General features: G+C 44.3%; 6 protein-coding genes and 4 long non-coding RNA genes across 27 annotated transcripts in view; 6 read left to right on the top strand and 4 right to left on the bottom strand.

Moving 5' to 3' along the window:
• Positions 1 to 9,092, top strand: part of akap1b (A-kinase anchoring protein 1b) — a 48,308-nt gene extending 39,216 nt beyond the window's left edge. Inside the window, exons 6-12 of one of the 2 annotated variants that reach the window (XR_015859379.1) lie at positions 275 to 452; positions 908 to 1,058; positions 3,123 to 3,190; positions 3,313 to 3,386; positions 3,467 to 3,532; positions 5,248 to 5,347; positions 5,460 to 9,092. Coding sequence is in view for 1 of the 2 variants with exons in the window: in XM_088380469.1 (XP_088236595.1) it covers positions 275 to 452; positions 908 to 1,058; positions 3,123 to 3,190; positions 3,313 to 3,386; positions 3,467 to 3,532; positions 5,460 to 5,522 (600 nt within the window). In the remaining variant the exon portion in view is untranslated. The remainder of the gene's footprint in view (positions 1 to 274; positions 453 to 907; positions 1,059 to 3,122; positions 3,191 to 3,312; positions 3,387 to 3,466; positions 3,533 to 5,247; positions 5,348 to 5,459) is intronic. The other variant, XM_088380469.1, reaches the window with a different exon arrangement.
• A 1,997-nt stretch (positions 9,093 to 11,089) lies between these two features.
• LOC148394815 (uncharacterized) lies at positions 11,090 to 25,796 on the bottom strand. The gene is made up of 2 exons (XR_015859380.1): positions 19,588 to 25,796; positions 11,090 to 17,855 (listed from the first exon to the last, which is right to left on the bottom strand). It is a non-coding gene; the product is annotated as an uncharacterized LOC148394815 (long non-coding RNA).
• Positions 25,491 to 85,470, top strand: wsb1 (WD repeat and SOCS box containing 1). 5 transcript variants are annotated; one of them, XM_088380475.1, is made up of 12 exons: positions 34,193 to 34,245; positions 34,317 to 34,410; positions 35,620 to 35,678; positions 40,576 to 40,645; positions 50,184 to 50,352; positions 50,811 to 51,094; positions 51,287 to 51,418; positions 54,202 to 54,302; positions 56,378 to 56,550; positions 59,264 to 59,377; positions 83,716 to 83,823; positions 83,920 to 85,470. In XM_088380475.1, the coding sequence occupies exons 3-12, from the start codon at positions 35,655 to 35,657 to the stop codon at positions 84,080 to 84,082; spliced, it is 1,338 nt and encodes a 445-aa protein (XP_088236601.1). In that variant the 5' UTR covers positions 34,193 to 34,245; positions 34,317 to 34,410; positions 35,620 to 35,654; the 3' UTR covers positions 84,083 to 85,470. The 5 variants fall into 5 exon arrangements, with proteins under 5 accessions (XP_088236600.1, XP_088236597.1, XP_088236599.1 ...); XM_088380471.1 differs by lacking the exons at positions 50,184 to 50,352; positions 50,811 to 51,094; positions 51,287 to 51,418; ... (3 more) ...; positions 83,716 to 83,823; positions 83,920 to 85,470 and adding exons at positions 25,492 to 25,675; positions 27,376 to 27,837; positions 28,032 to 28,159; ... (2 more) ...; positions 33,917 to 33,982; positions 41,882 to 42,781 and having other exon boundaries at positions 34,168 to 34,245; XM_088380473.1 differs by lacking the exons at positions 50,184 to 50,352; positions 50,811 to 51,094; positions 51,287 to 51,418; ... (3 more) ...; positions 83,716 to 83,823; positions 83,920 to 85,470 and adding exons at positions 25,885 to 25,996; positions 27,376 to 27,837; positions 28,032 to 28,159; ... (2 more) ...; positions 33,917 to 33,982; positions 41,882 to 42,781 and having other exon boundaries at positions 34,168 to 34,245.
• Positions 85,471 to 93,363: 7,893 nt separating this feature from the next.
• Positions 93,364 to 149,277, top strand: LOC148394813 (kinase suppressor of Ras 1-like). The gene is given in 19 exon segments (XM_088380677.1): positions 93,364 to 94,690; positions 94,692 to 95,058; positions 123,559 to 123,706; positions 128,583 to 128,940; positions 132,772 to 132,926; positions 133,021 to 133,087; positions 134,813 to 134,896; positions 134,963 to 135,024; positions 136,174 to 136,286; positions 136,466 to 136,631; positions 137,055 to 137,112; positions 137,181 to 137,235; positions 138,448 to 138,666; positions 139,977 to 140,173; positions 140,287 to 140,383; positions 143,773 to 143,906; positions 143,981 to 144,112; positions 144,437 to 144,572; positions 146,202 to 149,277. Coding segments are annotated over 19 exon segments (3,891 nt in total). The 5' UTR covers positions 93,364 to 93,470; the 3' UTR covers positions 146,325 to 149,277.
• Positions 149,278 to 157,159: 7,882 nt separating this feature from the next.
• On the bottom strand, positions 157,160 to 161,297 carry lgals9l3 (lectin, galactoside-binding, soluble, 9 (galectin 9)-like 3). Of its 2 annotated transcripts, XM_088380166.1 has the most exons (8): positions 161,129 to 161,297; positions 160,401 to 160,489; positions 160,080 to 160,287; positions 159,878 to 159,997; positions 159,643 to 159,804; positions 159,351 to 159,439; positions 157,990 to 158,146; positions 157,160 to 157,654 (listed from the first exon to the last, which is right to left on the bottom strand). In XM_088380166.1, exons 1-8 carry the CDS (start codon positions 161,216 to 161,218, stop codon positions 157,508 to 157,510), a joined length of 1,062 nt encoding a protein of 353 aa, XP_088236292.1. In that variant the 5' UTR covers positions 161,219 to 161,297; the 3' UTR covers positions 157,160 to 157,507. The 2 variants fall into 2 exon arrangements, with proteins under 2 accessions (XP_088236292.1, XP_088236293.1); XM_088380167.1 differs by lacking the exon at positions 160,401 to 160,489 and having other exon boundaries at positions 160,080 to 160,178; positions 161,129 to 161,265.
• Positions 161,298 to 174,762: 13,465 nt separating this feature from the next.
• On the bottom strand, positions 174,763 to 200,883 carry LOC148394811 (uncharacterized). 2 transcript variants are annotated; one of them, XR_015859321.1, is made up of 5 exons: positions 200,586 to 200,882; positions 175,749 to 176,035; positions 175,291 to 175,388; positions 175,122 to 175,180; positions 174,763 to 175,016 (listed from the first exon to the last, which is right to left on the bottom strand). It is a non-coding gene; the product is annotated as an uncharacterized LOC148394811 (long non-coding RNA). The 2 variants fall into 2 exon arrangements; XR_015859320.1 differs by having other exon boundaries at positions 175,291 to 176,035; positions 200,586 to 200,883.
• Positions 176,671 to 343,467, top strand: myo18ab (myosin XVIIIA b). Of its 11 annotated transcripts, none has more exons than XM_088380152.1 (47): positions 204,650 to 205,178; positions 206,785 to 206,847; positions 207,153 to 207,184; positions 207,419 to 208,555; positions 213,435 to 213,497; positions 215,327 to 215,392; positions 215,996 to 216,083; positions 219,293 to 219,399; positions 220,396 to 220,572; positions 223,364 to 223,574; positions 224,733 to 224,875; positions 224,976 to 225,076; positions 242,788 to 242,851; positions 244,405 to 244,549; positions 246,184 to 246,351; positions 250,373 to 250,463; positions 254,331 to 254,523; positions 254,757 to 254,843; positions 257,771 to 257,912; positions 258,885 to 259,044; positions 259,237 to 259,423; positions 260,714 to 260,921; positions 261,409 to 261,518; positions 261,775 to 261,840; positions 263,951 to 264,079; positions 265,128 to 265,271; positions 265,466 to 265,555; positions 271,012 to 271,131; positions 271,289 to 271,400; positions 282,188 to 282,315; positions 283,942 to 284,096; positions 284,259 to 284,382; positions 290,624 to 290,731; positions 291,666 to 291,758; positions 293,780 to 293,890; positions 303,198 to 303,302; positions 303,940 to 304,086; positions 304,170 to 304,283; positions 306,147 to 306,263; positions 311,017 to 311,100; positions 312,798 to 312,935; positions 318,365 to 318,550; positions 318,667 to 318,806; positions 319,646 to 319,690; positions 327,116 to 327,238; positions 330,081 to 331,532; positions 333,374 to 333,522. In XM_088380152.1, exons 2-46 carry the CDS (start codon positions 206,808 to 206,810, stop codon positions 331,522 to 331,524), a joined length of 7,743 nt encoding a protein of 2,580 aa, XP_088236278.1. In that variant the 5' UTR covers positions 204,650 to 205,178; positions 206,785 to 206,807; the 3' UTR covers positions 331,525 to 331,532; positions 333,374 to 333,522. The 11 variants fall into 11 exon arrangements, with proteins under 11 accessions (XP_088236281.1, XP_088236282.1, XP_088236283.1 ...); XM_088380160.1 differs by lacking the exons at positions 330,081 to 331,532; positions 333,374 to 333,522 and adding exons at positions 340,478 to 340,599; positions 340,757 to 343,467 and having other exon boundaries at positions 204,661 to 205,178; XM_088380154.1 differs by lacking the exon at positions 319,646 to 319,690 and having other exon boundaries at positions 204,653 to 205,178.
• Positions 277,215 to 280,834, bottom strand: LOC148394810 (uncharacterized). Its single transcript, XM_088380165.1, has one exon. It carries the CDS (start codon positions 280,581 to 280,583, stop codon positions 278,190 to 278,192), a length of 2,394 nt encoding a protein of 797 aa, XP_088236291.1. The 5' UTR covers positions 280,584 to 280,834; the 3' UTR covers positions 277,215 to 278,189.
• A 23,263-nt stretch (positions 343,468 to 366,730) lies between the features above and the next one.
• LOC148394808 (uncharacterized) lies at positions 366,731 to 367,643 on the top strand. Its single transcript, XR_015859297.1, has 3 exons — positions 366,731 to 366,827; positions 366,906 to 367,157; positions 367,234 to 367,643. It is a non-coding gene; the product is annotated as an uncharacterized LOC148394808 (long non-coding RNA).
• Positions 367,644 to 382,925: 15,282 nt separating this feature from the next.
• Positions 382,926 to 384,682, top strand: LOC148394807 (uncharacterized). Its single transcript, XR_015859549.1, has 3 exons — positions 382,926 to 383,290; positions 383,403 to 383,476; positions 383,943 to 384,682. It is a non-coding gene; the product is annotated as an uncharacterized LOC148394807 (long non-coding RNA).
• Positions 384,683 to 576,716: the final 192,034 nt, after the last annotated feature.

Here is a 576,716-nt window from a genome sequence, read left to right as displayed (position 1 = left end):
TGCCCACCCCCCTGTTGGACATACACACACGCGCGCACATACACACACACACACACAACACACACACACACATTATCTGGACGGACGGATGGACACACACACAGCAGCCCAAAAGTGTGTGTGCGTGTGTGCGTGTGTCCATCTGTCCGTCCAGATAATCATTTTTGTAATCGCTGTGAAAAACCATGGTTGACTGCAAACATTGAAGCCAGTAAAGTTTTGTTCAAGCGCTCCAATTTTTACTTTGCTTTTATTTTTGTCATTTGTCCTCTAGCTGCTCCTCCCCAGTGGTGTGACAGTTGAAGTGATTGTGGTGAATATTGTATCAGCCGGGCACGTCTTTGTCCAGCAGCACACCCATCCTACTTACCATGCCCTAAGAAGCCTTGACCAGCAGATGTTCTTGTGCTACTCCCAGCCAGGCACACCCACCCTTCCCTCTCCAGCTGAAGGTAAATATACCAGTAAAGAAAAATATTGTCTAGACCCACCCTTTGCAAAGTATTGTCCACAGTCTCTGATTGGTGTCACAGTGTTGGGCTTGGTTCATACAGCAGGCAAATGTGACCCAAATTGGATTACCGTATTTTTCGGACTGTAAATCGCTACGGAGTACAAGTCGTACCAGCCATAAAATGCATAATAAAGAAGAAAAACACACATATAAGCCACACCGGAGTACAAGTCACATTTTGGGGGGAACTTTATTTGGCAAAATCCAACACCAAGAACAGACATGAATGGGCAACAACAGGGTAAACAATAAGGTATGCTAACGTTACATAAACACAAACGAGGAACTGAGAATGTTCCTGACGTAACATGTTAACAGGTATTCAAATAACTCCCTCACTGTTTCATGCTATTACATATATTAACACATGGTCTCTCTGTCTTCATCATCTAGTTGGTGTGATATGTGCAGCTCCAGCAGTGGAAGGAGCCTGGTGGAGAGCTCAGGTCATCACCTTCTATAAAGAATCAAATGAGGTGGAAATAAGATACGTTGATTATGGTGGCTATGACAGAGTGAAGATTGACTCATTACGGCAAATAAGGTATGGCTATATGTAAGAAGTACTGTTTAAGGGCCCTTGTCAACACAGCATTGCATTTTTAGATTAAGCTTCTTCGATGAATAAAGAAAACTTAAAGCAAAGCAGTGCAGTCCTTTCACAGAAGCTAGCGATGGCTAGCCTTGCGTTGTGAAAGAGGTACAGTTTTTTCATTAGTGTATTGGCCCAGGGTTTCTTTACCAGGTTTTGCTTTATATTTACCACATAAAGGACAATAATTATATGTACAGCCATCTTGCTGATATTCAATAAATTAATCCGTTTACCATTGAGGACAATAAATGATGAATGAGCAGTTTAAATAGTCAGACTTGTATAGTACTAGAATGTGCAGATTTGGATAGCGCTGTTAACACCATACCTTGCCCAAAACATTTTAAAAACTCAGACATTCATCCATCCATCCATCCATCTTCTTCCGCTTATCCGGGGGAGGGGCGCGGGGGCAGCAGCTTTAGGAGGGACTCCCAGACTTCCCTCTCCCCAGCCATTTCATCCAGCTCATCCCGGTGGATCCCAAGGCGTTCCCAGGCCAGCTGAGAGACATAGTCTCTCCAGCGCGTCCTGGGTCGTCCCCGGGGTCTCCTACCGGTGGGACATGCCCGGAACACCTCCCCAGGGAGGCGTCCAGGAGGCATCCTGATAAGATGCCCGAGCCACCTCATCTGGCTCCTCTCAATGTGGAGGAGTAGCGACTCTACTCCGAGTCTCTCCTGGATGACCGCGCTTCTCACCCTATCTCTAAGGGAGAGCCCGGACATCCTGCGGAGAAAACTCATTTCGGCCGCTTGTATCCGAGATCTCGTTCTTTCGGTCACGACCCATAGCTCGTGACCATAGGTGAGGGTAGGAGCGTAAATCGACCGGTAAATTGAGAGCTTTGCCTTTTGGCTCAGCTCTCTCTTCACCACAACGGACCGGTACAGGGTCCGCATTACTGCCGACGCTGCACCGATCCGCCTGTCGATCTCGCGCTCCATCCTCCCCTCACTCGTGAACAAGACTCCAAGTATCTTGGAGTCTTGTTCACTCAGACATTCAATTCATTTAAAACATATTAATATATTGAAAACGTCTTCCTATGCTACCGTAAAGAAGACAAAGAAAATGAAGAACACAAACAAGGACGCAAAGAAGATAAAACTAGTGTCAGCCATCAGCCATCCAGCTATGATACAAGCCACATGTCGAAATATAATCAGGGCTTTAACAAAGAAACCATCAAGTAAAATCGGTGGCCGCCAGCCCACATCGTAAGTTTTAAGTTAAAAATAGCTTATCGTATTTTCCGCACCATAAGGCGCACTTAAAAGCCTTTAATTTTTGCAAAACAATGAAAACACGCCTCTAACTAAGGTGCCCCTTTTGTGTGGACCAAATTCCAAAATCTGTAAAGTTCTTTTGTGTGGCTTCCGTAATATGTATACAGGTGTAATATGAAGACCCGATGAACCAATCAGAGGACTAGACGAAACATGTAGAGGAGTATGTACCTCCTCCGCCATTGGTAAATAAATACTATCGTTTGTGCAAACCTGTAAAGTTGTTTTGTGTGGCTTTCGCCACACAGACGTAGGTGCCTAATCAGAATCAGCTTTATTGGCCAAGTTTGTGCATGACAAACGAGGAATTTGACTCTGGTTGATCTCAGTCTCTGTACAACATATAAATGACTAACAACATTTAAGTGGCAAGAACAGGATATTATTGCGACAATCTAATTTATTCGACACAAGACTTATTTTGGTACATTATATGGCTCTTAAAAAACTTTAAATATAGGCTTAAAATCAGAATTTATAGAAGTTTATTTTATGCCCTTTATTCATGTTATTTAATGATAAATGGTGTGCACATAGCGCTTTATTTATACCATATGGTGCCCAAAGATCTTGAAGAAGATTACCAGTATATATTCTATCTTCATCTCATCCGCATTGTATAAAGGGACTGCTGGATTATAGCAAGATCTTTGCTTGTTGCCGTAATGCTTACAAACATGTTTAGTGTGACAGCGTTCAACACATTGATGCCTTTGTCTTTTAGGTCTGATTTTGTAACATTACCGTTTCAAGGGGCTGAAGTATTGCTTGACAACGTCGCTCCCCTCCCAGGTACACTGTTTTGACACAAGTTTATGCATAACACATGGTTCTCTGGTATAGTTTATTCCTTATTTCAAATGGATTGCATTTATTTGCTTTCCTAATGTGTACTTACTGTATGATTCTATCAGGTGAGGATCGTTTTTCATCCGGGGCCACATCAGCGCTAGAAGAGATGACAAGAGGAGTTGCATTGCTTGCCCAAGTAGGCCTTTGTCAGTAATCTCCCCCAGACTGATAGTTGACTGTCACTAATTGGCAATATCTTTGTCTTGTATTTTAAAGGTCTCAAATTATGATAACAGTACCGGCCTCCCATTGGTTCATCTGTGGAACATGGTGGGAGAAGACGTAAGACACCACAATTATTAAATTACGAGTTGTTCGATTATAATCATACAAAAATGTTTGGCATTTAAGTGTATTGTAAAAACATATTTTCGTTTTTGTTATTAATGAATGCTTAAACAAAGCCAAACAAACAAAACATGAAACAATATCAGATGAGACGAAGTGATGTCATACTTTTACAGTTTTTGAAACTGTGACTTTCTTAGGTTCTCGGTAATGCAAAAAGCTCGTCTACCAGGCTTCAGGTTCAACTACTGTGGGGCAAAAAAGTATTTAGTCAGCCACCAATTGTGCAAGTTCTCCCACTTACAAGATGAGAGATGCCTATAATTTTCATCATAGGTACACTTCAACATTGAGAGACAAAATGGGAAAAAAAAAATACATTGTCTGCTTTTTTAAAAAAAATATTTGCAAATTATGGTGGAAAATAAGTATTTGGTCGATAATGACCTCGATCTGGGGCTCCACGCAAGATCCCACCCCGTGGTGTCAAAATGATCACGAGAACGGTGAACAAAAATCCCTGAACCACACAGGGGGACCTAGTGAATGACCTGCAGAGAGCTGGGACCAAAGTAACAAAGACTACCATCAGTAACACACTACGTCGCCAGGGACTCAAATCCTGGAGTGCCAGACGTGTCCCCCTACTTAAGCCAGTACATGTCCAGGCCTGTCTGACGTTTGCTGGAGCGCATTTGGATGATCTGGAAGAGAATTGGGAGAATGTCAAATGGAATGTCATAAATTCTTTAAAAATCAGACAATGTGTTTTTCTGGATTTTTTTTTTCATTTTGTCTCTCATAGTTGAAGTGTACCGATGATGAAATTTACAGCCATCTCTAATCTTGTAAGTGGTAGAACTTGCACAATTGGTGGCTGACTAAATACTTTTTTGCCCCACTGTACATGTCATTTACAGGTTATTCTTGCTAACAACAACTTTGTAACTTTCCCTTTGTTCCCCAAAGTAAAAAAAGGTGTTTGCAAATGTCATATTTTGATTAAACAATAGACAGTTTGCTCTATGAGAGACTACAGAAATCAACTTATTTACTTTTGAGAGGCGGAAATCCGATGATTTGGACAATTTTAAGATAAACAATGGCTCAAGTATTTAATTCTCAAATTAATTGTCGATTAATTTAATTCTCAAATTAATTGTCGATTAATTTGATAATCGTTGGTTAGTGTTATGGTTAAAATTTTACAACTCTTATTTCTAGTAGTTTTTTTTTTTTTTTTTTTCATCAAAAGTACCTTAAAAAGGATCCTCACAGTATACAAATTGAAATTTGGAGGCCATTTAGAGTATTTGAAGGAAGGATGTTAACCAAATGGACCCAAAAAAAAAAGGTGTTTTTAAATTGTGTTACACAGTAAATCTGGCCAACGAATGCTAGCAAAAGTGGCCGTTTCACTTTTGGGCTTCCAATGATACGTAAAAACCAAAGATATTAGTCTAGACCAGGGGTGTCAAACTCATTTTTTTCACGGGCCGCATTGTAGTCGTAGCTTATTTCGGAGGGCCATTATGACTGTCAACCCAAATAAATGTATGAGCACCTCATATTATATACAGTAAAAGCTACAAAACAAATCAGACGAGTAAAAACTGGTCAAATATTAAAAAAAAAAAGATATTAAAAGTGAAGACAATTTGCAATTCTAGTAATGACACACGAATTTGATGTACAATTTGTTTTCGCAGGCCACATAAAATGATGTGGCGGGCGGTATCTGGCCCCCGGGCCTTGAGTTTGACACCTGTGGTCTAGACCAAAAAAGCTCCAGAAAGAATGTAAGATAAGGTAAACATGAAAGTTTGTACTGACCTTCAGTTTTACAGTTTAGCATTCACTTCAGTATATGATATATGCTTTCTAAGAAGTAAGTCTAACCAAGGTAATTTCTCTCTTTCAGGTTATTTCTATAAACCGCACATTGGCTGAGAGGGGCTTGGGTGTATGGGTTGATGGATTTTGAGCCATTGTCGGTTAAGGACAATTCACTGGATGATTTTTTGTTTTTGGTTTTCTCATCCTGTTGTTGTTTGTTTCCTTTAAAAAGACATTAAAATATTTTTCTGGCATTGTCTTTGAGAGCAACACTGCTTCAAAATAAGACAAACCTTTTTGGGTCATTCACAAATGAAAGGAAGAAGAACCTTGTACATGAAAAAAGGGTCTATATTGTAATTTAAATAAAGATTCAACCAATATATGTTTTTTCCCCCCCAACTTTACCTTTTTGCACTGGGCTTTTGGACATTGTATTTTAATCATCATGCTGTGTGGGCTCATGAGACGTATGTCAGACTATGTAGGCACGTGAACTGTAATTACCAACTCTGACAGCTATAGGTCAGTAAATTTCAAAATTGTTAGCATAAAGGTTTTTTGTTTAGTCCAGTGGTTCTTAAACTTTTTGGAGTACCGAACCCCATCAGTTTCATATGCGCATTCACCGAACCCCTCTTTAGTGGGGGGGGAATGACATACCAGCAAATCAGTGTGACTTCTGCTGTTGCCTTTGCAAGACCAGTTCAGATATGCGTTATCGCGAATTTACACGACATTCAGGTGTGTTCGGCCAAACGCGGCGTCGGGGGGGGGGGGGGGGGGGGGGGATGACATACCAGCTCTGCTGAACCCCTGAAGCCGACTCACCGAACCCCTAGGGTTCGATCAAACCCAGGTTAAGAACCACTGGTTTACTCCAACTATAAGGATAATGCCATGATGTTGCTAAGTCCAAGGGTGAGTCGGTAGCAAGCAGTCAAAGTCTGAAAACGGTCACCTGGCGACCAACAACAGTGCTGCCAGCTTGGACTAAAGCACAAGCTGGTTGTCCTATCGTAACATTATTCTGCCAACTTGTTTATGACCGCAAAATGCTGTTCTCTGTAGACTTGAGCTCCAATCTCACTGCAGACTATCAAAGAAGCTTTTTTATTCTAATCACCCCCAGCCCCCTTAATTCTATGACAGCACCACCAAAACCGAGTTTTGTTTCGTTTTAAGAAAGTAGTGGTTGTGTGTCCATGTGTGTGCGTGTGCGTGCGTGCACATGGTAATTATCAGAGTGCGCCAACATTCTGATATTAGTTACATTCTGATAATAGTAGTCGTAGATAAGTTATCAAAGGTGGCAAAATTGTAGAATTAACCTTAAAGGAAAACAAACATCTTGTGCATAACATCATTAACATCACCAGAGAAATTGAGTGAAGCACAAGTTTCATATAATAGCAGATTGGAAAACACTACATGAGGATTATTATACAATTTGACTTACCGTATTTTTCAGACTAAAAGTCGCTCCGGAGTACAAGTCACATCAGGCACAAAATGCACAATAAAGTGAAAAAAACACAAGTTGCACCGGAGTATAACTCGCAATTTGGGGTAAATTTATTCGACAAAATCCAAGACCAGACATGAATGAGCAACAACAGGCTAAACGATACGATATGCTAACGTGACATTAAACAGAAACGAAGAGCTGAGAACGGGCCTGAGGCAACATTAACAGTTATCCAAATAACTAAAACATAACACCTTTATCAAACCATTTGTGTCACTCCAAATCATTAAATCCATCGATCGTTCTTTATGCAAACAACGCCGCGTGTGCGCCGCGCCGCTGACAGTTGGACTCATCGTCAGTTGCTGTTCAAATTATTCCACCGGCCCATATGACGATATATAAATTATATATCAAATAACTATTATAAACAACATAAACAACAATATTATCAAACCATCTGTCACTTCAAATCGGTAAATCCATCGATCGTCCTTTATGTAAACAATGCAGCGTGTGCGCCGCGCCGCGCCGCCAGACTCGTCGTCAGTTGCAATTCAAATTATTCCACAGGCCCGCCCGTATATTTCAGTTGCAGTTGAAATTATTCCACAGGCCCGCCCATATATTTTATCAAAAAATCTCTGTCACTCCAAGTCATTAAATACCGTGATCGAATCCTTTGTCCTTGATGTAAACAACGCCGCGTGTGCGCCGCTGACATCAGTTGCAGTTCAAATTACAGTAATCCCTTGCTACATCGCGGTTCGTTTATAGCGGGTTCACTACATAGAGGATTTTTGAATTTTGAAAATTTGTGAATAATTTCACATAAAAATCGCTCTGAGTATAAGTCGCACCCCCCACCCAAACTATGAAAAGAACCACGACTTATAGTCCAAAAAATACAGTACTTGACAATAGAATTAAAATTTGATAAGTGATCTGCTTAGTTGAAATTCAAGACCTTAACAGGTTATAGTCAATTATTGATATAATTCTGAATGTGCGACACTACTATTCATAATTGACTTTCTGTGGTCTGTATTACTGTACCTGAATGCAAGATTTATAAATCTATTGTGGTTAATTGGATTAAAACAAGGTTTCTTATTTTGACTTTTGAATGTCAAGTTCTCTCTCCCTTTTTTTTTTTTTTGTTTTCTTCAATAGAAAACTTAACCATGAAATTACACTACTTAAACGACACAACTTATATCAAGGATGGGCTGAGGTAAACAAAATTAACCTAGTGAGGAGTAATGACAAGGGAATGAAAATGACTTTGTGGACATAGTGGAATTTTCAACAGCCGGTTTTATCAAACAAAACACTATTCTAATTTACCAATAGTTGGACATTGTGGAAATGTGAACTGCTTTTTTTTTTTTATGAAACAAAACTATCTCAATATACCAATATATATAGTTTTTGCTAAATGTTGCCCTTTGAAATTCTATCTAGTCTGTGTAGTCTTTCTCTTCTGAGTGCGTGTGACTGAGCGTGACTGAGTGAGGAAGCACGTATGAGAGATTGAGTGAAAATTCAAACCGAAACTGAGATCCGTGCACATTGCAAATGAGTACCTAAAACACAGATTTCAGAGTTTTTGTTTGTTTTAACTTTTTGGTAACTGAAATGTAGTCCCATCTTTTATTTGTTGCGGCACATATTGGGAATATGAAGGTGCCTCGGTAATTAATCTGCAAAGTCAATGTGGTGAATAAGTGTACATGCAGACAGCTTTTGGTGGGTTTGAGTGTAACGGCTTTAAAAAAATAAAATAAAAAAAAAAGTCCTCCCAGGAGCCTGTCCTCTTGTATCTGTATCCTCAATTATATGGTAAATACTGTAGATGTCTTCTCCTGTGATGCAAATTAACTTCCACCACACCTGAATACTTATTTTGTTCTATGTAAATAAGATACGACTATTTTCTATAACACTGAGAAAGAGTGGTATTCGAAGGGGATGACGGGTATTTATTGCTATTTGGTCCGTTCTGGGTCATTTTGCCTCAAGCTTTCACTCACCCATATTGTTTTTTGAAGTTGTGGGACTGTTTTTTGGGTGGATGGGGGAGTTGTTGTTTTGAATTGCAAGACAAGTCTCCATTGGGATATTTGAAAGTACTGTGCCCATAAGATTTAACATGTACAGATGAAGTTTTTGCTAGGCTCATCTTCATTTTGATTGTACTGTAAAGATCTATTAGGGAAAAAAACCCCAATAAAGGCTGTTTAAAGTGTATATATTAATTTCTTTCCATGTGGTAATTATTTTCATACACAAAGTAACCTGATGCGGGAACAGTAAAAAAACGCATCGTAGTATTAAAAAGAAGAAAGCTTAACATCACCTAATATCACAAATTTGTAATCTATCGTCACCAACATTACTGTGGGCATCTCAATTTATGCTGACTTAAACCTCTGAGATTTTATGGGCATAAGTCTTTTCCTCTCAATAGATCTCACTATAGAGAAAAGCTTAACATTGCATGACATCAGAAACTTGACCAGTTGTCACAAATTAATGTGTACTTATCAGGGACGTGCGGTCATTTCACATTTACGTCATTCCACTTGTAAATTCACATCATTCAGCACATTCGAACCACATTCGGATTGATTCTCGACATTCCCAAAATTGCCAAATTCAAAAATTTCACATTTTCACGTTTAAATTTTTGACAAAATTTCACGAAATTTCGTTTTTCACCTCTAATTTCTACATTTTTCCACCGATTCAACCCATTCCAACTTTCAACTGTTCATCTTTTGCCTGCCTATTCCACAACTTCTCACCTACCAAAAATTCCAAATTTTCAAATTTGAAATTCAACCAAATTCTCAAATTTCGTTTTTCTACTCTAATTTCTACATTTTTCAACCGATTCAAGTCATTCCAACTTTCAACTGTTCATCTTTTGCCTACCTATTCCACAACTTCCCGTTTACCAAAAATTCCAAATTTGAAATTCAACCAAATTTTTCAAAATTTCGATTTTCTATTCTAATTTCTACATTGTTCAACCCATTCCAACTTTCAACTGTTCATCTTTTGCCTACCTATTCCACAACTTCCCACTTACCAAAAATTCCAAATTTGAAATTCAACCCAATTCTCCAAAATTTCGTTTTTCTACTCTAATTTCTACATTTTTTAACCGATTCAACCCATTCCAACTTTCAACTGTTCGTCTTTTGCCTACCTATTCCACAACTTCTCTCTCCTACCAAAAATTCCAAATTTTCAAATTTGAAATTCAACCAAAGTCTCCAAAATTTCGTTTTTCTACTCGAACTTCTACGTTTTTCAACCGATTCAACCCATTCCAACTTTCAACTGTTCATCTTTTGCCTACCTATTCCACATTTTCCCACTTATCAAAAATTCCAAATTTGAAATTCAACCAAATTCTCCAAAACTTCGTTTTTCTACTCTAATTTCTACATTTTTCAACCGATTAAACCATTCCAACTTTCCACTCTTCATCTTTTGCCTACCTATTCCACAACTTCCCACTTACAAAAAATTCCAATTTTGAAATACAACCAAATTCTCTAAAATGTCGTTTTTCTACTCTAATTTCTACATTTTTCAACCGATTCAACCCATTCCAACTCTCAACTGTTCATCTTTTGCCTGCCTATTCCATAACTTCTCACCTACCAAAAATTTCCAATTTTCAAATTTGAAATTCAACCAAATTTTTCAAAATTGCGTTTTTCTACTCTAATTTCTACATTTTTCAACTGATTCTACCCATTCCAACTTTTAACTGTTCATCTTTTGCCTACCTATTCCACAACTTCCAACTTAAAAAAAATTCCACATTTTCACATTTGAAATTCAACCAAATTCTCAAAAAATTTGTTTTTCTACTCTAATTTCTACATTTTTCAACCGATTCAACCCATTCCAACTTTCAACTCTTCATCTTTTTCCTACCTATTCCCCAAATTCCCACTTACCATAAATTCCACATTTTCAGATTTGAAATTCAACCAAACCCTCCAAAATTTCGAAATTCCACCAAATTCTCCAAAATTCCGTTTTTCACCTGTTTTCTACATTTCTCAAGTAATTCAACTTGTTTCAACATGTTAGGTTACGGATTCTAGTTATTGATCTGACTCCAAATTGCGATCAACACTTAACACATAAATTGCTATGTCCTAATCCACACACTGGCGCACCTAACAATTTTGCGAGTTCGTTCTGTCAAAGAGAAGACCAGTAGATCAATCAGACCAAATTTACCAATTATTTATTCCTGACAAAGCGCACTAATACAGGCCTGGGTCCCGGGTCCCTCACACTAAAACTCGTGCGTTTTTGTGACCACCAAAAGACGACACATTCTTCCGGGTTGCCCAGTTTTAAAGAAACACAATATGAATATTAAAGCATGCAAAATATTGTGAGATGATTGGTGGATGGCCATCTCCTCCCCGTCCAGGTGTCTCTGAGGTCAGGCGGTTGGGTTTTCCCCTCGATGCCCAGTCCCATAGATGTGCTGTTGTTCTCGTTTCTCACCGACCTTGAGATTATCTCGTCCGGTACTCCCTGTCTGGGCCTATACACAACACTTCCAAGAAAACAAGTTCATGCAGTTTGCCTGCACATTCCTCGGCCCCCACCAATCCACACGAGCACTTCAATACTAGATATTATGATTATAAGTTTAACACAACCTTAAAAAATATGTTTGCAAACTCCCAAAAACACATTTTCCTTTATTCCCTCTCATGACCTCATTTATGAGGTCATCACCCGTTACCCTAGCAAACAGCTACCAGCGCGCTGTCGATCCTTCCTTCCCCCCGCTGCTCATGTTGAGTCACCAGGGCATATTGGCCCATCGGTGGCAACGGGCCAACGGTTTTCTCGATCAACCGGACAGTGAGTGACCTAATACATGGAATACAACAACAATCGCATAAAATCATAACTGTAGTAAAAATAGCCACAGCAACAAGCACAGACATGATGAGGCCTTTCCAGCTTCCGAACGTTTTCATCCAATCAGACCAAATATCGGTGTGTAGGCCTGAATGATCTTTCATCTTTTTGTTCAGTGTCCTTAGTCCTTCCAACACCTGGATCAGTCGGCCTCCTCGTGCCGTGTTGTTTGGGATGAAAGTACAACATGCATCACCAAACATTCCACATACACCATGTTCCTTAGCCAATAGCATGTCCAACGCAATTCTATTTTGGAACGCCATTAACGACGTTGCAGCCAATTGTTCATGAACTGCGGCGAATGATTCAGCTGTATAATTACCCAGTCGTTGGACATTGTAATGAACGTAATTAATACTGTCTACATTTTTATTGGGGGTGATCCATAGGAAGATACTTTCGAATCCCGAGAACACTTGATTAACGAGTTTATACTTATCTGACACACCCCGGTGCACTCCTATAGTGTCAATATATGTGGGATCGTCGTCGCTCAATCACGGGGGCAAAACGTCTCTTTTGGCTCGCTTCAGGAGCCCCGCCAGTGGGGACTCCAGGTCCCAATTGAGATTCTGTATTTCAATGGGGACAACCACCACAGGCATTATCAAAGACACGAGGGCACAGATACCTGATGCATTCTTCGGCAAGAGATCCTATAATTTGTCATCACCACACCACAACCAGATGTCACTGGTCTTCCTCTGCTCCTTCCATCACTGCTGGGTGAATTCTGGCATGTCCTGTTAAAGCTTGAAAACAAGTGAATTTGGAAAAAACTTTGTATATCACAATTACAAATTGAAACCTACTCACCCATTTCTATTTTACCACTCCCCCTTTGACACATTCACCCAATGTGTCATTACGTATCAAAAGGAACCTGCAAAGCGTCCCCTCTCATCACCACTCTCATTGTAGCCAGGCCCGCGGAACCTCTAGCTCCCATCTGGGCCCCGGGACCATCACCCCAAGTCCTTGAAACTTGACTGTCCACCACACACTCGGCAACACAAACAAAAATCATCGCACTCCTGTCAGTGAGCTTATAGCCCTGCTGACAGCGGACATTTGTACACACAAAAACAAAAACAGACATCAAGTATCAAAACAAAAACAGTCATAAAATGAATCCTGGCGCCCGCGGATCATGTCCTGAAAACCACGTCATCAACAAGTTCATCATAAAAACCAAAAGGGCAAGGGTTAACATATTCTTGTAAATCCAACACAAACTTTCCACGAACGCAATCGACAACCTGCAAGAATGAAAACAAGTTATGCAAGCAACGCGCAATCCGCTCCTTGGCTGGTGGCTGGTGCTGCAAAAAAAAAAAAAATCAAGTCACACAGAAAAACAAAGCAGAGCGTGCTATTGTCGCAAACACGTTCAAGCGTCAAACAATTGGTCACTGTCCACCTAGTCCGTCACCCCGTCGGGTGAGCTCAAAATCGTCACACGTCAAATCGTCCAAAGTCTTGCTGTTCGATACTAGTTCTGTCTTGTCTGACCATATCACTGAAATGGGCCTTCTCCATCACACCGTTTTGTTGTCGATGGTGCCCCTGATTGATCATTGAGCCATGGTTCCGGTCAGAACTCATCACTTACCAGTTCCAGACCCTCCAGTCTGTACCACCCCTTCAGGTGAGAGGAATTTTATCCTCAATTGCAAACACATCACCCCAACTTCAGACCTCTCTGGCCAATCATACTGCGCACACACACTCAAAGTTAGTATGTTAGTGTGCAGGCAAACATTGACTCCTAATAGTAACTCTTCACATTTGGACATACTTGTCAACATGACCTATTGTAAAATCTCCAATTCAATTTTCCATAAACTCGCCCATCAGATTCATCGCAAATTGTCATATATGTCTATCTGGGGGGGCCGACTGTGGGACCCGCGTGTCAGGGGAGCCTCCATAACCTCAGATTGCTCCTACAAACTCGATCTCTATTACTTATCCTAATTAAATTCAATAAAGATGGGTCCGACTATTCCCTCTGGATTTTTACGTCATCATTTGGCTCTCCCCCTTTTTCCTGTTGTCTAGCTCAAATATGTTTCTCAGTCTGCTTCTCTTTATTGCCCCTCTTGGCGAGTCTCACTCCCCCCTCTCAAATTTTCAACTTTAAAATTCACGCCCAATTTTACAAAATTCTTTCTATATTTTTATCAATTTTCTGACCAATTCAACACGTTCCAAATTTAAACATAATCTTGTGGCTCTCCCCGAATTTTTATTCAGCCTCTTCGCCTTCACACGCAATTTCTACGGAAATTAATAATTCTAGTTGTTATTGTTAATCATCCGTGGCCCTCGTAAGGACAAGCCGCACCAGTAATGGATGGATGGATGGATTTTTAATCCTAACCCCAAATGCCTATCATAAATTGCCATTTAAATCAATTGTCGCAAGGGTCATGTCAATGTATTCGTTATTTAAAGCCCTACTGTATTCTTTTTTTTTAATTAAGTAGTGCCTATTTTGCTGACTATCCAGAATTCCAACTTTCTTATGGCCCCTCACCCCTTCAAGCTGAAATATGCATCCTATAAATCAGTCGCAGTTGATGTGTAATTAAATTCTGTTGCTTTGATAAAGGTCAATTAAGTTGAGCAATTCAGCCTTCTGTTGCCCGAATCCAAATTTTCACTGGTCCAATTATAAAATTTCATTATTTCAGTTAGATTAATTATGTATTCGAAATGCTAAGTTACATATAAAAATGTATGATTCAAATTATTTAATTTCTATTGATCAATGTCCACTTTGCAAAGTTTCTGATCACGCTGTCGTATAATTTGTCAGTGCATCTTCACTGACCATATCTATGTATTTTGTTTTTTATCCCCGTTTCAGTGTCAATAAGCATCCTTATTATTCCCTCTTTTATCAAAACTCCTCAGTTATGTCTGCCCCAGCACCCAAACACACTTCCATCCCTTTTGTCCCATACTCCACCAACTTTGTAATGCTTCAGCAGTCTTTAGCAATGTGTCCAGTTTGACTTCATGTGACTCGTGCAAGTCTTTAGCAGCCTCTCCTCTTAGATTCTCATGATGATGATTCAGGGCTGGACCGTCCGCCATTCTCAAATGCATCCATCTTGTCTTTGTTCTTTCAGTCTATTTTTTTTGATCTGCGACTGTGTGTATTCCACCAACTGTATGGTTCTTGTCCTGTGAAGAGCCGTGCTTGCCCCCTTTAAGCATGATAATAGTTCCTGTTGTTCTCCCAAAGGTCAAAGGTGTCTCATGACCAGGGACAGTCCTCTGTTGATTTTGAGGCAGCCAGTAGAGTACAAGGACTCAGTTCAGGACTTGTGCCATGCGCTAGGGCAGAACACACTGGGACACAAATTTCACAAAACTATCTTCGTGTTATCAGTCTTCATGTGTAGTATTTGTTCCTTACACCCCAAATCTTCCTATTAACATTTTGTATCCTATCAGTTGCGCACACTCATCATCTTACTATCAAGCCGCCCTTATCAAATGTTTTTTTTTTTTTTTTTTGAGTAATCCATCCACCCTACCCATTAACACGGCTAAAATCCTCGTTCCAGTGTTTATCATCAAATAAAGTTCCGAAATCCTTTATAATAAACTGTAATGTAATTTAACAATCTACCAACATGGTTGTATATGCGGTGAATGTTATTGTTCAATCTATATGTCATACAGCGCCTGTGTTCCAACTATGACACTCCTCCTTGGTTTACCATCTCATAAATTATTGTTGTCAGCAGCGCTAAATGATAGTGCTTGAAAGTGAATGTCTTATCGCCCAATTTAAAACACATGCCGCATTTGAGCGAGTATTTATTCATTTATTTGCCATCCTCATGTTAGCTGGCATGTGTCAGAATTAAAATGTAATTTTGCTTTTAATTTTAAGTCTTTCAAAATTGCTATATCCTTACTGCACCGAGATAAACTGTTAAATATATCTTTAAAAACAAACAAAAACAATCTATGCTCCTGTTAGCCTGCAATTGTCCAAATCAAAAATGTTATTTTCTTTTAATTGTCTTTCTTTTGAACCTCTAAATCGCTCATGTTGCTAACTTAACCTAACCTTAAAGAAAGGACCAACAGGTTACTCCCAATAGCTCCTTATTATTTACGAGTTAGCCCCCCCTTTCTTGAACATTCTCTGATCCATGCAGTCTTCCTCCTCACACGCCTGCACCCACACAGGGTGTGCACATAAACGCACACACCGAGTGCGCACACAACCGCACGTACACACACACACACACGCATCCGCACGCACGCACGCACGCACGCACGCACGCACAATCCATCTCTCATGTAGCTTCTTTGCCACTTTCTATCGGTCAATACCATTCACAATTTGCGCTTCCACATCAGCATATACATTCCTTCAATCTCACTGCTTCAAACATTCACTGAGAAACTCACACTGTCCCTGCCCCGCCCAGGCCATAGCACCCCCCGTGCGAGGAGGGGGTCGCGGCATCAATGTTGACCGGTTACAGGCTGGCCATTTCCTGCAACAATCATGATGCCGGCCCACCGCCCGCACGAGCATAGCACAGGCCCACGCACAGCCCAGACCCGCGACTACGCGCGAGTGCAGGCACGCTCATCAGTCTCAACTTCTCAAAGGGCAGGCCAACTTTGCTGTTGCGCCCTTCATCATGTTCACATTCGACATCTTTCAATGTCTTCTACACAACATTTGTTGTCTCTTATTCTCATCCTATCAAGCCACCGTTCTAGTAACTTTCTGCCACACACGTCTTATTTTCTCTATTGCACACACGCCCTATTTTCTCTACTGCCACACCTTGCTCATCTTAGTTTCTCTAACCAACTTAAACACACCATTGTACACTTCTCAATTTCCCTATTATCGCTCAAAAGCCTCCTAAACATTCTCCATTACTGATTTCTTCCATAGAACACACATCTCACTCACACACACTGATATACACACCCACTCATGAGGATCCTCTGCGCGCACACACACTCTCCCCCCAATTTGGTTCATTTTGGATATTTTAGCGGTCTGATCTCTCACAGGAGGAACTGTTACCACCGGATATTTTTTGAGGAGGCCTCACTTCCCCTCGGGGATCTCTTTATTAACCCCAGCTATTTGAATACGATCGTCACCGCACCCTTGTCCGCCACGACGAAGCACTAGGTCCCTGACCTATCCGTAGTACGCGTAAGTCCCTGACTTTACCGTACACGTTACACACGTAAGTTCCAAACTTATTCACCGTATGTATCTTAACTTCATGCACTCCTTATTTGATCTGAACGACAGTCTCCTCTTAAATTTCCTCTTTCAATTTGCAGCATTTCGACTTATAGTAACAGGTATTCTGCTTACCTTATCGGTGATGAGCTCAGGGTTTAGGAGACGTCGTACCAGCTCAACGTTGTGCGCTTATTCCAAACGGTTCGCCGACCGGGAGACAGTGTCCCTGACACTGTCCGGTGTCTTGGCTAAAGACCACGAGTTGTCAATTACCCTTCTCTTGACATCACGTCCGCGGTCACCAAGAAATTGTTAGGTTACGGATTCTAGTTATTGATCTGACTCCAAATTGCGATCAACACTTAACACATAAATTGCTATGTCCTAATCCACACACTGGCGCACCTAACAATTTTGCGAGTTCGTTCTGTCAAAGAGAAGACCAGTAGATCAATCAGACCAAATTTACCAATTATTTATTCCTGACAAAGCGCACTAATACAGGCCTGGGTCCCGGGTCCCTCACACTAAAACTCGTGCGTTTTTGTGACCACCAAAAGACGACACATTCTTCCGGGTTGCCCAGTTTTAAAGAAACACAATATGAATATTAAAGCATGCAAAATATTGTGAGATGATTGGTGGATGGCCATCTCCTCCCCGTCCAGGTGTCGCTGAGGTCAGGCGGTTGGGTTTTCCCCTTGATGCCCAGTCCCATAGATGTGCTGTTGTTCTCGTTTCTCACCGACCTTGAGATTATCTCGTCCGGTACTCCCTGTCTGGGCCTATACACAACACTTCCAAGAAAACAAGTTCATGCAGTTTGCCTGCACATTCCTCGGCCCCCACCAATCCACACGAGCACTTCAATACTAGATATTAATATGATTATAAGTTTAACACAACCTTAAAAAATATGTTTGCAAACTCCCAAAAACACATTTTCCTTTAAACATCATTCGCCAGCATTCCCCAAGAAGTTATTCATAGTCTTGCCTTCACACGCAATTTCTCCAGAAATTGCATTTTGTAGTTTAATTGTAATATTCATCAAATTGGTTTTATAATAAACTTTATAATATAGTCATTTTCCTTTTAATTTCAGTAGTTTTGTATCATTTTGAACCAAAATCGCTTAATTTTTATAGTTATGTTAAAACCGAAGACGAGTCGCTCAGAGGAGGCAACTTCCTGCCTTTCCAACCTTTTTTGTGACGTGTCGTGCAAATTTTAACTGGGGGGGGCCTTAGTGCTTACCCATTCATGAACCTCACCGCACGTCACTGGTACTTATGATGATGATGACAGAACTTTATCCCACAGCGGGGAAATTTACTTGTCACAGCAATGGATAAATAACAGACAAGGACAAAGACATGTGCCACCAGTAGCGATAGAGACGAAACATGATCAGATGCCACGCATGCTGTAGAGCCTGACAGCAGTGGGAATGAAGGACCTGCGGATTTTTTCCTTCCTACACCGTGGGTGTAATAGTCTGCTGCTAAAGGAGCTGCTCAGGGACCGCACAATGTCATGGAGAGGGGGAGAGGTGCTGTCCATGATGGATTTCAGCTTAACTAACGTCCTCCTCTCACCCACAACCTCAATAGAGTCCAGGGGACAGCCCAGGACAGAGCTCGCTCTCCTGACCATCTTATTTAGTCTCCCCCTGTCCCGGTCCGTACTGCCCCCACCCTAGCAGACCACAGTGCAGAGCAGGGGTAGGCAATTCCGGTCCTCGAGGGCCGGTGTCCTACATGTTTTCTATGTCACCCTGTTGCAACTCACCTGATTCAAATGATTGGGATTGTTATCCAGCTTCTGCAGACCTTGCCAATCATCTGACCGTTTGAATCAGGTGTGTTGCAACAGGGTGACATAGAAAACATGCAGGACACCGGCCCTCGAGGACCGGAATTGCCTACCCCTGGCGTAGAGGATGGCAGAGGCCACCACAGTAGCCCTGTAGAGTCATAGTAGCCCTCAATCTCTGAAATTATATTTGATTTTAGGGACATTAGGCGACATGATTTTCAGGAAGCGTGTCTGAAATGATTTTTTTTTTAATTAAAAAAAAAAAGCTGCAACAAGTGGCGTTGCGAGACAAAACGCTGTTTTCACTATACCGGAAGTGCATTTCCACATTTCACGAAAAGGATGGGCGTTGGAATAAGGTGGATCGTTTACTGTCAATGGCAATAAATTGGTATATAAAAAAAAAAAATGTCCGCCCATCATCCTTGTGAAATTTGTTACTTGTTTGGCATACAGGGGTGCCATTCATACGGCAGTTCAAAGTCAAAAGTCAAAGTCTGCTTTATTGTCAATTTCTTCACATGCCAAGACATACAAAGAGATCGAAATTACGTCACGCCGTATCGCGTTTATATATCGGTTTGTGCAGTTATGTACACATGTCTATACATAACGTAGGTAGCATTTGGATTTTACGTCACACTAGTTGTTACAATATGTTCTGTCCCTGACTGTACATAATGGAAGTTTAAAGCAATTGTTCTTGCTTACTTGAACGTCTTTCTTTATTGCTCTGTCAACACGCTACAGGTTACAGACCGGTCACAATTCCCTGACGGACCGTGTTCCCTTCCCGTAGTCCCCCTCGAACACAATACTCACAAATAAACAATCCTATTGTTACATCTTTCATCTTTTTTTTTCCAAGTTAAGGTCTTTCCTTTGACAAGCCTAAAAGAACACATCTATAAAAACACAAGCAATACTCACAGTTCAGAACACATTACATTACAGGAGTGTAACCCCAACATTTCCACGCATAATACACTTTTTTTCCCTTTTTTCTTTTCATTCTGTATAGTCTTTCAGGTAATGGGGTCTGATAACTTGTCGACCCGATTTGGTGCGTGACCCTTGTTCCCCTGCTGGGGTATCCGCTGATGTGGGCCCCTCCGTGGGCGTTTGTGCGGGTGCCCCTTGTGTTGGAGAACATCCTGTGTGACTGCGTTTGTGCGGGTGCCCCTTGTGTTGGAGAACATCCTGTGTGACTGCGTCTGAGGTGGCGACGATTCCGTCTCGGGACCCCGCCTGGGTCTAACTCCACCTCATACGATCTGTGGCTCACTTGCTGAACCACCTTCCCCGGTTTCCAGTACCTGTGTGTGCCACAGGGCTGTACACCCACACTGTCTCCATCCGTAAGAGTGTCCATGTCCTTTGCCGTGCGGTTGTAGTATTTTTCTTGTCTCTCTCTATTGTTTTTCAGTCCCTGGCCGTTATGTGTTACCTCAGGTTCCAGTAGCGTATTCGTTATTGGAAACAGAGTCCTGGTCCTCCTGCTCAGCAGTCTCTGTGCTGGGCTTGTGTTGAGACCCTGGCTTGGTGTTTTGCGATGATCCAGCATGGCTAAATAAGGATCCTGTCTAGCAGCTGCAGCCTTCAGCATCAGTCGCGTGGCGGTCTTTACTCCTGATTCTGTCTTCCCATTGCTCTGTGGGTAACCCGGCGACGATGTCCTATGTACTGACTGAAGCACTGGAACTCCAGGGATGCAAATTGGGGTCCGTTATCTGAAATAATAGTGTCAGGTATTCCTTGTCGGGCTAAGTGAGCCTTCAGTTTTCTGATTATGGTATTGCTCTTAGTGTCAGGTAAGTAATCTACCTTCCAAAAATTTGAATAATAATCCACTGTTAGTAGATAGTCTTTGTTGTGGAAAGAGAACAGATCTGTTCTCTGATCTGCCCAGGGTCTGCAGGCCACGTCATGTGGATGTAGTGTCTCTTTGTGTTGTTTTGTGTCCACCGACCTGCAGATGTCGCATTTGGAGATGAAGGTCTTGAGCTCCTCGTTCATCCCCAGCCAATACAGACACTCTCTCGCTCTCCTCAAACATCCCTCCAAACCCAGGTGTGAGGAGTAAATTCTGTGTGCCATGTCCACCCTGAGAACATCTGGTATCACAGCTCTGTCTCCCCGGAACACAATGCCATCCTGGAAACTCAGTTCATCTTGGAAGTCGTGGTAGTGCCGTATGTCATGTGGTAAATCCTTTTTCCTCTTCGGCCACCCCTGCAGTATTCTGTTTGCTACACTCTGTAGTTTTGTGTCCTCTTTGGTTGCAACTTTTATGGCACCCAGCCTCTCTGCTGAAATGGGTAGGTAGCTGACCATGTTCACAGTCTCTACATCGGTCTCACACTCTCCCTTGGTGTTCTCTGGTAAGTATGCTCTGCCGAGTGCGTCTGCAAGTAGCATATCCCTGCCTGGAACATATGTCACTGTAATGTCGTACTGTTGCAATCTGAGTAGCATCCGCTGCAGTCTCTTTGGTGCACTAAGTAGTGGTTTTCTGTGGATAATCTGTAAGGGTTTGTGATCATTCTGTACTGTGACTCCTCTTCCGTAAGTGTACTGATGAAACTTTTCCATTCCAAACACTATGGCCGACATTCTTTTTCTATTTGAGCATAGCCCTTTTCAGTCAGTGTGAGTGCCCTGCTACCAAATGCAATTGGTTTACCTTTCTGTGTCAGGGCGGCTCCCAGCCCGGTGTCTGACGCGTCACACTGGAATGTCAATTCCTCTTCTTTGTTGTAGTACTGGAGAACTAGTGCTCTGGAAATTTTGTCTTTCAGTCTGTGAAACGCTCTTTCTTGGGTGTCTGTCCATTCCCACATGTTCTCCTTCCGTGTGAGTTGTCTCAGAACCTCACAGTCATCAGAAAGATGACCATCCCTACTATTCTTTGTACACCTTTCACATCGGTGGGTTTTGGCATGTCTTTGATTGCCCGTACTTTCTCAGGGTCGATCCTCAGTCCCTCGGCTGTGAGGAGATGACCTATGTAGGGGACCTCTTTTTGTCTAAGTTGGAAATTGTCTGCATTCAGCTTGATGTTGCGTTCTCTGACCTGGTTAGGAAGTGTCTGATCTTCTCGTCATGGTCCTTTTCCGCCTCCTGTTGTGTTGCTCCTTCCACTGTGATTAGTACATCATCTGCTATGATGTAGACTCCAGGGAGGCCCTCCAGGGCCTGCATGAGCTTTCTCTGGAACACTTCCGGCGCTGGGCTTATTCCCATTGGCATTCTTAGCCAGCGGAAGTGGCCAAATGGGGTGGCGAATGTGGTAAGGTAACTCGACTCTTCTTCTAGTTTCACATGCCAGAAGCTTTGCTTTACGTCGCAGACTGTGAATACTTTCACCTTGGACATCTCCGGCAGTATGTCATCAATGGTTGGGAGTGGACAGTGACTTCTTTTTAGTGCTCTATTCAGTGGTTTTGGGTCTATACAGATCCGGAGCCTCCCAGTAGGTTTTTTCACCGCTACCATGCTACTGATCCAGTCAGTGCTGCGTTCCACTGGTGCAATCATCCGTCTTCTCTCTAGGTCTTTGAGTTCCTCTTGCAAAGGTGTCATCATGGCTACAGACACTCTGCGTTTCGGCAGTTTCACTGGCGCTACTCTGTCATCTATCTCTATCCTATATTCACCCTCCATGCAGCCCACACCGGTGAACACATCTTTAAACTCATCCATTATTTTGTCCATGGTCATGTGACCTCCATTTGTCACTGTGCTCGGCTCCTTCTTCACCATGCTGTTAATAGCCAGAATGTTTTCATATTGCACTTTTATGAGTTTCATGGCTTCACTGGCTTTTCTGCCTAGTAAAGGGTTTCTGCTGTTCTGATCCACTACTCGGAACTCTAATCTGTACAGTTTATTGTTTCTGGGATTTCTGACTTTTACCCTACACATACCCAGTGGAGTCAGCTTTGTCTTGTTGTACATCACTAGCACCTTCTTGGTGTGCTCTAGCTGTGTGTCTGGGTTTAAAAGATCAATGGGGATGACATTACAAGTGGCCCCACAGTCAATCTGGAAATCAACAACTTTCCCTCCGATTGTCATCCCTGCAAAGAGCTGGTGGCTCTGACTGTGGCTGTCTTTCGAGTGATTCACCTTTTCACTCTCTCCTTATTCCTCCCTTAAACAGTTATCTTCATACGAGTCACTGTCACTTGTCTCCTCTGTAACGTCATGTACTCTCCTCGTTTTCCAACTGGTCTCTAGTCTCGATTTGCACTGAGCTGCGAAATGGTTTTCCTTCCCACACATCTTACACTCTTTCCCAAAAGCCGGGCACTTTTTCTTGCTACGCTCATGTGTTTTCCCACAGAACTTGCAGTGAATCCCGTTCTCCCTCTGTGTCAGATCCATCTGCTTCACTGCGTGTACTTCCTCCACTGTCAGTCCTTGAAGCGTCTTACTATTCTCCCTTGATAGCTCCGTAGATCTGCAGATGTTCAGATATGACTCCAGCGTCAGCTTTTCCTCCCTGAGTAATCTCTCCCTCAGTGCCGAGCTGTTTGTACCCCACACTACACGATCCCTTATCAAAGAGTCTCTAATGGTTCCAAAATCGCAGGTGCTAGCCAGTACTTTCAAGTCTGTTACATAGCTATCCACATTTTCATCCAATCCTTGATTTCTCGTCGAGAATCGGTACCTCTCCACTGTCTCATTTGTCATCGGATTGCAGTATTCGTCAAACTGTTTCATCATTGAACTCAGTGTGGTCCTTGCAGAGGGGTTCGCACTCGCCAAAGTTGTCCACAGTTCTCTGCCCTTTTCGCCGATGAGGTAGCTGAACAGCTTCACTTTCGTCGTCTCGTCCGCCGTTGGCATAGTAAGGTCCATGTAAAGTTCGAACTCCTCTTTCCAACTCCTTCATGACTTTGCCAAGTTGGTGGAATCCATCGCCAACGTTCCTGGTGGCTTTAGCCCTTCCATCCCCGTCGGCTAACCAGCTAGTGCTAACATTCCGTTGCGGTACCACGGTAGGTAAATTAAAGCGCGGCACATTTCTGCGTGTACACCACTGCCACCATGTTACATTATGTTCTGTCCCCGACTGTACATAACGGAAGTTTAAAACAGTTGTTCTTGCTTACTTGAACGTCTTTCTTTATTGCTCTGTCAACACGCTACAGGTTACAGACCGGTCACAATTCCCTGACGGACCGTGTCCTTTCCCGTAGTCCCCCTCGAACACAATACTCACAAATAAACAATCCTATTGTTACACTAGTTAACATGGTGAAAGTGCGGGACCCTCGACTGTGCTTTACATGATTAAAAGTACATTAAAAGCTTGTAAAAACAGAGGAATAAAGATATTTAAAAACGAAGAAGAGAAATAGATGCAGTGTTTTCGGCAGCACTTAAGGGATTTTTAGTATGGAACGTTCTTATTTAACAGTTAATTGGAGCAAATTTTCCAGGTAAATGGAGGGTTACGTTTATTCATTCCAAGTAACCTCACGCACTGGCCGAGGTAGGATTTTTTTTTTTTTTTTTTAATTGGGAGAAGGGGGCCAAGGAAATATCACTGGGTCCGCTAAACTTTCGTCGTCTCGTCCGCCGTTGGCATAGTAAGGTCCATGTAAAGTTCGAACTCCTCTTTCCAACTCCTTCATGACTTTGCCAAGTTGGTGGAATCCATCGCCAACGTTCCTGGTGGCTTTAGCCCTTCCATCCCCGTCGGCTAACCAGCTAGTGCTAACATTCCGTTGCGGTACCACGGTAGGTAAATTAAAGCGCGGCACATTTCTGCGTGTACACCACTGCCACCATGTTACATTATGTTCTGTCCCCGACTGTACATAACGGAAGTTTAAAACAGTTGTTCTTGCTTACTTGAACGTCTTTCTTTATTGCTCTGTCAACACGCTACAGGTTACAGACCGGTCACAATTCCCTGACGGACCGTGTCCTTTCCCGTAGTCCCCCTCGAACACAATACTCACAAATAAACAATCCTATTGTTACACTAGTTAACATGGTGAAAGTGCGGGACCCTCGACTGTGCTTTACATGATTAAAAGTACATTAAAAGCTTGTAAAAACAGAGGAATAAAGATATTTAAAAACGAAGAAGAGAAATAGATGCAGTGTTTTCGGCAGCATTTAAGGGATTTTTAGTATGGAACGTTCTTATTTAACAGTTAATTGGAGCAAATTTTCCAGGTAAATGGAGGGTTACGTTTATTCATTCCAAGTAACCTCACGCACTGGCCGAGGTAGGATTTTTTTTTTTTTTTTTTTAATTGGGAGAAGGGGGCCAAGGAAATATCACTGGGTCCGCTAAACTTTTTCCATCCATATAAATACTTCAGAAATCTCTTAATAAACATCCACTCTATGTTCCCTATGGGGCATTGGGAAACGCGGGGTAAATTACAGCAGCTCTCTCGGACCGATATTGGTCAGTGATTTGGGCTTATCTCTGTTCGTTTTTCGTCAATTTACTATAAGAAAGCAACGAGAACCTTTGGAAGAAAAATACGAATCTTAGTATCATTTAGATAGTTACAAATAATTTAAAATTAAATGTTCTGCACACAGAATGCGTTTCCATTCAATGAACTTTCTCTTGCACGTAATCACAGTGTGCACCGGGTAAAATGGACACATCCGGTTGCTAGCCGAGGTAGTTTACTGCTAAGATTATGGAGGCAGTGCACTTCTGTTTCCCATGACCGGCCCACCGTCCCGCTACACAGCTGGCCTTTTTGTCAAGACTCTGCTACACCGTGGATACTTTTAATCCTGCTCGGGATCCAACCAGCCTGTGAGTAACGGTAGCCTCAACTCAACATGTCGAACATGAAAGATTTGTTTGGCTTTAGTTTAGTATTTGGTGAATTACATCAAATGTGTCCTATAGTGCCAAATATCGAATACTCAAATTAGGAAAATTAAGTAGCTGGGTCTTAGTTGCACCCCGCCGCCCCAAAATCGTATTATTTATGTCCTGCATCTATGACAACTTTAAATTGGGCCAATTCGGATTGGATGCTGCTGGGAGTGAGTCAGGCCTTTAGGATGGATTATCCGGAGGACCTTTTAAAGTGAATGCTTTAAACCACCGAATTCGGCGATACTGTGATAGGTAAACTCGAAATCAGCGAAATGTAACTTTAAAATGTCGACATGACCACTTCTGGCATTTGTATTGATATTTAAGTGTACAGTGTTTGCGGAGAGAGACGTTGCCGTTAGCCAGTTAGCAGTGTTTTGATGAGAAACAATCACAGGAGGAAAGCGTAGCTATCGTGAAGATGTCACACCAGAATCATCTTGTGTCTATCTCCTTGTTCATTGTGAATTTTTGCTCATCTTTTTAAGATGTATTTCATAAAGCTTTGTAGAAGCCCCGTTTTGTACTGATGTCGGAATATGTTGTGGACTTTGTGTGTTCGATGTTTATTTTGATTACCGTTGTCTTGTGATGTGACCAGTTTCTTTTGCAATGGACGACTATGATTGGTCAATCGCCAGAGGAAAAAAATTCTGGGCTTCCCGTGAATCGGCGATTTGTGGCAGGGACAGAAGTGGCTTTTCGTGTTTGTGCGTGCATATATATTTATGTATATGCATTCGGCCTGCTCCATCATGGGTAAAAATCATAATCACGATTATTTGGTTCAACATCGAAATCACGTTTATTTTCACGATTATGTTTTTGAAATTGAAATTGGAACAGCATTTGTTGAACAAGGAAAGTTGGACAAGTTAATTTTCTTCACAAACTACTTCAAAGTTCAGTTCTCAAATTTTAAAATTAACTTGTTCAGTTCATGAAGTATAGTTTCTCCCCCAATCACAAAAAGTTGTTACCTAAAGGCATTTTGGCATTTTCTCACTGTTTTCACCCATTCCTTTCACACTAGTATTCAGGTGCTATCACCGTACAATCTTACATACAAGAGAACATTGCTTGAATAGTCTTTTTCTTTTATGAATTCAAACAAAAACATGGACTGTGGTCCATAATATGCAAACACAATCTGTTGTAGGTGCCAGACTAAGATTGGAAATGAAACATGTACAAATGACGTATTCAATGTGCAAAACAAGACTATATTTGCTTTATCAACTTTTTGTATTTAGTGAATATATTATTTCATGTTTGCCCAATGAACCAGAAAACCTTTACAGTTTGGGATGTAAAAGTGCAAAGGTAAAGGTGCAAATCCCAAATAAATTACTAAAACAGAAACAATCTCTTTAAGAGTAATTTGTGGTTCAACGCGAAATTTCAGAATGCTCTCAGGATGATAACTTATTGTTGCCGGTTTACAAGGGGGGGGGGGCTGCTAGTTGGACGACATGAGTTTTATCGAATGGATCGTCTGTCATCGTGCTTTTGTCGCATTTTGATGACGCTCGCGCTATGCGACTGCGTGTGGCCGAAATTGCCAAAGCAGTTATAAAAGTGTCTGAATATCTCATACCAGATTGAGTTAACACATTATTTTTCTATTATAGGTCCTCAAACCTAAAAGAGGCTTTACATGTACTCCTCACACTCCAGGATTCAGTGTGCCATGCTAGAGGCAATTGAATCCAACTGTACTACTTGAGGAACGCTGACAGATCACGCACATACAGTAAGGGCCATCCTAGCACTAGGTTGGTGAGAATTTGACAATGACCAGCCTGTTCAGGCGAAGCAGTAGTAATGGAGGATCTAGAAGCACTAGTGGAGGTGATGGACAGGGCGAGCTTAACAACAGCAGACCCAACCGCCAGGTCCGCCGACTGGAGTTCAACCAGGCAATGGAGGACTTCAAGATCATGTTCCCCACAATGGATTATGAAGTAATCGAATGTGTCTTGCGTTCCAATAATGGTGCTGTGGATTCCACCATTGACCAGCTTCTACAGATGAGCTTTGATGGACAGACTACAGATGATAGCTCAGACTCTGATGACAGCATCCCACCAGAGGTCAGTGGAAAGTGTCCAAAGCTGTCAACCCTAATCCTCTTATTTCCAGTGAGGCCTATTGCCTGTATTTTACTAAAGTGTCATGTCTTGTGCAGTGGATGTGCAAAGCAAGATGACCTGGAAAAATTGAATGGAAACAAAATAGGACAGGCTTTACTTGAACCATGCATTGTGACAATTGTATTTCCCCTCAGATTCTGGAGAGAACACTTGAACCAGACAGTTCAGATGAGGAACCACCGCCAATCTACTCACCACCAACATATGACATGCACATTTTTGATAGTAAATACCCAGAAGCCCCACCAAAACCCCCACCAAGGTAAGGTTGGTTCAAAAATGTATTTGCCTTGAAAGCCTTTGCAGCTCCATCTGGTGAACAATCATTCAATCTCAATCAACGCAATCAGCCTCATGGATATTGAATATTAAATATTTGGAAGAAATAACCCAAGGTTTTTCAATCTCCGGTGACCTAAAGATGGTGCCATGTCATGGCCGTATGTATGTCTGTGTCACTGAGTTACTACTATCACCATAAATGTTGACATTATTTTTCAAGTGGGATTAAATTAAAGGTAAATATAAAGTCATCATTGCTACTCAAAACAACTTTGTACATTTGATCTCGCACCTTCCTGGACTCTCCCCCCTGCTCGCACGGAGTACATTTTGTGCTCTGGGCGATGTCAGTGTCGGATACTCGCCACATGGCAGTTCAAACTGACATAGCAAAAACATCAGTTGCATAGCCGATCTAAAACTACATTTAAAAGTGATGCTGGTTAGATTTGAAAAAAATCTAAATTGAGTTGTTCAAACAGTCATAAAAAAAAATCTGGTACAGGTTGAATACTGGGAAAAGAAAATATCAGATCTGTTTGTATAATGTAGAAAGAGTGCTATTCATCTTATGAATAAATTTGGGATTGAGGGGGGCAGATTAATGACATTTCTATTCGTTTCAGTGGAGAAAGTTAATTTTAGAGATGAGGACATGGAGCGAATAAAACTCATACATCAAGATACCACTGTATTTATGAGTAACTAATAGGAAATAATGTTTATTTTACTATAATATAACACATGTTGTTCTTGAGTGCCTCTCTGTCCTGCTACATCATCTCCCTTTTAGATTTGAAGCCCAACAACAACTTTCAGGTTCCAAGCAGGTCAAAAACTTCAGGAATTGGAACCCTCCATTGCTTGGAAATCTCCCAGATGATTTCCTTAGGATCCTGCCTCAGCAATTAGAACGTATAAAGGTAAGTAAAATAAAGTTTGGAACATTTGATAAAATATTCTCATAGGACATGTCATCTAAGTTAGCCTCATTAGTTTTTGGAAGTTCTCATCAATGCAATCGTCTTATGCTGAGTAATGAGGGCAGTCGTAACAACATGGTGGTTGTGTTGGCTGCTAAATTATATCTTGGTTGACAGTTAAACAGTTGTAAACATTTCAGTCCACTCTGAAGAATCTCCTTTTCTGTCAGTCCCGGCCGGTATATGGCTCCTGGTTCCAACGACCGGAATAATATTGTTGTCCAGCACTGTTTTTATTTCACCACATGCATTGTGTGTGTGCGTGTTATTAAAAAAATATATATATATTTGGCTGTGTTTGCTTGTTCACGTTCATGCGGGTGACGTAGTAAGTTGGTCCTCGACCCCGATTTGCTGTTGCTGTCGTGTCATAGCTAAACAGTTCTCCTCGTGCATGTGTATATGTGGTTTCTCAACAATTTGAACATTCTTTACAACTTATAGCGTGTCTTTTTCCACAGAGTACTGAGCTTTCCCAGCTTGGAACATCACCATCCTCATCTTCAGTCTCTTTGAGTAAAACGACAGGCCAGTCAAGTTCTCAGTCGAGAGTTGAAGGCACAACTCATGGTCCAGGTGTGACGGCAGTAGCCACAGAGCAAGACAAGAAACTGAAGCAGTATCTGGAAGATGAGCGCATTGCGCTTTTTCTACAGAACGAGGAGTTCATGAGAGAACTGCAGCGAAACCGGGAGTTTCTTGTTGCCTTAGAGAGAGGTAGTCTTTTTATTGACGGCATCACCACATTACTCACATTTCAGCATCTATTTTTTGTATTCTTTCAAAGTGACAATACAATAGAAATTAAATTTTCCTATAACTTAGTACACATAGCCCTAATTGTCTAAACACCTGGCAAGACGAGTGGGGTTGAGCATTGAGTCTGGAGAACAAACTGGGCCTAACTTCTGATTCATCTGAAATCGTTCACATTTCAAAATTTCAATTCCTGGTTTCGAAGCCTTTTTTGCCAACTACCTACGAAGAAGACCCGTGTGTGTGTGTGTGTGTGTGTGTGTGTGTGTGTGTGTGTGTGTGTGTGTGTGTGTGTGTGTGTGTGTGTGTGTGTGTGTGTGTGTGTGTGTGTGTGTGTGTGTGTGTGTGTGTGTGTGTGTGTGTGTGTGTGTGTGTGTGTGTGTGTGTGTGTGTGTGTGTGTGTGTGTGTGTGTGTGTGTGTGTGTGTGTGTGTGTGTGTGTGTGTGTGTGTGTGTGTGTGTGTGTGTGTGTGTGTGTGTGTGTGTGTGTGTGTGTGTGTGTGTGTGTGTGTGTGTGTGTGTGTGTGTGTGTGTGTGTGTGTGTGTGTGTGTGTGTGTGTGTGTGTGTGTGTGTGTGTGTGTGTGTGTGTGTGTGTGTGTGTGTGTGTGTGTGTGTGTGTGTGTGTGTGTGTGTGTGTGTGTGTGTGTGTGTGTGTGTGTGTGTGTGTGTGTGTGTGTGTGTGTGTGTGTGTGTGTGTGTGTGTGTGTGTGTGTGTGTGTGTGTGTGTGTGTGTGTGTGTGTGTGTGTGTGTGTGTGTGTGTGTGTGTGTGTGTGTGTGTGTGTGTGTGTGTGTGTGTGTGTGTGTGTGTGTGTGTGTGTGTGTGTGTGTGTGTGTGTGTGTGTGTGTGTGTGTGTGTGTGTGTGTGTGTGTGTGTGTGTGTGTGTGTGTGTGTGTGTGTGTGTGTGTGTGTGTGTGTGTGTGTGTGTGTGTGTGTGTGTGTGTGTGTGTGTGTGTGTGTGTGTGTGTGTGTGTGTGTGTGTGTGTGTGTGTGTGTGTGTGTGTGTGTGTGTGTGTGTGTGTGTGTGTGTGTGTGTGTGTGTGTGTGTGTGTGTGTGTGCGCGCGCGCGCGCGCGCGCGCGCGCGTGCACGCGTGCACGCGTGCGCGCGCAAGGCCATATTAAATGTTCATTTTAGTCTACGAGCCAAGCTGCTAAACGGATGGCCATGGTTCGGACATCCTTGGTTTAAACTACTATGCAGCCTTTTTTTTAGCCTGCCCCCTAAAATAATATTTTTTCCCTCTTCTTGGTCTAAAAAAGTAACCATTACAGATTGCCATAATTTTTTTTCTTGATTTCATAGTATTTCTTAAAGCTAGAAAGTTACTATTTGAAATGACTAGTTTAGTGTCATGTCTGTGATCATGCTTTTATTTCTACAAAATTAAATAACTGAATAAACATCCTCCGAGGCCGGTAATTCCATAATTGGAATTATGGAAGAGGTTTTAGTCTGGCCTAGATGCAATGAAGTCGTGTATTACTGTTTCTAAGTGCTGTTGAGAAAGAACAGGCTTGACCTTAGCCAGCTGCCCAAAATGGAAGAGGCAGGATGTAACAACAGCACTGATTCAACTTAAAATCACTGGTCAATTTCAAACACAGTTTTGGCTTACTCCAGGGGGCCCAGGACAACAGGATAGGATTTACTCAGCCCACTGGGACAGAAAGCCATATTTTTTATTTGTTTTTTTTATTTTTAAATTGAACTTCTTGCTCAACGGCAATGTCATCTGCATCACAGTGAAAGGAAATGCCATGTTTTCATTGGGCAAAATACCATGAAAACAGCAATGGCTTCTGAATAGAACCCTGTGGAGCAGCATACGACAGAGGGGTCGAGCAAAAATTAAAGCCACTTAGGCTAACACAAAAGTACTGCCAGCCAAATAGGATTTAAACCACTCTAGAGCGCTACCAGTGATGCCAACATGGTGCTGCAAACAAGCCAGCGAAATACTGTGGTACACCATATCGAATGCTGCAGTTAGAGACAACAAAACCAGACACACATCGTCAGTGTCAGTCATTTTTTTCCTGTATAACCGTACATATGCATGCACTCCCATCTCTTTCTGTCACTTTGTCTCTACCTTTTCTCTATCCTATTTTCTTATTTAATGTAGTGATTAGAACTATTATATAGAATTGTCCATCCTTCCCTTTCAGCTGGGCAGTGGAAGAAGGCAAGGACCTTGGCAATCTGATCCGTAGCGACAGAATCTCTCGAGGCACATGAAAGCACCAAAGGGGCTTGAGCTTTATTATGAAGAATAATACAAAACACGTTACAGTGTAGCTGTTAATACATCCATGCAGTTTTTCTTGCCTGCAACGGACATGACTCTCTCCTGTCTGACTAGTTTTGTGTCTAGTGGCCTGATTGGTCGGCCCCCCCCCTCCGGCAGATGGTGGTTATTGGTCTATATTGACTAAGATCTCATTGCAAAGTCGTGTAGGCTGTTGAGAGAACTCTCTAATGGGTCCCCAGACTAACAGGCTTGTTAGAAATACTTTTCACTTTTCCTCAGGAGTGCCTATAACTCTTGTTTGCTCGAAGCAAAGTGAAGTCACTCCCACATACAAACACGAAAAACAAGACAAGCGGTGTCTCGTGATATTTCACATTCAGTCTGAACGTAGTGTATTGGGTACATGTGAGACAAAGAAAACACCTGTCAGAAACGGAAACCTCTATCTTTGGCGGACATCCACAATAGTGAGTCAGTAGGTAGTGACACACTATCTACTAAGATAAAAACTTTTTTCTTTTTTTTTTTTAATTAATTAATTTTTTAAATAACTCTCATCCTCCGCCCTTCTTCCACAAAATGGGTGTCCAGAAGTGACGGGCGGATGGACCATTCTGGCCACCTCTGGTTCATACATTATGGGCTTCTACATACCTGACCTGTTTAATTGGATTTCCGCCTAGACCTTAAAAATTTGTATATCTTATCTTACATTAAATGTTCAACATTGCATAGAATTTATTGAGGATTTGAAAATAGAATTTTTTTTTTTTGCTAGAATTGTTGAATTTTCACTGAATAACTGCTATACAAGCTGTGTAAAGACTGCTCTAAACTATTCAGTTTAGTTGTCAATAAAAATGTTGATTTCTATTGTATTTTTGAAGAGAATGTATATTAAAATCGTTGCTGAATTGTGAGGCAAAAGACTAACTTACTTTGAGGTACTTTTCCAACACCTAAAAGTAAAACAAGTAAACGCGTAGTTGTCTCATCATGGATATGAACAAGTAACTGAGAGACCACAATTGAATTGAATCTAAACCTAAAAATAATTGTGGAAGACTGTTAATGTATGATACTACTAAACTGTACTGTATAGTATTGGTTCAACACAATTTTTTATCACTAAGCAAAAGTAAAAACACAATTAGTGACTAAACCTTGTATGAATGAATGATGTTAAATGAGGAAAAATGGATCCGTGTATTAAAAGTTCAAACGTAAACATTGACTTTGAGGTATTCAAAATTATTATTGTTATCTTCATGTGAGACATGGATTTCAAGGAACTGTTTTTCTTTTGCATATATACCACCTTGAGAATGCATACCGGCAAGAAGAACCAATGATAGTTGTAAAGTTAAATAAAAAAATAATAGTGTTTTAAAGATCTTATCAAAGCATTTATCAAATGTTTGATGCTTGGATGAGATCGTGAATATCCTCATGTTTTCCTTACGCTTCTGACGTGTGTAATTAACAGTACAATTGTGAATATGCTATAATATAGTAGCTTTCTACCTTCGGTATACTGTAAGCTCTTTGTAACTGTCTCCTGATGATGCCGCAATAACTCCGTATGTTGAACAAGGACACTTCAACATGATCACTCTAGGGTCAATGCTACAACCTTCGGGTCGGGAGATATTCACTTTAGCATCTGTTCCCCATCGCTCACAACTTGTGTTTTGCGCTAGGACTCATCACGTTTTGGTTCATAATATCTTTTCCTTGTTTTTTTAGATCGCTTGAAGTATGAATCAAAGAAATCAAAGTGCAGTCATTCATCTGGCTCGAAGAATTGCCCAGGTAGATATAATTCATAATGCATACAGTCAAATTATTATACTTATCAACAGAATGCTAGTGCACTATGTCCAATGTTATATTAATTGATTTGTTACTAACTGCCCTCATGTCATGTGATCATACATCAAGCTACAGAACATGTTATGAGTACTACAGTAAGTGTTGCTTTTGTCATTGTATTATAGAGTCATTCTCTGCACCCTCACCAGAGGCTGTGTCAGAAGATGCCCTGTTTAGAGACAAACTTAAACATATGGGCAAATGTAAGTCTCCTCCTCCAAATGTTATTCTTATCAAATTAACATTTGACCAAACAAACTGTCTTTTTCTCCAGCTACAAGAAAGAAGCTGTTTGAAATTGCCAAAACTTTCTCGGAAAGGACAAAGAGAAGAAAGTCAAAAAGGAGAACACTTCTGAAGCATCATTTGTATCCTGACATTTAGTATTACAGATTGGCCTATGTGCTTGTATGCATACAAACAAAATTGTTGGTACCCTTTTGGTAAAAAATAACAACTTGAAAAGGAGATATGAATTTGTTAAAAAGCAATTTGACAAGACAAAAAGCTGCTGGGAGGGACTCAACTCGAGCTTGACATTTTGGCAAGGCACATGTATACAGATGTAAAACTTGAGCATAAAAAAACTGTTTGGTTCATTCATATAGCGATAACTGGTGATTGTGTCTTTTGCATCGCCTAATGCCATATACCACAGCACTCAATTGGCTTTAAGTATGAACTTTGACTTGACCACCCCAAAAACCTATTTGTCTGTTTGTATATTTGGCCCAAAATTCACATCCCAATATCAATTACATCCCTTCACCATAATGGTAAGTATCACAACATAAAATTAGTTGTAGACATATTTTAAGTATTCATTTAATAATAAATAGTTTCTGAATAGGTTAGTTATATATACTCAATCAGATAAACTAAATTTGTAAAATAACTAGCGATATCATGGACTGAGGGTGCATTTAATGTTATGTAAACGCCAGCCAGTCGCAGGGCACCTATAGAGACGAACATACAATCACACCCACACATGTACGTCACTGAGCAAAGATCGACCCTAAGCCACCCGCACACAAATCAGACGAGTGTAGCCCTAACTACATGATCAGCAACTTTGGGCCAAACAAGTTTCATCATTTTACAACTTTTCTACAATTTTGTATTTACTTTGGTTGTCTCTTGGGGAGGGGGGAGATTTCCGTAATAGACTCAACATAAGGCAACAAAATATTAAGGATTGCAAAAGTTTTGTAAAGGCGACTTGTTTGTCCTGCCAGTAATTCATTTTTTTGCACTCAAAGTATAATTTGAATTTCCTTTGATATTTTGTCTGTACTTAATTTTATTATTGCTTTTGTCTATTTAAGATAAATTTAGAGATGGTTGTTGGATACAGGGAACCAACAATTTTATTGCGTCCAGTAAAGTGTGTGTTCCATCAAAGAAACAGTACTTTGAGTGAATTCATTCATTCCCTCTTTGATGTCCATTACAATTCAATGTCAGTCAATACTTCTCAAATTACCATGTATATTGTAGCATGTTGTACTCTAGTCACTAGATTCTAGTGCATAAGAATGAACAATCTATCTAGTTTTCTTACTAAACTTTACCAGGTTGGGTACCGCTCATTCCACAGCCAATCTCCTTGATGATGTGGAAGGAAACTCGTGTGGTAAGAGAAAGTTATATTTGGTTCCACTTCACGATTATATCCCACTTGGTGTTGATTGTTCACACACACAAAAAAATGGAATCAAACATATTGACTAATGTCAGTTTTGCAGTGCATTTACAGCATTAAAGGAATGCCATTAATCAGAGTAACAGAAAAGTCAATTAGCATGTTCCTCAATGATCATGTTAATGTCAGTATTTCCACATTTATTTTTTACTCTACTAAATGTAAATAATGCCTAGTAATATGCACATTTTTTCGACTGACAATTCACAGATTTAAACTATGCTGATAGAGATGAAAGGCTGAAAAATCATTCAAATTATTTTCCTGTGTTCTCCTTCCTTTCTTTCTTGGTCAAATCACAGGAAAGGGTTTGTTTTCTTTTGGTGCAATCAGAGCTATTGCCATTGGGATGTTATGCTGAATGCTTCAATAAATTCCTGAAATTAAAAGTATGCATCAGTGCACACTATCCACTCCTTAATTCAAGCATTTCTGAAATTAGCCTAATTTGAGGGACCAGTTTTATCATTAAGTTGGGCCCCTGCTCACTATTTTCCAAAGCAGTATGTAATGGGTAAACCATGTAACTGGGCTCAGAAAATAGAAATACATATCAAAGTATGTCAAGTGAGAGTCAACAAAGTAAGAGTGCATGTCAAGTCAAATTTATTTATATTGCTCCTAATCGCAAAAATGTCTCAAAGGGCTTCACATACAGGTGACAAATATTAATGACATCCCCTAATCTTAACCCCTAAGACAGCAAAACAATTAGAAAGATTGTCAAGGGGCTGCAGATGGGGGATCCCCCTTTGAGGATTACCAGGCTAGTTATTTTAAAGTAAACATTATGTAAGATAGATTAAAAAAAACTGAAAATAGAAAAGAAAATATGTAAAATATAAAAATTAAAAATATATAAAAAAAATAAAAAGCTTAGTTTGAGGTTCACAAACTGAAAGTTACAGTAAGTTACGGAACATACCGTATTTTCCGGACTATAAGTCGCTCCGGAGTATAAGTCGCACCAGCCATAAAATGCCCCAAAAAGTGAAAAAAAACATAAGTCGCTCCGGAGTATAAATCGCATTTTGGCGGCAATTTATTCGACAAAATCCCACACCAAAAACAGTCATGAACGAGCAACAACAGGCTAAACGATAGCAACAACAGGCTAAACGATAGGTATGCTAACGTGACAAACACAAACAAAGAGCTAAGAACGGGCCTGATGTAACATATAGAGTGATTAAGGACAACTATTACATGAATAACATGTTTATAAAACCATCAGTGTCAATCCAATTCATTAAATAGCAACAACAGGCTAAACGATAGGTATGCTAACGTGACAAACTCAAACAAAGAGCTGAGAACGGGCCTGACGTAACATATAGAGTGATTAAGGACAACTATTACATGAATAATGTGTTTATAAAACCATCGGTGTCACTCCAATTCATTAAATAGCAACAACAGGCTAATCGATAGGTATGCTAACGTGACAAACTCAAACGAAGAGCTGAGAACGGGCCTGACGTAACATATAGAGTGATTAAGGACAACTATTACATGAATAACATGTTTATAAAAGCATCGGTGTCACTCCAGTTCATTAAATAGCAACAACAAGCTAAACGATAGGTATGCTAACGTGACAAACACAAACAAAGAGCTGAGAACGGGCCTGACGTAACATATAGAGTGATTAAGGACAACTATTACATGAATAACATGTTTATAAAACCATCGGTGTCACTCCAATTCATTAAATCCATCGATCGTTCTTTGTCAACAATGGGTGCGCACGGCTGAGGGCGCTTGCACTTCAAAATATTCCACAGGCTCATATAACGATAGATAAACTATATTTCAAATACAAGCCAATAATATTATCAAACCATCCGTGCACTTTAATTTCATTAAATCCATCGATCAAATTCCTCGTCCTTTGTCAACATCGCCGCGCGTGCGCCCTGACATCAGCCTCGTCTTTATTCCACAGATCTACTATATAACTATATTGTAGCGTTAACAAAGTACAAGGATAGACGTGGGTTTGGTAAACGGCTCTTTATTCCACAAAACAAACTTCCAAGCGTGTGGCGGCGTGGACTTCCAGAGACGATAGCTCCATGGCAGAGGACCGGGCGTGCGTAATGGCCATGTCCGAGCCCCATGCACCGTTCGCGGACAGCCACTCGACCGAGCGCCGGCCCCCGACTCAGTAGAGTAGGACCGGGCGTGCGTAAAAGCCATAATAGTTTTTCAAACCTTCTATGTCACTCCAAATCCTTAATTCCTTCAAAGTCTTTGTCCTCCGTGCCACTTAGAAATGATCACCGCTAATGACGCACGTTTGTATGTAAACAACCGCCGCTCCGCGCTACTGACGTCACTTGAAATAGTAATCCATTGGCGCATCACGGTTCTCCAAACTTTCTTTCTGCTGCTCGATTACTGTTTTCAGCTGCATATTTTACAACTTGAAGTTTGTAACCTGCAAAATATGAGTTTCTTTTTGGTGCCATTTTTCTTAAGCCCACCCAGTTGATGAGTCACGGCCAACGGTGAAATTTAGAGCGCCCTCATCCAGTTTCGTCTGAAAATATAATTTTTTTGGGTTGTTTTATAAAAGTCAAAGTCTGCTTTATCGTCGATTTTTTTTTTTTTTTTTTTTAAATTTTATTTTATTATATACTAAGACACACAAAGAGATTGAAATTACGTTTCCACTATCCCTCGGTGAGATAGTACACATATGCATACAAGCAACGCAAAAAAAAAAAGAAGGCACAAACAATGAATAAATAAGAGTGTTGAATAAATGATAAATAAACAAATAATAATAAATAATAATAATAAATATAAGAGGAGCAAAAATGGAGCAAGTGTACATACAGCAGACAGTGGACTTGGATATGGTGCTTTAAAGTGTTAATTGCTTTATTTGATGTTTTCTCTATTTTTTATGTTTTGAATATGTTCAAGATAAAGATATAAAAGCATGTGAAGTGATCAACTATACTAAAAATAACATGGGAAGTGGTCAACTATACTTGTAAGTGATGTCTTAATGATCAAGTAAAAATTCGTGAAAAAAAACATATATAAGTCGCTCCTGAGTATAAGTCGCCCCCCCACCCAAACTATGAAAAAAAAACGCGACTTATAGTCCGGAAATTACGGTATGCATCTCTGTCTCTAAGATACAGTGACAATAAAAAATTTTTTATTGATTATATCTGTTATTTATTTCATTTAACATCTCTGATATAATGCATTTGTTCTATTGCTATGTGTATCTGCAGTATTTTTTAAGGAAATATCGTTGGTTTTTTTGGCTGTGGAACAAATTTAACGAATTAAAATGTATTTTTATGGGAATATTTTATCCAACATACGACTATTTCAACATACGAAGTAGGTCCCGGAACAAATTAAATTTGTATGTTGAGGTTTGACTGTACTCCACTGTGTGGCAGGCCTGAAAGATGATAGAATAATGGCGTGGCCCCCTTCTTCAGCTGATCTAAATTCTATTGAGAACTTGTGGGCGCTTCCTAAATAAGAGATTTACGCTGAGGTGAAACCATAATTAAACATTGTCAATTTGCTATCAGACAATGGTTGGAGCTCCACAAAAAGTTAATTGTCTACAGATCAAGAAGCTGATATACTCCATAAATGGAACTGTTATTCAAAATAAGCGTGGCTAAATGGCCACTGTTAATTTGTATGTTTTGAATTCTTTATTGTTAGAGATTCGCTCACTCCAACTTATTTTACAAGAACCACACGGGAGACAAGTAAGTCCTTTTAGACACCTGCAGGTGGAGAGTCCATTCGTCGCTGTGTGTACAGCGATGTTCGAATGGAGGTCTGAACCCTCCTTCCTGCAAGAGGATATTTATTAAGAGAAACAGAGTGGGGGTATGAGTAGGCTGGCTAGAAAGCCCTTGTCCCCTAGTCTAAACATGTCAGGGGATGTTTTACGACCAGGTGATAAGGAGGACAAGGTAAGGTATTTATTACGTGTTGCATTCCAACATAATCCTATGATAAAGATAACCTGGAAAACCCTAACATTTATTATTCTCATTTTCAGAAATGAAAATAAACAGGTGATTTTGTGAAAGATTTATGAAGTGAAAAGTGAAAAATTTCCATTTTTACTTGAGTTGCATATTAATTCTGCACATGTCCGGCATAGTTGCCTAATAATTTTGCACACGTAGAAATATTACCAAGAAAGCCAGAAACTCTCTTTTACTCTCTGAAATATTCAAGTTTGAGGTTTATCAACAATTTGGTTGACCGAGAGAACTGTAGTCGTTAAAAAGTAAACAAAATTAAGCTTCTAATATACAATTTGCGGAGTAAAATTCAAAAATAAAATTTGCCTAAAAATTTTGCACACAGTGTAGCTTTACAGACTCAATACTGGTTCTTGCAGGCTCGCTAATCACCTGTAACGTGTCCTGCTCTAATGTGAACTCTCACGGAAGGCTCAAACAGTAATCTATGTTTTCATAATGGGCTGAAAGAGGGCCTATTGTCTACAAACTGCAGTCCCTGCTCACTACAGAAGCTAACCAGCCACCATTTAAGCGAAAGTCATCTGCTAAACCTCTCATCATTACCCCTCGTAGGCAAGGAGCCAGAGACAATTACCTGATGCTGACTCATCTTTCTGGCGAGATCATAAATCCTAGCTATGTTTTTCTTTGTGATCTCTAATAGCCTCATCCTAGTATTATTGGAGCCAACATGTTTCACATTACATCAGGGTGGGAAGCTGGTCAATGAAAAGGGAATGTTTCTATAAGCTCTATCATACTGACAACTAATGACATTTAAGTTAGACACTGTGTTTATCTGTCCATAGAGGAAGAATGTCAATCAAGAAGAGCAGCCACTCAGGAAGAAAACGGGCAACGCAGTGAGACAGAGTCATGGTAAGCTTCTCCCCACTCATCCAACCTGTCCTGCAAATGAGCTTGTTGCATCATCGTTGTCTCTGTATAAAGCCTAAACCTAGCATGTTTCATGACTACACTTAAGCCTCTATCCCACTGAGTGGCGAACAAGTCCAAGTGTTTTCAAAGGCAATAAATGTTGCATTCTCATCAAAGTTCATCAGGGTTTCTTCATTGTCGCAAATGTTGTCAAAACGTTCGCCAGACATTTGCCAACAGTTTTTGTGATTTTTCTTGTAGCTGTAATACAAGCCATGCGGGTTCAATTCCACCTCCGGCCCTCCCTGCGTGGAGTTTGCATGTTCTCCCCGTGCCCACGTGGGTTTTCTCCGGGCACTCCGGTTTCCTCCCACATCCCCAAAACATCCCTTAGTAGGCCAATTGATCACTCCAAATTGTCCCTAGGTGTGAGTGCGAGTGCGAATGGTTGTTCGTCTCTGTGTGCCCTGCGACTGGCTGGCAACCAGTTCAGGGTGTCCCTCGCCTACTGCCCGTCCCAGCAGTCATCGGGCGTAGGCGGGGGACACCCTGCCTACTGCCCGTGCTGGAGTAGGCGTGCCCCCCGCGAAGACAAGCGGGATAGAAAAGGGATGGATGGATGGATTTAACAAAGAGACCATCAGAGCAGAGGCACTATGCATTGATGTCTATTCCGGCAGCTGGCGGCCACCTGCCTGCATGGTGTTAGTTTCAATGTAAAACTTATTTACTTTGATTTCCATGGTACCTCACCTCAATCAATTTCTTTAACTGATTATTGTTTTGGTCCAATTTTAAATCCACCCGCTTGTGTCCTATTTGCTAGTTAGTGCGAAGCTAACTGTTGGGGTCACTCAGGCGGCGCTCAACAAGTGATTTAATTCCCTTTGTGGACAGCATTACTGCATGAAATTCCTCCCGGGGTCACTCAGGCGGCGCTCAACAAGTGATTTAATTCCCTTTGTGGATAGCATTACTGCATGAAATTCCTCCCCTCTTTGCTACATTAGTAGGAAGCAGGATTTTGCCTCAACTGCCATTTTCCTCAAGTTGACAGATGACGAACACTGCTAACTGTTGCCTTATAAACAAAATCTCACAGATCTCATCCGAGTCTGCAAATTATAAATTCATAATCAATGTGCCACGCCCAATTGAACGCTAATTGACTCATTCATTCACAGTATTTGTATTGGAGTGGCATCGGGGAAGATTTAAATGATGTTCATATTTCAGATCCTCCCATGCTCCACCATATATCGTTACCATGGTGACAGTGGAACGGTCCATTGGTGTAGGTATTGAAGCTCTTCCTATAACCCACTACACACAGCCCCACCCTGATACCAGGCAAGACCTCCAACCCTTCTTTCTAAGGAAAAGGCATGGACTCACAAAACAGATTGGTACTAACTGTCATTAAAAAAAAAATCTGTATAATGATAATTTGATGCTACATATACCATGTTAATTGTAATATGAAAAGTATTAGTCTCTATCCTTATTTTTTTAACCCTGTCCTCAAAACCTCTCCTTAGGGGTTTACTAACTATAGCAAGAGATTGTTTCTACCTTTGTTACTTTTCTCTTTACAGTAGCATATTCTGTTTGTGATTAGGCATCCTCAGGATAGGCATTTCAAATCCAAGACATGGAAAATGCCCCTTTATATACACAACTGTATCATGAGTATTTACCATGTTGGATTTTCTTCTCCAACAACTGGGGGTTACAGAAATATATTTTTTTATGCATCCAAATATTGTGGTCATTAAAGCTGTAACTGCCCAAAAGTCCACAGTGAAACAAGTTCACCAATCTAACATAAGCACCAAGGACACGTATGGTGCTTCTGATTTTCCATTATTTTTAATTCATACTGCAAAAAAAGTCTGAGCAAGAATCATATAAAATACTTAAGGTTTTTTTTTCTAGGGGTGGTGTTTGTTTTTGTCTTGTGACATATGATCACCCCTGTATATTTCTGTTATCTTTTTTTTTTTGACAATGACATTGTGACCTCTGTTAATAGATAGCTGCATATGAGTGTTCTGGTTGACATTTTTAGTCTGTTTACTGAACACCACAACTCACAGGCACACTCGAAGCAACAAAATAAATGTATCTTTTATTGTTGTTGGGGTTGTTTTTTTTTAACCCAGTCTGCCAAATTAACCTAAATAATATCTTCATTCAGTGCTCCTTAAATACATACTATTTTAGTCATGAGCAAATTGACTGAGTGGATGATTATGTTGAGAGCCCTTTCAATGTAGCTTGGGAAAATGTATTGGTAAAATATTCACTAGCACGCAAACCCATGGTGACAGGACACTTCTTATGACACAGCCTAAAAAAAAAAAAAACTTGTCTGACTTGGTGTGCCCAACTAGGTAAGCACCCAGCCCAACAGTCGTGGCTCCACCTCAAGGGTGGTACAGTAATCCCTCGTTTATCGCGGATAATTGGTTCCAAGACCACCCGCGATAGTTGAAAATCCGCGATGTAGAGAAAATATATTGTTACAATATCCACACAAGACTTTTATGAACCTTTATTGTAGTTTTAAACACTTTATTGTACTTTTAAATGCTTTTTGTATTTTTCAATATAAACAGACTTATCAGAACTTATTTTGCGGTAACGCTACTGCATCTGCGTGCTTTAAACAAGTTTTTTCACGATTGTAGCACTTGTCAGGTCAAGAACAGCCACATAAAAAAACTAAGCTAAACAGTGCAGCGCCTTCTTTACTTGTATGTTACATTGCCTCAGTTCATTTTAATTTACCAACTTAAGACGTTGAAGGAATGGGGTCGAAATATAAAAAGTCCTGCCTAGCTACAAAAACAGATATGCTCAAACCTCATTGAATAAAGTACATAAGCAGACAAGTATATTCACATATTAAATCAGTAAAAGAAACGTTTTAAGCATATAATTATACCTACACACCAAATCAATAAAGAAGAATTTATCAATAAATGAGTGGTAATGAGAGGTTTTTATAACAAAAACAGATGTGCTCAAACCTCATTGAATAAAGTACATAAGCAGACAAGTATATTCACATATTAAATCAATAAAATAAACATTTTAAGCATATAATTATACCTACACACCAAATCAATAAAGAAGACATAACTAGACATTTTTGATAAGTGGTAATGAGAGAGGTTTTTATAAACTTTATGATCTGATATATATTTCTGAGCACTTTGAAATAACAAATGTTTTATGATATATTGCCTGAATAGCTTAATGACCCTTAAGGAACTGTTTAATGCATGCCTGATGATTTTCTAAATCACGGACACTGCCAAAGTCGTCTAAGAATGTTCAGTACTTGATTGTATCTTATGTTTTGACGAATGCTAGACGCCAGTTTTCGATTACTACTGAACGTTCTGGACAGAGGGAAATATTTTGCCTAACAAAGAAAATATATGGTTGAAAGCATGATTAAACTAAGAATATGATGACGTAAGCAAGTACATGGAGTATCAAAAGAACAAACAAAAACATGGTAAGTCGTGAGTACAAACTTTGCATAGTCAGGGAACATTAATAAATTGATGATGTCACAGCCAAAAACTCACAATTCCGTACAAAATGACAAAATTGAAGGAATGATGAATGGATGAGGTGCGACAGTGTATGTGCAAGAATGGAGGAGAATGTTTACAGGAAGGTCACTTGGAGATAAAACCAGCAGGTGCCAGAGGGAGACAGCCAAGCCAAAGATGATCGTCAAGGCTGAACGACGGAAAGGAAAACAGCCCCCACACATCGAATCGCCCATAATCAGCACCCAACCCCACGGAACCAGCTCTCACCGAACCAGCACCCACTCCCATGGAATCAGACTCTCCTGCGAACTTGTCCCACCCCAAAGACTCATCACCCATCAAACTCGGCCCACACTGGCATGTGCAACTGAATATAAACTGACCAAAGAACCTTGAACGTTGCCTTTCTGAATGGAGACTTTCTGCTCTTGAGCATGGTCGCACGAAGGGCCCACCCAGCGCTGTATTGTACTTTCCTGGAAACAGAGCTTTCTTAACAAGAATTGTGAATGAACTCAACCAACCTGTGTAAGTCTAATTTCTGCTTCAGTGTCTTAGCATTTTCCTAAATCTGAAGAAATCAAAGGAGCACGCAGTGAGTAAATTGGATAACAGGTGATTGGCAATGGCTTTTGCCATGAGGCGCAGATAGTGCGCTCCCTAAATTGTGGACAAAATCCAACAACGTATACATACAAGGAGCATCAAAAGGCTCTTAGTGGTGATGCTGCCACTGTTTTTTTGCAGCCTGAAGGAAGCAACCTTAATTTTGCCTCTCTTCTACGCTTTCCTACCCTCTTCTCAACGCTTAATACGCCGAGTTGCCCGAAGATTGGTCGAGCGACGACACGCCACTTGTGTCTGGAACTTCAAGGTAAATGCTTCACCGTAAACACTGAACACATGCGTACAAGAGCTTTTTCATCTTCGCTACCGACAGCTTGGGCGAGCGGGCGTGTCAAGCAGTGTGACAGTTTTTATTGATTGCTTTGACCTGTTTGAAGAAACTGGTAACCTCTCAGTCTTCATCGTCACCATCTCAGCAGAGGAGAAGATGGCTCATGCAAATATGTAACCCATTGTCATTAGATTGACACAGTTTTCCCACCCTTTTGCAAAACAGTTAGCACAGATGTCATTCAAGAAGTCCAAACTCCATTGTTTTAGCCGCGCTTCTGAAACAGAAACCATATACTCCGAGCTCGTAGAAACTCCCTGATCAGTATGCAATCATTAAAAGCACCTGTCTGACACTTCTTCACAAAATATTTCAATTTGCTATCAGTCTTCAGGCCTGTGTTGTTTTTTGCAAGCATGGATCGAAGAGGTCTAAGGCAGATGAGAGGTAGAGTGAGAGTAAGAGGTAGAGAAGTCAGAGGAAGAGTGTGTGTGCAAGGTGGAGGTATAGCTAGAAGGGCTCAGAAGAGACACACGAATATCATTTGTGGCTATCTCTTGTACTCTTATAGTATAGGCCTACTATAGATTTGTGTTCTTTATTGTAAAATACTTTTTTTTTTTACTTTCCTAATTTCTCACACAATAATGTATTTTTTCCACGTATTCTCTGTGTGAATATTTCATTTGTCAGCCACAGTAAAAAAAAAAGCCTATCTGATTCTTGATGTATTTTTTGCAAGAGGGCACATTTGACTGCATGTAAGCTATGTATAGGCTGCGATGACAAGCAATGGTGCACTGATTCACACAAGTGCTGTATTTTGTTGCCCATTGGGTAATGATTATTATTTATTGGAGGTGCTCACTTGTGTCAAAGTTGAGTTTGCTTTTGTTTCATATTTTAAGTATTTTGGCACAGTTAGAGCCTTTTGCGAACAAAATGTGTCATTTTGACCACTGTGGCATGTGTTTAGCCCTCTGTGTTAACTGTTTTGAAAATGTGGATTTGAGTTGTCGGCTGCATCAAAACAATAAAAATTGTAACCAGACACCTAATTTATTTGTGTAACTATGTTTGACGGCTTCCAGTTAGTTGTATTTTTTTCCTTGCATTATTTTTACATTTCAAATAGTTACCAATACTTTTACAGTTGAGTAAAAAGCTAGCTACTTCAACTTCTTTTAAATCATGTTTAAATCTCTATCTATACTTGAGTAGTCAATGTGAATACTTTTGATACATCTGCTCATGACCCTGTTGGATTTTGTCCACAATTTAGGGAGCGCGTTTTCTGCGTCTCACGGCAGAAGCCATTGCCAATCACCTAAAATGCTAAGACACTGAAGCACAAATTAGACTTACACAGGTTGGTTGAGTTCAATCACAATACTTGTTCAGAAAGCTCTGTCTTCAGGAAAGTACAATACAGCGCTGGGCCTTTCAAGAGCGGAAAGTCTCCATTCAGAAAAGGCAACGTTCAAGGTTCTTTGGTTAGCTTATATCAGCTGCACATACCAGTGTGGGCCGAGTTTGATGGGTGATGAGTCTTTGGGGTGGGGCAAGTTCGCCATGGAAGTGGGTCCTGGTTATGGGCGATTCGGTGTGTGTGGGGGCTGTTGTCTTCCATCCCGTCTTACGGCCTTGGCGATCATCTTTGGCCGAGTCCTTGGCTGGCTCCCTCTGGCACCTGCTGGTTTTATCTCCACGTGACCTTCCTGTAAACATTCTTCTCCAATCTTGGACATACACTGTCGTACCTCATTCTTTCTTTGTTAGGCAAAATATTTCCCTCTGTGCAGAGCGTGCAGTAGTAATCAAAAACTGTCGTCTAGCATTAGTCAAAACATAAGATACAATCAAGTAGTGAACGGTCAAGATGACTCTGGCCGTGTCCATGATTTAGAGAAAAACATCAGGCATGCATTACACAGTTCCTTAAGGGTCATTAAGCTATTTAGGCAATATATCAAAAGACATTTGTTATTTCAAAGTGCTCAGAAATATATATCAGATCATAAAGTTTATAAAAACCTTTCTCATTACCACTTATCAAAAATGTCCAGTTATGTCTTCTTTATTGATTTGGTGTGTAGGTATAATTATATGCTTAAAATGTTTCTTTTATTGATTTAATATGTGAATATACTTGTCTGCTTATGTACTTTATTCAATGAGGTTTGAGCACATCTGTTTTTGTAGCTAGGCACGACTTTTTGTATTTTGACCCCATTCCTTCAACCCCAATGATAAAATTTGCATTAATGCTGTACGCTCTTTGTAGGTCCTGATGTGTCCAGAGAAAAGTAAACATTATCATAGTACAATGGTGCCAACGTTGAAATTTTGTCTTTTTCTACATCGTCCTGTTGTCAATCCCTAGGGGGAAAATCAATCCTAGAATCTACAAAGTAATAAATAAATGTATATTCTCACACTATAACAATGAACTAAATGCATCAAAACTCCTTTTCACTGTGGCAACGGAATAATTACGATTATGAAACAGGCTAAAAGAATCTGCTATATGCTTTCCAAAAAAAATAAAGTTAACACCATAACAAAAACACCAAAAGAGGGCGTTAATAGTATTTCTATGGAAACTCTGCTGACGTAAATGAAATTCTGAAGCACCGCCTACTCTTAAAGTATCGCCCCTCCCGGCCTCCCCGGATGAAAATAGCTTGATACATTGTACTGCAGTCTACGTTTAGAAGCTAGTATAATTCGCATTGTGATTAAACGGCAACGGTTTGTTGGACGTATATTTGCCAGTTTTATTATCACATTTAGAGTAAGAGTAAGTAAAGTGTTTAAGTAATCAAGGGTTTTACGACGACTACGTTTACTACCCAGCAGTGCGGTTTTGAGGCGGAGGGATTTACTGACGCTAGCAGAAGCCGAAGGTGGAAGAAAAGCTATCTTCATCCGCAGCCGTCGAATTTCCACTTCAATCTTGGTTTTACCGTCGGAGCTTGGCTTTTCTTGGTCTCTGCCCTCAGTTAGATGGCAAGCTTCCCAGACTCTATAAACGAAAATGATATAGGTAAGTACAATTGATAACGTGTACCCTTTTTCTTCTCTGTGGGCTTGGGCGGGGATCGACGAATATCTTTTAAGACCTTCCCTGCGACTCATTTGTTGTTTAAAATCGTAACAATTTACAATGCATGACTTGATACGTTGGGATTGCTTTTAAAATTGTATGTTGATTGCAGGGTTGAATTATTGGCCTCGTGAGTTTATGAATTTTGATCTGCCTTGCAGAGTGCGCTACGTCCTAATTCGTGCCAATAATGTGTCCCACAATTTGTAATTGTTTCATTTACTTGAGTCATCAAGTCAATAGTGTGATTTCTCCTTTCCCTTGTAAGTCATCATTAAACAATTTTAAAAATATATCCAAGTACACGGTCAAACTTTGCATTGGTTCCTCTCCCTCCCCCACACTAGTGTCGAAAGTCATTAGCTCGCCTCATGCTGTACGTGCTTGTTCATCGCAGACGTTCCACTGTTGTTGAGTCAGAAAACAAGCATGTCACTCAAACTGACGCCTACTGTAACTATCAACAGCGGTGGTTAGTTTGGCAGTTGGAAACTATAATATTACTAATAACAAGCTCACCTTTTGGGATAGCACAGATAATAATACTTAAAGGCAGTGTTGGGACTCACATCAAATTCCATAAATGCTCTTACACCTTATCGTTGCTGTTTGACAATAAAGGGCGAGTGGGGCTGCTTGTCGTGTGATGTGTGTTTTCATCGAATGAGCGACTTTTGTCGCATTTTGATGACGCCAGCGCCGTACGACTGTTGGTGGCCGGGGTGGCCAAATCCTTTTCTTCCCGCCTTGTTTATAGTGTGTTTAGCGGGGTTTTATTTTAAGTCTAAGAAGAGTTAACCTGGCATTCTTGAACGTAAGTAAACTGCCGTTCAAACCATTCATTGGCCCCAAAATGAGCAAATGTGAAACATTCAGGTTCACGTTTATCCAAAATATGAACGAGTTCATTAACTTTCGTTCATTGAACGCATTCGGGTACAATGCTTGTTAAATATGGCCTGGAGCTCCACTCTCACAGACGGGAAAATAACATGTGAAGTGATCAACTATACTAGTAAGTAATGTGTTAATGATCAAGTAATAATGTGTTAATAATTTCACATATAAGTCGCTCCTGATTATAAGTCGCACCCTCGGCCAAACTATGAAAAAAAAAAAAACTGCGACTTATAGTCCGGAAAATATGGTCATCGTTTTTCCTCGATTATATGAATTTTCGGGTCGTCAGGAGCAAAAATCATAATCATGATTTAAATTCGATTAATTGAGCAGCCCTATTGAATCGTTGAATGTATTTGACAAATAATACATTTATTGTCGCATGATAAAGTTTAAATTCTCTTTTTTTCCCCTCCCCTAAGAATTTGAGGCAATGCACGACAATTGCTTTCGTGAAAAATTTGTTTGGGGCATTAAATTAAAATCGTCGTAGCTTATGAGGCAGAACCTCTGGTACTGAAAGGAAGCGAACAAATTTCTGGGTTGACTCCAACATGTTTGCTTGGATGGCCTGTGTGAAGGGGCTCAACTGTTTGATGTTCAGCCATATATGGTTTTAGTATGTTGTACACAAATTGTGTGTCTGATCACTATAAAAAAAAAAAAGGATGTTTGAGTTGCTTTGCTGACAAAGCCGTGGAGCTGTTTCAGCGTTGAATATCAAAGTTGACTAAGAGTCTGCTTGTATGATATACAGTAAATATTTGGTGGAGCACCAAAATGTCACAGAGATCGTTACAGACAACATAAATCTTGTTTTCATTGCAGAACTAGATTAGTTGTCCCTTTTCAACCCAACACACCTACAGTGCCCTTTATCCATGTCAGAATAATTTTTCCATGTTTTACACATTCAACTCGAAAGATGAACTTGATTTGACATTTTTCATATGCAATGTTTAACATGTCTACACGTTTGCTGTACAGAAAAAAACCTGTTTCATCTTGATCATATGAATTCCATAGGTTTGAGCCGAGAAAATAAATCAGAACTTTGCTTTACAGGTAAGGCAAAGTTCATTGGTGAACTCCTGGTGCCTGTTGCTCCCTTTGACCAGAAGTCTGGGCGTGAAGCTTGGACAGTAGCGTTTGCACCCAATGGTTCTTACTTTGCTTGGTCTCAGGGGCATCGCGTTGTCAGGCTTATTCCCTGGTCCAAATGTCTGACAAATTTGTAAGTACCACTTTAAACACACATTTGTTTTGTTGGTCATTTTTTAATAGAAAATATATTGAAGTTTCTTGACTTGTTGCAATTACAAAGGGGTTCATCACCCAGATACAGTGCAGTGATTGTGATTTGTTATATTTGTAAAATTGATTTTTGGAATTTATCAGTTCATATAAACGTGAATCCATTCGTAAACCACTATGACCACAAGCCCCAGTTTCTGCTGAATATAAGCAAACCTAAAGTGCAATGCTACTATCCTCACCTCGTGTATATTTGTCATTTTGAACGTTGAGGGAAATGCTGACAAAGCAGAATGCTACTTCAAGATCTGTTGGCGAAAATGACCGACACATTTGAGAGACATCAAATCAAATGAATACATCAAATGAATAATTTAACTGTAGTTAATGCCTTTTAGTATCATTGTATATTTATGTTAAATGATATTTCTTTTTCAGTTCAGCGGGCCAGGATGGAGAAGGCACGAATGCCCTAAGTCCCCGACGCTTTTCCCGTCAAAACAGTGATGGAGGCCAGTACATACAGACAACTGGTGATCCCAGAGAGCACACCATTGACTGCGGCGACATCGTCTGGGGTTTGGCTTTTGGCTCATCTGTGCCTGAGAAGCAGAGCCGCTGCGTCAACGTCGAATGGCACCGGTTTAAATTCGGGCAGGACCAATTGCTACTGGCAACTGGCCTCAACAATGGCCGGATCAAAATCTGGGATGTTTACACTGGTGAGGATACCTGAAAATAAACATGCACTGCAAAAATTCCCATTTGCCCAGCCTTTGTCAAGGCTAAAGCTGTAGCAAATAATGTTTGTCTTTATCCCTTGGCTGTTTGTAGATAAACATGTGTATCAGACGAGGAGCTGTACATGTACACATAGTAGTAGACATTTGCATTAATTCCTTGCCATTTCTCAGGTAAACTATTGCTGAATCTCATGGATCACTCTGATGTAGTTCGAGACTTGACCTTTGCTCCTGATGGAAGCCTCATGCTGGTCTCTGCTTCCAGAGATAAGACCCTCCGAGTGTGGGACCTCAAAGATGATGGTGTGTTTATACTTCATGTTTGTACTTCCTTAAAATGTTTTAACTGTCTAAAGTAAAACAAAAAAAATCATTTGTATTTGGATTACTGTGGTTCCGATTCTCTGAGTTGATTTTGGTTTCTAACAATTATGTAAGATTCTCAACCAAAAAAATTAATTTATTTGGGGCAAATTGTATGATTTCTGTTCTTTAATTTCTTTTTTTAATTTATTGTTTCTGAACTTTGAGTTACTCTGAGGGATATTTTTAATCAGTATACAGTAATCCCTTGTTTTTCGCTGGGGTTACGTTCTTAAAAGAACCCGTGATAGGCAAAATCCTTGAAGAAGAACCCTTTATTTTCTTACCATTATTATACATGTACAGGACTGTCTCAGAAAATTAGAATATTGTGATAAAGTTCTTTATTTTCGGTAATACAATTAAAAAAACAAAAATGTCATACATTCTGGAGTCATTACAAGTCAACTGAAATATTGCAAGCCTTTTATTATTTTAATATTGCTGAATATGGCATACAGCTTAAGAAAACTCAAATATCCTACCTCAAAATATTAGAATATTTCCTCAGACTAAGTAAAAAAAAAAAAGATTTATAACAGCAAAACAAAATCAAAGATTTGAAAATGTCCATTAATGCGCTCAGTACTTGGTCCTTTTGCACGGATTACTGCAACCAATGCGGCGTGGCATGAAGGCAATCAGCCTGTGGCATTGTTGAGGTGTTATGGATGCCCAGGATGCTTCATCAGCGGCCTTTAGCTCATTTGCATTGTTGGGTCTGGTGTCTTTCAGCTTCTTCTTCACAATACCCCACAAATTCTCTATGGGATTCTGGTCGGGGGAATTGGCAGGCCAATCAAGGACAGTAATGCCATGGTCAGTACACCATTTACTGGTGGTTTTGGCACTGTGGGCAGGTGCCAGATCATGCTGGAAAATGAAATCATCATCTCCATAGAGCTTTTCAGCAGACGGAAGCATGTAGTGCTCTAAAATCTCCATTTACTCTGGACTTGATGAAACACAGTGAACCAACACCAGCAGCTGACATAGCTCCCCAAACCATTGCTGACTGTGGGAACTTCACACTGGATTTCAAGCAACTTGGATTTTGCTCCTCTCCAGCCTTTCTCCAGACTCTGGCGCCTTGACTTCCAAATGAAATACAAAACTTGCTTTTGTCTGAAAAGAGGACTTTGGACCACTCTGGAACTGTCCAGTGCTTCTTTTCCATAGCCCAAGTCAGACGCTTCTTCCGTTGTCTTGAGTTCAGAAGTGGCTTTACCCTGGGAATAAGGCTATTGTAGCCCATTTCCTGGACATGTCTGTGAACAGTGGCTTTTGATACCTGGACTCCAGCTTCAGTCCACTGTCTTTGAAGCTCCCCCAAATTCTGGAAGCGACTCTTCTTCACAATGCTGTTAAGGCTGCGGTCATCTCTCTTGGTTGTGCAGCGTTTCCTGCCACATTTCCCCCTTCCAACAGACTTTTTGTGGATGTGCTTTGAAACTGCACTCTGTGAACAGCTTGCTCTTTGAGAAATTTCTTTTTGTGTCTTACCCTCCTAATGGAGGGTGTCAATGATGGTCTTCTGGACAGCAGTCAGATCAGCATGCTTCCCCATACTTGTGATTTAGTTTACTGAACCAACCTGAGTGTTTTTCAAGGCTCAGGAAACCCTTGCAGGTGTTTTGAGTTAATTAGACCATTCAAGTGATTAGTTGAATACCCTACTAGTATACTTTTTCATGATATTCTAATATTTTGAGATAGGATATTTGAGTTTTCTTAAGCTGTATGCCATAATAAGCAATATTAAAATAATAAAAGGCTTGCAATATTTCAGTTGATTTGTAATGAATCCAGAATGTATGACATTTTTGGTTTTTTAATTGCATTACAGAAAATACAGATTAAAATTTTCAGAGACAGTCCTGTATAACATTGAAACGAAAGAACAAAACATGTTTTCAGGTCCAAACATGTTTTTAACACAGAGAAGTAAATGCTCTCTTACAAATAACTACAGTAAAATAGTAATTTTAATCATCAATCCAAAGTACGTGCAATATAGTAGGACAAATTGTGACTCACGTGTATTTCACTACACTACTCTGACTGTGCTGCTGTTGCCTGACTCCAATCTAGTGTATTTTTCTAATGAAGCCATAACAATGCACTATGAAAAAAAATCTGTGAAGCAGTGAGGCCGTAAAAGGTGAACCGTGATATAGCGAGTGATTACTGTATTTGTTTATTTTTTATTTTTCACAAGAGCCTTATTTTCGAGAATCTCAAGAAAATACGATAATGCTGAAGTCACTTAAGATATGCTACTGAACACTGATGGGAGCTCTATATTCTAAGCAGTTTAGATGTGCGTGTGTGTGTGTGTGTGTGTGTGTGTGTGTGTGTGTGTGTGTGTGTGTGTGTGTGTGTGTGTGTGTGTGTGTGTGTGTGTGTGTGTGTGTGTGTGTGTGTGTGTGTGTGTGTGTGTGTGTGTGTGTGTGTGTGTGTGTGTGTGTGTGTGTGTGTGTGTGTGTGTGTGTGTGTGTGTGTGTGTGTGTGTGTGTGCGCGCGCGCGTGCGCGCATGCAGGCAGGCAGGCGCGTGTGTGTGTGTGTGTGTGTGTGTTTGTATGTATGTATGTATGTGGGCAGTGCAGTTCATTTATTTTATTGATCACAAAGGGGAAATTTGTCATAGACATTCAGCAAATCTGTTGACTTCGACTTTTGAGAGTAAATGGCTTTTTGTTAATAATGTGACTTGCTTCTTTAGGTAACATGGTGAAAGTTTTACGGGGTCACCAGAATTGGGTCTACTGCAGCGCCTTTTCCCCTGACTCGTCCATCGTATGCTCTGTCGGATCAGGAAAAGCAGTACGTAAACATGTTCCTCCCAGTTCACTTTTTATTGATTTGCTAGCTTACTGTTGTGCCATTGCTTGTGACTAGCCATGCTCAATGAACCTAGAAATGGAATGAAATACAACCCATCCCAGCACTGCTCACCTACTATGTTCACACTAAAAGCGACTTTGCTGTGTCATAAGTGAAGTGACATCTAGAGTTTTGTTGACTGTGGGGAAAATGCTTTGGGTGTACTGAATTTTGCAAAACTCACAACTAACTGTTTGTACACACATCTAGCTACATATACTGTAAGTCAGCGTTGACGAGTGAGGAAAAACTAATAGGAACACGCACCTATTTAGCTTTATTAACATTTTATGTTATTTTAAGCAAAAACAAAAGTATTTTTAACACATTTTTGTCATTCATGACTGATTGGCCTGCAGACAAAATCTGTTTTCTGTTTATAATATGCTAACCTTCCATTTTTAAAACGTCAGAATCGATAGATTGTGAGTGTCCTCCATGAACAGATCTTTTCAATTCTCAATAAAACTTACCAAACAAGTGGTAGTAGACATGTAGGTAGTAGGTTTTGACCGGCTGTGTGTGTCCCTACAGTGTGTGTGTCTTGCTCTCCCTGTCACAGGTGGTGGCAGAGCTCAGTTTGTGATTGGTTTTGAGGGGAGCGCCGCGCTGACATTTTGAGCAGCCGGTGTGAACCGCGGATGCGCATTGCCCAAAGGCCTGCCAGGGGCAACTTGGCACCTGACCCGCAAGGTCAATCTGTACGTAGGTGCTGCTCCGTGTCTGTCTACTTATGCTGTCGCAGTTCCTATTTTATTAATTTTACCCCAAAACTATCATTAAACCGGTCATCAATTATTCCCTCTTTCCCACCCCCCCCTTTACACCACTACCTTTTTCCCAAATTCCCCCACTCCTCCCTTATCCCAATATAGTAAATTCATCATCTATCTACGCATACTAGATTTTGTCATTTGGTCAGGTGTTTTTCTGGTGGACTTTAATGTCACCTTATGTAGCCTACCCTCTATTATCTGCTTCCAGGATGTTGCAGATGTTGAAGTGAAAGTATTGCAGATGAATAGAAATAGTATTGTTACTCAAAGAAACACATACTTAATCTTAAAAATATGCATTGCCTAAAAACATCAGAAAAGCTCATCCCACTTCTTCCATAAAAAACATGTCGAGTTAAAGAAATTTGAACAGCAAATGATGTAAACTGAAGGCTGAAATTGCATGTTAAAAATTTCATTAGGCATTTCCTCTAAGCCCGCCAATACTGATAGGTCATAGCGTTTAAGAATTTATAATTTTTAATTGTGTGTGTGTACGTGTGTGTGCGCGTGTGCGTGTGCGTGTGCGTGTGCGTGCGTGTGTGTGCGTGCGTGTGCGTGTGCGTGTGCGTGTGCGTGTGCGTGTGCGTGTGTGTGTGTGTGTGTGTGTGTGTGTGTGTGTGTGCCTGCCTGGGTGTCTGGGTGCTGATGTGTACTTTGCCAGAGGTGTCAACCCTTTGGCCATAAAATATTCTTTTCTCTTGCAGTATCTGTCTCTCTTCGTAGGCTTCTGCCGGAGGTGTGAGCCTATTGTAAACAGAGAGAACTAAAACTCTGAAAGGGGAAACCAGTGGAGTAACATTATGTTACCTTAAGTTACATCTTGTTTTATTTTCTCTTTTTTGTTAAAAGATTACAAGTAATTTTGTTGTAATTTTTATCTTATTTAATTCTGATTTAAACATTGTGTATAGTTAAAGGATCTGGTAATTTGATACAACTGAGAATGTTAGTCATGTAGTCAGCAAAAATGTGACTTAATGTTTAATTGGGATGTCGCATTTTGACATGTAGCCTTGATTTTTGTGTAGCATGTACACTTTGATTTGCTTTGGATTTTTTTTAATAGTTGGAAATATGTCCATTTACTCAAAACGTCACTTAATTGTCTAAGTCCTCATAATTTAATTGCTAAATCCTTTACATGCAGACAGTAATGGTAATGATAGACCTATGATAGTACAACTCAACCCTTCTCATCAATCCATGTATTTTAATAGACCTTTCTTCACTTTGCAGGTGTTCTTATGGAACATGGATAAATACACATTAATCCGGAAGTTGGAGGGCCACCACAATGACGTGGTGTCTTGTGAGTTTTCACCAGATGGGGCGCTGTTGGTCACTGCCTCCTATGACACCCGGGTCATTGTCTGGGATCACCACAAGGCCACTATCCTCCTAGAGCTGGGGTGAGACCTGCGATTTTCCCAATTGTGTGTGTGTTTGTCCAAACAGAAACTTCAAATTATTAAAAGGTCACCAGACAATAATTGAATGAATAAACATGGAGGGATGCACCGATACTAGTATTGTACTCGTACTCATGACACGAGAGCGGATACCAACAGCCAATACCACATTATTAGTTTACGGCAGCGCCTCCTGCCATGGTTTGCCATGGTGTTTTTCTGGCAAAGGGACAGTTAAGCTAGCACAAAACTAGAGCAAGTAAAGGAGTAATGTCAGCTGAGTGGAAGTAAAGTAAATGTGTCAAAAGCAAAATGGACTAATATTTGCAAGGCAAAACTTGTTCGAGGTGGGTGTATAATAAATGTGTTTAACACCAGCAACTTGATAAATACCAGCTCAGTGGCCTAGTGGTAGAGTGTCCGCCCTCAGACTGGAAGGTTGTGGGTTCAAACCCTGGCCGGGTCATACCAAAGACTATAAAAATGGGACCCATTGCCTCCCTGCTTGGCACTCAGCATTAAGGGTTGGAATTGGAGCGTTAGATCACCAAATGAATCCCGAGCGCGTTGCCGCTGCTGCTCACTGCTCCCCTCTCCCCCAGGGGATGGATCAAAATCACACGGGGATGGGTTAAATGCAACCAACTTTATAAGAGACTTTGCAGAAGCAAGATAAGATGCCTTCAGACAATCCACAAGCAATAAAAATCACTAGTTTGATTGCAGAGTATATCGCTCTTAATGATCAACCACTGTCGTATGTGGACGATGTGGGCTTTTGGCGTCTTTTGAGTGAACTCAAGCCACGGTATGAGATACCGAGCTGCCACGTTACAGACCGTGTTTTACCAAAGGTGCACGAGAATGTAAAAAGGCACATTACTGACTTGCTCCAAGGAGTTACTGCCCTTGGCTTCACTACCGATATATGGACAAGTAGTGTTAGACCTGTGTCTCTGATCAGTTTGACAGCACAGTGAATTTACGATAATTCCGCCCCACAAAGAGTCGTTCTACATGTAAGACTACTACCCAGCTCTCACATGAGTCAGGCTATAGTGACTGTATTTGACAGTATGCTGCAAGTGTGGGGGATACCTGCATTTTTCTGGCAAACAGAAAATATTGAACAAACAAGGTTATGCAGTTCTCAAACTTAAGTTATTTTTTTAATCAGTTTTTTTGCTGGTAAACCTCAACCAAAGAATGTTATTTATGTAGACGAGGTGTTCCTAATGCTTTTTTTATACTTTTTGTAGTATTCAAAAGTAATAGAAAAGTGAGCCATTTAATGTTGACTGTTAACTGTTAAAATAGTTTTCAACTGTAAGATTTGCTGCTTGTTGAATTGTAAAATAAAAACAACATTTTAGTTTGGTGGAATTATCCATCCATCCATTTTCTGTACCGCTTTATCCCCACGGGGGTCGCGGGTGTGCTGGAGCCTATCCCAGCTGTCATCGGGCAGTAAGCGAGGGACACCCTGAACCGGTTGCCAGCCAATCGCAGGCCACACAAAGACGAACAACCATCCGCACTCGCACTCGCACTCACACCTAGGGGCAATTTGGAGTACTCAATCGGCCTACCAAGCATGTTTTTGGGATGTGGGAGGAAACCAGAGTTCCCGGAGAAAACCCACGCGGACACGGGGAGAACATGCAAACTCCACACAGGGAGGGCCGGAGGTGGAATCTAATCCGCACGCTCCTAACTGTGAGGCGGATGTGCTAACCAGTGCTCCACCGAGCCGCCTGGTGGAATTATACTTTTCGTATTTTCAAGGACAATGCAACTCATACTCGTATCGGAACTCGGTATAGGCTATTACTGTAATCAAATCTACTTGTATTGTTTTTTTAAAAAAATGGTATCGGTGCATCCCTATAAACATGTACAGTGAATATATGTAAAGTCTATACACACAAGCACGCCTGTTGAAATGTCAGGTTTTTGTGACATAAAACAGTGAGACCAAAAGGAATAATTTAAAAACGTTTTCCCCCTTTTAATTTGAAATATAAGTAATACAAGTTGATTTGAAAAACAAACTGATAAATTGGGTAACAATAAAACAATACATGTTCAAAAACCTGATGCCATAAATATGCATGCTCTAGACTTTGTGCTAATACTTTTACTAATACTTTAAACATTTAGGGTTCGTGCGGTCTTGAAAATCCTGGGAAAGTTTGGAAAATTTAACATGTATTTTCCAGGTCCTCAAAAAGTTATTGAGAAATGAAAATGTATATAAAGTATTCCCTAGATAATATTTGTATGTGTCCCGTGCAATCAAAATTAAATTAACAAGGAACTGCAATGTCACGCTATATGGCATTACGACACAGCATTGATTGGCATAACGTAAACAAGCAGATGGTTCACCAAAATTCTGAACTACTCTTTAGTCTCCGCCCAACATAGATTCATAAATATTGTATTGCTATCAAAACCAAGAAAATTGTGTTTCAACTGCAAGACGTTTCAAGAAGAAGTTCAAACATTTTCCATGGGTGTACAAAATGGATGCACTAAGCTCTTCGACGTAACCAGCAAGGGAGAGAAACAGCCCTCACAAGCCATATACAGACCTTGAAGTTGAAATGAATGTTTTAGTATAAATAGAAACTACCAGAAATGGATAAAGATTAGTGAAACTAACGTGTACTACACTACACTTTGAACTCAAGTCAAGTTGATGTTTTCACAGTCACCTCTTTCCTCCGCCATCACTCATTTTTGCTGGAGGGTCAAATGACCGCTGGGTACGCTCTGTGAGCTTCTGCCCTGACGGCCGTCACATCGCCAGCATTACTGATGACAGGCAAGTAATTTTGTTCTCTTCTCATCTATATCTTATTGAAGAAAAGCCGAAGTGACTGGATGTGACTTTTGAAGTCTCTGCTTCTTTGTTTACATTATTCTCTGTGGTTAGTGGCGCATGAATGTACCATGACACTGTTTAATGTTTAATCCGCAGCTTTTCTCTCTTGGCAGCAGTTTCAGAACTGTTGTTTTCCTACGCAGGTTGAAAAAAATTAATAGAGTAGTTACAATTTTGAGCCCTCTATTGTCAATTTAAATGCAAATTGCTCATAATGATTTTGTTGAGCATTGTTGTACAAATATGATTCAGATAAATAAGTGTACTGTATTCGTGTTTTTATGTGGCACTAGACATTCATGTTAATTGGGCTCACTGTAGTTGTACTTGAAAATAATTATTGCCCAACTACTGTTCAGTCGTATTTACCTTTGTAGTACAATTTTCCTACATTTAGGCGCAGTGTTCAAATCGTACATAATAAGGCTGGACAATTATGGGAACAAAGTATAATCAGGATGATTTTGATTGTGTTCGAAATGACGATTATTTAAACGATTATTCATTCATTTAAAAAAAAAAAAATTCACCTAATAACTGTGTTTCAAATTATTATGCAAATGATCAGATGGGACCAAGTCACACATGTGCAAGTCTCAAGTAAGTCTCAGGTCTTAACCTTCAAGTCTCAAGTAAGTCCCAAGTCATTTTTTCTTGGGCAAGTCAAGTCAAGTCAAGTCCTTAAATAGGTCAAGTCCTAGTCAAGTCCTTAAATAGGTCAAGTCAAGTCAAGTCCTTAAATAGGTCAAGTCCAAGTCAAGTCCTTAAATAGGTCAAGTCAAGTCCAAGTCAAGTTAACTGTAGTATTCATTTATTAACTTGCTCCATATTAAATCATATTTACTTAATTCAGTTTCATCATCATATTCATTGCATTAAAGCTGAATATACACACCTATTTATCCATCCATCCATTTTCTGAACCGCTTAGTCCCCACGGGGGTCGCGGGCGTGCTGGAGCCTATCCCAGCCGTCATCGGGCAGTAGGCGGGGGACACCCTGAACTGGTTGCCAGCCAATCGCAGGGCACACAGAGACAGACAACCAATCGCACTCACACTCACACCTAGGAACAATTTGGAGTCTTCAATCGGCCTACCAAGCATGTTTTTGGAATGTGGGAGGAAACCGGATTCCCTGGAGAAAACCCACACGGGCCCGGGGAGAACATGCAAACTCCACACAGGGAGGGCCAGATGTGGAATCGAACCCGCACCCTCCTAACTGTGAGGCGGACGTGCTACCCAGTGCGTCACCGAGCCGCCACACCTATTTAGATAAATGAAAAGCACTTACTTGGCAGAATGGCTCTTCAAATGACGGACAAAGTTTGAAGTTGTCGTCTGGCTGTTCGAAATGTTTTTGTTGCATACGTATCTCGCACTGTGCTGTCCGTTTTTTGCCGTCATAAAAGTAATTGCGATAGCCGAAGGTGATGACTCGCGGTACCGCTCCCGCTGACATGTTTGTTCATGTCTGATATAAAGGGGCGTGATTCTCCAATAAACACGTTCGGTAGGTAGAGATGGCACGACTGATTGATTGACAGGGGAGTGATCCAATCATGACAACGCCATTCTCAGCCTGCGCTCCTACCGTGTTATCGATATTATTATTTTAAATGTATTATTAATTTTATATTCAAACTGAAAACATAAACTAAATAACACTGAAGTCATTCAAGTCATCGTGTCTGAAGTCAAGTCAAGTCCCGAGTCTTTAACTTCCAAGTCGAGTCCAAGTTTTTTCATTTTTTTGTCAAGTCAAGTCACAAGTCTCAAAACAGCGACTCGAGTCGACTCGAGTCCAAGTCACAGTGACTTGAGTCGACTCGAGTCGACTCGAGTCCAAGTCACAGTGACTTGAGTCGACTCGAGTCCAAGTCACAGTGACTTGAGTCGACTCGAGTCCAAGTCACAGTGACTCGAGTCCCCATCTCTGCAAATTATATTTTCTCAGATTTTCCTAAATGGTCAATGCAAATGACAGTATGATAAGTCATACTGATAAGTCACATTGTTCAAGTATTAGCATGTCAAATTTTATTGAACAAACCTCCCAATGAAAAGATTAGATTTAGACTAGACTCAACTTTATTAATCCCTTGGGATTACTCCTTCAGGGAAATTCTGTCACTGCATTTAACCCATCCCCATGTGATTTTAATCCATCCCCTGGGGGAGAGGGGAGCAGTGAGCAGCAGCGGTGCCGCGCTCGGGAATCATTTGGTGATCTAACCCCCCAATTCCAACCCTTAATGCTGAGTGCCAAGCAGGGAGGCAATGGGTCCCATTTTTATAGTCTTTGGTATGACCCGGCCGGGGTTTGAACCCACAACCTTCCAGTCTCAGGGCGGACACTCTACTACTAGGCCACTGAGCTGGTCAAAACAAAACAGTGTCTTGTTAAAAAATATAGAAAACTCGATACACTGAAATACACTGTTCTAAATTATTATGCACAGCAGAGTTTCAAAACATTTTATAGGTTGTAAAGAATTGAAAATAGTCATTTGTTGAATTTGCAGCATTAGGTGGTCACATTCACTGAATCAAGTTAGTTCAATCAAAACCATCCTAACAGACCAAGTTACATGTTAACATAGGAACTCTGTTTTGATATTACCATCATAATTCTTGTATCCATTGAACTTGTGAGTTTCTGGAGAGTTTCCGCTTGAATTGCTTTGCATGATGTCCGAATAGCCTCCCAGAGCTGTTGTTTTGACGTGAACTGCCTCCCACCCTCATAGATCTTTTGCTTGATGATACTCCAAAGGTTCCCTACAGGGTTGAGATCAGGGGAAGTTGTTGGCCGCACCATGAGTTTCTCTCCTTTTATGCCCATAGCCAATAACACAGAGGTATTCTTTGCAGCATAGGGTGCATTGTCATGCATATGGATGGCTGGCTGGCTGGCTGGCTGGCTGGCTGGCTGGCTGGCTGGCTGGCTGGCTGGCTGGCTGGCTGGCTGGCTGGCTGGCTGGCTGGCTGGCTGGCTGGCTGGCTGGCTGGCTGGCTGGCTGGCTGGCTGGCTGGCTGGCTGGCTGGCTGGCTGGCTGGCTGGCTGGATGGCTGGATGGCTGGATGGATGGATGGATGGATGGATGCAATCAAATTATAAGAGGCTCAAGATTTAAGGTCTTCTAAATGAATCTTGTGCAACTTGGCAGCAAGCTTGTTGGTCTCAGCACCTTGCAGCTTGGCCTGTGTGGCACTCCACTGCTGCTGCTGCTTCTTCCTGGGATACAACTTCTTCAGCTTTTTCTTGAGAGGATTGTGCACCACTCCATGCCACCACATGGTGAAGTTCTGGATGGATGGATGGATGGATGGATGGATGGATGGATGGATGGATGGATGGATGGATGGATGGATGCATGGATGCATGGATGCATGGATGCATGGATGCATGGATGCATGGATGGATGGATGCTCTCGCCAAGGTCAAACCCTCCCCTCCCCTGCCCTGCCACACAAGCCCCACAATGTCACAGTGCCTCCTCCATTTGCAGACCACTTCCTTCCAGTTATCAGAGTAGGGGCTGTTTGGGCTACACGTGAGTCCCAGGATTCAGTTAGTGTCTTCTACAGCCTCACTTTGGAGCACTTGAATTCCTCCGTGAGACTGGATAGAGGAAGTTCCAGAATGCCTTTTCCGTACACCCTATGCCACAGGTGTCAAACTCAAGGCCCGGGTGCCAGATACGGCCCGCCACATCATTTTATGTGGCCCGCGAAGACAAATTGTGCATCAAATTTGTGTGTCATTACTAGAATTGCAAATTGTCTTCACTTTTAATAATATCTTATTTTTAAAATATTTGACCAGTTTTTACTCGTCTGATTTGAAAAAGAGTTATTTGTCAGTTTGTTTCTGTATATAATGAGGTGCTCATACATTTATTTGGGTTGACAGTCATAATGGCCCTACGAAAGAAGCTATGACTACAATGCGGCCCGCGAAAAAAAATGAGTTTGACACCCCTGCCCTATGCTGTTGAAACACCTGGGAACACCCAGCCATTTCTTCACTAAAGAGCTGAGTAGTATCAGTGTCTGCATTAGGGCTGTTTGATATGGCTAAAATTTAATATTGTGATCATTTTGTCAGGTATCAGTAACGATACGATGCGAACGATATTACTATGGCTTCAGTGTAATCTAAGCTTTTTTTAAGAACAAACAAAATATTCAAGAAGTTGGTAAGTGCATTTTTATTTTTAGCTTGTGTTCAAAAAGACAGCCAAAATCAGATTTTCAGCCCATTCAAATTGAAGCTGGATGGCTCTTGTATAGTCTGAAATGTCACAATGCACATATAATTCGATTTTTGTGAGTCGGATTGAAACCACACTCCGGAGGTAGTTTCATATCTGATTTCATATCAGGATATGTTTCAGTCTGAACTGGTCCAAACACACACATCTGTTTAAACTGTTCGTGGCATCAATCATTTTGTGGAGAGATAGCGCCACACATACAAAGCTTGAGGGTATGTATCGAAACAACTCCATTCATGAAAGTACAGTCAAACCTCGGTTTTCGAACGTCCCGGTTCTCGAACAAATCGGAATTCGAACGAAAAATTCAAGATTTTTTTGCTTCGGTTGTCGAAAAAAAATTCAGAGGTCGAACCTTGCAAGATGAGCCAAGAGGACCCGAGAAAACCCGACCGCGCGACCCGGATGCCGACTGACTCCGTTCGTTGTTATTGTATTTTCGTTACTTTGAAGATTGTGTTAACCCCTAATCATGCCTCCAAAGAAAGCAAGTAGGAGCAGTAAAGCCATCCTAAAACACAAAGATGCTCTTAAAGCAATGTGACAGTGAGCACCCGGCACGCCGCAGTTGCGCGATCAGACCAAATTAAGCTCCCTGCGCACTGAGGTCCACTAAAATTTTGGAAAGTACATCAGGGGCGTGTCCGCCAGTTAGAGCAGAATAGTGCGATAACAGTAGTTGTGGCGGAGACAGACGCGGGCTGTAGTCAGCCCGCTAGCCCGGTTAGCATTAGCTCCAAGCGGCTTGCTAATCGCGATGAGCCAGGTAAGACGCATAGCCGTCCAAAGTCATCTCGGTCTACTGGCCCTCGCACTTTGGTCATAGGTGACTCCATTACCCGAAACATTACGCTTCAAAATCCAGCCACGGTAATGTGTATTCCTGGGGGCAGAGCACCCGACATAGAAGCTAATCTTAGGGAGCTGACTCGCAACAGCGTAGTTCCACCAACACTAGCTACTCGGACATAGTGATACACGTCGGCTCCAATGATGTTAGGATGAGACAATCAGAGATCACAAAGAAAAACATACCGAGGACTTGTGATCTTGCCAGAAAGATGAGTCGGCATCGAGTATTTGTCTCTGGCCCCCTGCCTGGGAGAGGCACTGATGAGAGGTTTAGTAGATTAATCTCCCTTAATCGATGGATGGCTGGGTTCTGTAAAAAGCAGGGACAGTATTTTATAGATAACTGGTCCTCCTTCTGGGGCTGCCCCGACCTGCTGAGGAAGGACGGCCTACACCCTAACCGTGAAGGCGCCTTCACTCTTTCTAGGAATATAGATTACTGTTTGAGCCACTCATGACAGGTCACTTTAGAGCAGGCCAGGGCACAGGTGATTAGACCACTTGTGAGGATGGGTTTGGAGTCTGTTAAGTTAAAGTTAACTAGCGCTAGGCTAGACATTCAGCATACACATAGCTCCTCGTGTAGATTAGAGCGCGACAGTTTGAATAGTGCTACAGTACACATAAACACACTTTCTACTGGGGTAGTAGACAAATCCAATCACTCCGTCCCGACCGGTCTTGCTGATGAAATGGTGCCTGTTTTAGATAACTTCACATGTGTAACAAATATTCACCATCAAATTCCCACGGTCGTTTCATCCCACCGCGCTAATAAACTTTTGAGAGGTGATGTTAGGCCTAGAGAACACAATTTTACTCGCATCCCGTTTAAAAATCCTTTGATAGATACGCACCCTGATCGACCGATTACACTTAAATTCGGTTTTATAAATATTAGATCGCTTCATACGAAAGCAGTTCTCGTTAATGACCTTATCACGGAACATAATCTAAGCGTTTTTGGTCTTTGCGAGACCTGGTTAAAACCTAATGAACTACTGCCACTTAACGAGGCCTCGCCTCCAAATTTTGTGAGCTCGCATGTGGCGCGTCCTCAAAAAAAGGGTGGGGGTGTCGCCCTCATCTCAAATTCTGAGCTTAGATTTAGGCCTCGCTCAATTCACGTATTTGAAACATTTGAAGTTCTCATTGTGCGATCCACTGCTTTACCGCCATGCTATCTTGCTGTTATTTACCGTCCACCTGGGGCTTACTCTGGCTTCCTGGATGAATTTTCAGAATTTGTGGCTGATCTAGTGACAAATGCAGATAATATAGTTATCTTGGGTGATTTCAACATCCACATGAATTCACCGTCAGAACCACTGACTTCAGCATTTCAGACTTTAATCGATACGTTTGGTTTTACGCAAGCCGTACAGGCAGCAACGCATAAGAATGGAAATACCTTAGATCTGGTATTATCCCGGGGACTAGCAACCTCAAATATAGCAGTACTGCCATACACTATTGTTTTGTCTGATCATTTCTTAATAAAATTTGAAATTTTAGTTCCTTGTCAAAGATGAGACCATTCAGAGTTATAGCAGCCGTAATTTTAACTCCATGACTGCAACTGCGCCGGCAACCGCCATGTTTCCCGCATACAGCGGCTCTACAAATGAATACAATGCGACATTATTAAAAGCCATCGACTCTGTGGCGCCGCTACGTCTGAAAACTCGCCGTAAATGGCCAACTCCGTGGTTCACAGATGAAACACGTACGCTTAAATAATTATGTAGAAAGCATGAGCGCAGATGGCGTTTAACCAAACTTGAGTCCATTAGGGACGAGATCAAGAATACCATTCCAATCGCTCCGCCGGTTACTAGCGCTGGGGATCATGCAATAACCCTCTCAAATTTTAAAAGCGTGTCCCTTGAAATGCTTACACAATTGGTTAGTGCGGCTAAACAAACAAACATGTTTACTCGACCCGCTTCTAGCCAAATTACTTAAAGAATTATTTCCAATTTTAGGACCGTCCGTCTTAAATATAATCAATCTGTCTGTTTCCTCTGGGATAGTGCCAACAGCCTTTAAAACCGCTATTATTAAACCGCTACTTAAGCGAGCAAATCTTGACCCGGACTGTCTCAGTAATTATAGGCCAGTTTCAAACCTCCCATTCATAGCAAAACTTCTTGAAAAAGTAGTAGCGCAGCAGCTTATTGATTACATGGTCGCTAATAATCGATATGACTCTTTTCAGTCTGGTTTTAGAGCTAATCATTCCAGAGAGACAGCACTTGTGCACAAGTGACTAATGATCTCCTCATAGCTATGGATTCAAATACGTCGTCTGTATTGTTACTACTCGATCTTAGTGCTGCCTTTGACACTGTAGACTTCGATATTTTATTAGGGCGTCTTAAAAGTTGTGTTGGTATCTCAGGGTCAGCACTAAGCTGGTTCTATTCCTATCTATCAGACAGGACGCACCGAGTGGTTCATGGCAATACGTCCTCTGAGCTCTATAATGTTACGTGTGGTGTCCCACAGGGATCGGTACTTGGACCGATTTTATTTAATATTTATATGATTCCGCTTGGGGACATAATACGTAAATATAATATTAGTTTTCAATGCTACGCGGATGACACCCAATTATATATGCCGTTATCGATGACAGATCCGCGGGATTGTTGTAATTTTGAGGCGTGCCTTGCGGAGATCAAGCAATGGATGTCTCTCAACTTCCTTCGTCTTAACCCAGATAAAACTGAGATGTTGATAATTGGTCCTACTCGTTATCAACACTTATTTAAGGAAACCACTATAACTATAGATAACCGTACTATCACTGAGTGATACTGTAACTAATGTCGGGGTAATATTTGACCAAACGCTCTCCTTTCAAAAACACATTAAGAATATAACCAGGATTGCGTTTTTTCACCTTCGTAACATTGCTCAGATTCGTCCGATCCTCTCGACTGGGGATGCGGAAACTATTATACATGCGTTCGTCACGTCGCGCCTGGACTACTGTAATGTATTATTCTCTGGTCTTCCTAAGTCCAGTATCAAAAGTCTACAGTTAGTACAAAATGCCGCTGCGAGGCTGCTCTCACGGTCAAGAAAATTTGATCACATTACCCCAATATTAGCCAACTTACATTGGCTCCCGGTCCATTTAAGATGTGACTTCAAGGTTCTTCTACTAACCTATAAATCACTGCATGGCTTAGCGCCTTCATATCTCGTCGACCTAGTCGTTCCTTATGTTCCGTCTCGTAACCTTCGTTCGCAAAACGCTAGTCTTTTAGTTACACCAAGGGCCAAGAAAATGTCTGCAGGTTCTAGAGCATTCTCTATTCGGGCTCCAGAGCTTTGGAATGCCCTACCAATGGATATTAGAACTACTACCTCAGTAGAAACATTTAAGACACGTTTAAAGACACATTTCTATGAGATGGCCTTTAACTAACTTGTAGTGGCCGATTCGGCCGGAGTTTGTTTTGTTCTCTCTGCCCACCCCCTCCCTGGCTGGGGAGGGGGTTAAGTGGCGCAAAAGCTGACAGCGGATATCTGGCTTCTCGGGGACCAATTCAAGATGAAGAAACTGCAGCTCAGCCTCCCTGACAGGACAATCGAGGGCACCTCTGACATCCATTTTTTCATTGATTTTCATATTATGTATTACTTGTGCCCTCTCTGCATCCATTACAACCTGGTGATCCTGAAAGGGGGATCCTTCCATCTGTGGTCCATTCTCAAGGTTTCTCATTTTCCCCTGGGAGGGTTAGGGTTAGTTTTTCCTTGCCCTTTTGGGAGCTTAAGATCAGGGGATGCTTTGAGAATAATTGTCAATTTTTGGCTATGTGAAAATAAACTTGGGCTATACAAATAAACTTGACTTGACTTGACTTAACCGTGCTCTACTCATTTTAATCTGTGTCACAATTTACACTCAAAAATGTGCAGCCCTTACATTGCCATGCATGAGCCGCCACCCTAAAAAGGATGATAAATAGTGTTACAATAGGGAACAAAAACATTGATTTAATACTATTTAAATTTTTGGACCGGATCTATCAAAATTGTATGAAATTATTTCATTGTTGTAAAAGCTACAACTATATTGGAAAACACAAAAAAGAAGATAATATTACTTAAAATTAGTATTTATTGAGTTTAGCTTTCATGCAATACAGGGAAAAAGTTGTCTTTTTCAAAATTTTAAACACCTAATCCTTTCTATATATTATAAATACATCCCATTTACCTATATTATGTCTTCGTTCACCGCCACTCTATCAGCATGCAATTCAACTTGATATCCTAACTCAGAAAAATTATGAACTTTTGCCCAAACATCCCAACAATAATTATGTAGAAGCCATGCCGTACAGAGAGTAACTTAAACTGGAGACTTACACGATTAGGAAAACCGTGTGCAACTGCTACACTGCTAATTAAGTCGTTTTGGCCATACATCTCTGTTTGGTCAAGTCAAAGTCAAAGTCAAAGTCAAAGTCAGCTTTATTGTCAATTTCTCCACATGCCAAAGACACACAAAGAAACCGAAATTTCGTTCCCCCCTATCCCACGGTGACAAGACATGGCTCACAACAGACAAACAGTAGACAAGTATAACAAAAGCGTGCTGAATAAATAATGAATAAATAACACAACAATAAATAAATAAATAATTAATTAAGAGGAGCGTAAAAACGCGTACAGCAGACATTCCCGAAAATAGCGCAACAGTGCCGCACGCTACGCAGAAGGGGGTAGCGAGTTCAGGGCCCTAACAGCCTGGAGAAAGAAGCTGTTGGCGAGTCTGGTGGTGCGGGAGCGCAGGCTCCTGTACCTCTTCCCAGAGGGCAGAAGGTCAAACAAGGAGTGAGCCGGGTGACTCACATCTCTGGCAATCGAGGTTGCCTTGCGGGCGAGATGGGAGGTGTAAATGTCCTTCAGGGAGGGAAGCGAAGCACCAATAATCTTACCAGCCGTATTCACTATGCGCTGCAGGGCCTTCAAGTTCTGTTCAGTGCAGTTACCACCCCAGACAGCGATGCAACTGGTGAGGACGCTCTCAATGGTGCCACGGTAGAATGTAGACAGGACTGCCTGAGGAGCACATGCACGCCTGAGCTTCCGCAGGAAATACAGGCGGCGCTGAGCTTTCTTTGCCAGTGACGAGGTGTTCGCGGACCAGGAGAGGTCCTCACTGATGTGCACCCCCAGGAACTTGGTGCAGCTCACCCTCTCCACCACAGCACCGTCGATGATCAGCGGCAGGTGTGTTGTGTGACTCTTCCGGAAGTCCACAATGATTTCCTTGGTCTTACTGACGTTCAGCAGGAGGTTGTTGTCCCTGCACCACGTGGTCAGAAGGTCAACTTCCGACCTGTACCGAGTCTCGTCGCCCTTCGTGATGAGACCCACCAGAGTCGTGTCGTCAGCAAACTTCACTATGCGGTTGTCGCTGTAGGTCGCAGTGCAGTCATGCGTCAGCAGGGTGAAGAGCAATGGACTGAGCACGCAGCCCTGGGGGGCCCCCGTGCTCAGCGTGACGCTGGCGGAGATTTTGTCGCCAACACGCACCACCTGAGGCCTCTGACAGAGGAAGTCCAGTATCCAGTTGCAGAGGGAGGTACTGAGGCCCAGCTCGTCGAGTTTGGAGATGAGTCGCTGCGGCACAATGGTGTTGAAGGCAGAGCTGAAGTCCACAAACAGCAACCTCACATATGAGTCCTTTCTCTCCAGGTGGGTGAGGGCCGAGTGGAGGGCAGAGCAGATGGCATCCTCAGAGGACCGCTTGGCACGGTACGCAAACTGGAAAGGGTCAATGGTGGGGGGGAGAACGGACTTGATGTGCTCCAAGACCAGCCGCTCAAAGCACTTCATGATGATGGGCGTCAGTGCCACAGGGCGGTAGTCATTGAAGCAGGACGGTGCAGGTTTCTTCGGCACAGGAACGATGGTGGCAGCCTTGAAACACGAGGGAACGATGGCCTGCTGCAGGGAAACGTTAAAGATGTCTGTGAAGACACCCGACAGCTCCCCAGCGCAGTCCTTCAGCGCTCGACCCGGGATGTTGTCAGGGCCCGCCGCCTTACGGGTGTCAATAGCGGCAAGCGCCCTCCTCACACCGTCGGCAGAGAGGCACAGGGGCTGCTCGTGTGGGGGGGGAGTGGTCTTCAGCGGGCAAGTGCTGTTCTGGGCGTCGAAGCGAGCAAAGAAGCGGTTCAGATCGTTCAGCAGGCGGACGTCGCCCTCACAGCTCCTCGGTGCGGGCTTGTAGTCTGTGATGGTCTGAATGCCCCGCCAAAGGCTACGTGCGTCCTTGCTGTCCTTGAAATGGGTGGAGACCTTGCACGAGAACGCCTTCTTCGCTTCTTTGATGCCTCGGGACAGGTCGGCCCTCGCTGTCCTCAAGCCAGCCTCATCCCCTGCTCTGAAAGCCTTGTCCCTGGCCCTCAACAGTCTGAGGACAGCCCCCGTCAGCCACGGCTTCCAGTTCGCGCGAGTGACGACGGATTTCGAGCAAGTCACATCATCGATGCACTTCGTGATGGTCAACGGTGTTCTCTCTCCACAGCACTGTCGCATGTCATACCTGAGCATGCATGGCCATACGATCATCATTGTCCGGTCGGCGGTGTTCTCTCTACGCAGCACTAGCATGGCAGACTAACATCCCTTAACATGTTGTGTGGCGCTTAGTTACAACTAAATTAGTCCCGTTTTGGTGACGTTTGCTGTATAAATGGTATTAGCTTAATGTGATAGCAGAGCAATATGTTGGCTCGAAAACATTAACAAAGTTAGCTAACAGCATAATAGTGACAACATTTATATGCACATTAGATTGTGCTTCACTTACCGAGTTCTCCAAGTGATTTTCACCGCGTTGTCAGTAGACCGTTTCCGTGCCGCTGTTATTTCAAAAAGCAGCGGGTAGATATCCCATGATTCCACTCGAGAGCACGAAAACTACAGATTTTCTCAAGTTGTTGTTATTGATTACAAATATGTTGAGTAAGATGAAGTGTTAATTGTGGTTGTTGAAACCGATTGGTATGATTGGCCCATACTCAAATATTCTGACTGGTATTTACTAATTATATTATAAATATCTGAGAATTATAATTAATTTGTCAAATACTAATTTATTTTGTCAAACAAGCTTAATAATGGAGGTAAATATAAGGCAAAAATAACTATCTAATTTTTCAACATTTATTTTGATATATCCAACTCAAATTATCTGCTTTGTGATTTTTCGATATTTTATGAAGTTAATATACTTTTTTAATATTGTGATATATACCGTAATTTTATTCATTATTTATGCCTTCTTGGGTTTTTTTGTGTTGCTTGCATGGATATGTGTACTATCTCACCGAGGGATAGTGGGAACGTAATTTCAATCTCTTTGTGTGTCTTGGTATATGAAAAAAAAAATCGACAATAAAGCAGACTTTGTCTTTGATAAAACAACCAGATAAACAAAACAAAAAACTACATCTGAAAAAATATATATTTTCAGACGAAACTGGATGAGGGCGCTTTAAATTTCACCGTTGGCCGTGACTCATCAACTGGGTGGGTTTAAGAAAAATGGCACCAAAAAGAAAGTCATATTTTGCAAGTTACAAACTTCAAGTTGTAAAATATGCAGCTGAAAACAGTAATCGAGCAGCAGAAAGAAAGTTTGGAGAACCGTGATGTACCAATGGATTACTATTTCAAGTGACGTCATGGGCACTGCGCGGCGCGACCCACATAAGGACTACCGGCATCATTAGTGGTGATCATTTCTAAGTGACACGGAGGACAAAGAGTTTAAAGGAATTAAGGATTTGGAGTGACATAGAAGAAAAACTTCTATGAAAAACTATTATGGCTTTTACGCACGCCCGGTCCTACTCTACTGAGTCAGGGGGCGGCGCTCGGTCGAGTGGCTGTCCGCGAACGGTGCATGGGGCGCGTACATGGCCATTACGCACGCACGGTCCTCTGCCATGGAGCTATCGTCTCTGGAAGTCCACGCCGCCATACGCTTGGAAGTTTGTTTTGTAGAATAAAGAGCCGTTTACCAAACCCACGTTGCTTATATTATAGTTATTTGAAATATAGTTTATCTACCGTTATATGAGCCTGTGGAATATTTTGAAGTGCAAGCGTCCTCAGCCGCGCGCAGCCATTGTTGACAAAGAACGATCGATGGATTTAATGAATTGGAGTGACACCGATGGTTTTATAAACATGTTATCTATGTAATGGTTGTCCTAAATCACTCTATATGTTACGTCAGGCCCGTTCTCAGCTCCTCATTTGTGTTTGTCACGTTAGCATACCTATCGTTTAGCCTGTTGCTATCGTATCGAATGATCGATGGATTTAATGAATTGGAGTGACACCGATGGTTTTATAAACATGTTATTCATGTAATAGTTGTCCTTAAACACTCTATATGTTACATCAGGCCCGTTCTCAGCTCTTTGTTTGTGTTTGTCACGTTAGCATACCTATCGTTTAGCCTGTTGTTGCTATCGTTTAGCCTGTTGTTGCTCGTTCATGACTGTTTTTGGTGTGGGATTTTGTCGAATAAATTGCCCCCCAAAATGTGACTTATACTCCGGAGCGACTTATATATGTTTTTTTTCCACTTTTTGGGGCATTTTATGGCTGGTGCGACTTATACTCCAGAGCGACTTATAGTCCGGAAAATACGATACTAAGGCCCTGAATTACTTTTTAGAGTGTGGAAAGTCAGCCGTAAAAATCTGATTTGAGGAGAAATTTGAGTTGAATCAGGTATGCCTGCAGTCAGAACTCAGCCTTATACCGATAGACATCAACATTATCAAAGCAGCAATAAAGTAAAAATAATTAAATTCACTTTGTACTGCACTTCTGCTTTAATGATAATTAAATGCATTCACCCTCACACATGACGATGGTTGTGTATGCATTCATGCTTTGCATGGCGATTTAATGTGTCGGCTTATTTTTATGAAGTATGCCAGCCTTGATCGGATATTGAGGCTATGTTGCATTGTATATGATTTACCGCGCAAGCTTTTCTGAAAGTGCAAAATAAAGATGTATTGTATTTTTTTTAAATGAACATATTGTGGCGGTCAGGGAAGACCTACGTATCAGAAGACGTGTGTGTGTGTGTGTGTGTGTGTGTGTGTGTGTGTGTGTGTGTGTGTGTGTATGTGTGTGTGTGTGTGTGTGTGTGTGTGTGTGTGTGTGTGTGTGTGTGTGTGTGTGTGTGTGTGTGTGTGTGTGTGTGTGTGTGTGTGTGTGTGTGTGTGTGTATTCATATATGTAGTGAAAGGCGAGACTCATTTATAACTCCCATTTATTTTAATGGAATCAGTGAGGCGGGGGCTGCTTGTACATGTTTACAAGCTCTGCTATTTTGTCCACGGGCAAATGTGAAATGATACACACACACATACAATATCATTGGCTGACTTTTTTTTTTTTTACCAACCACAAACTTGAAATGAGGGATGGGTTGGCTGGACTGAGCTTTACATGCAACACAAGTGTGGCAAAGTCACAAGATTATTGTCCTAATTTCGATGTTAATATCTTGATTGTTCATATCTTGATTTTGATCAAATGGTCAATCGCCCAGCACTAGTCTGTATACTAAAACAGCCCTTGCGGTTCAAGTATGATGCAGCATACCATGTGTGAGCACACAGAGGACTATTGGATTCTCAGTGTTTGTTTCTTAAAATGTGGAGTCATGACTCTTTGTATTTGGCTTTATTCCAATGAGTCACATGGCTGTCAACATGGAGGTATTTATCAAGCTTACTGCTGGCTGACCTAGAACTGAACTTTTGTTATGGAAGGAAATGTTGGAGGGAAAAAAAAGATGCATGGAATGAGCACATGAGTTTCAAGTAATCTAGAAAGTAGAATTATGGACAATTGACCAGATACCATGTTGCAGTTCAACATTTGCCACAGTCTGAATTTATGTATACAAGTGAAGTAAATTAGTAGCCACCCATCGGTTTATGACAAGTTCTGTTCCAGCAGCAGAAGTCAGACAACAGCGTAGTCTATCATTAACCTTCACTAGGGAAGTATTAAAGGTATAGTTAAAAGTAAGTATGTGTGTGGAAAAACACTTGTTGGCCATAAATATAAAACAACTAAGGTGGCTCCTGAGCATGCCTTGTGCCAAGCGACGGTGTACACTTATGCAGCTTCACAAACTAGTTAAGTTCTCAAAAGAAGTTAGGTGAGCTTAAAAACACCCAAATTACAGAAGACAATTAAATTGCATGAGGGTGGACTTATTTCCTTGATTAATAAAATGTAATAAACCAACGCTGAACTGTTCTCACTCGTAGCATGTCATATCTCAAAAGTGGCGAGTGTCGGCCATTGTTTTTGTGGCAATTCAATATATGAATTGATGTAGCGCCGTCGCTCATTGAACGCACAGAAGCGTGCACATGTAGACGAAAAATCCATTTACAGGTTTAAGACGACAAAAACCACCCGCCGTTAAGACAAGAATGCAGTGAATACAGCAGATATTTAAAAACATTATGAGGATTAATCCCTTGAGGTGTATCACATCATTTTCGAGGGGGTCCCAGGTAAAAATAGGAAACAAGGATTAGGAAAAGTGGAATAAGTAAACAGATAACAAATAAACAAATACAACAAACATACAACATTCACACACAAACATTGGAAGGAATAATCAAAACATTACAAACATTACAGCCTAAGCATACAAGATAAAGTGAACTATTACAGGCAGTTACATTGAATGCATATAATTTTATGAGGTAAAGTAGCTGTACTATACATACAGTTTTATAGCATTACAGACTCAGAAATGGGCAAAAGCTTTTATACTATATATGAATTCAAGCCAGTGCATATGTCATCTCAAATCAGGGGAAGAGAGATGGAGGTTTTGATAGAATACACAGTGGTATGTATGGAAATCACAGCTAAAAAAAAAAAATCTACAAATTCTATTGTAACCAGTGTTTAATGGGGCTAAAACAGATTAAGGAGCATTGTGACGGAGAACGTCACAATAGTCAGGTAAGAAAAATAGCAGTTGGGTAGCAAGTTTTTTCCTAACTTTTGAGGTAAAACAGCCAGGAGCGGTAAAGAGCACCGAGACCAAAGTTTGCTTTATGAAGTATATGATCAATGTGTTAGTTGAATGAAAGCTTAGAAATAAGCCATACCTTTAGATATTTAAAACTGTCAACTGTTTGCAGAATTGTACCATCATTACAGGAAATAGTACAAGAGCTTGACATAGATTTAAGTATGTGCTAGATACCAAAGATCATAGAAAAGGATGAGGATTTGTTAAAAAATAGCTCATTATGGAGTAGTCAGACTTGCAGGAGGATGAAATCTGACTGGAGTGAAACTTAAATTTGTGAGAGATTATGTTTTGATGTGTAAAGAACTGTATCATCTGCAAATACATGAACATGACAATTTTTAAAAATGGAGGGCGGTGTGTGTGTGCGTGTGTGTGTGTGTGCTATTTGTTCAAAAATAGCTCATTATGGAGTAGTCAGACTTGCAGGAGGATGAAATCTGACTGGAGTGAAACTTAAATTTGTGAGAGATTATGTTTTGATGTGTAAAGAACTGTATCATCTGCAAATACATGAACATGACAATTTTTAAAAATGGAGGGCGGTGTGTGTGTGTGTGTGTGTGTGTGTGTGCGTGCGTGCGTGCGTGTATATATATATATCCATCCATCCATCCATTTTCTGAACCGCTTAGTCCCCACGGGGGTCGCGGGCGTGCTGGAGCCTATCCCAGCCATCAACGGGCAGTAGGCGGGGGACACCCTGAACCGGTTGCCAGCCAATCGCAGGGCACACAGAGACAAACAACCATCCGCACTCGCACTCACACCTAGGGACAATTTGGAGTGCTCAATCGGCCTACCAAGCATGTTTTTGGGATGTGGGAGGAAACCGGAGTGCCCGGAGAAAACCCACACGGGCCCGGGGTGAACATGCAAACTCCACACAGGGAGGGCCGGAGGTGGAATCGAACCCGCACCCTCCTAACTGTGAGGCGGACGTGCTACCCAGTGCGCCACCGAGCCGCTATATATATATATATATATATATATACATATATATATATATATATATATATATATATATATATATATATATATATATATATATATATATATATATATATACACACATACACACCTCAGCAGCAGTGATCCTAGAAATGCTTGGCTGCAAGAAGAATGACCATATGCGACCACAACAGTGCCCACCATGGAAGAGAAGGCTGGAGGCCAAAATCAAGATAGCACGGAGAGAAGTGAGCCAAATGACAGAGGCCCAGAAAGGTGCAATGAAAAAGCAAGTTCCCAAGAAATACAGCCAGATGCCCATACCTGAAGCACTCGAAACTGCCAAACAAAGACTCCAAGCCTTGGCCAGCCGCCTAAAGAGGTACACAAGAGAGAATGAAGCCAGACGAATAAACAGGTTGTTCACAACACAACCAGCGAAAGTGTACGCTCAGTGGCAGGGGAATAATAGCAGAGCAGACCCACCAAGGCTGGAAACTGAACAGTACTGGAAGGATATATGGGAGCGGGAGGCATCACATAAGAAGGATGCACAGTGGCTGGTGGCTCTGAGAAAGGACCACAGCAAGCTCCCTGAACAGAACCCAGTAACCATCACAGTAGCAGACATCCAGAGAAGAGTCTCAGGAATGAAAAACTGGACAGCACCAGGCCCTGACATGATCCACAGCTACTGGCTCAAGAAACTTACAACTCTCCATGAGCGCCTGGCAGCACAAATGAACCAGCTGCTAAGGGATGGGACTCACCCTGAATGGCTAACCCAAGGGCGTACGATCCTGATCCAGAAGGATCCATCAAAGGGTACAGTCCCATCCAACTACCGGCCAATCACCTGCCTCTCCACAACATGGAAGCTGATGTCGGGCATAATATCAGATAAGATCAGCAGGCACATGGATCAATACATGAGCACTGCTCAGAAAGGGATTGGTAAAAATACCAGAGGAGCAAAACATCAACTCCTGGTGGATAGAACAGTCACCCAAGACTGCAGAACTAGACGTACCAACCTGAGCACTGCCTGGATTGATTACAAGAAAGCATATGACTCAATGCCACATACTTGGATCACTGAATGCTTGAGGCTGTACAACATCAATGGGACTCTGAGAACCTTCATCGCCAACTCGATGAAACAGTGGAAAACCACACTTGAAGCCAATGGCAAGCCACTTGCACACGTGACCATCAAATGTGGTATATACCAAGGAGACGCTCTGTCCCCAATGCTGTTCTGTATAGGACTGAACCCCCTCAGCCAAATAATCAACAAGACGGGCTATGGATACCAACTCAGGAATGGGGCCACCATCAGCCACCTCCTCTACATGGATGACATAAAGCTGTACGCTAAGAACGAGCGGGACATTGACTCCCTGATCCACACTACCAGGATCTACAGCTCTGACATCGGAATGTCATTCGGACTTGAGAAATGTGGCCGCATGGTGACTAAAAGAGGAAAGGTAATCCACACAGAGGGGGTCTCACTCCCAGAAGGAACAATAGCAGACATTGAGGACAGCTACAAATACCTTGGAATTCCACAGGCAAATGGCAACCTTGACGAGGAAACAAGGAAAGCAGCCACAGCCAAATACCTCCATCGAGTAAGGCAAGTCCTAAGAAGTCAGCTCAATGGCAAGAACAAGTCCCTAGCCATTAACAGCTACGCCCTACCAGTAATCAGATACCCTGCAGGAATCATACGGTGGCCAAAGGAAGATATACAGACCACAGATATCAAGACACGGAAGCTCCTAACCATGCATGGAGGGTTCCATCCCAAGTCCAGCACCCTGAGACTGTACACGAGCCGTAAAGAAGGAGGCCGAGGACTAGCGAGCGTGAGAGCCACTATCCAAGATGAAACGTCCAAGATCCATAAGTACATCAGGGATAAGGCCCCAACGGATGACGTGCTCAGTGAATGTCTCAGACAATGGGCATCAAAGGAAGATGAGGTGCTGGAGGGACCATCATGGGAGGACAAGCCCCTACATGGGATGTACCACCGAAACATAGCTGAAGTAGCTGATATCCAGAAATCCTACCAATGGCTAGAAAGAGCTGGTCTGAAGGACAGCACAGAGGCACTGATCCTGGCTGCACAAGAACAGGCCTTGAGCACCAGAGCAATAGAGGCCCAAATCTACCACACCAGACAAGACCCCAGGTGTAGATTGTGCAAAGAAGGTCCTGAGACAATCCAGCACATAACTGCAGGGTGTAAGATGCTGGCAGGTAAAGCATACATGGAGCGCCATAACCAAGTAGCTGGAATAGTGTACAGGAACATCTGTGCAGAGTATGGACTGGAAGTCCCAAGATCCAAGTGGGAAACACCTCCAAAGGTGGTAGAGAATGACCAAGCCAAGATCCTCTGGGACTTCCAGATCCAGACAGACAGAATGGTAATGGCGAACCAACCGGACATTGTGGTAGTGGACAAAGAGCAGAGGAAAGCCGTTGTGGTTGACATAGCCATCCCAAATGATGGTAACATTAGGAAAAAGGAACATGAGAAACTTGAGAAATATCAAGGGCTCAGAGAAGAGCTGGAGAAGACCTGGAGAGTTAAGACTTCAGTGGTACCTGTGGTCATTGGAGCACTAGGGGCAGTAACCCCCAAACTGGAGGAGTGGCTCAAACAGATCCCAGGAAAAACATCTGACATCTCAGTCCAGAAAAGTGCAGTACTAGGAACAGCAAAGATACTGCGTAGAACCCTCAAGCTCCCAGGCCTCTGGTAGAGGACCCGAGCTTGAAGGGAAAAAGATACCACCCACGGGGGGTGAGGAAAAAGTTTTTTTTTTTTTTTTTTTTTTACACACATACGTACATATACATATATATATGTATATATGTATAGAAGGTCCAGTCTTGAAGACTGGAGCCACAGTCCAAACGGTCAGCAGGTAACACCTTAAAAAGTTTTCTTGTCTGAACAAAATAATCTGCTGTATTTGGCACTAGAAGTTTTAGTTTTGCTTAAATTTCTCAGTTTTCTATAAGTTTCCCAGTCAGCATTGTCTCTTGTCTGATGGTATGTCGTCCATGCTTTGTCCCTTTGCCTAAAGAGCTCAATAAACTCAGGACTGATCCAGGGGAGATGTCTACCCTTATCCATCCATCCATCCATCTTCTTCCGCTTATCCGGGGTCGGGTCGCGGGGGCAGCAGCTTTAGGAGGGACTCCCAGACTTCCCTCTCCCCAGCCACTTCATCCAGCTCATCCCGGGGGATCCCAAGGCGTTCCCAGGCCAGCTGAGAGACATAGTCTCTCCAGCGCGTCCTGGGTCGTCCCCGGGGTCTCCTACCGGTGGGACATGCCCGGAACACCTCCCCAGGGAGGCGTCCAGGAGGCACCCTGATAAGATGCCCGAGCCACCTCATCTGGCTCCTCTCAACGTGGAGGAGTAGCGACTCTACTCCGAGTCTCTCCCGGATGACCGCGCTTCTCACCCTATCTCTAAGGGAGAGCCCGGGCATCCTGCGGAGAAAACTCATTTCGGCCGCTTGTATCCGAGATCTCGTTCTTTCGGTCACGACCCATAGCTCGTGACCATAGGTGAGGGTAGGAGCGTAAATCGACCGGTAAATTGAGAGCTTTGCCTTTTGGCTCAGCTCTCTCTTCACCACAACGGACCGGTACAGGGTCCGCATTACTGCCGACGCTGCACCGATCCGCCTGTCGATCTCACGCTCCATCCTCCCCTCACTCGTGAACAAGACTCCAAGATACTTGAACTCCTCCACTTGGGGCAGGATCTCATCCCCGATCCGGAGAGGGCATTCCACCCTTTTCCGATCGAGGACCATGGACTCGGATTTGGAGGTGCTGACCCTCATCCCGACCGCTTCACACTCGGCTGCGAACCGTTCCAGCGAGAGCTGGAGATCACGGCCTGAAGAAGCCAACAGCACCACGTCATCTGCAAAAAGCAGAGACGCGATGCTGAGGTCCCCAAACCGGACCCCCTCAACGCCTCGGCTGCGCCTCGAAATTCTGTCCATAAAAATTATGAACAGAATCGGTGACAAGGGCAGCCTTGGCGGAGTCCAACCCTCACTGGGAACGAATCCGACTTACTGCCGGAAATGCGGACCAGACTGTGGCATCGGTGATACAGGGACCGAACCGCCCTTATCAGTTGGCTCAGCACCCCGTACCCCCGAAGCGCCGTCCACAGAACCTCCCGAGGGACACGGTCGAACGCCTTCTCCAAGTCCACAAAACACATGTGGACTGGTTGGGCGAACTCCCATGCACCCTCGAGGATCCTGCCGAGGGTGTAGAGCTGGTCCACTGTTCCACGGCCAGGACGAAAGCCACACTGCTCCTCCTGAATCCGAGGTTCGACCTCCCGACGGACCCTCCTCTCCAGCACCCCTGAATAGACCTTACCAGGGAGGCTGAGGAGTGTGATTCCCCTGTAATTGGAACACACCCTCCGGTCCCCCTTCTTAAAGAGGGGAACCACCACCCCAGTCTGCCAATCCAGAGGCACTGTCCCCGATGTCCACGCAACGTTGTAGAGGCGTGTCAGCCATGACAGCCCCACAACATCCAGAGCCTTTAAGAACTCCGGGCGGATCTCATCCACCCCCGGGGCCTTGCCACCGAGGAGTTTTTTAACTACCTCAGTGACTTCGACCCCAGAGATTGGGGAATCCGCCTCAGAGTCTCCAGGCCCTGCTTCCTCAATGGAAGGCGTGTAGGTGGAATTGAGGAGGTCTTCGAAGTATTCTCCCCACCGACTCACGACGTCCCGAGTCGAGGTCAGCAGCACGCCATCCCCACTGTAAACAGTGTTGACGTTGCACTGCTTCCCCCTCCTGAGACGCCGGATGGTGGACCAGAATTTCCTCGAAGCCGTCCGAAAGTCATTCTCCATGGCCTCACCAAACTCCTCCCACGCCCGGGATTTTGCCTCAGCAACCGCCGAAGCCGCGTTACGCTTGGCCATCCGGTACCTGTCAGCTGCCTCCGGAGTCCCGCAGGCCAAAACGGCCCGATAGGACTCCTTCTTCAGCTTGACGGCATCCCTTACCGCCGGTGTCCACCAGCGGGTTCGGGGATTGCCGCCACGACAGGCACCAACGACCTTACGGCCACAGCTCCGGTCGGCCGCCTCAACAATGGAGGCGCGGAACATGGTCCACTCAGACTCAATGTCCCCCGCCTCCCCCGGGACGTGGGAAAAGCTCTGCCGGAGGGGGAAGTTGAAGCTCTTCCTGACAGGAGATTCTGCCAGACGTTCCCAGCAGACCCTCACAGACCGTTTGGGTCTGCCAGGTCGGACCGGCATCTTCCCCCACCATCGGAGCCAACCCACCACCAGGTGGTGATCAGTTGACAGCTCCGCCCCTCTCTTCACCCGAGTGTCCAAAACATGCGGCCGCAAATCCGATGACACGACTACAAAGTCGATCATCGAACTGCGGCCGAGGGTGTCCTGGTGCCAAGTGCACACATGGACACCCTTATGTTTGAACATGGTGTTCATTATTGAAAATCCGTGTCGAGCACAGAAGTCCAACAATAGAACACCGCTCGGGTTCAGATCAGGGGGGCCGTTCCTCCCAATCACGCCCTTCCAGGTCTCACTGTCATTGCCCACGTGAGCATTGAAGTCACCCAGTAGAACGATGGAGTCCCCAGAAGGAGCGCTCTCCAGCACTTCCTCCAGGGACCCCAAGAAGGGTGGGTACTCTGAGCTGTCGTTTGGTGCATAGACACAAACAACAGTCAGGAGCCGTCCCCCCACCCGAAGGCGGAGGGAGGCTACCCTCTCGTTCACCGGGGTGAACCCCAATGTGCAGGCGCCCAGCCGGAGGGCAATAAGTATACCCACACCTGCTCGACGCCTCTCACCGTGGGCAACTCCAGAGTGGAAGAGAGTCCAGCCCCTCTCGAGAGGGCTTGTACCGGAACCCAAACTGTGCGTGGAGGCTAGTCCGACTATATCTAGTCGGAATCTTTCTGCCTCGCACACCAGCTCGGGCTCCTTTCCAGCCAGAGAGGTGACATTCCATGTCCCAAGAGCCAGCTTCTGCAGCCGGGGATCAGACCGCCAAGGTCCCTGCCTTTGGCTGCCGCCCAGCTCACATTGCACCCGACCCCTTCGGCCCCTCCCACAGGTGGTGAGCCCATGGGAAGGGGGACCCACGTTTCCATTTCGGGCTATGCCCGGCCGGGCCCCATGGGCCAAGGCCCGGCCACCAGACGCTCGCCTTCGAGCCCCGCCTCCAGGCCTGGCTCCAGAGGGAGGCCCCGGTGACCCGCGTCCGGGCGAGGGAAAACAAAGTCTATTTATGTTTTTCATCATAAGGGGCTTGGGTGAGCCGTGCTTTGTCTGACCCCTCACCTAGGACCCGTTTGCCATGGGTGACCCTACCAGGGGCATGAAGCCCCCGACAACATGGCTCCTAGGATCATAGGGGCACGCAAACCCCTCCACCACGATAAGGTGACGACTCGCGGAGGGGATGTCTACCCTTATTCTTTTATTATTTACCCTATTTTGCGTCAATTGATCCTCAATTTCATATGAATCATGGATGAAATAACGCCATAGTGGTTTCGTGAGCAGCATGCAAAGTTGGCTGCCAGCGCTTATTCATTCTGAATGGAGAGTTCACTCTCATTTATTTGGCCCCCTGAAACAACAGCTCGTCGCTCTCACTTTGGGGTGCCTGAAGTCCTCAGGCGCCCACCCAAAGCTGCCATTCCCAAAATGGGTGACGTGATCAGTCGAGCTGGGGAAACGGCATGCCTCTTCTCTGTAGAAAAGAGCTTGTGTTACCCTTGTAATCTCTGCGCAATCGTCACTGGACCCGTTCTGACTGAAATCTGAAAATTCTGATTCACCATGCGTACAATTTTTCTAGCCAATTGACGAGGCACCATCAATATATACTATTTTAAAGCCGACCGACCAAATTGAAGCAGTTTGTTTATTTTTCAAATTGCTGCCTTTGCAATTTGGAAATTGCTTCTACAATACATTTCAATGTGCTTTGTTCCTTCTTGACATAGACTGGTCCGTTTCTGGAGTATTGAAGAAAGAGCTCCTCAGGCTATCGCCTCTCTCTCTAATGGCCTTTGCTGTGCCTTCTCTCCTGAAGGAAGTGTCCTTGCTGCTGGGTAAGATATTGACATACTATGTTTATAGAAGCAGTAGTGGCTGGCTGCTTTTTACATGCTACAAGATGTGTTCTGACAATAACCTGTGATTTGTAGAACCCGTGACGGCAGTGTGCACTTTTGGGAGTGTCCTCGTAGCACTGCCAGCTTGCAGCACTTGTGCAGGATGGCTCTCCGGCGAGTGATTACCACGAAGCAGGTGGAGTCGTTGGCCCTTCCCATACCACTCCGTGACTACCTGTCCTACAAAGTCATCTGATTCTCCGTGAGCATCTGCCAGTGTCTGCACAGCACATTGGAAAGCTGACAATAAATTGCTTTGTCTGTGTATATATTTTGAGAGAAAGTTGTGAGATTTGTGAAAGTTGAGAGAATGATAATTCCATTGGAATACCGTTGTCTCAAGTTCTAGCACATAGTCCCAAAGTAGGATGTTATTTTGTACATATTTATTTTTGTAACGACTTAATATACAATGTCGTGCTGGAGCCAGTGCGCACCAACGCCTGTAAGGTCAACATTGTTCTTCTGCTCATCTCCATCAATCCTCATCTTTTTAACTACAAAGTATTCTGCTTCTCCCTCTGACTTGGCTCAGGCTCAATTGGACAGTCTTCATCTTTTCCTCCTACTTGAAATGGCTGTTGCACTTCAGAGCTTTGCTGTTATGCATGTCTTGTTTGTAAATGGTTGAGATCAAGTTGGAACATATGGTGATTTTAAAAGCTCTTAGACACTGGCATCCAAGTCAGTGTTTTTTTTCCCCCCTAGCTTTTCTCTGCTACACTTTTCTAATGTGTAAGGTGTATCAGATTTTTTGTCTCCCACCTTTTGTCTAAATGACAATCTCATCCAACTGTGAAATGCTCAACCAAGTGTAGCACATTCACTGCGCAAACCTGACTTACTTTCCCTCTGCTAAAATAAGCTTGCATGTTTTTTTTTTCTGTCCTGCCAGGGCAACGTTACATAATTGAGACCAGTTTTAATTACCTGTAATGAAAACAAAGCACCTCTTATGCTTAACTGCGAACTTGTGTAAAACATTCATGCTCAATAAAATGAATAATGTACATACAATATCTGTAAATGTATCAATTTAAATCTTCATTTTGTTTTATCTCGATAAATGTGAAAATATAAGCAAGCAAATGCCCCTGTCTTACGTTTAAAGATCAAATAAACATTTTGTGACTGTGGCACTAAATGCAACATTTCCAAACCTAGCAAGAATTGTGAACATAATTGGATTCCTAAGGATCAATGTGATTTAGTAACATTAGATGCAAGTATGCGTCATTCCAAATATATGCACAAGCCACAGTAATGCTTTTGGATGGTCAATTTGGCACTTTCAATTTGTATTGTGTCTGCTGTGTGAGGGGGATGTGAAGAAAGGGAAGAGAGCATTCTTGAGTTTTGTGTTAATGAAAGCAAATCAGTGCAGGGCAAGTTCTTCTGAGCAATAAGTTCTTAGCAACTGAAGGTTGCATTACCCAACATTAAAGTACTTGTGTATTTAAGGAATGAAAAGACATCTAAAGTTTAATACAGTATGAATTGCCGAAGTTGTCAACTGAATGTAAGCTTCTGCCATTTTATGGTAGCAGTATTTTTTTTTTATTTCAATAAAGGCTTTTGAGTATATTTTATCAGCCTCATTTTTGTTTGAAACACTCACTACAACTCAAGTATTGAATGATACCGTACTTGGGAAGTACTAATTGGTGTCAGTACTTGTGTATTTAAGGAATGAAAAGACATCTAAAGTTTAATGCAGTATGAATTGCTGAAGTTGGGCAAGTTCTTCTGAGCAATAGGTTCTTAGCAACTGAAGGTTGCATTACCCAACATTAAAGTACTTGTGTATTTAAGGAATGAAAAGACATCTAAAGTTTAATGCAGTATGAATTGCCGAAGTTGTCAACTAAATGTAAGCTTCTGCCATTTTATGGTAGTATTTTTTTTATTTCAATAAAGGCTTTTGAGTATATTTTATCAGCCTCATTTTTGTTTGAAACACTCACTACAACTCAAGTATTGAATGATACCGTACTTGGGAAGTACTAATTGGTATCAGTCTTATTCTCAGAGACCATCATAGGTTTGGCTGGTAAGCAAGCAGCGCAGGAACCTGCCTTTCAGCTGGAAAAAGCTCCAGTTCATCCAGTATAGAAATTAGATGGATGCTTTTCCACTGGGATACAACGTTACAAGGCAACTTGTACCTCAGGACCACAGGTTGTTTCAGCCAATGATAGGACAATTTTTGCTGAGGAAGGCCCACCACAGGTTGGTCCGACTATCTTCAAGTTGAAACGAAGTCAAGGGAGCCTACACAAGTATTGACAACGAGCTTATACTCGGCATTGGGTGACACCACCAACACGTTGTGAGGGCAAATTTCTAATCATAAATACATGGACAGCCGTTCCGTAAAATAACCCCTCTGTTATTACGCAGCTGTTTAACTTTTTTTAAATTCAGATTTCACATTCCATTTTGAAATAAAAGTCTTTTGAAATAAGTATTTTTGTACTTTCTTACTGCAGCTAAATTTGATCCAAATGATTCAAACAATCCCTTTTTTGTTGCATTTCCAAAGCATTTGGCTTAGTAACTCCACTACTTAAAACCTGGACTCCCATCACTCCCTGGCAAATTGTCCATGATGCTGTCGCTACGCACACTGCTCTCCCACCAACTGACTCCTGTTGCCGACTTTGCCAGCCAGTTAACCTGTAGCTCTCTGAACGCCGCCCGTTCTAACAAACCGCTTGCCCCCGACTACGCTCTGAACACCAGCTGTCCTGACAATCCACCGGCCCCCGACCACGCTCTAAACGGTGCGCGCTACCCATTGGCGCGCTTGCTCTGCTTCTCTGCAAATGGTATGTCTATAGGAGCAGTAGAGTTATTGTATAAGTAGCAGCAGTATGGATAAGTCCTCTGCAGTGATGGCTTGTATAAACAAGCTGTGTCTGACCCTGTTCGTTCAATTTCTGTTGGACCGGTAGTGCCTGCTTGAAGTCAGCCGAAGGTTAAAAAGGTGATGTGCGAGATTGTTGTAGTCACCTCTGATTGCCTCCATTCTTCTGAAGCTGAGGGACTTGAATATGTCCTTCAGGGGTGGCAGTGGGTAGCCGATGATCCTCAGTGCAGACTTGGCTACTCTTTGGAGCATCTTAGATCAGCCTCAGCATAGTGATGTAATTTGTCAGAATACTGTTGATGAGCAGTAGAAAGTTGGGATCAACTACTAGTGGATGTTTTTCCCGAGCACCCTCAGGAAGAACATACAAGGTCCAAAGATGCTTGCCATTGATGTCAATAAGGATGCCCTGTATGTACACGTACATACACTAAGAGGTTTTTTTATTTGTCCTGATGCCAAAAGTTGCATTCAATGGTATATGGATCGACTCTTCACTGCTTCCACATGAAAACCGTTTCGACAAGTAGAGGAAATGAGTCATTGTTGTTATGGGCTCTCAAGGCCAGGAAGATAAGAGCAGTAAGCAGAGTAAAAGTCCAACAGTTGTAATAGTGTTCATTTGAGTTAACCTTCATGCTTTTATTGAAAACAAGCTGGGACTGTCCGTGTGTTCATCATGTTTCTATTGAAAACAAGCTGATTTGCCGCACGGCAATGGCTTCCGCCTTTCACTCAATGCGTGTACGCTCCAGCAGCAGGGGATTTTCACGAGCGTATCTTACTTTGCACAAAAACGGCCATACAACGTCACGAGCTCGCATGCAGGCAGGTACCATTGTAGCCGGTGGACCCAAAAGGAGAGGGTCGCAGGAGCAAAGTAGAGACACGAGGAGACTAGCGCGTGAATTGTTCATTTCAGAATGACCAAACTTTGTCTTGAACAACGAGCTTGTGCTCCAACTAAATTTTTCACACATCGCCATTGACAAGAAATCAGTCTTCCTCGTTCCGCGTCGCTGACTTGGACAATAGAACCATCTGCTGGTCGCATCGAGTATTACAGTTTACCATATACAGCGGGGGGACACAGAGGTCCGTGGACGCGAGGTAACGAGTAAACATCAGCATGAGCAGGAATAGAATATTTTTCTAAACAAGATGCCTGTATCATGAGGATACATTTTCCATCTCCACCCAACTGGTCCGGAAAAATACGCCTCTCAGAAAATACCCAACAATATGCTGTACATTAGACAGGGGTCTCAAACTCCAGTCCTCGGGGGCCGCATTCCTACACGTTTTCCAAGTTTCCCTCGTTAAACACACCTGATTCAATTATCAGGCTCCTGCAGAACGTGAGGATGAACTGATCATTTGAATCAGGTGTGTTTAACGAGGGAAACTTGGAAAATATGTTGGAATGCGGCCCCCGAGGATGGAGTTTGTGACCCCTTCTGTAGAAACCAATAATTTAGCCTAATGTTGCCACCTGTCTCGGATTTACATGATTTTCCTGGATTTTCATGGTCCGTCCCAGAAAAAAAAAATCCGGGACACTGAGATGTCATTCAAGAAGTTCAAACTCCAGTGTTTTAGCTGTGCTTACAGAACAGAAACAATATGCTCCAAGTTCCTTGAAACTCCCTCATCAGTATGTAATCATTAAAAGTCTGACACTATTTTACAAAATATTTCAATTTGCGATCAGTCTTCAGACCTGTGTTGTTCTTTGCAAGCATGGATCAAGGAAGTCTAAGGCAGATAAGAGGTAGAGTAGTGGATTTGAGTTGACGGCTGCGTCAAAACAATCAATAAAAACTGTAATGGTTTAGTTAGTTGTTTATTATCATTTTCATTTTTCTTTGTTGTAGTTTTATGGTGTTCACTGTATTATAGCTACTGCCATTTTGGTAAAATGTGCAATTTTTAATAATAATTAAAAAAATGATAATGTAGCATATAGCTTCTTTGCCAGCATTGCTGTGTGATGAGAACTAAACTAAACTAGAATGTGCTGAGTCAGCTGCTCTACAATCCTCTGTCCCTGCCCTTTACGCCCTCTATACACACCCAAAATCAGACACGTACGCACACACACCCACATCCACACAGCTCGGTAGTCTTGACAGCTCTTTGTAAACAACAGAGAACACGGAGGGCAAGTTTGAAGTTGTGCTGCAGGTTTTTTTCCTGACTGCGCTGAGAAGGAGACGGCAGGTGGCTGGGAAAGGCTGATGAGAAATGGAAACACTCATCATACTGAATGGGACCTTCACCAAATCTCAGTAGATCACCTCCAGGACGCTGAGGCAAGAACAAGTACCTCTTTTAGAAAAACAAAATAACAACCATATGTATGTATATAGTATCAATACAATTCTGGATACATGGGAGTACTACAATCAAGTGTAACCATTTTGAAATGTAATAATGTGGTTCGATTATTATTAAGTTCAATATGGTACAACTGTACATTTTGTGGGTGGCTCGGTGGCGCACTAGTTAGCACGTCCACCTCACAGTTAGGAGGGTGCCGGTTCGATTTCCTCTCAGACCCTGTGTGGAGTTTGCTGTGCTCCCCATGCGGGTTTTCTCCGGGCACTCCGGTTCCCTCCCAAATCCTAAAAACATGCTTGGTAGGCTAATTGAGCACTCCAAATTACCCCTAGGTGTGAGTGCGAATGTGGACGGTTGGTCGTCTCTGTGTGCCCTGCGATTGGCTGGCAACCGGTTCAGGGTGTCCCCCGCTTACTGGCCGATGACTGCTGGGATAGGCTCCAGCACGCCCGTGACCCCCATGGGGACAAGCGATATAGAAATGGATGGATGGATGGATCTTTTGTCATGTGTTTGTGTAGATGCAACAACGCATGAAAACGCTCTAAAGGCTGTATTCATCATAGTCAAAGAAACAACAAATCATCAGTAATTTACACTGAATTATACCTTTATTTATACCATCTCTCATAAAAGAGACTTTGATATGTCCATATATGGGGTAAGATATGATTCAAGGATGCAATGATTTTGTAACATTTGTAACGCATCGTCAAATCAAAATCAAATTTTCTATTCGAATATGTATACAGTAATCCCTCGTTTATTGCGGATAATTGGTTCCAAAAACCAACCGCGATAAGTGAAATCCGCGAAGTACGGTCACCCTCTCATCTGTACTTTTTTTTTTTAAATATTGAAAATATAAACATAATACGTGTGTGCTTGTAACGTTAACAAGAAGTACTGGGCAGGCTAACGAGTTAGCGGAAAGATGCTAATTTTCAATCGTGCTAACACACGAAGACGGACCTGTACAGGAATTTAAACGATCATTTGGAGCAATACTACATTGTCCTAAATGTTAGACACATGTGATCGTTCATTTCTCTTGTTAGGAGACCAAGTGACATCGACAATGACTCCTGTACCACTGTAACCGACATATGTACACGAACAGGAAGTGGTATCGCCTGAAAACGGCCTTCAAAATAAATCACCCTACCTGAAATCAAAGCACGGCTGAATAACATAAATAACATGGAAAATTCTTAACACATACTGTAAATATGTTTTTAGAACAACTTTTATTATTATATATTTTTTTATAACAAGGTACAAGTGTACATACTGTAAATATGTGTCATGCGGTCACGTTTATTTTTCCGGTTTTCTGTCTCGTCGGTGTCGTAACTTTACTTCCTGTTTTATTTTTGTCATCCCTTCCGTTTCAGTTCGTGTTTCTTTCCTCTGTGTTCGGTTGTCTTGCATTCCCCGATCCCGATTGTGGCACCTGCGTGATTGGCGCTAATTGTCAGCACCTGCGCCCCAGCCCTTTTGTGTGTATTTAGTCCGTGTCTTCCCCTTGTCTTGTGCCAGTGTGTCTTGCCTCGTCCCGACCACCAGCGATTCTTTGACGTCCGAGCTCCCAGTAAGATTCCTGCTTTTTGTCTCGCCACAGAGCGACGCTTTTTGTTAGTGCCTTGATCCCCATAGCCTTTTTGTCTCGCCACAGAGCAGGGGTCACCAACCTTTCTTAAACCAAGAGCTACTTCCTGGGTACTGATTAAGGCAAAGGGCTACCAGTTTGACACACACTTCTGAAATAGCCAATTTGCTCAATTCGGCTTTCACTGTTATTATTGTCATTTCCAGTTCACATGTAAGTGTGATTTTAACAAGAATAGCAAAAATACAGTCAAACCTTGGTTTTTGACCACAATCCGTTCCAGAAGGCGATTCGAGAAGCGAATCGGTCGAATTCCGAATCTACTTTTCCCATTACAAATAATGGAAGAAATGTTATCCGTTTCAAGACAAACCCACCCCCGCCTTTTTTAAGCATTATTTCATTTGAGCATATTTGTCCGATCGCGCAACTTCAGCGCACCGCCGAACGCGCAACCGTAGCGCGTCGCCACCGCGTAACTGCACCGCGCTGGTCACATTATTGTGACAGAGCCGTCGCTGAAATTTAGAAAATATCTTTAAAGTCCTGATGTACTTTCCAAAATTTAAGTGGACCTAAGTGCGCAGGGAGCTTAATTTTGTCCGATCGCGCAACTGCAGCGCACCACCAAACGCGCAACAGTCGCGAGTCGCCAACCGCGCAACTGCACCGCGCTGGTCGCATTATTGTGACAGATCCGTCGCTAAAATTTAGAAAATATTTTTAAAGTCCTGATGTACTTTCCAAAATTTAAGTGGACCTCAGTGCGCAGGGAGATTAATTTGGTCCGATGGCGCAGCAGCAGCGCGCTGGGCGCTCACTGTCGCATTGCTTTAAGAGCGTCTTTGTGTTTTAGGATGGCTGCTCCCACTTGCTTTCTTTGGAGGCATGATTAGGGGTTAATACAATCCTCAAAGTAACGAAAATACAATAACAACGGAGTCAGTCGGCATCCGGGCCGTGCGGTCGAGTTTTCTCGGGTCCTCCCGGCTCCTCTCGCGAGGTTCGACCTCCGAATTTTGTTCGACAACCGAAGCAAAAAAATGTCGAATTTTTTGTTCGAATTCCGATTTGTTCGAGAACCGGGACGTTCTAAAACCGAGGTTTGACTGTAAAATAAATAGATGCAGCTCACTGACGAGTGCCGCAATTTGAGCTAATTTTAGAACAGTCCTGCGGGCGACTCATGCGGTCCTCACGGGCGACCTGGTGCCCGCGGGCAACGTGTTGGTGACCCCTGCGACGCTTTTTTTTAGAGTCTTGATCCCCATAGCCTTTTTGTCTCGCCCGAGTGCGACGCTTTTATTTGAACTTTTTGCCACGTGTTTCCCTCGCAAGAGGCGTCTTGAGTTGTACTTTTGATCAGTGTGTGTGCTGGAATAAATCAGAGAAAAGAACGACTCTGCACCCGAGTCGTCCGCCTTGTTCCCTGCCTGACAGTACACACTGGCCAGACATGGACTCGGCAGAGTCGGAGCACCTGTGCGCCGCAGTGCGCTCCCACGCCTCACAGCTCGCCCAGCACCAGAGGGAAGTGGGCAATTTGGGCGAGGAGATCCGAGGGCTCGCTAAGAGTCAAGAAGATTTCAGAGGGGCGGTCGCCACCCAAGTAGCAAAGCTGGGTCAACAAATGCAAGACGTGCTCTCGCTCTTAAACACGGGACCAGCAGCGACCTCCAGTACACCCGCTGCTTCCCCAGTGACTCCCCTTGCCGTAGCTCCCATGACCGGCGGTGCCAGACTGGCTCCTCCAGAACGCTACTCCGGCGAACCCGGCCTTAGCCGGGCCTTTATTACTGAGTGCGAGATGCATTTTGAGAGGTCCCCAGCGGATTTCCCCACCGAGCGCTCCAAGGTGGCCTACATGGTATCGTACCTGACGGGAAGGGCCCGCACGTGGGCCACAGCGGAATGGGCCAGGGATTCCATCTCCTGTCGCTCTCTCCCCGCTTTTATCGGGGCTCTGCGAACGGTGTTCGACCCAATCTCCGCTGACCGAGAGAAGGCTCGGCAACTCTGTCAGATAGCCCAGGGACAAGAGACCGTCGGAGATTACGCCATCCGTTTCCGCACGCTGGCCGCGGAATGCGGCTGGAACGCGACGGCGCTGTATGACATCTTCCTCCGAGGCCTTTCTGGATCCATACAGGATCAGCTAATTCCCCTGGATCTTCCCACCGATCTTGACGCCCTCATCGCTCTGGCTATCCGCACCGACAACCGGCTGCAAGAGTGGAGGAAGCACCGCGGAAGCAGGAACGCCCCCGCCTTCGTGTCAGTAGCCGTTCCTTCCGCCCTAGACGCGAACCACCCCAGGCCAGACGGGGATCGGCAGCACCAGGAGCCAGAACCGATGCAGTTGGGCAGAGCAAAGTTGACAGAGGAGGAGAAGATACGACGACGCCGGGAAGGTAGATGCTACTACTGCGGTGAGCTCGGACACCTCCTCCTCTCTTGCCCGGTGAGGAGGACCCTGAAGGTAAGCGCCTTCTCTGCGGCTCTGTCCCCGGGGCGAGTTCTCCCCAAGGGCAGGATTACACAGCTGGGAAAAGAGATAGAACTTGAAGTGCTAATAGACTCAGGAGCTGATGAAAGCTTGATAGACTGGGTATTTGCTCGCCGATGGGGAATAAAGACTGACCTGCTGAACAGTCCCGTGAACGCCAAGGACAGGCACTTTTTGAGATAACACACATAACAGAACCTGTCTCGCTGTCTCTTGGGCCCCCCCACGAGAATATACGACTACATGTCGTGACCTCCCCAATGAACCCCCTCATTCTCGGGTATCCATGGCTTCAACGCCACAACTCCGCTATAGACTGGGGATCAGGGGAAATAACGGGATGGGGGCCCAACTGTCATGATTCCTGTATCAAGGCTAACCCGCGCGCTGTGCCTTCTGCTCTAGACTCGCAAACTCCAGACTTAACCGGGGTTCCTGCGTGTTACCACCAATGGGCCGAGGTATTCAGCAAGGCCAAGGCTACCTCCCTACCCCCCCACCGTCCGTATGATTGCGCCATTGAACTCCTGCCGGGCTCAACCATACCCAAGGGGTGGCTTTATTCTCTTTCGGGACCCGAAAAGCAGGCCCTGAACGATTATATAGACTCCTCTCTGCAAGCAGGATTGATTCGACCATCATCGTCGCCTGCGGGTGCGGGGTTCTTTTTCGTGGGCAAAAAGGACGGCACCCTACGTCCCTGTATTGACTATAGCCCCCTCAATCAGATCACAATCAAAAACCGGTATCCGCTCCCACTGATGTCGACCATGTTTGACCAATTACAGCAAGCCCGGGTGTTCACGAAGTTAGACCTGCGCAACGCGTACCACCTAGTGCGCATCAGGGAGGGGGACGAATGGAAGACGGGTTTTAACACACATCGAGGACACTTTGAATACTTAGTAATGCCATTTGGCCTCACCAATGCCCCCGCGGTGTTTCAGGCCATGATAAATGATGTTCTGAGAGACTGTTTGGACCGATTTGTGTATGTATATTTGGATGATATTTTGATTTATTCCCCGGATCTGGAGACCCATAGGTTTCACGTCGAGACTGTTCTGCGACGCCTCCTTGAACACCAACTGTACGTTAAGGCCGAGAAAAGTGAATTCCACACGGACACCGTATCTTTTCTCGGTTTCATCGTAGCCCCGGGCAAAGTAGAGATGGACCCGGCTAAAGTAAGCGCGGTAACGGAATGGCCTAACCCTGACTCCCGCAGAAAGGTGCAGCAATTCCTGGGCTTTGCCAATTTTTATAGGCGGTTCATCAAAGGCTTCAGTGCCACGGCGGCTCCCTTGCATGCGCTAACGTCCCCTAAGGTTCCCTTCCGCTGGTCGGCAGAGGCGGCCTTCCAGGAGCTGAAGAACCGCTTCAGCTCCGCTCCCATCCTCACGCTTCCCGACCCGTCACGACAGTTTGTGGTGGAGGTTGACGCCTCCAATCGAGGAGTAGGGGCCATTCTATCACAGAGAGAGTGACAACAAGCTCCATCCGTGCGCGTTCCTGTCTCGACGGCTGACGCCAGCCGAACAGAATTACGACGTGGGAGATCGCGAACTGTTGGCAGTGAAACTGGCATTGGAAGAATGGAGACATTGGTTGGAGGGTGCACAGCAGCCCTTTTTGGTCTGGACAGACCATAAGAATTTAGAGTACATTAAGTCGGCCAAGAGATTGAATTCTCGCCAAGCCCGCTGGTCACTTTTTTTCAATCGATTTAACTTTACTCTGTCTTACAGACCGGGATCCAAAAACACCAAGCCTGACGCCCTCTCCCGTGTCTACAACCCAGATCCAGAAGTTAAGAAGCCCGAACCCATTCTGCCTCCTCATTGCATGGTAAGAGCAGTGACCTGGCCTATCGAAGGCCTGGTACAGCGGGCCAATGGTAACGAACCACCCCCTAGTGGATGCCCTGAGAACAGACTATTTGTCCCCGATCAATTACGATCCCAAGTTGTCCATTGGGCTCACACCTCCAGACTCTCCTGTCATCCGGGCATGCGCAGAACCCTGTTTGTCATCCAGCAGCGATTCTGGTGGCCCTCCATGAGGGCAGACGTCAGAGAATACGTCGCAGCCTGTCCCGTCTGCGCCCGGAATAAGAACTCCCACGGCGCCCGTATGGGGTTGCTGCATCCCCTACCCATTCCTTCGCGTCCGTGGGCAGAGATATCCATGGACTTCGTCACCGGGCTTCCGGCCTCAAATGGGCGAACAACCATACTCGCGGTGGTAGACAGATTCTCGAAGATGGCTCACTTTATCGCCTTGCCCAAGCTGCCGTCCGCTAAACGAATGGCCACAGTGATGATGGACCACATATTCCGGATTCATGGGTTCCCAAAGGACATTGTTTCTGATAGGGGCCCCCAATTCATATCCAGGTTTTGGAGGGAGTTTTGCAGGCTCATAGGGGCAACCGTGAGTCTCGCGTCGGGCTATCATCCGGAGGCGAACGGGCAGACGGAACGCATCAACCAGCAGTTGGAGACAGGTCTCCGCTGCCTGGTCTCCCAGAACCCCTCCTCGTGGAGCAAGAACCTCACCTGGGTGGAGTATGCCCACAACTCCCTGCCCACCACGGCTACGGGTATGTCCCCGTTCAAGTGCGTGTATGGCTACCAGCCCCCAGTCTTCCCTGACAGTGAGCCGGAGGTGACGGTGACCTCGGCCCACGCCTTGGTGCGCCGCTGTTGTCGTGTCTGGTCGGCGGCGCAGGCCACGCTGGTCCGCCAGGGGGACCGGGTCAAGCGGATGGCTGACCGGAGGAGACGTCCGGCGCCCGTGTACCAGCGGGGTCAACGTGTGTGGCTGTCCGCCAAGGATCTCCCCCACCGGGGGGACTCCAGGAAACTAGCACCTCGCTTTGTGGGTCCATTCCCCATCGCCAAGGTCGTGCACCCGGCCGCGGTGCGTCTCCGCTTGCCCAGGTCCCTTGCAGTCCACCCCACCTTTCACGTCGGGAAGGTCAAGCCGGTTGTGGACAGTCCGTTGGTGCCAGATCCTGCGCCGCCCCCACCTCCGCGGACTGTAGGAGGTGGGACAGCCTACACGGTGAAAGAACTGTTGGACGTGCGCAGAAGGGGCCGGGGCTGGCAGTACCTGGTGGACTGGGAGGGTTATGGGCCGGAGGAGCGGCAATGGGTGCCGCCTAGTTTTATTTTGGACCCGGGGCTGTTTGAGGCCTTTTATGCGGCTCACCCTGAGGCTCCTGGGCCGTCTGGGATCCGGCCCTGGGGGGGGGGTTATGTCATGCGGTCACGTTTATTTTTCTGGTTTTCTGTCTCGTCTGTGTCGTAACTTTACTTCCTGTTTTATTTTTGTCATCCCTTCCGTTTCAGTTCGTGTTTCCTTCCTCTGTGTTCGGTTGTCTTGCATTCCCCGATCTCGATTGTGGCACCTGCGTGATTGGCGCTAATTGTCAGCACCTGCGCCCCAGCCCTTTTGTGTGTATTTAGTCCGTGTCTTCCCCTTGTCTTGTGCCAGTGTGTCTTGCCTCGTCCCGACCACCAGCGATTCTTTGACGTCCGAGCTCCCAGTAAGATTCCTCCTTTTTGTTTCGCCACAGAGCGACGCTTTTTGTTAGTGCCTTGATCCCCATAGCCTTTTTGTCTCGCCACAGAGCGACGCTTTTTGTTAGTGTCTTGATCCCCATAACCTTTTTGTCTCGCCCGAGTGCGACGCTTTTATTTGAACTTTTTGCCACGTGTTTCCCTCGCAAGAGGCGTCTTGAGTTGTACTTTTGATCAGTGTGTGTGCTGGAATAAATCAGAGAAAAGAACGACTCTGCACCCGAGTCCTCCGGCTTGTCCCCTGCCTGACAATATGTTTATAGAACTCTTTTGTAGTGTAATCGCGATAAACGAACCACGATGTAGCGAGGGATTACTGTATGTTTTTCTTTACACCACAAATGTATATTATGTACTGAAGCTGGTATTTTTGTTTCCTTTTCATCACAGTGGTATATCTTAAAGAGGAAGTCATCCCCAAATTTTTCTAATATGTTTTGTACAGCCCACAAGTCTAAACACAGTATTCTGATTAATGTTTTCTTTCTGTAATATGAGTTAAAAAGGCAAAGTCCACCTGTTTTTATCCAACTTCGGAGGCGGCCATTTTGCCACTTGCTGTCGACTGAAAATGACAAAAACAGGTCTCAGTTCATAACCAATCACGGCTCAGCTTCAGCATACTAGTGAGTCGTGATTGGTTGGGAACTAAGACCCGGCAACTGTGATTTCTATGATGTTATTTTCAATCAACAGCAAGTAGCAAAATGGCTGCCCCCTGAGATGGATTAAAACGGGTGAATGTTGCTACTGAACTCATTCCACAGACACAATATTAATCAGAATGCCGTGTTTAGACGAGTGGGGGCACATACAACACATTATTGTAATGAAAATGTTGGTGTTGACTTCCACTTTAAAGTAAATGCGCATTAATTACTAATCAAAATACTTTATTTATTATTGATTTGTTTTCATCGATTTATTTTCAGTCCTCAAAACTTTTGCAGTTGCCTTTACAGTTCACATTATTGTCGTGTTTCTGCATACAACAGATTATATAACAATTCATACTGACACAAAATCATTTCAAGATTCAAGATTCAAGAGTTTTTTATTCGCCATGTTTGAGCGTGCCAAACAAGGAATTTGACTTCGGTAAATCACAGCCTCTGTTCAACATTTAGGTGACTAACAACAACACTCAGGACATGTGAAGAATGAAAGATATTCTCAAACATCCCCTGATCTTAAACTCCCAAGAGGGCAAGGAAAAACTCAAAACTCCAGCTAGGGGAAATGAGAAACCTTGAGAAAAGACCACAGATGGGAGGGTCCCTCTTCTAGGATGACCAGGCTGCAATGGATGCAGAGAGGACACATAGTACAAACAGTGTAGACAAAAAAGATGTGGAAAGCAGGATGTTATTGCACAGTAATGACTCTGAGACTCTAAGAGTGGTGTGAGTTCATCAGAGCGACAGCCTGGGGGAAGAAGCTGTCTCTGTGTCTGCTGGTTTTAGTGTACAGAGCTCTATAACGGCGTCCGGAGGGGAGTAGTTCAAACAGGCTGCAACCTGGGTGCGAAGGGTCTGTTGAGATGTTACTTGCACGTTTCCTGGTCCTGGACAGGTACAAGTCTTGGATAGATGGGAGGTTGATTCCCATTATCTTTTCTGCAGTCCTTATTGTCCGTTGCAGTCTGTGCTTGTCTTGTTTGGAGGCCGATCCAAACCAGACAGTGATGGAGGTGCAGAGGACAGACTGGATGATGGCAGTGTAGAAGGTCTTCAGCAGCTCCCGCGGCAGGTTGAACTTCTTGAGCTGTCTCAGGAAGTACAGCCTCTGCTGGGCCTTCTTCCGGACAGAGTCTATGTGGCCGGTCCATTTCAGGTCCCGAGAGATTGTGGTTCCCAGGAACTTGAAGGTGTCTGATGAGAGAATTGTATTACTGCGGATAGTGAGGGGTGAAAGTGGTGAAGGGCCTCGCCTGAAGTCCACTGTCATCTCCACGGTCTTGAGCGGGTTCAGGTCCAGGTGGTTTTGGCTGCACCAGTGGACCAGCGGCTCCACCTCCTGTCTGTACGCAGTCTCATCACCGTTCTGGATCAGTCCGATGAGAGTGGTGTCGTCTGCATACTTCAGGAGCTTCATAGAAGAGTCACTTGTGGAGAAATCGTTGGTGTAGAGGGAGAAGAGCAGTGGGGAGAGGACGCACCCCTGAGGGGCTCCAGTGTTGGTGGTCAGGGTGTCAGATGTGATGCTCCCCAGCCTCACACGCTGTCTCCTGTTGGTCAGGAAGCTGGTGATCCACTGACAGGTGGAGGCAGGCACCGCGAGCTGGATGAGCTTCTGTTGGAGGATGTCAGGAGCGATGGTGTTGAACGCCGAGCTGAAGTCCACAAACAGGATCCTGGCGTACTTTCCTGGGGTGTCCAGGTGTTGCAGGATGTAGTGCAGTCCCATGTTGACCGCATCATCCACCGACCTGTTTGCCCGGTAGGCAAACTGGAGGGGGTCCAGCAGGGGGCCCGTGACATCCTTCAGTTGGTTCAGCACTAACCTCTCGAAAGATTTCATGACCACAGATGTCAGTGCAACAGGTCTATAGTCATTCAGACCCATGATGGCGGGCTTCTTGGCCACTGAAACGATGGTGGAGCTCTTGAAGCACGCCGGCACCTCACACAGCTCCAGGGAACGATTGAAGATCCGTGCAAAGGTGGACGCCAGCTGCTCAGCGCAGACTTTCAAGCAGGAAGGTGACACGCCGTCTGGGCCCGGTGCCTTCCTGATCTTTTGTCTCCGGAACATCTGGCGCACTTCCTCCTCGCGAATCTGGAGTGCGGGCGCGGCCTCTGCAAGAGAGAGAGTCGGTGACCACGGTGATGGAGGTGTGGACAGAGCAGTTGTGGGGGGAGGTGAGTATGTGGATTGTGCTGCAGGAAGTCCCGTTGTGTGGGAGGACCGATCAAACCTGCAGTAGAACCTGTTTAGCTGGTTAGCGAGCCTTGGGCTCTCCACAGGACGGGGGGTTCGTTTCTTGAAGCCCGTGATGCTCTGCAGGCCTTTCCACACTGTTGAGGGATCAGGATTGGCAGAGAGGTGTCTCTCCAGGCTCTCCCCGTAACCCCTCCTGGCTTTCCTGACCTCTCGGTTCAGTGTGTTTCTGGTCTGCTTGAACAGGTCCCGGTCGCCGCTCCTGTAGGCCTCCTCCTTGACTTTGCGCAGCCTCCTAAGGTTCGGTGTAAACCAAGGTTTGTCGTTGTTGTACGTGCAGAAGGTCTTAGTCTGCACACACAGATCCTCACAAAAAACAATGTATGATGTGACAGTGTCAGTGAGTTCATGCAAGTCTGAATCTGCAGCTTCGAAAACTCTCCAATCGGTGCAGTCAAAGCAGGCTTGGAGGTTCTGCCTTGACTCCACTGTCCACTTCCTGACAGTCCTCACCACAGGCTTAGAAGTTTTTAGTTTCTGTCTGTAGGCAGGGATCAGATGAACTAGACAGTGGTTCGAGAGTCCTAAAGCTGCACGAGCCACAGAGTGGTATGCATCCTTAATTACGGTGTAGCAGTGGTCCAGTGTCTGTGCCCCTCTGGTGGGACACGTTATGTGCTGTCTGTATCTGGGGAGTTCGTGTGCGAGGTTCGCCCTGTTAAGATCACCCAAAACAATGATTAGTGAATTTGGTAGAAGTTTCTCCATGTCTGTCACCTGGTCAGCCAGCATCTGCGTGGCTTCACTCGCACGTGGGTGTGGTGGGATGTAATCAGCCGCCATGACGATCGAGGAGAACTCCCGTGGTGAATAGAACGGCCGGCAGTTTATGAAAAGTGTTTCTAGGAGAAGGCTGCAAAACTCTTTCAACACCATGACATCGGTACACCAACGTTCATTAATGTAGAAACAGAGACCACCTCCCTTTGATTTTCCGGAGAGCTCCGCGCTGCGATCTGCACGCGTTAGCCGAAACCCAGCTAACTCCATGGCGTGGTGGGGGGTTCGTTCGCTAAGCCACGTTTCAACAAAACACAGCGCGGCGGATCTGCTGAAGTCCGTGTTCCTTGAAGTGAGGAGCAGCAGTTCGTCCATCTTGTTCGCCAGGGAGCGGACATTCGCCAGATGAATTGACGGTAGGGCAGAACGAAACCCTCTCTGCCTCAGCTTTACGAGGGCTCCGGCTCGTTTTCCGCGTCGCCGCCGTCGCGCTAGCTTGTATAGCACCGCCGCTCCGGCTAAAATCTCCGACAAACAGTCTGAATCAGAGAGAACAGGAGAGAAAATACCAGAAGAAGACTGACCGATGTTTAACAGTTCTTCTCTAGTAAAAGTGATCCGGGATGGACAGCAGAAGACACAGAAAACACACAAAATAAGACAAAGAAACAGAGAGCGACTCACCGTGGCAGCCATCCGCGGCGCCATCAGATGACGTCCACCCTTCAGATGACGTCCACCTTTGAGAAGTATTAGACAATGTTAAATACTATTGTAACATATTGAGACATATATTGTATGATTGAAACTAATGATAATTCCCATTACTACATTGACTCAGAGGTTTCAGGTATATGAACTTAAAGCGCAATAGGATAAAATAAAGTCACCCTTTTGGTAGCGCTGGTGACATTTATATACAATACAACATCATAGGTATAGTTGTGTTTGAACTTTGGCAGAGACCTGTGTCCTGACCAACATAGGTTGTCATTCGGTGGCAATATGAAGCGTGGAGCGGAGGTTTGTCAAAATCAAAACATCTAATACTAATTAAAAAGAAAATCTGAAAATTAACTGGTTCCACTGGCACCAGTAAATGAAAGATTTACTTGCACTGTCTAAGCATGGATTCATTCATAGATGATCAAATATTTTGGTGCCATTTGTCAATGAAAGCACAAAAAAGCCAAACCTTACTAAAATGCACTAAACTGCCCTGAACTAAGCAACAGGTAACTTGTGGTTTCTTGTTCGCACTTCCCTTTGGACCATGTGAACTGGACTGTGTGCTTGCCATAAATCGCAGTAGCCTATTTTTTGCTGTGTTTAGTTAAAAAAAAAATTAACTACATATTTTTATGGGGAGTAACAAAATTGTCAAAAGGACTTACTTAGACTTATGTCCCATTCTCAATCATCTGCATGTGCATTCCTGTCTTATAAAACTGTAGGAGAGGTGAATACTGGCCTCAGGGCTTTGCCAGGATCAGGCGTGTTCCCACAACGTTTGCATGACTTTGACAGTTTAGTAAGATACACATAGAGGCAGGGATGAAGCTGGGGCGGGATCTAATAATACTGTATGTTAGCAGAGTCTTCCCTTTCTGAATAATCTTTTAGCTTGAAAATGTGTGGTTATTGAACATCTTTTGGTGGCTCCTGTAAACACTTCAGTGCAGGGGTCTTAAACTCAATTTATGTACATGATGGCCACTGGAGGTAGAGTCTCGGGTGAGGCTGGGCCGCATTGGGTTTTTTTAGGCTCGGAAAAAAAAAGTATGTTAACAAATGTAAGAAAAATAATGATCGAACAGTAATAAATAAATAAAATGCTAATTAAAACAATAATACAGCAGATATAGAAAACTGGAGAAACCACATATAGTTGCTGACAACTGAAATTTATCGATCGATCGATGGATGGGTAGTTGGTCAGGACAGGCGGCGTTCAGACATAGTCAGTCAGCAACTGGGAATCAGAGCAGGTGACAGAGCACAGGAACAAGCAGGTAGCGTACGGGGACAAACTGACAAGAGAGTGATTGATGTGTGATGTTTAAATAGGAACTGGTTGATGAGCAGGAACAGGTGTGGGTGATTAACTCAATAGAAGGGGCGTGGCTGTGAATGAATGACATCATGGTATCCAGGGTGACAGACTGTGACAGAGTTACCGGCTGATGATGGGTGGCACGGCACGTGACAATAATGCGTGCTGGACTATGGCAAAAGTCACACTTTTTGCCCTATCACTCTGTGTAACTCACACAGAAAACTAAAACAACTGTTTTATTTTTGCTTTTTCAAACATTTTTAACAAAAAATAAATGTCACTTTATTCTTGACCTCCTAACTTTGCTTGGTGAGGGGGGGACCGCATGCTTTCGCCATGCTCCTTTAAGATTTCGAGTTTCATTTTGATAGTCTTAGGAGAAATACTTGATTACACTATAATTATTTTTACACTGCAAACGCGCCGAGACGAACAGGGAATGGCAGAGTGGCTGATGGTTTGGTTTGGTGCTCCCAAAAAGACAAATTCTAATCAGCACCGTACACAACCATTCATATCAAAATCACGGGCCACACAAACATTAAACTTTCATATTAAAGCGAGGGCCAGAAACTATCATCCTGCAGGCCCTAATTGGCCCGCGGGCCATGGGTTTGAGACCTCTATTTTAGGGTCATAATTTAAAAAGCATCAATTTTCACTTGTTATAAAAATAAAAAGGGCTGTTGCCTAGTGGTTAGCACATCAGCAAACAATGACTGTTAAAGTCCAAACAAAACAAAACTAAGAACCTAAGTAAAAAAAAGGAAACAGTGCTTGCTAACTCTCGAAGAATAAAAACATTTCCAGCCTGATGAAAATATTATTTGTGTATACATATGACTGTTTTCCTAAAAATGTTCATTTTGGGTCTGGCGGGGCTCGTGCTTAGAGTGCCATGTATAAATAGAGAGTGAGGCCAACTCACTCGACAGGTGCCATCTTGTAGCCAAGCCTGTGTGACGCACGCTATGAAACAGTCCAAGCCTGCCGCCTTACCGATGTGCGTTTCTTTCCTACACCCGAAAATTATTTGAATTCCATCATGAAAATTGCTGTAGATATGGACTGGAAGGTGGCTTTGCCTCTGGTTTATTTACTATATTTCCTGGTTAGAACTAATGAGCAGGGATGTGATTCAAAAAGAGCCAACCTGCAAGCCTCCAATCATTAGAATACATTCAAAACCCCTAATAAAAACCTAACCGATTGATGCCTAAATTAAATTGCTTGTGCACAAGTGTAGGCATGTGCTAATCGTCAGAACCGTGGCTTACATATGCGTATTAATGCTTCAGACGTGACTATGAAACTAATAAACTAATAAAAACTAAAATGACAGCTTGACACAAAGAATAGATAGAAGAATATAAACCCCATTCTATCGAGGCTCATCAATGTCGAGAACATCTGGCCTAGGACACATGAAGAACTGCCTCATTCAAGGACACTAGAACTGGACTATTCTTATACTTGTATAAAAACAGGTGGTATTGTTCATCTTATTTTCATCTATTTCACATGCTAAATTGTTCTGTCCTGCCATTATTCTTTGGTAATCCAAGTAATTATGTTGTAATTATTGGAGCCGGAATGTAGCGGTATGGATGTATTTCTTTACATGTTAATAAGGGTAAGCGTGTGTGGGTGGAGCTGAGTATATAGTTGTGTCACTAGTGGAATGATTGATTAATACCACCCGTGTCAACCTAGAAATGTTTGTTTCCTTGATGCAGGGGTAGAGAAGACTGGGTGTCATTTCTGTTGACTGTTTGTTTTGTTACCATCATTTTGTCCACAACTGCAACTTTCTTTCCATTCATTATAACATTTTAAAGTACTGAAAACTGAAATAACTGCCTACAAACTGCAGTAATGGTCTTCAAGCATCAATCTTAGATTCAGCGTCCCAGACAGAGCCATGCATTGTCATCTTCGTCATCTCGTTTTGGTTGACGAAAATGAAGAAAGATTTGAGCATATAGTTTTTATTTTAAAAACCAGTTAGTCTCGTTTAAAATGGTCAACAATTGGGCCTTACAGATTTAATTATGGCGGCTCGGTGGCGCACTGGGTAGCACGTCCGCCTCACAGTTAGGAGGGTGCGGGTTCGATTCCACCTCCGGCCCTCCCTGTTTGGAGTTTGCATGTTCTCCCCGGGCCCGTGTGGGTTTCCTCCCACATTCCAAAAACATGCTTGGTAGGCCGATTGAAGACTCCAAATTGTCCCTAGGTGTGAGTGTGAGTGCGATTGGTTGTCTGTCTCTGTGTGCCCTGCGATTGGCTGGCAACCAGTTCAGGGTGTCCCCCGCCTACTGCCCGATGACGGCTGGGATAGGCTCCAGCACGCCCGCGACCCCCGTGGGGACTAAGCGGTTCAGAAAATGGATGGATGGATTTAATTATAGTTATTGTCATATGACCACCATTTTCATTTTGTCTCGACTTGTCTTTCTCACGTTATAAAGTCTTGTTGACGAAGATGTTGTCAGGCTTGGATCAGGGAGCGGACTCGAATGCAGAGTGTCAATCAAAAAGTAATTTATTCCAACTGGCTGGAGACAAAAAAAAACTCAAAGCGCCTCTAACAGGGAAATCACGGTGGCAAAACAATACTGAAAAAACACGGAATTCAGGCTTGACAAAAAAGGGTATCTCACAATGGTATTCTCTACTGGATCTCTTTAACTCACGCAATCGCTGGTGCTCGAGACGAGACAAGACGCATTGGCACAAGACAAGGGGAAGACACGGACTAAATACACACAGAAGGGTGAGGACACAGGTGCAAACAATTAGGCCCAAGGACACAGGTGCACACAATCGGGATCAGGGAATACAAGTCGACAGAAGCACAGAGGAAGGAGCCACGAACTGAAACGAGAGAGGTAACAAAATAAAACAGGTAGTGAAAATACGAGACACAAGACAAGACAACAACAACCCAAAAAAACATGATAGCATGACAGATGTTTTGTCCCAATTTTGGTCAGTAACAGCAATAATGCTCATGGTAAAAAAATGTTAATAAACATGAACAATGTAAGAATATTCCATATTTAAACTACACACCTAAAACTGCAGTAGTTACTTATTTAGTCACTGGCTACGTTTCCATTCTGCTTACTGCTTGCTGACACCATTGATTATAACCAGGGCGGCTTGGTGGCGCAATTGTTAGCATGTCTGCCTCACAGTTAGGAGGGTGCAGGTTCGATTCCACTGCCGGCCCTCCCTCTGTGGAGTTTGCATGTTCTCCCCGTGCCCGCATGGTTTTTCTCCGGGCACTCCGGTTTCCTCCCACATCCCAAAAACGTGCTTGGTAGGCTGATTCATCCATCCATTTTCTATACCACTTGTCCCCACGGGGGTCGCGGGCGTGCTGGAGCCTATCCCAGCAGTCATCGGGCAGTAGGCGGGGGACACCCTGAACCTGTTGCCGGTCGATTGCAGGGCACACAGACACTCACACCTAGGGGCAATTTCGAGTGCTGAATTGGCCTACCAAGCATGTTTTTAGGATGTGGGAGGAAACCGGAGTGCCTGGAGAAAACCCACACGGGCACGGGGAGAACATGCAAACTCCATACAGGGAGGGTTGGAAGTGGAATCAAGCCAGCACCCTCCTAACTGTGAGGCGACGTGCTAACCAGTGTGTCACCGAGCCGCCCGTGGTAGGCTGATTGAACACTCCAAATTGCCCCCAAGTGTGAGTGCGAGTGTGAATGATTGTTCGTCTCTGTATGTCCTGTGATTGGCTGGCAAGCGGTCCAGGGTGTCTCCTGCCTACTGCCCGATGACAGCTGGGATAGGCTCCAGCATGCCCACGAACAATGTGGGGACAAGCGGCATGGATGGATGGATGGATGGATGGATGGATGGATGGATGGATGGATGGATGGATGGATGGATGGATGGAATGTTATAAGGTGAGGGAATGGAGGAAAACACTACTTTGGGCTTGCATAATCAGCATTTTAACATGGCTAAAACCTAAAAAAAAGAAGTAAATTTTGCATGAAATGGGTCCTTAAAATTAATTATCAATTGTATGGTAATATCCAACCTGACAACCCAAAAGAACTGAAACCACAACTGACAGGCCCAATACTGAATAAACATCAACCTGCAAAACCTGTGTTTGTTTTTTTTTTTGTAGAATGTCCTAAGTGCTTCACCCTAGAAATATGGTGTTGGCATTGTCAGGTAGACAAGGCAAATGAAATGAATGGGTATCCAGAAATAGGAGGAAGGGGGGTAAGGAACAATCGCGGGAGGAGATTGGTAGGAGGGAGGGAATAGACAAACTGGGAGTGTGATAATAGTCGGGAATGCTGGTTGGACTGCTGTCAGTATGTTTCTGTGCAGCCGGCTGCACAGTGAATTACTTTGAACAACACCTGGATTACGAGAGCAGGCTCTCTGACGTGCTGTTGACATGGTAACGTAATTCGAGTACAAGAATCTGTTCTGAATATAATTTGCGATCTAACGTGCAAAGAAAGTACTCATATCCCTCACTTTTTCTGTCTTTTTTATTCGAAATAGTTCCACTTGTGCTGCGCAACAGTTGCGCGTGGTCGCTTTTGCGGCGAGTTACTGCTTGATCAGATGCTCTCGTACCTTTTTCACTAGTGTCTGGCAGAAACAATACTTTTTAAAGACATGCTATCTGCTTGTTAAATTGAGGCATAAATTTACATGTTGGGGAAAAAAAGCACGTGCCTGTTACTGTGGACTCTACCCCTCCCATTTAGGCTGTTTCCCTGGTCTGTTTACCTGGACGTCTGTCTTGATGTGAGTGCGAGTGTGACAAAGAAATGACAATATTCCTGATAAAAGAATGGACGTTTGGTAGGAGAACAATATATTTTAGAAGAGCTTTCATTCTCCCCTGTTGGATTCTGTACTTTAGTCATATTAGTTTTGCTCCCGCTTTGTTAGCTGTAAACACAAGCATCCAAGGCATGCCCAGGCACTGCCCAGGTGGTTGGTATGTCTCAGCTATTGCAGTGTGAGGTGCAAAGTCTCATTTGCATTTTTTTTGCTTCATATTATCTGCAAAACTCTAAATGTCCAAACTTTTTTCAATGAGGGCCACATGCTGAACATATATGAAGGGGCTACTTACTAGTCAAGTCAAGTCAGGTTTATTTGTATAGCCCTAAATCACAAGCAGTCTCAAAGGCAGAGAAACAATTGACAATTTTTCTCAAAGAATTCCCTGATCTTAAGCTCCCATAAGGGCAAGGAAAAACTAAAAAAAAACCTACCAGGGAAAAAATGAGAAACCTTGAGAAGGGACCACAGATGGAAGGATCCCCCTTTCAGGATCACCAGGCTGCAATGGATGCAGAGAGGGCACATAAAATATGTAATATGAAAATCAATGAAAAAGTGGATATCCAAGTCAAAGCGAAGAGCTGCCGGAGTTGCCCTTGATTGTCCTGGCAGTGTCTTCGAGGAGGGTAAGCTGTAGTTCCCTCATCCTGAATTGGTCCACGAGAATCCAGATAGCCGCTGTAAACTTGGGTGCCACCTAACCACCTCCACAGCCGGGGAGGGTTGGGGGGAGGGGGGATGGGGGATGGGGAGAGGGAACGAAAACAAACTCCAGCCGAATCGGCCACTACAGGTTAATTAAAGGCCATATCATAGAAATGTGTCTTTAAACGTGTCTTAAATGTTTCTAGTGAGGTAGCAGTTCTCATATCCATTGGTAGGGCATTCCAAAGCTCTGGAGCCCGAATAGAAAATGCTCTAGACCCTCCAGAGATATCCTTGGCCCTCTGTGTCACTAAAAGACTAGCGTTTTGCAAACAAAGGTTATGAGACGGAACATAACTAGGTCGACGAGATACACAAGATGGCGGCGCGTGCACACGCAGCGGCCACTCTCTGTCCCGTTCGGTGTTTTGTGAGTGTTTACTGAGTGTTTGTTCGGCAGATCTGGTATTATCCCGAGGACTTGCAACCTCAAATATAGCAGTACTGCCCTACACCACTGTTTTGTCTGATCATTACTTAATAAAATTTGAAATTTTAGTTCCTTGTCAAAGACAAGAGAGCAATCAGAATTACAGCAGCCGTAATTTTAACTCCATGACTGCAACTGCGCTATCTGAGTTACTGTCGCCGGCAACCGCCATATTTCCCGCATACATCGGCCCTATTGATAATCTTACAAATGAATTCAATGCGACATTGTTACGTAAATGCTATCAACTCTGTGGCGCCACTACGTCTGAAAACTCGCCGTATATTGCCTACTCCATGGTTCACAGATAAAACACGTACGCTTAAGCAATTATGTAGAAAGCATGAGCGCAGATGGCGTTTAACCAAACTTGAGGTTTTCCATCAGGCATGGCAGGACAGCCTCCTGAAATATAAAGATGCGCTTATTTTAGCAAAAACTCGTTGTTTTTCGCAAGTCATTAATCTCAATAAAAATAATCCTAAATACCGTATTTGCCGGTGTATAAGTCGACTCGGTGTATAAGTCGACCCCCTAAAATTCGACGGAAATTTACGATTTTATGATATATCCTTTGTATAAGTCGAGCTCAATTGTTGCATTATATTAAACTTCAAAATTCAATCAGAAAGATGCGAAATTTGACGAAATGTGTTCAAATTCCGGGAGGCCGTGCGCATGCGCAGTGGCCGGAAATAGCTCCAGCCGAGCGGATCGGCTGTTTATAAGCACCGCGGAGGAGATCGCGGAGCCTCATTCGACTTCCAGCGGCCGGCGAGCTCGCGCACGCCGCCCGGCACCACCGGGAGGCCGGAAATAGCTTCAAGCCGAGCGGATCGGCACTTTATAAGCACCACGGAGGAGATCGCGGAGCCTCATTCGACTTCCAGCGGCCAGCGCACTCGCGCACGCCGCCTGGCACCACCGGGAGGCCGTGCGCACGCGCCAAGTGGCCGGAAATAGCTCCCGCCGAGCGGATCGGCACTTTATAAGCACCGCGGATGGAATCGCGGAGCCTCATTCGACTTCCAGCGGCCGGCGAGCTCGCACACGCCGCCCGGCACATCCGGGAGGCCGTGCGCACGCATCAAGTGGCCAAAAATAGCTCCCGCCGAGCGGATCGGCTGTTTATAAGCACCGCGGAGGAGATCGCGGAGCCTCATTCGACTTCCAGCGGCCGGCGGGCTCGCGCACGCCGCCCGGCACATCCGGGAGGCCGTGCGCACGCGCCAAGTGGCCGAAAATAGCTCCCGCCGAGCGGATCGGCACTTTATAAGCACCGCGGATGAAATCGCGGAGCCTCATTCGACTTCCAGCGGGTCGCGCACTCGCCGCCCGGTTCAAATTTTCTAAGTGCAACGCACAATGAGATGCATGAGAAACGACCTTGGTTACCATCACATTTGAAGCGATGAATACAAAGTTAAATTTTATGACTCGGTGTATAAGTCGAGGTCGATTTTTTTCGGTTGATTTTGGATCGAAAAAGGTCGACCAATACACCGGCAAATACGGTACCTATTTGATACAGTGGCAAAGCTAACACTACGCCAGCCGACCCCCGATAGCTCCTTCCACTCAGCTGACGAGTTCATGAAATTTTTTGCTCAAAAGATTGAATCCATTAGGGACGAGATCAAGAATACCATTCCAATTGCTCAGTCGAGACCGCCGTTTACCGGCGCTGATGATCATGCAATAACCCTCTCAAATTTGAAAAGCGTGTCCCTTGAAAGGCTTACAGTGCGGCTAAACAAACATGTTTACTCAACCCGCTTCCAGCCAAACTACTTAAAGAATTATTTTAAATTTTAGGACCGTCCGTCTTAAATATAATTAATCTGTCTGTCTCCTCTGGGATAGTGCCAACAGCCTTTAAAACCGCTATCATTAAACCGATACTTAAGCGACCAAATCTTGACCCGGACTGTCTCAGTAATTATAGGCCAGTTTCAAACCTCCCATTCATAGCAAAACTTCTTGAAAAAGTAGTAGCGCAGCAGCTTATTGATTACATGATCTCAGTAATTATAGGCCAGTTTCAATCCTCCCATTCATAGTAAAACTTCTTGAAAAAGCAGTAGCCCAGCAGCTTATTGATTACATGGTCACCAATAATCGAAATGACTCTTTTCAGTCTGGTTTTAGAGCTAATCATTCCACTGAGACAGCACTTGCTAAAGTGACTAATGATCTCCTCATAGCTATGGATTAAAACACTTCATCTGTATTGTTACTACTCGATCTTTGACACTGTAGACTTCGATATTTTATTAGGGCATCTTAAAAGTTGTGTTGGTATTTCAGGGTCAGCACTAGGCTGGTTCTATTCCTATCTATCAGACAGGACGCACCAAGTGGTCCATGGCAATACGTCCTCTGAGCTCTATAATGTTACGCGTGGTGTCCCACAGGGATCGGTACTCGGACCAACTTTATTTAATATTTATATGATTCCGCTTGGGGTCATAATACGTAAATATAATATTAGTTTTCAATGCTACGCGGATGACACCCAATTATATATGCCGTTATCGATGACAGATCCGCGGGATTGTTGTAATTTTGAGGCGTGGTTTGCGAAGATCAAGCAATGGATGTCTCTCAACTTCCTTTGTCTTAACCCAGATAAAACTGAGATGTTGATAATTGGTCCAACCCGTTATCAACATATTTAAGGAAACCACTATAACTATAGATAACCGTACTATCACTCAGAGCGATACTGTAACTAATTTCGGGGTAATATTTGACCAAACGCTCTCGTATCAAAAGCACATTAAGAATGTAACCAGAATTGCGTTTTTTCACCTTCGTAATATTGCTAAGATTCATCCGATCCTCTCGACCGGTGATGCGGAAACCATTATACATGCGTTCGTCACGTCGCGCCTGGACTACTGTAATGTATTATTTTCTGGTCTTCCTAAGTCCCGCATGAAAAGTCTACAGTTAGTATAAAATGCTGCTGCGAGGCTGCTCTCACGGATAAGAAAATTTGATTACATTACCCCAATATTAGCCAATTTACATTGGCTCCGGGTCCATTTAAGACAGGGGTGTCAAACTCATTTGTTCACGGGCCGCAGTGTAGTCATAGCTTCTTTCGGAGGACCAGTATGACCGTCATACCCAAATAAATGTGTGAGCACATCATATTATATAGAGTAAAAGCTACAAAACAAACTGACTCGCTTTCAAATCAGACAAATAAAAACTGGTCTAATATTTAAAAATAAAATAAAATATTATTAAAAGTGAAGACAATTTGCAATTCGAGTAATGACACATGAATATGAAGCACAATTTGCCTTCGCGGGCCGCATAAAATCATGTGGTGGGCTGCATCTGGCCCCCAGGCCTTGAGTTTGACACCTGTGATTTAAGATGTGACTTGAAGGTTCTTCTATTAACCCATAAATCATTTCATTGCTTAGCGCCTTCATATCTCGTCGACCTAGTTATGTTCCGTCTCGTAACCTTCGTTCGCAAAACGCTAGCCTTTTAGTGACACAGAGGGCCAAGAAAATGTCTGCAGGGTCTAGAGCATTTTCTATTTGGGCTCCAGAGCTTTGGAATGCCCTACCAATGGATATTAGAACTGCTACCTCAGTAGAAACATTCAAGACACGTTTAAAGACACATTTCTATGATATGGCCTTTAATTAACCTGTAGTGGCCGATTCGGCTGGAGTTTGTTTTTGCTCCCTCTCCCCACCCCCCCTCCCCCCACCCCTCCCCAGCTGGGGAGGTGGTTAGGTGGCACCCAAGCTGACAGTGGCTATCTGGATTCTCGTGGACCAATTCAGGATGAGGGAACTGCAGCTTAACCTCCTCGCAGACACTGCCAGGAGGGCACCTCCGGCAGCTCTTCGCTTTGACTTGGACATCCACGTTTTCATTGATTTTCATATTATTAAAGTTAAAGTTAAAGTCCCAATGATTGTCACACACACAACTGGGTGCGGTGAAATTTGGCTCTGCATTTAACCCATCCCCGAAGGGAGCAGTGGGCAGCAGCGGTGCCGCGCCCGGGAATCATTTGGTGATCTAACCCCCCAATTCCAACCCTTAGTGCTGAGTGCCAAGCAGGGAGGCAATGGGTCCCATTTTTATAGTCTTTGGTATGACCCGGCCGGGGTTTGAACCCACAACCTTCCAGTCTCAGGGCGGACACTCTACTACTAGGCCACTGAGCTGGTGGGTTGGTATTATGTATTATTTGTGCCCTCTCTGCATCCATTGCAACCTGGTGATCCTGAAAGGGGGATCCTTCCATCTGTGGTCCCTTCTCAAGGTTTCTCATTTTCCCCTGGTAGGGGTATTTGAGTTTTTCCTTGCCCTTTTGGGAGCTTAAGATCAGGGGATGCTTTGAGAATAATTGTCAATTTTTGTCTAAATGAAGCCCTTTGAGACTGCTTGTGATTTAGGGCTATAGAAACAAACTTGACTTGACTTGTTGACATAATCAATGAGATGCCACTGTTTGGAGCGAGGGTGTCTCCAGGATGCCTTAAGTTTGTTTTTCTAGTGAAAGAGTTTGTTAGTGATGGTGAGTTCGAACTGAGCACATATGCTGAGAAGCAGAACTCCATTGGAGTTGATGTTCCCGATGCCTTCCTTTCCTATGGTGCCCTTCCAGAGGTTGTGGTCTCGGCCGACCCTGGCGTTTAAATTTCCGAAGAGAATAATCTTATCCTCTCTGGGGATTCTTGACGGTGTCTCATCTAGGCAGGCGTAGAAGGTCTCTTTCACTTCCTCCACAGAGTCTATGGTAGGGGCATAGGCACTCACAACTGTTGCCATCTGGTTGTTGTCAAGAATCAGACGGATAGTCATGAGACGCTCATTAATCCCCACAGGAAGTTCAGAGAGGTGACTAATGAGGTGGTTCCTGATGGCAAACCTAACACCATGGATCCTGGGTTCATCAGCCGCTTTCCCTTTCCAAAAGAAAGTGTAGCCTCCTTTCTCCTCCTTTAGTAGTCCTTCATCTGCCCAGCGGGTCTCAGAAAGGGCAGCCAGGTCAATCCGGCATCTCCTCAGTTCTCTAGCGATGATCGCAGTTCTCCTCTCCGGTCTGTCACTGGTTGCACTATCCATCAGAGTGCGCACATTCCAGGCTCCAAAATTCATCATGATTTTATGTTTTCGACCGCATGTGGTGATCCCTCTGAACGCGGTAATCCAGTCGGGAGTTTTGAGGCAGGCTATTTTTAGGTCACCTTTTCTAGCCATCTCCCCATATGGGGTGAGCAGAGTGGACCCTAAAAAGGGCTGCTCAGTCATGGGTGTGGCTGCCGAAATGCTCTTTCTGCCTCGTTCCAAGAGCCTAGCGACTGAAACCAACACCCACCGCCTGATGTGCCAGTTTGTGACTAGAGGCTTCCAGATCTCACAATCCCGCCCCCGTCGCCACTTACTGTTCGCCACAGGGTTTCAATCCGGGATGTAAGGTGGATTCCTTGAAAAGGACGCCTGTGTGTGACTTTGTTTAAAGTGGGGAGACTGGTGCACAGACAGTCACCACACTGTCCTTGACAGATCGGGGTCAGAATCCAGTGGCATGGAGATCAAGACAACTGGTGACCCTTTTCTGCTGCAGCCTTCATCCGCCTTCCCAGCCATTGTGACGCTCCCCTTAGGTCAGCCATCATCCTCCGCCTGGTCCATTTACCCATAGCTGATGCTGTTTACCCACAGCCGGGACAGTGGTTGATGGGCAGTAGGGCGTGTCCACACACCGGTGGGCCTACATGCCGCATCTCTGGGGCCCACGGCTGCTCCGAGATCCTGCACAACTTAGCCTGGAACCGCAAGGTACCAGTTACCGTGTGTGGCCACGAGGAGGCGTATACAAGTCTTGGCAATGGAGAGGCTGTGTACTGGCTGAGGAGGCTTATGTACTTGGCTCCTCTTTTTACCCCCAGAAACAGAGGGCGAGCCGGTGGCGGTAGCTGAAAGCAGAAAAGTGGCAAGCAGAAGCAGCATGCGCAAACTACAGGCCAACTACTCCATCACTACTGCACTGACGCATCACATGCCCTGTGTGCTGATGGAAAAAGCACACACACACACATGCATCCACTAGCCCAGGGGTCGGCAACCCAAAATGTTCAAAAAGCCATATTGGCCCCAAAAAAAGCCTTTTATAAGGCAACATAGACTGTCAATACATAAGCTGTATGCATGCCTACTATTAAAATAATTAAGGAGGCTACAAATACAAAATGAACATTCACGATTAAATGTTTATTTTCCCTGCAGCGCACCCTGGAGAGAATTACGCACCACGTGACTACTGATAGGCCTATTGCTACTTCAAGTTTAGCCGAACTTCCATTACAATATTAATGTCTTGTGTTTTGTTGCAGCCCATTAGAGTTCACGTACCTGCATCGCTGCATAGCGGAGCTGTCTGTTCGTCATCGGTCACGTCACACAACTTGTCACAGGCCATTGAAAAAACTGGAGCTGAATTGATGCCCTTGATTTGCTGATATTGCTTGCTGTTGTAATTACCCTTTCCTTCACTGTTTTTGCGGTGAGAGGCATGTCTTTAATTTTCTGAATGATCTCGGTTTTGTTTTTGAAGTCCGAAAATAAGTACTCTGGTAGTTGAATGAATCCTTAATGTACTCACCACCGGTGAATGGTTTTCCGAACTTTATTATCTCCCGGGCTGCAACAAAACTTGCAGCAGTAGTAGAGTTTGGAGATGCAATCCACTTCTTGAAACCGGTTTTTCGATCCTCCAATTTCTCCACCAGCACTGCGATTGCACCTTTCCTTTCAGTTCCAACTGGGTGATCGGCAGCAAATTTAGCATGCTTTAGCTGAACATGTCGCTCCAAATTCCTCCTCTTGTCGTTTGACAACTTCTCATTGCAAATCAAACACGCAGGCAGTCCTTCGGCATTGGCAATGAAAGCAAATGGTTCAGTCCGGTCTTTCTTAAACCCTCTGTTCTCATCAGCAATCTTTCTCTGTTTGACTTTTGAATCCATGGCCCATCACTCTCTCACACCCCTGTTTGTTAACAACTCGCCTGTACTGTGTCGCAAGCTATGATGCAATTTGTTTATTTGACGCCATTCTGAAATTCGGCATTTTCATATATTTACAACTACATACAATTTTCCAGCATAAGGATGTTTGTGTCATGATTAACATCTAAAAACCATATCTTAAAAAAACCAACAACAACAAAAATCATCTTTTTCCTTTTTCACGCATTTTTGCAAAAGCTCCAGGGAGCCACCAGGGGGAGGCTAAAGAGCTGCATGCGGCTCTGGAGCCACGGGTTGCTGACCCCTGCACTAGCCAATAACCAATGAGCCCTCAGTAAACAATCGCGTTTCTCAAACTATCTCCTATAAAAGAGATCAGACCTGACTAAAGTTTGATCTAACACATTGGTACTGCTTATTTATGTTTCCCTTCCATATCGATCCGTAAATTTACTCGAAACATTAACGGAGCAGCCTATTTTGTAATGAAAGAGCCTTGTGCGTATAGCAGCTATCATTATAGCATTAGCCATCCGCAAATTCCCATGAGCCTCAGCTCACAGACTCCCATGAGCGTCAGCAAAGTGTCATGGCCGCCCCCTGTAAACAATCACGTTTCTCAAACTCTCTTCCATAAAAGTGATCGGAACCGACTAAAGACTGATTTAACACATTGGTGCTGCTTATTTATGATTCCATTGGATATTGATCCGTAAACGTACTCGAAAACATTAACGGAACAGCCTATTTTGAAATGAAATAGCCTTGCGGGTACAACAGCTATTCAGTGACGCCCCCTGACCCCGGTTGCCGTAATGCTGGGAAGCGATGCGACCATGTAATTTACTAGTCGTACTAAAATGTAGTGAAACATTTTGGCAGAGCGCTGTCTACAACCAGTATGGATCAACAAATTCATCAATTGATCCATATATAAGGCACTCTGCATTATAAGGCGCACTGTGGTTTTTTGATTAAATTTTAAGTTTTTAAGTGCGCCTAATAGTGCGGAAAATACGGTAGATTATCCTATCAGTAATTGGATCAATTAATCAGTGTTTGTGTGAGATTTTTGCCTCGTATAAAAGAAAAAGGAACCATTTTAAGTTGATGTTTATGTTTTTTTTTTTCCTTAGCTAGATAAGTCTTGTGGCATTTACTCGTCAATAGATAAAGTTAAAGTCCCAATGATCGTCTCACACACATCTGGGTGTGGTGAAATTTGTCAAATGCATTTAACCCATCCCCGTGTGATTTTGATCCATCCCCTGGGGGAGAGGGGAGCAGTGAGCAGCAGCGGTGCCGCGCTCGGGAATCATTTGGTGATCTAACCCCACAATTCCAACCCTTGATGCTGAGTGCCAAGCAGGGAGGTAACGGGTCCCATTTTTATAGTCTTTGGTATGACCCGGCCGGGGTTTGAACCCACAACCTTCCAGTCTCAGGGCGGACACTCTACCACTATGACACTGAGCTGAGATAAATTGTAATATTTTAAGTATGTGTAGAAATCTTTACATCTTTGTTTTTATTTTGACCAAAGCTCATTCTTTACAGTGTAAGATTTGTGGTTAGGCTGAGGTGGCCGTACAATGCCTGTTTAAACAAGGTAAACAGAGCTGAGATATGGCAGTTAATTGTTCTTTATTGATTTGTATAATCATAGTACAAGATTGATCATCTATACAGAAATAATAGGGGGCATTTGCTCCTGCTCCACTCAAATCTCTCTCTCTTTCTCTCTCTCTCTCTCTCTCTCGCTCTTTCTCATTCTTTCTCGCTGTCTCTCTCTCGCTGTGACTCTCTCTTTCTCTCTCTCTCTTTCTCTCTCTCTCTCTCTATCGGCGATAACTTGAAACAAGTATGATTGTTACCCTGTAAATTGGGTCTAGTCATCAGTGGCTCCTCAGGTGGCTGTAAAGACCAATCCTTGATCCACAGCTTTTATTGAAGAAATCGCATATGTTGGTCGAGGTCGTAGTGGATTGGGTTCGTGAAGGACCTTTGGTGGTGGATCCCTCCTTTCTCTGTTGCCTCTTTGTTTCTGCGGCACACAGAAGGTCCTTTTCAAACTGTGCTGCACCCTCATGGACCATCCTGCTTCATAGATCTCTCTTAAGTGCTTACCGCCTCCCACGTGTTTGGATTGATGTGACATTTTTTAGGTGAGTTTTGATATTGTCCTTGTATCACTTTTTCTGTCCCCCTTGATTTCGATATCCTTCCTTCAATTGGCCATACAGAATTTGTTTGGGAAGGCGGTTACAAGGCATATGGACAACATGCCTGTCCATCGTAGCTGGTGCCGAACAATGGTTGTGGTAATACTGGGACTGTTGGCCTCCTCCAGGACAAATTAGTTCGCCTGTCCTCCCAACCTATCTTCAGGATCTTGCAAAGACATCGCATGTAGTACTGCGGCAATGCATTAAGGTATCTGCTGTAGGCGGTCCAGCTATCTATCCCGTAAAGCAGAGTGGGCAGAACCACTGCTCGGTAGACCAGGAGTTCGTCCCGGTTCTCGAAGACTCTCTTTCTCAGCCTGGCAAAAGCTGCACTGGCACACCCAATACGGTGGTTAATTACATCACCAATGACAGCTCTTGTGGAGAGAAGGCTGCTAAGATAGTTGACCTTATCCATATTTTTCAGCTGATTCTATCCACGTAGATACCCCCACTATCTACGGGAGGGGTGTGCTGGCTAGTGGAGAATCTGTGCTCTGTTTTTTTTACGTTAATGTCAAGTCTCAGGAGTTGGTAGGCTCTAACAAAGGCATCCATGTTGTTCTGAAGGTCTTTTTGAGAGTGAACAATCAAGGCGCTGTCATCGGCATACTGGAGCTCCATGATGGAGGAGATGAGCACCTTGCTTTTGACCCTGAATTTACTAGGATTGAGGAGCCCGCCATCAAACCTCTATATGAGCTGGACTCCCTCTGATAGATTGTGGCTGGTAAGGGGAAGGGCAGTGGAGATGAAAATGGCAAACAGGGTTGGTGCAATTATACAGCCCTGCTTGACCCCAGTGTCCACTTTGAAGGGGGCTGTTTCAGAGCCGCGGTTGCCAATTACGGTTGCGGTCATATCGTCATGGAGCAGACGCAAGATCTACAGATACTTGTCCGGACATCCGATCTTTGAAAGGGCGCACCAGAGGGCCAAATGCCTTGGTGAGGTTAATGAAGGCTATATACAGAGGTAGTTGCTGTTCTTGACGTTTCTCTTGCAGTTGACGGGCTGTAAATATCTCGTCAGAGGTTCCTCTGGCAGGACGCAAGTCACATTGCGACTCTGGAAGGATCTCTTCCAATAGTGGCAGGAGGCGGCTCGCCAGTATCCAGTGGCAGTAGGCAGCTCGACAATATCCGGGCCAAAACTTTGTCTGTTCTGAACAAGAAGGAAATACCTCTATAGTTGCTGCAGACTGCCTTATCTCCCTTTTTGAAGACAGTGACAATCAGGGATTCTTCAGGGATTTCTTCTTTGCCCCAGATCTTTACAAGGAGGCTATGGATGTGAGAGAGGAGTTTCGGCCTATCCTGCTTGAGGATTTCTCCCAGGATTCCATCTCGTCCAGAGTCCTTGTTATTGCTTAGCCTCCTCATGGCATCCAGGACATCATCTTTGGTGGGTGGGGCGCTCAGATGCTCCATAGTGCGCTGCTGGTTGATGGTCTCTAACCTGACAGTGGTGTTTCAGTTCAGGAGTTCTTGGAAGTGTTCTCACCCTCTGGAGCAGATTCATTCTTCAGCAAAGTTTGTTCATCTTTGGAGCGTAAGGAATTGAGGCATCGGTAGGTGGTGCCATGGGTACCCTTGGTAGCATTGAAAAAGCCTGTGGTGTCACCCGAGTCAACAAGCCTCTGGATTTCCAGGGCCTTCTCCTTCCACCATTGATTTTTCAGCTCTCTTACCCTGCTCTGGACAGCTGCCTTTACCTTGGAGTGGGTCTGTCTTTTTGCCCTACCAGGAGCAAAAGGCTTTCCTTTTGACATCGAGTAATAGTTTGATTTCAGTGTCGTCATCGAACCAGTCTTGATGCTTCCTAGACTGGTAGCCAATGGTGTCCCTGCTGGTCTCCAGTAAGGTGGTTTTTAAGAGTCGTCCAACGCTCTTCCACAGGATATTTGTCAGGGAGCCTCTCAGACAAGGTGTTCGATGTTGCTCTTTAAAGCTCCCAGGCTATTGACATTGAGTTTCAGGCGAGTTAGTTTCTTTTGTGTCCTCCTCTTCTGCTGTAGCTGGATTTTCATTTTTGAGCAAATAAGGCGATGGTCTGTCCAGCAGTCGTCTGTGCAGGTCATAGCCCTGGTGATGTTGACATCTATGCAATCTCTGGCCCTGACAATCTCATAATCAATGAGATGCCAGCATTTCGATGGGGGATGCAGCCAGGAGATTTTAAACCTATTTCTCTGGTGGAAAAGAGTATTGGTTATCACGACCAGTTCACTACACTTTGAAAGTAAGAGGATTCCATTCTATTTGAGTTGGCCATCCCGAGTTGGCCTTTCCGACCTCACTACCTAAAGTGCCAGAGCTTGTGATCTTTGCCAACACTGGCATTGAAATCTCAGAGTAGGAGGATTTTGTCTTCCTTTGGGATGTTTGATAGAACCTGGTCCAGAGTTGCATAGAAGGTCATCCTGAGTGCAAGGTTGTCGTGAAGGCACTTACAGCAGTGGCCATCTGATCGTGTGAGAGAATCAGGCGTAAAGCCATTAAACGCTTACTGATGCCTGTTGGAGATTCGGAGAGTTGGGAGATGAGCTGGTTCTTGATGGCAAATCCTACTACATGGATTCAAGGCTCAGCTGCTGTTTTACCCTTCCAAAAGAAGTTATGACCTCATTTCTCCTCCTTCAGTTGCCCTTCCCTGGTCAGGCAGGTTTCAGACAATGTAATTAATGTCTTAATTAATTTAATGTCTTTTGTTTTTGACCGCTATGAGGGGAACCCACTGGGTGCACTACTCCAAGGTTTTAAGAGGCAGACTAGTTTTAGGGCACCTTTTCCAGCCACTTCCTCATTACGGGATGAGCAGAGTGGATCCTAAATAGGACTGTTCAGACATGGGTGCTGCTGTCGGGATGCTCTCTCTGCCTTGGTCCGAGAGCAAAGCGACTGAGTCAAGTACCCACCGCCTGTGTGCCATTGCATGGCTAGAAGCTCTTGACTGCATTGTCCTGCTCCTGTTACCATTTCCTGATTGCCATAGAGCTTGAGGGGTATGGTATGGGTCCTTAAGATGCGTGGAGTCTTTTAGAGTGGGGAGACTAGTGCACAGGCAACCACCAACACTCTCCTTGACAAAGAGAAGGCCAGGGTCCAATGGCATGAGGAAAACAAGATGATTGGCGACCTCCCGTTGCTGCAGCCTTCCTCTGTCTTTATGACCGTTGTGTGGCACCTTTGCAACCATCATCCACTCAATCCGCCGTTGAGGAAACTTGTTTTGGATCACTCTTCGTCCTTACCGCCATTGGCGACCCTCCGGACGGTATCGCTCTCAGGTTCATCGGAGCACGCAAGGCTCTACATCACGGCAAGGTGGCGTTCCAAGGAGGGCATGCCTTTCCCTACTCATTAATCAATGTGATATTTAGATTTGTGATTTTATGTTTGTGTATCCTGGCGTCACAAACGAGCTACGTGAACGGTTGACTTACTACTACTTAAAACTGCTACCTCAGTAGAAACATTTAAGACACGTTTAAAGACACATTTCTATGATATGGCCTTTAATTAACCTGTAGTGGCCGATTCGGCTGGAGTTTGTTTTCGCTCCCTCTCCCCCTCCCCCCACCCCTACCCGGCTGGGAAGGTGGTTAGGTGACACCCAAGCTGACAGCGGCTATCTGGATTCTCGTGGACCAATTCACAATGAGGGAACTGCAGCTTACCCTCCTCAAAGACACTGCCAGGACAATTGAGGGCACCTCCGGCAGCTCTTCGCTTTGACTTTGACATCCACTTTTTCATTGGTTTTCATATTGCGTATTTTATGTGCCCTCTCTGCATCCATTGCAGCCTGATGATCCTGAAAGGGGGATCCTTCCATCTGTGGTCCCTTCTCAAGGTTTCTCATTTTTCTCCTGGAAGGTTTTTTTTTAGTTTTTCCTTGCCCTTTTGGGAGCTTAAGATCAGGGGATGCTTTGAGAATAATTGTCAATTGTTTGTCTATGTGAAGCCCTTTGAGACTGCTTGTGATTTGGAGCTATACAAATAAACTTGACATGACTTGACTACTACCTACGTACTTCCTACTTAAGGATTCCATCGTCAACTACATGATGACTGGATTTAACATCATCATTGACTTAAAATCCAGCGGCAGTTCGACATTGTTTTTCCCATAATGCAACGGGCTATTTTCTTTCGCATGCGAATACCCCATGGAATCATGGGGGAATAAATGCCAAACAAAAATCATGCAATGCGGCCATAATAAAAGCATACAATTATAAATAAACTATTTTACTGATTTAATTTTTGAACGCCTCACAGTTCAGAAGTGCAGGGTTTGATTCAGACTCCAGCCTTCCTGTGTGGCATTTGTATGTTCTTGCCGTGCTTACATGAGTTTCCTTTGGATACTCCGGTTTCCCACCAGACTGCAACCCTTGTGAGGATAAAGTGACTTAGAAAATGGATGGATGCATGGATGGACGGACGGACGGACGGACGGATGGATGGATGATGGATGGATGATGATGGATGGATGGATAGATATTTTTTTTTACATATTGGCATAATGTAGGCCAGCCAAATGCTTCAAATGAAACTACACGCGCATGTACAAGTCAATTCTCCGTAACAAGCTCCAATTACTTTCAAGCGTATTTGCAAGTGCGTTTAAACGTATTTGCCAGTCAAAACATTAACTCCACATTGGCAGCTCTGTACTTCCGTAGTTATTTCCTTTCTAGTGTTTTATTTAGGGTGACCAGATTTGGATTTCTGAAAAGGAGGACACCTTTTTTTGGTGGGGGCTGGGTTCATAGGTGTATCGGTATACGTTATGATGCAAAAGACATGGTGTCTACATAGCAATTGTGTCAGCTGATTCATTTGGGGTGCTTTTAATTTTTATTAATTTACTTTGAACACCACCATTCTTCCAGTCGTAATGTTGGATCAGCAGAGGGAACAATTTTACTGCTCCATGGTTGCTGCCATCAGTGGACACGCTTCAATAGGAATACCTTGAAGTGCTTCTAAAGCAACGTCAACAGAATGGGGGATCACGATATTTACAATGGCTTCTGTGTTCATTCAGGCGCATGAGAATTTTTCAGTTGATGGGGTCTGTGAAAATCTTCCTTAACAAGCCAGATGTGCAGTCCATTGACCTGTAGCTTTCATGGTGTTTAACAGTATGAAAAGCATAGCTACCCTCTGCTGCAGTGACGGCTCTCGAACTTCGTCACAAAGAAATCCGTGACTTTGGATGATGAGCTCTCAACCCTCGCAGCTTTTGTGTGCTTGGCTGATTTTACATACTATGTGTGCCTGCACGTCGTTGGCACCTTTATTTGCCACAGACATGTAAGTGCCTGCCTTACATGTCAAGCACTCAGTTTCATAAGGATCACAACCCTTGCGAAAGCACGGGAACTTTTTATTCAACTCCTCCGTGAGCGTGCATTTTTGTTTCGGCATTGCTTGTAAACACTCGGTGTAGACTGGCCAGCCGACCCTACTTTGTAGCAAAGTGACTAGATTTGATGAGAAGGGCATGACTTATTTGTGAACGATACAGAAAAACCTGGAATTGAGTGAAATGGAACGGAGTGGCAATTCTATTGACAATGTATTGTACATGTATTATGTTCGAGGCTGTCGAACAAAATCCCGAACAATTTTGAAATTCCTCCCAGAATTTTTTTTAGGTCTCAAACGTAGGACATGTCTGGGAAAAAGAGGACGTCTGGTCACCCTAGTCTTATTAGAGACACCAACAGGGATGTGGGGTTCTCTATTAAAATCACGGTGGCGTGTATTTTGAAGGCTTTAAACAAATATCATTTTCATGTTGTTTTCCTCCCTGTGTTCCACAGACTGCAGAAGAAGAGAAGCGTTTTGTAAACAATGTGCTGCAGATGCCCAACTCTGTTCAGGATACAATGAAGCGCCTAGGCTCTAACACAGATGATCGCTCACGCATCCCTGCTGCCCTCTCCTGTCTAAAGAGTCCTACAGAAACAGGTGAATCATGAAACTAACTGTATGCTGTATCCACATTCAGAAACCCCTGAAAAAAAAGCTCCGGAAAGCGGTTTTATCACCGTGTTTGTCACTGTGTGGGGAATTGGTAATTTAGCGTTCCCTTCAGCCGCAAGCCAGGTGGACGAGCCTGAGGCAGGTGAGTTTTTGGGTTAACCTAACAAGTCAGTGAGCGATTGGTTAAGGCAGCGTTATGGTAGCCAATCAGACTCAGTATTTTTCACGTGTGCCGACCGACGCACTGTAATTTTATTTTTTAATTTTTTTTTTTAAGTCACACACTCACACACATGCACACCGTCATATGTGGGAATCGAAATCATGGTGCCTGCACACAAGACAGGCGGGTGTGCCACTACACCATCAGCTATCCTCGATCAACGGACTTTCTTCAGTAGTTACACACAACACAAACAGAAGAGACAGAAATGGTGACTCAGGACCGCTGAAAAGTTAGCATTTTCAAGGTGGCGATATCAACATATACAGTAATCCCTCGCCACATCGCGGTTCGTTTATCGCGATTTCACTACATCGCGGATTTTTTTTCCCCAAAAGATTTAAAGTCAAAATAAAACTTCTAAATTGAGGAATTATGGCACAAAACTTGCCCACACGCCAGCAGAAGGCAAGGAGTGCCCACACAATTGCAGTGCGTACACAACATATCTACAGTGTTGTACCTTGTTCTAGATTTTTTTTTTATAATAATAAAAGAGTTCTAAAAACATATTTACAGTATGTACACTTGTACCTTGTTATAAAAAATTTATAATAATAAAAGTTGTTCTAAAAACATATTTACAGTATGTGTTAAGAATTATCCATGTATCCACGAACGATCACATGTGTCTAACTTTAGGACAATGTAGTATTGCTCCAAATGTTCGTTTAAAACTCCTTTAGAAGTCCGTTTTCACGTGTTAGCACGATCGTGAATTAGCATCTTTCCGCTAGCTCGTTAGCCTGCCCAGTACTTCTTGTAATCATGTTACACGCACACACGTATAATGTCCATCCATCCATCCATTTTCTGAACCGCTTAGTCCCCACGGGGGTCGCGGGCGTGCTGGAGCCTATCCCAGCCGTCATCGGGCAGTAGGCGGGGGACACCCTGAACCGGTTGCCAGCCAATCGCAGGGCACACAGAGACAAACAACCATTTGCACTCGCACTCACACCTAGGGACAATTTGGAGTCTCCAATTTGCCTACCAAGCATGTTTTTTGGGATGTGGGAGGAAACCGGAGTGCCCGGAGAAAACCCACGCGGGCTCGAGGAGAACATGCAAACTCCGCACAGGGAGGGCCGGAGGTGGAATCGAACCCGCACCCTCCTAACTGTGAGGCGGACGTGCTACCCAGTGCGCCACCGAGCCACACCACGTATAATGTTTATATTTTTAATATTTATACAAAAATGTCCGTGTTATTTATACTATTGATGTATTTTTTACATGTTTGAAACAATTATTCAATGTTCAAATGATAAAATATGCACATAAATGGTTTCATATACCTTTATTGACACACACAAAATGTACAGATAAAAAAAAAGTACAGATGAGAGTGTGACTGTACTTCGCGGATTATACTTATTGCGGGTGGTTTTTGGAACCAATTATTATATTACTGTATTTTAAATTCATTGAGGTTAAAGGCAAAAATGTGCATGTATTGTGTAATTATATATGTCATTTATATATAATATATATATATATATATATAGATATAATTTTAAGATTATAAAATTGTGCTTTACAACATGACTGTTACAAGTTCAGTGAGGCCTACTTATTTTCCTTGGGTTAATGTTGGCCCATAATTAGCTAGCGGAATGTTCATATCTGAAGCTAGTTTTGAAGACGAACATTTGCCATTTGCTAATGCAACTATATTTCGTGACAACTGTTTTTTGTGTCATAACTGAAAGTTTGCCAAGCATAGAATTTGGGGCAGTTACCAAGGAGCTAATCATTACTTCTTCCTTGCTAGTCTCCATCTTCTCTTGTTCCCTCTTCACGCTCAGTGTATTGCATACTTACGCTACTCCTTGTCTCCCTTTAAAGCAGGGGTCACCAACCTTTCTTAAACCGAGAGTTACTTCCTGGGTACTGATTAAAGCAAAGGGCTACCAGTTTGACATACACTTCTGAAATAGCCAATTTGCTCAATTTGGCTTTCACTATGTGTTATTATTGTCATTTCCAGTTCACATGTAAGTGTGATTTTAACAAGAATAGCAAAAATACAGTCAAACCTTGGTTTTTGATCACAATCCGTTCCAGAAGATGGTTCGAGAAGCGAATCGGTCGGATTCCGAATTATTTTTCCCATTACAAATAATGGAATTTTTTTTAATCCGTTTCAAGACAAACGGATCGCGCAACTGCAGCGCACCGCCGAACGCGCAACCGTAGCGCGTCACCCGCCGCACAACTGCACCGCGCTGGTCGCATTATTGTGACAGAGCCGTCGCTGAAATTTAGAAAATATTTTTAAAGTCCTGATGTACTTTCCAAAATTTAAGTGGACCTAAGTGCGCAGGGAGCTTAAATTCGTCCGATCGCGCAACTGCAGCGCACCGCCGAACGTGCAACTGCAGCGCACCACCGACCGCGCAACTGCACCGCGCTGGTCGCATTGTTGTGACAGAGCCGTCGCTAAAATTTAGAAAATATTTTTAAAGTCCTAAAGTACTTTCCAAAATTTAAGTGTCGCGTTGCTTTAAGAGCGTCTTTGTGTTTTAGGATGGCTTTACTGCTCCCACTTGCTTTCTTTGGAGGCATGATTAGAGGTTAATACAATCTTCAAAGTAACGAAAATACAATAACAACGGAGTCAGTCGGCATCCGGGCCGCGCGGTCGGGTTTTCTCGGGTCCTCCCTGCTCATCTCACGAGGTTCGACCTCCGAATTTTGTTCGACAACCGGAGCAAAAAATCTCGAATTTTTTGTTCGAATTCCGATTTGTTTGAGAACCAGGACGTTCGAAAACCGAGATTTGACTGTAAAATAAATAGATGCAGCTCATTGACAAGTGCCGCTATTTGAGCTAATTTTAGAACAGTCTTGCAGGCGACTCATGTGGTCCTCACGGGCGACCTGGTGCCCGTGGGCACTGTGTTGGTGACCCCTGCTTTAAAGGACTACTTGTTAGAAGTGCGTTTTATTTGCTGCCATGTAGGGGACGTATAGAAAAGAGGATTTGCACCACACAGCTTCTGTTCATCAAGGTGGTAAATACTATTGCTTAAAATGTACAGTCATCAATTGGCACCAGAATTTACATGGACATCTGTACTTATGACTACCGTACTTTCCGGACTATAAGGCACACCTAAAAACCTAACATTTTCTCAAAAGCTGACAGTGCGCCTTATAGTCCGGTGCGCCTTATATATGGATCAATTGATGAATTTGTTGATCCATATTGGTTGTACACAGTGCTCTGCCAAAATGTTTCAGTACGTTTTAGTACGACTAGTAAATTACAAGGTCGCATCGCTTCCCAGCAATACGGCAACCGTGGTCGGGGGCGTCACTGAATAGCTGTTGTACCCGTGAGGCTATTTCATTTCAAAATAGGCTGCTCCGTTAATGTTTCGAGTAAATTTACGGATCAATATGGAAGGGAAACATAGGTAGGCAGTACCAATGTGTTAGATCAAACTTTAGTCAGCTCCAATCATTTTATAGGAGATCGTTTGAGAAACGCGATTGTTTACTCTTTGCTGAGGCTCATGGGAGTCTGTGAGCTCTCTTAAATCAGCTAGGAGAGGCTAATCCTTGTAATATGTTGAAGTAGTCATAAGTAGAGATGTCCATGTAAACTTTGGTGCCAATTGATATTTTAAGTGATAGTCTGTACAATGATTTCCAAAAGGGAAATTGTAATCTCTTCCTCCCGTGATGTATTAGGCTGACGTGCACCATAAAAAAAAAAAACATTTAGTATTTAATTGAAAATATGTGAAGAGCAGATGTGACAACGGAAATAGATACAGTTTAGCATTTTTTGTAAGTCCACAGTAAATTGTCTGAGATCTTAATGGGTGGATAAGTCATTACACAGCGGTCACCTGATATCCCAAACAGAATGAGGGAATTATTTCATAGTGCTGCATATAGTGTGGAACTAGGGATTGAGGGGTTAGGGGTTATGAATGGATATTCGGACACAGCTGTTGTCTGAGATCGTGACATTGGTCCCAAATTGATAACTCATTCAGCCCTATTTGCGAGCATCCATCCATTTTCTGTACTTCATGTTCCCACAGGGGTCGCGGGTGTGCTGGAGCCTATCCCAGCAGTCATCAGGTAGAAGGCGGGGAACACCCTGAACCGGTTGCCAGACAATCGCAGGACACACAGAGACAAACAACCATTTGAACACGCACTCACACCTATGTGCAATTTGGCATATTACTGTGCATGTTTTTGGGACGTGGGAGGAAACCGGAGTGCGCGGAGAAAACCCACTCCGGCGCGGGGAGAACATGCAAACGCCACACAGGGAGGGCCAGAGGTAGAATTGAACCCGCACCCTCTGAACTGTGAGGCAGACGTGCTAACCAGTGCGTTACCATGCCTATTTGCGAGCATGTAGCTAATATTATTTTCCCAATAGGGTTCACGAAAGATGTTTTTTGTAGCAAATATGTTGAAGATTTCCTGGCGACAAGAAAAGGTGTTTGCGACCGATAAAGCTGTTGTTGTTCATCTGGAGGAAAGTCTTCGCGATCGAATTTGCCTTGAATTGTGAATTTAATTGAGAACTGATTATATGTGATTGTAACTATGTTTTGGCACAATACGTACTGTACTAACTTGCTTGTGTCTGACTCACTGACTGATTAGGTGGAGATGTGAGGTCTGAATCCCAGCAGCATATTGATGTCTCCCCTGCCATAACTCCTTCCACCAAAAAGCAGCCTACAATTAAGCACGGCCGATCCATCTCCATATCCGTGGTTCCGTGTTCGGGTGACAACCAACCTCACATATCTACCGAGGAAATGGTAGACGCCTTCTCGTCGGAGCCGAGCACTGCCTTCAGAATTCTATCTTCCAAGATGCAAACAACCAAAAGTGCCCATACACTGCCGCAGCATTCTCGTAAGCTACTGCAGCTCCTGCCCAGTTCCATTGGACCAACACGAAGCAAGAGTCATGAGTCACAAGTGGTGAACTACACTGAAGAGCCTGCAAACCAAAAGTGGGTTGGCGCGTTGCACTCTTTACATGACTGCCAAGTTCCAACATTGTGTACTTTGTTGCACAAAAGTACAGTTCACATTTCAATTAGACATTTTAAAGACACACGTTACATATAGCTTAGTATTGATCCACCCATTTTAGTGTTTTCCCCATAAAAGAGAACAAAGTAGCAAAGTGAAACACAAAATTTGAATCACTGAAAATGTATGTACTTGATTTATACAAAATGAAAGGTATAGTTGGAGTTTCATTTAGATTGGTAAACTGTTCTTTTGAGAAGCTTGTTTTTGTAAGACGGACGGACGGACAGTGGTATTAAGTTGCAAGTCCGGCTGCTGAACCAAATATTGAAATTGAGAAAAGTTGCTTAAGAGAGATTGCCTCCTGAGTACATACTGTTGTGGTAACCTAGGACAAGACGTAAACTGTTTTTACCTACTCAAAATGCAAGCGAAAACCATCATTCTAAATTTGTGCTTTTTAAAAAACTATTCTATGTTATTATACTGTATGACTGTATACACTATACAAAGCAATATTATACCACACCACACCACACGACATTACACCTATCCTAACAGTAACGATAACTTTACTTTTTTCAAACCTTTTTTTGGTACGATAAGTATCGATATAAGGCCTAATGATTTGAAACAAAGCGATCTATCTATGGGCTCATAGAAGGTTCGCCAGCCTCTTTCCCTGGAATCCTCTAAAAGTTCCTGGTAGTTGGCGTGCTTCCTTTCATTTGCTTCCTCAATACGCTCCTCCCAGAACACTTTAAGTTCCAGTAGGATCAGATATCGTGTCTTGTATCTGTCTGATATCTTATCTTCAGAGGTGATGATCATGTCTGGATGAAGTTTATAGGTAAATCCAATAAACAAAATATTTTTTCATGGAATTTTATTTCATTTAGCTGTACTGATTCAAAAATGTAAAAAAAAAAAAAACATTGATACACTGCTTCTCTTAATAGTCTAGCATAAGAAAAGAACAGAACAAGCTACCGTATTTTCCGGACTATAAATTGCTCTGGAGTACAAGTCGCAACAGCCATAAAATGCATAATAAAGAAGAAAAAACATATATAAGTTGCACCGGAATACAAATCGCATTTTTGGGGGGACTGTATTTGACAAAATACACCAAGAACAGACATGAATAGGCAACAACAGGCTAAACGACACGGTATGCTAACTTTACATAAACACAAACAAGGAACTGAGAATGTGCCTTACGTGACATATTAGCAATTATTCAAATAACTATAACATAAATAACAAGTTTATCAAACCACCCGCATCACTCCAAATCATTAAATCCATTGAAACCTTGGTCCTCTGTGTAAACAACGCCGCTGCTGACTCCAGAAGTACATGCGATGCTGACGACAGACTCGTTGTCAGTTGCAGTTCCAATTATTCCACAGGTCTATAGAACTATATAAAAAAAACTATACATCAAATAACGATAACAGATAATTTTATTAATCCACCCGTGTCACTCCAAATTATTAAATCCATCAAAATCTTTGTCCTCTGTGTCACTTAGAAAGAACTCCGCTGACTCCGGAAGTCAGTGGATGGAGTCAGACTCATTGTCAGTTGCGGTTCCAATTATTCCACAGGCCTATATAACTATCTAAACTATATATCAAATAATTATAACATAAATAACAAATTTATCGAACCATCTGTGTCACTCCAAATGATTAAATCCATCGAAATCTTCGTCCTCTGCGTCACTTATAAACAACGCCACTGCTGACTCCGGAAGTCAGTGGATGGATTCAGACTCATTGTCAGTTGCAGTTCCAATTATTCCACAGGCCTAGAGCGCCCTCATGCGGTTTAGTCTGAAAATAACATGTGAGGTGAATCTACTACTAGTAACTAATGCAATAAAGTGTTAATAATTTCACATATAAGTCGCTCTGAGTATAAGTTGCACCTCCGGCCAAACTATGAAAAAGACTGCGACTTATAGTCCGGAAAATACGGTAGTTCTCCTTTTATACATAAACATACCTTATTACCAAAATATGCCATTTTTTATGCATTACTGCAATTGGCTGGTGACCACTTAAGGGTGCATCTCGCCTACCGCCCTAGGACAGCTGGAATGGGCTCCAGCACGTTCGTCACCGTTGTGATGATAAGCGGTTTGGAAAATGAATGGATGGACTTTTATGCATTAAGACATCAATGTAAATGAACCCTTTTATAAAATGCTTCATGTATCTGAACAATATTCAACGTTCTCTTGTAAGACCAAAAATATACACTACCATTTAAAAGTTTGGGGTCACCCAAACAATTTTGAGTATTCCTGGATATTTGCGATGTCCTACTTTGTGAGTGGTCATTGAATGCACGTCAAGTCAATTTTCCTTCTGTAAAACACAAAAGTGTGTGCTTTGTGTCTCTAAATGAAATCGCAACGCTGTCAAAAAAATGCATACGCACTACCGCAAGAGAAACTAGTTTGGCACAACTGGTGCAATAAGTCGACAAATTGTCGCGTTCCCGTAATATTTCACTCATCGGTCTTGTCAAGACTTTCTTGCAAAATCAGAAGTGTGTCCTTCACTGTACTGTTCTAGCAAAATCCAAAGTGTGTACTTCACTGTACTGTTCTAGTCACAATCGCATGCCCAGGACCTCAGACCCCAAATCAGTTCCAACCCAAAACAAAATGCAATTCTTTATTCAACCAAGAGAGCGCAACAACATCAGCAAGGATGAATACAAAACAGAAAAACTACATCAGGATAAGACTGACACCAAAACTCAAAACACACAAGCGGATGGGTGGAGCACGATGGGTAAAAATACAAAATGGAAATAAATGTAACAAAAGTGCAAAAAACAAAACAAAAAACCAACAGAATAACTCAAACAAACGCAAAGAAGTGCTGACTACAAAAGAAAGGACACAAACAGAATTTAATCCAAGCTAGTTTAAAAAGCAATCCATCCATTTTCTGAACCGCTTGCTGGAGCAATCTATGATCAGTAGGTGGGGTACACACATGGACAAATGGTAAATCGACTGCATTTATATACTACTAGAGCTTCATGTAGATTCTACATCGTATGGTGCACAATGCTTCGCATTCACATACCCATAAATTCATACACCTACAGGAGGCTGCTGCCATACTGCCAGCCCCACCACAGTATCAAATTAGGGTTCAGTGTCTTGCTCAAGGACACTTTGAGATGGTCACCAGAATTGAGGATAGAACCAACAACCTTAGAGTTGGGAGATGAGCACTCTCCCACTGAGCCACGCCAACCATTCACACTCGCAATCACACCTATGAACAATTTGGAGTGGTCAATCGGCCTAACATCCATGTTTTTAGAATGTAGAGGAAACTGGATTAACTGGTGAAAATCCACACAGGCACGGGTAGAACACCCAAACTCCACACAGGCAGGCCGGAGCCAGTATCAAACACTGGACCTTCGAACTGTGAGGAGGATGTGACTGTTTCGTTTTCAAATATTAGATGTGCTGGCTGTATATGAGATGGGGACATCGGATGACGTGGCAGACATACTGGATGTTTGCTTATTTGCGGTCAATTGAACCCAAGTCTGCTCAAGCCGTAAATTGAAGGAGCTTAAGGAGATATATTTTTAACGTCTCCAAAATCCTACTTTATCATTTGATCATGCTCTCCAACCCTTCAACCTTGATTGGCCAAAGCTACACTTGTTTGGCTTCTGCCCATGCTTGTTAGCTGGAATATTCTATTATAATCGCATGCCCAGAATTTTTGTTTGTGAGCTCCATTGACAGCTTCACTGTGTCTTTGAAGGGTCAATAGGAAGAAGGCACTGGCTTCTATCCACCTCAATGGAAAGAGTCTCGATGATTTAAATCTAAATTCATCCCCGCTGTCTGCCCCCACACACGGCCCTGTCCCTGCCTCAGCCCCATACACGATGACTGCCGCTCCCACATCCCTGGACAGTGAGTCCCGCAGTTATGACATCAGGCATCGTCTTGTATGATATGTCTCATTTTATTGTGTAATTCACATAGTGTGTGCTGGTGTGTTTCACAGACCTTGCAGTGCACAGGAGTTCACCTCAGACAGTGAAGCGAGATATTGGCTTGGCTGTTACACACAGGTGAGTTACCTGCCATAAGGGACAAAGCCAGGCAACGAAACGCATTGAGAGAAGATTTTTTATGTTACTTCGTTTTGTCAGCTAATGAATTAAAATTTTTGAGCCTAGATTTGAACCCACACTATTTGACCTGAGAGGTATATGTCTATACCAGTCGGCCTCTGTGCCACCTTATATTACCACCCCGAATCCCTTTTACACTATGCAGAATATAGAAATGTCAACAGATATTATTTGCATCTAAAAATGAGGGCAGCAGAGTCGTTAGTACTTCATCTGATCGTGGTTTGGACACCCCTGGTCTAGTACTTCTGACCTATTTGGTGGAACAACTGCCTTGATCAACAGAAGTAGTAGAAGAAAAGTAGCTCCTCTTGATGTTAAAAATAAAAAGTGTAATACACTCAGGCAAAAGTTGAAGTGCGGGCCATATTGTATTCTAATTATAAAATTTATTGCAGACCTAGTATTGACACCCCTGGTTTAGGTGAATAGTATAACATTTATTATATATATATTGTATTTAGTTAAGTAGAGATGTCCACATGCATTTTAAGGCTAAATATTAAATATCTATCTTGGTAGACAGGTGCTCATGCGCTCGGTGCAAGAATGGGCGTAAATTCATTTTCGTGCAAGCGGAAATCTAGTCTAGCATGTCTTGGGCAATGCTGCATCTCACTGGGCGTTTCTACCTCACCCACAGCGCATCTTTTAATTTGGTAATAAAAAAAAAAAAAACTAGACTAAACTCCAGACTGAAAAAAAGCAGGTCTACTTCCAGGCGCAGGCCGTCGAACACAATTTTAGTGTATTTGATCGAGGCGCAAACAGACAAACCAGCGCTCCACGGGTGTGAGTGTTGGATGACATCATGTATGCTATTTAATTCATGAATATAACACCGGGTGGCCGATAGTGTCGGGGTACAACACGCCTGACTTGTGTGCGTGTGCTTGTGCTTGGGTGTGACTGGTCGTTTGTCTCTATGTGTGCCCTGGGACTGGCTGGCGACCAGTTTAGGCTGTAGTCTGCCTTTTGCCTGATGTCAGTTGGGATTGGATCCAGCATCCCCCGCGACCCTGATCAGGATAAGCAGTGTTGAACATGGATGGATACAACATCAGCGTAGAACAATCCTGATTGATTAATTGAATGGATTATAATCCTCATCATTATCTTAAAAATTATATTGTTTTTATAAGCACCCTGTCACTATTGTTTATGTGTGGCGGGGCGGAGAGCGAGTTCCACAAACCTCAATGTAAATTAATATATTAGTTGCACTTTTATTAGCTGATCAATAATAGATTAATGTGCACATTGAAGAGCATCTTGTTGGGACGGACGGGGCAAAAACATAAAATCTGAAAATGTTTAATAGATGCAAATCATGCCAGCCTCGGTTGTACTTTCCATTGAGGTTTTAAGGAAATGAGGCGGTGCAGCAGCCCCGAACTTTTAGCTCAGCGGTTGGTGTTTTGTGGTTCAGAGCAGGGCCTTCGCTATGATTCCCAAGTTGGGTGAAGTTTTGGTTTCCACGGTGTCAGGCACAGCGTACTCGGATTAGCGTTTCGACTGCCCTGATTTTGATGCAAATGAGGGATACTGCGCTAATTGGCTGGGAAAAGTCTACTTCCATGCCCCCATTATGCCCCATTAAGATAAACACGAAAATAGGGCCCAAAATGTGTTTTGTCACCATTTCCTTTTCTGGTGTTTCAGGTTTTCAACAAAATCGTGGCTCTCACAGATATGCCAAGTGTGTGGCAAGAACATGATCTTTGGTGTAAAGTGTAAACACTGCAAGTAAGACACTCAATATTCAATTCATATGTATGATGATGTCACATATTTTCATTTTTCTCTCTGCAGATTAAAGTGTCACAACAAATGTACCAAAGATGCTCCCTCTTGTCGGATATCATTTCTCACATGTAAGCAATGATCATGATCAGGGAAATACATTAAGATCTTAATTTAAATTTCCAATTTGCCATTACAAAATGCATGTTCCATACGTCACTGAAACATCTGCTGAAAGAAACATCAGCTGAATTTGTGACATGACTCTATTTGATGAAACAGCTTGTAATTATGCAGGTTCTTCAACATTATAAGGATCATAATATCATCTGGAGTGGTCACGGTTTGTGACCCCATGTAAAAACATTTTAATTTGGACACCACCATTTCAATGCTACAAACTGAAAATAGAAACTCAAGTCAAGAACAAGCATGTTCAAAATGGGTTTCTCTATGATAGTTTCCCAAACTTTTTTGCAGCGCCCGCGCAGTTTTTCCAATAAGTATGCATATTTGTATACAGACAATCTGGTGACCGATGGTTGTTGTATTGGCTGCTAAAGGCTTTTTTGCTTCCTTTTTTGTCTCAGGAAAGGAAGTTGGCTGTGTTGTATGCTTCTCGGTCCCACGGACCCCAATGATGCTGTTGTTACATTGTTTTTATTTCACCACACGCATTGTGTGTGTATTTAAAAAAACTGGCTGTGCATTTGCTTGTTTATACGCATGCTTGGACGAGCACCAGTTCACTTACATGGGTTCACCAACATGGGCGAAATGGGCGAATGAGCAAAGTTTCCAATTTGAACACTTCAAAGGTGCTGCCGGTCACACGAGGGCGCCTAACCATCCGAACTGCCTTGACTATATATGAGCACACATTCAGTCCGCATGTAACATAACTTAATAATGAAAATTGTTCATGATAACCCCAAGCCTCCCTCATAACACCAGGGACCCTCTAGGACGTACGCACCCTAGTTTGAAACCACTATGACATGGTATTTATATGGGGAATGTATGCCCCTTTGTGGAGTCACCCTCTGTACAGTAGAAGAGATGCACAGTTGGTGGTAGGGAATTAAACCCTTAACATAAAGGAAAGCAAGCATGCTGGTAACCAAAGCCAAAATTATTTTGATGAGAATTCATTATGTTTTGTTTTATTCGTGCACTGCAAGGATGCCATTCAAGCTAGGACCACCGTCAGTAGGAAATTATGGGTTATCATTCAATTAAAAAACCTGCTATACATTCACAGTGTCAATGTTTTTTTGTAGTGCCAAATATGCGAAGGGCAGAATCAGTGCCGTCTGATATCCATAATCGTATTGATCAAAAAGCCAAGCTCCCACTGCAGTTTGGCACATTACCAAAGGCAATAACCAAAAAGGTATGTACAACTACTGCTGCACTAGAATTTGTGACCCGACCTACACGACCCGACCCGACCCGACCCGACCCGACCCGACCCGACCCTACCCTACCCTACCCTACCCTACCCTACCCTACCCTACCCTACCCTACCCTACCGTACCGTACCGTACCGTACCGTAAATCTATTTCACACAGGAGCCTCCTGTCCAGCTGGACTCCAGTAGTAACCCATCATCAGCTACCTCTTCCACACCTTCCTCTCCAGCACGTTCCCAGCAGAGTAACCCACCCAGTGTTGGTGCCACACCCCCACTCAACACATCTCCACAAGGTTCCCAGGGCAACAACTTCCACTTCCCAGGTCAGCCTACTGTGGCTACCTCGTACATTCACTGCCAAAAACTAATGTTTTACATGACTGAAATTTGATATGAACATTTGGACGATTCCTCTTGCCCATACTGTAGTTTTATTTTACATGTTGTTTTACATTACACAAAACCCATACATCTGTTATTGTTTGAGAACGAATGCATCTGTCCACGATAAATGAAATATTAATGTGTATGGGGATGGAATAACTAGGTTAGGGTTAGGAGCACATTAATTGTCTTAGTATCTTTAGTTCCTGTCTGTCTTTGTTTAGTAATAAATGCATGTTTACAGTTGAAATTAAGATACATAACTGAGTTAGTAGAGTAACATGGCACAGCTATGAGTTATTTCTAGGAACTAGAACTAAAAGAGGGATTTTAATGTTATTTCTGTTGTCCCCTCTAAGCAGATGTTGCTGATTCCAAAAATTCCGATAGTCAACAGTCTGACAGCTCCAATGACTCTGGGTAAAATGCTACAAAGAAAAATGTGTGCTTCATCAATTACTGTCTAAATTAATTATTCTTTTTCTTAGAGTATCGCAGACAGCTATTACTGAGACGCAGGTAAAAGCAGCTGAACAAGACCAGGTTTGTACAGGCATTCCATTTGACACTTGTACCAACAAATGACAGAAGCAAAATTATTTATATTTAGCTTGAAATCAAATGCATTTTTCAAATCATGCTTAAGTTGTTCACAGTTAGCGTACAATATTTTGTATACTTAAAGGCAGTGACGTGCGGTGAGGTTCATGACTGGGGAGGCACTGACATAGGCAGCTGTGTGATTACGCAATCCTCAGAGGAGGCTAGGCAGGAAGTTGGCTCCTCCGAGCGAATCGTCTTCAGTTTTAAAATGACTATAAAAAAATCAGCAATTTTGGTTCAAAATGATACAAAACTATTGAAATTAAAGGGAAAATTACTTTATAATAAAAACAATTGAATTAGTTTTTCCCCTTTTCATGATGGCAGGGGAGGCGTGGCACGTCCCTGCTTAAAGGGATACAAAAGCAATGATGGTCCATTTTTCACTAATTAGCCCAATTTAAGTAGTCTTTTTTTATCAGGAAAATTAAAAAAGTTAGCATTTTTGATCCATTCATTTTGGAAATAATGAAATAACTCATGTCTTCAGAAACGCACACTTTTGATGTGGAATATGGCCACACACCCTTCCTCTCCATGCCGTGGTCATCAAAGGAAGTGATCACAATCTCGCAATTTTGGAAGTCATTGTTCATATATCGCTTGCAATGTCAAAATAACGGGGATCAATCAGCCTCAAAATGCATGTGGACATCTCTATTTAGGCCCATTTCTACCTCTGAAAACCTCATAAAACACCTTTCCATGGCTGACTTAAGAGCAAGAAATGAGCAGCCTCTCTGCAACTAATGTGCTCTGTCACGTCTGTGTACTTCCTTTCATCAGTCACCAACACGATGCATTGTAAGAGGCTTTATGTTAGCTGAACTGTTTATGAGTTGTTAGATATTCAATTGAAATCTGTAAAGGTTCGTTTGATTTACATTTTCCCTGAAGTTCACGTATGGGAATCCCCCCCGCCACCTATCTAAAAAAGAGGTGCTTGAAACAGCCACATTCAGCTGAAGGGTCAGTCTTCTTGCTGGAAGTCCAGTTCTCCCAATCTTTCCAACAAGCTGGCCTACGGGCGTTGTCTTGTAGTTATTTATCCGAAATTAAGTTGTAATGCGGCCAGCGGCGCAGAGAGCTTCCTCGCTGAGCAGTGCACTTTTATCTTAATGAATTAATTATACTGTATGTTGTTCTTAATAGAGAGCAGAGGAGAATCATCATGCTTGCCAAGTCAAGAGCTTCTCCAATGAGGACTTTGATGAAGATGGGTTGGAAGACCTCCCCTCGTCTATCTGTCGTCGTAGGACTGTTGGTCGCTGGAGGGGGGGCATCGACCGTAAAGCCAGTCAGACCAGCGTTTACCTGCAGGAATGGGACATCCCATATGAGGAACTGCAACTCGGAGAGCTTGTAGGAAAGGTGAAGACAGAGATGCTCATTCCTTGAAATAAAACCAAAAAGCAGCATGTAGATATGAAAAAAATTACATGGCATACACAGGACATATAATACCATATATTATAAAAAAATCAAGGGGATGACAGTTTCTTTTGTTTAAACTTGAACACCACCCAGAATTTTAAGCCTTATTATACCGTACATTGATTAAAAACTGTTAATTGATAAAAGAGCTCGAGCATGCTGAAAGTCAATTTTGTTGTGGGCCACACCGTAGTTATGGTTTTCCTCGTGGGGCCATGAACAGAATAGAATAGAATAGAATAGAATAGAATAGAATAGAATAGAATAGAATAGAATAGAATAGAATAGAATAGAATAGAATAGAATGCCTTTGTCATTGTATATAGGTAGGTATAGCAGGTATACAACGAAATTGGGAGCGCTGCTCCGTTGGTGTTTTGTAGGAGGGAATGGGAGTGTGAAACATCGAGTGGGATAGTATAGAATACAGAATCGGCATATATTAGGAGGACAGTGGAGAATGTAACTTTGTCCGCTGGTGCAGGATTGGAGTATATGGTAAGTTGCTTTGCATCTAGGGTCACGCAAGGTTGTATTCCCAGTAGTAGCAGCAGGTGGTAGACTGACTTCATATCTGAAATTGCACAAGATATTATACATATAATGTGTTCTGCACATAGAATATTGTATTGCACATGTTATTAACATGTCATATTGAACTACGTATATACACACACACACACACACACACACACACACACACACACACACACACACACACACACACACACACACACACTTGAAGTGGCTTTTAGCAAGTTGGGTGTACAAGATTTTAGTATACTGCGGAATGGATGGTAACCTAGGCGCATTGGCAGTGGTTATTTTTGGTTTACTTGTTTTTTGCTGTTGTTGTGTGGACGCCACAAAACCACATAAAACAGGATTGGGCGGATCCTGTAATTGAATCCAATTCGCTTTGATTCTGAAATACTCAAAACTTAACACAGCCTAAAATAAAACACACAAGCCCAACTCAGTAACATCCTGTAGCCCATGGATATTACAGCATTTAGTCAATTTTGTTTTTCTGTATTTTATATGGCTATACAGGATCAAATATTATACTATGTTATTAATGAACCAAAAAATGGCAATCAAAACAATATCACCTGCCTTCATATGAGTAAGGACAAAAATTGGAATAATCAATTATAGTGAAATACGATGTTGAGTTATTTGTCTTGACAAGGGTCAAGCAGACGCCTGTGTAAATCTCCAAACATGAGTGTCTTTCAACTCTCCAGGGTCGTTGGGGGAAGGTGTTCAGGGGTCGCTGGCATGGTGAGGTAGCCATTCGCCTTGTGGAGGTTGACGGCAATAACCAGGAGCACCTGAAGCTTTTTAAGAAGGAGGTGATGAACTACAGGCAAACCAGACATGAAAATGTCATCTTGTTCATGGGGGCCTGCATGGCCCCGCCCCACCTTGCTATTGTCACCAGGTAGAACAAAGATGACTAATTTCTGCTTATGTTTTTTTTTCTTTCCCCCTCCAATACATAAACACAGATGTTAACATTTTTGTGACAATGCTGCATATTTTTTTGCTTTGCAGTTTCTGTAAAGGGGTGCCTTTATACTCTTTTGTAAGAGAAAGAGGTCATTTGTTGGATATAAATAATACCAGACAGATTGCACAAGAAATTGTAAAGGTAAGAAGCATCCATACAAAATGGATATCATTTTTTTAAAATTACAATGATGTTAGGACACTGTGTAAAACTGATATAAAAACACGTTATAATGATTTGTAAATCCCTTTCAACCTATACAAACTAATGTTTTTGCAATTGATGATCCTATTGATTAGACTACTCGGGGAAAAGTGGTGCTGCATGTCAATGTATTTCATTCACAACGATGTAAACACTGAAACATTCCCTCAAAACGTGGAAATCAATTTTTGAGTGAATTCTTATCCTACAAATATTTTAATAGCAACTTCTTGAATGTGTGGCACAACTGTGGATGGATGGTGAGGTCACATATGGGTGAAAAGTGGTCTCCAATTGCCCACATTACATGCACAGTCAGTTACATCATCTGCAATTTCTGCTTCTACAATGTCAAAGTCAAAATCTGCTTTATTGTCAATTTCTTCACATGCCAAGACACACACAGATATCGAAATTACTTTTCCCACTATCCCACGGTGACAAGACATAGCACACAATATACATACACGTAAAAACACACAAAAAGTAAAAACAAGGAGGCACAAACAATGAATAAATAAGAGCGATGAATAAATAATAAACAAATAACATAATAAATAAGAGGAGCAAAAATGGAGCAAGTGTGCATACAGCACACAGTCAGAATATAGCGCAAAAGTACAGGACATTACACAGGAGGGGGGAGAGAGTTCAGGATCCTAACAGCCTGGAGTATGAAGCTGCTGGTGAGTCTGGTGGTGCGGGAGCACAGGCTCCTGTACCTCTTCCCAGAGGGCAGAAGATCAAACAAAGAGTGACTCACATCACACACAATCGTGGTCGCCTTGTGGGTGAGACTGTGTGAGCGCTGATTTTAAAAAGAATGAGGTGAGCTGCTTTGATTGAAAAAAGGAAAGTTTACTCATCTGCAAATATGGGAAAATACCAAATAAGGAAAGTCTACTCATATGCACAGTTAAACTGCGCTTTGCGCTAGACTTGGCTGAGCATAAATATAGGGCCTCAAACTGATGAAGGCTTATTTTTTGCAACTGTCATTTTCTCTCGATTGAAGCCTGCAAGATTAGTTTGGTGCTGTATGTCAATTTGGTAATTTTTGTTGCCAAAATTAAATTAGTTTTTTGGGGGTTAGTTAGTGTTCAAATAAGCTAGAAATATTGGGGTTCAATTTTCTCACCCATTTTATATGTCAGTGATTAGGGGTGGATCAAGGACAGGGAGGACACAATTGGATAAAGTTAGGAAACACCAGTTATGGGTATGAGAGTTCATAGGCTTGAGAAAAGAGGCAAGTTTTTAGACGGGACTTAAATATAGGGAGTGAGGGTGAGTCGCAGACAGATTGAGGGAGAGAGTTCCAGAGTCGGGATGCTGTGCAGGAGAAGGCTTTGTCACCGAAGGATTTGAGTTTAGATTTTGGGACTGTTAGACGTGAAGTAGTGGAGGATCAGAGGGGACGGGTGGGGCGGTAGGGGATAAGGAAGTCGGATAGGTAAGGGGGGAGCCAGGTGGTGAAGGGCCTTGAAGGCGAGGAAGGAGTATCTTGAAGATGATACGCTGCTTGATGGGGAGCCAGTGAAGAGAGTGGAGAATGGGAGTGATGTGTTCGCAGGACCGGGTGTGGGTAAGGAGGCGGGCAGCAGAGTTGTGGACTAGTTGAAGTCTATGGAGTGAGTGAGCGAGCAATGATGCCAGTGAGAAGGGAGTTGCAGTAGTCAAGCCGGGATGAGATGAAGGCATGTATGAGGGATTCAGCGGCAGGGGGAGAGAGGCAGTGTCGGATTTTGGCGATGCGGCGGAGGTGGAAGGATGAGGTCTTGACAACTGAGCTAACATGAGGGTGGAAGGACAGTGTAGCGTCGAAGATAACGCCAAGGTTGCGTGCCAGAGGGGAGGGAGTGATGATTGAGGAGTCAATGGTGAGTGAGATGGGTCCAGTTTTATTGAGGGAGGATTTAGTGCCTATGAGGAGGAGCTCTGTTTTGTCATTGTTGAGTTTGAGGAAGTTGTGGGTCAGCCGTGTTTTTATTGTAGAGATGCAAGTTTCAAGGTGGGTGAGGGGAGGGTTTCGGGTGGGTGCGGTGCATATGTAGTTCTGGGTGTCATCATCATAGTTCTTGAGGCGATGAAGATCAGCAGCAGTGTATATGAATGAGCGAGAAGTTGGTGAAATAGGAGTAGTCGAAGTGATAGTCCATGGAAGAGATGAGACGTGACAGCAGCTGAGAAAAATCCAGATAAAATGCTAGCAGGCGGGTGGTGATGTTGGTGCAGTGGGTGGCGGTGTTGGTCGATCTGTACCCGCACAAACGGCAAGCCCCGGTGTGCCATGGCGGCACACAGCCAAGCCACGGCCGGCGAGCTTGCAGCGAGCGGGGGTTCCCACCGAGGACGCCGGCCGGGTGGCCAGAGAGCTGGGGCAAAATTGTTGCCGAGTCCAGAGCAAGCAGCCTCAGAGCCGGGAGGCAGGAGGGTCCAGTGGTGGTTTGGCTAGCTGGCTAACGTAGCTCGGAGCCCAAGGGAGCGGGAACAGAAAGGTGCGAGTGGAGCTGCGGAGATGCGCGGTGGACGGGAGACAAAACGAGGAAAATAAAAGAAGGGACGGCACACTTAAAACGGGAAACGCAAAACAAATAGCGGACAAACAAGTAGCGGACACGGTCCGGGACAGAAGCGGCAGGCAACAATTCAGACGCCAGCGTTGCTCTAACCCGGAAGACAACGGACGGACACATGTGACGTTGATTGGCCCTTCCAACGTGTGCTGCCAACGGCCAATCACCACACGAGCCGGATGATGCATGTACAGTACAAAGGCAGTCTGACAATTGATTGACACATCATTGTGACAGTCTTGAGTAGGGAGGGAGGGAGGGAGGGAAGGTGTGCAATAAGTAGTGGTTTATAGTCCAAAAAATACGGTACCTCTTTTTGTTATACCTTTGCAAGTGTCACACAAAGCTCGGTGTGGTGCAATATTGACTGTTCTTACAGAATTTGCAGGTTGCTTCATACTTGCTAACGCCAGTTCTCGATGGTCAAGTCTGAGTCACCAAAAATGTGTAGTCTGGACTCCGAATCGAGTACTACAGCCCTGCTTTGTAGTGTTAGGTTCAATATACAGTATGTTGAATGTAGGTTGAATTCGCTGTTTTTAATAGGTTGAAATGGATTTGCAAGTCACTGTATTGTGTTTTTTTGTTTGTTGATGTTTTGTTTAACACAACGTCCTGCCTGAGTTCATTTGAATTTTTTAGTACGTATAGTATGTACAGCTAAACAGATACCATTTTCTCACAACATGAGGCCGACTTTTGACAGTCCCAAACTGCTATGTATTATTTGCATATTTGTCTCTACCAAAGGGAATGGGCTATCTGCATGCAAAAGGCATCATTCACAAAGATCTGAAGTCCAAGAATGTTTTCTATGACTCCAACAGAGTAGTTATAACAGATTTTGGTCTCTTTGGGATGGCCGGTGTGGTAGAAGAAGGAAGGTAAGAATGCAACAGATGTCTTCAGTTTATGCTATCATTGTCTACATTGTGATTGCAATGTTTTGTGTGAATAGAAGAAAGAGTGTGTTGAAAATACCCCAAGGATGGATCAACTACCTGTCCCCAGAGATTGTTCACGTGATGAGCCCAGACGTTGCTGAGGACCAGCTGCCGTTCTCGAAAGCTGCCGATGTTTATGCTTTTGGGTATTAAATGTCAATTCAAAACTAATAATTACATAAAAATCTAGAGTTAACATTATTTGAAATATTCCAAATGTTCATGGTGATTATTGGTTTGTTCTAAGCCTGAAAGCAAAAAAATGGCTTGAGAGTAACATTACTGCACAAATGTCATCTGTTAAACTGCACAGCACGTTGCACCAGACCCACACGATTGTTGTAGGCGTAAAAAAGAGGCCAGGACAATCAACCAGGACAAATTTCTATATATTAGGCATACAGGTTTTTTGGTTAAGAAGTGCAATTAATTTTATTTATTTGATTTAACTTGATATTGCCTTTTTTCAGTACAATCTGGTATGAGCTGCATGCTAGAGATTGGCCAATCACCAACCATCCCGTGGAAGCAAAAATCTGGTTAGTGGGTAGCAATGAGGGCATGAAGAGGGTGCAGACAGATGCCAACCTGGGCAAGGAAGTTATGGTAAGTCTATAGCATAAAGTAGAGCTATTACATTGTTTTAAAAGACTTTTAGGTTGATTTCCTTGTAATATTCACTTTTTAACTGTGTGTATGGACCCCTTTAAGAGTTCGTAAACAATGTGGTGTCATTTTGGGGGCGTGGCTTAGGTGGAGGCAAAGAGATCCAGCATGCTCGCTTGACATCGCAGATTAACATATTGTGTTTATGTAGAAATGGATACGAAAAATGGACATTTGAGTGAATATGTAAGCTCACACTCCACGATTGTAAATGCAGTCACAAGTGCTGCTAATTCAAAGACAAGGATGTACTAGGCACCTCAGAAAATCTAAACAATTGTGCTGATAGTTTTAAAAATTATTTTTACAGGTTGAAGTGGACAATAGGTGGAATGCGCATCAGAACTTTAGTGGCGATTGGTCGTAATTTTTGGACGTTTAGTGATACAAAAGTTACTACAGCTCATAGTCAGACAGGTTAACAGACACTGCTCCCTCTAGCTCCTATGGCTTGTCAATGCAGAATTAGCATCCGACAGCTAAACTAACAAGATTAGCAGTGCGATTTCAGCTTTTTACCTCCCAGACATGGGCCTATGTGCCGCAGCCAAAAAGCTCATAGTCTGCCGTCGATCGCATTAGCTAGCCACGGCCTGTGACGCAGCTGGGAGGATCTCCCGTCTGCATCGCCCGAAGAAGCTCCCTGCCCGCAGTTTTTGTTCATCGCCGCCTGACCTCTCCATTGTTGCCACGACCCTCTGCCCATCTAGCTCCATCCAGGAGTATGAGATACAGCAGCCTGTGTCGCGCTGCCCAGTCAGCCGGCCCATGTGTGTCAATTACGGATAAATAACTCAGAGAGCACTGAACTTCTAGTAATGTGTAGCCAGCCAAGTGTGGGCACTTAAAGCACCTCCTTTTCGGATAAGAAAATATGTCACATGCGGGATGGAGCAGGGTGACCAAATGCAGCTTGGACCACGGTTTATTGAAGGGAAAAGGGTGGTGGAGGAGAGGATGAGGGGAACAAACAGGAGGACATAGCAAGACTAACAGGGAGGCAAACAGGCAGGAACAAACTGGCAAACAGGAAAACAGGAAAGAGCAAACAGGGAGGACAACAAAACTGACTAATAGGACTGACTAACAGGACTGGCAACAGGCTAACAGAACAATCTGACCGGGAGTGACACGCATACAGGACTTAAATACAAGACTGGAAACAAGGGGCAGGTAACGGCGATTACAGTGATTACTGGTAGGACACAGTCGGGGAGGGGCGAGTGCACAGATGCGGGACAGAGATGCGAACGGAAACCATGACAACAAACTATACTTGACTGCAGGAGAAATTTTATTTCTATTACATTACAACGATGACCAAAATTTAACATTATATTAATTGGTGGAGGAAAATTGAGCCGTGAGGAGCGTTTCCACATGTTGATGGGGCTTGGAGTTGAAGTGATAATTACGTCAAAATAATGTGTTAGAGTGGTACTCACTCTAACTTGTCATGGTGAGTGCCTAATGGTGATTCACAGTCATACGTAGTTTAGTGAGGATATATACGTATTTGTCAATTTGTAACAACTAATGTTGGCATGTATCAATGTTTTGCCACAACAGGAGATCTTTTCTGCCTGCTGGTCATTTGAAATAGATGACAGGCCAACCTTCACCCAGCTGGCGAGTATGTTGGACAGGCTGCCGAAACTGAACCGCCGACTGTCCCACCCTGGACATTTCTAGAAGTCGCTTGAGTCTGTATGATAGAAATTGGGGGTCCAACCAACAATCAACTTCACTCACAGTGATACACAAAAAGGGAGCTTGAAACGACAGCAAATGAACCAACATGACAAGAACCAGATTGATACGTAAATCACTCGACAGAGTTCTTCACAGTATCCATCCACTGTGATCTGCTTGGGAAAGGAGGGACAATTGAGTACAATACTTCAAGCTGATTGGGTGATGTGGCAATCTGTGCAGCCTGTGCAGCCTATCAAACTTTGTTTTGACCAATCACGACAGCAGAAACCCGAATCAGGGAGTTAAAGAAGCACAACCTTCCAAAAAGAAAGTGTGAGTAACTGCAGAAACAGAATTAATCGCAACATCCATGCATTCATCCACCGGTGTCACCAGTGTGGTTGATTCGTTGGTTTTCCCCGGCTCAGTGCTTCTTGTTTTTGGCGCAGAAACTTATCTTGACCCTAAATACATTTTTGCTTTGTGGTTGGTTCGGTCATTCAGTTGTGCGGGCCTGGGACAAGATGGATTCTTGTGTTTTTGTAAACTCACAAATACTGTGAGAATTCAGCTTGCAAACAAGGTTAGAAATTAACTGCCCAAAACATGATTTTGCAGATGGATGAAGTTGTTATGCAATGTATCAGGAATGTACAGGAAGTGACTTTGCTGTGACTGTTAAGTTTGTACTTACCAGAAGTTACCGTAATTTTCGGACTATAAGTCGCTCCGGAGTATAAGTCGCACCAGCCATAAAATGCCCCCAAAAATGAAAAAAACATATATAAATCGCTCCAGAGTACAAGTCACATTTTGGGGGGCAATTTATTCAACAAAATCCCACACCAAGAACAGTCATGAACGAGCAACAACAGGCTAAACGATAGCAACAACAGGCTAAACGATAGGTATGCTAATGTGACAAACACAAAGAGCTGAGAACGGGCCTGACGTAACATATAGAGTTATTAAAGACAACTATTACATAAATAATGTGTTTATAAAACCATCTGTGTCAGTCCAATTCATTAAATCCATCGATCGTTCGATACGATAGCAACAACAGGCTAAACGATAGGTATGCTAACGTGACAAACACAAACGAAGAGCTGAGAATGGGCCTGACGTAACATATAGAGTTATTAAAGAGAACTATTACATAAATAACACGTTTATAAAACCATCGGTGTCACTCCAATTCATTAAATCCATCGATCGTTCTTTGTCAACAATGTGTGCGCGCGGCTGACGGCGCTTGCAATTCAAAATATTCCACAGGCCCTTATAACGATATATAAATTATATTTCAAATAACTATTATATAAGCAATATTATCAAACCATCTGTTCACTTTAAATCATTAAATCCATCAATCAAATTCCTCGTCCTTTGTCAACAACGCCGCGCGTGCGTCCTGACGTCAGCTTCGTCGTTATTCCACGGATCTACTATATAACTATATTGTAGTGTTAACAAAGTACAAGGAAAGACGTGGGTTTGGTAAACGGCTCTTTATTTAACAAAACAAACTTCCAAGCGTGTGGCGGCGAGGACTTCCAGCCACCGATGTGGAAGAGAGCTCCATACAATAGGACCGGGCGTGCGTAAAAGCCATGTCTGAGCCCCATGCACCGTCCGCGGACAGCCACCCGGCCGAGCGCCGGCCCCCGACTTCGATCCACGGAGGTGAACGAGAGCTCAGTAGAGTAGGACCGGGCGTCCGTAAAAGCCATAATAGTTTTTCAAACGTTCTGTCACTCCAAATCCTTAATTCTTTCAATCTCTGCGTCCTCCGTGTGACTTAGAAACAAAGCCGCTAATGATGCCGGTAGTACGTATGTGGGTACGTTTGTCCTGTATGTTTGTCCGCGCCACTGACGTCACTTGAAATTCAAATTACAGTAATGCTTTGGTATACATCACGGTTCTCCAAACTTTCTTTCTGCTGCTCGATTACTGTTTTCGGCTGCATATTTTACAACTTGAAGTTTGTTACCTGCAAAATATGAGTTTCTTTTTGGTGCCATTTTTCTTAAGCCCTTCCCATTTGGAGCGCCCTCATCCAATTTCGTCTGAAAATATATTTTTTTCAGATGTAGTTTTTTTGTTTTGTTTATTTGGTTGTTTCATCAGTCAAAGTCTGCTTTATTGTCGATTTCTTCATATGCCAAGACACACAAAGAGATCGAAATTACGTTTCCACTATCCCATGGTGACAAGACATAGTACACAATATGCATACAAGTAAACAACACAAAAAAACAAGAAGGCACAAACAATGAGTAAATAAGAGTGATGAATAAATAATAAATAAACAAATAACATAATAAATATAAGAGGAGCAAAAATGGAGCAAGTGTGCATACAGCAGACAGTGGACTTGGATATGGCGCTTTAAAGTGTTAATTGCTGTATTTGATTTTTTCTCTATTCTTTATGTTTTGAATATGTTCAAGATAAAGATATAAAAGCATGTGAAGTGATCAACTATACTAAAAATAACATGTGAAGTAGTCAACTATACTTGTAAGTACGTGATGTGTTAATGATCAAGTAAAAATTTGTGAAAAAAAAAACCATATATAAGTCGCTCCCCCCAAACTATGAAAAAAAACCGCGACTTATAATCTGGAAATTACGGTACACAAATCTCTCTTTTATGATATGGTCTGATTTTTCTCTTTTCATTTTGCGATGTCCTAATCCATGTTCTCCTGCTGTACCTGATCACCATGTTCAGGATTTTGAATCCCAATATTTCTCTTTATTCTATACGCCTCTGTTTAAAGCTGTTACTATTTTCATGTATATCCTCTCATTTCCACTCCAATGGTGGACCATGGGATCATTATCATCGCTCATCCTCCTCTCAGACAATAAATAATAATACTGTACATAGTATTGGTATGTAGTGTATATAATAATAAATACTTTACTATTAATGTATTAAGCACTGGGTGCTCACTTATGTTTTTTAGATCATTCAAATGTAACGGTTTGATACTTACGTATTATGCAGTAATGCAGTAAATACCCTACAGCACAAACTTAGGCTGACTTTCTTACACAAGAGTTTGAAAGGTCTTTAAAGATCCCAATCTAAATGTCGATTCCCTTGCTTTCGAAAACACATCTGTAACACCGTGACATACAATCAAATTAGCAACATTTATTTAAAATTGTTTCCAGAAGTCAATTCAATCTAACATTTGACCAATTCTGCATTTTTAACACAATATGTGCGTGGTTACTCATTTATTTTCGTTTATTTTTAAGATCCCCTTGTTAGACAAAGTTTACAGGAGAAAATAAGATACCTTTCCATATTTCAATCAATTCTCAGAATATCTACAGGAGGGTGCAACTTAAATTCCCCCTTAAGAGGTTATATTAATATGTATAATAAATTAAAAATGGAATTAAAATTAAGACTTTGGTGACATAATTGTCATAGTTTCTGCAATTCAAATTTTCCTTTTTTTTTAAGTGCTAAGCTGCTCAGTAGTTCCTCATCTAACCAGCTGACTGCTTCCTCCTCTTACTTCACCACTAACTGTTTTTCACTGTATACATTGCCACCACTTCTCCCTGTATTAAAAAGCTTCATAGCACAGAGACTGCTGTATTCAGCTTATTGGCTCTAGCTCCTCTTCTATGTACGCCAGTGGTAACATTAAAATTGATGGTTGTCATAGTTTATGAACAAATGTATATACAGAGATAAGATGAATTGCCGTTGAAATGTTTTTATTGTTCCATTTTGTTTTTCAAAATACTGTTAAGGACACATTATGGGATATGAATCTTTCAATTGCTTGTATGCCAATGTGTCTGCAATAGCCACAATATACACAAACCGTCACACTAAATTGACAAATATAATTAGGCATTTTAGTGATCAATACAATACAATACAATACAATACAATACAATACAATACAATACAATACAATACACACGGACACAAAATAAACAATCAGCAGTCATCAAAAAGAGAACGAGGCAATCTAAAAACTTGAGAATAGGGGTAGGAAACCCTGGTCTTACAAGAGCCATATCCTGCCTGTTTTTCCATCTCTCCCTGCTAACAATAACTATTTGTATAAATAACAAACCTTAAGTGGGCGCTCACCAATAGCATCAATTTGTGGGAAATTTCCATCTCTCCCTACTAACAATAAATATTTGTATAAATAAGAAACCGAAGTGGGCACTCGCCAATAGCATTAATTTGTGAGGAAATACGAAAATGACCACATTTAGACAGTTGCACACTTGACAGTGATGATTTGCTGATGCTCGTAACTTTTTTGAAAAAAAATTAATATAACGGCAGGGGGGGTTGCTCGAGGCATTGAGAAGTTTGCTAAATATAGCTGAAATTGTCCTCAAATTGTCACACTTGCAGCAGAGGAATTCACTTAAATATAGACCTATAGACCTAATCTAAAAAGCGTATTTGTGCAATGCTAAAAGTAGGGGATATAAGTGTGCTTTATTTCCTTATTCTTGGGAAAACCTGTACCAGAATTTAGAAATTGTAAAAAAAAATGCATATGTATGATAAGTGTTTATAGTTTTGAGATGTATGTTTGTTTGTTTTTAATTATAGGGAGCTTTACAGAGGATTTGTGCCAAACGTTATGTCTTTTGTATCAGAAATTTAATACATTAAAGTTGATATCTGGACTCAGAACGTTCTGCAAGCTATTACAAGGTTCAGTCATCTCGTTAATTGTTAGTTTTAGTTTAAGCTTCCCAAAGAGGAAGTCCACTGGTTAAAGTTATGCATACAATACACGCTGTGACACAGATTGTTGTTTGACTTTTGGCTAGTCCTTTTTTAGTCAGGGGGTAGTCGTATGATGTTACTCGTGTGATGTTTGGTACAGTTTTTACGCCAGATGCCCTTCCTGATGCAACCCACCCGTAGTGTAAAAGGGTCTTGCCGAGGGACCCAAATGGGTGCTACCTTTGGCCTTGACCAGGATTTCACCCCTAGTCCCTGGTATCCGAAGCCAGCCACCTGACACTGTAACACAGATTGAAAGGCAGAATTTAGAATTTGTATTGAAATTGATGTCAAATTGAAGGGGAATCTATAATAATGCCACCAGTAAGAGTAAAAAACCAAATGAACAGAGATATGTATTCAGGAAGACAAATCCTCAGGAGCAGTGTATTTGTCTTTCACTTTTAACACAAATTAATCTTGTGACCCGGCTGAGACAACACAGAGACAGACATCTCATGTAAGGTCCTGAAGACATTCTTGTAAATATCAAGCCATCTATGTAAGAATCTTTTTTTTTAATGGTACTAATGATAATAATCTTCCTCCGCTTTCAAGTTCCCCATTAAATTGTTCTATTAAACTGTCTTATCCCTGACGTCGCAATGATCGGTGTCGGGGATGTGTGTGTGTGTGCGTGTGTGTGTGTGTGTGCACGTGTGCGCGCGCACACACACACGCACACACACACACACACACACACACGCACACACACACACGCGCACACACACACACAGTCAGCTACCAATTGTGCAAGTTCTCCCACTTGAAAGATGAGAGATGCCTGTAATTTTCATCATAGGTACACTTGAGACACACTATGAGAGACAAAATGGAACAAAAATCCAGAAAATCATATTGTTTGATTTTTAAAGAATTTATTTGCAAATTATACTAGTGGAAAAAAAGTATTTGGTAAATAATGGTCTTGATCTGGGGCTCCACACAAGATCTCAAGGTCAAAATGATCACAAGAAAGGTGAACAAAAATCCCAGAACCACATGGGAGGACTTAATGAATGACCTGCACTGATCTGGCACCAAAGTAACAAAGAATACCATCAGTAACACACTCAAGTAACCACAGACTCAAACCATTGAGTTTACACAGCCTGTTGATTCTTCAACTTTTGTTATCACTTTTAGTTTACACATCCTGGCTAGTTCCTTTTTGAGACATTCACGAAGTGGAGCTGGAACTCTCCTTGGTGCATGTATCACTGGTATTGCATTTTCTTTTAACTGAATCTGATAAGGCAGGGACGTGCGATCAGAGGAGGTAAGAGAGGCTACGCCACCACTGCCATCATGAAAAAGGGAAAAACAAATTCAATTGTTTTTATTATAAAGTAATTTTCCTTTTAATTTCAATAGTTTTGTATCATTCTGAACTAAAATTGCTGAATTTTTACAGTTATTTTAAAACCGAAGACGATTCGCTCGAAGCAGCCAACTTCCTGTCTACCCTCCCCTGAGGATTGCGTAATCACACGGCTGCCTATGTTGACAGGCTATGCCAGGGGTCTGCAACCTTTATTATCAAAAGTGCCATTTTGACCCCTTGTCTGTCAAAAAAATATTGTAGAGAGCCGCACAAAATAAAAGAACTTGTAAACTTTTAAAAGTTCTCATCTTTTTTTTATTTTATTTTAGCTGTTATAACCACTGAATACAACAAAAAGTAGCCACTTAGCTGAGCTTTAAAAATAAACATAAAATTAGGACCATTCTTGACAAGTCCATGTCAGTGCTCTCCCGTCCGTACTCTTCGGGTTTTTTGCTCAGCCAGCAATAAACTGAAGCACCTGAACATACAAAAAAAATCTACATCAGCTCGGAGTCAGATTTTTTTTTTCCAGGAAAAGTAATAGCTTAGGGGCCAAAGAGGTCAGGTGCAGTGTGAGCTGGGCGGCGGCAAAAAGCAGGGACCTTGGCGGTCTGATCTCCGGCTGCAGAAGCTGGCTCTTGGGACATGGAATGTCACCTCTCTGGCTGGAAAGGAGCCCGAGCTGGTGTGCGAGGCAGAAAAATTCCGACTAGATATAGTCGGACTAGCCTCCACGTACAGTTTGGGTTCTGGTACAAGCCCTCTCAAGAGGGGCTGGACTCTCTTCCACTCTGGAGTTGCCCACAGTGAGAGGCATCGAGCAGGTATGGGTATACTTATTGCCCCCCGGCTGGGCGCCTGCACATTGGGGTTCACCCCGGTGAACGAGAGGGTAGCCTCCCTCCGCCTTCGGGTGGGGGGACGGCTCCTGACTGTTGTTTGTGTCTATGCACCAAACGGCAGCTCAGAGTACCCACCCTTCTTGGAGTCCCTGGAGGAAGTGCTGGAGAGCGCTTCTTCTGGGGACTCCATCATTCTACTGGGTGACTTCAATGCTCACGTGGGCAATGACAGTGAGACCTGGAAGGGCGTGATTGGGAGGAACGGCCCCCCCGATCTGAACCCGAGCGGTGTTCTATTATTGGACTTCTGTGCTCGACACGGATTTTCAATAATGAACACCATGTTCAAACATAAGGGTGTCCATGTGTGCACTTGGCACCAGGACACCCTAGGCCGCAGTTCGATGATCGACTTTGTAGTCGTGTCATCGGATTTGCGGCCGCATGTTTTGGACACTCGGGTGAAGAGAGGGGCGGAGCTGTCAACTGATCACCACCTAGTGGTGCGTTGGCTCCGATGGTGGAGGAAGATGCCGGTCCGACCTGGCAGACCCAAACGCTCTGTGAGGGTCTGCTGGGAACGTCTGGCAGAATCTCCTGTCAGGAAGAGCTTCAACTCCCACCTCCGGCAGAGCTTTTCCCACGTCCCGGGGGAGGCGGGGGACATTGAGTCCGAGTGGACCATGTTCCGCGCCTCCATTGTTGACGCGGCCGACCGAAGCTGTGGCCGTAAGGTCGTTGGTGCCTGTCGTGGCGGCAATCCCCGAACCCGCTGGTGGACACCGGCAGTAAGGGATGCCGTCAAGCTGAAGAAGGAGTCCTATCGGGCCGTTTTGGCCTGCGGGACTCCGGAGGCAGCTGACAGGTACCGGATGGCCAAGCGGAACGCGGCTTCGGCGGTTGCTGAGGCAAAAACCCGGGCGTGGGAGGAGTTTGGTGAGGCCATGGAGAATGACTTCCGGACGGCTTCGAGGAAATTCTGGTCCACCATCCGGCGTCTCAGGAGGGGGAAGCAGTACAACGTCAACACTGTTTACAGTGGGGATGGCGTGCTGCTGACCTCGACTCGGGACGTTGTGAGTCGGTGGGGAGAATACTTCGAAGACCTCCTCAATTCCACCTACACGCCTTCCATTGAGGAAGCAGGGCCTGGAGACTCTGAGGCGAATTCTCCAATCTCTGGGGTCGAAGTCACTGAGGTAGTTAAAAAACTCCTCGGTGGCAAGGCCCCGGGGGTGGATGAGATCCGCCCGGAATTCTTAAAGGCTCTGGATGTTGTGGGGCTGTCATGGCTGACACGCCTCTACAACATTGCGTGGACATCGGGGACAGTGCCTCTGGATTGGCAGACTGGGGTGGTGGTTCCCCTCTTTAAGAAGGGGGACCGGAGGGTGTGTTCCAATTACAGGGGAATCACACTCCTCAGCCTCCCTGGTAAGGTCTATTCAGGGGTGCTGGAGAGGAGGGTCCGTCGGGAGGTCGAACCTCGGATTCAGGAGGAGCAGTGTGGCTTTCCTCCTGGCCGTGGAACAGTGGACCAGCTCTTCACCCTCGGCAGGATCCTCGAGGGTGCATGGGAGTTCGCCCAACCAGTCCACATGTGTTTTGTGGACTTGGAGAAGGCGTTCGACCGTGTCCCTCGGGAGGTTATGTGGAGGGTGCTTCAGGAGTACGGGGTGCCGAGCCAACTGATAAGGGCGGTTCGGTCCCTGTATCACTGATGCCAGAGTCTGGTCCGCATTTCCGTAAGTCGGATTCATTCCCAGTGAGGGTTGGACTCCGCTAAGGCTGCCCTTTGTCACCGATTCTCTTCATAATTTTTATGGACAGAATTTCTAGGCGCAGCCGAGGCGTTGAGGGGGTCCGGTTTGGGGACCTGAGCATCGTGTCTTTGCTTTTTGCAGATGACGTGGTGCTGTTGGCTTCTTCAGGCCGTGATCTCCAGCTCTCGCTGGAACGTTTCGCAGCCGAGTGTGAAGCGGTCGGGATGAGGGTCAGCACCTCCAAATCCGAGTCCATGGTCCTCGGTCGGAAAAGGGTGGAATGCCCTCTCCGGATCGGGGATGAGATCCTGCCCCAAGTGGAGGAGTTCAAGTATCTTGGAGTCTTGTTCACGAGTGAGGGGAGGATGGAGCGCGAGATCGACAGGCGGATCGGTGCAGCGTCGGCAGTAATGCGGACCCTGTACCGGTCCGTTGAGGTGAAGAGAGAGCTGAGCAAAAAGGCAAAGCTCTCAATTTACCGGTGGATTTACGCTCCTACCCTCACCTATGGTCACGAGCTATGGGTCGTGACCGAAAGAACGAGATCCCGGATACAAGCGGCCGAAATGAGTTTTCTCCGCAGGATGTCCGGGCTCTCCCTTAGAGATAGGGTGAGAAGTTCGGTCATCCGGGAGAGACTCGGAGTAGAGCCGCTACTCCTCCACGTTGAGAGGAGCCAGATGAGGTGGCTCGGGCATCTTATCAGGATGCCTCCTGGACGCTTCCCTGGGGAGGTGTTCCGGGCATGTCCCACCGATAGGAGACGACCCAGGACGCGCTGGAGAGACTATGTCTCTCAGCTGGCCTGGGAACGCCTTGGGATCCCCCGGGATGAGCTGGATGAAGTGGCTGGGGAGAGGGAAGTCTGGGAGTCCCTCCTAAAGCTGCTGCCCCCGCGACCCAACCCCGGATAAGCGGAAGAAGATGGATGGATGGATGGATGGATGGATGGATGGATGGATGGATGGATGGATGGATGGATGGATGGATGGATGGATGGATGGATGGATGGATGGATGGATTGATGGATGGATGGATGGATGGATGGATGGATGGATGGATGGATGGATGGATGGATGGATAATTCTTACCTGTTTAATGTGACTTCTGTGTCTGAACTTCGCTGCAGATCTTCCCTATGTCAGGGCTGTAGGAAGTGACTTTGATCTTCATACAGGCCTGTAGGCTCTCATCTACGAGGCGGGAATGGCATTTGTTCTTTACGAAGTTCATGCTTGAGAACAATTGCTCGCATAAGTATGTTGAGATGGACAAGACTCCAAATGCATACTTTTCCATGTTAATATACGTGGCAGGAATGGCACTCCATGTTTCAAATCAAGTTTGGCGGGGTGAGGGAGTTTCTCCATTTCTCCATTTGTGCTCTTTAACGTGTAGCCTTCTGACGGGCGACTTCTTCAATATCCGCCGTCAGTGATTTGAACTTATTAACCCATAAATCTTTATCCGCTATGTCTGCCAGTTCAATTTCTAGATCAGGCTTACTTACTCCAGTGAATGCAACTGTGTTCAGCAGGGACGGGTCGATGTCCAGCGGTGTGATAGGGAAAGAGCATACAGGTAAGCCAGCGTCGTTGGCGGTGAATGCAAATAAATAAGTCCACGCTGAATTAAACTCTCTATTTTCTTCCAAAACTTTCCTTTTTTGTTTTTTTTTCATGGCTATTCAGGGTTCACAACTTCGCACACAGGTTCGCACTGCTGGCTGAGCAGAAAACCCGAAGAGGACAGGAGAGCCCTGACATAGACTTGTCAAGGACGGTCCTAATTTTATGTTTATTTTTAAAGCTCAGCTAAATGTTTTATTTTAAAGTGGGCTTTTTGTTATATTCAGTGGTTATAACAGCTAAAATAATTAAAAAAAAAAGATGAGAACTTTTAAAAGTTTACAATTTCTGTTATTTTGTGCGGCTCCCTACAATATTTTTTTGGCAGACAAGGGGTCAAAATAGCACTTTTGATAATAAAGGTTGCAGACCCCTGTATAGGGTAACCGACAACCTGCTAATAAGCCTCTCTCTCTCTCTCTCTCTCGCTCGCTCTCTCTCTCGCTCTCGCTCTCTCGCTCGCTCTAACTTGACACAAACTGAATCAAATCAGACTTTATTTTAAATTTGTCACAAATGAATGATTGTACAAATAAATTGGTAAACAATAAGAACAAGTCACCTTCCCTAATGGACTTAGATTAACAGTGAAACTATTGAAAAATCAACTTATTATTTTACTATTTTAGCTTCAAGTCACATTTGAAAACAGAGTTCAATAAACTTGTACTTTTTGTTATTTAGCAAACATTTTACTAAATGTGATGATATAGTACAGTGTATAATATGATCCGTGTTAATTATGTATATATTATAATAATAAATGAGAACAATAAATGATAGTTGAGGGCATGGCTGGGGATGTGGGACCGCTTTTCCTGAATCTCCCTACACATTAACTGAGGTGATGCTGATGTCACCGTCGATCTCCAACTCTGAAATGTGCTGCAGGTGAGTGAAACGATGCCTGTAGGTGTGAGCTTGCATTCCGTTCGCCATGATCCTGAAGGAATGCTTCTCACAACAGATGGTTAGCTAAAAAAAAAAAAAAAAACCCACACTTTTGTTGTTACACAGTCAAATTTCTATTTTCAAGATAAGAACAAAATAACTTGGAGTGGATTGCAAATCACCACTGAGATGGCAAATGTAAATAAGGAGTATGAATAATAGTGATAGTATTCTATACATTTTTACAAAGCCAACTTAATGATAATGATGATAACAATAATAATTCATGCAAGACAGTCCGATTTAGGATATTTTAATGCTAGAAGTGACTGTGCTATCATGTGACTTTACATGACACATGACACAGTATAATACAGATGATGGAAAAGCTATGGGCAGATAACAATGGAGTAACATACCGTGAAAGGCTGTTCCTTGTGAAAGGGCATTGGACCATCACGTTCCTCTGAGTCCCACTTTTCCCCGTGTTTGGTGTTTCGAACCACAACGTTCTCATTGAAACGTGGATTATAATGTAGAGCAATGCCAGTGGGATGGTTCAGGTTAACATTGAATCTGAGATGAAAAATGGAAAAGATTTGATGGACATCATAGGTTATCATATATCTCTAAATCTGATTTTCAGGCACCTTGCTGAGTGGTCACTTTGAGTTGTCATGGTCCAAAAGTCATACAAGATACATCTTACAGGATTTTTTCTCCACTTACATAGCAAATATTTGTTCTATTGAAATGCTATGACATTTACTAAAACATTACATGTTCTTTAGCAAAAGCGTTATTGTCATGCGCCTGCTCTCCGAGCACCCAGGTCAGCGCCCTGCTTCCGTTTACATGGGACACAGCCACACCCCCAGAACAATCAGCGCTCATTGCCTGACACCTATTTTTTGTTTACTGATCACCACACCTGCTCCCGGCTCATCAACTCCCCTATTTAAACCCCACACACAAGTGAGTCATTGCCAGTGCCTGACACCTGTTGGTTCCTTGTGTCTGTTGGCCTTCTTGGTTGTTTTCAGTGGCCAACCTTGTTGCTCGTTCAAACTGATTGACTACGCCCGAACGCCGCCTGCCCCAACCAATTGCCCGTCTCAGACCACAAATTCACTTCACGTCCTGCTCGCTTTTTGGTGCGACCTACTGCCCGTTCTCGACTACGTCAACACCTCGCCCTTCTGCCACGCTGCGCTGCAACGCACCCGCTTTCCACTTCCACTCTCCCTCATTTCAATAAACAAAGCGTGACACTCTTGGTCGTTCTGCCTGATTTGTTACAGTTATCTTAAGTTTGTTCCCCCTTTTAAATATCCAAACAAATTGAAAGCCAAACATTCTCCAGAGTGAGTTTAGTGCAGATTCAAAATTTCCGTGTAATTCTATACTGTATTAAACATATAGTCATAGTACGCACTCATTTTGGGGACAATGAACAGTTTTGAACCGCAGTTCACTTTTGTTCAAGGATGCCAGGTTTTCTTTTTTGTTTGGGGAAACAAAAGAACTAGTATGAACTTTTCATTTATTTAACAATGAACTTAGTTCATAAAATTCCAATTATGAACTATGAACTGATCAAATTCATTTTAAAATTTGTGAACTGAACTTTAAACTAGTTCATGTAGAAAAAGAACTTTCGCAACACTGATGGATCGGCACAACAATTAATCTAAACCACTAATCCTCATCAGCCTATCGCAGCTGTCTTTGGGCTTTTAACGTGTTAAAAAATGAAGCTTTTTAACTGATGATGGCTCACCTTGTGGCTTTAGGGTGAACAGTTCCTTGGATAGTAATGAGTCGTCCCGTCTTAAATCCTCCACTGATGATGGCCTTGTATGGAACACTCTATAAACATAACAGTAGTCAGCAAAACAAAATAACAAGCGAAGTGAATTTTTGTTTCATTGTCATTATTTAACAGTAACACTTTCTACAGTACACAAGCCTTGGATGTCCAGCTGTCTCAAAAAATACTATTACAAATGTACTTTAATATTGTGTGTGCAACTCTGCTGTACATGACTGTAAAATAGTTTTAACAGACTCACAAAGAATGCGGGAACAAATCCTGGTTGTGATGGAAATCCAGGTTGCGGGGGGAATCCTGGACAAGGTGGAAATCCTGCCTGGTTTGGATATGTTACATGTGAAGGAAAGGTGGGCTGAGGAGGAAATCTGGGCTGGGCAGGAAATGCTGGCTGTCCAGGGAACTAAAAGCAATACATAAGTGGTTAGACTCAAAATTGCTTGAGTAAATTTATGAGTTTTTAATCATGTTGTTACCATTGGGTTACTGAAGGTTATGGAGGAAATGTCCACTTTTCCATCAATTGCAATGGTATTCACTTGAAAAAATGAAATACGATGTTTATACTCCATGAAGTGAGTGCCATTGATGTTCAACTAGAGGCGAAAAATATGAAATTATAAACTACTTTGTACTGCAGGGACAAATTTGTCAAAATTATGACGAAAAGGTTTTAACCTGGTAGGAATCGCTGGTGACTGTGATGAGCAGGTTGAAGGCAGAACCGGTGGGTAAAGGAAAGTTTTGCTTTCTTTCTTCTGTACCCCAACGACCATGCTGGAAGGTATTGGCAACAACATAGCCAGGAAGACTGTCATACCGTGGGTTGAAATGGAGCGCAATGTCCGCATTTGTATTAGAGCCGCACTGTAAATTCACATGTAACCTAAAAAAGCAACAACAGCAACATAGCAGTTGACAAAGCTTTCACGTAGCTGGTTGTACAACTGTGTTTGTATCGCTGAAAATGCAGATACTGAAATAAGGAGAGGGTTTAACCTGTCAGCTCCAGGTTGGACCCATCCACTGATGGTGATGGATTTGCCCACCTGGAGACCACCATTAATGGAACCAGTGAAGGGAATTCTCTATAAGGGGAACGGTTTCTGGGTTAAATAAATCAAAATGCAAAACAAAAAAATGATGCACAAGGCTGCGCATTAACATTTGCACTGGTAGTGAACAAACAAAAGTGGGCGTCAGTATGTGTACCTGTGTTCTAAAATACCGTTAAATCGCTGTTTTTTTCAGCGGGAAATTGTAGCACTGAGATACTTTTTAAATACAGTTCTCTCACATAAGTGCCAATGTTGGTTCATTTTACCCTCCCTTTAGGTATTACCTACCAAACTGCAACCGTACGTCCAGTGGGTAGATTCTGTTCTGTTCTATATAATTCGGAAGATTGAGAGGTATAATAAATGTCATGTATGAAATGCGGAACAAAACATGTCTTTTTTTCTCCCAACCTTCTGCCGCAACCCGACACTTACTTCATAAGCACTGTCGTCAGTCACAAACTGTTAAACTGCTGAAGGCGCGCAAAGACAACCGAGTGAGTACGTAACTGAATGTTAAAATACTCAAACCAGGAGAAGCGACGACTGACACAGCAAGGCCCTTGAGTAACGGGACAAATTCCAACCCCCTCCCTCTCCTCTCAAATGCGTCACAAGAAAAGACTGGTGTCAAAATAAATTCAACAAACAAAAGCCTATTTCTCTTACCGGATTATAAAACTGCTGAGGGAAAGCCATCATACAAGGCGGTGTACAGTCGAGTTCGCTTTTTGTGTCGCTGTGAGGATTGTTGCTCATGTATCAATTCCGCTTAAAAGTTTCGATTTTGTGTAAGTGGGCGGTCCTCAACATGCTGGCGTTTTAAGCGATTCTTTATTCAGGAAGGATGTGATGTGAGTGAGACGACATAACATAACTCCTTTTCTGGATAAAAAAAAATATTTAAAAAACCTATGTGTATGTAACTGATCTGATTAAATTGTAAGATATGTTCCGTCTGATATGTGCCGTTGGCCGTAAAATGTGTGGCCCCCTTCTGTGAGAAATCGGACAGTACAGCAAAATGCAGGGTGAAGCAGACTTCAATGCTGAGGGGAAGGGGAATGGTGGAGAGCTGGACCGGCGAACGAGCGAGGCTGCGCTCGTCGGGTGTCGGTAGTCTACGTGCGTGAAGCTGGCCCCCCCACCCACGCAAAATTTAAGGAAAATAGTCGGATTCGTTTGTGCTTCGTTTTTGCCGGTTTGTGCAGCAAAAATTATCGTTTGTGCTGCTATGGTTTTTTAGTTATGAACGATTATTTTATAGGTCATCCATAGTTCACCCAGCCCCCCCTTTCCCCCCCAAATAGACCCAAAATGGTACCGTCCGTTTGTGCTTCGTTTGTACAGCAAAAAAATTCGTTTGTGCTGCTTTCGTTTCGGAGATATTACACATTTATTTTTTAGCGATGACGTCATCGAGCCCCCCCTTTTCCTCTAAATGGACCCAAATTGGTACCGTTCGTTTGTGCTTCGTTTGTGCAGCAATTTTTTTTGTTTGTGTTGCGTCATCTGATGGCGCCGCGGATGGCTGCCATGGTGAGTCGCTCTCTGTTTCTTTGTCTTATTTTGTGTGTTTTCTGTGTCTTCTGCTGTCCATCCCGGATCACTTTTACTAGAGAAGCACTGTTAAACATCGGTCAGTCTTCTTCTGGTATTTTCTCTCCTGTTCTCTCTGATTCAGACTGTTTGTCGGAGATTTTAGCCGGAGCGGCGGTGCTATACAAGCTAGCGCGACGGCGGCGACGCGGAAAACGAGCCGGAGCCCTCGTAAAGCTGAGGCAGAGAGGTTTCCGTTCTGCCCTACCTTCAATTCATCTGGCGAATGTCCGCTCCCTGGCGAACAAGATGGACGAACTGCTGCTCCTCACTTCAAGGAACACGGACTTCAGCAGATCCGCCGCGCTGTGTTTTGTTGAAACGTAGCTTAGCGAACGAACCCCCCACCACGTCATGGAGTTAGCTGGGTTTCGGCTAACGCGTGCAGATCGCAGCGCGGAGCTCTCCGGGAAATCAAAGGGAGGTGGTCTCTGTTTCTACATTAATGAGCGTTGGTGTACCGATGTCATGGTGTTGAAAGAGTTTTGCAGCCCTCTCCTAGAAACACTTTTCATAAACTGCCGGCCGTTCTATTCACCACGGGAGTTCTCCTCGATCGTCATGGCGGCTGTTTACATTCCACCACACGCACATGCGAGTGAAGCCACGCAGATGCTGGCTGACCAGGTGACAGACATGGAGAAACTTCTACCAAATTCACTAATCATTGTTCTGGGTGATCTTAACAGGGCGAACCTCGCACACGAACTCCCCAGATACAGACAACACATAACGTGTCCCACCAGAGGGGCACAGACACTGGACCACTGCTACACCGTAATTAAGGATGCATACCACTCTGTGGCTTGTGCAGCTTTAGGACTCTCGGACCACTGTCTAGTTCATCTGATCCCTGCCTACAGACAGAAACTAAAAACTTCTAAGCCTGTGGTGAGGACTGTAAGGAAATGGACAGTGGAGTCAAGGCAGGACCTCCAAGCCTGCTTTGACTGCACCGATTGGAGAGTTTTTGAAGCTGCAACTTCAGACCTGCATGAACTCACTGACACTGTCACATCATACATCAGTTTTTGTGAGGATCTGTGTGTGCAGATTAAGACCTTCTGCACGTACAACAACGACAAACCTTGGTTTACACCGAACCTTAGGAGGCTGCGCAAAGTCAAGGAGGAGGCCTACAGGAGCGGCGACCGGGACCTGTTCAAGCAGACCAGAAACACACTGAACCGAGAGGTCAGGAAAGCCAGGAGGTGTTACGGGGAGAGCCTGGAGAGACACCTCTCTGCCAATCCTGATCCCTCAACAGTGTGGAAAGGTATGCAGAGCATCACGGGCTTCAAGAAACGAACCCCACGTCCTGTGGAGAGCCCAAGGCTCGCTAACCAGCTAAACAGGTTCTACTGCAGGTTTGATCGGTCCTCCCACACAACGGGACCTCCTGCAGCACAATCCACATACTCACCTCCCCCCACAACTGCTCTGTCCACACCTCCATCACCGTGGTCACGGACTCTCTCTCTTGCAGAGGCCGCGCCCGCACTCCAGATTCGTGAGGAGGAAGTGCACCAGATGTTCCGGAGACAAAAGATCAGGAAGGCACCGGGCCCAGACGGCGTGTCACCTTCCTGCTTGAAAGTCTGCGCTGAGCAGCTGGCGCCCATCTTTGCACGGATCTTCAACCGTTGCCTGGAGCTGTGTGAGGTGCCCTCGTGCTTCAAGAGCTCCACCATCGTTCCAGTGGCCAAGAAGCCCGCCATCACAGGTCTGAATGACTATAGACCTGTTGCACTGACATCTGTGGTCATGAAATCTTTCGAGAGGTTAGTGCTGAACCACCTGAAGGATGTCACGGTCCCCCTGCTGGACCCCCTCCAGTTTGCCTACCGGGCAAACAGGTCTGTGGATGATGCGGTCAACATGGGACTGCACTACATCCTGCAACACCTGGACACCCCAGGAAAGTACGCCAGGATCCTGTTTGTGGACTTCAGCTCGGCGTTCAACACCATCGCTCCTGACATCCTCCAACAGAAGCTCATCCAGCTCGCGGTGCCTGCCTCCACCTGTCAGTGGATCACCAGCTTCCTGACCAACAGGAGACAGCGTGTGAGGCTAGGGAGCATCACATCTGACACCCTGACCACCAATACTGGAGCCCCTCAGCTGCTGTTCTCCCTCTACACCGACGATTTCTCCGCAAGTGACTCTTCTGTGAAGCTCCTGAAGTATGCAGACGACACCACTCTCATCGGACTGATCCAGAACGGTGATGAGACTGCGTACAGACAGGAGGTGGAGCGGCTAGTCCACTGGTGCAGCCAAAACCACCTGGACCTGAACCCGCTCAAGACCGTGGAGATGACAGTGGACTTCAGGCGAGGCCCTTCACCACTTTCACCCCTCACTATCCGCAGTAATACTATTCTCTCATCAGACACCTTCAAGTTCCTGGGAACCACAATCTCTCGGGACCTGAAATGGACCGGCCACATAGACTCTGTCCGGAAGAAGGCCCAGCAGAGGCTGTACTTCCTGAGACAGCTCAAGAAGTTCAACCTGCCGCGGGAGCTGCTGAAGACCTTCTACACTGCCATCATCCAGTCAGTACTCTGCACCTCCATCACTGTCTGGTTTGGATCGGCCTCCAAACAAGAGAAGCACAGACTGCAACGGACAATAAGGACTGCAGAAAAGATAATTGGAATCAACCTCCCATCTATCCAAGACTTGTACCTGTCCAGGACCAGGAAACGTGCAAGTAACATCTCAACAGACCCTTCGCACCCAGGTTGCAGCCTGTTTGAACTACTCCCCTCCGGACGCCGTTATAGAGCTCTGTACACTAAAACCAGCAGACACAGAGACAGCTTCTTCCCCCAGGCTGTCACTCTGATGAACTCACACCACTCTTAGAGTCTCAGAGTCATTACTGTGCAATAACATCCCGCTTTCCACACCTATTTTGTCTACACTGTTTGTACTGTGTGTCCTCTCTGCATCCATTGCAGCCTGGTCATCCTAGAAGAGGGACCCTCCCATCTGTGGTCTCTTCTCAAGGTTTCTCATTTCCCCTAGCTGGAGTTTTGAGTTTTTCCTCTCCCTCTTGGGAGTTTAAGACCAGGGGATGTTTGAGAATATCTTTCATTTTTCACATGTCCTGAGTGTTGTTGTTAGTCACCTAAATGTTGAACAGAGGCTGTGATTTACCGAAGTCAAATTCCTTGTTTGACACGCTCAAACATGGCGAATAAAAAACTCTTGAATCTTAAATCTTGAATCTTCCGTTTCGGAGATATTGGGCATTTAATTTCTAGCGATGACGTCACCGTGAACTTGGCCCCCCCTTTTTCTCCAAATGGACCCAAAATGGTACCGTTCGTTTGTGCTTCGTTTGTGCAGCAAAAAGTTTTGTTTGTGCTGCTTCCGTTTCGGAGATATTAGGCATTTAATTTCTTGCTATGACGTCACCGTGAACTTGGCCCCCCCCTTTTTCTCCAAATGGACCCAAAATGGTACCGTTCGTTTGTGCTTCGTTTGTGCTCGTTTGTGCAGCAAAAAGTTTCGTTTGTGCTGCTTCCGTTTCGGAGATATTACACATTTATTTAATAGCGATGACGTCACGTAGCCCCGCCCCCCTATTTTCTTCCAAATGGACCCAAAATAAAATAGTGCCGTTCGTTTGGGCTTCGTTTATGCTGGTTTGTGCTGCAAAAAGTTTCGTTTGTGCTGCTACGGTTTTGCAGATATTACACATTTAATTTATAGTGATGACGTCACTGTATTTCGTCGCGAATTTCAAGCTCCTGGACTGGAATGCTCCTGATGTACGTAGGACGAATACAAGGTAAATATGTTCTTCGTCTTTTTTTCTTCTTTTCATCTTGCAGAAAGCTTTCACTGCGGGAAATGGCTTTTGGTACGAGGATATTTCTGTACTTATTTTTTTATTGTGCTTATTGATTAATTCCCTTGTTATCATTATGCCTATATGATCATTATTTTCAATTAAATCTGACGTGTAAAAGGTTCACTGCAACCTGGTGAGTCTGTTTGTTCCAAAACATTAATTAATGCAACAATTAATACATGTATGTGAAATTGATGACAGCCAGAAAAAGAAACTTGAAAACGTGAAAAAATAACTTTCTTTGTCAAAGGGAACATCATCAACATTTTTTTACAACAATTCAAACAATGTATCACTGCAATGTGTAGACCACAGCATGCGGGAAGATTTTAGAATTTACTGATGCTGCTTTCACTCTACTTCCCAGGTCATTATAGATCTCCCAGGCATATGCAGTCCTCCTGCAGTATGCCACATAATGGCCAAGAGAATCCTGGGTCAGTCCTGGTTCAAAGCCAATGATAGCTCTTAAAGTAAATGTCTTCTCTTTTAGCTCCAGACTGGAGGGAAATTCAAGCAAGGAAACTTCCTTGCAACTGCTACCAAGGTCAGTGTCAATCCACACAAACTCTCCCAGATTGTAGCTGTGAGTGACATTACCTGAACACAGAGCCTTACCTGTACTGTCATCCTGTGTTTCGAATGAAGACGGACACTGGGAAGGGTTTTCTATTGGCCTGAGGCAGAGAGAGTCAGGAAGACTGAGTCCCTCTTCAGCAGCAGTCTGAAGAGAAGCCATGCCACAGGTCTGCAGGACAGCAATGTTTACACAAACAAATGAAACTTGCCTTGTTACTTGTTGGCTTAAACTGCAGTACTGTGAGGAGCATTGTTTTATCAAATGAACCGCGGCCGCTTTGAAGAAATGATGCGCTCGTCCCAAGCGGCACGTTGCTTGTGTTATGTACTTTTATTTTATTTTAGATGTTCCTCATTGCACTCTCAATTACAGTGGAGATGTGGCATTGTGCATCAATTTGGAGAGCACCAGAGGTCAGGAGGACAGGTTTGAATATTTCCCCCAGCAGTTCTGCCCTCTGTGAGTATACCTGTTGGTTCACACCCTGTGTTGTGATGGTTTTCACCAGGTGGAGGAATTGGTTCCCATGTTCATAGTTCAGAACAGTCTTTTCAAATGAAAAACTTTCACAGAAAGAACAGCATAAGCATTGCAAGACAGAATCAAATGCACAGGTATTGAGCACAAACACTTTTGATGTGCGAAGTTTAACAGGCTGTTGATGGTTCCCGTTTTTCAACAATGGTATCTTGACTTTTTTCCAGCCCACTCGTGTATCAATATGCAGCCATTCAGGACAAGGAGAAAGATATGACGTGATCTTTCTTTTCTTCGGTGGGACGGCTAAACCTCTCCAGTTTTCAACTGCACTGTCAGTAGATGCATCTGGCTCCGCTTCAGGATGAGATTTTTTTTCCCTTTTGTTTACTACTTCAGTTTGAGAAGTACTGCAGACGTTGTCAGGCTCTTTGACAGTCGTGGTATCACACTCATCCTTTTCACTTTTTTGTTTTGCAAAGCAAATCCGCATGTTTCCTTCAATGAAGGAAAGATGACGAGCAACAAACCGGTCCACACGAATGGGTAGGCTTTCATGCTTGAAAAGGCCTTTTTTTATGTTTTTGAACTCTGCTTCAACAGCTGCGGAACTTGCAGTGATGCTGGTGCTTTTGAAGAGAGGGACCATTATTGCTGTCCAGAGTGGCAAGTAACTTCCAAGTCTTGTTATTTGGGGAATAATCTCAGGGAGGAAGTGGATGTTGTCTCTATCCCCATCAGCCATGGCAAGTGACCTGCTCTCCTCACATATTTCTGTCACCCACTGTCGGACATTAGTCTGGATGTGTTGGTTTAATGCATCACCTGGTTCTTGTCCCTCAGCTTCCTCATCTGAAATGGCGACAAATTCCTCCGCGATTTGCGCTCTCAAGTATTTCTTGCACTTTTCTGATGGGATAGGGGCTCCAGAACTGTCATTACCCTCTGTGCCACAATGGTGATAGCACGGAGAAGTTCTTTTGCATGTTGCAAACATTGTGACTTAAGAAGCTGTGCTATTGACCTGACAAAGAAATCCTTAACACGAGGTCTTTTGTTTTTCAGGCAGTCCCATCGGCAGATCATCTTAATACAGTGTGCTACATCTACCCTGACAAAACATGGGGGTAGATGTCCAGGCTGATTCCCATGTGAAATGTTAAAGCACTCATTGATGTAGCTCTTCAAATCAGGATGAGGGGTAAAAGCTTTGACTAGAGCTCCAAGAATTGCCAGAGAAAAGTCACATACTGCTTCTTTAGGAACAGATGCACCTGCATGGATCCATTCCTTCAGCCACTGTGTGATAGCGTTAATATCATGCTTCTCTGACAACATCTGCACGACTGGGACACTGGAGCTGGTATGCCCTGTCATAACACCCTGATACAGGAAGGTATGGCCGGACAAGTCATTCGGCCTCATCAGTTTTTTTAACTATTGAGCCCGTGCACGGGGTTAATGAAGATGTATGATTATAATCATGCAAACAAATTTGTTTTGCGGCACAATAGATTGGTACCATTTTGGGTTCATTTGGAGGTTACGTCATCGCTAGAAATTAGATGCCTAATATATCCGAAACGGAAGCAGCACAAACGAAACTTTTTGCTGCACAAACCAGCACAAACGAAAGGCACCAATTTGGGTTCATTTGGAGGAAAAGGGGGGGCTGGATGACGTCATCGCTAAAAAATGAATGTGTAATATCTCCGAAACGAAACCGGCACAAACGAATTTTTTTGCTGCACAAACCAGCACAAACGAAGCACAAACGGACGGTACCATTTTGGGTCCATTTGGGGGGAAAGGGGGGGCTGGGTGAACTCTGGTTGACCTATAGAATAATCGTTCATAACTAAAAAACCATAGCAGCACAAACGATGATTTTTGCTGCACAAACCGGCACAAACGAAGCACAAACGAATCAGACTATTTTCCTTCATTTTTGCGAGATTGGGGGGGCCAAGTTCACGCAGGTGGTAGTCTGATGGTAAGCCAGGCGTGGACTGGATGCAGACAGGTGGTCTGCAAGGAGAGCAACTGTGGACTGACAAGGTAGAACTAGACAGACAGGACAAGGACCGAATTGTAATGAAACGGGGAGTCAAGCTTACAAGGACCGGTGTGCTAAAGGACATCACAAGACAAGCTGACAAGGGTTGTAGCGCTGGCCGAGCTAATATAGCGTTCCCCATGAGCCCGCGACAGGTGATAGTGATCCTGGTGATTGGGGGGCGTGGCACCGGCGTGTGACTCCTTCAGGTTAAAGATCAACTGAAAGCTTATTGACATTTGTGATAACAACAGGAGCATTGCGACCAAATTCTCGTCACTTGAGTGTGACTGGATTCCCCACCCCTCTTGTTTGGTGTTTTTTTTTCAATTTTTTTTTTTTTTAACCTTTGTAAATATTATCCATTTTCTGTACCGTTCTGTCCCCACGTGGGTCATGGGCGTGCTGGAGCCTATCCCAGCCGTCACTGGGCAGTAGGCAGGGGACACCTTGAAATGGTTGCCAGCCAATCGCAGCTTTGTAAATATTACCTAATTGGCCCGAATATAAAAGGACCCTGATTATAAGACAACCACCTCTTTTTCAAGATTCAAGTTTTAAAAAAGACTTTATGAACACCAAATTTAATTTTTATACAGAAAATAATTACAGTACACCTGAAACAAATGATTATGACAATATATTTTAGAGAAAAAGCATGTTATTTTGCCTCATTCAAATCATGCAAAAACTGTCTATCACATCTTAATATCTGAACATGTAAATATGTAAACTAAAGTGCCATCATATTTGTAAATAAATGGCTTCTGGTTTTTGAAATGTAAATAAGAAAACACTCAATAAAGCACAAGGAATCAAAAACTTGTTTTCGATCGTGCGTACCACTCCGTTCCGAAGTCCCGTTGTCCGAATCAAACCTTTTAACTCCGGAGTTGCTGTTCCTTTGCTGATGACCTAATGCTTCGGCCCCCCCTCGTTTATTCACCCCTCACGAATACCGCCCTAATCAAAGGTTCCTACTACGGTAGTTCACCTCATACTACATCCTCCTTTCTGAGTAGGAATCCTTTTATTTTCAACGTCACTATAATAACCAAACTTTTCATGAAAGTGTTGAGAATATTATAACCAGGGCTGTGGACTCGGACTCGGGGACTCGGACTCGGTCGGACTCGGTCATTTTTGCCGGACTCGGGGACTCGGTCGGACTCGGTCATTTTTGCCGGACTCGGTGCTGATTTTGACCGAGTCCACCGAGTCCGACAATAAAAAAAAACATACGTTCAATTTTATTTTCATCATGCTGCTGAGAATGCGCGTAGGAATACTGTCCACAGCCCTGCTCACGATCAATGCGGCCACGTTGAGTTGCACTTAGGCTAATGTTTACATTATGTACCAATGTCAAGGATGATTATGTCACCCAGCTTATATCATTATTTTGATTTTGATCTAAATTAGCCTTGAATAAAGACTAAGCAGTCACATGAATTAACAGAAAAAATGGACAGCCGGACTCGGACACGGACTCCGTGGTCAAGAGGCCGGACTCGGATTCGGACTCGGTGCAAAAATCCGACCGAGTCCACAGCCCTGATTATAACTTACTATATCTTCCGTAATACACACTCCTTTCAACTACTGAACCATTATCAGTTTCAACTGTGAAATATATGACTAACTACTGAGTAATGTAGTCCTTCAATCCGCTTGGAGGTCGTCTTTCCCTGGTAGGGTAGCGTCTCTCGTTTCCTTGGCTTCGCTGACTCGCATCAACCAGCGTGCTGTGTGTTCTGGTCGGTTCATCAACAACACTGTTGTGCCCGCCCTCAGTCTCTGATTGGACGATTTCAGTCGATGGTGCAATAGGAGTAGTAGAAAGATGTACTGTTTCTCCGCAGGATACCTCCTTGCATCTCGACATGGTATGATCTGGGTGTGTCTGCTGTGGAAACTATTGTCCCTCTTTCGTTCATGTCCTTCACCCAGACATGGTCACCTGGATGCAGACGCGGCAGATCATGTGCTCTGTGTCGAGTGTTGAAATGTCTCTGCTGTTTCTGTCGAGAACTTTGCTCGGTGTTTCTCAATGTTTCCATGTCTGCCCATCTTGGGTCCAGTTGTGAAGGGATAGTTGGAAGTTGCGTTCTTATTCTTCTCCCCATCAGCAACTCAGCTCGACTGTATCCATTTGCCAATGGAGTCGCTCGGTATGCCATTAGAGCTGAATATGGGTCACTGGACTTACTTAGCAGACTCTTCACAGTTCTGACAGCTCGTTCTGCTTCCCCGTTGCTTTGTGGAAACTTTGGACTAGACGTCGCATGTTTGAAACACCAGTCCCGTGAAAACTTTTTGAAACTGTCGGATGCAAATTGTGGCCCATTATCCGTGCGCATTTCCTGTGGTATTCCATGTCGCGCGAATATGGACTTACAATGCTCCACTACTGCTTCAGATGTTGTAGATTTCAGTGGAGCAACTTCAAAAAATCTGGAGAAATAGTCGACAATGAGTAAATATACTTTACTCCCTTTTTGGAATAGATCTGCTCCCACGTTCGACCAAGGCCTCTCTGGGAATTCGGTTGGAATCAATGTCTCTTTATTGACCACTCTTTCCCGAGCACAAACATCACACTTCTCTATGTCATGTTGTATTTGTTTGCTCAATCCTGGCCACCACACTGACTGTTTCGCCCTCTCCCTGCATTTTTGTATTCCCAGATGTCCGTTGTGCAACCTACTCATGATGTCGGAGCGTAGAGCTTCTGGAATCACAATCCGAGGGCCTTTCAACAACAATCTGTCTTGCACACTGAACTCTCCTGAGAATGGCAAGTATGGCTGAACGATAGATGGCGCCGTGAACCTTTCTGGCCACCCTTCAGCACAATATTTTTTTACTTGACTAATCACGACATCGTTGTCTTGATGTTTCTTGATGTCTGCAATTCGGCTGTCAGTTGCTGGCAAACTAGCCATGACAGCGTGCACATACAAGTCAATTTCCTCCTCCTTTAGCTGATCTTCTGAGCTGTTCATCGGTGATCTTGACAACACATCCGCGGTTGCAATACTTTTGCCTGGTACGTGCGAAATGTCATATGAAAACCGCATGAGCCGCATCCTCAGCCGCTGTATGCGTGGTGGAAGATCGTCTAGGTGTTGTGAACCCAGGAGTGGGACCAATGGTTTATGATCCGTTTCCACGTGGAAAGTAGAGCCAATGAGAAACTCTGCAAAGCGTTCACATGCCCATGTTGTGGCCAACGCCTCTTTTTCAATTTGCGCATAGCGCTGCTCTGTAGTAGTAAGGGCGCGTGACGCGTACGCAACTGGTCTTACTTTTCCATCCTGTTTCTGCAGAAGCACTGCTCCTAACCCATATGAGGAGGCATCAGCCGATACCACTGTCTCAGCGTTCGGGTTGTACAATGCAAGTATTGGTGGTGTCGTAAGTTCTTTTTTGATTTCTTCAAAAGCTTTTTGTTGCTGCAATCCCCATGTCCACATGTTAGTCTTCTTGAGTAGATCTCTCAATGGCTTTGTTTTGTCTGCTAAATGTGGTAGGAATTTCCCCAGGTGATTAACCATGGCGAGCTTCTGGTTTCAGTGATGTTTCTCGGCTCCCGCATGGTGGACACCGCTTTCACCTTGTCTGGATCAGCACTCACTCCTGAGGCTCCCACAATCTGCCCCAGAAATTTTATTGTTGACTTGGAAAACTCACATTTGTCATTGAGTGTGACGCCTGCATCCTGGAGCCGTGTTAGTGCTGCATGAAGTCGCCTGTCATGCTCCTCCTGCGTAGCTCCTAGGATAAGCGCGTCATCCATCTGGCACAAAACACCATCCAATCCATCTAGAATTTGTGACATTCTCTTCTGGAAGTGCTCAGGTGCGGAAGATATTCCAAAGCACAATCTGTTATAACAGAATCTCCTGAAAGGTGTAATGAATGTCGTCAACAGAGACGAGCCTTTCGACAGCGCTACTTGCCAAAATCCAGAATTTGCATCCAATTTGGAAAACACTTTGGCGCCGGCAAGTTGTCCTAGTGTCTGTTCCACTGCTGGAAGTGGATGTCGCTCCCTCTGCACAGATTTATTTAGTTCAGTGAGGTCAGAGCATATCCGTACTTTTCCGTTGGGCTTGGGCGCCACTACCATTCCGGCACACCATTCGGTTGGTTCCTCCACCTTACTGATGACGCCTTGTGACTCCATTCTCGCCAACTCCTCCTTCACCTTTGGAAGTAGTGGCAGCGCAACACGTCTTGGCGTAGAGATTGAGAATCGCACTGCATCGGGTTTCAACACAATGTTGTATTCTCCTTCCAATTTCCCTAATCCATTGAACAGGTTGGGAAACTGTTGTTTTACTGTAGCTTTTGAGTCGAGAGTCACTGTATCAAGCCTAGCTACTAACTTCAGTGCATTTAATGCTGGCCGTCCCAATAGTGGGAATCCTAGTTCTTTCATGACATAAATGTCTTGCATTGTTTCCTTGCCATTTTTGTGGAGTTTAGTGTTGAATTTTCCTTCCACCGTTAAAGGTACATTTCCTGGCTCACGCACAACTCTGCTGACGTGCTCCAGCTTTGCCAACTGTCCGTTGTAGAGTTTTGCTGGTATCGCCGTGACATCGGCGCCAGTGTCCATTTTGAATTTTGTGTCTGTGCCACCCATTGATATTGTTACAATCCATGGGTCATCATTTTGGCCATTGCTAAGTGCCCCTAAAAATAAATCATCACTCTCTTGTGTGACATTCATTTCATGCACCATTTTTGTGCGGCATACCTTGGCATAATGTCCTCTTTTCTTGCACAAATTGCATGCTGCTTCTCTTGCTGGACATTGTTGTGGATTGTGTCCTTTCAAACCGCCACATTTCCCACATTTTGTCTGTTTTGGGGTCTCTGAGAACGTCTTTTTAACCAGTCCTCTTTTGTTGCCCTCCCGTACTTTTCCAGCAGGTAGCAGTGTCGGCTCGCTGACGCTGTTTCAGGCTGACGCTGTTGAGTTCAGCGCTTGCTGCTTCCATGTTAAAATTACTTTTCAACATTTCTTGTTGTTTCTTTACTTGCTCACTCTGACGGCACTTTGTCATGGCCCGCTCTAGAGTCAAGTCCGGGTCTAGCTGCAATTGTTCTGAGAGTTTTTTGTCTTTTAATCCGACCACCAATCTGTCTCGGATCATTTCTTCATGCAACGCACCGTAGCCACAATGCTCCGATAGACAGTGAAGTGCAGTAATAAAGCTGTTCACAGTTTCTCCCGCCTCTTGCTGTCGCATATTGAATTTGGCTCGTTCAAAAATGACATTTCTTCTTGAAATAAAGTGTGCATTTAGCCTTTCCCTCACCGTTCCATAGGCGGTCATCTCTCTGTCAGTCAATCTTAATGACGTGAGGATATCCTCGGCCTCTTCTCCCATTGTGTAGATTAAGGCATTTACCTGGTTTCCCTCAGGTTGTGTTTCCAGTCCGGATGCTACACTGAACCTTTCAAAGCGCTTTATCCACTTCGGCCATTCCTCTGGCTTGAACGTGAATTTCTCCGGTGGCGGCACATGGAACCTCTCCATGCTTGCGTCTCCTCACCATCACACACACGGACTGCACCTGCTCCCCCTGTTGTGAGGCTTTCAATGTCCGGGACCTCCAACTCCGTGGTATCTTCCTTTTAGCACCACTTCTGACACCATGTTGGGTTATCTATTAATTTATAATTAATAGTAATACGTTGAAGAACCAGACGTGAGACGGTAGTAGGATTGAACAGTCAAAAGGGCCCCCCCTCGTTTATTCACCCCTCACGAATACCGCCCTAATCAAAGGTTCCTACTACCGTAGTTCACCTAATACTACAATAGCCACAGTGTTTGAACACTTAAACAGCGACATAAAGACAGAGAGCAGTTCTGTCTAACTGCATAGGCCAGGGGTTGGCAACCTGCGGCTCCGGAGCCGCATGCGTCTCTTCAGCCTCCTTATAGCGGCTCCCCTTGGCCTTGACAAAAAAAAAAAAAAAAAAAAAAAAACGAACATAAATTCAGAGTATTTCTTAATTCATTTGTATTTTATTAGTAGTTTATTTTACAACCCGCGCCTTTACCTGCTGGCAGCTCTTAGATTGTGTGAACCCGTGCGAACCTGTGTGAGAAGTTGTGAACCCTGAATAGCCATGAAAAAAAGCCCAAAAAGGAAAGTTTCGGAAGAAAATAGAGAGTTTAATTCAGCGTGGACTTATTTATTTGCATTTACCGCCAACAACGCTGGCTTACCTGTATGCTCTTTCCCTGTCACACCGCTGGACATCGACCCATCCCTGCTGAACACAGTTGCATTCACTGGAGTAAGTAAGCCTGATCTAGAAATTGAACTGGCAGACATAGTGGATAAAGATTTATGGGTAAATAAGTTCAAATCACTGACGGCGGATATTGAAGAAGTCGCCCGTCAGAAGGCTACACTCGTTAAAGAGCACAAATAGAGTGATATGGAGAAACTCCCCCACCTCGCCAAACTTGTTTTTGAAACATTCCTGACACATATACTAACATGAAAAAGTATGCATTTGGAGTCCTGTCCATCTTTGGCTCAACATACTTATGCGAGCAATTATGTGCTGCCTGTGTGTTTTGAAGTTCCTCTTTGAGGTGGCCACGGAGTGCGTGTGGGACTCGCCTAGGTGGGTGGACTACTGGGACTGCGTTGGGGTCAACGTGGATTTTACACTCACCAGGAAACAGTCCGATTCCAGTGAAAACGTCTTTAAACTCGTCGATGATCGGGATCTCGGGTTTGCTAGATACGGACAGGATGAGCTATATGAGCCCAAAGTCCAGGCATGCCTTCAGTCCTAGAATTGGAGGTGCCTGCGTGTCGACGACGTGGAACTTCAGCTTCAACTCCTTGTCCTTGTACTTACACTTCATGTTGCACTTGCCTTTGACAGTGAGACGTTCACCATTGTAGCCATAAAGTGGGTGATTGAAGGGTTGTAACGTGGGCTGTATTCCCAGTTCTCTGAAAGTGCATGTGGGAATGACATTAGCTGATTATTATTGACTACTACTACTGCCACAATACTGTGTACTAGTATGTACTAGACTATTACTAGATGGGGCGTATTTAACAATTTATTAACGTCTAAATGTCAAATTAATCTTTAATTCTCAAATTTCTTTGCCCACACATATTTTATATAAGTGATGGCCTTGTAAAATATATTCCTTACATATTGATTTTTAAAAATAGAATCTGTACCCACCATATGCTCTCATCAAATGATTCTTTCTATGTGGTTTACCAAACAGCAGGTTGTTTGCTCGTGATATGTGAGATGCATTGTTATGACACCCCTTAGCAACAGTTTTTTGTCCTTCACAAAGGTTGAGAGTCATGTGAGAGTCATATTACATTACCTCTGTGACAGACGAGAGCTGGGGAAGCTCCTCCTTCATAGAATGTGACTATTGTGATTTAGTCAGGGCAGAAATGCAAATGTGAAGTGAAATTGATTTAAATGGCATTGCCCTGCATATTTCAACACAATACTGCTACAGTTCTGACTCATTGGGATATTCGTTGTTGTGCAGTCTGGCGCTTTTGATAACAGAGAATGTCTGTTCAGTATACATCTTTGTTGGGAAACACTGTTGTCCAGTGCAGTATACTAATCTTGTCCAGCAGGTGTCAGCCGTTGGCCGCTCAGGCTGGTGCAATGGGAGCAGACACCGATGTTAAGCAGTTAGCTACAAGCCAGGCTGCCTTTAGAGCTGCACCCTTGAACGGGTTACGAGCGCTCCTCAGTTTGCTGAAGACAACAGTGAGTATTCTGCCTTTGATATGTACGAATTGTGCGTAGGGAGCAGGCATTTCGGTAGGCAGCAGTGTAGAGCAAGGGTATTGGGCAGGATTATGTTCACAATTCAATGCGTTCCTGTCCCCCCCCCCCAAAAAAAATGAGGACAGAAACTAAGACTGTGACTTTACTGACTCACGCTAGGAGCCTATCCTATTTATTCATTGAAAGTTGAACAAAACTGTCACTAAGATACTGACTTTGCTTATGGATCTTGTTGGTCAGCAATGAAATGGGTTTTGTTTAACATTATTGTGCTTCATCAATAGTGCCTACCTACGGTAGCTGGGCTAGCTAACATAGCCGAAAGGCTACACCTTTAGCGCTGTCATTCTTTGTGTACCATTGGTTGCATGCACATTGCACACAGTGGTCTTTAAAAAAAAAAATCAACAATGTCGTTTTGTTTACTTGTGCGTACCAGGTGTTGGCATCCTTTTGCCTGCAGCTCACTAAGTAGCTAAATAGGCGAGAGCTTAACGAACAGCAGGCGCTGGGTTAATGTCGAGTTTATTAAAGAGAGACTCTTGCCTAATTGTGTTATGCTTTGTTGGCCTGGGTGGGGTAAAAAATTCAAGAGAATAAAAAAAAAATACTCCTGACCCACCCCCACTCCAACATAGACATTAAAGCACACCGTTCTACTGGAAAATAATGCAATGATAAGTATCGGTTAACCACAGGGATTAATCAAACATAAGAAATACAAATGCTGTGTACTTGTCATTATGAATATTTGTACAGTACATCCGCTGAACTCTGGGATTGTTGTTTGTGTGAGTGTCTGTCACGAATGGTTGGTATGTGACAGGATGGTTGTGTATCTAGAAGAACAATCTCAACCGGATTTTTGTTTTCTTCAATGGTGAGACTACAAGTAGAGGCAAGAATGTGTTTTAGTCATGGAAAGGCCCTCCCAAGGGCATTTACTAGGCTACTTACATGTTGGTTGTCTGCTTTTAATTAAGGACGATTCGGTTTTGAAATTTTGTCAGTTAAAAAGATTATTTGTTTTTATGCTGCAATAGAGGCAGATTTACATAAATCTCTACAGTGTAACTGGATGAAAACACTACTTTACAATTTTTTAACACATTAATTTATTTATTTATGCTGTTGTTTTTACCACATTTCCTCCAATATGGTGGGTCAGCATTTAACTAGTATTCCTAGTTTTGCAGGGCAAGAGGGCTCGGCTCCTCTGAAACATAGACATACTTTAAATGACTATCTGTACGTCCTTTGATGTGGTGTGACTTAAACTGTAAAAGTGGTGCAAATGGACTTTTATTTGGATCCCTATCCACAACACCGTAGCTATTCGCTTCATCAGGTTTTAGTTGCTTATTGGCAGTTTTCAGTTGACAAAAACAGGCACTGCATGATAATGTGTACATTTAAAGTTTGTAACTGGCTGTGCCAATATGTATGGCTGACACAAATTACTGCCAATTGCTCACAGATTAGGTAGATTTGACTTCGCCACATCCTTAATGAGGTTTTTCCAAGTTTAGAATCAAGTTTTTAGGATAGATGCTGAAATCAGTTTACTGTGCCCACTCCCAGTTTGGTCGCTATTGTATCCTAATCTGACAGCTGGGATAGGCTCCAGCACACCCGCGACGTGTGGACAAGCAGTACAGACGATGGATGGATATATATATATGTATATATGTATATATATATATGTGTATGTATGTATGTATGTATGTATATATATATATATATATATATATATATATGTATATGTGTGTGTGTGTATATATATATATATATATATATATATATATATATATATATATATATATATATATATATATATGTGTATACATATACATATTGCAATCAGCAGCAATCTACGTAGTATATCAAGTGCAGTTTAAACTAGGGCGCACTTGTCCAAAAGTACAGGGAGAGTGAGGCTAAAGGTTATTTTCTTGCTGATCTGAATCCTGACAGATACCGGTGGTGAAATGGTATATGCTGCTGCCTTTAATACAGACTCTGTGAATTCAGTTCATGGCCAGTACCGCTAAAACCCCCCAAAAAATGGGAAGGGCATCCGGCTTAAAAACTGTGCCAAAGAATTCATGCTAATTACTAGTTGTGGTGGTCCTTGATGGGACAGACCGAAAGTCACAGCAACAACATAATTCAGAGCAGTGGTACCCAACTTTTCCTTTGAGCAAAGGAAAAATAATGGTGCACTGTCAAATATAAAATGGCACAAGATAGTGAAACAATGATGATCTTCTGGCAATTTACACAAAAAATTAAGAACTCAGTGTGAAATCAGTCTGTTTAATTGAATACTAAGCTGATACGTTCGCTGAAAGCCATGACCTATTTCTGTCATGAAATGCAATAGATTGATCCACAGGTTTATTGTTATTTCTGCTATCGAATGAAAGAGCATTCAACTGTTCGCCATTCACATAGAAGGATGACCAAAGACAATTTTGTAACTAATAAATAACAATTTTCTGACAAATTAAGGGACAGTTCTCGCAGCACCCCTGTCTTTCTCTCTCTGCACACTAGGGTGCCATGGCACCCTGTTCGAGAAATAGTGATAGAAGTAGGGGTGCACAGTAGAGACAGACCGATATAATGTATGAATTTGCCTAAAGGTATAGATTTGGAACCTACCGTTCTATCATGCTAATACTTATGTCTCTTCTATTTATTAATATTCGTCAGTATGTCTTTGTATGGGCGGTACAGGGGTCGCGGGCGTGCTGGAGTGCTGCTATCCCAGCAGTCATCGGGCAGTAGGCACACAGAGACGAACAACCATCTGCACTCGCACTCACACCTACGGGAAATTTTGGAGTGCTCAATCGGCCAATTTTGGAGTGCTCAATCGGCCTACCAAGCATGTTTTTGGGATGTGGGAGGAAACCGGAGTGCCCGGAGAAAATCCACGTGGGCACGGGGAGAACATGCAATCTCCACGCTGGGAGAGCCAAAGGTGGAATCGAACCCACACCCTCCTAACTGTGAGGCGGATGTGCTAACTAGTGCACCGTATGCAATTGTTTCACATGGCCTTCAATCAAGGATTCCGACCTTCCTTCCCTCCCTCCCTCCCTCCCTCCCTCCCTCCCTCCCTCCCTCCCTCCCTCCCTCCCTCCCTCCCTCCCTCCTCAAGACTGTCACGATGATGTCAATCAATTGTCAGACTGCCTCATTCTTTTGACTTTTAACCTGAATGTATATGTATATAAGAATGTATTAATTTTGCTGACAGTCAGCGTATATTGAACTGAGCCAAAAACCGTGACCCAGAAAACGGAATATGGATCTTCAGTGATTGCGAAGCCATTTAGCATTAGCATTGACAATATTTACAAGTTGTCTTTGTCTCCATTTATTTTCAGGCACTTGTCCTGGCTGGATAAAAGTATATTAGTGGATTCTTTCTCTGAAAAAGAACAAAGCCATATTGGCAGGAAACAGCAACATGTTCAATCTGATGAAAAAGGATAAGGAGAGGGAATCGGGAAGGAAGGAAAAGAAAGACAAAAAGGAGAGAATGTCTGCGGCAGAGCTGCGAAGCCTGGAGGAGATGAGCATGCGGCGAGGTTTCTTCAACTTGAAAAGAGAAGCAAAGCGTGAGTCCAAGCACAAGGTGGAGATCTCCAACCCAATTCCTATCAAAGTGGCGAGCGGCTCGGAACTCACTCTGACTGACATTGAATCAGATGGCCTGAGCAACAGAAGCAGTATGGTTCTGGATGAGCAGCTGAGCGCTGCTAGCTCCACTGATGACCTGAAGGGTGAGGGCGGAGGTCAGGATCATCGCAATTCTGTACGAGATCGCGTAGCTCACTTTGGTTCACTGGCCAAACAAAACTCCTCACAGATGGGACAAATGATAAAGCGGTTTTCCTTTTCCCAAAGAAGCAAGGAAGAGAGCCCTTCAGAATGTTCCACCCCATCAGGCCAGGACTCTGATTCTCCACAAGTGGAGAGCAAAGTCTTCAATATGTTACGCAAACATAGCCTCAACCAACATACTACAAAACCCATTGCCAGACAGTTTTCCATTCCAGAAGTCATTGACAAGACATTCCCTGCTCAATTACATCTACCAGCTGTTGTTGCCCCAACACCACCTGAGACACGTGAGCTGATACTCCAGCGTCGCAACACAGGCGATTTTGGATTTTCTTTGCGTCGCACTACGATGCTGGACCGCAGCCCGGACGGTGGAGTCTACAGGCGGGTAGTTCACTTTGCTGAGCCTGGTGCAGGCACAAAGGATCTGGCGCTTGGTCTGGTGCCAGGAGACAGACTGGTGGAGATAAATGGCCGCAATGTAGAGAACAAGAGCCGGGATGAAATTGTTGAGATGATCCGCCAATCTGGTGACACTGTACGACTGAAAGTGCAGCCAATCCTGGAGCTGAGTGAGCTGAGCCGCTGTTGGCTAAGGAACACAGAGGAACTTCGAAGTCAGGTTAGACATGTGAACTTTACTGTTAGTTTTGCATAACGATAACCTATTATGCCCTCTGTGCTGCTGTCACGTTTGCCTAATAATATACTTCTCGCGGCATCAGCTTTGTGTGCCTCAGAGGAGCATATTGATCTTTTTACCTAATCTTTTCATAAATAAAGTCCTGTTGAGTCCCCATATTGTCTGCGGGCTGGAGTCTCTGCACCTACTTTTTTGTCACCTGCATTTTCCCCCTGGTGTCATGGGTGCAGATGGGCCATCATGTTGTCATGGGACAAATATTGTGTCTCCAAAGTCAATATATACCCTATTGGCCCGAATATAAGACGGTATTTTTTGCATTGAAAGAAGACTGAAAAGTGGAGGTCGTCATATATTCGGGGTCTAAACATTATACCCATTCACAACGCTAGATGGCGTTAGCTATCTTTAAAGCGAATATTGAACTTAACTCCCCAGGCCAAAGTGAACCCCTGTCACGAAGAATAAAAATAAAAATAGCGGTAGCACAAAGAAGAAAAATAAAAGATAGCGGTAAGAAAGAAAAGAGAAAAAAATAAGAGAAGAGATAACAGAAAATGGAGAAACAGTAGGTTTATTTACATTTCAAAAACCAAAAGCCATTCATTTACAAATATGATTGCACTTTAGATTACGTATTTAAATGTTCAGATATTAAGATGTGATAGACAGTTTTTGCATGATTTGAATGAGGCAAAATAACATGATTTTTCTCTCAAATATATTGTTATAATAATTTGTTTCAGATGTAATGTAATTATTTTTTGTATAAAAATTAAATTTGGTGTTCAAAAAGTCTTTTAAAACTTGAGTCTTGAAAAAGAGGGGGTCGTCTTATAATCAGGGTCGTCTTGTATTCGGGCCAATACGGTAGTTTAGTATTTCGTTTCAGGCATAATTTGGACAGACCTGTGGTCATTAGCGTTTGCCAGGCTAACTAAGCATATCATATCACTAAGCATATTATATCAGCATATCATTTCCCAGCCAATTGATATTGGAGCACAGTTACTTAAGTTTTTTTGATCCTCGAAGTTCAGTGTCAGTTTGAGAAGCTTTGTGGTCATCACTCCAAGTGAAGCCATCGCCTGAGTGGGATTGCAAATCTCCTTTTGTCTTTCTTTTTTTCCTTCTTTCACACTTGAGCGCTTCCTGCCTTTAAAATCCCGGAAGAACGTGTGCGCGTTGTCGCAAAACAGTTTACAATCAACACGTTTCTTGCTTTTGTATCAACCTTTCGCGCTTTAGAACTTTCTATTTTTCCCCCGTCGTGTAACTTCTCGCAAATATTTTCGTACAGACGCACGATCGGTTTCATCCGGGTGAAAATAGCCCTCGGGCCAAACGACTCAAAAAGGGATCAATTAATTTTCCAATATGCACTATCCATGGCAAGTTTCTAGAAACGGCATCTGTTCTTGACAAACCAAATACATTGAAACCTCTACTTTACGAACTTAATTTTCTTCCATGATTACGTTCTTAGATAGAAAAGCCTGTAAGTAGAAGCAATTTTTCCCGTAAGAACGAATGGCAATTTTTTCATTTTTTCATTTAGATATTTAAAAAAAATAGATTTTTATGTTTTGTTTATCATTTTTTTAAGATTAATTTTTAAGTGCTTTACCTTGAAAGAAATGACGACCAGCTATAGGAATAGGTGCTTGAGAGACGGGGTTCACGAATCATGTAACGTGCCCAATTTCTAAGTTCGCTACACCCGCTTCTGACTACGATCACTGCTTTTTGCACTAGCTTTTGTAGCAGTTGTTTGACTACAAAAACTACGGCTTAACTATGGATGAATTTGTCACTACTATGCTAACGCATGCCAAGACAATCACAGGAAGTGGTCAAGCAAAGGGGAGAGGCATGAACACATGTGTCACAACGTCACCAGTCGCTCACGGGTTCAAATGTCGAATTTGGTTTGTAAGTGGAGACACAAAACCTTGAGGCTCCGTATTGTATCTCGAAAGTATAGATGTTCATAAGTACAGGTTTCACTGTAGCAGAAGGCGTGCTACTGCCACCACTGATGAAAACGCCAAATACAGTCGAGCACATATTTGCACAAAGCCAGGGAAGTTACTATAGGACTGGATTGTACTACCTCAGTAGGTCAGTAGGCCTACCAAGCATGTTTTTAGAATGCGGGAGCAAACCAGAGCAACCCAGAGGAAACTCACGCCAGCATGGGGAGAACATATGCACTCCAAACAGGAAGCCTAGAGCCAGAAACAAACCTTTTCATTAATTGTGGTGGTAGCGGCATTCGTTTGCATGGTTTGTCTGAAACAGATCCTATTTTGAGAAATTGCGCATGACTAGGATAAATTGTACTATGTATTAGAGTTGTGTGATAACTATAAAGTTAAAGACTCCCCTAATTATTTTTTTACACATGCTTTTGCATTTTGCCGATTCTAACTATAAAGAAAAGATTAAAAAAAAATGCCTGCTACATGTTTCCGTACAGATGAGTTGTTCCTCAGCAAATTTTCTGAATATCACACCATCCTTTAACTTTTGGCTGACTGTCCTACTTATATCATCTTCTGGTAACTGTTAAGAAGCAAATGCATCGCTTGTTCACCTGGACAGTAAAATTCTGCAACGAGTGTGATGTTAACATGATGTTGACAAGTGTATACTGTGCTGTAAATCACACAAACTAAAGTGCAGATTACAGCAGTCAACTACATTGAAACGTCAATTTGCATTTGATTACCATAATTTCCAGATGACAAAGTGCACCTGATTAAACGTCGCAATAGGTAAATTTAGCCAGAAAGTCAAAACTGTACATATTGGCCGCTTTGCCAATATTATTATTAGCTACGGGTTTTGGCGTTATATTATGAGATATTTGCAAAGAAAGATGTCACAGATTCATTAATAAAACATTTTTTTAATAACTTTAACACCGGTAAATGAGAGCCAAAAAAGCTAGACTTGACATACCCCAGGGAAAACGTGCGTTGCCAGTTCCCAGTGCATAAACTCACACACGCATGAGAAACAGTCAAGAAACTGAGCAGCAACAATCAAACAAACATCAATGGGCGTGTAACAAGAAGTTAATTCAAGGGTCTATCCTATTCTTCATATCCTTCTAAATATTCAGCAAATTTTTTAAAATAGAGGTCACCAACTCTGGTCCTCCAGGACACCTATCTACAGTGCTTTAGATGTGTCCCTCCAATAACACACCTGATTGAAATGATCAGGAGGGACACATCTAAAACATTGTGGGTAGGAGCCCTTGGGGAGCTGAATTGGTGACCCCTGGTTTAAAACAGAATCGCACAAGGATTAAATCAATATTTCAACAAAAGCAGACAGGATATACAACTATGCCTTTAACAATGGTTAGTGTCGACAGGATATCCCCCAAAAAACCTGCTGGAATGTCTCCTGAAATAATGACACTCCATGTTCCATGGGACACGGGAAAGAGAACTGCAATGCTAAAGGGGTGTTCGAAGACATAATATGGTGGATTTTCTTGAATTAAAACCATTTATACAACTTAATTAAATTGTAGCCTATAAATCAAACCTGGGCAAATTACGGCCCGCGGGCCTCATCCGGCCCTTTGTGCGTCCTTGTCCGGCCCGCATGTGGCCAATCGTAATTAAAATATATATATATATATATATATATAGTGTCGTACGTACAATACAACTGTTTCGCTTTTATTTTGAAAGGCGTCGCACTTCCGTGTAGCGTACGTGTATGTGAGCTGTGCGTAAAGGTGAACAGTGCGAAGTAATGCTGCCCGAGAAACGTGTGCTGACCCTCAGAAAAGAAAAGTTGACAAAGAGCGCCGTGTTTTCAACAAGACATGGACTGCCAAATATTTCTTTACAGAAATGAAAGGTAAAGCCGTGTGCCTGATTTGTGGTACACAGGTCGCTGTGTTTAAAGAATATAATTTGAGTCGTCGCTACACGACCAAGCATGAGAAAAAATACATCTGTCTGATAAACAGGGCGCATCAGAGGCTGATGCATTGCTAGCAAAACTGCAAGCCCAACAAGGACTTTTTATCAAACTTCACACCCAGAGATGGAGTGGCTTTGTCATTTGAGGAAAAGCTAAAGAAGTTAAGAATAAATTGTACTGATTAATAATTGTTTTTTTATTTGACCTTTACACCACAATTTCACATAGCTTAATATAAATATAAACAGAATAATTGTATTCTTCTAATTACCAGTCCCAACTATTTAAAATAAATAATTTAGTGCATTTTACAATAGAAGAAAATTGAGCAGGTTTAAGTTATCGTAGGTGTGGCCCTCTGACACAACTCAGGTTTTTCATGTGGCCCCTTGTAAAAATTAATTGCCCACCCCTGCTATAAATGATGGCTTGGCCCTACCCCCACACATTTGGGCAGCCCTCCAGGAAAAATTCCGGCTTTCCCGATTACCCAGCATGCCTTTCCGCACTCAAATAACCCAATCAACAATACTCCCATTATGAATTTTACACGCACCATTTCTGTCAGGACCAAAAAATTAAATGAATACAATTAATAGTGTGATGTCATTTTCTGTCATGTTTCTAATTAATGTTACTGTACATTGTGAATAGTGCACTGAAACCTGATTTCAAGAAAATCGCAAATTGAATTGAAGTCCCAATATCTGTCAAAAAATCACAATACAATTTTTTTCTCAACAACTTTCAGCAAATCGAATTGAAGTCTCAATATCTGTCAAAAAAATCTCCCCCCTAAGGGAACACTGTTAACTCCATTACCACAACCCCCCCAGCCCCCAGCATGTTGGAACCAGTCTGTGGGAAAAAATATTGAGGGATCACTGTTTTAGACCTTTATTTTAGAAGAAGCCATCTTGTCCTAACTGTTTGACTACAAACAACGGGAAACAGGGCCCTCTCTTTCAGTCTGGTATTTGTGGAATCTGCTTTGGTCTGCTTTGGAACAAATAGGCCACTTCCTGACCCTTTCCCTCTGGTATTCTGCAGTGGAGGAAGACAAATTTGTGTCTGGGCTAAGGGGTTACAGAGAGAAAACTTTGGATATTAATGGATACTTCTCATCGGAGATCAAAAGTGTGCCTGAACTTTGTTTAAAAAAAAAAAAAGAAAAAGGTCATTTTCTGCTAAGCGCAATGCATTTTAGTCATATTAAAGGCACTTTAAATAAAAGGTAAAAAAGGTAAAGACCCAATAATTGTCACACACACATCTGGGTGTGGTGAAATTTGTCTCTGTATTTAACCCATCCCCAAAGTGAGCAGTGAGCAGCAGCGGTGCCGCGCCCGGGAATCATTTGGTGATCTAACCCCCCAATTCCAACCCTTAATGCTGAGTGCCAAGCAGAGAGGCAATGGGTCCCATTTTTATAGTATTTGGTATGACCCGGCCCGGGTTTGAACCCACAACCTTCCAGTCTCAGGATGGACATTCTACCATTCTACCATTCTACCACTACTTCTCCTCATGTCCTGTCTTTGGCATTCCAATGTACTGCCTCTAACTTTGGGTCAGACACTAGAAAATTCCATTGTTTGTTATTAATATGAACAAAATTTAACCGTAGGCTCAAGGAATGGGACAGGTTTTGCGGAGTGTTTAGTCACCCCACAGTGAACATGTACTGTAGCTGTTTCCTGTCTTAAATTATTTCACTTTATTGGGAAATAAGGTGGCTGTGAATTAACCTCAATGTACATTTCACACATTCCCCACCATGTTTTATTGGGACTTTATAATATACAGTGTACATACAAATACACAGGCCGGTTACTAGCGCATATTTAACCGCGCTGGTTGGTGTCGTTTCTGTATTCCACTGGTGCAACGACGCACACAGGCTGGGAGCGCATATCAGTCCTGAGCCAGCAGGGTGTAATCTGTCCTTCACAGAAGGGTTGGGTAAGAATTTTAATCATCCAAATGTCGGGTAGGCCAGCCAACGTAGTGGTCCCTTGTTAGTTGCCGAGTTCAAAATTGTGACGTAAAAAACATGAAGAGGGGTGGTCAATTACGTCATACTCTAGTTATGTTCATGTTCTAGCTATATTAATTAAGAAAAATACCATCCTTCCATCTGTTATCTGAAGCACTTATCCTCACGACAGTCGAGGGTGTGCTGGAGTAGCCAGCAGTCTTTGGGCAGTACGAGGTACATCCTGAACTGGTTGCCAGCCAATTTTAATTTATAATCAATTTTACAGCCTGTTTATGTCACTGCTGTACTCTTAATAACGGTTCAGTCTGATGTCATTTACTTTCCGTGAAACTGACATCAGCGATTGCTCGACCAATAAGAATTTGGTCGAACAAGGTCTTGTCGACCAACCATCCGACCAATCAACCAACCAGCAGACATCAGACCTAAAGATTAGCTCTAATCAGAGATAAGTAAAACCAAGTATAAAATGTGGTGCGTTACCGACATCTATTGGCCACTTTTGGTATACATGTTGGCGAGTGTATTTCCGGTTCTCTTCCCGTTTGGAACGAGAGTTCAGGGAGACGACACGAGGCAGTTGAAGCTAGCGGTTGGCTCAGCTCAGCGAGAAAAGTTAAGTCTGTTCGAAAGCTTAACAGTTGTGATTCCCTACGAGGTCAATGTTGTTTTACAGCTTTCTGTTTTGCACATTTGTGTAAAATAAAGGAGAGTAAAAAATCAGAGGATCGTACGGCATTCCCTTTGTTATTCTCCTCACCTAGCTGTTTACACATGCTGAATAGCTGAATACCTTATACGTATAGTGAGGCCAGTATAAATTACTGATGCAATTAAGTATACTGTATAGGCTACACTGCTACACCTCTGTCAAGACCACCTGTGTCAATGGGTGTTGTTTTTATTTTTTAGCCCCCTGGTTAAACATTGAACTCGTAATTCACTGAGTAGCGGAGGTTTGGGTCGCAAGTGTGTGACCACGAACTGAATGTTGTTTTCTTTATCTTTTCATGGGATGACACTGAAGAAATTACACTTTGCTAAAATGAATCAGTCAATTATTAATTTGCGATTATCGATCAACCAATTGTGTTTAATGGAAGTCATTATACACCTGCCACCATTTGAAATACCTCCAGTTATTTCTAATAAAGTTCGGCCGTTCTAGTATTTTCCAGACATGTTTTTGCTTTCTGGCAGAAGCCTTAAGGTTTTGAACTAAGGCCAAGGGTTCATTAGAACTTCAACCTTCACTAACTCCCCAGTTGAAGGAAAACGGCCCCCAAAGCATGCCTCCAATAACAGTTAGTTTTGCTAGCAATGCATTAGCCTCTGTTGCACGCTGTTTATCAGACATATGTATTTTTTTCTCATGCCTGGTCGTGTAGTGGCGACTCAAATTATATTCTTTAAACACAGCGACCTGTGTGCCACAAACCAGGCACACGGCTTTACCTTTCAGTTCTGTAAAGAAATACTTGGCAGTCCATGTCTTGTTGAAAACACGGCACTCCTTGTCAACTTTTCTTTTCTTTGTGTCAGCACACATTTTGAGAGCAGCATTACTTCGCGCTGTTCACCAACACACACAGCTTCACGAAAGTGCGACGCCTTTCAAAATAAAAGCAGCACAGTTGTATTCCATGTACGACACAGATTTTTTTAATTTATTCAGTTGTAATCAAATGTAATTTATGATTGCTGGCCGGACAGAGACGCTCAAAGGGCCGGATATGGCCTGCGGGCTGTATTTTGCCCGGGTTTGGTCTAATGCCAGAGCCTGTTTGGTCACTGCGAGTGCTGACTACTACTAACATAAACCCCCCACTCTCAGCAGTTCTCTTTCTCTTCGCACTAGTCTCAATTACACAGCAGGGGAGCAAATTCACACTCATGTCAATGGACTTGGCCGTCCAGATCTACGTATTCTTTTGGTTAAGTTATTCTGTAATCGTGAAAGCAAAAAATAACACCGGGGGGAAAAAATGTCTTACAACGTGAGATGAAATAATACTACGTCTGCTTTTCTATTTAAAGCATCCCATTGGAATAGGGAGTTGCCCCTTACTCTGGTAATATAGATCTATGTATTTCCCGGAAAGTAAATAAGACATTTCTGGAAAATAAATAAAAATTGCAGTTATATCAAGAGATTTGTATAACTAATGTACTGTATCTAAATCGTATGTTACTCAAAACATTTAAAAGAAAAATAACAAAATATTCATTTATTTGAAAATGTATCAAGCAGACGCATTGTTGCCATTTTCTTCTAACTACTTTTTTTGTTCCAAATAGCTTACCATTAGTTGAATCTCACAGTGCATTGTGGACAACTGTAGAATCTGGGTCAGTTATTGCGCAGTGTTACGAAATAGTAAGAAAATGATGACTTATACTCAGGAGCGACTTATATATGTTTTTTTTTCACAAATTTTTACTTGATCATTAAGACATCACTTAAAAGTATAGTTGACCACTTCCCATGTTATTTTTAGTATAGTTGATCACTTCACATGCTTTTATACTTGAACATATTCAAAACATAAAAAATAGAGAAAACATCAAATAAAGCAATTAACACTTTAAAGCACCATATCCAAGTCCACTGTCTGCTGTATGTACTGCTGTTGCTCCATTTTTGCTCCTATTATATTTATTATTATTATTTATTATTATTTGTTTATTTATCATTTATTCAACAATCTTATTTATTCATTGTTTGTGCCTTCTTGGGTTTTTTTTGTGTTGCTTGTATGCATATGTGTACTATCTCACCAAGGGATAGTGGAAACGTAATTTCAATCTCTTTGTGTGTCTTAGTATATAAAAAAAAATCAACGATAAAGCAGACTTTGACTTTGATAAAACAACCCAAAAAAAATTATATTTTCAGACGAAACTGGATGAGGGCGCTCTAAATTTCACCGTTGGCCGTGACTCATCAACTGGGTGGGCTTAAGAAAAATGGCACCAAAAAGAAACTCATATTTTGCAGGTTACAAACTTCAAGTTGTAAAATATGCAGCTGAAAACAGTAATCGAGCAGCAGAAAGAAAGTTTGGAGAACCGTGATGTACCAATGGATTACTATTTCAAGTGACGTCAGTAGCGCAGCGCGGCGGTTGTTTACATACAAACGTGCCCACATAAGGACTACCGGCATCATTAGCGGTGATCATTTCTAAGTGACACGGAGGACAAAGAGTTTGAGGAAATTAAGGATTTGGATTAACATAGAAGGTTTGAAAAACTATTATGGCTTTTACGCACGCCCGGTCCTACTCTACTGAGTCGGGGGCCGGCGCTCGGCCGAGTGGTTGTCCGCGAACGGTGCGCAGGGCTCGGACATGGCCATTACGCACACCCGGTCTGTGAGGGAGTCCACGCCGCCACACGCTTGGAAGTTTGTTTTGTTTAATAAAGAGCCGTTTACCAAACCCACGTCTATCCTTGTACTTTGTTAACGCTACAATATAGTTATATAGTAGATCTGTGGAATAAAGACGAGGCTGACGTCAGGGCGCACGCGCGGCGATGTTGACAAAGGATGAGGAATTTGATCGATGGATTTAATGGAATTAAAGTGCACGGATGGTTTGATAATATTATTGGCTTGTGTTATAGTTATTTGAAATATAGTTTATCTATCGTTATATGATCCTGTGGAATATTTTGAAGTGCAAGCGCCCTCAGCCGTGCGCACCCATTGTTGACAAAGAACGATCGATGGATTTAATGAATTGGAGTGACACCGATGGTTTTATAAACATGTTATTCATGTAGTAGTTGTCCTTAATCACTCTATATGTTACGTCAGGCCCGTTCTCAGCTCTTTGTTTGTGTTTGTCACGTTAGCATACCTATCGTTAAGCCTGTTGTTGCTATTTAATGAATTGGAGTGACACCGATGGTTTTATAAACATGTTATTTGTACTGTTATCCCGTTTATTCTTTCGTTGAACGCTCTAACACTGCCCCCTAGTGACCGAATTTAGGTTAGGTTTCATTCGTTCATTCATTTCCGGTTACTCGACCCCCACTCAGCCACTACGCAGGTCGTACGCAGCTACCAGACAGTGCACATCGTCGCAGCGGGTTCGTGGCTCAGCCTTGGGGTATCTTAGTCTGTAAGTTATACATTCTAGTTGACTTTCTGTATATGTGTGTTTATAAAATGTACGCTAACATCCTAAGCTCCATTTGCCTGTGAATGCTACGCTAGTATTGCAAATGTGATTGTTTAGCGCTACTTTTGGCTACAATGCTATGCTAGGTTTACGCATGTGACGGTTAGGTAGGCTAATCGTCTCCATTTAAGTTTATATGTTTTCATTTCTACATCTTCTGTGATTTTGATGTACATTCTACTGATGCACTGTTGTTGTTGTGTGAATTACAGTTTTACAAAAAAATACCTGTACAAGAAATAACTGCCTGTGTGCCAAGTAAAGCAGCTACAAACTACGCGGCCGCAGCATCCTTTTTTCTTCAGTTGTTCGCTATCTGTCTAGCCTTGGCAGACGTCACGCCAGCGTGAGGACAGAATAGTAAAAAGACTGTTACCCGGCGGGTTGAACCACAGCAAAAACGACTGTGACCCAGCGAGTTGAAACTCCACAGTAAGAAGACTCTTACAGCATCGGACTGAAACTCCACAGTAAGAAGACTCTTACACAGCGGACTGAAACTCCACAGTAAAAGACTTCATCTACTGATACTAAAACACTCATCCAAACGATACAAGATGGAGCAGCGGAATGAGTTGGTCCAGTCACAAAAGCTCTACGACACCAGATCAATCGCCGTAAGAACGGAGTCTTCAAGGTCCAGCAGGTCCTCAACCAGCTCTGCAGCCACCAAAGCAAGGGCAAGAGCCAAAGCAGCCCTGGTGGAGGCGAAATATGCAGCTCGAGAAGCAGAAATGATGAAAGCAAAGGCTAAAATAGAGGCTGAAGCAGCACAACTGGAGGCCAGTCTGTATGTGCTAAAGACCGAGAGAAGTGCCACAGCAGCGGCAGCTGAAGCAGCAGTCTACGAAGAGGCAGCAGCAATGGAAGGCCGCTCTCTCGAAGATCCGACGCAGATCCCTCCGGAGGACAACGCTCAACGCACCAGCGAGTATGTGAAGGCTCACTACGTGACACCGAACGCTCAGCAGCCAGCTCCGTGTCCAAAGCAGCCGCTCAACGCATCGTCGCCAGCACCACGAGCACCGTCGCCAGCACCACCAGCTCCAACCCAGCGGTACCCGCTCACCGACACCGTCACAAACCAGCCTAAGACTCTTGCTAATGATGAAGTTATGTTTGATTATAATACAAATAGATCTGCACATTGTCCTTCAGCTCCAGTGTCTCACACAGCTAGCTTCAGAAATTATCCTTGGGAACCAGCACAAATGACTGATCTTACCAAACATCTCGTTAGAAGAGAACTTGTGAGTTCCGGACTTTTGAAATTTGATGACTGTCCAGAAAACTACTGGGCCTGGAAAACTTCTTTCCAGGATGTGATTAGAGAACTTAATCTAACAGCTAGAGAAGAGATTAATTTGCTTTTAAAGTGGCTTGGCCCCGGATCTTCCACACAAGCCACGCGTATCAGGTCCGCGCATGTTCACAACATTACGGCAGGAGTAGCTATGGTGTGGAAAAGGTTAGATGATACATATGGCTCACCAGAAGTCATTGAGAATGCTCTTTTGTCGAAACTAGAGAACTTCCCTAAAATCTCGAACAAAGACAATCAGCGTCTCAGAGAGTTAGGAGACATTCTTTTAGAGATTCAAGCAGCTAAGTCAGAGGGATATCTTCCTGGTCTATCCTATCTTGACACAGCTAGGGGGGTAAATCCTATTGTCGAGAAGCTTCCTTACGGTCTGCAAGAACGCTGGATATCACTCGGGTCTATGTTCAAAGAAGAACACGGGGTGTGCTTTCCACCATTCACTTACTTTGTAAGTTTCATATCCAGACAAGCAAAAACCCGAAACGATCCAAGCTTTGCGTTCTCATCGAACTGCGCTGCAAGTCAGCCAAAACATGAAAGATATCCAAAACAGTATAACAATCCCAGAACAGTTTCAGTGAAGAAGACAGAAGTAACAGCAAAACCTACGAGTAATAGTGTCAAAAGGAACAAAATAGAGGAGCCAGCAGATCAGTGCCCAATACACAATAAACCACATCCTCTATCAAAATGTCGTGGATTTAGGATCAAACCGTTAGATGAGAGGAAAGCTTATCTAAAAGAGAACTCAATCTGTTTTCGCTGTTGCGCTACCACAAAACATGTAGCCAAAGACTGTAAAATCGCTGTGAAATGCAAAGAGTGTGACAGTGACAGACACATCAGTGCGCTACATCCCGGTCCAGCTCCCTGGTCAACTTCTGCTCAAGTAACGGAGCAAGTGCAAGGCGGGGAGTGTGAAAACAGTTTCCCTGAAGTGATCGCAAAATGCACTGAAATCTGTGAAAAAGCGCAGGGACTCAGGTCATGTTCTAAAATCTCACTTGTGAATGTGTACCCTGCTGGTCGCCCTGACCAATCTCAGAAAATGTACGTTGTGTTGGATGACCAAAGCAATCGGTCTCTGGCGAAGTCTGAGTTTTTTGAGCTGTTTAATGTCAAATCGGCTCCGTCCACTTATACCTTGAAAACATGTACTGGGGTTAGTGAGGCCACAGGCAGGAAAGCTCACAACTTTGTTGTTTCCTCACTTGATGGTGGCACTCAGGTAACTCTTCCACCTCTGCTGGAGTGCGACGCACTGCCAGGTGACCGTAGTGAAATTCCTACGCCTGACGTAGAGTTATTCCCGCATCTCGAACCCATTGCTGGCAAGATACCACCTTTAGAGCCCAGCACACCTATTTTGCTCTTATTGGGGCGAGATGTTTTAAGTGTTCATAAAGTGCGTGAACAGTACAATGGCCCGCACCACTCACCTTATGCCCAACGATTAGACTTGGGGTGGGTTATTGTGGGTGAAATATGTCTAAATGGAGTACACAGACGGACAAAGGTGAACGTGTACAAAACTAACGTCCTACCAAATGGACGGTCTTCTTTTCTTGAGCCTTGCACAAATGCAATGAAGGTGAAAGAGACATTTGTCATGCCAAAACAGAAGACTAATGCTTTCTGTGACATCGAGACTGCTTCTCTCAGACAGACTGATGCTCTGGGTGTCAATGTCTTTCAAAGAAGTCCTGATGACGACAAACCAGGGTTGTCTATAGAAGACAAAAGGTTCATTGAAATAATGGACAAAGAAATGTACATGGACAATGACAACCACCTTGTGGCGCCTTTGCCTTTTCGTGACCAGCGACCACTTCTTCCCAACAACAGAGGGCAGGCTCTGAAACGCCTCAATGTTCTGAAACGGGCTTTGGATAAAAAACCAGCTATGAGAGAACAGTTCATCGAGTTTATGCAGAGGATATTTGACAATGACCAAGCTGAAAAGGCTCCAGAGTTAACGCCAGGTGAAGAGTGTTGGTACTTACCAATATTTGGTGTGTATCATCCTCAGAAACCGAGCAAGATCCGAGTTGTATTTGACTCGAGCGCCCAGTTTGAGGGTGTCTCACTAAATGATACTCTCCTCAGAGGGCCTGATTTGAACAATACGCTTCTTGGTGTTTTACTGCGCTTCAGAAAGGAACAAGTTGCAGTTACTGTTGATGTAGAACAGATGTTCTATTGCTTTCGAGTGAAGGAATCACACAGAAACTATCTGAGGTTTCTCTGGTTCAAAGACAATGATCCAAACGAAGCCATCACAGAGTTTCGCATGAAAGTCCCAGTTTTTGGGAACAGTCCTTCTCCAGCCATTGCTATCTATGGTCTGAGACGAGCAGTTGAGCTGGGAGAAGAAGAGCATGGATCGAAGACCAAAGCGTTTGTCTTCCGCAATTTCTATGTGGATGATGGACTTGCTTCTGTCTCCAAGGAGAGCGAAGCTGTTGAACTTTTAGAAGATGCAAGACGCATGCTAGCTGAGGCAAACATTAGGCTTCACAAAATCGCGTCTAATGTCGGGCGTGTCATGAATGCATTTCCTCCAGAAGAAAGAGCCACAGATCTTAAAGATTTGGATTTGGATGTGGATCCTCTGCCGCTCCAACGCAGTCTTGGGGTCTGTTGGGATCTAGAACGTGACTGTTTCACCTTTCGAGTTGCAAAGGACACTAAACCTTTCACCCGACGTGGAATACTTTCTGTTGCCAATAGTCTTTATGATCCTCTCGGATTTGCAGCACCTGTGACAATTCAAGGCAAAGCATTGTACAGAGAGTTGACACTTGAACAACAAGATTGGGACGACCCTCTACCATCAGACAAAGAAGCAGAGTGGTTAAAATGGACTGAATCGCTCAGTGTACTAGAAAGTCTACAGATTCAGAGACCCTTTGTTTCCATTACATTATCAGAGACACAAACAAGAGAGCTTTGCATCTTCTCAGATGCTTCGATGATGGCAATAGCAGCTGTTGCTTATCTCAAAGTGTCCGACAGAGGTGGACACTATCAGGTCGGATTTGTCATGGGCAAGTCTAAGCTTGCACCATCTTCTGCTCACACAGTACCTCGCTTGGAACTATGCGCAGCCGTGCTCGCAGTAGAACTGGCTCAGATCATTGTTGGTGAATGTGACATAGAGTTTGACGCAGTAAAGTTTTACACCGACAGTCGAATAGTTCTTGGGTACATTCACAACAGCACTCGCAGATTTTACGTCTATGTGACAAATCGAGTTGCTCAGATTCGTAAATCAACCAAACCTGAGCAGTGGGTTTATGTAGCCACAGACCAAAACCCAGCAGACCATGGCACCAGAGTAGTTCAAGCTTCTCACTTGCAAAACACTACTTGGCTTACTGGTCCACAGTTCTTAGTGCAGTCAGAGACAGAACAAACAGAAACGTTTGCACTTGTGAATCCATCAGAGGGTGGGGAACTTCGCCCCCAAGTGACTGCTCTTATAACCAAAGTCAGTAAAAACAAGCTTGGCTCTCACAGGTTTGAGCGCTTCTCAACATGGAAATCCTTGGTCCAAGGAATGAGAACTCTTCTGCAGGTTGCTATGTCAAGATCCAAAGCATCCCAGTCAGACGTCATAAAACCCTCACATCCTAAAGTTGTCATACTCAAATGTGTGCAACAGGAAATCTATCAAGAGGAAATTGAGTTGCTTTCTAAAGGGAAAGATCTCCCTTCAAACAGTCCCATCGGGAAGCTTGACCCCTTTGTTGACGAGGACGGCTTACTAAGAGTTGGGGGACGTTTACAATCTGCTGATCTTTCCGAAGTCGAAAAGCATCCTGTGATAATACCAAATTCTCACCATGTGGCAGTTCTTTTGGTCAGGCATTATCACAATGAGGTAGCCCATCAGGGGCGTCAGTTCACTGAAGGCAGTTTGCGGACTGCAGGGCTGTGGATTGTAGGAGCTAAGAGACTCATATCCACCATTATACACAAATGTGTCTTGTGTCGGAAGTTAAGAGGCCGCTTTGAAGAACAGAAGATGGCTAGTCTTCCTTCTGATAGGCTTACTGTTGACCCACCATTCACTCATGTCGGTCTTGATGTTTTCGGACCTTGGAGTGTCACATCACGTCGCACTAGAGCAAGCAGTGTTGAGAACAAAAGGTGGGCTGTGATGTTTACTTGTCTTTGTACACGAGCTGTTCACATTGAAGTTGTCGAGTCGATGTCTACCTCCAGCTTCATAAACGCTCTTCGCCGCTTCCTGTCAATCAGGGGACCAGTTAGAAACCTGAGATCAGATCAAGGTACTAATTTCATTGGCGCCTGCAATGAGTTGCAAATCAATGTGGATGATCCACAGATAAAGGACTACTTGCAGGAACAAAGCTGCACTTGGACTTTTAACGCTCCACACTCTTCTCATATGGGGGGAGTGTGGGAGAGGATGATAGGTCTCGCTCGCAACATCCTTGACGGCTTGCTTTCAAAGGGCCCAACCACTCGCCTCACTCATGAGGTACTGGTCACTCTTATGGCTGAGGTCGTGGCCATAATGAACGCCAGACCCTTAGTCCCTGTGTCAACCGATCGTGGAGCGCCTGAAGTTCTCTCGCCTGGAATGCTTCTGACTCAGAAGGCCAACCCAGTGTTAGCTCCCCCTGGTAACTTTGAACTCCGGGACCTATACAAGGCCCAGTGGCATCAAGTCCAGGGTCTTGCAGATTGTTTCTGGAAAAGATGGAAACGGGAGTATCTCGCTACCCTGCAGTCTAGGAGGAAGTGGAAGGTAGAGAAACCTAATGTGAAAGAGGGTGACATTGTTTTGTTGAAAGACAATCAAGCCAAACGCAATGAATGGCCACTTGGTACGGTTGTTAAGGCGATTCCTAGCCACGATGGCAGGGTCAGAAAGGTCGAAGTGAAAATCGTACAACACGGTTCCGTCAAAACTTATACCAGACCTATCACAGATGTAATCTTACTCTGTGCTGAAAGTTGAAATAACAATAGTGGTATATTTTTAATATACCAAGCGGGGAGTGTACTGTTATCCCGTTTATTCTTTCGTTGAACGCTCTAACACTGCCCCCTAGTGACCGAATTTAGGTTAGGTTTCATTCGTTCATTCATTTCCGGTTACTCGACCCCCACTCAGCCACTACGCAGGTCGTACGCAGCTACCAGACAGTGCACATCGTCGCAGCGGGTTCGTGGCTCAGCCTTGGGGTATCTTAGTCTGTAAGTTATACATTCTAGTTGACTTTCTGTATATGTGTGTTTATAAAATGTACGCTAACATCCTAAGCTCCATTTGCCTGTGAATGCTACGCTAGTATTGCAAATGTGATTGTTTAGCGCTACTTTTGGCTACAATGCTATGCTAGGTTTACGCATGTGACGGTTAGGTAGGCTAATCGTCTCCATTTAAGTTTATATGTTTTCATTTCTACATCTTCTGTGATTTTGATGTACATTCTACTGATGCACTGTTGTTGTTGTGTGAATTACAGTTTTACAAAAAAATACCTGTACAAGAAATAACTGCCTGTGTGCCAAGTAAAGCAGCTTCAAACTACGCGGCCGCAGCATCCTTTTTTCTTCAGTTGTTCGCTATCTGTCTAGCCTTGGCAGACGTCACGCCAGCGTGAGGACAGAATATTATTCATGTAATAGTTGTCCTTAATCACTCTATATGTTACGTCAGGCCCGTTCTCAGCTCTTTGTTTGAGTTTGTCACGTTAGCATACCTATCGTTAAGCCTGTTGTTGCTATTTAATGAATTGGAGTGACACCGATGGTTTTATAAACATGTTATTCATGTAGTAGTTGTCCTTAATCACTCTATATGTTACGTCAGGCCCGTTCTCAGCTCTTTGTTTGAGTTTGTCACGTTAGCATACCTATCGTTTAGCCTGTTGTTGCTATTTAATGAATTGGAGTGACACTGATGGCTTTATAAACATGTTATTCATGTAATAGTTGTCCTTAATCACTCTATATGTTACGTCAGGCCCGTTCTCAGCTCTTTGTTTGTGTTTGTCACGTTAGCATACCTATCGTTTAGCCTGTTGTTGCTATTTAATGAATTGGAGTGACACTGATGGTTTTATAAACATGTTATTCATGTAATAGTTGTCCTTAATCACTCTATATGTTACGTCAGGCCCGTTCTCAGCTCTTTGTTTGTGTTTGTCACGTTAGCATACCTATCGTTTAGCCTGTTGTTGCTATCGTTTAGCCTGTTGTTGCTATTTAATGAATTGGAGTGACACCGATGGTTTTATAAACATGTTATTCATGTAATAGTTGTCCTTAATCACTCTATATGTTACGTCAGGCCCGTTCTCAGCTCTTTGTTTGTGTTTGTCACGTTAGCATACCTATCGTTTAGCCTGTTGTTGCTATCGTTTAGCCTGTTGTTGCTATTTAATGAATTGGAGTGACACTGATGGTTTTATAAACATGTTATTCATGTAATAGTTGTCCTTAATCACTCTATATGTTACATCAGGCCCGTTCTCAGCTCTTTGTTTGTGTTTGTCACGTTAGCATACCTATCGTTTAGCCTGTTGTTGCTATCGTTTAGCCTGTTGTTGCTATTTGATGAATTGGAGTGACACTGATGGTTTTATAAACATGTTATTCATGTAATAGTTGTCCTTAATCACTCTATATGTTACATCAGGCCCGTTCTCAGCTCTTTGTTTGTGTTTGTCACGTTAGCATACCTATCGTTTAGCCTGTTGTTGCTATTTAATGAATTGGAGTGACACCGATGGTTTTATAAACATGTTATTCATGTAGTAGTTGTCCCTAATCACTCTATATGTTACGTCAGGCCTGTTCTCAGCTCTTTGTTTGTGTTTGTCACGTTAGCATACCTATCGTTTAGCCTGTTGTTGTTATCGTTTAGCCTGTTGTTGCTCGTTCATGACTGTTTTTGGTGTGGGATTTTGTCGAATAAATTGCCCCCAAAATGCGACTTATACTCCGGAGCGACTTATATATGTTTTTTTTCATTTTTTGGGGCATTTTATGGCTGGTGCGACTTATACTCCGGAGCGACTTATAGTCCGGCAAATACGGTAATAAAGTCCTGGGCTGTCCCATGGACTCCATTGAGGTTGTGGGTGAGAGGAGGACATTGATTAAGCTTAAATCCATCATGGATAACACCCCTCACCCCCTCCATGAGAATGTGGGGTCCCTGAGCAGCTCTTTTAGCGGCAGACTTTTGCACCCTTGGTGTAGGAAGGAGGTCCTTCATTCCCTCTGTGGTCAGACTTTACAACATACATGCCACCTGATAAAATTAATGTGTTTCATCTCTACTAGCAGCACTTGTGTTTGTCCTTGTCTGTTATTTACCCTTTTTTGTAATTCTGGCACTTGTTTATTCTTGCACTCGTATTATTCTTGCACTCATATGCGCTGCTGTGACAAGTGAATTTCCCCGCTGTGGGATGAAAAAAGTTCTTTCAATCAATATCTGCATAGTGTAGGCATTGCTTTCATCTTGTATTACATTGAGTGCCAGATTTACATGATAAACACTACAAATCTATTTAAACTGCTTTCTGCTTAGCATCAGTAGCTAAACTGAGAAAGCCAGTACAGTAAATTCACAACAACAATCTGCAAAATACACAAAATAATAAGTATAATAAAATCATCAATGTAACAGGCCCCTGATAGGTGAACTACGTTTTTTGATGCTACCATTTTTGGGGCATTAATAAGCAATTCAAAACCTATGTATTTTTCAGGGTGAACTACTCACTGATTTTTGCTATTTGCTGCAGGGGTTGGTCGCTCTCCCCAGCAAAAAGCGCCATCTCAATATACTCAAAATGTGTGTGTTTCTTCGTTGGAGCAGGGCATCTTAACCAACAACTTCAATCACGTCACATTTTTTTTGGTCTCTGGGTTGGTCAACTTTAGACTGTAAATAGTTCTTCGTGAAGACCTACCTTTTCACACTGCACTGTGAATGTTACTTGATGTCACTTCACTGGTTTCTTTTATATCAAACAAATTGTTTTAGGTTCATTACATGACATGTTTCGGCGGTTTCTTCCGCCTTCATCGATGAATTTGTTTGATATAAAAGAAACCAGTGAAGTGATTAAAAAAAAAAGAAAAACAAGATGAACTTAGTACAATTGTTACTTGATGTGTTGGTTAAAATTAGCTAACTTATTTTTGAGTTAAACCTTGATGGTGATAGAATATTTTGCATGGGGTATCATAATCATGTATTTTTTAGTTTGTAGTAAAAATGCAGTTATTTGGTTTTCTATGACACCGTCATGATGTAAACTGGACTTTGTTCTAAAGACTGTGTGCTTGCATTGATGTTTTATGTCCATGTGGCAACATGCACTCTCTCTGACCTACATCTGCCAATCAGCTACAGAACTGAGGCATGGAAAAGCACGCACACACTTAACCGGTGTCCATGAACACACTGAAAAATGCATGAAAATTTCACATCACAAATGACATTTCCAAAATTATGACTTTGTCAGTGTTATCATATTTAAGCATTAAATTTAAACTAGAAGATTATAATAGAGCTGTCAATAATAAATATTGATAGAATTTTTTATTCTTTTTTTTCAGTGGTCCATTTACACATTTTTCCCCATAGCCCTTGATTAGAGGTATACTGTATACAACCTGCATTTTGAGTACAAACTTATTTTTCCAAAACAAACAAATGCACACACTATCAAATTACCCATTTCCCCCCGTGCCTGATTTGATGGCGCAGGTTTGAGACACAAAGGTTTACGCAAGACAATGATTAATCTTTGGCTTCTTTACATAGCAACTTTTTGGGAGCCTAAAAATGCAATCACTTTGTACATTTTCTAAATATCCCCATTGTGGGACTAATAGACGTTATCTAATCTAATTTGTCACATTACAATTTTATATTTTCGATAAAAGTGCTGCTAACATTAGGAGTTCTGCATGAATAGATAAAGGTAGAACAGAACAACAAAACTTAACATGCTAGTGATGGAATGTAATTGTGTAAAAGAAAGTTATACCACCTTCATGCCAAACATTTAAGAAACTGCCACCCGAGACTTAAAGGAAATATGGCATCAAGATGATAATTTTTTTACCTACAAGCTCAAGTAATATAATTTTTCAGTGTTTGGAAGGGGAATCCCCTAAACTACATCTACATTGAAGATTCAAAGCTCTGGTTATCTAACACGCATATGTTTCGGTATGTTCTTTTCCCCAAACGAAATACTACCTATTTCACATTCCAATTTTACTCTGCGTAACTGATCAAAGCTTGATTTGATGTGTTCTCTCTGGATACAACTAACACAATCTAAAATTGAAAATTTTTATAATGTTTTCTTTTGCGTGAAAAGTTGGTGATACTGGTGCCCTCAGAAAAGTTCATTTTTTACAGCACAGATTGCGAATATGGTGTGACACTGCCTTTTAATACTGCCTTTGGTAGCACACACTGGAAACTTCTGTATGTGCTTCTGTAATTTCAATAAGTAATGTCATACATGACATAACATTTGTACCCTGTACATTGATACGTCACTGCAGAGCTTTGTCCCTCAAGATGCCCCGCCCTTTTCTTCAAACTATCATTCACCCACTGTTTCCGGCTTAGACCCAGAGCAACACCCACTCCTTCTGTCATATTGATTTCATTTTTTTGGTGCATTTCTAACCCTATTGTAGTTTACGAGTACATTTGCAGTCCACCTTTAACACAGCCTTAGTTCCCCACTGAAACCCATGGCAGCTGGTGGGAAAGAATGGAGGCTTTGTGTGGTTTAACAGATTCCCACTGCATGCTTGTCTTCTCCTGGTTCTTGAGCTCCATCTTGTGGTTTGGCTGCAGCAGTCCATGGTTTTCTGTAATATTGGGATATGTGCTTTTATGTAGCTAGATGCTCCTTCAATTTATTTTTTTTACCTCAAAGGACATATGAAGTGAATAAACCTGAACACAGTTTATGTATGCTGGCTGATCTGCTGCAATTCTAAATTGAATTGCGCCTGGTTTAGATTCACAGTTGGTTGTCCCTTGCAGAGATTTCCGCATTAAGCAAAGCGACACTTTTACTTGGATGAAATCGTGACATTAAAGTATGGTAGTATGAACACAAACAATGTATCCCTGTGCTCCTGCCGTAAATTCTGAAAATAATGGTCGATACATCAACATTATGATTCAAGACTTTCGGAATTGCACTGTTTGACGGATGGTATGAAAAACTACATGAATGGGACTGAGAGTAGTCACAGTAAAACGAAAAGAAAATGCATTCAATACTGCAGTCTAATTTGAAAAAAAATATTGTCAAGTTGTCATTTAGTCGGTGTTGTCATTGGACAGTGTTGTTGACCCTTACGATTTATTTTAGGAAAGAGGTGAGAAGGAACAAAGTATGAAGTTCAACTGAATGAGAAATCTGAGAAACAAAGTAATAAATTACAACATGTCAATATGTTGATCATTTGAAACATTTACCTAAACTAATGTGGCTGAATTTCCATTACCATGTTGATTAAATAATAACTTAATTGAAAGATGTAATGCAGTCAAGTGCATATTAAAAACCATAATGAAGGTTTGAGCATTTTGCTGGATTTTTTTAAAATACTGTATTACATTTTGACACAGTACAAAATTCACTGTATGAAGAATTTTACTTTTTAACATAATTAGCTTATTGGTATCCTGCCTATCCTATTCCAAGTAGAAAAAAATAACCAATGAAAAATATGTGGACATTGTGCCAGAACAATGATTCACCACATCCCAGTTCAATTCAAAAGCAATTTTTGACAGTCTTGTAATTTGGGCTGTCACTATCAATTAGTTTTTAGAATCAACATGCTTCAAGTCAAGAATCACTTGTCACAAGATGCTGAAATATGGCGAGGGAATAGAATTTATTATTAACTTGGTTGCACTTTTTTTTGCAAGTTTGCTTCTTTTAACCAGGGGCCCCTTCCTCTCTGCATTAAAATTTCAAACAGGGAGACGATGTTACCGCACACCAACATTCTTTAGGGCAGAATACAACTGCCTTGTGAATCTGATGTCTTGGTTAACCAGAGAGATAATGAAACAGAGAAAAGCATTTGGATTTTGGAGTTCACAACATGATAATTGAACAGATTGTAAAGGTATGGCATATGTATTTATCTTTTTTGTAAGAAAAGGAGAAAAACAGGAAGGCAAGTAAAGGGGAGCTTTATAACACAGCACATTTTACACTCAAGGTAATGCAATGAGCTTTGCATAATTAAAAGTCAATAAAAAGCATTTATAAATGTTGTGCTCTCAAGTTTTTAAGTTAGCCCTTGCCACTTCATTTGCTTTCAAACAGCGCATATTCCACCAAAACCTTTTTTTATGACCGGATATTTTAAATGGTATTTTTCCACTGGAAATGTGTGTGTTTATATTTTTAGTCTTTTATACATTTAATAATATAAAAATATTTTACATATAAATGGAGATTTCATCTGTCATTTTAAAAACGTTCTTGTTGTTGTTGGAGTCTGGTGGCTGGTGTATTGGAGCTCTGGTGACGTTTGGTATGTTTTCTTGACAAAACCAAAATATTCCCAGTAAAATATTCAGAATGTCAGATCCTACATATATTTTATAGGTCACCAATTTTGTTTTCACAGTAAACACACCACTTTTGTTTTTGCTCCCATTTTGTGTGAGCTAGACTGAAAGATCTAAATCTTTTTCTCCAAATACAAAAGGCCATTTCCCTCAAATCTGGTTCACAAATCTTACAAATTTGTGTTGATGAGGATTTCTTTTTTGTCAAGATAATCAATTCCACCTCACAGGTGTGGCATATCAAAATGCCTGTTAGACAGACAATAAAAGACACTCCAAACTACTGCGTTTTTGGACTTGGGTTTCGTTGAGTTTAAATACTGACTTTAGCCTAAACGGAGCCTCCATGACGGCAATTAACCCACTGACATCATTCCAATAAGAGAGTATTTTACCTAAGCACACTTGCATGCTCAGAAGCAGTTGAGTTGACATCAGTTGTAGTGTGTGGTGTGTCCAACTGCCAAGTGGACTGTGTGGGTGTTGGGTGGCTCATAGCAGACCCGCTCTGACTGAAGAGAAAAGGATCCTATTTTTACCCCTTCACAGCACCCTCATATCACAACAGCTGTCCCGAAATCTCCTGTCTGTCCGGGTTCAGAAATAGCCTATCAACGCTCTTACCTTCTCCAGTCATGCATGCTCTCTCTGCGCTCCGACAAGTTGCTTGCTCCCAGTTTATAAAGTTTAACTAGTTTTCAATCTGACAAAACTGGATTTAAGGAATTATTTCAAAAGCAGGTAACGTTTTGGGAAATTTGTTTAAAAGGGACAGGTTTCCAGAAAAGAACGTCAACTCTGGTAACACTATTTTTAGAATATTTAGTTGTTGTCTGCTCATATGGCTTTTCATTCTGAAAGAAGCATTTAACACCAACAGGCATTTTCTCTTCCCATTTGTATGTTAAAGCACAAGACTATAGTACACCTTTTCTGCTGCCAAGTTTTTCTGTTCACAAGTTTCTATAGATAATGTGCTGCGAATTGGATTGAGAAATCTGGTAGTGATTTGTTTCTGTGAGATTGTAATGGGTTATTTGTACAACCCTTTCCAATAGTAATTTTATTATTGTAAAATGTACATTTTAAGGATTATTTTCAGTTTCTGATGAATTTTAGTTCAAGTAATTAAGTCTATGCTATAGTTTTTTGAAATAACAATGGATTGATCAGACTTTTTTGTTTGGGTGGGTACACAGTTGAAGTACTACCTATCTTTACTATTACTATTTTTTTGTCAGCTATATATTATCTTGACGTTGGTATTGGGGTGCACTATAGCATGACCCAGTATTGATATTATGACATATTTAATGTTAGTTATGAATTCAATGCATATCTTAAGTTGTAATCGTGATTCTTGTCCCAATGATTTACGTAAAAATCTGTCTCTTATTGCTTCTTACACCTGGGATATATGATGTCATTATTTTATTTATGTGCGCTGCCGAGCTTCAGCTGGTCAGGATCAGTCATTTGAGGCAGATATTTCTTGTTAAGCACTGATAGACATTATGCATGTCAACATTGAGTCAACACGAAACAGCTGCTTGTATGTTCCAGCAGTGATTCCCAACCAGTGTGCTGTGCGGGATCAGTGTGCTGAGGGAAATTAACCAGTGTCAATTATTAAGACAAAAAAAGTATTTACTTTCCATCAGGGGTGTACCAATACAGTTTTTGACCAATAACACATGCATCAATATCAGGGCAGAACGACAGAGCGTGATACGTATGACTTTTTTTATACGATTTGATACGGTAAAAGCAATTTCTATACGATATTTCAATATTTTGAAATAGTAACAATGGCTTTTCTTTAAATAAATCTATACTAATTAAAAGTAACTCTATATTATATATTTTTATTGGATTGTTTTTTAATCAAGTTCAGCTTTACTGTTTCCAAAATGTAAAAAAACAGCATTGATATTACAACTAGCTAGTCCTCTTAAAATTCTGCAACAGAAATAGATCATTCTATTTTTAAATGCAAACTTTCTTCATCAGAACATTGCTGTTTGGTACATTGAATGAGTATTTTGATGGATGGTTGAGATGTCCTACTGTGTGAGTGGTCATTGCTCGCACCATTTATTTGTCTAGTTAGGAAGTTAGGTAGTTCAATGGTTAGTTACAGTCAACAACAATTGCTGAGTATTGTTTAATTTCACTTGCCAGCATTGCAGTGCCACCCATTCTAAAGGCATCACTCACTTTGGGAAGGTCGAGGTGTTCAATAATTGTGCGCCGATGTTTTTTTTTTTTGTCAGGGATAAAATCTATCAATTATGTGTTGCAGAGATACTCATTTAGTTTAATTCTCACATTCTTCCTAACCCCACAGCCCATGACAGCAGATCAGCCAAGATGGCATTCTCATCTCGTTTTTCCTTCTGGGAGCAAAAGGGAAGTCTCGCTTGGAAATTTTGCAAATGAACCTAACCTAGCATGGCGTTTTGAATTAACACACTGTCACATTTCGCCACTGTGTGTCAGACAGTCAGAGATTTTTAGAGTCTATGCTTATTTTATTCATTTATTTATAGTTAATGGTGTTTCAGTAGTGGAAGTTTGGGTGATAAAAATTGCCTGATTTCTCTTGAAGAACAATCAAGATGATGCACGTTTTGTGGTTTGCATGGGTTGGTGGACAATGCTTTATGTCAAGTAGAAACACTTTTATATGCTGTCGTTTGTATTAAAATATTTAGGTCAAAGAGGAAAACAAGCCAGACAGCAAAAATGTGAGTGATTTTCTTTTGATAGTAAGATACATTAGTACTCAAGCAAGGTGTGTGTTAGGTTTATGATTTAAGATTGATCACCAGTAACAATAATAATAATAATAATAATAATAATAATAATAATAATAATTTAGCATTACATTTTCTCTTTTAAAGTAAAATGGATGATTGACATTGTATGATTACTACATCATACTGGATCTTCCTTCTCCCCTTGTTCGTCTCTGTGAGTAGTCAGATACTAGTGATGGGCTGTCCAACCGAGCCAAGTCTGTTCCTGCTCTTGACCCTGGAAGGGGGATATACCGGGCATTGAGCCCCCCAGCCGTTGTATCTTCAGACGTGGTTGGTCGAGTCAGGAGTCCCTCGCCACCTAGAGTCAGAACACCTGTTAAAGTGCCAGAACGTTTCAAAAGCCCTGAGCCATCATCATCATCAAAGATGGCAGAGCGGTTTAGGAGTCCTGAAGCAAGACATAATTCTGTGTCCCCAAACCTGATTACAAATGGTAAGCAAGAACAAAATGATGTTGCACCATGTGTGAGCTTGCCGGACTCTACAGATGATCAAGGTCTGACTCGCAAGAAAGTAGTGAAAGTAGTACGTCGTGTTGTAAGGAAAGTCCTGCCCTCGGAGGTAGAAGAAACAACTGTACCAACACATGCATCAGAAATTCCAGAAGTAACCAGAAATGGTACTGCTCCAACTTCTGTGTCCAAGAGCCCGCTGATGTCTGCATTCTCTTTTAAACACGAAACAATCAAAACAGAAGACAAAGAAGACATTTCTCGAGGATCAACCAACTTGATGATGAGAGGCAGGACAAGAGAACCTCGATCGAGAATACGTATAGGTGACCATGCAGAAACAAAAGAACTGGATAATAAAATTGATAATGTGGAGAAAAAGCAAGTTGAGACCAACAAAGAGATGAAAGAGGATACAGACTCCCAAAAGTCTCAAGAGGACAATTTATGTCCTCCTGTACAATCACCAGTAATCCCTGTGACTGAAGAAGGCGCACCTTCAAATAAATCAATTCCATCGCCACATTTTACCAAGTCCTCCCATTCCAGACCGACATCTTTGCCACAGGTCTTTGGCTTCATCCCAGCACCCAAGCCTACGTCTTTGCGTCCACCTCCAGGCTTTATACCTGTTACTAGACCAACAGCTTCTAAAAAATCCATCCCTACGAATGCAGAAATTGCAGCAGTTCCAAAAAAGACCTCACTTCATCCATCATGTCATCATGTCTCAAGCAATCAGCATCCTAAAGTGAACCATCCTCATCAAAGTGTCAGCTCTCGCCCTATGCCTTCTGCACCAGAAGTCAGTCCCACTCATCAGCCAGCTGTCGGAAAACAAGAGGTATTGTTTTATTACGATGATCTTCAGAATAGAAAATAAAAATAGAAAATTACAATTTTAAAGGGGAAGTAAACCCCAATATATTTTTACAATATGTTGATGTGCCCCCTCTTGTCTAATTACGGCCTTCTGATTTATATTGTGTTTGTAGAATGAGGTAAGTGGCAAAATTCACCCATTTTTATCCATCTCAGGGGCGGCCATTTTGCCACTTGCTGTTGACTGAAAATGAGATCATGGTTACCAACCTCTGGTCAGAACCCATCACAGCTCACTGGATTTCTGAAGCTGAGCCATGATTGGGTGTGACCTGAGACCTGGCTACTGTGATGACATTTTCAGTCGACAGCAAAGTCAAAGTCAAAGTCAGCTTTATTGTCAATTTCTCCACATGCCAAAGACACACAAAGAAACCAAAATTTCGTTCCCCGCTATCCCATGGTGACAAGACATGGCCCACAATAGACAATCAAGTAAACAAGTAAACAACAGCGTGCTGAATAAATAATGAATGAATAACACAACAAATAAATAAGAGGAGCAAAAAGGAGCAAGCGAGCGTACAGCAGACATTCCAGAAAATAGCGCAACAGTGCCACACGCTATGCAGAAGGGGGTAGCGAGTTCAGGGTCCTAACAGCCTGGAGAAAGAAGCTGTTGGCGAGTCTGGTGGTGCGGGAGCGCAGGCTCCTGTACCTCTTCCCAGAGGGCAGAAGGTCAAACAAAGAGTGAGCTGGGTGACTCACATCACTCGCAATCGTGGTTGCCTTGCGGTCGAGATGGGAGATGTAAATGTCCTTCAGGGAGGGGAGCGAAGCACCAATAACCTTACCAGCCGTATTCACTATGCGCTGCAGGGTCTTCAAGTTCTGTTCAGTGCAGCTACCACCCCAGACAGTGATGCAACTGGTGAGGACGCTCTCAATGGTGCCACGGTAGAATGTAGACAGGACTGCCTGAGGAGCACATGCACGCCTGAGCTTCCGCAAGAAGTACAGGCGGCGCTGAGCTTTCTTTGCCAGTGACGCGGTGTTTGCGGACCAGGAGAGGTCCTCACTGATGTGCACCCCCAGGAACTTGGTGCAGCTCAACCTCTCCACCACAGCACCGTCGATGATCAGCGGCAGGTGTTTTGTGTGAACCTTCCGGAAGTCAACAACGATTTCCTTGGTCTTGTTTACGTTCAGCAGGAGGTTATTGTCCCTGCACCACGTGGTCAGAAGGTCGACCTGTACCGAGTCTCGTCGCCCTTCGTGATGAGACCCACCAGAGTCGTGTCGTCAGCAAACTTCACTATGCGGTTGTCGCTGTAGGTCGCAGTGCAGTCATGCGTCAGCAGGGTGAAGAGCAATGGACTGAGCATGCAGCCCTGGGGGGCCCCCGTGCTCAGAGGCGGAGATTTTGTCGCCAACACGCACCACCTGAGGCCTCTGACAGAGCAAGTCCAGTACCCAGGACAGAGGGAGGTACTGAGGCCCAGCTCGTTGAGTTTGCAGATGAGTCTCTGCGGCACAATGGTGTTGAAGGCAGAGCTGAAGTCCACAAACAGCAATCTCACATATGAGTCCTTTCTCTCCAGGTGGGTGAGGGCCGAGCAAATAGCAAAATGGCCACCCCCTGAGATGGTTAAAAACTGGTGGATTTAGCCTGTTAAGTTCATATTCTACAATCGAAACATTAATCAGAACACTGTGTTTTGACACGTTGGGATGCACAGAACATTGTTAAAAGAAAAATTTGGGGTTCCTCTTGCAGTGATAACTCCTGAATTTCTAAAACCTGCATAATTCTTTAAAACTTGGAACTTTTGCAGTCAATAACCTGAGCTCCCTGAAGATACTTTGCCAGGCCTCAGCTGCGGTCAGCTGCAGTTGTAACTTGGTGGTTGTTTGAAGTATCGAATCAATTCTGAAACTCACAGGTAGCCTTTAAAGAACACCAAGTACTGGTGTAATGAGCTTGTGTGAATTGTTGACGTTAAACATCTATGTGCAGATTTCTTGCTCTCCAATCAGTGTACAGTGCATTGTAGTAATCGAACCTGGATAAAATATAAGCATGGATGACATATTCTAGGTCTGACTAATAGAGGTACGGTTTCAATTACTAATGCTTAATACCACCAATTCTTTTTCTGATCTGGTACCGAGTAGATTTCAAGATAGTTTCAGCTATGCTGGTCCGTTATAACTATTTTGTGCAAACACTCCTTGTCTATATCCATTTTGAATGATGAATTTTTTAATTTTTTTTTTTCTTAGGAAACTTTACCTGTTTTTAGCCCATCTATTCCTATGTAAACCTCATGACTAAAGCGATAAAATTGTTGCGTTGGACAATGGTCGGAAGGAATTCTGGACCAATTTGCGGTTCACGTTCGTTTTCCACCGTGCGCTGTGACTTTTTACATCGTGTGTTCGTTAAAAAGTTGAAAACGTACCGTAAATGTTTTGTGGCATTAATTTAAGCAGATAGTGTTTGTTGTTGGGACTTAAATTAGAACAGATCACATTTCATGAGTAATAATAATACATTTTATTTATAAGGTACCTTTCAAGGCACTCAATGTCGACGTACAACATAAAATAGCATATACCATAATTCCGGACTATAAGCCGCGACTTTTTTCCCAAATTTTGAACCCTGCGGCATTTAGTCAGGTGCGGCTTGTATAAGATATTTTTCGTGATTTTTGTGATGACTTGATCACTTTTATACACTCGTAAAAAGACTGTGGACCACTGTTGTGCGGTATCTAGAAGGAAAAAAATATATACTATTTTGAAACACTACTATGGCTGCTGCTTATTCTGGCTGTCTTGCTTGTGACTATTATGAGCTTTAGTAGGAATGCACGCTCGGTGACCTGCGTCAAAGGGCTCTAAACCAGGGGTGTCAAACTCATTTCTTTCGCAGGTCGCATTGTAGTAATAGCTTCTTTCGGAGGGCAATTATGACTGTCAACCCAAATAAATGTATGAGCACCTCATTATATACAGTAAAAGCTACAAATCAGATGAGTAAAAACTGGTCAAATATAAAAAAAAAAAAGATATTATTAAAAGTAAAGACAATTTGCAATTCTAGTAATGACACACGAATTTGATGCACAATTTGTCTTCGCGGGCCACATAGAATGATGTGGTGGGCCGTATCTGGCCCCCGGGCCTTGAGTTTGACACCTGTGCTCTAAACCCTTTCTCTTACTCTGGCATGTGACTCAGAGATTACACAAAGCAGTGGCGCTGTTTGGACCATCTGCATTGTATTAAAACCCAATCTATCAGCATTTAAACTCAATTCTTCTGACATTTTGCTCACCAAAAACAAGTTGTAATGAATGTGAACTTTTAATGCATTTTATTCAGAAGGTTACTTTGAACCCTGAGGCTTAAATGGTGGCGCGACGTACTTATGGATTTTTACGGCCTCCGGCCTCCAGGGGGCGCTCTAGCAGGAAGCAAGAGCGAGACAGACGAAGAAGAGATAATGCGCCGAAGAAGACGTGCTAGTTTGTGTTTACAACATTTCGCGCATCACGCAGAACGCGATCAAGACGGACATTACTGAAAGGAAGCTTTTATACACAAACCGTCATTATGGGGGACAAAAGAAATGCATATGATGCCGCTTTTAAGGTAAAGGCAGTTGATGTTGATGACATTGTGTTGCGGCACCCTTTTCTTTATTTCGTGGTCCCGTCTACTCTGGAGCTATACGTGTCGCTCGTTAGTTTAATGTAATTTAGTGCTTTGTGCATGAATAAGATTAGCATGAACAGACCCTCATCACACTCGAAGAAATGCATAAAAGCGACGACAAAAGAGAGACTGAGAAAGTGTGAGGCGAAGGATATCTAACGCTATTCCAATCGGACACTGGGCAGGAAGACTTCGATGGTTTTAGTGCACAGGAGGAAGATGAAGACGGCGTTTGTTTTCACTTTTACTGGTATGTTTTTTTTAACCAGCCTGGTTAGTGCTGTGCTACCATGTTGCTGCTGTGTTACCGCCGCGTCTCAGTGACTTTTACCGGTATGTTTTATTTAATCAAACCCTATTCGTGCTGTGTTACTTCTGTGTTGCTGCGGTATTACTGCCGCGTCACAGGCAGTGTTTGGAAAGAAATGTTAAGGTATGTTATTAAAACTTTAAAAAAAGCTTTCTGTGTCCAGTCTTTCTTTGTTAATAACTTGCGTGCACACTTCCGTGTTGCTGCGGTACTACTGCTGCGTCACAGGCAATGTTTAAAAAGACATGTTAAAGTATGTTATTAAAACTTTAAAAAGGCTTTCTGTGTACTGTCTTCCTTTGTAAAAAACTCGTGTGCACGTGCAGTTTATAGTCCGGTGCGGCTTATGTAAGAAAAAAACTAAAATATCCCCGAATTTTAGCTGGTGCGGCTGAGAGTCCGGTGCGGCTTATAGTCCGGAAATTACGGTACACTTAAAATAAAAAGAAAAACATTAAAAATGACCGGAAAGAAGAAGAATACATCGCACATTTTGTCTTGCACTTTTCATAAAAATATTTTGTGCTACATAAAAGCAACAAAACTTAAGTTAACTACAAAAGTGAAACAACAAATCAAAGAGGATAAAAAAGCACAAGGCAATAAAATAAAAATTACACATTTCATGCAAACACTCAATTAAATCCAAATTCTTGACAGAGTTTAATAATTCACTTTCAACTTAATACATTTGGTGATGTTTTTGGAGACACTTTCATCTGTATAAAATCAACGTGGTCTTTGTTCCTACCATCTGAGTGACACATAAGCTGGTAATTAACTTGCCCTGAGTTGTCTGCCATTCTATACTTTTTGTAATTTTTGCATTAGTGCCTTCGGAGTGAATGTAATTCTGTTTGGCCTATAGGTAACACTGATCAGTCCCACCGAGGAGGCTCGAAAACGGCTAATGAGGATCTTCAGTGCACCTGTAAATGTCTGCACTGTCCGTTTGCATTGTGCGGAGTGTGCATTTTGCTTTCTGGGGAGTTGTTTTATTGTGATGTATGCATTGATCTCGTGAAAGAAGAAAATAACAAACTAACCAACATAAACTCCCATGGTTGTCATAGCGAAGGTATTGCTGGTCTGTTATCTGACATCATCAATGAATATGGCAACTTAACTTGCTCTGCAAATTAACCCGTGGTTGCCATTCCTCATATGCTTATTACTATTGTATTTAAAAAGAAACACAACAAAGGAAAGTGAAGGCAGAGCGCCTGTCACTCTCCTGTCCGTCGTTGCAGTGTGATTTCTGTATTTGGTTCATTTCACATTTGAAGGATACCATTTTAATTTGGTGTGTCACTGATCCATCTTTCAAAGCATGCATTAATATACTCTGCACATCATATTAAACTACAAAACTACATTTTGTTCTGTGTGCTTGTTGATGGTTTAAGATTTACTGTTATTTGGTCTTTATTGTGTGAGAAAAATATGCGGTAATCCCTCGTTTATCACGGACAATTGGTTCCAAGACCACCCGCAATAGGTGATCTGTGTCACCCTCTCATTTTTAACATACATGCATTTTTTTGTGTATCAATAAATGTATATTAAACCGTATAAGTGCATATGTTATCATTAGAACATTAAATAATGGTTTCAAGCATGTAAATACTATATTAATAGTATAAATGACATACAGAAAATAATGTATAACTAATATAAATATAAATATGATACACGTGTGTGTGTGTGTGTGTGTGTGTGTGTGCGCGTGTGCGCGTGTGTGTGTGTGTGTGTGTGTGTGTGTGTGTGTGTGTGTGTGTAACATATGTAGATGTAGCTAAGCTATACAGACTGTAAATGTTTTTAGAACTCTTATTATTACAACAACTTTTTTATAACAAGGTACAAGTGTATGTACTGTAAATATGTTTTAGAACTCTTTTATTATATTTTTTTATATGACAAGGTACAACACTATACACAATATGTTTTTAGCACTCTTATTATAACAACCTTTTTTATAAGTGTACGTACTGTAATTGTGTGGGCACTCCCTGCCTTCTGCTGGCGTGCGGGCAACTTTTGTGCCATAATTCCTCAATTTAGAATTTTTATTTTGTATTCTTGAATTTTGTATTAATTTATTAATTATTATTTACTATTATTTATTATTATTATTTATTATTATTATTTTTAATTTTTTTTTTTAAAGATCCGCGATGTACTGAAGCCGTGATAAATGAACCACGATGTAGCGAGGGATTAGTGTATTTTTACTCTATCTATTTATGGGCTGATTGGACGTTGGGTTGGATATTGTGGCCCAATTTTTTTTCATGCGTATTTTAGTGGTCAATTTCTTAATCAGATAAAAAAAATTCCCTTAACGGGTTGTTAAAATAGTCATGGTTTTCTATAATGATCCTTTGGCATGAGCTTTCTTTTTGTGATAACGTGGTGTAACTGCTTCCAGTCAACTGATTAGCTGACAGGAGATACTTGCATCTTGTATCTATGAAAATAGATGAATAATACTCACATATGATGCATGTACTATATTCGTCTCTCAATTGTGACTGTAATTTTCCTACACTACAATATTGTGCTGTAGTTGAATACACAAATATTACTTCAAAAGGGGATTTTAGACCAGTTAGTGTCCAGTATGACCAGTATGTCCAATGTAATTTGCTAACGATATTTTAAATATTTAAAAACTACTCTGTATTGTTTCTATTTCACATGTTCCCATGTTTTCTTTGCTCATATGTGAACTCTAACCTCCTTTTTACTGGCCAAAAGGAATCAGTGGAAGAGGACTCTGTAGCCCTCCTTCAGTCATCTCATGCTGCTTCTAAGCAGTCCCAGGTCTGATCTGCACGATACCTGAGTTTATAGCTCCACACAAAAATCACAAATCACTGTTTTGTGCTGTGTTACAGTCACCCGTTTTGCCTGCTGAGTGTAATTTTTCCGAGTCACCTTTTTGTTGTCAATAATCATGCCTAGCTTAAAGGGGACATATTATGGAAAATTTACATTTCAATTTCTTACTAACAAACAGCACTGCTTCTGACTTGCCTCCTCACTCATGAAATTTGAAACAACAAATAATTTTTTTGAATTTTGACAGAAGAATGTTGAACATTTTATTTAGACACCAGGGAGTTGTTTTACACTGTGAAAATCATTTGTAATAATGTGTCTCCTTTTGAAAAATAAAAGCTTTGCTTATTTTATCATTGTGGTTTTGCCCATTGATAATTGATGGATGGAGGTGTGTTGATGTGCTTTCCACACTTATAGATATGACTTTGAAGGAGCATGTATTGCTCAATGGACTTTCTTCAGTCTATTTTTCACTGCATGATCCACCTTCTGTTCGGGGTGGTGTGGAACTGGAAAGACACCAGGCTGACTTAAAGTCATCTCCATGATGCCTTGGTCACTTATTGTCTCTTTGTCACTTAGGTAAAGACGGAGGAGCAGATAGCAGCAGAGCGGGCTTGGTATGGCTCTGAGAAGGTCTGGCTGGTCCATAAGGAGGGCTTTTCCCTGGGTGAGTTAACACTGCTTTGCATGTCCTGGTTTGAACCATTACAAGATGATCCTAATTCATGATATCCTCCTACTTGTGGGTCGCAATGACGCAAAAGCATCTGGGCTCCATGTGGTACTATGAAATAACAGTAATTTCCCACAAGCCTTTGTGAAAGACCTGGATTATTGAGACATCGCCATAATGTCTGGACGACAAGACGCCAATTTTTTCCCCTCACTTTGAACCCACGGCTTTGAATGTGACGTGATTATGGATTTTTACTAACAAGCTTCATGTCACACATTTACTGATAGTCTCGTCACATCTGACCACTGAAATTACCGTAAATGTCACAGTAAACCAAGAACCTGTCCGAGGTGGTGCTCGTCTTGTTGTGTCAACTGTGAGTCAGTTGTGTGGTTCAGTGGGCATCTTACATGATGAGCGGCGGGAAATCTAATAGAAAAACTGTCTTCATGTGAGCAAACAGGAACTTTTGCTGACGTTTTGCCAGTAGATACTGATGGGTTTAGTGCACAGGAGGAGGACGATGAAGATAACGCTCAATTACTTTTTGGAAGTCTACTATGTAACTAGAAAATGCAATTTATGGAGAAATTGCGTGTGAAGGCGAAGAGGTTGAATAAATATTTGGGGATAGCTAAGTTTAAAGTTGGAACGGGTTGAAAAATGTAGAAATTAGAAGGGAAAAACAAAATTTTTGAGAATTTGGCGTGAATTTCAAAATTGAAAATTTGGAAATTTTGGTAAGTGGGAAGTTGTGGAATAGGTAGGCAAAAGATGAACATTTGAGAGTTGGAACTGGTTGAATCGGTCAAAAAAAATGAAAATTGGGAAAAATTGGCGTGAATTTCAAAATTGAATATGTGGAATTTTTGGTAAGTGGGAAGTTGTGGAATAGGTAGGCAAAAGATGAACAGTTTAAAGTTGAAATGGGTTGAATCGGTTGAAAAATGTAGAAGTTACAGCAAATGTTGAATGCCCCATAGAGAATGAAGGGGAATTTAAAAAAAAAAATTGCGCCAAGATTTTTTGAAATTTGGAACGAAATGAAAACTACGGGTTTAAAAGGTTCACTTTGGAATTCTAAAGTCTAAATGGGTTGAATTGGACAAAAACTGGAAAAGTTTGAGCAAATGTTCCCCATAGAGAATGAATAGGAATTTAAAAAAAAAATTTGCGCCAAAATGTTTTGAAATTTGGAACGAAACGAAAACTACGGGTTTAAGAGGTTCACTTTGGAATTCTAAAGTCGAAACGGGTTGAATGGGACAAAAATTGTACAAGTTAGAGCAAATGTTGAATGCCCCATAGAGAATGAATGGGAATTTAAAAAAATTTAGAATTTTTTCAAATTTGGAACGAAGCGAAAACTACGGGTTAAATAGGTTCACTTTGAAATTCTAAGGTTGAAACGGGTTGAATCGGACAAAAATTTAAAAGTTAGAGCAAATGTTCAATTTAGGTCACTTCTGGTTTTATTTAGGGCACTTCTGGTTGAATTAAGGTCACTTCCGGTTTATTTTGGCCACTTCTGGTTTAGCTGACGTCACTCCCGGTTTATTTGTGTCACTTTAGGTTTAATTTAGGTCACATCTGGTTTATTTGGGTCACTTCGAGTTTAATTTAGGTCACTTCCGGTTTTATTTGGGGCACTTCCAGTTTAATTTAGGTCACTTCCGGTTAGATTTGGGGCACTTCGGTTCAATTTAGGTCACTTCCGGTTTGATTTGGGGCACTTCCGGTTCACTTCATGTTAAAGTTGGGGCACTTCCGGTTCACTTCCTGTTCATGTTGGGGCACTTCCTTTTCATTTCGGGCCCTTACTGTTTGTTTTGGGGCACTTCCGGTTCACTTCGTGTTCATTTTGGGGCACTTCTGGGTCAATTCAAGATGGCTGACACACTGTGGAAGTAGGGGAGAAGGGGTGAACTGGGTAAGCATAGTGGAAGTGGGGTGAAGGGGGTGAATATGGTAAGCAAAAGATGAACAGTTGAAAGTTGGAACGGGTTGAATCGGTTGAAAAATGTAGAAATTAGAGGTGAAAAATGAAATTTTGTGAAATTTTGCGGAAATTTTAAATGTGAAAACGTGAATTTTTTTAATTTGGCAATTTTGGGAATGTCGAGAATCTTTCCGAATGTGATTTGAATGTGCTGAATGATGTGAATTTCAAACTGGAACGACGTAAATGTGAAATGTTGAATGTGCCATTAAGAATGAATGGGGAAAAATTAGTTGTAAATTTGCGAATTTTGCGAAAACGGAAAATTTTTGGAATGAGAAAATGCAAGCGCTCATGTCATGAATATTTGGAATACGTCAAAAGTGGAATGGAGTGAATCGGTTGAATTATGTGGAAGTAGTTGAAGGACAAAAAAGTGAGGAGAATAAAATAGAAGAAGAAGAATAAAGTGAATGGAGTAGAATAACATAAGCCTTCGCCTTCACACTAACTAGATGTGTACAGCATTGTTTGGACAAAAGTATTTCTGGGTGTTTAAGGTTATGATTGCTTATTTAGGGGTGCCTCATGAAGTGATCAAATGTTACTACTGAAAAGACCAATGTGGCAAAAATGATAAAATGTTGATATGATTTAATGATTGTTTCAAGGCTGTTAGAGATGAAAGGGTATGAACAAAGATTATTACAGTCATCAGTATTATCACATCGTTATATAATGCATTTTAGGTGAATATACTAGTTACATGCATCTATAATGTCGAAGCTTTATTTAGCATTGCTCTACAATCTTTGCACATTAGTCATGTAAAGAGCAGCAATGAAAATGAATGATCATGCGTGATAAACTAAAATGTACTTACACCATGCCTCGCTTAATGGCTTTTTATTACCCCCCTTCATTGTCTGCATACAGTCCAATTCTCTTGGATTAATTTTAAATATGTAGTTTTATACGTGTCATATTTGCTGGTGAAAAAAATCTCAGCATTACCTGGTACGGTTAATAACTTCTCCTTCTCCTTTTCCATCTCCTTGTCCCTCTCTTGCTTCTCCTTATGATGCTTCTACTGCTCCTCCTTCTCCTCTATTTTTTTTCTTCTCCTTCTCCTTCCCTGATTTCTGTTCATTTCATTATCATGTAGCTCCTTGCCTGTTGGTAACATCTCAAGTGTATATATGACTGACACAAATGTATGGTGGCTAATGTGAAACTATTGTCGTCTTTGCTCTATGCGCAGCAACGGTGGTAAAAACTGTGCCAGGGTCCCTGCAAGAAGGCAAGGTGAAAATCCAACTAGAGCATGATGGGACAATACTTGATGTGGATGAGGATGATATTGAAAAGGTGAGTGAAAGAATCAAGGAGAAAAATAGATGACTGCCTCATCTCTCTCCAGTATTCCCTTGCGAGTTCAAAATTCATCACAGTTCATCATTAACACACCCTCTATATTGCATTTTTTAAGCAATATCATGAGCAAAACGTCTTCCTTGCCACAGGCGCTCACTCCAGCTTACTGACAAACAGATTACTGTCCTTAAAATCCATAATATTGTGGCGATCCTTTTAATAATTTCAGAGTTTGACAAATACTAAAGTCTCGCACACATATTTAAACAATATCCGATGTTATTGTGGCACTCACTCGGCGAGTACTTCAGCACAAAATTCAATGCGAGTATAGCGACGTGCTTCGTCCATGAAATGACGAGGAGTACATGTACATGGTTAAGGTGGTCTTGTAAAACGGCTCTCTGCTTCATGCTTCTGTGTTCCTCATTCTGGGGTAGGCACTTGAAGCTTTGGAGAATCACAACAGACCTTTTCCTCGTCTGGGAAAGCCAGTTTAAAAAACAATTGAGTATTCTTGTAATCACACAAATTGCCGACAGTGCAACAAGCTCCCAAGTTGTGTAAGACGATCGCTTAAAATGGAAAGGTAGACACATATGTCATTAAACAGACTTCAGCATGAATACAGTTTGACTTTGTTAGAAGGGAGATGTGCTTCAGTTGTGCACTTACTCTTAGAGTAACCCATACTGTATCAAATATTTATGTTTGGGATAAAGACTTCAGAAGTATGTGGAAAACAATTTCACGTTTTCTTTGCATCCACTGACAAACCAAATTTCGACTTCCGAACCAGTGCACCACGGAAACGGAAAATACGGTACTCAACCTAACCACAAAGGTGGTGTAACAAAAAATTATACACACATTTCTCATTTCTGGATGAAATGTAAACTTTTCCAAAATGATTGTTTTTTTGTATAGCTTGTTGCACATATTTTACATGGATCCAAATATTTATTTTCTGACTTAACCTGCTTGTTTCAGGCCAACCCTCCATCATACGATCGGTCCGAGGATCTGGCTTTGCTGCTCTATCTTAATGAATCCAGTGTGATGCATTGCTTGCGGCAACGCTATGGAGGAAACCTCATCCACTCCTATGCTGGACCCAACATGGTGGTCATTAACCCTGTCAGTACAGCCTCCATGTATTCAGAAAAGGTAACTGACAAATATATCTCAAACATAGACGACAGTAATCGCCAAAGAAATTAAAAGATGAATAAGCTGCTTTTATGTTTCGTTTTTTTCAAAATGCAGGGCAGGGCTATTAAATTAATGAATAAACAAGGCTGCCGTTTAAAAAAATTACACGTTATAAATGTTTTTATTAGGGCTGCCAAAGTTAAAAAGCATAAAGGTCGGAGATTAAATACAACATTTAAAGCCCTGAAAAAATGTAACTCATTTGACATGGATAGATCTACTTTCTGTGGCAACCTATAACCATTGCTCATGTTTGCAGTCAAACTTAGAGTCACTTGCGCAAAGGACAATACCTGTAGGTAGTTTTATACCTGTGGGTAGTCCATTTTACTTTACGTTTACTTACGTACTTTACTTACGTTTTTTTTTGTTCGTTCCAATTTAAAACTGTTCAGCTCATACCTACTCCAGAAAAAAATCACATTTTCAAAATAAAATTCCCAAATTAATCTTTTCTAGATATTTTTAATGATTTGTAATTTGACGATTGGTACATTTTACTTTTCATTGACAACAAATGTAAAAGTAGTACAGGGCAACCTCGAATCCCCACAAAGCCTTTATAAATGGGGGTTTCAGACTTGCAGGAGTCAGCAGTACCATTCAAAATTCCCGCAGAAATGTAATATTTATACTGTAATATGCAAGCAGTTTAAGGCAGTGAAGCAGTTAGGTGGCCTCAGAGATTTACTCAGTGCTGTCAAATTTAGGCAACCGTAAAATGTCATATACCGTATTGGCCTGAATATAAGATGATCCTGATTGTAAGACGACCCCCTCTTTTTCAAGACTCGTTTGAAAAAAGACTTTTTGAACACCAAATTTAATTTTTGTACAGAAAATGATTGTATCTGAAACAAATGATCATAACAATATATTCGAGAGAAAAAGCATGTTATTTTGCCTCATTCAAATCATGCAAAAACTGTCTATCACATCTTAATATCTGAACATTTAAATATGTAAACTAAAGTGCAATCACATTTGTAAATGAATGGCTTCTGGTTTTTAAAATGTAAATAATCCAATCTGCTGTGATAAAACAACAAAAGTGAAGTCTAACTGTAACTGTAGTCTTGAAACAAATCTGAATAAGGAAAAACATTGCAATAAAATAATGCAAACTGCTACCGCTATTGTTGGGGAGCCTGAGGACCGAGGGGGTTGGCTCGGATGGTTATGCGCTTTTTGCTCCCGGGTGTCGGTCAGAACACAGGAGGGAAGACGTGGTTCAGTTTTGATTACTTTACTGAATTATTGAATTAATCATAGTAACAGGCACTATGGCTCATAGGGGCATACAGGCAAACTGACAAACTGGCAAAAGGGTATAGGCACATGTTTGGTCGTAAGGATGTGAGAGCAGGTGTGTGTAGTGTACATGGGTGAGTCTTTGAGTGTGTGAATGTGATTCTTGTGTGTGTGATTATTGTTTGAAGCGTGTGAAGGGTGTGTAGGGTGTGTGTGTGTGTGGTTCTGCAACAGACAGAAATACAGCACGTAAGTCAACGCTCAACTTCTGACGCCACACAACACTGGTAAACGGCACACATTACAGAACTAACTGTACATAACGGTTCCGCTATACTAAATAACCATAAATGAAATACTCTCGACAACAAACCAAACACAAGTTATCGAGATAACAAAATACATTTGCTGGCGACCGTTAGTCGCCGTGTCGCTGCGTAACGGCTGTAGTCATGCGTGTACGCTGCTCGTACGATGCGAGGCAAACTTAAAGGAGCGCGCCGGAGCTGTCAATCAAACGGCACGCACACGAAGCAAACCGCGATCGGACAAACGGCACAACAGTGGACAGTAGTAACAATGAAATGTATATACAGTCAAACCTCAGTTTTTGACCACAATCCGTTCCAGAAGGCGGTTCGAGAAGTGAATAGTTCGAATTCCGAATCAGTTTTTCCCATTACAAATAATGGAAAAAAACCTAATCCGTTCCAAGACTAAAAAAAAAAACGCCTTTTTTAAGCATTTTTTTCATTTGCGCATTTTTGTCCGATCGCGCAACTGCAGCGCACTGCCGAAGGCGCAACCGTAGTGCGCTGCAGACCGCGCAACTGCACCGCGCTGGACGCATTATTGTGACTGAGCCGTCGCTGAAATTTAGAAAATATTTTTAAAGTCCTGATGTGCTTTCCAAAATGTTAGTGGACCTCAGTGCGCAGGGAGCTTAATTTAGCCCGATCGCGCAACTGCAGCGCGCCGGGCGCTCACTGTCGCATTGCTTTAAGAGCGTCTTTGTGTTTTAGGATGGCTTTACTGCTCCCACTTGTTTTCTTTGGAGGCATGATTAGGGGTTAATACAATCCTCAAAGTAACGAAAATACAATAACGAACGGAGTCACTCGGCATCCGGGTCGTGCGGTCGGGTTTTCTCGGGTCCTCCCGGCTCATCTCGCGAGGTTCGACCTCCGAATTTTTGTTCGACAACCAAAGCCAAAAAATCTCGACTTTTTCGTTCGAATTACGATTTGTTCGAGAACTGTGATGTTCGAAAACCGAGGTTTGACTATACTCACTTTGTGTCAAAGACGCACATGATCACAGCAACATACTCAGTCGATACCGGCAACTTTTAACTTACCGCTACGTACAAGTGAATGGGTATACTGTCCCTGAATGTAAGACGACCCCCACTTTTTCAGTCTTATTTCAATGCAAGAAACATCGTCTTATATTCTGGCCAACACGGTAGTACTGATACTACGTCCTCCTCCATCAGGTGATGCACATGTTTAAAGGGTGTCGGCGTGAAGAAACGGCTCCCCATATCTACTCTGTGGCCCAGTCGGCCTACCGTAATCTTCTCACCACAAGGCAAGACCAGTCGATTGTACTACTTGGAAAGTCTGGCAGTGGCAAAACCACCAACTGCCAGCACCTTGTCCAGTATTTGGTCTCTATTGCTGGCAGCACAGGCAAAATCTTCTCTGGTAAGCATTAATTATACTTTTTAAAGTGGTAGTAAACCCCAATTTTTTTTGTAATAATATTGTCTGTGCAGCCCAATGTTTTATTTCTGGAATATGAATTAAACAGGCAGAATCCACCTGTTTTTACCTATCTCAGAGGGCGGCCATTTTACCACTTGCTGTCATCACAGTTGCCAGGTCACAGGTTACGGCTCACCAGTTTTGTGAAACTGAGCCGCAAACTCATATTCTACAAATGTAATATTAATCAGAATGCCATGTTTAGACTAGTGGGGGCACATACAACATATTATTGTAAAGAAAATTTGGGGGTTGACTTCCCCTGTAATGAAGACTGAAGTCAAACTGAAGCACAAAGCACAATTCCCTGAATTTCTGGACTACAAAGTGCACCTAATTTAAAGATGCAACAGTTAAATTCAGCTGTAGAAATATATGTACGGTAGAACCCCTGAACTCGACGCTAATTCATACCAGAAGGAGCGTCGAGAAGTGAACCAGTCGAGTTCCGAAGCAATTATGTAGTTTAATTTTGTCTAAAACAGTACATAAAACCTCAATAAAACAATGAAAATACAGTATAGCTAAAGCTTAGAGCACAGTCTTACACGATCCATATGCGGTGCTTGACACATTGGACATTTAAAAGACAAATAATACATATTTTGTTTACAAAAGTCGCGTGAGTCGGGACGGATTCCCAAGCTTTGTTCGAGAGCGGAGGCAAAGATTTTTGGGTTATTTGGACATTATGGGTTAAACTGTGTTCTGGGGTTCTACTGTACATACAATGGCCATTTTGCTTCATTAGCCGCAGGTCGCTATGTTATTGCAGCAGTCAGTAGAGCCTTTTCTGTTGCCTGGTCTTGCTTATGGAATTACCTCCACTTACATGACAAGCCCCCTGTCTGGCCATTTTTAACACTCTTTTGAAGACCCATTTTTATTCTTTGAATCTTTGGATTTCGACTGACTTTCGATTGTTACTGTTATGCTGCTGTATATTAATTTGTGTTTCAATTTATTGTTTTCACTGTCTTTGTTGTTGTCCCATTGCTCTATGTAAAGTGCTTTGTTCCAGCTGTAGCTGTTGTGCTATATAAATGAAGTTGTATTGTATTGATGTTAAAAAAGTAAATTTCCCTCCATATCACGCAGCGGAGAAGTGGCAAGCAGTCTACACAATCCTTGAGGCTTTTGGTAACACTTACACTTCAATGAACGCCAATGCCAGCCGTTTCTCACATGTAGTGTCGCTTGACTTTGATCAAGCTGGACAGGTGGCATCTGCATCTATTCAGGTAACACAGAATAGTCATTACACCCTGATCTACTGTGCTGTTTAATTGCGCAAAATCTGTTAAAGAACAGTGGCTTTTCCTGTTTTCTAATTCTGCTTAGACAATGTTGCTGGAGAAAATGAGGGTGAGCAGACGACCGGACAATGAGTTAACCTTCAACGTTTTCTATTATATGATGGCTGGGGCTGACAGCACCCTGAGGTGAATGTACTTGTATCTTAGTTGCCACAATATATCCGGTCCTATATATTTCCAGTTCTCTTGGCAGGGTTTCTGAATTAAACACTGATGCTCAACTTGGGCGGTGAGACCCCGAAATGGTTCACAGAGCCATTTTGGGTGGGTTGCAAACAGGCAGGAAAAAAATAATAAGTCCATAGCTTCTGATCATTGTATTTGTTTTTAATTTGATGTTCTGTATGGCCTGGGAGTGTAATATCAATTAATACATATAATTTACAGTCAAAACTCGGTTTTCGATCACAATCCGTTCCAGAAGGCGGTTCGAGAAGTGAATCGTTCAAATTCCGAATCTATTTTTCCCATTACAAATAATGGAAAAAAAATCAAATCCGTTCCAAGACAAAAAAAAACGCCTTTTTTAAGCATTTTTTCATTTGCGCATTTTTGACCGATTGCGCAACTGCAGCGCAACTGCAGCGCAACTGCAGCGCAACTGCAGCGCAACTGCAGCGCAACTGCAGCGCAACTGCAGCGCACCGCCGACCGCGCAACCGTAGTGCGCCGCCGACCGCGCAACTGCACCGCGCTGGTGGCATTATTTTGACAGACATTGATGAAATTTAGAAAATATTTTTAAAATCCTGATGTACTTTCCAAAATTTTAGTGGACCTCAGTGCGCAGGGAGCTTAATTTGGTCTGATCGCGCAGCTCAAGCGCGCCGGGCGCTCACTGTCGCATTGCTTTAAGAGTGTCTTTGTGTTTTAGAATGGCTTTACTGCTCCCACTTGCTTTCTTTGGAGGCATGATTAGGGGTTAATACAATAACAATGGACGGAGTCAGTCAGGGTTGCGTGGTCTGGGTTTCTCGGGTCCTCTCGGCTCATCTCGTGAGATTCGACCTCCGAACTTTTGTTCGACAACCGAAGCAAAAAAATCTCTAATTTTTCGTTCGAATTCCGATTTGCTCGAGAACCGGGACGTTCGAAAACCGAGGTTTGACTGTATTTAATTCTTACTTACAGTAAGTATCGTAGGTTAGTAATATATTATGGCTCATTCCGACGTGCGTACAAAGTTACTTTGTTTCTCTCATGGAGCATTGAAACAGTTAATGTACATATCATGGCAGACTTTTTAAATTACAGCCGTTATTAGACAGTTGTCAGAAATGTTTTACTCAGGATGACATGATTACCAGTGACATTTAAATAGCCTCTCAAATACAAATTGCAATTTTGGTTTTTATAGTGCAATTAATCAAACTGTGATAACGTAATACCGTTACAGTTGCTTTGGTTTGCAGCTTTGATTTCTTTATTGTTTTGTTTTTTTCAATTTTTTCTTAAGGAACGGATCCAAGTACCGTATTTTTCGGACTAAATGTCGCTTCGGAGTAGAAGTCGCATCAACCATAAAATGCACAATAAAGGGGAAAAAAAACATATATAAGTCGCACCGGAATTTAAGTCGCATTTTGGGGGAAATTTATTTGACAAAGTCCAACACTTAGTACAGACATGAACCAGCAAAAACAGGCTAAACGATACGGTATGCTAACGTGACATAAACACAAACAAGGAGCTGAGAACGGGCCTGACGTAACATTAACAGTTATTCAAATAACTATAACATAAATAATACGTTTATCAAACCATCTGTGTCACTCCAAATCATTGACTCCATCGATCGAATTCTTCGTTCTTTCTGTAAACAACGCCGCGTGTGCGCCGCACTGCTGACGTTGGACTCGTCGTCAGTTGCAGTTCAAATTATTCCACAGGCTCATATAACGATATATAAACTATATATCAATTAACTCTAATATAAACAACAATTTTATCAAACCATCTGTATCACACCAAATCATTAAATCCATCAATCCAATTTATGTAAATGTCGCGTGTGCGGCGCGCCGCTGGCGTCGGACTCGTCCTCAGTTGCAGTTCAAATTATTCCACAGGCCCGTACAACAATGTATAAACTATATATCTAATAACAGTTGCAGCTCCAATTATTCCACAGATCTACGTATATAACTATATTGTAGCATTACCAAAGTACCAGGCAAGACGTGGGTTTGGTAACCGGCTCTTTATTTCACAAAACAATAGCTTAACATATGAGCCAACACAGTCCTATAAGCAAGCGCCCTGGATCGCTCCCCCCCTGCTGTCTTCGCGCTCTTGCTAGACAATCGGAAACTACTGAAGTCTAACAACATAGACGTTGCTACTCTAAATAATCTATATATCAAATAACTATAACATAAAGTTTATCAAACCATCTGTGTCACTCCGAATCATAAAATCTCCTGACTCCGGAAGTCAGTGAATGGAACTCATTGTCAGTGAAGCTCCAATTATTCCACAGCCATAGTGCGCCCTCATGCGGTTTAAAGTGAAAATAACATGTGAAGTGATCAACTACACTAGTAAGTCAGTAATGTTAATGATCAAGTAAAAATTTGTAAATAATTACACATATAAGTCGCTCCTGAGTATAAGTCGCCCCCCCACCCAAACTATGAAAAAAATGCGAATTAAAGTCTGAAAAATACGGTAATTCATTCGTCTACATGCACTTGTCACGTTCAGTCTCAGTTTTTGCATTAGGTACTCTGATAGGCACTTCGAAAAAATGTGTTATGTTTCAAAATTTGATATCATGAACGTACAGCACCTTGAAAAAGTATTCATACTCTTTGAACATTTTGACATCATTTGACATTTTGCCACCTCACGTCCACAAACCTCGCTGTTCTGAATGAGATTTTATATGATTGACCCACACAACGTAGTTGTCAAGTAGAACAGTTGAAAATGTTACATTTTCAAAATTTTAGGTAAAAAAAAAATCTAAAAATGTGGTATGCAATTGTAATTATAATAATAATTAATTTTACTTATATGGACCTAGTTTCCCCTCGCCGGGATGCGGATCACCAGGGCACCCCTCTGGAGCCTGGCCTGGAGGTGGGGCTCAAAAGTGAGTGTCTGGTGGCCGGGCCTTCGCCCATGGGGCCCGGCCGGGTACAGCCCGAAAAGAAAACCTGGGTCTCCCTTCCCATGGGCTCACCACCTGTAGGAGGGGCCAAAAGGGTCGGGTGGAAAGCGAGCTGGGCGGCGGCCAAAGGCGGGGACCTTGGCGGTCCGATCCCCGGCTGCAGAAGATGGCTCTTGGGACATGGAATGTCACCTCTCTGGCTGGAAAGGAGCCCGAGCTGATGTGTGAGGCAGAAAAGTTCAGACTAGACATAGTCGGACTTGACTCCACACATAGTTCGGGCTCTGGTACTCTCGAGAGGGGCTGGACTCTCTTCCATTCTGGAGTTGCCCACAGTGAGAGGCGTCGAGCAGGTGTGGGCATACCTATTGCCCCTCGGCTAAGCGCCTGCATATTGGGGTTCACCCCGGTGAACGAGAGCGTAGCCTCCCTCTGCCTTCGGGTGGGGGGACGGGTCCTGACTGTTGATTGTGCCTATGCGCTGAACAGCGGCTCAGAGTACCCACCCTTTTTGGGGTCCTTAGAAGAAGTGCTGGAGAGCGCTCCTTCTGGGGACTCTATCATTCTACTGGGTGGCTTCAATGCTCACGTGAGCAATGACAGTGAGACCTGGAAGGGCGTGATTGGGAGGAACGGACCCCCGATCCGAACCCAAGCGGTGTTCTATTGTTGGACTTCTGTGCTCGACATGGATTGTCAACAGTTGAATTGTGTTCATTACGTTGTTGGATTTTGTCCACAATTTAGGGAGCGCGTTATCTGCGCCTCACGGCAAAAGCCATTGCCAATCACCTGTTATCCAATTTACTCACTGCGTGCTCGTTTGACTTCTTCAGATTTAAGAAAATGGTAAGACACTGAAGCAGAAATTAGACTTACACAGGTTGGTTGAGTTCAATCACAATTCTTGTTCAAAAAGCTCTGTTTTCAGGAAAGTACAATACAGCGCTGGGCCCTTCAAGAGCAGAAAGTCTCCATTCAGAAAGGGCCATGTTCAAGGTTCTTTGATCAGCTTATATTAAGTTGCACATTATGGGCTGAGATTGATGGGTGATGAGTCTTTGGGGTGGGGCAAGTTCGCCATGGGAGTGGGTGCTGGTTATGGGCGATTTGGTGTGTGTGGGGGCTGTTGTCTTCCATCCCGTCTTTCGGCCTTGGCGATCATCTTTGGCCGAGTCCTTGGATGGCTCCCTCTGGCACCTGCTGGTTTTATCTCCACGTGACCTTCCTGTGAACATTCTTCTCCAATCTTGGACATACACTGTCGTACCTCATTCTTTAAATTTTGTCATTTTGTGCGAAATTATGTGAGCTTTTGGCTGTGACATCATTAATCTATTGCTGTTCTTTTGCTTACGTCATTATATTCTTAGTTTAATCATGCTTCCAACCGTATCTTTTCTTTGTTAGGCAAAATATTTCCCTCTGTGCAGAGCGTTCAGTAGTAATCAAAAACTGGCGTCTAGCATTAGTCAAAACGTAAGATACAATCAAGTACTGAACGGTCAAGACGACTCTGGCCGTGTCCACGATTTAGAGAAAAACATCAGGCATGCATTACACGGTTCCTTAAGGGTCATTAAGCTATTTAGGCAATATATCAAAAGACATTTGTTATTTCAAAGTGCTCAGAAATACATATCAGATCATAAAGTTATAAAACCTTTGTCATTACCACCTATCAAAAATGTCTAGTTATGTCTTCTTTATTGATTTGGTGTGTAGGTATAATTATATGCTTACATTTTTTTCTTTTATTGATTTAATATGTGAATATACTTGTCTGCTTATGTACTTTATTCAATGAGGTTTGAGCACATCTGTTTTTGTAGCTAGGCAGGATTTTTTGTATTTCGACCCCATTCCTTCACTGTCTCCATTGATGATAGCCATTGTATTCTTTTGTTCAGACAAGTTGTGCAGGTCTTACTGTCACGACTCGTCCCCGATCATGTCATAGTTTTGTTCGTGTGTCTGTGTGCTCGCCCCTCCCCTCCTGTGTGGCCATGATCAGTGTGATTATTCCCACCTGCCTCTCGTTACCTGTCGTGTATATAAGTCCTGTCTGCCCCTCGCTCCCTGTCGGATCGTCGATGTCGTCACGTTTGCTGTCCTTGTGGTTCCTGTCTGTTTTGAGTCTGTTTCTGTTTGCCATTCCTGTCGGCCAGTCTGTCATGTTATTAGTTTGCCAGTTCTCGTCTGTTTCCCTCGATGCCTCGTTCCACTTCCCTTTTTCCTCAATAAACCCTGGTCCAAGCTGCACTTGGTCGTCCTGCTCCATGTCCCACTCCGATCCGTGACAGAACGATCCAACCATCACAGCGACCAGCGCTTGGACCCCCCCTCCACCACCAGCTCCCGTCCGCGACGTCCGATCCACGTTCGTCGTCCGAGCTTGTTCAAGCGCCATGGGCTCCGCGGCCGCCATCGGACCTTGCTCCAGCGACGCCGGACCCGCGGCCGCCATCGGAGTTCCCCGCCCGGCGCCATCGGCTCCGCGGCCACCATCGGACTTCGCTCCAGCGACGCCGAATGCACGTGCACCTTCGGGATCCAACTTTGCACCGCCGGATCCGCGGCTGTTTCCCGGACTTCGGCCCAGCGCCATCGGACTCGCGGCCGCCATCGGGCCCCACCCCAGCGTCACCGGAGGCAGCATTGCCGGGCCTCGTGCCAACAATAGCGGACCCGCGATCATCATAGATCCTGCTCCCACTGCTGAACCACGCGTCTGACTCCTGCTGCTGCGTGCTTGTGACTCTTGCCGCTGCACGCGGTTCTGACTCTCCGTTTGCCGCAGAGTGCGGTTGTTTCCTCGAGTTACCGCCGATTGCGGTTCTGTCCCCGAGTTTCCGCCGATTGCGGTTCTGTCCCCGAGTTACCGCCAATTGCGGTTCTGTGCCCGAATAGCCGCCGATTGCGGTTCTGTTTCTCCGAGTTGCTGCCGAGTGCGGTTCTGTCCCCCAAGTCGCCGCCCGAGTGCGGTTCTGTCCCCCAAGTCGCCGCCTGAGCGCGGTTCTGTTCCCCAAGTTGCCGCCCGAGTGCGGTTCGGTTCCCCAAGTTGCCGCCCGAGTGCGGTTCGGCTCCCCTAGTCGGCGCCCGAGTGCGGTTCGGTTCCCCTAGTTTTTTTCTTTTTTGGGACGTTGGGAGCCGTCCCTTGTGGGGGGGGTTCTGTCACGACTCGTCCCCGATCGTGTCATAGTTTTGTTTGTGTGTCTGTGTGCTCGCCCCTCCCCTCCTGTGTGCCCATGATCAGTGTGATTATTCCCACCTGCCTCTCGTTACCTGTCGTGTATATAAGTCCTGTCTGCCCCTCACTCCCTGTCGGATCGTCGATGTCGTCACGTTTGCTGTCCTTGTGGTTCCTGTCTGTTTTGAGTCCGTTTCTGTTTGCCATCCCTGTCAGTCAGTCTGTCATGTTATTAGCTCGATGCCTCGTTGCATTTCCCTTTTCCCTCAATAAACCCTGGTCCAAGCTGCACTTGGTCGCCCTGCTCCATGTCCCACTCCGATCCGTGACACTTACCTTAACAAACTTTTCCGACAGTTTCGGCAGCAACTTCTGCCTTCGTCAGAGAGTATCACACGATGGTGTGTGTGACATGTCTTTTTCAGCTGTTGTTACGACAAGGGCGTGACCCTCTTGTCAGATTTGACAGGTGGGTCACGCCCCCAGCTGTCCTCTCGCCGCTCCAAAACGCTGGTCCAGGTGTGTGAGAGCATGTATGCTCCTTCATTTCGGTTCATGGTGTATTGTCGATCATATCACATGACGTCATATCACTTTTCACCAAAACACCAGTACAAGCAACATTATAAATCATACAAGACCAACTGCATACAGACAGGACTCTTAAAAAATGCACCAACCTCACAGTCAGGACATAAAACAGTTACTACAGTTTATTGCCACATCCACAAATATACAGGGAAAAAGAAGGCTTCGCGATGGGGGACCCTCTGTCGGCCATCATGTGCGGCTTTTTTTATGGAGGACTTGGAGGGAAAAGCTATTACAACAGCACCCAGACCCACAATGTGGAAAAGGTACGTGGACGACATCATAGGAAAAATAAAAACTGGCCATACGCAGCAGCTCACAGATCACCTTAACACAATAGACACTACTGGAAGTATACAATTCATCTACGAAGAAGAAATAGACAATACCATCGCATTTTTGATATCAAATTACAGCAAAGAGACAGCAGAGACATAAAAATAAAAATTCACAGAAAACCCACCCACACCGATCAATATTTATTATGGACATCACAATACCCCACAGCACACAAAATGTCAGTCATCAGAACACTACACGAACGCGCAACAATAATCACAGACCCAGAAGACAGAACAACAGAAGAGAAGCACATTCAACAAGCGCTAAACACATGTCAATATCCACAATGGGCAATAAACAAAGGAACAGCACAAGTCAAGAAAAAAGAAACGGAACCAAACAAAAAGAAAACCACCAATAAGACAGAAAACGGAGGAATGGTAACACTACCGTACATCGGAGGAGTCACAGAAAAAATACAAAGAGCAATGCGAAAATATCACTTCAGTACACCGGTCAACCCACACAGAAAACTGAGACAGTTGTTAGTACACCCCAAGGACAAAATAGAACAAGACAAGTGCAATGCAATATACAAAATACCCTGTCAAATATGCAATAAAATATATATCGGCGAAACGAGAAGGAGCTTCAGCACAAGGAAGAAAGAACACCAAAAGGAATGCGAGAAGGAGACGGACAAGATACACACAAGAGCGACAAAGGTAAAGGCACTGCAAGAGCCCCACAAATCAGCCATAACAGATCACTGTAAAAGGGAGAACCATATCATGAACTGGAACAAAGCCAGAGTCATCCGCACCGAAGAAAATCGACACCACCGCTGAATTATGGAGGCAATAGAAATCAGAAAAAATGGACAATACACCATGAACCGAGATGAGGGAGCATACATGTTTTCACACACATGGACCAACGCTTTGGAGCGGCGAGAGGATAGCAGGGGGCATGACTCACCTGTCAAATCTGACAGGAGGGTCACGCCCTCGTAGTAACAACAGCTGATAAAGACGTGTCACACACACCATCGTGTGACACTCTCTGATGAAGGCGGAAGTTGCTGCCGAAACTGTTGGAAAAGTTTAAGGTAAGACCTGCACAACTTGTCTGAACAAAAGAATACAATGGCTACGGATTGTCAATAATGAACACCATGTTCAAACATAAGGGTGTCCATGTGTGCACTTGGCACCAGGACACCCTTGGCCGCAGTTCGATGATCGACTTTGGAGTTATGTCATCATATTTGCGGCCGCATGTTTTGGACACTCGGGTGAAGCGGAGCTGTTAACTGATCGCCACCTGGTGGTGGGTTGGCTTCGATGGTGGGGGAAGATGCCGGTCCGACCTGGCACACCCAAACGCACTGTGAAGGTCTGCTGGGAACATCTGGCAGAATCCCCTGTCAGGAAGAGCTTCAACTCCCACCCCCGGCAGAGCTTTTCCGACGTCCCGGAGGAGGCGGGGGACATTGAGTCCGAGTGGACCATGTTCTGCGCCTCCATTGTTGAGGCAGCCGACCGGAGCTGTGGCTGTAAAGTGGTCGGTGCCTGTCGTGGCGCAATCCCCAAATCTGATGGTGGACACCGGCGGTAAGGGATGCCGTCAAGCTGAAGAATGATGATGATGATGATGATAGAACTTTATTCATCCCACAGCGGGGAAATTTACTTGTCACAGCAGCGTACAAGAGTGTAAGAATACAAGTGCCAAATTTAAAAAAGGATAAATAACACACAAGGACAAAGACAAGGGGTCCTATCGGGCCGTTTTGGCCTGTGGAACTCCGGAACAAGTGAAACGTGGCTTCGGCGGTTGCTGAGGCAAAAACCCAGGTGTGGGAGCAGTTTGGCGAGGCCATGGAGAATGACTTCTGGACGGCTTCGAGGAAATTCTGGTCCACCATCCGGCACTTCAGGAGGGGGAAGCAGTGCACCGGCAACACTGTTTACAGTGGAGATGGTGGGCTGCTGACCTCGACTCGAGTCGGTGGGGAGAATACTTCGAAGACCTCCTCAATTCCACTGACACACCTTCCGTTGTGGAAGCAGGGCCCTGAGACTCTGAGGTGGACTCTCCAATCTCTGGGGTCGAAGTCACTGAGGCAGTTAAAAAACTCCTCAGGGGCAAGGCCCCAGGGGTAAATGAGATCCGCCCGGAGTTCTTAAAGGCTCTGGATGTTGTGGAGCTGTCCTGGCTGACACGCCTCTGCAACATTGGGTGGATATCGAGGACGGTCCCTCTGGATTGGCAGACTGGGGTGGTGGTTCCCTTCTTTAAGAAGGGGGACCGGAGGATGTGTTCTAACGACAGAGGAATCACACTTCTCAGCCTCCCTGGTAAGGTCTATTCAGGGGTGCTGAAGAGGAAGGTCCGTCGGGAGGTCGACTCTCGGATTCAGGAGGAGCAGTGTGGTTTTCGTCCTGGCCGTGGAACAGTGGACCAGCTCTATACCTTCGGCAGGATCCTCGAGGGGGCATGAGAGTTTGCTCAACCAGTCCACATGTGTTTTGTGGACTTGGAGAAGGCGTTCGACCGTGTCCCTCGGGAAGTTCTGTGGAGGGTGCTTCGAGAGTACGGGGTGCCGAGCCAACTTATAAGGGCGGTTCGGTCCCTGTATCATCGATGCCAGAGTTTGGTCCGCATTTCCGGCAGTAAGTAGGATTCGTTCCCAGTGAGGGTTGGACTCCGCCAAGGCTGCCCTTTGTCACCGATTCTGTTCAGAACTTTTATGCACAGAATTTCTAGGCGCAGCCGAGGTGTTGAGGGTGTCTGTTTTGGGGACCTCAGCATTGCGTCTCTGCTTTTTGCAGACGACGTGGTGCTGTTGGCTTCTTCAAGCCGTGATCTCCAGCTCTCACTGGAGCGGTTCACAGCCGAGTGTGAAGCGGTCGGGATGAGGGTCTGCACCTCCAAATTCAAGTCCATGGTCCTCGGTCAGAAAAGGGTGGAATGCCCTCTCCGGATCGGAGATGAGATCCTGCCCCAAGTGGAGGAGTTCAAGTATCTTGGGGTCTTGTTTACAAGTGAGGGCAGGATGGAGCGTGAGATCGACAGGCGGATCGGTGCAGCGTCTGCAGTCATGCGGACTCTGTACCGGTGTGTCGTGATGAAGAGAGAGCTGAGCCAAAAGGCGATCTACGCTCCTACCCTCACTTATGGTCACGAGCAATGGGCCGTGACTGAAATAACGAGATCCCGGACACAAGCGGCCGAAATGAGTTTCCTCCGCAGGGTGTCTGGGCTCTCCCTTAGAGATAGGGTGAGAAGCTCGGTCATCCGAGAGAGACTCGGAATAGAGCCGCTGCTCCTCCACGTTGAGAGGAGCCAGATGAGGTGGCTCGGGCATCTCATCAGGATGCCTCCTGGACGCCTCCCTGGGGAGGTGTCCCGGGCATGTCCCACCGGTAGGAGACCCCTTGGATGACCCAGGACGTGCTGAAGAGACTATGTCTCTCAGATGGCCTGGGAACGCCTTGGGATCCCCCGGGATGAGCTGGATGAAGTGGCTGGGGAGAGGTAAGTCTGGGAGTCCCTCCTAAAGCTGCTGCCCCCGCGACCCAACCCCGGATAAGCGGAAGAAGATGGATGGATGGATGGATGGATGGATGGATGGATGGATGGATGGATGGATGGATGGATGGATGGATGGAATTTTACTTATAATGCACTTTACATTTGCAGGCAAACCTCAAAGTGCTACAGAAAACAGGAAAGGTAAAATTTAAGCAGTAAAATAACAGAAATAAAACAGATAGAATACCTTTAAAAACAAGCAAGAGTATGCTTTCCCAGTAAGATGGTCTAGGAGGGCGTTCCACAGACAGGGAGCAGTGGCCTCGAAGGCCCCGTCCCCCATGGTCTTGAGTTGCGTCCCGGGCAGGAGCAGACGGCGCTGTTGGCCTGAAGGGGTTTGGCCTGAGGTGTGTGGTGTGAGGAGGTCAGTGAGGTAGGTGGGGACATCACCGTAGAGACAGTGATGGGTGTGCAGGAGAATCTTGTATATTATACGGAGGTGAACGGTGAGGCAGTGGAGGGTGTGAAGGATGGGGGTGATGTGCTTGTGGTTCTGCATCCTCATCAAGACCCTGGCAGCGCTGTTTTAGACGTACTGGCGCTTTTGAATGCTCCTGCCAGGGATTCCAATGAGGAGTGCGTTACAGTAGTCCAAATTTTATTCAGCCCCCCACCCCGCTTAGAGCGCTTTGTAGAGCCACCTTTCCTTGAAACTACAGGTGCAAATCTTTGGGGGTGTCTACCAGTTTTGTTAACTTGTTGCCCATTCTTCTAAGCAAAGACATTCAAGATCAATCTGGGAACAGTAATCTTCATATCTTGCGACAGATGCTCTAGGATAGGGGTGGCCAACCCGCGGCTCCCGAGCCGCATGCGGCTCTTTTATGTTCATATCAACATTTGTGTTTATTTTTTGTGCGTGTTCGCTTCGCTTGAGTTCAATATGGTATTTTGGTCAAACGCGCATGCGCGTGACGTGAAATCCCGCAAAGGAGGAGGGACACACTCATTCGAGGAGTGTCAATTTCGCTTTCAAAATGGCAAGGAAAAAATGCACAGTTAATACCGTATTTGCCGGTGTATTGGTCGACCTTTTTCGATCCAAAATCGACCGAAAAAAATCGACCTCGACTTATACACCGAGTCATAAAATTTAACTTCGTATTCATCGCTTCAAATGTGATGGTAACCAAGGCCGTTTCTCATGCATCTCATTGTGCGTGGGTGTGCGTCCGTCAGGCTCATCAAACAGCGAGAAATTGAATCATTATAAAACGTTCGTCGCATCAACACGCATCCTCAGCAACAATTTCAAATATTCTCACCTCAATAACGGACATCGAAAGCCAGGCAGCGACGATGACTGCTAGGGGGAAGTACTGGGTATTGAGCGAATGTGCGAGTCATCGCGCGTCAAGCAACGACAATAACTACCGGTACGTAAACATTCAATCGCCATGTCTAAATGAATGTCGTTGGCACTTAGAAAATATTCGCCAAACTTGGCCAGACTTCCAGGGGAAGAGGCCGAATTTTCACTTGTTCTGGCCGACCGGAGGAACCAGCCGAGGCGGACACTTTACAGCGGTTGAGTCGTTGGCACTTAGAAAATATTCGCCAAACTTGGCCGGACTTCCAGGGGAAGAGGCCGAATTTTCACTTGTGGTGGCTGACACGGGGAACCAGCCGAGCCGGACACTTTACGGCGGTTGAGTCGTTGGCACTTTGAAAATATTTGCCAAACTTGGCCAGACTTCCAGGGGAAGAGGCCAAATTTTCACTTGTGGTGGCCGACATGGGGAACCAGCCGAGGCGGACACTTTACGGCGGTTGAGTCGTTGGCACTTAGAAAATATTCGCCAAACTTGGCCGGACTTTCAGGGGAAGAGGCCGAATTTTCACTTGTTCTGGCCGACATGGGGAACCAGCCGAGGCGGACTCTTTATGGCGCAAGAGCCGTTGGCACTTAGAAAATTTGAACCGAGCGGCGTGTGCGAGTGTGCGGCCCGCTGGAAGTCGAATGAGGCTCCGCGATCTCCTCCGCGGTGCTTATAAACAGCCGATCCGCTCGGCGAGAGGTATTCCCGGCCACTTGGCGCATGCGCACGGCCTCCCGGATGTGCTGGGCGGCGTGCGCGAGCTCGCCGGCTGCTGGAAGTCGAATGAGGCTCTGCGATCTCCTCCGCGGTGCTTATAAAGAGCCGGTCCGCTCGGCGGGAGCTATTTCCGGCCACTTTGCGCGTGTGCACGGCCTCCCGGTGGTGCCAGGCGGCGTGCGCGAGTGCGCTGGCCGCTGGAAGTCCAATGAGGCTCCGCGATCTCCGCGAGAGTTTGTCTGTGTGAGACAATGCACACAATGTTCATTGTTGAAAATGTGGTCTTTGGTCTGTGTTCTTAGTACTGTAGGAATCACTTTATGTTTATGTGTGTGTGTGTGCGCGTGTGTGTGTGTGTGTGTTAGAGATGCACCGATCCGGCTTTTTTAGTTTCGATACCGATACCGATGCCATGGCTTTGCGTATCGGTCGATACCCGATACTGAGCCGATATTATGGTTGACTTAACAAGCTACATACCTCTACATGTGGAAAAATAAAATATAGCATCGGGACAAGAGAATAAACAAGTGACTTGGTCAAATACAATAATCAAGCAATGTAAACATGTGTTCGCACACTTTCTCATACATTTCTGACAGTGCGGTCTCAGAAAAATACTTGCGCAATGGCAAATTGTACCGTGGCTCCAGGTGCTCAAGTAAACGTCGGAAGCCCTCGTTTTCAACAACACTCATCAATTGTCCATCCAAAACCATGAATTCCAGCACTTTCTCAGTAATTTATAGCTTTTGCGCTATTGCCTGGGAATTTCTCCCGTCTTTGCAGTGCATCTGCTAACGTTAACTGCCGTGTAGGTCCACCTCCCGCTCCCTTAGATCTGCTCAACTGCTGGAACTCCTGGTGCTCCGTTGCGTTGTGTTTCTGGAGATGCTTAATTAAATTGGTAGTACTATAACTGGCAGTACTACCACCACCCCTGGCAACATTAGCTTTGCAGACATTACAAACTGCCGTCGAGCTAGTTGGCGTGTTCAGTTTAAAGTACCGCCACACAGCTGACTCTTTCGTTTGCTCCATGTTTGCGTTTGTTTAGAAAACTCTCGTGGCATGCGGCACACGTGCTGCTGACGTACGACGTAGCCCACGTCCCAATAGATTAATTCTGCCCATAGTCTATATATAGATGCTCCAATTTCCGTAACATCTGTTGTCCTCAAATGACGACCAGCATTCGTGCCAGTTGTATACAGTTATAACCAGTCTTTGACCTGTCGAAACCGGAATCGCTGCCATCTGCCCACTGTATGAGTCAGTCGTGCTAGGTGAATGAAGCCGGACGGTTGCGATTCACGATGGAACATGATCAAAAGTGAGCTCCAGGATATTATGATAGACTCGAGATAGAGGGGTGAAACTTTTAGGGAACAATTATCATATAATGGTTATTGACTGATGTGATTGCAGTGATGATTCGCCCTGACGTATTTCCTCCATGTATTATTTTATGCAAAACATCTATATATAGACTATGGGCGTCTATGGGTACAATTATTTATTGTTTATTCAGCACTAATTTCCAATCTTTGCATTTTAATTCATGTCGGGGTAGCGGCTTTTCTTTGCTATTTGATTTTCCCATGGTTTATTTTCTAAATTTCGGAGTTGGCAATTCGAATGGCACCTACAGTGTCCTAAAGCCAACTTTATTCACAGGACAGTGGTTAAATGTTCGATGTGTGGTGAGTCTCTTTCCACCTTCCCGGAGGAAGCGGAGAGTCCTTGCTTTCGTCCACACAAAGCCACTGTTTACAATCCTGTATCTCAGTCAAACCATACACACACACACACACACACACACAATGCGCACTTTTATCGTCTCACAGGCAAGCAGGGGAGTCCACCCTCCCGTGGATTTTAACAAACTCTTTAACCTTCCTATTGTGTAAGAAAAAACTTATTTTGCCTTTTTCTTGAAGTAGATATAAAACCTATCTTTCCGAGATTGTGGCTTCGTCTCGTAAGAAAAGAAACAAAAAGTAACGCACAAAGTGTTGCGTGCAGATATGGCTATATCAGCAAAACAGTTTAAGCAATATTCCGAGCGATAAAAAGAGAAAGTAATGTTCTTTAAGGAAAATCAGAAGGTTCATGACGCATCATTTGATGTGATCTGTTCTGGTGGATGTTGTTTTTCTGCTGAGAAGTCAGCAGTATCTTGTTTGACACAACCGTCATCTCGCCCCTGACTCAGCCGTAATCCTTTTGTTCTGTTACACAAGATAAGAATAAGCAAGGAAAAGCAGCAAGCATACTGAACAGTAACATTATGAATAAGTACTCATTAGAGAACGCATGATAACATATATATACAATTTTTCTAACAGCTGTTGTTATACTTGTTTACTTGTTTGTCTGTTGTGGGCCATGTCTTGTCACCGTGGGATAGGGGGGAACGAAATTTCAGTTTCTTTGTGTGTCTTTGGCATGTGGAGAAATTGACAATAAAGCTGACTTTGACTTTGACTTGAAAATCGGTGCTGGATGTCCTCAATGCAATCAAAGGTGAAGATGAAGACGCAGCTGTGGATGAAACCTTCATTGCTCCCCGCGTCATCAATGTGGAGTCTGCGCCTGACAAAATTCCCAGACGCCAGACCTCTCGCCGCCCCCACGATTGTCGGCGGAAAGAGCGCAAATCAGAAGCTGGACTTCTTCCTTTTTGATGTATATCTTCACCTTGTTCAAGAGACCAAGGTGACTGACTCCAACTTCCAGCTCACCATCGGAGAATTGAAGCGCGTGTTGGGGATCTTGGTGCTCTCGGGTTACCACTCTCTCCCCAGTCGCCGACACGACTGGAGCACAGATGAAGATCTCCAGTGCGCCCTCGTCGCTGGGGCCATATCACGCAACAGGTTCGAGGAGATCATCCGCTACATTCACTGCGCCGACAACGCGCACCTGAACCTCAGCGACCGGATGACAAAGCTGCGTCCCATGATGGACATCCTCAACGCTCGGTTCAGGGAGGCGTATCCAATGGACTGCAATGTTGATCTGGACGAGGCAATGATTGAATATTTTGGAAGACACCAAATCTTGTCTGTCGTGTACGACACGGCAAACAAGATTGCGCTCACTCGGTGGAAGGATAACGCCGTGGTCACCATCGCCTCCACCCTCGCCGAGCATCCTCTGCAGAAGGCGTCACGCTGGTCAGTGAAGGAGAAGATGAAGGTGGCAGTGGACCAGCCATTTGTTGTCCAGCTGTACAACCGCAGCATGGGCGGCACGGACCGCATCGGGCTCTACCGCATCAACATGCGCTGGAAGAAGTGGTGGTGGCCGATATTCACCTGGATGCTGGACGCGGCCGTCTTCAATGCATGGGTGCTGCACTGGCTGGATGAGCATAGCGGGATGTCTCTGCTGGACTTCCAACGCGAGGTGGCCCGAACTCTGCTTGCAGCACCAGGCGTCACTCGAGCTCGGAGAGTGGGCAGACCACGCCTGTGCGCAGTTGCCGATGACTCACGCTTCGACGGCATGGAGCACTGGCCGGAAGTGGCGGAGCAAGGCCGAAAGTGCGCACTGCCGACTTGCAAATCGCGTCCGTCCAGTGCGTGCTCCAAGTGCCGTGTGGCACTGTGCATGAAGTGTTTCCGTGGTTACCACCAGCCGGAACAGAATGTGTGAGAAGCACCGGTTGCGTGATCCGTTTTCTGACCAGAAGTGGCGGCGCAAGGCTGAACATGATCACTGCTGAGTTACAAATCACGGCCGTCCACTGCGTTTATGGTACCGCGATCTTCAGTCCACTGCGCTTATTGTACCATGTTTTTTTGTACCATTTTCCCAGAAAGTTTGTTGCCAATAAATACGGCTATGAAAGCCAACTTGTGTTCATAGAAACTTTGGCATTTTCTTACGACTGGTCCCCGTACCCTGGGGATGACGGCCGCTGTTGACTGGAGGTGTTGCACATGCATGCCCATTGAAAATTGCGGAAATGGTCCCTTTCATGTTGCAGACAGCTGTTACGTGTAAAACACAACTAACTCTGAACATTCAAATAAATTACATCACGTTACACTTGTAAATCGTCAGAATGCTCCGATTTTTGTGCACGTATCAGCCCATAGTCTATATATAGATGCCGCATATCTCGTGTACGCGACGTCATAAACAAAAAAGCGTGGCGTATTCGTACTTAGGGACACCTCAGGACCCAGAAAATATGCACCTTTTTAGAAAAAAAAATTTGGGCAGATCCAGATATCGGATTGGTGCATCTCTAGTGTGTGTGTGCACGTGTGCGTGTGTGTGTGTGTGTGTAAGAGGAAGGGATGGGCTTATGTCCATGTGTGCTCATGTGTATGATGTGGCTGTTTGCGGTAACACAGTAAAAAATGTGGCTCTTAGTCTCTGACTGGTTGGCCACCCCTGCTCTAGGAGATTTATGTCTGGACTTTGACAGGGCCATTCTAACACATGAATTCTGTATTTTTTTATGTAAACTATTCAATTGTAGCGCTGGTTTATGTTAAAGGTCATTGTCTTGCTGCAAGATAAATATCCTTGCCAATCTCAAGTCAGCTTTTCTTACAGCATTGCCTAATCTTGAGCTCCATCCATCTTTCCATGAACTCTGACCAGCTTCCCTATCCTCGCTGAAGTAAAAACAAACCCACTGCATGTTTCCACCACCATGTTTCACAGTGCAGTGGTGTGTTTGGGAAGATGAGCAGTGTGTGTTATCCACCACATTAATAGACAGTAGGTGAAATCTGAGTACAGTTGCTTGCATTGAATTGCATTGAGGGGTATCTAAGTAGTGGGGAATGAATGTATACCACACTTTTCAGATTGTTTTATATAAAGTTTTGAAAATCGTGTATCATTTTCATTCCAGTTCACAATTATATGTCAGATGTTGTGCTCAAAGGGCCACCAGTGTGTACGGTTTCTTGCAGTCCACATTCTTTCGGGAACCTATGTGAAAATTTAACATGCAAAATATATGACATATTTTCACCTCTACAAGTACCTTTGCTTTCTTTTACAGAACTGAGCTACACTTCAACCATTTGGCTGAGAACAGTACTTTTGGCATCATTCCACAGTCAAAGGTAATTATATCAAACATCTCCTTGAAAGAATCTGATTTTAAAGGCCTAGAGACATCCCTTTTTTTTTTTTCAATTAGAACGGAATTTGATAGAATGTATAAAGTGAACACATTTGCCGCATTGGAAATTAAAAATGGGCACCGATTACTAAGAATAAAGCTAAAATAAAATGCCAGTTTATCGATCGGGTCCCGCACGAACCCACACCGGCGGCGCCATTACTGTGACGTCACAAGTTGTACATCTGGATGTCAACAAACCCAAACAACATGGCAGATGATAGCGACAGCTCCGTTTCTAGCGGCAATATTAGCATCATTTTATCCGATTCAGAAACCTCTTTTGACGCAGAATATGATGAATCTAGCAGTTCACTTGGGCTGAGCTGAGCACATTTTCTGAATTGTGCCCCTCCCGTCACTCTGGTTAGGTTGGCATAGTAAAAAGTGCTCTTGGGGGCTTTAGAGTGCCGAGTTGATCTCGGCACATGAAGACATGACCACCCGCAACGTTTGGTTTAGGTTTTATAAGCATTTTTAATTTTATTGCTTAAATCGCATTTTCTCGACGAGCTGAGCACGTTTTCTGAATTGTGCCTCTCCCGTCACTGTGGTTAGGTTGGCATAGTAAAAAGTTCTCAGGGGGCTTTAGAGTGCCGAGTTGACCACTGCGCATGGAGAAATGAACATCTGCAGCGTTTGGTTTAGGTTTTAGGCGCATTTTTAATTTTATTGCTTAAATCGCATTTTTTCGATGAGCTGAGCACGTTTTCTGAATTGTGCCCCTCCCGTCACGCTTCGACATACTTTTCAAAGTCAAAGTCTCCTTTATTGTCAATTCCTCCGCATGTCAAGACACACAAAGAGATCGAAATTAAGTTTCTCACTATCCCAGGGTGACAAGACAGAGTTCACAACGCACATACAAGTAAACAACACAGGAAAATTAAAACAAGAAGATGAACAATAAGAGTGATAGCACGCTAGCCGCTCCCGATGCACAGCAGAGTCCGGAAAGTTGACAGTCAACCAGGCCACTGTGAACACGAGCACACAGCAGGCACGCACTGTCCGGTTCGTGGATCCTATCAGGCGAACGCAATCCATCTTGTCGTCCCGCGAACGAACGTACGCCAGGAGAATGGAAGGCACGGCTAGGCGAGCTGGGTTGGCCGCAAACCTGGCCCGACGTCTCCGTGCTGGCCCCTCTTCTCTCTTTGTTTACATTCACTGAAGCTAAACGTGTACATCTTGAGACGTCATGAGGCGTCACTTCCGGCTGGCGGCTCGGTGCAGTGAAACTCGTCTGCGCGGCAAATTTAAATTATATTTTTTCAGCGCAAAAACTTCCTTTTCGTTGTTTCGATCATCAATTTATATTTATAAGCCCTAAGCTAACTAAAACCGATTTATACATATACCGGTGTCTCTAGGCCTTTAAAACCATACATGAATATATGCATGAATATACTATGAATTATGACGGATGTATCTGAAGCATTTTAGCTTCTAGATATGGGTGATCAAGGTTTGATCTGACCTTACCTTCTGCAGCCCGAGGATAAACAACGAGCATCTCAGCAGTTTACTAAGCTGCAGGCAGCTATGAAGGTGCTGGCCATTTCAAGTGAAGAGCAGAAAGCTCTCTGGCTTGTCTTGGGAGCCATTTACCACTTGGGGGCTGCGGGAGCAACACAAGGTAAATAATGTCTTATTTTTTTAATTGTTTGTCATGTTGTTACATGATGCTTGGCACTAAGCTCAAAGCTTTTGGCTGGGTGTAAAGGTATTCATACTCAAGGAAGACACTGTTGATATGTTGTTTTTATTAACCTGCTGTTGGTTGGATTCCATAGTAAACCAACAAGACCATACAATTTATTCTTTTATCTGCTCAATCATTTTTTACTTTAATATAACAAAAAAGCAGGACTGTCAGGTAGTGTTTTTCTAAAAGCTATGGAAAAGCACAGTGGTGGGTTATTGAGAGTCTTGACTACTAATACATGTTTTTTTGTGACTGAATTGATGAATCCATCAATTATGTTGTCTCTTTAACCAAGTCTCTTTACTTGCATGTTGCATGCTGCACCATATCAAATGCAGATGGAGATGAAGGTAATGGGGAAAAACAACACGCACACTTTTAACTGTTTTACTTCTAACCCTTTCTCATTTGCGTTTCTATTCTTATTTCCTTTGTTATGCCTTCCAGGCCTTGAGTCATTTTCATAGTTATTGCTTCAGCTCGCCCCTTTTTTTGTCTTCATCTTGTGGCCCTTCCCCTCACCCCCACCTTGTTTGCCTTTTGATGCACCCCCTTCCTTTATTATTATTATTTTTTTCTCTTCTGTGAGACAAAAGCTCTGACCCGTTCCATGGCCATTTTTCCCCTACCCTTTGTTCAACTCATTGCTGTTGATATAACTTTCCATTGTTTGAAAGTTAAGTATTTCACAGTTCAACAGCTTGGACTGAAATATTTCTTACTGGCTTGTTAAACTGACAGATTGTGTAACAGTTATTAATTTGTAAAACTTTCTCATTTTCTGTGGAGGACTATTTCTGCCACAGCTATATTAATATGTAAACGGGAACGCAACAGCAAGTACTCGTCATGGAGTTAAAACAAAGAAGATATATACACAACGCAGTACTCGTATGCTCACAGTCCTAAGCAGCACACATTACACCTGTGAGTCTCAAAGTGTGGCACGAGTACGATTCGTGATATACAAGAATCACTTCATTAAATGTTGAAATTTTATACATACTAGTTATGCAATCTTTTTAGGGCTGGACAAGTTAATGCTGTGCTACTTTATTGTAATATTGGTCATGATGGTGATTCTTGGAAAGGGAAGACGTTTTTGAGTCGGCACGAGGTGTAAAATGTTTGAGAAACTCTGCATTACACTTATACCGCTCCATATTTAAATTCCCTTTTGGTTTTCTTATCCTATTTACTTTATAACAAGGAATCAGACCAATTGATTGCGATACTGTATGTCTATGTCCATCATATGCAGACTGAATATTGTATCGCTGTGACAGGTAATCCAAGATAGTGTGCTGAAAAATAGGAACGAATATAATATTTTGGAACCCTTAAAACACTCAACTGATCAGTGCTACTTGGCACAAAATGATTATTTAAAGAAAAGTATTCTGTGGGATAGAAAATAATTATGCTGTTACTTCAATAAATGTAACCTGATTTTCTCATCCTTTTTCATTGTTTGATCAGTGTGGTTTTTAATTTTTTCTCTGTTCCTTTTTCATGTTTTTTTTATGTTCATTTACCAATACTGTTTTTTTCTCCCTTGATTATAGCGGGACGCAAACAGTTTGCTCGTCATGAATGGGCCCAGAAAGCAGCTTACCTTCTAGGATGCACCTTAGAGGAGCTGTCTTCTTCTATCTTTAAGAATCAGGCCAAAGGCATGAAGCACGCCACCTCATTCAGAGGAGGACCAGATGAAATGAGCCAAGTTGACTCAGGTATAAACTCAAAATGCCATCAGTTACCATATTTATTCTAATTATCGCCCAGGGCGATAATTAGAGAAGGTTTATGTCCAACAGGGGGGTGGGCGATTAATAGAGAACACTTTTTGTCCGATCGCCAAGGGGCACTGAAATGGGCAATGATATGTATATTTTCCTTATGTAGTATGCAATACCTGCATCTCACTGGTGTTCTTAAGGAACGCAGCATACTTCAAACGTGCAACGACTGCACGCAATGGCCGATCGTAACGGCCACTCGCAATGGCCGCTCCAAAGCGGCACACTTCCTCTCGGTTGAAATTTCACAAAGTGCGAATGGAGGATATGCACGTGACGTCACAGACCGGCCGACGGTTTGTTTGGGTGGCAAAAAGTGGCGGACGCTAATAAAGTTAAAGTCCCAATGATCGTCACACACACATCTGGGTGTGGTGAAATTTGTCCTCTGCATTTAACCCATCCCCGTGTGATTTTGATCCATCCCCTGGGAGAGAGGGGAGCAGTGAGCAGCAGCGGTGCCGTACTTGGGAATCATTTGGTGATCTAACCTCCCAATTCCAACCCTTAATGCTGAGTGCCAAGCAGGGAGGCAATGGGTCCCATTTTATAGTCTTTGGTATGACCCAGCCAGGGTTTGAACCCACAACCTTCCAGTCTCAGGGCGGACACTCTACCACTAGGCCACTGAGTTGGTAGGGCCAAGGCTTTTACTGGAGCATTTTTTAGCATTTTATCGGTTGCAGATCATGGCGGAGTTGTTAAGTAGGCAATTTAAACCATGGTGAAGAGTTGTTGTGCCATAGGGTGTGCCTATCGCTTCCAAAAAAGCAGTACCAAGAAGTTGTATCGGTTCCCTGCGGACCAGACCAGAATGGATAGCTGGGTGGCGGCGCTTCGTAGGGCGGAACATGGCCGCAACAGCTCCAAGCTTTGGAAGCCAACTATCCATTCTTACATCTGCTTAGATTACTTTGTGGGAAGTACGTAATTTTGCTTTATTGACGTCAACATTCATCTGTGAGGTATACTGGATGTAGTGCTATAAGGTACACATCCACCATCAGAGGACACTGGCATGAGTGCCTGTCATAACATTTGAAATTGAACTCTTTTTATTTATTTTAATGTATGTAATGTTTGTTTTTTACCCTGTGGGCCAAGAGCCTGTAATAAAATATATTATTATTGCTCGGATATTCCCTTTTTCTTGCTACTCGGCCATAACCTAAGGCAGGGGTCACCAACACGTTGCCCGCGGGCACCAGGTCGCCCGTGAGGACCGCACGAGTCGCCCGCAGGACTGTTCTAAAATTAGCTCAAATAGCGGCACTTGTCACTGAGCTGCATCTATTTATTTTGCAGTCAAACCTCGGTTTTTGAACGTCCCTGTTCTCGAAATAATCGGAATTCGAACAAAAAATTCGAGATTTTTTTGCTTCGGTTGTAGAACAAAATTCGGAGGTCGAACCTCGCGAGATGAGCCGGGAGGACCCGAGAAAACCCGACCGCGCGGCCCGGATGCCGACTGACTCCGTTGTTATTGTATTTTCGTTACTTTGAGGATTGTATTAACCCCTAATCATGCCTCCAAAGACAGCAAGTGGGAGCAGTAAAGAAATTCTGAAACACAAAGACGCTCTTAAAGCAATGTGACAGTGAGCGCCCGGCGCGCTGCGGATGCGTGATCGGACAAAATTAAGATTCCTGCGCACTGAGGTCCACTTAAATTTTGGAAAGTACATCAAAACTTTTAAAATATTTTCCAAATTTTAGCGACGGCTCTGTCACAGTAACGCGCCCAGCGCGGTGTAGTTGCGGGGTGGGCGACGTTGCGCGTTCGGCGGTGCGCTGCGGTTAAGCGATCGGACCAAATTAAGCTCCCTGCGCACTGAGGTCCACTTAGATTTTTTAAAGTACATCAGGACTTTAAAAATATTTTCTAAATTTTAGCGACCGCTCTGTCACAATAATGCGACCAGCACGGTGCAGTTGCGCGGTCGGCGACGCGCTACGGTTGCGTGTTCGGCGGTGCGCTGCTGTTGCGCGATCGGACAAAATTAAGCTCCCTGCGCACTTAGGTCCACTTAAATTTTGGAAAGTACCTCAGGACTTTAGAAATATTTTCTAAATTTCAGCGACGGCTCTGTGACAATAATGCGACCGGCGCGGTGCAGTTGCGCGGTGGGCGACGCGCTACGGTTTACGCGTTCGGCGGTGCGCTGATGTTGCGCGATCGGACAAATATGCGCAAATGAAAAAATGCTTAAGAAAGGCGGGGTTTTTTGTCTTGAAACGGATTATATTTTTTCCCATTATTTGTAAAAATAGATTCGGAATTCGACCGATTTGCTTCTCGAACCGCCTTCTGGAACGGATTGTGGTCAAAAACCAAGGTTTGACTGTATTTTTGCTATTCTTGTTAAAATCACACTTACATGTGAACTGGAAATGACAATAATAACACATAGTGAAAGCCAAATTGAGCAAATTGACTATTTCAGAAGTATGTGTCAAACTGGTAGCCCTTTGCTTTAATCAGTACCCAGGAAGTAGCTCTCCGTTTAAGAAAGGTTGGTGACCCCTGACCTAAGGAATGCATAATTACACAGCTTCATTACTGTATGTTTGTCCAATTGCTAGTTTTTAATAATTAGATTGTTCACATATCTACAATTATAATATATTATTCTTATATTATGTGCTGCCATGGCTGGCATCTTCTCCGTTTCGCTCCACTGGCTGTGACTCAACGGAATGGACATAACCAGCAGTCAGGTAGCGATATCGTTGCAAACTCTTGTAGGCTCTGAGGTCTTCCTTGGTATATAGACTTGAACAATCGATCAAATAGTTGTAAATGTCTGGATATGTTACTGGCGGAAAAGTCGCCATATCAGAGGACCAAACACTTGCTGTCCCAGCTCCTGCTACGCTTGAGCTGGTGGCGTTCTTATTAGGTTTCCACAGTGGATCAACACGAATGTTATATTTTTTCAACTTTTCAATGTATCTCTTGCGGCTTTCTTGGTCCAACTGGACGAAATAATCACTCACGACACCCACCCAGGCCGCCATCCTCACGAGTCTAGTGGCAGCGGACGAGGCTTTTTGCCACCCCAACCAATAATGGCCGCCCCGATTTGTGACGTCAGTGCATATCCTCCATTCACATTCATTTACTTTTGAGCTTAGGCAGGAGGGCGACGTTCCCACAGCGACGCTCCAACAGGAGCGCAATGACCGAGCGCAATGGCCGATCGGAACGGCGGCGCGCAACGACCGCGCACAGTGGTCGATCAGAACGATCGCGTGCAATGGCCGATCGGAACGGCCGCGGGCAATGGCCAATCGTAGCAATTTTAGCAGCATGGGCGATAATTAGAGGTATCAATGTTTTTTATTTATGTCATCGCTAACACACATTATGATTATTAGAATATGGGCAATAATTAGAATAAATACGGTATATTAGTATTTCAGTTTTTTTATTTAGTTTTTCTTGTCGACCTGTGGAGAAAATTTCAGTGCACTTTGTGGGTTATGAGATCACTGATGATGATTATTTACTAGCTTGGATTGTACTTTCCTAAATGCAGGACAAACAATTAAAACTGTTTCCAAATGTCTTGATAACATGTAGTATGTGATATGCTTTGGTGAAATACACCAAGGATGAACAGTTAGTAACATACCAGCATCTTCTGCCATTTTCAACGTTGATTGAATTTGTACTTGTGGAAATAGCACTTCAACTTCAAATTACAATTTAATAGTGAGGATGTCCATGTCGCTGACACATAGCCCATAATTGACACTTGCCCTTATGTCCTATGAGACTGAACTTCTTTTGTAGACGCACATATTGAGATGAAAGATTTGTTGTCAAGAACCTAGAACATAATGCATTTTAATTTTTGTTTGTGAAAATATAAGCATTTGCTACTTTAAAGGAAGTCTGTAGGAAGTGGGAGAAGGTATTTCATGATTTTCTCTTGTCTGTCTCTTGTATCAGCCTCAAAGGTCACAGCTCGGGAGTGCTTGGAAGCCATGGCATCAGGACTCTACTCAGAGCTCTTCACTTTGGTGATATCCCTCATAAACAGGTTAGGGTTAGGGTCTTTAAATTTGTTTTAAAAATTATTTGAAAAAATGTTCGAAAATCTTTAAATATTCAGTTTAACTACATTTAAGAAGTACCGTAATTTTTGGACTAAAACTCGCGTTTTTTTCATAGTTTGGATGGGGGGGCGACTTATACTCAGGAGTGACTTATATATGTTTTTTTTCACAAATTTTTACTTGATCATTAACACATCACTTACAAGTATAGTTGACCACTTCACATGTTATTTATAGTATAGTTGATCACTTCACATGCTTTTATATCTTTATCTTGAACATATTCAAAACATAAAAAATAGAGAAAAAATCAAATAAAGCAATTAACACTTTAAAGCGCCATATCCAAGTCCACTGTCTGCTGTATGCACACTTGCACCATTTTTGCTCCTCTTATATTTATTATGTTATTTGTTTATTTATTATTTATTCATCACTCTTATTTATTCATTGTTTGTGCCTTCTTGTTTTTTTTTGTGTTTACTTGTATGCATATTGTGTACTATGTCTTGTCACCGTGGGATAGTGGGAATGTAATTTCGATCTCTTTGTGTGTCTTGGCATATGAAGAAATCGACAATAAAGCAGACTTTGACTTTGATGAAACAACCAAATAAACAAAACAAAAAAACATCTGAAAAAAAAAATATTTTCAGACGAAACTGGATGAGGGCGCTCTAAATGGGAAGGGCTTAAGAAAAATGGCACCAAAAAGACTACATATTTTGCAGGTAACAAACTTCAAGTTGTAAAATATGCAGCCGAAAACAGTAATCGAGCAGCAAAAAGAAAGTTTGGAGAACCGTGATGTGCCAAAGCATTACTGTAATTTGAATTTCAATAGACTTCAGTGGCGCGGTGCGGCGCTCGGCGGGGCTGCTGTCCACGGACGGTGCATGGGGCTCGGACATGGCTTTTACGCAAGCCCGGTCTTATTGTATGGAGCTCTCTTCCACATTGGTGGCTGGAAGTCCACACCGCCAAACGCTTGGAAGTTTGTTTTGTTAAATAAAGAGCCGTTTACCAAACCCACGTCTTTCCTTGTACTTTGTTAACGCTACAATATAGTTATATAGTAGATCTGTGGAATAACGACGAGGCTGACGTCAGGACGCACGCGCGGCGTTGTTGACAAAGGACGAGGAATTTGATTGCTGGATTTAATGCTTTAAAGTGCACAGATGGTTTGATAATATTGCTTATATAATAGTTATTTGAAATATAATTTATGTATCGTTATAAGGGCCTGTGGAATATTTTGAAGTGCAAACGCCGTCAGCCGCGCGCGACCATTGTTGACAAAGAACGATCGATGGATTTAATGAATTGGAGTGACGCCGATGGTTTTATAAACGTGTTATTTATGTAATAGTTCTCTTTAATAACTGTATATGTTACGTCAGGCCCGTTCTCAGCTCTTTGTTTGTGTTTGTCACATTAGCATACCTATCGTTTAGCCTGTCGTTTAGCCTGTTGTTGCTCGTTCATGACTGTTCTTGGTGTGGGATTTTGTCGAATGAATTGCCCCCCAAAATGCGACTTATACTCCGGAGCGACTTATATATGTTTTTTTTCACTTTTTGCGGCAATTTATGGCTGGTGCGACTTATACTCCGGAGCGACTTATAGTCCGAAAATTACGGTACTTAAACAGAGTTTGTACGCATTTTCCTTGTGTCTTGAGCTCATACACACACGGACATAATTGTTGGTACCCCTCTGTGAATGAAAGAAAAACCCACAGTGAAATTTCAACAGTGAAAAAGAACACTGTTTTTTAAATGGGGTTAAAAAATATATATACATATGTATTATTATTGTTATAATCATGAAACTGGCATGTAGAAAAATGATGGCACCCTTAACTTAATATTTTGTTGCACAACTGCAATCAAAGGATTCAATGGGAATTCTGCACCTTTCAGTTTTTCCCCACTCCCCATGAACCAATTGCTCTTGTCTTGAGTTTGAAGGGTGCCTTTTAAGGGTTAGGGTTTTAAGTTAAAACACAACGTTAAAAAGCACCACACTGTTAAAAAGCACGGATAGAGAAGGGGTTTGCCCAACGTTTAATGAAAGGTCATCCCAATGGGAAGGACCAGCTACAGAAAAAGTGTGGTTCCCCTCTGAGGCTCTGCTTAGTTCTCTGTACCTCCAGTAGCATCTGGTCCTCTGACCAGGGGCCCCAGGAAGGTACATTTACCGTAATTTTCGGACTAAAAGTCGCTCCGGAATATAGGTCGCATTACCCATAAAATGCACAATAACGTGAAAAAAAAACATATAAGTCGCTCCGGAGTATAAGTCGCATTTTGGGGGAAATTTATTTGACAAAATCCAACACCAAGAACAGACATGAACGAGCAACAACAGAATAAACGATAGGTACGCTAACGTGACATAAACACAAATGAAGAGCTGAGAACGGGCCTGACGTAACATTATTTTTATTTTAACGTTATTCAAATAACTATTACATAAATAACCCGTTTATAAAACCATCTGTGTCACTCCAATTCATTAAATCCATCGATCGTCCTTTATGGAAACGATGCCGGGTATGCGCCGCGCCGCTGACATCTAAATATTCTAAATATTCCACAGACCCATATAACGATATGTAAAGACGATATGTATCAAAATAACTATCAAATAAACAACAATATAATCAAACCATCTGTGTCACTCCAAATCATTAAATCCATCAATCAAATTCCTCGTCCTTTGTCAACAACGCTGCGCGTGCGCCCAGACGTCAGCCTCGTCGTTATTCCACAGATCTAGTATATAACTATATTATAGCGTTAACAAAGTACAAGGAAAGACGTGGGTTTTGTAAACGTCTCTTTGTTTAACAAAACAAGAGTTCAACGAGCCAACAAGTACTGAACTGTAACGATAAAAACATATACAAGTTGCTATACAAAATAACATATATCAAATAACTATCACAGAAATAGTTCACCACCACACGGCCCCAAGTACCGGCGTGGACTTCCCGGTGTGTGGCGGCGTGGACTTCCATCACCAGAGGTGGCACTTGCAGCCACTGAGGTGGAAGAGAGCTCCATAGAATAGGACCAGGCGTGCGTAAAAGCAATGTCCGAGCCCCATCCACCGTCCCCGGACAGCCACCCGGCCGAGCGCCGGCCCCCAACTTCCATCCACGGAGGTGAAAGAGAGCTCCGTAGAGTAGGACCGGGCGTGCGTAAAAGACATGTCCGAGCCCCATTCACCATCCCTGGACAGCCACCCGGCCGAGCGCCGGCCCCCGACTTCAATCCACGGAGGTGAAAGACAGCTCCGTAGAGTAGGACCGGGTAAAACCCATAATAGTTTTTCAAACCTTCTGTGTCCCTCCAAATCATTAAATCCTTCAAACTCTTCGTCCTCCGTGTCACTTACAAACAAAGCCGCTAATGATGCCGGTAGTACGTGGGGCCCTTCGTCATCCCGTGATCGAATCTTTGTCTTTTATGTAAACAACCGCAGCGCCGCGCCAATGATGTCACTTGAAATTCAAATTACAGTAATCCCTTGCTACATTGCGATTCGTTTATCGCAGTTTAACTTTTTTTTTTCTTTTTTTTTGAATTTTGAAATTTTGTGAAAGAATTCACATATAAGTCGCTCCTCAATATAAGTTGCCCCCCCCACCCACACTATGAAGAAAAACGTGACTTATAGTCCGAAAATTACGGTAGGTATATGTGGAGGAACTCAGAGGGGTAAGATGACGCAAGACCATTTAAAGACATGTAAAAGAATCTTAAATTTAATTCTAAAATGTTCAGGGAGACAATTAAGACTCACTTTAAACCCTGATTGTGCCATGTTCAATCTGTTTTCAGAGCTCTCAAGTCTAGTCAACATTCTCTATACTCCATTCTGATTGTGGACACTCCAGGTTTCCAGAACCCTCATCTTGCTCAGCAGCAGCGAGGAGCTACGTTTGAGGAGCTTTGTCATAACTACACCCAGGAGAGGCTGCAAACCTTGTTCCATGAACGAACCTTTGTCCAAGAGATGGAGCGATACAAGGAGGTGCTGTTGTGGCTTTAGATACTGTACAAAACTGAACAGTGGCAGTAAATAGGAAGTATGCGGTCATGCAAGGGAACACATGAATATGTACTCAGCCAATGATCATTATGTTGCACTTGGAATAATACAATTCTTTCAACCCAATCAAGTAAACACTATAACTGATTATTCTCATGAGTTATTGCTTACAATGTAGATGACTAACCCTTCACCTTATCCCCTCCTGCATTTAGGAAAACATAGAACTTGCTTTAGATGACATAGAGTCCAGTTCTTCAGTGTCTGTAGCAGCTATCGACCAAGCGTCAGCTCAAGCTTTGGTAAGCAGAATCCTCTACTCCATGCCTGTTTCTGCAATCTCCATTTGTCAGATCATGAAGGTCGTTTTCCTCCCTGTCCATTTGTCTGAATGAAACACTCTCTCAGATGTCTCAAAAATATATATACATTCTTTCTGATGTGAATTTAAAGCAAATTAAACTGTCTAAAAAAGCTTTTTAGGTGACTACTTAGCTTGCATCGCCATGTTTGGTCAGTTAATATTTTTCAGGAAAGTTACATCTAGAATTGAGCTAATGTGGCGACCTAAAAAGAATACGGAACCCCGAGTTCACTTTGTGTATGGTGTCAGCATAGCACAAATCACCAATAACCGTCTCAGTGGTAACAAAAAAGCTACACTTCTGATGAGTGAGAATGTTTATCATGAAACGAGGACGAGAAGAAAGAATGAGAACAAGTGCTGATTGCCAAACTCTTGTGACAGACGTGGACGTGAAATACTGACAATAAGTGACACTTGTCAGTTGTCACATACTGTGGGTCTGGCTGGAACCACAGTGGGGCACTGGTTAGCATGCCGGCCTCACTGTTCAGAAATAAGTGACACTGGCTGGAACCACATTATTGTGGAGAGTAACCAACTTTGAACAGCAAACACACGCACATACACAGCACATACACAGCACACACACAGCGCACACACACAGACATGCACACACGCGCGCACACACACACGCACACACACACACGCACACACACACATTATATAACATGTAATATAAAGGCACGGTGGAACACTGGTTAGCATGTCCGCCTCAGAGTTCAGAAGTATCCATTTCTCAGAGCAGGTATATAAAAGAGAGGGTAATAGTATATAAAATGAATGCAATGAATGTGTTGTGCACCAGGCACAATGCAACCACTTAAAAATACATCCCATAAAGTAAAAAAAAATAGTTTGTTGTTTCATTATCTCTCCAAAATTTTTGGATAAAATAGAAAACTTTTTCATTTTCCTGATTAAAAAAAATACATAAGCTGGCCAGTTAGTGAAAAATGAATCATCCTCTCTTTACCCTCCCTTTGATAAGTCACTGTAGGGGGAAAAAAAATCAATTTCCTGCAAGGCAATCCACGAGGTTTAGCGCTGTTGCCTGATTCCTCATTCGACATGAGATGTCCCCAGCATGGACTCGGTCAGTAGGCAGCAGAGTTATTTACTTATTTCTGGAGCGTCAATATTGACAGAGCGTCTGTTAATCTGTCACTGATGAGGCACACTTTCTCTCACTCTGTCAGTATTATATCAGATGAACAGCCTGTCGTTGATTATGGTCCAATTTGTGAACGTGACTCCATTTCATTCCGGAATTTGTCTGACATAAATCGCAATCAAATGTGTTATTTGGTCACCTCTGTGGCCTTATAAAGACAATGTGTAATTTAGGACAGTATTGAAAGCAAGGGAGAGCCTTGCTTTCAATACTGTCCTAAATTACACAGCAAAATGTTTGAATTCATGCTTGTTTAAGAATTTTTTTTCTTTTTATCCTTGCGTTCTTTTTTACTAGGGGCTTACGATTGGGTCAATCTATTTAAATTATTGTAGCGTAAGGGTGCATTAAGGTGTGGGAATCTCGCCATTTCATGGTTCATTTGAATTATGATTCGATTGTAGAAGCATATTGTTGCATCTTTTCAAATGATTTCCTTTTTCATTGTCTGACTAATGTTCTATTACTACTCTTGACTCTTAATTTTTGAATACAATTCCATGATTTAAATAAATTACAGATAAGTTTATCCTTTATCAAAACAAAATTGAAGTCCATACATTGTAGATTAATGTTGCATTTGTCAACAAATGTGTCCCAGCATTGTAAAAACCGAACAGTGGTGGTTCAGTTGTGTGCACTCCGATTATTTGGAAAAACTTGGAACAATGTGAAAAATCAATAATATGTCACTGTCTGCCGGTTCTAGTACACACAAATAAACTACCACTCGCCGACGTGTGTCATGTCACATCACTGCCCTCCTTCTCAGAGCAGAGGTCAGACCAAACCCAAAATAAATGTGCTAATTTCTAGTTTAACTATTTTTGATTTGTTTTGCATAAGATGATAGGGACGGAGGCCAGAGGAGCAGATACACCTCTGGCTGTGTGGCAAACACTACTCAGCTCGTCATTATTTATCAAGCAAAAACAAACACAGCTGCATACAAATTGCTGTGCGTAAAGTAAAAAATAAAACCTAAACACAGGCAGTTAGTAAAATGATAAATTATTAACATGAAATCAGTAAAAACGTTAAACATGCTTAGTCGAATACCAAAGAAAATAAATAGTTGTAAGACAAGAATCGAGTTCGTTAGTCTCAATCATTCAATCTTGTCAGGGATTTTATTCAAAGTCACAATTACTATGATGAGTGATCATTTTAAATTCTGATTTCAATTCAGGTGGCTTTTGTGGATGCAGTTGAGTCCCGTGCAGTTTTTTTTTTTTTTTTTGCAAACACGATAATGATATAACGACAAGCTAGATTTTTGTTCGGTGTAAAAAATGTTCTCTATCATCTTTTTCTGATGCTTAGGTTTCTACAGAAATACATTAAGTATCCGTTTTACTCTGATTAAAGCTGGTAATATTCCACCAGTATTACGTTTTCATCTTGTCAATACTTAGCTGCACCAATGCAATATGTGTCTTAAAACATTATGATACACTGACTTTTTAAGCTTAACTCAACGGTTCCTTCACATACTACATATATGAGGTTGGATTATTTATAATAGTTAAATTCAATCAGGAATTTGTTGAATCAACATTCAAGGTTTTAGAATCAGAAAATTTATTTTTCCTGTACTCCATGTTTAGAAAGGAAACTAGTCCTATTGTGAGTAGCAGGTTTGTCTTCTTGTGGTTTGGTCAAATCAGATTTGTGTTTGCTCAATATTTTAGGTTCGTACTCTCGCCAGGACCGATGAAGCCCGTGGCCTTCTCTGGCTGATGGAAGAAGAGGCACTTAATCCTGGCGGTTCAGAAGAGACCATGCTGGAGAGGCTCTTCAGCTACTATGGCTCAGCACAGGGAGAACGTAAAGGTGAAGTGTAACTGTCAATCGAAGCATATCATTCACTACAAATCATCATAAAAGGTCCATAAAATCAAAGCTATGCAGCCATACCACACTTGCCAAATTTTCTAATGTAGGTGGGGACTCACCATTTTCAGCACTCTTCCACGAGGCTCCCGACCAGCCATTTTTCCCCCTGATCTCTTGATTTCATAGTGAAGTAAACCGTTTACATTATGGGGAATATGACAAGACACAGCTCCTCCTTGGTGCACAGTTGTTAATTTGTCACAGCCACCCTCAGTGTTTCACTCCATTGTGACCTGCTCGTAACGGAGGCTCCTCTTCCCTGCTTGAGTGTTGTTAGGCAGTTGGGCTCCAACTCCGACTAACAGCTGATATTGGTCGACATCAACGGCAGTACTGTAAAAATGCCATTGCAATAAAAGGTTGGGGTGGGGGAGGAGACAATGTTATTTTATGCGTTAACTTTTTTTTTTTTATTGACCGATTAATCTCTATTATTTTTCCTGCCAAAAATCGGCATCACCCTCAAATAACCCATCCCGTTGGGCCCTGCAATTAACCTGGTAAGACCCAGATGAATATGTGAAACACTCAATGCAGTTCTCCACATTATCTATCTGGGACTGCTCTACTGTGATCTGCACGAGAAAGGAGGGACATACAGTACTTGGAGCTGATAACACGCTAACTAACTGTTTGTTTCGCCCAATAATGAAAATGAATGATAATATATACACCACTTCTGTACAAGCTAAAAATGAACAAAGCACACAGCCGCATAACCCACCCCTAAACACATCGTTGCTTTGTGATTGGTCTGCACTACAAGTGGTTCGGCTCGGGAGAAAATAAGCAGGCTCCAGACAAGATGGATTCTTGGGGTTTTGTGAATTCAAAAATATCATGAGATATCAGCTTGCAGGCAAGATTACCCTTCCATTGAATAATGAATATACATCCTTTGTATTTCAGAAGCCAATCTACTGCTACGAGGACAAAAGCCCAACCTCTTTTTGCTGGGCCACAGTCATGGAACGGACTGGGTGGAGTACAACACACAAGGGTGGCTTAGCCATGCCAAGCATAACCCTGCTTCCCAGAATGCAGCCACACTGCTGCAAGACTCTCAAAAGTAAGACCTACTGACCTCTTCATAGGGATCAGTCATATAGTGACGCTAATTTGTACCAACCAGCCACAACATTGAGAAAATAGGATTGTAGAGACTGTGCAGATTGTGTTTAATGTTATTTTAAAAAGCCAAGTGTGCCCTCTATTCAAACTACAACAATAACGCAACATAGTATTTTGTGTCACACCAAAGGAAAAACATCAGCGGGTTATTTATGGGCCGAGCGAGTGGGGCAACAGTGTTATCAGGCTCCATTGCTGGTCTGGAAGGAAGCTCACAACTAGCCCTGCGACGGGCCACTAGCATGAGGAAGACCTTCACTACAGGTGTCGCTGCTGTCAAAAAGAAGAGTTTGTGTATCCAGGTCAAACTTCAAGTGGTAAGTAAAAGTCTCCACTGTGGGTGTGTATTGGGGCTGCTAAGATTAGTCGACTAATCAGGACGACGTTGACTGTTAATTAATTGAAGTTGATGAGTCGTTTAATTTGGTGCTGTACTTTTCTCGGGGTGGCACGGCCGGGCACTGGTTAGCACGTCCACCTCACAGTTCAGTGACAGCCATACAACTCGATGTCCCCAAAATGAAAAAAACCCATGAGTCAAATTGCTCAAACAGTTTGAAAAAGACCAATAATAGTTGCTTGATAGTTGCGATATATTATCAGTTTAAGAACACGTTAGTTCTAGCTGTTCTCAGTTAATTTATGTCCCCTCTGTTTCAAAACGTAAAATGTTAAATCGTGCTTTGAGTGGGAAATCGGAAGGATCTGTTATTGTGGCAAAACCATTGAGGCAAACCAAAGTCAAAAAATGGAATAAGAGTCACAAGTTTGTAATCAGAGTCAAGGATATATGTAAAACTGTTTACAGATTTGTGTCATGAATGTTTCACAAGTGTGCGTTATCAGATTCACAAATGCACAGCCAGATTCACAAATCTGTAAAATAAATTTGCAAACGTGTTCACTGGGTCTATAAATGTTTTGCCTGCCGCTGGATTGGATGTGATCTTAAAAGTGACCCTTACGTCAGTAATGCCACGGAAGATACACAAATGTGTGATTTGCAAATACCGTACACGAGGGGACTTGCATGTCCGTCCATGTCCTAGCACCAGACGGACACAAGCGTAAAAAACATTGGCCACTGCTGACTGGGCTTTGACTAAGATTGAGAAAGGGAAAGTTTCATACCTAAGATTGCTGAAAAATCCGATTTGTTATTTGTAATATTATTGTTTTCGTTACGATTGTTGTTGTTGTTGTTATTATCATTGTTATTACTAGTGTCATATTATCACATCACATCACATTACAGTACCGCTTGAAATCATGTAGGAAGGCTTGAGAGACTCAGACTCACCCAAAAAAATAGAGTAATAGCGTTACATGAGTTTGTCTACTTGCACATTTTACTGACCGAAATTATATTGCACTATTGTACTATTAGTGTACTATTTCCAAAATAAAGACCAAAATAATAACTGACCAAAATTATATTGCACTATTGTACTATTGTGTACTATTTCCAAAATAAAGATAGCACTTACAGTACATGCATTATTTATATAGCACTTTCACAACTATAGCTGTAACAGGACATGTAAAATGGTGGAATCTAACCATATTGCGGAGAAGCAATAAGGAATTGAATAAAGTATTTATTTTAGGATGCCCTGATTGACATGGTGCGTCGCTCCAAAGTCCACTTTGTCCATTGTCTGCTGCCCAAAGTGGAGGCAGTTGGAGGAGGAAGCGAGCTGCGTGTTGCACATGGAGAGAGTGCAGATTCAGGGCTCATGACTGTAGATGTTGGTCTCCTAAGAGCTCAGCTACGAGGATCGAAACTGCTGGATGCATTGCGCATTTACAGACAAGGTATTTAAAACAAATAATCATAATTTAAATATACTGTTTGCATGGTGCAATGGTCTTATTTATTTATAGCATTAATGATGTTTATGTTATCCTAACAGTGTGTACTTTGGCCTTTTTCTTGATTATTTGTGAATGACAAAAATTGACTATTGAAATATGAAATTTGTAATCCAAGTTTAGATAATCAAATTTGACAATCATCTGCATTCATTGTACGATTGACGTTGTCGTTTGTGCTGGTTCTGTACATTTTAGCCATTTGTTAGATTCATCTTGTCAATATTTCACCCAGTTCTATTATTTTGTTCTTATCTCAATTTGACCAACCATTCTGTAAATTTAGTATTGTAATAGTGTACATGTTAAAAATCCCCATATCTTTTTCCCAGAATTTTCTCTGGTCATCTCGAGAAGCTTGAAGCTTGTTCTCAAGATGCAAAGGCCCTTCTATCTTGACACATTTTTGTCATTCTTTCTACTCGTCCAGGATACCCAGACCACATGGTATTCTCTGAGTTCCGAAGGCGTTTTGATGTCCTGGCACCACATTTGACCAAGAAGCATGGGCGTCACTACATTGTGTCAGATGAGAAGAGGGTGAGCTTGATATTTTTCAGGCTTTTTAAATCTGGAGTGAATACTAAACTACAAAGTATTGGCTATTATAGTAGCTAAGAGACTGAAGAGTGTCCTGGATTCAATTATTGAGGAAACGCAGTCCGGTTTCATGGCAAATAGACGTACTGTAATTAATAATGTTGGACTAGTTGTAGACTAGACTAGACTAGTTTAGACTTGTTGGTGATGTAATGTCATGCAAATGTGTCAGATGATTGTATTTTTTGGTTTCCAGGCAGTGGAGGAATTGCTAGAGTCCTTGGATTTGGAGAAAAGCAACTACCACATGGGACTAAGTCGGGTAAGTGTAGGTTTTTTATATGTATATAGTGTAGGTTTTTTTCATATATATATATACCGTAATTGCCGGACTATAAACCCTACTGGATTATAAAACGCACCCGCTAAAATTCAGGGATATTTCAGTTTTTTTCTTACATAAGCTGCAACGGACTATAAGCCGCACATGCACACAAGTTTTTTACAAAGAAAGACAGTACATAGAAAGCCTTTTTAACGTTTTAATAACACACTTGAACATGTCTTTCTAAACATTGCCTGTGACGCAGCAGTAGTACCGCAGCAACGCGGAAGTGAGCACGCGAGTTATTGGCAAAGAAAGACTGGACACAGAAAGTTTTTTTAAAGCTTTAATAACATACCTTAACATTTCTTTCCAAACACTGCCTGTGACGCGGCAGTAATGCCGCAGCAACACGGAAGTAACACAGCAAAGTTACTGAGACGCGGCAGTAACACAGCAGTAACACCGTCGCACAGCACTAACAGGGCTGGTTAAAAAAACATACCAGTAAAAGTAAAAAAAGAGCCGTCTTCATCTTCCTCCTGTGCACTGAAACCATCGAAGTCTTCCTCCTTAGTGTCCGATTGGAATAGCGTTTATGTTTTGAATATGTTCAAGATAAAGATATAAAAGCATGTGAAGTGATCAACTATACTAAAAATAACATGGGAAGTGGTCAACTATACTTGTAAGTAAGTGATGTCTTAATGATAAAGTAAAAATTTGTGAAAAAAAACTTATATGTCGCTCCTGAGTATAAATCGCCCCCCCACCCAAACTATGAAAAAAACCGCGACTTATAGTCCGGAAATTACGGTACTATATATATATATATATATATATATATATATATATATATATATATATATATATATATATATATATATATATATATATATATATATATATATATATATATATATATCCGGCAATATATATATATATATATCCGGCAATATATATTCAAAGTCAAAGTCAGCTTTATTGTCAATTTCTCCACATGCCAAAGACACACAAAGAAACCGAAATTTCGTTCCCCCCTATCCCACGGTGACAAGACATGGCTCACAACAGACAAACAAGTAAACAAGTATAACAAAAGCGTGCTGAATAAATAATGAATAAATAACACAACAATAAATAAATAAATAATAGGAGCAAAAAATAAATAAATAAATATATATATATATATATATATATATATATAGTACCGTAATTATATATATATATATATATATACACACACACACACACACACACACACACACACACACACACACACACACATACACACACACACACACAATATATAGTATATGACTTTTATACATTTTTTTTTTACAGCTATCAGTTACGTCCACTCAATTCATGCTTTCCATGACTTGCGCGAGATGAACTCTGACTTTTTTATTTAACTAATTGGGGAGAGGGTTCATTCATCAAAGTCCATTGTCCAGTTGATTGAAGTACGATTTCTATGGTCTACAAACACCCATAACAGTACATTATTGTGAATACATGTAAAAAATCTTGAAACTGTTAAAGTTGATCCAAAATTGGTTGATTGGAAGTGAGGTGGATTCCTTTTTCCACCTCCGTTGCGATTGCATGATTCCCCCCAAAATAAATAAATAAATAAACAAGCAATTGTATACTGTAACGCGCATGTTTGAAAGATGCGTGCAATACTGCATGACAGAACTCATGCCATTGAAGAACAATCATAGATATGAATAGGGGGCTACGACATGCTCTTTTGAGCTTTGTGCCTACGGTAATGGTGAGATAATGCCTTAGGGCTTTGTTTTTTATGTTTCTTCATTTTAAGTTGTATTACATCAATAAGTTTTGTGTTGTTGTCAAGTTTCAGTGACATTGGCTTACTTAACAGCAACAATTTGCTGTTACTCTCCTTGCTTTCTTGGAAGTAGTAGACAAATACATTTAAATGATAGGAAATCTTGAAAATTGCTTGAGTGGTGACCAAAATCTCAAAATCAATTTCATAATATGGAAGAGAAATACATTTAAAAAATGAGAAATCTTGAGAATTGTGTTCCAGTTAGTATCGTAATATAATGATAACTTTTCTGCTCTCCTCGCTCAGGTTTTCTTCAGAGCTGGGACTCTGTCAAGGCTTGAGGAGCAGCGGGTTGTTCAGACCAGAAGAAATATCTCTCTGTTTCAGGGTGCATGCAGAGGATATTTGGCCAGACAAGCTTTCAAAAAGAGGAAGGTGAGAAGGCTACTTTATACTCAGGCGGTCGCTGCCCACCTGGGAGTCACTGCGGCAAGATTTACTGCAGTTTCACTCCAAGTCGAAGGGTATCGCTACGGCGGATATTGGCCAGGACACCACAGGGTGCATTTTATGGCCAATTCCAGTCACTGTTTTAACTTTGTCGAACACAATATAAACAACAGCTACAACGATGGAGAATGTGCCTGCTAGAACAAAGGACAGGGGTTATGTGCCTGTTGTAGGCTTCTTTGACCACATTCTCACATAACATATATGCCACTGCCAAGCTTCGCAGCAGCAGCAAAGCAGTGCTCCTCAGTGGTGACTCTCAAATCCGTCAGTTATTTCGATGTCATACAAAATATTATCCGGCAGGCATCCTAAAGCAGAGCGGGTGTTCTCTTTGGGGCAAGCGGCTTTCAATTTTTGCCTGTGTGACAGTGTGAGAGAAAGGCTTATGGCAAACATTTAAACCTCATTATTTTGCTAATTTACACATCTACTTAATTTATGGACACTCACATTCGGTCTGAACTAGTGTATTAAGGATTAAACTTGCGAGTTTCAAGTTTTCGCAAAATGGGCATCCGCAGTTTTAGTTTCCGCAAAATGGGCATGCATGAGTAATGGAGGGACTATTCGATATCTGAGACAGGATGGCCACCTCTGAGTAATAGTAAAATGAAGACAAAACTACATCGTACCACTCAAAGGAAATAGATTTATGTGAAATAAATAATGCGAGTTACTTGTGTAAGCTAAGACTGCTGAGAAGGTTAAGAGTACATAAGTAATATATATATATACACATATATATACACATATATATATTTAATTTATTATTATTAAAAACAATCGGTAAATATCGGCATTTGGCTGACTATTTTGGCTGATGTTTGGGCCATAATTGGCTGATTTAATCAGCTAGATAATTACCAAAAGGCAACCAAAAAACGTGTGCACTTGTTCATGTTTTTCGATTCAGTCTTGTATTGTTCTTGTCTTCCGATGAAAACAATTCTGTATGCTTTCTGTCTGGTAGATCCAGGATTTAGCAATCCGTTGTATCCAGAAGAACATAAAGAAGAATCGTGGGGTTAAAGATTGGCCATGGTGGAAGCTTTTCACTAACGTCAGACCTCTGATTGAGGTGCAACTCACTGAGGAACAGATCCGTGGCAAGGATGTAAGCATAAAACGTACACGATCATGTGGTTTCCTCTCTTTTGGGATTTCATTTTGCAAAGACATAAATAACCAATTGATAATAAAGTTCTCAAAGTTATAAAGTATTTAAATTTTAAATGAGTGACTATTGAATCATTGAATTATCGACTACACAGATTAATTTTCTATCATACATCTTATGCCGCATTCTAGGAAGAGATCCTTCAGCTGAAACAGAAACTGGAGAAAGTCGAGAAAGAAAGGAATGAACTGAGACTCAACAATGACCGTCTTGAGAGCAGGGTAAATTGCAAAAACACAAAAACAAACAAGTCTGAATTACAATTGTTTTGAACAAACAAGAAGTGTCTGACAGTGAAGCATACCAAGGTAACAAACTTAAAAAAATGTTTTGCAATGTTTTTTTAGGGGTGTACTAAAAAAAATCCATATCATTGTGGGTCTTTTTTTTGCAATAGACGTATTGATACGGAGGCGTCAGAATCAATATTGCACATTAGTTTAAAAGTTTCCCGGTGCGTCTCTGATAGCTGCTCCTTGTAGTGCAATGCACACACCTTTCTACCAGGCTTGCTGCTGATGGTAAATTGGGCCACTGCTAACAGTAAAATATGGAAAAAAAATGCCATCCATTATAACAAAAAATAAGTTTGTCACTGACACACTAATTAGATTAATTACGCTGCAAATTAACACACTAAAAATTAACATAACTAATCATGAATGTCAAGTAAGTGTGCAAATTTTTCAAATTCAGTCCATTGAGCTATGCGTAGGGTGAGGCAACTTATCACTTCCTTGTTGAGCTGCATTACTCTTGTCTTCCCAGAGTCTCTCGTTTAAATTTGCACCACTTACCTCAAGTGTGCACTCTCTTCCTGTCAGCCCATAGTTGATGGCAATGCCTGGCCACAAATATGTGTGTAATAATTAAACATTGTTTCACATCATGGTAGTAAGAGGAAGGCATCATTCACCAGAGTGCAGTTTGAAACTAATATGAGCCAAGAAACACCTGGCATTTGAACAGGGGTTATAGCCACTGGAGCTACAACATACAAAACTAGAAAATGCAATTTCTGGAGAAATTGCGTGTGAAGGCGAAGAAATTGAATAACTTCTGGGGGAATGCTGCAGAATGATGTTGGGATGAATTGAATTACTTGAGAAATGTAGAAATGAGAAGTGTAAAATGAAATTTAGGAGAATACGGGGTGAATTTCAAAATTGTAAATGTGGAATTTTTGGTAAGTGGGAAGTTGTGAAATAAGTAGGCAAAAGATGAACAGTTGAAAGTTGGAACGGGTTGAATCCGTTGAAAAATGTAGGAATTAGAGTTGAAAAACAATATTTTGGAGAATTTGGCGTGAATTTCAAAATTGAAAATTGGGAATTTTTGGTAGGTTGAAAGTTGTGGAATAGGTAGGCAAAAGATGAACAGTTGAAAGTTGGAACGGGTTTAATCGGTTGAAAAATTTAGACGTCAGAGCAAAGGTTAAATCCCCATAGAGCAGGGGTGTCCAAGTCCAGTCCTCGAGGGCCGCATTCCTCCATGTTTTCCAAGTTTCCCTCGTTAAACACACCTGATTCAATGATCAGGCTCCTGCACAGGTGTGTTTAACGAGGGAAACTTGGAAAACATGGAGGAATGCGGCCCTCGAGGACTGGACTTGGACACCCCTGCCATAGAGAATGAAAGGGAATTTAAAAAAAAAAAATTGCGCCAAAAATTTGGAAGGAAACGAAAACTACGGGTTCAAGAGGTTCATTTGGAGTTCAAAAGTTGAACCGGGTTGAATCAGACAAAAATTGTAGAAGTTAGAGCAAATGTTGAATCCCCACAGAGAATGAATGGGAATTTAAAAAAAAAATGCGGCAAAATTATTTGAAAATTGTAACAAAACGAAAACTACGGGTTCAAGAGGTTCACTTTGGAGTTCAAAAGTTGAAACGGGTTGAATCGGACAAAAATTGTAGAAGTTAGAGCAAATGTTCAATCGCCATTGAGAATGAATGGGAAATTTAAAAAAAAATTACGGCAAAAATTTTTGAAATTTGGAAGGAAACGAAAACTACGGGTTCAAGAGGTTCATTTGGAGTTCAAAAGTTGAAACGGGTTGAATCGGACAAAAATTGTACAAGTTAGAGCAAATGTTCAATACCCATAGAGAATGAATGGGAAATTTAAAAAAAAATTGTGCCAAAAATTTTTGAAATTGGGAAGGAAACGAAAACTACAGGTTCAAGAGCTTCACTTTGGAGTTCAAAAGTTGAAACGGGTTGAATCGGACAAAAATTGTAGAAGTTAGAGCAAATGTTGTATCCCCATAGAGAATGAATGAGAGTTTTCAAAAAAAATTGCGCCAAAATTTTTTGAAAATTGTAACGAAACGAAAACTACGGGTTCAAGAGGTTCACTTTGGAGTTCAAAAGTTGAAACGGGTTGAATCGGACAAAAATTGTAGAAGTTAGAGCAAATGTTCAATCCCCATAGAGAATGAATGGGAAATTGAAAAGAAAATTGCACCAACATTTTTTGAAATTTGGAAGGAAACGAAAACTACGGGTTCAAGAGATTCATTTGGAGTTCAAAAGTTGAAACAGGTTGAATCGGACAAAAATTGTTCAAGTTAGAGCAAATGTTGAATCCCCATAGAGAATGAATGGGAATTTAAAAAAAAAAAATTGCGCCAAAATTTTTTGAAATTTGGAAGGAAACAAAAACTACAGGTTCAAGAGGTTCATTTGGAATTCAAAAGTTGAACCGGGTTGAATCGGACAAACATTGTAGAAGTTAGAGCAAATGTTGTATCCCCATAGAGAATGAATGGGAATTTTCAAAAAAAATTGCGCCAAAATTTTTTGAAAATTGTAACGAAACGAAAACTACGGGTTCAAGAGGTTCACTTTGGAGTTCAAAAGTTGAAACGGGTTGAATCGGACAAAAATTGTAGAAGTTAGAGCAAATGTTCAATCCCCATAGAGAATGAATGGGAAATTGAAAAAAAAATTGCGCCAACATTTTTTGAAATTTGGAAGGAAACGAAAACTACGGGTTCAAGAGATTCATTTGGAGTTCAAAAGTTGAAACAGGTTGAATCGTACAAAAATTGTTCAAGTTAGAGCAAATGTTGAATCCCCATAGAGAATGAATGGGAATTTAAAAAAAAAAAAATTGCGCCAAATTTTTTTGAAATTTGGAAGGAAACAAAAACTACAGGTTCAAGAGGTTCATTTGGAGTTCAAAAGTTGAACCGGGTTGAATCGGACAAAAATTGTAGAAGTTAGAGCAAATGTTGAATCCCCATAGAGGATGAATAGGAATTTTAAAAAAAAAAAATTTGCACCAAAAATTTTTGAAATTTGGAACGAAACGAAATCTACGGGTTCAAGAGGTTCACTTTGGAGTTCAAAAGTTGAAATGGGTTGAATCGGACAAAAATTGTAGGAGTTTGAGCAAATGTTCAATACCCATAGAGAATGAATGAGAATTTAATTTTTTTAGGTCACTTCCGGTTCATTTGGGGCACTTCCAGTTTAATTTAGGTCACTTCCGGTTTAGCTTAGGTCACTTCCTGTTTATTTGTGGTCACTTCCGGTTTAAAAAATTCACTTCCGGTTTGATTTGAGGCACTTCCGGTTTCATTTAGGTCAATCCCGGTTTATTTGGGGCATTTCGGTTAAATTTAGGTCACTTCCGGTTAAATTTAGGTCACTTCCGGTTTAACTGAGATTAGCTCAGGGGTGGGCAAACTTTTTGACTGGTGGGTTAGGGTTCTGAATTTGGTTCTAAATTTTGATCGGGGGCCGAACCAGGAGCAGATGGATGTAGTGTTTGTGTGAAGTAATAGAAATGACATGTAAAGGTCATTACATAAAAGGTTTGTGCTTTTAGGAGGTAGTAAAGCATGGATAGTCAAAAAAAGCTTTTTGAAAACAAATGCATTTATTAACAGCATTCAAAAAAATATTTCACCAAAAAACTACTATCAGTGATTCTCATTAAATACGACACTGTTATTATGAATAATAGTTTCCATTACTTCAGCGCCTGCAGGTCAGATTTATGAAATATGTTTATCTAATGAGGCGAAATCACATCAAACGGCAAACATTCTGACCAAATACATCATCTTGAAGAATCAGTGAAAGAATACTGGAGTGAAATTTGTTGTGGTAATTCTTAGGATAGAGCCGAGGTGTCCGTCCGTTAACCTAGAGGTGTGACGGGCTTTGTTGACGTTCATGTGGCGGAACGTCTGCTCACACACGTAGGTCGAGCCAAATTGTCCTCTCTTTTTTTTTTTTTAAACACTCGGCACTCAGTGTCCACCTTTCTTTTCCTCGGGCCACTCATTTTAGTGGAAGGATTCCAGGGGAAGGTTGTGGGTGGCATTAACGTAAAACTGTATCTGAAAGCTCAGCGCGCGAATTACGAGAATGCTGACATCACAGCCCACACTCGAAATTCGGCACTGATGGAAATAGAGCGCGGAGTGCGCCGGGCCCGTACTACTTAGTACGTACACGCACTTGTGAGTGTGCACCGAGCTTTCTGACACGTCTTCTGGGAGTAAATGCGCGGGCGGGCGCTTCCCCATCTATTGGGGAAACATACTAATTGCAGGAAAAATGACCCAAAAAAAAGTTCAATAATACAATTTATTTAGGTTTGGCGGGCCGAATTAAATGGCCCTGTGGGCCGGATGTGGCCCGCGGGCCGTAGTTTGCCCATGTCTGGGTTAGCAGGTTTATTTTGGGTCACTTCCGGTTTATAAAGATCACTTCCGGTTTATTTGGGTCACTTCCGTTTTGATATGGGGCACTTCCGGTTTACCTGAGGTCACCTCTGGTTCATTTGGGGTCACTTCCGGTTTGATTTGGGGCACTTCTGGTTCATTCTGAGTTCATTTGAGGGGCACTTCAGGGTCAATCCAAGATGGCCGCCACACTGGAAGTGGGGCTGAAGGGGTGAATTGTGTAAGCAATGGGGGTGAAAGTGGGTGAATATGGTTAGCATAAGGTGAACCACGTGAATAAAGTTGGAATGGGTTGAATGGGTTGAATGGGTTGAAAAATGTAGAAATTAAAAGGGAAAAACTAAATTTTGAAAAATTTGTTGTGAATTTCAAAATTGAAAATTTTGAATTTTTGGTAAGTGGGAAGGTGTGGAATAGATAGGCAAAAGACGAACAATTGAAAGTTGGAACGAGTTGAATCGGTTGAAAAATGTAGAAATGAGAAGTGAAAAAGGAAATTTTGTGAAATTTCTCGCAAATTTTAAACATGAAAACGTGAATTTTTTTAATTTGGCAAGTTTGGGAATGTCCCCAATGTGATTTGAATATGCTGAATGATGTGAATTTCAAACTGGAACGACGTAAATGTGAAATGTTGAATGTGCTATTAAGAATGAATGGGAAAAAAATTGCCGGAAATTTGTGAATTTTGTGAAAACGGAAAATTTTTGGAATGAAAAGAATGTAAGCAACGGTGTCATGAATATTTAGAATAAGTTAAAAGTGTTAAGCTAGTTAAGCGTCAAAAAAGTGAGCGGAATTTGTAAAATAATAAAACAGGAATAACAATAGTGTGAAGGCCTTCACACATTAATAAAGCACAATAACATATGTGTGAAGGCCTTCACCTTCACACAATAAAGTAGAATATTATATGTGTGAAGGCCTTCTCCGGAAAACCTCAAGTGTGTGTGTGTGTGTGTGTGTTGATATGATCAGATTACTGAGCTGTCATCGGAGTTGACTGATGAACGGAATACAGGGGAGTCGGCCTCCCAGCTACTGGAAACTGAAACATCCGAGAGACTCCGTCTTGAGAAGGACATGAAGGACGTGCAGGTAGATGCACATATGCACATGCACGCACGCACACACACACACACGCGCGCATGCACGCACATGTTGGTTTTTTGTTACGTTCACTTGTTAAGATTTTGTTACTTTCTCTTGTTGAGCTTGTGCTCAGAGCAATCTTTTGCTTTCACGTATCCATTAGGCCCAGTTTGACGACACAAAGAAGCAAATGGAATTCATGGAGATGGAAGTGATGGAGGCTCGTCTAATCAGGGCCTCTGAACTCAATGGAGTGTTGGATGATGATGAATCAGGTAAGACTTTTTCCTAGACAAGCGCCAACAGCAAGAGTACCGTATTTTTCAGACTAAAAGTCGCTCCGAAATATAGGTCGCATTAAAGTTAAAGTCCCAATGATCGTCACACACACATCTGGGTGTGGTGAAATTTGTCCTCTTCATTTAACCCATCCCCGTGTTATTTTGAGCCATCCCCTGTGGGAGAAGGGAGCAGTGAGCAGCAGCGGTGCCTCGCTCGGGAATCATTTGGTGATCTAACCCCCAAATTCCAACCCTTAATGCTGAGTGCCAAGCATGGAGGCAATGGGTCCCATTTTTATAGTCTTTGGTATGACCCGGCCGGGGTTTGAACCCACAACCTTCCAGTCTCAGGGCGGACACTCTACCACTAGGCCACTGAGCTGGTCTTAGCCATAAAATGCACAATAATGTGAAAAAAACCCATATATAAGTCGCTCAGGAGTATAAGTCGCATTTTGGGGGAAATGTATTCTACAAAATCCAACACCAAGAACAGACATGAACGAGCAACAACAACCTAAACGATAGGTATGCTAACGTGACATAAACAGAAACAAAGAGCTGAGAACGGGCCTGATGTAACATTCAGAGTTATTCAAATACCTATTACATAAATAACACGTTTATAAAACCATTTGTGTCACTCCAATTCATTAAATCCATCGATCGCCCTTTATGTCAACAATGGGTGCGCGCCGCTGACGGCGCTTGCACTTCAAAATATTCCACAGGCCCATATAACGATATATAAATTATATATCATATAACTATTATATAAGCAATAATATTATCAAACCATCTGTGTCACTCAAAATCATTAAATCAATCGATCAAATTCCTCGTCCTTTGTCAACGACGCGCGTGCGCCCTGACGTCAGCCTCGTCGTTATTCCACAGAACTAGTGCCATTGTACCATTAACAAAGTACAAGGACCCAAGCACCGGCGTCGACTTCCAGGTGTGTGGTGGTGTGGACTTCCATCCCTGGAGGTGGCACTTCCAGCCATGGAGGTGGAAGAGAGCTCCATAGAATAGGATCGGGCGTGCGTAAAAGCCATGTCCGAGCCCCATCCACCGTCTCCGGACAGCCACCCGGCCGAGCAGCGGCCCCCGACTTCCATCCACGGAGGTGAAAGAGAGCTCCGTAGAGTCGGACCGGGCGTGCGTTAAAGCCATGTCCGAGCCCCATCCACCGTCCCCGAGCAGCCACCCGGCCGAGCACCAGCCCCTGGCTTCCATCCACGGAGGTGAAAGAGAGCTCCGTAGAGTAGGTCCGGGTGTGCGTAAAAGCCATAATGGTTTTTCAAACCTTCTGTGTCACTCCAAATCATTAAATCCTTCAAACGCTTCATCCTGCGTGTCACTTACAAACAAAGCCGCTAATGATGCCGGTAGTACGTGGGGCCCTTCGTCATCTTCGTCATCCCGTGATCAAATCTTTGTCCTTTATGTAAGCAACCGCCGCGCCGCGCTGCTGACGTCACTTGAAATTCAAATTACAGTAATCTCTTGCTACATCGCGGTTCGTTTATCGCGGTTTCACTTTTTTTTTTTTTTTTTTGAAAATTTATGAAAAAACACATATAAGTCGCTCCTCAGTATAAGTCGCCCCCCCACCCAAACTATGAAAAAAAACGCGACTTGTAGTCCGAAAAATACGGGAACTAATCAGTTCAAACTCCGACTCGTGTTTGTATCGAACTGACGCTAGTTTGCATTGTATGGGCATGTATTTGCCAAATACTCTATGCTAATCAACAAACATTGGCTAAAGTTTCTTTGTTTAATAATTTTTGGACATGAGTATGATTTATATTTTTTAAAATAAAATACCCTAAAATAGCTACAAAAAAAGAAAACATAAACCTGAATGGTACTTTTCAGTAAAACCTTGAATTATAATTAATCAAACCTTTCAAGATTCTTTGCTCTGATGCAATTTGCTTGTCTAGCTTTCAAAACATGCTTTTAAATTGTCACTTTAATTAGGATAACAGGACTGAGAAAAATACTGTCTGGAATCATTCCATGTCAAGCCACCCAAAATCCAAGAATTTCCCCAATGACACCTCTTTTGATTTTTATTCAATTGGGGCCTCAAATTCAAACGGTGTTTAAATTTTGGCCCTTCTAAGTTTGGGTGTCACGCCGACTTTTCGGATCTGGGATCTTCAAAGTTAAAAAAGTCAAAGTGTGCGTTATTGTCAATTTCTTCACATGCCAAGACATACAAAGAGATCGAAATTACGTTTCCGACTATCCCACGGTGACAAGACATAGTACACAATATACATACAAGTAAACAACACAAACAATAAAAACAAGAAGGCACAAACAATGAATAAATAAATAAGAGCGATCAATAAATAATAAATAAACAAATAACATAACAAATAAGAGGAGCAACAATGGAGCAAGTGTGCATACAGCAGACAGTCAGAATATAGCGCAAAAGTACAGGACGTTACGCAGGAGGGGGGAGAGAGTTCAGGATCCTAACAGCCTGGAGTATGAAGCTGTTCGTGAGTCTGGTGGTGCGGGAGCGCAGGCTCCTGTACCTCTTCCCAGATGGCAGACGATCAAACAAAGAGTGAGCGTGGTGACTCACATCACACACAATCGTGGTCGCCTTGCGGGTGAGATGGGAGGTGTAAATGTCCTTCGGGGAGGGGAGTGAAGCGCCAATAATCTTACCAGCTGTGGTCACTATGCGCTGCAGGGCCTTCATGTTGTATTCAGTGCAGCTACCACCCCACACAGCGATACAACAGGAGAGGACGCTCTCAATGGTGCCACGGTAGAATGAGGTCATGATGGCCGGAGGAGCACATGCTCGCCTGAGTTTCCGGAGGAAGTACAGGCGGCGCTAAGCTTTCTTTGCCAGTGATGCAGTGTTGGTGGTCCAGGAGAGGTCCTCACTGATGTGCACCCCCAGGAATCTGGTGCTGCTCACTCTCTCCACCACAGCACCATCGTGGCAGGTGTTGGGTGCGACCCTTCCAGAAGTCAACAACAATCTCTCTTGTTGGCCTCTTGAGGGTATGGGTGTATAGCAAGTCATTTGGAATGGTGGTTTTCCTTGCCAAGCAATGCAAAGTGTCCACCTTCAAAATTACAGTCATCCCTTGCCACATAGCGCTTCACCTTATGCGACCTCAGTGCATCGCGTGTTTTTATGAAAACAAATATTGTGGATATATTTGGTGCATTGCGGCTTTGCAGCAGAATCTGCAATATCTCTGATTTGCGCTTTTTGTCATGAAGGAGGCAGGACAACCAAATGCAACACGTGTTTGATGAAAGGAAAAAATAGACAAGAAGGGCTGGAATGCCGGCAGAGCAGGATGATGAGGCAAGCTGACGAGCCGGTCAGTGAGCGTGCGTTGTGCGTCATCAAACCAGACAGGCATACTAGCAAGCTCGTGGTCGGGGACAGACAGAATGTTAAGCCAAACAGAGTCCAGAGCAGATCATAAAAATAGGCTTTTGCTAAATAGTGAATCAGGAAATAGGCATTGCGCTATACAGCGGATCAGGCTAATGGGAATCAGGTGGCAGGCATACCTGTATCGAGGCAGACAAACAACCGCAGATTGACGGGCTTGCGGGGTTTAAATACATGCCCTAATTAGTCGGTAACCAAGGCACAGGTGACAGCCATCAGCATTGATTAACGCGCACAGCTTCACCTTGGATATGCGCACCCCTCGGACCAGTGCGAGAGCGCGTCAGCCGGCCAGCATGGCAAGAGCAGAACGGAGCCGTGAAACGTTTACGGTAGTTTTTTGTTACCGTATTTTCACGACCGTAAGGCGCTTCGGGTTAAAAGGCGCAGACCAAATTACGGGGTCTATTTTGTATTTAATCCCCAATCCCCACATAGGGCGCACCGCATTATAGGGCACATGCATGCCATGATTTACGTTAAACAAAAAAAAAAAACGTCATGGGAGCAAGAAAGTGAGTTTGGTTGTTCTTTATTCTCCTGTTTAACCATGTACTCTACTGTACTGTATTGTTGAGCAATATCAATACGCAAATCTGTCCAAGTCCTCATCTTCCGTATTCAATTAAACAGTTGGGCAAGTTCGCCATCTGACATGCCAATTTCCCTCATCATTGTCTCGTTGTTGTCACGTTTCCGCTTTCCAGGAAGCTTGAATTGTGGCTCATAAGCATGTCTCTTTGTCTATGCCATTTTAGAGAGTCCTAATGCTGTTTTCTTTGCACAAATGATTATATTTATTTATCAATGGTGACGGAGATACGTACTCTACGTGTTACGTGAAGTCCTCTGATTGGTTTACCGCCCCGATCTACTAAAATGTAATATCCTCTGATTGGTTCATCGGGTTTACATATTATGCCTGTTTATTACGTCTCTGTGTGGCAGAAGCCACACAAAACAACTTTACAGACTTGCACAAACGTTAGTATTTATTTATCAATGGCAACAGAGGTACGCACTTTGCACGGACCAATGGTGGTGGAGGTACGTATTCCTCTACGTGTCACGTCCAGTCCTCTGATTGGTCTACCGCCCCGAACTACGTAAAACTTAGTGTCCTCTGATTGGTTCATCGGGTGCCTGTATATTACGTCTCTGTGTAGCAGAAGCCACACAAAACAACTTTATAGATTTGCATAAACGGTAGTATTTAGTTATTAATGGCGGCGGAGGTACGTACTTTACTCAAACGATAGTATTTATTTACCAATGGCGGCGGAGATACATACTCCTCTATGTGTTACTACATCCAGTCGTCTGATTGGTTTACCGCCCCGATCGACGTAAAACGTAATGTCCTCTGATTGGTTAATCGGGTGCCTGTATATTATGTCTCTATGTGGCGAAAGCCACACAAAACAACTTCACAGATTTGCACAAACGATAGTATTTATTTACCAATGGCGGCAAAGGTACGTACTCCTCTACGTGTTACGTCTAGTCCTCTGATTGTTTTTTTTTTTGTCCCGAACATAGGTCCTCTGATTGGTTCATTGGGTCTTCATATTATGCCTGTATATTACGGAAGCCACACAAAACAACTTTACAGATTTTTTAATTTGGTCCATACAAAAGGTGCACTTTTGAGAAAATTAAAGGCTTTTATGTGCGCCTTATGGTCGTGAAAATACGGTACTTTGAGTTTTAGTGAAGCCCTAAAATGTTTTTGTGAGTTTAACTTTAAAATGTTTCAAACGTGTTTAAAAATTACAATAAAGTGTTTAAAAATAAAATTATTAAAGTCTTGTGCGGATATCGTAAAAATATTGACTACACATTGCAGATTTTCGCCTATCTTGGGGGGGTCTTGGAACAAGCGCGGCGCGCTTGTCCTCAGTGAAGCATGTCCCGCGTTATGAGTGCTTATTGCCGGCCGCTGTCCCGATTCTTTCTGCATGGCGGTGCATTTTTCCTGCGTGCACGGCTGTGTCACGTCACCGCTATCGCCCTGCTGGCTGGCTGATGCAGCCTCCGCGCTACACCTTGGGGGCGTATGTCGCCAGTGCAGAACTGCTAGTGCTAATCGATGCTGATCGCCACCATCTGACCGCGTGAGCTTGCTGACAGGCTCATCAGTCGTCTCGTGTACCTGCTCTGCTAGCATTCCAGCCTCCCTTTTACCCTTTTCACATTCCCTAAATAAACAGTCCGTGTTGCACATGGTTGTCCTGCCTCGTTCGTGAGAGGCTGGCTGCCAAACTTCCCACGCTTGTCCGCAGTGACGCACATTGCTCAGAGGCATGCCCCGGCGTTTAAATACACACTGATAACACCGTTAGACTTAGACTTAGACTTAGACTCAACTTTATTAATCCCTTGGGATTACTCCTTCAGGGAAATTCTGTGTCCAGTAGCAGTAAAATACAAAATATACAAAAAAAATATAAGAGATAAAAATATACGGAAATATGCAGAAATATATACAGTGCAAAAATTAGCAAATGAAATGTAAAAAAGGCAAAAAGATAAATTAGGTAAGAAAATTGAGGGAGGTAAAAACACTACACAGTAGTTGCCATGTATTATTGCCATTTATTATTATTGGACAGTGTGAAAAAAATAATTGCACAAATGATGACAAATGTAGTAAATAGGATGGAATGGGAAATATTGCACATTGTATATTGATGTGAATGTGTACAGTTATTACAAGTATCTCCATGTCCCTGTTCATGTCCATGTCACCTCCTCCCCCCCAGTGAGGAGTTGAACAGCTTGATGGCTTGGGGGACAAAGGAGTTCTTCAGTCTGTTTGTTCTACATTTGGGGAGGAGCAGTCTCCCACTGATCCGGCTCCTCTGATTAGTGATGACAGTGTGCAGAGGGTGACTGACATTGTCTATAATGTCCAACAGTTTTTTCAGTGTCCTTGCCTCTGCCACTGTCTCCAGTGAGTCCAGCTTCTTGCCGATCACAGAGCCGGCTCGCCTGACCAGTTTGTCCAGTCTGGAGGTGTCCTTCTTGGATGTGCTGCTGCCCCAGCACACCACGGTGTAAAACAGGACACTGGCAACCACAGACTGGTTGAACATCTCCAAGAGTTTGTTGCACATGTTAAAAGAACGTAGTCTCCTCAGGAAGTACATCCTGCTCTGTGTCTTCCTGTGAAGGTGGTTGGTGTGAGTTGACCAGTCCAGTTTTTTATCCAGACACACCCCAAGGTACTTGTAGGAGTCCACAGCCTCCACCTCAGCCCCCTCCAACAGTACGGGCCTAGGCTTGGGTCTGTTCCTCCCAAAGTCTATGACCAGCTCCTTGGTCTTGGAGATGTTGAGCTACAGTTGGTTGGCACGGCACCAGGTGGCGAAATCCCCCACCAGGCTCCTATACTCCTCCTCTCTGTTGTCCCTGATACACCCGACAATGGCTGTATCATCCGCGTACTTCTGTATGTGACACAGCTCAGAGTTGTAACAGAAGTCTGAGGTGTACAGGGTGAAGAGTACAGGGGCCAGCACTGTGCCCTGTGGGGCTCCAGTGCTGCTGACCACAGTGTCAGAGATGGTGTCTTTTAGTCTGACGTACTGTGGCCTGTCTGTGAGGTAGCTGGAGATCCAGGTCACCATGTATGGGTCCACTCCCATCCTGCCCAGTTTGTCTCTGAGCAGGGGGGGCTGGATGGTGTTGAACGCACTGGAGAAGTCTAGGAACAGAATCCTCGCTGTGGCGCTTCCGTTATCCAGGTGGGAGTGAACTCGGTGCAGTAGGTGGAGGATGGCGTCCTCCACTCCAACATCTGGCTGATATGCAAACTGCAGGCAGTCCTGAGCATGTCGCACTTGAGGTCTGAGGAGACTGAGGAAGAGCCGCTCCAATGTCTTCATCAGGTGTGAAGTGAGTGCCACCGGCCGAAAGTCATTCAGTTCACTGGGCCGGGTCTTTTTAGGAACCGGCGTGATGCAGGATGTCTTCCATAGTGTAGGCACTATCCCCAGCTGCAGGCCGAGGTTGAAGATCCGTTGAAGTGGTTCCCCCAGTTCAGCAGCGCAGGTTTTCAGTAGTCTGGGACACACCTTGTCCGGGCCTGGTGCTTTCCTGGGTCGAAGTTTCCTCAGCTGTCCTCTGACCTGGTCTGCTGTGATGTAAGGCAGAGCTTGTGTTGGCGTGGGGGGGCTGGAGGAGGAGAGTGGTGGTGCTGTGGTATCTGGGGTGGAGGGGCAGGAGGAGGAGGGTGGGGGTGCTGTGGTGTTTCGGGGGTGGTGTGCTGTGGTATCTGGGGTGGGGGGGCAGGAGGAGGAGGGTGGGGGTGCTGTGTTGTTTCGGGAGTGGTGTGTTGTGGAGGGAAGGAGAGATGGCTGCAGTAGAGGTGGGGGGGTCATGGGCCGATCAAACCTATTGAAGAAGTTGTTCAGCTCGTTCGCCCTCTCCATTGTCCCTTCAACGACCCTGGTCTTGGTGTTGTGGCCCGTGATAGTCCTCACACCTTCCCAGACGGCCCTCATGTTGTTTTCCTTCAGCTTCTGCTCCACCTTTGTCCTATAGGTGTCTTTGGCTTCCCTCACACAGTGTTTCACCTCCTGCTGTGCTGCCTTCATGGCCTCCCTGTCTCTGCTCCTGAAGGCGGCTTTCTTCCTGTTCGGGACGGCTTTGACCTCCCGTGTTACCCAAGGCTTGTTATTCGGGTAGTAGCGGACTGTCTTAACAGGAGAGACCACATCCATGCAGAAGTTCAGGTAGTCCGTCAGGCAGTGTGTCAACCCCTCCATGTCCTCACGGTGTGGATCGATCAGCACATCCCAGTCTGTGGTGTTAAAACAGTCTCTCAGGACACTTTCCATCTCCGGGGTCCACTTCCTGATGGTGCGGGTTGCAACGGGCTGTTTTTTGACCAGGGGGGTGTACTCTGGTTGTAGGTGGATCAGGTTGTGGTCTGACTTCCCCAGTGGGGGGAGCGGTGTGGCCTTGTACGCATCCCTCACATTGACATACATGAGGTCTATTGTCCTGTTGTTTCTTGTGGGGCAGTCAACAGCCTGATGGAAAACGGGCAGAGTAGAGTCCAAGGTTGCATGATTAAAGTCTCCAGAGATTATTACAAAAGCATTGGGGTGCTGAGTCGTTAGCCTGGCTGTGACAGTGTGTATCGTCTCACAGGCAGTGGCTGCGTCCGCGCTCGGAGGGATGTAAACACAAATGGTAATCACGTGACTGAACTCCCTCGGCAGGTAGTATGGCCGCAAGCTAACAGCTAGCAGCTCAAGGTCCCGGCAGCACAACACAGTCTTTATAGAAACATGTCCCGGGTTACACCAGCGATGGTTCACATACACGACCAGACCCCCACCTTTACGTTTTCCACTAGCTTTGGCGTCTCTGTCGGCTCTCACCATAGTGAATCCCTGCAGGTCCACGTTAGCATCCGGTACGAGGTGGTTTAGCCATGTCTCCGTAAAGATGAGCAAGCTGCTTTCCCTGTAGGTCCGCTGGTTGTTCAGTGCCGTCAGCTCGTCGATCTTGTTGGACAGGGAGTTCACATTCCCCATGATTACGGAAGGAATCGATGGTTTATATCTCCTCCGGTTCTCCGATCGCCTAGCTTTCAGCTTAGCACCGGCTTTGCAGCCCCGGTACTTCCTCCTCAGCTCCACCGGGATGTCGTGTCGTAGTCCGGCTTGCCCCATTATTCTCTCCTCCTTCAAGTATGTGAGCAAACCGGCTCCGCATTGCATGATGATGATAAAAAGAAGTGTCCACTAACTCCGAAAAGCAGTGAATAAATAAAGAAAGCAAGAGCTTAAAAGTCAAGAGCTGACCAGTTAAAAGAACAAAGAAAAATAGACAAAATAAATAATCCGAAAGGTCAAAAAAAGTCGAAAAATAGTCAAAAACTAGAGAGCTACTGGAAAAGCTGCCGTCTCCTACAGCGCCGGAAGTAATAAGTTCTCCCATTATAAACCCGCAAAGGAGTGCATTCGCGAAAAGTGAAGCATGAAGGGGCAAGGGATCACTATATCCGTGTATTCTGGCTCCGTCTATCAGATTCTGTGCTTAAAAATAGCATACATGTAATATTTTTAGAGCAATTAACCTTGTAAAAGTGCATTTTTTAAAATGATGCAATACATTTTGTTTACATTTTGGGGGCCTATATCTTGGAAATGTTTTGGGTTGCTGGGGTTTCAACTGATTTTAACATGTTATTAGTGAACTCTGTTATGTACTGTATTTAGAGTTTCAAGGCACTCAGGCCTTTGGTGGGTGTACAGAAGGGCTCCAAATCAGGTTATGGAACAAATTTACCTTTAAGGACCCCCTGCTCTACATTAGTTGGCAATGTGGGAAGATGATGATGATGATGATGAGAATGAGCTTTTTACCCCATCAACAGACACATTTCATCAGCATTTTGAGCCAATAAAAACTGATTATCCAACTCCTTCACTATGAGCCAAGTGTGTCACTAGTAGGGGCGGGGGCATGGGGGTCTTGGCCCCCTGAAGATGAACCAATGTAGATATTTGAAAACAATACATATAATACTGTGTGAAGGTTTAAAGTCACCAATAGATTCAGTGTTATTTAAATCAGATTTTTTTAATACAGTACACAAACACTCTGGTCCAAAATTTTATGTGCGACTCCTGGATCCCAAAAGTGGGCGTGGAACCCCAAAGTGGGTGTGTCAAATCAACCCAATATTTGACGGGCCATCATTCGAAAACCGTTTGGATTATTTCCTTTGACATAGGGCCCAGACATAATTCAGTGTCAATTTGTTTTGCGATTGATACATAATGTATATTAATAGAAAATCCCTTTGAAATAATGTTCGATATAAAAAAACAAAAACAAAAACGCAAACCCTGAAACTGGTATAGGTGCCAGGCCGACTTGGGTGGTCTGATCAGCTTGGGGGCCTGCACGTCTTTTTGACGGTGAACGGTAATTGGTTGAGACCTGCAACCTGGCAACTGTGATGACATGGAATGACCCTTTGGGTTATGAACCCTGTTTAAAAAAAAAAAAAAACTGTCCGAGATGCACCTACACATTTTTTTTTTAGTCACTCAATTTATGTTCAGTATTATTCGGATTTGCAAGTGAGACAGCAATGTAATATTGATTTTAAAACTTTACCAAAAACAAATCACACCAGTTCGGTGAAATGGTCTAGTTATCATTTCCTAAACCCCTGAATCCTAATCCTGACAAGCAGTGTGCAGAATGCACACTCAGAAATGTTGTCTTTGGTTCCTTTTTAAAATTACAATTAGGACCAAATCAATTAAACTTCAGATCTGAAGTGTGAACTCCAAATGTGGTAATGTGGCAGGGGGAGAGTGGAGACTGAAGTATGAAAGAGCTATCAGAGAAATTGAATTTACCAAGAAGCGACTGCAGCAGGAGTTTGATGACAAGATGGAAGTTGAGCAGCAGAACAAACGGCAGCTGGAGAGAAGGGTAAGAAAATAATCGCATCATGCATACAATGGCACACCAATGGCATCATCTATTCTAATGATGGCAGTTGTTTTGACTGATTAATATTGCAAGAAAAAATATGTGAACACTTTGGATTTGCCTTAAATTAGTCATAAAATGCAAACTGATCTTCATCTAAGTCATAGCAATCAACAAAGACAGTCTGCTTAAAATAACAGTGTCGGATGTAAAAGTTAATTGAACCCCAAGGCTAAGGACTGCAGAGCCAGGAGTCAGTCAACCCAGGGTTCAATTGGTTGTGGCGGATGGCGGGTAGTCGGTCACCTCCACGTGTCCTTCCTCAGTCCCCTACAAATCTCACTCTGCCTTCCCTCTGTTGTCGTCCACATAAACAGCTTACCCTGTGGCTTATTTCTGCTGCTCAGGCTGATTGCAGTGAACTATCTAAAATAGTTTCCTCCTGTAAAATGTTGCAGAATAGTGTAAAAATAGCTAAACATGTATGGTTTTGCAAGGAGTGTGTTGATCATTTGAAAATTGAGTCCAAGTAATGAGTTGATTTTACACGTTTGCAATTCGAGTGCTGGGTACTCAAAGTGTGTGTTACAGAATTACAAACTCAGTGCTAAGCAGTGATGGTGCTTAGAGTTTTGCAAACTGTGAGTGTTTTTTCAATAAATATCAATAGTTTTAAAAATGGTACTACAAGAGTCACTATCACAGTTTAACCATTCAGAAAAAATCTGTAAGGTTCTGTGCCTAATGTCAACAACAATTATGTGACCCTACAAACTGGCCACATTCCCATTCCCACTTTAGCATCTCAATTGAATTTCCCCTTGCACACAATTAAGGCATTCAATTTATTCAATTTTTACCACAAAAAAAACCTGCGAAATCAAGTTCAATTGAAAGTAAATTAGTTCAATTCAGGAACCACTGATGCACAAGTCGGTTAGAAATTAGTTGCCTGATAATACCTACGAAGCTTTCATTCCTGGTGACCTTCTAACCTGACAAAACTCTGGGAGAGTAGAGAGGAGACATTGAACCAAACTGTTGCTGCAACTGCGGCTGTTTTGCTGCGGATTTTACTGCTGTTTTTAGACATTGCACTATGTGAATAAATAGGAAGAATTTTTTTTGCACAACCTCAGTTCCATATATGCAACTTATTAACAATAATTACCAGCCAGCCAGCCGGCCGGCCGGCCGGCTAGCTGGCTAGCTGGCTGGCCGGCTGGCTGGCTAGCTTCTATATGGCTACGGGGGTCGCAGGCACGCTGGAGCCTATCCCAGGAATCATCGGGCAGTAGGCGTAGGACACCCTAAACCAGTTGCCAGCCAATCGCAGGGCACACAGAGAAGAACAACCATCCGCACTCACACCTAGGGGCAATTTGGAGTGCTCAATCGGCCTACCAAGCATGTTTTTGGGATGTGGGAGGTTCCTGACAAAATGAGTAGTCTAATATTTGAATATACAACTGTCAGATGTAAACCTAATTTTTTTCCCATTGGGTTTGTGTAGATCGGTAACCGAGAGGCTGATAATGAAGAATCAGCTAAAGAAAAGAACACAAATATTGGAATATACAACTATGCCAAATGTAAAACACGTTAATTTCCATTGGGTTTGTATAGATTGGTGACCTACAGGCTGATAATGAGGAATCACAACGAAATATCCAGCTGCTAAAGAAAAAAACACAGAGACTCACAGCCGAACTGCAGGACACCAAACTTCACCTGGAAGGCCAACAGAGCCGCAACCATGATCTGGAGAAGAAGCAGAGGAAGTCAGTATATGCCCAAACACAGAAAAATGCACTCCCATTGTCTAATCTAATCTCGGTCTCTCAATCAAGCCACATACTGTAAATGTCAACAGAGCAGAAGCAAAGACTCTGTTTCTTGGTCTTTTCATGTTAGAAATCTGTGTTATTTGTGTTTCTGTGCAGGTTCGACAGTGAGCTCAGTGCAGCCCAGGACGAGGTGCAGAGGGAAAAGGCCTTCAGAGAGAAACTGGCACGAGAGAAAGATATGCTGACTGGAGAGGTCTTCAGTCTCAAACAGCAGGTTGAGGTACTGTATGTACAGTATATACTTGCTCAATTTGCATGTCTTTTTTATAGTATGTTTTGTTTTGGGGATATTAAAAGATGAACATGAGACAGGAGATCTATTTTTCCCATCACAAATAATGGAAACATTTTTAATCCCTTCCAAGACAAAAAAAAAAAACGCATTTTTTAAGCATTTTTTCATTTGCGCATTTTTGTCCAATCACGCAACTGCACCGCACCGCCAAGCGTGCAACCGTAGCGCGCAACCGACCGCGCAACTGCACCGCGCTGGTCGCATTATTGTGACAGAGCCGTCGCTGAAATTTAGAAAATATTTTTAAAGTCCTAATGTACTTTCCAAAATGTAAGTGGACCTCAGTGCGCAACCGCAGCACGCCGGGCGCTCACTGTCGCTTTGCTTTAAGAGCATCTTTGTGTTTTAGGATGGCTTTACTGCTCCCACTTGCTTTCTTTGGAGGCATGATTAGGGGTTAATACAATCCTCAAAGTAACGAAAATACAATAACAACGGAGTCAGTTGGCATCCGGGCCGCGCGGTCGGGTTTTCTCGGGTCCTCTCGGCTCATCTCGCGAGGTTCGAGCTCCGAAATTTGTTCGACAACCGAAGCAAAAAAATCTCGGGACGTTTGAAAACCGAGGTTTGACTGTATTTGTTAGAAAACACTTTTTGGGTACGTAAGAAAATGTTTCAGACTTAGATAGATTGAAGTGAAAGACCTAATATGTAGTTGCAAATCCTTTGCTTAAAATAACTTTATCATGCTCACATATTAGACCTCACCAAACCTTTGCATTCTTTGTATTCTTCAGTTCTACTTCTGATTGAGTTCCCATTGCCCATTAAATGTTCCATCATCTTCTAACTGAATGTAGTCTGCACAAACAACACAACATTGCATCTGAAACTGTGTAGATATTCTGCTCTATTTATTGTCGTAGTATTGATTCGGCAATAATAAGCTTAGTCCTGCAGCCTATTACTTTTACAGGGGTCGTAATGGTACAATGATAAACACGGATACACTGTTCTTTGACCAATATTGAATAACAATGCAGCTAGTCACCAAGTGTGACACTATCTAGGCCAGGAGTGGGCAAACTTTCTGACTTGCGGGCCGAATTGGGTTCTAAATTTCGACCGGGGGTGCCGAACCAGGAGCAGATGGATGTAGTATTTGTGTGAAGTAATAAAAATGACATGTAAAGGTCATTGCATAAAAGGTTGTTACTTTTAGTAGGTAGTAAAGCATGGATATTCAAAAAAAGCTTTTTGAAAACAAATGCATTTATTAACAGCATTAAAAAAATATTTCACCAAAAAACTACTATCAGTGATTCTCATTAAATACGACACTGTTATTATGAATAATTATGAAAACATGGATATTCAAAAAAAGCTTTTTGAAAACAAATGCATTTATTAACAGCATTAAAATAATATTTCACCAAAAAAACTACTATCAGCGATTCTCATTAAATACGACACTGTTATTATGAATAATAGTTTCCATCACTTCAGCACCTGCAGGTCAGATTTATGAAATATATTTATCTAATGAGGTGAAATCACATCAAACGGCAAACATTCTGACCAAATACATCATCTTGAAGAATCAATGAAAGAATACATCTAAATAAAGTAATAAAGAAATCTATAGTATTGTTGGTCTCCCTTTTTTTGCTAGGGCATCATGGTCTGGAGTAAAATTTGTTGTGGTAATTCTTAGGATAGAGCCGAGGTGTCCGTCCATTTACCTAGATCTGTGACGGGCTTTGTTGACGTTCATGTGGCTGAGCGTCTGCTCACACACGTAGGTCGAGCCAAATGGTCCACTCTTTTTTTAAACACTCGGCACTCAGTGTCCACCTTTCTTTTCCTCGGGCCACTCATTTTAGTGGAAGGATTCCAGGGGATGGTTTGTGGGTGGCATTAGCGTAAAACCTTGTCTGAAAGCTCAGTGCGCGAATTACGAGAATGCTGACGTCACAGCCCACACTCGAAATTTGGTACTGATGGAAATAGAGCGGGGAGTGCGCAGGGTCCGCACTACTTAGTACGTACACGCACTTGTGAGTGCGCACCGAGCTTTCTGACACGGCTTCCGGGAGTAAATGCGCGGGCGGACACCGCCCCATCTATTGGGGAAACATAGTAATTGCAGGAAAAATGACCCAAAAAATTTTTAATAATACAATTTATTCAGGTTTGGCGGGCCAGATTAAACGGCCCCATGGGCCGGATGTGGCCCGCGGGCCGTAGTTTGCCCATGTCTGACCTAGGCCAAACCCGGGCAAAATACGGCCCGCGGGCCATATCCGGCCCTTTGTGCGTCTCTGTCCGGCCCGCAATCATAAATTACATTTGATTACAACTGAATAAATAAAAAAAATCTGTGTCGTACATGCAATAAAACTGTGCTGCTTTTATTGTGAAAGGCGTCGCACTTCCGTGAAGCGTGCGTGCATGTGAGCTGTGCGTGTAGGTGAACAGCACGAAGTAATGCTGCTCTCAAAATGTGTGCTGATACAAAGAAAAGAAAAGTTGACAAGGAGTGCCGTGTTTTCAACAAGACATGGACTGCCAAGCATTTTTTTACAGAACTGAAAGGTAAAGCCGTGTGCCTGGTTTGTGGCACACAGGTCGCTGTGTTTAAAGAATATAATTTGAGTCGCCACTACATGACCAGGCATGAGAAAAAATACATCTGTCTGATAAACAGCGCGCAACAGAGGCTAATGCATTGCTAGCAAAACTGCAAGCCCAACAAGGACTTTTTATCAAACTTCACACCCAGAGATGCAGCGGCTTTGTCATTTGAGGAAAAGTTAAAGAAGTTAAGAATAAATTGTACTGATTAATGATTGTTTTTTATTTGACCTATACACCACAATTTCACATAGCTTAATATGAATATAAACAGAATAATTGTATTCTTCTAATTACCAGTACCAGCTATTTAAAATAAATAATTTAGTGCATTTTACAATGGAAGAAAATTGAGCAGGTTTAAGTTATTGTAGGTGTGGCCCTCTGACACAACTCAGGTTTTTCATGTGGCCCCTTGTAAAAATTAATTGCCCACCCCTGACTAGGCACTTACCGTAATTTTCGGACTATAAGTCGCGTTTTTTTTTCATAGTTTGGGTGGGGGGGGCGACTTATACTCAGGAGCGACTTATATATGTTTTTTTTCACAAATTTTTACTTGATCATTAAGACATCACTTACACGTATAGTTGACCACTTCCCATGTTATTTTTAGTATAGTTGATCACTTCACATGCTTTTATATCTTTATCTTGAACATATTCAAAACATAAAAAAATAGAGAAAACATCAAATAAAGCAATTAACACTTTAAAGCACCATATCCAAGTCCACTGTCTGCTGTATGTACACTTGCTCCATTTTTGCTCCTCTTATATTTATTATTATTATTTATTATTATTTCTTTATTTATCATTTATTCAACACTCTTATTTATTCATTGTTTGTGCCTTCTTGTTTTTTTTTGTGTTGCTTGTATGCATATGTGTACTATCTCATCGAGGGATAGTGGGAACGTAATTTCAATCTCTTTGTGTGCCTTAGTATATGAAAAAAAATCGACGACAAAGCAGACTTTGACTTTGATAAAACAACCAAATAAACAAAACAAAAAACTACATCTGAAAAAATATATATATTTTCAGACGGAACTGGATGAGGGCGCTCTAAATTTCACCGTTGGCCGTGACTCATCAACTGGGTGGGCTTAAGAAAAATGGCACCAAAAAGAAACTCATATTTTGCAGGTTACAAACTTCAAGTTGTAAAATATGCAGCTGAAAACAGTAATCGAGCAGCAGAAAGAGAGTTTGGAGAACCGTGATGTACCAATGGATTACTATTTCAAGTGACGTCAGTAGCGCGGCGCGGCGGTTGTTTACATACAAACGTGCCCACATAAGGACTACCGGCATCATTAGCGGTGATCATTTCTAAGTGACACGGAGGACAAAGAGTTTGAAGGAATTAAGGATTTGGAGTGACATAGAAGGTTTGAAAAACTATTATGGCTTTTACCCACGCCAGGTCCTACTCTACTGAGTCGGGGGCCGGCGCTCGGCCGAGTGGCTGTCCGCGAACGGTGCGCGGGGCTCGGACATGGCCATTACGCACGCCCGGTCTGTCTGGAAGTCCACGCCGCCACACACTTGGAAGTTTGTTTTGTTTAATAAAGAGTCGTTTACCAAACCCACGTCTATCCTTGTACTTTGTTAACGCTACAATATAGTTATATAGTAGATCTGTGGAATCTACGTCCACAGAAACGTCAGGGCGCACGCGCGGCGATGTTGACAAAGGACGAGGAATTTGATCGATGGATTTAATGGAATTAAAGTGCACGGATGGTTTGATAATATTATTGGCTTGTATTATAGTTATTTGAAATAAAGTTTATCTATCGTTATATGAGCCTGTGGAATATTTTGAAGTGCAAGCGCCCTCAGCCGTGCGCACCCATTGTTGACAAAGAACGATCGATGTATTTAATGAATTGGAGTGACACCGATGGTTTTATAAACATGTTATTCATGTAATAGTTGTCCTTAATCACTCTATATGTTACGTCAGGCCCGTTCTCAGCTCTTTGTTTGTGTTTGTCACGTTAGCATACCTATCGTTTAGCCTGTTGTTGCTATTTAATGAATTGGAGTGACACCGATGGTTTTATAAACATGTTATTCATGTAATAGTTGTCCTTAATCACTCTATATGTTACGTCAGGCCCGTTCTCAGCTCTTTGTTTGAGTTTGTCACGTTAGCATACTTATCGTTTAGCCTGTTGTTGCTATTTAATGAATTGGAGTGACACCGATGGTTTTATAAACATGTTAATCATGTAATAGTTGTCCTTAATCACTCTATATGTTACGTCAGGCCCGTTCTCAGCTCTTTGTTTGTGTTTGTCACGTTAGCATACCTATCGTTTAGCCTGTTGTTGCTATCGTTTAGCCTGTTGTTGCTCGTTCATGACTGTTTTTGGTGTGGAATTTTGTCTAATGAATTGCCCCCAAAATGCGACTTATACTCCGGAGCGACTTATATATGTTTTTTTTCACTTTTTGGGGCATTTTATGGCTGGTGCAACTTATACTCCGGAGCGACTTATAGTCCGGAAAATATGGTACATTTTTTTGACGAATCATTTTTGAAGGCAGCATTGACTTATTGGCCGCTTGCTGTATATTGGGCTTCATGCGTGGGAATCACCTGTCACCGTTAATTCATATTTCAAGCGGGTCTTCTGGTATTGTCTGTGAAATGTACTTTCTTTATCTTCTTGGCCATAGGCTCTTGCGTTGAATGCTCACTATGCCTTTTCCCAACGACAAAAACCTTTTCAAATAAGTCTTTTTATTTTACTCATTTTTCTTGCTTGTGGATCTTTTACGGGAGCTTGACATGCGTCGAGTCAATTATGGATAGATATAACCGAAAGAATCTGGTCTCTTCTAAAAATAAAATGGTTTAGCCTGGGCTAATAAATAAAGTACTGGTAGGTTTTTTTTTTCTTTCATTTCTGCAGCCTGGTCCATTGTGGCCCACAAACCAGGACCATTTGTTTAACCCATGTAGTTATTTAGTAGATTTACCATATTTGCTTGCTTAGTGCAGGCTTAAAGGGGCAATAAACGCCAACATTTTCTTTGTAATATGTTGTGTGCAGCCAACCTTGTCAAAACCGTGTTCTGATTGTTTCATTTGTACAATATGAATGAAACCAGCAAAATCCACCTGTTTTCATCCATCTCACATTTTTGAACGGCTCAATTCAGATTTTTTTTCTTTATAAATATAAATGTGTATATACAACCCCTGGCAAAAATCATGGAATCACTGGCCTTGGATGATGTTCAACCAGTCACGGCTCAGCTTCAGAAAACCAGTGAGTCATGATTGGTAATTATCAAAATGGCTACCCCCTGAAATGGGTACAAGTGAATTTTGCCGTTTTAATTCAGTCTGTTGTAATTCACTAAAAACACAATGTTTCGAAGAGTTGTGTTGCACCGAACATATTATTACAAAGAATATTTTGGGGTTGACTTCCCCTTTAAATGTATGTTCTTGAATTTGATAATGGAAACTGTGTAAGAGTTTTGTCCACAGTGATTTGTTTCTGGTTCTTCCTTTCTTTTGTATTGTATGGTCATGCTGACCTGCTTGGCCTCTGCTCTGTTTGGTTCTACAGGACAAGGACTTGGAAGTGTGTGCAGTCAATCTTAAATTGGACCAACTAGAAGCTGAGCTGCAGGATCTCAACTCTCAAGAGTCCAAGGATGAAGCATCACTGGCTAAGGTTTTTTTGCTCTGACTTTGTAGCATAAATTTACGACAATACAAGGGTGTCTCTTATACATCTTTCATATAATCAATTCATATATCATATCATATTAGTATTGCACCAAGCATCATTACTCATTTTAGCTGGCAAAAATGACATGGTACCGTAATTCCCAAATATTGGTACTTAAAAATGAAGCAAAAACGATCAGCCTAAGTGTTCCAACGCGGACGGGGACGCTGCGCAGTGTGTCTACCGTTGAACGAAGGCGGAAGTCCATCTGTAATAAGCGTTAGCCGAATAAATCCAAATGAAGAGCAATTAAAGGTGCCACTGAGTTCATTCTTTGTGGATTTGACATTGTACCAAATAACTGTTTACTTTATAATGGCGTCTCAGTAAAAAATCCAACCTTATACTACCTTAATCTCATCGAAATTTGTGATTGCAAAATCGTTTTTTTTTTTTTGTTATGGCCATCTTGCAAGGTCAAAGCCATCTGATTGAAGATTACTGCCCACTAAGGATTATTCGTGTAATGCATCTGATCTATTTCATCAGGCTTTTAAGGGGAAAAAAAATTATACTCATGAAATATGCTTGGCGTTATAAGATTTGAGTATTTGTTTTTAAAGAATGCAAATAAAACAACATTTAAGTCGCTTAGTGCTCCATTATTATAGCTATTATTTCATTTATTTTTTACTGCTGTTTTAAGTTTTTGCCGTGATAACATTTCAGTACCGGTATTGAGGTATTTCATCCAGGTATAGATAGTATTGAAGTGAAAATTTTATTGTGACAACACAACATCATATCATATATTATCGCATACATTTTATCTTATGGTTCTAGCTGAAATACAGAAAGGAAATGGACTTAATTAATACAATCACATTACAAAATAAAAAAAAGTAAGTAAATGTTTGATATTTTTGTAATTATTCAGGTGAGGAAGCAGCTTCGTGATATGGAGGCAAAGGTAAAGGACCAGGAGGAGGAGCTTGACGAGCAAGCAGGAACCATACAGATGTTGGAACAGGTACAGTACAGACCAACAAAGCAATTTGCATTTGTAATTTGGCATATGAAATAGGTAGTCACAAACAGAAAAAAAAATGCCTCTAGCTCATAACAAAAGAAAAAAAAGTTCCCTTTGATCTAATCTGATGACATTTCAGAGGTATTTGTATGAAAACACACAACCTAATAAATGAATGCCCAAATAAAAGCCTACCAAATTGACACACGGTTGAATTACAGTGGAACCCTGCTATTTACGGAGGAGGGGAGTGGGATCTACTTTCATGCAAACCCACGTGTGCCAAAAAGTATGCAGGTGTCCGCTGTAGGAAATTTCCTTAAAACCTAAAACTGATTTAATTCATTAGAAGATATGTTTCAGTAAAGTACTCAATAAAATGTTGATTGCAGTGCCAGGCACATCCGAGCGTGATCACGAGTTGATGGCAGGACTGATGCATAGATGCAAACAGCCACTCATATTCACCTAACATATATATTTTTGCATTGTGGGCGGAAGCTAGAGTATCCAGAAGGGAACCTACCCAGCAAATTCCGCACAAAAATGCCATTGATTCAAGCCCACATTCCAATACTTTTGAGTAACAACAGACATATCAGCGGTCCAGCCATCCATCCCCCATTTGTTTTTCCACTATTTTCACCCTAATGTCACAAAGAACCAAGTCCTCTGGACTAACAGTGGGCATAAAAAAATCTACACACCCTCTCCCATATTTTGTATGTGACAGAATGAGACCAAGATAAATTGTTTAAAAAAAAAAAAAAAAATCCACCTATAACATGACCTCTACATGTATAACCACCAAAAATGTTTTAAAAAACATTTTTTCCCAAGGTGAAAAATAGGAAAAAATATGTAGCATTTGGGAGAAGGGCTTAAAAGAATTTCCAAGACATTAATTAAATCGGCGACCTTGAGTGCCTTGAAAGGCGCCTTATAAATAAAATGTATTATTATTATTATTATTATTATTATTATTATTATTATTATTATTATTAATTATATTATGCAAGACAGAAAAAGAAAAAGAAAGAGAAAATGTGGCCTTCTTAACAAGATGTTCCTTCAAAATTGATGGAAAGTCAAGGAGTAAATTGGTCATGGAGACTGCTGAGAGGTTGACAGCAACATGAGCTGTAGGAAATTATGCCATCTACTGTTATGGCTGTTATTTACATGTGACAACAATGTCCCGCCTGATTTATATGTTTAGGCCATTGTTTCAGGATGGCAAGCTTTTTTTCTGCACAAAGAAAATCAAACAAATGGAATCTCCAATCCAGTCAACTGTATGTGGACAACTGTGTAATGCTAAAATGAAGCCAAGGTGGAACTTAACCTTGATTCCCAAATGTTTGGTGCAACACTGCTTATCACCAAAAGAATGCCACAACTACTGTAAAGCATGGTGCTGGTAGTATTGTGCTTATTGGCTGTTTTCTTCAGCCAAAACTGTGAGGGTGGCAAACTTTGCTTTGAATGTAATTGGTTAATTCTCCACACATCCACATTTCCAGTTACACTTTTGTAATCTCATTATCACTCTCTTTTTTTAACTCTAAAAAAAAAAAAAATTGATTTGTTCATGTTATAGGTTGGTCACAGATGGTGCAATGGTGCACTTGCCAGACTTGTGTGTAGACAGCTTGAGTTCAGTTCCCACTCAGTGACAGTGTGAAAATGTGTGTGAATGGTTGTTCATCTCCATACATATGTGCCCTGTGACTGCCTGGTGACCAATTTGGAGTTGATGGATGTTGTAGTTTACCAGGATGGTGAAAAAGGATTTGACATTCTCTGTCTTGACTCCAAATTCATATCACAAAAACCTGGCATTTGATCAGTAGTGTGCAGATTTTTGTATCTTCTGTAAATTCAAGATGAATATTACCTTGAAATACAAATGAAAATGTCAATTCTTCCTTGTCAAACTTCTGCTTCCTGCTTTCTTGTAAATGCAGATAATGTATGCATTTACGTTTAATCTTTATTATTTTTAATATTTTTTTTTCTAGGCTAAATTACGTCTTGAGATGGAGATGGAGCGTCTGCGTCAAACCCATTCCAAGGATATCGAGAGCAAAGATGATGAGGTCGAAGAAATCAGACAGTCATGCAGCAAAAAGGTAAGGTGGTTCATTAAATAAATCATAATACATTATTTTCATAATTGGTTAGTGAGTGAGAGAATCTTAACTATAAACAAGTTGTCTGGATGCTGATTGTTTATTTTTTACGCCTTTTAATTTATATTTTGTAGCGTTATGGACTTCATCTGTGTACCGCAGTTAAGAAGAAAAAAGTTAAAAATGTAAAATGTTAAGTTTAATTGTAAATAATAAAGCTTTTTTTTCATATTTAAGACTTATTGTAGAAAATAAATAACGGCATAGTCATTTTATAATAAACCTAATTAACCTAAAAAACAGTGCATATGGCCATAATGTTGTTGTGTTTTGGTAATAATTAAAGCAACATAAATCTGAATGGGTCAATTTGGTAAACAAAAGAGGTGTTGCTTTAAAGTCCCAGAGACACCGGTATATGTATAAATCGGTTTTAGTTAGCTTATGGGCTTATAAATATAAATTGACGATCGAAACAACGAAAAGGAAGCTGTTGCTCTGAAAAAATTAATTTAAATTTGCCGCGCAGACGAGTTTGACTGCACCGAGCGGCCTCCTTCTAGACTGGGGAAGAAGCCTGAAGTGACGTTTCAAGTTGTTCGCGTTTAGCTTCAGTGAATGTAAACAAAAGTATGTCGAAGCGTGATGGGAGGGGCACAATTCAGAAAACGTGCTCAGCTCGTCGAAAAAATGCGATTTAAGCAATAAAATTAAAAATGCGTCTAAACCTAAACCAAATGCTGCAGATGTTCATTTCTTCATGCGCAGTGGTCAACTCGGCACTCCAAAGCCCCCTGAGAACTTTTTACTATGCCAACCTAATCACAGTGACGGGAGAGGCACAATTCAGAAAACGTGCTCAGCTCGTCGAGAAAATGCGATTTAAGCAGTAAAATTAAAAAAGCGCAAAAAACCTAAACCAAACATTGCGGGTGGTCATTTCTTCATGCGCCGTGGTCAACTCGGCACTCTAAAGGCCCCAAGAGCACTTTTTTCTATGCCAACCTAACCAGAGTGACGGGAGGGGCACAAATCAGAAAACGTGCTCAGCTCGTCGAGAAAATGTGATTTAAGCAATAAAATTAAAAATGCGATTTAAACCGAAACCAAACGCTGCAGATGGTCATTTCTTCATGCGCCGTGGTCAACTCGGCACCCTAAAGCCCCCTAGAGAGCCTTTTACAATGCCAACCTAACCAGAGTGACGGAGAGACACATCTCAGAAAACGTGCTCAGCTGGTCGAGAAAATGCGATTTAAGCAATAAAATTAAACATGCTTCTAAAACCTAAACCAAACATTGCGGGTGGTCATTTCTTCATGTGCCGTGGTCAACTCGGCACTCTAAAGCCCCCAAGAGCACTTTTTTCTATGCCAACCTAACCAGAGTGACGGGAGGGGCACAAATCAGAAAACGTGCTCAGCTCGTCGAGAAAATGTGATTCAAGCAATAAAATAAAAAATGTGATTTAAACCTAAACCAAACGCTGCTGATGGTCATTTCTTCATGCGCTGTGGTCAACTCGGCACTCTAAGGCCCCCTAGAGAACCTTTCACGATGCCAACCTAACCACAGTGACGGGAGAGGCACAATTCAGAAAACGTGCTCAGCTCGTCGAGAAAATGCGATTTAAGCAGTAAAATTAAAAAAGCGCAAAAAACCTAAACCAAACGCTGCAGATGGTCATTTCTTCATGTGCTGAGATCAACTCGGCACTCCAAAGCCTCCAACAGCACTTTTTACTATGACAACCTAACCAGAGTGACGGGAGGGGCGCAATTCAGAAAACGTGCTCAGCTCAGCCCAAGTGAACTGCTAGATTCATCATATTCTGCGTCAAAAGAGGTTTCTGAATCGGATAAAATGATGCTAATATAGCCGCTAGAAACGGAGCTGTCGCTATCATCCGCCATGTTGTTTGGGTTTGTTGAGATCCGGATGCACAATTTGTGACGTCACAGTAATGGCGCCACCAGTGTGGCTGTGTGCGGAACCCGATCGATAAACTGGCATTTAATTTTAGCTTTATTCTTAGTAATCGGTGTCCATTTTTAGTTTCCAATTCGGCAAATGTGTTCTCTTTATACATTCTATCAAATTCCGTTCTAATTGAAAAAACAAAAAAAAATGTCTCTGGGACATCATCCATCCATCCATCCATCCATCCATCCATCCATCCATCCATCCATCCATCCATCCATCCATCCATCCATCCATCCATCCATCCATCCATCCATCCATCCATCCATCTTCTTCCGCTTATCCGGGGTCGGGTCGCGGGGGCAGCAGCTTTAGGAGGGACTCCAAGACTTCCCTCTCCCCAGCCACTTCATCCAGCTCATCCCGGGGGATCCCAAGGCGTTCCCAGGCCAGCTGAGGGACATAGTCTCTCCAGCGCGTCCTGGGTCGTCCCCGGAGTCTCCTACCGGTGGGACATGCCCGGAACATCTCCCCAGGGAGGCGTCCAGGAGGCATCCTGATAAGATGCCCGAGCCATCTCATCTCGCTCCCCTCAACGTGGAGGAGTAGCGACTCTACTCCGAGTCTCTCCCGGATGACTGAGCTTCTCACCCTATCTCTAAGGGAGAGCCCGGACATCCTGCGGAGAAAACTCATTTCGGCCGCTTGTATCCGGGATCTCGTTCTTTCGGTCACGACCCATAGCTCGTGACCATAGGTGAGGGTAGAAGCGTAAATCGACCGGTAAATTGAGAGCTTTGCCTTTTGGCTCAGCTCTCTCTTCACCACAACGGACCGGTACAGGGTCCGCATTACTGCCGACGCTGAACCGATCCGCCTGTCGATCTCGCGCTCCATCCTCCCCTCACTCGTGAACAAGACTCCAAGATACTTGAACTCCTCCACTTGGGGCAGGATCTAATCCCCGATCCGGAGAGGGCATTCCACCCTTTTCCGATCGAGGACCATGGACTCGGATTTTGAGGTGCTGACCCTCATCCCGACCGCTTCACACTCGGCTGCGAACCGTTCCAGCGAGAGCTGGAGATCACGGCCTGAAGAAGCCAACAGCACCACGTCATCTGCAAAAAGCAGAGACGCGATGCTGAGGTCCCCAAACCGGACCCCCTCACCGCCTCGGCTGCGCCTAGAAATTCTGTCCATAAAAATTATGAACAGAATTGGTGACAAACTGGGAATGAATCCGACTTACTGCCGGAAATGCGGACCAGACTCTGGCATCGGTGATACAGGGACCGAACCGCCCTTATCAGTTGGCTCGGCACCCAGTACTCCCGAAGCACCCTCCACAGAACCTCCTGAGGGACATCGTCGAACGCCTTCTCCAAGTCCACAAAACACATGTGGACTGGTTGGGCGAACTCCCATGCACCCTCGAGGATCCTGCCGAGGGTGTAGAGCTGGTCCACTGTTCCACGGCCAGGATGAAAGCCACACTGCTCCTCCTGAATCCGAGGTTCGACCTCCCGACGGACCCTCCTCTCCAGCACCCCTGAATAGACCTTAACAGGGAGGCTGAGGAGTGTGATTCCCCTGTAATTGGAACACACCCTCCGGTCCCCCTTCTTATAGAGGGGAACCACCACCCCAGTCTGCCTATCCAGAGGCACTGTCCCCGTCGTCCACGCAACGTTTTAGAGGCGTGTCAGCCATGACAGCCCCACAACATCCAGAGCCTTTAAGATTTCCGGGCGGATCTCATCCACCCCCGGGGCCTTGCCACCGAGGAGTATTTTAACTACCTCAGTGACTTCGACCCCAGAGATTGGAGAATCCGCGTCAGAGTCTCCAGGCCCTGCTTCCTCAATGGAAGGCGTGTAGGTGGAATTGAGGAGGTCTTCGAAGTATTCTCCCAACCGATCACGACGTCCCGAGTCGAGGTCAGCAGCACGCCATCCCCACTGTAAACAGTGTTGACGTTGCACTGCTTCCCCCTCCTGAGACGCCGGATGGTGGACCAGAATTTCCTCGAAGCCGTCCGAAAGTCATTCCCCATGGCCTCACCAAACTCCTCCCACGCCCGGGTTTTTGCGTCAGCAACCGCCGAAGCCGCGTTCTGCTTGGCCATCCGGTACCTGTCAGCTGCCTCCGGAGTCCCGCAGGCCAAAAGGGCCCGATAGGACTCCTTCTTTAGCTTGACGGCATCCCTTACCGCCGGTGACCACCAGTGGGTTCGGGGATTGCCGCCACGACAGGCACCAACGACCTTACGGCCACAGCTCCGGTCGGCCGCCTCAGCAATGGAGGCGCGGAACATGGTCCACTCAGACTCAATGTCCCCCGCCTCCCCCGGGACGTGGGAAAAGCTCTGCCGGAGGTGGGAGTTGAAGCGCTTCCTAACAGGAGATTCTGCCAGACGTTCCCAGCAGACCCTCACAGAGCGTTTGGGTCTGCCAGGTCGGACCGGCATCTTCCCCCACCATCGGAGCCAACCCACCACCAGGTGGTGATCAGTTGACAGCTCCGCCCCTCTCTTCACCCGAGTGTCCAAAACATGCGGCCGCAAATCCGATGACACGACTACAAAGTCGATCATCGAACTGCGGCCTAGGGTGTCCTGGTGCCAAGTGCACACATGGACACCCTTATGCTTGAACATGGTGTTCATTATTGAAAATCCGTGTCGAGCACAGAAGTCCAACAATAGAATACCGCTCGGGTTCCAATCAGGGGGGGGGGGCGTTCCTCCCAATCACGCCCTTCCAGGTCTCACTGTCATTGCCCACGAGAGCATTGAAGTCACCCAGTAGAACGATGGAGTCCCCAGAAGGAGCGCTCTCCAGCATTTCCTCCAGGGACCCCAAGAAGGGTGGGTACTCTGAGCTGCCGTTTGGTGCATAGACACAAACAACAGTCAGGACCCGTCCCCCCACCCGAAGGCGGAGGGAGGCTACCCTCTCGTTCACCGGGGTGAACCCCAATGTGCAGGCGCCCAGCCGGGGGGCAATAAGTATACCCACACCTGCTCGACGCCTCTCACCGTGGGCAACTCCAGAGTGGAAGAGAGTCCAGCCCCTCTCGAGAGGGCTTTTACCGGAACCCAAACTGTGCATGGAGGCTAGTCCGACTATATCTAGTCGGAATTTTTCTGCCTCGCACACCAGCTCGGGCTCCTTTCCAGCCAGAGAGGTGACATTCCGTGTCCCAAGAGCCAGCTTCTGCAGCCGGGGATCAGACCGCCAAGGTCCCTGCCTTTGGCTGCCGCCCAGCTCACATTGCACCCGACCCCTTGGGCCCCTTCCACAGGTGGTGAGCCCATGGGAAGGGGGACCCACGTTTCCTTTTCGGGCTATGCCCGGCCAGGCCCCATGGGCGAAGGCCCGGCCACCAACCGCTCGCCTTCGAGCCCCGCCTCCAGGCCTGGCTCCGGAGGGAGGCCCCGGTGACCCGCGTCCGGGCGAGGGAAAACGAAGTCCATTTATTTCAATCGTCTTAAGGGGCTTCTGTGAGCCGTGCTTTGTCTGGCCCCTCACCTAGGACCCGTTTGCCATGGGTGACCCTACCAGGGGCATGAAGCCCCCGACAACATGGCTCCTAGGATCATAGGGGCACGCAAATCCCTCCACCACGATAAGGTGATGACTCACGGAGGGGCTCTGGGACATCATTTAAAAAAAATAATAATAATAAAAAAAAATAAAAAACAACAACAGGGGTATTGAACCATACAGGTTTGAACCGTACGAGGAGGACGAAATTCGGGCACAGGAGTCCTCGTCAGGCGAGGAAGATGGAAATGCCGATGCAAATATTAATAATAAAAGTACATAAAATTATGTAACATTAGTACCTTGAGTCTTGGTTTTGGTCTTTTTCCTGATGTTGGCTTGTACTTTTCTATTTACAAGTTTGGGAGGGTCTGTCTGGCTCACCTGTAATATATACAATGCAACACATTAATATCGGTAAAGTAGATTGCATATAAATATTAACAAAACATTTGCACATAAATGATAAATATAGATATATTCTTACGCTATATGTTTAGTATAGTAATTTCTTTGTTATCTAACAAATATACATAATCTTGAGAAAACATTAGAAATTCCATACCTGGCTTAGCGTTTGGGGAGATTCCACAGCTATGACAGGACTATCCTGGTCCTCCTGAGACAGCATGTCAGCCTCCTGAGACAGCATGTCAGCCTCCATGGCAGCAATTATCTTAAACAGAATGCAACATATTTCAATTACATGTGCTTCATTGATTTTCTACATTTATTCTTGTTGGAATGAGCCTTTACAAGACAATTATTTTTTTATAATATTTTGGGCTGGAGAAGGTATTTTTCCAAGGGTAAAATTCCCCATTTGCAATAAGTGATTTATGTTACCCTTGTAGTACAAAATGTTGTACTTGTGTGGGTATTATTAGGTACCTAGGTCTCATAAATAGTTTTATAGCAGCCCGGCTGGGGGTGGGATGGAGGCAGGCAGGTGGGTTGTGCAGGCATGTCAAACCGCTACTGCTATCCATTAAAAATTAAAATAAACCAAAATCGCAAAAAATTCAACAAAGGCAAAGCTCTCAAATCATATCTTTAACACTGCGCCTTTGAAAGATTTCACTGATAAAGGTGCATTATAAACGCTCTATTATTATTATAATTATCATCATAAGGGGGGGGGATTAGAAAATTTGAAGCAATTTCTGGGAATTTCTGTCTATTAAACAATCCGGTCTCCAAGGACCATATCTAGTCTAAATTCCCAACTCTGGGAACTGAGAAGGATGTCTAAAAAAATCATAATATTCATTTATTAATTATTTCCTGATGAGTGATGTCTGCAAAATATTTATTTATTTACTAGTATTATTCTTGGTATAGTGGCCTGACTTAAATTAAAATTAAACTTACCCTTTTCCTCTCTCGTTTGACAAAAGCACCTCTAGGCTTCCCAAATGGAGTCCGCTCTTGGTCTGTGACTGGCGTCGTAGCCCTGGTTGGGGTGGAACTATGGCCACTAGTCTGGCTAGGGCTACCAACAGAAGCATTGTCAACATGGATCGGCGAGGTCACGGTCATTGGTCTTGAAAAAATTGTTGGGACAGAATCCTTTTTGAGCACTAGCTTGCACCGTGTACTTAAGCCAAGTTTGATCCTCATAAGGGGTCCAGGTTCAAAGCAGGTTTCCTGTAAATGTGCACTGCACAGAACACTATAATCTGTAGGACCAGACCAGTCTTTCCGTGTCCTTCGTACCTGTTTGGTCCATTGTTTCCTCAAACCCTCATCTTTTGGAAACAAAAATAGCGATACACCTGCTTCGTTGGTGTTACTGCATCCCATAGTGATACACCTTTTGCCTCCACGCTTCGACATACTTTTGTTTACATTCACTGAAGCTAAACGCGAACAACTTGAAACGTCACTTCCGGTTTCTTCCCCAGTCTAGAAGGAGGCCGCTCGGTGCAGTCAAACTTGTCTGCGCGGCAAATTTAAATTAAATTTTTCAGAGCGACAGCTTCCTTTTCGTTGTTTCGATCGTCAATTTATATTTATTAGCCCATAAGCTAACTAAAACCGATTTTACATATACCGGTGTCTCTGGGACTTTAAGAGTCAGTTGTCTAAAAAGAGCTAGAATTCCCATTACTAGTAGAGGATGTTCAATATAAAGGTGTGTCGCGAATATGGGGTAATTAATGATCAAATTAAATTAACAATTAATTAATTGTCAATTAGCTAATTACATAATTAATTCATTGTTAATGCTGGCGGAATTCTGCTGCCTATAGTACGTTCAACCACCACGAGGGGCACCACATTGTTTTAAAAAGGCTTAAACAGACAAAAAACTTGAAAACAGTCATTAAGTAGAAGGCGGCGACAGTTGAAAAGTTTGAGTTCATTTTGAAAGGCTTTAGACACACACAATAACCAATGCAGCTGTATGATGTAGACATTTGTCTAAATCTACATGGGAATTATAGTGACATAAAAAAAAAAACCAACAACAGTCAAAGAATAGCAAAGAATGAGAATGTCATCGGATAGACGAGATAAACAATAAAAGCAAACCAAAATAAACGATTTGGGTATGAAACTGTGTTAACGTTCAAAAGGGTGACCATGAATCAACTTAACTCCTGGTACTCAATTTAGGCACCAATACCCTGATAAGTTGCCTTCACTGATTGCCTTGGATGACTGAGCTGGAAGCGGTTCTCGAGTGAAAGATGGGAGTTGGGGGAACAGTTGAAGGATAAATAAAAATAGAAAAACAGAGAAAAGGCTGGTTTTGCACCGCACGTGGTTAGGGGAGCCTTGTATCTGTGTATCGGTGCTTACCTCGCGTTAGCCGAGGTAAGGCCACCCTCGCTGTCTCCGTAAAGCAGCGGAACGTGTTCCACAGTGCTGGCACACAGCCAAGATCAAAGTAGTTCTCATAGCAAAAATACCAAGGACACGTGGCAGCTGGGGAAGGCCACCGCCGCCCACTTGCTAGCAGTGAAACAAAGGAACAAGGCCCCAGGCTACTGGAGGGTTATAAAAGGGTGGTACGCCCACAGAGCGTTGAAAAGATGTTGAAGACCTGTTGAAGAGTGGTTGAAGAGCATGAGAGACAGGAAGTGGCATCAGCTTCATACTTGGAGACCCCAGACCCGCCTCCAGCTCAAGTCGAGGCTGGGATAGGCTTTGTAACCCAATACCAGCCCTTATTCAAATAACTGTAATCTGAACAGAACGAAGTTAAGATGACTCACAGTCATATTTTTGGTAATTTACAATTATACTTTGCATATAATAACTACTATGCTAGCTTTGAAGTCTAATCAGTGTTCTAGCAATATCGCCATGAGTAAATCTGGAGGACATAGCACATTGTAATTCTAAACTATAACTCTTCTTCAAGTAGATTAATCTAGGTAAGGAACTGTGTAGAACAATCAGAATTCAAACACAACATGTAACACGTGCAATATCTCAAAGTTCTTCTTGAAATTATACTGTATATGCATGTGGTTCTTCAATTTTCTTAATGGTTGTTCAGTATGACTTGAGGAATTCCTGCTATCTGATGGCAAAGTCGGGTTGCGCGCTGGAATGTGCATGTCCAGGTCCTCAAGTCACTAACATAGGAGCTCATGTCAGTTCCTTGAAGAATCATGGGTTGTGTGCAATGGCAACTGGCGATTATCGCTACAGGTCCTTTTTGCTTCTGTTTGGTTGTGTGCGTGCGCTTGCGTGAAAAGTTGTACCATGTTTTTTTATGACACTTGATAAAATTGCAAAATTCCAATTTGAACTTACATATTGATGACACAAAATTTGATTTACTTTAGTGTACTGTAAAATTTTTTGTTGTTTTTGTGTTTTGCTAGTTAAAACAAATGGAAGTCCAGCTTGAAGAGGAGTATGACAAGAAGCAGAAGGTTCTCAAAGAGAAAAGAGAGATGGAGTCAAAGTTTCTGTCAGCCCAGGACAAGGTACAAGTTGATGTATGATTATTGGGGTCTCATTAAATGTCCAGTGGGTAAAACTACGTCTTTTAATATTACATACTGAAATTAAACATTCAAACAAAGCAATGTTTGTTTTGGAGCGATATGGCTGTTACTGATCATCGAAATCGGACTATAACTGCAGCTTGGTTTGGTTTTTGGCTTTGACAAGCTAGTTTCCATTCATTCATTTATCTTCTGAATCGCTTATCAATACCATATACATAAAAATTTAAAATAAAAGATCTTTGCCCAGCTTAATCATAGGTTCATTGACACCTCTTCGCAACTAGGGTGCTCAGAGGAAGATGTACCAGTAGTTGTCTAATTTTAAACTTGATGGGTGGACAGCCACTCACGAGATTGCAATCTTAGGAGACAAGCAATTCAAAACTTGTCCAAAATATGTCCCATTAAATTTACTGTAATAACAAAAGAAACATACCATCTGACCGATACATACAGGCTCGCCAACAGCAGAAATTAATTTTTACATGATACCAGTTCTATATTAATTTGCACTGATGCTATTTAAAAACACACCATAATTCGTGATACAATACAAAGATAAACAATATTGTAACCTTCAATTTTATAGGTCTAGTCTTATTTTCATCCTTAGGTGAGAAGTGGTGACAGTGAGACTGAGAAACGTCTGAGGAAAGACCTAAAGAGGACCAAGACTTTACTTGCGGATGCTCAGATCATGTTAGACCACATAAAGAACAATGCACCCAGCAAGCGCGAGATCGCTCAACTAAAGAACCAGGTAATCTGCTATTCATTTGCAGTAGAACTGAAGACTTTGTTTGATAAATTGCACCTTCTTATTCTCTTCTATTCTGTGTTTAGCTGGAGGAATCTGAATTCACTTGTGCTGCTGCAGTTAAATCCCGTAAATCCATGGAGGAGGAGATTGAAGACCTGCATGTCCAAATGGAAGATATCTCCAAAACAAAACAGGCAGTCAGTATTATTCTTTTTTTGTTCCCTCATCTTTTTAAGTATCTTTACTAAATTTTTCGTCACCACAGTTGACAGTGATAGAAATGTGGTATGTCATTCATCACTGGAAGAAGCAATGCTGTCATGGCATTTGAGATGAATGATTGATTGGTGGTGATCTCGTGGAGGTTGCAGTAAGGCTTTTATATAGCTGTTCCATCTGGACAGCATTAGATAATTCCCTTTTTTAAGTTAGAAATAAGAGGTTAAAAAACTCTTATCATTTCTGTTTTGTGTGTTTACATCTGTCTGATTTAAGTGCTCATTGAGCCTGCCGATATAATCGTATCTTAAAATGTTGGGAATTATTCAAATCTCCAGGGATTCCATTTTTTTAACGGAATACCTGGAAATTTGAATTGAAAACTTGACTGGGCAAGGTAGCGCAAATACTATACAAAGTAGCTGTCCCACATGAGGTTCGTAGGAACTTCAATATTCTTATGCTTCTTTGAATTGGTCGTTAGACTGAATAAGATCTCTACTTTGACTTTAACATCAGATGACTTTACGCATCTCCCATGTAAAACAAGGGATGACAAAATTTACACACTACTGTTAAAAAGTTTGGGGTCACTTAGAAATGTCCTTATTCTTAAGATAAAATAGCTATTTTTTAATGAGGACAACATTAAACTAATCAGGAATACACTATATAGTGATACCTCTATTTGTAAATGCCTATACAGTGGAGCCTCGGTTTTCGACCACAATCCGTTCCAGAAGGCTGTTCGAGAAGTGAATCGTTCGAATTCCGGATCATGTTTTGTCATTGCAAATAATGGGAAAAATTTAATCCATTCCGAGCCCCAAAAACCCCCGCCTTTTTTAAGCATTTTTTCATTTGTGCATTTTTGTCCGATCGCGCAACTGCAGTGCACCGCCGAACGCGTAACTGTAGCGCGTCGCCGACCGCGCAACTGCACCGCACTGGTCGCATTATTTTGACAGAGCCGTCGCTGAAATTTAGAAAATATTTTTAAAATCCTGGTTTCACTTTCCAAAATTTAAGTGGACCTCAGTGCGCAGGGAGCTTAATCTTGTCTGATCGCGCAACTGCAGCGCACCACCGAACGCGCAACCGTTGCGCCCCGCCAACCGCGCAACTGCATCGCGCTGGTCGCATTATTGTGACAGAGCGGTCGCTAACATTTAGAAAATATTTATAAAGTCCTAATGTACTTTCCAAAATTTAAGTGGACCTCAGTGCGCAGGTAGCTTAATGTAGTCAGATTGCGCAACCGCAGCGCGCCGGGCACTCACTGTCGCATTGCTTTAGGAGCGTCTTTGTGTTTTAGGATGGCTTTACTGCTCCCACTTGCTTCCTTTGGAGGCATGATTAGAGTTGATGCAATCCTCAGAGTAACGAGAATGTAATAACGAACGGAGTCAGTTGGCATGCTGGTCCTCTCGGCTCATCTTGCGAGGTTCGAGCTCCGAATTTCGTCCGACATCCGAAGCAAAAAAATCTCGAATTTTTTGTTCGAATACCGATTTGTTCGAGAACCGGGACGTTCGAAAACCGAGGCTCCACTCTACTTATGAAATTTTCGAGCTATATTATGTAATTTCCCAGTTTCCCAGCACAACGAGGAACCATGTGTGCGCTTCCTGCTTCAAAGTCACCCCCGGGCATACAAAACGTATGTTTAGGTTGTTAATACATGTGAGTTCACTGACTAATGCCCTTGGAATACACAGTCGACACGAGACGGTACAATATGTAAGCATACCACGTTGGTGACGTCTGGCATAGATGAAGCTTTCACTATTTTCTGACATACTTATAAGTGTATTCTTTTTCTGTTTGTTCTTGCACTCCAGCTGGAAGAACAGCTGAGTCGTCTGCAAAGGGAGAAGAATGACTTGCAGACAAAAATGGAGGAAGACCAGGAAGATTTGAATGAGCTAATGAAAAAGCACAAGGCTGCTGTGGCTCAGGTCTGTTATTTTTGCCTGCATTACAGTCACCATGGATGGATAGAAAGGGTTAGAGTGAGTGAGTGAGTGAGTGAGTGAGTGAGTGAGTGAGTGAGTGAGTGAGTGAGTGAGTGAGTGAGTGAGTGAGTGAGTGAGTGAGTGAGTGAGTGAGTGAGTGAGTGAGGGAGTGAGGGAGGGAGGGATTGAGGGAGGGAGGGAGGGGGGAGGGAGGGAGCAAATTAAATGAAAATATAGTGTATTATTGTTGTCACAATTTGATTATAGATATTATAACTCGATATTTTAACTCCATGAAGTAGCACGTTACCGCGATAAATATTGATATTAGTGCTGTCAGGCGATTAAAAAAAAATAATTATCAGATTTGAATTTGATCTCTGATAAAGGTCTCCAAATAAAGATTTTAAATTCTTTAAATACAACATTGTATTCAGTTTAATACACTAAGAAGACAAGATTTTATATCTACATTTTTATTGGTGAAATGTGCTTGATAAATGAAATTCAAAAGGTCAAGCATATCGGCAAACTACCGTATTTTTCAGACTAAAAGTTGCTCCGGAGTACAAGTCGCATCAGCCATAAAATGCATAATAAAGAGGAAAAAAACATATACAGTGGAGCATCGGTTTTCAAACGTCCCGGTTCTCAAACAAATCGGTATTCGAACAAAAAATTCAAGATTTTTTTGCTTCGGATGTCGGGCGAAATTCAGTTGTCGAACCTCGCAAGATGAGCCGAGAGGACCCGCATGCCAACTGACTCCGTTCGTTATTACATTCTCGTTACTCTGAGGATTGCATCAACTCTAATCATGCCTCTGAAGGAAACAAGTGGGAGCAGTAAAGCCATCCTAAAACACAAAGACGCTCCTAAAGCAATGTGACAGTGAATGCCCGGCGCGCTGTGGTTCCGCAATCGGACCAAATTAAGCTCCCTGCGCACTGAGGTCCACTTGAATTTTGGAAAGTCCATTCGGACTTTAAAAATATTTTCTAAATTTTAGCAACCGCTCTGTCACAATAATGCGACCAGCGCGGTGCAGTTGCGCGCTATTATTGACACAGAGGATGAATATTCCAATGGATTTAATGATTTGGAGTGACACGGAGGGTTCGTTAAAATTTTTGTTAATATTACATTTACCGTATTTTTCGGACTAAAAGTCGCTCCAGAGTACAAGTCGCACCAGCCATAAAATGCACAATAAAGAGGAAAAAAAACATATATAAGTTCAACCGGAGTTTAAGTCTCATTTTGGGGAAAATTTATTTGACAAAATCCAACACCAAGAACAGACATGAACCAGCAACAACAGGCTAAACGATACGGTATGCTAACGTGACATGAACACAAACGAGGAGCTGAGAACGGGCCTGATGTAACATGAACAGTTATTCAAATAACTATAACATAAATAACACGTTTATCAAACCATCCGTCACTCCAAATCATTAAATCCATCGATCGAATTCGTCCTCCTTTCTGTAAACGCCGCGTGTGTAGTGTGCCGCTCACGTCGGACTCGTCGTCAGTTGCATTTCAAATTATTCCACAGGCCCATATAACGATATATAAAGTATATATCAAATAACTATCATATAAACAATATTATCAAACCATCTGTGTCACTCCAAATCATTAAATCCAACGATCGAATTCCTCGTCCTTTATGTAAACAACGCCGCGTGTGTGCCACGCCGCTGACGTCGGACTTGCAATTCAAATTATTCCACAGGCCCAAATAATTATAAACAACAATTTTATCAAACTATCCCTGTAACTCCACATCATTAACCCATCGATCAAATCCTTCGTCCTTTATGTAAACAACGCCGCGTGTGCGCCGCGCCGCTGACGTCGTCAGTTGCAGTTCAAATTACAGTAATCCCTTGCTACATCGCGGTTCGTTTATCGCGGTTTCACTACATCGCGGATTTGTTTTTCCAGATAAAAAAAAAAAACAAGATTCAAAATAAAACTTTTAAAATGAGGAATTATGGCACAAATGTTACCCACTGGTCAGCAGAAGGCAGGGAGTGCCCACACAATTTCGGTGCATACACTTGTATCTTTTTATACAAAAATGTTTATATTAATAAGAGTTCTAAAAACACATTTAAGAGTGTTATAACTTGTTATAGAAAAATCGTTATAATAATAAAACAGTTCTAAAAACATATTTACAGTATGTAAACTTGTACCTTGTTATTAAAATTGTTATAATAATAAAAGCTGTTCGAAAAAGATATTTACAGTATGTGTTAAGAATTCTCCATGTTATTTATGTTATTCAGCAGTGCTTTGATTTGAGGTAGGGTGCTTTATTTTGAAGGCCGTTTTCAGATGATACCATTTCAAATCATTAAATCTCCTAACTCTGGAAGTCAATGAATGGAACTCATTGTCAGTGAGGCTCCAATTATTCCACATCCATAGTGCGCCCTCATGCGGTTTAAAGTGAAAATAACTTGTGAAGTGATCAACTATACTAGTAAGTAATGTGTTAATGATTAAGTAAAAATTTTTAAATAATTTCACATATAAGTCGCTCCTGAGCCCCTGCACCCAAACTATGAAAAAAAACGCAACTTATAGTCCGAAAAATATGGTAATTAGTAAAGGTGCATTATTAAAAAAACATTGAAATTAAATATGAAGCTAACTCAATACAGCAATTCAAAATTCAGAGATCTCCTACACCCCCATGACCAGGGAGTAATTCAGTGTTGAACTGCCACTGCTGAAATGTAATATTTTTGGAAGATTAGGATAAGCGGTTCAGAAAGGGAATAGATGAATGAATCATTTTAATCATCCATTAAATGACAGAAAGTGGAATAAGTTGATTTTGCAAAGTGTTCTTAAAATGAACATCATGCTAGCTACTGTTGGGCACAGTCATGATAGCCTTCTGACTCTCTCGATAATGTCCACACACTGCATTGGCCGAAAATTAAATTTCCCGATGCAAGACCATTCCGCAATTCAATGCGTTACTCAATCAAGAAGTAAATTCAGTGTCACATTTATTCAAATAAGCAAGTTATCAGATGATGTAATTTCTCAAATCCACCCAGAGATGCAAATTTCACACCCCAGTCACGTTGAAATACATTTACCGTATTTTTCTGACTAAAAGTCGCTCCGGAATATAGGTCGCTTTAGCCATAAAATGCACAATAACGTGAAAAAAAAAAACATATTATAAGTCGCTCCGGAGTATAAGTCGCATTTTGAGGGAAATTTATTCGACAAAATCCAATACCAAGAACAGACATGAACGAGCAACAACAGGCTAAACGATAGGTATGCTAACGTGACATAAACACAAACGAAGAGCTGAGAACGGGCCTGATGTAACATTCAGATTTATTCAAATAACTATAACATAAATAACATGTTTATAAAACCATCTGTGTCACTCCAATTCATTAAATCCATCGATCGTCCTTTATGTTAACAATGGGTGCGCGCCGTTGACGGCGCTTGCACTTCAAAATATTCCACAGGCCCATATAACGATATATAAATTATATATCAAATAACTATTATATAAGCAATAATATTATCAAACCATCTGTGTCACTCCAAATCATTAAATCCATCGATCGAATACCTCGTCCTTTGTCAACAACGCCACGCGTGCGCCCTGACGTCAGCCTCGTCGTTATTCCACAGATCTAATATATAACTATATTGTAGCGTTAACAAAGTACAAGGAAAGATGTGGGTTTGGTAAACGGCTCTTTATTTAACAAAACAAGAGTTCAGCGAGCCAACAACTACTGCACTGTAACGATAAAAACATATACAAGTTGCTACACGAAATAAAATATATCAAATAACTATAACATAAATAGTTCACCGCCACACGGCCCCAAGCACCGGGGTCAACTTCCAGGCGTGTGGCGGTGTGGACTTCCATCCCCGGAGGTGGCACTTCCAGCCACGGAGGTGGAAGAGAGCTCCATAGAATAGGACCGGGCGTGCGTAAGAGCCATGTCCGAGCCCCATCCACCATCCCCAGACAGCCACCCGACCGAGCACCAGCCACCCGACCGAGCACCAGCCCCCGACTTCCATCAACGGAGGTGAAAGAGAGCTTCGTAGAGTAGGACCGGGCGTGCGTAAAAGCCATGTCCGAGCCCCATCCACCGTCCCTGGACAGCCACCCGGCCGAGCGCCGGACCCCAACTTCCATCCACAGAGGTGAAAGAGAGCTCCGTAGAGTAGGGCCGGGCGTGCGTAAAAGCCATAATAGTTTTTCAAACCTTCTGTGTCACTCCAAATCATTAAATCCTTCAAACTCTTTGTCCTCCGTGTCACTTACAAACAAAGCGGCTAATGATGCCGGTAGTACGTGGGGCCCTTCGTCATCATCGTCATCCCGTGATCGAATCTTTGTCCTTTATGTAAACAACCGCCGCGCCGCACCGCGCCACGCTGCTGACGTCACTTGAAATTCAAATTACAGTAATCCCTGGCTACATCGCGGTTCGTTTATCGCGGTTTCACTTCTTTTTTTTTAATTTTGAAAATTTATGAAGAAATTCACATATAAGTCGCTCCTCAGTATAAGTCGCCCCCCCCCACCCAAACTATGAAAAATAAACGCGACCTACAGTCCGAAAAATACGGTATTTTAAAATGTTTTCTCCAGACTAGTTGTAGGGTCCTCGTGTTCTTACAATAATTTATTATATAGTTTTGTTAACCCTTTTAAAATCATACTCTGTTTTTGTGGTTTCAGTCTGCCCAGAACTTGGCTCAGATCAGTGACCTTCAAGCACAGTTGGAAGAGGCCCTCAAAGAGAAGCAGGAAGTGCATGAGACGGTATGTGCAATATTTTTCTGCTTCAGGTATAGCATTGACTTTTAAAGAGATTGCCAGTGAATACATAGAACGTAAATTCAGTGGAAAGACGTTAAACCAAATATTTCTTCCTGAACGCCTCACTTCAGGCAAATCAAATCAAGAAATCAAGCAAATAGGTGAAAAGATTGATGTGTTAGTTCAAATGTTTTCTGGATAAACTGTATCCTGGACATTACAGTGGTGCCTTGATTTGCAAGTTTAATTTGTTCCCTAATTATGCCCATAACACTTTATATCTCAAATCAACTCTACCTGTTATGAATAAAAATCCATTACAAGAAAAACAGTTTATTTTTATTTGGAAGAAAAATACCAATATGTTTTTGAAAGTTAATAAACTGTAGGCTAATGTTATGAAAACAAGTCAAAGGTCTGCACACACACTGAAGTGCATTCCTGTGTTGTGCCTTCTGTAGTATTATTTTATTATACGTGTTCCTTAAGGCGCTTTGTTCCAGCTACAGCGATTGTGAAAGTGCGGTATCAATAAAGATGGATTGTATATATACATATATTGTAAATCTCAGAAGACTTGATAGTTCAAGCACTCACAAGTCAAGGTTATGCAGTACAAGCATCTGAATGGACCGATTGACCACTTGACTCCTACTTACAGCAGCATAGCAGTGTATTGTTTTTCCAGTGCATTCTGTTGGCATTTCTCTGTTAATAGTCATTTCTGTTCTACTTCCATTCTATCCTAAGAGTACAAAAAAAACATATAAATATAATATATTTATATTTGTATAAATACAAATTTATTTCTAAAGCACATTTTAGAACAACTGCAGCTGAAACAAAGCACTTCACATACAGCAATGGGACTACCACAAAGACAGTGAAATCAGTCAATTGAAACACTTTATTATTATTTTTTTATTAATATACAATAGCAGAACAGTAACGGTCGAAGAATAAAAATGGGTCTTGAAACAAGTTCTCAAGGGGAAGTCATTCTAGAGGGAAGGACCAGCAAAGAAAAGGCTCAATCCCCTCTGATGCTCTGCTTAGTCCTTGACACTTCCAGTAGCGTACACCGTGCAGGTGGATAAGCTCAGAGGTAAAGATGGAGGGAGGTCAATTAACAATTGGGGTTATGTGATTCCTCCAGTTAGGAGCATTTTAGAGTAACAGGATATGCTTGAGGGGGAGACTAGCTGATGCCAAAATAAAGCACATTCTAGTAGTCTAACCAAGATGTAATGAAGACATGGATTACTGTTTCTAAATGCTATTGGGAAATGAAGGTCTTTACCTTAGCCAGCTGCCCAAGATGGAAGAAGCTGGATTTAACAACAGCAATAATTTGGCGGGCCAATTTAAATTCAGTGTCCAATTTAAAACTCAAGTTAGAGACTGTTGGTTTTAGATAGGACGCCCACGTCAACAGGTTGGCATGTACACAGGAAACCATGAATTCTATTTTCTTTTCATTGAAATTTAGGAAATCCAGTGACTATCTAACTTTTGTTATCAAAGCTGTGAGTAGACCAGTCATCAACCGTGCAATATTTCTATATACAATGTCTTGCTTAGCCAAAGAATGAGATTCAAGGAGAACCCCTTGTTGAGCCGTTATTTAAAAAGTGTGCATATTAGTGAGTTAATGAAAAGAAGTTGTGAGAGTTGTAATCAACATGGTTATGTTGCTATAGATGCAAGCCCTCCAGAGTCAACTGGACTTCCAAGAGCAGTCCATGGTGGAAAAATCCCTCGTGAGCCGACAGGAGGCCAAGAGTCGTGAATTTGAAACTAAGCTGGAGTTTGAGAAGACCCAGGTCAAACGCTTAGAGGTGAGTGCAAAAGACAAGTGGAGTTGTGTTTGTGGTGCTGGTGGAGGTAGTGAAGAGGTTACACAGTATCTTCTTAGAATGGGAAACATGCTATTAGCCTGCTAGCATGACAAAAGAAACTTGGTCATGGACATACAGTATACTGTAAATACCAATACATGAACATATCTCCAATTGATTTAAACACAAACATTGTTGGATATTTTCCCTGTTTTGTTTTAGCTTGTGTCAATCTCTTACTTTTACTTTGTGCCTGACACAAAAAGCATAATTGGGGAACGGTCATCATACTCCCACTCGCTGACAGGCTGAGTGTTCAAAGGGAAGAAAAATATGTTTGGATGCTGAACTTGATTTATTTAACCCTTTTTCCATACCAATATGATTTCTAAAGAAAATACAGTATTTTTCGGACTAAAAGTCGCTCTGGAGCACCAGCCATAAAATGCACAATAAAGAGGAAAAAATATATATAAGTCACAGCGGAGTTTAAGTCACATTTTGGGGGAAATTTATTTAACACAATCCAACACCAAGAACACACATGAACCAGCAACAACAGGCTAAACAATACAGTATGCTAACGTGTCTTAAACACAAACGAGGAGCTGAGAACAGGCCCGCTGTAACATTAACAGATTCAAATAACTATAACATAAATAACACGTTTATCAAACCATCTGTGTCACTCGAAATTGTTAAATCCATCGATCAAATTCGTCCTCCTGTTTGTAAACAACGCCGCGTGTGCGGCGCACCGCTGACGTCGGGCGCGTCGTCAGTTGCAGTTCAAATTATTCCACAGGCCCATATAACGATATATAAAGTATATATCAAATAACTATCATATAAACAAAAATTTTATCAAACCATCTGTTTCACTCCAAATCATTGAATCCAACGATCGAATTCCTCGTCCTTTATGTAAACAACGCCGTGTGTGCGCCGCGCCGCTGATGTCGGACTCGTCATCAGGTGCAGTTCAAAGTATTCCACAGGCCCATAAAATTATAAACAACAATTTTATCAAACTATCTTATTAACTCCAGGTCATTAAATCCATCGATCGAATCCTTCATCTTTTATGTGAACAACGCCGCGTGTGCGCCGACGTCGGACTAGTCATCAGTTGTAGTTCAAATTGCAGCAGTCCCTTATTACATCGCAGTTCGTTCATCGCCGTTTAGACCACCTGTTAGGATGGGTTTGGAGTCTGTTAAGTTAAAGTTAACTAGTGCTAGGATAGACTTCCAGCATGCACATAGCTCCTTGTGTAGATTAGAGCGTCACAGTTTGAATAGTGCTACAGTACACGCGAACACACTTTCTACTGAGGTAGTAGACAAATCCAATCACTCCACCCCGACCGGTATCGCAGATGAAACGGTGCCTGTTTCAGACATGTGTACCAAATATTTACTATCAAATTCTCACCGTCGTATCGTCCCACCGCACTAATAAACATTTGAGAGGTGATGTCAGGCCTAGAGAACACAATCTTACTCGCATTTTGTTTAAATATCCTTCGATAGATACGAACCCTGATCGACCGATTACACTTAAACTTGGTTTTATGAATATTAGATCGCTTCATACGAAAGCAGTTCTTGTTAATGACCTCATCACGGAACATAATCTAAACGTTTTTGGTCTTTGTGAGACCTGGTTAAAACCTAATGAACTGCTGCCGCTTAATAAGGCCTCGCCTCCAAATTTTGTGAGCTCGCATGTTGCGCGTCCTCGAAAAAAGGGTGGGGGTGTCGCCCTCATCTCATCCGATTTTAGATTTAGGCCTCGTTCGATTAACTTATTTAAAACATTTGAAGTTCTCACTGTCCAATCCACCACTTTACCGTCATTTTATCTTGCTGTTATTTACCGTCCACCCGGGGCTTACTCTGGCTTCCTGGATGAATTTTCAAAATTCGTGGCTGATCTAGTGACAAATGCGGAAAGTATAATAATCATGGGCGATTTCAATATCCACATGAATTTACTGTCAGAGCCTCTTACTTCGGCGTTTCACACTTGAACTGATACGTTTCGTTTTACGCAAGCCATACAGGCAGCAACGCATAAGAATGGAAATACCTTAGATCTGGTATTATCCCGAGGACTGGCAACCTCAAATACAACAGTACTGCCATACACTACTGTTTTGTCTGATCATTACTTAATAAAATTTGAAATTTTAGTTCTCTGTCAAAGACAAGAGAGCAATCAGAATTATAGCAGCCGTAATATTAACTCCATGACTGCAACTGCGCCATCCGAGTTACTGTCGCCGGCAACTGCCATATTTCCCGCAGATATCGGCTCTCTTGATAATCTTACAAATGAATTCAATGCGACATTGTTAAATGCCATCGACTCTGTGGCGCCGCTACGACTGAAAACTCGCCGTAGATTGCCTACTCCGTGGTTCACAGATGAAACACGTACGCTTAAGCAATTATGTAGAAAGCATGAGCACAGATGGCGTTTAACTAAACTTGAGGTTTTCCATCAGGCATGGCGTGACAGCCACCTGAAATATAAAGATGCACTTATCTTAGCAAAAACTTGTTATTTTTTGCAAGTCATTAATCTCAATAAAAACAATCCTAAATACCTATTTGATACAGTGGCAAAGCTAACACTACGCCAGCCGACTCCCGATAGCTCCCTCCACTCAGCTGACGAGTTTATGAAATTTTTCGCTCGAAAGATTAAATCTATTAAGGATGAGATCAAGATAACCATTCCAATCGCTCAGTCGAGGCCGCCGATTACCGGCCCTGACGATCATGCAATAACCCTCTCAAATTTTAAAAGCGTGTCCCTTGAAAGGCCTACACAATTGGATAGTGCAGCTAAACAAACAACATGTTTACTCGACCCGCTTCCAGCCAAACTATTTAAAGAATTATTTCAAATTTTAGGACCGGCCGTCTTAAATATAATTGATCTGTCTGTCTACTCTGGGATAGTGCCAACAGCCTTTAAAACCGCTATCATTAAACCGTTACTTCAGCAACCAAATCTTGACACAGACCGTCTCAGTAATTATAGGCCAGTTTCAAACCTCCCATTCATAGGAAAACTTTTTGAAAAAGTAGTAGCGCAGCAGCTTATTGATTACAAGGTCGCCAATAATCGATATGAATCTTTTCAATCTGGTTTTAGACCTAATCATTCAACTGAGACAGCACTTGCTAAAGTGATTAATGATCTCCTCATAGCTATGGATTCAAACACTTCATCGGTATTGTTACTATTCGATCTTACTGCTGCCTTCGACACTGTAGACTTCGATATTTTATTAGAGCATCTTAAAAGTTGTGTTGGTATTACAGGGTCAGTACTAGGTTGGTTCTATTCCTATCTATCAGACAGGACGCACCGAGTGGTCCATGGCAATACGTCCTCTGAGCTCTATAATGCTTCGTGTGGTGTCCCACAGGGATCGGTACTCGGACCGATTCTATTTAATATTTATATGATTCCGCTTGGGAAAAATAATACGTAAATATAATATTAGTTTTCAATGTTATGCGGATGACACCCAATTATATATACCGTTATTGATGACAGATCCGCGGGACTGTTGTAATCTTGAGGCGTGCCTTGTGGAGATCAAGCAATGGATGTCTCTCAACTTCCTTCGTCTTAACCCAGATAAAACCGAGATGTTGATAATTGGGCCAACTCAATTCAACACTTATTTAAGGAAACCACTATAACTATAGATAACCATAATATCACCCAGAGCGATACTGTAACTAATCTCGGGGTAATATTTAACCAAACGCTCTCCTTTCAAAAGCACATTGAGAATGTAACCAGAATTGCGTTTTTTCACCTTCGTAATATTGCTAAGATTCGTCCGATCCTCTCGACCGGTGATGCGGAAACTATTATACATGTGTTCATCACGTCGCGCCTGGACTACTGGAATGCATTATTCTATGGTCTTCGTAATTCCAGCATCAAAAGTCTAAAGTTAGTACAAAATGCTGCTGCAAGGCTGCTCTCACCGACAAGAAAATTTGATCACATTACCCCAATATTAGCCAACTTACATTGGCTCCCAGTCCATTTAAGATGTGACTTCAAGGTTCTTCTATTAACCTATAAATCATTGCATGGCTTAGCGCCTTCATATCTCGTCGACCTAGTTGTTCCATATGTTCCGTCTCGTAACCTTCGTTCGCAAAACGCTAATTCTGATTTGTTCGAGAACCAGGACGTTCGAAAACCGAGGTTTGACTGTAAAATAAATAGATGCAGCTCACTGACAAGTGCCGCTAATTTTAGAACAGTCCTGCGGGCGACTCGTGCGGTCCTCACGGTCGACCTGGTGCCCGCGGGCACCGTGTTGGTGACCCCTGGTCCAGAGCATTTTCCATTCGGGCTCCACAGCTTGAATAATTGTCAATTGTTTGTCTATGTGAAGCCCTTTGAGACTGCTTGTGATTTAGGGCTATACAAATAAACTTGACTTGACTTTGTCTACATCACGGATTTGTTTTTCCAAATTAAAAAAAAAAGTTTCCAAATAAAAATTTTTAATTGAGGAATTATGGCACAAATGTTGCCCACTCATTTAAAAACACATTTAAAAGTGTTATAACTTGTTATAGAAAAATCGTTATAATAATAAGAGTTCTAAAAACATTTTTACAGCATGTACACTTGTACCTTGTTATTAAAATTATTATAATAATAAAAGCTGTTCTCAAAAGATATTTACAGTATGTGTTAAGAAGTCTCCATGTTATTTATGTTATTCAGCCGTTCTTTGATTTAAGGTATGCTGCTTTATTTTGAAGGCCGTTTTCAGATGATACCATTTCAAATCATTAAATCTCCTGACTCTGGAAGTCAATGAATGGAACTCATTGTCAGTGAGGCTCCATGCCCTCATGCGGTTTAAAGTGAAAATAACATGTGAAGTGATCAACTATACTAGTAAGTAATGTGTTAATGATCAAGTAAAAATTGATGAATAATTTTACATGTAAGTCGCTCCTGAGTAATTGTCGCCCCCCCAACTACGGGAAAAAAAACTGCGACTTATAGTCAAAAAAATACGGTAATTGTTCTCAGTCTCATATCATTTTTGATGACTCACCACCAAAAACAATATGCTATCATAGAATCCTGCTTCCTTTCTTAACAGCCATAGTAATTTGTGAAAGCAGTATTCAGTTAATCCAGTTACAAAAAGACATACTATAGTCATACCCAAATTAATAGGAAATTTAATGTAAATGGGTAAATTTAAGGAGTAACTTTCTGGTTACTTCTTTCTGGTCTGAGTCCCTTGCATTACTGTACATACTGAATGTACAAATTGTACACAATAACAAAATTCCATCATAACCTCTCTGTGAATTTGAGGCTATTTTGGACAGTGTTGTAGAGTCTAATCTCATTTCCTTTTTCAGAGTCTTGTAACCCGTCTCAAGGAAAATGTGGAAAAACTGACAGAGGAGCGAGATCAACGCAGCAGCAGTGAGATCCGGGAGAAAGAACAGAGCAAACGATTGCAGAGACAGATTCGTGACATGAAAGAAGAGATTAATGAGCTAGCCAAAAAGGAAGGAGAGGCCAGCCGCAAAAAGCATGAGCTGGTAAGTATGCAATAGATATTACTGTGTAATCAATGAGCAAGCAATAAGACTTGGAACTTGAAATCATGTTCAACTATAAATCCAAGTAATTAATAAACTACTTTCTTCATTACTAGGAAATGGACATTGAGAGCTTGGAGGCTGCAAACCAGAGTTTACAGGCAGACCTCAAATTAGCCTTCAAAAGGATAGGTGACCTTCAAGCGGCCATTGAGGATGAGATGGAGAGTGATGATAATGAAGACCTTATTAATAGGTAAAAAACAAATACATTGATGCACAGTGACACATGGTTGTTTGCAAACAAAATGAAAATAGAACTAGGGTTGAGAGTACAATATTTCTAAATGAGAAATATTTCCAATGAATCAGTCGCTAACCCTCTTTATTCATTCATTATGTTGCTAAGACCCCAAACCGTAAAAGGCCATACAACAGTTTTGTATGAGTGTCCACACCTTATTCTTCCGAAGGCCATCGATACTCTAATTTGTAATAATCCAGCCATCTTGTTTTTACCTGTGATTTCTCTGCTCTGACACAATTATGAAAGTATTTTTTTATATATATATGTAGTTCACATTTTACCAAGATGTATGAGTTTCAGTTTGATGTCAAAAATTTATTTTGACAGTCTCCAATGTGTGAGAGGACTATAAAGTGTATATGGATTTATATGTTTTTAAATTAATCATGCTCCATGTCTACATGGATCTAGTGTAGCCATTTATATAGCAGTTATAGTATATGATAATCTTACCATCAATGTTAGATGATTTGTATTGATTCTGTGTGGTTAATTACATGCCTAGAAAAATGCACTTCCATTGTGAAGCCTGCTGACAGCGAAAATCACTCATTTCTCGCTCTGAAAGGCTTTTTCTTCACTCAGGTTACAAAACACAGATAAGGTAGCATGCTGTGTCCATCTCCATAAACGCACATCTTTCCAGTTGAGGTTGTTTGTCCTTAAATTGGTCATCAAACCACCATGATCAAGAACTTTAAGCGTCATTCACATTGAATATTTTCCTCTGACTTTCTGTCTGTTTTTTATGTCTTCTTTGTTGTTTGTCCACCCATCATTGCCACCAGTTTACAAGACATGGTGACAAAGTATCAGAAAAGAAAGAACAGAACGTGAGGAGCTTGAGCTTGTCCTTTTTTTTTCTTTTTACCACTGGGAATGATGCAGCATTCAAGAGTCTTTGATCACAGAGAAGCTGTGCTTAAAGGATACCCATTTAACACATAACTATATCGAAATGTCCCTGGATCCAAAACCATTTTGTCTCTAAATGTAACTTTTTTAGTCTTGATATTTGAAACGTTTTTAACTTTTCAACCAACATTTCCACCTTGCAGTATAGTTCAATTTACATTGATCTAGGACACAATTAGTGGTGCTGAAGACCGGAGGCATTCTGCACAAGAACACAAAATGTCCTATCTCAGGGATCACCAATTCCAGGGCACCCATCCGCCATGTTTTAGATATGTCCCTCCTACAATAGACCTGATTGAAATGATCAGAATCGTTTTCATGCTTGTATAGAGATTGCTGATGAGCTGTTTATTTAAATCAGCTATATTTTGGACCAGTAATACAACTACATTTTATATGGGTGCCCTTGGAGACCGGAATTGGTGACCCCCGTCCTGTCTAGATGTCTTGTTTTACGACTAGTGACTCATGAGTAGTCCATGGTGTACCCCGCCCGCAAGTTGTGATTGGCTCCAGCCAGAGCCTAGGCAGGGGCAAAAGGGAGCCTGGCCCCCTCAAACTAAATCCCCCAAAATATATTCTATTTCATATATTTTTATTATGTCATGGCTCTCTCCTCCACTCTACTTCTTAATGTCTTGCTTGCCCCCTCCAATATAAAATATATATATTAAATATAAAATATTTGAAATATAAAATATATATATTCCTGAATCCTTGACTTATAAATTATGAGACTTGGGCCAACCAATAGCAACAATTTATTCCATTATTAGAATTTAATGTGTAACCACCGATCGTGCCGCAGTGCAGGTTAGAAGCGTGTGTGTGTGTTTGCATTGATGCATTAGAGCCACGCATGTATGCACGCATGCAGATGTTTATAGGGTAATAATAATTAGATAATAAATAACAAGATAACATTTCTTGCGCCCACCCTAAAGATTGAGGTCTGGTGACGGGTCTGGCTCCAACTCACCCCTGAAGTACTGTCGTCGTAATAAATTTGTTTTTATTCTTTGCACCACTTAGTACCGATAAACCTAAGACAAGACATGGAGGCAAAAAAACAGAACAACTGAAAATAAAAAGTCAGGAAAGTTACACGTTGCAGTTTAAACCTCATTACTGTCTTGACCATTGGGGAACAGAGGCCGTCTTGCAGCATGCTATGATGGAATTTATTTACTGTTCGAACGTATTGTGATGATCTAAAATTAACTGTACTGTTTGGTGGAAGGAGCAATGTCCACACGTTTGGAAATTGCAAAGTAACCAATTCAAACAAAAGAAAAAGCCTTATAGACCCCTTTCCATGTTTGTACACAACAAATGATGATGAATCATTTCGTCTGTTGATGCAGACAAGACAGTGGGGTGTGTTCATAATACAGTACACAGCCGACTAACTGGAAAGGATGGCAAAAATAATCAAAAAAGTACGTCCTCACAGCAAACTCTACTTGCAGTAGCGTAGCCAACTTGTCTGCTTGTTTGTTTTCTTGCTCGTTATATTACAACAAAGGGAACTGAGAATCATGTCAAATTGTTGTGATGGCAATCTCGGTGGGACCGCACTGTAGGGCCACTTTTGAGTTGATGTGTCCTCACTAACACTCGTAGCAAACACCTTGCTATTATTTCACAATCCCTGACCAGTTAGATTTGTACACAGGTACACACGCAACAGATAGGAATGTTGATATTGTTTGAAACTATTCCAAAATTGTAACACCGCCACACTAAAAACAAAATGTCCCATCCACACAATGTATGTCTGCAGTCTTTTAGTTTCAGTGATGTGCGCCAAGCTTTTGGCGACGTCTGGCGGAAAGGGGCCTATAGTTATTTTAAAATGAGATGAATAATACATCTGAAGAGGGTTTTCCTTTAATGGATAATGCATCATCAACAGTGCTCAAAAGACTCCTCATAATCCTGGTGCACAACGCTGCTGATTGCATGCCCACACATGCTGAGATGCATGAATACCATTGACGACGTGTTGTATCCCCAGCATGCAACACACTTCCCTCCTCAGATTCTGTAAATTGTTTAAAACACATTTTAGAAGTGAATGTATTGCAGAATGTTTTGTGACACTCTTGTGGTTTCAGTGAGTCGCGTTCGACGGTGATTTCTTTTGAATCAACTGGAGGTTGTAGTGAGGCTTGTTCTAGGGCCCGACAAATATGAATTTTTTAGGTCGATGCCGATACAAAAGAAACGATCACGGATTATTCGACCGATGAATTCTACAAATACAAATTATTTTCTCGTCACAACGAATATATAAAGTCAAGTTATAACATTTGACTTTTTTCTAACTTTACTTATGACTACTTTCCCCTAGGAGAGAAAGAGGGTGTCTTTCGCATCAGTCTTTGACCTGACCTTGCTTTATAATGCGGTACCTTGGAATTTCATAAAAAACACAGTTTGGCAGTTTGACTATCAATAATTCATTACTCTCATTGATTCAAGAGTATGAACAAGACGCTGCCACCATCCATGCACATCAATGTCTGTGCTCAGTGTTTGTGCTCATACCAGATAAAACCCCTTTTATTACTTTGCCAAAAGCAAATGAATATGGTTGTGTCATCTTCCTAAACTCTCAAATGTAAATAAATGGGAAATACAGCTAATAAATACCATTATTAGCTGACTAATGGGCAGAAGTGGTAATATACTGTTTACAAAGTTTACCAATTACAGTGATCCCTCGTTTTTTGCGGGAGATGTGTTCCAAAACCACCCATGAAAAACACAAATCTGCGAAGTAGAAACAGTACCGTATTTTCCGCACTATTAGGCGCACTTAAAAACTTAAAATTTACTCAAAAACCCACAGTGTGCCTTATAATGCAGAGCGCCTTATATATGGATCAATTGATCAATTTGTTGATCCATAATGGTTGTACACAGCGCTCCGCCAAAATGTTTCAGTACGTTTTAGTACGACTAGTAAATTACAAGGTCGCATCGCTTCCCAGCATTACGGCAACCGTGGTCAGGGGGCGTCACTGAATAGCTGTTGTACCCGCGAGGCTATTTCATTTCAAAATAGGCTGTTCCGTTAATGTTTTCGAGTACGTTTACGGATCAATATCCAACGGAATCATAAATAAGCAACACCAATGTGTTAAATCAGTCTTTAGTCGGTTCCGATCACTTTTATGGGAGAGTGTTTGAGAAACGTGATTGTTTATAGGGGGCTGCCACGACATTTTGCTGAGGCTCATGGGAGTCTGCGAGCTGAGGCTCATGGGAGTTTGCAGGTGGCTAATGCTATAATGATAGCTGCTATACGCACGAGGCTATATCATCTCAAAATAGGCTGCTCCGTTAATGTTTCGGGTAAATTTACGGATCGATATAGAAGGGAAACATAAGTAAGCAGTACCAATGTGTTAGATCGAACTTTCCTCTGGTGATCCTGAAAGGGGGATCCTTCCATCTGTGGTCCCTTCTCAAGGTTTCTCATTTTCCCCTGGCAGGGTTTTTTTGAGTTTTTCCTTGCCCTTTTGGGAGCTTAAGATCAGGGGATGCTTTGAGAATAATTGTCAATTTTGGCTATGTGAAGCCCTTTGAGACTGTGATTTAGGGCTATACAAATAAACTTGACTTGACTTGACTTGACTTTAGTTGGTTCCGATCATTTTATAGGAGATAGTTTGAGAAACGCGATTGTTTGCAGGGGGCTGCCACGACACTTTGCTGAGGCTCATGGGAGTCTGCGAGTTGAGACTCATGGGAGTTTGCGGGTGGCTAATGCTATAATAATAGTTGCTATACGCACGAGGCTATTTCATCTCAAAATAGGCTGCTCCGTTAATGTTTCGAGTAAATTTACGGATCGATATGGAAGGGAAACATAAGTAAGCAGTACCAATGTGTTAGATCGAACTTTAGTCAGTTCCGATCATTTTATAGGAGATAGTTTGAGAAACGTGATTGTTTACAGAGAGCTCATTGGTTATTGGCTAGTGAATGCATACTGCAACCCTTGTCAACCTCAGCTTCTATTTTATGATCCTTTTATTCCGGTACGCCCTATATATGAAATAATTTCTAAAATAAAAAATTCAATGAGGGTGCGCCTTTTGATGCGAAAAATACGGTATATGCATTATTTAGAAATGTAATGTTTTGAAATTTCCAACACATAGTATTTCATGTTGGCAGTGCTTTTTTTTCCTACGTGCACAGCAGCCAGCCACGCACCCGGGCTCATCCTCAATGAAGGACATTGCTCAGAGGCAAGCCCCGCGCTATGATCGCTTATTGCCGGCCGCTGTCCGACTCTTTCTCTACAGCGGTGCATTTTTCCTTCGTGCACGGCTGTCACGCCTCCGCTCTCGCCCTCCTGACTGTCTGACATCCCCTCTGCGCTAGACCACATGGGCGCACTTCGCCAATACGGAACTGCGCATGCTAATTTGCGCTAATCGCTCCCACCTGTCCCGTGTAACCCGCTGATTGCTTGCTTGCTTGCTTAGGCGGTCCATCGTAGTCGAACATGACGTAGCTTCCATTTTGTTGCTCTGGTCGGTGGCTATCGCTGCTGGCGACGATGCCACGCCATATGACAATGAAGTCCGACCCTAGAACCACACGTCCTACCACAGTGGGGACATGTCAGGCCTGGATCAGGGGGCTGGGATGGTTCTGGAATTGCAGGCTGGTATCTTCGCCTCCGCCGATCCCTCCGGTGTTGATTCCAACACTTCTCCAGGTACATGACCCCGTCATGGCACAGCGAACGCCACAGCGATCGATTGGTTGCAGCAGTCTTAAATTCGTTGGGTTTGATGTTGCACCTCATCAATATCCCTTTCAGTTGGTCTTTGTACCGCAGCTTTTGTCCTCCGGGCTTTCTGCTGGCTGACAGGAGCTGACCATAAAGCATCTGATGAGGCAATCGGTGTCCTGGCATCCGGATGGTGTGACCAACCCTCCGGAGTTGGCGCTATGCCAGGGTTACTTCTATGCTTAGGGACGCAGTGCGCTGTAAGATGTCTGTGTGAGGGACTCGGTCCTGCCATGTGATGCCATGTGATGCCAAGGATGCGTTGGAGACATCTGATGTTAAATGCATCAAGGCAGCGGATGTGTCTGCGGTATATTGTCCAGGCTTCTGACCCATACAGCAGAGTTGAAACACACACCACCCTGTAGACTGACACTTTTGTTCAGGTTCGAGGGTTGTTGTTTTCAAACACCCGAGAGCGCAGTCTTCCAAAGGCAGAGGAGGCTGAGTTGATACGAGCCTGGATGTCATCATCGATCTGACATGTTGGGGTCAGAGTACTGTTCGGCTTGGGTGACCCTGCCAGGAGTGCGAGACTCCAGCCGACATAGCTCTAGGGGTCATGGAGACGTGCAAAGTGCCTCACCACGATAAGGTGGTGATCCCGTCGAGGCACACCCGCTGATTAGGGCGTGTGCATAGACGCCGTACACCGGTCAGACGTCGCCATTTTGTCTGGTTTGACACACGCATGCCTGCCACCTGATTCCTGTTTGCCTGATCCGCTGTGTAGCTGTACACCTGGCTGGTTGTCTGCCTTAACACTTGCATGCCTTCCACCTGATCCCCCGTTTGCCTGATCCGCTGTGTAATGAGATGCCTCCACGCATGATGCGAGCTCGCTGACTGGCTCATCAGTCGCCTCGTGTACCTGCTCTGCTGGCGTTCCAGCCTCCCTTTTCCCCTTTTCCTCTTTTTGCCTTCCCTAAACAAACAGTCCATGTTGCACATGGTTATCCTGCCTCCACTCTGCACCTGCTCTGCTGGCGTTCTAGCCTCCCTTTTCCCCTTTTCCTCTATCGCATTATTGCACATGGTTGTCCTGCCTCGTTCGTGACAGGCTGGCCGCCGCGCTTGTCCGCGGTGACGCACATTGCTCAGAGGCACGCTCAGAGGCATGCCCCTCGGTAGCAAGTCAAGTCAAGTCAAGTTTATTTGTATAGCCCTAAATCACAAACAGTCTCAAAGGGCTTCACATAGCGAAAAATTGACAATTATTCTCAAAGCATCCCCTGAGCTTAAGCTCCCAAAAGGGCAAGGGAAAACTCAAAACCCCTGCCAGGGGAAAATGAGAAACCTTGAGAAGGGACCACAGATGGAAGGATCCCCCTTTCAGGATCACCAGGTTGTAATGGATGCAGAGAGGGCACAAGTAATACATATTATGAAAATCAATGAAAAAATGGATGTCTGAGGTGCCCTCGATTGTCCTGGCAGTGTCTTCAAGGAGGTTGAGCTGCAGTTTCTTCATCTTGAATTGGTCCCCGAGAATCCAGCTAGTCGTTATCAGCTTTTGCGCCACCTAACCCCCTCCCCAGCCAGGAAGGGGGTGAGCAGAGAGAACAAAACAAACTCCGGCCGAATCGGCCACTACAAGTTAAAGGCCATCTCATATAAATGTATCAGCGTGTATTCGAACAGTGCTTATAAAACCACGAAGTAGCGCATTCGCGAAAGGTGAATCGTGAATTGACAAGGGATCACTGTACATCCTGCAGGACCGCATCAGGCAGCAGCATTACCTTATAGCCTCTCTAAAGCTCATAACTAACAGGTTAGCGGTCTGTCGACATCTTTCTGCCCCCATCCGTTTTAGGATGAATGCAGACAGAGCTTTACTGTTCAACGTTATCATGTTCCATAAGAAAGGGGGAAGCAAGTAACCTACGAGTGAGCTTAATAGTATATAGGTGGAACGTGTGTTATGCTAGAATGTTTTTGTTTTTTCCACAAGACCTGATTTTGTTTTGTTTAAAACAGATTATCTCAAAATGGGATCCAACAAATACTTAATTGCTGGTAGAGTACTAGTTATTGTCGGAAAAAAAAGTAGAAAATAATGTGGTCAATAGATCAGTTTTTATATCATGTTCAATAAGTTGAAATTCAAATTTCAGGGGAGGTTTATTACACCATTGTATGGAGCAGACTTTTGGAAAGCTTAGGAAGATGTATCATTGATGTCCACTGCCACCTTACAAAGATTGCAGTAATGTCATAGGTGAAAATCTGCAATGACATGTTTAGGTCTGTGACTTGTGTGTTATGTTAAAAAGGTCTTCTTGAGCTGATTGCGAGTGTTGTCTTTTATCCTGCAGAAATAACACAATGCTTTTAATGCTACACTGACATTGGCAACCAGCCTTGTGTTTCAGCTTGTGTTCCTGCAGGGCCTTAACTGATTTCTACCACTTTTGACTGCTCTCCACACTAACAATTTCTTTGAACTAATTCTCTAACCCTCTTTGCAACCGTCTCCCCTTTGCCGTCTCTGACTTTTTTTTTCCTGTCTCTGACTTGTCAATAGTCAAGGGGATTCAGACACTGACTCTGAGGTGGAGGGTCGTGTGGATGGGGTGAAATCCTGGTTGTCCAAAAGTAAAGGATCCACCAAGATTTTTTCAGATGATGGCAGCCTGAAGAGCTCGAGGTCAGTGGAAAAACAAACGTGCGGCATTACTGTCTGAGCAACAGCACTTTCTTAGCAGTCCACACAGACTGCTTTAGACTTGAGATGTTCACCAGAGTATCAGATTAATGCCTGTCTGTCAGCTGACAGCTTTTTCTAAATATTTCACCAAACCATGACTTTCACTTCACGCTGTATAAACAGGTAAACTTTAAAAACCTCTTACGTTGTAGCAGCCTCAAGTAAATGGAAAAAAGACAAGTGAGTTTATCTTTCAGCATATTTTCCATGAAAATAATTGGTTCCTCCAGGCAAAGATCAACAGACGATTGTCCATACACAAATTTTGACTTCGATTTTATACCTGCAGAAAATTCCTCGATACCTGTACTGAAACACTACTACGGCAAAAACTTAAATCGACAGCGAAACAACAACTGGCTTATGTATTGTTTCACAACAGTAATAAACACTATTTAGAATTCCTGTGGATGAAATGGATAAGTGCCGACTCCGTAGCCAAAATGCACAGAGTGGGTATGCACAGTATAGCGCAAGCATTCAGTGACTGGGGGTAATCAAGCAAATTGCCTAAAATGTGCAAACACTGTTCTTTAATGCAAATATAAATAGCCAAACTTTCTGTGTATAAACATGGGAAGGATTTAATCAGGTGATGCGTGTCCTTTGTGCGACAAATCCAGTGGCAAGCCTGTCTTTTGCAGTGAAATTCATGGATATTGAGGCACTGACAGAATCTGATTTACAAACATACGTATCCAGAAGCCAAGCAGTGTTGTGGCAGCCTGATATTTAAAAAAAAAATGGAAAAATAAAATTTATAGTATTGCCATTGGTTTCACCCATAAGGAGTGTTGTATTTTTACAGGTTTAGAAAAAGCAAAGTACTTTACTTACTTATTAAGTGAACATAAACAGCTGCTGCACTGAACTGTGGCCCAGCCAAACCAGCATTTCAACGTCATGGTCAAACAGATGACAAATAGCAGAATTAAAACCATTAAAACTCAATGACACTGACAAAGAGATGCATACCGTAATTTCCGGTGTATAAGCCGCACGATATTTTAGTTTTTTTCTTACATAAGCCGCACCGGACTATAAGCCGCAAGTGCACATGAGTTTTTTACAAAGAAAGACAGTACACAGAAATCCTTTTTGAAGTTTGAATAACATGCTTTAACATGTCTTTCTAAACATTGCCTGTGACGCAGCAGTAGTACCGCAGCAACACGGAAGTGTGCACGCGAGTTATTAACAAAGAAATACTGGACACAGAAAGCTTTTTTAAAGTTTTAATAACATACCTTAACATTTCTTTCCAAACACTTCCTGTGACGCGGCGGTAACACAGCAGCAACACGGTAGCACAGCACTAACAGGGCTGGTTAAAGTAAAAGTAAAAAAAAGAGCTTCATCGTCTTCATCTTCCTCCTGTGCACTGAAACCGTCGAAGTCTTCCTCCTCAATTTCCGATTGGAATAGCGTTAGATATCCTTCGCCACACACTTTCTCAGTATCTCTTTCGTCGCCGTTTTTATCCATTTCTTTTAGCATTTTCCATGATGAGGGTCTGTTCATGCTAATCTTATTCATGCACGAAGCGCTAAATTACATTAAACTAGCGAGCGACACGTATAGCTCCAGCGTAGACGGGACCACGAAATAAAGAAAAGGGTGCCGCAACACAATGTCATCAACATCAACTGCCTTTACCTTAAAAGCGGCATCATATGCATTTCTTTTGTCCCCCATAATGACGGTTTGTGTAGAAAAGCTTCCTTTCAGTAATGTCCGTCTTGATCGCGTTCTGCGTGATGCGCGAAATGTTGTAAACACAAACTAGCATGTCTTCTTCGGCGCATTATCTCTTCTTCGCCTGTCTCGCTCTTGCTTCCTGCTAGAGCGCCCCCTGGAGGCCGGAGGCCGTAAAAACCTATAAGTACCCCGCGCCGCCATTTAAGCCTCAGGGTTCAAAGTAACCTCCTGAATAAAATGCATTAAAAGTTCACATTCATTACAACTTGTTTTTAGTGAGCAAAATGTCAGAAGAATTGAATTTAAATGCTGATTGATTGGGTTTTAATACAATGCAGATGGTCCAAACAGCGCCACTGCTTTGTGTCTGTGTCTGCTTTGTCTCTGAGTCACATGGCAGAGTAAGAGAAAGGGTTTAGAGCACAGGTTTCAAATTCAAGGCCCAGGGGCCAGATACGGCCCGCCACATCATTCTATGTGGCCCACGAAGACAAATTGTGCATCAAATTCGTGTGTCATTACTAGAATTGCAAATTGTCTTCACTTTTAATATCTTTTTTTTTTAATATTTGACCATTTTTTACTTGTCTGATTTGAAAACGAGTTATTTGTCAGTTTGTTTTGTAGCTTTTACTGTATATAATAGTGTTGAGAGTAAAATTTTGGAAAAAATTAGCGGTTTATACACCGGAAATTACGGTAAATGTCACCTGCGACACAGCATCACTGTGAAATGGTAGGATAAAAGTCAAGTTGTGTTTACTGTGGGTTTCATTTTGTTAAATATGGGAAGAATAGCATCATCGTGAAACTGTGGGATCCCGTATGCTTTATCTGTGGTTTTGTCCTCCGCAAAATAAAAAAAAATAAAAAAAATGGCTTCACTGTTCCAACAATTTTGAAGGTAATTTAATATGTGCTATCTGTCTGTCTGCCTGTTTGTTTGTGCACACACCCCAAGAAAACTTTATTCATTTTCATTTCATTTTAAACATATTCATTCACCTAGACTTGTCCTAAAATCTTGTTTTTTCCCATTTTCTCCCTTTGTCTTTCCTTATGGACTTATCACTTTGGTCTCAAGATTTGCTGTAAACGTAGATGCAAAAGAAGGCAAAGAGTGGTCGGATTATAAAGAATGGAAAGAGGCAAATAAAGAGTGCAAAGATGTAGAGACAAGCCAGCCATTATCTGTTATTAGCTCCCTCAGTTACAGAAAACGGCCCAACCTCAATTCTAAAGGGGACCAGCTGCTCAGAGTCCTGAAGGAAAATGCTGAGTTGGAGGATAATTTGACTATACAAAAGTCTAAATCTAAAAGCACTGATCTTCAAGATGATACCCACTCAACCAGCTCCAGCAAGAAATCATGGGCAGCGGATGACATGGTTGACAGAGAATCTGTTATCTCCCAGGCCTATTCAGATGCCAACTGGTCGAGGAAAGGCATGGAAAGCCGTTGGAGTGACATTGACAAAGAATCAACCATTTCATTTATTCCACCAAGGCGGGCCTTGACTTGCCTTGGGTCAAGCCCAGAGGATGATGCAAAGTCTACCCTAAGATTGGGTTTCTCAAACACACTCGGACGTCATCGCTTAGATGAGCGTGGCGGAAAGCGATCACTTTATGGCAGTGACCCTAGCAGCCCTTGTTTAAGCAAACGGTCTGGCGGTCGCAGTCCTGGTAGTGTCAGTCAAGCCGATTCCCATTTGTCACTTGCACGTAGCTGCCGTCTGAGTGAGTTTGATCTTGATATGGATGATAGCAGAAGTGTGGCCTTCACTGAGAGGTCATCTTACAGCCACGCTTCCTCTGGACGCAGCATTTCCATGCCGCCGCCACAAGCTCGATCAGCTGTAAGTGATGATCTCACAGATAATGCGGATATCAAACCTGTAAGCCATCGTAACTACCTCGACCCAGACCTGGAAAAAGCCATCAATGAAGTATTAAGTTTCAAACCAATTCAATTCAAGCGTCGGAGCTTAGAAGACTCTGAGGCTGAGGAAGGAAAATCTAAAGACAATGCAGACAGTAAAGTTTCTCGTCCTGGCAATAATCTTCAACGCTCTGCATCAGCTCTGAGCTGCATAAGACGGTCTCGCAGTACCAGCAGCTGTATTAGTCGCCGCAGTAAGAGCAAGGGTAAAGGCAAGAAGAAGAAGAAGCGAAGCCGTAGTTCGGAGTCTGAAAGTTCAAGTGACAATCGTAGTCACAGGAGCAGCTCTTCAAGGAGGTCCAAGAAGACCAAGAAAAAGTCTAGAAAGAGGGAAAAATCACCATCATCATCAGATTCAGAATCTGACTCTGGGTCTCAGTCAAGCTCCAGTGCTTCCACCATCTCCTACCGCAGCTCGACCAGTGTGAAGAAAGCCCCATCTCAGAAGGCTGTCAACCCAGAAGAGGAAGTAGATGGTGGGCCTCAAAGTGAGTCCCAAATCCTCAACAAAAAGAATGACAAAAAGAGGAAGAAGAAGGTGGACAGCCTGATGATGAAGTACATGTATCGGCCGGATAGCGATTGAAGTCTGCAGTAGGTGTTTGCCTGTTATCAACACTTCTGAAAAAACAATTGACAGCATGGTGTGATGCAAACGTCGGCACATATGAAGCAGGGCATTGCATTTTGCACTTCTCGTATGAGTTGAGAGTCACATAGCATGTTTGCACAATTTATTTTTCCAAATCTACCTCTCATTTGCTAAACAGAAGTTGAGAATTTGTCTGAGAGCAAGTTCTTAGCCATTATGCTCAACATTTAATTCCTCTTGCAATTTCCTAACGCTCACTAGAAAAGGCCAAAAAAAAACAGCTTTCACTCTTCCAGCACTACACAAAGACTGCACAACTGACAAAAATAAACCACACTTTGTACTAATTTAGCTGTTGCACAGTAATCCCTCGTTTATCGCAGATACTTGGTTCCAAGACCACCCGCGATATGTGAAAACCGTGAAGTAGTTTCAGCCTTTTTTTAACATACATACATTGTTTGTGTATCAATAAGTGTATATTAAACCATATAAGTGCATATGTTATCATTAGAACATTAAATAATAGTTTCAAACATGTAAATATTATATTAATACGTAGTATAAATGACATACAAAAATAATGTATAAATAATATAAATATAAATATGATACGTGTGCGTGCGTGCGTGCGTGCGTGCGTATATGTAGTCAATTACATCCAAGAGGGTGTGTGTGTGTGTGTGTGTGTGTGTGTGTGTGTGTGTGTGTGTGTGTGTGTGTGTGTGTGTGTGTGTGTGTGTGTGTGTGTGTGTGTGTGTGTGTGTGTGTGTGTGTGTGTGTGTGTGTGTGTGTGTGTGTGTCTTATTATTATAACATTTTTTTTTATAAAAAGGTACAAGTGTACATACTGCAATTGTGTGGACACTCCCTGCCTTCTGCTGACGTGTGGGCAGCTTTCGTGCCATAATGCCTCAATTTAGATGGTTTATTTTGAATTTGTGAATATTTTTTTTTTTAAATCCGCGATATACTGAAACTGCGATAATCGAACCACGATGTAGCAAGGGATTACTGTATATGAAAAAAAGTTAGTGTTTATCCATATATCAGTTTTTTTAACCATTCTTACAAGGTATGGTGTTGTTTCCAGGTTTAACACATTGCATGGGTTTTTGGTGTATTGGAGTCCAGATTTGAGACCTGAAGACCTAGACCTATACAGTATGTTGAAGGATTCAGTTTCTCCAATGTGATTTTGAATACTCAATAGCGCCTTTTTCACACTGCGTCTCAGACAAATTGGCTCATGAAATGTCTAGTTGTAGACTGCATTCATTCGCCTCTATCTTGCAGAGTGCGCAGCCGTGAAGGCTTCGTTCGTTCAGATGATTAGATGCGCGGGGATGCCAAATCAAGTGTCTGAAATAGCAAGGATTGCTTTTAAATAGGAAGCTTTGCATGACGGTGAACCAGAACAAAAACAGCACGGAGAAAGCCAGCCTCGGCGACTAGTGTGAAAGGAGCTTGGGTTGAGGCACTGATTCATTTTTCTCTACCCTCCTGGATGTATGCCTGTCAATAGTCTTAATCATTCAGGTCAATTAATTCTTAGGGGATTGAATCGATGGGAACTGGACTGCTCTGGCTGTTTTACAAAATGTTCATCATCGGTTCTTGCAAGTTACTGCACCAGCCTGCTCAAATGAGGGACACAACGTCTTCTAAGGCAGCCAGAACACTCCAGTTGAGATCAATTCAATACCCTGACAAGGGATATACTATTATTTTGGAAACTAAGAATCCTCCAACTTAACTTTTTTCATTGTCAAGCAGTGTACACAATATTGCTGGTCATATTGATTTCATTAACATTAACTTCTCTAATTCTGACCCCCTCCAGCCCCCCCGGCAGAAGGCGATACTGTGTCAGATCAGACGAAGAGGAGGCAGATGAAAAAGAAGACGCTGCCCAGGGTTCTGTGTACACTTCTAGATACAGCTATAGCAATCAACTAAAGGATGGTGATGATGATGAACCTTAAGAACCAGCATCTTTGTGTGTGCTGTGTTTAGCACCACTTTCTGAAATACAGCTTTAGCCACTCGTCTTGCATGCAAAGTTGACCTCATTTGTTGTTGCTATTGCACACAGACACAGAACAACAGCAAACGTAGGGGGAAAACATTTTAATACGTTTGTGGTGTCACAACTTTGCGGCGTATCCTCTCAGGATTTGCTTAGTTTTTAAACTTAATGTTCTGTCCACACGGTGGCTTTGTCATCACCAGACTGGCTTCTTGTCGTTGTTGTTCAGCTCCCATCTTGGATGTAATTGAGCCAAAGTGTTTAGGATTGTCATGATAGTAGATTGTTTCTTAATCTCTTTGTCGCTTTGTATTTTCGTAAGATGTTTTGCCATAGCTCCGTGTATTGCCAAAAAGCTTTTGTTTCATGTAGACAGTTCTGTTGTTGCCAAATGATACTGATTCCCGAAATGCCTGTTGCATACTTTTTTCTTCTTTAGTCTTTTCAGGGCTGTGTGCCATTTGATAGAAGTGGGCTCTTTCTACACTTGGCATGTGTGCAGTTGTGGGTTTTCATGGGCTGTTGCATTGCACACTGAAGACGCTTTCATCTTCCTACTTTGTATGAATTTTGCTGGCTAATTTAGTTTTTAAAAGTGAAAGGAATTGCATCATGAACTCTCAAGGGGAAGCGATTGAATTCATTATGTTTTATTTTTTCACAAAGCGGACAAATAAAATTACATCCTACATGCTTTTTAACTCACATAATTTCTTGTGAGCAGGAGACCCACGATAGCTTCATCACTTATTTCATTTTATTTTCAATATTATTTGCTTTTCCTAACCAAAGGTCATTTAGTTGTTGGTTTCTTATTTTAACCTTTTATTATTATTATTATTCGTAGTAGTAGTAGTAGTAGTAGTAGTAGTAGTAGTAGTAGTAGTATCCATCCATTTATTATTATTATTATTATTGTAATTATTAAACATGAAACCAGTCATTCAACACAGACTTAAAATTGCCATCATTTCCCATGTAAAAAATTAGGATACAATAAAAAAAACTTTTAAAAATTGATGGGTTTAATATTTTAAAGAATTTTCTTTTCAACAACTTTTGACATTTTCTTTAAGGCAAGTGCATTTGATAAAATGTCAAAGTTGTTGAAAAGAGTATTAGTATTTGTAATACCAAAACCATATGTTCTTCTGACTCTTGTGCCTGTCTTATGACATATCTGCTAATAATTTTGGCAATACTGCAAGCATATAAGAGCAAGTGACCGTGTTGACAGCTTCAGTTAAAGCAAGCAAAAAGATGAGATATGTTTGTGCTATACATGCTCAGTGAAGCATACACACTCATATGTATTCATTGTTTATGGCTTTAGTGCTTTCTAGTATACTTTACCTTAAAGCTGTCATTGTGATGCTGATGACCATGGGAGTTGCTAAATAACCCATCACAATCAATTAGTGAGAATGTTTCACCCAAGAACATGCTGCACAAATCCGATTTCATTAGACTATTTGATGCAAAAACAAATTATTCTTGTCAGTAATGTTAGTGATTTTATTTTAAAAAATTATAATGGTGAATTTAACGTTGGTAAACTGCCCAGGTTACAACTTTGGTGTTTATGATAGATTGTCCTTCTTGTAGACCAGGGGTGTCAAACTAATTTTTGTCTATGGCCGCATCGTAGTCATAGTTTCCTTCGGAAGGCCATTATGACTTTCAACCCAAATAAATGTATGAACGTCTCATATTATATACAGTATAGGCTACAAAACAAACTGATAAATAAGTAGTTTTGGAATCAGAGACTAGTAAGAACTGTTCAAATTTTTAATGAATGATGATTTTAATGATGAATGGTAATAAAAATTGCGAGAAGCACCTCTATTTTTCAAAAGTGAAGACAATTTGCAAATTTAGTATTGATACAAAGGTGATGCGCAATTTGTTTTCGCGGGCCAAATATAATTACATTAATTAATTATAATTACTTGGTCCGCGGGCCAAAGTTTGACACCCCTATAAGGGTGACATCTCATTCAAATTTGGTCAATGATGACTAATTCTTTCTTAGGTCAGCAGTGTCTTCTTTTGTTCAGCAGACAAAGTTTGAGTTGTAAAAATTGTGTTAAAATTGATTTCAAATTGTTTGATTAGGCCAATTGCAATTTATTATGTTAGTGCAATGTTGGCATGTCATTTGTTGACAATGGGTAACAATGTTGAGCCTTACCAATGTTATTGTTCTGAGTATACTGTACTATTTAGAATATAAATTCACTTTAATACTGTGTTAAGTGTGTTTGAGGCTTGTTTACCAAGTTGTTTCAAATTTTTGCTCATCTTTCCATGCTAAACAGGAAACCAAACTGAAAGCATAATCATGTTGAATTAATGTGTAGAATTTCCTTGTTGGTGATGTGTACAGCAGTTTAGTAATCCACATTAACTTAAAATGATATTTTGGATGAGAAAAGAACAATAACAGCCAAACATGAGGAAAAAAAAACAGATTGTTGTAGAAATCCTTTTTAAAAGTTAAAAAAAAAGTTGAAGTCCCAATGATCGTCACACACACATCTGGGTGTGGTGAAATTTGTCCTCTGCATTTAACCCATCCCCATGTGATTTTGATCCATCCCCTGGGGGAGAGGGGAGCAGTGAGCAGCAGCGGTGCCGTACTTGGGAATCATTTGGTGATCTAACCTCCCAATTCCAACCCTTAATGCTGAGTGCCAAGCAGGGAGGTAATGGGTCCCATTTTTATAGTCTTTGGTACGACCCAGCCTGGGTTTGAACCCACAACCTTCCAGTCTTTGTAAGCTCTTGTCTCTGTTTTTATTCTCTATGCTGACAACACATGCATTCATGTTATTGACTCCAGTATGCAGAATCAGGCTGCATCACAAAAGGGCAAATATAACTTTAGTGAATGCACACACTATTTATATATACAGTACATGTGTATGATTTATGTTAGCTTTGAAAATAGTTTATTTTCATTATTGAACAAATTGACCTCTTATAAATTTTTGCCTTACAGTTTAATATATTGTAAATAAACTATGGTGTTTGTTTTGCAATGCCTTCACACTTCAGAATTTGTACTTGTGTTATTTCATTGCATCTTCTTGACGTTTCCATTTGTTCCCTGACAGTTATATTGCAAGACGAATCCAGATTAAACTAAAAGTACAAATGACCTTTATGGTGTTGTAATCAAAGTCAAAGTCAAAGTCAGCTTTATTGTCAATTTCCCCACATGCCAAAGACACACAAATGCATCCTGTATTTAGAAAGGTAATCAAAATTGACCCTGAAAAGACTTATACTGGACATGACATTAATATTTGTGATTTAATAAAATTTGCATTTGGAAATCAACCAGTTCACAGTATAGCCTACTCTGCCAAGATAGCTGAAATGGACTGCAGCATACCTGCAGCCCAAGTGAGGATAAGTGGTACTGAAGATGATTTTATCCAGTTATCCCAATCATTTAAAAACTGCATTTTGTATTGTTACAAGCCTGGCTCAACAGCAAGTCACAAGACCAACAAAGGTGGGGAAAATTACTCAAAATCAAAATGGTGTATTTCACAAACAATACTAATACTAGTTCAATACCAAAACAAATACCAGGTATGTAGGTGTGAGTAAGAATTAGTAAGTGTATGCAGTGCATGAATATGCGCTGAAGTACTGGGCTGGGGAGCTAATGGGTGTCTTCACGGACATCTTTAACATTTCCCTGCAGCAGGCCATCGTCCCATCATGTTTCAAGGCTGCCACCGTCGTACCTGTGCTGAAGAAACCTGCTCCATCCTGCTTCAATGACTACCGCCCCGTGGCACTGACACCCATCATCATGAAGTGCTTTGAGCGGCTTGGCATGGATCACATCAGATCCATTCTCCCCCCCACCATTGACCCCTTCCAGTTTGCGTACCGAGCCATACGGTCCTCTGAGGATGCCATCTGCTCTGCCCTCCACTCTACCCTCACCCACCTGGAGAGAAGGGAATCGTATGTAAGCTGTTTGTGGACTTCAGGTCTGCATTCAACACCATTGTACCACAGCGACTCATCTGCAAACTCGACAAGCTGGGCCTCAGTACCTTCCTCTGCAACTGGCTACTGGACTTCCTCTGTCAGAGGCCTCAGGTAGTACGTGTTGGCGACAATATCTCCACCAGCATCACGCTGAGCACGGGGGCCCCCAAAGGCTGCGTGCTCAGTCCGCTGCTCTTCACCCTGGTGACACATGACTGCACTGCAACGTACAGCAGCAACCGCGTGCTGAAATATGCCGACGACACGACTGGAGGTGCACATCAGTGAGGACCTCTCCTGGACCACCAACACTGCATCGCTGGCGAAGAAAGCTCAGCGCCGCCTGTACTTCCTGCGGAAATTCAGGCGAGCAGGTGCCCCTCCGGCCATCATGACCTCATTCTACCGTGGCACCATTGAGAGCGTCCTCTCCAGTTGTATCGCTGTGCGGGGTGGTAGCTGCACTGAATACAACATGAAGGCCCTGCAGCGCATAGTGACCACAGCTGGTAAGATTATTGGTGCTTCACTCCTCTCCCTGAAGGACATTCACACCTCCCATCTCACCCGCAAGGCGACCACGATTGTGTGTGATGTCAGTCACCCCGCTCACTCTTTGTTTGATCGTCTGCCTTCTGGGAAGATGTACAGGAGCCTGCGCTCTCGCACCACCAGACTCACCAACAGCTTCATACTCCATGCTGTTAGGATCCTGAACTCTCTCCCCCCTCCTGCATAACGTCCTGTACTTTTGCGCTATATTCTGACTGTCTGCTGTATGCACACTTGCTCCATTTTTGCTCTTCTTATTTATTATGCTATTTGTTTATTTATTATTTATTCGTCGCACTTATTTATTCATTGTTTGTGCCTTCTTGTTTTTACTTTTTGTGTTGTTTACTTGTATGTATATTGTGTACTATGTCTTGTCACTGTGGAATAGTGGGAAACGTAATTTTGATCTCTTTATATGTCTTGGCATGTGAAGGAATTGACAATAAAGCAGACTTTGACTTTGAATGGCTGAGTGGGTGTGAAGGTGTTGTCATATGTGAATCAAAGAGAACTGAAACACACAATGAAGACAAACCCAAACGTGTTACCTGTTGTGGCCAGTAGAGAAGGGCCGTGACACCCCCCTCCTTAAAATGAGGGTACTACTCATCCAAATGTGGCTACTTACATAAAACAACCAAAATAATACCCGGACATACAACGCCATCCGCATCCTTCCATCAGCTGCCTGGGGAGCAGTTTAAGAGTAGAGGAATAGCCTGTGCAACAAAAATGAGCAGAAACACCTCAGGCTAAAGGAGCACGGGAAAGAGCATCCGCTACAAGGTTGTCTTTACCACTGATGTGTCTGATGACCAGGTTGTATGGTTGTAAAAATAAAGCCCAAGCATGAGGTGCTGGTTGGGATTCTGCAGAGACTTCAACAAGGTCAGGGCATTGTGGTCAGTGAATACAGTCAATGAGTCAAACCTGAACCTACATAGACCTCAAAGTGCTGTAAAGTCCAGATGAGACTCAAAGCCTCCTTTTCAATTACAGAATAATTAAATCGATATGTATTAAATTTCCGGGAGAAGAAACTTGCAGGGCAGTCCAAATTATCTTAATTGTTCTGCAAAAGTACAGCACCTGCCCCAATTTGATTGGCATCCACCTGCACTTTAAAGGGCCTACTAAAATTTGGTGCTGCCAACACCGGAGCGGAACACATGACCATCCATCCTTAACTAAATCAAAGGCCTCCTGACTCTGGGTGGACCAGAAAAACTCAACCTTGGCCTTCCACAGGTTGGTAAGAGGGGCAACTACCATAGAAAAGGTCTTACAGAAGGAACGGTCGTAACCAGCCGTCCCAAGGAAGCGCATCAGCTCTTTAGCAGTAGTCAGAGGAAGAAACTGCTTTACTGCCAATACTTTAGACTCCACGGGACGGACAAAACCTTGACCCACCACTTTACCAAGATAGGTGGCTGTGGCTCTGGCAAACTCACACTTTGCCAAGTTTACCATCAACCTGGCCCACACCAGCCGATCAAACAAGGCGTGCACTCTCTGGACATGCTCCAGACCAGAGACCACACGGTTCATCAACCTCTGAAAGGTGGCGGGAGCATTCCGCAGTCCGAAAGACATCACTGTGAATGAAAACAAGCCAGAGGGTGTCGTAAAAGCAGCAATCTCTCGTACCCATTGAGAAAGTGGAACCTGCCAGTACCCTTTCAAAAGACCAAACTTTCTCACATACTTTGCAGACCCAACCTGATCAATACAGTCCTCCGTCCTAGGCAGAGGATAGAGATACACTTTTGTGATACTATTTACTTTTCAGTAATCCGTACATGGTCGAAAACTAGATTCAATTTTTTTAACCAACAAACAAGGTGAAGCCCAATTTGAAATTTGATGGTTCTGCAATGTTATAATATTACCGCATTTAACATATACTGCACCTCAGTGTCCAACTGTCGCTTCTTCTCCTCAGAAACCCTATAAAATCTTTGTTTGTTTAATAGGCTTAGTATCTCCAATGTCTATGTACTAGTAACCTGACAAGTATGACACGTTTTAATAAACTTGGCTATATCCCTGTTTAAGCGTGGCCAGAAAAAAATATGCAAGACCCTGTCATAAGTTTAGCACGCACACAGATGACCCGCCACATCACCATGCGAAGTCTGGAGGACTTTACCAAGCAAGAAGGAAGGTACAACTGTTTGTAAAACTGTTTCTCTCAAACCTTCATTATGTGGAACATTTTCTAACCAACAGTCCATCAAGAAGAAAACAACATTGAGAATGATCCCTTACTTGTAGCAAATTCTTTTGTTCAGACAAGAAAAATGTTTGTGTTACCTTCTGACAGTTTCGACTGACCCTAGTCTTTTTCAGATGCATCATCCGACGTGCTGATGACGTGTCATTTATCGGCTGGCCGGCTCAGCAGACCTGTCAAAGTGCACCAAGCCGGCCCTCCCCCGCCTTTTGGTGGTCCTCGGAGAAGGGAATCCCAGGTGTGTGATAGGGTGTATGCCCCCTCGTCTCGGTTGATGGTCCTGCTTGCTCGCTTCCTGATTTCTATGGCCTCTTCGATCCATTGCTTTAGTTTGCTTGGTTCTGATATGATTTTTTCTCCCGTCCCAGTCCATGATGTGGTTGTTTCTTCTGCAGTGATCTGTGATTGCTGATTTGCTACATATAATTAGAAGACATGATGAATCTCGTCGAAATAATGATCCCTTACTGCTACTTCAGGAACCAAAATGTCAACCAAAGATGTGTCACTTTTTTGCTCTGCTATTAGGGCCTGCTTAGAATTTGTCTAGCTTCCAATTGAAAGATCAGTTGGCAACTCAAGATTATTGGGCCGGTTCTCGGCTGCCTTAAGCCGAGAAACAGTACGAGTAGTGACACAATCTGGGAACACAACAGCAGAGGGCACGGATAACTCCTTGAAAATGTTAGGCTTGCCATCGGCCCACACTTCCCCACCTGCCAGATCATTACCCAGAATCATGTGGACACTGGTAACCTTGGTCTGACACCCACCGCAACATCACCCTTGACCAAACAACACACCAGATTAACTTTATGTAAAGGAGATGAAAAAGGAACTAAACCCATTCCATGGATCAGAACACACCTTCTGACTGGTTAGAAAATGGCAACACGGACTCTAAAATAAAAGAATCTAAAGCTCCGGTGTCCCTCAAAATTTTAGCTGGAACCTGTTGATTCCCATCTAACAAAACACAACACCATCTGAAATGAAGGGTGAAAAATCACCCTGGGTAGATTCAAAACCAGCCTCACTCTGTTGGTGGTAGAGCTCATCCTGGTGAACAGGTTTTGCAACAGGACTTGTAACTGGAGCTGCCATCACAGCTGGCTTTACTTGTCCTGTCTTTTTGGATCAAAGCCGAGGACAATCGTTTTTCCTGTGTCCCTGACCCAAACAATATCTATATATGTATATTGGCACTAACTGGTCCTATTGCTCCAACCTCCAAACGTTTTGAAAGGAAACCCCAGGCACTGGTGACTTATGTTTTAGCGAAGACTCACTTTTACCACAACTTTTCCTATTTTATTCTAAACATGTTTTATGGGTCAAGACATTCATCCGCCAGGATTGCTGCTTCACTGGGAGGCTTGACTTTGCGTTCGTTAATGTATGTTGCAAAATAATCCGGTACAGAATTTTTGAACTGCTCCAAAACAATTAAATCAGACAAATCTTGTAACGTAACCACTTCAGCAGCGGTAGACCATCGACTAAAAGCACTTGACAAATCTCTTACAAATTCAGCATAAGTCTGTGGATCCTGTTTCTTTCTTACCAAAAACGTTGACGATAAGCTTCTGGTACAAGCTCATGGACTTTAAGAACAGCCACTTTAACATTAGCATAAACTTGGCTATCCGCAACACTTAATGTTAAAAAAGCCTCCAATGCTTTCCCTGTAAGCACACACTGTAGCAAAGTAGCTCTGTCCACATCTGACCAGGCACTAGTTTCAGCAATGCGCTAAAACAAAGTAAAGTACGTATCTGGATCCAATTCATCAAATTTAGGTCGTAAATGAAGATTCTGTTAAACAACAAACTGAGGCTCCCTTTCCACCCCTGGTCTATCGCCACTTCTCAACCTTTCCAGTTCCAACTGCATTTGCATTAGCTCCCTCTGCTGCTCAAAAGTCAACATGACTGGGCTAGGCTAAAAAGCCGCCCCCGTACTGGCAACAGACTGAAAGAGAACACCAGCTTCCCAAAGACATTTTTTTTTAATGAATGCCTAACGGTTTTCTTTAACTTTCTATCTACTATACAAATTTTGTAATGCTCTGCAATCTCCAATAACTGTTCCTCTGTGCACAATTCTAAAGCCAACTCTAAAGGCGACTGAACAAAACTAGCCAAAATGGAGGACAACATGTCAGAAAAAACAACCAAATTACATGGATTACTTTAGAAAACTCACCTGTAAATGGGTTATTGGTAAGGAGCTCCACCCCACTAAACTCAAGAAAAAGCTAACTAACAATCTGGCGGGAGGTTTTTAATCACCAGTGACTAGAGGCCACTGCACCAATGGGGCATGCAGCCACCCACAGTATCCCACAGATGTGAACCCGAGCCGACGAAAGGGGAGGAGGGATTGCGAAGCTCTACTCACCAAGCTGCCGCCTACAAAAACATCACGAGCTACCTATTGTGACCCGCTGATAATCCTAACAGGGGAGGACTACCCCCAGGCTAAATCCAATACCATGCCCAGATGTGAGCTTCTAACCAAAGTAGCACCTGTATGTTGTGCAAATTTGTGATGACGCAGAAGTCACACTGATTTCTTGTTATGTAATTTGTTGTGAGTTCATGCATTTTGTTGGTTTTGTTCTTTGAACAAGGTGATGCACGGCTCATTTTGTGCACTAGTAAAAAAATCTGTCTTGAATTTGAAAAAAAAATAATTTTATTTGACTAAAGTGACTAAAGTTCAGTGAATGCTCATATGAAACTGGTGGGGTTCAGTATCTCCAAGAAGGTTAAGAACCACTGATTTAGAAAGAGTTAGGACCATTTTACACACGAACACGCGCGCACACACACACACACACACACACACGCACACACACCTCCATACGTACGCACGCACTCACACACACACGCGCACACACACACACACACACACAAACGCATGTTCTTTGCGCATAGTATTTATAGAACAAGTACTTGATTTCTTTTGGTGTGATTTTCTCGATTGGTTGTTGTTTATTTGACCTTGTAAATCTTTGTTTTACTGTAATTTTATATTATTTATGACTGTTCTGTTTTTCATATTGTTTAATATTGTATTAAAGTTCTCTTGTGTGGAAAAAAAAGACTTATTTTTGCCCTTTTCTTGAAGTAAATATATACGGGTCCAAAATGACACGAAACACCATAGATGTTACTATATTTGATAATACTAAAATGAAAATCTTTTTTTTGTTGAACATTTAAGAACTGTGTTTTAATATCTCTCAGTTACACTCAGGTAACAGAACAACTGATTATTTTGTTTCCTTCTTCTCTTGAGGTTCATTTGACCACTTTTTAGACATTGCAAATGAGGGGTATGCTGTTAAAACAAAGGCCCAGGCGAACACAAAAAAATATTAAAACCAATCTTTTCATGGATAAGGGAGCCCAACCAGCTAAACAAGAGTTAAGAAAAACATTGGATGATAAAAGAATGGTTTTAGGGTATTTTATGGCTGATTTAATACACGGGTCCAAAGTGACCCGCTAACACCACAGATGGCAGCAGAAAGCTAACAAATTAGGAAGGTTAAATAAGCCACTCCTTCTCAAACAAGTAAACTCTGCCCATTTTGCGCAGTAGATGTTCTGTTAATATCTAGTATTTATACAAAGTCATAATTTAAATTGCTTTCAACATTCATTCATCGGTTCAACCAACATTACTCGCTCTTATTACCAACGTCTATCGATTTAACTAAGCGTTTAATACTTCCCATCAGGTCTCAAGTCAAGATTTGTCAAAATACAATTTCAGCAAATCCAATTTTGCCAGGGAACAAAAATAGATTAGATAAACTAAATAAGTCTTCTTCCCATTAAATAAATCAGAAAAGTCTGTCTTGTAACCAGTCCTCTTCAAAAAAGTAAAGTCTGCCCATTTTGTGCCGTAGATTTTGTGTCTATGCCTCGTATTTATACAAAATCATAATTTAAACGACTCCATTCGTTCATTCACTTTGGAAATTTGGAATTGCAGCAAATCGAATTTTGCCAGGGAACAAAAATAGATCAATTAAACTAAATAAGTCTTCTTCCCATTAAATAAATTAAAAAAGTCTGTCTTGTAACCAGTCCTTTTCAAACAAGTAAAGTCTGCCCATTTTGTGCCGTAGATTTTATGTTTATGCCTAGTATTTATACAAAATCATAATTTAAAGGACTTCATTCCTTCATTCACTTTGGAAATTTGGAATTGCAGCACATCAAATTTTGCCTGGGAAGAAAGTAGATTAAATAAATTCTAAAGTCTTACTACTTCCCATTAAATAAATTAAATACGTCTTGTTCCCACTCCTTTTCAAAAAAGTAGTTTAAAACGAGAGCCCTTCACTCAACCTTTAACCCTATTTATTTCCGCAGATGTGGCAAAGAGTACTTTTGGGCATCTGAGACGGAAGGATGTCCAAAGCATCACGTCACCTGCTCTGGTAGGCATGGTGGTGGGACGTTGAGGTCAACCGCTTTGGGGTTGGCTGAATCTTTGGTCGCAGGATGCCACACACTTGAAGACAGAAGCAGAAAAGCAGAGCTAAATGCAAAATGTACTGACCGGTGACTCCAATTTTTTTCCCCCCTGAAGAAATGGATGGACGGGTGGCCCCGGCTGGCCGGTGGGACTCTTGTTATTCTGACCCTTTTTAGTGCGCGTTTGGGGCAACGACCGTTTTTTGTGGCGCTCTCTTCTGGTTCAAGAGTGTCCTGCATGTGAATTTGCCTTTCCTGCCTTCTGATTGGATGAGCGCCGGTGTGACGCGGTGCCTCTGTCACCGTGGCGGGGGGTATACGTCAGCATCGGAGTGTCTGCCAACGTCTGAGACCGGCTGGCAGTGTATCGGAGGTGTCGAGTGCGGTGCCGCTGGAGCTCAATCACCAGCTGGTGTTAGGGCCACAGAATGAAGGCCAAGGAGAAGAATAGAAAGAGAAACAGAAACTTCTCCAATTGTTTGATTTTTCTCTTCTGAGCTTCGATGAATTCTTTCAGCTCTTTGTTCCTCTAGGACGGACAAATGGAAAGTGGCCTTCAAAAGCCAGTAAGCATGCAAGTAAGTGCCGGGCTGGCTTTGCGCCCTTACCTGTTGTGCGCTGTGCAGCAGATCCATTCTCTCTTGGAGGATGCAAGCATCGCGCTCCCTCAACTCGCACATCAGGGCTCGCTTCCATTGGTCCACGGCGCTCCTAAGCTCTTCTCTCTGATCCGCCGTCAGCACGTCATTCACGCCAGCGTGGCTGGCTTTTTCGCCGTCCGTGGCGGGGCAGTCCCGCTGCGGTAGCGCCTCGTACAACATGGCCTCCAGCTCCAGGATCCTCTGGGCCGCAATCCTCGTCCATCAGTGGTCCGGCGGGAGATTTGAGGGCGGCTTACCTTATGAGCCTGGTCCATGGAACGCTTCCTGAAGTCCAACTCTTCATCCAGGTAGCCCTTCTGCTTGCAGAACATATCCTAGCACAGCTCAAGGTCAGAATTGTTGGGGCACATTGCCGGAGTTCCCCTTGGCTGATGTCGCGTGTCTGTCTACCTTCTCACTTTCAATGTCCAACATCTTCTGTTGAAGTGCTGACTTGGTCACTTTGATGTATTCTAACCACTGAGGAAAGGCTGCTGTCACATAAGCAGAATGCGAGAGCGTGCGTGGACGTGCGCGTTACCTTCTCGGCTAGGGTGAGAAGGGTCCTGGCGTGAATCACGACCACCTGCTCCTCGTTGGTGAGATTCTGCAAGAGCCCAAAGGCACAGCGTCAACAAGCTTCTTTCAGCGCAAAGCCTTCCAAAAGTCACATTTGAGCCGCCGAGTCTCGTGGAGTGCGAACATAAGGAGTTCGACATACACTTACGGCGTTATCGCCCAGGATGTCCAGCTTCTTCATCAGATCACTGATGACGATGTCCGGGGGAAAGGCGCAAGGAGCAATGTAAGGTGTTCTGGGACCTCGGGTTAAGGTTAGGGTTGCGAGGGACGCCTTTTGTACGCTCACACCCTCGGCCTCGCAGTAGATCTGCAAAGGGCTGAGGCCGTCTGGGAAACGGACTTGCAGAAACTTCAAGACGGGGGAGCGCCACTCCCTCTCCTGAAAGGCAGAGGCATGCATCCGTCCGTCCGTCACATCTCTGGCCTCAACACGCTTGTGCGAGTCTTCCCACCTCCAGCTTCAGGATGCGGAACTCAAGCAGTTCGTTTTGGTCTCGGATATCCTAGATGTGCTCTTTCAGACGCGCTTCTTCCGCCTCCATCCGCCTGACCTGAAAAGACAGTCAGACCTCATCTGCGGGGCTTCCCGACGGGTGTGACGCCAAGCGACTCCGCCCAGCGCCTTTCTTTCCGTCACCTTTTCGGCCAACTGCTGATTGCTCTGACGCAGCAGCTGCTTCTCCTCCACCCACTTGACATTCTAGAAGAGACAAACGCGTGGACAGCTTTGGAATGTTGTGTCATTTTCATCCACAAATTCTTTGGTTGAGTGGAAAATGACATTTGCTTTTCTCCGCATTTTCCCAGCCATGTTCGGGGGGGGTTGGTCCAGTAATGCCAGACGAATGAGTGACTGAAGAATGTAGCTATTTTGTCTGAGAAAAAGGTGTGCTCATTGATGAGCTTACCTGTCATTGTTGCTTCAGCGCTGACTCCAGATCTGCTACTCTGCATTGATAGTGACCCATTTCTACCATCAGCTTTTCTCTGGTCTGAAAGGAGGAGGAGGGAGGCTCCTCCTCCTCCTTTCAGACCAGAGAACACCCGAGGCTGGGTGAGAATGGGGAGGCTGCGACCCGGCCGAGGGTTGCGGGAAGGGGCGCCACCTTGATCGCCTTCTCGGCGTCGTAGTCCCCTCCGCTGGTCTGGGCTAGCAGAGCGTAGGCTCGTTACAGCGCTTGATATTCTTGCGTCAGCTGGCGGTAGCGAAGCGCCGCCTCCTCATGCACACACCAATGCAGCACAGCACTAGTACAAGAATCAGTCAGAACAGCGACAAAGCACCCGCGACGCAAAGACGAGTCCGATTCCAGGCTGAAGAGGAATGTTTGGCGCCAATACGCTGGCAGAAATGGCGGGCTACCTCTTCGGGTTCCGTGTCGGGGGTTCTGTCGGTGTGAAAAGACAAGGACGATCCGTCCGAGTCCACCAACACGTCTTCGTCGTAGCCGTAAAATGTTTCGATGACCTGCGGGCGCGGAAGCCAACATCTCTCTGAACAAACTGAAGCGACACCTCACGATGAATCGACGAGAGGAACGATAGCGAGAAAAAGGCCATTTCATCTTGCGCAACACCAAGCAGCCGCAAACAAACAGACTCACCTTGCAGGACCTCACGCTTTGTTCCTCCTCAGAGATTCTCGACGTCGTTATCGTAGCAGCAAATCTCTCTCCTGTCGACACAAATAATCTGCCTTTGAGATTCTTTGGATGCAAAGGGAACGAACGGCTCCGGCGCAGAAACAAACGCGACTCACAATGACATTTCTGACATGAGCTCCTGTCTCCAGAGCCTGAAAAACACGTCACCGGCGATGATTGGAGGGCCGCTCGTCTTTTCCAAAAGTGACAACTACAGGGTGTGTCAGGGTTTTCCAGATTATCTTTATCGTATGATTATGTTGCTTTGACTTTGACTGCAACCTGTAATAAATCATATTATTTATCCCTTATTTATCCCTATCGCTTATCCCTTCCTACACAAAGTCGTAAAACACCCCTTGCTATGTTTTGACTAGAGGTCAAGGGCTTTCTCTATTCAATCCACTCTTACACCCACCCTGTTTCTCTTAATAAAAATGCTCGTGCGGGAGCTGAGAGTCAGACTTCATTCGTACAACGGATGGACTCTCCACCTGAAGGTGTCCAAAAGAACTTACTTGTCTCCCGTGTGGTTCTTGCAAAATAAGTTGGAGCGAGCGCAACTCTAACAGGGTGCATTTTGCCACTAGCTGCCTACGGACAACGACGTCGCGCTCGCGGCTCATGGTTGACGGGCTGAGCAGCCGGGCGAGTCCGTCGTTTTCAGCGCACAGCGAGTGGCAAAGGCGCTGACTAAACGGGAGCTTTGAGCTGCTGAAAACGGCAAAACAAGTCTAAAGCGTGTTCAAACGCGTGCGCACAATCCTCCTGCTTGAAAGGTCGGAATTTAAGGGGCCAATTTTTTGGATGGCGGCCGCCGGCCAAGCTTTGGACGGAAAAGGTTTCCTGGGGACAGCGAGCGAGCGCGGCGCTGCCGTACGTGCACCGAGTCACCTGCCTGAAGACCTTGGACAAGTCGTCGATGATGTGCCGCTGCTCCACAACTTGAAGGAACTCCATTTCACCGTCCTGCTGGCCGCAACCGCGGTCCAGGTCATTGAGCGAACTAGGCCTTCTCTGTGGAACACAAATGCAGTGGACTCTGTTGGCACGCCGCCGTTGTCCGCGTTGACTTACCAAGCTTGCCATCTCCTCGTTCTCCTGGGTGACAAAGCGCACTTTGTTTTCAAGGCGACATAGCACCAGCGAGAGTTCTTCATTCTTCCTGCTCAGGCGTTTGTTTTTGTACAGGAGTGGCAGAAACTGGCTTTCTGTTTCTCTCAGTCGCTTTAGCTACAAGCATGAAGTGCGGGATGCGAAAGACGCACAACACGCGGGCCAGAACGTATCCATTCCTTTTGCATCGGTTTGAACGGAATCGTGGCTTTGGCTCCCAATAAAAGACATCTACCAGGCAACCGACTTGCCGCGCCGCTCAACTAATAAGCAAGCGCAATGGGTGCCTCGCTGGATGGCGCGCATCAAACGTAGCGCAAACCTTCAAGCGTGCCGTCAATAAATTACCAGTTCATTGCGCTCTTCAGAAAGCAGGGCGTTTCGATCCTCCAGTTTCCTGATGACTGCGCTGAGCTCAGCAATTTTCAGATGAAATCTTCGCGTGTCCCGATCCTCCTGAGACTGAAAACGCCCCGCAACACACACACACAACCACACGTTCAAAGTTCAAAACTGTTTTTGTGCTACCTTCCTCCAGCAACGAACTAAGTCATGCGTACTGCAAGTGTGTGATGAGGTGGCTTACGCTATGAAGAGGATTGCTAGTAGCGGCGTTGACCCCACTTCCAGGGTAGTTTAGGCCTGCCCTTTGGGAATCCCTCAGGGCAGCGATCTACTGCTCGGCAGCCTGAGTCTGCAGCTGAAGGCGGTGGACGTTGCCGGCCCCAGGGCTTTATCCAAAACACTAACCGCTCTGTCTTTCAGCTTGATCTCATCCATCTGGATGTACAAACGGGGAGCGCTCAGGCAGGCGGGCAAACTCATTTGCCAGAATTGTGACAAAAACAAAGAGAGCAACCGGCCAATTTTTTTCTTGAATCGACTAGAACACCTTTGCTGTGACAAAAGCGAAGCGAGCAACCGGACGTTTTCTTCTTGTGAAATAGAATAGAATGCCTTAGGTGTCATTGCACTGCAGGTATACAACTAAATTGGGAACATAGCCACGCGCCGCGCATCTGATCAGTCCTACCAGTCGGCGGATCTCCCTCTCGCAGTCTCTCTTGGTTCGGCTCAGCTCCTCCCGATGCTGGTGATGAGCCGATCGGAGCTCGGCCGCTCGGGACTGCCAGGCCTGCTGGGCCGCTGCCAGGGCTTCTTCCGCGCTCCTGGTGGAGGCGACACCGCTCGGTCTCCCGACACCGCCGCGTCTCCTCCACCTCCGCCAGCAAAGCGCCCCCGCTCCTCACCTGAGCAGAGATTGCGCCACACCGGGCCGTTGAGACCGCAACGGAGCGCCGCGACGCTTACTGGGGACAAGCTACACAATACGGTAGCGGCCGCATCGGAGCCCGACGTGGCGTGCGGATAGTCAGACACGGATTGAGCGGATCACCTTGTCCATGGAGCCGTCCCTCAGGCTGAGGACCAAGGCATTCAGTCGCTGGATCTCTCCATCTTTGATTTTGATCACTCTCATCAGCTCCATTTCATGCTGCCGCAGTAATGTCTCCCTGGTAACGGCTAACTCTTTCTGCTTCTCCTCATGGAGTTTGCTTTTGAGTTCCGTCATGGCGGCGGTGGCACGGTGGTGCTCCGCCCGCAGGTCCTGACTTCTCTCTCTCTCCAGACAGCTGACCTGACATGACTTAGACTTAGACAAACTTTATTGTCATCTTGTCTGCACATGGTGCATACAAAACGAAATTTCGTTGCATACGGCTTACAACAAAGTAATGATATTGCAGTTGAATAGAAGTAACATATCCTATGAAAATATATATATACATATATATATACATTAAAAATAAGTATAAAGTGCAGCACTGATAATTATGCAATAGTGCAAGTAGGCAAAACAGTATTCAAGAGTGTGCAGAGGAATGCTAAACCATGTATTAAACTTCTATTTAAAGGGTTTATACAAGTTCAGTAAAGTTGGAGTGCAAGATAGAGGTCCGTAGTGTCATAAAGTACAGTTCTGTGAATGTGTGATGCAGAGTTCAGTTTAGAGCTCAACAGTTCTAGTGTTCAACAGTCTGATGAGAGCAGGGAAAAAGCTGTTGCAGAACCTGGTGGACCTGCAGCGGATGCTGCGAAACCTCTTCCCAGAGGGCAGCAGGGAGAACAGTCCATGGTGGGGGTGTGATGGGTCATTGATGATGTTACGGGCACGGGACATGCAGCGTTGAGATGAAATGTCCTGAATGGAGGGAAGAGGAGCCCCTATGATCCTCTCTGCTGTCCTCACCACTCTCCTCACGTTCTTCCAATCGGAGGCGATGCAGCCTCCACACCACACAGAGAGAGAGCTTGTCAGAATGCTCTCTATGGTGCTCCTGTAGAACGTCCTCATGATGGGTGGGGGCAGGTGGGCTCTCCTCATCCTCCGCAGGAAGTACAAGCGCTTCTGTGCCCTCTTGACCAGTGCCGTAGTGTTCTTAGTCCAGGTGAGGTCTTCTGTGATGTGGACCCCCAGGAATTTGGTGCTGCTGACCACCTCCACAGCTGAGCTGTTGATGATCAGTGGAGCGTGGTGAGGCTGTTTTTTCCTGAAGTCGACGATGATCTCCTTCATCTTCTCCACATTCAGGATCAGGCTGTTGTCTCTGCACCAGCCCACCAGCTGCTCCACCTCTTCTCTGTAGTCCAGGTCGTTGTTGTCTCTGATGAGCCCCACCACCGTTGTGTCGTCTGCGAACTTCACGATGTGATGTGTGGTGAACCTGGGGACGCAGTCGTGTCTCATCAGGGTGAACAGCAGGAGGCTCAGGACGCAGCCCTGAGGGGAGCCTGTGCGGAGGGTGATGACATCAGAGGTGTTCTGTCCGACCCGGACTGACTGAGGTCTGTTGGTGAGGAAGTCTAGCAGCCAGTTGCGAAGGGGGGTGTTGAAGCCCAGGTGTTCCAATTTTCCTACCAGATGCTGTGGGATGATGGTGTTAAACGCTGAGCTGAAGTCCAGGAACAGCATCCGCACATGGGTGTTCTTCTCCTCCAGGTGAGCCAGGCTCAGGTGAAGAACGGAGGAGATGGCGTCCTGAGTGGAGCGGTTTTGCCGGTCGGCAAACTGGAACGGGTCAAATGTAGGGGGGGAGTCTGGAAACGACGTGATCTTCAAGCAGCCTTTCGAAGCACTTCATCATGATCGGAGTCAGTGCAACAGGCCGGTAATCATTAAATGAGGTGATTTGAGGTTTCTTCGGCACCGGAATGATGGAGGCAGTCTTAAAGCACGCTGGCACTGTGGCTTGGCCCAGCGAAGTGTTAAAAATGTCTGTGATGACCCCAGCCAGCTGACTTGCACATTCCCTGAACACACGCCCAGGAATGTTGTTGGGGCCAGGGGCCTTACGGGGGTTGACTCTCCTCAGGGTCTTCAACACATCGGCGGAGTCAAGGCAGAGTACCTCCTCTTCCTGATGGGGGACAGTTTTAACTGCTGGAGTGCCGTTTAGTGCCTCGAACCTCCCAAAGAAGTTATTTAGACCATTTAGAAAGTCAGCATCAACTTCACCCACCGGGGGGGGGAGGGTGAGTTGTAGTCTGTAATCGCCCGTATGCCTTGCCACATACTCCTGGTGTTGTTGGCGTCGTGGAAACGATCCTGAATTTTTCGACTGTGGTCTCGCTTCGCTACCCTGATGGCACGGTTCAAGTTGGCTCTCGCTGTCCTTAGTGTCTCCTTGTCGCCAGACTTGAAGGCAGATTTCCGCGCTCGTAGCGTTTGACGTACCTCCTCAGTCATCCAGGGTCGTTGGTTGCCCCGGGTGATGATATTCTTAGTGGTGCTGACGTCCTCGGTGCATTTGTTGATGTAGGCTGACACAGTCATGGCACACGCATGTCAAATTTACATCGGGAAAACTGGGAGGGAGGGAGGAAGGCAGGGAGGCAGGCAGGGAGGCAGGCAGGGAGGCAGGCAGTGTCTGTCTGTTGAGGTTTTCACCATGTTCTTCTCCTGCTGAAGTTCTAACTGGACGTCCATCAGTTTGGCTCTCAGCTCGTCATTGGCGGCCTGAAGGGCGTCCGTTCGCTCCGCCTTGGCCCGCCCTGCCGGAGCTCGTTTAGACATCTCTTACTCTAGTCTCGCCCGGTCGTTAGTCAGAGATCACAACATTTGTACCTGGAGAGCACAAACGCAGCGCTGTTTTCCACTGGCTTCGGACTCAATCGGTACCGTAACTTACAACATCATAAACATAGATCTAGCTTGACTTATTCATTGAATAAATGCATTTGGTTCTTCAAAACTGCATCACGCAACATAGCGTGACCGAGACGGCCGTTATCCACCTGCGTGAAGTTATTTGGTGAAATGAATGAGATGTTTAAGACACCATCGTTCTGTCTCTATGTAGATGAAGGGAAATAATCGATTGCTGAAGGTCCAAAGGTGTTGTGATTAGTGATTAGTGACATATTTGTGATAAACATATTAGGCAGGATAATCACATATGTTAACTTGACTGCCCACACTGTATTTATTTATGGTTATTTGTTAAATCGAGTACTGTTAGACATGAAATAGGAAGTCTTTATCATAAATGGACGACGAAAGGGGTACTCACCATTGTAGCTCCTGCTGGTCAATGATACAAGCCTCTTCTTGCAGTGGAAAACATACAGCCGACAAACACCGTGGAACCTAAAGGAATGAAATTAAACATTAACATTTAGCCTCAACCAACATTCACAGATACAACGCAACGCAAACTACACAAACGTAAATATTTTTAAACACAATGAGTTGTACTTACCGTGCACGCTCTAGACGGTCCAGTTGCAAGCAGAAAGTAAAGATATTTCTGTTGATAATCGTCGTTGCTCAGTGGCTCACGGCCATCGCGCCAACAGATTTGAATTTTGTTGGAAGTTCCGCCAATTACGTCATATCCGCGGCACATGACTGCAACGTAATACCCGCTTATCTGAAACGGCAGTTAAAAGTAGAGTTACATCAAGTTTTCTTTTTTAATCAACGCAATCATTTACAACCGTTGACCAGAAAGAATCGTCGAAATTCGACGTTCCCCCCAAACGCCACACTCACTCGCGTTTCAGGGCAACGAAAGTACTTCTTTTTAAAAACGATGAGTAGTACTTACCGTGTACGCTCTGGACGGTCCAGTTGCAAGCAGAAAATAAAAATATTTCTCTTGTTAGTCGTATGTTACCATCCGCTGTGTCTTTGTCAACATCGCCATTTTCCTACTTCCTGTTGCGAGCCACGCCCACGGATTTAAATTTTGGCGGAAGTTCCGCCCATTGGCGTCGTTTTCGCGTATAGCAAATCCGATTGGTTGGGAAGGTGGCGCGGTTATGCAGCCGAGGGGTCCTGTGATCGTTGGGGTGTAAAGTCGACGTCACGTCCGCGTCACGTGACCACGACGTGGCAGACGTCATATAGCAACCGCTGCTTTGTTTAGTAGACTTACAGTTGTTATGCATTGACATAATGGCGCACACTCCAAATAGATTTAAATAAATTAAATAATTCTCCTGCCCACTCCCTTTTAAAAAAGTTAACTCTCCCCGCGGATTTGAATTCCGGCGGAGGTGCCGCCCATTGACGTCTTGACTGTGTTACGTGACCACGACGTAGCGACGTCATATAGTAACCGCAGTTTTGATCAGTAGACTTAATTATTATGCGTTGACATAATGGCGCACTGGTTAGCATGTCCACCTCTTAAGCATGATGTTGCGGGTTCGACGCCTGATCAATGTTAGCATGGAGTGAGCTGAAGTGCATGGCGCTGAAGATTTGAATCTTTGTAATGCGCTGAGGTCTGAGATATCAGGCAGAATGGTTTGCCATCACGTTCAACAAAAAATAGAAACTTTCCCACTCTGATAAAAACGTCCTGTGTTCATCGACATATTTTCGTTTTGCTGTGCATCTTTTCCCTGCCATTTTGAGAGCCCAATTGACACTAATAGTTTACTGGAATGTGTTTGCCCATCCTACTTTGTGGAATTTCACCACATGCGCTTTTGACGAAAATACCAAATTGAACTCAAGTGAAGTCAACACGCATGGGTCAGCGTCCGCGCCCGTTAGTTTACGGGACCCCAATCGGCCCGCGGACCAGCTACCCAGGCTTCCCTTGAAATCGTATCCGCCTTCGCTGGTTCCCCGGTCGGCCACGAATGGCGAAAATTCGGCCTCTCCCCCTGGAGCCCGGGTCAACTTTGGGGAAAATATTTCAAAGTGCCAACGGCTCTTGCGCCGTGATGTGTCCGCCTCGGCTGGTTCCCCGGTCGGCCACAATAGCAAAAAATCGGCCTCTTCCCCCGGAGCCCAGGCAGACTTCCGCTGATATGATCATATCATGATAATATAACAAGTGTAACATAATTATAACATTATATGCATAATAATTATATAAATCACACATCACATGTAAACAATATAAATATAATAATTATAAACGACTGATAATTTTACATTATTTGACTATATATGTGATAATATATATAATATATATATATTAATATATAATATAATATATATAATATATATATATATAATATAATATATTATATATATATATATATATATATATATATATATATATATATATATATATATATATATATATATATATATATATATATATATATATATATATATATATATATATATGTGTATCGGCTGACTAGCTCAGGTTCTATTCCCGGCAGGGGCACAATATGAGCAATGAGCGATTACCTTACCAACAGTCAGTGTGGGTCCTTAGGCAAGACCCTTAACGATACCGCCTACCTCAGAGATAATGAGATTACAAGAAACGAAAGACATGCCGGCTCAGACGTCGCCCGGAAAAAAACAAGGTCTGCGTCAGGTGCTGGGGAACCAGAGCATCCTGATGAAAAATGGGCTACTGGAACAAGACAGAAATGGGTGAGATGCGAGAATAAGGATCTGTTGGAATGCTACTACTCCAGCAACCCGAGCGAGAGGGGTTACATGCGGAAAATGCGGGAACAATGGCAACTTCGATACCCACAGTCAAAACTATCGGCCAAGCAACTAGTAGCTCGATGTTCCAATATCCATAAACAGCACCTGCTATCACAGCTCGAGATTGATGAGCTACAACACAAATGCCATAGCGAAGGTCAACCAGAGCACCAGGTCAGAGACGAGTTAAATCCATGTACAAGTCCAGAGGTTGGGTACGAAACCCCAATAAGCACAATCAAGCTGAACGAGGCAGCAACTGACCTGAAGAACAAGATCATGGCGAGAATGAATGCTTGGGAACCTACATACACACTGCAGAGGCTAAGCGAAGTACCCTCAGAAAGTCTTCTAGAAGATGTGAATGCAGAATTGACAACAATTCCTACGGCTACCATCACTGAAACCAATGAGCTGATATACACCTCAGCAGCAGTGATCCTAGAAATGCTTGGCTACAAGAAGAATGACCATATGCAACCACAACAGTGCCCACCATGGAAGAGAAGGCTGGAGGCCAAAATCAAGATAGCACGGAGAGAAGTGAGCCAAATGACAGAGGCCCAGAAAGGTGCAATGAAAAAGCAAGTTCCCATGAAATACAGCCAGATGCCCATACCTGAAGCACTCGAAACTGCCAAACAAAGACTCCAAGCCTTGGCCAGCCACCTAAAGAGGTACACAAGAGAGAATGAAGCCAGACGAATAAACAGGTTGTTCACAACACAACCAGCGAAAGTGTACGCTCAGTGGCAGGGGAATAATAGCAGAGCAGACCCACCAAGGCTGGAAACTGAACAGTACTGGAAGGATATATGGGAGCGGGAGGCATCACATAAGAAGGATGCACAGTGGCTGGTGGCTCTGAGAAAGGACCACAGCAAGCTCCCTGAACAGAACCCAGTAACCATCACAGTGGCAGACATCCAGAGAAGAGTCTCAGGAATGAAAAACTGGACAGCACCAGGCCCTGACATGATCCACAGCTACTGGCTCAAGAAACTTACAACTCTCCATGAGCGCCTGGCAGCACAAATGAACCAGCTGCTAAGGGAATGGACTCACCCTGAATGGCTAACCCAAGGGCGTACGATCCTGATCCAGAAGGATCCTTCAAAGGGTACAGTCCCATCCAACTAACGGACAATCACCTGCTTCTCCACAACATGGAAGCTGATGTCGGGTATAATATCAGATAAGATCAGCGGGCACATGGATCAATACATGAGCACTGCTCAGAAAGGGATTGGTAAAAATACCAGAGGAGCAAAACAGCAACTCCTGGTGGATAGAACAGTCACCCAAGACTGCAGAACCAGACGTACCAACCTGAGCACTGCCTGGATTGATTACAAGAAAGCATATGACTCAATGCCACATACTTGGATCACTGAATGCTTGAGGCTGTACAACATCAATGGGACTCTGAGAACCTTCATCGCCAACTCGATGAAACAGTGGAAAACCACACTTGAAGCCAATGGCAAGGCACTTGCACACGTGACCATCAAATGTGGTATATACCAAGGAGACGCTCTGTCCCCAATGCTGTTCTGTATAGGACTGAACCCCCTCAGCCAAATAATCAACAAGACTGGCTATGGATACCAACTCAGGAATGGGGCCACCATCAGCCACCTCCTCTACATGGATGACATAAAGCTGTACGCTAAGAACGAGCGGGACATTGACTCCCTGATCCACACTACCAGGATCTACAGCTCTGACATCGGAATGTCATTCGGACTTGAGAAATGTGGCCGCATGGTGACTAAAAGAGGAAAGGTAATCCACACAGAGGGGGTCTCACTCCCAGAAGGAACATTAGCAGACATTGAGGACAGCTACAAATACCTTGGAATTCCACAGGCAAATGGTAACCTTGACGAGGAAACAAGGAAAGCAGCCACAGCCAAATACCTTCATCGAGTAAGGCAAGTCCTAAGAAGTCAGCTCAACGGCAAGAACAAGTCCCTAGCCATTAACAGCTACGCCCTACCAGTAACCAGATACCCTGCAGGAATCATACGGTGGCCAAAGGAGGATATACAGACCACAGATATCAAGACACGGAAGATCCTAACCATGCATGGAGGGTTCCATCCCAAGTCCAGCACCCTGAGACTGTACACTAGCCGTAAAGAAGAAAGCCGAGGACTAGCGAGCGTGAGAGCCACTATCCAAGATGAAACATCCAAGATCCATAAGTACATCAGGGATAAGGCCCCAACGGATCACGTGCTCAGTGAATGTCTCAGACAATGGGCATCAAAGGAAGATGAGGTGCTGGAGGGACCATCATGGGAGGACAAGCCCCTACATGGGATGTACCACCGAAACATAGCTGAAGTGGCTGATATTCAGAAATCCTACCAATGGCTAGAAAGAGCTGGTCTGAAGGACAGCACAGAGGCACTGATCCTGGCTGCACAAGAACAGGCCTTGAGCACCAGAGCAATAGAGGCCCAAATCTACCACACCAGACAAGACCCCAGGTGTAGATTGTGCAAAGAAGGTCCTGAGACAATCCAGCACATAACTGCAGGGTGTAAGATGCTGGCAGGTAAAGCATACATGGAGCGCCATAACCAAGTAGCTGGAATAGTGTACAGGAACATCTGTGCAGAGTATGGACTGGAAGTCCCAAGATCCAAGTGGGAAACACCTCCAAAGGTGGTAGAGAATGACCAAGCTAAGATCCTCTGGGACTTCCAGATCCAGACAGACAGAATGGTAATGGCGATCCAACCGGACATTGTGGTGGTGGACAAAGAGCAGAGGAAAGCCGTTGTGGTTGACATAGCCATCCCAAATGATGGTAACATTAGGAAAAAGGAACATGAGAAACTTGAGAAATATCAAGGGCTCAGAGAAAAGCTGGAGAAGGCCTGGAGAGTGAAGACTTCAGCGGTACCTGTGGTCATTGGAGCACTAGGGGCAGTAACCCCCAAACTGGAGGAGTGGCTGAAACAGATCCCAGGAAAAACATCTGACATCTCAGCCCAGAAAAGTGCAGTACTAGGAACAGCAAAGATACTGCGTAGAACCCTCAAGCTCCCAGGACCCAAGCTTGAAGGGAAAAAGAGACCACCCACGGGGGTGAGGATTTTTTTTTTGATATATATATATATATATATATATATATATATATATATATATATATATATATATATATATATATATACGTATATATATATATATATATATATATATATATATATATATATATATATATATATATATACGTATATATATATATATATATATATATATATATATATATATATATATATATATATATATATATATATATATATATATATATATATATACATATCCACGAACCGTTCCAAAAAATATTGTTACTCCCGCCGTTCGACCGGGCAAAGTGTACTCGGACCCGGAGCCATGCGAGTGTGCGCTAAGTGCGAGAGGTGGTGTATTTACTCGCCGTGTCCACCAGAGGGAGGTATTTCCCCATTACAAGCTCCGGGAAGATCAACGGGACGTGGAAAATGCTTAGCCGAGGTGCTGGAAGCCTCGGCCGGTTTAAAAAGCTGGGAGGAAAGCACCCTGAGAACCGGCTGGAGGTCCTCTGGAAGCTCGGCGGGCCGTGGAAAACGCTTAGCCGAGGTGCTGGAAGTCTCCGGCGGCTTAAAAAGTGAGGAGGAAAGCATCCTGAGAACTGGCCGGAGGTTCTCTGGAAGCTCAGCGGGCCGTGGAAAACGCTTAGCCGAGGTGCTGGAAGCCTCGGCCGGCTTAAAAAGCTGGGAGGGAAGGACCCTGAGAACCGGCCGGGAGTCCTCTGGAAGCTCAGCGGGCCGTGGAAAACGCTTAGCCGAGGCTCTGGAAGCCTCGGCCGGCTTAAAGAGTGAGGAGAAAAGCACCCGGAGAACCGGCTGGAAGTCTTCTGGAAGCTCAGCGGGCCGTGGTAAATGCTTAGCCGAGGTCCTGGAAGCCTCCTCGGGCCTCAAAAGTGAGGAGGAATGCACCCCCGAGAACCGGCTGGAAGTCCCCTGGGTCCTCCACGAACCGTTAAAAAGATGTCGAGTGAGCCTACCTTAAGAGTCATAGTTACTCCCACCGTCTGGCCGACTGTGTAATTTCTCGCCGTGTCCGCCAGAGGGAAGACGTTCCCCGCTACAGCGGCACCGGCAGCCTCCGAATGTCTCCCTGAGCGCTTGGAAGTCCGCACAGGGGGAGAAGCGGGCCGTGCAAGGTACCGGATGGAGCTGGACGGTCACCGGCGCGGCTCGTCGTGCGCGCGCGGCCCGCTGGAAGTCAAGTAAGGCTCTGCGATCTCATCCGAGGTGCTTATAAAGTGCCGATCCGCTCGGCTGGAGCTATTTTCAGCCACCTGGCGCATGCGCACGGCCTCCCGGTGGTGCCGGGCGGCGTGCGTGAGCGCGCCGGCCGCCGGAAGTCGAAAGAGGCTCCGCGATCTCATCCGTGGTGCTTATCAAGTGCAGATCCGCTCGGCTGGAGCTATTTTCGGCCACCTGGTGCGTGCACACGGCCTCCCGGTGGTGCCGGGCAGCGTGCGCGAGTACGCTGGCCGCCGGAAGTCGAATGAGGCTCCGCGATCTCATCCGCGGTGCTGATAAAGTGCCGATCCGCTCGGCTGGAGCAATTTTCGGCCACCCGGTGCGTGCGCACGGCCTCCTGGTGGTGCCGGGGGGGCGTGCGTGAGCGCACCGGCTGCTGGAAGTCCCGCGGAGGACCATCAGGGCTCCGCAACGCCAACCTGGGAGCCTCTTAGTAATCACCCAGGGCAGCCGGAGCATTATTCGGCCACTCTGCGCGTGCGCACGGCCTCCTGGTGCTCCCAGTCGCCTCCACGAACCGTTAAAAAAATGTCAAGTGAGCCTACCTTAAGAGAGTCATAGTTACTCCCGCAGTTTACCCGCTAAAGTGTCATCGGACGCGGAGCAATGCGAGTGTGCGCTAAGTGCGAGAGGCGGTGTAATTTCTCTCCGTGTCTGCATGAGGGAAGTAATTCCCCGCCACAGCTTCACCGGCAGCTTCCGAACGTCTCCACGAGCGCTTGGAAGTCCGCACGGGGGGAGAAGCGTGCCGTGCAAGGTACCGGATGGAGCAGTACGGTCACTGGCGCTGATCGTCGTGCGCACGCGGCCCGCTGGAAGTTAAAAAAGGCTCCGCGATCTCATCCGAGGTGCTTATAAAGTTCCGATCCGCTCGGCTGTAGCTATTTTCGGCCACCTGGCGCGTGCGCACGGCCTCCCGGTGGTGCCGGGCGGCGCGCGTGAGTGCGCTGGCTGATGGAAGTCCCACGGAGGACCACCAGAGCTCCACCGTGCTTGCCGGAGAGCCTATGAGGAGTCACCCGCCGCTTCTGGAGCATTGTTCGGCCACTTCAGTGGTTATTGCCGGGCGTGGGTCGGCGTCCGCTATCGATGGCTTACGGGACCCAGTTTGGACCGCGGACCTGCTGGCGGCGCCTCCATGAATGCCTATCCGCCTCTCGGTGGCTCATGCCCGGCGTGGGTTCGCGTCCGCTACCGGTAGCTCACGGGACCCCGTTTGCCCGCGGACCAGCTGGCGGGACCTCCGTGAATGCCTATCCGCCTCTTGGTGGCTCATGCCCGACGTGGGTTCGCGTCCGCGACCGGTAGCTTACGGGACCCCGTTTTGCCCGCGGACCAGCCGGCGAGACCTCCGTGAATGACTATCCACCTCTCGGTGGCTCTGGCCCGGCGTGGTTCGGGTCCGCGACCGCTAGCTTACGGGACCCCGTTTGGCCCGCGGACCAGCCGGCGGTACCTGTGTGAATGCCTATCCGCCTCTCGGTGGCTCTGGCCCGGCGTGGGTTCGCGTCCGCGACCTGTAGCTTACGGGACCATGTTTGGCCCGCGGACCAGCCGGCGGGACCTCCATGAATGCCTATCCGCCTCTCGGTGGCTCATGCCCGGCGTGGGTTCGTGTCCGCGACCGGTAGCTTACGAAACCCCGTTTGGCCCGCGGACCAGCTACCCAGGCTTCCTTTGAAATTGTATCCGCCTTCGCTGGTTCCACGGTCGGCCACAAATGGCGAAAATCCGGCCTCTTCCTCTGGAAGTCCGGCCAACTTTGGCGAATATTTTCTAAGTGCCAACGGCTCTTGCGCCGTGATGTGTCCCCCTCGGCTGATTCCCCGGTCGGCCACAAATGGCGAAAATTCGGTCTCTTCCCCTGGAGCCCGGGTCAACTTCCATCCATCCATCCATCCATCCATCTTCTTCCGCTTATCCGGGGTCGGGTCGCGGGGGCAGCAGCTTTAGGAGGGACTCCCAGACTTCCCTCTCCCCAGCCACTTCATCCAGCTCATCCCGGGGGATCCCAAGGCGTTCCCAGGCCAGCTGAGAGACATAGTCTCTCCAGCGCGTCCTGGGTCGTCCCCGGGGTCTCCTACCGGTGGGACATGCCCGGAACACCTCCCCAGGGAGGCGTCCAGGAGGCATCCTGATAAGATGCCCGAGCCACCTCATCTGGCTCCTCTCAACGTGGAGGAGTAGCGACTCTACTCCGAGTCTCTCCCGGATGACCGAGCTTCTCACCCTATCTCTAAGGGAGAGCCCGGACATCCTGCGGAGAAAACTCATTTCGGCCGCTTGTATCCGAGATCTCGTTCTTTCGGTCACGACCCATAGCTCGTGACCATAGGTGAGGGTAGGAGCGTAAATCGACCGGTAAATTGAGAGCTTTGCCTTTTGGCTCAGCTCTCTCTTCACCACAACGGACCGGTACAGGGTCCGCATTACTGCCGACGCTGCACCGATCTGCCTGTCGATCTCACGCTCCATCCTCCCCTCACTCGTGAACAAGACTCCTCCACTTGGGGCAGGATCTCATCCCCGATCCGGAGAGGGCATTCCACCCTTTTCCGATCGAGGACCATGGACTCGGATTTGGAGGTGCTGACCCTCATCCCGACCGCTTCACACTCGGCTGCGAATCGTTCCAGCGAGAGCTGGAGATCACGGCCTGAAGAAGCCAACAGCACCACGTCATCTGCAAAAAGCAGAGACGCGATGCTGAGGTCCCCCAACCGGACCCCCTCAACGCCTCGGCTGCGCCTAGAAATTCTGTCCATAAAAATTATGAACAGAATCGGTGACAAAGGGCAGCCTTGGCGGAGTCCAACCCTCACTGGGAATGAATCCGTCTTACTGCCGGAAATGCGGACCAGACTCTGGCATCGGTGATACAGGGACCGAACCGCCCTTATCAGTTGGCTCGGCACCCCGTACTCCCGAAGCACCCTCCACAGAACCTCCCGAGGGACACGGTCGAACGCCTTCTCCAAGTCCACAAAACACATGTGGACTGGTTGGGCGAACTCCCATGCACCCTCGAGGATCCTGCCGAGGGTGTAGAGCTGGTCCACTGTTCCACGGCCAGGACGAAAGCCACCCTGCTCCTCCTGGATCCGAGGTTCGACCTCCCGACGGACCCTCCTCTCCAGCACCCCTGAATAGACCTTACCAGGGAGGCTGAGGAGTGTGATTCCCCTGTAATTGGAACACACCCTCCGGTCCCCCTTCTTAAAGAGGGGAACCACCACCCCAGTCTGCCAATCCAGAGGCACTGTCCCCGATGTCCACGCAACGTTGTAGAGGCGTGTCAGCCATGACAGCCCCACAACATCCAGAGCCTTTAAGAACTCCGGGCGGATCTCATCCACCCCCGGGGCCTTGCCACCGAGGAGTTTTTTGACTACCTCAGTGACTTCGACCCCAGAGATTGGAGAATCCGCCTCAGAGTCTCCAGGCCCTGCTTCCTCAATGGAAGGCGTGTAGGTGGAATTGAGGAGGTCTTCGAAGTATTCTCCCCACCGACTCACGACGTCCCGAGTCGAGGTCAGCAGCACGCCATCCCCACTGTAAACAGTGTTGACGTTGCACTGCTTCCCCCTCCTGAGACGCCGGATGGTGGACCAGAATTTCCTCGAAGCCGTCCGAAAGTCATTCTCCATGGCCTCACCGAACTCCTCCCACGCCCGGGTTTTTGCCTCAGCAACCGCCGAAGCCGCGTTCCGCTTGGCCATCCGGTACCTGTCAGCTGCCTCCGGAGTCCCGCAGGCCAAAACGGCCCGATAGGACTCCTTCTTCAGCTTGACGGCATCCCTTACCGCCGGTGTCCACCAGCGGGTTCGGGGATTGCCGCCACGACAGGCACCAACGACCTTACGGCCACAGCTCCGGTCGGCCGCCTCAACAATGGAGGCGCGGAACATGGTCCACTCAGACTCAATGTCCCCCGCCTCCCCCGGGACGTGGGAAAAGCTCTGCCGGAGGTGGGAGTTGAAGCTCTTCCTGACAGGAGATTCTGCCAGACGTTCCCAGCAGACCCTCACAGAGCGTTTGGGTCTGCCAGGTCGGACCGGCATCTTCCCCCACCATCGGAGCCAACCCACCACCAGGTGGTGATCAGTTGACAGCTCCGCCCCTCTCTTCACCCGAGTGTCCAAAACATGCGGCCGCAAATCCGATGACACGACTACAAAGTCGATCATCGAACTGCGGCCTAGGGTGTCCTGGTGCCAAGTGCACACATGGACACCCTTATGCTTGAACATGGTGTTCATTATTGAAAATCCGTGTCGAGCACAGAAGTCCAACAATAGAACACCGCTCAGGTTCAGATCAGGGGGGCCGTTCCTCCCAATCACGCCCTTCCAGGTCTCACTGTCATTGCCCACGTGAGCATTGAAGTCACCCAGTAGAACGATAGAGTCCCCAGAAGGAGCGCTCTCCAGCACTTCCTCCAGGGACCCCAAGAAGGGTGGGTACTCTGAGCTGCCGTTTGGTGCATAGACACAAACAACAGTCAGGACCCGTCCCCCCACCCGAAGGCGGAGGGAGGCTACCCTCTCGTTCACCGGGGTGAACCCCAATGTGCAGGCGCCCAGCCGGGGGGCAATAAGTATACCCACACCTGCTCGACGCCTCTCACCGTGGGCAACTCCAGAGTGGAAGAGAGTCCAGCCCCTCTCGAGAAGGCTTGTACCGGAACCCAAGCTGTGTGTGGAGGCTAGTCCGACTATATCTAGTCGGAATCTTTCTGCCTCGCACACCAGCTCGGGCTCCTTTCCAGCCAGAGAGGTGACATTCCATGTCCCAAGAGCCAGCTTCTGCAGCCGGGGATCAGACCGCCAAGGTCCCTGCCTTTGGCTGCCGCCCAGCTCACATTGCACCCGACCCCTTCGGCCCCTCCCACAGGTGGTGAGCCCATGGGAAGGGGGACCCACGTTTCCATTTCGGGCTATGCCCGGCCGGGCCCCATGGGCGAAGGCCCGGCCACCAGACGCTCGCCTTCGAGCCCCGCCTCCAGGCCTGGCTCCAGAGGGAGGCCCCGGTGACCCGCGTCCGGGCGAGGGAAAACAAAGTCCATTTATGTTGTTCATCATAAGGGGCTTGGGTGAGCCGTGCTTTGTCTGACCCCTCACCTAGGACCCGTTTGCCATGGGTGACCCTACCAGGGGCATGAAGCCCCCGACAACATGGCTCCTAGGATCATAGGGGCACGCAAACCCCTCCACCACGATAAGGTGACGACTCGCGGAGGGGCCGGGTCAACTTTGGCGAATATTTTCTAAGTGCCAACGGCTCTTGCGCCGTGATGTGTCCGTCTCGCCTGATTCCCCGGTCGGCCACAATGGCGAAAAATCGGCCTCTTCCCTTGGAGCCCGGGCCAACTTCTGCTGATATGATAATATGATGATCATATAACAAGTATAATATAATTATAATATTATATATAATAATTATTTAAATATTAACATCACATCCGAACAATATAAATATAATATAATAATTATGAACTAATTATAATATTATTTTACTATATATATGATAATAATACGGTGCCAACGGCTCTTGCGCTGTCACGTGTCCGCCTTGGCACTTAGCGTTCGGCCCACGGTTGGCTCACGGGGGTCCACGGGAGAGAGAAGATCAATGCTCCAGGCCTTGATGTCTATTCATATGCAAATGAGTTAGGGGTCATAAAATTTTATGACCTTTTTATGACTTGTTATGGTATCATAAATCACCCTCTTTTGAATTGTGGCGGGGTTGGGGGCATCAAGATGGCGCCAGTCGTGACGGCGCCATCTTTGACTGTCGCCATTTTGGTTTGCTGGCGCCATTTTTAAGATGTGGATATGTATGGGCATGTATTTTTATGAATCAAGACAGGTGTAGCATCTGAGCTAGCTTTGCTACCACCCCTCTGAGCTAGCTTTGGCCCGCGCGTGTGGGTTGAAGGGGCCCTTTTTGTTGAGAAGGGGAGGGGTGTTTGTGTCAGTGTGGGGTCGTTATTGGTGCCAAAAGTTGTCTGGATGAGAGTCGCATATAATTTGAGAAACAATAGTTTAGCCAAAGGTGTCTGAAAGCGAGACGCATGTAATTTGGCAAACAATAGTTTAGAGGATCAAGGGGGTTTTGTTGAGAAAATCATTGAAATGTCGTTAGCATGGTGCCAGAGGTATCTGAAGGGGGTTTTGTTGAGAAAATCATTGAAGTATCGTCAGCATGGTGCCAAAGGTATCTGAAAGATAAAAAAAGCAGGGTGTTGATGCATAATTTGAGAAACAATACTGACTGGGGCCAAAGATACGAGGTAGACCCTTTGATGCGTCATCAACATACGGCCAAAGTTATCCGATTTCCCGCGACACGTGATCCCATAGGTGTGGTCTTATCCCCGCCGAATTTAAAGTTTGATGTGGACGAGCATCATTTTGGAGAAGACAAGACAAGACAAGCCATCGCTCTGAGCAACGGAGTCGAAGCGCGTCAAAAAGCTGTTTCGAGAATGGTTAAAGGTAAGTCATTTTAATACCTTTCTCGCGATAATAATAATAATAATAACAAATAATAATAATAATAATAATACACTGCGGTTATTTTAGAAAACAAAATGTAATGTTTATATAATATTTGCAGACATCATCGCTCTTGCTGATGTCCACGCATCTTTTGACGACGATTTTAGCGACGTTTACCTAACACAATTAGACTACGGTGAGTCAATACTGCATCTACGATAGTTCATATAAATGTCGGTAGTTGATGATTTTATTTTATGTATGTATGCAACAGATCTCGTGGCCGCGGCCACTAGGAAAAGCGTTCGGCCGACACAAGCTGCCTTCGACCGCCATATTGGAGCAGTCGAAACGACAGAGCCAGCGAGACCAGCGGCATCAGAGTCACGTGTTACTGCTGAAACCAATCCACTCTCAACCCACACCGCTCAGCCGGAAGCAGTGACGGATTCTGAACTAGTTGAGGCTCTGTCTACTTACGAGGGTTTAAACCATCACCATCAAGAGTCGACAAACAAAGTTGGAGGTATTCCTATTTTTTCTCTCTTTATGTGCTATCATACGACTTGCTATTTTCGGTATTATAATGGATTAACCTGCAGGTGAACATCGTGACACGGAGGCACAGAGAGAGAGGAAGAGGAGGAGGAGGAGGGGGCAGCCCTTCTACAACATGCGCCACTCAACCAGCAGGGGGCCTGTAAAGTGCCGTGGTAACTGTATCTACAAAAGACGGTTACAAGAATGTTTTAAGATTGTTTGTATCCTTACAGATTTAGCCGAATCAAAATAGGTTTGTGTTGTTTCTGTTGTGTTTTGTAAAAGAAAATATAATGGAGCATTCAAACCTTACGTTAACGGAGTCAGATTTCTTAGCAAACATTGATGAAATAGATTTGCCACCATTTAGCGAAACAAGCCAAAGAAGTGACACACCAGAGCTAGATTTATCAAACGTTAACAATACGTCTACGAGTCAAATAACAGATTTGCTCAACAATGTGAGCACGGCTTTGTTAGAGGGGGAGAGACCAGACAGCCCTGCTATTCTTATCCATTTACAGGCTGTCATAGATGAATTGAACAATCAAAATCCGAATGAGGGGAGACAGAGTCCTACACAAATCCCGTCACAATTGCTAAACATGATAGCAGAATTAAACAACCATGCTAATGACAGCAACGGGCGTATCAGTCCTGACATTCCTGTACAGTTGCTAAACATTATCCAAAATCTAAATACACAGCCTCTGGTTGACCCGTCGACCGCTAACACTGTCGATTCATTGCCGGTTGCTATTGACGACGTTCCACCGACATTTCAACCTAACAACTGCTCTGTTATAATTGATCGCGAAATAGATGTTATTGATGACAATACACCAGCATTTCAACACACGCCCCAGCAATCTAACAGCGGTTCTGTATTAGCTGATCAACGTGGCGGTTCTGTTGTAATCAATAGGCCGCATTTCAATAATGTAGAGATAAGGCGACAGTTAAATATACCATCGCAACAGAACATTAATGATTTTGCCACCTTCTACCTCCTGATTGAAGATAAAATAGATGATGTCATGCAAGAGGTAGCTAGCAGAGCCCAAACAGGTGATGTAATTCAGATTGAGCTAGCTGGTGGTAACGATAGAGCTCACATCTACCAGCAAACTAGTGATATAAACTCTATCAGAGATAATGTATCAGACATGCTTGAACGTTTAGCCCAATCAAATACAGAGCTTCTGGCTGATGAGGGCTTAGAGCTCATTGTACAAATAGTCACTCCATTGCGTGGTGGAATGCGTCGCAGGCTGTTGAACACTACCAACAGAGAGATTTTGAGGTTGAAAAAACGACACCTACACATACCTCGTAATAAAGACAACAATTTGTGTTTCGCTCTCTCACTAACCTATCTGCTAAATGACACACTTACAACAAAACAAGCCACAAGACAGGCACGGCTCTTACAAGAGAGTGTAGGATTGGATTGTCAAACACCTGTGAGTCTGGGCGATGTCCATAAATTTGAGAAAGTCCTCAAATGGAAAATAACTGTAATGTATCGAAAAGAGGACTGCCGCCCCATGACCTTTTTCGACACGCGTTACCCCAAAACAGATAACAATACCTTATTTGTCTTACACCTCGAGGACCATTATTACGGTGTGAAAGCGATAGAGGCATTCGTTGGTCAAGCATTCTTTTGCAGGCTTTGTTACAAAGGGCATGAGAATTGGCAACAGCACCAGTGTGAAGGACACTGTGGTGTTTGTCTTGATCCATGCTGTAAACAGCGACGGATTAAACCTCTCATCTGCCCCGACTGTAACAAAACTTGTCGTAATGAGGAATGCTTTACCAAACATAAAGAGTCTCGATCAATGAATCGTGTGAGCAACTGCACTTCATACAAAAAATGCTTGCAGTGTGGTCTTCACTATTATGTGAAAGCTGATGGTACCGGTGCTAAACATCGTTGCCCCGTTAAAAAATGCACAGTGTGTGATGAGATCTTAAATCAAGATGAAGCCTTGTTGAACCCCCACATGTGCTACATTCAGCCCATCAAGCCTCAACCACCGTGCAAAAATGTAGTCTACTACGATTTCGAAACCTATGTAGATACAGACGGTTTACACAAACCTTTACTCATCTGCTGCAAATCAAATAGACTGGCGAAGCATTGGTATGGCACAGATTGTGTTGATGAATTTCTCAGATTTTTCCGAAGGCCACGGTTTAAACAAACTACGTTTGTTGCACATAATGCGAGAGGTTTTGATTCATACATACTGATAAGGAGAATGCTTGAATTAGGTCTCAAACTTGACATTCTGATGCAAGGGAGTAAAGTTCTATCATTTGTCGATTTAGACACAAAATCTCGATTCATAGACTCTCTCTCATTCTTGACGATGCCTCTAAGTGCAATGCCTAAGGCCCTGGGGTTTGAAGACAAATCAAAGGGTTACTTCCCACACAAATTCAGCTCTGTTAGAGATTTGCTCACTCCAACTTACTCCTTACTTATTACTTGCAAGAACCACACGGGAGACAAGTAAGTCCTTTTTGGACACCTGCAGGTGGAGAGTTCACTCGCTCCAGAATGAAGTCTGAACCCTCGTTCCTGCGATGGGATATTTATTAAGAGAAACAGAGTGGGGGTTTGGGTACACTGGCTAAAGCCCTTGTCCTCTAGTCTAAACATGTCAGGGGATGTTTTACGACCTTGTGATAAGGAGGACAAGGTAAGGTATTTATTACCTGTTGCATTCCAACATAATCCTATGATAAAGATAACCTGGAAAACCCTAACAAGCTCTTTAGAGCATCTAAACTACGTAGGGTCTCACCCTGACCCCGCGTACTACGGTACCGAGCGAATGTCACCCTCCCAACGAGCAAAGTTTGACGAATGGTATGCCAAAGAAGCTAACAATGTGTTTGATTTCGCTAAACAAGTGATAGCCTACTGCGAGAATGACGTTGATCTGTTAATGCAAGGGTGTGAGAAATTCAGGAGCGAGTTTTTCGAGGCCACCGGAACAGATCCATTCAACGCGGTAACAATTGCGTCGGCGTGCATGAAAGTTTTTCGCACTAATTTTCTAACCCCACAAACACTTGCCATTACACCATCAGACAACTATATGCGTCAGCACAAAGCTTTCTCGCATGACTCTATTCAGTACATGCAATGGATCATGCACAGCCAAAATATCCAAATTAGACATGCATTGAACGGGGGTGAAATTAGGATAGACAACTACACTGTAGATGGCTATTGTGAAATTGGGGGCGTAAAAATAGTGTTTGAGTATTTTGGTTGTTATCACCACGGCTGCGCAGAATGCTTCGACCTCTCTAAAATATGCCCGACAACAAAACGCCGTTTACAGGAGAGGTTTGATAAAACACAAAAGAAAATTCAGGATCTACAGCTTAGACAGGATGTGTACCTTGTAATTATGTGGGAGGATGAATGGTTGCAAATGAAAAAGATGGACATAGAGGTGAAGGAATTCCTTAAAAAAACCAAATTTCCTACACCACTCAAACCGAGGCAGGCTCTTTTTGGGGGCCGAACAAACGCATTCGTTTTAAGATACACGGCTGAGCCAAACGAGCGTGTGTTGTATGTTGATGTGACGTCATTATACCCTTTCATCAACAGTACAGGCACCTACCCTATCGGTCATCCAACGATTATCCACGGTGATTTTAAAGACCCTAGGTCGTATTTCGGTTTCATCAGCGCCACAGTCAACCCACCCCGTGGTTTGTATTTTCCTGTTCTACCGTTCAAAACAGCTAAAGGTAAACTCGTCTTCACACTGTGCCGTACATGCGCCGAGTGTAACAACCAGCAGACGGCTTGTACACATAGTGATGAGCAAAGATCGTTAACAGGTGTTTGGACAACCCCTGAATTTGTTAAGGCACTTGATCTCGGGTACACGGTTGCAGATATTACCGAAGTATGGCATTACACAAGAACGAGTGACACAATTTTCCGTGATTACATGCGAACATTTCTAAAAGGTAAACAGGAATCTTCAGGTTATCCGGCTCACGTGGTCAACCAGGCGGATAGAGAAAGATACATAGAAGGGTATGCCATTCATCAGGGTATCCAACTAGACCCTTCCAAAATTGCTGTAAACCCTGGCAAAAGGCAAGTGTCAAAACTCTGTCTTAACAATCTGTGGGGAAAACTCGCGCAACGTGACAACATGACAAACACAAAAATTGTGACAAAATCTGAGGATTTTTTTGAACTTCTGTTTTCAGGTCTGTACAATGTGAAATTCTTCCATTTTATCAATGAGAAGCTTTCAATTGTGCAGTATTGTATCAACATAAACAATGAGATCCCCGCCTCAAAAACATCAAACGTGGCTGCAGCGTGTTTCACAACAGCCTATGCACGCCTAAAAATGTACAGCTATTTAGAAATTTTACAGAGGCGTGTCCTTTACACCGATACAGACAGCCTCGTGTACACTGTGAAGCCAGGCGAAAATGTTCTCCCTCTAGGGGATTATCTGGGTGATTTGACAGATGAGCTTTCGAATGACAGCATTTTAGAATTTGTCTCAGCCGGCCCCAAAACATACGCTTACAAAACACGAGGATCATCTCAGACGGTCATGAAAGTGAAGGGGATCACGCAGTCTCACGAAAGCGGTCGCAACATCAATCTCGATAGCATGCTCAGTCTGGTTCAAGGGTACATCGATACAGCAGGTGCAACCGCAGATGTGCTATACGCTCCCCAACATAATATCGTTCGCGATAAGAGAGGGTTTCATCTCAGAAACATATCATTTTCCAAGCGGCTTCGTGTGGTGTACGATAAAAGAAGGCTGCAAGAGCGAGGCACCACTGAACCGTTTGGCTACTGATATTTCTATCTACCCATACGTGCGTCTGTGTGGAAATGGCTTTTAACCAGATTAAATTTGACCCTAGATTAGAACTTCCTTTTTCATCTCTAGTAGCAGGGCCTTCAGGTTGTGGCAAGACTTTCTTTGTAAAAAATGTATTGCAAAATCCTGAACATGTTCTGAGAAAAAAACCTGATAATATTGTCTGGGTTTATACTTCATATCAACCAATGTACGATGAGCTCAAAAACCTGAATAGAGACATTGTTTTTATCAAGGGGCTGCCTGAATCTTTTGATGACGAGAAGCTGTTCCCGCCACAGCAGCACCATCTACTGATTTTGGATGATGTCATCTTCCAAGCTTCGGATAACCCGGAAGTGGTCCGAATATTCACCCAATATAGACATCATAAAAATTTAAGCGTTATAATGCTAACGCAGAATGTATTCCATCAGGGCAAATTCAGCCGTACTATTAGTTTAAACAGTAATTATTTGATTTTGTTCAAAACCCCCCGCGATAAACTGCAGGTGAGTGTCCTGGCAAATCAAATTTCTCCCAGCAACCGGAAGTTTTTCCTGGAATGCTTTGAAGATGCTACAAGAGAGCCGCATGGGTATTTACTGGTAGATTTGACACCTTCATGCCCAGAACAATATAGACTACGTACAGGTGTACTACATAACCAGTGGCCTGTTGTTTATATACCCAAACAATAAAACGATGACGAAGCTTTTAAAAACAAACGCACCGTTACTCAAATCTCTGTTTACATCCAAACCGGCCAAACGTAAGCATTTGCTACTCAGAGGCCCCAGTAGTTTGGTGAAAGCATTATGTGAGATTGCTCTAAATCTTCTTAAAGGACATGTACCCTTAAAATCAAAACTTTACAAGAGACTTAAAAAGCAAAAGAAAAATATCCGCTTTTTGGCTGATAAGAAAAATACTTTGAAGAAGAAAAGAGCTGTGTTAGTTCAGAAAGGTGGTTTTATATTGCCGTTACTGGCCGCTTTCACACCTGTTCTCGGAAGTGTCATTAGTGGCTTTATGAACAAATCATAAAATGAGTTTGAAAACGGCTCAGAAAATGTTCCTGATTTCACCTTATCAGCTCGAGAGGCTGAATCGACCCGCTCCGACCATCCGTGATACAGCAGAGCATTCTTTGGATGAAGAGATGAAACAGGTTTTGGATAATGAAAATTTAAATCAATATGAAAAGATCAAAATTTATCAAACCTTAATGCAGCGTTACATGGGGTTGGTCAAACAAAAAGACTCCGAGCAAATTCCTATTATGATTCGCAACGAAGACAATGAGGGGGGTGAAAGAAAGACCGCAGATGAGAGAACAATTGAGGTGACAGTTAGACGCTATGAGGATATTTTGGACGCCATAGGTCCACGTTTCCGACGCAATGCCAACTATGTGCTGAAAAGACTGTCGGCAGAAGATGTAAGCTGGACGCCGTTAAGTGAATTTGTTTTTAGAGGAAAAACTATCAAAGGCTCCCATATGAGCGATTTGTTGAGACATTTGTGTGCGAGTGGGAAAAAAATTAAAATACGCTACAGGTGAAGATGAGGATGTTTCTTATGTAGAAGATGCAGGCGTGATGAATAAAAGAAAAAGAAAGAGGACATCGCCGATACTAAAATGGGTTAGTTATTAGATGATACTCTATTGTTGTTAGTGAAAAAAAAAAACGCGTGACTCTGTAACTCTCTTTAACAATGTTTATTGAATAAAAGAGATTTTTATAAAACGTTAACACGGTTTCAGACAATGACATTTTTTAAATTTATGCAATGAACATGATGTTTGCCCGCCGCACATCCGGTCTGGTCTTCGACATTTTTTGACAAACTCACTAACCATGGCATCGTTATGGAGAGGATCGGAATTGTAACGAGTCAGCACTTCACGATAGGTCAGCCCCCACCCACGATGACTTAGATAATAGACACAATGCTGACCGCAGGTGTCTGTCAGCTCGTGTTGCAGCTGCCCGTTCTGATATTCGACCCGTTTAGAATGCTTCTTCAAAAATCTGTATATACTCAATGGGTAGTATGGGCTGTCCGGTGGCAGACCAAAAGGATCAAAGAATGTGGCCGAACCGTTCGATTCTAAAGTCAAAGCGAGCCAGTGCTCTCCGGGTAAATGCCTTGGATGGGTGTTGACGATGTAATATTTTGGAGGCGTGTCTCTGACATCAGCTAACTCATCCGATGCGAAAACACCTCCAAATAAGGTTCTCTGCATCCGAGTCATAATCATGTCCAATTCACGACCGTTCATAGCGTTAATAATAGTCCATCAATACTTCCCTCTTAGCATTAATCTCTATAAGGGAATCGTAAGCCGCGTATACAATAAGAGTGGCTGTGTGTGGTAGCGGTGATCTAAAACGTAAATCGAGTCTCAGGACCCCGCTATTAATCAGCGTTAACGCGCCGGAATCATCTGCCTGACTTAAATTGAAAACAAAAAGTGAGTAGCCCTGACTAAAATCCTGTTGATCGATACAAAGAGGTAGATCTTTCAGAAAACGCCCTGTTGCTGTGTATAAATTATGAAATTCACGTGTACATATCCCAGCTTCGAAATTGGGCTGAAAAGCTTTGGCAGGTATCTGTCGACCTTCGTGGCTGAGAGCTAAATACTCTGTTATAATGCAAAAAATTAAACGGGTTTAAATCTCTCCGTCCCATGAAACTGTTGTGGTTTACGAGCGCTATTACAATTTGCTTGGGGATATGTCCGAGGAAGAGATTATCCTGATGACAAATCCGTGAGTTTTGGGGGACCGAGAAGGGCTTCATGTTGACGCGAGTTAATGGATAAATTGCATTACCCTTCTGTAAAGCGGCGGCGTGACCTATTGCTACAGCCGGTGAAATTGATACTTTTTTCACAAATAAGGACGCTCCTAGTATTTTGAGACACGAATCGCTGTCTGGAGCGCTCATGAGACAGAAATCATCAGAAGCTCTAGTTAACTTTAGACGCAGATCCACATTATTCAATAGATGGCGTTCGGAAAAGAAAATATCTCCATGAAGCGGTCCCGTTAGATGGAATTCACGTGAGCCTGCAATCTGTTGTGCGCGCCGCACAAAACCATCGTTGGCCCCCACCCCTTCGAGAGCGATGGTGTCTTTTGCGAACATTCCTGCTGTGAATTGTGACTCCAAAGAATCGTTTGAAAAGTTTAACAGCAGCTCGATGATGGATCTGTAGGCGTGTGAGATTGTGAGATTAGCCGCCCGCCCAACGAAATATCTAATTGACTAAAAATTGTGTTTATAGGAAAATTCACGATGCTGACTTGTTCTTGCGGTGGAATATTTGTCCCATCCCTACGCGTCACCTTTGCACGGAGATGTAGTAAAGTGTCGGATAAATCTAAATATTTTGAGCCGTCCCCGGGTATAAAAAATTCTATTGGTCCTTGGTCCACGATTGCGGATAATGGTTGAAATTCGACATATGAACTATCTTCTATGGAGAATTGCGTCAAAGGGGCCGAAAAGAGGTCAAGACTTGATAAAACTGCCTCTTGACTTTTAAAATGTAGAAGGGCCATTTTTTTTAAGAAAAAATATCTGTCTTACGTCTAGTTCGCTTTTTTTTAACGACTGACCTGAGACCGGTCGAGCGCCTTTTCCTTTTAACGCTCCTTTTTCTCCGCCCACCAGAATGGAGCCCCCCACGTGACAATACAGCTAGGCTGGAACCTTCTTGCTCGGGGCCTAGACCCTAGGCCACGCCCATATTGCACCGGAGAACCTGCAAAACCTTGAAACGAGCCTCCCACTTGTTTCATAATAATCAACAAAACGATACAAGTCAGGATGCATTGACGATGTCGTCATTTTTTAAATTTTTTTAAAAATTTTTTTATTATTATTTCGATCTAAAATGCAGAGTGAGAATGACCTTCCCGTATTCGAAATCTATCGGATTGTTCTGGTCTGTTCACAGGTAAACCGAAATGGTTTCAATATGGCTTCTGCACACATCTAAATAGTACACCGGATTAAAAGTTTTGTTTATTACATCGCCATAGTTACCCTCAAGAGGCAGGATTCTAAGCATTGGAGCGTAGGCGTCACCAACTGTCTGATGATGTATGACGTCAGTGTAGATGAACATGAAATATGATCCGGCTCGTCTGTCGGCAGGATGTTGTGCGTTTACGCCTTCCGGCTTGAGTGAGAGCCAATGTTCAGGATTCATTCCAACAATGTACGCTAGGGGGCTCTTGAACATAATTCTCAATCCTTCTTCGCCCGAAAACATGAACCTCTGTTTATGTTGATCAAATTGGACGTCAATCTTTTTGTTACTCGCTTTAGTTAATAGAGTTTGAATGTCTAAAGCTAACGAGTCATGATTTTGATAAACCCCTCCTTTCGTTTTGAGCATGGTCCGAACTTCTGAGTCGTCTTGAAATGTGTCCCCTCTAGGAAGCGGATGTTTAGGTTGTTTCAGGTAGAAATTCCGTTTTTTCTCAGGAATGGTGGGTATTGAGTTGACGTATGAAATCTCACATAAGCCGACCTCCCACGAACCTTTTAAATCGATATGTTGAGCCAGTTCAGTTTTAAATTGTGTGAGGGTGTTTGAGCTAAATAGATACTAGCATTTGACGCTAATGTTCCGTAGAATTCTCTCTGGTGTTCACCCATCTTGTAATTTCCACAGAATGGCCGTTTTAGAGATCGTCAGATGTTTTTAATACTCTTTATGGGTACCCAACTGTCGAATTTGGCTGGCCAGCCCACCCAGTGGACGAGGGACTCGCGTTTACCTGACACGGTGCGTGATTTAAGAATTTTCTGTATGCGAAAATTTTTATTTTTTTTTATTTTTACTTTTTGTAATTCCGCTTCGTAAAAGCTGCCTTCCACAGGCATACCATCCAAGTTCGATATTTTATAGACGGGAGGAACGCGATGGAGACGTTGTCTTATTCTGAAAATTTCATCCGTGTAACTTTGTAAATAACCTTTTTCAAAATTGCCTTTTATTTGGGAAATTCTCAGAGTTTCACCCGGTGTGAACCGGAACTTGTCCCCCCGTCGGAAAGGATTTTTGGCGTACAGGTTGGTGAAGACGATATCCTTATTCTCTTCGTTTACGGCGTTCGGTGTCATTTTTATACTGCTGTGAAAACTGTCGTTATAACTGACAATAAAATCCTGAATTACATCCACGTATCGTTGTGTGTTCTTAGCTGTGAAATAGCGCCACATGCGTGATTTTAGAGTGCGATTAAACCTTTCGATCGTTTCCGCTTTGGTGTCAGAGGCGGTGGAAAATGTGTAATATTGTACTTTTTCATTAATTTCTGGAAATGTTTGTTAAAAAACTCCGCCCCTTTATCTGTTTGAAGGCGTAATGGTGAACCGCTAACTGATAGGATATCTTCAAATGCTTTGGTGACCTGCGTACCTGTTTTAGCTTTCAAAACGCGTACATATGCACGTTTCGAGAAGATATCGATTATGGTTAGTAAATGTTTATATCCATCGTTGTAGCGTGCTAGTGATTGCATATCGCATAAATCTGCTTGGAATTGTCTCATAGGACCTCGAACAAAAATTTTATTTCTAGGAAAAGTTATTCTGGCTGGTTTGTGTAAAGTGTAAGCATCTTGATCGGATAAAAAAGCTTTCACTTTTTTTATGTTAGTGTTTTTACAGCTAACAGCCGCTGTTCTGTGTAGGCGTGTCTCTCCCCCAAAACTAGCTGGATTCTTAGCACAATAATAGAGTCTCTGAAGACACCTATCGCCACCCATTGTTAGGTAAGTTCTGTTGGATATCAGAGTGTGATGCTGGTAATAAAACAAGCAGGTATGATCTTGTGATTTTAAATTGAATAAACATAGAGAAAAAGTCGCTTTTCCGGTCACAATAGTTTATTACAGAAAAAAATCAAACTAGTTCTTAAAAAACATTACTAATAAACAGAAACAAGTATAAAACATGGTAAAAATAAAAACATGGTAAAAAACGTCTTTCTATAAACACTAAGGTTTAACATAACGCATGAATGAAGATAACATAGATGGTGTTACTTTGGACCCTATTAGAGTTTTAAACTTCTTTAGCTGCCCCCCTGTTAAATCTAGAAGTACTGTTAGGAAAGTCATCAATTGGTCCCACATTTTCTTCACAAAACCTCCCATTGTGTCTTTACAAACGTTCTAAATAATAGAGCAACTTCGTAGCTACTCAGAACAGTGTCACGCGCTTCTTGTTTTATCGCACGGAGCCGTGTAAAGATCTTGCACTCGTGAGCTAGGTCATGTAGAATGTCAGAAACAGAATTGCGAATGTTTATAAGGGATGCAGAGGTTTTAAAATAAAAAAGCATTGTCGACAACGTGTGGAGGAAGTCAGCATTACACAACTCAGCCGTCACTGCTTCGTAATTCACGTAGAAATAAAAGTTTCGATCCTCAACATAAAGGCACGTATGATGCATTTGGCTAAGATCATCAAGAGCACATCCGTCACACTTAAATTTAGCATGCTTAATTAATGCATCATACGAAAGATGTGCTAGCATAGGTTTGAGGCGTGTATAATCTTCGATAATCAACCATTTAAGCGGCTCGACCCTCATATTATATTCTGAGCCCTGTTGTGTGTTGATTTTCCCAGGCGTCGAGGTCACCGGAGGAAAGACGCCAAACTCAAGGGCCATCGGAGGGTCGTTGTCAACGATCGTGTCGTCAGCCTCCTCAAAATCACCGGGCACCTCTGCCTCTGTCTCTTCGAGTATTACTCTAATGTCAGCAGCAGACAAGCAGGGCAAATCCATGCCATTTTCAGGATAGCGTGCGCAGGCATCATCAAACAATTCGATGGCTCGTGACGAGGACCATGGTTCATGCTGTTGCGGCTTCTGCTGCTGCTGCTGCTCCTGCTGCCCCGTCGTGCTTGCTAGGTTGTACCCTGAGGTTTCAGGGGTTTCAAACACGTCAAAAGTTGATGACAAAGCTTCATAGAGAGAATCGGGTTGCAGATCGTCGAGGCAGATCGGTGACATACGTTCGCTAGGGTCGGGTGTAGGCAGTGGAAGAATCTCAAACCTTTCCAACCCTGTCGCTGTCGTTGGTTCCGGTTGTTCAGCCGTCGTGCTTGACCGTGGTGACGCTATGAAAGCTGTGTCCGCATCAGCATCATCTGACTCTGCATCAGAGTTGTCAGGGGTGGACCGGAACGTGATGCCCGGCTCATTGCCCACAGGTACAAAATGTGGTAAAAGTCTTCTGGCAAGCATTTTTTGGGCCATTTTCTTTCTCGCTTGTGCGTGCGTGTGTGAAAGAGGTGTCTGCAAGTCCGCTCTTATACATTTTAGATAGTTATGCTAATGACTACAACCCCACCTTTCTGTGTCTGCAGGTGAGAAAAAGAGGGGGGTATGAGGGGGTAGGAGGAACAGAGTCTTGTGTGCTGTGGGGGGGCCAGGGGTTTAAACTTAATTTTTTAGTAAGGGTTAATCTAAAGCCAGTTTACGTTTCACTCCGACGACATTTGTCCAGACACGGCTTGATAGAAAAAGCCCTGTAATACTCTCACCATATGCTTGCATCCTTTCATACCACTCTGTCAATGGTATATTCAATATTGTTTGGAAAAGTCCACATTCGCTGTTAAACACTTCAAGTTTTAGAAACATTAGATCGATTAGCTCTCCATCTTCTGCCCCATCAACAGTTTGAGGAGAAACTTTCAGCCGGAAAAAACATCTTCCGCTGGCTGTGATTTTTGAAATCCAAATTGCATTCAGCTCACCTTCTAACCCGTATTCCTTGAGAAATTCAGTCAAAACCTCTGGCAGGAGTTGATTTAAAACACCCCAGTCATTTGAGTTCAGCGTACCATATGCACCGGCCTGCTCATAGTTGCTGTTGTTTGATCCAGAGCTCTCTTGGTTTCTCATAAAGAAAGACAACTCACCAGTCTCGTACAAAAATTTTAATCCCCATAGAGTCTCTGGTGTTAGATGCCAGCTCCGCTCAAGTTTTTCTGTAGGCCTTTGTTGCATACGCCTTAGATACATTTGTTTCTTCTTAGGGGCATCTAGCGGCAAAGATGGATACTGACCGGCGTTTCTGCTATCATGATTTGAGCTTCAGGTTTGCAGTTTAACACCACAGCTTTAGCTTAGCTCTTTTCTATGAACTATCAGCACAATACTCTCGCGCAAATATATGAACAACAGGTCCGGCCCCCCTCTCAAACCACACCTCTGTGTATCACGTTTTTTTTTTTTTTTTTTTTTTTTTTTTTTTTAATCAGGATATGTTTTAAACTTAAACAGCCTTCATAAAAGCAGAGGCCTTCGTCTGTCTCCCTCTTGATTTTTTTATCTTTCAGATACCTTTGGCACCATGCTGACGATACTTCAATGATTTTCTCAACAAAACCCCCTTCAGATACCTCTGGCACCAAGCTAACGACATTTCAATGATTTTCTCAACAAAACCCCCTTGATCCTCTAAACTATTGTTTGCCAAATTACATGCGTCTCGCTTTCAGACACCTTTGGCTAAACTATTGTTTCTCAAATTATATGCGACTCTCATCCAGACAACTTTTGGCACCAATAACGACCCCACACTGACACAAACACCCCTCCCCTTCTCAACAAAAAGGGCTCCTTCAACCCACACGCGCGGGCCAAAGCTAGCTCAGAGGGGTGGTAGCAAAGCTAGCTCAGATGCTACACCTGTCTTGATTCATAAAAATACATGCCCATACATATCCACATCTTAAAAATGGCGCCAGCAAACCAAAATGGCGATAGTCAAAGATGGCGCCGTCACGACTGGCGGCATCTTGATGCCCCCAACCCCGCCACAATTCAAAAGAGGGTGATTTAGGATACCATAACAAGTCATAAAAAGGTCATAAAATTTTATGACCCCTAACTCATTTGCATATGAATAGACATCAAGGCCTGGAGCATTGATCTTCTCTCTCACAGGGCCTTATTAGAGACTGTAGCAGCAATCCCGAGTTTCCGGCCGGCTGCCGGAAGTCCCGCGGAGGACCATCAGAGCTCTGCGATGCCGGCCTGGGAGCCTATCGGTAATCTCCCGAGGCTGCTGGAGCGTGATTCGGCCACCAGGTTCGTGCGCACGGCCTCCCGGTGGTGCCGGGCGGCGTACACAAGTACGCTGGCCGCTGGAAGTCGAATAAGGCTCCGCGATCTCATCCACGGCAGCCGATCCGCTCGGCTGGAGCTATTTTCGGCCACCCGGCACGTGCACACGGCCTCCCGGCACGCGCGCCGGCTGCCGGAAGCCCCGCGGAGGACCAACAGCGCTCCGCGATGCCGGCCGGTGAGCCGATGAGTAATCACCCGAGGCCGCCGGAGCATATTTCGGTCACCTCGCTCGTGCGCACGGCCTCCCCGTGGTCCCGGGCGCCTCCATGAACCGGGAAAAAAATGTCGAACGAGCCTACCTTAAGAGAGTTATAGTTACTCCCGCCGTTCGGCCGCGCAAAGTGTCATCGGACGCGGAGCAATGCAAGTGTGCGCTAAGTGCGAGAGGTGGTGTAATTTCCCGCCGTGTCCGCCAGAGGGAGGTAATTCCCCCGTTACAACCTCCGGGAAGATCAACGGGACGTGGAAAACGCTTAGCTGAGTTGCTGGAAGCCTCGGCCGGCTTAAAAGGTTCGGAGGAAAGCACCCTGAGAACCGGCTGGAAGTCCTCTGGAAGACCAGCTGGCCGTAAAAAATGCATAGCCGAGACCCTGGAAGCCTCCTCTGGCTTATAAAGAGAGGAGTGCACCTAGAGGAACTGGGTGGAAGTCCTCTGGGAGCACAGCGGGCCGTCAGAAATGCGCAGCCGAGGTCCTGGAAGCCTCTTTCGGCGTTAAAAGTTAGGCGGAAAGCACCCGCGAGAACCGGGTGGAAGTGCTGTGGAAGCTCGACGGGCCGTCAAAAATGCGAAGCCGAGGTCCTGGAAGCCTCGCCTGGCATCGCTCGCGGCAGCCGGTATCGAGCTGAGGTACCAGGGTGAAGCGTTTAGGTACCAGGGGTGTTCTCCGAGGTACCAGGGGTGCAGTACCAACTTTGGTCTTTAGGTGCGCCAGAGTACAATGAGTTGGTCCCCCTAGTTAGTGTACTCATCCCCTTTACTCGCCAATATAGTCGCCAACGGCTCTTCCCCCGTAAAGTGTCCGCCTTAGCTGGTTCCTCCGGTCGGCCTGAACAAGAGAAAATTCGGCGTCTTCCCCTGGAAGTCCGGCCAAGTTTGGCGAATATTTTCTAAGTGCCAACGGCTCTTCTGCCGTAAAGTGTCCGCCTCGGCTGGTTCCCTCGGTCGGCCACGGAATGTGAAAATTCGGCCCCTTGCTCTGGAAGTCCTGCCAACTTCTGCGAATATTTTCTAAGTGCCATCGGCTCTTGCTCGGTAAAGTGTCCGCATCGGCTGGTTCCCTCGGTCGGCCACAGAATGTGAAAATTCGGCCTCTTGCTCTGGAAGTCCTGCCAACTTCTGCGAATATTTTCTAAGTGCCATCGGCTCTTGCTCAGTAAAGTGTCCGCCTCGGCTGGTTCCCCGGTTGGCAACAGAATGTGAAAATTCGGCCTCTTGCTCTGGAAGTCCTGCCAACTTCTGCGAATATCTTCTAAGTGCCATCGGCTCTTGCTCGGTAAAGTGTCCGCCTCGGCTGGTTCCCCCCGTCGGCCACAGAATGTGACAATTCGGCCTCTTGCTCTGGAAGACCTGCCAACTTCTGCGAATATTTTCTAAGTGCCATCGGCTCTTGCTTGATAAAGTGTCCGCCTCGGCTGGTTCCTCCGGTCGGCCTGAACAAGTGAAAATTCGGCCTGTTCCCCTGGAAGTCGAGCCAAGTTTGGCGAATAATTTCAAAGTGCCAACGGCTCTTCCGCTGTAAAGTGTCCGCCTCAGCTGGTTCCTCCTCTCGGCCAGAACAAGTGAAAATCCGGCCTCTTCCCCTGGAAGTCCAGCCAAGTTTGGCAAATATTTTCAAAGTGCCAACGGCTCTTCCGCCGTAAAGTGTCCGCCTCGGCTGGTTCCCCATGTCGGCCACCACTAGTGAAAATCCGGCCTCTTCCCCTGGAAGTCTGGTCAAGTTTGGCGAATATTTTCAAAGTGCCAACGGCCCTTCCACAGCAAAGTGTCCGCCTACACTATACAAACACGACGATTATCAACAGAAATATCTTTATTTTCTGCTTACAAGTGGACCGTCTAGAGCGTATACGGTAAGTACAACTCATTGTGTTTAAAAAGATTTACGTTTGTGTAGTTTGCGTTGCGTTGTATCTGTGAATGTTGGTTGAGGCTAAATGTTAATGTTTAATTCCATTCCTTTAGGTTCCACGGTGTTTGTTGGCTGTATGTTTTCCACTGCAAGAAGAGGCTCGTATCATTGACCAGGAGCTACAATGGTGAGTACCCCTTTCGTCCTCCATTTATGTTAAACACTTCCTATTTCATGTCTAACAGTACTTGATTTGACAAATAACCATAAATAAATACAGTGTGGGCACTCAAGTTAACATATGTGATTATACTGCCTAATATGTTATCACAAATATGTCACTAATCACTAATATGTTTATTTGTTTATCACAACACCTTTGGACCTTTAGCAATCGATTATTTCCCTTCATCTACATAGAGACAGAACGATGGTGTCTTAAACATCTCATTCATTTCACCAAATAACTTCACGCAGGTGGATAACGGCCGTCTCGGTCACGCTATGTTGCGTGATGCAGTTTTGAAGAACCAAATGCATTTATTCAATGAATAAGTCAAGCTAGATCTATGTTTATGATGTTGTAAGTTACGGTACCGATTGAAGTTGAGTCCGAAGCCAGTGGAAAACAGCGCTGCGTTTGTGCTCTCCAGGTACAAATGTTGTGATCTCTGACTGACGACCGGGCGAGACTCGAGTAAGAGATGTCCAAACGAGCTCCGGCAGGGCGGGCCAAGGCGGAGCGAACGGACACCCTTCAAGCCGCCAATGACGAGCTGAGAGCCAAACTGATGGACGTCCAGTTACAACTTCAGCAGGAGAAGAACAAGGTGAAAACCTCAACAGACAGACACTGCCTGCCTCCCTGCCTGCCTCCCTGCCTGCCTGCCTAACCCTCCCAGTTTTCGCGATGTAGATTTGACATGCGTGTGCCATGACTGTGTCAGCCTACATCAACAACACCAGGAGAGGCAAGGCATACGGGCGATTACAGACTACAACTCACCCTCCCCCCCGGTGGGTGAAGTTGATGCTGATTTCCTCTGCCTTGAGTCCACCGATGTGTTGAAGACCCAGAGGAGAGTCAACCCCCGTAAGGCCCCTGGCCCCGACAACATTCCTGGGCGTTTGTTCAGGGAATGTGCAAGTCAGCTGGCTGGGGTCATCACAGACATTTTTAACACCTTGCTGGGCCAAGCCACAGTGCCAGCGTGCTTTAAGACTGCCTCCATCATTCCGGTGCCGAAGAAACCTCAAATCACCTCATTTAATGATTACCGGCCTGTTGCACTGACTCCGATCATAATGTAGTGCACCGCGCTGCACCGCGCTGCACCGCTCCACCGCGCTGCACCGCGCTGCACCGGGCTGCGATGACAGGGCGCTGCACCGAGAGGGCAACGTGTAGAGAGGGCGCGCGCGTGCGCTGTGCGGAAGGGCACTGTTCCGAGAGGGTGCCGCGAGGCGAGAGCAGCTGCCTATTGGTGCGGCACCCTCTCGGTGCAACCCTTCGACACTGCGCGCGCGCCCTCTCGGCGCAAGGCCCTCTCGGCGCAGGGCCCTCTCGGCACTACGCCGAAAGGGCGCGGGCCGAGTGGTCGCTGCGTTGCATCAAGAGGGAGCTGTGCCGCGGCAAAACGGGCCACACGGCGAGAACGCACCTCACCTAGAGGTCGCGCATCGTAAGGGCGCGGCGCCGAGAGGGCGTCGCACCAAGAGGGCCCTGCGCCGAGAGGGTGCTGGACTGAGAGGGTGCGCGCGCAGTGAGCGCTGCGCCTAGAGGGCAGGCCGAGGTTGCGCCGAGATGGCGAACGCCTCCTGCACCAAGAGGGCACTGCGCCGACAACCCAGGCACGCTGCGCCGAGAGGGCGCTACACTGACAGGTCAAGCGCGCTGCGCAGAGTGCGCGCTGCGCCCAGAGAACGTGCGCGTGCTGCGCTGGGAGGGCACGGTGTCTATAGGGTGCCGTGCTGCATCAAGAAGGCGCCACACTGCGACGACAGGGCGCCGCGTCTCGCCGTGCCGAGAAGGTGCCGTGTTGCGTCAAGAGAGCGCAGCTCTGAGTGGACGCCACGCTGAGAGGACGCCGCACCGAGAAGGCGCCGCACCGACAGTGTGCGAACTGCGCAGAGAAGACTCGAGCCCTGCGCGAACTTCGCGTGCTGCGCCAGCAGAGTGGGCCGAGGGTGTAACGCGCCGAGTGGGCGCCGCGCTGAGAAGGTACCGTGCCGAGAGAGTGCTGCGGCGCGCCGAGAGAAAACTGTGTCGCGCCAAGAGAGTGACGCGAGGATGCCGAAAGGTTGCCGCGCCGAGAGGGTGCCGTGCTGCGCCACACCGACGGAGAGCCGCATCGATAGGGTGCCGCACCATAGCGAAAGTGTGGGGCACGGCGCCACGAGGACGCCCCGGATAGAGGGAGCCGCTGCGAGAAGGCGCCGCACCGAGAGAGGTCACGCCGAGAGGGCGCCGCACCGAGAAGGCGCCGCACCGAGAGAGGTCATGGCGAGAAGGCGCCGCACCGAGAGAGGTCACGGGGAGAGGGCGCCGCACCAAGAAGGCGCCGCCCTGCGTCGAGGGGGTGCGCGCGCTGCATGCGCTGCGCATGATACGCGCGCTGCGCACGCTGCACACGCTGCGCACGCTGCGCTGTGATGGTGGGCCGAGGGTGCGATGCGGCAATATGGAGCTGGGCGGCAAGGGCGCTGTGCCGAGAGGGTGTTGCGCCAAGAGAATGCTGCGTCGAGAGAGCGCTGCGTCGAGAAGGATCCCGCACTGCGAGCGCTGCTGCGAGAGGGTGCGCCGAGGGTCCGCCGAGAGGACACGCGCGCACTGCGCCAAAAGGGCGCGTGCGCTGTGTTAGAGTTTTGCTCACTCCAACTTATTTTGCAAGAACCACACGGGAGACAAGCAAGTCCTTTTTAGACACCTGCAGGTGGAGAGTTCACTCGTTCAAGGAATGAAGTCTGAACCCTTGTTCCTGCGAGGGGATATTTATTAAGAGAAACAGAGTGGGGGTTGAGAGTGGGGGTCAGAGTAGACAAATGGCCGAAGCCCCTGGCTGATCAAAGCACAGCAGGGGGTCCTTCACGATGTTGTGTAAACAAAACACTTTGATTGCTTCCTCTGCAGCTAGTCAATCAGTTCAAAAGATCTTAGCACTTTGTTCTACTACTTTTGTTAAGACAGGACAAGCGAGTTTAATTATTACAGGTTACATTCCAACATAATCATAGGATCAAACTAAACTGAAAACCCTAACACGCTGCACCAAGAGGGTGCTACGGCGAGTGGGCGCCGTGCCCAGTCAAGAGGTTCCCGGGCCTACAGGGCGTCGCCCCATGCCGAAAGGGTGCTGCATCGCAGTGCTTGGGCGCTGCGAGGGCGCCGCGAGAGGGCAGCGGACTCTCGGCGCAGTGCGTGCGTGTCCTCTCGGCGCACACTCGGCGCGGCTTCTCGCAGCAGCGCTTGCAGCGCGGGATCCCTCTCGACGCAGCGTCCTCTTGGCGCAACACCCTTCCGTGCAGTCCGATTTTCTGGGGTCCTTTCGGCTCATCTCGCGAGGTTCGACCGCCGAATTTTGTTTGACAACCGAAGCAAAGAAATCTCGAATTTTTCTTTCGAATTCCGATTTGTTCGAGAACCGCGACATTCCAAAACCGAAGTTTGACCATAAAGGTAAATAAATTGGAGGGAACCGGATGTGAGCGAACGCTGGCGCGTCTTGCTGCCGCTGTTCTCCGGTCATTTTCTTTAAAGATTTGCTCTGATATTGTGCACATTCTGCATTAAACCACAAAACCTTGATGGATGTGGTACAGTTTGGCTTCATTTGGCTTAACTTCCTGGCTGACCTGTCTGTCTGGAGCGTGTCTTTGACGGCCTTGATCAGGGGTCGGCAACCCAAAATGTTCAAAGAGCCATATTGACCCCCCCCCCCAAAAAAAGAAATAACTGTCTGAAGCATCAAAAATCTAAATGATTTTTATAAGCATATAATACATGAACTATTTTTGGCCCAGCCATCGCGGTAAGAGCCGGTGCAGACGGATAAATACGAAGGACAAATATAAGGCATAGACTTGAATTTGGTTTGGCCTGCATGTGATTACCTTTGTGAATGAGCTGCTGCCATTTATGGATTGCACACAGGAGTGTAACCACACCCACACTTTCTGGGTCACAGGGTCAATTAGGGACATGACATATCCATAGTCCATAGTTCAGTTACCAAATAGAAAACATACAAATTTCTCCATCCTGACTTTATCAACAGACTTAGTAAAAACATCGGCCACTATATCACCCGTAGGACAATAGAGAAGAAGAATTTTGCCTTCTGAAATAACAGAGCGAACAAAATGGTATCTGATGTCAATATGTTTGCATCGCTGCCGACACACAGGGTTTTTGGAGAGAGCAATAGCACCCTGATTGTCCTCAAAAACAGGTATAAAGTTCAAAGTATTGTCCATTCCTTTCAATAGGTTAACCAGATATAAGCTTTCTTGAGTTGTTGCAGACAGAGCCATGTATTCGGCCTCTCAGGTAGATAAGGCGACTGTGGGCTGTTTCTGAGATTTCAAGGAAACAATAGCCCCAGCCTCGGACAAACTAAAGCAGTAACTAGTAACACTGCGCCGCTCATTCTGGTCAGCTACCCAGTCTGCATAACTATAGGCAACAAGCTTCAAGTTTACATTTTGCTTTTTATAGCACAACTCCTGGTCCACAGTGCATTTCAAACATCTCAGAACATGTTTAGCTGCCACCCAGTGCTGTTCTTTAAGTTCAGACAAGTATTGGGATAATTTACCAACAACAAAACTTCGCAACATTACTCACTGGAAGAAAATCGTCAACCCAAATAATCAACAGGATTCTGTCATTTCCAAAATTTTTACAGTAAAAACAATAGTCAGCAATGTTTTGAACAAAACCATTTTTAATAAGGAAATCGTGTAACATCCTATTCCAGTTTCGTCTTGACTGTTTCAAACCATACAGTGACTTATTGAGCTTACACACTAGTTTCTCTCCTGTTTTAGATTTAACCTCAAACACTTCAGGCTGCTCCATGGAAATCACACAGTCTGTAGAGCATAGAAAACATCTGTTTTAACATTCATCCGATATAGCACTAAATTGTACTGTACTGCGAGCTGCATCAAAATAGGAACAGAAGTCGTATCAGCAGTTGGTGAGAAGGTTTCATTATAGTCTAATCCTGCCACTTGACTACAATCTTTTGCTACATATCTGGTAAAGTCGTCAAAGTAAAAGTATCGTTCTCTATTAGAGAGTCCATTTCCTCTTTCATAGCTCAAAGCTTCTTTTGGGGTTCGTGGGACATCACAAGTCACACGATAACATTAATAAATACTTGTGAATGCTTCATCACATTTGACCTCATAATCACAATCTGAGTAATATTGCGGGGCTCTCCTCTCGCTTTGCATAACGACCACTCTGGCTGCTCTCACCATCACATTTTAAGTTTGAATCACAAAACTCTATTTTTACATCAGGTGGGATTGGTTGTGTCTCATCCAGTTTTGGTTGTGGGGTCTCCACCCTCTTTCTAGACTCAAAATGTTTATACAGGTCATCTGTCTGAGTGTCATATTCAATAAAACTTTTTATAACAAACTTCACCAGTCTATTTTTGGTTACTTTCTCTGTCTTTGGATAGAAAATAAAATATGCTGAACTGTTTTGGTCATAGCAAACAAATTCATATGAATATCAAAACCCGTACCATTTTTATAGATGAGCTGATTCTGTCCCTCCTTGAAGATGACTGTCGCTCCTTGCGCTGTAGCCGATTTAACAGAAGATGTCCTGGGAAAATTATGGCACATAGAGCGCCTCCATCAGGAACATATCCACAACGCAGCCTTTACCGTCTCTCAAGCGCAACTTGGTGTGCGTGAGTGCACCGGCCGCCGGAAGTCGAATGAGGCTCGGTGATCTCACCCGCGGTGCTTATAAAGTGCCGATCTGCTCGGCTGGAGCTATTTTCGGCCACCTGGCGCGTGCGCACGGCCTCCCGATGGTCCCGGGCGGCGTGCATGAGTGCGCCGGCCGCCGGAAGTCGAATGAGGCTCCGCGCTCTCATACGCGGTGCTTATAAAGTGCCGATCCGCTCGGCTGGAGCTATTTTCGGCCACCTGGTGGGTGCGCACGGCTTCCCGGTGGTGTCGGGCGGCGTAAGTGAGTGCACCGGCCGCTGGAAGTCGAATAAGGCTCCGCGATCTCATCCGCGGTGCTTATAAAGTGCCGATCCGCTCGGCTGGAGCTATTTTCGGCCACCTGGCGCGTGCGCACGGCCTCCCGGTGGTCCCGGGCGGCGTGCATGAGTGCGCCGGCCGCCGGAAGTCGAATGAGGCTCCGCGATCTCATCTGCGGTGCTTATAAAGTGCCGATCCGCTCGGCTGGAGCTATTTTCGGCCACCTGGCACGTGCGCACGGCCTTCCGATGGTCCCGGGCGGCGTGCATGAGTGCGCCGGCCGCCGGAAGTCGAATGAGGCTCCGCGCTCTCATACGCGGTGCTTATAAAGTGCCGATCCGCTCGGCTGGAGCTATTTTCGGCCACCTGGCGGGTGCGCACGGCTTCCCGGTGGTGCCGGGCGGCGTAAGTGAGTGCACCGGCCGCTGGAAGTCGAATAAGGCTCCGCGATCTCATCCGCGGTGCTTATAAAGTGCGGATCCGCTCGGCTGGAGCTATTTTCGGCCACCTGGAACCGCAGATGAGATCGCGGAGCCTCATTCGACTTCCGGCGGCCGGCACACTCACGCACGACACCCGGGACCACCGGGAGGCCGTGCACACGCGCCAGGTGGCCGAAAATAGCTCCAGCCGAGCGGATCGGCACTGTATGCTTATACCGTGCAGATGAGATCGCGGAGATCGCGGAGCCTCATTCGACTTCCGGCGGCCGGCGCACTCACGCACGCCGCCCGGGACCACCGGGAGGCCATGCGCACGTGCAAGGTGGCCGAAAATAGCTCCAGCCGAGCGAATCGGCACTTTATAAGCACCGTGGATGAGATCGCGGAGCCTCATTCGACTTCCGGCGGCCGGTGCACTCACGCACGCCACCTTGGCACCACCGGGAGGCCGTGTGCTCGCGCCGGGTGACCGAAAATAGCTCCAGTCGAGTGGCTCGGCACTTTATAAGCACCGCAGATGAGATCGCGGAGCCTCATTCGACTTCCGGCGGCCGGCGCACTCGCGCACGCCGCCAGGGACCACCCGGAGGCCGTGCGCACGTGCCGGGTGGGCGGAAAAAGCTCCAGCCGAGCGGATAAGCACTCTATAAGCACTGCGGTTGAGATCGCAGAGCATTATTCGACTTCCAGCGTCGGCGCACTCACGCACGCCGCCCTGGACCACCGGGAGGCCGTGCGCACGCGCCGGGTGGCCGAAACTAGCTCCAGCTCCGAGCGGATCGGAACTTTATAAGCACTGCAGATGAGATCGCGGAGCCTCTTTCGACTTCCTGCAGCCGAAAATAGCTCCAGCCGAGCGGATCGGCACTTTAAAAGCACCGCGGATGAGATCGCGGAGCGTCATTCGACTTCCGGCGGCCGGTGGACTCACGCACGCCGCCCGGTTCGGGAGGCCATGCGCACGTGCCAGGTGGTTGAAAATAGCTCCAGCCGAGCGTATCAGCACTTTATAAGCACCGCGGATGAAATCGCGGAGCCTTATTCGACTTACGTCGGCCGGAGCACTCAAGCACGCCGCCCGGGACAACCGGGAGGCCGTGCGCACGCGCCGGGTAGCCGAAAATAGCTCCAGCTGAGCGGATCGGCACTTTATAAGCACCGCAGATGAGATCGCGGAAATGACCACCTGCAACGTTTGGTTTAGGTTTTATAAGCATTTTTTATTTTATTGCTTAAATTGCATTTTCTCGACGAGCTGAGCACGTTTTCCGAATAGTGCCTCTCCAGTCACTGTGGTTAGGTTGGCATAGTAATAAAGTGCTCATTGGGGCTATAGAGTTCCGAGTTGACCACTGCGCATTAAGAAATGACCATCTGCAGCGTTTGGTTTAGGTTTTAGGCGCATTTTTAATGTTATTTCTTAAATAAGATTTTCTCGACGAGCTGAGCACATTTTCCAAATTGTGCCCCTCTCGTCACTTCGGCGAACTCACACACGCCGCCCGGGACCACCGGGAGGACATGTGCACGCGCCAGGTGGCCGAAAATAGCTCCAGCCGAGCGGATCGGCACTGGATAAGCACTGCGGATGAGATCGCTGAGCCTTATTCGACTTCCGGCGGCCGGCGCACTCACGCGCCCCGCCCGGGACCACAAGGAGGCTGTGCGCCCGCTTCGGGTGGCAGAAAATAGCTCGAGCCGAGCGGATCGGCACTTTATAAGCACCGCGGATGAGATCGCGGAGCCTTATTCGACTTCCAGCGGCCGGCACACTCTCGCGCGCCGCCCGGGACCACCTGGAGGCCGTTTGCACGCGCCAGGTGGCCGAAACTAGCTCCAGCCGAGCGGATCAGAACGTTATAAGCACCGCAGATGAGATCGCGGAGCCTCATTCGACTTCCGGCGGCCGGCGCACTCACGCAGGCCGCCCAGGAGCACCGGGAGACCGTGCGCACGTGCCGAGTGGCCGAAAATAGCTCCAGTCGAGCGGATCGGCACTTTATAAGCACTGCGGATGAGATCGCGGAGACTTATTCGACTTCCAGCGACCGGCGGACTCACGCACGCCGCCCGGGACCACCGTGAGGCCTGTGCACTCGTCGGGTGGCCGAAAATAGCTACAGCCAAGCGGATCGGCACTGTATAAGCACCGTGGATGAGATCGCGGATCCTCATTCGACTAACGGCGGCCAGCGCACTCACGTACGCCGCCAGGGACCACCGGGAGGCTATGTGCACGTGCCAGGTGGCCGAAAATAGCTCCAGCTGAGCAGATTGGCACTGTATAAGCACCGCGGATGAGATCGCGGAGCCTTATTCGACTTCCAGCGGCCGGCACCCTCATGCGCTCCGCCCGGGAGCACCAGGAGGCCGTGCGCACGCGCCGGGTGGCAGAAAATAGCTCCAGCCGAGCGGATTGGCACTTTATAAGCACCGCGGATGAAATCGCGGAACCACATTCGACTTACGGCGTCTGGCGCACTTACGCACGCCGCCCGGGACAACCAGGAGGCCGTTCACACGTGCCGGGTGGCCGAAAATAGCTCCAGCCGAGCGAATCGGCACTTTATAAGCACCGCAGATGAGATCGCGGAAATGACCACCTGCAACGTTTGGTTTAGGTTTTATAAGCATTTTTTATTTTATTGCTTAAATTGCATTTTCTCGACGAGCTGAGCACGTTTTCCGAATAGTGCCTCTCCAGTCACTGTGGTTAGGTTGGCATAGTAATAAAGTGCTCATTGGGGCTATAGAGTTCCGAGTTGACCACTGCGCATTAAGAAATGACCATCTGCAGCGTTTGGTTTAGGTTTTAGGCGCATTTTTAATGTTATTTCTTAAATAAGATTTTCTCGACGAGCTGAGCACATTTTCCAAATTGTGCCCCTCTCGTCACTCTGGTTAGGTTGGCACAGTAATAAGTTCTCTAGGGGGCTATAGAGTGCCAAGTTGACCACTGCGCATGAAGAAATGACCATCTGCAGCATTTGGTTTAGGTTTTAGTCGCATTTTTTATTTTATTGCTTTTATTGCATTTTCTTGACGAGCTGAGCACGTTTTCTGAATTGTGCCTCTCCCGTTACTCTGGTTAGGTTGGTGTTAGAGATTTGCTCACTCAAACAATATTTTGCATGAACCACACGGGAGACAAGCAAGTTCTTTTAGACACCTGCAGGTGGAGAGTTCACTCACTCCAGAATGAAGTCTGAACCCTCGTTCCTGCGATGGGATATTTATTAAGAGAAACAGAGTGGGGGTTTGGGTACACTGGCTAAAGCCCTTGTCCTCTAGTCTAAACATGTCAGGGGATGTTTTACGACCTTGTGATAAGGAGGACAAGGTAAGGTATTTATTACCTGTTGCATTCCAACATAATCCTATGATAAAGATAACCTGGAAAACCCTAACATCTCCCTCCTGATTTATCATATGATTATGTTACCCCAAACAACAAAGACAAGTAAAAAAACATATATACGTATAATGAAGAAAGTAGAATGGTAAAAATAAAAACAACAAACAATGATAGCAACACTTTCTAGTGAAGATGAGGCATTACCTCAATACCCCGAATCAAACTTATTGTGTAAGCGAAAAACCTGCTGGCCAGATGTTATTAGCAGGAAAATTCTTACACGGCCCCGTTGCCACAGGCGACCAGAATGCTATCAATAATAAAAAAAATAAAAAGAAAAACACAGAAACAGTACATCATTGTATCCATCACTTGCGAAGCATTTTCGATGGTCAAATCATCAAGTTTCTGTAAAACATGCTCAACAGAACAGCATCTACGCAATCCACGTTTCATTATCGTCATCAAATCCGTCATCTCTAAGAAGTTGTATATGAACCTGGGCTACAGTAGAGGACACAAACTTCGACACAGCAGACTTCAAACATGGGATAACGCAGGTCGTAAACAAGCACAACACCACCAGCACAACAAGTACAGGAGACAGCAATTTCAACAGCAGTTGCCACCAGTTGCCAGAGAATAGCCATGAAAAGAAATCAAACTGATGTGGGACCTTGTCCTTAGACATGGCCTGCTGTAAGTTCTTCAGCGAATTCATGGCGTCGTTTATGTGGGTGTCATTTTCTCCTGGTATGTATGTGCAACAGGAAGTCCCAATGATGTGGCACACACCACCTTGTGCTGCCGTCAACAAGTCCAGAACCATCCTGTTTTGCAAGACCATCAGTCTAATAGCCTGAATCTCTCTATTTTGTCCATCGTTGACTTGCAGTGAGAGATTCACAAAGGATTGAAAACGATAGTTCAGTGTCTCGATGAAGAGCGATAGTTTCCCAACCCCAATCTGAGGAAAGAGCGCAAGGACAACTTTGTCTCCGACGGACCATACTTTATGGTCATCTGGAACGTTCGCACCCCAGACAGGGTCATGAGGGTCAAAGGTTGCAACTGCCCTGCGTCGACGTCCAGTAGAGTTATGTGCTCCTGTCAACAAATGGTGTCGTATCCTGTAGGTGTGGTCTGTCACCCACACTGGTGCACACACTCCTGTCCAGTTGGCAGGCAGCATCGGATAAACCTTGTGACCACAAAGCCACCACCCATTCTGTATGAAGTATGTTCCATTCGATGGTGTAGCCATGTTGGTGGGAGAGCCCTCACCACCTGAAATGGCTCTCTTATCTTGACACTCATCGGTGATGTCCAGAGCTCCCATCCAGTTTCCTCCTGGAGAGCAGTCGTCGCTAATGCAGACGTGGGTCTTGTTACCTTGGATGTAACATGTGTAATTCACTCCAGCTGGTCTCTCTGTGTAGGCCACTTGTGGTATTGTTCGTCCTTTAACAGTCACATTGAGATTTGTCCAGAATAGCTGATCACAGGCACCGTCAGCAAGCCCAGGGCGGTAAGGGTCGGCATCCTTGACTGCGACGGCACGGTGCTGATATCCAACTCCTCCCATGGATGCCATACATTTTGCTTCAGTGACATTCATTGCTCTGGCCTCCAAGCAAACTTGCGTGGAGGAAGGGGGGAGTTTCGAACACACATAGCATCCCTCCTGTGTGTGAGCTCTCACAGTGAACCTGACATACCGGTACCAAGTGTTGGTTTCGTATGGGTTTCTGGGGTCCCATGACCAGTCCTCAAAGTTCTCATCATGTGACCATCGTTTACCACGGGCAACATTGTCATTTGGTCTGTTCAGATGAGTCAATAGACCATAGCACGCTCCAACCACAACGCAGCAGAGGATCCATCTGGCATATGGAGCCCCGTTGCTACTAGGATGGCAGAGACACTGGGACATCCCCTCGCCTAGCGGAGTGGGGATCGATGGATTCTTCACCAACATTGAGACGCCTCACCCTAAACGATGAAGCCCCTTTGTAGTTAGCCTTCCCCACCACTCCGAATTAGGGGTCCAGCACTCTCTGCAACTTGCAGTGGCTGAGGTGAATCCAACTGGGCCGTTGAGAAATTTTAACCGCCGTGGGAGTAGCAAGCAAAACTTGAAACGGTCCCTCCCACCGTGGGCTGGCCCAGTTCTTTCTTTTGATGACCTTGATGTAGACCCAGTCTCCTGGATTGATGGGGTTGTCCACCTGTGAGGGAGAGAGATCAGGCGGCAGTAAATTTGCATTTGACACATCTTTCAGTTTGAGCGTCCTGATAAGATAATCTGCCAAGGTCTGTTCTTCATCTGCTTTTTGCAAATCTGCAGGGAACACTGGTAGTCTATATGGTCTCCCATGTATGATTTCAAAAGGTGTTAGTCCTTCTGAAGTGGGAGTAATTCTCATATAGAGCTTCACTAAGTCGAGGCACTCTGGCCAAGGTCTGCCTGTTGTTTCCATGCATTTTTTCAACCTGCTTTTGATGGTAAAATTTGCCCGTTCAACCAGGCCTGCGCTCGAAGGATGCCAAGCACAGTGGTTTTTTAACGTTATTCCAAGGTGTACAGCCATGTTCTGCACAACTTGGTTCACAAAGTGTGGACCATTGTCACTGTAAATGGTCTGGGGGATGTCATGAGTTGGTATGATGGTTTTGCAGATGGCTTTTGCCACTGTTAAGGCATCTGCACGTTTAGACGGAACTATTTCCACCCATTTGGAAAATGCATCAATCATCACTAGGCAGTATTTGTGAGGTCCACTTTGTGTGAGTTCAATAAAATCCATATGCATGATTTGAAATGGATAAGAGGGTTTTGGAAATGAGCCTCTCTTAGGTCTCATGTTTCCTTGTGGATTATGTTTCACACAAACAGGACATGCTTTACAAAAATTTTTTAAGTAAGCATCTAAACCAAAGGTAGTGAATTGTTGATCTATGATGGTCTTCATCCCTCCTGTCGACACATGGCAAAGCCCATGTGTCGCAAGCGCTGCTGCCTTAAAAAGTGATTTTGGTAAAACAGGTTTGTCATTGATGCGGTGGATATTATCTGTATCCACAATTGCACCTTTTGTCGTCCACATTCGTTTCTCCACCATTGGAGCATTGCCCTGCATATCTGCCAGTATAGTCTTATCTATGAGTTGTGTGTCCTCTGAACCCATTAAAAAAAATTCATGGCCATGTCTCCCTGCAGCTGCTTCTTTTGCAATTTTGTCTGCTAATCTGTTTCCATTTGAGACTTCATCTCTGCCTGTGGTGTGAGCAGCACATTTACACACAGCTAGTTTAGCAGGTAAAAGAATGGCCTGCAACAAGTCTTTTAACAAGGAGGCATGGGTAACCGGCTTACCGGTTGATGTTGTCATCCCTCTGCGCTCCCATTGTTTCGCAAAATAGAACAGAGTAGAAAACGCATACTGACTGTCTGTGTATACAGTGACTTCCTTATCTTCCGCTAATTGACAAGCTCTTGTTAGAGCAATCAGCTCAGCAGCCTGTGCTGACCTGGTGTATGGAAGCTTCTCTGCTTCAACAATCTGGTTTGGCAATTTCACAATTGCATAACCACTTTGATTGTTTCCTTTAGGATCCTTTGAACATGATCCATCCACAAACCACTTTTCCCCTTTATCAAGCGGCGTGTCACTTAAATCCTCTCTGGGCAGCTGTAGATGTTCTGTAGCATCCAAACAGTTATGTGGTGTCCCATCCCCTGGCAACGGAATCAACGTTGCTGGGTTTAGGACTGTGCACCTCTTTATCACGATGTGTGGTTGTGACAGAAGTATAGCAGTGTAGGACAGATGTCTGGCTGGTGACAAAAAGTTCATTTTGCTTTGCAGCAGCAACACATCTACAGCATGTGGAACTAGCAGCTCCATTTTGTGAAAGAGCACCACATCTGCAGATTGTCTCACTGCAAGCGCTGCCGCGCATACTGCTTGAACACAGTCTGGCAAAGACAGAGCCACTGGATCCAGTTTTTTTGAATAGAATGCAATCGGTCTTAGTTTGTTGCCATGACCCTGCAGCAACACTGAGGTCATAAAACCATTCCTGCAGTCTGCTGTTTGCACAAAGGTTTTATTGTAGTCTGGCAAGATAAGAGTTGTGGTTTCTACCAGAGCCTGTTTCAGCACTACAAAAGCATCATCCGCTGCTGGTGTCCACATGATTTTTTCTGTCATTGTCATGGGAACTCCATGCACAATATCCAGCAACGGTTGTGTTTTCTCCGCATAATGTGGGATCCATGCTCTGCAGTAATTGCAGAGCCCCAAAAATGACATTTGTTTTTTTGTTTCAGGTTTCGGTGCATCTGAAATAATCTGCTTTCTGGTACTTTGTATCTGTCTTCCAGAAGCCGACAAAGTGTGACCTAAATAGTTCACTTCCTGTCGGACCCATTGTAACTTATTTTTGTTCACTTTATTCCCTGTTTTGCAGAGATAGTGTAACAATGCTAAGGAGTCTGCCTTGCAAGCAGCTTCAGTTTCAGAGGCTACCAGGAGATCATCTACATAAACTAGAAGTTGGCTTTTGTTTGACATCTGAAAATCAGCCAAACAGGCCATGATAGCTTGAGTGAAAATAGTTGGACTATCAGCAAATCCTTGTGGCAATCTGGTGTATGTATAGCTTTGTCCTTTAAAGGTAAGAGCGAACCAAAACTGTGAGTCTGGGTTAATTGGCACTGAGAAAAATGCATTGCTGAGATCAATTACTGTGAAAAACTTCTGATTAGGTTTCAAAGTGTTCAGAAGTGTGTGTGGGTCAGGCACATTGGGTGCTCTTGTTTGCACTGCATCATTTACTGCTCGTAGATCTTGTATCATTCGCCAATTAATTTTGTCGGCCTTTTGGACTGGAAAAATGGGAGTGTTGCAAGGAGAATCCGAGCATTCCCTAATGATTCCTCCTGCCAAAAGATCATTTATAACAGGGGCAATCCCATTTATTGCCTCCTGTTTTAAAGGATATTGCTTAACTCTCGGACGCCACTCTGGTCTTGGTTTGATCTGTACTGGGGAAATGGATTTTAAAAGTCCTACATCAGATGGGCCCTTGGTCCACAGTTTTTCAGGAAGCCCATCCAATTCCCCCTCCTCCTTTTCATTCAAACAAATGTCAACTAGTCAGGGAAGCGCACAAGCGCCTGCTCTGCCCACAGCCACTTCACACACTGTTTGCTTCCACACGTCACAACTGGTACTGTAGCTCCACCCATCACCTTTGTCCTCATAATCAGTCACAGATCCAGCAAGTTTAATTCGGGAACCCACATCTGCCCACGTTATACTGTGAGGTTTAAACAATGAGATGTGGGGTACAGCCGACAATTTGTATCTGTCTTTCTGAGGAGCGGGCAAGAGCACAGCAGCCGCCGCAAATGACCTGCGATCAGTGTACAGAGCAGTGATTGTTAAAGTTACTTCTGTGTCACTGAGAAAACTTCCAATATAGTCATCTTGTGGATCAGTGAGAATATTCATGGTGACATGTAATTCAGTACAAGTCATTTCTGATTCAGGTTGGGACAATTGTTTTCGAGCTTCACTCAGCAATCTGCTTGGGAGTTTAGGATTTCGTTCAGGAGGGATGGCATAGGAGCAGCAAATCTGTTCACCTGCTTGTGCAGCATATGAGTCCACATCTCTCACTCTACATGCTCGCATGCCATCCTTTACTGGGATTATTGCAATTCCCAACCGAGTCATCAGATCTCGTCCCAGCAGGTTTATGGGACATTTTGGAGATAGGACAATCGAAACTGAAACCATGCTTCCAGTTTCCTTATCTCTCACTTCAACTGGATTAGAGATACTCTCCTTGTGTACCTGCCCATCAGCAGATTTCACCCAAATAGTATTTTGGGAGGCTTTTAGATTTGGGACTTTAGTTTTTATCACGGTTTTACAAGCCCCGGTATCACACAAAAACTCGACATCACTGCCTCCAATGTTTAGAGTAACATATGGTTTTTCTTTTAATGCACTCAGAATGTCCCATGCTGTATGGACATCTACTATTTCTTCCTCTATAGGAGCACCAGAGGTCAAAAGGGGGGGGTCTAGTCATGCTGAGAATTTGGCCTTTCCTCTGCCCCTTCCTGCACCCTTTGATTGATATTGCTTTGCAGAACGACACACTCTTGCAAAGTGTCCTCGTTCCCCACAGTTCCAACAGTTGTCAGTATCTCGTGGGGGTTTTGAATTATATGGCGGCCTGTGACCTTGTTGGCCTCTACCTCTTCCTCTGCCTTGCTGGGACCCTTGGAAGAAGACTGTTGTATCTTCATCTAGTTCATCATCATCATTATCTAGATGAAATACATCAGAACTTTTGCCTTTTTTGATCACTTTTTCAGCATGTCTGGCCCATTGCATAGTTGTTGTCACACTTGCAACGTCCACTTCCACCAAATGTTTCCTCACCCAGTTGCCTATTTCAGGGCGGAAATTAGTGAGGAGCGCATTTTTAAGCTGTTGTTGATAAGCACTCTCAGCTGTATCATTGAATGGGATGCCACTATGCACCCTGAATTCTTTTTCAAATCTCAAACGAAAATCATCAGTATCTTCGCCAGGCTTCTGTTTTATTCCTGCCAAATGACCATAATTCGCTCGTCTTTGAAATATAGTTCGCACTCTTTGCACAAGACCATTCCATTGTGCTGCATACTCCCCTCCCAATTGATTTTCCTCAATGGGATAGGGAAAAGGCCCTTTATTATTTCTACCTGTATAATTTCCTCTAACCTTCGCCCAGTCTTTTCCCAAGGAGGACATTGCAGCTTCTCCTGCCTCATGTCCATTCAGTCTATAGGAATGTATAATTCCAGCCATGTCCTCTGCCCATTTATCTGGGTCTTCAGCAACAGGGGTAACCCCTTCAACTGCTTTTCTTGCCTCTTCCAAAGTCCATGGCCGGAAAACATATGTATGTGGGAGTTGGCCTTCCCCTACATTAGGGTTTGGCACCTGTATCATTGGGCATACATCAACCTTGTCTAAATTTTGAGAAAATCTAGCAGCAGCGGTCAAACTTCTTGTTTGTACAGGACTCCTACTAATGTGACCCTGACTTCTTTTGCTGTTATATGGGGGGGGCTGCAGGTTTGTTAAGCTTGGATACAAGTTTTGTGTACGAGCGGAAGGCCCCTCTTGCTCCTCTACTTGAGCTTCGGCTGGAGCCGTGGCCGCGGCAGTGCGCCTGCGCACTGTGGCCTCATTGTCTTCCGGCCTGACAAACATAGTCTCAGCCTCATCACCTTTCATCTTTCTATCTTTTGTCTTTTGGATTTGTTCTTTTCTCTCTTGTGAAGCTTTTAACCACATTTTAGCACAATCCAATTCTCTCTCTTTTCTTTTCTTTTTCAGTCCATTTTTCTTTTTATCCACACTCTCTTCCAAAACATCAACTACTATCTTCCACACTTCAACTCTCAACTTCCCTTCTACTCCATACTTTTTCTTCCACTTTGGCATATATTGCATACAATTAAGAAATCTACTCGCCATGTACTTCTCATCTCCGTCAAGAGGTAGAGATTTACCGTTTTTATTTCCCATATTAATTCTAGTAGTTTTAGGTTATACAATTTAATTTTTTTTTCAAAAATATTATTATTATTATTATTTATTTATTTATTTATTTATTTGAGGATCCTCAATGCAGGTTTAAATTGACCTTTCAACAAATTACTAGCCTGTATTATTGCCGTGGATCAATGCTAGAACTGCTATTTAGTCAATTTATCCTACCAGTCACACACTCAATCACACAAACTCCAGCGCTTTTTTAGGCCTCATAGCTCGGACAAACCAAAGCCGTATCTCATAGCTCGGACAAACCAAAGCCGTATCTCATAGCTCGGACAAACCAAAGCCGTATCTCATAGCTCGGACAAACCAAAGCCGTATCTCATAGCTCGGACAAACCAAAGCCGTATCTCTTGTGCACCTCTACGTGTTACGCGTTTAACAACACAACACAACTTCAGGCTTTTAACTTACTTGTCTCCTGGTTCGTTGCACTGCCGGGTCCCGTCAATCCACCTCTGTCAGACGAAGGCAGACCTAAGATGCTGGCCCAGTGAAGAATTTCCTTCCCAGGTCTTTCTTTACCAGGTCCGGCTAGTGGACGCTGGCCCGTCGACGGTGTGCAGCGCGTCGTCCTCCGTCAGCCAGATGATGGGTATGAGAGATCCCGGGTTTCGGCACCAAAATGTTAGAGATTTGCTCACTCAAACAATATTTTGCATGAACCACACGGGAGACAAGCAAGTTCTTTTAGACACCTGCAGGTGGAGAGTTCACTCACTCCAGAATGAAGTCTGAACCCTCGTTCCTGCGATGGGATATTTATTAAGAGAAACAGAGTGGGGGTTTGGGTACACTGGCTAAAGCCCTTGTCCTCTAGTCTAAACATGTCAGGGGATGTTTTACGACCTTGTGATAAGGAGGACAAGGTAAGGTATTTATTACCTGTTGCATTCCAACATAATCCTATGATAAAGATAACCTGGAAAACCCTAACAGTTGGCATATTAGAAAGTTCTTTTGGGGGCTTTAGAGTGCCGAGTTGACCACGGCACATGATCAAATGACCACCTGCAACGTTTGGGTTAGGTTTTAGCCACATTTTTAATTTTATTGCTTAAATCGCATTTTCTCGATGAGCTTAGCACGTTTTATGGATTGTGCCCCTCCCGTCACTCCAGTTGAGTGGGCATAGTAAAAAAGTGGTCTTGGGGACTTTAGAGTGCCGAGTTGACCACGGCGCATGAAGAAATTACCACCTGAAACGTTTGGTTTATGTTTTTTGCGCTTTTTTAATTTTATTGATTAAATCACACTTTCTCAACGAGCTGAGCACGTTTTCTTAATTGTGCCCCTCCCGTCACTCTGGTTAGGTATGCATAGTAAAAAGTACTCTTGGGTGCTTTAGAGTGCCGAGTTGACCACGGCACATGAACAAATGACCACCTGCAAACGTTTGGTTTAGGTTTTATAAGCATTTTTAATTTTAATGCTTAAATCGCATTTTCTCGACGAGCTTAGCACGTTTTCTTAATTGTGCCTTTCCCGTCACTCTGGTTAGCTGCATAGTAAAAACTTTTCTAGGGGGCTATGGAGTGCCAAGTTGACCACTGCGCAGGAGGAAATGACCATCTGCAGCGTTTGGTTTAGGTTTTAGGTGCATTTTTAATTTTATTGCTTATATCGCATTTTCTTGACGAACTGAGCACGTTTTCTGAATTGTGCCCCTTCCGTCACTATGGTTAGGTTGGTAGACTAAAAAGTGCTCTTGGGGGCTTTAGAGTGCCGAGTCGACAAAGGCATATTAAGAAATGACCACTTGCAACGTTTTGTTTAGGTTTTTCGCGCTTTTTTTTTTATTGCTTAAATCGCATTTTCTCAACGAGCTCAAGTCAAAGTCAAAGTCAAGTCAAAGGAATTGTCAATTCCTCCGCATGTCAAGACACACAAAGAGATTGAAATTACGTTTCTCACTATCCCAGGGTGACAAGACAGAGTTCACAACGCACATACAAGTAAACAACACAGGAAAAATAAAACAAGGGTTGGCCGCAAGCCTGGTCCGATGTCTTCGCGCTGGCCCCTCTTCCGCTGCCTCGCAGACCCACTGCCGACGCATCCCAACAATGCTTCAGGACGGAGCAGTCTGAGCTCACGACGCAGTCCAACTGGGTGAGGAAGAGCAGGCCAGTCCGGCGTAGCTCCATGACGAAGCAGTCCGAGCGCCCTTAATCTCTCCGCGCCAAAGTCCAGAGCGCCATAAAACCCACTTCCGCCGATGTTGAGCAGAACATGCCCGCCGCACTAGTAGCACGACGTATCACACGAAACGAACACACACAAAACTGCCGGACAAACACTCAGTAAACACTCACAAAACACCGAACGGGACAGAGAGTGGCCGCTGCGTGTGCACGCGCCGCCATCTTGAACCATCTGAGCTAGGCAGGTTTTCTGAATTGTTCCCCTCCCGTCACTCTGGTTAGCTTGGCATAGTAATAAAGTGCTCCAGGGGGCTATAGAGTTCCGAGTTGACCACTGCGCATTAAGAAATGACCATCTGCAGCGTTTGGTTGAGGTTTTAGGCGCAATTTTGATTTTATAGCTTAAATCGCATTTTCTTGACGAGCTGAGCACGTTTTCTGAATTGTCCCGCTCCCGTCACTCTGGTTAGGGTGGCATAATAAAAGGTACTCTTAGGAGCTTTAGAGTGCCGAGTTGACCTCGTTACATGAAGAAATGACCACCAGTAACGTTTGGTTTAGGTTTTATAAGCATTTTTAATTTTAATGCTTAAATCGCATTTTCTCGACGAGCTTAGCACGTTTTCTTAATTGTGCCTTTCCCGTCAGTCTGGTTAGGTTGGCATAGTAAAAAGTTCTCTAGGGGTCTATAGAGTGCCGAGTTGACCACTGCGCATTAAGAAATGACCATCTGCAGCGTTTGGTTTAGGTTTTAGGTGCATTTTTAAATTCATTGCTTAAATCGCATTTTCTTGACGAGCTGAGCACGTTTTCTGATTTTTGCCCCTCCCGTCACTCTGGTTAGGTAGGCATAGTAAAAAGTACTCTTGGGGGCTTTAAAGTGCCGAGTTGACCTCGGCACATGAAGAAATGACCACCTGCAACGTTTGGTTTAAGTTTTATAAGTATTTTTATTCATTGCTTGAATCGCATTTTCTCGACGAGCTGAGCACGTTTTCTGAATTTTGCCCCTCCCGTCACCCTGGTTAGGTTGGCATAGTAAAAACTACTCTAGGGGGCTTTAAAGTGCCGGGTTGACAACTGCGCATGAACAAATGACCATCTGCAGCGTTTGGTTTAGGTTTTGCGCGCATTTTTAATTTTATTGCTTAAATCAGATTTTCTCGACGAGCTGAGCACCTTTTCTGAATTGTGCCCCTCCTGTCACTCTGGTTAGGTTGGCATAGTAAAAAGTGCTCTTGGGGGCTTTAGAGTGCTTAGTTGACCACGGCACATGAAGAAATGACCACCTGCAACGTTTGGTTTAGGTTTTATAAGTATTTTTAATTTTATTGCTTAAATCACAAATTCTCGACAAGCTGAGCATGTTTTCCGAATTGTGCCTCTCCCGTCACAGTGGTTAGGTTCTCACAGGGCTTTAGAGTGCCGAGTTGACCATGGCACATGAAGAAATGACCACCTGCAACGTTTGGTGTAGGTTTTTAGCGCTTTTTAAATTTTATTTCTCAAATCGCATTTCTCGACGAGCTGAGCATGTTTCCCGAATTGTGCCCTTCCCGTCACTCATGTTAGGTTGGCATAGTAAAAAGTTCTCAGGGGGCTTTGGAGTGCCGAGTTGACCTAGGCACATGAAGAAATGACCACCTGCAACGTTTGGTTTAGGTTTTAAAAGCATTTTTAATTTTATTGGTCAAATCGCATTTTCTCGACGAGCTGAGCACGTTTTCTGAATTGTGCCCCTCCCGTCACTCTGGTTAGGTTGGCATAGTAAAAAGTTCTCTAGGGGGCTTTATAGTGCCTAGTTGACCACTGCGTATGAAGAAATGACAATCTGCAGCGTTTGGTTTAGGTTTTAGGCGCATTTTTGATTTTATTGCTTCAATCGCATTTTCTCGACAAGATCAGCACGTTTTCTGAATTGTGCCCCTCCCGTCACTCTGGTTAGGTTGGCATAGTAAAACGTTCTCTTGGGGGCTTTAGAGTGCCGAGTTGACCTTGGCACATGAAGAAATGACCACCTGAAACGTTTGGTTTAGGTTTTATAAGTATTTTTAATTTTTTTGCTTGAATCACAATATCTCGACGAGCTGAGCACGTTTTACGAATTGTGCCTCTCCCGTCACTGTGGTTAAGTTGGGATAGTAAAAAGTTCTCCAGGGGGCTTTAGAGTGCTGAGATGAAGTGCTGCGCATGATGAAATGACCACCTGCAAAGTTTTGTTTAGGTTTTTTGTGCTTTTTTAAATTCTTTGCTGAAAACGCATTTTCACGACGAGCTGAGCACGTTTTGTGAAATGTGCTCCTCCCGTCACTCTGGTTGGGTGCGCATAGTAAAAAGTGCTCTTGGCAGCTAGAGAGTGCCGCGTTGACCACTGCGCATGAAGAAATAACCACCTGCAACGTTTGGTTTAGGTTTTAGGTGCATTTTTAATTTTATTGCTTAAATCGCATTTTCTCGACGAGCTGAGCACGTTTTATGAAATGTGCTCCTCCCGTCACTCTGGTTGGGTGTGCATAGTAAAAAGTGCTCTTGGCAGCTAGAGAGTGCCGAGTTGACCACTGCGCATAAAGAAATAACCACCTGCAACGTTCTGTTCAGGTTTTAGGTGCATTTTTAATTTTATTGCTTAAATCGCATTTTCTCGACGAGCTGAGCACGTTTTCTGAAATGTGCTCCTCCCGTCACTCTGGCTGGGTGCATACAGTAAAAAGTGCTCCTGGCAGCTAGGGAGTGCCGCGTTGACCACTGCGCATGAAGAAATAACCACCTGCAACGTTTGGTTTAGGTTTTAGGTGCATTTTTAATTTTATTGCTTAAATCGCATTTTCTCGACGAGCTGAGCACGTTTTCTGAAATGTGCTCCTCCCGTCGCTCTGGTTGGGTGCGCACAGTAAAAAGAGCTCCTGGCAGCTAGGGAGTGCCGCGTTGACCACTGCGCACGAAGAAATAAGCACCTGCAACGTTTGGTTTAGGTTTTAGGTGCATTTTTAATTTTATTGCTTAAATCGCATTTTCTCGACGAGCTGAGCACGTTTTCTGAAATGTGCTCCTCCCGTCACTCTGGTTGGGTGGGCACAGTAAAAAGTGCTGCTGGCAACTAGGGAGTGCCGCGTTGACCACTGCACATGAATAAATAAGCACCTGCAACGTTTGGTTTAGGTTTTAGGTGCATTTTTAATTTTATTGCTTAAATCACATTCTCTCGACGAGCTGAGCACGTTTTCTGAAATGTGCTTCTCCCGTCACTCTGGTTGGGTGCGCACAGTAAAAAGTGCTCCTGGCAGCTAGGGAGTGCCGCGTTGACCACTGCGCATGAAGAAATAAGCACCTGCAACGTTTGGTTTAGGTTTTAAGGTGCATTTTTAATTTTATTGCTTAAATCGCATTTTCTCGACGAGCTGAGCACGTTTTCTGAAATGTGCTCCTCCCGTCACTCTGGTTGGGTGCGCATAGTAAAAAGTGCTGTTGGCAGCTAGGGAGTGCCGCGTTGACCACTGCGCATGAAGAAATAACCACCTGCAACGTTTGGTTTAGGTTTTAGGTGCATTTTTAATTTTATTGCTTAAATCGCATTTTCTCGACGAGCTGAGCACGTTTTCTGAAATGTGCTCCTCCCGTCGCTCTGGTTGGGTGCGCACAGTAAAAAGAGCTCCTGGCAGCTAGGGAGTGCCGCGTTGACCACTGCGCACGAAGAAATAAGCACCTGCAACGTTTGGTTTAGGTTTTAGGTGCATTTTTAATTTTATTGCTTAAATCGCATTCTCTCGACGAGCTGAGCACGTTTTCTGAAATGTGCTTCTCCCGTCACTCTGGTTGGGTGCGCACAGTAAAAAGTGCTCCTGGCAGCTAGGGAGTGCCGCGTTGACCACTGCGCATGAAGAAATAAGCACTTGCAACGTTTGGTTTAGGTTTTAGGTGCATTTTTAATTTTATTGCTTAAATCGCATTTTCTCGACGATCTGAGCACGTTTTCTGAAATGTGCTCCTTCCGTCACTCTGGTTGGGTGCGCACAGTAAAAAGTGCTCTTGGCAGCTAGAGAGTGCCGCGTTGACCACTGCGCATGAAGAAATAAACACCTGCAACGTTTGGTTTAGGTTTTAGGTGCATTTTTAATTTTTTTGCTTGAATCGCATTTTCTCGACGAGCTGAGCACGTTTTCTGAAATGTGCTCCTTCCGTCACTCTGGTTGGGTGCGCACAGTAAAAAGTGCTCTTGGCAGCTAGAGAGTGCCGCGTTGACCACTGCGTATGAAGAAATAAGCACCTGCAACGTTTGGTTTAGGTTTTAGGTGCATTTTTAATTTTATTGCTTAAATCGCATTCTCTCGACGAGCTGAGCACGTTTTCTGAAATGTGCTCCTCCCGTCACTCTGGTTGGGTGCGCACAGTAAAAAGTGCTCTTGGCAGCTAGGGAGTGCCGCGTTGACCACTGCGCATGAAGAAATAAGCACCTGCAACGTTTGGTTTAGGTTTTAGGTGCATTTTTAATTTTATTGCTTAAATCGCATTTTCTCGACGAGCTGAGCACGTTTTCTGAAATGTGCTCCTCCCGTCGCTCTGTTTGGGCGCGCATAGTAAAAAGTGCTCTTGGCAGCTAGAGAGTGCCGCGTTGACCACTGCGCATGAAGAAATAACCATCTGCAACGTTTGGTTTAGGTTTTAGGTGCATTTTTAATTTTATTGCTTAAATCGCATTTTCTCGACGAGCTGAGCACGTTTTCTGAAATGTGCTCCTCCCGTCACTCTGGTTGGGTGTGCATAGTAAAAAGTGCTCTTGGCAGCTATAGAGTGCCGAGTTGACCATTGCGCATAAAGAAATAACCACCTGCAACGTTCTGTTCAGGTTTTAGGTGCATTTTTAATTTTATTGCTTAAATCGCATTTTCTCGACGAGCTGAGCAAGTTTTCTGAAATGTGCTCCTCCCGTCACTCTGGTTGGGTGCGCATAGTAAAAAGTGCTCTTGGCAGCTAGAGAGTGCCGCGTTGACCACTGCGCATGAAGAAATAACCACCTGCAACGTTTTGTTTAGGTTTTAGGTGCATTTCTAATTTTATTGCTTTAATCGCATTTTCTCGACGAGCTGAGCACGTTTTCTGAAATGTGCTGCTCCCGTCACTCTGGTTGGGTGCGCACAGTAAAAAGTGTTCCTGGCAGCTAGGGAGTGCCGCGTTGACCACTGCGCATGAAGAAATAAGCACCTGCAACGTTTGGTTTAGGTTTTAAGGTGCATTTTTAATTTTATTGCTTAAATCGCATTTTCTCGACGAGCTGAGCACGTTTTCTGAAATGTGCTCCTCCCGTCACTCTGGTTGGGTGCGCATAGTAAAAAGTGCTGTTGGCAGCTAGAGAGTGCCGCGTTGACCACTGCGCACGAAGAAATAAGCACCTGCAACGTTTGGTTTAGTTTTTAGGTGCATTTTTTATTTTATTGCTTAAATCGCATTCTCTCGACGAGCTGAGCACGTTTTCTGAAATGTGCTCCTCCCGTCGCTCTGGTTGGGTGCGCGTAGTAAAAAGTGCTCCTGGCAGCTAGAGAGTGCCGCGTTGACCACTGCGCATGAAGAAATAAGCACCTGCAACGTTTGGTTTAGGTTTTAGGTGCATTTTTAATTTTAGTGCTTAAATCGCATTTTCTCGACGAGCTGAGCACGTTTTCTGAAATGTGCTCCTCCCGTCACTCTGGTTGGGTGCGCATAGTAAAAAGTGCTCCTGGCAGCTAGAGAGTGCCGCGTTGACCACTGCGCATGAAAAAATAAGCACCTGCAACGTTTGGTTTAGGTTTTAGGTGCATTTTTAATTTTATTGCTTAAATCGCATTTTCTCGACGAGCTGAGCACTTTTTCTGAAATGTGCTCCTTCCGTCGCTCTGGTTGGGCGCGCATAGTAAAAAGTGCTCTTGGCAGCTAGAGAGTGCCGCGTTGACCACTGCGCATGAAAAAATAACCACCTGCAACGTTTGGTTTAGGTTTTAGGTGCATTTTTAATTTTATTGCTTAAATTGCATTTTCTCGACGAGCTGAGCACGTTTTCTGAAATGTGCTCCTCCCGTCACTCTGGTTGGGTGTGCATAGTAAAAAGTGCTCTTGGCAGCTAGAGAGTGCCGAGTTGACCACTGCGCATGAAGAAATAAGCACCTGCAACGTTTGGTTTAGGTTTTAGGTGCATTTTTAATTTTATTGCTTAAATCGCATTTTCTCGACGAGCTGAGCACGTTTTCTGAAATGTGCTCCTTCCGTCACTGGTTGGGTGCGCACAGTAAAAAGTGCTCTTGGCAGCTAGAGAGTGCCGCGTTGACCACTGCGCATGAAGAAATAAGCACCTGCAACGTTTAGTTTAGGTTTTAGGTGCATTTTTAATTTTATTGCTTGAATTGCATTTTCTCGACGAGCTGAGCACGTTTTCTGAAATGTGCTCCTCCCGTCACTCTGGTTGGGTGCGCATGGTAAAAAGTGCTTTTGGCAGCTAGAGAGTGCCACGTTGACCACTGCGCATGAAGAAATAAGCACCTGCAACGTTTGGTTTAGATTTTAGGTGCATTTTTAATTTTATTGCTTAAATCGCATTTTCTCGACGAGCTGAGCACGTTTTCTGAAATGTGCTCCTCCCGTCACTCTGGTTGGGTGGGCACAGTAAAAAGTGCTGCTAGCAACTAGGGAGTGCCGCGTTGACCACTGCACATGAAGAAATAAGCACCTGCAACGTTTGGTTTAGGTTTTAGGTGCATTTTTAATTTTATTGCTTAAATCGCATTTTCTTGACGAGCTGAGCACGTTTTCTAAAATGTGCTTCTCCCGTCAGTCTGGTTGGGTGTGCACAGTAAAAAGTGCTCCTGGCAGCTAGGGAGTGCCGCGTTGACCACTGCGCATGAAGAAATAAGCACCTGCAACGTTTGGTTTAGGTTTTAGGTGCATTTTTAAATGTATTGCTTAAATTGCATTTTCTCGACGAGCTGAGCACGTTTTCTGAAATGTGCTCCTCCCGTCACTCTGGTTGGGTGCGCACAGTAAAAAGTGCTCCTGGCAGCTAGGGAGTGCCACGTTGACCACTGCGCATGAAGAAATAAGCACCTGCAACGTTTGGTTTAGATTTTAGGTGCATTTTTAATTTTATTGCTTAAATCACATTTTCTCGACAAGCTGAGCACGTTTTCTGAAATGTGCTCCTCCCGTCACTCTGGTTGGGTGCGCATAGTAAAAAGAGCTCCTGGCAGCTTGGGAGTGCCGCGTTGACCACTGCGCACGAAGAAATAAGCACCTGCAACGTTTTGTTTAGGTTTTAGGTGCATTTTTTATTTTATTGCTTAAATCGCATTCTCTCGACGAGCTGAGCACGTTTTCTGAAATGTGCTCCTCCCGTCGCTCTGGTTGGGTGCGCGTAGTAAAAAGTGCTCCTGGCAGCTAGAGAGTGCCGCGTTGACCACTGCGCATGAAGAAATAAGCACCTGCAACGTTTGGTTTAGGTTTTAGGTGCATTTTTAATTTTAGTGCTTAAATCGCATTTTCTCGACGAGCTGAGCACGTTTTCTGAAATGTGCTCCTCCCGTCACTCTGGTTGGGTGCGCATAGTAAAAAGAGCTCCTGGCAGCTAGAGAGTGCCGCGTTGACCACTGCGCATGAAAAAATAAGCACCTGCAACGTTTGGTTTAGGTTTTAGGTGCATTTTTAATTTTATTGCTTAAATCGCATTTTCTCGACGAGCTGAGCACGTTTTCTGAAATGTGCTCCTTCCGTCGCTCTGGTTGGGCGCGCATAGTAAAAAGTGCTCTTGGCAGCTAGAGAGTGCCGCGTTGACCACTGCGCATGAAAAAATAACCACCTGCAACGTTTGGTTTAGGTTTTAGGTGCATTTTTAATTTTATTGCTTAAATCGCATTTTCTCGACGAGCTGAGCACGTTTTCTGAAATGTGCTCCTCCCGTCACTCTGGTTGGGTGGGCACAGTAAAAAGTGCTGCTGGCACCTAGGGAGTGCCGCGTTGACCACTGCACATGAAGAAATAAGCACCTGCAACGTTTGGTTTAGGTTTTAGGTGCATTTTTAATTTTATTGCTTAAATTGCATTTTCTCGACGAGCTGAGCACGTTTTCTGAAATGTGCTCCCCCCGTCGCTCTGGTTGGGTGCGCACAGTAAAAAGAGCTCCTGGCAGCTAGGGAGTGCCTCGTTGACAACTGCGCACGAAGAAATAAGCACCTGCAACGTTTGGTTTAGGTTTTAGGTGCATTTTTAATTTTATTGCTTAAATCGCATTCTCTCGACGAGCTGAGCACGTTTTCTGAAATGTGCTCCTCCCGTCGCTCTGGTTGGGTGTGCGTAGTAAAAAGTCCTCCAGGCAGCTAGAGAGTGCCGCGTTGACCACTGCGCATAAAAAAAAAGCACCTGCAACGTTTGGTTTAGGTTTTAGGTGCATTTTTAATTTTATTGCTTGAATCGCATTTTCTCGACGAGCTGAGCACGTTTTCTGAAATGTGCTCCTCCCGTCACTCTGGTTGGGTCTGCACAGTAAAAAGTGCTCTTGGCAGCTAGGGAGTGCCGCGTTGACCACTGCGCACGAAGAAATAACCACCTGCAACGTTTGGTTTAGGTTTTAGGTGCATTTTTAATTTTATTGCTTAAATCGCATTTTCTCGACGAGCTGAGCACCTTTTCTGAAATGTGCTCCTCCCGTCGGTCTGCTTGTGCACGCATAGTAAAAAGTGCTCCTTGCAGCTAGAGAGTGCCGCGTTGACCACTGCGCATGAAGAAATAAGCACCTGCAACGTTTGGTTTAGGTTTTAGGTGCATTTTTCATTTTATTGCTTAAATTGCATTTTCTCGACGAGCTGAGTACGTTTTCTGAAATGTGCTCCTCCCGTCACTCTGGTTGGGTGCGCACAGTAAAAAGTGCTCCTGGCAGCTAGGGAGTGCCGCGTTGACCACTGCGCATGAAGAAATAAGCACCTGCAACGTTTGGTTTAGGTTTTAGGTGAATTTTTAATTTTATTGCTTAAATCGCATTCTCTCGACGAGCTGAGCACGTTTTCTGAAATGTGCTCCTCCCGTCGCTCTGGTTGGGTGCACGTAGTAAAAAGTGCTCCTGGCAGCTAGAGAGTGCCGCGTTGACCACTGCGCATGAAAAAATAACCACCTGCAACGTTTGGTTTAGGTTTTAGGTGCATTTTTAGTTTTATTGCTTAAATCGCATTTTCTCGACAAGCTGAGCACGTTTTCTGAAATGTGCTCCTCCCGTCGCTCTGGTTGGGTGCGCACAGTAAAAAGAGCTCCTGGCAGCTAGGGAGTGCCGCGTTGACCACTGCGCACGAAGAAATAAGCACCTGCAACGTTTGGTTTAGGTTTTAGGTGCATTTTTAATTTTATTGCTTAAATCGCATTCTCTCGACGAGCTGAGCACGTTTTCTGAAATGTGCTCCTCCCGTCGGTCTGCTTGTGCGCGCATAGTAAAAAGTGCTCCTGGCGGCTAGAGTGCCGCGTTGACCACTGTGCATGAAGAAATAAGCACCTGCAACGTTTGGTTTAGGTTTTAGGTGCATTTTTAATTTTATTGCTTAAATTGCATTTTCTCGACGAGCTGAGCACGTTTTCTGAAATGTGCTCCTCCCGTCACTCTGGTTGGGTGCGCACAGTAAAAAGAGCTCCTGGCAGCTAGGGAGTGCCGCGTTGACCAATGCGCATGAAGAAATAAGCACCTGCAACGTTTGGTTTAGGTTTTAGGTGCATTTTTAATTTTATTGCTTAAATCGCATTTTCTCGACGAGCTGAGCACGTTTTCTGAAATGTGCTCCTTCCGTCACTCTGGTTGGGTGCGCACAGTAAAAAGTGCTCTTGGCAGCTAGAGAGTGCCGCGTTGACCACTGCGCATGAAGAAATAAGCACCTGCAACGTTTGGTTTAGGTTTTAGGTGCATTTTTAATTTTATTGCTTAAATTGCATTTTCTCGACGAGCTGAGCACGTTTTCTGAAATGTGCTCCTCCCGTCACTCTGGTTGGGTGCGCATAGTAAAAAGTGCTCTTGGCAGCTAGAGAGTGCCACGTTGACCACTGCGCATGAAGAAATAAGCACCTGCAACGTTTGGTTTAGATTTTAGGTGCATTTTTAATTTTATTGCTTAAATCGCATTTTCTCGACAAGCTGAGCACGTTTTCTGAAATGTGCTCCTCCCGTCGCTCTGGTTGGGTGCGCACAGTAAAAAGAGCTCCTGGCAGCCAGGGAGTGCCGCGTTGACCACTGCGCACGAAGAAATAAGCACCTGCAACGTTTGGTTTAGGTTTTAGGTGCATTTTTAATTTTATTGCTTAAATCGCATTTTCTCGACGAGCTGAGCACGTTTTCTGAAATGTGCTCCTCCCGTCACTCTGGTTGGGTGGGCACAGTAAAAAGCGCTGCTGGCAACTAGGGAGTGCCGCGTTGACCACTGCACATGAAGAAATAAGCACCTGCAACGTTTGGTTTAGGTTTTAGGTGCATTTTTAATTTTATTGCTTAAATTGCATTTTCTCGACGAGCTGAGCACGTTTTCTGAAATGTGCTCCTCCCGTCACTCTGGTTGGGTGCGCATAGTAAAAAGTGCTCTTGGCAGCTAGAGAGTGCCACGTTGACCACTGCGCATGAAGAAATAAGCACCTGCAACGTTTGGTTTAGATTTTAGGTGCATTTTGAATTTTATTGCTTAAATCGCATTTTCTCGACAAGCTGAGCACGTTTTCTGAAATGTGCTCCTCCCGTCGCTCTGGTTGGGTGCGCACAGTAAAAAGAGCTCCTGGCAGCTAGGGAGTGCCGCGTTGACCACTGCGCACGAAGAAATAAGCACCTGCAACGTTTGGTTTAGGTTTTAGGTGCATTTTTAATTTTATTGCTTAAATCGCATTTTCTCGACGAGCTGAGCACGTTTTCTGAAATGTGCTCCTCCCATCACTCTGGTTGGGTGGGCACAGTAAAAAGTGCTGCTGGCAACTAGGGAGTGCCGCGTTGACCACTGCACATGAAGAAATAAGCACCTGCAACGTTTGGTTTAGGTTTTAGGTGCATTTTTAATTTTATTGCTTAAATCGCATTTTCTCGACGAGCTGAGCACGTTTTCTGAAATGTGCTCCTCCCGTCACTCTGGTTGGGTGCGCATAGTAAAAAGTGCTCTTGGCAGCTAGAGAGTGCCGCGTTGACCACTGCGCATGAAGAAATAAGCACCTGCAACGTTTGGTTTAGGTTTTAGGTGCATTTTTTATTTTATTGCTTAAATCGCATTCTCTCTACGAGCTGAGCACGTTTTCTGAAATGTGCTGCTCCCGTCGCTCTGGTTGGGTGCGCGTAGTAAAAAGTGCTCCTGGCAGCTAGAGAGTGCCGCGTTGACCACTGCGCGTGAAGAAATAAGCACCTGCAACGTTTGGTTCAGGTTTTAGGAGCATTTTTAATTTTATTGCTTAGATCGCATTTTCTCGACGAGCTGAGCACGTTTTCTGAAATGTGCTCCTCCCGTCACTCTGGTTGGGTGCGCATAGTAAAAAGTGCTCTTGGCAGCTAGAGAGTGCCGAGTTGACCACTGCGCATAAAGAAATAACCACCTGCAACGTTTGGTTCAGGTTTTAGGTGCATTTTTAATTTTATTGCTTAAATCGCATTTTCTCGACGAGCTGAGCATGTTTTCTGAAATGTGCTCCTCCCGTCACTCTGGTTGGGTGTGCATAGTAAAAAGTGCTCTTGGCAGCTAGAGAGTGCCGCGTTGACCACTGCGCATGAAGAAATAACCACCTGCAACGTTTGGTTTAGGTTTTAGGTGCATTTTTAATTTTATTGCTTAAATCGCATTCTCTTGACGAGCTGAGCACGTTTTCTGAAATGTGCTCCTTCCGTCACTCTGGTTGGGTGCGCACAGTAAAAAGTGCTCTTGGCAGCTAGGGAGTGCCGCGTTGACCACTGCGCATGAAGAAATAAGCACCTGCAACGTTTGGTTTAGGTTTTAGGTGCATTTTTAATGTTATTGCTTAAATCGCATTTTCTCGACGAGCTGAGCACGTTTTCTGAAATGTGCTCCTCCCGTCACTCTGGTTGGGTGCGCATAGTAAAAAGTGCTCTTGGCAGCTAGAGAGTGCCACGTTGACCACTGCGCATGAAGAAATAAGCACCTGCAACGTTTGGTTTAGATTTTAGGTGCATTTTGAATTTTATTGCTTAAATCGCATTTTCTCGACAAGCTGAGCACGTTTTCTGAAATGTGCTCCTCCCGTCGCTCTGGTTGGGTGCGCACAGTAAAAAGAGCTCCTGGCAGCTAGGGAGTGCCGCGTTGACCACTGCGCACGAAGAAATAAGCACCTGCAACGTTTGGTTTAGGTTTTAGGTGCATTTTTAATTTTATTGCTTAAATCGCATTTTCTCGACGAGCTGAGCACGTTTTCTGAAATGTGCTCCTCCCATCACTCTGGTTGGGTGGGCACAGTAAAAAGTGCTGCTGGCAACTAGGGAGTGCCGCGTTGACCACTGCACATGAAGAAATAAGCACCTGCAACGTTTGGTTTAGGTTTTAGGTGCATTTTTAATTTTATTGCTTAAATCGCATTTTCTCGACGAGCTGAGCACGTTTTCTGAAATGTGCTCCTCCCGTCACTCTGGTTGGGTGCGCATAGTAAAAAGTGCTCTTGGCAGCTAGAGAGTGCCGCGTTGACCACTGCGCATGAAGAAATAAGCACCTGCAACGTTTGGTTTAGGTTTTAGGTGCATTTTTTATTTTATTGCTTAAATCGCATTCTCTCTACGAGCTGAGCACGTTTTCTGAAATGTGCTGCTCCCGTCGCTCTGGTTGGGTGCGCGTAGTAAAAAGTGCTCCTGGCAGCTAGAGAGTGCCGCGTTGACCACTGCGCGTGAAGAAATAAGCACCTGCAACGTTTGGTTCAGGTTTTAGGAGCATTTTTAATTTTATTGCTTAGATCGCATTTTCTCGACGAGCTGAGCACGTTTTCTGAAATGTGCTCCTCCCGTCACTCTGGTTGGGTGCGCATAGTAAAAAGTGCTCTTGGCAGCTAGAGAGTGCCGCGTTGACCACTGCGCTTGAAGAAATAAGCACCTGCAACGTTTGGTTTAGGTTTTAGGTGCATTTTTAATTTTATTGCTTAAATCGCATTTTCTCGACGAGCTGAGCACGTTTTCTGAAATGTGCTCGTCCCGTCGGTCTGCTTGTGCGCGCATAGTAAAAAGTGCTCCTGGCAGCTAGAGAGTGCCGCGTTGACCACTGCGCATGAAGAAATAAGCACCTGCAACGTTTGGTTTAGGTTTTAGGTGCATTTTTAATTTTATTGCTTAAATTGCATTTTCTCGACGAGCTGAGCACGTTTTCTGAAATGTGCTCCTCCCGTCACTCTGGTTGGGTGTGCATTGTAAAAAGTGCTCTTGGCAGCTAGAGAGTGCCGAGTTGACCACTGCGCATGAAGAAATAAGCACCTGCAACGTTTGGTTTAGGTTTTAGGTGCATTTTTAATTTTATTGCTTAAATCGCATTTTCTCGACGAGCTGAGCGCGTTTTCTGAAATGTGCTCCTTCCGTCACTCTGGTTGGGTGCGCACAGTAAAAAGTGCTCTTGGCAGCTAGAGAGTGCCGCGTTGACCACTGCGCATGAAGAAATAAGCACCTGCAACGTTTGGTTTGGGTTGTAGGTGCATTTTTAATTTTATTGCTTGAATCGCATTTTCTCGACGAGCTGAGCACGTTTTCTGAAATGTGCTCCTCCCGTCACTCTGGTTGGGTGCGCACAGTAAAAAGTGCTCTTGGCAGCTAGGGAGTGCCGCGTTGACCACTGCGCATGAAGAAATAAGCACCTGCAACGTTTGGTTTAGGTTTTAGGTGCATTTTTAATTTTATTGCTTTAATCGCATTTTCTCGACGAGCTGAGCACGTTTTCTGAAATGTGCTCCTCCCGTCGCTCTGGTTAGGCGCGCATAGTAAAAAGTGCTCTTGGCAGCTAGAGGGTGCCGCGTTGACCACTGCGCATGAAGAAATAAGAACCTGCAACGTTTGGTTTAGGTTTTAGGTGCATTTTTAATTTTATTGCTTAAATCGCATTTTCTCGACGAGCTGAGCACGTTTTCTGAAATGTGCTCCTCCCGTCGCTCTGGTTGTGCGCGCATAGTAAAAAGTGCTCCTGGCAGCTAGAGAGTGCCGCGTTGACCACTGCGCATGAAGAAATAAGCACCTGCAACGTTTGGTTTCGGTTTTAGGTGCATTTTTAATTTTATTGCTTAAATTGCATTTTCTCGACGAGCTGAGCACGTTTTCTGAAATGTGCTCCTCCCGTCGCTCTGGTTGAGTGCGCACAGTAAAAAGAGCTCCTGGCAGCTAGGGAGTGCCGCGTTGACCAATGCGCATGAAGAAATAAGCACCTGCAACGTTTGGTTTAGGTTTTAGGTGCATTTTTAATTTTATTGCTTGAATCGCATTTTCTCGACGAGCTGAGCACGTTTTCTGAAATGTGCTCCTCCCGTCACTCTGGTTGGGTGCGCACAGTAAAAAGTGCTCTTGGCAGCTAGGGAGTGCCGCGTTGACCACTGCGCATGAAGAAATAAGCACCTGCAACGTTTGGTTTAGGTTTTAGGTGCATTTTTAATTTTATTGCTTAAATCGCATTCTCTCAACGAGCTGAGCACGTTTTCTGAAATGTGCTCTTCCCGTCGCTCTGGTTGTGCGCGCATAGTAAAAAGTGCTCCTGGCAGCTAGAGAGTGCCGCGTTGACCACTGCGCATGAAGAAATAAGCACCTGCAACGTTTGGTTTAGATTTTAGGTGCATTTTTAATTTTATTGCTTAAATCGCATTTTCTCGACAAGCTGAGCACGTTTTCTGAAATGTGCTCCTCCCGTCGCTCTAATTGGGTGCGCACAGTAAAAAGAGCTCCTGGCAGCTAGGGAGTGCCGCGTTGACCACTGCGCACGAAGAAATAAGCACCTGCAACGTTTGGTTTAGGTTTTAGGTGCATTTTTAATTTTATTGCTTAAATCGCATTTTCTCGACGAGCTGAGCACGTTTTCTGAAATGTGCTCCTCCCGTCACTCTGGTTGGGTGGGTACAGTAAAAAGTGCTGCTGGCAACTAGGGAGTGCCACGTTGACCAATGCACATGAAGAAATAAGCACCTGCAACGTTTGGTTTAGGTTTTAGGTGCATTTTTAATTTTATTGCTTAAATCGCATTTTCTTGACGAGCTGAGCACGTTTTCTGAAATGTGCTTCTCCCGTCACTCTGGTTGGGTGTGCAGAGTAAAAAGTGCTCCTGGCAGCTAGGGAGTGCCGCGTTGACCACTGCACATGAAGAAATAAGCACCTGCAACGTTTGGTTTAGGTTTTAGGTGCATTTTTAATTTTATTGCTTAAATCGCATTTTCTCGACGAGCTGAGCACGTTTTCTGAAATGTGCTTCTCCCGTCACTCTGGTTGGGTGCGCATAGTAAAAAGTGCTCTTGGCAGCTAGAGAGTGCCGCGTTGACCACTGCGCATGAAGAAATAAGCACCTGCAACGTTTGGTTTAGGTTTTAGGTGCATTTTTAATTTTATTGCTTAAATCGCATTTTCTCGACGAGCTGAGCACGTTTTCTGAAATGTGCTCCTCCCGTCACTCTGGTTGGGTGCACATAGTAAAAAGTGCTCTTGGCAGCTAGAGAGTGCCGAGTTGACCACTGCGCATAAAGAAATAACCACCTGCAACGTTTGGCTCAGGTTTTAGGTGCATTTTTAATTTTATTGCTTAAATCGCATTTTCTCGACGAGCTGAGCACGTTTTCTGAAATGTGCTCCTCCCGTCGCTCTGGTTGTGCGCGCATAGTAAAAAGGGCTCCTGGCAGCTAGAGAGTGCCGCGTTGACCACTGCGCATGAAGAAATAAGCACCTGCAACGTTTGGTTTAGGTTTTAGGTGCATTTTTAATTTTATTGCTTAAATCGCATTCTCTCGACGAGCTGAGCACGTTTTCTGAAATGTGCTCCTCCCGTCACTCTGGTTGGGTGTGCATAGTAAAAAGTGCTCTTGGCAGCTAGAGAGTGCCGCGTTGACCACTGCGCATGAAGAAATAAGCACCTGCAACGTTTGGTTTAGGTTTTAGGTGCATTTTTAATTTTATTGCTTAAATTGCATTTTCTCGACGAGCTGAGCACGTTTTCTGAAATGTGCTCCTCCCGTCACTCTGGTTGGGTGCGCATAGTAAAAAGTGCTCTTGGCAGCTAGAAAGTGCCACGTTGACCACTGCGCATGAAGAAATAAGCACCTGCAACGTTTGGTTTAGATTTTAGGTGCATTTTTAATTTTATTGCTTAAATCGCATTTTCTCGACAAGCTGAGCACGTTTTCTGAAATGTGCTACTCCCGTCGCTCTGGTTGGGTGCGCACAGTAAAAAGAGCTCCTGGCAGCTAGGGAGTACCGCGTTGACCACTGCGCACGAAGAAATAAGCACCTGCAACGTTTGGTTTAGGTTTTAGGTGCATTTTTAATTTTATTGCTTTAATCGCATTTTCTCGACGAGCTGAGCACGTTTTCTGAAATGTGCTCCTCCCGTCACTCTGGTTGGGTGGGCACAGTAAAAAGTGCTGCTGGCAACTCGGGAGTGCCACGTTGACCACTGCACATGAAGAAATAAGCACCTGCAACGTTTGGTTTAGGTTTTAGGTGCCTTTTTAATTTTATTGCTTAAATTGCATTCTCTCGACGAGCTGAGCACGTTTTCTGAAATGTGCTTCTCCCGTCACTCTGGTTGGGTGCGCACAGTAAAAAGTGCTCCTGGCAGCTAGGGAGTGCCGCGTTGACCACTGCGCATGAAGAAATAAGCACCTGCAACGTTTGGTGTAGGTTTTAGGTGCATTTTTAATTTTATTGCTTAAATCGCATTTTCTCGACGAGCTGAGCACGTTTTCTGAAATGTGCTCCTTCCGTCACTCTGGTTGGGTGCGCACAGTAAAAAGTGCTCTTGGCAGCTAGAGAGTGCCGCGTTGACCACTGCGCATGAAGAAATAAGCACCTGCAACGTTTGGTTTAGGTTTTAGGTGCATTTTTAATTTTATTGCTTAAATTGCATTTTCTCGACGAGCTGAGCACGTTTTCTGAAATGTGCTCCTCCCGTCACTCTGGTTGGGTGCGCACAGTAAAAAGTGCTCCTGGCAGCTAGAGAGTGCCGCGTTGACCAATGCGCATGAAGAAATAAGCACCTGCATCGTTTGGTTTAGGTTTTAGGTGCATTTTTAATTTTATTGCTTAAATCGCATTTTCTCGAAGAGCTGAGCACGTTTTCTGAAATGTGGTCCTCCCATCACTCTGGTTGGGTGCGCATAGTAAAAAGTGCTCCTGGCAGCTAGAGAGTGCCGCGTTGACCACTGCGCATGAAGAAATAAGCACCTGCAACGTATGGTTTAGGTTTTAGGTGCATTTTTAATTTTATTGCTTTAATCGCATTTTCTCGACGAGCTGAGCACGTTTTCTGAAATGTGCTCCTCCCGTCACTCTGGTTGGGTGCGCACAGTAAAAAGTGCTCCTGGCAGCTAGGGGGTGCCGCGTTGACCACTGCGCATGAAGAAATAAGCACCCGCAAAGTTTGGTTTAGGTTTTAGGTGCATTTTTAATTTTATTGCTTAAATCGCATTTTCTCGACAAGCTGAGCACGTTTTCTGAAATGTGCTCCTCCCGTCGCTCTGGTTGGGTGCGCACAGTAAAAAGAGCTCCTGGCAGCTAGGGAGTGCCGCGTTGACCACTGCGCACGAAGAAATAAGCACCTGCAACGTTTGGTTTAGGTTTTAGGTGCATTTTTAATTTTATTGCTTAAATCGCATTTTCTCGACGAGCTGAGCACGTTTTCTGAAATGTGCTCCTCCCGTCGCTCTGGTTGGGTGCGCACAGTAAAAAGAGCTAATGGCAGCTAGGGAGTGCCGCGTTGACCACTGCGCACGAAGAAATAAGCACCTGCAACGTTTGGTTTAGGTTTTAGGTGCATTTTTAATTTTATTGCTTAAATTGCATTTTCTCGACGAGCTGAGCACGTTTTCTGAAATGTGGTCCTCCCGTCACTCTGGTTGGGTGCGCGTAGTAAAAAGTGCTCTTGGCAGCTAGAGAGTGCCGCGTTGACCACTGCGCATGAAGAAATAAACACCTGCAACGTTTGGTTTAGGTTTTAGGTGCATTTTTAATTTTATTGCTTAAATTGCATTTTCTCGACGAGCTGAGCACGTTTTCTGAAATGTGCTCCTCCCGTCACTCTGGTTGGGTGCGCATAGTAAAAAGTGCTCTTGGCAGCTAGAGAGTGCCACGTTGACCACTGCGCATGAAGAAATAAGCACCTGCAACGTTTGGTTTAGATTTTAGGTGCATTTTTAATTTTATTGCTTAAATCCATTTTCTCGACGAGCTGAGCACGTTTTCTGAAATGTGCTCCTCCCGTCACTCTGGTTGGGTGGGCACAGTAAAAAGTGCTGCTGGCAACTAGGGAGTGCCGCGTTGACCACTGCACATGAAGAAATAAGCACCTGCAACGTTTGGTTTAGGTTTTAGGTGCATTTTTAATTTTATTGCTTAAATCGCATTTTCTTGACGAGCTGAGCACGTTTTCTGAAATGTGCTTCTCCCGTCACTCTGGTTGGGTGCGCACAGTAAAAAGTGCTCCTGGCAGCTAGGGAGTGCCGCGTTGACCACTGCGCATGAAGAAATAAGCACCTGCAACGTTTGGTTTAGGTTTTAGGTGCATTTTTAATTTTATTGCTTAAATCGCATTTTCTCGACGAGCTGAGTACGTTTTCTGAAATGTGCTCCTCCCGTCACTCTGGTTGGGTGCGCACAGTAAAAAGTGCTCCTGGCAGCTCGGGAGTGCCGCGTTGACCACTGCGCATGAAGAAATAAGCACCTGCAACGTTTGGTTTAGGTTTTAGGTGCATTTTTAATTTTATTGCTTAAATCGCTTTTTCTCGACGAACTGAGCACGTTTTCTGAAATGTGCTCCTCCCGTCGTTTTGGTTGGGTGCGCACAGTAAAAAGAGCTCCTGGCAGCTAGGGAGTGCCGCGTTGACCACTGCGCACGAAGAAATAAGGACCTGCAACGTTTGGTTTAGGTTTTAGGTGCATTTTTAATTTTATTGCTTAAATGGCATTCTCTCGACGAGCTGAGCACGTTTTCTGAAATGTGCTCCTCCCGTCGCTCTGGTTGGGTGCACGTAGTAAAAAGTGCTCCTGGCAGCTAGAGAGTGCCGCGTTGACCACTGCGCATGAAGAAATAAGCACCTGCAACGTTTGGTTTAGGTTTTAGGTGCATTTTTAATTTTATTGCTTAAATCGCATTTTCTCGACGAGCTGAGCACGTTTTCTGAAATGTGCTCCTCCCGTCACTCTGGTTCGGTGCGCATAGTAAAATGTGCTCTTGGCAGCTAGAGAGTGCCGCGTTGACCACTGCGCATGAAGAAATAACCACCTGCAACGTTTGGTTTAGGTTTTAGGTGCATTTTTAATTTTATTGCTTAAATCGCATTTTCTCGACGAGCTGAGCACGTTTTCTGAAATGTGCTCCTCCCGTCACTCTGGTTGGGTGCGCATAGTAAAAAGTGCTCTTGGCAGCTAGAGAGTGCCGCGTTGACCACTGCGCATGAAGAAATAAGCACCTGCAACGTTTGGTTTAGGTTTTAGGTGCATTTTTTATTTTATTGCTTAAATCGCATTCTCTCTACGAGCTGAGCACGTTTTCTGAAATGTGCTCCTCCCGTCACTCTGGTTGGGTGCGCACAGTAAAAAGTGCTCTTGGCAGCTAGGGAGTGCCGCGTTGACCACTGCGCATGAAGAAATAAGGACCTGCAACGTTTGGTTTAGGTTTTAGGTGCATTTTTTATTTTATTGCTTGAATCGCATTTTCTCGACGAGCTGAGCACGTTTTCTGAAATGTGCTCCTCCCGTCACTCTGGTTGGGTGCGCACAGTAAAAAGTGCTCTTGGCAGCTAGGGAGTGCCGCGTTGACCACTGCGCATGAAGAAATAAGCACCTCCAACGTTTGGTTAAGGTTTTAGGTGCATTTTTAATTTTATTGCTTAAATCGCATTTTCTCGACGAGCTGAGCACGTTTTCTGAAATGTGCTCCTCCCGTCACTCTGGTTCGGTGCGCATAGTAAAATGTGCTCTTGGCAGCTAGAGAGTGCCGTGTTGACCACTGCGCATGAAGAAATAACCACCTGCAACGTTTGGTTTAGGTTTTAGGTGCATTTTTAATTTTATTGCTTAAATCGCATTTTCTCGACGAGCTGAGCACGTTTTCTGAAATGTGCTCCTCCCGTCACTCTGGTTGGGTGCGCATAGTAAAAAGTGCTCTTGGCAGCTAGAGAGTGCCGCGTTGACCACTGCGCATGAAGAAATAAGCACCTGCAACGTTTGGTTAAGGTTTTAGGTGCATTTTTTATTTTATTGCTTAAATCGCATTCTCTCGACGAGCTGAGCACGTTTTCTGAAATGTGCTGCTCCCGTCGCTCTGGTTGGGTGCGCGTAGTAAAAAGTGCTCCTGGCAGCTAGAGAGTGCCGCGTTGACCACTGCGCGTGAAGAAATAAGGACCTGCAACGTTTGGTTCAGGTTTTAGGAGCATTTTTAATTTTATTGCTTAAATCGCATTTTCTCGACGAGCTGAGCACGTTTTCTGAAATGTGCTCCTCCCGTCACTCTGGTTGGGTGCGCATAGTAAAAAGTGCTCTTGGCAGCTAGAGAGTGCCGCGTTGACCACTGCGCTTGAAGAAATAAGCACCTGCAACGTTTGGTTTAGGTTTTAGGTGCATTTTTAATTTTATTGCTTAAATTGCATTTTCTCGACGAGCTGAGCACGTTTTCTGAAATGTGCTCCTCCCGTCGCTCTGCTTGTGCGCGCATAGTAAAAAGTGCTCCTGGCAGCTAGAGAGTGCCGCGTTGACCACTGCGCATGAAGAAATAAGCACCTGCAACGTTTGGTTTAGGTTTTAGGTGTATTTTTTAATTTTATTGCTTAAATCGCATTTTCTCGACGAGCTGAGTACGTTTTCTGAAATGTGCTCCTTCCGTCACTCTGGTTGGGTGCGCACAGTAAAAAGTGCTCCTGTCAGCTAGGGCGTGCCGCGTTGACCACTGCGCATGAAGAAATAAGCACCTGCAACGTTTGGTTTAGGTTTTAGGTGCATTTTTAATTTCATTGCTTAAATCGCAATTTCTCGACGAGCTGAGCACGTTTTCTGAAATGTGCTCCTCCCGTCACTCTGGTTGGGTGCGCACAGTAAAAAGAGCTCCTGGCAGCTAGGGAGTGCCGCGTTGACCAATGCGCATGAAGAAATAAGCACCTGCAACGTTTGGTTTAGGTTTTAGGTGCATTTTTAATTTTATTGCTTAAATCGCATTCTCTCGACGAGCTGAGCACGTTTTCTGAAATGTGCTCCTTCCGTCACTCTGGTTGGGTGCGCACAGTAAAAAGTGCTCTTGGCAGCTAGGGAGTGCCGCGTTGACCACTGCGCATGAAGAAATAAGCACCTGCAACGTTTGGTTTAGGTTTTAGGTGCATTTTTAATTTTATTGCTTAAATCGCATTTTCTCGACGAGCTGAGCACGTTTTCTGAAATGTGCTCCTCCCGTCGCTCTGGTTGTGCGCGCATAGTAAAAAGGGCTCCTGGCAGCTAGAGAGTGCCGCGTTGACCACTGCGCATGAAGAAATAAGCACCTGCAACGTTTGGTTTAGGTTTTAGGTGCATTTTTAGTTTTATTGCTTAAATCGCATTCTCTCGACGAGCTGAGCACGTTTTCTGAAATGTGCTCCTCCCGTCGCTCTGGTTGGGTGCGCGTAGTAAAAAGTGCTCCTGGCAGCTAGAGAGTGCCGCGTTGACCACTGCGCATGAAGAAATAAGCACCTGCATCGTTTGGTTTAGGTTTTAGGTGCATTTTTAATTTTATTGCTTAAATCGCATTTTCTCGACGAGCTGAGCACGTTTTCTGAAATGTGCTCCTTCCGTCACTCTGGTTGGGTGCGCACAGTAAAAAGTGCTCTTGGCAGCTAGGGAGTGCCGCGTTGACCACTGCGCATGAAGAAATAAGCACCTGCAACGTTTGGTTTAGGTTTTAGGTGCATTTTTAATTTTATTGCTTAAATCGCATTTTCTCGACGAGCTGAGCACGTTTTCTGAAATGTGCTCCTTCCGTCACTCTGGTTGGGTGCGCACAGTAAAAAGTGCTCTTGGCAGCTAGAGAGTGCCGCGTTGACCACTGCGCATGAAGAAATAAGCACCTGCAACGTTTGGTTTAGGTTTTAGGTGCATTTTTAATTTTATTGCTTAAATTGCATTTTCTCGACGAGCTGAGCACGTTTTCTGAAATGTGCTCCTCCCGTCACTCTGGTTGGGTGCGCATAGTAAAAAGTGCTCTTGGCAGCTAGAGAGTGCCACGTTGACCACTGCGCATGAAGAAATAAGCACCTGCAACGTTTGGTTTAGATTTTAGGTGCATTTTTAATTTTATTGCTTAAATCGCATTTTCTCGACAAGCTGAGCACGTTTTCTGAAATGTGCTCCTCCCGTCGCTCTGGTTGGGTGCGCACAGTAAAAACAGCTCCTGGCAGCTAGGGAGTGCCGCGTTGTCCACTGCGCACGAAGAAATAAGCACCTGCAACGTTTGGTTTAGGTTTTAGGTGCATTTTTAATTTTATTGCTTAAATCGCATTTTCTCGACGAGCTGAGCACGTTTTCTGAAATGTGCTCCTCCCGTCACTCTGGTTGGGTGGGCACAGTAAAAAGCGCTGCTGGCAACTAGGGAGTGCCGCGTTGACCACTGCACATGAAGAAATAAGCACCTGCAACGTTTGGTTTAGGTTTTAGGTGCATTTTTAATTTTATTGCTTAAATTGCATTTTCTCGACGAGCTGAGCACGTTTTCTGAAATGTGCTCCTCCCGTAACTCTGGTTGGGTGCGCATAGTAAAAAGTGCTCTTGGCAGCTAGAGAGTGCCACGTTGACCACTGCGCATGAAGAAATAAGCACCTGCAACGTTTGGTTTAGATTTTAGGTGCATTTTGAATTTTATTGCTTTAATCGCATTTTCTTGACAAGCTGAGCACGTTTTCTGAAATGTGCTCCTCCCGTCGCTCTGGTTGGGTGCGCGTAGTAAAAAGTGCTCCTGGCAGCTAGAGAGTGCCGCGTTGACCACTGCGCGTGAAGAAATAAGCACCTGCAACGTTTGGTTCAGGTTTTAGGAGCATTTTTAATTTTATTGCTTAGATCGCATTTTCTCGACGAGCTGAGCACGTTTTCTGAAATGTGCTCCTCCCGTCACTCTGGTTGGGTGCGCATAGTAAAAAGTGCTCTTGGCAGCTAGAGAGTGCCGCGTTGACCACTGCGCTTGAAGAAATAAGCACCTGCAACGTTTGGTTTAGGTTTTAGGTGCATTTTTAATTTTATTGCTTAAATCGCATTTTCTCGACGAGCTGAGCACGTTTTCTGAAATGTGCTCCTCCCGTCGGTCTGCTTGTGCGCGCATAGTAAAAAGTGCTCCTGGCAGCTAGAGAGTGCCGCGTTGACCACTGCGCATGAAGAAATAAGCACCTGCAACGTTTGGTTTAGGTTTTAGGTGCATTTTTAATTTTATTGCTTAAATTGCATTTTCTCGACGAGCTGAGCACGTTTTCTGAAATGTGCTCCTCCCGTCACTCTGGTTGGGTGCGCATAGTAAAAAGTGCTCTTGGCAGCTAGAGAGTGCCGCGTTGACCACTGCGCGTGAAGAAATAAGCACCTGCAACGTTTGGTTCAGGTTTTAGGAGCATTTTTAATTTTATTGCTTAAATCGCATTTTCTCGACAAGCTGAGCACGTTTTCTGAAATGTGCTCCTCCCGTCGCTCTAATTGGGTGCGCACAGTAAAAAGAGCTCCTGGCAGCTAGGGAGTGCCGCGTTGACCACTGCGCACGAAGAAATAAGCACCTGCAACGTTTGGTTTAGGTTTTAGGTGCATTTTTAATTTTATTGCTTAAATCGCATTTTCTCGACGAGCTGAGCACGTTTTCTGAAATGTGCTCCTCCCGTCACTCTGGTTGGGTGTATACAGTAAAAAGTGCTGCTGGCAACTAGGGAGTGCCACGTTGACCAATGCACATGAAGAAATAAACACCTGCAACGTTTGGTTTAGGTTTTAGGTGCATTTTTAATTTTATTGCTTAAATCGCATTTTCTTGACGAGCTGAGCACGTTTTCTGAAATGTGCTTCTCCCGTCACTCTGGTTGGGTGTGCAGAGTAAAAAGTGCTCCTGGCAGCTAGGGAGTGCCGCGTTGACCACTGCACATGAAGAAATAAGCACCTGCAACGTTTGGTTTAGGTTTTAGGTGCATTTTTAATTTTATTGCTTAAATCGCATTTTCTCGACGAGCTGAGCACGTTTTCTGAAATGTGCTTCTCCCGTCACTCTGGTTGGGTGCGCATAGTAAAAAGTGCTCTTGGCAGCTAGAGAGTGCCGCGTTGACCACTGCGCATGAAGAAATAAGCACCTGCAACGTTTGGTTTAGGTTTTAGGTGCATTTTTAATTTTATTGCTTAAATCGCATTTTCTCGACGAGCTGAGCACGTTTTCTGAAATGTGCTCCTCCCGTCACTCTGGTTGGGTGCACATAGTAAAAAGTGCTCTTGGCAGCTAGAGAGTGCCGAGTTGACCACTGCGCATAAAGAAATAACCACCTGCAACGTTTGGTTCAGGTTTTAGGTGCATTTTTAATTTTATTGCTTAAATCGCATTTTCTCGACGAGCTGAGCACGTTTTCTGAAATGTGCTCCTCCCGTCGCTCTGGTTGTGCGCGCATAGTAAAAAGGGCTCCTGGCAGCTAGAGAGTGCCGCGTTGACCACTGCGCATGAAGAAATAAGCACCTGCAACGTTTGGTTTAGGTTTTAGGTGCATTTTTAATTTTATTGCTTAAATCGCATTCTCTCGACGAGCTGAGCACGTTTTCTGAAATGTGCTCCTCCCGTCGCTCTGGTTGGGTGCGCGTAGTAAAAAGTGCTCCTGGCAGCTAGAGAGTGCCGCGTTGACCACTGCGCATGAAGAAATAAGCACCTGCATCGTTTGGTTTAGGTTTTAGGTGCATTTTTAATTTTATTGCTTAAATCGCATTTTCTCGACGAGCTGAGCACCTTTTCTGAAATGTGCTCCTTCCGTCACTCTGGTTGGGTGCGCACAGTAAAAAGTGCTCTTGGCAGCTAGGGAGTGCCGCGTTGACCACTGCGCATGAAGAAATAAGCACCTGCAACGTTTGGTTTAGGTTTTAGGTGCATTTTTAATTTTATTGCTTAAATCGCATTTTCTCGACGAGCTGAGCACGTTTTCTGAAATGTGCTCCTCCGGTCACTCTGGTTGGGTGTGCATAGTAAAAAGTGCTCTTGGCAGCTAGAGAGTGCCGCGTTGACCACTGCGCATGAAGAAATAAGCACCTGCAACGTTTGGTTTAGGTCTTAGGTGCATTTTTAATTTTATTGCTTAAATTGCATTTTCTCGACGAGCTGAGCACGTTTTCTGAAATGTGCTCCTCCCGTCGCTCTGGTTGGGTGTGCACAGTAAAAAGAGCTAATGGCAGCTAGGGAGTGCCGCGTTGACCACTGCGCACGAAGAAATAAGCACCTGCAACGTTTGGTTTAGGTTTTAGGTGCATTTTTAATTTTATTGCTTAAATTGCATTTTCTCGACGAGCTGAGCACGTTTTCTGAAATGTGGTCCTCCCGTCACTCTGGTTGGGTGCGCGTAGTAAAAAGTGCTCCTGGCAGCTAGAGAGTGCCGCGTTGACCACTGCGCATGAAGAAATAAGCACCTGCAACGTTTGGTTTAGGTTTTAGGTGCATTTTTAATTTTATTGCTTAAATCGCATTTTCTCGACGAGCTGAGCACGTTTTCTGAAATGTGCTCCTCCCGTCACTCTGGTTGGGTGGGCACAGTAAAAAGTGCTGCTGGCAACTAGGGAGTGCCGCGTTGACCACTGCACATGAAGAAATAAGCACCTGCAACGTTTGGTTTAGGTTTTAGGTGCATTTTTAATTTTATTGCTTAAATAGCATTTTCTCGACGAGCTGAGCACGTTTTCTGAAATGTGCTCCTCCCGTCACTCTGGTTGGGTGCGCATAGTAAAAAGTGCTCTTGGCAGCTAGAGAGTGCCACGTTGACCACTGCGCATGAAGAAATAAGCACCTGCAACGTTTGGTTTAGATTTTAGGTGCATTTTGAATTTTATTGCTTAAATCGCATTTTCTCGACAAGCTGAGCACGTTTTCTGAAATGTGCTCCTCCCGTCGCTCTGGTTGAGTGCGCACAGTAAAAAGAGCTCCTGGCAGCTAGGGAGTGCCGCGTTGACCACTGCGCACGAAGAAATAAGCACCTGCAACGTTTGGTTTAGGTTTTAGGTGCATTTTTAATTTTATTGCTTAAATCGCATTTTCTCGACGAGCTGAGCACGTTTTCTGAAATGTGCTCCTCCCGTCACTCTGGTTGGGTGGGCACAGTAAAAAGTGCTGCTGGCAACTAGGGAGTGCCGCGTTGACCACTGCACATGAAGAAATAAGCACCTGCAACGTTTGGTTTAGGTTTTAGGTGCATTTTTAATTTTATTGCTTAAATCGCATTTTCTTGACGAGCTGAGCACGTTTTCTGAAATGTGCTTCTCCCGTCACTCTGGTTGGGTGCGCACAGTAAAAAGTGCTCCTGGCAGCTAGGGAGTGCCGCGTTGACCACTGCGCATGAAGAAATAAGCACCTGCAACGTTTGGTTTAGGTTTTAGGTGCATTTTTAATTTTATTGCTTAAATCGCATTTTCTCGACGAGCTGAGTACGTTTTCTGAAATGTGCTCCTCCCGTCACTCTGGTTGGGTGCGCACAGTAAAAAGTGCTCCTGGCAGCTCGGGAGTGCCGCGTTGACCACTGCGCATGAAGAAATAAGCACCTGCAACGTTTGGTTTAGGTTTTAGGTGCATTTTTAATTTTATTGCTTAAATCGCATTTTCTCGACGAGCTGAGCACGTTTTCTGAAATGTGCTCCTCCCGTCGTTTTGGTTGGGTGCGCACAGTAAAAAGAGCTCCTGGCAGCTAGGGAGTGCCGCGTTGACCACTGCGCACGAAGAAATAAGCACCTGCAACGTTTGGTTTAGGTTTTAGGTGCATTTTTAATTTTATTGCTTAAATGGCATTCTCTCGACGAGCTGAGCACGTTTTCTGAAATGTGCTCCTCCCGTCGCTCTGGTTGGGTGCACGTAGTAAAAAGTGCTCCTGGCAGCTAGAGAGTGCCGCGTTGACCACTGCGCATGAAGAAATAAGCACCTGCAACGTTTGGTTTAGGTTTTAGGTGCATTTTTAATTTTATTGCTTTAATCGCATATTCTCGACGAGCTGAGCACGTTTTCTGAAATGTGCTCCTCCCGTCACTCTGGTTGGGTGCGCACAGTAAAAAGTGCTCTTGGCAGCTAGGGAGTGCCGCGTTGAACACTGCGCATGAAGAAATAAGCACCTGCAACGTTTGGTTTAGGTTTTAGGTGCATTTTTAATTTTATTGCTTAAATCGCATTTTCTCGACGAGCTTAGCACGTTTTCTGAAATGTGCTCCTCCCGTCGCTCTGTTTGGGTGCACGTAGTAAAAAGTGCTCTTGGGAGCTCGGGAGGGCCGCGTTGACCACTGCGCATGAAGAAATAAGCACCTGCAACGTTTGGTTTAGGTTTTAGGTGCATTTTTAATTTTATTGCTTGAATCGCATTTTCTCGACGAGCTGAGCACGTTTTCTGAAATGTGCTCCTCCCCTCACTCTGGTTGGGTGCGCACAGTAAAAAGTGCTCTTGGCAGCTAGGGAGTGCCGCGTTGACCACAGCGCATGAAGAAATAAGCACCTGCAACGTTTGGTTTAGGTTTTAGGTGCATTTTGAATTTTATTGCTTAAATCGCATTTTCTCGACGAGCTGAGCACGTTTTCTGAAATGTGCTCCTCCCGTCACTCTGGTTGGGTGCGCACAGTAAAAAGAGCTCCTGGCAGCTAGGGAGTGCCGCGTTGACCACTGCGCGTGAAGAAATAAGCACCTGCAACGTTTGGTTTAGGTTTTAGGAGCATTTTTAATTTTATTGCTTAAATCGCATTTTCTCGACGAGCTGAGCACGTTTTCTGAAATGTGCTCCTCCCGTCACTCTGGTTGGGTGCGCATAGTAAAAAGTGCTCCTGGCAGCTAGAGAGTGCCGCGTTGACCACTGCGCATGAAGAAATAAGCACCTGCAACGTTTGGTTTAGGTTTTAGGTGCATTTTTAATTTCATTGCTTAAATCGCATTTTCTCGACGAGCTGAGCACGTTTTCTGAAATGTGCTCCTCCCGTCGCTCTGGTTGGGTGCGCACAGTAAAAAGAGCTCCTGGCAGCTAGGGAGTGCCGCGTTGGCCACTGCGCACGAAGAAATAAGCACCTGCAACGTTTGGTTTAGGTTTTAGGTGCATTTTTAATTTTATTGCTTAAATCGCATTTTCTCGACGAGCTGAGCACGTTTTCTGAAATGTGCTCCTCCCGTCACTCTGTTTGGGTGCACGTAGTAAAAAGTGCTCCTGGCAGCTAGGGAGTGCCGCGTTGACCAATGCGCATGAAGAAATAAGCACCTGCAACGTTTGGTTTAGGTTTTAGGTGCATTTTTAATTTTATTGCTTGAATCGCATTTTCTCGACGAGCTGAGCACGTTTTCTGAAATGTGCTCCTCCCGTCACTCTGGTTGGGTGCGCACAGTAAAAAGTGCTCTTGGCAGCTAGGGAGTGCCGCGTTGACCACTGCGCATGAAGAAATAAGCACCTGCAACGTTTGGTTTAGGTTTTAGGTGCATTTTTAATTTTATTGCTTAAATCGCATTCTCTCGACGAGCTGAGCACGTTTTCTGAAATGTGCTCCTCCCGTCGCTCTGGTTCTGCGCGCATAGTAAAAAGTGCTCCTGGCAGCTAGAGAGTGCCGCGTTGACCACTGCGCATGAAGAAATAAGCACCTGCAACGTTTGGTTTAGGTTTTAGGTGCATTTTTAATTTTATTGCTTAAATCGCTTTTTCTCGACGAGCTGAGCACGTTTTCTGAAATGTGCTCCTCCCGTCACTCTGTTTGGGTGCACGTAGTAAAAAGTGCTCCTGGCAGCTAGGGAGTGCCGCGTTGACCAATGCGCATGAAGAAATAAGCACCTGCAACGTTTGGTTTAGGTTTTAGGTGCATTTTTAATTTTATTGCTTAAATCGCATTCTCTCGACGAGCTGAGCACGTTTTCTGAAATGTGCTCCTCCCGTCGCTTTGGTTGGGTGCGCGTAGTAAAAAGTGCTCCTGGCAGCTAGAGAGTGCCGCGTTGACCACTGCACATGAAGAAATAAGCACCTGCATCGTTTGGTTTAGGTTTTAGGTGCATTTTTAATTTTATTGCTTAAATCGCATTTTCTCGACGAGCTGAGCACGTTTTCTGAAATGTGCTCCTCCCGTCACTCTGGTTGGGTGCGCATAGTAAAAAGAGCTCCTGGCAGCTAGAGAGTGCCGCGTTGACCACTGCGCATGAAGAAATAAGCACCTGCAACGTTTGGTTTAGGTTTTAGGTGCATTTTTAATTTTATTACTTAAATCGCATTTTCTCGACGAGCTGAGCACGTTTTCTGAAATGTGCTCCTCCCGTCACTCTGGTTGGGTGCGCACAGTAAAAAGTGCTCCTGGCAGCTTGGGAGTGCCGCGTTGACCACTGCGCATGAAGAAATAAGCACCTGCAACGTTTGGTTTAGGTTTTAGGTGCATTTTTAATTTTATTGCTTAAATCGCATTTTCTCGACGAGCTGAGCACGTTTTCTGAAATGTGCTCTTCCCGTCACTCTGGTTGGGTGCGCATAGTAAAAAGTGCTCCTGGCAGCTAGAGAGTGCCGCGTTGACCACTGCGCATGAAGAAATAAGCACCTGCAACGTTTGGTTTAGGTTTTAGGTGCATTTTTTATTTTATTGCTTAAATCGCATTTTCTCGACGAGCTGAGCACGTTTTCTAAAATGTGCTCCTCCCGTCACTCTGGTTGGGTGCGCATAGTAAAAACAGCTCCTGGCAGCTAGGGAATACCGCGTTGACCACTGCGCACGAAGAAATAAGCACCTGCAACGTTTGGTTTAGGTTTTAGGTGCATTTTTAATTTTATTGCCTAAATCGTATTTTCTCGATGAGCTGAGCACGTTTTCTGAAATGTGCTCCTCCCGTCGCTCTGGTTGGGTGCGCGTAGTAAAAACTGCTCCTGGCAGCTAGAGAGTGCCGCGTTGACCACTGCGCATGAAGAAATAAGCACCTGCAACGTTTGGTTATGTTTTAGGTGCATTTTTAATTTTATTGCTTGGATCGCATTTTCTCGACGAGCTGAGCACATTTTCTGAAATGTGCTCCCCCCGTCGCTCTGGTTGGGTGCGCACAGTAAAAAGAGCTTCTGGTAGATAGGGAGTGCCGCGTTGACAACTAAGCACGAAGAAATAAGCACCTGCAACGTTTGGTTTAGGTTTTAGGTGCATTTTTAATTTTATTGCTTAAATCGCATTTTCTCGACGAGCTGAGCACGTTTTCTGAAATATGCTCCTCCCGTCGCTCTGGTTGGGTGCGAGTAGTAAACAGTGCTCCTGGCAGCTAGAGAGTGCCGCGTTGACCACTGCGCACGAAGAAATAAGCACCTGCAACGTTTGGTTTAGGTTTTAGGTGCATTTTCATTTTATTGCTTAAATCGCATTTTCTCGACAAGCTGAGCACGTTTTCTGAAATGTGCTCCTCCCGTCACTCTGGTTGGGTGCGCACAGTAAAAAGAGCTCCTGGCAGCTAGGGATTGCCGCGTTGACCACTGCGCACGAAGAAATAAGCACCTGCAACGTTTGGTTTAGGTTTTAGGTGCATTTTTAATTTTATTGCTTAAATCGCATTTTCTCGACGAGCTGAGCAGGTTTTCTGAAATGTGCTCCCCCCGTCGCTCTGGTTGGGTGCGCACAGTAAAAAGAGCTCCTGGCAGCTAAGGAGTGCCCCGTTGACAACTGCGCACGAAGAAATAAGCACCTGCAACGTTTGGTTTAGGTTTTAGGTGCATTTTTAATTTTATTGCTTAAATCGCATTTTCTCGACGAGCTGAGCACGTTTTCTAAAATGTGCTCCTCCCGTCACTCTGGTTGGGTGCGCATAGTAAAAAGTGCTGTTGGCCGCTAGAGAGTGCTGCATTGACCACTGCGCATGAAGAAATAACGACCTGCAACGTTTGGTTTAGGTTTTAGGTGCATTTTTAATTTTATTGCTTAAATTGCATTTTCTCGACGAGCTGAGCACGTTTTCTGAAATGTGCTCCTCCCGTCACTCTGGTTGGGTGCGCACAGTAAAAAGTGATCCTGGCAGCTAGGGAGTGCCACGTTGACCACTGCGCATGAAGAAATAAGCACCTGCAACGTTTGGTTTAGATTTTAGGTGCATTTTTAATTTTATTGCTTAAATCACATTTTCTCGACAAGCTGAGCATGTTTTCTGAAATGTGCTCCTCCCGTCGCTCTGGTTGGGTGCGCACAGTAAAAAGAGCTCCTGGCAGCTAGGGAGTGCCGCGTTGACCACTGCGCATGAAGAAATAAGCACCTGCAATGAGCACGTTTTCTGAAATGTGCTCCTCCCGTCACTCTGGTTGGGTGCGCATAGTAAAAAGTGCTCTTGGCAGCTAGAGAGTACCGCGTTGACCACTGCGCTTGAAGAAATAAGCACCTGCAACGTTTGGTTTAGGTTTTAGGTGCATTTTTAATTTTATTGCTTAAATTGCATTTTCTCGACGAGCTGAGCACGTTTTCTGAAATGTGCTCCTCCCGTCACTCTGGTTGGGTGCGCACAGTAAAAAGTGCTCTTGGCAGCTAGGGAGTGCCGCGTTGACCACTGCGCATGAAGAAATAAGCACCTGCAACGTTTGGTTTAGGTTTTAGGTGCATTTTTAATTTTATTGCTTAAATCGCATTCTCTCGACGAGCTGAGCACGTTTTCTGAAATGTGCTCCTCCCGTCGCTCTGGTTGTGCGCGCATAGTAAAAAGTGCTCCTGGCAGCTAGAGAGTGCCGCGTTGACCACTGCGCATGAAGAAATAAGCACCTGCAACGTTTGGTTTAGGTTTTAGGTGCATTTTTAATTTTATTGCTTAAATCGCTTTTTCTCGACGAGCTGAGCACGTTTTCTGAAATGTGCTCCCCCCGTCGCTCTGGTTGGGTGCGCACAGTAAAAATAGCTTCTGGTAGATAGGGAGTGCCGCGTTGACCACTGCGCACGAAGAAATAAGCACCTGCAACGTTTGGTTTAGGTTTTAGGTGCATTTTTAATTTCATTGCTTAAATCGCATTTTCTCGACGAGCTGAGCACGTTTTCTGAAATGTGCTCCTCCCGTCACTCTGGTTGGGTGCGCACAGTAAAAAGTGCTCCTGGCAGCTAGGGAGTACCGCGTTGACCACTGCGCACGAAGAAATAAGCACCTGCAACGTTTGGTTTAGGTTTTAGGTGCATTTTTAATTTTATTGCTTAAATCGCATTTTCTCGACGAGCTGAGCACGTTTTCTGAAATGCACTCCTTCCGTCGCTCTGGTTGGGCGCGCATAGTAAAAAGTGCTCTAGGCAGCTAGAGAGTGCCGCGTTGACCACTGCGCATGAAGAAATAACCACCTGCAACGTTTGGTTTAGGTTTTAGGTGCATTTTTAATTTTATTGCTTAAATTGCATTTTCTCGACGAGCTGAGCACGTTTTCTGAAATGTGCTCCCCCCGTCGCTCTGGTTGGGTGCGCACAGTAAAAATAGCTTCTGGTAGATAGGGAGTGCCGCGTTGACAACTAAGCACGAAGAAATAAGCACCTGCAACGTTTGGTTTAGGTTTTAGGTGCATTTTTAATTTTATTGCTTAAATCGCATTTTCTCGACGAGCTGAGCACGTTTTCTAAAATGTGCTCCTCCCGTCGCTCTGGTTGGGTGCGAGTAGTAAACAGTGCTCCTGGCAGCTAGAGAGTGCCGCGTTGACCACTGCGCACGAAGAAATAAGCACCTGCAACGTTTGGTTTAGGTTTTCGGTGCATTTTTAATTTCATTGCTTAAATCGCATTTTCTCGACGAGCTGAGCACGTTTTCTGAAATGTGCTCCTCCCGTCACTCTGGTTGGGTGCGCACAGTAAAAAGTGCTCCTGGCAGCTAGAGAGTGCCGCGTTGACCGCTGCGCATGAAGAAATAACCACCTGCAACGTTTGGTTTAGGTTTTAGGTGCATTTTTAATTTTATTGCTTGAATCGCATTTTCTCGACGAGCTGAGCACGTTTTCTGAAATGTGCTCCTCCCGTCGCTCTGGTTGGGTGCGCACGGTAAAAAGAGCTCCTGGCAGCTAGGGAGTGCCGCGTTGACCACTGCACACGAAGAAATAAGCACCTGCAACGTTTGGTTTAGGTTTTAGGTGCATTTTTAATCTTATTGCTTAAATTGCATTTTCTCGACGAGCTGAGCACGTTTTCTGAAATGTGCTCCTCCCGTCACTCTGGTTTGGTGCACACAGTAAAAAGTGCTCCTGGCAGCTAGGGAGTGCCGCGTTGACCACTGCGCATGAAGAAATAAGCACCCGCAAAGTTTGGTTAAGGTTTTAGGTGCATTTTTAATTTTATTGCTTAAATCGCATTTTCTCGACGAGCTGAGCACGTTTTCTGAAATGTGCTCCTCCCGTCGCTCTGGTTGGGTGCGCACAGTAAAAAGAGCTCCTGGCAGCTAGGGAGTGCCGCGTTGACAACTGCGCACGAAGAAATAAGCACCCGCAACGTTTGGTTTAGGTTTTAGGTGCATTTTTAATTTTATTGCTTAAATCGCATTCTCTCGACGAGCTGAGCACGTTTTCTGAAATGTGCTCCTCCCGTCGCTCTGGTTGGGTGGGCGTAGTAAAAAGTGCTCCTGGCAGCTAGAGAGTGCCGCGTTGACCACTGCGCATGAAGAAATAAGCACCTGCAACGTTTGGTTTAGGTTTTAGGTGCATTTTTAATTTTATTGCTTAAATCGCATTTTCTCGACGAGCTGAGCACGTTTTCTGAAATGTGCTCCTTCCGTCACTCTGGTTGGGTGCGCACAGTAAAAAGTGCTCTTGGCAGCTAGGGAGTGCCGCGTTGACCACTGCGCATGAAGAAATAAGCACCTGCAACGTTTGGTTTAGGTTTCAGGTGCATTTTTAATTTTATTGCTTAAATCGCATTCTCTCGACGAGCTGAGCACGTTTTCTGAAATGTGCTCCTCCCGTCGCTCTGGTTGGGTGCGCGTAGTAAAAAGTGCTCCTGGCAGCTAGAGAGTGCCGCGTTGACAACTAAGCACGAAGAAATAAGCACCTGCAACGTTTGGTTTAGGTTTTAGGTGCATTTTTAATTTTATTGCTTAAATTGCATTCTCTCGACGAGCTGAGCACGTTTTCTGAAATGTGCTCCTCCCGTCGCTCTGGTTGGGTGGGCGTAGTAAAAAGAGCTCCTGGCAGCTAGAGAGTGCCGCGTTGACCACTGCGCATGAAGTAATAAGCACCTGCAACGTTTGGTTTAGGTTTTAGGTGCATTTTTAATTTTATTGCTTAAATCGCATTTTCTCGACGAGCTGAGCACGTTTTCTGAAATGTGCTCCTTCCGTCACTATGGTTGGGTGCGCACAGTAAAAAGTGCTCTTGGCAGCTAGGGAGTGCCGCGTTGACCACTGCGCATGAAGAAATAAGCACCTGCAACGTTTGGTTTAGGTTTTAGGTGCATTTTTAATTTTATTGCTTAAATCGCATTCTCTCGACGAGCTGAGCACGTTTTCTGAAATGTGCTCCTCCCGTCGCTCTGGTTGGGTGCGCGTAGTAAAAAGTGCTCCTGGCAGCTAGAGAGTGCCGCGTTGACCACTGCGCATGAAGAAATAAGCACCTGCAACGTTTGGTTTAGGTTTTAGGTGCATTTTTAATTTTATTGCTTAAATCGCATTTTCTCGACGAGCTGAGCACGTTTTCTGAAATGTGCTCCTCCCGTCGCTCTGGTTGGGCGAGCATAGTAAAAAGTGCTCTTGGCAGCTAGAGAGTGCCGCGTTGACCACTGCGCATGAAGAAATAAGCACCTGCAACGTTTGGTTTAGGTTTTAGGTGCATTTTTATTTTTATTGCTTAAATCGCATTTTCTCGACGAGCTGAGCAGGTTTTCTGAAATGTGCTCCCCCCGTCGCTCTGGTTGGGTGCGCACAGTAAAAAGAGCTCCCTGCAGCTAGGGAGTGCCGCGTTGACAACTGCGCACGAAGAAATAAGCACCTGCAACGTTTGGTTTAGGTTTTAGGTGCATTTTTAATTTTATTGCTTAAATCGCATTTTCTCGACGAGCTGAGCACGTTTTCTGAAATGTGCTCCTTCCGTCGCTCTGGTTGGGTGCGAGTAGTAAACAGTGCTCCTGGCAGCTAGAGAGTGCCGCGTTGACCACTGCGCACGAATAAATAAGCACCTGCAACGTTTGGTTTAGGTTTTAGGTGCATTTTTAATTTTATTGCTTAAATCGCATTTTCTCGACGAGCTGAGCACGTTTTCTGAAATGTGCTCCTCCCGTCGCTCTGGTTGTGCGCGCATAGTAAAAAGGGCTCCTGGCAGCTAGAGAGTGCCGCGTTGACCACTGCGCATGAAGAAATAAGCACCTCCAACGTTTGGTTTAGGTTTTAGGTGCATTTTTAATTTTATTGCTTAAATCGCATTCTCTCGACGAGCTGAGCACGTTTTCTGAAATGTGCTCCTCCCGTCGCTCTGGTTGGGTGCGCGTAGTAAAAAGAGCTCCTGGCAGCTAGGGAGTGCCGCGTTGACCACTGCGCACGAAGAAATAAGCACCTGCAACGTTTGGTTTAGGTTTTAGGTGCATTTTTAATTTTATTGCTTAAATTGCATTTTCTCGACGAGCTGAGCACGTTTTCTGAAATGTGCTCCTCCCGTCACTCTGGTTGGGTGGGCACAGTAAAAAGTGCTGCTGGCAACTCGGGAGTGCCGCGTTGACCACTGCACATGAAGAAATAAGCACCTGCAGCGTTTGGTTTAGGTTTTAGGTGCCTTTTTAATTTTATTGCTTAAATCGCATTCTCTCGACGAGCTGAGCACGTTTTCTGAAATGTGCTTCTCCCGTCACTCTGGTTGGGTGCGCACAGTAAAAAGTGCTCCTGGCAGCTAGGGAGTGCCGCGTTGACCACTGCGCATGAAGAAATAAGCACCTGCAACGTTTGGTTTAGGTTTTAGGTGCATTTTTAATTTTATTGCTTAAATCGCATTTTCTCGACGAGCTGAGCACGTTTTCTGAAATGTGCTCCTTCCGTCACTCTGGTTGGGTGCGCACAGTAAAAAGTGCTCTTTGCAGCTAGAGAGTGCCGCGTTGACCACTGCGCATGAAGAAATAAGCACCTGCAACGTTTGGTTTAGGTTTTAGGTGCATTTTTAATTTTATTGCTTAAATTGCATTTTCTCGACGAGCTGAGCACGTTTTCTGAAATGTGCTCCTCCCGTCACTCTGGTTGGGTGCGCATAGTAAAAAGTGCTCTTGGCAGCTAGAGAGTGCCACGTTGACCACTGCGCATGAAGAAATAAGCACCTGCAACGTTTGGTTTAGATTTTAGGTGCATTTTTAATTTTATTGCTTAAATCGCATTTTCTCGACAAGCTGAGCACGTTTTCTGAAATGTGCTCCTCCCGTCGCTCTGGTTGGGTGCGCACAGTAAAAAGAGCTACTGGCAGCTAGGGAGTGCCGCGTTGACCACTGCGCACGAAGAAATAAGCACCTGCAACGTTTGGTTTAGGTTTTAGGTGCATTTTTAATTTTATTGCTTAAATCGCATTTTCTCGACGAGCTGAGCACGTTTTCTGAAATGTGCTCCCCCCGTCGCTCTGTTTGGGTGCGCACAGTAAAAAGAGCTCCTGGCAGCTAGGGAGTGCCGCGTTGACAACTGCGCACGAAGAAATAAGCACCTGCAACGTTTGGTTTAGGTTTTAGGTGCATTTTTAATTTTATTGCTTAAATGGCATTTTCTCGACGAGCTGAGCACGTTTTCTGAAATGTGCTCCTCCCGTCACTCTGGTTGGGTGCGCACAGTAAAAAGTGCTCTTGGCAGCTAGGGAGGGCCGCGTTGACCACTGCGCATGAAGAAATAAGCACCTGCAACGTTTGGTTTAGGTTTTAGGTGCATTTTTAATTTTATTGCTTAAATCGCATTTTCTCGACGAGCTGAGCACGTTTTCTGAAATGTGCTCCTCCCGTCGCTCTGTTTGGGTGCACGTAGTAAAAAGTGCTCTTGGGAGCTAGGGAGGGCCTCGTTGACCACTGCGCATGAAGAAATAAGCACCTGCAACGTTTGGTTTAGGTTTTAGGTGCATTTTTAATTTTATTGCTTGAATCGCATTTTCTCGACGAGCTGAGCACGTTTTCTGAAATGTACTCCTCCCCTCACTCTGGTTGGGTGCGCACAGTAAAAAGTGCTCTTGGCAGCTAGGGAGTGCCGCGTTGACAACTGCGCATGAAGAAATAAGCACCTGCAACGTTTGGTTTAGGTTTTAGGTGCATTTTTTATTTTATTGCTTAAATCGCATTCTCTCAACGAGCTGAGCACGTTTTCTGAAATGTGCTGCTCCCGTCGCTCTGGTTGGGTGCGCGTAGTAAAAAGTGCTCCTGGCAGCTAGAGAGTGCCGCGTTGACCACTGCGCGTGAAGAAATAAGGACCTGCAACGTTTGGTTCAGGTTTTAGGAGCATTTTTAATTTTATTGCTTAAATCGCATTTTCTCGACGAGCTGAGCACGTTTTCTGAAATGTGCTCCTCCCGTCACTCTGGTTGGGTGCGCATAGTAAAAAGTGCTCTTGGCAGCTAGAGAGTGCCGCGTTGACCACTGCGCTTGAAGAAATAAGCACCTGCAACGTTTGGTTTAGGTTTTAGGTGCATTTTTAATTTTATTGCTTAAAATGCATTTTCTTGACGAGCTGAGCACGTTTTCTGAAATGTGCTCCTCCCGTCGCTCTGCTTGTGCGCGCATAGTAAAAAGTGCTCCTGGCAGCTAGAGAGTGCCGCGTTGACCACTGCGCATAAAGAAATAAGCACCTGCAACGTTTGGTTTAGGTTTTAGGTGTATTTTTTAATTTTATTGCTTAAATCGCATTTTCTCGACGAGCTGAGTACGTTTTCTGAAATGTGCTCCTTCCGTCACTCTGGTTGGGTGCGCACAGTAAAAAGTGCTCCTGGCAGCTAGGGCGTGCCGCGTTGACCACTGCGCATGAAGAAATAAGCACCTGCAACGTTTGGTTTAGGTTTTAGGTGCATTTTTAATTTCATTGCTTAAATCGCAATTTCTCGACGAGCTGAGCACGTTTTCTGAAATGTGCTCCTCCCGTCACTCTGGTTGGGTGCGCACAGTAAAAAGAGCTCCTGGCAGCTAGGGAGTGCCGCGTTGACCAATGCGCATGAAGAAATAAGCACCTGCAACGTTTGGTTTAGGTTTTAGGTGCATTTTTAGTTTTATTGCTTGAATCGCATTTTCTCGACGAGCTGAGCACGTTTTCTGAAATGTGCTCCTCCCGTCACTCTGGTTGGGTGCGCACAGTAAAAAGTGCTCTTGGCAGCTAGGGAGTGCCGCGTTGACCACTGCGCATGAAGAAATAAGCACCTGCAACGTTTGGTTTAGGTTTTAGGTGCATTTTTAATTTTAGTGCTTAAATCGCATTCTCTCGACGAGCTGAGCACGTTTTCTTAAATGTGCTCCTCCCGTCGCTCTGGTTGTGCGCGCATAGTAAAAAGTGCTCCTGGCAGCTCGAGAGTGCCGCGTTGACCACTGCGCATAAAGAAATAACCACCTGCAACGTTTGGTTCAGGTTTTAGGTGCATTTTTAATTTTAGTGCTTAAATCGCATTTTCTCGACGAGCTGAGCATGTTTTCTGAAATGTGCTCCTCCCGTCACTCTGGTTGGGTGTGCATAGTGAAAAGTGCTCTTGGCAGCTAGAGAGTGCCGCGTTGACCACTGCGCATGAAGAAATAACCACCTGCAACGTTTGGTTTAGGTTTTAGGTGCATTTTTAATTTTATTGCTTAAATCGCATTCTCTCGACGAGCTGAGCACGTTTTCTGAAATGTGCTCCTTCCTTCACTCTGGTTGGGTGCGCACAGTAAAAAGTGCTCTTGGCAGCTAGGGAGTGCCGCGTTGACCACTGCGCATGAAGAAATAAGCACCTGCAACGTTTGGTTTAGGTTTTAGGTGCATTTTTAATTTTATTGCTTAAATCGCATTTTCTCGACGAGCTGAGCACGTTTTCTGAAATGTGCTCCTTCCGTCACTCTGGTTGGGTGCGCACAGTAAAAAGTGCTCTTGGCAGCTAGAGAGTGCCGCGTTGACCACTGCGCATGAAGAAATAAGCACCTGCAACGTTTGGTTTAGGTTTTAGGTGCATTTTTAATTTTATTGCTTAAATTGCATTTTCTCGACGAGCTGAGCACGTTTTCTGAAATGTGCTCCTCCCGTCACTCTGGTTGGGTGCGCATAGTAAAAAGTGCTCTTGGCAGCTAGAGAGTGCCACGTTGACCACTGCGCATGAAGAAATAAGCACCTGCAACGTTTGGTTTAGATTTTAGGTGCATTTTTAATTTTATTGCTTAAATCGCATTTTCTCGACAAGCTGAGCACGTTTTCTGAAATGTGCTCCTCCCGTCGCTCTGGTTGGGTGCGCACAGTAAAAAGAGCTCCTGGCAGCTAGGGAGTGCCGCGTTGACCACTGCGCACGAAGAAATAAGCACCTGCAACGTTTGGTTTAGGTTTTAGGTGCATTTTTAATTTTATTGCTTAAATCGCATTTTCTCGACGAGCTGAGCACGTTTTCTGAAATGTGCTCCTCCCGTCACTCTGGTTGGGTGGGCACAGTAAAAAGCGCTGCTGGCAACTAGGGAGTGCCGCGTTGACCACTGCACATGAAGAAATAAGCACCTGCAACGTTTGGTTTAGGTTTTAGGTGCATTTTTAATTGTATTGCTTAAATTGCATTTTCTCGACGAGCTGAGCACGTTTTCTGAAATGTGCTCCTCCCGTCACTCTGGTTGGGTGCGCATAGTAAAAAGTGCTCTTGGCAGCTAGAGAGTGCCACGTTGACCACTGCGCATGAAGAAATAAGCACCTGCAACGTTTGGTTTCGGTTTTAGGTGCATTTTTAATTTTATTGCTTAAATTGCATTTTCTCGACGAGCTGAGCACGTTTTCTGAAATGTGCTCCTCCCGTCGCTCTGGTTGAGTGCGCACAGTAAAAAGAGCTCCTGGCAGCTAGGGAGTGCCGCGTTGACCAATGCGCATGAAGAAATAAGCACCTGCAACGTTTGGTTTAGGTTTTAGGTGCATTTTTAATTTTATTGCTTAAATCGTATTTTCTCGACGAGCTGAGCACGTTTTCTGAAATGTGCTCCTCCCGTCACTCTGGTTGGGTGCACATAGTAAAAAGTGCTCTTGGCAGCTAGAGAGTGCCACGTTGACCACTGCACATGAAGAAATAAGCACCTGCAACGTTTGGTTTAGGTTTTAGGTGCCTTTTTAATTTTATTGCTTAAATTGCATTCTCTCGACGAGCTGAGCACGTTTTCTGAAATGTGCTTCTCCCGTCACTCTGGTTGGGTGCGCACAGTAAAAAGTGCTCCTGGCAGCTAGGGAGTGCCGCGTTGACCACTGCGCATGAAGAAATAAGCACCTGCAACGTTTGGTTTAGGTTTTAGGTGTATTTTTAATTTTATTGCTTAAATCGCATTTTCTCGACGAGCTGAGCACGTTTTCTGAAATGTGCTCCTTCCGTCACTCTGGTTGGGTGCGCACAGTAAAAAGTGCTCTTGGCAGCTAGAGAGTGCCGCGTTGACCACTGCGCATGAAGAAATAAGCACCTGCAACGTTTGGTTTAGGTTTTAGGTGCATTTTTAATTTTATTGCTTAAATTGCATTTTCTGGACGAGCTGAGCACGTTTTCTGAAATGTGCTCCTCCCGTCACTCTGGTTGGGTGCGCACAGTAAAAAGTGCTCCTGGCAGCTAGAGAGTGCCGCGTTGACCACTGCGCATGAAGAAATAAGCACCTGCATCGTTTGGTTTAGGTTTTAGGTGCATTTTTAATTTTATTGCTTAAATCGCATTTTCTCGAAGAGCTGAGCACGTTTTCTGAAATGTGCTCCTCCCGTCACTCTGGTTGGGTGCGCATAGTAAAAAGTGCTCCTGGCAGCTAGAGAGTGCCGCGTTGACCACTGCGCATGAAGAAATAAGCACCTGCAACGTTTGGTTTAGGTTTTAGGTGCATTTTTAATTTTATTGCTTAAATCGCATTTTCTCGACGAGCTGAGCACGTTTTCTGAAATGTGCTCCTCCCGTCACTCTGGTTGGGTGCGCACAGTAAAAAGTGCTCCTGGCAGCTAGGGGGTGCCGCGTTGACCACTGCGCATGAAGAAATAAGCACCCGCAAAGTTTGGTTTAGGTTTTAGGTGCATTTTTAATTTTATTGCTTAAATCGCATTTTCTCGACAAGCTGAGCACGTTTTCTGAAATGTGCTCCTCCCGTCGCTCTGGTTGGGTGCGCGTAGTAAAAAGTGCTCCTGGCAGCTAGAGAGTGCCGCGTTGACCACTGCGCATGAAGAAATAAGCACCTGCAACGTTTGGTTTAGGTTTTAGGTGCATTTTTAATTTTATTGCTTAAATCGCATTTTCTCGACGAGCTGAGCACGTTTTCTGAAATGTGCTCCTTCCGTCACTCTGGTTGGGTGCGCACAGTAAAAAGTGCTCTTGGCAGCTAGAGAGTGCCGCGTTGACCACTGCGCATGAAGAAATAAACACCTGCAACGTTTGGTTTAGGTTTTAGGTGCATTTTTAATTTTATTGCTTAAATTGCATTTTCTCGACGAGCTGAGCACGTTTTCTGAAATGTGCTCCTCCCGTCACTCTGGTTGGGTGCGCATAGTAAAAAGTGCTCTTGGCAGCTAGAGAGTGCCACGTTGACCACTGCGCATGAAGAAATAAGCACCTGCAACGTTTGGTTTAGATTTTAGGTGCATTTTTAATTTTATTGCTTAAATCGCATTTTCTCGACAAGCTGAGCACGTTTTCTGAAATGTGCTCCTCCCGTCGCTCTGGTTGGGTGCGCACAGTAAAAAGAGCTCCTGGCAGCTAGGGAGTGCCGCGTTGACCACTGCGCACGAAGAAATAAGCACCTGCAACGTTTGGTTTAGGTTTTAGGTGCATTTTTAATTTTATTGCTTAAATCGCATTTTCTCGACGAGCTGAGCACGTTTTCTGAAATGTGCTCCTCCCGTCACTCTGGTTGGGTGGGCACAGTAAAAAGTGCTGCTGGCAACTAGGGAGTGCCGCGTTGACCACTGCACATGAAGAAATAAGCACCTGCAACGTTTGGTTTAGGTTTTAGGTGCATTTTTAATTTTATTTCTTAAATTGCATTCTCTCGACGAGCTGAGCACGTTTTCTGAAATGTGCTTCTCCCGTCACTCTGGTTGGGTGCGCACAGTAAAAAGTGCTCTTGGCAGCTAGGGAGTGCCGCGTTGACCACTGCGCATGAAGAAATAAGCACCTGCAACGTTTGGTTTAGGTTTTAGGTGCATTTTTAATTTTATTGCTTAAATCGCATTTTCTCGACGAGCTGAGCACGTTTTCTGAAATGTGCTCCTCCCGTCACTCTGGTTGGGTGGGCACAGTAAAAAGTGCTGCTGGCAACTCGGGAGTGCCACGTTGACCACTGCACATGAAGAAATAAGCACCTGCAACGTTTGGTTTAGGTTTTAGGTGCCTTTTTAATTTTATTGCTTAAATTGCATTCTCTCGACGAGCTGAGCACGTTTTCTGAAATGTGCTTCTCCCGTCACTCTGGTTGGGTGCGCACAGTAAAAAGTGCTCCTGGCAGCTAGGGAGTGCCGCGTTGACCACTGCGCATGAAGAAATAAGCACCTGCAACGTTTGGTTTAGGTTTTAGGTGCATTTTTAATTTTATTGCTTAAATCGCATTTTCTCGACGAGCTGAGCACGTTTTCTGAAATGTGCTCCTTCCGTCACTCTGGTTGGGTGCGCACAGTAAAAAGTGCTCTTGGCAGCTAGAGAGTGCCGCGTTGACCACTGCGCATGAAGAAATAAGCACCTGCAACGTTTGGTTTAGGTTTTAGGTGCATTTTTAATTTTATTGCTTAAATTGCATTTTCTCGACGAGCTGAGCACGTTTTCTGAAATGTGCTCCTCCCGTCACTCTGGTTGGGTGCGCACAGTAAAAAGTGCTCCTGGCAGCTAGAGAGTGCCGCGTTGACCACTGCGCATGAAGAAATAAGCACCTGCATCGTTTGGTTTAGGTTTTAGGTGCATTTTTAATTGTATTGCTTAAATCGCATTTTCTCGAAGAGCTGAGCACGTTTTCTGAAATGTGCTCCTCCCGTCACTCTGGTTGGGTGCGCATAGTAAAAAGTGCTCCTGGCAGCTAGAGAGTGCCGCGTTGACCACTGCGCATGAAGAAATAAGCACCTGCAACGTTTGGTTTAGGTTTTAGGTGCATTTTTAATTTTATTGCTTAAATCGCATTTTCTCGACGAGCTGAGCACGTTTTCTGAAATGTGCTCCTCCCGTCACTCTGGTTGGGTGCGCACAGTAAAAAGTGCTCCTGGCAGCTAGGGGGTGCCGCGTTGACCACTGCGCATGAAGAAATAAGCACCCGCAAAGTTTGGTTTAGGTTTTAGGTGCATTTTTAATTTTATTGCTTAAATCGCATTTTCTCGACAAGCTGAGCACGTTTTCTGAAATGTGCTCCTCCCGTCGCTCTGGTTGGGTGCGCGTAGTAAAAAGTGCTCCTGGCAGCTAGAGAGTGCCGCGTTGACCACTGCGCATGAAGAAATAAGCACCTGCAACGTTTGGTTTAGGTTTTAGGTGCATTTTTAATTTTATTGCTTAAATCGCATTTTCTCGACGAGCTGAGCACGTTTTCTGAAATGTGCTCCTTCCGTCACTCTGGTTGGGTGCGCACAGTAAAAAGTGCTCTTGGCAGCTAGAGAGTGCCGCGTTGACCACTGCGCATGAAGAAATAAACACCTGCAACGTTTGGTTTAGGTTTTAGGTGCATTTTTAATTTTATTGCTTAAATTGCATTTTCTCGACGAGCTGAGCACGTTTTCTGAAATGTGCTCCTCCCGTCACTCTGTTTGGGTGCGCATAGTAAAAAGTGCTCTTGGCAGCTAGAGAGTGCCACGTTGACCACTGCGCATGAAGAAATAAGCACCTGCAACGTTTGGTTTAGATTTTAGGTGCATTTTTAATTTTATTGCTTAAATCGCATTTTCTCGACAAGCTGAGCACGTTTTCTGAAATGTGCTCCTCCCGTCGCTCTGGTTGGGTGCGCACAGTAAAAAGAGCTCCTGGCAGCTAGGGAGTGCCGCGTTGACCACTGCGCACGAAGAAATAAGCACCTGCAACGTTTGGTTTAGGTTTTAGGTGCATTTTTAATTTTATTGCTTAAATCGCATTTTCTCGACGAGCTGAGCACGTTTTCTGAAATGTGCTCCTCCCGTCACTCTGGTTGGGTGGGCACAGTAAAAAGTGCTGCTGGCAACTAGGGAGTGCCGCGTTGACCACTGCACATGAAGAAATAAGCACCTGCAACGTTTGGTTTAGGTTTTAGGTGCATTTTTAATCTTATTGCTTAAATTGCATTTTCTCGACGAGCTGAGCACGTTTTCTGAAATGTGCTCCTCCCGTCACTCTGGTTGGGTGCGCATAGTAAAAAGTGCTCTTGGCAGCTAGAGAGTGCCACGTTGACCACTGCGCATGAAGAAATAAGCACCTGCAACGTTTGGTTTAGATTTTAGGTGCATTTTGAATTTTATTGCTTAAATCGCATTTTCTCGACAAGCTGAGCACGTTTTCTGAAATGTGCTCCTCCCGTCGCTCTGGTTGAGTGCGCACAGTAAAAAGAGCTCCTGGCAGCTAGGGAGTGCCGCGTTGACCACTGCGCACGAAGAAATAAGCACCTGCAACGTTTGGTTTAGGTTTTAGGTGCATTTTTAATTTTATTGCTTAAATCGCATTTTCTCGACGAGCTGAGCACGTTTTCTGAAATGTGCTCCTCCCGTCACTCTGGTTGGGTGGGCACAGTAAAAAGTGCTGCTGGCAACTAGGGAGTGCCGCGTTGACCACTGCACATGAAGAAATAAGCACCTGCAACGTTTGGTTTAGGTTTTAGGTGCATTTTTAATTTTATTGCTTAAATCTTATTTTCTTGACGAGCTGAGCACGTTTTCTGAAATGTGCTTCTCCCGTCACTCTGGTTGGGTGCGCACAGTAAAAAGTGCTCCTGGCAGCTAGGGAGTGCCGCGTTGACCACTGCGCATGAAGAAATAAGCACCTGCAACGTTTGGTTTAGGTTTTAGGTGCATTTTTAATTTTATTGCTTAAATCGCATTTTCTCGACGAGCTGAGTACGTTTTCTGAAATGTGCTCCTCCCGTCACTCTGGTTGGGTGCGCACAGTAAAAAGTGCTCCTGGCAGCTCGGGAGTGCCGCGTTGACCACTGCGCATGAAGAAATAAGCACCTGCAACGTTTGGTTTAGGTTTTAGGTGCATTTTTAATTTTATTGCTTAAATCGCATTTTCTCGACGAGCTGAGCACGTTTTCTGAAATGTGCTCCTCCCGTCGTTTTGGTTGGGTGCGCACAGTAAAAAGAGCTCCTGGCAGCTAGGGAGTGCCGCGTTGACCACTGCGCACGAAGAAATAAGCACCTGCAACGTTTGGTTTAGGTTTTAGGTGCATTTTTAATTTTATTGCTTTAATCGCATTTTCTCGACGAGCTGAGCACGTTTTCTGAAATGTGCTCCTCCCGTCACTCTGGTTGGGTGCGCACAGTAAAAAGTGCTCTTGGCAGCTAGGGAGTGCCGCGTTGAACACTGCGCATGAAGAAATAAGCACCTGCAACGTTTGGTTTAGGTTTTAGGTGCATTTTTAATTTTATTGCTTAAATCGCATTTTCTCGACGAGCTTAGCACGTTTTCTGAAATGTGCTCCTCCCGTCGCTCTGTTTGGGTGCACGTAGTAAAAAGTGCTCTTGGGAGCTAGGGAGGGCCGCGTTGACCACTGCGCATGAAGAAATAAGCACCTGCAACGTTTGGTTTAGGTTTTAGGTGCATTTTTAATTTTATTGCTTGAATCGCATTTTCTCGACGAGCTGAGCACGTTTTCTGAAATGTGCTCCTCCCCTCACTCTGGTTGGGTGCGCACAGTAAAAAGTGCTCTTGGCAGCTAGGGAGTGCCGCGTTGACCACAGCGCATGAAGAAATAAGCACCTGCAACGTTTGGTTTAGGTTTTAGGTGCATTTTGAATTTTATTGCTTAAATCGCATTTTCTCGACGAGCTGAGCACGTTTTCTGAAATGTGCTCCTCCCGTCACTCTGGTTGGGTGCGCACAGTAAAAAGAGCTCCTGGCAGCTAGGGAGTGCCGCGTTGACCACTGCGCATGAAGAAATAAGCACCTGCAACGTTTGGTTTAGGTTTTAGGTGCATTTTTAATTTTATTGCTTAAATCGCATTTTCTCGACGAGCTGAGCACGTTTTCTGAAATGTGCTCCTCCCGTCACTCTGGTTGGGTGCGCATAGTAAAAAGTGCTCTTGGCAGCTAGAGAGTGCCACGTTGACCACTGCGCATGAAGAAATAAGCACCTGCAACGTTTGGTTTAGATTTTAGGTGCATTTTTAATTTTATTGCTTAAATCGCATTTTCTCGACAAGCTGAGCACGTTTTCTGAAATGTGCTCCTCCCGTCGCTCTAATTGGGTGCGCACAGTAAAAAGAGCTCCTGGCAGCTAGGGAGTGCCGCGTTGACCACTGCGCACGAAGAAATAAGCACCTGCAACGTTTGGTTTAGGTTTTAGGTGCATTTTTAATTTTATTGCTTAAATCGCATTTTCTCGACGAGCTGAGCACGTTTTCTGAAATGTGCTCCTCCCGTCACTCTGGTTGGGTGTGCACAGTAAAAAGTGCTGCTGGCAACTAGGGAGTGCCGCGTTGACCACTGCACATGAAGAAATAAGCACCTGCAACGTTTGGTTTAGGTTTTAGGTGCATTTTTAATTTTATTGCTTAAATCGCATTTTCTCGACGAGCTGAGCACGTTTTCTGAAATGTACTCCTCCCGTCACTCTGGTTGGGTGCACATAGTAAAAAGTGCTCTTGGCAGCTAGAGAGTGCCGAGTTGACCACTGCGCATAAAGAAATAACCACCTGCAACGTTTGGTTCAGGTTTTAGGTGCATTTTTAATTTTATTGCTTAAATCGCATTTTCTCGACGAGCTGAGCATGTTTTCTGAAATGTGCTCCTCCCGTCACTCTGGTTGGGTGTGCATAGTAAAAAGTGCTCTTGGCAGCTAGAGAGTGCCGCGTTGACCACTGCGCATGAAGAAATAACCACCTGCAACGTTTGGTTTAGGTTTTAGGTGCATTTTTAATTTTATTGCTTAAATCGCATTCTCTCGACGAGCTGAGCACGTTTTCTGAAATGTGCTCCTTCCGTCACTCTGGTTGGGTGCGCACAGTAAAAAGTGCTCTTGGCAGCTAGGGAGTGCCGCGTTGACCACTGCGCATGAAGAAATAAGCACCTGCAACGTTTGGTTTAGGTTTTAGGTGCATTTTTAATTTTATTGCTTAAATCGCATTTTCTCGACGAGCTGAGCACGTTTTCTGAAATGTGCTCCTCCCGTCGCTCTGGTTGTGCGCGCATAGTAAAAAGGGCTCCTGGCACCTAGAGAGTGCCGCGTTGACCACTGCGCATGAAGAAATAAGCACCTGCAACGTTTGGTTTAGGTTTTAGGTGCATTTTTAGTTTTATTGCTTAAATCGCATTCTCTCGACGAGCTGAGCACGTTTTCTGAAATGTGCTCCTCCCGTCGCTCTGGTTGGGTGCGCGTAGTAAAAAGTGCTCCTGGCAGCTAGAGAGTGCCGCGTTGACCACTGCGCATGAAGAAATAAGCACCTGCATCGTTTGGTTTAGGTTTTAGGTGCATTTTTAATTTTATTGCTTAAATCGCATTTTCTCGACGAGCTGAGCACGTTTTCTGAAATGTGCTCCTTCCGTCACTCTGGTTGGGTGCGCACAGTAAAAAGTGCTCTTGGCAGCTAGGGAGTGCCGCGTTGACCACTGCGCATGAAGAAATAAGCACCTGCAACGTTTGGTTTAGGTTTTAGGTGCATTTTTAATTTTATTGCTTAAATCGCATTTTCTCGACGAGCTGAGCACGTTTTCTGAAATGTGCTCCTTCCGTCACTCTGGTTGGGTGCGCACAGTAAAAAGTGCTCTTGGCAGCTAGAGAGTGCCGCGTTGACCACTGCGCATGAAGAAATAAGCACCTGCAACGTTTGGTTTAGGTTTTAGGTGCATTTTTAATTTTATTGCTTAAATTGCATTTTCTCGACGAGCTGAGCACGTTTTCTGAAATGTGCTCCTCCCGTCACTCTGGTTGGGTGCGCATAGTAAAAAGTGCTCTTGGCAGCTAGAGAGTGCCACGTTGACCACTGCGCATGAAGAAATAAGCACCTGCAACGTTTGGTTTAGATTTTAGGTGCATTTTTAATTTTATTGCTTAAATCGCATTTTCTCGACAAGCTGAGCACGTTTTCTGAAATGTGCTCCTCCCGTCGCTCTGGTTGGGTGCGCACAGTAAAAAGAGCTCCTGGCAGCTAGGGAGTGCCGCGTTGACCACTGCGCACGAAGAAATAAGCACCTGCAACGTTTGGTTTAGGTTTTAGGTGCATTTTTAATTTTATTGCTTAAATCGCATTTTCTTGACGAGCTGAGCACGTTTTCTGAAATGTGCTCCTCCCGTCACTCTGGTTGGGTGGGCACAGTAAAAAGCGCTGCTGGCAACTAGGGAGTGCCGCGTTGACCACTGCACATGAAGAAATAAGCACCTGCAACGTTTGGTTTAGGTTTTAGGTGCATTTTTAATTTTATTGCTTAAATTGCATTTTCTCGACGAGCTGAGCACGTTTTCTGAAATGTGCTCCTCCCGTCACTCTGGTTGGGTGCGCATAGTAAAAAGTGCTCTTGGCAGCTAGAGAGTGCCACGTTGACCACTGCGCATGAAGAAATAAGCACCTGCAACGTTTGGTTTAGATTTTAGGTGCATTTTGAATTTTATTGCTTAAATCGCATTTTCTCGACAAGCTGAGCACGTTTTCTGAAATGTGCTCCTCCCGTCGCTCTGGTTGGGTGCGCACAGTAAAAAGAGCTCCTGGCAGCTAGGGAGTGCCGCGTTGACCACTGCGCACGAAGAAATAAGCACCTGCAACGTTTGGTTTAGGTTTTAGGTGCATTTTTAATTTTATTGCTTAAATCGCATTTTCTCGACGAGCTGAGCACGTTTTCTGAAATGTGCTCCTCCCGTCGCTCTGGTTGGGTGCGCGTAGTAAAAAGTGCTCCTGGCAGCTAGAGAGTGCCGCGTTGACCACTGCGCGTGAAGAAATAAGCACCTGCAACGTTTGGTTTAGATTTTAGGTGCATTTTTAATTTTATTGCTTAAATCGCATTTTCTCGACAAGCTGAGCACGTTTTCTGAAATGTGCTCCTCCCGTCGCTCTAATTGGGTGCGCACAGTAAAAAGAGCTCCTGGCAGCTAGGGAGTGCCGCGTTGACCACTGCGCACGAAGAAATAAGCACCTGCAACGTTTGGTTTAGGTTTTAGGTGCATTTTTAATTTTATTGCTTAAATCGCATTTTCTCGACGAGCTGAGCACGTTTTCTGAAATGTGCTCCTCCCGTCACTCTGGTTGGGTGTGCACAGTAAAAAGTGCTCTTGGCAGCTAGAGAGTGCCGCGTTGACCACTGCGCTTGAAGAAATAAGCACCTGCAACGTTTGGTTTAGGTTTTAGGTGCATTTTTAATTTTATTGCTTAAATCGCATTTTCTCGACGAGCTGAGCACGTTTTCTGAAATGTGCTCCTCCCGTCGGTCTGCTTGTGCGCGCATAGTAAAAAGTGCTCCTGGCAGCTAGAGAGTGCCGCGTTGACCACTGCGCATGAAGAAATAAGCACCTGCAACGTTTGGTTTAGGTTTTAGGTGCATTTTTAATTTTATTGCTTTAATTGCATTTTCTCGACGAGCTGAGCACGTTTTCTGAAATGTGCTCCTCCCGTCACTCTGGTTGGGTGTGCATTGTAAAAAGTGCTCTTGGCAGCTAGAGAGTGCCGAGTTGACCACTGCGCATGAAGAAATAAGCACCTGCAACGTTTGGTTTAGGTTTTAGGTGCATTTTTAATTTTATTGCTTCAATCGCATTTTCTCGACGAGCTGAGCGCGTTTTCTGAAATGTGCTCCTTCCGTCACTCTGGTTGGGTGCGCACAGTAAAAAGTGCTCTTGGCAGCTAGAGAGTGCCGCGTTGACCACTGCGCATGAAGAAATAAGCACCTGCAACGTTTGGTTTGGGTTGTAGGTGCATTTTTAATTTTATTGCTTGAATCGCATTTTCTCGACGAGCTGAGCACGTTTTCTGAAATGTGCTCCTCCCGTCACTCTGGTTGGGTGCGCACAGTAAAAAGTGCTCTTGGCAGCTAGGGAGTGCCGCGTTGACCACTGCGCATGAAGAAATAAGCACCTGCAACGTTTGGTTTAGGTTTTAGGTGCATTTTTAATCTTATTGCTTTAATCGCATTTTCTCGACGAGCTGAGCACGTTTTCTGAAATGTGCTCCTCCCGTCGCTCTGGTTGGGCGCGCATAGTAAAAAGTGCTCTTGGCAGCTAGAGGGTGCCGCGTTGACCACTGCGCATGAAGAAATAAGAACCTGCAACGTTTGGTTTAGGTTTTAGGTGCATTTTTAATTTTATTGCTTAAATCGCATTTTCTCGACGAGCTGAGCACGTTTTCTGAAATGTGCTCCTCCCGTCGCTCTGGTTGTGCGCGCATAGTAAAAAGTGCTCCTGGCAGCTAGAGAGTGCCGCGTTGACCACTGCGCATGAAGAAATAAGCACCTGCAACGTTTGGTTTCGGTTTTAGGTGCATTTTTAATTTTATTGCTTAAATTGCATTTTCTCGACGAGCTGAGCACGTTTTCTGAAATGTGCTCCTCCCGTCGCTCTGGTTGAGTGCGCACAGTAAAAAGAGCTCCTGGCAGCTAGGGAGTGCCGCGTTGACCAATGCGCATGAAGAAATAAGCACCTGCAACGTTTGGTTTAGGTTTTAGGTGCATTTTTAATTTTATTGCTTGAATCGCATTTTCTCGACGAGCTGAGCACGTTTTCTGAAATGTGCTCCTCCCGTCACTCTGGTTGGGTGCGCACAGTAAAAAGTGCTCTTGGCAGCTAGGGAGTGCCGCGTTGACCACTGCGCATGAAGAAATAAGCACCTGCAACGTTTGGTTTAGGTTTTAGGTGCATTTTTAATTTTATTGCTTAAATCGCATTCTCTCGACGAGCTGAGCACGTTTTCTGAAATGTGCTCTTCCCGTCGCTCTGGTATTGCGCGCATAGTAAAAAGTGCTCCTGGCAGCTAGAGAGTGCCGCGTTGACCACTGCGCATGAAGAAATAAGCACCTGCAACGTTTGGTTTAGATTTTAGGTGCATTTTTAATTTTATTGCTTAAATCGCATTTTCTCGACAAGCTGAGCACGTTTTCTGAAATGTGCTCCTCCCGTCGCTCTAATTGGGTGCGCACAGTAAAAAGAGCTCCTGGCAGCTAGGGAGTGCCGCGTTGACCACTGCGCACGAAGAAATAAGCACCTGCAACGTTTGGTTTAGGTTTTAGGTGCATTTTTAATTTTATTGCTTAAATCGCATTTTCTCGACGAGCTGAGCACGTTTTCTGAAATGTGCTCCTCCCGTCACTCTGGTTGGGTGGGTACAGTAAAAAGTGCTGCTGGCAACTAGGGAGTGCCACGTTGACCAATGCACATGAAGAAATAAGCACCTGCAACGTTTGGTTTAGGTTTTAGGTGCATTTTTAATTTTATTGCTTAAATCGCATTTTCTTGACGAGCTGAGCACGTTTTCTGAAATGTGCTTCTCCCGTCACTCTGGTTGGGTGTGCAGAGTAAAAAGTGCTCCTGGCAGCTAGGGAGTGCCGCGTTGACCACTGCACATGAAGAAATAAGCACCTGCAACGTTTGGTTTAGGTTTTAGGTGCATTTTTAATTTTATTGCTTAAATCGCATTTTCTCGACGAGCTGATCACGTTTTCTGAAATGTGCTTCTCCCGTCACTCTGGTTGGGTGCGCATAGTAAAAAGTGCTCTTGGCAGCTAGAGAGTGCCGCGTTGACCACTGCGCATGAAGAAATAAGCACCTGCAACGTTTGGTTTAGGTTTTAGGTGCATTTTTAATTTTATTGCTTAAATCGCATTTTCTCGACGAGCTGAGCACGTTTTCTGAAATGTGCTCCTCCCGTCACTCTGGTTGGGTGCACATAGTAAAAAGTGCTCTTGGCAGCTAGAGAGTGCCGAGTTGACCACTGCGCATAAAGAAATAACCACCTGCAACGTTTGGTTCAGGTTTTAGGTGCATTTTTAATTTTATTGCTTAAATCGCATTTTCTCGACGAGCTGAGCACGTTTTCTGAAATGTGCTCCTCCCGTCGCTCTGGTTGTGCGCGCATAGTAAAAAGGGCTCCTGGCAGCTAGAGAGTGCCGCGTTGACCACTGCGCATGAAGAAATAAGCACCTGCAACGTTTGGTTTAGGTTTTAGGTGCATTTTTAATTTTATTGCTTAAATCGCATTCTCTCGACGAGCTGAGCACGTTTTCTGAAATGTGCTCCTCCCGTCGCTCTGGTTGGGTGCGCGTAGTAAAAAGTGCTCCTGGCAGCTAGAGAGTGCCGCGTTGACCACTGCGCATGAAGAAATAAGCACCTGCATCGTTTGGTTTAGGTTTTAGGTGCATTTTTAATTTTATTGCTTAAATCGCATTTTCTCGACGAGCTGAGCACCTTTTCTGAAATGTGCTCCTTCCGTCACTCTGGTTGGGTGAGCACAGTAAAAAGTGCTCTTGGCAGCTAGGGAGTGCCGCGTTGACCACTGCGCATGAAGAAATAAGCACCTGCAACGTTTGGTTTAGGTTTTAGGTGCATTTTTAATTTTATTGCTTAAATCGCATTTTCTCGACGAGCTGAGCACGTTTTCTGAAATGTGCTCCTCCCGTCACTCTGGTTGGGTGTGCATAGTAAAAAGTGCTCTTGGCAGCTAGAGAGTGCCGCGTTGACCACTACGCATGAAGAAATAAGCACCTGCAACGTTTGGTTTAGGTTTTAGGTGCATTTTTAATTTTATTGCTTAAATTGCATTTTCTCGACGAGCTGAGCACGTTTTCTGAAATGTGCTCCTCCCGTCACTCTGGTTGGGTGCGCATAGTAAAACGTGCTCTTGGCAGCTAGAAAGTGCCACGTTGACCACTGCGCATGAAGAAATAAGCACCTGCAACGTTTGGTTTAGATTTTAGGTGCATTTTTAATTTTATTGCTTAAATCGCATTTTCTCGACAAGCTGAGCACGTTTTCTGAAATGTGCTCCTCCCGTCGCTCTGGTTGGGTGCGCACAGTAAAAAGAGCTCCTGGCAGCTAGGGAGTGCCGCGTTGACCACTGCGCACGAAGAAATAAGCACCTGCAACGTTTGGTTTAGGTTTTAGGTGCATTTTTATTTTTATTGCTTTAATCGCATTTTCTCGACGAGCTGAGCACGTTTTCTGAAATGTGCTCCTCCCGTCACTCTGGTTGGGTGGGCACAGTAAAAAGTGCTGCTGGCAACTCGGGAGTGCCGCGTTGACCACTGCACATGAAGAAATAAGCACCTGCAACGTTTGGTTTAGGTTTTAGGTGCCTTTTTAATTTTATTGCTTAAATTGCATTCTCTCGACGAGCTGAGCACGTTTTCTGAAATGTGCTCCTCCCGTCACTCTGGTTGGGTGCGCACAGTAAAAAGTGCTCCTGGCAGCTAGGGAGTGCCGCGTTGACCACTGCGCATGAAGAAATAAGCACCTGCAACGTTTGGTTTAGGTTTTAGGTGCATTTTTAATTTTATTGCTTAAATCGCATTTTCTCGACGAGCTGAGCACGTTTTCTGAAATGTGCTCCTTCCGTCACTCTGGTTGGGTGCGCACAGTAAAAAGTGCTCTTGGCAGCTAGAGAGTGCCGCGTTGACCACTGCGCATGAAGAAATAAGCACCTGCAACGTTTGGTTTAGGTTTTAGGTGCATTTTTAATTTTATTGCTTGAATCGCATTTTCTCGACAAGCTGAGCACGTTTTCTGAAATGTGCTCCTCCCGTCGCTCTGGTTGGGTGCGCACAGTAAAAAGAGCTCCTGGCAGCTAGGGAGTGCCGCGTTGACCACTGCGCACGAAGAAATAAGCACCTGCAACGTTTGGTTTAGGTTTTAGGTGCATTTTTAATTTTATTGCTTGAATCGCATTTTCTCGACGAGCTGAGCACGTTTTCATAAATGTGCTCCTCCCGTCACTCTGGTTGGGTGGGCACAGTAAAAAGTGCTGCTGGCAACTAGGGAGTGCCGCGTTGACCACTGCACATGAAGAAATAAGCACCTGCAACGTTTTGTTTAGGTTTTAGGTGCATTTTTAATTTTATTGCTTAAATTGCATTTTCTCGACGAGCTGAGCACGTTTTCTGAAATGTGCTCCTCCCGTCACTCTGGTTGGGTGCGCACAGTAAAAAGTGCTCCTGGCAGCTAGGGAGTGCCGCGTTGACCACTGCGCATGAAGAAATAAGCACCTGCAACGTTTGGTTTAGGTTTTAGGTGCATTTTTAATTTTATTGCTTAAATCGCATTTTCTCGACGAGCTGAGCACGTTTTCTGAAATCTGCTCCTCCCGTCGCTCTGGTTGGGTGTGCACAGTAAAAAGAGCTCCTGGCAGCTAGGGAGTGCCGCGTTGACCACTGCGCACGAAGAAATAAGCACCTGCAACGTTTGGTTTAGGTTTTAGGTGCATTTTGAATTTTATTGCTTAAATCGCATTTTCTCGACGAGCTGAGCACGTTTTCTGAAATGTGCTCCTCCCGTCGCTCTGGTTGGGTGCGCACAGTAAAAAGAGCTCCTGGCAGCTAGGGAGTGCCGCGTTGACCACTGCGCGTGAAGAAATAAGCACCTGCAACGTTTGGTTTAGGTTTTAGGTGCATTTTTAATTTTATTGCTTAAATCGCATTCTCTCGACGAGCTGAGCACGTTTTCTGAAATGTGCTCCTTCCGTCACTCTGGTTGGGTGCGCACAGTAAAAAGTGCTCCTGGCAGCTAGGGAGTGCCGCGTTGACCACTGCGCATGAAGAAATAAGCACCTGCAACGTTTGGTTTAGGTTTTAGGTGCATTTTTAATTTTATTGCTTAAATCGCATTTTCTCGACGAGCTGAGCACGTTTTCTGAAATGTGCTCCTCCCGTCACTCTGGTTCGGTGCGCATAGTAAAATGTGCTCTTGGCAGCTAGAGAGTGCCGCGTTGACCACTGCGCATGAAGAAATAACCACCTGCAACGTTTGGTTTAGGTTTTAGGTGCATTTTTAATTTTATTGCTTAAATCGCATTTTCTCGACGAGCTGAGCACGTTTTCTGAAATGTGCTCCTCCCGTCACTCTGGTTGGGTGCGCATAGTAAAAAGTGCTCTTGGTAGCTAGAGAGTGCCGCGTTGACCACTGCGCATGAAGAAATAAGCACCTGCAACGTTTGGTTAAGGTTTTAGGTGCATTTTTTATTTTATTGCTTAAATCGCATTCTCTCGACGAGCTGAGCACGTTTTCTGAAATGTGCTGCTCCCGTCGCTCTGGTTGGGTGCGCGTAGTAAAAAGTGCTCCTGGCAGCTAGAGAGTGCCGCGTTGACCACTGCGCGTGAAGAAATAAGGACCTGCAACGTTTGGTTCAGGTTTTAGGAGCATTTTTAATTTTATTGCTTAAATCGCATTTTCTCGACGAGCTGAGCACGTTTTCTGAAATGTGCTCCTCCCGTCACTCTGGTTGGGTGCGCATAGTAAAAAGTGCTCTTGGCAGCTAGAGAGTGCCGCGTTGACCACTGCGCTTGAAGAAATAAGCACCTGCAACGTTTGGTTTGGGTTTTAGGTGCATTTTTAATTTTATTGCTTAAATTGCATTTTCTCGACGAGCTGAGCACGTTTTCTGAAATGTGCTCCTCCCGTCGCTCTGCTTGTGCGCGCATAGTAAAAAGTGCTCCTGGCAGCTAGAGAGTGCCGCGTTGACCACTGCGCATGAAGAAATAAGCACCTGCAACGTTTGGTTTAGGTTTTAGGTGTATTTTTTAATTTTATTGCTTAAATCGCATTTTCTCGACGAGCTGAGTACGTTTTCTGAAATGTGCTCCTTCCGTCACTCTGGTTGGGTGCGCACAGTAAAAAGTGCTCCTGGCAGCTAGGGCGTGCCGCGTTGACCACTGCGCATGAAGAAATAAGCACCTGCAACGTTTGGTTTAGGTTTTAGGTGCATTTTTAATTTCATTGCTTAAATCGCAATTTCTCGACGAGCTGAGCACGTTTTCTGAAATGTGCTCCTCCCGTCACTCTGGTTGGGTGCGCACAGTAAAAAGAGCTCCTGGCAGCTAGGGAGTGCTGCGTTGACCAATGCGCATGAAGAAATAAGCACCTGCAACGTTTGGTTTAGGTTTTAGGTGCATTTTTAGTTTTATTGCTTGAATCGCATTTTCTCGACGAGCTGAGCACGTTTTCTGAAATGTGCTCCTCCCGTCACTCTGGTTGGGTGCGCACAGTAAAAAGTGCTCTTGGCAGCTAGGGAGTGCCGCGTTGACCACTGCGCATGAAGAAATAAGCACCTGCAACGTTTGGTTTAGGTTTTAGGTGCATTTTTAATTTTAGTGCTTAAATCGCATTCTCTCGACGAGCTGAGCACGTTTTCTTAAATGTGCTCCTCCCGTCGCTCTGGTTGTGCGCGCATAGTAAAAAGTGCTCCTGGCAGCTCGAGAGTGCCGCGTTGACCACTGCGCATGAAGAAATAAGCACCTGCAACGTTTGGTTTAGGTTTTAGGTGCATTTTTAATTTTATTGCTTAAATCGCTTTTTCTCGACGAGCTGAGCACGTTTTCTGAAATGTGCTCCTTCCGTCACTCTGGTTGGGTGCGCATAGTAAAAAGTGCTCTTGGCAGCTAGAGAGTGCCGCGTTGACCACTGCGCTTGAAGAAATAAGCACCTGCAACGTTTGGTTTAGGTTTTACGTGCATTTTTAATTTTATTGCTTAAATCGCATTTTCTCGACGAGCTGAGCACGTTTTCTGAAATGTGCTCCTCCCGTCGCTCTGCTTGTGCGCACATAGTAAAAAGTGCTCCTGGCAGCTAGAGAGTGCCGCGTTGACCACTGCGCATGAAGAAATAACCACCTGCAACGTTTGGTTTAGGTTTTAGGTGCATTTTTAATTTTATTGCTTAAATCGCATTTTCTCGACGAGCTGAGTACGTTTTCTGAAATGTGCTCCTTCCGTCACTCTGGTTGGGTGCGCACAGTGAAAAGTGCTCCTGGCAGCTAGGGCGTGCCGCGTTGACCACTGCGCATGAAGAAATAAGCACCTGCAACGTTTGGTTTAGGTTTTAGGTGCATTTTTTATTTTATTGCTTAAATCGCATTCTCTCGACGAGCTGAGCACGTTTTCTGAAATGTGCTCCTCCCGTCGCTCTGGTTGGGTGCGCGTAGTAAAAAGTGCTCCTGGCAGCTAGAGAGTGCCGCGTTGACCACTGCGTGTGAAGAAATAAGCACCTGCAACGTTTGGTTTAGGTTTTAGGTGCATTTTTAATTTTAGTGCTTAAATCGCATTTTCTCGACGAGCTGAGCACGTTTTCTGAAATGTGCTCCTCCCGTCACTCTGGTTGAGTGCGCATAGTAAGAAGTGCTCCTGGCAGCTAGAGAGTGCCGCGTTGACCACTGCGCATGAAAAAATAAGCACCTGCAACGTTTGGTTTAGGTTTTAGGGGCATTTTTAATTTTATTGCTTAAATCGCATTTTCTCGATGAGCTGAGCACGTTTTCTGAAATGTGCTCCTTCCGTCGCTCTAGTTGGGTGCGCATAGTAAAAAGTGCTCTTGGCAGCTAGAGAGTGCCGCGTTGACCACTGCGCATGAAGAAATAACCACCTGCAACGTTTGGTTTAGGTTTTAGGTGCATTTTTATTTTTATTGCTTAAATTGCATTTTCTCGACGAGCTGAGCACGTTTTCTGAAATGTGCTCCTCCCGTCACTCTGGTTGGGTGTGCATAGTAAAAAGTGCTCTTGGCAGCTAGAGAGTGCCGAGTTGACCACTGCGCATGAAGAAATAAGCACCTGCAACGTTTGGTTTAGGTTTTAGGTGCATTTTTAATTTTATTGCTTAAATCGCATTTTCTCGACGAGCTGAGCACGTTTTCTGAAATGTGCTCCTTCCGTCACTCTGGTTGGGTGCGCACAGTAAAAAATGCTCTTGGCAGCTAGAGAGTGCCGCGTTGACCACTGCGCATGAAGAAATAAGCACCTGCAACGTTTGGTTTAGGTTTTAGGTGCATTTTTAATTTTATTGCTTAAATTGCATTTTCTCGACGAGCTGAGCACGTTTTCTGAAATGTGCTCCTCCCGTCGCTCTGGTTGAGTGCGCACAGTAAAAAGAGCTCCTGGCAGCTAGGGAGTGCCGCGTTGACCAATGCGCATGAAGAAATAAGCACCTGCAACGTTTGGTTTAGGTTTTAGGTGCATTTTTAATTTTATTGCTTGAATCGCATTTTCTCGACGAGCTGAGCACGTTTTCTGAAATGTGCTCCTTCCGTCACTCTGGTTGGGTGTGCATAGTAAAAAGTGCTCTTGGCAGCTAGAGAGTGCCGAGTTGACCACTGCGCATGAAGAAATAAGCACCTGCAACGTTTGGTTTAGGTTTTAGGTGCATTTTTAATTTTATTGCTTAAATCGCATTTTCTCGACGAGCTGAGCACGTTTTCTGAAATGTGCTCCTTCCGTCACTCTGGTTGGGTGCGCACAGTAAAAAATGCTCTTGGCAGCTAGAGAGTGCCGCGTTGACCACTGCGCATGAAGAAATAAGCACCTGCAACGTTTGGTTTAGGTTTTAGGTGCATTTTTAATTTTATTGCTTAAATTGCATTTTCTCGACGAGCTGAGCACGTTTTCTGAAATGTGCTCCTCCCGTCGCTCTGGTTGAGTGCGCACAGTAAAAAGAGCTCCTGGCAGCTAGGGAGTGCCGCGTTGACCAATGCGCATGAAGAAATAAGCACCTGCAACGTTTGGTTTAGGTTTTAGGTTCATTTTTAATTTTATTGCTTGAATCGCATTTTCTCGACGAGCTGAGCACGTTTTCTGAAATGTGCTCCTTCCGTCGCTCTAATTGGGTGCGCACAGTAAAAAGAGCTCCTGGCAGCTAGGGAGTGCCGCGTTGACCAATGCGCATGAAGAAATAAGCACCTGCAACGTTTGGTTTAGGTTTTAGGTGCATTTTTAATTTTATTGCTTAAATCGCATTTTCTCGACGAGCTGAGCACGTTTTCTGAAATGTGCTCCTCCCGTCACTCTGGTTCGGTGCGCATAGTAAAATGTGCTCTTGGCAGCTAGAGAGTGCCGCGTTGACCACTGCACATGAAGAAATAACCAACTGCAACGTTTGGTTTAGGTTTTAGGTGCATTTTTAATTTTATTGCTTAAATCGCATTTTCTCGACGAGCTGAGCACGTTTTCTGAAATGTGCTCCTCCCGTCACTCTGGTTGGGTGCGCATAGTAAAAAGTGCTCTTGGCAGCTAGAGAGTGCCGCGTTGACCACTGCGCATGAAGAAATAAGCACCTGCAACGTTTGGTTCAGGTTTTAGGAGCATTTTTAATTTTATTGCTTAAATCGCATTTTCTCGACGAGCTGAGCACGTTTTCTGAAATGTGCTCCTCCCGTCACTCTGGTTGGGTGCGCATAGTAAAAAGTGCTCTTGGCAGCTAGAGAGTGCCGCGTTGACCACTGCGCTTGAAGAAATAAGCACCTGCAACGTTTGGTTTAGGTTTTAGGTGCATTTTTAATTTTATTGCTTAAATTGCATTTTCTCGACGAGCTGAGCACGTTTTCTGAAATGTGCTCCTTCCGTCGCTCTGGTTGGGTGCGCATAGTAAAAAGTGCTCTTGGCAGCTAGAGAGTGCCGCGTTGACCACTGCGCATGAAGAAATAACCACCTGCAACGTTTGGTTTAGGTTTTAGGTGCATTTTTATTTTTATTGCTTAAATCGCATTTTCTCGACGAGCTGAGCACGTTTTCTGAAATGTGCTCCTTCCGTCACTCTGGTTGGGTGCGCATAGTAAAAAGTGCTCTTGGCAGCTAGAGAGTGCCACGTTGACCACTGCGCATGAAGAAATAAGCACCTGCAACGTTTGGTTTAGATTTTAGGTGCATTTTTAATTTTATTGCTTAAATCGCATTTTCTCGACAAGCTGAGCACGTTTTCTGAAATGTGCTCCTCCCGTCGCTCTAATTGGGTGCGCACAGTAAAAAGAGCTCCTGGCAGCTAGGGAGTGCCGCGTTGACCACTGCGCACGAAGAAATAAGCACCTGCAACGTTTGGTTTAGGTTTTAGGTGCATTTTTAATTTTATTGCTTAAATCGCATTTTCTCGACGAGCTGAGCACGTTTTCTGAAATGTGCTCCTCCCGTCACTCTGGTTGGGTGGGCACAGTAAAAAGTGCTGCTGGCAACTAGGGAGTGCCGCGTTGACCACTGCACATGAAGAAATAAGCACCTGCAACGTTTGGTTTAGGTTTTAGGTGCATTTTTAATTTTATTGCTTAAATCGCATTTTCTCGACGAGCTGAGCACGTTTTCTGAAATGTACTCCTCCCGTCACTCTGGTTGGGTGCACATAGTAAAAAGTGCTCTTGGCAGCTAGAGAGTGCCGAGTTGACCACTGCGCATAAAGAAATAACCACCTGCAACGTTTGGTTCAGGTTTTAGGTGCATTTTTAATTTTATTGCTTAAATCGCATTTTCTCGACGAGCTGAGCATGTTTTCTGAAATGTGCTCCTCCCGTCACTCTGGTTGGGTGTGCATAGTAAAAAGTGCTCTTGGCAGCTAGAGAGTGCCGCGTTGACCACTGCGCATGAAGAAATAAGCACCTGCAACGTTTGGTTTAGGTTTTAGGTGCATTTTTAATTTTATTGCTTAAATCGCATTTTCTCGACGAGCTGAGCACGTTTTCTGAAATGTGCTCCTTCCGTCACTCTGGTTGGGTGCGCACAGTAAAAAGTGCTCTTGGCAGCTAGAGAGTGCCGCGTTGACCACTGCGCATGAAGAAATAAGCACCTGCAACGTTTGGTTTAGGTTTTAGGTGCATTTTTAATTTTATTGCTTAAATTGCATTTTCTCGACGAGCTGAGCACGTTTTCTGAAATGTGCTCCTCCCGTCACTCTGGTTGGGTGCGCATAGTAAAAAGTGCTCTTGGCAGCTAGAGAGTGCCACGTTGACCACTGCGCATGAAGAAATAAGCACCTGCAACGTTTGGTTTAGATTTTAGGTGCATTTTTAATTTTATTGCTTAAATCGCATTTTCTCGACAAGCTGAGCACGTTTTCTGAAATGTGCTCCTCCCGTCGCTCTGGTTGGGTGCGCACAGTAAAACGAGCTCCTGGCAGCTAGGGAGTGCCGCGTTGACCACTGCGCACGAAGAAATAAGCACCTGCAACGTTTGGCTTAGGTTTTAGGTGCATTTTTAATTTTATTGCTTAAATCGCATTTTCTCGACGAGCTGAGCACGTTTTCTGAAATGTGCTCCTCCCGTCGGTCTGCTTGTGCGCGCATAGTAAAAAGTGCTCCTGGCAGCTAGAGAGTTCCGCGTTGACCACTGCGCATGAAGAAATAAGCACCTGCAACGTTTGGTTTAGGTTTTAGGTGCATTTTTAATTTTATTGCTTAAATTGCATTTTCTCGACGAGCTGAGCACGTTTTCTGAAATGTGCTCCTCCCGTCACTCTGGTTGGGTGCGCATAGTAAAAAGTGCTCTTGGCAGCTAGAGAGTGCCGCGTTGACCACTGCGCGTGAAGAAATAAGCACCTGCAACGTTTGGTTCAGGTTTTAGGAGCATTTTTAATTTTATTGCTTAAATCGCATTTTCTCGACAAGCTGAGCACGTTTTCTGAAATGTGCTCCTCCCGTCGCTCTAATTGGGTGCGCACAGTAAAAAGAGCTCCTGGCAGCTAGGGAGTGCCGCGTTGACCACTGCGCACGAAGAAATAAGCACCTGCAACGTTTGGTTTAGGTTTTAGGTGCATTTTTAATTTTATTGCTTAAATCGCATTTTCTCGACGAGCTGAGCACGTTTTCTGAAATGTGCTCCTCCCGTCACTCTGGTTGGGTGGGTACAGTAAAAAGTGCTGCTGGCAACTAGGGAGTGCCACGTTGACCAATGCACATGAAGAAATAAACACCTGCAACGTTTGGTTTAGGTTTTAGGTGCATTTTTAATTTTATTGCTTAAATCGCATTTTCTTGACGAGCTGAGCACGTTTTCTGAAATGTGCTTCTCCCGTCACTCTGGTTGGGTGTGCAGAGTAAAAAGTGCTCCTGGCAGCTAGGGAGTGCCGCGTTGACCACTGCACATGAAGAAATAAGCACCTGCAACGTTTGGTTTAGGTTTTAGGTGCATTTTTAATTTTATTGCTTAAATCGCATTTTCTCGACGAGCTGAGCACGTTTTCTGAAATGTGCTTCTCCCGTCACTCTGGTTGGGTGCGCATAGTAAAAAGTGCTCTTGGCAGCTAGAGAGTGCCGCGTTGACCACTGCGCATGAAGAAATAAGCACCTGCAACGTTTGGTTTAGGTTTTAGGTGCATTTTTAATTTTATTGCTTAAATCGCATTTTCTCGACGAGCTGAGCACGTTTTCTGAAATGTGCTCCTCCCGTCACTCTGGTTGGGTGCACATAGTAAAAAGTGCTCTTGGCAGCTAGAGAGTGCCGAGTTGACCACTGCGCATAAAGAAATAACCACCTGCAACGTTTGGTTCAGGTTTTAGGTGCATTTTTAATTTTATTGCTTAAATCGCATTTTCTCGACGAGCTGAGCACGTTTTCTGAAATGTGCTCCTCCCGTCGCTCTGGTTGTGCGCGCATAGTAAAAAGGGCTCCTGGCAGCTAGAGAGTGCCGCGTTGACCACTGCGCATGAAGAAATAAGCACCTGCAACGTTTGGTTTAGGTTTTAGGTGCATTTTTAATTTTATTGCTTAAATCGCATTCTCTCGACGAGCTGAGCACGTTTTCTGAAATGTGCTCCTCCCGTCGCTCTGGTTGGGTGCGCGTAGTAAAAAGTGCTCCTGGCAGCTAGAGAGTGCCGCGTTGACCACTGCGCATGAAGAAATAAGCACCTGCAACGTTTGGTTTAGGTTTTAGGTGCATTTTTAATTTTATTGCTTAAATCGCATTTTCTCGACGAGCTGAGCACGTTTTCTGAAATGTGCTCCTCCCGTCACTCTGGTTGGGTGCGCACAGTAAAAAGTGCTCCTGGCAGCTAGGGGGTGCCGCGTTGACCACTGCGCATGAAGAAATAAGCACCCGCAAAGTTTGGTTTAGGTTTTAGGTGCATTTTTAATTTTATTGCTTAAATCGCATTTTCTCGACAAGCTGAGCACGTTTTCTGAAATGTGCTCCTCCCGTCGCTCTGGTTGGGTGCGCACAGTAAAAAGAGCTCCTGGCAGCTAGGGAGTGCCGCGTTGACCACTGCGCACGAAGAAATAAGCACCTGCAACGTTTGGTTTAGGTTTTAGGTGCATTTTTAATTTTATTGCTTAAATCGCATTTTCTCGACGAGCTGAGCACGTTTTCTGAAATGTGCTCCTCCCGTCGCTCTGGTTGGGTGCGCACAGTAAAAAGAGCTAATGGCAGCTAGGGAGTGCCGCGTTGACCACTGCGCACGAAGAAATAAGCACCTGCAACGTTTGGTTTAGGTTTTAGGTGCATTTTTAATTTTATTGCTTAAATTGCATTTTCTCGACGAGCTGAGCACGTTTTCTGAAATGTGGTCCTCCCGTCACTCTGGTTGGGTGCGCGTAGTAAAAAGTGCTCCTGGCAGCTAGAGAGTGCCGCGTTGACCACTGCGCTTGAAGAAATAAGCACCTGCAACGTTTGGTTTAGGTTTTAGGTGCATTTTTAATTTTATTGCTTAAATCGCATTTTCTCGACGAGCTGAGCACGTTTTCTGAAATGTGCTCCTCCCGTCGGTCTGCTTGTGCGCGCATAGTAAAAAGTGCTCCTGGCAGCTAGAGAGTGCCGCGTTGACCACTGCGCATGAAGAAATAAGCACCTGCAACGTTTGGTTTAGGTTTTAGGTGCATTTTTAATTTTATTGCTTAAATTGCATTTTCTCGACGAGCTGAGCACGTTTTCTGAAATGTGCTCCTCCCGTCACTCTGGTTGGGTGCGCATAGTAAAAAGTGCTCTTGGCAGCTAGAGAGTGCCGCGTTGACCACTGCGCGTGAAGAAATAAGCACCTGCAACGTTTGGTTCAGGTTTTAGGAGCATTTTTAATTTTATTGCTTAAATCGCATTTTCTCGACAAGCTGAGCACGTTTTCTGAAATGTGCTCCTCCCGTCGCTCTAATTGGGTGCGCACAGTAAAAAGAGCTCCTGGCAGCTAGGGAGTGCCGCGTTGACCACTGCGCACGAAGAAATAAGCACCTGCAACGTTTGGTTTAGGTTTTAGGTGCATTTTTAATTTTATTGCTTAAATCGCATTTTCTCGACGAGCTGAGCACGTTTTCTGAAATGTGCTCCTCCCGTCACTCTGGTTGGGTGGGTACAGTAAAAAGTGCTGCTGGCAACTAGGGAGTGCCACGTTGACCAATGCACATGAAGAAATAAACACCTGCAACGTTTGGTTTAGGTTTTAGGTGCATTTTTAATTTTATTGCTTAAATCGCATTTTCTTGACGAGCTGAGCACGTTTTCTGAAATGTGCTTCTCCCGTCACTCTGGTTGGGTGTGCAGAGTAAAAAGTGCTCCTGGCAGCTAGGGAGTGCCGCGTTGACCACTGCACATGAAGAAATAAGCACCTGCAACGTTTGGTTTAGGTTTTAGGTGCATTTTTAATTTTATTGCTTAAATCGCATTTTCTCGACGAGCTGAGCACGTTTTCTGAAATGTGCTTCTCCCGTCACTCTGGTTGGGTGCGCATAGTAAAAAGTGCTCTTGGCAGCTAGAGAGTGCCGCGTTGACCACTGCGCATGAAGAAATAAGCACCTGCAACGTTTGGTTTAGGTTTTAGGTGCATTTTTAATTTTATTGCTTAAATCGCATTTTCTCGACGAGCTGAGCACGTTTTCTGAAATGTGCTCCTCCCGTCACTCTGGTTGGGTGCACATAGTAAAAAGTGCTCTTGGCAGCTAGAGAGTGCCGAGTTGACCACTGCGCATAAAGAAATAACCACCTGCAACGTTTGGTTCAGGTTTTAGGTGCATTTTTAATTTTATTGCTTAAATCGCATTTTCTCGACGAGCTGAGCACGTTTTCTGAAATGTGCTCCTCCCGTCGCTCTGGTTGTGCGCGCATAGTAAAAAGGGCTCCTGGCAGCTAGAGAGTGCCGCGTTGACCACTGCGCATGAAGAAATAAGCACCTGCAACGTTTGGTTTAGGTTTTAGGTGCATTTTTAATTTTATTGCTTAAATCGCATTCTCTCGACGAGCTGAGCACGTTTTCTGAAATGTGCTCCTCCCGTCGCTCTGGTTGGGTGCGCGTAGTAAAAAGTGCTCCTGGCAGCTAGGGAGTGCCGCGTTGACCACTGCGCATGAAGAAATAAGCACCTGCAACGTTTGGTTTAGGTTTTAGGTGCATTTTTAATTTTATTGCTTAAATCGCATTTTCTCGACGAGCTGAGCACGTTTTCTGAAATCTGCTCCTCCCGTCGCTCTGGTTGGGTGTGCACAGTAAAAAGAGCTCCTGGCAGCTAGGGAGTGCCGCGTTGACCACTGCGCACGAAGAAATAAGCACCTGCAACGTTTGGTTTAGGTTTTAGGTGCATTTTGAATTTTATTGCTTAAATCGCATTTTCTCGACGAGCTGAGCACGTTTTCTGAAATGTGCTCCTCCCGTCGCTCTGGTTGGGTGCGCACAGTAAAAAGAGCTCCTGGCAGCTAGGGAGTGCCGCGTTGACCACTGCGCGTGAAGAAATAAGCACCTGCAACGTTTGGTTTAGGTTTTAGGTGCATTTTTAATTTTATTGCTTAAATCGCATTCTCTCGACGAGCTGAGCACGTTTTCTGAAATGTGCTCCTTCCGTCACTCTGGTTGGGTGCGCACAGTAAAAAGTGCTCCTGGCAGCTAGGGAGTGCCGCGTTGACCACTGCGCATGAAGAAATAAGCACCTGCAACGTTTGGTTTAGGTTTTAGGTGCATTTTTAATTTTATTGCTTAAATCGCATTTTCTCGACGAGCTGAGCACGTTTTCTGAAATGTGCTCCTCCCGTCACTCTGGTTCGGTGCGCATAGTAAAATGTGCTCTTGGCAGCTAGAGAGTGCCGCGTTGACCACTGCGCATGAAGAAATAACCACCTGCAACGTTTGGTTTAGGTTTTAGGTGCATTTTTAATTTTATTGCTTAAATCGCATTTTCTCGACGAGCTGAGCACGTTTTCTGAAATGTGCTCCTCCCGTCACTCTGGTTGGGTGCGCATAGTAAAAAGTGCTCTTGGTAGCTAGAGAGTGCCGCGTTGACCACTGCGCATGAAGAAATAAGCACCTGCAACGTTTGGTTAAGGTTTTAGGTGCATTTTTTATTTTATTGCTTAAATCGCATTCTCTCGACGAGCTGAGCACGTTTTCTGAAATGTGCTGCTCCCGTCGCTCTGGTTGGGTGCGCGTAGTAAAAAGTGCTCCTGGCAGCTAGAGAGTGCCGCGTTGACCACTGCGCGTGAAGAAATAAGGACCTGCAACGTTTGGTTCAGGTTTTAGGAGCATTTTTAATTTTATTGCTTAAATCGCATTTTCTCGACGAGCTGAGCACGTTTTCTGAAATGTGCTCCTCCCGTCACTCTGGTTGGGTGCGCATAGTAAAAAGTGCTCTTGGCAGCTAGAGAGTGCCGCGTTGACCACTGCGCTTGAAGAAATAAGCACCTGCAACGTTTGGTTTGGGTTTTAGGTGCATTTTTAATTTTATTGCTTAAATTGCATTTTCTCGACGAGCTGAGCACGTTTTCTGAAATGTGCTCCTCCCGTCGCTCTGCTTGTGCGCGCATAGTAAAAAGTGCTCCTGGCAGCTAGAGAGTGCCGCGTTGACCACTGCGCATGAAGAAATAAGCACCTGCAACGTTTGGTTTAGGTTTTAGGTGTATTTTTTAATTTTATTGCTTAAATCGCATTTTCTCGACGAGCTGAGTACGTTTTCTGAAATGTGCTCCTTCCGTCACTCTGGTTGGGTGCGCACAGTAAAAAGTGCTCCTGGCAGCTAGGGCGTGCCGCGTTGACCACTGCGCATGAAGAAATAAGCACCTGCAACGTTTGGTTTAGGTTTTAGGTGCATTTTTAATTTCATTGCTTAAATCGCAATTTCTCGACGAGCTGAGCACGTTTTCTGAAATGTGCTCCTCCCGTCACTCTGGTTGGGTGCGCACAGTAAAAAGAGCTCCTGGCAGCTAGGGAGTGCTGCGTTGACCAATGCGCATGAAGAAATAAGCACCTGCAACGTTTGGTTTAGGTTTTAGGTGCATTTTTAGTTTTATTGCTTGAATCGCATTTTCTCGACGAGCTGAGCACGTTTTCTGAAATGTGCTCCTCCCGTCACTCTGGTTGGGTGCGCACAGTAAAAAGTGCTCTTGGCAGCTAGGGAGTGCCGCGTTGACCACTGCGCATGAAGAAATAAGCACCTGCAACGTTTGGTTTAGGTTTTAGGTGCATTTTTAATTTTAGTGCTTAAATCGCATTCTCTCGACGAGCTGAGCACGTTTTCTTAAATGTGCTCCTCCCGTCGCTCTGGTTGTGCGCGCATAGTAAAAAGTGCTCCTGGCAGCTCGAGAGTGCCGCGTTGACCACTGCGCATGAAGAAATAAGCACCTGCAACGTTTGGTTTAGGTTTTAGGTGCATTTTTAATTTTATTGCTTAAATCGCTTTTTCTCGACGAGCTGAGCACGTTTTCTGAAATGTGCTCCTTCCGTCACTCTGGTTGGGTGCGCATAGTAAAAAGTGCTCTTGGCAGCTAGAGAGTGCCGCGTTGACCACTGCGCTTGAAGAAATAAGCACCTGCAACGTTTGGTTTAGGTTTTACGTGCATTTTTAATTTTATTGCTTAAATCGCATTTTCTCGACGAGCTGAGCACGTTTTCTGAAATGTGCTCCTCCCGTCGCTCTGCTTGTGCGCACATAGTAAAAAGTGCTCCTGGCAGCTAGAGAGTGCCGCGTTGACCACTGCGCATGAAGAAATAACCACCTGCAACGTTTGGTTTAGGTTTTAGGTGCATTTTTAATTTTATTGCTTAAATCGCATTTTCTCGACGAGCTGAGTACGTTTTCTGAAATGTGCTCCTTCCGTCACTCTGGTTGGGTGCGCACAGTGAAAAGTGCTCCTGGCAGCTAGGGCGTGCCGCGTTGACCACTGCGCATGAAGAAATAAGCACCTGCAACGTTTGGTTTAGGTTTTAGGTGCATTTTTTATTTTATTGCTTAAATCGCATTCTCTCGACGAGCTGAGCACGTTTTCTGAAATGTGCTCCTCCCGTCGCTCTGGTTGGGTGCGTGTAGTAAAAAGTGCTCCTGGCAGCTAGAGAGTGCCGCGTTGACCACTGCGTGTGAAGAAATAAGCACCTGCAACGTTTGGTTTAGGTTTTAGGTGCATTTTTAATTTTAGTGCTTAAATCGCATTTTCTCGACGAGCTGAGCACGTTTTCTGAAATGTGCTCCTCCCGTCACTCTGGTTGAGTGCGCATAGTAAGAAGTGCTCCTGGCAGCTAGAGAGTGCCGCGTTGACCACTGCGCATGAAAAAATAAGCACCTGCAACGTTTGGTTTAGGTTTTAGGGGCATTTTTAATTTTATTGCTTAAATCGCATTTTCTCGATGAGCTGAGCACGTTTTCTGAAATGTGCTCCTTCCGTCGCTCTAGTTGGGTGCGCATAGTAAAAAGTGCTCTTGGCAGCTAGAGAGTGCCGCGTTGACCACTGCGCATGAAGAAATAACCACCTGCAACGTTTGGTTTAGGTTTTAGGTGCATTTTTATTTTTATTGCTTAAATTGCATTTTCTCGACGAGCTGAGCACGTTTTCTGAAATGTGCTCCTCCCGTCACTCTGGTTGGGTGTGCATAGTAAAAAGTGCTCTTGGCAGCTAGAGAGTGCCGAGTTGACCACTGCGCATGAAGAAATAAGCACCTGCAACGTTTGGTTTAGGTTTTAGGTGCATTTTTAATTTTATTGCTTAAATCGCATTTTCTCGACGAGCTGAGCACGTTTTCTGAAATGTGCTCCTTCCGTCACTCTGGTTGGGTGCGCACAGTAAAAAATGCTCTTGGCAGCTAGAGAGTGCCGCGTTGACCACTGCGCATGAAGAAATAAGCACCTGCAACGTTTGGTTTAGATTTTAGGTGCATTTTTAATTTTATTGCTTAAATCGCATTTTCTCGACAAGCTGAGCACGTTTTCTGAAATGTGCTCCTCCCGTCGCTCTGGTTGGGTGCGCACAGTAAAAAGAGCTCCTGGCAGCTAGGGAGTGCCGCGTTGACCACTGCGCACGAAGAAATAAGCACCTGCAACGTTTGGTTTAGGTTTTAGGTGCATTTTTAATTTTATTGCTTAAATCGCATTTTCTCGACGAGCTGAGCACGTTTTCTGAAATGTGCTCCTCCCGTCACTCTGGTTGGGTGGGCACAGTAAAAAGTGCTGCTGGCAACTACGGAGTGCCGCGTTGACCACTGCACATGAAGAAATAAGCACCTGCAACGTTTGGTTTAGGTTTTAGGTGCATTTTTAATTTTATTGCTTAAATTGCATTTTCTCGACGAGCTGAGCACGTTTTCTGAAATGTGCTCCTCCCGTCACTCTGGTTGGGTGCGCATAGTAAAAAGTGCTCTTGGCAGCTAGAGAGTGCCACGTTGACCACTGCGCATGAAGAAATAAGCACCTGCAACGTTTGGTTTAGATTTTAGGTGCATTTTGAATTTTATTGCTTAAATCGCATTTTCTCGACAAGCTGAGCACGTTTTCTGAAATGTGCTCCTCCCGTCGCTCTGGTTGAGTGCGCACAGTAAAAAGAGCTCCTGGCAGCTAGGGAGTGCCGCGTTGACCACTGCGCACGAAGAAATAAGCACCTGCAACGTTTGGTTTAGGTTTTAGGTGCATTTTTAATTTTATTGCTTAAATCGCATTTTCTCGACGAGCTGAGCACGTTTTCTGAAATGTGCTCCTCCCGTCACTCTGGTTGGGTGGGCACAGTAAAAAGTGCTGCTGGCAACTAGGGAGTGCCGCGTTGACCACTGCACATGAAGAAATAAGCACCTGCAACGTTTGGTTTAGGTTTTAGGTGCATTTTTAATTTTATTGCTTAAATCGCATTTTCTTGACGAGCTGAGCACGTTTTCTGAAATGTGCTTCTCCCGTCACTCTGGTTGGGTGCGCACAGTAAAAAGTGCTCCTGGCAGCTAGGGAGTGCCGCGTTGACCACTGCGCATGAAGAAATAAGCACCTGCAACGTTTGGTTTAGGTTTTAGGTGCATTTTTAATTTTATTGCTTAAATCGCATTTTCTCGACGAGCTGAGTACGTTTTCTGAAATGTGCTCCTCCCGTCACTCTGGTTGGGTGCGCACAGTAAAAAGTGCTCCTGGCAGCTCGGGAGTGCCGCGTTGACCACTGCGCATGAAGAAATAAGCACCTGCAACGTTTGGTTTAGGTTTTAGGTGCATTTTTAATTTTATTGCTTAAATCGCATTTTCTCGACGAGCTGAGCACGTTTTCTGAAATGTGCTCCTCCCGTCGTTTTGGTTGGGTGCGCACAGTAAAAAGAGCTCCTGGCAGCTAGGGAGTGCCGCGTTGACCACTGCGCACGAAGAAATAAGCACCTGCAACGTTTGGTTTAGGTTTTAGGTGCATTTTTAATTTTATTGCTTAAATGGCATTCTCTCGACGACCTGAGCACGTTTTCTGAAATGTGCTCCTCCCGTCGCTCTGGTTGGGTGCACGTAGTAAAAAGTGCTCCTGGCAGCTAGAGAGTGCCGCGTTGACCACTGCGCATGAAGAAATAAGCACCTGCAACGTTTGGTTTAGGTTTTGGGTGCATTTTTAATTTTATTGCTTTAATCGCATTTTCTCGACGAGCTGAGCACGTTTTCTGAAATGTGCTCCTCCCGTCACTCTGGTTGGGTGCGCACAGTAAAAAGTGCTCTTGGCAGCTAGGGAGTGCCGCGTTGAACACTGCGCATGAAGAAATAAGCACCTGCAACGTTTGGTTTAGGTTTTAGGTGCATTTTTAATTTTATTGCTTAAATCGCATTTTCTCGACGAGCTGAGCACGTTTTCTGAAATGTGCTCCTCCCGTCACTCTGTTTGGGTGCACGTAGTAAAAAGTGCTCCTGGCAGCTAGGGAGTGCCGCGTTGACCAATGCGCATGAAGAAATAAGCACCTGCAACGTTTGGTTTAGGTTTTAGGTGCATTTTTAATTTTATTGCTTGAATCGCATTTTCTCGACGAGCTGAGCACGTTTTCTGAAATGTGCTCCTCCCGTCGCTCTGGTTGTGCGCGCATAGTAAAAAGTGCTCCTGGCAGCTAGAGAGTGCCGCGTTGACCACTGCGCATGAAGAAATAAGCACCTGCAACGTTTGGTTTAGGTTTTAGGTGCATTTTTAATTTTATTGCTTAAATCGCTTTTTCTCGACGAGCTGAGCACGTTTTCTGAAATGTGCTCCTTCCGTCACTCTGGTTGGGTGCGCACAGTAAAAAGTGCTCCTGGCAGCTAGGGAGTGCCGCGTTGACCACTGCGCATGAAGAAATAAGCACCTGCAACGTTTGGTTTAGGTTTTAGGTGCATTTTTAATTTTATTGCTTAAATCGCATTTTCTCGACGAGCTGAGCACGTTTTCTGAAATGTGCTCCTCCCGTCACTCTGGTTCGGTGCGCATAGTAAAATGTGCTCTTGGCAGCTAGAGAGTGCCGCGTTGACCACTGCGCATGAAGAAATAACCACCTGCAACGTTTGGTTTAGGTTTTAGGTGCATTTTTAATTTTATTGCTTAAATCGCATTTTCTCGACGAGCTGAGCACGTTTTCTGAAATGTGCTCCTCCCGTCACTCTGGTTGGGTGCGCATAGTAAAAAGTGCTCTTGGCAGCTAGAGAGTGCCGCGTTGACCACTGCGCATGAAGAAATAAGCACCTGCAACGTTTGGTTTAGGTTTTAGGTGCATTTTTTATTTTATTGCTTAAATCGCATTCTCTCTACGAGCTGAGCACGTTTTCTGAAATGTGCTCCTCCCGTCACTCTGGTTGGGTGCGCACAGTAAAAAGTGCTCTTGGCAGCTAGGGAGTGCCGCGTTGACCACTGCGCATGAAGAAATAAGCACCTGCAACGTTTGGTTTAGGTTTTAGGTGCATTTTTAATTTTATTGCTTTAATCGCATTTTCTCGACGAGCTGAGCACGTTTTCTGAAATGTGCTCCTCCCGTCGCTCTGGTTGGGCGCGCATAGTAAAAAGTGCTCTTGGCAGCTAGAGAGTGCCGCGTTGACCACTGCGCATGAAGAAATAAGAACCTGCAACGTTTGGTTTAGGTTTTAGGTGCATTTTTAATTTTATTGCTTGAATCGCATTTTCTCGACGAGCTGAGCACGTTTTCTGAAATGTGCTCCTCCCGTCACTCTGGTTGGGTGCGCACAGTAAAAAGTGCTCTTGGCAGCTAGGGAGTGCCGCGTTGACCACTGCGCATGAAGAAATAAGCACCTGCAACGTTTGGTTTAGGTTTTAGGTGCATTTTTAATTTTATTGCTTAAATCGCATTTTCTCGACGAGCTGAGCACGTTTTCTGAAATGTGCTCCTTCCGTCACTCTGGTTGGGTGCGCACAGTAAAAAGTGCTCTTGGCAGCTAGAGAGTGCCGCGGTGACCACTGCGCATGAAGAAATAAGCACCTGCAACGTTTGGTTTAGGTTTTAGGTGCATTTTTAATTTTATTGCTTAAATTGCATTTTCTCGACGAGCTGAGCACGTTTTCTGAAATGTGCTCCTCCCGTCACTCTGGTTGGGTGCGCATAGTAAAAAGTGCTCTTGGCAGCTAGAGAGTGCCACGTTGACCACTGCGCATGAAGAAATAAGCACCTGCAACGTTTGGTTTAGGTTTTAGGTGCATTTTTAATTTTATTGCTTAAATCGCATTTTCTCGACGAGCTGAGCACGTTTTCTGAAATGTGCTCCTCCCGTCGCTCTGGTTGGGTGCGCACAGTAAAAAGAGCTAATGGCAGCTAGGGAGTGCCGCGTTGACCACTGCGCACGAAGAAATAAGCACCTGCAACGTTTGGTTTAGGTTTTAGGTGCATTTTTAATTTTATTGCTTAAATTGCATTTTCTCGACGAGCTGAGCACGTTTTCTGAAATGTGGTCCTCCCGTCACTCTGGTTGGGTGCGCGTAGTAAAAAGTGCTCCTGGCAGCTAGAGAGTGCCGCGTTGACCACTGCGCATGAAGAAATAAGCACCTGCAACGTTTGGTTTAGGTTTTAGGTGCAGTTTTAATTTTATTGCTTAAATCGCATTTTCTCGACGAGCTGAGCACGTTTTCTGAAATGTGCTCCTTCCGTCACTCTGGTTGGGTGCGCACAGTAAAAAGTGCTCTTGGCAGCTAGAGAGTGCCGCGTTGACCACTGCGCATGAAGAAATAAGCACCTGCAACGTTTGGTTTAGGTTTTAGGTGCATTTTTAATTTTATTGCTTAAATTGCATTTTCTCGACGAGCTGAGCACGTTTTCTGAAATGTGCTCCTCCCGTCACTCTGGTTGGGTGCGCATAGTAAAAAGTGCTCTTGGCAGCTAGAAAGTGCCACGTTGACCACTGCGCATGAAGAAATAAGCACCTGCAACGTTTGGTTTAGATTTTAGGTGCATTTTTAATTTTATTGCTTAAATCGCATTTTCTCGACAAGCTGAGCACGTTTTCTGAAATGTGCTCCTCCCGTCGCTCTGGTTGGGTGCGCACAGTAAAAAGAGCTCCTGGCAGCTAGGGAGTGCCGCGTTGACCACTGCGCACGAAGAAATAAGCACCTGCAACGTTTGGTTTAGGTTTTAGGTGCATTTTTAATTTTATTGCTTTAATCGCATTTTCTCGACGAGCTGAGCACGTTTTCTGAAATGTGCTCCTCCCGTCACTCTGGTTGGGTGGGCACAGTAAAAAGTGCTGCTGGCAACTCGGGAGTGCCGCGTTGACCACTGCACATGAAGAAATAAGCACCTGCAACGTTTGGTTTAGGTTTTAGGTGCCTTTTTAATTTTATTGCTTAAATTGCATTCTCTCGACGAGCTGAGCACGTTTTCTGAAATGTGCTCCTCCCGTCACTCTGGTTGGGTGCGCACAGTAAAAAGTGCTCCTGGCAGCTAGGGAGTGCCGCGTTGACCACTGCGCATGAAGAAATAAGCACCTGCAACGTTTGGTTTAGGTTTTAGGTGCATTTTTAATTTTATTGCTTAAATCGCATTTTCTCGACGAGCTGAGCACGTTTTCTGAAATGTGCTCCTTCCGTCACTCTGGTTGGGTGCGCACAGTAAAAAGTGCTCTTGGCAGCTAGAGAGTGCCGCGTTGACCACTGCGCATGAAGAAATAAGCACCTGCAACGTTTGGTTTAGGTTTTAGGTGCATTTTTAATTTTATTGCTTGAATCGCATTTTCTCGACAAGCTGAGCACGTTTTCTGAAATGTGCTCCTCCCGTCGCTCTGGTTGGGTGCGCACAGTAAAAAGAGCTCCTGGCAGCTAGGGAGTGCCGCGTTGACCACTGCGCACGAAGAAATAAGCACCTGCAACGTTTGGTTTAGGTTTTAGGTGCATTTTTAATTTTATTGCTTGAATCGCATTTTCTCGACGAGCTGAGCACGTTTTCATAAATGTGCTCCTCCCGTCACTCTGGTTGGGTGGGCACAGTAAAAAGTGCTGCTGGCAACTAGGGAGTGCCGCGTTGACCACTGCACATGAAGAAATAAGCACCTGCAACGTTTTGTTTAGGTTTTAGGTGCATTTTTAATTTTATTGCTTAAATTGCATTTTCTCGACGAGCTGAGCACGTTTTCTGAAATGTGCTCCTCCCGTCACTCTGGTTGGGTGCGCACAGTAAAAAGTGCTCCTGGCAGCTAGGGAGTGCCGCGTTGACCACTGCGCATGAAGAAATAAGCACCTGCAACGTTTGGTTTAGGTTTTAGGTGCATTTTTAATTTTATTGCTTAAATCGCATTTTCTCGACGAGCTGAGCACGTTTTCTGAAATCTGCTCCTCCCGTCGCTCTGGTTGGGTGTGCACAGTAAAAAGAGCTCCTGGCAGCTAGGGAGTGCCGCGTTGACCACTGCGCACGAAGAAATAAGCACCTGCAACGTTTGGTTTAGGTTTTAGGTGCATTTTGAATTTTATTGCTTAAATCGCATTTTCTCGACGAGCTGAGCACGTTTTCTGAAATGTGCTCCTCCCGTCGCTCTGGTTGGGTGCGCACAGTAAAAAGAGCTCCTGGCAGCTAGGGAGTGCCGCGTTGACCACTGCGCGTGAAGAAATAAGCACCTGCAACGTTTGGTTTAGGTTTTAGGTGCATTTTTAATTTTATTGCTTAAATCGCATTCTCTCGACGAGCTGAGCACGTTTTCTGAAATGTGCTCCTTCCGTCACTCTGGTTGGGTGCGCACAGTAAAAAGTGCTCCTGGCAGCTAGGGAGTGCCGCGTTGACCACTGCGCATGAAGAAATAAGCACCTGCAACGTTTGGTTTAGGTTTTAGGTGCATTTTTAATTTTATTGCTTAAATCGCATTTTCTCGACGAGCTGAGCACGTTTTCTGAAATGTGCTCCTCCCGTCACTCTGGTTCGGTGCGCATAGTAAAATGTGCTCTTGGCAGCTAGAGAGTGCCGCGTTGACCACTGCGCATGAAGAAATAACCACCTGCAACGTTTGGTTTAGGTTTTAGGTGCATTTTTAATTTTATTGCTTAAATCGCATTTTCTCGACGAGCTGAGCACGTTTTCTGAAATGTGCTCCTCCCGTCACTCTGGTTGGGTGCGCATAGTAAAAAGTGCTCTTGGTAGCTAGAGAGTGCCGCGTTGACCACTGCGCATGAAGAAATAAGCACCTGCAACGTTTGGTTAAGGTTTTAGGTGCATTTTTTATTTTATTGCTTAAATCGCATTCTCTCGACGAGCTGAGCACGTTTTCTGAAATGTGCTGCTCCCGTCGCTCTGGTTGGGTGCGCGTAGTAAAAAGTGCTCCTGGCAGCTAGAGAGTGCCGCGTTGACCACTGCGCGTGAAGAAATAAGGACCTGCAACGTTTGGTTCAGGTTTTAGGAGCATTTTTAATTTTATTGCTTAAATCGCATTTTCTCGACGAGCTGAGCACGTTTTCTGAAATGTGCTCCTCCCGTCACTCTGGTTGGGTGCGCATAGTAAAAAGTGCTCTTGGCAGCTAGAGAGTGCCGCGTTGACCACTGCGCTTGAAGAAATAAGCACCTGCAACGTTTGGTTTGGGTTTTAGGTGCATTTTTAATTTTATTGCTTAAATTGCATTTTCTCGACGAGCTGAGCACGTTTTCTGAAATGTGCTCCTCCCGTCGCTCTGCTTGTGCGCGCATAGTAAAAAGTGCTCCTGGCAGCTAGAGAGTGCCGCGTTGACCACTGCGCATGAAGAAATAAGCACCTGCAACGTTTGGTTTAGGTTTTAGGTGTATTTTTTAATTTTATTGCTTAAATCGCATTTTCTCGACGAGCTGAGTACGTTTTCTGAAATGTGCTCCTTCCGTCACTCTGGTTGGGTGCGCACAGTAAAAAGTGCTCCTGGCAGCTAGGGCGTGCCGCGTTGACCACTGCGCATGAAGAAATAAGCACCTGCAACGTTTGGTTTAGGTTTTAGGTGCATTTTTAATTTCATTGCTTAAATCGCAATTTCTCGACGAGCTGAGCACGTTTTCTGAAATGTGCTCCTCCCGTCACTCTGGTTGGGTGCGCACAGTAAAAAGAGCTCCTGGCAGCTAGGGAGTGCTGCGTTGACCAATGCGCATGAAGAAATAAGCACCTGCAACGTTTGGTTTAGGTTTTAGGTGCATTTTTAGTTTTATTGCTTGAATCGCATTTTCTCGACGAGCTGAGCACGTTTTCTGAAATGTGCTCCTCCCGTCACTCTGGTTGGGTGCGCACAGTAAAAAGTGCTCTTGGCAGCTAGGGAGTGCCGCGTTGACCACTGCGCATGAAGAAATAAGCACCTGCAACGTTTGGTTTAGGTTTTAGGTGCATTTTTAATTTTAGTGCTTAAATCGCATTCTCTCGACGAGCTGAGCACGTTTTCTTAAATGTGCTCCTCCCGTCGCTCTGGTTGTGCGCGCATAGTAAAAAGTGCTCCTGGCAGCTCGAGAGTGCCGCGTTGACCACTGCGCATGAAGAAATAAGCACCTGCAACGTTTGGTTTAGGTTTTAGGTGCATTTTTAATTTTATTGCTTAAATCGCTTTTTCTCGACGAGCTGAGCACGTTTTCTGAAATGTGCTCCTTCCGTCACTCTGGTTGGGTGCGCATAGTAAAAAGTGCTCTTGGCAGCTAGAGAGTGCCGCGTTGACCACTGCGCTTGAAGAAATAAGCACCTGCAACGTTTGGTTTAGGTTTTACGTGCATTTTTAATTTTATTGCTTAAATCGCATTTTCTCGACGAGCTGAGCACGTTTTCTGAAATGTGCTCCTCCCGTCGCTCTGCTTGTGCGCACATAGTAAAAAGTGCTCCTGGCAGCTAGAGAGTGCCGCGTTGACCACTGCGCATGAAGAAATAACCACCTGCAACGTTTGGTTTAGGTTTTAGGTGCATTTTTAATTTTATTGCTTAAATCGCATTTTCTCGACGAGCTGAGTACGTTTTCTGAAATGTGCTCCTTCCGTCACTCTGGTTGGGTGCGCACAGTGAAAAGTGCTCCTGGCAGCTAGGGCGTGCCGCGTTGACCACTGCGCATGAAGAAATAAGCACCTGCAACGTTTGGTTTAGGTTTTAGGTGCATTTTTTATTTTATTGCTTAAATCGCATTCTCTCGACGAGCTGAGCACGTTTTCTGAAATGTGCTCCTCCCGTCGCTCTGGTTGGGTGCGCGTAGTAAAAAGTGCTCCTGGCAGCTAGAGAGTGCCGCGTTGACCACTGCGTGTGAAGAAATAAGCACCTGCAACGTTTGGTTTAGGTTTTAGGTGCATTTTTAATTTTAGTGCTTAAATCGCATTTTCTCGACGAGCTGAGCACGTTTTCTGAAATGTGCTCCTCCCGTCACTCTGGTTGAGTGCGCATAGTAAGAAGTGCTCCTGGCAGCTAGAGAGTGCCGCGTTGACCACTGCGCATGAAAAAATAAGCACCTGCAACGTTTGGTTTAGGTTTTAGGGGCATTTTTAATTTTATTGCTTAAATCGCATTTTCTCGATGAGCTGAGCACGTTTTCTGAAATGTGCTCCTTCCGTCGCTCTAGTTGGGTGCGCATAGTAAAAAGTGCTCTTGGCAGCTAGAGAGTGCCGCGTTGACCACTGCGCATGAAGAAATAACCACCTGCAACGTTTGGTTTAGGTTTTAGGTGCATTTTTATTTTTATTGCTTAAATTGCATTTTCTCGACGAGCTGAGCACGTTTTCTGAAATGTGCTCCTCCCGTCACTCTGGTTGGGTGTGCATAGTAAAAAGTGCTCTTGGCAGCTAGAGAGTGCCGAGTTGACCACTGCGCATGAAGAAATAAGCACCTGCAACGTTTGGTTTAGGTTTTAGGTGCATTTTTAATTTTATTGCTTAAATCGCATTTTCTCGACGAGCTGAGCACGTTTTCTGAAATGTGCTCCTTCCGTCACTCTGGTTGGGTGCGCACAGTAAAAAATGCTCTTGGCAGCTAGAGAGTGCCGCGTTGACCACTGCGCATGAAGAAATAAGCACCTGCAACGTTTGGTTTAGGTTTTAGGTGCATTTTTAATTTTATTGCTTAAATTGCATTTTCTCGACGAGCTGAGCACGTTTTCTGAAATGTGCTCCTCCCGTCGCTCTGGTTGAGTGCGCACAGTAAAAAGAGCTCCTGGCAGCTAGGGAGTGCCGCGTTGACCAATGCGCATGAAGAAATAAGCACCTGCAACGTTTGGTTTAGGTTTTAGGTGCATTTTTAATTTTATTGCTTGAATCGCATTTTCTCGACGAGCTGAGCACGTTTTCTGAAATGTGCTCCTTCCGTCACTCTGGTTGGGTGTGCATAGTAAAAAGTGCTCTTGGCAGCTAGAGAGTGCCGAGTTGACCACTGCGCATGAAGAAATAAGCACCTGCAACGTTTGGTTTAGGTTTTAGGTGCATTTTTAATTTTATTGCTTAAATCGCATTTTCTCGACGAGCTGAGCACGTTTTCTGAAATGTGCTCCTTCCGTCACTCTGGTTGGGTGCGCACAGTAAAAAATGCTCTTGGCAGCTAGAGAGTGCCGCGTTGACCACTGCGCATGAAGAAATAAGCACCTGCAACGTTTGGTTTAGGTTTTAGGTGCATTTTTAATTTTATTGCTTAAATTGCATTTTCTCGACGAGCTGAGCACGTTTTCTGAAATGTGCTCCTCCCGTCGCTCTGGTTGAGTGCGCACAGTAAAAAGAGCTCCTGGCAGCTAGGGAGTGCCGCGTTGACCAATGCGCATGAAGAAATAAGCACCTGCAACGTTTGGTTTAGGTTTTAGGTTCATTTTTAATTTTATTGCTTGAATCGCATTTTCTCGACGAGCTGAGCACGTTTTCTGAAATGTGCTCCTTCCGTCGCTCTAATTGGGTGCGCACAGTAAAAAGAGCTCCTGGCAGCTAGGGAGTGCCGCGTTGACCACTGCGCATGAAGAAATAAGCACCTGCAACGTTTGGTTTAGGTTTTAGGTGCATTTTTAATTTTATTGCTTAAATCGCATTTTCTCGACGAGCTGAGCACGTTTTCTGAAATGTGCTCCTCCCGTCACTCTGGTTCGGTGCGCATAGTAAAATGTGCTCTTGGCAGCTAGAGAGTGCCGCGTTGACCACTGCACATGAAGAAATAACCAACTGCAACGTTTGGTTTAGGTTTTAGGTGCATTTTTAATTTTATTGCTTAAATCGCATTTTCTCGACGAGCTGAGCACGTTTTCTGAAATGTGCTCCTCCCGTCACTCTGGTTGGGTGCGCATAGTAAAAAGTGCTCTTGGCAGCTAGAGAGTGCCGCGTTGACCACTGCGCATGAAGAAATAAGCACCTGCAACGTTTGGTTCAGGTTTTAGGAGCATTTTTAATTTTATTGCTTAAATCGCATTTTCTCGACGAGCTGAGCACGTTTTCTGAAATGTGCTCCTCCCGTCACTCTGGTTGGGTGCGCATAGTAAAAAGTGCTCTTGGCAGCTAGAGAGTGCCGCGTTGACCACTGCGCTTGAAGAAATAAGCACCTGCAACGTTTGGTTTAGGTTTTAGGTGCATTTTTAATTTTATTGCTTAAATTGCATTTTCTCGACGAGCTGAGCACGTTTTCTGAAATGTGCTCCTTCCGTCGCTCTGGTTGGGTGCGCATAGTAAAAAGTGCTCTTGGCAGCTAGAGAGTGCCGCGTTGACCACTGCGCATGAAGAAATAACCACCTGCAACGTTTGGTTTAGGTTTTAGGTGCATTTTTATTTTTATTGCTTAAATCGCATTTTCTCGACGAGCTGAGCACGTTTTCTGAAATGTGCTCCTTCCGTCACTCTGGTTGGGTGCGCATAGTAAAAAGTGCTCTTGGCAGCTAGAGAGTGCCACGTTGACCACTGCGCATGAAGAAATAAGCACCTGCAACGTTTGGTTTAGATTTTAGGTGCATTTTTAATTTTATTGCTTAAATCGCATTTTCTCGACAAGCTGAGCACGTTTTCTGAAATGTGCTCCTCCCGTCGCTCTAATTGGGTGCGCACAGTAAAAAGAGCTCCTGGCAGCTAGGGAGTGCCGCGTTGACCACTGCGCACGAAGAAATAAGCACCTGCAACGTTTGGTTTAGGTTTTAGGTGCATTTTTAATTTTATTGCTTAAATCGCATTTTCTCGACGAGCTGAGCACGTTTTCTGAAATGTGCTCCTCCCGTCACTCTGGTTGGGTGGGCACAGTAAAAAGTGCTGCTGGCAACTAGGGAGTGCCGCGTTGACCACTGCACATGAAGAAATAAGCACCTGCAACGTTTGGTTTAGGTTTTAGGTGCATTTTTAATTTTATTGCTTAAATCGCATTTTCTCGACGAGCTGAGCACGTTTTCTGAAATGTACTCCTCCCGTCACTCTGGTTGGGTGCACATAGTAAAAAGTGCTCTTGGCAGCTAGAGAGTGCCGAGTTGACCACTGCGCATAAAGAAATAACCACCTGCAACGTTTGGTTCAGGTTTTAGGTGCATTTTTAATTTTATTGCTTAAATCGCATTTTCTCGACGAGCTGAGCATGTTTTCTGAAATGTGCTCCTCCCGTCACTCTGGTTGGGTGTGCATAGTAAAAAGTGCTCTTGGCAGCTAGAGAGTGCCGCGTTGACCACTGCGCATGAAGAAATAAGCACCTGCAACGTTTGGTTTAGGTTTTAGGTGCATTTTTAATTTTATTGCTTAAATCGCATTTTCTCGACGAGCTGAGCACGTTTTCTGAAATGTGCTCCTTCCGTCACTCTGGTTGGGTGCGCACAGTAAAAAGTGCTCTTGGCAGCTAGAGAGTGCCGCGTTGACCACTGCGCATGAAGAAATAAGCACCTGCAACGTTTGGTTTAGGTTTTAGGTGCATTTTTAATTTTATTGCTTAAATTGCATTTTCTCGACGAGCTGAGCACGTTTTCTGAAATGTGCTCCTCCCGTCACTCTGGTTGGGTGCGCATAGTAAAAAGTGCTCTTGGCAGCTAGAGAGTGCCACGTTGACCACTGCGCATGAAGAAATAAGCACCTGCAACGTTTGGTTTAGATTTTAGGTGCATTTTTAATTTTATTGCTTAAATCGCATTTTCTCGACAAGCTGAGCACGTTTTCTGAAATGTGCTCCTCCCGTCGCTCTGGTTGGGTGCGCACAGTAAAACGAGCTCCTGGCAGCTAGGGAGTGCCGCGTTGACCACTGCGCACGAAGAAATAAGCACCTGCAACGTTTGGCTTAGGTTTTAGGTGCATTTTTAATTTTATTGCTTAAATCGCATTTTCTCGACGAGCTGAGCACGTTTTCTGAAATGTGCTCCTCCCGTCGGTCTGCTTGTGCGCGCATAGTAAAAAGTGCTCCTGGCAGCTAGAGAGTTCCGCGTTGACCACTGCGCATGAAGAAATAAGCACCTGCAACGTTTGGTTTAGGTTTTAGGTGCATTTTTAATTTTATTGCTTAAATTGCATTTTCTCGACGAGCTGAGCACGTTTTCTGAAATGTGCTCCTCCCGTCACTCTGGTTGGGTGCGCATAGTAAAAAGTGCTCTTGGCAGCTAGAGAGTGCCGCGTTGACCACTGCGCGTGAAGAAATAAGCACCTGCAACGTTTGGTTCAGGTTTTAGGAGCATTTTTATTTTTATTGCTTAAATCGCATTTTCTCGACAAGCTGAGCACGTTTTCTGAAATGTGCTCCTCCCGTCGCTCTAATTGGGTGCGCACAGTAAAAAGAGCTCCTGGCAGCTAGGGAGTGCCGCGTTGACCACTGCGCACGAAGAAATAAGCACCTGCAACGTTTGGTTTAGGTTTTAGGTGCATTTTTAATTTTATTGCTTAAATCGCATTTTCTCGACGAGCTGAGCACGTTTTCTGAAATGTGCTCCTCCCGTCACTCTGGTTGGGTGGGTACAGTAAAAAGTGCTGCTGGCAACTAGGGAGTGCCACGTTGACCAATGCACATGAAGAAATAAACACCTGCAACGTTTGGTTTAGGTTTTAGGTGCATTTTTAATTTTATTGCTTAAATCGCATTTTCTTGACGAGCTGAGCACGTTTTCTGAAATGTGCTTCTCCCGTCACTCTGGTTGGGTGTGCAGAGTAAAAAGTGCTCCTGGCAGCTAGGGAGTGCCGCGTTGACCACTGCACATGAAGAAATAAGCACCTGCAACGTTTGGTTTAGGTTTTAGGTGCATTTTTAATTTTATTGCTTAAATCGCATTTTCTCGACGAGCTGAGCACGTTTTCTGAAATGTGCTTCTCCCGTCACTCTGGTTGGGTGCGCATAGTAAAAAGTGCTCTTGGCAGCTAGAGAGTGCCGCGTTGACCACTGCGCATGAAGAAATAAGCACCTGCAACGTTTGGTTTAGGTTTTAGGTGCATTTTTAATTTTATTGCTTAAATCGCATTTTCTCGACGAGCTGAGCACGTTTTCTGAAATGTGCTCCTCCCGTCACTCTGGTTGGGTGCACATAGTAAAAAGTGCTCTTGGCAGCTAGAGAGTGCCGAGTTGACCACTGCGCATAAAGAAATAACCACCTGCAACGTTTGGTTCAGGTTTTAGGTGCATTTTTAATTTTATTGCTTAAATCGCATTTTCTCGACGAGCTGAGCACGTTTTCTGAAATGTGCTCCTCCCGTCGCTCTGGTTGTGCGCGCATAGTAAAAAGGGCTCCTGGCAGCTAGAGAGTGCCGCGTTGACCACTGCGCATGAAGAAATAAGCACCTGCAACGTTTGGTTTAGGTTTTAGGTGCATTTTTAATTTTATTGCTTAAATCGCATTCTCTCGACGAGCTGAGCACGTTTTCTGAAATGTGCTCCTCCCGTCGCTCTGGTTGGGTGCGCGTAGTAAAAAGTGCTCCTGGCAGCTAGAGAGTGCCGCGTTGACCACTGCGCATGAAGAAATAAGCACCTGCAACGTTTGGTTTAGGTTTTAGGTGCATTTTTAATTTTATTGCTTAAATCGCATTTTCTCGACGAGCTGAGCACGTTTTCTGAAATGTGCTCCTCCCGTCACTCTGGTTGGGTGCGCACAGTAAAAAGTGCTCCTGGCAGCTAGGGGGTGCCGCGTTGACCACTGCGCATGAAGAAATAAGCACCCGCAAAGTTTGGTTTAGGTTTTAGGTGCATTTTTAATTTTATTGCTTAAATCGCATTTTCTCGACAAGCTGAGCACGTTTTCTGAAATGTGCTCCTCCCGTCGCTCTGGTTGGGTGCGCACAGTAAAAAGAGCTCCTGGCAGCTAGGGAGTGCCGCGTTGACCACTGCGCACGAAGAAATAAGCACCTGCAACGTTTGGTTTAGGTTTTAGGTGCATTTTTAATTTTATTGCTTAAATCGCATTTTCTCGACGAGCTGAGCACGTTTTCTGAAATGTGCTCCTCCCGTCGCTCTGGTTGGGTGCGCACAGTAAAAAGAGCTAATGGCAGCTAGGGAGTGCCGCGTTGACCACTGCGCACGAAGAAATAAGCACCTGCAACGTTTGGTTTAGGTTTTAGGTGCATTTTTAATTTTATTGCTTAAATTGCATTTTCTCGACGAGCTGAGCACGTTTTCTGAAATGTGGTCCTCCCGTCACTCTGGTTGGGTGCGCGTAGTAAAAAGTGCTCCTGGCAGCTAGAGAGTGCCGCGTTGACCACTGCGCTTGAAGAAATAAGCACCTGCAACGTTTGGTTTAGGTTTTAGGTGCATTTTTAATTTTATTGCTTAAATCGCATTTTCTCGACGAGCTGAGCACGTTTTCTGAAATGTGCTCCTCCCGTCGGTCTGCTTGTGCGCGCATAGTAAAAAGTGCTCCTGGCAGCTAGAGAGTGCCGCGTTGACCACTGCGCATGAAGAAATAAGCACCTGCAACGTTTGGTTTAGGTTTTAGGTGCATTTTTAATTTTATTGCTTAAATTGCATTTTCTCGACGAGCTGAGCACGTTTTCTGAAATGTGCTCCTCCCGTCACTCTGGTTGGGTGCGCATAGTAAAAAGTGCTCTTGGCAGCTAGAGAGTGCCGCGTTGACCACTGCGCGTGAAGAAATAAGCACCTGCAACGTTTGGTTCAGGTTTTAGGAGCATTTTTAATTTTATTGCTTAATTCGCATTTTCTCGACAAGCTGAGCACGTTTTCTGAAATGTGCTCCTCCCGTCGCTCTAATTGGGTGCGCACAGTAAAAAGAGCTCCTGGCAGCTAGGGAGTGCCGCGTTGACCACTGCGCACGAAGAAATAAGCACCTGCAACGTTTGGTTTAGGTTTTAGGTGCATTTTTAATTTTATTGCTTAAATCGCATTTTCTCGACGAGCTGAGCACGTTTTCTGAAATGTGCTCCTCCCGTCACTCTGGTTGGGTGGGTACAGTAAAAAGTGCTGCTGGCAACTAGGGAGTGCCACGTTGACCAATGCACATGAAGAAATAAACACCTGCAACGTTTGGTTTAGGTTTTAGGTGCATTTTTAATTTTATTGCTTAAATCGCATTTTCTTGACGAGCTGAGCACGTTTTCTGAAATGTGCTTCTCCCGTCACTCTGGTTGGGTGTGCAGAGTAAAAAGTGCTCCTGGCAGCTAGGGAGTGCCGCGTTGACCACTGCACATGAAGAAATAAGCACCTGCAACGTTTGGTTTAGGTTTTAGGTGCATTTTTAATTTTATTGCTTAAATCGCATTTTCTCGACGAGCTGAGCACGTTTTCTGAAATGTGCTTCTCCCGTCACTCTGGTTGGGTGCGCATAGTAAAAAGTGCTCTTGGCAGCTAGAGAGTGCCGCGTTGACCACTGCGCATGAAGAAATAAGCACCTGCAACGTTTGGTTTAGGTTTTAGGTGCATTTTTAATTTTATTGCTTAAATCGCATTTTCTCGACGAGCTGAGCACGTTTTCTGAAATGTGCTCCTCCCGTCACTCTGGTTGGGTGCACATAGTAAAAAGTGCTCTTGGCAGCTAGAGAGTGCCGAGTTGACCACTGCGCATAAAGAAATAACCACCTGCAACGTTTGGTTCAGGTTTTAGGTGCATTTTTAATTTTATTGCTTAAATCGCATTTTCTCGACGAGCTGAGCACGTTTTCTGAAATGTGCTCCTCCCGTCGCTCTGGTTGTGCGCGCATAGTAAAAAGGGCTCCTGGCAGCTAGAGAGTGCCGCGTTGACCACTGCGCATGAAGAAATAAGCACCTGCAACGTTTGGTTTAGGTTTTAGGTGCATTTTTAATTTTATTGCTTAAATCGCATTCTCTCGACGAGCTGAGCACGTTTTCTGAAATGTGCTCCTCCCGTCGCTCTGGTTGGGTGCGCGTAGTAAAAAGTGCTCCTGGCAGCTAGAGAGTGCCGCGTTGACCACTGCGCATGAAGAAATAAGCACCTGCAACGTTTGGTTTAGGTTTTAGGTGCATTTTTAATTTTATTGCTTAAATCGCATTTTCTCGACGAGCTGAGCACGTTTTCTGAAATGTGCTCCTCCCGTCACTCTGGTTGGGTGCGCACAGTAAAAAGTGCTCCTGGCAGCTAGGGGGTGCCGCGTTGACCACTGCGCATGAAGAAATAAGCACCCGCAAAGTTTGGTTTAGGTTTTAGGTGCATTTTTAATTTTATTGCTTAAATCGCATTTTCTCGACAAGCTGAGCACGTTTTCTGAAATGTGCTCCTCCCGTCGCTCTGGTTGGGTGCGCACAGTAAAAAGAGCTCCTGGCAGCTAGGGAGTGCCGCGTTGACCACTGCGCACGAAGAAATAAGCACCTGCAACGTTTGGTTTAGGTTTTAGGTGCATTTTTAATTTTATTGCTTAAATCGCATTTTCTCGACGAGCTGAGCACGTTTTCTGAAATGTGCTCCTCCCGTCGCTCTGGTTGGGTGCGCACAGTAAAAAGAGCTAATGGCAGCTAGGGAGTGCCGCGTTGACCACTGCGCACGAAGAAATAAGCACCTGCAACGTTTGGTTTAGGTTTTAGGTGCATTTTTAATTTTATTGCTTAAATTGCATTTTCTCGACGAGCTGAGCACGTTTTCTGAAATGTGGTCCTCCCGTCACTCTGGTTGGGTGCGCGTAGTAAAAAGTGCTCCTGGCAGCTAGAGAGTGCCGCGTTGACCACTGCGCATGAAGAAATAAGCACCTGCAACGTTTGGTTTAGGTTTTAGGTGCATTTTTAATTTTATTGCTTAAATCGCATTTTCTCGACGAGCTGAGCACGTTTTCTGAAATGTGCTCCTTCCGTCACTCTGGTTGGGTGCGCACAGTAAAAAGTGCTCTTGGCAGCTAGAGAGTGCCACGTTGACCACTGCGCATGAAGAAATAAGCACCTGCAACGTTTGGTTTAGATTTTAGGTGCATTTTTAATTTTATTGCTTAAATCGCATTTTCTCGACAAGCTGAGCACGTTTTCTGAAATGTGCTCCTCCCGTCGCTCTGGTTGGGTGCGCACAGTAAAAAGAGCTCCTGGCAGCTAGGGAGTGCCGCGTTGACCACTGCGCACGAAGAAATAAGCACCTGCAACGTTTGGTTTAGGTTTTAGGTGCATTTTTAATTTTATTGCTTAAATCGCATTTTCTCGACGAGCTGAGCACGTTTTCTGAAATGTGCTCCTCCCGTCACTCTGGTTGGGTGGGCACAGTAAAAAGTGCTGCTGGCAACTACGGAGTGCCGCGTTGACCACTGCACATGAAGAAATAAGCACCTGCAACGTTTGGTTTAGGTTTTAGGTGCATTTTTAATTTTATTGCTTAAATTGCATTTTCTCGACGAGCTGAGCACGTTTTCTGAAATGTGCTCCTCCCGTCACTCTGGTTGGGTGCGCATAGTAAAAAGTGCTCTTGGCAGCTAGAGAGTGCCACGTTGACCACTGCGCATGAAGAAATAAGCACCTGCAACGTTTGGTTTAGATTTTAGGTGCATTTTGAATTTTATTGCTTAAATCGCATTTTCTCGACAAGCTGAGGACGTTTTCTGAAATGTGCTCCTCCCGTCGCTCTGGTTGAGTGCGCACAGTAAAAAGAGCTCCTGGCAGCTAGGGAGTGCCGCGTTGACCACTGCGCACGAAGAAATAAGCACCTGCAACGTTTGGTTTAGGTTTTAGGTGCATTTTTAATTTTATTGCTTAAATCGCATTTTCTCGACGAGCTGAGCACGTTTTCTGAAATGTGCTCCTCCCGTCACTCTGGTTGGGTGGGCACAGTAAAAAGTGCTGCTGGCAACTAGGGAGTGCCGCGTTGACCACTGCACATGAAGAAATAAGCACCTGCAACGTTTGGTTTAGGTTTTAGGTGCATTTTTAATTTTATTGCTTAAATCGCATTTTCTTGACGAGCTGAGCACGTTTTCTGAAATGTGCTTCTCCCGTCACTCTGGTTGGGTGCGCACAGTAAAAAGTGCTCCTGGCAGCTAGGGAGTGCCGCGTTGACCACTGCGCATGAAGAAATAAGCACCTGCAACGTTTGGTTTAGGTTTTAGGTGCATTTTTAATTTTATTGCTTAAATCGCATTTTCTCGACGAGCTGAGTACGTTTTCTGAAATGTGCTCCTCCCGTCACTCTGGTTGGGTGCGCACAGTAAAAAGTGCTCCTGGCAGCTCGGGAGTGCCGCGTTGACCACTGCGCATGAAGAAATAAGCACCTGCAACGTTTGGTTTAGGTTTTAGGTGCATTTTTAATTTTATTGCTTAAATCGCATTTTCTCGACGAGCTGAGCACGTTTTCTGAAATGTGCTCCTCCCGTCGTTTTGGTTGGGTGCGCACAGTAAAAAGAGCTCCTGGCAGCTAGGGAGTGCCGCGTTGACCACTGCGCACGAAGAAATAAGCACCTGCAACGTTTGGTTTAGGTTTTAGGTGCATTTTTAATTTTATTGCTTAAATGGCATTCTCTCGACGACCTGAGCACGTTTTCTGAAATGTGCTCCTCCCGTCGCTCTGGTTGGGTGCACGTAGTAAAAAGTGCTCCTGGCAGCTAGAGAGTGCCGCGTTGACCACTGCGCATGAAGAAATAAGCACCTGCAACGTTTGGTTTAGGTTTTGGGTGCATTTTTAATTTTATTGCTTTAATCGCATTTTCTCGACGAGCTGAGCACGTTTTCTGAAATGTGCTCCTCCCGTCACTCTGGTTGGGTGCGCACAGTAAAAAGTGCTCTTGGCAGCTAGGGAGTGCCGCGTTGAACACTGCGCATGAAGAAATAAGCACCTGCAACGTTTGGTTTAGGTTTTAGGTGCATTTTTAATTTTATTGCTTAAATCGCATTTTCTCGACGAGCTGAGCACGTTTTCTGAAATGTGCTCCTCCCGTCACTCTGTTTGGGTGCACGTAGTAAAAAGTGCTCCTGGCAGCTAGGGAGTGCCGCGTTGACCAATGCGCATGAAGAAATAAGCACCTGCAACGTTTGGTTTAGGTTTTAGGTGCATTTTTAATTTTATTGCTTGAATCGCATTTTCTCGACGAGCTGAGCACGTTTTCTGAAATGTGCTCCTCCCGTCGCTCTGGTTGTGCGCGCATAGTAAAAAGTGCTCCTGGCAGCTAGAGAGTGCCGCGTTGACCACTGCGCATGAAGAAATAAGCACCTGCAACGTTTGGTTTAGGTTTTAGGTGCATTTTTAATTTTATTGCTTAAATCGCTTTTTCTCGACGAGCTGAGCACGTTTTCTGAAATGTGCTCCTTCCGTCACTCTGGTTGGGTGCGCACAGTAAAAAGTGCTCCTGGCAGCTAGGGAGTGCCGCGTTGACCACTGCGCATGAAGAAATAAGCACCTGCAACGTTTGGTTTAGGTTTTAGGTGCATTTTTAATTTTATTGCTTAAATCGCATTTTCTCGACGAGCTGAGCACGTTTTCTGAAATGTGCTCCTCCCGTCACTCTGGTTGGGTGCGCATAGTAAAAAGTGCTCTTGGCAGCTAGAGAGTGCCGCGTTGACCACTGCGCATGAAGAAATAAGCACCTGCAACGTTTGGTTTAGGTTTTAGGTGCATTTTTTATTTTATTGCTTAAATCGCATTCTCTCTACGAGCTGATCACGTTTTCTGAAATGTGCTCCTCCCGTCACTCTGGTTGGGTGCGCACAGTAAAAAGTGCTCTTGGCAGCTAGGGAGTGCCGCGTTGACCACTGCGCATGAAGAAATAAGCACCTGCAACGTTTGGTTTAGGTTTTAGGTGCATTTTTAATTTTATTGCTTTAATCGCATTTTCTCGACGAGCTGAGCACGTTTTCTGAAATGTGCTCCTCCCGTCGCTCTGGTTGGGCGCGCATAGTAAAAAGTGCTCTTGGCAGCTAGAGAGTGCCGCGTTGACCACTGCGCATGAAGAAATAAGAACCTGCAACGTTTGGTTTAGGTTTTAGGTGCATTTTTAATTTTATTGCTTGAATCGCATTTTCTCGACGAGCTGAGCACGTTTTCTGAAATGTGCTCCTCCCGTCACTCTGGTTGGGTGCGCACAGTAAAAAGTGCTCTTGGCAGCTAGGGAGTGCCGCGTTGACCACTGCGCATGAAGAAATAAGCACCTGCAACGTTTGGTTTAGGTTTTAGGTGCATTTTTAATTTTATTGCTTAAATCGCATTTTCTCGACGAGCTGAGCACGTTTTCTGAAATGTGCTCCTTCCGTCACTCTGGTTGGGTGCGCACAGTAAAAAGTGCTCTTGGCAGCTAGAGAGTGCCGCGGTGACCACTGCGCATGAAGAAATAAGCACCTGCAACGTTTGGTTTAGGTTTTAGGTGCATTTTTAATTTTATTGCTTAAATTGCATTTTCTCGACGAGCTGAGCACGTTTTCTGAAATGTGCTCCTCCCGTCACTCTGGTTGGGTGCGCATAGTAAAAAGTGCTCTTGGCAGCTAGAGAGTGCCACGTTGACCACTGCGCATGAAGAAATAAGCACCTGCAACGTTTGGTTTAGGTTTTAGGTGCATTTTTAATTTTATTGCTTAAATCGCATTTTCTCGACGAGCTGAGCACGTTTTCTGAAATGTGCTCCTCCCGTCGCTCTGGTTGGGTGCGCACAGTAAAAAGAGCTAATGGCAGCTAGGGAGTGCCGCGTTGACCACTGCGCACGAAGAAATAAGCACCTGCAACGTTTGGTTTAGGTTTTAGGTGCATTTTTAATTTTATTGCTTAAATTGCATTTTCTCGACGAGCTGAGCACGTTTTCTGAAATGTGGTCCTCCCGTCACTCTGGTTGGGTGCGCGTAGTAAAAAGTGCTCCTGGCAGCTAGAGAGTGCCGCGTTGACCACTGCGCATGAAGAAATAAGCACCTGCAACGTTTGGTTTAGGTTTTAGGTGCAGTTTTAATTTTATTGCTTAAATCGCATTTTCTCGACGAGCTGAGCACGTTTTCTGAAATGTGCTCCTTCCGTCACTCTGGTTGGGTGCGCACAGTAAAAAGTGCTCTTGGCAGCTAGAGAGTGCCGCGTTGACCACTGCGCATGAAGAAATAAGCACCTGCAACGTTTGGTTTAGGTTTTAGGTGCATTTTTAATTTTATTGCTTAAATTGCATTTTCTCGACGAGCTGAGCACGTTTTCTGAAATGTGCTCCTCCCGTCACTCTGGTTGGGTGCGCATAGTAAAAAGTGCTCTTGGCAGCTAGAGAGTGCCACGTTGACCACTGCGCATGAAGAAATAAGCACCTGCAACGTTTGGTTTAGATTTTAGGTGCATTTTTAATTTTATTGCTTAAATCGCATTTTCTCGACAAGCTGAGCACGTTTTCTGAAATGTGCTCCTCCCGTCGCTCTGGTTGGGTGCGCACAGTAAAAAGAGCTCCTGGCAGCTAGGGAGTGCCGCGTTGACCACTGCGCACGAAGAAATAAGCACCTGCAACGTTTGGTTTAGGTTTTAGGTGCATTTTTAATTTTATTGCTTAAATCGCATTTTCTCGACGAGCTGAGCACGTTTTCTGAAATGTGCTCCTCCCGTCACTCTGGTTGGGTGGGCACAGTAAAAAGTGCTGCTGGCAACTAGGGAGTGCCGCGTTGACCACTGCACATGAAGAAATAAGCACCTGCAACGTTTGGTTTAGGTTTTAGGTGCATTTTTAATTTTATTGCTTAAATCGCATTTTCTTGACGAGCTGAGCACGTTTTCTGAAATGTGCTTCTCCCGTCACTCTGGTTGGGTGCGCACAGTAAAAAGTGCTCCTGGCAGCTAGGGAGTGCCGCGTTGACCACTGCGCATGAAGAAATAAGCACCTGCAACGTTTGGTTTAGGTTTTAGGTGCATTTTTAATTTTATTGCTTAAATCGCATTTTCTCGACGAGCTGAGTACGTTTTCTGAAATGTGCTCCTCCCGTCACTCTGGTTGGGTGCGCACAGTAAAAAGTGCTCCTGGCAGCTCGGGAGTGCCGCGTTGACCACTGCGCATGAAGAAATAAGCACCTGCAACGTTTGGTTTAGGTTTTAGGTGCATTTTTAATTTTATTGCTTAAATCGCATTTTCTCGACGAGCTGAGCACGTTTTCTGAAATGTGCTCCTCCCGTCGTTTTGGTTGGGTGCGCACAGTAAAAAGAGCTCCTGGCAGCTAGGGAGTGCCGCGTTGACCACTGCGCACGAAGAAATAAGCACCTGCAACGTTTGGTTTAGGTTTTAGGTGCATTTTTAATTTTATTGCTTAAATGGCATTCTCTCGACGAGCTGAGCACGTTTTCTGAAATGTGCTCCTCCCGTCGCTCTGGTTGGGTGCACGTAGTAAAAAGTGCTCCTGGCAGCTAGAGAGTGCCGCGTTGACCACTGCGCATGAAGAAATAAGCACCTGCAACGTTTGGTTTAGGTTTTAGGTGCATTTTTAATTTTATTGCTTTAATCGCATTTTCTCGACGAGCTGAGCACGTTTTCTGAAATGTGCTCCTCCCGTCACTCTGGTTCGGTGCGCATAGTAAAATGTGCTCTTGGCAGCTAGAGAGTGCCGCGTTGACCACTGCGCATGAAGAAATAACCACCTGCAACGTTTGGTTTAGGTTTTAGGTGCATTTTTAATTTTATTGCTTAAATCGCATTTTCTCGACGAGCTGAGCACGTTTTCTGAAATGTGCTCCTCCCGTCACTCTGGTTGGGTGCGCATAGTAAAAAGTGCTCTTGGTAGCTAGAGAGTGCCGCGTTGACCACTGCGCATGAAGAAATAAGCACCTGCAACGTTTGGTTAAGGTTTTAGGTGCATTTTTTATTTTATTGCTTAAATCGCATTCTCTCGACGAGCTGAGCACGTTTTCTGAAATGTGCTGCTCCCGTCGCTCTGGTTGGGTGCGCGTAGTAAAAAGTGCTCCTGGCAGCTAGAGAGTGCCGCGTTGACCACTGCGCGTGAAGAAATAAGGACCTGCAACGTTTGGTTCAGGTTTTAGGAGCATTTTTAATTTTATTGCTTAAATCGCATTTTCTCGACGAGCTGAGCACGTTTTCTGAAATGTGCTCCTCCCGTCACTCTGGTTGGGTGCGCATAGTAAAAAGTGCTCTTGGCAGCTAGAGAGTGCCGCGTTGACCACTGCGCTTGAAGAAATAAGCACCTGCAACGTTTGGTTTGGGTTTTAGGTGCATTTTTAATTTTATTGCTTAAATTGCATTTTCTCGACGAGCTGAGCACGTTTTCTGAAATGTGCTCCTCCCGTCGCTCTGCTTGTGCGCGCATAGTAAAAAGTGCTCCTGGCAGCTAGAGAGTGCCGCGTTGACCACTGCGCATGAAGAAATAAGCACCTGCAACGTTTGGTTTAGGTTTTAGGTGTATTTTTTAATTTTATTGCTTAAATCGCATTTTCTCGACGAGCTGAGTACGTTTTCTGAAATGTGCTCCTTCCGTCACTCTGGTTGGGTGCGCACAGTAAAAAGTGCTCCTGGCAGCTAGGGCGTGCCGCGTTGACCACTGCGCATGAAGAAATAAGCACCTGCAACGTTTGGTTTAGGTTTTAGGTGCATTTTTAATTTCATTGCTTAAATCGCAATTTCTCGACGAGCTGAGCACGTTTTCTGAAATGTGCTCCTCCCGTCACTCTGGTTGGGTGCGCACAGTAAAAAGAGCTCCTGGCAGCTAGGGAGTGCTGCGTTGACCAATGCGCATGAAGAAATAAGCACCTGCAACGTTTGGTTTAGGTTTTAGGTGCATTTTTAGTTTTATTGCTTGAATCGCATTTTCTCGACGAGCTGAGCACGTTTTCTGAAATGTGCTCCTCCCGTCACTCTGGTTGGGTGCGCACAGTAAAAAGTGCTCTTGGCAGCTAGGGAGTGCCGCGTTGACCACTGCGCATGAAGAAATAAGCACCTGCAACGTTTGGTTTAGGTTTTAGGTGCATTTTTAATTTTAGTGCTTAAATCGCATTCTCTCGACGAGCTGAGCACGTTTTCTTAAATGTGCTCCTCCCGTCGCTCTGGTTGTGCGCGCATAGTAAAAAGTGCTCCTGGCAGCTCGAGAGTGCCGCGTTGACCACTGCGCATGAAGAAATAAGCACCTGCAACGTTTGGTTTAGGTTTTAGGTGCATTTTTAATTTTATTGCTTAAATCGCTTTTTCTCGACGAGCTGAGCACGTTTTCTGAAATGTGCTCCTTCCGTCACTCTGGTTGGGTGCGCATAGTAAAAAGTGCTCTTGGCAGCTAGAGAGTGCCGCGTTGACCACTGCGCTTGAAGAAATAAGCACCTGCAACGTTTGGTTTAGGTTTTACGTGCATTTTTAATTTTATTGCTTAAATCGCATTTTCTCGACGAGCTGAGCACGTTTTCTGAAATGTGCTCCTCCCGTCGCTCTGCTTGTGCGCACATAGTAAAAAGTGCTCCTGGCAGCTAGAGAGTGCCGCGTTGACCACTGCGCATGAAGAAATAACCACCTGCAACGTTTGGTTTAGGTTTTAGGTGCATTTTTAATTTTATTGCTTAAATCGCATTTTCTCGACGAGCTGAGTACGTTTTCTGAAATGTGCTCCTTCCGTCACTCTGGTTGGGTGCGCACAGTGAAAAGTGCTCCTGGCAGCTAGGGCGTGCCGCGTTGACGACTGCGCATGAAGAAATAAGCACCTGCAACGTTTGGTTTAGGTTTTAGGTGCATTTTTTATTTTATTGCTTAAATCGCATTCTCTCGACGAGCTGAGCACGTTTTCTGAAATGTGCTCCTCCCGTCGCTCTGGTTGGGTGCGCGTAGTAAAAAGTGCTCCTGGCAGCTAGAGAGTGCCGCGTTGACCACTGCGTGTGAAGAAATAAGCACCTGCAACGTTTGGTTTAGGTTTTAGGTGCATTTTTAATTTTAGTGCTTAAATCGCATTTTCTCGACGAGCTGAGCACGTTTTCTGAAATGTGCTCCTCCCGTCACTCTGGTTGAGTGCGCATAGTAAGAAGTGCTCCTGGCAGCTAGAGAGTGCCGCGTTGACCACTGCGCATGAAAAAATAAGCACCTGCAACGTTTGGTTTAGGTTTTAGGGGCATTTTTAATTTTATTGCTTAAATCGCATTTTCTCGATGAGCTGAGCACGTTTTCTGAAATGTGCTCCTTCCGTCGCTCTAGTTGGGTGCGCATAGTAAAAAGTGCTCTTGGCAGCTAGAGAGTGCCGCGTTGACCACTGCGCATGAAGAAATAACCACCTGCAACGTTTGGTTTAGGTTTTAGGTGCATTTTTATTTTTATTGCTTAAATTGCATTTTCTCGACGAGCTGAGCACGTTTTCTGAAATGTGCTCCTCCCGTCACTCTGGTTGGGTGTGCATAGTAAAAAGTGCTCTTGGCAGCTAGAGAGTGCCGAGTTGACCACTGCGCATGAAGAAATAAGCACCTGCAACGTTTGGTTTAGGTTTTAGGTGCATTTTTAATTTTATTGCTTAAATCGCATTTTCTCGACGAGCTGAGCACGTTTTCTGAAATGTGCTCCTTCCGTCACTCTGGTTGGGTGCGCACAGTAAAAAATGCTCTTGGCAGCTAGAGAGTGCCGCGTTGACCACTGCGCATGAAGAAATAAGCACCTGCAACGTTTGGTTTAGGTTTTAGGTGCATTTTTAATTTTATTGCTTAAATTGCATTTTCTCGACGAGCTGAGCACGTTTTCTGAAATGTGCTCCTCCCGTCGCTCTGGTTGAGTGCGCACAGTAAAAAGAGCTCCTGGCAGCTAGGGAGTGCCGCGTTGACCAATGCGCATGAAGAAATAAGCACCTGCAACGTTTGGTTTAGGTTTTAGGTGCATTTTTAATTTTATTGCTTGAATCGCATTTTCTCGACGAGCTGAGCACGTTTTCTGAAATGTGCTCCTTCCGTCACTCTGGTTGGGTGTGCATAGTAAAAAGTGCTCTTGGCAGCTAGAGAGTGCCGAGTTGACCACTGCGCATGAAGAAATAAGCACCTGCAACGTTTGGTTTAGGTTTTAGGTGCATTTTTAATTTTATTGCTTAAATCGCATTTTCTCGACGAGCTGAGCACGTTTTCTGAAATGTGCTCCTTCCGTCACTCTGGTTGGGTGCGCACAGTAAAAAATGCTCTTGGCAGCTAGAGAGTGCCGCGTTGACCACTGCGCATGAAGAAATAAGCACCTGCAACGTTTGGTTTAGGTTTTAGGTGCATTTTTAATTTTATTGCTTAAATTGCATTTTCTCGACGAGCTGAGCACGTTTTCTGAAATGTGCTCCTCCCGTCGCTCTGGTTGAGTGCGCACAGTAAAAAGAGCTCCTGGCAGCTAGGGAGTGCCGCGTTGACCAATGCGCATGAAGAAATAAGCACCTGCAACGTTTGGTTTAGGTTTTAGGTTCATTTTTAATTTTATTGCTTGAATCGCATTTTCTCGACGAGCTGAGCACGTTTTCTGAAATGTGCTCCTTCCGTCGCTCTAATTGGGTGCGCACAGTAAAAAGAGCTCCTGGCAGCTAGGGAGTGCCGCGTTGACCACTGCGCATGAAGAAATAAGCACCTGCAACGTTTGGTTTAGGTTTTAGGTGCATTTTTAATTTTATTGCTTAAATCGCATTTTCTCGACGAGCTGAGCACGTTTTCTGAAATGTGCTCCTCCCGTCACTCTGGTTCGGTGCGCATAGTAAAATGTGCTCTTGGCAGCTAGAGAGTGCCGCGTTGACCACTGCACATGAAGAAATAACCAACTGCAACGTTTGGTTTAGGTTTTAGGTGCATTTTTAATTTTATTGCTTAAATCGCATTTTCTCGACGAGCTGAGCACGTTTTCTGAAATGTGCTCCTCCCGTCACTCTGGTTGGGTGCGCATAGTAAAAAGTGCTCTTGGCAGCTAGAGAGTGCCGCGTTGACCACTGCGCATGAAGAAATAAGCACCTGCAACGTTTGGTTCAGGTTTTAGGAGCATTTTTAATTTTATTGCTTAAATCGCATTTTCTCGACGAGCTGAGCACGTTTTCTGAAATGTGCTCCTCCCGTCACTCTGGTTGGGTGCGCATAGTAAAAAGTGCTCTTGGCAGCTAGAGAGTGCCGCGTTGACCACTGCGCTTGAAGAAATAAGCACCTGCAACGTTTGGTTTAGGTTTTAGGTGCATTTTTAATTTTATTGCTTAAATTGCATTTTCTCGACGAGCTGAGCACGTTTTCTGAAATGTGCTCCTTCCGTCGCTCTGGTTGGGTGCGCATAGTAAAAAGTGCTCTTGGCAGCTAGAGAGTGCCGCGTTGACCACTGCGCATGAAGAAATAACCACCTGCAACGTTTGGTTTAGGTTTTAGGTGCATTTTTATTTTTATTGCTTAAATCGCATTTTCTCGACGAGCTGAGCACGTTTTCTGAAATGTGCTCCTTCCGTCACTCTGGTTGGGTGCGCATAGTAAAAAGTGCTCTTGGCAGCTAGAGAGTGCCACGTTGACCACTGCGCATGAAGAAATAAGCACCTGCAACGTTTGGTTTAGATTTTAGGTGCATTTTTAATTTTATTGCTTAAATCGCATTTTCTCGACAAGCTGAGCACGTTTTCTGAAATGTGCTCCTCCCGTCGCTCTAATTGGGTGCGCACAGTAAAAAGAGCTCCTGGCAGCTAGGGAGTGCCGCGTTGACCACTGCGCACGAAGAAATAAGCACCTGCAACGTTTGGTTTAGGTTTTAGGTGCATTTTTAATTTTATTGCTTAAATCGCATTTTCTCGACGAGCTGAGCACGTTTTCTGAAATGTGCTCCTCCCGTCACTCTGGTTGGGTGGGCACAGTAAAAAGTGCTGCTGGCAACTAGGGAGTGCCGCGTTGACCACTGCACATGAAGAAATAAGCACCTGCAACGTTTGGTTTAGGTTTTAGGTGCATTTTTAATTTTATTGCTTAAATCGCATTTTCTCGACGAGCTGAGCACGTTTTCTGAAATGTACTCCTCCCGTCACTCTGGTTGGGTGCACATAGTAAAAAGTGCTCTTGGCAGCTAGAGAGTGCCGAGTTGACCACTGCGCATAAAGAAATAACCACCTGCAACGTTTGGTTCAGGTTTTAGGTGCATTTTTAATTTTATTGCTTGAATCGCATTTTCTCGACGAGCTGAGCATGTTTTCTGAAATGTGCTCCTCCCGTCACTCTGGTTGGGTGTGCATAGTAAAAAGTGCTCTTGGCAGCTAGAGAGTGCCGCGTTGACCACTGCGCATGAAGAAATAAGCACCTGCAACGTTTGGTTTAGGTTTTAGGTGCATTTTTAATTTTATTGCTTAAATCGCATTTTCTCGACGAGCTGAGCACGTTTTCTGAAATGTGCTCCTTCCGTCACTCTGGTTGGGTGCGCACAGTAAAAAGTGCTCTTGGCAGCTAGAGAGTGCCACGTTGACCACTGCGCATGAAGAAATAAGCACCTGCAACGTTTGGTTTAGATTTTAGGTGCATTTTTAATTTTATTGCTTAAATCGCATTTTCTCGACAAGCTGAGCACGTTTTCTGAAATGTGCTCCTCCCGTCGCTCTGGTTGGGTGCGCACAGTAAAACGAGCTCCTGGCAGCTAGGGAGTGCCGCGTTGACCACTGCGCACGAAGAAATAAGCACCTGCAACGTTTGGCTTAGGTTTTAGGTGCATTTTTAATTTTATTGCTTAAATCGCATTTTCTCGACGAGCTGAGCACGTTTTCTGAAATGTGCTCCTCCCGTCGGTCTGCTTGTGCGCGCATAGTAAAAAGTGCTCCTGGCAGCTAGAGAGTTCCGCGTTGACCACTGCGCATGAAGAAATAAGCACCTGCAACGTTTGGTTTAGGTTTTAGGTGCATTTTTAATTTTATTGCTTAAATTGCATTTTCTCGACGAGCTGAGCACGTTTCCTGAAATGTGCTCCTCCCGTCACTCTGGTTGGGTGCGCATAGTAAAAAGTGCTCTTGGCAGCTAGAGAGTGCCGCGTTGACCACTGCGCGTGAAGAAATAAGCACCTGCAACGTTTGGTTCAGGTTTTAGGAGCATTTTTAATTTTATTGCTTAAATCGCATTTTCTCGACAAGCTGAGCACGTTTTCTGAAATGTGCTCCTCCCGTCGCTCTAATTGGGTGCGCACAGTAAAAAGAGCTCCTGGCAGCTAGGGAGTGCCGCGTTGACCACTGCGCACGAAGAAATAAGCACCTGCAACGTTTGGTTTAGGTTTTAGGTGCATTTTTAATTTTATTGCTTAAATCGCATTTTCTCGACGAGCTGAGCACGTTTTCTGAAATGTGCTCCTCCCGTCACTCTGGTTGGGTGGGTACAGTAAAAAGTGCTGCTGGCAACTAGGGAGTGCCACGTTGACCAATGCACATGAAGAAATAAACACCTGCAACGTTTGGTTTAGGTTTTAGGTGCATTTTTAATTTTATTGCTTAAATCGCATTTTCTTGACGAGCTGAGCACGTTTTCTGAAATGTGCTTCTCCCGTCACTCTGGTTGGGTGTGCAGAGTAAAAAGTGCTCCTGGCAGCTAGGGAGTGCCGCGTTGACCACTGCACATGAAGAAATAAGCACCTGCAACGTTTGGTTTAGGTTTTAGGTGCATTTTTAATTTTATTGCTTAAATCGCATTTTCTCGACGAGCTGAGCACGTTTTCTGAAATGTGCTTCTCCCGTCACTCTGGTTGGGTGCGCATAGTAAAAAGTGCTCTTGGCAGCTAGAGAGTGCCGCGTTGACCACTGCGCATGAAGAAATAAGCACCTGCAACGTTTGGTTTAGGTTTTAGGTGCATTTTTAATTTTATTGCTTAAATCGCATTTTCTCGACGAGCTGAGCACGTTTTCTGAAATGTGCTCCTCCCGTCACTCTGGTTGGGTGCACATAGTAAAAAGTGCTCTTGGCAGCTAGAGAGTGCCGAGTTGACCACTGCGCATAAAGAAATAACCACCTGCAACGTTTGGTTCAGGTTTTAGGTGCATTTTTAATTTTATTGCTTAAATCGCATTTTCTCGACGAGCTGAGCACGTTTTCTGAAATGTGCTCCTCCCGTCGCTCTGGTTGTGCGCGCATAGTAAAAAGGGCTCCTGGCAGCTAGAGAGTGCCGCGTTGACCACTGCGCATGAAGAAATAAGCACCTGCAACGTTTGGTTTAGGTTTTAGGTGCATTTTTAATTTTATTGCTTAAATCGCATTCTCTCGACGAGCTGAGCACGTTTTCTGAAATGTGCTCCTCCCGTCGCTCTGGTTGGGTGCGCGTAGTAAAAAGTGCTCCTGGCAGCTAGAGAGTGCCGCGTTGACCACTGCGCATGAAGAAATAAGCACCTGCAACGTTTGGTTTAGGTTTTAGGTGCATTTTTAATTTTATTGCTTAAATCGCATTTTCTCGACGAGCTGAGCACGTTTTCTGAAATGTGCTCCTCCCGTCACTCTGGTTGGGTGCGCACAGTAAAAAGTGCTCCTGGCAGCTAGGGGGTGCCGCGTTGACCACTGCGCATGAAGAAATAAGCACCCGCAAAGTTTGGTTTAGGTTTTAGGTGCATTTTTAATTTTATTGCTTAAATCGCATTTTCTCGACAAGCTGAGCACGTTTTCTGAAATGTGCTCCTCCCGTCGCTCTGGTTGGGTGCGCACAGTAAAAAGAGCTCCTGGCAGCTAGGGAGTGCCGCGTTGACCACTGCGCACGAAGAAATAAGCACCTGCAACGTTTGGTTTAGGTTTTAGGTGCATTTTTAATTTTATTGCTTAAATCGCATTTTCTCGACGAGCTGAGCACGTTTTCTGAAATGTGCTCCTCCCGTCGCTCTGGTTGGGTGCGCACAGTAAAAAGAGCTAATGGCAGCTAGGGAGTGCCGCGTTGACCACTGCGCACGAAGAAATAAGCACCTGCAACGTTTGGTTTAGGTTTTAGGTGCATTTTTAATTTTATTGCTTAAATTGCATTTTCTCGACGAGCTGAGCACGTTTTCTGAAATGTGGTCCTCCCGTCACTCTGGTTGGGTGCGCGTAGTAAAAAGTGCTCCTGGCAGCTAGAGAGTGCCGCGTTGACCACTGCGCTTGAAGAAATAAGCACCTGCAACGTTTGGTTTAGGTTTTAGGTGCATTTTTAATTTTATTGCTTAAATCGCATTTTCTCGACGAGCTGAGCACGTTTTCTGAAATGTGCTCCTCCCGTCGGTCTGCTTGTGCGCGCATAGTAAAAAGTGCTCCTGGCAGCTAGAGAGTGCCGCGTTGACCACTGCGCATGAAGAAATAAGCACCTGCAAAGTTTGGTTTAGGTTTTAGGTGCATTTTTAATTTTATTGCTTAAATTGCATTTTCTCGACGAGCTGAGCACGTTTTCTGAAATGTGCTCCTCCCGTCACTCTGGTTGGGTGCGCATAGTAAAAAGTGCTCTTGGCAGCTAGAGAGTGCCGCGTTGACCACTGCGCGTGAAGAAATAAGCACCTGCAACGTTTGGTTCAGGTTTTAGGAGCATTTTTAATTTTATTGCTTAAATCGCATTTTCTCGACAAGCTGAGCACGTTTTCTGAAATGTGCTCCTCCCGTCGCTCTAATTGGGTGCGCACAGTAAAAAGAGCTCCTGGCAGCTAGGGAGTGCCGCGTTGACCACTGCGCACGAAGAAATAAGCACCTGCAACGTTTGGTTTAGGTTTTAGGTGCATTTTTAATTTTATTGCTTAAATCGCATTTTCTCGACGAGCTGAGCACGTTTTCTGAAATGTGCTCCTCCCGTCACTCTGGTTGGGTGGGTACAGTAAAAAGTGCTGCTGGCAACTAGGGAGTGCCACGTTGACCAATGCACATGAAGAAATAAACACCTGCAACGTTTGGTTTAGGTTTTAGGTGCATTTTTAATTTTATTGCTTAAATCGCATTTTCTTGACGAGCTGAGCACGTTTTCTGAAATGTGCTTCTCCCGTCACTCTGGTTGGGTGTGCAGAGTAAAAAGTGCTCCTGGCAGCTAGGGAGTGCCGCGTTGACCACTACACATGAAGAAATAAGCACCTGCAACGTTTGGTTTAGGTTTTAGGTGCATTTTTAATTTTATTGCTTAAATCGCATTTTCTCGACGAGCTGAGCACGTTTTCTGAAATGTGCTTCTCCCGTCACTCTGGTTGGGTGCGCATAGTAAAAAGTGCTCTTGGCAGCTAGAGAGTGCCGCGTTGACCACTGCGCATGAAGAAATAAGCACCTGCAACGTTTGGTTTAGGTTTTAGGTGCATTTTTAATTTTATTGCTTAAATCGCATTTTCTCGACGAGCTGAGCACGTTTTCTGAAATGTGCTCCTCCCGTCACTCTGGTTGGGTGCACATAGTAAAAAGTGCTCTTGGCAGCTAGAGAGTGCCGAGTTGACCACTGCGCATAAAGAAATAACCACCTGCAACGTTTGGTTCAGGTTTTAGGTGCATTTTTAATTTTATTGCTTAAATCGCATTTTCTCGACGAGCTGAGCACGTTTTCTGAAATGTGCTCCTCCCGTCGCTCTGGTTGTGCGCGCATAGTAAAAAGGGCTCCTGGCAGCTAGAGAGTGCCGCGTTGACCACTGCGCATGAAGAAATAGGCACCTGCAACGTTTGGTTTAGGTTTTAGGTGCATTTTTAATTTTATTGCTTAAATCGCATTCTCTCGACGAGCTGAGCACGTTTTCTGAAATGTGCTCCTCCCGTCGCTCTGGTTGGGTGCGCGTAGTAAAAAGTGCTCCTGGCAGCTAGAGAGTGCCGCGTTGACCACTGCGCATGAAGAAATAAGCACCTGCAACGTTTGGTTTAGGTTTTAGGTGCATTTTTAATTTTATTGCTTAAATCGCATTTTCTCGACGAGCTGAGCACGTTTTCTGAAATGTGCTCCTCCCGTCACTCTGGTTGGGTGCGCACAGTAAAAAGTGCTCCTGGCAGCTAGGGGGTGCCGCGTTGACCACTGCGCATGAAGAAATAAGCACCCGCAAAGTTTGGTTTAGGTTTTAGGTGCATTTTTAATTTTATTGCTTAAATCGCATTTTCTCGACAAGCTGAGCACGTTTTCTGAAATGTGCTCCTCCCGTCGCTCTGGTTGGGTGCGCACAGTAAAAAGAGCTCCTGGCAGCTAGGGAGTGCCGCGTTGACCACTGCGCACGAAGAAATAAGCACCTGCAACGTTTGGTTTAGGTTTTAGGTGCATTTTTAATTTTATTGCTTAAATCGCATTTTCTCGACGAGCTGAGCACGTTTTCTGAAATGTGCTCCTCCCGTCGCTCTGGTTGGGTGCGCACAGTAAAAAGAGCTAATGGCAGCTAGGGAGTGCCGCGTTGACCACTGCGCACGAAGAAATAAGCACCTGCAACGTTTGGTTTAGGTTTTAGGTGCATTTTTAATTTTATTGCTTAAATTGCATTTTCTCGACGAGCTGAGCACGTTTTCTGAAATGTGGTCCTCCCGTCACTCTGGTTGGGTGCGCGTAGTAAAAAGTGCTCCTGGCAGCTAGAGAGTGCCGCGTTGACCACTGCGCATGAAGAAATAAGCACCTGCAACGTTTGGTTTAGGTTTTAGGTGCATTTTTAATTTTATTGCTTAAATCGCATTTTCTCGACGAGCTGAGCACGTTTTCTGAAATGTGCTCCTTCCGTCACTCTGGTTGGGTGCGCACAGTAAAAAGTGCTCTTGGCAGCTAGAGAGTGCCGCGTTGACCACTGCGCATGAAGAAATAAGCACCTGCAACGTTTGGTTTAGGTTTTAGGTGCATTTTTAATTTTATTGCTTAAATTGCATTTTCTCGACGAGCTGAGCACGTTTTCTGAAATGTGCTCCTCCCGTCACTCTGGTTGGGTGCGCATAGTAAAAAGTGCTCTTGGCAGCTAGAGAGTGCCACGTTGACCACTGCGCATGAAGAAATAAGCACCTGCAACGTTTGGTTTAGATTTTAGGTGCATTTTTAATTTTATTGCTTAAATCGCATTTTCTCGACAAGCTGAGCACGTTTTCTGAAATGTGCTCCTCCCGTCGCTCTGGTTGGGTGCGCACAGTAAAAAGAGCTCCTGGCAGCTAGGGAGTGCCGCGTTGACCACTGCGCACGAAGAAATAAGCACCTGCAACGTTTGGTTTAGGTTTTAGGTGCATTTTTAATTTTATTGCTTAAATCGCATTTTCTCGACGAGCTGAGCACGTTTTCTGAAATGTGCTCCTCCCGTCACTCTGGTTGGGTGGGCACAGTAAAAAGTGCTGCTGGCAACTACGGAGTGCCGCGTTGACCACTGCACATGAAGAAATAAGCACCTGCAACGTTTGGTTTAGGTTTTAGGTGCATTTTTAATTTTATTGCTTAAATTGCATTTTCTCGACGAGCTGAGCACGTTTTCTGAAATGTGCTCCTCCCGTCACTCTGGTTGGGTGCGCATAGTAAAAAGTGCTCTTGGCAGCTAGAGAGTGCCACGTTGACCACTGCGCATGAAGAAATAAGCACCTGCAACGTTTGGTTTAGATTTTAGGTGCATTTTGAATTTTATTGCTTAAATCGCATTTTCTCGACAAGCTGAGCACGTTTTCTGAAATGTGCTCCTCCCGTCGCTCTGGTTGAGTGCGCACAGTAAAAAGAGCTCCTGGCAGCTAGGGAGTGCCGCGTTGACCACTGCGCACGAAGAAATAAGCACCTGCAACGTTTGGTTTAGGTTTTAGGTGCATTTTTAATTTTATTGCTTAAATCGCATTTTCTCGACGAGCTGAGCACGTTTTCTGAAATGTGCTCCTCCCGTCACTCTGGTTGGGTGGGCACAGTAAAAAGTGCTGCTGGCAACTAGGGAGTGCCGCGTTGACCACTGCACATGAAGAAATAAGCACCTGCAACGTTTGGTTTAGGTTTTAGGTGCATTTTTAATTTTATTGCTTAAATCGCATTTTCTTGACGAGCTGAGCACGTTTTCTGAAATGTGCTTCTCCCGTCACTCTGGTTGGGTGCGCACAGTAAAAAGTGCTCCTGGCAGCTAGGGAGTGCCGCGTTGACCACTGCGCATGAAGAAATAAGCACCTGCAACGTTTGGTTTAGGTTTTAGGTGCATTTTTAATTTTATTGCTTAAATCGCATTTTCTCGACGAGCTGAGTACGTTTTCTGAAATGTGCTCCTCCCGTCACTCTGGTTGGGTGCGCACAGTAAAAAGTGCTCCTGGCAGCTCGGGAGTGCCGCGTTGACCACTGCGCATGAAGAAATAAGCACCTGCAACGTTTGGTTTAGGTTTTAGGTGCATTTTTAATTTTATTGCTTAAATCGCATTTTCTCGACGAGCTGAGCACGTTTTCTGAAATGTGCTCCTCCCGTCGTTTTGGTTGGGTGCGCACAGTAAAAAGAGCTCCTGGCAGCTAGGGAGTGCCGCGTTGACCACTGCGCACGAAGAAATAAGCACCTGCAACGTTTGGTTTAGGTTTTAGGTGCATTTTTAATTTTATTGCTTAAATGGCATTCTCTCGACGACCTGAGCACGTTTTCTGAAATGTGCTCCTCCCGTCGCTCTGGTTGGGTGCACGTAGTAAAAAGTGCTCCTGGCAGCTAGAGAGTGCCGCGTTGACCACTGCGCATGAAGAAATAAGCACCTGCAACGTTTGGTTTAGGTTTTGGGTGCATTTTTAATTTTATTGCTTTAATCGCATTTTCTCGACGAGCTGAGCACGTTTTCTGAAATGTGCTCCTCCCGTCACTCTGGTTGGGTGCGCACAGTAAAAAGTGCTCTTGGCAGCTAGGGAGTGCCGCGTTGAACACTGCGCATGAAGAAATAAGCACCTGCAACGTTTGGTTTAGGTTTTAGGTGCATTTTTAATTTTATTGCTTAAATCGCATTTTCTCGACGAGCTGAGCACGTTTTCTGAAATGTGCTCCTCCCGTCACTCTGTTTGGGTGCACGTAGTAAAAAGTGCTCCTGGCAGCTAGGGAGTGCCGCGTTGACCAATGCGCATGAAGAAATAAGCACCTGCAACGTTTGGTTTAGGTTTTAGGTGCATTTTTAATTTTATTGCTTGAATCGCATTTTCTCGACGAGCTGAGCACGTTTTCTGAAATGTGCTCCTCCCGTCGCTCTGGTTGTGCGCGCATAGTAAAAAGTGCTCCTGGCAGCTAGAGAGTGCCGCGTTGACCACTGCGCATGAAGAAATAAGCACCTGCAACGTTTGGTTTAGGTTTTAGGTGCATTTTTAATTTTATTGCTTAAATCGCTTTTTCTCGACGAGCTGAGCACGTTTTCTGAAATGTGCTCCTTCCGTCACTCTGGTTGGGTGCGCACAGTAAAAAGTGCTCCTGGCAGCTAGGGAGTGCCGCGTTGACCACTGCGCATGAAGAAATAAGCACCTGCAACGTTTGGTTTAGGTTTTAGGTGCATTTTTAATTTTATTGCTTAAATCGCATTTTCTCGACGAGCTGAGCACGTTTTCTGAAATGTGCTCCTCCCGTCACTCTGGTTCGGTGCGCATAGTAAAATGTGCTCTTGGCAGCTAGAGAGTGCCGCGTTGACCACTGCGCATGAAGAAATAAGCACCTGCAACGTTTGGTTTAGGTTTTAGGTGCATTTTTAATTTTATTGCTTAAATCGCATTTTCTCGACGAGCTGAGCACGTTTTCTGAAATGTGCTCCTCCCGTCACTCTGGTTGGGTGCGCATAGTAAAAAGTGCTCTTGGCAGCTAGAGAGTGCCGCGTTGACCACTGCGCATGAAGAAATAAGCACCTGCAACGTTTGGTTTAGGTTTTAGGTGCATTTTTTATTTTATTGCTTAAATCGCATTCTCTCTACGAGCTGAGCACGTTTTCTGAAATGTGCTCCTCCCGTCACTCTGGTTGGGTGCGCACAGTAAAAAGTGCTCTTGGCAGCTAGGGAGTGCCGCGTTGACCACTGCGCATGAAGAAATAAGCACCTGCAACGTTTGGTTTAGGTTTTAGGTGCATTTTTAATTTTATTGCTTTAATCGCATTTTCTCGACGAGCTGAGCACGTTTTCTGAAATGTGCTCCTCCCGTCGCTCTGGTTGGGCGCGCATAGTAAAAAGTGCTCTTGGCAGCTAGAGAGTGCCGCGTTGACCACTGCGCATGAAGAAATAAGAACCTGCAACGTTTGGTTTAGGTTTTAGGTGCATTTTTAATTTTATTGCTTGAATCGCATTTTCTCGACGAGCTGAGCACGTTTTCTGAAATGTGCTCCTCCCGTCACTCTGGTTGGGTGCGCACAGTAAAAAGTGCTCTTGGCAGCTAGGGAGTGCCGCGTTGACCACTGCGCATGAAGAAATAAGCACCTGCAACGTTTGGTTTAGGTTTTAGGTGCATTTTTAATTTTATTGCTTAAATCGCATTTTCTCGACGAGCTGAGCACGTTTTCTGAAATGTGCTCCTTCCGTCACTCTGGTTGGGTGCGCACAGTAAAAAGTGCTCTTGGCAGCTAGAGAGTGCCGCGGTGACCACTGCGCATGAAGAAATAAGCACCTGCAACGTTTGGTTTAGGTTTTAGGTGCATTTTTAATTTTATTGCTTAAATTGCATTTTCTCGACGAGCTGAGCACGTTTTCTGAAATGTGCTCCTCCCGTCACTCTGGTTGGGTGCGCATAGTAAAAAGTGCTCTTGGCAGCTAGAGAGTGCCACGTTGACCACTGCGCATGAAGAAATAAGCACCTGCAACGTTTGGTTTAGGTTTTAGGTGCATTTTTAATTTTATTGCTTAAATCGCATTTTCTCGACGAGCTGAGCACGTTTTCTGAAATGTGCTCCTCCCGTCGCTCTGGTTGGGTGCGCACAGTAAAAAGAGCTAATGGCAGCTAGGGAGTGCCGCGTTGACCACTGCGCACGAAGAAATAAGCACCTGCAACGTTTGGTTTAGGTTTTAGGTGCATTTTTAATTTTATTGCTTAAATTGCATTTTCTCGACGAGCTGAGCACGTTTTCTGAAATGTGGTCCTCCCGTCACTCTGGTTGGGTGCGCGTAGTAAAAAGTGCTCCTGGCAGCTAGAGAGTGCCGCGTTGACCACTGCGCATGAAGAAATAAGCACCTGCAACGTTTGGTTTAGGTTTTAGGTGCAGTTTTAATTTTATTGCTTAAATCGCATTTTCTCGACGAGCTGAGCACGTTTTCTGAAATGTGCTCCTTCCGTCACTCTGGTTGGGTGCGCACAGTAAAAAGTGCTCTTGGCAGCTAGAGAGTGCCGCGTTGACCACTGCGCATGAAGAAATAAGCACCTGCAACGTTTGGTTTAGGTTTTAGGTGCATTTTTAATTTTATTGCTTAAATTGCATTTTCTCGACGAGCTGAGCACGTTTTCTGAAATGTGCTCCTCCCGTCACTCTGGTTGGGTGCGCATAGTAAAAAGTGCTCTTGGCAGCTAGAGAGTGCCACGTTGACCACTGCGCATGAAGAAATAAGCACCTGCAACGTTTGGTTTAGATTTTAGGTGCATTTTTAATTTTATTGCTTAAATCGCATTTTCTCGACAAGCTGAGCACGTTTTCTGAAATGTGCTCCTCCCGTCGCTCTGGTTGGGTGCGCACAGTAAAAAGAGCTCCTGGCAGCTAGGGAGTGCCGCGTTGACCACTGCGCACGAAGAAATAAGCACCTGCAACGTTTGGTTTAGGTTTTAGGTGCATTTTTAATTTTATTGCTTAAATCGCATTTTCTCGACGAGCTGAGCACGTTTTCTGAAATGTGCTCCTCCCGTCACTCTGGTTGGGTGGGCACAGTAAAAAGTGCTGCTGGCAACTAGGGAGTGCCGCGTTGACCACTGCACATGAAGAAATAAGCACCTGCAACGTTTGGTTTAGGTTTTAGGTGCATTTTTAATTTTATTGCTTAAATCGCATTTTCTTGACGAGCTGAGCACGTTTTCTGAAATGTGCTTCTCCCGTCACTCTGGTTGGGTGCGCACAGTAAAAAGTGCTCCTGGCAGCTAGGGAGTGCCGCGTTGACCACTGCGCATGAAGAAATAAGCACCTGCAACGTTTGGTTTAGGTTTTAGGTGCATTTTTAATTTTATTGCTTAAATCGCATTTTCTCGACGAGCTGAGTACGTTTTCTGAAATGTGCTCCTCCCGTCACTCTGGTTGGGTGCGCACAGTAAAAAGTGCTCCTGGCAGCTCGGGAGTGCCGCGTTGACCACTGCGCATGAAGAAATAAGCACCTGCAACGTTTGGTTTAGGTTTTAGGTGCATTTTTAATTTTATTGCTTAAATCGCATTTTCTCGACGAGCTGAGCACGTTTTCTGAAATGTGCTCCTCCCGTCGTTTTGGTTGGGTGCGCACAGTAAAAAGAGCTCCTGGCAGCTAGGGAGTGCCGCGTTGACCACTGCGCACGAAGAAATAAGCACCTGCAACGTTTGGTTTAGGTTTTAGGTGCATTTTGAATTTTATTGCTTAAATCGCATTTTCTCGACGAGCTGAGCACGTTTTCTGAAATGTGCTCCTCCCGTCGCTCTGGTTGGGTGCGCACAGTAAAAAGAGCTCCTGGCAGCTAGGGAGTGCCGCGTTGACCACTGCGCGTGAAGAAATAAGCACCTGCAACGTTTGGTTTAGGTTTTAGGTGCATTTTTAATTTTATTGCTTAAATCGCATTCTCTCGACGAGCTGAGCACGTTTTCTGAAATGTGCTCCTTCCGTCACTCTGGTTGGGTGCGCACAGTAAAAAGTGCTCCTGGCAGCTAGGGAGTGCCGCGTTGACCACTGCGCATGAAGAAATAAGCACCTGCAACGTTTGGTTTAGGTTTTAGGTGCATTTTTAATTTTATTGCTTAAATCGCATTTTCTCGACGAGCTGAGCACGTTTTCTGAAATGTGCTCCTCCCGTCACTCTGGTTCGGTGCGCATAGTAAAATGTGCTCTTGGCAGCTAGAGAGTGCCGCGTTGACCACTGCGCATGAAGAAATAACCACCTGCAACGTTTGGTTTAGGTTTTAGGTGCATTTTTAATTTTATTGCTTAAATCGCATTTTCTCGACGAGCTGAGCACGTTTTCTGAAATGTGCTCCTCCCGTCACTCTGGTTGGGTGCGCATAGTAAAAAGTGCTCTTGGTAGCTAGAGAGTGCCGCGTTGACCACTGCGCATGAAGAAATAAGCACCTGCAACGTTTGGTTAAGGTTTTAGGTGCATTTTTTATTTTATTGCTTAAATCGCATTCTCTCGACGAGCTGAGCACGTTTTCTGAAATGTGCTGCTCCCGTCGCTCTGGTTGGGTGCGCGTAGTAAAAAGTGCTCCTGGCAGCTAGAGAGTGCCGCGTTGACCACTGCGCGTGAAGAAATAAGGACCTGCAACGTTTGGTTCAGGTTTTAGGAGCATTTTTAATTTTATTGCTTAAATCGCATTTTCTCGACGAGCTGAGCACGTTTTCTGAAATGTGCTCCTCCCGTCACTCTGGTTGGGTGCGCATAGTAAAAAGTGCTCTTGGCAGCTAGAGAGTGCCGCGTTGACCACTGCGCTTGAAGAAATAAGCACCTGCAACGTTTGGTTTGGGTTTTAGGTGCATTTTTAATTTTATTGCTTAAATTGCATTTTCTCGACGAGCTGAGCACGTTTTCTGAAATGTGCTCCTCCCGTCGCTCTGCTTGTGCGCGCATAGTAAAAAGTGCTCCTGGCAGCTAGAGAGTGCCGCGTTGACCACTGCGCATGAAGAAATAAGCACCTGCAACGTTTGGTTTAGGTTTTAGGTGTATTTTTTAATTTTATTGCTTAAATCGCATTTTCTCGACGAGCTGAGTACGTTTTCTGAAATGTGCTCCTTCCGTCACTCTGGTTGGGTGCGCACAGTAAAAAGTGCTCCTGGCAGCTAGGGCGTGCCGCGTTGACCACTGCGCATGAAGAAATAAGCACCTGCAACGTTTGGTTTAGGTTTTAGGTGCATTTTTAATTTCATTGCTTAAATCGCAATTTCTCGACGAGCTGAGCACGTTTTCTGAAATGTGCTCCTCCCGTCACTCTGGTTGGGTGCGCACAGTAAAAAGAGCTCCTGGCAGCTAGGGAGTGCTGCGTTGACCAATGCGCATGAAGAAATAAGCACCTGCAACGTTTGGTTTAGGTTTTAGGTGCATTTTTAGTTTTATTGCTTGAATCGCATTTTCTCGACGAGCTGAGCACGTTTTCTGAAATGTGCTCCTCCCGTCACTCTGGTTGGGTGCGCACAGTAAAAAGTGCTCTTGGCAGCTAGGGAGTGCCGCGTTGACCACTGCGCATGAAGAAATAAGCACCTGCAACGTTTGGTTTAGGTTTTAGGTGCATTTTTAATTTTAGTGCTTAAATCGCATTCTCTCGACGAGCTGAGCACGTTTTCTTAAATGTGCTCCTCCCGTCGCTCTGGTTGTGCGCGCATAGTAAAAAGTGCTCCTGGCAGCTCGAGAGTGCCGCGTTGACCACTGCGCATGAAGAAATAAGCACCTGCAACGTTTGGTTTAGGTTTTAGGTGCATTTTTAATTTTATTGCTTAAATCGCTTTTTCTCGACGAGCTGAGCACGTTTTCTGAAATGTGCTCCTTCCGTCACTCTGGTTGGGTGCGCATAGTAAAAAGTGCTCTTGGCAGCTAGAGAGTGCCGCGTTGACCACTGCGCTTGAAGAAATAAGCACCTGCAACGTTTGGTTTAGGTTTTACGTGCATTTTTAATTTTATTGCTTAAATCGCATTTTCTCGACGAGCTGAGCACGTTTTCTGAAATGTGCTCCTCCCGTCGCTCTGCTTGTGCGCACATAGTAAAAAGTGCTCCTGGCAGCTAGAGAGTGCCGCGTTGACCACTGCGCATGAAGAAATAACCACCTGCAACGTTTGGTTTAGGTTTTAGGTGCATTTTTAATTTTATTGCTTAAATCGCATTTTCTCGACGAGCTGAGTACGTTTTCTGAAATGTGCTCCTTCCGTCACTCTGGTTGGGTGCGCACAGTGAAAAGTGCTCCTGGCAGCTAGGGCGTGCCGCGTTGACCACTGCGCATGAAGAAATAAGCACCTGCAACGTTTGGTTTAGGTTTTAGGTGCATTTTTTATTTTATTGCTTAAATCGCATTCTCTCGACGAGCTGAGCACGTTTTCTGAAATGTGCTCCTCCCGTCGCTCTGGTTGGGTGCGCGTAGTAAAAAGTGCTCCTGGCAGCTAGAGAGTGCCGCGTTGACCACTGCGTGTGAAGAAATAAGCACCTGCAACGTTTGGTTTAGGTTTTAGGTGCATTTTTAATTTTAGTGCTTAAATCGCATTTTCTCGACGAGCTGAGCACGTTTTCTGAAATGTGCTCCTCCCGTCACTCTGGTTGAGTGCGCATAGTAAGAAGTGCTCCTGGCAGCTAGAGAGTGCCGCGTTGACCACTGCGCATGAAAAAATAAGCACCTGCAACGTTTGGTTTAGGTTTTAGGGGCATTTTTAATTTTATTGCTTAAATCGCATTTTCTCGATGAGCTGAGCACGTTTTCTGAAATGTGCTCCTTCCGTCGCTCTAGTTGGGTGCGCATAGTAAAAAGTGCTCTTGGCAGCTAGAGAGTGCCGCGTTGACCACTGCGCATGAAGAAATAACCACCTGCAACGTTTGGTTTAGGTTTTAGGTGCATTTTTATTTTTATTGCTTAAATTGCATTTTCTCGACGAGCTGAGCACGTTTTCTGAAATGTGCTCCTCCCGTCACTCTGGTTGGGTGTGCATAGTAAAAAGTGCTCTTGGCAGCTAGAGAGTGCCGAGTTGACCACTGCGCATGAAGAAATAAGCACCTGCAACGTTTGGTTTAGGTTTTAGGTGCATTTTTAATTTTATTGCTTAAATCGCATTTTCTCGACGAGCTGAGCACGTTTTCTGAAATGTGCTCCTTCCGTCACTCTGGTTGGGTGCGCACAGTAAAAAATGCTCTTGGCAGCTAGAGAGTGCCGCGTTGACCACTGCGCATGAAGAAATAAGCACCTGCAACGTTTGGTTTAGGTTTTAGGTGCATTTTTAATTTTATTGCTTAAATTGCATTTTCTCGACGAGCTGAGCACGTTTTCTGAAATGTGCTCCTCCCGTCGCTCTGGTTGAGTGCGCACAGTAAAAAGAGCTCCTGGCAGCTAGGGAGTGCCGCGTTGACCAATGCGCATGAAGAAATAAGCACCTGCAACGTTTGGTTTAGGTTTTAGGTGCATTTTTAATTTTATTGCTTGAATCGCATTTTCTCGACGAGCTGAGCACGTTTTCTGAAATGTGCTCCTTCCGTCACTCTGGTTGGGTGTGCATAGTAAAAAGTGCTCTTGGCAGCTAGAGAGTGCCGAGTTGACCACTGCGCATGAAGAAATAAGCACCTGCAACGTTTGGTTTAGGTTTTAGGTGCATTTTTAATTTTATTGCTTAAATCGCATTTTCTCGACGAGCTGAGCACGTTTTCTGAAATGTGCTCCTTCCGTCACTCTGGTTGGGTGCGCACAGTAAAAAATGCTCTTGGCAGCTAGAGAGTGCCGCGTTGACCACTGCGCATGAAGAAATAAGCACCTGCAACGTTTGGTTTAGGTTTTAGGTGCATTTTTAATTTTATTGCTTAAATTGCATTTTCTCGACGAGCTGAGCACGTTTTCTGAAATGTGCTCCTCCCGTCGCTCTGGTTGAGTGCGCACAGTAAAAAGAGCTCCTGGCAGCTAGGGAGTGCCGCGTTGACCAATGCGCATGAAGAAATAAGCACCTGCAACGTTTGGTTTAGGTTTTAGGTTCATTTTTAATTTTATTGCTTGAATCGCATTTTCTCGACGAGCTGAGCACGTTTTCTGAAATGTGCTCCTTCCGTCGCTCTAATTGGGTGCGCACAGTAAAAAGAGCTCCTGGCAGCTAGGGAGTGCCGCGTTGACCACTGCGCATGAAGAAATAAGCACCTGCAACGTTTGGTTTAGGTTTTAGGTGCATTTTTAATTTTATTGCTTAAATCGCATTTTCTCGACGAGCTGAGCACGTTTTCTGAAATGTGCTCCTCCCGTCACTCTGGTTCGGTGCGCATAGTAAAATGTGCTCTTGGCAGCTAGAGAGTGCCGCGTTGACCACTGCACATGAAGAAATAACCAACTGCAACGTTTGGTTTAGGTTTTAGGTGCATTTTTAATTTTATTGCTTAAATCGCATTTTCTCGACGAGCTGAGCACGTTTTCTGAAATGTGCTCCTCCCGTCACTCTGGTTGGGTGCGCATAGTAAAAAGTGCTCTTGGCAGCTAGAGAGTGCCGCGTTGACCACTGCGCATGAAGAAATAAGCACCTGCAACGTTTGGTTCAGGTTTTAGGAGCATTTTTAATTTTATTGCTTAAATCGCATTTTCTCGACGAGCTGAGCACGTTTTCTGAAATGTGCTCCTCCCGTCACTCTGGTTGGGTGCGCATAGTAAAAAGTGCTCTTGGCAGCTAGAGAGTGCCGCGTTGACCACTGCGCTTGAAGAAATAAGCACCTGCAACGTTTGGTTTAGGTTTTAGGTGCATTTTTAATTTTATTGCTTAAATTGCATTTTCTCGACGAGCTGAGCACGTTTTCTGAAATGTGCTCCTTCCGTCGCTCTGGTTGGGTGCGCATAGTAAAAAGTGCTCTTGGCAGCTAGAGAGTGCCGCGTTGACCACTGCGCATGAAGAAATAACCACCTGCAACGTTTGGTTTAGGTTTTAGGTGCATTTTTATTTTTATTGCTTAAATCGCATTTTCTCGACGAGCTGAGCACGTTTTCTGAAATGTGCTCCTTCCGTCACTCTGGTTGGGTGCGCATAGTAAAAAGTGCTCTTGGCAGCTAGAGAGTGCCACGTTGACCACTGCGCATGAAGAAATAAGCACCTGCAACGTTTGGTTTAGATTTTAGGTGCATTTTTAATTTTATTGCTTAAATCGCATTTTCTCGACAAGCTGAGCACGTTTTCTGAAATGTGCTCCTCCCGTCGCTCTAATTGGGTGCGCACAGTAAAAAGAGCTCCTGGCAGCTAGGGAGTGCCGCGTTGACCACTGCGCACGAAGAAATAAGCACCTGCAACGTTTGGTTTAGGTTTTAGGTGCATTTTTAATTTTATTGCTTAAATCGCATTTTCTCGACGAGCTGAGCACGTTTTCTGAAATGTGCTCCTCCCGTCACTCTGGTTGGGTGGGCACAGTAAAAAGTGCTGCTGGCAACTAGGGAGTGCCGCGTTGACCACTGCACATGAAGAAATAAGCACCTGCAACGTTTGGTTTAGGTTTTAGGTGCATTTTTAATTTTATTGCTTAAATCGCATTTTCTCGACGAGCTGAGCACGTTTTCTGAAATGTACTCCTCCCGTCACTCTGGTTGGGTGCACATAGTAAAAAGTGCTCTTGGCAGCTAGAGAGTGCCGAGTTGACCACTGCGCATAAAGAAATAACCACCTGCAACGTTTGGTTCAGGTTTTAGGTGCATTTTTAATTTTATTGCTTAAATCGCATTTTCTCGACGAGCTGAGCATGTTTTCTGAAATGTGCTCCTCCCGTCACTCTGGTTGGGTGTGCATAGTAAAAAGTGCTCTTGGCAGCTAGAGAGTGCCGCGTTGACCACTGCGCATGAAGAAATAAGCACCTGCAACGTTTGGTTTAGGTTTTAGGTGCATTTTTAATTTTATTGCTTAAATCGCATTTTCTCGACGAGCTGAGCACGTTTTCTGAAATGTGCTCCTTCCGTCACTCTGGTTGGGTGCGCACAGTAAAAAGTGCTCTTGGCAGCTAGAGAGTGCCGCGTTGACCACTGCGCATGAAGAAATAAGCACCTGCAACGTTTGGTTTAGGTTTTAGGTGCATTTTTAATTTTATTGCTTAAATTGCATTTTCTCGACGAGCTGAGCACGTTTTCTGAAATGTGCTCCTCCCGTCACTCTGGTTGGGTGCGCATAGTAAAAAGTGCTCTTGGCAGCTAGAGAGTGCCACGTTGACCACTGCGCATGAAGAAATAAGCACCTGCAACGTTTGGTTTAGATTTTAGGTGCATTTTTAATTTTATTGCTTAAATCGCATTTTCTCGACAAGCTGAGCACGTTTTCTGAAATGTGCTCCTCCCGTCGCTCTGGTTGGGTGCGCACAGTAAAACGAGCTCCTGGCAGCTAGGGAGTGCCGCGTTGACCACTGCGCACGAAGAAATAAGCACCTGCAACGTTTGGCTTAGGTTTTAGGTGCATTTTTAATTTTATTGCTTAAATCGCATTTTCTCGACGAGCTGAGCACGTTTTCTGAAATGTGCTCCTCCCGTCGGTCTGCTTGTGCGCGCATAGTAAAAAGTGCTCCTGGCAGCTAGAGAGTTCCGCGTTGACCACTGCGCATGAAGAAATAAGCACCTGCAACGTTTGGTTTAGGTTTTAGGTGCATTTTTAATTTTATTGCTTAAATTGCATTTTCTCGACGAGCTGAGCACGTTTTCTGAAATGTGCTCCTCCCGTCACTCTGGTTGGGTGCGCATAGTAAAAAGTGCTCTTGGCAGCTAGAGAGTGCCGCGTTGACCACTGCGCGTGAAGAAATAAGCACCTGCAACGTTTGGTTCAGGTTTTAGGAGCATTTTTAATTTTATTGCTTAAATCGCATTTTCTCGACAAGCTGAGCACGTTTTCTGAAATGTGCTCCTCCCGTCGCTCTAATTGGGTGCGCACAGTAAAAAGAGCTCCTGGCAGCTAGGGAGTGCCGCGTTGACCACTGCGCACGAAGAAATAAGCACCTGCAACGTTTGGTTTAGGTTTTAGGTGCATTTTTAATTTTATTGCTTAAATCGCATTTTCTCGACGAGCTGAGCACGTTTTCTGAAATGTGCTCCTCCCGTCACTCTGGTTGGGTGGGTACAGTAAAAAGTGCTGCTGGCAACTAGGGAGTGCCACGTTGACCAATGCACATGAAGAAATAAACACCTGCAACGTTTGGTTTAGGTTTTAGGTGCATTTTTAATTTTATTGCTTAAATCGCATTTTCTTGACGAGCTGAGCACGTTTTCTGAAATGTGCTTCTCCCGTCACTCTGGTTGGGTGTGCAGAGTAAAAAGTGCTCCTGGCAGCTAGGGAGTGCCGCGTTGACCACTGCACATGAAGAAATAAGCACCTGCAACGTTTGGTTTAGGTTTTAGGTGCATTTTTAATTTTATTGCTTAAATCGCATTTTCTCGACGAGCTGAGCACGTTTTCTGAAATGTGCTTCTCCCGTCACTCTGGTTGGGTGCGCATAGTAAAAAGTGCTCTTGGCAGCTAGAGAGTGCCGCGTTGACCACTGCGCATGAAGAAATAAGCACCTGCAACGTTTGGTTTAGGTTTTAGGTGCATTTTTAATTTTATTGCTTAAATCGCATTTTCTCGACGAGCTGAGCACGTTTTCTGAAATGTGCTCCTCCCGTCACTCTGGTTGGGTGCACATAGTAAAAAGTGCTCTTGGCAGCTAGAGAGTGCCGAGTTGACCACTGCGCATAAAGAAATAACCACCTGCAACGTTTGGTTCAGGTTTTAGGTGCATTTTTAATTTTATTGCTTAAATCGCATTTTCTCGACGAGCTGAGCACGTTTTCTGAAATGTGCTCCTCCCGTCGCTCTGGTTGTGCGCGCATAGTAAAAAGGGCTCCTGGCAGCTAGAGAGTGCCGCGTTGACCACTGCGCATGAAGAAATAAGCACCTGCAACGTTTGGTTTAGGTTTTAGGTGCATTTTTAATTTTATTGCTTAAATCGCATTCTCTCGACGAGCTGAGCACGTTTTCTGAAATGTGCTCCTCCCGTCGCTCTGGTTGGGTGCGCGTAGTAAAAAGTGCTCCTGGCAGCTAGAGAGTGCCGCGTTGACCACTGCGCATGAAGAAATAAGCACCTGCAACGTTTGGTTTAGGTTTTAGGTGCATTTTTAATTTTATTGCTTAAATCGCATTTTCTCGACGAGCTGAGCACGTTTTCTGAAATGTGCTCCTCCCGTCACTCTGGTTGGGTGCGCACAGTAAAAAGTGCTCCTGGCAGCTAGGGAGTGCCGCGTTGACCACTGCGCATGAAGAAATAAGCACCCGCAAAGTTTGGTTTAGGTTTTAGGTGCATTTTTAATTTTATTGCTTAAATCGCATTTTCTCGACAAGCTGAGCACGTTTTCTGAAATGTGCTCCTCCCGTCGCTCTGGTTGGGTGCGCACAGTAAAAAGAGCTCCTGGCAGCTAGGGAGTGCCGCGTTGACCACTGCGCACGAAGAAATAAGCACCTGCAACGTTTGGTTTAGGTTTTAGGTGCATTTTTAATTTTATTGCTTAAATCGCATTTTCTCGACGAGCTGAGCACGTTTTCTGAAATGTGCTCCTCCCGTCACTCTGGTTGGGTGGGTACAGTAAAAAGTGCTGCTGGCAACTAGGGAGTGCCACGTTGACCAATGCACATGAAGAAATAAACACCTGCAACGTTTGGTTTAGGTTTTAGGTGCATTTTTAATTTTATTGCTTAAATCGCATTTTCTTGACGAGCTGAGCACGTTTTCTGAAATGTGCTTCTCCCGTCACTCTGGTTGGGTGTGCAGAGTAAAAAGTGCTCCTGGCAGCTAGGGAGTGCCGCGTTGACCACTGCACATGAAGAAATAAGCACCTGCAACGTTTGGTTTAGGTTTTAGGTGCATTTTTAATTTTATTGCTTAAATCGCATTTTCTCGACGAGCTGAGCACGTTTTCTGAAATGTGCTTCTCCCGTCACTCTGGTTGGGTGCGCATAGTAAAAAGTGCTCTTGGCAGCTAGAGAGTGCCGCGTTGACCACTGCGCATGAAGAAATAAGCACCTGCAACGTTTGGTTTAGGTTTTAGGTGCATTTTTAATTTTATTGCTTAAATCGCATTTTCTCGACGAGCTGAGCACGTTTTCTGAAATGTGCTCCTCCCGTCACTCTGGTTGGGTGCACATAGTAAAAAGTGCTCTTGGCAGCTAGAGAGTGCCGAGTTGACCACTGCGCATAAAGAAATAACCACCTGCAACGTTTGGTTCAGGTTTTAGGTGCATTTTTAATTTTATTGCTTAAATCGCATTTTCTCGACGAGCTGAGCACGTTTTCTGAAATGTGCTCCTCCCGTCGCTCTGGTTGTGCGCGCATAGTAAAAAGGGCTCCTGGCAGCTAGAGAGTGCCGCGTTGACCACTGCGCATGAAGAAATAAGCACCTGCAACGTTTGGTTTAGGTTTTAGGTGCATTTTTAATTTTATTGCTTAAATCGCATTCTCTCGACGAGCTGAGCACGTTTTCTGAAATGTGCTCCTCCCGTCGCTCTGGTTGGGTGCGCGTAGTAAAAAGTGCTCTTGGCAGCTAGAGAGTGCCGCGTTGACCACTGCGCATGAAGAAATAAGCACCTGCAACGTTTGGTTTAGGTTTTAGGTGCATTTTTAATTTTATTGCTTAAATCGCATTTTCTCGACGAGCTGAGCACGTTTTCTGAAATGTGCTCCTCCCGTCACTCTGGTTGGGTGCGCACAGTAAAAAGTGCTCCTGGCAGCTAGGGGGTGCCGCGTTGACCACTGCGCATGAAGAAATAAGCACCCGCAAAGTTTGGTTTAGGTTTTAGGTGCATTTTTAATTTTATTGCTTAAATCGCATTTTCTCGACAAGCTGAGCACGTTTTCTGAAATGTGCTCCTCCCGTCGCTCTGGTTGGGTGCGCACAGTAAAAAGAGCTCCTGGCAGCTAGGGAGTGCCGCGTTGACCACTGCGCACGAAGAAATAAGCACCTGCAACGTTTGGTTTAGGTTTTAGGTGCATTTTTAATTTTATTGCTTAAATCGCATTTTCTCGACGAGCTGAGCACGTTTTCTGAAATGTGCTCCTCCCGTCGCTCTGGTTGGGTGCGCACAGTAAAAAGAGCTAATGGCAGCTAGGGAGTGCCGCGTTGACCACTGCGCACGAAGAAATAAGCACCTGCAACGTTTGGTTTAGGTTTTAGGTGCATTTTTAATTTTATTGCTTAAATTGCATTTTCTCGACGAGCTGAGCACGTTTTCTGAAATGTGGTCCTCCCGTCACTCTGGTTGGGTGCGCGTAGTAAAAAGTGCTCCTGGCAGCTAGAGAGTGCCGCGTTGACCACTGCGCATGAAGAAATAAGCACCTGCAACGTTTGGTTTAGGTTTTAGGTGCATTTTTAATTTTATTGCTTAAATCGCATTTTCTCGACGAGCTGAGCACGTTTTCTGAAATGTGCTCCTTCCGTCACTCTGGTTGGGTGCGCACAGTAAAAAGTGCTCTTGGCAGCTAGAGAGTGCCGCGTTGACCACTGCGCATGAAGAAATAAGCACCTGCAACGTTTGGTTTAGGTTTTAGGTGCATTTTTAATTTTATTGCTTAAATTGCATTTTCTCGACGAGCTGAGCACGTTTTCTGAAATGTGCTCCTCCCGTCACTCTGGTTGGGTGCGCATAGTAAAAAGTGCTCTTGGCAGCTAGAGAGTGCCACGTTGACCACTGCGCATGAAGAAATAAGCACCTGCAACGTTTGGTTTAGATTTTAGGTGCATTTTTAATTTTATTGCTTAAATCGCATTTTCTCGACAAGCTGAGCACGTTTTCTGAAATGTGCTCCTCCCGTCGCTCTGGTTGGGTGCGCACAGTAAAAAGAGCTCCTGGCAGCTAGGGAGTGCCGCGTTGACCACTGCGCACGAAGAAATAAGCACCTGCAACGTTTGGTTTAGGTTTTAGGTGCATTTTTAATTTTATTGCTTAAATCGCATTTTCTCGACGAGCTGAGCACGTTTTCTGAAATGTGCTCCTCCCGTCACTCTGGTTGGGTGGGCACAGTAAAAAGTGCTGCTGGCAACTACGGAGTGCCGCGTTGACCACTGCACATGAAGAAATAAGCACCTGCAACGTTTGGTTTAGGTTTTAGGTGCATTTTTAATTTTATTGCTTAAATTGCATTTTCTCGACGAGCTGAGCACGTTTTCTGAAATGTGCTCCTCCCGTCACTCTGGTTGGGTGCGCATAGTAAAAAGTGCTCTTGGCAGCTAGAGAGTGCCACGTTGACCACTGCGCATGAAGAAATAAGCACCTGCAACGTTTGGTTTAGATTTTAGGTGCATTTTGAATTTTATTGCTTAAATCGCATTTTCTCGACAAGCTGAGCACGTTTTCTGAAATGTGCTCCTCCCGTCGCTCTGGTTGAGTGCGCACAGTAAAAAGAGCTCCTGGCAGCTAGGGAGTGCCGCGTTGACCACTGCGCACGAAGAAATAAGCACCTGCAACGTTTGGTTTAGGTTTTAGGTGCATTTTTAATTTTATTGCTTAAATCGCATTTTCTCGACGAGCTGAGCACGTTTTCTGAAATGTGCTCCTCCCGTCACTCTGGTTGGGTGCGCACAGTAAAAAGAGCTCCTGGCAGCTAGGGAGTGCCGCGTTGACCACTGCGCACGAAGAAATAAGCACCTGCAACGTTTGGTTTAGGTTTTAGGTGCATTTTTAATTTTATTGCTTAAATCGCATTTTCTCGACGAGCTGAGCACGTTTTCTGAAATGTGCTCCTCCCGTCACTCTGGTTGGGTGGGTACAGTAAAAAGTGCTGCTGGCAACTAGGGAGTGCCACGTTGACCAATGCACATGAAGAAATAAACACCTGCAACGTTTGGTTTAGGTTTTAGGTGCATTTTTAATTTTATTGCTTAAATCGCATTTTCTTGACGAGCTGAGCACGTTTTCTGAAATGTGCTTCTCCCGTCACTCTGGTTGGGTGTGCAGAGTAAAAAGTGCTCCTGGCAGCTAGGGAGTGCCGCGTTGACCACTGCACATGAAGAAATAAGCACCTGCAACGTTTGGTTTAGGTTTTAGGTGCATTTTTAATTTTATTGCTTAAATCGCATTTTCTCGACGAGCTGAGCACGTTTTCTGAAATGTGCTTCTCCCGTCACTCTGGTTGGGTGCGCATAGTAAAAAGTGCTCTTGGCAGCTAGAGAGTGCCGCGTTGACCACTGCGCATGAAGAAATAAGCACCTGCAACGTTTGGTTTAGGTTTTAGGTGCATTTTTAATTTTATTGCTTAAATCGCATTTTCTCGACGAGCTGAGCACGTTTTCTGAAATGTGCTCCTCCCGTCACTCTGGTTGGGTGCACATAGTAAAAAGTGCTCTTGGCAGCTAGAGAGTGCCGAGTTGACCACTGCGCATAAAGAAATAACCACCTGCAACGTTTGGTTCAGGTTTTAGGTGCATTTTTAATTTTATTGCTTAAATCGCATTTTCTCGACGAGCTGAGCACGTTTTCTGAAATGTGCTCCTCCCGTCGCTCTGGTTGTGCGCGCATAGTAAAAAGGGCTCCTGGCAGCTAGAGAGTGCCGCGTTGACCACTGCGCATGAAGAAATAAGCACCTGCAACGTTTGGTTTAGGTTTTAGGTGCATTTTTAATTTTATTGCTTAAATCGCATTCTCTCGACGAGCTGAGCACGTTTTCTGAAATGTGCTCCTCCCGTCGCTCTGGTTGGGTGCGCGTAGTAAAAAGTGCTCTTGGCAGCTAGAGAGTGCCGCGTTGACCACTGCGCATGAAGAAATAAGCACCTGCAACGTTTGGTTTAGGTTTTAGGTGCATTTTTAATTTTATTGCTTAAATCGCATTTTCTCGACGAGCTGAGCACGTTTTCTGAAATGTGCTCCTCCCGTCACTCTGGTTGGGTGCGCACAGTAAAAAGTGCTCCTGGCAGCTAGGGGGTGCCGCGTTGACCACTGCGCATGAAGAAATAAGCACCCGCAAAGTTTGGTTTAGGTTTTAGGTGCATTTTTAATTTTATTGCTTAAATCGCATTTTCTCGACAAGCTGAGCACGTTTTCTGAAATGTGCTCCTCCCGTCGCTCTGGTTGGGTGCGCACAGTAAAAAGAGCTCCTGGCAGCTAGGGAGTGCCGCGTTGACCACTGCGCACGAAGAAATAAGCACCTGCAACGTTTGGTTTAGGTTTTAGGTGCATTTTTAATTTTATTGCTTAAATCGCATTTTCTCGACGAGCTGAGCACGTTTTCTGAAATGTGCTCCTCCCGTCGCTCTGGTTGGGTGCGCACAGTAAAAAGAGCTAATGGCAGCTAGGGAGTGCCGCGTTGACCACTGCGCACGAAGAAATAAGCACCTGCAACGTTTGGTTTAGGTTTTAGGTGCATTTTTAATTTTATTGCTTAAATTGCATTTTCTCGACGAGCTGAGCACGTTTTCTGAAATGTGGTCCTCCCGTCACTCTGGTTGGGTGCGCGTAGTAAAAAGTGCTCCTGGCAGCTAGAGAGTGCCGCGTTGACCACTGCGCATGAAGAAATAAGCACCTGCAACGTTTGGTTTAGGTTTTAGGTGCATTTTTAATTTTATTGCTTAAATCGCATTTTCTCGACGAGCTGAGCACGTTTTCTGAAATGTGCTCCTTCCGTCACTCTGGTTGGGTGCGCACAGTAAAAAGTGCTCTTGGCAGCTAGAGAGTGCCGCGTTGACCACTGCGCATGAAGAAATAAGCACCTGCAACGTTTGGTTTAGGTTTTAGGTGCATTTTTAATTTTATTGCTTAAATTGCATTTTCTCGACGAGCTGAGCACGTTTTCTGAAATGTGCTCCTCCCGTCACTCTGGTTGGGTGCGCATAGTAAAAAGTGCTCTTGGCAGCTAGAGAGTGCCACGTTGACCACTGCGCATGAAGAAATAAGCACCTGCAACGTTTGGTTTAGATTTTAGGTGCATTTTTAATTTTATTGCTTAAATCGCATTTTCTCGACAAGCTGAGCACGTTTTCTGAAATGTGCTCCTCCCGTCGCTCTGGTTGGGTGCGCACAGTAAAAAGAGCTCCTGGCAGCTAGGGAGTGCCGCGTTGACCACTGCGCACGAAGAAATAAGCACCTGCAACGTTTGGTTTAGGTTTTAGGTGCATTTTTAATTTTATTGCTTAAATCGCATTTTCTCGACGAGCTGAGCACGTTTTCTGAAATGTGCTCCTCCCGTCACTCTGGTTGGGTGGGCACAGTAAAAAGTGCTGCTGGCAACTACGGAGTGCCGCGTTGACCACTGCACATGAAGAAATAAGCACCTGCAACGTTTGGTTTAGGTTTTAGGTGCATTTTTAATTTTATTGCTTAAATTGCATTTTCTCGACGAGCTGAGCACGTTTTCTGAAATGTGCTCCTCCCGTCACTCTGGTTGGGTGCGCATAGTAAAAAGTGCTCTTGGCAGCTAGAGAGTGCCACGTTGACCACTGCGCATGAAGAAATAAGCACCTGCAACGTTTGGTTTAGATTTTAGGTGCATTTTGAATTTTATTGCTTAAATCGCATTTTCTCGACAAGCTGAGCACGTTTTCTGAAATGTGCTCCTCCCGTCGCTCTGGTTGAGTGCGCACAGTAAAAAGAGCTCCTGGCAGCTAGGGAGTGCCGCGTTGACCACTGCGCACGAAGAAATAAGCACCTGCAACGTTTGGTTTAGGTTTTAGGTGCATTTTTAATTTTATTGCTTAAATCGCATTTTCTCGACGAGCTGAGCACGTTTTCTGAAATGTGCTCCTCCCGTCACTCTGGTTGGGTGGGCACAGTAAAAAGTGCTGCTGGCAACTAGGGAGTGCCGCGTTGACCACTGCACATGAAGAAATAAGCACCTGCAACGTTTGGTTTAGGTTTTAGGTGCATTTTTAATTTTATTGCTTAAATCGCATTTTCTTGACGAGCTGAGCACGTTTTCTGAAATGTGCTTCTCCCGTCACTCTGGTTGGGTGCGCACAGTAAAAAGTGCTCCTGGCAGCTAGGGAGTGCCGCGTTGACCACTGCGCATGAAGAAATAAGCACCTGCAACGTTTGGTTTAGGTTTTAGGTGCATTTTTAATTTTATTGCTTAAATCGCATTTTCTCGACGAGCTGACTACGTTTTCTGAAATGTGCTCCTCCCGTCACTCTGGTTGGGTGCGCACAGTAAAAAGTGCTCCTGGCAGCTCGGGAGTGCCGCGTTGACCACTGCGCATGAAGAAATAAGCACCTGCAACGTTTGGTTTAGGTTTTAGGTGCATTTTTAATTTTATTGCTTAAATCGCATTTTCTCGACGAGCTGAGCACGTTTTCTGAAATGTGCTCCTCCCGTCGTTTTGGTTGGGTGCGCACAGTAAAAAGAGCTCCTGGCAGCTAGGGAGTGCCGCGTTGACCACTGCGCACGAAGAAATAAGCACCTGCAACGTTTGGTTTAGGTTTTAGGTGCATTTTTAATTTTATTGCTTAAATGGCATTCTCTCGACGACCTGAGCACGTTTTCTGAAATGTGCTCCTCCCGTCGCTCTGGTTGGGTGCACGTAGTAAAAAGTGCTCCTGGCAGCTAGAGAGTGCCGCGTTGACCACTGCGCATGAAGAAATAAGCACCTGCAACGTTTGGTTTAGGTTTTGGGTGCATTTTTAATTTTATTGCTTTAATCGCATTTTCTCGACGAGCTGAGCACGTTTTCTGAAATGTGCTCCTCCCGTCACTCTGGTTGGGTGCGCACAGTAAAAAGTGCTCTTGGCAGCTAGGGAGTGCCGCGTTGAACACTGCGCATGAAGAAATAAGCACCTGCAACGTTTGGTTTAGGTTTTAGGTGCATTTTTAATTTTATTGCTTAAATCGCATTTTCTCGACGAGCTGAGCACGTTTTCTGAAATGTGCTCCTCCCGTCACTCTGTTTGGGTGCACGTAGTAAAAAGTGCTCCTGGCAGCTAGGGAGTGCCGCGTTGACCAATGCGCATGAAGAAATAAGCACCTGCAACGTTTGGTTTAGGTTTTAGGTGCATTTTTAATTTTATTGCTTGAATCGCATTTTCTCGACGAGCTGAGCACGTTTTCTGAAATGTGCTCCTCCCGTCGCTCTGGTTGTGCGCGCATAGTAAAAAGTGCTCCTGGCAGCTAGAGAGTGCCGCGTTGACCACTGCGCATGAAGAAATAAGCACCTGCAACGTTTGGTTTAGGTTTTAGGTGCATTTTTAATTTTATTGCTTAAATCGCTTTTTCTCGACGAGCTGAGCACGTTTTCTGAAATGTGCTCCTTCCGTCACTCTGGTTGGGTGCGCACAGTAAAAAGTGCTCCTGGCAGCTAGGGAGTGCCGCGTTGACCACTGCGCATGAAGAAATAAGCACCTGCAACGTTTGGTTTAGGTTTTAGGTGCATTTTTAATTTTATTGCTTAAATCGCATTTTCTCGACGAGCTGAGCACGTTTTCTGAAATGTGCTCCTCCCGTCACTCTGGTTCGGTGCGCATAGTAAAATGTGCTCTTGGCAGCTAGAGAGTGCCGCGTTGACCACTGCGCATGAAGAAATAACCACCTGCAACGTTTGGTTTAGGTTTTAGGTGCATTTTTAATTTTATTGCTTAAATCGCATTTTCTCGACGAGCTGAGCACGTTTTCTGAAATGTGCTCCTCCCGTCACTCTGGTTGGGTGCGCATAGTAAAAAGTGCTCTTGGCAGCTAGAGAGTGCCGCGTTGACCACTGCGCATGAAGAAATAAGCACCTGCAACGTTTGGTTTAGGTTTTAGGTGCATTTTTTATTTTATTGCTTAAATCGCATTCTCTCTACGAGCTGAGCACGTTTTCTGAAATGTGCTCCTCCCGTCACTCTGGTTGGGTGCGCACAGTAAAAAGTGCTCTTGGCAGCTAGGGAGTGCCGCGTTGACCACTGCGCATGAAGAAATAAGCACCTGCAACGTTTGGTTTAGGTTTTAGGTGCATTTTTAATTTTATTGCTTTAATCGCATTTTCTCGACGAGCTGAGCACGTTTTCTGAAATGTGCTCCTCCCGTCGCTCTGGTTGGGCGCGCATAGTAAAAAGTGCTCTTGGCAGCTAGAGAGTGCCGCGTTGACCACTGCGCATGAAGAAATAAGAACCTGCAACGTTTGGTTTAGGTTTTAGGTGCATTTTTAATTTTATTGCTTGAATCGCATTTTCTCGACGAGCTGAGCACGTTTTCTGAAATGTGCTCCTCCCGTCACTCTGGTTGGGTGCGCACAGTAAAAAGTGCTCTTGGCAGCTAGGGAGTGCCGCGTTGACCACTGCGCATGAAGAAATAAGCACCTGCAACGTTTGGTTTAGGTTTTAGGTGCATTTTTAATTTTATTGCTTAAATCGCATTTTCTCGACGAGCTGAGCACGTTTTCTGAAATGTGCTCCTTCCGTCACTCTGGTTGGGTGCGCACAGTAAAAAGTGCTCTTGGCAGCTAGAGAGTGCCGCGGTGACCACTGCGCATGAAGAAATAAGCACCTGCAACGTTTGGTTTAGGTTTTAGGTGCATTTTTAATTTTATTGCTTAAATTGCATTTTCTCGACGAGCTGAGCACGTTTTCTGAAATGTGCTCCTCCCGTCACTCTGGTTGGGTGCGCATAGTAAAAAGTGCTCTTGGCAGCTAGAGAGTGCCACGTTGACCACTGCGCATGAAGAAATAAGCACCTGCAACGTTTGGTTTAGGTTTTAGGTGCATTTTTAATTTTATTGCTTAAATCGCATTTTCTCGACGAGCTGAGCACGTTTTCTGAAATGTGCTCCTCCCGTCGCTCTGGTTGGGTGCGCACAGTAAAAAGAGCTAATGGCAGCTAGGGAGTGCCGCGTTGACCACTGCGCACGAAGAAATAAGCACCTGCAACGTTTGGTTTAGGTTTTAGGTGCATTTTTAATTTTATTGCTTAAATTGCATTTTCTCGACGAGCTGAGCACGTTTTCTGAAATGTGGTCCTCCCGTCACTCTGGTTGGGTGCGCGTAGTAAAAAGTGCTCCTGGCAGCTAGAGAGTGCCGCGTTGACCACTGCGCATGAAGAAATAAGCACCTGCAACGTTTGGTTTAGGTTTTAGGTGCAGTTTTAATTTTATTGCTTAAATCGCATTTTCTCGACGAGCTGAGCACGTTTTCTGAAATGTGCTCCTTCCGTCACTCTGGTTGGGTGCGCACAGTAAAAAGTGCTCTTGGCAGCTAGAGAGTGCCGCGTTGACCACTGCGCATGAAGAAATAAGCACCTGCAACGTTTGGTTTAGGTTTTAGGTGCATTTTTAATTTTATTGCTTAAATTGCATTTTCTCGACGAGCTGAGCACGTTTTCTGAAATGTGCTCCTCCCGTCACTCTGGTTGGGTGCGCATAGTAAAAAGTGCTCTTGGCAGCTAGAGAGTGCCACGTTGACCACTGCGCATGAAGAAATAAGCACCTGCAACGTTTGGTTTAGATTTTAGGTGCATTTTTAATTTTATTGCTTAAATCGCATTTTCTCGACAAGCTGAGCACGTTTTCTGAAATGTGCTCCTCCCGTCGCTCTGGTTGGGTGCGCACAGTAAAAAGAGCTCCTGGCAGCTAGGGAGTGCCGCGTTGACCACTGCGCACGAAGAAATAAGCACCTGCAACGTTTGGTTTAGGTTTTAGGTGCATTTTTAATTTTATTGCTTAAATCGCATTTTCTCGACGAGCTGAGCACGTTTTCTGAAATGTGCTCCTCCCGTCACTCTGGTTGGGTGGGCACAGTAAAAAGTGCTGCTGGCAACTAGGGAGTGCCGCGTTGACCACTGCACATGAAGAAATAAGCACCTGCAACGTTTGGTTTAGGTTTTAGGTGCATTTTTAATTTTATTGCTTAAATCGCATTTTCTTGACGAGCTGAGCACGTTTTCTGAAATGTGCTTCTCCCGTCACTCTGGTTGGGTGCGCACAGTAAAAAGTGCTCCTGGCAGCTAGGGAGTGCCGCGTTGACCACTGCGCATGAAGAAATAAGCACCTGCAACGTTTGGTTTAGGTTTTAGGTGCATTTTTAATTTTATTGCTTAAATCGCATTTTCTCGACGAGCTGAGTACGTTTTCTGAAATGTGCTCCTCCCGTCACTCTGGTTGGGTGCGCACAGTAAAAAGTGCTCCTGGCAGCTCGGGAGTGCCGCGTTGACCACTGCGCATGAAGAAATAAGCACCTGCAACGTTTGGTTTAGGTTTTAGGTGCATTTTTAATTTTATTGCTTAAATCGCATTTTCTCGACGAGCTGAGCACGTTTTCTGAAATGTGCTCCTCCCGTCGTTTTGGTTGGGTGCGCACAGTAAAAAGAGCTCCTGGCAGCTAGGGAGTGCCGCGTTGACCACTGCGCACGAAGAAATAAGCACCTGCAACGTTTGGTTTAGGTTTTAGGTGCATTTTTAATTTTATTGCTTAAATGGCATTCTCTCGACGAGCTGAGCACGTTTTCTGAAATGTGCTCCTCCCGTCGCTCTGGTTGGGTGCACGTAGTAAAAAGTGCTCCTGGCAGCTAGAGAGTGCCGCGTTGACCACTGCGCATGAAGAAATAAGCACCTGCAACGTTTGGTTTAGGTTTTAGGTGCATTTTTAATTTTATTGCTTTAATCGCATTTTCTCGACGAGCTGAGCACGTTTTCTGAAATGTGCTCCTCCCGTCACTCTGGTTGGGTGCGCACAGTAAAAAGTGCTCTTGGCAGCTAGGGAGTGCCGCGTTGAACACTGCGCATGAAGAAATAAGCACCTGCAACGTTTGGTTTAGGTTTTAGGTGCATTTTTAATTTTATTGCTTAAATCGCATTTTCTCGACGAGCTGAGCACGTTTTCTGAAATGTGCTCCTCCCGTCACTCTGTTTGGGTGCACGTAGTAAAAAGTGCTCCTGGCAGCTAGGGAGTGCCGCGTTGACCAATGCGCATGAAGAAATAAGCACCTGCAACGTTTGGTTTAGGTTTTAGGTGCATTTTTAATTTTATTGCTTGAATCGCATTTTCTCGACGAGCTGAGCACGTTTTCTGAAATGTGCTCCTCCCGTCGCTCTGGTTGTGCGCGCATAGTAAAAAGTGCTCCTGGCAGCTAGAGAGTGCCGCGTTGACCACTGCGCATGAAGAAATAAGCACCTGCAACGTTTGGTTTAGGTTTTAGGTGCATTTTTAATTTTATTGCTTAAATCGCTTTTTCTCGACGAGCTGAGCACGTTTTCTGAAATGTGCTCCTTCCGTCACTCTGGTTGGGTGCGCACAGTAAAAAGTGCTCCTGGCAGCTAGGGAGTGCCGCGTTGACCACTGCGCATGAAGAAATAAGCACCTGCAACGTTTGGTTTAGGTTTTAGGTGCATTTTTAATTTTATTGCTTAAATCGCATTTTCTCGACGAGCTGAGCACGTTTTCTGAAATGTGCTCCTCCCGTCACTCTGGTTCGGTGCGCATAGTAAAATGTGCTCTTGGCAGCTAGAGAGTGCCGCGTTGACCACTGCGCATGAAGAAATAACCACCTGCAACGTTTGGTTTAGGTTTTAGGTGCATTTTTAATTTTATTGCTTAAATCGCATTTTCTCGACGAGCTGAGCACGTTTTCTGAAATGTGCTCCTCCCGTCACTCTGGTTGGGTGCGCATAGTAAAAAGTGCTCTTGGCAGCTAGAGAGTGCCGCGTTGACCACTGCGCATGAAGAAATAAGCACCTGCAACGTTTGGTTTAGGTTTTAGGTGCATTTTTTATTTTATTGCTTAAATCGCATTCTCTCTACGAGCTGAGCACGTTTTCTGAAATGTGCTCCTCCCGTCACTCTGGTTGGGTGCGCACAGTAAAAAGTGCTCTTGGCAGCTAGGGAGTGCCGCGTTGACCACTGCGCATGAAGAAATAAGCACCTGCAACGTTTGGTTTAGGTTTTAGGTGCATTTTTAATTTTATTGCTTTAATCGCATTTTCTCGACGAGCTGAGCACGTTTTCTGAAATGTGCTCCTCCCGTCGCTCTGGTTGGGCGCGCATAGTAAAAAGTGCTCTTGGCAGCTAGAGAGTGCCGCGTTGACCACTGCGCATGAAGAAATAAGCACCTGCAACGTTTGGTTTAGGTTTTAGGTGCATTTTTTATTTTATTGCTTAAATCGCATTCTCTCTACGAGCTGAGCACGTTTTCTGAAATGTGCTCCTCCCGTCACTCTGGTTGGGTGCGCACAGTAAAAAGTGCTCTTGGCAGCTAGGGAGTGCCGCGTTGACCACTGCGCATGAAGAAATAAGCACCTGCAACGTTTGGTTTAGGTTTTAGGTGCATTTTTAATTTTATTGCTTTAATCGCATTTTCTCGACGAGCTGAGCACGTTTTCTGAAATGTGCTCCTCCCGTCGCTCTGGTTGGGCGCGCATAGTAAAAAGTGCTCTTGGCAGCTAGAGAGTGCCGCGTTGACCACTGCGCATGAAGAAATAAGAACCTGCAACGTTTGGTTTAGGTTTTAGGTGCATTTTTAATTTTATTGCTTGAATCGCATTTTCTCGACGAGCTGAGCACGTTTTCTGAAATGTGCTCCTCCCGTCACTCTGGTTGGGTGCGCACAGTAAAAAGTGCTCTTGGCAGCTAGGGAGTGCCGCGTTGACCACTGCGCATGAAGAAATAAGCACCTGCAACGTTTGGTTTAGGTTTTAGGTGCATTTTTAATTTTATTGCTTAAATCGCATTTTCTCGACGAGCTGAGCACGTTTTCTGAAATGTGCTCCTTCCGTCACTCTGGTTGGGTGCGCACAGTAAAAAGTGCTCTTGGCAGCTAGAGAGTGCCGCGGTGACCACTGCGCATGAAGAAATAAGCACCTGCAACGTTTGGTTTAGGTTTTAGGTGCATTTTTAATTTTATTGCTTAAATTGCATTTTCTCGACGAGCTGAGCACGTTTTCTGAAATGTGCTCCTCCCGTCACTCTGGTTGGGTGCGCATAGTAAAAAGTGCTCTTGGCAGCTAGAGAGTGCCACGTTGACCACTGCGCATGAAGAAATAAGCACCTGCAACGTTTGGTTTAGATTTTAGGTGCATTTTTAATTTTATTGCTTAAATCGCATTTTCTCGACGAGCTGAGCACGTTTTCTGAAATGTGCTCCTCCCGTCGCTCTGGTTGGGTGCGCACAGTAAAAAGAGCTAAAGGCAGCTAGGGAGTGCCGCGTTGACCACTGCGCACGAAGAAATAAGCACCTGCAACGTTTGGTTTAGGTTTTAGGTGCATTTTTAATTTTATTGCTTAAATTGCATTTTCTCGACGAGCTGAGCACGTTTTCTGAAATGTGGTCCTCCCGTCACTCTGGTTGGGTGCGCGTAGTAAAAAGTGCTCCTGGCAGCTAGAGAGTGCCGCGTTGACCACTGCGCATGAAGAAATAAGCACCTGCAACGTTTGGTTTAGGTTTTAGGTGCATGTTTAATTTTATTGCTTAAATCGCATTTTCTCGACGAGCTGAGCACGTTTTCTGAAATGTGCTCCTCCCGTCGCTCTGGTTGGGCGCGCATAGTAAAAAGTGCTCTTGGCAGCTAGAGAGTTCTGCGTTGACCACTGCGCATGAAGAAATAAGCACCTGCAACGTTTGGTTTAGGTTTTAGGTGCATTTTTAATCTTATTGCTTCAATCGCATTTTCTCGACGAGCTGAGCACGTTTTCTGAAATGTGCTCCTCCCGTCGCTCTGGTTGTGCGCGCATAGTAAAAAGTGTTCCTGGCAGCTAGAGAGTGCCGCGTTGACCACTGCGCATGAAGAAATAAGCACCTGCAACGTTTGGTTTAGGTTTTAGGTGCATTTTTAATTTTATTGCTTAAATCGCATTTTCTCGACGAGCTGAGTACGTTTTCTGAAATGTGCTCCTTCCGTCACTCTGGTTGGGTGCACACAATAAAAAGTGCTCCTGGCAGCTAGGGAGTGCCGCGTTGACCACTGCGCATGAAAAAATAAGCACCTGCAACGTTTGGTTTAGGTTTTAGGTGCATTTTTAATTTTATTGCTTAAATCGCATTTTCTCGACGAGCTGAGCACGTTTTCTGAAATGTGCTCCTCCCGTCACTCTGGTTGGGTGCGCACAGTAAAAGGTGCTCCTGGCAGCTAGGGAGTGCCGCGTTGACAACTGCGCATGAAGAAATAACCACCTGCAACGTTTGGTTTAGGTTTTAGGTGCATTTTTAATTTTATTGCTTAAATCGCATTTTCTCGACGAGCTGAGCACGTTTTCTGAAATGTGCTCCCCCCGTCGCTCTGGTTGGGCGCGCACAGTAAAAAGAGCTCCTGGCAGCTAGGGAGTGCCGTGTTGACAACTGCGCACGAAGAAATAAGCACCTTCAACGTTTGGATTAGGTTTTAGGTGCATTTTTAATTTTATTGCTTAAATCGCATTTTCTCGACGAGCTGAGCACGTTTTCTAAAATGTGCTCCTCCCGTCACTCTGGTTGGGTGCGCATAGTAAAAAGTTCTCTTGGCAGCTAGAGAGTGCCGCGTTGACCACTGCGCATGAAGAAATAACCACCTGCAACGTTTGGTTTAGGTTTTAGGTGCATTTTCAATTTTATTGCTTAAATCGCATTTTCTCGACGAGCTGAGCACGTTTTCTGAAATGTGCTCCTCCCGTCACTCTGGTTGGGTGCGCATAGTAAAAAGTGCTGTTGGCAGCTAGAGAGTGCCGCGTTGACCACTGCGCATGAAGAAATAAGCACCTGCAACGTTTGGTTTAGGTTTTAGGTGCATTTTTAATTTTATTGCTTAAATCGCATTTTCTCGACGAGCTGAGCACGTTTTCTGAAAAGTGCTCCTCCCGTCACTCTGGTTTGTTGCGCACAGTAAAAAGTGCTCCTGGCAGCTAGGGAGTGCCGCGTTAACCACTGCGCATGAAGAAATAAGCACCTGCAACGTTTGGTTTAGGTTTTAGGTGCATTTTTAATTTTATTGTTTAAATCGCATTTTCTCGACGAGCTGAGCAGGTTTTTTGAAATGTGCTCCCCCCGTCGCTCTGGTTGGGTGCGCACGGTAAAAAGAGCTCCTGGCAGCTAGGGAGTGCCGCGTTGACAACTGCGCACGAAGAAATAAGCACCTGCAACGTTTGGTTTAGGTTTTAGGTGCATTTTTAATTTTATTGCTTAAATCGCATTTTCTCGACGAGCTGAGCACGTTTTCTGAAATGTGCTCCTTCCGTCACTCTGGTTGGGTGCGCACAGTCAAAAGTGCTCCTGGCAGCTAGGGAGTGCCGCGTTGACCACGGCGCATGAAGAAATAAGGACCTGCAACGTTTGGTTTAGGTTTTAGGTGCATTTTTAATTTTATTGCTTAAATCGCATTTTCTCGACGAGCTGAGCAGGTTTTCTGACATGTGCTCCTCCCGTCACTCTGGTTGGGTGCGCACAGTAAAAAGTGCTCCTGGCAGCTAGGGAGTGCCGCGTTGACCACTGCGCACGAAGAAATAAGCACCTGCAACGTTTGGTTTAGGTTTTAGGTGCATTTTTAATTTTATTGCTTAAATCGCATTTTCTCGACGAGCTGAGCACGTTTTCTGAAATGTGCTCCTCCCGTCGCTCTGGTTCGGCGCGCATAGTAAAAAGTGCTCTTGGCAGCTAGAGAGTGCCACGTTGACCACTGCGCATGAAGAAATAAGCACCTGCAACGTTTGGTTTAGGTTTTAGGTGCATTTTTAATTTAATTGCTTAAATCGCATTTTCTCGACGAGCTGAGCACGTTTTTGAAATGTGCTCCTCCCGTCGCTCTGGTTGTGCGCGCATAGTAAAAAGTGCTCCTGGCAGCTAGAGAGTGCCGCGTTGACCACTGCGCATGAAGAAATAAGCACCTGCAACGTTTGGTTTAGGTTTTAGGTGCATTTTTAATTTTATTGCTTAAATCGCATTTTCTCGAAGAGCTGAGTACGTTTTCTGAAATGTGCTCCTTCCGTCACTCTGGTTTGGTGCGCACAGTAAAAAGGGCTCCTGGCAGCTAGGGAGTGCCGCGTTGACCACTGCGCATGAAGAAATAAGCACCTGCAACGTTTGGTTTAGGTTTTAGGTGCATTTTTAATTTTATTGCTTAAATCGCATTTTCTCGACGAGCTGAGCACGTTTTCTGAAATGTGCTCCTCCCGTCACTCTGGTTGGGTGCGCACAGTAAAAAGTGCTCCTGGCAGCTAGGGAGTGCCGCGTTGACCACGGCGCATGAAGAAATAAGGACCTGCAACGTTTGGTTTAGGTTTTAGGTGCATTTTTAATTTTTTTGCTTAAATCGCATTTTCTCGACGAGCTGAGCACGTTTTCTGAAATGTGCTCCTCCCGTCACTCTGGTTGGGTCTGCACAGTAAAAAGTGCTCTTGGCAGCTAGGGAGTGCCGCGTTGACCACTGCGCATGAAGTAATAAGCACCTGCAACGTTTGGTTTAGGTTTTAGGTGCATTTTTAATTTTATTGCTTAAATCGCATTTTCTCGACGAGCTGAGCACGTTTTCTGAAATGTGCTCCTCCCGTTTCTCTGGTTGGGTGCGCACAGTAAAAAGTGCTCCTGGCAGCTAGGGAGTGCCCCGTTGACCACTGCGCATGAAGAAATAAGCACCTGCAACGTTTGGTTTAGGTTTTAGGTGCATTTTTAATTTTATTGCTTAAATCGCATTTTCTCGACAAGCTGAGCACGTTTTCTGAAATGTGCTCCTCCCGTCGCTCTGGTTGGGTGTGCACAGTAAAAAGAGCTCCTGGCAGCTAGGGAATACCGCGTTGACCACTGCGCACGAAGAAATAAGCACCTGCAACGTTTGGTTTAGGTTTTAGGTGCATTTTTAATTTTATTGCCTAAATCGCATTCTCTCGACGAGCTGAGCACGTTTTCTGAAATGTGCTCCTCCCGTCGCTCTGGTTGGGTGCGCGTAGTAAAAAGTGCTCCTGGCAGCTAGAGAGTGCCGCGTTGACCACTGCGCATGAAGAAATAAGCACCTGCAACGTTTGGTTTAGGTTTTAGGTGCATTTTTAATTTTATTGCTTAAATCGCATTTTCTCGACAAGCTGAGCACGTTTTCTGAAATGTCCTCCTCCCGTCGCTCTGGTTGGGTGCGCACAGTAAAAAGTGCTCCTGGCAGCTAGGGAATGCCGTGTTGACCACTGTGCATGAAGAAATAAGCACCTGCAACGTTTGGTTTAGGTTTTAGGTGCATTTTTAATTTTATTGCTTAAATCGCATTTTCTCGACGAGCTGAGCAGGTTTTCTGAAATGTGCTCCCCCCGTCGCTCTGGTTGGGTGCGCACAGTAAAAAGAGCTCCTGGCAGCTAGGGAGTGCCGCGTTTACAACTGCGCACGAAGAAATAAGCACCTGCAACGTTTGGTTTAGGTTTTAGGTGCATTTTTAATTTTATTGCTTAAATCGCATTCTCTCGACGAGCTGAGCACGTTTTCTGAAATGTGCTCCTCCCGTCGCTCTGGTTGGGTGCGCGTAGTAAAAACTGCTCCTGGCAGCTAGAGAGTGCCGCGTTGACCACTGCGCATGAAGAAATAAGCACCTGCAACGTTTGGTTTAGGTTTTAGGTGCATTTTTAATTTTATTGCTTTGATCGCATTTTCTCGACGAGCTGAGCACATTTTCTGAAATGTGCTCCCCCCGTCGCTCTGGTTGGGTGCGCACAGTAAAAAGAGCTTCTGGTAGATAGGGAGTGCCGCGTTGACAACTAAGCACGAAGAAATAAGCACCTGCAACGTTTGGTTTAGGTTTTAGGTGCATTTTCAATTTTATTGCTTAAATCGCATTTTCTCGACGAGCTGAGCACGTTTTCTGAAATGTGCTCCTCCCGTCACTCTGGTTGGGTGGGCACAGTAAAAAGTGCTGCTGGCAACTAGGGAGTGCCGCGTTGACCACTGCACATGAAGAAATAAGCACCTGCAACGTTTGGTTTAGGTTTTAGGTGCATTTTTAATTTTATTGCTTAAATCGCATTCTCTCGACGAGCTGAGCACGTTTTCTGAAATGTGCTTCTCCCGTCACTCTGGTTGGGTGCGCACAGTAAAAAGTGCTCCTGGCAGCTAGGGAGTGCCGCGTTGACCACTGCGCATGAAGAAATAAGCACCTGCAACGTTTGGTTTAGGTTTTAGGTGCATTTTTAATTTTATTGCTTAAATCGCATTTTCTCGACGAGCTGAGCACGTTTTCTGAAATGTGCTCCTTCCGTCACTCTGGTTGGGTGCGCACAGTAAAAAGTGCTCTTGGCAGCTAGAGAGTGCCGCGTTGACCACTGCGCATAAAGAAATAAGCACCTGCAACGTTTGGTTTAGGTTTTAGGTGCATTTTTAATTTTATTGCTTAAATTGCATTTTCTCGACGAGCTGAGCACGTTTTCTGAAACGTGCTCCTCCCGTCACTCTGGTTGGGTGCGCATAGTAAAAAGTGCTCTTGGCAGCTAGAGAGTGCCACGTTGACCACTGCGCATGAAGAAATAAGCACCTGCAACGTTTGGTTTAGATTTTAGGTGCATTTTTAATTTTATTGCTTAAATCGCATTTTCTCGACAAGCTGAGCACGTTTTCTGAAATGTGCTCCTCCCGTCGCTCTGGTTGGGTGCGCACAGTAAAAAGAGCTCCTGGCAGCTAGGGAGTGCCGCGTTGACCACTGCACACGAAGAAATAAGCACCTGCAACGTTTGGTTTAGGTTTTAGGTGCATTTTTAATTTTATTGCTTGAATCGCATTTTCTCGACGAGCTGAGCAGGTTTTCTGAAATATGCTCCTCCCGTCACTCTGGTTGGGTGTGCATAGTAAAAAGTGCTGTTGGCAGCTAGAGAGTGCCGCGTTGACCACTGCGCATGAAGAAATAAGCACCTGCAACGTTCCGTTTAGGTTTTAGGTGCATTTTTTATTTTATTGCTTAAATCGCATTCTCTCGACGAGCTGAGCACGTTTTCTGAAATGTGCTCCTCCCGTCGCTCTGGTTGGGTGCGCGTAGTAAAAAGTGCTCCTGGCAGCTAGAGAGTGCCGCGTTGACCACTGCGCATGAAGAAATAAGCACCTGCATCGTTTGGTTTAGGTTTTAGGTGCATTTTTAATTTTATTGCTTAAATCGCATTTTCTCGAAGAGCTGAGCACGTTTTCTGAAATGTGCTCCTCCCGTCACTCTGGTTGGGTGCGCATAGTAAAAAGTGCTCCTGGCAGCTAGAGAGTGCCGCGTTGACCACTGCGCATGAAGAAATAAGCACCTGCAACGTTTGGTTTAGGTTTTAGGTGCATTTTTAATTTTATTGCTTAAATCGCATTTTCTCGACGAGCTGAGCACGTTTTCTGAAATGTGCTCCTCCCGTCACTCTGGTTCGGTGCGCACAGTAAAAAGTGCTCCTGGCAGCTAGGGGGTGCCGCGTTGACCACTGCGCACGAAGAAATAAGCACCTGCAACGTTTGGTTTAGGTTTTAGGTGCATTTTTAATTTTATTGCTTAAATCGCATTTTCTCGACGAGCTGAGCATGTTTTCTGAAATGTGCTCCTCCCGTCACTCTGGTTGGGTGCGCACAGTAAAAAGTGCTCCTGGCAGCTAGGGAGTGCCGCGTTGACCACTGCGCATGAAGAAATAAGCACCTGCAACGTTTGGTTTAGGTTTTAGGTGCATTTTTAATTTTATTGCTTAAATCGCATTTTCTCGACGAGCTGAGCACGTTTTCTGAAACGTGCTCCTCCCGTCGCTCTGGTTCGGCGCGCATAGTAAAAAGGGCTCTTGGCAGCTAGAGAGTGCCACGTTGACCACTGCGCATGAAGAAATAAGCACCTGCAACGTTTGGTTTAGGTTTTAGGTGCATTTTTAATTTTATTGCTTAAATCGCATTTTCTCGACGAGCTGAGCACGTTTTCTGAAATGTGCTCCTCCCGTCGCTCTGGTTGTGCGTGCATAGTAAAAAGTGCTCCTGGCAGCTAGAGAGTGCCGCGTTGACCACTGCGCATGAAGAAATAAGCACCTGCAACGTTTGGTTTAGGTTTTAGGTGCATTTTTAATTTTATTGCTTAAATCGCATTTTCTCGAAGAGCTGAGTACGTTTTCTGAAATGTGCTCCTTCCGTCACTCTGGTTGGGTGCGCACAGTAAAAAGGGCTCCTGGCAGCTAGGGAGTGCCGCGTTGACCACTGCGCATGAAGAAATAAGCACCTGCAACGTTTGGTTTAGGTTTTAGGTGCATTTTTAATTTTATTGCTTAAATCGCATTTTCTCGACGAGCTGAGCACGTTTTCTGAAATGTGCTCCTCCCGTCACTCTGGTTGGGTGCGCACAGTAAAAAGTGCTCCTGGCAGCTAGGGAGTGCCGCGTTGACCACGGCGCATGAAGAAATAAGGACCTGCAACGTTTGGTTTAGGTTTTAGGTGCATTTTTAATTTTATTGCTTAAATCGCATTTTCTCGACGAGCTGAGCAGGTTTTCTGAAATGTGCTCCTCCCGTCACTCTGGTTGGGTGCGCACAGTAAAAAGTGCTCCTGGCAGCTAGGGAGTGCCGCGTTGACCACTGCGCACGAAGAAATAAGCACCTGCAACGTTTGGTTTAGGTTTTAGGTGCATTTTTAATTTTATTGCTTAAATCGCATTTTCTCGACGAGCTGAGCAGGTTTTCTGAAATGTGCTCCCCCCGTCGCTCTGTTTGGGTGCGCACAGTAAAAAGAGCTCCTGGCAGCTAGGGAGTGCCGCGTTGACAACTGCGCACGAAGAAATAAGCACCTGCAACGTTTGGTTTAGGTTTTAGGTGCATTTTTAATTTTATTGCTTAAATCGCATTCTCTCGACGAGCTGAGCACGTTTTCTAAAATGTGCTCCTCCCGTCACTCTGGTTGGGTGCGCATAGTAAAAAGTGCTCCTGGCAGCTAGGGAGTGCCGCGTTGACCACTGCGCATGAAAAAAAAAGCACCTGCAACGTTTGGTTTAGGTTTTAGGTGCATTTTTAATTTCATTGCTTGAATCGCATTTTCTCGACGAGCTGAGCACGTTTTCTGAAATGTGCTCCTCCCGTCACTCTGGTTGGGTCTGCACAGTAAAAAGTGCTCTTGGCAGCTAGGGAGTGCCGCGTTGACCACTGCGCATGAAGTAATAAGCACCTGCAACGTTTGGTTTAGGTTTTAGGTGCATTTTTAATTTCATTGCTTAAATCGCATTTCCTCGACGAGCGTAGCACGTTGTCTGAAAGGTGCTCCTCCCGTCGCTCTGGTTGGGCGCACATAGTAAAAAGTGCTCTTGGCAGCTAGACAGTGCCGCGTTGACCACTGCACATGAAGAAATAACCACCTGCAACGTTTGGTTTAGGTTTTAGGTGCATTTTTAATTTTATTGCTTAAATCGCATTTTCTCGACGAGCTGAGCACGTTTTCTGAAATGTGCTCCTCCCGTCACTCTGGTTGGGTGTGCATAGTAAAAAGTGCTCTTGACAGCTAGAGAGTGCCGCGTTGACCACTGCGCATGAAGAAATAACCACCTGCAACGTTTGGTTTAGGTTTTAGGTGCATTTTTAATTTTATTGCTTAAATCGCATTTTCTCGACGAGCTGAGCAGGTTTTCTGAAATGTGCTCCCCCCGTCGCTCTGGTTGGGTGCGCACAGTAAAAAGAGCTCCTGGCAGCTAGGGAGTGCCGCGTTGACAACTGCGCACGAAGAAATAAGCACCTGCAACGTTTGGTTTAGGTTTTAGGTGCATTTTTAATTTTATTGCTTAAATCGCATTCTCTCGACGAGCTGAGCACGTTTTCTGAAATGTGCTCCTCCCGTCGCTCTGGTTGGGTGCGCGTAGTAAAAACTGCTCCTGGCAGCTAGAGAGTGCCGCGTTGACAACTAACCACGAAGAAATAAGCACCTGCAACGTTTGGTTTAGGTTTTAGGTGCATTTTTAATTTTATTGCTTAAATCGCATTCTCTCGACGAGCTGAGCACGTTTTCTGAAATGTGCTCCTCCCGTCGCTCTGGTTGGGTGCGCGTAGTAAAAACTGCTCCTGGCAGCTAGAGAGTGCCGCGTTGACCACTGCGCACGAAGAAATAAGCACCTGCAACGTTTGGTTTAGGTTTTAGGTGCATTTTTAATTTTATTGCCTAAATCGCATTCTCTCGACGAGCTGAGCACGTTTTCTGAAATGTGCTCCTCCCGTCACTCTGGTTGGGTGCGCACAGTAAAAAGTGCTCCTGGCAGCTAGGGAGTGCCGCGTTGACCACTGCGCACGAAGAAATAAGCACCTGCAACGTTTGGTTTAGGTTTTAGGTGCATTTTTAATTTTATTGCTTAAATCGCATTTTCTCGACGAGCTGAGCACGTTTTCTGAAATGTGCTCCTCCCGTCGCTCTGGTTCGGCGCGCATAGTAAAAAGTGCTCTTGGCAGCTAGAGAGTGCCACGTTGACCACTGCGCATGAAGAAATAAGCACCTGCAACGTTTGGTTTAGGTTTTAGGTGCATTTTTAATTTTATTGCTTAAATCGCATTTTCTCGACGAGCTGAGCACGTTTTCTGAAATGTGCTCCTCCCGTCGCTCTGGTTGTGCGCGCATAGTAAAAAGTGCTCCTGGCAGCTAGAGAGTGCCGCGTTGACCACTGCGCATGAAGAAATAAGCACCTGCAACGTTTGGTTTAGGTTTTAGGTGCATTTTTAATTTTATTGCTTAAATTGCATTTTCTCGGAGAGCTGAGTACGTTTTCTGAAATGTGCTCCTTCCGTCACTCTGGTTGGGTGCGCACAGTAAAAGGGCTCCTGGCAGCTAGGGAGTGCCGCGTTGACCACTGCGCATGAAGAAATAAGCACCTGCAACGTTTGGTTTAGGTTTTAGGTGCATTTTTAATTTTATTGCTTAAATCGCATTTTCTCGGAGAGCTGAGTACGTTTTCTGAAATGTGCTCCTTCCGTCACTCTGGTTGGGTGCGCACAGTAAAAGGGCTCCTGGCAGCTAGGGAGTGCCGCGTTGACCACTGCGCATGAAGAAATAAGCACCTGCAACGTTTGGTTTAGGTTTTAGGTGCATTTTTAATTTTATTGCTTGAATCGCATTTTCTCGACGAGCTGAGCACGTTTTCTGAAATGTGCTCCTCCCGTCGCTCTGGTTGTGCGCGCATAGTAAAAAGTGCTCCTGGCAGCTAGAGAGTGCCGCGTTGACCACTGCGCATGAAGAAATAAGCACCTGCAACGTTTGGTTTAGGTTTTAGGTGCATTTTTAATTTTATTGCTTAAATCGCTTTTTCTCGACGAGCTGAGCACGTTTTCTGAAATGTGCTCCTTCCGTCACTCTGGTTGGGTGCGCACAGTAAAAAGTGCTCCTGGCAGCTAGGGAGTGCCGCGTTGACCACTGCGCATGAAGAAATAAGCACCTGCAACGTTTGGTTTAGGTTTTAGGTGCATTTTTAATTTTATTGCTTAAATCGCATTTTCTCGACGAGCTGAGCACGTTTTCTGAAATGTGCTCCTCCCGTCACTCTGGTTCGGTGCGCATAGTAAAATGTGCTCTTGGCAGCTAGAGAGTGCCGCGTTGACCACTGCGCATGAAGAAATAACCACCTGCATCGTTTGGTTTAGGTTTTAGGTGCATTTTTAATTTTATTGCTTAAATCGCATTTTCTCGACGAGCTGAGCACGTTTTCTGAAATGTGCTCCTCCCGTCACTCTGGTTGGGTGCGCATAGTAAAAAGTGCTCTTGGCAGCTAGAGAGTGCCGCGTTGACCACTGCGCATGAAGAAATAAGCACCTGCAACGTTTGGTTTAGGTTTTAGGTGCATTTTTTATTTTATTGCTTAAATCGCATTCTCTCTACGAGCTGAGCACGTTTTCTGAAATGTGCTCCTCCCGTCACTCTGGTTGGGTGCGCACAGTAAAAAGTGCTCTTGGCAGCTAGGGAGTGCCGCGTTGACCACTGCGCATGAAGAAATAAGCACCTGCAACGTTTGGTTTAGGTTTTAGGTGCATTTTTAATTTTATTGCTTTAATCGCATTTTCTCGACGAGCTGAGCACGTTTTCTGAAATGTGCTCCTCCCGTCGCTCTGGTTGGGCGCGCATAGTAAAAAGTGCTCTTGGCAGCTAGAGAGTGCCGCGGTGACCACTGCGCATGAAGAAATAAGCACCTGCAACGTTTGGTTTAGGTTTTAGGTGCATTTTTTATTTTATTGCTTAAATCGCATTCTCTCTACGAGCTGAGCACGTTTTCTGAAATGTGCTCCTCCCGTCACTCTGGTTGGGTGCGCACAGTAAAAAGTGCTCTTGGCAGCTAGGGAGTGCCGCGTTGACCACTGCGCATGAAGAAATAAGCACCTGCAACGTTTGGTTTAGGTTTTAGGTGCATTTTTAATTTTATTGCTTTAATCGCATTTTCTCGACGAGCTGAGCACGTTTTCTGAAATGTGCTCCTCCCGTCGCTCTGGTTGGGCGCGCATAGTAAAAACTGCTCTTGGCAGCTAGAGAGTGCCGCGTTGACCACTGCGCATGAAGAAATAAGAACCTGCAACGTTTGGTTTAGGTTTTAGGTGCATTTTTAATTTTATTGCTTGAATCGCATTTTCTCGACGAGCTGAGCACGTTTTCTGAAATGTGCTCCTCCCGTCACTCTGGTTGGGTGCGCACAGTAAAAAGTGCTCTTGGCAGCTAGGGAGTGCCGCGTTGACCACTGCGCATGAAGAAATAAGCACCTGCAACGTTTGGTTTAGGTTTTAGGTGTATTTTTAATTTTATTGCTTAAATCGCATTCTCTCGACGAGCTGAGCACGTTTTCTGAAATGTGCTCTTCCCGTCGATCTGGTTGTGCGCGCATAGTAAAAAGTGCTCCTGGCAGCTAGAGAGTGCCGCGTTGACCACTGCGCATGAAGAAATAAGCACCTGCAACGTTTGGTTTAGGTTTTAGGTGCATTTTTAATTTTATTGCTTAAATCGCATTCTCTCGACGAGCTGAGCACGTTTTCTGAAATGTGCTCCTCCCGTCGCTCTGGTTGGGTGCGCGTAGTAAAAAGTGCTCCTGGCAGCTAGAGAGTGCCGCGTTGACCACTGCGCATGAAGAAATAAGCACCTGCATCGTTTGGTTTAGGTTTTAGGTGCATTTTTAATTTTATTGCTTAAATCGCATTTTCTCGACGAGCTGAGCACGTTTTCTGAAATGTGCTCCTTCCGTCTCTCTGGTTGGGTGCGCACAGTAAAAAGTGCTCTTGGCAGCTAGGGAGTGCCGCGTTGACCACTGCGCATGAAGAAATAAGCACCTGCAACGTTTGGTTTAGATTTTAGGTGCATTTTTAATTTTATTGCTTAAATCGCATTTTCTCGACAAGCTGAGCACGTTTTCTGAAATGTGCTCCTCCCGTCGCTCTGGTTGGGTGCGCACAGTAAAAAGAGCTCCTGGCAGCTAGGGAGTGCCGCGTTGACCACTGCGCACGAAGAAATAAGCACCTGCAACGTTTGGTTTAGGTTTTAGGTGCATTTTTATTTTTATTGCTTTAATCGCATTTTCTCGACGAGCTGAGCACGTTTTCTGAAATGTGCTCCTCCCGTCACTCTGGTTGGGTGGGCACAGTAAAAAGTGCTGCTGGCAACTCGGGAGTGCCGCGTTGACCACTGCACATGAAGAAATAAGCACCTGCAACGTTTGGTTTAGGTTTTAGGTGCCTTTTTAATTTTATTGCTTAAATTGCATTCTCTCGACGAGCTGAGCACGTTTTCTGAAATGTGCTCCTCCCGTCGCTCTGGTTGGGTGCGCGTAGTAAAAAGTGCTGTTGGCAGCTAGAGAGTGCCGCGTTGACCACTGCGCATGAAGAAATAAGCAACTGCAACGTTTGGTTTAGGTTTTAGGTGCATTTTTAATTTTATTGCTTAAATCGCATTTTCTCGACGAGCTGAGCGCGTTTTCTGAAATGTGCTCCTTCCGTCACTCTGGCTGGGTGCGCACAGTAAAAAATGCTCTTGGCAGCTAGAGTGTGCCGCGTTGACCACTGCGCATGAAGAAATAAGCACCTGCAACGTTAGGTTTAGGTTTTAGGTGCATTTTTAATTTTATTGCTTAAATCGCATTTTCTCGACGAGCTGAGCAGGTTTTCTGAAATGTGCTCCTCCCGTCACTCTGGTTGGGTGCGCACAGTAAAAAGTGCTCCTGGCAGCTAGGGAGTGCCGCGTTGACCACTGCGCACGAAGAAATAAGCACCTGCAACGTTTGGTTTAGGTTTTAGGTGCATTTTTAATTTTATTGCTTAAATCGCATTTTCTCGACGAGCTGAGCACGTTTTCTGAAATGTGCTCCTCCCGTCGCTCTGGTTCGGCGCGCATAGTAAAAAGTGCTCTTGGCAGCTAGAGAGTGCCACGTTGACCACTGCGCATGAAGAAATAAGCACCTGCAACGTTTGGTTTAGGTTTTAGGTGCATTTTTAATTTAATTGCTTAAATCGCATTTTCTCGACGAGCTGAGCACGTTTTTGAAATGTGCTCCTCCCGTCGCTCTGGTTGTGCGCGCATAGTAAAAAGTGCTCCTGGCAGCTAGAGAGTGCCGCGTTGACCACTGCGCATGAAGAAATAAGCACCTGCAACGTTTGGTTTAGGTTTTAGGTGCATTTTTAATTTTATTGCTTAAATCGCATTTTCTCGAAGAGCTGAGTACGTTTTCTGAAATGTGCTCCTTCCGTCACTCTGGTTTGGTGCGCACAGTAAAAAGGGCTCCTGGCAGCTAGGGAGTGCCGCGTTGACCACTGCGCATGAAGAAATAAGCACCTGCAACGTTTGGTTTAGGTTTTAGGTGCATTTTTAATTTTATTGCTTAAATCGCATTTTCTCGACGAGCTGAGCACGTTTTCTGAAATGTGCTCCTCCCGTCACTCTGGTTGGGTGCGCACAGTAAAAAGTGCTCCTGGCAGCTAGGGAGTGCCGCGTTGACCACGGCGCATGAAGAAATAAGGACCTGCAACGTTTGGTTTAGGTTTTAGGTGCATTTTTAATTTTTTTGCTTAAATCGCATTTTCTCGACGAGCTGAGCAGGTTTTCTGAAATGTGCTCCTCCCGTTTCTCTGGTTGGGTGCGCACACTAAAAAGTGCTCCTGGCAGCTAGGGAGTGCCGCGTTGACCACTGCGCACGAAGAAATAAGCACCTGCAACGTTTGGTTTAGGTTTTAGGTGCATTTTTAATTTTATTGCTTAAATCGCATTTTCTCGACGAGCTGAGCAGGTTTTCTGAAATGTGCTCCCCCCGTCGCTCTGTTTGGGTGCGCACAGTAAAAAGAGCTCCTGGCAGCTAGGGAGTGCCGCGTTGACAACTGCGCACGAAAAAATAAGCACCTGCAACGTTTAGATTTTAGGTTTTAGGTGCATTTTTAATTTTATTGCTTAAATCGCATTCTCTCGACGAGCTGAGCACGTTTTCTAAAATGTGCTCCTCCCGTCACTCTGGTTGGGTGCGCATAGTAAAAAGTGCTCCTGGCAGCTAGGGAGTGCCGCGTTGACCACTGCGCATGAAAAAAAAAGCACCTGCAACGTTTGGTTTAGGTTTTAGGTGCATTTTTAATTTCATTGCTTGAATCGCATTTTCTCGACGAGCTGAGCACGTTTTCTGAAATGTGCTCCTCCCGTCACTCTGGTTGGGTCTGCACAGTAAAAAGTGCTCTTGGCAGCTAGGGAGTGCCGCGTTGACCACTGCGCATGAAGTAATAAGCACCTGCAACGTTTGGTTTAGGTTTTAGGTGCATTTTTAATTTTATTGCTTAAATCGCATTTTCTCGACGAGCTGAGCACGTTTTCTGAAATGTGCTCCTCCCGTTTCTCTGGTTGGGTGCGCACAGTAAAAAGTGCTCCTGGCAGCTAGGGAGTGCCCCGTTGACCACTGCGCATGAAGAAATAAGCACCTGCAACGTTTGGTTTAGGTTTTAGGTGCATTTTTAATTTTATTGCTTAAATCGCATTTTCTCGACAAGCTGAGCACGTTTTCTGAAATGTGCTCCTCCCGTCGATCTGGTTGGGTGTGCACAGTAAAAAGAGCTCCTGGCAGCTAGGGAATACCGCGTTGACCACTGCGCACGAAGAAATAAGCACCTGCAACGTTTGGTTTAGGTTTTAGGTGCATTTTTAATTTTATTGCCTAAATCGCATTCTCTCGACGAGCTGAGCACGTTTTCTGAAATCTGCTCCTCCCGTCGCTCTGGTTGGGTGCGCGTAGTAAAAAGTGCTCCTGGCAGCTAGAGAGTGCCGCGTTGACCACTGCGCATGAAGAAATAAGCACCTGCAACGTTTGGTTTAGGTTTTAGGTGCATTTTTAATTTTATTGCTTAAATCGCATTTTCTCGACAAGCTGAGCACGTTTTCTGAAATGTCCTCCTCCCGTCGCTCTGGTTGGGTGCGCACAGTAAAAAGTGCTCCTGGCAGCTAGGGAATGCCGTGTTGACCACTGTGCATGAAGAAATAAGCACCTGCAACGTTTGGTTTAGGTTTTAGGTGCATTTTTAATTTTATTGCTTAAATCGCATTTTCTCGACGAGCTGAGCAGGTTTTCTGAAATGTGCTCCCCCCGTCGCTCTGGTTGGGTGCGCACAGTAAAAAGAGCTCCTGGCAGCTAGGGAGTGCCGCGTTGACAACTAAGCACGAAGAAATAAGCACCTGCAACGTTTGGTTTAGGTTTTAGGTGCATTTTCAATTTTATTGCTTAAATCGCATTTTCTCGACGAGCTGAGCACGTTTTCTGAAATGTGCTCCTCCCGTCACTCTGGTTGGGTGGGCACAGTAAAAAGTTCTGCTGGCAACTAGGGAGTGCCGCGTTGACCACTGCACATGAAGAAATAAGCACCTGCAACGTTTGGTTTAGGTTTTAGGTGCATTTTTAATTTTATTGCTTAAATCGCATTCTCTCGACGAGCTGAGCACGTTTTCTGAAATGTGCTTCTCCCGTCACTCTGGTTGGGTGCGCACAGTAAAAAGTGCTCCTGGCAGCTAGGGAGTGCCGCGTTGACCACTGCGCATGAAGAAATAAGCACCTGCAACGTTTGGTTTAGGTTTTAGGTGCATTTTTAATTTTATTGCTTAAATCGCATTTTCTCGACGAGCTGAGCACGTTTTCTGAAATGTGCTCCTTCCGTCACTCTGGTTGGGTGCGCACAGTAAAAAGTGCTCTTGGCAGCTAGAGAGTGCCGCGTTGACCACTGCGCATGAAGAAATAAGCACCTGCAACGTTTGGTTTAGGTTTTAGGTGCATTTTTAATTTTATTGCTTAAATTGCATTTTCTCGACGAGCTGAGCACGTTTTCTGAAACGTGCTCCTCCCGTCACTCTGGTTGGGTGCGCATAGTAAAAAGTGCTCTTGGCAGCTAGAGAGTGCCACGTTGACCACTGCGCATGAAGAAATAAGCACCTGCAACGTTTGGTTTAGATTTTAGGTGCATTTTTAATTTTATTGCTTAAATCGCATTTTCTCGACAAGCTGAGCACGTTTTCTGAAATGTGCTCCTCCCGTCGCTCTGGTTGGGTGCGCACAGTAAAAAGAGCTCCTGGCAGCTAGGGAGTGCCGCGTTGACCACTGCACACGAAGAAATAAGCACCTGCAACGTTTGGTTTAGGTTTTAGGTGCATTTTTAATTTTATTGCTTGAATCGCATTTTCTCGACGAGCTGAGCAGGTTTTCTGAAATATGCTCCTCCCGTCACTCTGGTTGGGTGTGCATAGTAAAAAGTGCTGTTGGCAGCTAGAGAGTGCCGCGTTGACCACTGCGCATGAAGAAATAAGCACCTGCAACGTTCCGTTTAGGTTTTAGGTGCATTTTTTATTTTATTGCTTAAATTGCATTCTCTCGACGAGCTGAGCACGTTTTCTGAAATGTGCTCCTCCCGTCGCTCTGGTTGGGTGCGCGTAGTAAAAAGTGCTCCTGGCAGCTAGAGAGTGCCGCGTTGACCACTGCGCATGAAGAAATAAGCACCTGCATCGTTTGGTTTAGGTTTTAGGTGCATTTTTAATTTTATTGCTTAAATCGCATTTTCTCGAAGAGCTGAGCACGTTTTCTGAAATGTGCTCCTCCCGTCACTCTGGTTGGGTGCGCATAGTAAAAAGTGCTCCTGGCAGCTAGAGAGTGCCGCGTTGACCACTGCGCATGAAGAAATAAGCACCTGCAACGTTTGGTTTAGGTTTTAGGTGCATTTTTAATTTTATTGCTTAAATCGCATTTTCTCGACGAGCTGAGCACGTTTTCTGAAATGTGCTCCTCCCGTCACTCTGGTTCGGTGCGCACAGTAAAAAGTGCTCCTGGCAGCTAGGGGGTGCCGCGTTGACCACTGCGCACGAAGAAATAAGCACCTGCAACGTTTGGTTTAGGTTTTAGGTGCATTTTTAATTTTATTGCTTAAATCGCATTTTCTCGACGAGCTGAGCATGTTTTCTGAAATGTGCTCCTCCCGTCACTCTGGTTGGGTGCGCACAGTAAAAAGTGCTCCTGGCAGCTAGGGGGTGCCGCGTTGACCACTGCGCATGAAGAAATAAGCACCTGCAACGTTTGGTTTAGGTTTTAGGTGCATTTTTAATTTTATTGCTTAAATCGCATTTTCTCGACGAGCTGAGCACGTTTTCTGAAACGTGCTCCTCCCGTCGCTCTGGTTCGGCGCGCATAGTAAAAAGTGCTCTTGGCAGCTAGAGAGTGCCACGTTGACCACTGCGCATGAAGAAATAAGCACCTGCAACGTTTGGTTTAGGTTTTAGGTGCATTTTTAATTTTATTGCTTAAATCGCATTTTCTCGACGAGCTGAGCACGTTTTCTGAAATGTGCTCCTCCCGTCGCTCTGGTTGTGCGTGCATAGTAAAAAGTGCTCCTGGCAGCTAGAGAGTGCCGCGTTGACCACTGCGCATGAAGAAATAAGCACCTGCAACGTTTGGTTTAGGTTTTAGGTGCATTTTTAATTTTATTGCTTAAATCGCATTTTCTCGAAGAGCTGAGTACGTTTTCTGAAATGTGCTCCTTCCGTCACTCTGGTTGGGTGCGCACAGTAAAAAGGGCTCCTGGCAGCTAGGGAGTGCCGCGTTGACCACTGCGCATGATGAAATAAGCACCTGCAACGTTTGGTTTAGGTTTTAGGTGCATTTTTAATTTTATTGCTTAAATCGCATTTTCTCGACGAGCTGAGCACGTTTTCTGAAATGTGCTCCTCCCGTCACTCTGGTTGGGTGCGCACAGTAAAAAGTGCTCCTGGCAGCTAGGGAGTGCCGCGTTGACCACGGCGCATGAAGAAATAAGGACCTGCAACGTTTGGTTTAGGTTTTAGGTGCATTTTTAATTTTATTGCTTAAATCGCATTTTCTCGACGAGCTGAGCAGGTTTTCTGAAATGTGCTCCTCCCGTCACTCTGGTTGGGTGCGCACAGTAAAAAGTGCTCCTGGCAGCTAGGGAGTGCCGCGTTGACCACTGCGCACGAAGAAATAAGCACCTGCAACGTTTGGTTTAGGTTTTAGGTGCATTTTTAATTTTATTGCTTAAATCGCATTTTCTCGACGAGCTGAGCAGGTTTTCTGAAATGTGCTCCCCCCGTCGCTCTGTTTGGGTGCGCACAGTAAAAAGAGCTCCTGGCAGCTAGGGAGTGCCGCGTTGACAACTGCGCACGAAGAAATAAGCACCTGCAACGTTTGGTTTAGGTTTTAGGTGCATTTTTAATTTTATTGCTTAAATCGCATTCTCTCGACGAGCTGAGCACGTTTTCTAAAATGTGCTCCTCCCGTCACTCTGGTTGGGTGCGCATAGTAAAAAGTGCTCCTGGCAGCTAGGGAGTGCCGCGTTGACCACTGCGCATGAAAAAAAAAGCACCTGCAACGTTTGGTTTAGGTTTTAGGTGCATTTTTAATTTCATTGCTTGAATCGCATTTTCTCGACGAGCTGAGCACGTTTTCTGAAATGTGCTCCTCCCGTCACTCTGGTTGGGTCTGCACAGTAAAAAGTGCTCTTGGCAGCTAGGGAGTGCCGCGTTGACCACTGCGCATGAAGTAATAAGCACCTGCAACGTTTGGTTTAGGTTTTAGGTGCATTTTTAATTTCATTGCTTAAATCGCATTTCCTCGACGAGCGTAGCACGTTGTCTGAAAGGTGCTCCTCCCGTCGCTCTGGTTGGGCGCACATAGTAAAAAGTGCTCTTGGCAGCTAGACAGTGCCGCGTTGACCACTGCACATGAAGAAATAACCACCTGCAACGTTTGGTTTAGGTTTTAGGTGCATTTTTAATTTTATTGCTTAAATCGCATTTTCTCGACGAGCTGAGCACGTTTTCTGAAATGTGCTCCTCCCGTCACTCTGGTTGGGTGTGCATAGTAAAAAGTGCTCTTGACAGCTAGAGATTGCCGCGTTGACCACTGCGCATGAAGAAATAACCACCTGCAACGTTTGGTTTAGGTTTTAGGTGCATTTTTAATTTTATTGCTTAAATCGCATTTTCTCGACGAGCTGAGCAGGTTTTCTGAAATGTGCTCCCCCCGTCGCTCTGGTTGGGTGCGCACAGTAAAAAGAGCTCCTGGCAGGTAGGGAGTGCCGCGTTGACAACTGCGCACGAAGAAATAAGCACCTGCAACGTTTGGTTTAGGTTTTAGGTGCATTTTTAATTTTATTGCTTAAATCGCATTCTCTCGACGAGCTGAGCACGTTTTCTGAAATGTGCTCCTCCCGTCGCTCTGGTTGGGTGCGCGTAGTAAAAACTGCTCCTGGCAGCTAGAGAGTGCCGCGTTGACAACTAACCACGAAGAAATAAGCACCTGCAACGTTTGGTTTAGGTTTTAGGTGCATTTTTAATTTTATTGCTTAAATCGCATTCTCTCGACGAGCTGAGCACGTTTTCTGAAATGTGCTCCTCCCGTCGCTCTGGTTGGGTGCGCGTAGTAAAAACTGCTCCTGGCAGCTAGAGAGTGCCGCGTTGACCACTGCGCACGAAGAAATAAGCACCTGCAACGTTTGGTTTAGGTTTTAGGTGCATTTTTAATTTTATTGCCTAAATCGCATTCTCTCGACGAGCTGAGCACGTTTTCTGAAATGTGCTCCTCCCGTCACTCTGGTTGGGTGCGCACAGTAAAAAGTGCTCCTGGCAGCTAGGGAGTGCCGCGTTGACCACTGCGCACGAAGAAATAAGCACCTGCAACGTTTGGTTTAGGTTTTAGGTGCATTTTTAATTTTATTGCTTAAATCGCATTTTCTCGACGAGCTGAGCACGTTTTCTGAAATGTGCTCCTCCCGTCGCTCTGGTTCGGCGCGCATAGTAAAAAGTGCTCTTGGCAGCTAGAGAGTGCCACGTTGACCACTGCGCATGAAGAAATAAGCACCTGCAACGTTTGGTTTAGGTTTTAGGTGCATTTTTAATTTTATTGCTTAAATCGCATTTTCTCGACGAGCTGAGCACGTTTTCTGAAATGTGCTCCTCCCGTCGCTCTGGTTGTGCGCGCATAGTAAAAAGTGCTCCTGGCAGCTAGAGAGTGCCGCGTTGACCACTGCGCATGAAGAAATAAGCACCTGCAACGTTTGGTTTAGGTTTTAGGTGCATTTTTAATTTTATTGCTTAAATCGCATTTTCTCGGAGAGCTGAGTACGTTTTCTGAAATGTGCTCCTTCCGTCACTCTGGTTGGGTGCGCACAGTAAAAGGGCTCCTGGCAGCTAGGGAGTGCCGCGTTGACCACTGCGCATGAAGAAATAAGCACCTGCAACGTTTGGTTTAGGTTTTAGGTGCATTTTTAATTTTATTGCTTAAATCGCATTTTCTCGACGAGCTGAGCACGTTTTCTTAAATGTGCTCCTCCCGTCACTCTGGTTGGGTGCGCACAGTAAAAAGTGCTCCTGGCAGCTAGGGAGTGCCGCGTTGACCACGGCGCATGAAGAAATAAGGACCTGCAACGTTTGGTTTAGGTTTTAGGTGCATTTTTAATTTTATTGCTTAAATCGCATTTTCTCGACGAGCTGAGCAGGTTTTCTGAAATGTGCTCCTCCCGTCACTCTGGTTGGGTGCGCACAGTAAAAAGTGCTCCTGGCAGCTAGGGAGTGCCGCGTTGACCACTGCGCACGAAGAAATAAGCACCTGCAACGTTTGGTTTAGGTTTTAAGTGCATTTTTAATTTTATTGCTTAAATCGCATTTTCTCGACGAGCTGAGCAGGTTTTCTGAAATGTGCTCCCCCCGTCGCTCTGTTTTGGTGCGCACAGTAAAAAGAGCTCCTGGCAGCTAGGGAGTGCCGCGTTGACAACTGCGCACGAAGAAATAAGCACCTGCAACGTTTGGTTTAGGTTTTAGGTGCATTTTTAATTTTATTGCTTAAATCGCATTCTCTCGACGAGCTGAGCACGTTTTCTAAAATGTGCTCCTCCCGTCACTCTGGTTGGGTGCGCATAGTAAAAAGTGCTCCTGGCAGCTAGGGAGTGCCGCGTTGACCACTGCGCACGAAGAAATAAGCACCTGCAACGTTTGGTTTAGGTTTTAAGTGCATTTTTAATTTTATTGCTTAAATCGCATTTTCTCGACGAGCTGAGCAGGTTTTCTGAAATGTGCTCCCCCCGTCGCTCTGTTTTGGTGCGCACAGTAAAAAGAGCTCCTGGCAGCTAGGGAGTGCCGCGTTGACAACTGCGCACGAAGAAATAAGCACCTGCAACGTTTGGTTTAGGTTTTAGGTGCATTTTTAATTTTATTGCTTAAATCGCATTCTCTCGACGAGCTGAGCACGTTTTCTAAAATGTGCTCCTCCCGTCACTCTGGTTGGGTGCGCATAGTAAAAAGTGCTCCTGGCAGCTAGGGAGTGCCGCGTTGACCACTGCGCATGAAAAAAAAAGCACCTGCAACGTTTGGTTTAGGTTTTAGGTGCATTTTTAATTTCATTGCTTGAATCGCATTTTCTCGACGAGCTGAGCACGTTTTCTGAAATGTGCTCCTCCCGTCACTCTGGTTGGGTCTGCACAGTAAAAAGTGCTCTTGGCAGCTAGGGAGTGCCGCGTTGACTGTTAGAGATTTGTTCACTCAAACAATATCTTGCAAGAACCACACGGAGACAAGTAAGTCCTTTTTGACACCTGCAGGTGGAGAGTTCACTCACTTCAGAATGAAGTCTGAACCCTTGTTCCTGCGAGGGGATATTTATTAAGAGAAACAGAGTGGGGGTTGAGAGTGGGCAAATGGCCGAAGCCCCTGGCTGATCAAAGCACAGCAGGGGGTCCTTCACGATGTTGTGTGAACAAAACACTTTGGTTGCTTCCTCTGCAGCTAGTCAATCAGTTCAAAAGATCTTAGCACTTTGTTCTACTACTTTTGTTAAGACAGGACAAGCGAGTTTAATTATTACAGGTTACATTCCAACATAATCATAGGATAAAACTAACCAGAAAACCCTAACATCTCCCTCCTGATTTATCATATGATTATGTCACCCCAAACAACAAAGACAAGCAAGAAAACATATATACGTATAATGAAGAAAGAAGAATGGGAAAAATAAAAACAACAAACAATGATAGCAACACCTTCCAGTGAAGATGAGGCATTACCTTAATACCCCAGATCAAACTTATTGTGTAAGCGAAAAACCTGCTGGCCAGATGTTATTAGCAGGAAAATTCTTACACGGTCCCTTTGGCCTAGGCGACCAGAATGCTATCAATAATAATAAAAAAAATAAAAAGAAAAACACAGAACAGCATCTACGCAATCCACGTCTCATTATCATTATCACATCTGTCACGTCTAAGAAGATGTATATGTGCTCGCGTTTTCGTCAGCTGATGATGTTCTAGTCTGTAGGTGTGTTCCGTCACACACACTGGCGCACACGCTCGTGTCCAGTTGGCGGGCAGCATCGGATAAACCTTGTGACCACAAAGCCACCAGCCATTCTGTATGAAGTATGTTCCGTTCGATGGTGTAGCCATGTTGGTTGGAGAGCCCTTACACCTTGAAAACGGCTCTCTCATCCTGGCACACAGCGGCGATGTCCAAAGCTCCCATCCAGTTCCCTCCTGGAGAGCAGTCGTCGTTAATGCATTTGTGGGTCCTGCAACCTTGGATGTGTAGTCAGCAAGACTTGGAATGGTCCCTCCTGTCGTGGCTGGCCCAGTTCCTTCTTTTGATGACTTTGATGTAGACCCAGTCTCCTGGATTGATGGGGTTGTCGACCTGTGAGGAGGAAAGATCAAGCGGCAGTAAATTTGTCTTTGACACAGTTTGAGCGTCCTGATCATATAATCTGCCAAGGACTGCTCTTCATTTGTTGTTTGCAACTCTCGTAGTCAATTGTCGTGCCCATTTAACTGGCAAATAGGAGTGTTTGCGGGAAGAGTTTGAACACCTCCTAATGATTCCCTTTAACCAAAAACTATTTATGACAGGGGCGTTCCCATTTATTGCCTCCTGGTTTAAAAGAGATTGTCTTACCCATGCCTTCTTTCTCCTCACACGCTCGCACCCACACAGGGTGTGAACACACACACACACACACACACACACACACACACACACACACACACACACACACACACACAGAACACACAGACAAATAGATTGTAATCCATCTCTCATGTAGCTTCTTTTGATAGAATCTCCTATTGGTAACTGTATAGCAGACGTTTTAGCATATAATCCCATACTCTGCTCTCTCGTTTCTACTTTTTCATGTCGGTGCAGTCGTAGGTGGCCCCTATTGCAGTCATCGACTTGTTAACTGTCGCCGTGTGACTCCTATGCATGATTGTGTGAATGTCAAAAATTGAACGTACCTAACTTTCTGACCATCAGACCTCCACTGTGGTACAAAAAACCTTACTGTTGTATTGAGTAGGTACATTGAGCAACCTAGCTCCCTCCTGACTGCCAAATGTCCTGTTCTAAAATTTATATAACTCGACCTCTACGTCTTAAGCTTGATGAGCCAAAATATCAGATCTTGCTCTTGTTTCCTACCGTTTTAGCCTATTTGTTTTATCCAAATCCGTTCAATCTCTGATTATAATGCTTTTCTCTGTAGCCCTACGTATTTTTCAAATTTTTATTTATTTATTTATCAAATCTCCTCAGTTCTGTCAAACTCAGTGCACAATGAGTCTCCCTTCCACTTTGAACCAAGCTTCACCAAATTTGGTAACGCCGTAGCAAGGAGTGCGATTTGGTTGTCGGACGCTCCAAGTCCATATCTTTTTGCTTCACCCTCTCAAGTTGGTGTTCTTTTGTTGTTGCTTCAGAGCGACCCCATCCATCACTCTTGAATGAGTCCATTGTTCAAATGAGTCAATTTTCATCATTGTGAGTTCCTCCGCTTTTCACTGTCTTTTCTCGTCCCCGAGGATGTTGTCTGTCCTCCGGAGTGTACTTGCCCCTCTCCAAGCACAACAGTAGTCTTTTCTTGTCCTTCGCCAAAGGGCAAAGGTGCTTCAGAGCCAGGCACCATTTTGTAGTTGTTCACGGCTGCAGGTGAAGTCTCGGATTGGGTTTCAGGGACCCTGACACTGAGAATGACAGGCTGGGACATCAAACTTGTAAGACTATCTCCAAATGTAGCTGCTTCCATCAATTTGCTGGTAACGTTTGTTTACCAAACTTCAAATTCTTCTAATAACAGCGGTCTCGTTTTTATATCGTAAATCCTGCAACTCATCCTATTTTTGAGCTACATTTTATCTATTGTTCCAATTTAATCGGACAGTATGTTGTCTTCAGTATCATTATTGAAAATCAACTCATCGAGGTCTGCTTTCCACATCAAGCCCTGATCTGTATGTCTTGACCTCTCACATGTTATTGTCATGCTTGCTCAAAAATGTGACTTCGAGTATGGTGCTGTGAATTCTCAATCTCCCCAATGAAATTGGATCCCACCTCGTAGTTCTTATCGTTCTCATGTTCCTGTTAGCCTGCAATTGTCCAAATCAAAAATGTTTTCTTTTAACTGTCTTTCTTTTGAACCTCTAAATCTCTCGTGTTGCGAACCTATCTACACCAGAACAAAAAATTTACCACAGTATAACACCAAATGTATTCGAAAATTCATTGTCATAAAGTGTTGTATTCTTACTATCTTCCTCTATCTGTCCTACTCACTCCCTCCTTTTGAGGCTTGGCAACGCCCATGCCTCACACCTTGACAAACTTTTTGGGAGAATGCGTTCTGTACTACATATGATTCCATCATCATTTAATTTGACTTTCTTTCCAAAACGCTTCTCAATTTCTCAGTTCACACATCTTCTACGTGTGTTACTGGTTCTCCAGTTTTTTCTCTAGTTAATTATCAATCCAAAAGCTACGTGTTTCTTTCTAACATTCAACCTGCTCAAAATCACTCTTTCATCAAAGTCGCTCTACTAATTTTCTATAGTAGTCGCCAACGACTTCAACCATTCAACCTTTCATTCAGGCAATCATTCATCAATGCTCATCATATGCATCTCACACGGTCTCCAAAAAGGAGTCATACTATCACATTGGTCCCTAATTCATCCAAGCTCACCACACAGCATTCATATATCATTTTCAACTCAGGTTTCCTGGTAGAACAATCCACCAGTCCAAAAAAAACTTAACTAAAACAAACAACTGGCAAATTAATCTGAATTTTTTCTTTGTGTTTAAATTTGAAGAACTCAATCTCTCAGATTTAGCTTGCATTTAGAATTTTGTATAATCAACCAATCAATTATTCCTATTAAATGTAGCATTGCAAAATCTTAAATTCACGATTTAGCTTCTTCCAATTCCTGAAAGCATGTTCTGTCGTTTTTTTTTTTTTTTTTTTTTTTTTTTTTTTTTCTTTCATCGAATTTCTCATGTGGGCTTGACACTTAACATGCACTAGTGTGGATTAGTTTCTGCTCGCAAACAGATTTCTCTCTTTTCCTCTCATTTTTATCTGTCAAAATTGTTTCTGTTCTGCGGTGTAAATTGAATAGACAACAGTCTAGCAAATTTCTTTATATTAAAAGTTTAGCCAATCTTCATCAATTTGGGACTTTAACTTTAACACATACGCACACACATGCACAGCTCTCGCGTGCAGAAGGTAGGTTCCAGCAACAATGATTCGTCACAGGCTGGCCATTTCCTGTGGTCGATCATGAGCTGGTCCCTCCCATGCACACGAGGACAGCACATTCTAATTTTATTTATTTATCTTCTAGAAGCAAGTTGCATTTCTTTACCACTTGATTTGCATATTTTAACTTTAGTGTAACACAAATTGAGCTCTAGTCATTTGTAATTTGGGCATACAAACAGCATTGTCATACTTCTTGGATGGACAAGACTTCTAATAATCTAAAAAAATTCTAATAATCTGACAATGACATGTTTTGCTGTCATATGGGCATCTATTCTTTCTTTCTCTGTATGAGCATAAGCGGTCAAAGAGGAGGAAGCTTGTCATGCTAAAAATTTGGCTTTTCCTCTGCCCCTTCCTGCACCCTTTGATTGATATTGCTTTGCAGAACGACACACTCTTGCAAAGTGTCCTCGTTTCCCACAGTTCCAACAGTTGTCAGTATCTTGTGGGGGTTTTGAATTATATGGCGGCCTGCGACCTTGTTGGCCTCTACCTCTTCCTCTGCCTTGCTGGGACCCTTGGAAGAAGACTGTTGTATCTTCATCTAGTTCATCATCATCATTATCTAGATGAAATACATCAGAACTTTTGCCTTTTTTTATCACTTTTTCAGCATGTCTGGCCCATTGCATAGTTGTTGTCACACTTGCAACGTCCACTTCCACCAAATGTTTCTTCACCCAGTTGCCTATTTCAGGGCGGAAATTAGTGAGGAGCGCGTTTTTAAGCTGTTGTTGATAAGCACTCTCAGCTGTATCATTGAATGGGATGCCACTATGCACCCTGAATTCTTTTTCAAATCTCAAACGAAAATCATCAGTATCTTCCCCAGGCTTCTGTTTTATTCCTGCCAAATGACCATAATTCGCTCGTCTTTGAAATATAGTTCGCACTCTTTGCACAAGACCATTCCATTGTGCTGCATACTCCCCTCCCAATTGATTTTCCTCAATGGGATAGGGAAAAGGCCCTTGATTATTTCTACCTGTATAATTTCCTCTAACCTTCGCCCAGTCTTTTCCCAAGGAGGACATTGCAGCTTCTCCTGCCTCATGTCCATTCAGTCTATAGGAATGTATAATTCCGGCCATGTCCTCTGCCCATTTATCTGGGTCTTCAGCAACAGGGATAACCCCTTCAACTGCTTTTCTTGCCTCTTCCAAAGTCCATGGCCGGAAAACATATGTATGTGGGAGTTGGCCTTCCCCTACATTAGGGTTTGGCACCTGTATCATTGGGCATACATCAACCTTGTCTAAATTTTGAGAAAATCTAGCAGCAGTGGTCAAACTTCTTGTTTGTACAGGACTTCTACTAGCGTGACCCTGACTTCCTTTGCTGTTATATGGGGGGGGATGCAGGTTTGTTAAGCTTGGATACAAGTTTTGCGTACGAGCGGAAGGCCCCTCTTGCTCCTCTGCTCGAGCTGCCCCTTCAGCGTCGGCTGGAGCCGCAGCCGCAGCAGTGCGCCTGCGCACTGTGGCCTCATTGTCTTCCGGCCTGACAAACATAGTCTCAGCCTCATCACCTTTCATCTTTCTATCTTTTGTCTTTTGGATTTGTTCTCTTCTCTCTTGTGAAGCTTTTAACCAGATTTTAGCACAATCCAATTCTCTCTCTTTTCTTTTCTTTTTCAGCCCATTTTTCTTTTTATCCACACTCTCTTCCAAAACATCAACTACTATCTTCCACACTTCAACTCTCAACTTCCCTTCTACTCCATATTTTTTCTTCCACTTCGGCATATATTGCATACAATTAATAAATCTACTCGCCATGTACTTCTCATCTCCGTCAAGAGGTAGAGATTTACCGTTTTTATTTCCCATCTTAATTCTAGTAGTTTTAGGTTATATAATTTCTTTTTCTCAAAAATATTATTATTATTATTACTTATTTATTTCTTTTATGTCTTTGAGGATCCTCAATGCAGGTTTAAATTGACCTTTCAACAAATTACTAGCCTGTATTATTGCCGTGGATCAATGCTAGAACTGCTATTTAGTCAATTTATCCTACCAGTCACACACTCAATCACACAAACGCCAGCGCTTTTTTAGGCCTCATGGCTCGGACAAACCAAAGCCGTATCTCATAGCTCGGACAAACCAAAGCCGTATCTCATAGCTCGGATACACCAAAGCCGTATCTCATAGCTCGGATAAACCAAAGCCGTATCTCTCGTGCACACAACTTAAGGCCTTTAACTTACTTGTTCCCTTGGTTCGTTGCACTGCCGGGTCCCGTCAATCCACCTCTGTCAGACGAAGGCAGACCTAAGATGCTGGCCCAGCGAAGAATTCTCTTCCCAGGACTTTCTTCTCCAGGTCCTCCTAATGGACACTGGCTTGTCGACAATGCAGCACGTCCTCCTTCGTCAGCCAGATAGCGGGTATGAGGGTCCCGGGTTTCGGCACCAAAATGTTAGAGATTTGTTCACTCAAACAATATCTTGCAAGAACCACACGGAGACAAGTAAGTCCTTTTTGACACCTGCAGGTGGAGAGTTCACTCACTTCAGAATGAAGTCTGAACCCTTGTTCCTGCGAGGGGATATTTATTAAGAGAAACAGAGTGGGGGTTGAGAGTGGGCAAATGGCCGAAGCCCCTGGCTGATCAAAGCACAGCAGGGGGTCCTTCACGATGTTGTGTGAACAAAACACTTTGGTTGCTTCCTCTGCAGCTAGTCAATCAGTTCAAAAGATCTTAGCACTTTGTTCTACTACTTTTGTTAAGACAGGACAAGCGAGTTTAATTATTACAGGTTACATTCCAACATAATCATAGGATAAAACTAACCAGAAAACCCTAACATTGACCACTGCGCATGAAGTAATAAGCACCTGCAACGTTTGGTTTAGGTTTTAGGTGCATTTTTAATTTCATTGCTTAAATCGCATTTCCTCGACGAGCTGAGCACGTTTTCTGAAATGTGCTCCTCCCGTTTCTCTGGTTGGGTGCGCACAGTAAAAAGTGCTCCTGGCAGCTAGGGAGTGCCCCGTTGACCACTGCGCATGAAGAAATAAGCACCTGCAACGTTTGGTTTAGGTTTTAGGTGCATTTTTAATTTTATTGCTTAAATCGCATTTTCTCGACAAGCTGAGCACGTTTTCTGAAATGTGCTCCTCCCGTCGCTCTGGTTGGGTGTGCACAGTAAAAAGAGCTCCTGGCAGCTAGGGAATACCGCGTTGACCATTGCGCACGAAGAAATAAGCACCTGCAACGTTTGGTTTAGGTTTTAGGTGCATTTTTAATTTTATTGCCTAAATCGCATTCTCTCGACGAGCTGAGCACGTTTTCTGAAATGTGCTCCTCCCGTCGCTCTGGTTGGGTGCGCGTAGTAAAAAGTGCTCCTGGCAGCTAGAGAGTGCCGCGTTGACCACTGCGCATGAAGAAATAAGCACCTGCAACCTTTGGTTTAGGTTTTAGGTGCATTTTTAATTTTATTGCTTAAATCGCATTTTCTCGACAAGCTGAGCACGTTTTCTGAAATGTGCTCCTCCCGTCGCTCTGGTTGGGTGCGCACAGTAAAAAGAGCTCCTGGCAGCTAGGGAGTGCCGCGTTGACCACTGCGCACGAAGAAATAAGCACCTGCAACGTTTGGTTTAGGTTTTAGGTGCATTTTTAATTTTATTGCTTAAATCGCATTTTCTCGACGAGCTGAGCAGGTTTTCTGAAATGTGCTCCTCCCGTCACTCTGGTTGGGTGCGCATAGTAAAAAGTGCTGTTGGCAGCTAGAGAGTGCCGCGTTGACCACTGCGCATGAAGAAATAAGCACCTGCAACGTTTGGTTTAGTTTTTAGGTGCATTTTTAATTTTATTGCTTAAATCGCATTTTCTCGACGAGCTAAGTACGTTTTCTGAAATGTGCTCCTTCCGTCGCTCTGGTTGGGTGCGCACAGTAAAAAGTGCTCCTGGCAGCTAGGGAGTGCCACGTTGACCACTGCGCATGAAGAAATAAGCACCTGCAACGTTTGGTTTAGGTTTTAGGTGCATTTTTAATTTTATTGCTTAAATCGCATTTTCTCGACGAGCTGAGCACGTTTTCTGAAATGTGCTCCTCCCGTCACTCTGGTTGGGTGCGCACAGTAAAAAGTGCTCCTGGGAGCTAGGGAGTGCCGCGTTGACCACGGCGCATGAAGAAATAAGGACCTGCAACGTTTGGTTTAGATTTTAGGTGCATTTTTAATTTTATTGCTTAAATCGCATTTTCTCGACGAGCTGAGCACGTTTTCTGAAATGTGCTCCTCCCGTCGCTCTGGTTGGGTGCGCACAGTAAAAAGAGCTCCTGGCAGCTAGGGAGTGCCGCGTTGACCACTGCGCACGAAGAAATCAGCACCTGCAACGTTTGGTTTAGGTTTTAGGTGCATTTTTAATTTTATTGCTTAAATTGCATTCTCTCGACGAGCTGAGCACGTTTTCTGAAATGTGCTCCTCCCGTCGCTTTGGTTGGGTGCGCGTAGTAAAAAGTGCTCCTGGCAGCTAGAGAGTGCCGCGTTGACCACTGCACATGAAGAAATAAGCACCTGCATCGTTTGGTTTAGGTTTTAGGTGCATTTTTAATTTTATTGCTTAAATCGCATTTTCTCGACGAGCTGAGCACGTTTTCTGAAATGTGCTCCTCCCGTCACTCTGGTTGGGTGCGCATAGTAAAAAGAGCTCCTGGCAGCTAGAGAGTGCTGCGTCGACCACTGCGCATGAAGAAATAAGCACCTGCAACGTTTGGTTTAGGTTTTAGGTGCATTTTTAATTTTATTACTTAAATCGCATTTTCTCGACGAGCTGAGCACGTTTTCTGAAATGTGCTCCTCCCGTCACTCTGGTTGGGTGCGCGTAGTAAAAACTGCTCCTGGCAGCTAGAGAGTGCCGCGTTGACCACTGCGCATGAAGAAATAAGCACCTGCAACGTTTGGTTTAGGTTTTAGGTGCATTTTTAATTTTATTGCTTAAATTGCATTTTCTCGACGAGCTGAGCACGTTTTCTGAAATGTGCTCCTCCCGTCACTCTGGTTTGGTGCACACAGTAAAAAGTGCTCCTGGCAGCTAGAGAGTGCCGCGTTGACCACTGCACATGAAGAAATAAGCACCTGCAACGTTTGGTTTAGGTTTTAGGTGCATTTTTAATTTTATTGCTTAAATCGCTTTTTCTCGACGAGCTGAGCACGTTTTCTGAAATGTGCTCCTCCCGTCACTCTGGTTGGGTGCGCATAGTAAAAAGTGCTCTTGGCAGCTAGAGAGTGCCGCGTTGACCACTGCGCATGAAGAAATAAGCACCTGCAACGTTTGGTTTAGGTTTTAGTTGCATTTTTAATTTTATTGCTTAAATTGCATTTTCTCGACAAGCTGAGCACGTTTTCTGAAATGTGCTCCTCCCGTCGCTCTGGTTGGGTGCGCACAGTAAAAAGAGCTACTGGCAGCTAGGGAGTGCCGCGTTGACCACTGCGCACGAAGAAATAAGCACCTGCAACGTTTGGTTTAGGTTTTAGGTGCATTTTTAATTTTATTGCTTAAATCGCATTTTCTCGACGAGCTGAGCACGTTTTTTGAAATGTGGTCCTCCCGTCACTCTGGTTGGGTGTGCATAGTAAAAAGTGCTCTTGGCAGCTAGAGAGTGCCGAGTTGACCACTGCGCATGAAGAAATGACCTGCAACGTTTGGTTTAGGTTTTAGGTGGATTTTTAATTTTATTGCTTAAATCGCAATTTCTCGACGAGCTGAGCACGTTTTCTGAAATGTGCTCCTCCCGTCACTCTGGTTGGTTCTGCACAGTAAAAAGTGCTCTTGGCAGCTAGGAAGTTCCGCGTTGACCACTGCGCATGAAGAAATAAGCACCTGCAACGTTTGGTTTAGGTTTTAGGTGCATTTTTAATTTTATTGCTTAAATCGCATTTTCTCGACGAGCTGAGCACGTTTTCTGAAATGTGCTCCTCCCGTCGCTCTGGTTGGGCGCGCATAGTAAAAAGTGCTCTTGGCAGCTAGAGAGTGCCGCGTTGACCACTGCGCATGAAGAAATAACCACCTGCAACGTTTGGTTTAGGTTTTAGGTGCATTTTTAATTTTATTGCTTAAATCGCATTTTCTCGACGAGCTGAGCACGTTTTCTGAAATGTGCTCCTCCCATCACTCTGGTTGGGATTGCATTGTAAAAAGTGCTATTGGCAGCTAGAGAGTGCCGAGTTGACCACTGCGCATGAAGAAATAACCACCTGCAACGTTTGGTTTAGGTTTTAGGTGCATTTTTAATTGTATTGCTTAAATCGCATTTTCTCGACGAGCTGAGCACGTTTTCTGAAATGTGCTCCCCCCGTCGCTCTGTTTGGGTGCGCACAGTAAAAAGAGCTCCTGGCAGCTAGGGAGTGCCGCGTTGACAACTGCGCACGAAGAAATAAGCACCTGCAACGTTTGGTTTAGGTTTTAGGTGCATTTTTAATTTTATTGCTTAAATCGCATTCTCTCGACGAGCTGAGCACGTTTTCTAAAATGTGCTCCTCCCGTCACTCTGGTTGGGTGCTTACAGTAAAAAGTGCTCCTGGCAGCTAGGGAGTGCCCCGTTGACCACTGCGCACGAAGAAATAAGCACCTGCAACGTTTGGTTTAGGTTTTAGGTGCATTTTTAATTTTATTGCTTAAATCGCATTTTCTCGACGAGCTGAGCATGTTTTCTGAAATGTGCTCCTCCCGTCACTCTGGTTGGGTGTGCATAGTAAAAAGTGCTCTTGGCAGCTAGAGAGTGCCGCGTTGACCACTGCGCATGAAGAAATAACCACCTGCAACGTTTGGTTTAGGTTTTAGATGCATTTTTAATTTTATTGCTTAAATCGCATTCTCTCGACGAGCTGAGCACGTTTTCTGAAATGTGCTCCTCCCGTCACTCTGGTTGGGTGCGCACAGTAAAAAGTGCTCTTGGCAGCTAGAGAGTGCCGCGTTGACCACTGCGCATGAAGAAATAAGCACCTGCAACGTTTGGTTTAGGTTTTAGGTGCATTTTTAATTTTATTGCTTAAATTGCATTTTCTCGACGAGCTGAGCACGTTTTCTGAAATGTGCTCCTCCCGTCACTCTGGTTGGGTGCGCATAGTAAAAAGTGCTCTTGGCAGCTAGAGAGTGCCACGTTGACCACTGCGCATGAAGAAATAAGCACCTGCAACGTTTGGTTTAGATTTTAGGTGCATTTTTAATTTTATTGCTTAAATCGCATTCTCTCGACGAGCTGAGCACGTTTTCTGAAATGTGCTTCTCCCGTCACTCTGGTTGGGTGCGCACAGTAAAAAGTGCTCCTGGCAGCTAGGGAGTGCCGCGTTGACCACTGCGCATGAAGAAATAAGCACCTGCAACGTTTGGTTTAGGTTTTAGGTGCATTTTTAATTTTATTGCTTAAATCGCATTTTCTCGACGAGCTGAGCACGTTTTCTGAAATGTGCTCCTTCCGTCCCTCTGGTTGGGTGCGCACAGTAAAAAGTGCTCTTTGCAGCTAGAGAGTGCCGCGTTGACCACTGCGCATGAAGAAATCAGCACCTGCAACGTTTGGTTTAGGTTTTAGGTGCATTTTTAATTTTATTGCTTAAATTGCATTTTCTCGACGAGCTGAGCACGTTTTCTGAAATGTGCTCCTCCCGTCACTCTGGTTGGGTGCGCATAGTAAAAAGTGCTCTTGGCAGCTAGAGAGTGCCACGTTGACCACTGCGCATGAAGAAATAAGCACCTGCAACGTTTGGTTTAGATTTTAGGTGCATTTTTAATTTTATTGCTTAAATCGCATTTTCTCGACAAGCTGAGCACGTTTTCTGAAATGCGCTCCTCCCGTCGCTCTGGTTGGGTGCGCACAGTAAAAAGAGCTACTGGCAGCTAGGGAGTGCCGCGTTGACCACTGCGCACGAAGAAATAAGCACCTGCAACGTTTGGTTTAGGTTTTAGGTGCATTTTTAATTTTATTGCTTAAATCGCATTTTCTCGACGAGCTGAGCACGTTTTCTGAAATGTGCTCCCCCCGTCGCTCTGTTTGGGTGCGCACAGTAAAAAGACCTCCTGGCAGCTAGGGAGTGCCGCGTTGACAACTGCGCACGAAGAAATAAGCACCTGCAACGTTTGGTTTAGGTTTTAGGTGCATTTTTAATTTTATTGCTTAAATCGCATTCTCTCGACGAGCTGAGCACGTTTTCTAAAATGTGCTCCTCCCGTCACTCTGGTTGGGTGCGCACAGTAAAAAGTGCTCCTGGCAGCTAGGGAGTGCCCCGTTGACCACTGCGCACGAAGAAATAAGCACCTGCAACGTTTGGTTTAGGTTTTAGGTGCATTTTTAATTTTATTGCTTGAATCGCATTTTCTCGACAAGCTGAGCACGTTTTCTGAAATGTGCTCCTCCCGTCGCTCTGGTTGGGTGCGCACAGTAAAAAGAGCTCCGGGCAGCTAGGGAGTGCCGCGTTGACCACTGCGCACGAAGAAATAAGCACCTGCAACGTTTGGTTTAGGTTTTAGGTAGATTTTTAATTTTATTGCTTAAATCGCATTCTCTCGACGAGCTGAGAACGTTTTCTGAAATGTGCTCCTCCCGTCGCTCTGGTTGGGTGCGCGTAGTAAAAAGTGCTCCTGGCAGCTAGAGAGTTCCGCGTTGACCACTGCGCATGAAGAAATAAGCACCTGCAACGTTTGGTTTAGGTTTTAGGTGCATTTTTAATTTTATTGCTTAAATCGCATTTTCTCGACGAGCTAAGTACGTTTTCTGAAATGTGCTCCTTCCGTCGCTCTGGTTGGGTGCGCACAGTAAAAAGTGCTCCTGGCAGCTAGGGAATACCACGTTGACCACTGCGCATGAAGAAATAAGCACCTGCAACGTTTGGTTTAGGTTTTAGGTGCATTTTTAATTTTATTGCTTAAATCGCATTTTCTCGACGAGCTGAGCACGTTTTCTGAAATGTGCTCCTCCCGTCACTCTGGTTGGGTGCGCACAGTAAAAAGTGCTCCTGGCAATTTGGGAGTGCCGCGTTGACCACTGCGCATGAAGAAATAAGCACCTGCAACGTTTGGTTTAGGTTTTAGGTGCATTTTTAATTTTATTGCTTAAATCGCATTTTCTCGACGAGCTGAGCACGTTTTCCTAAATGTGCTCCTCCCGTCGCTCTGGTTGGGTGTTTATAGTAAAAAGTGCTCTTGGCAGCTAGAGAGTGCCACGTTGACCACTGCGCATGAAGAAATAAGCACCTGCAACGTTTGGTTTAGGTTTTAGGTGCATTTTTAATTTAATTGCTTAAATCGCATTTTCTCGACGAGCTGAGCACGTTTTTGAAATGTGCTCCTCCCGTCGCTCTGGTTGTGCGCGCATAGTAAAAAGTGCTCCTGGCAGCTAGAGAGTGCCGCGTTGACCACTGCGCATGAAGAAATAAGCACCTGCAACGTTTGGTTTAGGTTTTAGGTGCATTTTTAATTTTATTGCTTAAATCGCATTTTCTCGAAGAGCTGAGTACGTTTTCTGAAATGTGCTCCTTCCGTCACTCTGGTTTGGTGCGCACAGTAAAAAGGGCTCCTGGCAGCTAGGGAGTGCCGCGTTGACCACTGCGCATGAAGAAATAAGCACCTGCAACGTTTGGTTTAGGTTTTAGGTGCATTTTTAATTTTATTGCTTAAATCGCATTTTCTCGACGAGCTGAGCACGTTTTCTGAAATGTGCTCCTCCCGTCACTCTGGTTGGGTGCGCACAGTAAAAAGTGCTCCTGGCAGCTAGGGAGTGCCGCGTTGACCACGGCGCATGAAGAAATAAGGACCTGCAACGTTTGGTTTAGGTTTTAGGTGCATTTTTAATTTTTTTGCTTAAATCGCATTTTCTCGACGAGCTGAGCAGGTTTTCTGAAATGTGCTCCTCCCGTTTCTCTGGTTGGGTGCGCACAGTAAAAAGTGCTCCTGGCAGCTAGGGAGTGCCGCGTTGACCACTGCGCACGAAGAAATAAGCACCTGCAACGTTTGGTTTAGGTTTTAGGTGCATTTTTAATTTTATTGCTTAAATCGCATTTTCTCGACGAGCTGAGCAGGTTTTCTGAAATGTGCTCCCCCCGTCGCTCTGTTTGGGTGCGCACAGTAAAAAGAGCTCCTGGCAGCTAGGGAGTGCCGCGTTGACAACTGCGCACGAAAAAATAAGCACCTGCAACGTTTAGATTTTAGGTTTTAGGTGCATTTTTAATTTTATTGCTTAAATCGCATTCTCTCGACGAGCTGAGCACGTTTTCTAAAATGTGCTCCTCCCGTCACTCTGGTTGGGTGCGCATAGTAAAAAGTGCTCCTGGCAGCTAGGGAGTGCCGCGTTGACCACTGCGCATGAAAAAAAAAGCACCTGCAACGTTTGGTTTAGGTTTTAGGTGCATTTTTAATTTCATTGCTTGAATCGCATTTTCTCGACGAGCTGAGCACGTTTTCTGAAATGTGCTCCTCCCGTCACTCTGGTTGGGTCTGCACAGTAAAAAGTGCTCTTGGCAGCTAGGGAGTGCCGCGTTGACCACTGCGCATGAAGTAATAAGCACCTGCAACGTTTGGTTTAGGTTTTAGGTGCATTTTTAATTTTATTGCTTAAATCGCATTTTCTCGACGAGCTGAGCACGTTTTCTGAAATGTGCTCCTCCCGTTTCTCTGGTTGGGTGCGCACAGTAAAAAGTGCTCCTGGCAGCTAGGGAGTGCCCCGTTGACCACTGCGCATGAAGAAATAAGCACCTGCAACGTTTGGTTTAGGTTTTAGGTGCATTTTTAATTTTATTGCTTAAATCGCATTTTCTCGACAAGCTGAGCACGTTTTCTGAAATGTGCTCCTCCCGTCGATCTGGTTGGGTGTGCACAGTAAAAAGAGCTCCTGGCAGCTAGGGAATACCGCGTTGACCACTGCGCACGAAGAAATAAGCACCTGCAACGTTTGGTTTAGGTTTTAGGTGCATTTTTAATTTTATTGCCTAAATCGCATTCTCTCGACGAGCTGAGCACGTTTTCTGAAATCTGCTCCTCCCGTCGCTCTGGTTGGGTGCGCGTAGTAAAAAGTGCTCCTGGCAGCTAGAGAGTGCCGCGTTGACCACTGCGCATGAAGAAATAAGCACCTGCAACGTTTGGTTTAGGTTTTAGGTGCATTTTTAATTTTATTGCTTAAATCGCATTTTCTCGACAAGCTGAGCACGTTTTCTGAAATGTCCTCCTCCCGTCGCTCTGGTTGGGTGCGCACAGTAAAAAGTGCTCCTGGCAGCTAGGGAATGCCGTGTTGACCACTGTGCATGAAGAAATAAGCACCTGCAACGTTTGGTTTAGGTTTTAGGTGCATTTTTAATTTTATTGCTTAAATCGCATTTTCTCGACGAGCTGAGCAGGTTTTCTGAAATGTGCTCCCCCCGTCGCTCTGGTTGGGTGCGCACAGTAAAAAGAGCTCCTGGCAGCTAGGGAGTGCCGCGTTGACAACTAAGCACGAAGAAATAAGCACCTGCAACGTTTGGTTTAGGTTTTAGGTGCATTTTCAATTTTATTGCTTAAATCGCATTTTCTCGACGAGCTGAGCACGTTTTCTGAAATGTGCTCCTCCCGTCACTCTGGTTGGGTGGGCACAGTAAAAAGTTCTGCTGGCAACTAGGGAGTGCCGCGTTGACCACTGCACATGAAGAAATAAGCACCTGCAACGTTTGGTTTAGGTTTTAGGTGCATTTTTAATTTTATTGCTTAAATCGCATTCTCTCGACGAGCTGAGCACGTTTTCTGAAATGTGCTTCTCCCGTCACTCTGGTTGGGTGCGCACAGTAAAAAGTGCTCCTGGCAGCTAGGGAGTGCCGCGTTGACCACTGCGCATGAAGAAATAAGCACCTGCAACGTTTGGTTTAGGTTTTAGGTGCATTTTTAATTTTATTGCTTAAATCGCATTTTCTCGACGAGCTGAGCACGTTTTCTGAAATGTGCTCCTTCCGTCGCTCTGGTTGGGTGCGCACAGTAAAAAGTGCTCTTGGCAGCTAGAGAGTGCCGCGTTGACCACTGCGCATGAAGAAATAAGCACCTGCAACGTTTGGTTTAGGTTTTAGGTGCATTTTTAATTTTATTGCTTAAATTGCATTTTCTCGACGAGCTGAGCACGTTTTCTGAAACGTGCTCCTCCCGTCACTCTGGTTGGGTGCGCATAGTAAAAAGTGCTCTTGGCAGCTAGAGAGTGCCACGTTGACCACTGCGCATGAAGAAATAAGCACCTGCAACGTTTGGTTTAGATTTTAGGTGCATTTTTAATTTTATTGCTTAAATCGCATTTTCTCGACAAGCTGAGCACGTTTTCTGAAATGTGCTCCTCCCGTCGCTCTGGTTGGGTGCGCACAGTAAAAAGAGCTCCTGGCAGCTAGGGAGTGCCGCGTTGACCACTGCACACGAAGAAATAAGCACCTGCAACGTTTGGTTTAGGTTTTAGGTGCATTTTTAATTTTATTGCTTGAATCGCATTTTCTCGACGAGCTGAGCAGGTTTTCTGAAATATGCTCCTCCCGTCACTCTGGTTGGGTGTGCATAGTAAAAAGTGCTGTTGGCAGCTAGAGAGTGCCGCGTTGACCACTGCGCATGAAGAAATAAGCACCTGCAACGTTCCGTTTAGGTTTTAGGTGCATTTTTTATTTTATTGCTTAAATTGCATTCTCTCGACGAGCTGAGCACGTTTTCTGAAATGTGCTCCTCCCGTCGCTCTGGTTGGGTGCGCGTAGTAAAAAGTGCTCCTGGCAGCTAGAGAGTGCCGCGTTGACCACTGCGCATGAAGAAATAAGCACCTGCATCGTTTGGTTTAGGTTTTAGGTGCATTTTTAATTTTATTGCTTAAATCGCATTTTCTCGAAGAGCTGAGCACGTTTTCTGAAATGTGCTCCTCCCGTCACTCTGGTTGGGTGCGCATAGTAAAAAGTGCTCCTGGCAGCTAGAGAGTGCCGCGTTGACCACTGCGCATGAAGAAATAAGCACCTGCAACGTTTGGTTTAGGTTTTAGGTGCATTTTTAATTTTATTGCTTAAATCGCATTTTCTCGACGAGCTGAGCACGTTTTCTGAAATGTGCTCCTCCCGTCACTCTGGTTCGGTGCGCACAGTAAAAAGTGCTCCTGGCAGCTAGGGGGTGCCGCGTTGACCACTGCGCACGAAGAAATAAGCACCTGCAACGTTTGGTTTAGGTTTTAGGTGCATTTTTAATTTTATTGCTTAAATCGCATTTTCTCGACGAGCTGAGCATGTTTTCTGAAATGTGCTCCTCCCGTCACTCTGGTTGGGTGCGCACAGTAAAAAGTGCTCCTGGCAGCTAGGGGGTGCCGCGTTGACCACTGCGCATGAAGAAATAAGCACCTGCAACGTTTGGTTTAGGTTTTAGGTGCATTTTTAATTTTATTGCTTAAATCGCATTTTCTCGACGAGCTGAGCAAGTTTTCTGAAACGTGCTCCTCCCGTCGCTCTGGTTCGGCGCGCATAGTAAAAAGTGCTCTTGGCAGCTAGAGAGTGCCACGTTGACCACTGCGCATGAAGAAATAAGCACCTGCAACGTTTGGTTTAGGTTTTAGGTGCATTTTTAATTTTATTGCTTAAATCGCATTTTCTCGACGAGCTGAGCACGTTTTCTGAAATGTGCTCCTCCCGTCGCTCTGGTTGTGCGTGCATAGTAAAAAGTGCTCCTGGCAGCTAGAGAGTGCCGCGTTGACCACTGCGCATGAAGAAATAAGCACCTGCAACGTTTGGTTTAGGTTTTAGGTGCATTTTTAATTTTATTGCTTAAATCGCATTTTCTCGAAGAGCTGAGTACGTTTTCTGAAATGTGCTCCTTCCGTCACTCTGGTTGGGTGCGCACAGTAAAAAGGGCTCCTGGCAGCTAGGGAGTGCCGCGTTGACCACTGCGCATGATGAAATAAGCACCTGCAACGTTTGGTTTAGGTTTTAGGTGCATTTTTAATTTTATTGCTTAAATCGCATTTTCTCGACGAGCTGAGCACGTTTTCTGAAATGTGCTCCTCCCGTCACTCTGGTTGGGTGCGCACAGTAAAAAGTGCTCCTGGCAGCTAGGGAGTGCCGCGTTGACCACGGCGCATGAAGAAATAAGGACCTGCAACGTTTGGTTTAGGTTTTAGGTGCATTTTTAATTTTATTGCTTAAATCGCATTTTCTCGACGAGCTGAGCAGGTTTTCTGAAATGTGCTCCTCCCGTCACTCTGGTTGGGTGCGCACAGTAAAAAGTGCTCCTGGCAGCTAGGGAGTGCCGCGTTGACCACTGCGCACGAAGAAATAAGCACCTGCAACGTTTGGTTTAGGTTTTAGGTGCATTTTTAATTTTATTGCTTAAATCGCATTTTCTCGACGAGCTGAGCAGGTTTTCTGAAATGTGCTCCCCCCGTCGCTCTGTTTGGGTGCGCACAGTAAAAAGAGCTCCTGGCAGCTAGGGAGTGCCGCGTTGACAACTGCGCACGAAGAAATAAGCACCTGCAACGTTTGGTTTAGGTTTTAGGTGCATTTTTAATTTTATTGCTTAAATCGCATTCTCTCGACGAGCTGAGCACGTTTTCTAAAATGTGCTCCTCCCGTCACTCTGGTTGGGTGCGCATAGTAAAAAGTGCTCCTGGCAGCTAGGGAGTGCCGCGTTGACCACTGCGCATGAAAAAAAAAGCACCTGCAACGTTTGGTTTAGGTTTTAGGTGCATTTTTAATTTCATTGCTTGAATCGCATTTTCTCGACGAGCTGAGCACGTTTTCTGAAATGTGCTCCTCCCGTCACTCTGGTTGGGTCTGCACAGTAAAAAGTGCTCTTGGCAGCTAGGGAGTGCCGCGTTGACCACTGCGCATGAAGTAATAAGCACCTGCAACGTTTGGTTTAGGTTTTAGGTGCATTTTTAATTTCATTGCTTAAATCGCATTTCCTCGACGAGCGTAGCACGTTGTCTGAAAGGTGCTCCTCCCGTCGCTCTGGTTGGGCGCACATAGTAAAAAGTGCTCTTGGCAGCTAGACAGTGCCGCGTTGACCACTGCACATGAAGAAATAACCACCTGCAACGTTTGGTTTAGGTTTTAGGTGCATTTTTAATTTTATTGCTTAAATCGCATTTTCTCGACGAGCTGAGCACGTTTTCTGAAATGTGCTCCTCCCGTCACTCTGGTTGGGTGTGCATAGTAAAAAGTGCTCTTGACAGCTAGAGATTGCCGCGTTGACCACTGCGCATGAAGAAATAACCACCTGCAACGTTTGGTTTAGGTTTTAGGTGCATTTTTAATTTTATTGCTTAAATCGCATTTTCTCGACGAGCTGAGCAGGTTTTCTGAAATGTGCTCCCCCCGTCGCTCTGGTTGGGTGCGCACAGTAAAAAGAGCTCCTGGCAGGTAGGGAGTGCCGCGTTGACAACTGCGCACGAAGAAATAAGCACCTGCAACGTTTGGTTTAGGTTTTAGGTGCATTTTTATTTTTATTGCTTAAATCGCATTCTCTCGACGAGCTGAGCACGTTTTCTGAAATGTGCTCCTCCCGTCGCTCTGGTTGGGTGCGCGTAGTAAAAACTGCTCCTGGCAGCTAGAGAGTGCCGCGTTGACAACTAACCACGAAGAAATAAGCACCTGCAACGTTTGGTTTAGGTTTTAGGTGCATTTTTAATTTTATTGCTTAAATCGCATTCTCTCGACGAGCTGAGCACGTTTTCTGAAATGTGCTCCTCCCGTCGCTCTGGTTGGGTGCGCGTAGTAAAAACTGCTCCTGGCAGCTAGAGAGTGCCGCGTTGACCACTGCGCACGAAGAAATAAGCACCTGCAACGTTTGGTTTAGGTTTTAGGTGCATTTTTAATTTTATTGCCTAAATCGCATTCTCTCGACGAGCTGAGCACGTTTTCTGAAATGTGCTCCTCCCGTCACTCTGGTTGGGTGCGCACAGTAAAAAGTGCTCCTGGCAGCTAGGGAGTGCCGCGTTGACCACTGCGCACGAAGAAATAAGCACCTGCAACGTTTGGTTTAGGTTTTAGGTGCAT

Source organism: Syngnathus floridae, chromosome 7 (genome assembly GCF_059516105.1).
Source record: "Syngnathus floridae isolate MCC-2025c chromosome 7, RoL_Sflo_1.0, whole genome shotgun sequence".
Taxonomy (NCBI): Eukaryota; Metazoa; Chordata; class Actinopteri; order Syngnathiformes; family Syngnathidae; genus Syngnathus; species Syngnathus floridae.
This window is presented reverse-complemented; position numbering and strand designations above follow the sequence as displayed.

Bases quoted from the DNA above. Each gene is read 5' to 3' on its own strand.
- myo18ab (XM_088380152.1), top strand. From the start codon at position 206,808: ATGGCATTCTCATCTCGTTTTTCCTTCTGGGAGCAAAAGG. The intron at 225,077-242,787 runs GTGAATGTACTT...TTTCTTTTACAG, and splicing joins GGGGCTGACAGCACCCTGAG to AACTGAGCTACACTTCAACC. The intron at 318,551-318,666 runs GTAAGTATGCAA...CTTCATTACTAG, and splicing joins GCCGCAAAAAGCATGAGCTG to GAAATGGACATTGAGAGCTT.
- lgals9l3 (XM_088380166.1), bottom strand. From the start codon at position 161,218: ATGAGCAACAATCCTCACAGCGACACAAAAAGCGAACTCGACTGTACA. The intron at 160,288-160,400 runs GTTAAACCCTCT...TTGCTTTTTTAG, and splicing joins GTCCAACCTGGAGCTGACAG to GTTACATGTGAATTTACAGT. The intron at 157,655-157,989 runs GTATGTTACTCC...TTTTTTTTTTAG, and splicing joins ACAAGGAACAGCCTTTCACG to CTAACCATCTGTTGTGAGAA.
- wsb1 (XM_088380475.1), top strand. From the start codon at position 35,655: ATGATGTGGAAGGAAACTCGTGTG. The intron at 51,419-54,201 runs GTGTGTTTATAC...TTGCTTCTTTAG, and splicing joins GTGGGACCTCAAAGATGATG to GTAACATGGTGAAAGTTTTA. The intron at 59,378-83,715 runs GCAAGTAATTTT...TTCTTGACATAG, and splicing joins GCCAGCATTACTGATGACAG to ACTGGTCCGTTTCTGGAGTA.
- LOC148394810 (XM_088380165.1), bottom strand. From the start codon at position 280,583: ATGCAATGCGGAGCCGGTTTGCTCACATACTTGAAGGAGGAGAGAATA.